General features: G+C 42.5%; 16 protein-coding genes and 1 long non-coding RNA gene across 57 annotated transcripts; 5 read left to right on the top strand and 12 right to left on the bottom strand.

Moving 5' to 3' along the window:
• Window positions 1-25995: 25995 nt before the first annotated feature.
• Window positions 25996-32295, bottom strand: MRPS34 (mitochondrial ribosomal protein S34). 3 transcript variants are annotated; one of them, XM_078381408.1, is made up of 5 exons: window positions 32141-32196; window positions 31451-31645; window positions 29849-30185; window positions 28482-28524; window positions 25996-26760 (listed from the first exon to the last, which is right to left on the bottom strand). In XM_078381408.1, the coding sequence occupies exons 3-5, from the start codon at window positions 30167-30169 to the stop codon at window positions 26474-26476; spliced, it is 651 nt and encodes a 216-aa protein (XP_078237534.1). In that variant the 5' UTR covers window positions 30170-30185; window positions 31451-31645; window positions 32141-32196; the 3' UTR covers window positions 25996-26473. The 3 variants fall into 3 exon arrangements, with proteins under 3 accessions (XP_078237534.1, XP_078237533.1, XP_020663488.3); XM_078381407.1 differs by having other exon boundaries at window positions 30918-31645; window positions 32141-32168; XM_020807829.3 differs by lacking the exon at window positions 31451-31645 and having other exon boundaries at window positions 32141-32295.
• Window positions 32296-35586: 3291 nt separating this feature from the next.
• On the bottom strand, window positions 35587-45874 carry SPSB3 (splA/ryanodine receptor domain and SOCS box containing 3). Its single transcript, XM_072982874.2, has 7 exons — window positions 45701-45874; window positions 43906-44054; window positions 42461-42638; window positions 40573-40760; window positions 38101-38203; window positions 37283-37408; window positions 35587-36548 (listed from the first exon to the last, which is right to left on the bottom strand). Exons 2-7 carry the CDS (start codon window positions 44032-44034, stop codon window positions 36202-36204), a joined length of 1071 nt encoding a protein of 356 aa, XP_072838975.2. The 5' UTR covers window positions 44035-44054; window positions 45701-45874; the 3' UTR covers window positions 35587-36201.
• A 482-nt stretch (window positions 45875-46356) lies between these two features.
• Window positions 46357-58999, top strand: NUBP2 (NUBP iron-sulfur cluster assembly factor 2, cytosolic). Of its 2 annotated transcripts, none has more exons than XM_020807824.3 (7): window positions 46357-46461; window positions 48781-48899; window positions 50831-51029; window positions 52622-52776; window positions 53458-53596; window positions 54595-54664; window positions 58352-58999. In XM_020807824.3, exons 1-7 carry the CDS (start codon window positions 46440-46442, stop codon window positions 58524-58526), a joined length of 879 nt encoding a protein of 292 aa, XP_020663483.3. In that variant the 5' UTR covers window positions 46357-46439; the 3' UTR covers window positions 58527-58999. The 2 variants fall into 2 exon arrangements, with proteins under 2 accessions (XP_020663483.3, XP_020663485.3); XM_020807826.3 differs by having other exon boundaries at window positions 46368-46461; window positions 53458-53568.
• Window positions 59000-63124: 4125 nt separating this feature from the next.
• On the bottom strand, window positions 63125-69330 carry IGFALS (insulin like growth factor binding protein acid labile subunit). Its single transcript, XM_020807807.3, has 2 exons — window positions 68559-69330; window positions 63125-65180 (listed from the first exon to the last, which is right to left on the bottom strand). Exons 1-2 carry the CDS (start codon window positions 68566-68568, stop codon window positions 63379-63381), a joined length of 1812 nt encoding a protein of 603 aa, XP_020663466.3. The 5' UTR covers window positions 68569-69330; the 3' UTR covers window positions 63125-63378.
• Window positions 69331-73646: 4316 nt separating this feature from the next.
• Window positions 73647-88251, bottom strand: LOC144584701 (uncharacterized). Its single transcript, XM_078381409.1, has 6 exons — window positions 87228-88251; window positions 86979-87099; window positions 83884-83973; window positions 82939-83025; window positions 81391-81501; window positions 73647-73759 (listed from the first exon to the last, which is right to left on the bottom strand). Exons 1-6 carry the CDS (start codon window positions 87249-87251, stop codon window positions 73692-73694), a joined length of 501 nt encoding a protein of 166 aa, XP_078237535.1. The 5' UTR covers window positions 87252-88251; the 3' UTR covers window positions 73647-73691.
• On the top strand, window positions 77855-78670 carry LOC140702591 (uncharacterized). The gene is made up of 3 exons (XR_012081793.2): window positions 77855-77931; window positions 78127-78174; window positions 78584-78670. It is a non-coding gene; the product is annotated as an uncharacterized LOC140702591 (long non-coding RNA).
• A 1904-nt stretch (window positions 88252-90155) lies between the features above and the next one.
• MRTFB (myocardin related transcription factor B) lies at window positions 90156-168899 on the bottom strand. Of its 8 annotated transcripts, XR_013539121.1 has the most exons (17): window positions 168711-168846; window positions 154748-154914; window positions 123664-123729; window positions 121765-121820; window positions 119747-119822; window positions 118717-118878; window positions 117856-118037; window positions 115976-116119; window positions 113987-114234; window positions 113016-113163; window positions 110310-111335; window positions 105198-105353; window positions 101884-102039; window positions 101461-101531; window positions 100477-100614; window positions 99385-99445; window positions 98442-98517 (listed from the first exon to the last, which is right to left on the bottom strand). XR_013539121.1 is itself a non-coding variant. In XM_078381405.1 (16 exons), the coding sequence occupies exons 2-16, from the start codon at window positions 154899-154901 to the stop codon at window positions 97982-97984; spliced, it is 3303 nt and encodes a 1100-aa protein (XP_078237531.1). In that variant the 5' UTR covers window positions 154902-154914; window positions 168797-168899; the 3' UTR covers window positions 90156-97981. The 8 variants fall into 8 exon arrangements, 7 of the variants coding, with proteins under 7 accessions (XP_078237531.1, XP_072838950.2, XP_072838949.2 ...); XM_078381405.1 differs by lacking the exon at window positions 101461-101531 and having other exon boundaries at window positions 90156-98517; window positions 110316-111335; window positions 168797-168899; XM_072982849.2 differs by lacking the exon at window positions 101461-101531 and having other exon boundaries at window positions 90156-98517; window positions 168797-168850.
• An 8628-nt stretch (window positions 168900-177527) lies between these two features.
• On the bottom strand, window positions 177528-200103 carry ERCC4 (ERCC excision repair 4, endonuclease catalytic subunit). The gene is made up of 11 exons (XM_072982695.2): window positions 199851-200103; window positions 199367-199547; window positions 197789-197984; window positions 196993-197200; window positions 191437-191617; window positions 187369-187497; window positions 186735-186845; window positions 184835-185417; window positions 184126-184218; window positions 183039-183151; window positions 177528-182089 (listed from the first exon to the last, which is right to left on the bottom strand). The coding sequence occupies exons 1-11, from the start codon at window positions 200037-200039 to the stop codon at window positions 181356-181358; spliced, it is 2718 nt and encodes a 905-aa protein (XP_072838796.2). The 5' UTR covers window positions 200040-200103; the 3' UTR covers window positions 177528-181355.
• Window positions 200104-200445: 342 nt separating this feature from the next.
• NME3 (NME/NM23 nucleoside diphosphate kinase 3) lies at window positions 200446-206317 on the top strand. The gene is made up of 5 exons (XM_020807827.3): window positions 200446-200584; window positions 201517-201647; window positions 202642-202743; window positions 204933-205045; window positions 205863-206317. Exons 1-5 carry the CDS (start codon window positions 200542-200544, stop codon window positions 205978-205980), a joined length of 507 nt encoding a protein of 168 aa, XP_020663486.3. The 5' UTR covers window positions 200446-200541; the 3' UTR covers window positions 205981-206317.
• A 1320-nt stretch (window positions 206318-207637) lies between these two features.
• MAPK8IP3 (mitogen-activated protein kinase 8 interacting protein 3) lies at window positions 207638-282157 on the bottom strand. Of its 23 annotated transcripts, none has more exons than XM_078381392.1 (33): window positions 281645-282157; window positions 275606-275726; window positions 274687-274757; window positions 274261-274355; window positions 268218-268241; window positions 267148-267289; window positions 262614-262857; window positions 259919-260018; window positions 258193-258311; window positions 256741-256752; window positions 252976-252993; window positions 248160-248217; window positions 245277-245429; window positions 243400-243481; window positions 240769-240899; window positions 233391-233447; window positions 231957-232127; window positions 231215-231341; window positions 229527-229622; window positions 226299-226460; window positions 224757-224922; window positions 223951-224136; window positions 223051-223237; window positions 221780-221902; window positions 220728-220808; window positions 218989-219056; window positions 218152-218300; window positions 217446-217617; window positions 215302-215415; window positions 214553-214591; window positions 212985-213167; window positions 212350-212493; window positions 207638-210811 (listed from the first exon to the last, which is right to left on the bottom strand). In XM_078381392.1, the coding sequence occupies exons 1-33, from the start codon at window positions 281960-281962 to the stop codon at window positions 210690-210692; spliced, it is 4035 nt and encodes a 1344-aa protein (XP_078237518.1). In that variant the 5' UTR covers window positions 281963-282157; the 3' UTR covers window positions 207638-210689. The 23 variants fall into 23 exon arrangements, with proteins under 23 accessions (XP_078237518.1, XP_078237517.1, XP_078237520.1 ...); XM_078381391.1 differs by having other exon boundaries at window positions 240769-240920; window positions 281645-282156; XM_078381394.1 differs by having other exon boundaries at window positions 240769-240920; window positions 243427-243481; window positions 281645-282156.
• Window positions 282158-307073: 24916 nt separating this feature from the next.
• Window positions 307074-332450, top strand: LOC110089815 (lysosomal dipeptide transporter MFSD1). Of its 3 annotated transcripts, none has more exons than XM_072982939.2 (13): window positions 307074-307251; window positions 308662-308762; window positions 310913-311037; window positions 311175-311230; window positions 312469-312612; window positions 315409-315567; window positions 316862-316977; window positions 318050-318150; window positions 320317-320428; window positions 322263-322400; window positions 324696-324835; window positions 325297-325408; window positions 329085-332450. In XM_072982939.2, the coding sequence occupies exons 1-13, from the start codon at window positions 307227-307229 to the stop codon at window positions 329196-329198; spliced, it is 1443 nt and encodes a 480-aa protein (XP_072839040.2). In that variant the 5' UTR covers window positions 307074-307226; the 3' UTR covers window positions 329199-332450. The 3 variants fall into 3 exon arrangements, with proteins under 3 accessions (XP_072839040.2, XP_072839043.2, XP_072839041.2); XM_072982942.2 differs by lacking the exon at window positions 307074-307251 and adding an exon at window positions 307280-307306; XM_072982940.2 differs by lacking the exon at window positions 307074-307251 and adding an exon at window positions 307290-307544.
• A 722-nt stretch (window positions 332451-333172) lies between these two features.
• JPT2 (Jupiter microtubule associated homolog 2) lies at window positions 333173-349748 on the bottom strand. The gene is made up of 5 exons (XM_020813111.3): window positions 349591-349748; window positions 339500-339648; window positions 338713-338855; window positions 337774-337831; window positions 333173-335742 (listed from the first exon to the last, which is right to left on the bottom strand). Exons 1-5 carry the CDS (start codon window positions 349632-349634, stop codon window positions 335567-335569), a joined length of 570 nt encoding a protein of 189 aa, XP_020668770.3. The 5' UTR covers window positions 349635-349748; the 3' UTR covers window positions 333173-335566.
• Window positions 349749-356222: 6474 nt separating this feature from the next.
• CRAMP1 (cramped chromatin regulator 1) lies at window positions 356223-409028 on the bottom strand. 4 transcript variants are annotated; one of them, XM_020813115.3, is made up of 21 exons: window positions 408842-409028; window positions 405672-406144; window positions 392588-392781; window positions 391185-391338; window positions 389771-389854; window positions 387880-387928; window positions 386171-386256; window positions 384712-384835; window positions 383216-383297; window positions 381445-382716; window positions 378736-378910; window positions 377702-377883; window positions 375226-375300; window positions 370394-370475; window positions 369475-369579; window positions 368707-368885; window positions 365435-365515; window positions 362853-363087; window positions 361180-361344; window positions 359745-359890; window positions 356223-357890 (listed from the first exon to the last, which is right to left on the bottom strand). In XM_020813115.3, the coding sequence occupies exons 2-21, from the start codon at window positions 406141-406143 to the stop codon at window positions 357726-357728; spliced, it is 4107 nt and encodes a 1368-aa protein (XP_020668774.3). In that variant the 5' UTR covers window position 406144; window positions 408842-409028; the 3' UTR covers window positions 356223-357725. The 4 variants fall into 4 exon arrangements, with proteins under 4 accessions (XP_020668774.3, XP_020668772.3, XP_020668771.3 ...); XM_020813113.3 differs by lacking the exon at window positions 408842-409028 and adding an exon at window positions 406763-406866; XM_020813112.3 differs by lacking the exon at window positions 408842-409028 and adding an exon at window positions 406716-406825.
• A 2155-nt stretch (window positions 409029-411183) lies between these two features.
• Window positions 411184-516495, top strand: IFT140 (intraflagellar transport 140). 2 transcript variants are annotated; one of them, XM_072982932.2, is made up of 30 exons: window positions 411184-411314; window positions 413243-413406; window positions 415990-416211; window positions 416564-416685; window positions 418206-418348; window positions 419651-419823; window positions 420802-420893; window positions 422796-422902; window positions 425082-425230; window positions 430594-430797; window positions 431890-431962; window positions 432746-432837; window positions 433371-433498; window positions 435582-435699; window positions 439137-439267; window positions 440144-440294; window positions 442907-443038; window positions 445210-445406; window positions 494370-494547; window positions 500783-500973; window positions 504235-504330; window positions 505322-505454; window positions 505558-505701; window positions 506600-506728; window positions 507341-507523; window positions 509096-509302; window positions 509924-510136; window positions 510214-510380; window positions 513663-513804; window positions 516013-516495. In XM_072982932.2, the coding sequence occupies exons 2-30, from the start codon at window positions 413260-413262 to the stop codon at window positions 516214-516216; spliced, it is 4368 nt and encodes a 1455-aa protein (XP_072839033.2). In that variant the 5' UTR covers window positions 411184-411314; window positions 413243-413259; the 3' UTR covers window positions 516217-516495. The 2 variants fall into 2 exon arrangements, with proteins under 2 accessions (XP_072839033.2, XP_072839034.2); XM_072982933.2 differs by lacking the exon at window positions 411184-411314 and adding an exon at window positions 411452-411552.
• On the bottom strand, window positions 447083-489715 carry TMEM204 (transmembrane protein 204). The gene is made up of 3 exons (XM_020813140.3): window positions 488716-489715; window positions 471536-471691; window positions 447083-449895 (listed from the first exon to the last, which is right to left on the bottom strand). The coding sequence occupies exons 1-3, from the start codon at window positions 488993-488995 to the stop codon at window positions 449651-449653; spliced, it is 681 nt and encodes a 226-aa protein (XP_020668799.1). The 5' UTR covers window positions 488996-489715; the 3' UTR covers window positions 447083-449650.
• Window positions 516455-540315, bottom strand: TELO2 (telomere maintenance 2). Of its 3 annotated transcripts, XR_013539120.1 has the most exons (22): window positions 539945-540315; window positions 537662-538103; window positions 536667-536944; window positions 535829-535897; window positions 535345-535492; window positions 534082-534184; window positions 533312-533380; window positions 531975-532116; window positions 531586-531722; window positions 530004-530095; window positions 529555-529656; window positions 529321-529409; window positions 527962-528053; window positions 526808-526924; window positions 526437-526508; window positions 524985-525155; window positions 523372-523463; window positions 522937-523036; window positions 521233-521297; window positions 520403-520518; window positions 517820-517941; window positions 516455-517672 (listed from the first exon to the last, which is right to left on the bottom strand). XR_013539120.1 is itself a non-coding variant. In XM_072982935.2 (21 exons), exons 2-21 carry the CDS (start codon window positions 537976-537978, stop codon window positions 517566-517568), a joined length of 2478 nt encoding a protein of 825 aa, XP_072839036.2. In that variant the 5' UTR covers window positions 537979-538103; window positions 539945-540315; the 3' UTR covers window positions 516455-517565. The 3 variants fall into 3 exon arrangements, 2 of the variants coding, with proteins under 2 accessions (XP_072839036.2, XP_078237515.1); XM_072982935.2 differs by lacking the exon at window positions 517820-517941; XM_078381389.1 differs by lacking the exon at window positions 517820-517941 and having other exon boundaries at window positions 539985-540049.
• A 1410-nt stretch (window positions 540316-541725) lies between these two features.
• RNPS1 (RNA binding protein with serine rich domain 1) lies at window positions 541726-554548 on the bottom strand. Its single transcript, XM_020813125.3, has 8 exons — window positions 554436-554548; window positions 549707-549898; window positions 549261-549416; window positions 548596-548787; window positions 546422-546524; window positions 545390-545543; window positions 544359-544500; window positions 541726-542675 (listed from the first exon to the last, which is right to left on the bottom strand). Exons 2-8 carry the CDS (start codon window positions 549775-549777, stop codon window positions 542570-542572), a joined length of 924 nt encoding a protein of 307 aa, XP_020668784.2. The 5' UTR covers window positions 549778-549898; window positions 554436-554548; the 3' UTR covers window positions 541726-542569.
• Between the last annotated feature and the right edge of the window lie 294 nt (window positions 554549-554842).

Below are 554842 nucleotides of genomic sequence, written 5' to 3'. Positions count from 1 at the left end.
AAATGCTTCTTCTACCTGTCCACTAAAATCCCTCCAGGTTTGGTGAAGACTAAGTTTCAGATGTCTGAGTTACACACCCACAAAGAGGCCCCCACAGGAAAATTCCCTCCAGGTACCTAGAGACACTAAAATCACAGAGAAACTTCCCATGACTGTCCTCTAAAATCCCTCCAAGTTTGGTGAAGATTGTTTTTCTCCAATCCAGTTGTTAAAGGGCACTTTCCTGGGGTGACCCAATCTGACCCAAACTTGGATGTCTGAAATCCAATTTTCACCAAATTTGGAGGGACTCTAAAGGAGAGTCAACAGAAGCTTGCCTGTGATTTTGGTATCTCTAGTGCCTGGGGGGAGCTTTTCTGGAGGGGCCCTCGTTGTGTGTGTATAACTCAGATATCTGAAACACAAACTTCACCATCATGCAGGGCTTGTACAGGTGAGTCAAGGGAAGCTTGCTTGCAATTTTGGTGTCTCTATGTGCCTGGGGGGCATTTTATAGGGTTTTAAATTCAAAAATACAGGTAAATCATAAGTTCATGATTTGTCAACCCTGACAAATCCCAAATCAAAAGGAATCAGCATTTTTCTGATTCGTGCCTATCTCTATAACATAGCATGTAATAGAAAGATCACATGCAAATATATACTAAAAATATATATAGTTTTACAAAAGGTATAACTACCATTCTTCCGATGAGCCCCATCTGAAGATGGTTAAACTTCACTACTGCAGGAAAGCCTTTGTTCATGACCTCAGTTCAATCTGGAGGGATTCAGGTAGCTGGCTCAAGGCTGACTCAACCTTCCAAGATCGATGAAATGAGTACCCAATTTGCTGGAGGACAACGTGTTGTTCGCCTAATGATGTTGTAAACTGCCCAGAGAGTGTTTTAGCATTTTGGCACGGTATATAAATGGGAGCAACCACAATAGTGGAGGTCGATAGCAATAAGAACCTACAGTAATTGATTTGTAGATGACTCTCAAGAAATCTACTCTCATAAAAACCCTGACAGTAATTAACAGGAATCCGAGGGTTCAGGAGAGGTTCAAGAATGATGACAAAGAGCAGGTAAGGGGGAGAAAATTTCGTATAAGAAGGAGAAAGTTCTTTTAGATTCCTCAAGTTTGCCTTCAGAGTTTCTGGATAAAATCATGAAGAGGCAAGCCATGTCAGGAGATCATCCAACAAACAGCCAAACTACCTATAGGTGTACTATAGGAAACATAGAGGGAGTGTATAGGTTTAGCTATAATGCAGAGAAAGAAAGGAGACGTTCAGGAAACCTGAGGGATGGGGAAGGGCAGACTATAGTAAAAATCAGCCAGCCATAGCAAAAATCCCAGAAGAGATCAACCTATTGGTGGAACTGAGCAGAAGAATTCTAGGAGAAAGTGACAAATATAATACAGGGTGGAGACCCTTGCTCTTCTAGCTTGCCTTGAGATATCTAGATGGGATAGAATCATAAGAAAAGCCAATTAACCCTGCTCGCTTCCCAGCTAATGCTGTGTCCTCAGGGTCAACAAATACTGTACGCCCAATGAGCTCACACAATAAATTGAGTATCTGGGAGAAGCATTGGATTCATCTGGGGCGCAGAGGCAAACAGTGAGTCACATAAATTTGACTGTTTAACCAGCAGGATCCAAACATTAAAACATGAAGTGATACCATTGCAGGAAACATGGCTCATGGTAAATGACAAGTTATAACCACCAGGTTATACAACATGGGCCAAGCTAACACAATGGGGGCAAAGCCATAGGAGTCTAGCCTTTTGACTGTTGCGATTCAGCCCTTATGGATCAAGTCATGAACAAGTCATGACCTCAGGCTTAGGATCCATCTCAGATTCATTACTCTTAAGGAAATACAGTGGTGCCTCGCATAGCGACGATAATTGGTGCAGCAAAAACTGCTGCAAAGCGATTTCGTCGCTATGCGATATTAAAAAGCCCATAGGAATGCATTGAAACCCCTTCAATGCATTCCTATGGGCTTCAGACTCACCTTTAAGCGAAAATGCTCCATACGGCGGCCATTTTCGCTGCCCGGTAATCGAGGAATCTGTCCCAGAAAACAGGGGGCGGCTTTTTTTTTACCTGGTGGCCATTTTGGAACCGCCGATCAGCTGTTAAAAAATCAGCGCTAAGCGATGATCGGTAAGCGAAAAAGGGTACCGATCATCGCAAAGCGATTTTTCCCCATAGGGAACATCGCAAAAAGTTAATCGCTATGCGATTTCATCGTTAAATGGGGCACCCGTTAAGCGAGGCACCACTATACATGTGTGTGTTTCGTATACAGGGCCAAAAGGGAGGCAAGTTGGTATTGAAGCAAAAGACACAAAATCTGACAGCAAAGCATCTGTCAATGAAAAATGATTTACTGAGCCTTTCACTGCCCTTTGAGTACCAAAAATATTTGCTTATACTGTATTTGCTTCTTGTATGCTGTTCTTCAGAGTATTAAAAAAACACTTGCTTCCACTTTCTGTTTTGATGCCATTTTGTGTGTAAGTCAATGGTTTCCTGTTCTCAAAAAATAAACACCAAAAACACTTTAATCTAGTACACATGACCCACAAACAGGGAGCACTGTATGGTGTCTTCATTTATTTGCATGGAGAGCAAAGGGAGAGAATTCTAAAAAAAATATCTATTGCATTGACTGTCTGGAATCATGATTTAACAGCACTTCTAGGGTGTAATTACCTTTCTAACAAACCCAGCTTTGGTCTAAACAGTCTGCTGGTTATCAATTTAATTTGCAAGTAAATTGAATATATCAATTTCTCCTTCCTGCATATAAATCTGTCTCCTTAAAGAAAGTCTTGAAACCACGTTTGCATTTAAGCACTAGTCAGACATAGAGTAGCAATAAACCAAAAAATCTTTCTCACCCACTCCTCAAACATATAAGACTTTAACACAAAAGCATAATAATATTAGATTCTCAGAATGCGGAATTCTACATACCACACCTCTGTGGAATCTGGGCAACTGCTTAAGGATCCATGGGCCATTTTGGTCTTTGTCTGGCTGTTGTCCATTCTCAAAACTATATTGTCACTTCTGCTTCTTGAAAGGTCTATTCTGGGCAGTACAGTGGTGCCTCACTTGACGACGTTAATTCGTTCCAGCAAAATCGCTGTATAGCAAAAACGTCATCAAGTGAAATAAAAAACCCATTGAAACACATTGAAAATCGTTCAATGCATTCCAATGGGAGAAATACTTGCTCGTCCAGCGAAGATCCTCCATACGGGGGCCATTTTCTGGTGCCTGTAATGCGAGGAATCTGTCCCTAACGCAGCGGGGAGCCATTTTCTACAGCCAGCGGCCATTTTGAAACCCGGTGATCAGCTATTTGCTGATCGTCGTAAAGTGAAAAATCGGTTCCCGAAGCAGGGAACCAATCAACATTAAGTGAAATTCCCCCATCTAAACATTGTTTTGCGATCACAAAATCGATCACAAAAACATCAACGTTAAGCAGATTTGTCGTCAAGCGGGGTAATCGTCCAGTGGGGCACCACTGTATTCTGCCAAGAAGAAAGTGGAATAGGCTTATGTTTCTCATGACACACTCCAGCAAGCTAACTAGACTTTTAAACATCATTTTTACAATGCGGAATACCAGAGGTTTTGGGAGGCGGGGGGGTCTGCACTCTGAGCCCTCGCATACCACATGCATCTCACAGGTCACATTTTGCCCACAGGATAATCTTGAAATTTTTGCAAAAGGGGACAGATTAAATCATTCCTTATTTGTTCATAAAACTTATGGTCTAGAAAAGCATGAGACAGATAGTCAGGAGGCTCAGCCAACACATGGACAATATCTCTCTTGATGGGAATTCTCATCAAGAGAGCCTAATTGTTGAGATCATACAATTTAGAGATACTTCTATGAGTAAGAAGTTGACCCTCTTTGTCATCCTCCTCTCTTGAGAAAAGGAGGCCTTGGAATAGAGGAGGGGACCTATGTGCCCTACCCCAGGCTGAAAGCTTCATAAGATGGCCTCAGGAGCAGATACAATATCTCATTCAAAGGGGAGAATAGCACCTTCCATACCCTAGCCCAGGGCCAGAAAAGTGAGTTACAGCTCTCAAAGAGGAAGAAGGGTGGATGGGTCTAAGTAGAAACATAAGCAGACAAGTTCTCCTTTTTTCCCCCATGAAAGAGGTATATATCATGCCTATATGCCAGTTTGGATAGGCTCATAGTTACACAGTCCAGAGTCTTCAGTAATGTGTAATGTGGTGTCTCCACATTAAATATACTAGTGTTTGTTTTTCCATTAGTACCAAGAATAAGACAGGGTCTTATATTAATTTTTGCTCCAAAAAAACACATTAGGGCTTATTTTCAGGGGGTGTTTTATTTTTCATGTACAACAATCTACATTTATTCAAATACAGTCATGTCATTTTTTTCTGGTTGCTGCACAAGGATTTCACTTAACTGGGGCTTATTTTTGGGGTAGGGCTTATATTACGAGCATCCTGCAAAATCATGCTAGGGCTTATTTTCAGGTTAGCTCTTATTTTCGGGAAAACTGTATTCATGTCTTGTAGTAGTACCTGTTGTGAAAGAATTACAAAGTGTTTTACTGTATAAACAAACTAAAAAAAAACCTTTCCTGGCACTACTGTCTGCACATTTCTGGGAATGCACAATTTTTTGTGCATAATTTTTGACTCTTATACCGAGGCCAGGTGTAGCACAGACAGACGAGGGACTAGCCTGTGATGCAACGCCTGACTAGGCAATGTCAATCAGATATGTTTAGGAAACTAACAACATCATTCTGTTGTTGGGAGTATAGATTGTTAATGAGCTTTGAAATATTTCTGCACCCAGAGCTTCTAAAAATGTTATCCACAGGGACAAATTCTAGTTGGGTGTCTTTGTGTTGCTGCATTCAATGATCTGTGTCTTTTAATGCATCCACTTTGGTTATTATTGGTCCTATAGATCTGATTTCACTGTAACGTCCCATAAAAATGAATTATAAAGCCAGATTTCAACTGAATGTCAAGAAAAATGTCCTAGCTATTAGAGCCATGGAGCATTAGAACCAATTACCCCAGGAGGTGGGTTTCTGTATTGAGTAGGAGATTGGACACAATGGCTTTAGAGGACTTCCAGTTCTATGATAGCACTTTAATTAGCTGGGGATTATGAAACAGTTCTAGAGTATAGTGCTTGTCTTTTTGAATAAAAGGGATAATAATGGGAGATTTCCTCCCATACTGTGTTTCCTTAACAAGACCTGAAGACCTGAGGGGCGCTTTCAATTTTGAAATGGAAGGTCTATCAAATCTATTAATCCCCATGTTTCTATCGGCTCTTAGTCTGATAACAGTCCCCAATCTAATAAGGTATATTTTTAATTGACTCATAAAAATTATTTGATCTTTTGGGCATATTCCAAAAGATCAAATCTTGGGCATATTCCCAAGTATAATTTTTGATCTTGGGCATATTTCCAAGTATAATTTTTCCATTTTCTAGCAAGCCTTGAATTATCATTATTCTCCATAACAACACTATTTCACGAGAGAGGTTTTTACTCATAGGATTCTTCTTTACCTCGCAACTGGTGCTTCTGGCCTTAAATTTCAGCCTAAAATTCAATACCACTTAACAATTGATCCTGTGTTGTTTATCTTCTAAGAAAATATTTGCAAACCAGTCATCAGTCTTTTAAAAAGCTGTTATTCAAAGGCTCGGTTATTCTTCATGATCTCTGTCACTTAACACCTCTGTGATCTAGTATGTGAAACATGCTAGGTTTTAGCAGGGGCTCTGTGCCCCATCTGTTGGCATTCTCTTGGAGCCTCTCTGCCTTGCTTTTATTGTATTTATTTTTCTGAGGGCCAGCATTTCTTTTTAGATAGTAAACAGCTTTTTCCTCCGTTTTTCACACATTTTCCTCATGAATTTTTTTTAATGCACACAAACTAATGCACAAGAAACTGTATTCCTTCCTTCCTTCCTTCCTTCCTTCCTTCCTTCCTTCCTTCCTTCCTTCCTTCCTTCCTTCCTTCCTTCCTTCCTTCCTTCCTTTCTTTCTTTCTTTCTTTCTTTCTTTCTTTCTTTCTTTCTTTCTTTCTTTCTTTCTTTCTTTCCTTCCTTCCTTCCTTCCTTCCTTCCTTCCTTCCTTCCTTCCTTCCTTCCTTCCTTCCTTCCTTCCTTCCTTCCTTCCTCCCTCCCTCCCTCCCTTCCTTCCCTCCCTCCCTCGTTCCTTCCTTTCTTTTTTCTTTCTTTCTTTCTTCCTTTCTTTCTTTCCTTCCTTCCTTTTTTCTTTCCTTCCTTCCTTCCTTCCTTCCTTCCTTCCTTCCTTTTTTCTTTCCTTCCTTTCTTCCTTCCTCCCTCCCTCCCTCCCTCCTTCCTTTCTTTTTTCTTTCTTTCTTTCTTCCTTTCTTTCCTTCCTTCCTTTTTTCCTTCCTTCCTTCCTTCCTTCCTTCCCTCCCTCCCTCCCTCCCTCCCTCCCTCCTTCCCTCCTTCCTTTCTTTCTTTCTTTCTTTCTTTCTTTCTTTCTTTCTTTCTTTCTTTCTTTCTTTCTTTCTTTCTTTCTTTCTTTCTTTCTTTCTTTCTTTCTTTCTTTCTTTCTTTCCTTCCTTCCTTCCTTCCTTCCTTCCTTCTTTCCTTCCTTCCTTCCTTCCTTCCTTCCTTTTTTCTTTCTTTCCTCCTCCCTCCCTTCCTCCCTCCCTCCCTTCCCTCCCTCCCTCCTTCCTTTCTTTTTTCTTTCTTTCTTTCCTTCCTTCCTTTCTTTCTTTCCTTCCTTCCTTCCTTTTTTCTTTCTTTCCTCCTTCCTTCCTTTTTTCTTTCTTTCCTCCTTCCTTCCTTTTTTCTTTCTTTCCTCCTTCCTTCCTTTTTTCTTTCCTTCCTTCCTTCCTTCCTTCCTTCCTTCCTTCCTTCCTTCCTTCCTTCCTTCCTTCCTTCCTTCCTTCCTTCCTTTCTTTCTTTTTTCTTTCTTTCCTTCCTTCCTTCCTCCCTGCCTCCCTCCTATTTATGGCACCCACTCCCTTGTCTAAAGAGTGCTTCCTTGGTAGATCACATATTCTGCCATCTGACAGCCCCAGTGCAGGCACTCCGAGGCTTCTACAAACCTTGCAGGCACTGGCAAAATTAGAAGACAAAGACTCACAACAAAGGCCCCTCTTCATGCTTTCCCAGGAGATGGACCTGCTCCCGTGCCCCAAACATTCGCATCCTGCTCTGGACATGAGTTCTCCATCCAAGAAACCAGCCTCCATGGCACCCTCCTCCTCTTTGGTACCAAGTGTCCCTGTTACACTGACTCCATCTGCATTGACAGCACGCCGTTCCGTACTGGAGTGGTCTGCCAAACAGAAACACCCTAAGCATCCCTCATGGTCCCTCCAAGGAAAAGAGACGATCACTGCACTTCAAGAAGGGCCTTTAAAAAGTGGGGGGAAAGAAGGAAGAGAAGGCCTGGCAGAAGCATGCAGAACTGCCCCCAGCTTTCACTTACCTGGATTCTCCAACAAGAATCTCCAGAATCCATCATGACTCGCCACAGAGGGATGTGGGACCAGTCAAAGATATGGGTCCCAACCCCCTCATCTGATATTGCTCCATGTTATCTTAGGGGCCCATGGTGGAAGACGGTCAGCTTGCTATCATAGTCCACCGAATCCACTCCCTTCTTGGTTTGCTCCTGGCCACAGGAGGAGGAGGAAGAGTTTGGCATCAGCTTACATGCCCCAACAGGTGCAAAGGACTGGATCAAACAGATGTGTGTTTTGACAGGAGGCTGGGCTCTGTTGCCCTAATATATATTTGCCTTTCTAATACATATTTCTTTTCCATTAGTCTTTTAAGGCAGTGATCCTCAACCTTGGGCCGCCAGATGTTCTTGGACTACAGCTCCCAGAAGCCTTCACCCCCACCTCTGCTGGCCAGGATTTCTGGGAGTTGAAGTCGTGAATTTCGTTGTATGGGTATACTGTGTATATACTTACAATGACAATAAATTATTATTTTTATTATTATTATCTGGAGGCCCAAGGTTGGGGATCACTGTTTTAAGGCCTTTCAAGTGATGTAGCTTATATTCACTGCCCTAGTGCATACATAATTTTCACTTCCTCATCTCCTCCACAGGATTTAAGAGACTAATTTGTCAATATAATGAAATGGCTCTCTTCCTAAGCTGCTTCAAGATATTGGCTCACTTTTTGTCCATTTCCAGCAATCACAAACAGGAAAATGGACCAAGCCAGAACAATCCTACCCACAACAAAATATGAAAACAGAAGCGCCTGACAGAGACCAGGAAGATGTGGGCAGGAACACTCTGAGGACAAATTGGTTTCCTCCAGTAATTACATTGTGAAATTGCTGCCAAAGGTATTGAACCATCCCATCCTTGAAGTGGTCCAAACAGACAACTTGGATCTCACCCTGAGTAAAGGTTTTTAATTAATTGTTAGTCCTTCCCAGTTCTAGAAGGATGCATGTTGTGGAAGAAGTGAGCTTACACCTTATGAAAGAGAGAGAGAGAAATGATGACCTCATAAAGACCACGTGTGGCTTGCCGCTGTGGAAGATGGGAACATGAGCAATCTGTTCCTTTCTGAGCCTGCTTATAATATAACTATCAAACACGAAACCCGACAAATAGATAAGTAAAATTTTGCAAGTAAATATGGAAATAGAGAGATCAAAGAAGATGGCACAAGAAAGTAGACTGGATAACTCTTCAGAAGCCAAAGATCAAAGGAATTTGGCAGAGTCCTTGGAGGACACCGATAGCGGAATGGCGATGGGTAAGATGAAAAGGAGGGTTACAAAAGAAAACCAAATTAGCTCGGGAGCGCAAGTAAAGTATGAGACCACTTTTAAGAGTTTAGTGTCACAGAGTGGGTCCTAAGCAAAAAAAATGGCAAAGAGATATTATTGTAAGCTTCATTCAATATACAGTGAAATTAGCAGCGCACGGTGCATTAAACAACATAGAGTCATGTATGAAGATTGAAATCTTCTAGGACTTGGCTGCTAAAATGATTAAGAGGCAGAGAAAGTAGAAGCCGTTTACTGAGGCACTTTGGAACCAAAGAATAAGATACGTCTGGGGATTTCTCTTCAAATGGATTGTATGGGTTGGATATAAAGCTAAGGCTATAACTACCAAGGGAAGAACTACAAGATTTGTTTAAGGAAATTAAGATTCAGATGTCTATGATGGTGACGGGAAAAACAAATAGTGAACAAGATCAGAATTCTCAAGGAAATAGAATGCAGAAAAGAGGGGGGAAATTATTTATTTATTTATTTATTTATTGGACTTATATACCGCCCCATAGCGCTACAAGCACTCTCCGGGCGGTTTACAATTTTAATTAAAATTAAAATTTAAGACTTTGCTGAGTTCCTCAAGGTCACTGCTGGGTTGCTTATCTCTGGCAGAAGACAATAAGCAACCCAGTTATATCATACTTCTTTGCTGGACTAACTGCCGGGTCCTCCTGTCAATAAGCACCACGGTTGAATTGGGTTTTGCTTTAAATAATTCAGTTTTAATGTTGATGAACACATGACTTATGTGCTTTTTATTCTGAGCGGCAGTGAGCTTTTCTACTCCTCCACCAGAGGTCCATTTATTTAGAGGGCTCAGTTCCATTGACAATAAGAATTGCTGTTGTGTTGGAGGGGGGGTTAATGCAATTTAATGCAATGTGACTGTCATGTGTTTGTAAATCGCTGTTAGCATTTCCACTGCCCACCTCGGCTGCCTCTGTGTGTGTGTGTGTGTGTGTGTGTGTGTGTGTGTGTGTGTGTGTGTGTGTGTGTGTGTGTGTGTGTGTGTGTGTGTGTGTGTGTGTGTGTGTGTGTGTGTGTGTGTGTGTGTGTGTGTGTGTGTGTGTGTGTGTGTGTGTGTGTGTGTGTGTGTGTTACCCCAGAGGCATGGCTGGTGCTGGGCAAGCAGGGACGGGGGGGGGGTGCAGGGAGATCATTTCTCCACCTGGTGCCCCCTACCTGCCTCAGCCCGATGGGAAGTGATGGAGAAGCAAGTGGAGGATGGTACCGCAAGAGAGGGAGAACCGGGAAAAGGAGAACAGGCAGGAAAATGAGTGATGACAGGACTGGATATCGAATAGGGGAGGAGGATGAGAGGGAGAGGGGTGGAAAAGGAGCAAGAAGTAGGCAGGTGGCTGAGAGGGATAGAAGTAAGGATTTGGAGGGCAGGGGCCAGGAAAAGAGCTTGCCCGAGAGACAGGGTGAGAAGGGAGGTAGCAGGTGGGGACAGAAAGAGGATGGAAGGCTAGGCTTGGCTTGGCTGACTAATGGCTGGGAATCCGCTGTTTGGCGTGGTGCCCACATCTTTGGCCAGTGGACCTTGATGCTTTTTTTAAAAAAAAATCCTGTATCTGGGATAGTGCTGTATCAGATAGCAAGAATGTTTTAGAAAATGACATGGAGAGGGGTGTCCACATACACAGAATCAATTCTAATGAATCAGCTCTACAACTGCCTTAGATCCTGTTGACAATCAAAACCACTGTTAAATGGGGTCTGCTCACAGGAAGGACAGATCCTGAAGCTGAGGCTCCATACTTTGGCCATCTCATGAGAAGAGAAGACTCCTTGGAAAAAACCTTGATGTTGGGAAAGTGTGAAGGCAAGAGGAGAAGGGGCCGACAGAGGATGAGATGGTTGGACAGCATCACAGAAGCTACCAACATGAATTTGACCCAACTCTGGGAGGCAGTGGAAGACCGGAGGGCCTGGCGTGCTCCGGTCCATGGGGTCACGAAGAGTCGGACACGTCTTAACAACAACAAAAATATATTTAAATTGTAGTGAACGCACAAGCTATGTGCACACATGGAGTAATGTGATAGAGGATCATTTTATTTTTAGCGGCAGTGAGTTTTTCTAGTCCTCTGCCAGAGGTCTATTTATTTTACGGCAGATGTGGAACTGAAAGGAAGAGAAAGTTTATGCAGACAATTCCATGTTATATTGTTGCAATATAAGCACTTAACATCCCTTAATATATTCTGCTTGAAAATGATTAAAAGCACTGTTAACAAATTTAATGGGGAATGTGTGAGACAACTTGAATATAATTTCTTTCAACACAAATAGTCTGTGTTCTTTGCTAAACGATATAGAATCATGTAGACGATTCAAAAGCTGGGTATTGACATTGCTACAAGAAACTCATCATAGAAAGAAAGAGCAATATATTATAAAACACCAGTCTCTACGAGAGCGGTTTAGTGCAAGTGGAACAAACAAATCTAGGAAAGACAGCAATCGTTTTAATGAAAAATTTTAAATTTGAAGTAGTAGATCTGCTGAGTGATCCTGATACCAAATATATATTCGTAAGAGGGAGAGTAGGAAATCGCTAACTATTGGGTTGTTTTATGCTCCAAAAACAGGCCAGGAGAAATTTATGCAAAATCATTTGAAAAAAGTTGGTTTGCATGGGGAGAAATAATCCAGGAAGAAGACACCAATTGTGATTTGAATATAAAAAATACAGTGGTGCCCCGCATAGCGAGGTTAATCCGTTCCGGATTAACCGTCGCTATGGGGAAAAGTCGCTATACGGAATGGAAAAACCCATTGGAACATTCCAGTGGGGCCCAAAACTCACCGTTCTGCGATGTTCCCCCATCCGGCCGCCATTTTTGCACCCTCGGTAAGCGAGGGCAGGGCGCGAAAACGCTGCGCGTGGCCATTTTGGGCATCCAGCAGTCATTTTGGAACCGTCGATCAGCTGTTTTTTTAAAAATCGCTATGCGAAAATCGGTAAGCGAAACGCTTACCGATCGTCGCAAAGCGATTTTCGGCCATAGAAAGCATCAGTATGCAATTGCATTAGCGATCCCAAAAAACAGATCGCTATGCGAATTCGTCGTTAAACGGTGCGCTCGTTGTGCAAAGCACCACTGTATACAAAACAATGACAAGCAATAATAATCATCATGTGTCATCAATTCTGACTTTTTGGAGTTCTCCAGGTAGAGAGTACTCAGACATGGTTTACCTTTCCCTTCTTCTGGAGCCATCTGGGGACTGTGCCTGCTATAGATGTGTAGTGTATATGCAGCTACACAGTAGTACAAAAATGTTTGCACCTTCAGACTTCAATAAAGTAAGTTCACAGTTTGCATTGTTTAATAATTTATTATTATTATTATTATTATTATTATTATTATTATTATTATTATTATTATTATTATTATTATTATTATTATTATTATTATTATTATTATGACTCCCCAGCTGATGTGACTATCCTAGCTGAACAATTCTGGAAAAATGTAGTCCAGAAAAGTGACCTTTGTCAAGTTCTGAGAGTGCCGGGTGAAAATTTCTTTTAGCCAGAGCAAAAAAAAGTCGAATCTCAACACATCTGCAAAGAAACAGTTTGGTGTCCTATAGAAACCCATGAGGACGTGATGGGAAGATGAAAATTGTTTCGCTGCAGGGGGCCCAATTGCAATGAGGTTCTGATTGCATTCGCGTTAACTTTAGTTAAAAGAAAAGTCTTGATTAATTGCAATCAACAGCAAAAGACTGAATAAGTAGATGCTCATAACTGGGAAAGCCTATGCATGATCTTGACAAAAGGTCAGAGTCAGTCCCATTGATCTCGTAACAGTGCAATTCTCTATATTAATAAAAAAATAAACCCTACTAATTTCAACATTTCTTACTCCTCAGTAATTGTAATCTTTGTAGGACTGCAGCTTAAATGTGTGTATAGGTCAGATTTGAACAGGAATCTCCTGGAATGTATTTAAGAACTGGCTTACATGGTCTGGAAAAGCATATTGTACTGTGTAAGAACAGCTTTTCTAACCTAACTCTCCCCTACATTTCCCAAGCTGTCAACTACTGATTTCTTTGCTTTGCTATTTATTATTTATTTCTTCCTGCACTATTTGTTATTGTTGTATGCTAATGTTTTTATGGTTTTTTAAAAAATTGTTTTGATATTCTGTAAGCCGCCCAGAGTGGTAGAATATACCAGATGGGCGAGATATAAATCGAACAAATAAAATAAAAAAAAATATAAATAAAGTTAGGGTTTGACTACACTAGGGGTAAATGTGGAAAAACGCTGTGGGCTGAGTTGCATTTTCTTCCATTGATCACATGACACTCAAAATGATAGCACAGCTAGTTAAGAATCAGAAACACCTGTGAGAAATTGCCTTTCTCTTGTAAATCTGGAGGAATAAGCAGGGTTTTTGTTTTTTGTTTTTCATTTAGGCTTGGGATAGTTGGACAGTGTCATCAAAGCAACCAACATGAATTTGACCCAACGCCAGGAGGCAGTGGAAGACAGGAGGGCCTGGCGTCCTCTGGTTCATGGGGTCACGAAGAGTCGGACACGACTAAACAACTAAACAACAACAAAAACGGTTTCTTGGGAGGAAAGTGATGACAAACCTAGACAGCATCTTAAAAAGCAGAGACATCACCCTGCCAACAAAGGTCAGCATAGTCAAAGCTATGGTTCTGCCAGTAGCAATGTAGGGAAGTGAGAGCTGGACCATAAAGAAGGCTGACCACTGAAGAATGGATGCTTTTGAATTGTGGTGCTGGAGGAGACTCTTGAGAGTCCCCTGGACTGAAATGAGAACAAACCTATCCATTCTAAAGGAAATCAACCCTGAGTGCTCACTGGAAGGACAGGTCCTGAAGCTGAGGCTCCAATACCTTGGCCACCTCATGAGAAGAGAAAACTCCCTGGAAAAGACCTTGATGTTGGGAAGGTGTGAGGGCAAGAGGAGAAGGGAACGACAGAGGACGAGATGGTTGGACAGTGTCATTGAAGCTACCAATGTGAATTTGACCAAACTCCGGGAGGCAGTAGAAGACAGGAGGGCCTGGCGTGCTCTGGTCCATGGGGTCATGAAGAGTCGGACATGACCTAACGACTAAACAACAACAACAACAAAAATGGCTTTAAGGTCTTTCCCCTTTGTGAACCTAACACACACAAAAGAAGCATGCACAACAAGACAGACAGAGGCATACCACTTATGCTTCCCATGCTTCTACTTTTAATCTTCAATGCAAAAAACTAGCACCATTTTCAATAAGTGCATTAATGCAAAGGCATAAAAATAGCATAGCGAAAACTCAAAACCTGTCTAAAATAGACACTTCATGTCAAAGGGGTGGGGTGGGGTGCATTTTGTCCTGTAGTACATCAGAATGAACCATGTCAGGATTTACATCCCTAAGTACAGCGGTACTCAATGGACACAAATTCATCTGCTGTATCTGTATAAAGATGAAGGTTTTGTTGGAGCTGAGAGACCATTTTGAAACAAAATGAGGTGTTAAATGAAGTGGAATGCATCAGTATCTGTTACCATTACTGGCATCAATTTTTGGCCTCAGAATTGAGCTCTGCAGAGTAAAGGGAGAGAGAAAGACAGAGAGGCTATTGACTCAGTGGCCATTATGAACTTCACTGTACCTTCACCATCCCTGATTTCCCGAGTACAGACAGCTTTGCTAAAATGCAGATGGTTAAAAACAAAAGTAAAAATGTTCCTGAGATTCATATGGATTAATTAATATAGTTTGTTACTGCTAAAGGCAGGCTCATAGATGGGTGACAAGGAGAAATACGTATGGGGAAACTCTGGTGATTACTTTTGATGTTTTCCTAATATCACCTCCAAACCCTTATAGGGTATGTGAAATTGGTGTTGTTACCCATCTCAAAACTTAAATAGCGGTGCAATTGGCAATGCTTTGAAATGTTACTTTTTTTTTACTATAACTGCCAGAATATCCCATTATGGATATCACCAAAGTAATTAATTCAATCCAAGGATTAGAGCGAACCCACTAAATGAACGAGGGGTTTGATCAATCAGATCTAGGTTCCTTTCATTCGTATCGAAGTTCCGCTCACTCTACTTAGGAGTGGGAGTTTGAAGGTTCTGCACTGTTTTGGATGACAATACAGTGGTGCCTCGCTAGACGATGATAATCCGTTCCACTGAAATTGCTGTCTAGCGAAATCATTGTCTAGCAAAAAGCAAATTGTCATCTAGCGAAAATCAGTTTGCGAAGCAGGGACCAAACATTGTCCAGCAAAATTCCCCCATAGGAATCACTGTTTTGCGAAGCGCTATAGCGATCGCAAAAAGTCAATGTTTAGCGAAAAAACTGTCATGCGGGGTAACTGTCTAACGAGGCACCACTGTATGTGTATGTAACTCACGATGTAGTAAGCCAGGCCACTGCGTTTCCATCATCATCCCTGATCTGTCTCAAAGTCCTGCCCAGATGGTGTCACTGCCATAATCCAGAAAAATAAAGCCTAGAAGAGAATGAGCAAGAACAAGAAGAGGATGCAAAGGGGAACTCCAGGAATTTGACACTCCACCTCCTTCACCTCCCTGAACAGGAAACCTAAGCACGAGGGGATCGTGCTGGCTCCGACCCGTCTAGAATGTGCCAGATTCTGACATTTTCAAAGAGGAAAACACAGAGCTTGAGCATGCAGGGGAGGACTGCGGGCACCGAACATGTACCCACACAGCACATATGGCAAGCAAAGAAGGGAACATCGAACAACCTTTCGTCTGGAACCTCCACGAGGAATTAAAGAAAGCAGCTCCACTGCAGAGATTAACTTGATGTTCTGCATGAGGATGAATTCATGGCTTGGAAAACTGTTGTGCTGGGTTGGAGGTTTATTCCCACCCACCCCCGCAGCTCTTACTATGCATATCAGTTGCTTAAATTGCGTTGTTGTGAGCTGCGGGGCTGATCGGCTGCTTTGTGAGAGACAATTTTATTCTGTTTGGTGAATTCTGAGTTGAATTCTGTTTATTCTATCACATTTTATTCTATGCTGGCTCAACATTAGATTAGAGGCCTATTCCCACTCCTAATTCTGTTGCCACTACGTTGTTTTCAAGCTGCCTGCAGTGGCTACTTTATAATCTGCTCCAGAATGTCAGGCCGACTGGTCTGTGGTTCCCAGGTTCCTCTATTTTTGCCCTTGCTGAAGACAGGGACATTAGTCACATATTTTCCATGATTTATTGTTTTCACATAAACTGAATTTTTGGACAAAATTTGTTAATTCCTTCCGCTCAAGACACAGCCCGTTGTTTGAGTGGGGATACTTTCCAAACTTCTACAGAGAGGCATTCAATAGCGCCAAGCATAGTATCGAACAAGAGGAAAGACCCAACAGGATCTTGTCCCCTGCCTTGGAAAAATCTAATATTTGTATACCAAGAGCCACAGACATTTTAAAATTTCTGCCAAACAGTGCTCAACCTTAACCGGATTTACAGCCCAGCATTTAAGGGAATGTGGAGAATTTTTAGAAAGGAGGATTCATGAGTAGTTCTCCAGTCCTTCAATGTTCTCAGACGCCATCATTTAATGCAATCTTGATTTTCCTTCCATCTGCCCTTTGCAATTTGTGATTAAAGAAAATAAGGGCAAAGACGACATGTAGTTTTAAAAACGGCACATTTTTCAATGTTAGGAGTTTTTTTAGGCAAGCACAATGACAGGAACACAGGAGCTGTAAAAGAAATTTGGCAGCAGAAAATATTTGAATGACACAAATGTGATTAGAGCAAATTAGACACAATAATATAATTGAGCTTTAGTCTTTGTATAATTAGTTACTTGCTGACATTAATCGCACCTTTCTTTTTCTATTCCTGAGATGCAATTCTCCTTCAAATACCTCTTTTAATGTGTGGGAATAATAATAATCTTAGAACTGCAGGATCACCGAGTCCAGCCCCTTTCAAGGACGCACAGCGGGGAACCGAACTCCCGACCAGCTGCCCCAACCACTGAGTTAGCCAGCGGGGAAAGGATATCATTTCCTTAGAGCAGACAGCACATAATTCCTATCGGTCCAAAGTAGGTGCTGTATTTTTATATTTCAAGACATGCTGAACGTTAACAAGATATCCTGTTACTGGTCATTATACACAACTGAGAAAATACTGGAAGAGGAGAAAGGTGTGGCGATGTTTTGCACGAGGTACGTATTCCGGCTTTTTGACTAATGTGCAAAAGCAAATGCAATCACAGGTTATTCTGAAGCGGCTACACTTGTGGTTGGAGCAACAGCACAGTGGCCTTTTATATCCCGTCGTGGTTCTTAACCTGGGTGATATAACCCCCAGGGGGCGATTTCATTTTTCAGGGGGCCAATGGAACGAAAAGGGGAGACGAAGCTGAAGGAACAGAAGGGGCAATAGGGGCCAATAGGGGGCGATGGAGCCACTGTGCCACTGTCGCTGCCACTGTGTCACGTTCCTGGGGGTTACAACAGCCAAAGTCCGATAAACCAGTCCAGGGTCAGGAATACCAAGAATGCAAAGCCAACGTCCATAAACCAACTCACAGAATGCAGTCCAAGGTCAGAGTCCAGAGTCCAATACACAGCGTAGTCCAGGGTCAGAGTCCAGAGTCAGGAACACAGTTCAAGAAGCGTGGATGCAAGCCGGGGGTTTTGACTCGTTGCTTCCACAGAAATTCTGGCTGGCTAGGAGCTGTTTTATAGTAAAACAGCTCCTTGAGCTGCTGGAAACCTTTCCATCCTGTTAATACTCAGGACTAGTTGAACGGATATTTCTGTGGACGGCCTTTGAGCGATCCTCTGACCTTTTTTGTCCTAAGTCTTTCCCGAAGCCTGGCCCGAAGCTTGTCTGCTGGGGAAGGAGAATCTGGAGGCGTTTCAGGTGTTTCCGATCTCTCAGCATTCTCTTCAGCCTCAGTTAACCCTTCTGGTTCCAGGTCTTCGGCTGCACTCATGACACACGGGGAGGGGGGCAATGATAATTTCCTCAATGGCTCAAAGGGGCATTTCTTTCAAAAAGGTTAAGAACCACTGATTTACAGCATTTAAAAGAAGGTCAGTTATTTGAACTGAAGGGAAATTGATTGATTGATTGATTGATTGATTGATTGATTGATTGATTGATTGATTGATTGATTGATTGATTGATTGATTGATTGATTTGATTTGATTTGATTTGATTTGATTTGATTTGATTTATATCCCGCCCATCTGGTCTGGTCGACCACTCTTAAATTAAAAGGAATACAATAGTGGTACATTGACTTGCCAGCATCAGACAAGATGGGGAAGTGATACATTAACCTCCCAGGAGTGGATTAAGCAGCTTGCCGAAAGCTGCACTGGTGACAGGGTACATTATTAGCCCATCATAGTCCTGATGCCCTTGGTGGACCCTTCTCTTAGGACCAAACTCTCCACTCTGCAACCAGGTGCATCAGCCCCACTGACATATGCAAGCTTATAGCTTCGTGTGCCCTCCTTATGAAGTAATTTGAAAGTGTAAGGATTACACAGCCAATATTTTATTGGAGATGTAAGGATATTGTCTGTTTCTGTGATGGTGGAATGGAGAAAGATGGATGGGAGTATGCATACACTTAGATTGTCTGCTGAAGGCCTATCGATGGCTAAATTTTTAAATGAATTATATGCTACATCCTAAATGCATCTTTCAAGAAAATAGGTGGACTGGTGGCATTTGTCCCTGTTTCTAAAAAAAAATAAAAATAAAGTGATGATTGTAATGCCGAGGCATTAATATTTAATGCTCCATTCCCTCCGAAATGGAAATTTGCCAATTTCTGAGTATTTGTATTCAGCAACCAGCATCTCTGTAAAGAGTGGCAATTAGCCAGCAGGAGTTAACACAATTTCTCTTAAAGAAATGCAAATTGCCAGTAAATGTCTGGCCTTTATTTGTTGGAAGATTGCAGATTTTCATGGTTGAGACAGGGTTGAGATAATTTATTTATTTCTGCGATTCTGCCACTTATTCCTGTTATATGCTGACCTGCTGTGACCCACCAATCCTACAGAAAAGCACTCTCAAGAAATGAGGCATTTAAGTTATTGCAGATGGCTCTGTGGAACAACAGTGAGTGTTTTAACAATTCTGCATTATGTAGGATCACGGTGGTCAAAATCTATTTCTTGGTCAACCTACTGAAAATGGAATTGACAGCAAACCCAGGGGTTTATGGGGTTGTTCTGTTTTCTTGCCAATTTATGCTACTTTATTCCAAAAAAACAGACCAGTTAAATTCAGATTAGTATTTCCAACACTCTTCATTTCTCAGGGAAGCAAAGGTCACGTGTGAATTGGTAGAAGCAGAAACTAAAGGAACTGGTATGATAAGTGAAATCGAAATGAGAGACTTGGCCTCAGGATGCAGAAAGATGTAAATAATCCTTATTTTGATTTTTAACTTAATACGCTCAACACGTTTCAGCACATGGCCTTCTTCAGGCGCAAGATTTTAGAATCGAAACTTGGCTTCTGATCGGTAGTTGGAGCTGGTACAGATGTTTTGATTATAAAACCATGTGCCAAAACGTATTGAGCATTTTAAAATCAGAATGGAATCATTAACATCATTTACATCTTTCTGCATCCTGAGATCTAGCCTCCCATTTTGATTTCTGAATGCATAGAAGCCCATCTGAGTGTCTTTAACGAATTACAGTGAAAATCTCATTTTGGGGGGGAAAGCCAGAAACCATCTAACAAACCTATTTCCCCCAGTATTTCCCTAATTTCTCTGGATACCGATAGAAAGGGTTGAAGATTACAACTTGTTGTATGTCTGCTCACCTCTTAGGCAGTTTCTTCACATCATGCGGGATACCCTCTAGTCATCCTCTCCACTAAGTATTGACTCTGGCTTGTTACTTAAAGACAAGATGGGTATCAAATATATTCTAAGCAAAATGAAGTAGGTAGAAACCAGATTTTTATGCAGAATAGGTTTTGATTGAGTGGATGGAATATTGAAACCAAACCAAGAAAGTCAAAGTTCACATCCAAGTGCTGCAATTCGTCTCGACGGGAAGCAGAAATTCGTAAGCGAACTAAGGCAAACGATTTGTGAGATCTTGCAGAACTCCCGGTGTGTAAAGCACTGTGGAGACAGCATCAAATGTGCACCTGTTCCTATGCAATGTGACGTCTCGTGGAAACCCTTGTATCTGCAATCCACAAACAACTACACTACATAAATATTCTCAGATTTAAGGCGCTGCAAGACATTGTTGTTAAGAAACCACCCTTGCTTTTCACGCTTACCACCACCTTTTCTGCTTTTCACGCCACCGACAAGCACCACTTTATTGAGGAAACGACAGTTTCTATAAGGTATGCTTTTGTTTTTCGCTCACGTCGAAATGTAATGTACCTTGCTTATTAAAACCAGCTGCCTGAGACCTTTTCTGCCTCCTCTCCTTTACCACAAGCATTGAGGAAACAGGTGAATTAGAGTGTTTGACCTCTGCTTAATGGCAGAGTCTGAACAGCGGCTCTGAAGAGCAGGGGCCATCTAGACCCGATGGTTCACGAAAGCAACAGAATTAGGAGTGGGAAATAGGCCTCTAATCTAATGTTGAGCCAGATTTTCTGCATGAAGAGGCATCTGAACCTCAGGTCCCCACAGCAATAACCCCTGAGCTAGTGGTTAGTGGGGAAACAATCACTCCTTCACTGTAGCTCTCTCACTTCCCACCTCTGGGCCAACGGTTTATGCCATGAGTGAAGATGTCATTAAAGTAGGAGAGACAAAATTCTAGGTTCCAGAGGTGGAAACTGGACGGTTCAACTTATTAATATCCGGGGGAAATAAGCAGTCTCAAAAGTTACAAACACTGAAATATCAAGAAAAAATTTATAGAAAAAAATTTCAAATTTATAGCAAAGAAGCCTTTAGAATATAACAATGAAGCCACACCTATCTTAGTTTCAAGAGCATAAACATAAGATAATGATAGTAACACATCACATTCATATTCTACAAACCATTTCTGTCCTTAGCCCGAGAAACATATGTATCTCTCCATCCCTAGGTGTTCGCCTCTCCTTCCTTGCTAATTGTCTATTTACATCTTTTATTTTTATACTTTCTAACTTGTTTACTTTTGCTATCCCAAATCTGGCAGTTCACAAACACGCTGATTTAGTTACATCTCTAAATTTTCTACATAATTCCACATATTGTTTGAATATCTAGCAAGCTGCACTCATAGCAGTTAGCTTGTAGTCATAATATTTCTCCTGTAAACCACCCTGCCCTGATGGCATTGGTACATGGCCAATGCAGTTAGTTTGGGTGTGTGTGTGTGTGTGTTAGCATTCTACTCATCAAGCATTTGTGTAAATATCTGAATAACTAAGATAGGAATACAGCTAACAAGTCTTCTGTCGATCTATCAAGAAGAAGAAAATAAACATCCGCTGTCCTGCTCCGCCATCTACTGGACATTTATTTATTTTTTCAATGTGAATTTCACAGTTCACAACTATAGATGGCCATGAAGTAATTTGTGCCCCTTCAACATAAGTCGTCTGCATGGAAACACAGCTGTTGTGCATTCTTCTCCCCCCCCCCTTCTCCCACCTCACAAGCACACGCTGCTCCTTCCGTCCCCATCATGCGATCTTACAGTCCAGGCAGGACCCTGGATTTCCCTTCTCTGCCACCTCCAGCAACTGCCCACTCAAAGGCAGCCCTTCAGGGATCCCTGCCTTGATTCCTTGTCTGTTTGGCCAGCTGTGCAGGAGGTGGAGAAGTCCGGGCTCCTGCCCCGACTGGAAGATCAAGCGATGGAGAGGAGGAAGGGAACACATGGCAGCTATGTTGACGTGCAGATGACTTATGACATCTCTATTTACTGCTTAATGTTATAATTATCATATCCTTAGAACTGCAGAGCTAGAAGGGACCTCTGGATCAAATCAAGCCCTGGTCAAGAAGGCCCAGTGGGGGAGTCGAACTCCCAAACTCTCGCTCTACAGCCAGAGACTTAAACTGTTAAGCTATCCAGCAGTTCTTTGTTAATGCATTGATTTCTACGCAGGGCATCTGCAATATAGTTGTCTTCACTGGAAATGTGAATCTACACAAGGTAAGGATGTCTGTCGATATCATATTCCCAGATATAGGCTGGTAGAAGTAGCATTTATTTATTTTATTTATGTAAAATATTTTTACTCCTCTTTTCTCCTTAAAAAGGACCCAAGGCAGCTTACATCATTAAAAAGTAGTAGTAAAAGCTTAAAACAAAGGCAGGGTACATCTTTAATAGACAATATTTAAAGCTGAAAAGAATAAATATACAAATACTTAAAAGAATCGCACAAATACCACTCTCAAGAAAGGGTAAACAAAAGCAGTGCTAAGCAGTAAAGCATAACAATCCATGTAAAAATCCCTCTCAGACCCCCAGCCATTAAGGAAGAGCCTGCTTGAAGAGAAAGGTCTTTGCCTGCCTATGGAAGGAGAGCAAAGATGGGGCCAGCCTGGCTTCCAGTGGCAGTGAGTTCCAGAGTCTGGAAGCAGTCACAGAGAAGGCCCTCTCTCATGTCCCCACCAAATGCACCCCTGAGGCTGACAGGACTGAGAGGAAGGCCTCTGCTGATGATCTTAACACCCAAGCAGGTGTATAACAAGAGACATGGTGCTTGAGATAGCTTGGGCCCAAGCTGTTTAGGGCTTTATAGATTAGAATCAACCCTTTGAATTGTGTTCAGAAACAGATCAGCAGCCAGTGGAGCTGTTGTAATGGTGTGTGAGTGTGTGTGTTATGCGATTCCTGTAACCAGCCCCAGTCATCAATCTGGCTTCCATTTTGGACCCACTGAAGTCTCCTGACACCTTCCAGAGGCAGCCGCAGGTAGAGCACTTTACAGTCATTCAGCCAAGATGTAACTAAGGCGTGTGTCACCATGGCCAAATCAGATCTCTCCAGGAACAGGTGCAGCTTGGTGCAATAATTTCAACCATGGAAATGCCTTTCTGGACACACTTAAAGCCTGGCATCCAGGCTCAACGATGAATCCACATGCACCCTAAGCTACACACCTGTTTTCCAGGAGGGACGTAACCTCATCCAGCACAGGCTGCGTCCCTATTCCTTGATCTGCCTTTCAACTGATCAGAGACACCTTTGCCTTGCATGGATTAAGTTTCAGTTTATTCGCCTTCATCCCGTCCATTACTGATGCCCCAAACATTGATCTAGACCTGTCATGCTTCCTTGGATTTAGGTGCCAGGGAGCGGTGGAGCTGGGTGTCATCAGCATACCGGTGACACTGAACCCCAGACAATCTCTCCCAGCAGTTACATGTTGAATACCAGGGGAGACAAAACAGAACCCCGAGGGACAACCCTCAGGCCAGTGGCCAGGGTGTCAAACAGGAGTCTCCCAGCGCCACCTTCTGAGTTCTCTCTTGCACTAGAGCGACCATAAAACACTGCCTTCTAGTCCCATCCAAGAGAATTGGCCCAGAAGGATCCAGTAGAACCAACAGGGACACCCTCCCCCTATCTAGTTCCTGGTGCAGGTCATCCTCCTTGCTTAGCTAGAACTTCAAAGCCAGAGAATAGTTTTTATTGTTTATTATCACTTGATGAAGAAAGTGTCTTTCTTTATTCGAGGACAATATTGCACCTATGCATTGAATTGTCTTGTCGGTAGACTTGACTTTTTCCAAGTTGATTTTTAATCCAAGATCTGACCACTGTTGCAATGTCACCTAAAATATTTCTTGTAATCTTTCCTTCGAATTCACCACAATTAACCAGTCGGACTACAGAGGGGAACATATTTATTCCTCTTCCCCTGAGATACACTGCAGCCGGTGCCACATATTTGTAAAAATTCAGGGCGCTGTCAAGAGGCTAAGCAAAATCACCTTGAATTCATAAATTCAATGTCACAATGAAAAATGGAATAAACAATTATGATTTGTAATATCACTATGTGGAAATAAGTGTCTTTCAAATCCACTACCACAACCCAGGCCCCTTCTTTCAAAAGTGGGAGTACGTTTGCAAGCATCACCATTCTGAATTTTCCGGCAATAATGTAACAGTCTATATTCTGCAAGTCTAGCAGAAGATGCGACCCTCCATCTTTTTTTGGCATGGTGATAAAAACAGAAATTAGAAGCCATTGTTCACGCATGTTGAGAATCTGGTATTGCATTATTCTGCAGAAGAGCGGCAATTTCTTCCTCCAATAGTTCTGATGGTTTTGTTGACAGAAAGACATTGGGCAGTGGTATTGTTTCGATTTCAGTGGAAAAGCTATGAAGGTAAGCACCCACTGGTTGTAGGTGATGGAGTGCCAAGTGTCATAAGAAGGCACAAAGGCAAACTGGGAAGAAGGGATGGCCCCCTTTTACTGCTCCAGCTCTCTCAGTCTACTCTACACCCTTCAACTTGTAGCATGGAAGAGTTAATATGACCAGCTCATATGCTCTGGATGTTGCCTCTTACTGGGCAAAAAATTATCTTATTAATTGTACTTTAGTGCTTCTGACACAGAAGAAGATTACTCAGCGTGCAAGGATATGAGATAATTACTTACAGAACCATCAGCTGTCAGCACTTCATCAGTTTAAAGTCATTTTTCTCCCTCAGGGAGAGATTGACCTGACTGGGTTCTCTATTTTTTACTTTTATCACCCATCTCCAAATGTTAGGAGTTAACTAGAATCGAGAGCTTATTCACTCTTTCCTACTATCTCTTGAAGTTGCAAATTGCTCCTCTTCTTCTGCTTGACCTCTTAGGTGTTCTAATTATCTCTCTGAGTTAGTTTGGAAATCCCTTAAGTAATTTTATCACCTACAGATAACAATAAGAGATCCAGTGATAGAAACGGCATAGCTTCTCTTTCCTTGATGGCCTTGGGGGGAAAAATTAGAAACTAGGCAACTGCCCTCATATTTTGGATCAATGTCTCTATTTATAAAGCTCAATCTGACGAGATATGCAACCGTGTTTCACTTTAAAGGTGTTCTCTGGAATTTGTTACAATCAACAAGGATTTGTGTTGATGTGTACAACTCGCATATACAGTGGTGCCTCACTTAACAAGTGTCTCGCTCAACGATGAATTCGCATAACGATGGCCTTTGTTGGAAATTTTGCTGCCTCACCTAACGATGTTTCCTATGGGGGATTTTCGCATAACGATGTTTGGGACCTTGCTTCACTTAACGATGACAGTTTTAGGTCCCCTGTTTCGCTTAACTTTTTTTTTGACAGCCCTGTTTTCACTATTTTAAAAATATTCTAAAATGTTTAAAAATGTTTAAAATGCTTGGAATCATTAGTGCACCTAATAAAACCTTCGTTAAAGTAATTTGGCTTCGTTCTGAGTCTTTTTGAATTTTTGGTGATTTTTTTTCCACCATTGAAATGCATTGAATAGGCTCCTATTGGAACGGATTAACCGGTTTTCAATGCATTCCTATGGGAAATGGCGTTTCGCTGAATGATGTTTTCACATAACGATGTTTTTAATGGAACCAATTAACATCGTTATGCGAGGCACCACTGTACTGCAAAATTGCCTTTAATTAGCAGTAATCTGCTACTGAAAACCGTATCATCCCACTGCACACATGAAGCTGTGCAACAGGACTTCAATCTCAGGGCTTCAACCTTATTTGCCTGCACAACGCTAGTATTACTTGATAGATTTGCTAGCTTTCATGTATGTGACAACGTATGAACTTGTGAGGATCAAAAGAGACTGCGGCTAGTGAGCCAAGATTAAACAGACACTGGTTCTTCAGAAAGAGCGAAGTTTCATCCCTTGCCTGTCGAGACAACAAAATAAAAGCTGACTCAGACGAAACCATGGTGTGCATGTTCTAGTTTAAACCAATCAGGATTTCAGTGCTGAACTTGGCACACAAGGGAAAGATACATAAGACAGAAGCACACAAGTTTCACAGTTATTCCCACATTTCATAAACCATGATTTATGAGGTTGGAAACATTCCCTCAAACCGCATCAAAATGCAAATGTTCCCAAAAGCAAGGTAACCTGTTTGGAAACTAGACTTTTTAATTAGATTCCAAAAATGTAAAATTAAACATTCTTATAACTTCAAGAATTGTTGCCAACAATGAAGCCAGAAGGAAATTTTTATTAGCATGTTTGGAAGTTACAACAACTAAAGACAAACAAAAAAATACAATAAAAACACCCACTCCTGCATGAAAAGCAGACAAAAATCAAATTTTCACTTGGCTAGCAGTTGCAAAACTGTTAACTGATACGATGCTGGGGGGAAAACACAATGTGCCTTTGAATTTAATAACTGCTGGTGTGAAACGAATTATCTTTCCCTAGAAGCAGCCTGCTGAAACGAACTAACCACAGTTTGAAGTACACATGCTTAATATTGAGGCATTTAAGATATGAAAATCAGCCCATATATGGTCAACACACCATATGTGAATAGCAGTCCAGAGGGCAATTAAGATACTGAAGTTTTTTTTTCTGAATTCAGAGATTTCTCATTTACCATCCTCTGGACTCCATGTGTAGTTTTCTGGAGTATAAGTAACATGTGTAAAAAAAACAAGCAGGATCTTAAGCTCTTCACACTGGAGTCCCTTCAACTTGCTTCTTAGGGTTTTTTAAGTTCTTGTTTGGCAACAACAATACTTGCTCCAGATCAAGCATGGGCTCTTCTGTATTTGGTTTACCTTCCTTCTGCCTCTCTGCAAGAATCATAGCCCGTAGCAACGGTGGGTAGGGGACATAACGGAGAGTTTCTTTCTCCACTGGTGTAAATTTCTTAAACTCCTCCTCTTCATGCTTTGGTACTACACGCCAGTCATGATACATGACCCTCTCTATTTCTCTGACCTCGTTATCTGATTCGCCTAAGAAGAAATTGACAAAAGTGCAATGAAAAATTACACATGCTCACCATGTTTGTGGGGAATGACAGACGTGGACAGCTTGATGAAATCTGACTTATTATCGGACATACATATGAACATGTATTGACATGCGCACTCTAAATAGCATATGGTATTAACAGCCATGAATTATACTCTGTTGGTGTGTTATCAACTCCATGTTGTCTAAAAACCATAGTTTGGACATATTGCCTGAAAGGAGACTTGCTGCTCATCCCTGGTCACCTTCTCCTGAATGTAGAACTACACAATGGGTCAAAACAGAAACAGACCAGAGAAGATAAGCCACAATTTGTTTGACTGTTAAAAAAGGAAAAAAGTTCTCCTTGACAGTTAAGTTCAGTCGTCTCTGACTCTAGGGGCCAGTGCTCATCCCAGTTTGTAAGCCAAAGAGCTGGCGTTTGTCTGTAGACACTTTCCATGGTCATGTGGACAGAATGACTAGACACGCAGCACCATTACCTTCCCACCGAGGCGATTCCTATTCGCATCTGCATGCTTTCGAACGGCTTTGGCATGAGATGGGAAAAACAAGAGGAGCTCACCCCACTATGTGGATTCGAACTGCCAACCTTTCGATTGACAGCCCAGCGGCTCAGAAGTTTAACCAACCCCATTCCCTTGATTGACAAAACACCTAGCATTAAGAAAAACCATGGCTTACTTTATTAGTTAATTTTCTGAATGCCACAATGTATTGGGGCAGGGCAACAAGGAAGAATGAATTGCTGTACACCAAGTACCAGCCTAGCCATCAGATAGTGCAAGAATACCTATGCAATTCCACACAGTGCAATTTCAGGTATGCACTGTAAGCCAAAACAAACAGCCAAACAGATGGTGTTTGGAGAAGAAAGGGGATATGTTACCAATGGATTAATTCAGAACCTGGTGTCATTTTAATAGATTAGCATGCACACCCCAATATTGTTTGGATAAAGACTTTTTTTCTATAATTCCACTCGCACTTACTATCAGGGTAGATCTGATTTAAATTTTAAACATCATTTTTGTCAATTATTTAAAAATCCATTTTTTACATTTAAATTGGTAAAAATAATTTTTAAAAATTCAAATCATGATTTAAATCAATTTGATCTTTTAAAAAATTGTTGCTTTTTATCCACCCTGCCCACTTTTATCATTCTAGACTGAAATAACCCCACTTTTAAAGGGCAAGAAGGAAGAAAGCAATCCATGTTTAGCCAAACAAAAACAAAAGAATAAAATCCCAAAGAAGGCAGTACAAAGAACCAGATCGTTCTCAGATTTCAGTAGCCAGAGCTTGAAAAAGTTACAAAGCATTACGTCCCCAAAAATTCTCAAAAACGAACACAAACACAAAAAAACTCCCAAGAATTCTCCAGCTAACATGGCCACCAACCCTATTGGCTTAGGGCCTCTCAGTTGAAGTCGAAAAAAATAACATTTTAAACCTTTGACGAGAGTCTGCAAGAAAAAAGCACAACATATACATGTATTTATACTGCTAAGCCATAAACCAATCATGATCACCCCTGCTGGCTGCAGCTGATAGGAGTTATGGACAAAAACATTTAAGGAGCAACAGGTATTTCTCCATAGGCTAATTCTGATGCAAATGCAGTGAGCATAATTGTGTGTCTCTCTCACCTCCCCAAGAAAGCCAATTCATTTGGAAAGCTTAGCCATGAACCCCTTACCTTTGAATGTCAAGTATCCCCACGCTTTTCCATGATCCATATTCTATGACAGAACACATAAGAACACATACAGTCATCTCAAGAACACATTTTGGCCAAAACTCTTTGACCAGGACCCTACTGAGAAAAACTGCATGCATAAGGTAAGAATGCAAGCTGATCTTTGCTATTTCCTGGCCATATAACCAAGCCTGTGCCAGACAGACAGAAAGATAGTGTTCACTAAGCATACAATTTCTGGTTCAGGCTACATGATTTCAATTGTATTCTGGCCCAGGTGTGTGCATTGTGTGAGCCTCCAGAATGACTCAGAATGGCTCTCCCATCCAACATAATCAATAGTGAGGGATTTGGGGAGTTGTAAACCAACAGCATTTTAAAAACAACAAGTCAGCTCACATCTGATGCAATCTCTTCACGTGTCTTAATACACATATTGCTTCTAGCACTGCATTCTCAGAAGGCCTGCAGGTAACTGGAAATATGACCAGTGGCAAATGTGATTGCGCCTTGCATAAGCATTGGGAGCATAAGCTTCAGCAGAGAGGGGAGGATACAGATATAAATAAAGAGATATTTTATTACAACTAATTTGTTATGTGCTGTCGAGATGAAACCAACTCATAGTGATGCTAACAGGGGTTTCAAGGTGAGACACTGAATGAGTAGTTTTACCAGTTTCCACTCCCCCAGTGAGCTTCCATGGCTGAAAGGAGAGTCAAACCTATGCTTCATGTTTCTAATTTGTTGCTCTATCTATTACACCACATTGGGTGTATACATCACTACTAATACAGTGGTGCCTCGCACAGCAAGGTTAATCCGTTCCGGATTAACCCTCGCTATGTGAAAACATCACTGAACGGAACATAAAAACCCATTGGAATGCATTAAACATCGTTTAATGCGTTCCAATGGGCCCTAAACTTACCGTTCAGCGAAGTTTCCTCCACAGTGGCAGCCATTTTTGCGCCCTTGGTAAGCGAGGGGAGGGCGCGAAAACGCTGCGCACGGCCATTTCGGGCATCCAGCGGCCATTTTAGAACCGCTGAACAGCTGATCCGCAGGCATCGCAAAGCGAAGATCGGTAAGCCAAATGCTTACCGATCGTCGCTATGCGAGTTTTGCCCATTGGAACGATCGGTATGCCTCCGCATTAGCAATCCCGAAAAGGGGATCGCTATGCGGATTCGTCGTTGTACGGTGTGCTCATTAAGCGAGGCACCACTGTACTAATAACTTATTACTACTACTGTTATTACTATTACCATTCCCCCAAATGGACCTCCTCCTTCCCCCCCCCCCAAAAAAAGTTCTGAGTACAAGAGGGGAGCCTATCCCTATTTCTGCCCATGGAAACGGCTCACCTCAGCGGTATAATCCACTTCCACTCTGGTGACGGTCCAGTAACAAGGCTCACTGTGCTTCCATAGCCAGGATTTTCGTGTGACCATTCGCCCAATGCCAAAGTGCTTCAGCCGACAGAGCAGAGTGAAGAGTCGCTTTTCATTCCTCACATCTTCCCACGCCAGGGCAGGCAACCGCTTGCCCGTAAAGGGACGGGTCATTGTCTCGTAGTCCAGGGCAAAGCGCTGGGCATCTCGAGGCTGATTCTGCAGAGCACGAGCTTCACGGATCTTCTTGGCCATCTCTGCAATTGGCCGATAAACTTTACTGCGACGACCCATGGCTGCCTGAGGAACGCTGACCACAGTGACATAGCAGTTAGAGGACCTTTGGGTAGTGTGGGCGGCATATAAACAAACAATGACACAGATTCTCTTTGACTATGATGCTCACTCGTCAGTTACTCAGGATAAAATGAAGGTCTGGGGCAGGGAAGGTAAACACTTCTTTTACAGAAATACAGAAACCAAAAATGGGGACAATGGACATCCTTCACAGACTATCGGGCTTCTGAAACAGCCTGTTGCCCTACATTTTATCCTAAGAGTGTTTTTGAGTGAAGCAACTGGATTAAAAATAACAGCCTTCCATCAACATTAGTGGCTTTTTTTAAAGCCATAAACAGATCAAAGGCTCAGCTGAAATCCATAATGTTCCTTCCTAGCAAATTGAGGGCATTTTTGTATTAGGTGATGAAGGAATGAAAGGCATTGATCTATTGTGGCTTTTTCTCTTTTTGAAACCTTGTCTTCTTTGCCAATACCACTGAATTTTCAGTGCCCCAACTCTAATTTAGCCAAAAGATGTTTAGAATACAGTTAAGAGACCACACTGAGCAGAACTGAGTTTATTTAGGTCAGCTTTGGTGTCTCATTTGGGAACAGGAACAACCATAGTTGCTCCCTAACCCCAAGATATTTTCCCATTTTTACAATTCTCCTACTTCCTTTCCTGGAGCTTTTCCGACAGGCAAAGAGACAATCAAATTGTTTATTTTGTTGCAAGTGACAGAGCCCTCAGGTGACATACCTAACAAAAATAGCAACGATCCAAAGACTGGTGTACAATTTTTTTTCCTTTCGAAGCTTCAATAAACTCAGCACTGGAACAGGAAGTGGATCTAGACTCCCAAATAAATAATGTTCATATTCTGATATAATACGACACCAAGGGATTAAAAATGATTTGGGGAAAATGATTTGGAAACAGTGGGCTGCTTTAGAATAAGCAGAAGTGGTCCACTACTTATTTTTGGGTACAAAGCTATAGTTCCCTTATTCATAACTGCGGCTGTGGCGACTGACAACACATGTGCTGTTTGCAAAAACACCGCCTTTTGTTTCAAAGGATGATGATGCAATTCGAGGGGAGAGTTTCCACCTGAGGGAGATTTGTGATACTGGATACCATAACTTATATTTTTTAATGCACAATCAAATAAATCAGGCTACTCAAATAGGAATGTATTCAAAATGGAACTGGGAGCTGGACACCTGATCTGGCATAACAACAAATGCATAACGCAATTAATACCTCCAAGATCTCATCTATTTTCCAACTACCTGTATTGACAAATAAGATTTTGTGAACAAGAAAGCCTATCAGTCTTGTTCAACAGATATGGTAGCAGCTTCTCCTCCTGGCTCACAGACCCCCCTAGTCAGTGCAAAGATTCAACAGGGGGGAAACTACGAGGCAGGGTCTGCCACACCAGCATCTTCCCTTCTTCGTCGTTTTAGAAGAGGTGGCCATTTAGTCTGCACAAGCAAAGCAGGGAAAATCAAAAGGGGGGGGGGATAAAGAACAAACATTTAAACATAAAAATAAAAAACAGACCAAAATCTTGCGGCACCTTAAAGGCTATTATATTTTAATTTGAGTTTTGTTCCCATTAAAACAGAGCAGTAAGCCTTTAAGGTGCCACAAGGTTTGGGGTTGTTTTTTTTTTTTTTTTTTTAATTTTGGTTCTTTCCCCCCCCCCCCTTTGGATCGTCCCTTCTTGGTTCCCTTCTCCGCTCGCTCACAAGAGACATCCACCCACAGCCAGACTTTCGGGAGGGCACCTTTTTAATTGGGGGGGGGTGTCTGGTCCTCATGAAAACATCTTCGGAGCTCGAGGAGGGGGAACCTTTCCTCCCTCCCACCCACGTGGCCCCCCCTCCGCATGTCGCCCCCTTTTACTGCTCCAGCCTCCGCCTCTAGCCCTCCGGTCACGAAAGGCAACCCCGTCCGGACGCCAGCAGCCGCCCTACCTCGCCCTCGCCTGCCGCCTCCCTCGACCGACCGGCCGCGCTCGCACGGGCTTAGAAACCAGGGCGGTCCTACACCAGAAATCGTCCTGCCGGCAACACTGCCAGTCTCTCCGTTCCGGGCAAAAACCAGGCCGGCTTCCTTTCAAGGGCGGTCCGTTGAGGAAATCATCCGGCGTGCAACACTTCCGCTCCCTGTCCGTTGAGGAAATCATCCGGCATGCAACACTTCCGCTCCCTGTCCGTTGAGGAAATCACCCGGCATGCAACACTTCCGCTCCCTCCTCTGTACACGCCTTTTAAGCGTACTGTACTAAGAAGCTGGTTTTAGTTTAGAGAAAGTTACCGTGTTAGGCTATGCGAGCAGGTAGGGCGAAATCCAGAGAAAAATAAACACACACAAAAAAGACAAAACTCATATGCCACCTTTACCTGTCACATATTAATGTCTTTAAGGTGCCACATGGTTTGATTCCCCCCCCTCCCCAAAGAAGTCTGTTCAACGCCCGTCCTTCTCTTCCCCGCTCCCCGTCCCTGGGCACCTCCCGGGTCCACGGCGGCTGTTTTTGCTTGACCAGGGGGTTTTACTTTGGCCCCCGATCTGGCACTCCTTGACCTAATACTGCGTGCATGGTGGAAACGTTTCTTGGCTAGAGGCACGTCCTTCCTTGCAAAGCATCCTTATTCGAAAATCGAGCAGGGGAAGGCGGACAAACGCGGTCCTACCTTTGTTTCTGCCATACATCTTATTTATTTAATTTGTTAATACTTGTATACTGCCCAGTTCGTGCAAGAGCACTCACTCTGAGCAGTTTACATCAAAGAGACCGTCGATGAAATAAAAGTAAAGCAAACACAAGAAATAGAAACAAAATTTTTAAAAAATTAAAAATCAGATTAAAAAAAAAAGAATTATGCTTAAGCTTGAATAACCCTAAACAGTGGCGAGGTCATTGCTGTATATATAACGAAAATTGCTGTCTGCTCCTGTACAAGAAATTATGACAAAGATATTAATCACTGCCAGTCATTATGGCAGTCACATACTGCTTTCAGGGTGGGAAGTAGCCTGCCCCTGAAAATCTAGGAAGTAGAAGTGGGAGGTGCTGTTGCCTTCCTGTTCCTTTTATGAATTTCCTATTTGAATCTATTTGCTTTAGATTACAATATTTTGATATTTCGGGCCTCGCGCAACACTGAAACATGGCCTCCAGGAATATCTCTGAAACTAAGCTTGGCTCTTCGATTGAAAGAGGTTTCAGGCTATTGAGATAGAACTTTAGCATAATCTAGCATGCCTCTTTTGGTTTTGTTTGGGCAGCAACAAAGAGAGAGAGAGAGAGAGAGAGAGAGATCAGATTGATTCTTGGAGGACAGTTCTTTCAGAAATTCTCAATTTGTTTAGTTAAATAACCTGGTATGTTCAGAGTGGGAGGAGGTATTGATGAGACCACCACCAGAGATCTGGCTGTCAAGTGTTGATCAGAATAAGCTTGAATCAGTACAATTTCATCCAGAACTGAGGAAAATCTGCCAGACCTTCATACAATCCAGTTTACTATGACCAACAATAGGCAACCAGATCCTTTTTGTATGTTCCCGTCTCAACCAGGGCATTGTCCCCAACATACGATAGGTGCGCTGGCACTTTGAAGATACAAAGTTTTTTAGTAGGACTTCCAAGATTTGTACAAAGCCCAAGGGAGCACTGGGCTTTCCCCCGTTTTTTTTGAAATAAAAATTTGCAGAGCTACGGATTATAGTCTCGCAGAATCACCTGTCTTTGCCCCATCAGTCTGCCCACTGCAGGATTCTGAGAATTATAATCCACAAAAGTGTTACTTCTAAGCTTTTCTTTAAAGAAACACGGCCAAACAGCCCAAAAAACCTAAAACAACAATTTTCTTTAAAAAGTGTGGAACATAAGCTTCACCTACTGAAATTCCCATTTCTGTGCAACTGTTAGAAGTACAGGAACACTGTCCTCTTTTCCATCTAGAAAAGTGTATTAATGGAAAGCTGCAATCTCATTCCCTTTTGGGGCCTTGTAGGACACAGCATTCAGAGTACTGTGGAGTAAGGAGAAAGGATGGCTATCAGTCAATCTGGAGCCAGTTGGGCTACAATCATGGCCAAAAATATTGGCACCCTTGCAATTATGTCAGAAAATTGTTGGAGCTCCAAATGTTTTGGTACTCACATATTCATTTCTTTGGTTTGCATTGGAATGACACCAAAAAAATAAACACAAAGACAAAAAGTCAAATCTGATACAATTCCACACAGAAATCCAAAAATTCACTGGCCAAAATTAGTGGCACCCTTAACTTAATATTTGGTAGCATGTGGCCATGTCTGGTGGGTGCTGTAATCCAAAACAAGAGGTCACCAGTTTGGTGTGGTTGCATTTAGAAAATGAATGAACAAACATGGATTTATAAAACGATGCATAGTGTGGAGGAAAGGGGATAGGGTGAAGTTTGTTCCCCCATCGTATAATACTGGAATTCCCTGTTTTCTTATGAAGCCAGGTGGAAGTGAATACAGGAATCAGAAAAATAATGATTTTGTACAGCTTATAGTAAACAGATTTGTTTTTAGAAGACAGGATACAAGCGATTCTGATTTAAATGGCTTTAAAAGGGTATTGAAAAATTTGTGGAGAATAAAACTACTGGTGATTATTAGTCAGAGTATCTGTTACTGCTAGGATCAGTTTGTTAAATTTCCAGCAGACTTTAGTCACACTTGCTCTACAATAACATAATCTCTGTATATAACAGCGGCACCAACACTGCTCATATCTTTTTCATTAATAGGGAAGCGGTCTGGGAGCTCCTTCCTGTTCTTCTCTGTATACCAGAAGACTCTTCTCCTGTTTCTCACATTACCTATTTATTGAAAAAAGGCCTTCACGGTGACAGTACCAATGGTGTAGAAGACCATTTCAGCACTATGACAAGAGAAGGATAGTTATAGCCTTTGAAACGTTGGTCTGCAACTTCCATCAGACTTAGGCAACCTGGCTAATGGAAGCTGCAGGTCAACATCTAAAAGACCTTGTGTTTACCCATCTCTCAGCTACAGTATCATTTGGTATTATTGGACAAAGACCTTATGTTGACCTAGTCCTTCTAATCTGACATGTTAAATAAGCAGGTTATTTTCTGATGCCCTTTGGGGATTTATTTGAAGGATGTGTGACGGTATACAACTAAATATACAAATATCAACTGGGGCATACGTCACTCCACCATAATTGCAAATAACAGTTTGTCAGGAAAGAAGAAACCAAGGGAGAGAAAGGAAAGGTCTGACTCTTATTCGCATAATAACAAACAAGGGTTCGGCACTCTCCTGATCCAAGTCACTGAGAACTAGGAAACCTAGGAAGCAAGAGATGGACTCCCATTTTAAATGAGATCACAGTAAATTTCAGGTCCTCTTCGTTCATAATCAACGCAGGTTTGTACTTTTAATTACTTTTTCATACAGTTCAGTATAGGAAAATCCCGAGTAAGACATGCAAAGCGATGAAAGAAGTGGCAGGGCTTGCAAGAGATGAGATAACAGGGGCAGCAGGTGATGCCGTCTTTTCCCAAGAGCTCCCAAAAGGGCAACAGGTAATAACCCTTTTGTCTTGACATTGCAGGCCCTAAGCTCCAAAATATCATAGACAAACCAATACAGTACACTTAGACGGCTTCTCGGTTTTCCTCTCAGAAATGTTCATGGGGTTCGGTGTTGTCTTCTCTAGCTGCTCAAAGTGTGACGTTCAAATAGCTTCTTCCACGAAACTTTGCATACTGCAGTTGATCAGGAGGCCAACCAAATAAATCAGATCGTGGGAGCCGTTTCCCTCCTGAGGCTACACTTTGTTCAGAGCTGAAAATGCTTAGAAGTTCCAGGATTCAATGAAGGGATTATTTTCATTCAGAAATGCCGTCATTGTGACTGAAGTCAGCTTGAACCACCTTCATAAGGACATGAAAGCAAAGCTTTATTTTACAAGATGTGTATATATATATATATATATATCTACACAGATCTCTGGAAAATAAAAATTATGTTCTCCTGCATCTCTTCCGTTGGCACGCTTCAGCATCTGTACTGCAAGAGCTATCTGAATCACTTCCAGGAGAGGTAGATGATGATGACTGAAGTGAGCCCCAGTTCATGCTCAGCACCCAACCAAGTTTGTTGTTCAGAATTTGCTTGAGTCCTGGGGGAAGAGGTAACACCTCTAGGGTATCAACATAATCAGGAAGTAGTTGGCGCAGGCGATAACAACAGAGGTACTGCAGGGAAGTATGGGTAGCGCAGGAACGGATGACTTTCATGCTGCTTTTGGCTGCCGTCGAGCACACCATGGGGTAAAATCTCTTGTTCTGCAGTTTGGTGGCAGCCACCCCTAGGTGAAAATATCAACAAGGAGGTTCAACGTTAACACATGGCCACAGAGATGGGAAAAACCTACACATATACTCATCTGGAACCTTCAACTCATTGCCCCAGCAGTCTACGGAAGGGATGAGGAATTCGAACACAGTTCCAACTATCCTTCAATCACTAGCCAAACAAGTAGGAGGTAACAGCAACTGGGTTATTCTATCCCTTAACATTACTGGAAACTTCCTGGGCTAACAAAAGACAGCAACAGCATCCTTTATATTCTCTATTTATGAACAGCAAAAATGAACAAGGTCTAGTGATGTTACTTCTAGAATATCATACCTCATCTGAACAGTTTTCAGATATGAAGGGTAAGTTCAACATCTGCATAGCTCATCTTTTACACACACTCACTCTCTCTCTCTCTCTCTCTCTCTGTTCCTTTGGTTTAGGCTATATATTGTTATTTTCAACCAATAGATGAGGTGTGAGAGGCTTGGGGCTCATTTAGCTGCAACTCTTGTGTGTTAATTCTTTGTGGCAGGGCGTGGAAGAGAGAAAAAGAACAGGCTTACTGATTAACCTTGAAGAGCCCCTCAAATTTTCCCCATTTCTCCCAACTGAAGAAAGGGAGGTAACATGACAAAACACTCTCTTCCAATACCTCCTGCTATCAAAGCTGTGGATTATAGATAATCTATGCCATATCTGGCATGTTTAAAGCTACTTTAAACCCCACCCTCTTGCTCTTACCTATACATTTCCTGTTTTTGAAAAAAGTCAAAGTCCCGTGCCACGTGTCCAGGTGCACCCCGATGATGGACCCTTGGCCAAATCTTGTTGAGAAGTTGGTTCGGTCTCCCTGGTGATGAAGGAGCCCTAGAGGACCATGGGAAGCCATGATTACAATGCACACTGCAGATTAATTCATTCCTCCTAATTATTTGTGCTTTAGACTCATGGGACGGGAGAGAACACTTTGGAGGTCATTCAGTCCAACTCCCTGCTCAGTGTAGGATCTGCAACACAAGATGTAATTACACAACACCCAAACAGATAGCTATCCAGCTTCTGCTTACATACTTCCAGTTAAAGAGAATCCACAAACTCTGGAAACTGTTTGTTTTGCTGGCTTTTCCCAAGGCCAAAATTCTTGACAAACCTGGCATGAAATATTAGCAATAATTCACCTCTCAAAGGCTCTGCTTATACAGTAAAATAGTACTTTTACTTTTTCAGTTAATAAACAGCACTGCTCTTTTGCATTGATACTGAAGACAGGCACGACCTGTCCAAACACCTTTGTAATCTTACTTCCTCCAAGATGACTTCCTTTGTGTGGGAGAGTTCATGCATTCATTCAGTACTGAGCAATGATTCATGAGAGATCAATCATATTTCAGATACCATCACAAGAGGGCTATTACTTCAAAAGAATACGGTATTTTTACAGAACAGCAGCAACTAGTAATTATGTTCACCTGAGCAAGAAACATCCACATATGAATCATACATCACTTCCAATTATTACCAAATGTTCATGGCAGGATACTTTTGGTACTGCTTGTTACCTGTATATGAAAGTCCCCAGCTATCTTCATCTTTGCCCAGCAGGCTACAAAATGTGTGACGATATTTGTCCAGATTCACATCTGATGTCCCAATTCCCACCATCTAGATTAGCAAAAAGAGGAAGACAGCACAAAGAAGGTTATAATCATATGATGCCAGTTATGCAAGTAGCCCAAATAATACAACTTATACCAACACTGGCCTCCACTGAACCTATTTAAAAGTTCTATGGAGCTTATTTAAAAACAAGACTCTAGGCCACTGGTTCTTAACCTTCGGTTACTCAGGAGTTTTGGACTGCAACTCCCAGAAGCCTTCACCACCAACTGTGCTGGCTGGGGTTTCTGGGAGTTGCAGTTCAAAAACATCAGAGTAACAAAAGTTAAGAACCACTGCTCTAGGCAAAACCACATGTTAAGCAATGCTTCTGAACACATTTTAATTCACATTCCCAATTTTTTAAAGCAAAATTCATTCCTTAGATTAAGGGAACAGCATTGTGGCAACCACCTGTTTTTGGACTGTAACTCTCAGCAGTCCTAGGCTGCATGGCTAAAGGTAAGGGATCATAGGAATAACAGTTCAACAACATCCGGAAGCCAACAATTACTCAACTCATTGTTAAATACCAAAACAGTCAAGCAGCTATAATTTCTTCCTTTTTTTCCTAACAGGCAGTTGTGTTAGTTTGTTGAATAGCTGAGAAACAGCAATGGAACATCTATAAGACTAAGTACTATTTAATTTTCATAAGCTTTTGGTGTCTAAGCACACCTTTTGAGGTAAATAGGTCATCTGAATAAGTGTGCTTAGACACAAAAGCTTATGAAAAATAAAGAGTAGTTAGTCTTACAGGTGCAATATCACTGCTTCTTTCTAAGTTATCCATATTGAATACAGCCTAATAAAATTTGATAGCTTGGTTTCAGGTTAATTAATGATTATATAATCATTAATTAACCTGAAACCAAGCTATCAAAGTCAATAAAACTGCACCTAAATATTTTTCTTACTACAAAAAATGTCCCTCCCCTGACACTTCCTATGGGAATTCACCCATGTTTTGAGCAGGGGAATACCCAAATCATTCTGGCTCACATCCTGAGGCTTCCAACTGGTACATCAATTTGTTCTGCCGTGCTAAAATTAATTATTTTATGAAACAGATATCACAGTGTAAGATAATCTGCTTTGTAGATCACATGACTTTAGTCATATGACTTTAGTCATATAGGCACACAAGCAGGAAAGACTGGTACAAAGATGGCATTTGGGGGCATGTGACAAAGTGTCTCTACTGATTTTTATTCCCAAGCAATCTGATAAATATATCACTCCAATGACAACAAAACAACACCCTGAAACATGCAAATCTACTGTCTTTCATACATGATCTACAGCAAGGCCTAATGTACAAGTAGTAAAACTGTGAGCTGGGCCTGCTTTCTGCAACAACTACTGAGGGACCAGTAATCTCAGTACTGGTTCACATATATGAACGTGCCTTCTACTAAGGCAGTGATGGCGAACCTTTGGGCCTGAGTGCCTAAACTGGGGGGGGGGGGGGGACAACCTGACGGGTGGCAGCAGAAGCGGAGGCGGCGGAAGGGGGAATCCCAGGCACGGAGGTCCCTCCAGACCCCACTCTGGAGCCGCCTCCAGTCATGCCCAAACCCGCCACTGCCTGTAGCTTGGCCGGCCCGCCACCACCGCCAGCTGCTCCGAATCCTGGCCCGCTGCCTGTCGGGGCGCTAGCACTGCGGCTGCAGCCACCTCCTCAGGTTTGGCTGCCAGGGGTAGCTATCCAGCGACTTATGGCTCATGTGCCCGCAGAGAGGACTCTGCGTGCCAGCCGTGGCACACGTGCCACAGGTTCGCCATCACTGTACTAAGGTAAACTGCCTAGATGTGAAGATCGTCAGGGAGTTCCATCACCCTCCCAGGTGCATTTGGTGGAGACACAGGGGAGGGCCTTCTCTGTTGCTCCTCTTAAAGTCCGGGACTCCCTCCTATGGGAGACCAGCCTGGTCCCATTTTTGCTGTGCTTCCACAAGGAGGCCAAGGACTTTCTCTTCAGGCAGGCTTTCCCTTCATCACTGGCTGAGAGGATTTTTCTTTTTTTAAAAATGTGATTGTGCACTGCTACTTTTAAACGTTTTTAGTACTGCTTTCATTTACCATTCTTAATATATTTAATTCTTTTTAAATATTGAAATAACTTATTGTTTTCAGCTTTTAGTATGGTTTCTTTTGAATTAAGTAAGCTGCCTTTAGTCCTTTTTTTAGGAGGAATGGCAGGAGACAAATATTTTAAATGAATGAATAAATAAGCAAACTGTCAATCCAGTCCTGAATTATCTAGTGTTATGGAGGCCATATTTTTGGACTACAACCCCACCACCATTGGCCATGTTTGAGGGGAGTGGCAACCAGTTAACACCTGGAGAGCCAAACACTGCCCATCATCATACCATATCAGTGCCATAGACTGGTGAAGTCATTTTGATTTCCCAGAAGTGTTGCCCCTCCGCCAGCTCCTTGTTGCCCCGAATGGCAGCAGTACCACAGCTGTAGTCCATGTGGAAATTAACCTTGCGGTTGTCACAGGTCAAGAGCGTTGCCGTCGATTTGTTCAACTCATCCCACACCCAGTCGAAATCTGGGAAGGAGGCAGAGGAAGTAGCAAATTTTCAACCAGCCCACTCAAATTGTACCCCTCAAAAAGTTCTCAATCTCTTTCCTCAAAAAGCTGGTGTCGTCCTCACTGAAATACTGTGGTGCCTCGCTTAACGATTGCCTTGCTTGACGATGAAATTGCTTGACCATTAGGTTTTTGCGATTGCTAAATGATGGTTTAAATGGGAAAAATCCGCTTCACGATGATCGGTTCCCTGCCTCGGGAACCAATTTGCGCATTAAGACGATCTAAAAACAGCTGATCGTCGGGTTTCAAAATGGCTGCCGGGTGTACAAAATGGCCCCCCGCTGTTTTCTAGGACGGATTCCTCGCTTTACAGGTACCAAAAATGGCCGCCCCTATGAAGGACCTTTGCTGGACGGTGAGTTTTCAGGCCATTGGAATGCACTGAACGGGTTTTCAATGCGTTTCAATGGGATTTTTTTGTTTCGTTTGACGATGTTTTCGCTCTACAGTGATTTCACTGGAACGAATTAACATCGTCAAGCAAGGCACCATTGTACTTTGGACTTGAGATAAGGGTTCAATAAAACTGACTATAAGGGATGTGTCATTCAGGTTTGTTTGTTTGTATATCCAGTTAAAGGGAACAGAATATGATGAGAAAAATCTCTATCCAAAATGATGGACAGCCACTGCCACCATGAACAGACCATAATGGGCTATTACTTGAAATAAGAGAGCTTCCTATATTCCACCACAGTATTCTAGGGCACCAAATGTTTCAAATTTAACATTTCTCACAGGTATTATGAATCAGTCTTTCATTTCTAATAATCTTAGAATTGCAAAGCTGGAAGGGACCCAATGGATCACTGAGTCAGTCCAGCTCCTGTCAAGGAGGCAGTGGAGAGTCGAGTTCTCAACACGTGGCTCTGCAGCCAAATACTTTAACCACAGAGCTATCCAGCAGTTATCTTTTAAAAAAATATGTTGCATTAATTTTCCTCTAATGGTTTCAAGGCGGCAACACCTTCCTCTATCCACTTTATCCTCACAACAACCCTCTGAGGTAGGTCCTGCTCAAAGACTGTGAGACATGCTCAAGGTCACCCGGTGCTCTTAGGGGCACAAAGCATTCCAGAAATCAAAGAAAAGACAGGATGGTCCAAACCAATCAATTATAACTATGTACCAAATCTGGATGCAGCAGAAAGTCTGCCTTTGTTCTGTGCCAAATTTGGGGACATCTGGGCAAACCGACAAAAGTAGACATTTGAGATCATAGTCTCATGAGGTATAGTCTAACACTTTATATCACAGTATATCACAATGGTGTTTCGGGGTATGTCCATTTCTTTGCCATCTGAACTTCTAAAATTGCTGCCAAGATAGAAGGAGGTATTTTAGTTCACCAGTATGCTCATTATCTAGGATTCCAAACTGATTTCTTCACTTCATCTTATCATGCCTAAGGAGCTCACAGTCAGCTATTGAATTTTACCCAAGATTGGAGTCAACTAAGGACTAGCCTGAAGCTGCAATGTTCCATTTATCAGTCAGGGAAGCTCAGTTTGACTTTGGGTCAAATCGCGTAAGTAAGAAGTGCTCCTGGCACTTTCACTTCTCTGCCTCTTAATTACAAAGAACTCAGCTCATTCCCAGCCCATCTTTTCAAGGACAGTAGCAACCCAGAAGAAAGTACTGGAGAACTTCCTTACATTCATCTTCTTCTCCACACTGACAGTCTTTGATTCGATGGATGGTATGGAGGCTGGAGCAGTAGGGAGCTTCGTTCTGATTCTCGCAGTTACAATAGGACTCTCCAGTCACAGGAACAGCTGTGGGTATGGAAGGCAACAGAGAAGGATATTCCAGTTCTGAATCAGAGTCGCTGTGCTGCAGGTGGAGAAAAAGAAACAGCACGTCGGTTCTCTAATAAATTATTAACAACCAGGCAAGGTACCTCAAAGTATTGTTAAAACATGGATTTCCAAAACTTTTGGCATTAGGTTCCCCACTTTGATTTTTGAGGAATCCTCACACATCCCACCTAATCTTTACCTTTTCAACCCCCAAAATTCAAATGTATAATTTAAAAATGAACAAAGATATGTCACAAAATGTATCAAAGTAAGCAAAATCAGTTTAATATAAGAATATACTCAATGCATTTCCTTTGTTTAATTGCAGCCATATCAAAATATTTTTTCTCCTTTGCTATAAAATTGGTAACACTGGTAAGTTATTGTGAACTGTTATTTATTTATGCTAAAATATGGGCAGCTGCCTCCTAATATACAACCCCATCCTCCATACACCAACACTACTAGGACCAACTGTATTGTGCCAACTTGAGTTTGGCATACGTTTTCATCAAGATAGGTGACAAAGTAAAATAGAACATTGTAAAATTTTAACTGCTCCTCAATGCATTGCCTTCCTCTAGGTTTTGGACTTTGTTTTTTTCCTGGCTATCTGTGTTTTTAAATTAGGACTTCACATGTTCAAAATAGGAAGCAAAGTTTCAAGTTTCTCAGAATCCTTCCAGGGAAGAAGCTGAAGAGATGCTATTGTTCTCCAGAGCCCAAGACATTCTGAATCCTTCACTGGGTGGTGTTTACAGACTGATCTAATCAATTTCGGGGAATTCACCGTGAAATGGCAAGGCAGTGTTTTAAAATCTAAAAAGATATACATGACTCATGAAGTCATGCAACTGGATCAGTCTCTCTGCAATCAAAAACCATTTCAATAATGTAATAAGACAGTGAGTACTTGGCACTGGACCTTAGGAAATCCAACTCTGAGTCCTTATGCAGCAGTGGTTCCCAACCTTACGTCCCCAGATGTTCTTCACCGCTAGCTGTGCTGGCCAGGATTTCTGAGAGTTGTAGTCCAATAACATTTGGAGACCCAAGGTTAGGAACCACTGATATAAAGTCATGACACTCACTGAGTGGACTTGGGCTACTCATTCTCTCATTTGCCCTGGCCTACCCTACAGGGCTGTAGAAAGGACAAAATGGGAATGTGTCTTGAGCTCACCAGAGAAAGACATGACATGTAAATGTAACTTATGAATAAACCGTAAATAAATGTTAGTATTTCATTAAGGAGGTCAATATAGAAATTATGCGGATGGTATAGCTGTTCACAGCCCTACCTGTCCATCAGAATCGTACGACCATCCATGGGGCCCAGAAGCCAATGCTACTGCTTGTGAGTCTCCATCATACCGCACTCCACTGAGGACATAGTGCCAGGCTCTGCTATTGCGTATACGTCGGGACATTGTGTCTTTGGAGAAGTAATCTGGAAGGTAAATCCAGAAATGAACTCAGGACAAAAACAGGTGTGCCTTCTTGAAGATTTATCTTCTCTTCCAATGGGCTGTTAACTATATAACAGGAATAATTTTAGAACAAACTGCCAATGGAAAAAGCAGTACAGAAGACAATAATATTGGACATCAACTCCTTCCCCAGTGACGTGGGGCAGAAAAACTGATTGTGACGGAACCCCATAGGAAACATTGTTGTGTGAGGCGGCAAAATTTTCAGAAAAAGCCATCGTTGTGTGAATTTATCGTTGTGTGAGGCACTCGTTGTGCGAGGCACCACTGTATGCTTTCTCTCATGCACCAAGCAGGTTAATCTGAGGCACTGCTTTCTGGTCAAGGAAGTATGGAAGTGCATAACCATACACAACATGTGGTTCTCGGAGCACTCACTGAACTCAGCCTCCAAAACGTCTCGACAAACATTTGTCACTCCTGCCACAAATCCAGATTCGCTCCTTGTTACTGAGTATCTATCACAGCTTCGGCAAGACGGTGCTGATATGTTCCAAATGTAAAGGTGAAGCGGTATAGCAGGAACTGAAAATAAGGCCTTATAACAGCAAACAGCCCTTCATTAGTGACAGTGTGACTGGCAAGTTCAAATCTGATGAGCATTGCCCAGCTACCTCCATGCCTCAAGCTGCTTGCCTCCATCACTTCCCTCCCTCCATCCTCCACATGAGGTCAGGAGGGAGCTTCCTTTGACCCATCTACCCACGAAAGTCCCTTTCTTTATCCTTCTTTTTACTTTTAGCTAGAAATTCCTGAAAAGAACTGACTTTATTATTCACGAGGCCCATAAATGCATTTTAAGATTTACAAACTGCAAATAGGCATCCCAGCGATTTGCAGTTAGGTGCCAGATTTATATAATCTTGCTTATGCTGTAGTTGGGTGCATTTCCCCAAATCTGTGTACACTTGCTTTCCAGAGTCTAAATAAATAAATAAATAATAAAGAGTAGCGTACCAAAAAAATTTTTTTTAAAAAAAAATCCATACTTAGAGCGTCCTTACTCTCAGGCTCACAAGAGTGGTCGTATTGACCAGATAGGCGGGGTACAAACAGAATAAATAAATAAACAGAAGAAATTCAAGGGAAAGGATTCGGAGTGAGGAGAGGGGGGAAAGTCCTTTCAGCCACTTCTGAACAAATCCAACTATTGTGATCTGCCGGATCCTGCTTCCCCCCCAACCCCTCACACCGTGGGCAAGGCAAGAAGGGCCGCCCGCCCCCCTCACCGTGGACGGTGAGGAAAGAAACGGACGGGAAGAGCAGCGCCGCCGCCACCGACTCCTCCCCGAGGCCTGCGCCTCTTTCTCTCTCTCTCGGCCAGGCTCGGCGGCCACTCTCCACACAGAAGCGGCATCTTTTGCCAGGCTCCCCGCCAGGCAGGCAGGCAGGCAGGCGGGCAGGCAGGGCGCCGTCTGGGTGAGGGGCCAACGGTCGCCCGGCGGGCTGAGGGGAAATGGGGGGCTCTCTGGCGAAGCAGGCCGCGACTTGGCCCTGAGGCCGCCGCCGCCGCCGCCCGTCGCTGTCCCACCGCCCGCTCCCCCCCCCCAGCCGTTCCCTCCCCTCAGGACGCGGGCCCCGCTCTTGACCGCGCGCCCGCCCCCACCTCCTGCCGCCGCCGCCGCCGCCTCGCCGCTTCCCTTCCCTTCCAGCGCGGGGCAGAGAACCCTCCACGCGACGCATCCCCGCTCCGGCCGCGCCCATTGGTGGCGGCTCCTCCGCTCCCCTCCGTCTCTCCGGCCTGCGTCACTCTCCCTCCTCGCCCCGCCCACAGAGCCCGAGGCCAACCCGGCGCCCCGAAGGAGGCCCTCTCTCTCCTGATTGGACGCTCCCGTCCAAAAGACAGCCATCCCCGCGCGGCGGCCCCTCCTCCTTCCCGACGCCTCAGCCCTTCAGGGAGAGGGGAAACCCGGATTGGCTCCTCCTTTGGTTTCCAGGGAGACACGTTCCTGTCTCGAAGGCGGAAGCGGGGTGGGGTGAGGGGGGGAGGCCAATAGCCCTGCGCGCGAGGACGCCGGATGGAGACGCTTAAATCTGGCCAATAAACGGTGGCGGACGAAGGCGTTCCCTCAAGGCGATGACGGGCTGAGGAGAGGAAAGCGAATCGCTGCCTGATTGGACGCGAGCGGGGGCGACGGGAAAATACAAATCACCCCAAGGGGGGGTTGCGACCAATGCGGTGTCGGCAGCCAGCCTGCCTGCTTTGTCATTGGAGACCTGCCTTGTCACTCTGGCAGATGGGAGGCGGAAGAGGGGGGGAAAGTGGTCCTCAGTTGCCTGCTTATTCGTTGAGGTTCTTGTCACTCAAGGGGGAAGCGGAAGTGGTGGGTGGTGGTGGAAGGCACATGGAGAAGGAGGCGGCGCGGGGTGAGTGGGCGACGAAGCAGCGTCTCAGTTCGTGGGGATGGATGGCACCCCACTGGGGGGGGGTCCGGTTGGCGCCTCGGGTGGGGGAACGACAGGAGAGCATTCCACAGAAGGGTCTCCTCTGCGTTCATCCTGGAGTGTCTGCAGCTAAGATCGTTATCAGTGGGGCGGCGTTTTGCCCTATGCCCTGTCCTCCCTGGTCACTATAATCATCATCATCGCAGAGCTGGAAGGGACCCCCGGAGACCATCGAGTCCAGCCCCTGTTAAGGAGGCCCAGTTGGGGGTGGGGGGAATCGAACTCGGGAGATGCCTAAACCACTGAGCTGTCCACAATGGCTTTCCTTTAAAATATTATGATATCCACTAGTGAGTAAGCAATAGTACAGTACATAACTGTAGCTGCATAATTCAGGGGTGCTTCCTGACATGTGGAATCCATCTCCGTGAAACAGTGCAGAGGTAGTCGGAAATAGCTGGACCCATTTTAAATTCAGATTGCCTGGGAGAACCCAGGTTCACACCCCCAGTTAGCGACCACACTTACTAGGTCACCTTTTCTGTTCTTCATGGAGTTGTAAGGGAAAGTTGAAGACATGCACGCCACTCATAGATCGGTGGAGAAAAGCTTTAAAAACAGATTGACAGATTTTGTTGCAACAAGTGCCACTGGTCCTAATTTTCAGTCAGTGGTCGAACGGAAAATATTCATGTGCGGACAAGTGCTGAGTCCAAACAGGTAGTCCAGCTGTGTAGGTCCATCTCAAATACTAGTTTTTAGGGGTTCCCTCTTCATCAGTTTCATTATAAAGGCAGGCAGTCTAAATTGTGCACTCAAGACCAACAAAAGCCACTTGAAAATACTTTTCAGTACAACAGGTGGCTTATAGCAATATAACCTCTGACAACTGAGCAAATTAAGAGAGAGCAGAAATGCTTGTAGATGACAAATTACATGGCTGCCCTTGCTGAATCTTTAAATACTAGGTATTCATTAAATACTAGGTATTCAAATCTGCAAGGCGAGGCTCCTCTATACCACTTATTAAATTGACGGCAATGTCATGTTCCTATCTTTATACCAGAATATTTTGATGTAGTATTTTATCTGGGACTATTAAAAGTATCAGAGAGAAAGAATCACAGGTATACCAAAGCCTGTCTCCAGAGATGTTTGGTTCTAATCTTAATCAAAGGAAGGAAAAGGCTCCCACAATTTTACCTCTTGTTGAATTTGTGATGATTTCTGCCAAGGTTATGGGAGGCTTGATATCCATGAGAAGTTCTTGGCCTTTTCCACTCAGTTTGCTTTCTTCCCTGGTAGAGTGCCAACAATCCAGTTCTTCAATATCCATCCCTTAATATCCATTAATGTGTCTTCTGAGAAGATGGTATCAATTGTGTCTAACTTAGTAAGGAGCTTCCAAATATTTTCTTTCGGTCTGTCTCTGTAAATGCTACAGGAAGTTCCAGGGTGACTCAGGTAGTTCATAATTATTCAACATTGCATCCTGAGTTTGTGATCACTTAATAGTCGTGTTTACATTTTGCATCCTGGATTTCTTGCACAGAGTAAATGGCTGAAATACCACAAATTCCAAGCATGTTGCTTTAGAACTGGGCTTCCATTAAACTTAGCAGAAGCATTGTAGTTAGTTGTAGAAGTGCTGCTGTTACTCCCACTTTTCTATTTTTATTATTTTAAAAAACTGTTGTGCTAAAGACATGATTATGTGATCTGTATAAAATAAGATCCTTGCTATCATCTCCTGCTTTCTTCAAAGTAGCAAAAATGTAATGAAATCGTATGTGCTGGATTTGGGCACTAGTACCTGTAGTCGTAATGAAACTGTGCTGCAACTCAATTTAAATTTTAAAAGTGCCAACCCATTCTCCAAATTAACACTTCATTTTCTAAATGACAATTCCATCCCCTGCCATTATTTTTTTTCAGACTTGCCGGCCAAAATATTGGGTGAGGGGCAGGGGATCCATGCATTTGTTTTGTTTTCAACAAGGTAGAAATCATAGGACACAATGTAGGGCAGTCTTTCAAAAGAGGTAAAAGGTAAAGTCCAAATAAAGTAATTAAGAAAATGATCCCAAATTGCAACGAAGTGGGAGTGATGGAGACACATCTTTTGCAGGGCTATGCCTGTCCCTCCTGTGGTGTAGCATGAAGCAGGAGAGGAATGCGGACATGGGGTATAACTCCTCCCATTTAGGGCCTGGTGCAACTTTTTAAAGCATAAAGCCCTTGCCAATTTTCCATTATGCAGCACATCTAGATGTCTTACCTTGGTTCTCTTGTGTCTTATAGAGAGGGGCAACCTGGCTGGGGTCCAGCACATCATTCTGGTCCTCTCTGGGAAAGGGGGAGTTGGAAAGAGTACCATCTCAACAGAGCTGGCCTTGGCTTTATCACATGCTGGGAAAAAGGTATGTTCTGTTTGTAATAGTGTCATTCATGAGTTTTTCTCAGCCTGGAGTGGGTGTGCTTCTGCTGTCACTCTTTGCAGTCCTGGCTGGGCCTAGGAGGAGATGCAGTCCTTGCGTGAAAGAAAACCTTTGATTTTATATTTTTAAATAGGTTTTTTTTACACTAAAACAAGAGGCCAGCAGCTTTTCTTGGAAGACAAGCAGGCTCATGAAGAATCACCTCTCCCTTGCAGAGAGTTCAAAGTGTGGGGTAGCCTTTTTACTGTGCCAACTCCAGCACCTGTAGGACCAGCCTTGGGGGTGACAGGTTCCTTGTGGTTTACACAGTTCTTAACTAGCTCACCCCCCTTTTTTCTTTTTTATTTAACCAAACAGCAAAGGATCACAAAGCAGTGATTAGGCAAACTGGAATGTGACTGACCCAACTGGTTCCTGGAAGCTGGATCTCTTGCTGAACTGGAGCATACGGGATCAGGGATATAACTCAGGGCAACTAGAGAACTAAATTCCTGCCAGTGGGAAAACTTAATTGGAGAGTGGCATGTGCTCACCTGTTTCCTGCCTAGGTTTTTTGCTCTTCGTCTTTGGGTCACATATGGCTCTAACACGACTTTTTCTTCCCTATACCTACCTACACACACTGCTAAGGAACAAAATTGCTAGCATTTATCGATTAGTTAATAAGCATGAAGGCTGGCAGCCATGACAGAGATGAATCAAAGGGATGGGTCAAGAACTTGTCCTAGCCAAAGAATTTGCATCAGCAACATATCACTGCCTGAATCTCTCTTCTTGGACTATCTCGCTTAGGGCTTATCTGATGCTGCCTTGGCTTTTGACTGATAAAGACACCAGACTGAATCCTTTTGTGCAACTCCACATTCATAAAGGCTGATGATGTCATAAACCACGGACTTTAATTTTTAATTTAAACTTTCCCATCCATTCCATTCATGTTCTGAGGCTCCATAAGATCCCCTTCAACCTGGGAAAGCCTTGGAAAGCCTTTTAGTATCTGAATATCATTGCCACTGGTTCCACAACTGGCCAACCATTGGATTTAACTCCCTGTATTATAATCATCTGAAAAGTGGAGATCATCCAGTCCAGCCCTTGTCAAGGAGGCCCAGTGGAGAATCGAACTCCCAACCTCTGGCTTTGCAACCAGATGCCCAGATCAGTGAGCTATGCTGATAACACACTTGTCATCGGAGTGTAGATGCTTATATAGTCAAAATTGCACTATTGGCCCCACAGATCAGGGGTGTCAGTGGCTTGGGGAATTACCAAAAATACACATATAAAGGAATGCACTTGTAAAGAAAAGAATAAAAGGCTTGTGAGGAAAAAGCCCCAAAGAGCTTAATAAGGGTTGAATATGTTCACGGTGCACAATATGCGAACTGACGGAGGAAAAGGAATGCAGTGGAAGGAATAAAATGGAGCCTCCTTTAAGAGGACACGGCAGACTGCACCACTGTGTAGGAAGCACTGGACAGTGGTGGTGGTTTTTCAGAGCCTTATCCTCTACCCCTTAGCACAGTGTATCGGCTGCGCATGCAACCCCTGCATGTATTTGTGGCTCCCAACCTCTCTCAGTTGAGAAAAATAAGATTTTGATTAAAAGAGGGGAACTGCTAATCACAAAGGATTTCCCAGAAAGGCACAGTCTTATGTGAGTGAAAAGCTGCATTTAATTTTGACTAAGAGAATGGCCGTGGTCTCTTTAAAAAAAACACGTTAAAACATTTCTGGAGGAGTTTGGTCCCCACATCTGACCTACCATTCCTGACCACCTATGTTTAGTTTAATGGTCTCCGTTTGAAGCTTTAGCACAGTCGTTCTAACAGAAGTAGGTTCTGTCTTCTTTCTGACAAATCTTTCCTCAAAGATTTGTCATTTCCATGTATTCTATCTGTATTCCAATGTAGGTCGGGATCTTGGACGTGGACCTGTGTGGCCCCAGCATCCCTCGCATGCTCAATGTGCAGGACTGTTATGTCCACCAGTGTGACAGTGGATGGGTCCCAGTCTTTGTTGACCAAGACAAAAGCATTGCTCTCATGTCTATTGGCTTTCTTCTGGAGAAGCCGGATGATGCTGTAGTCTGGAGAGGACCAAAGAAAAATGGTACGGGATTTTTTAAAATTTATTTATTTATTTTTTGCCTTTACTGCCTTGCATTTACTCCTGTAATGAAATTCCTTATTAAGCCAACAGAAGAAGAATTAAACAGAAACTTGGAGATGCTCAGTGGTGGGGGGGACACAGGTTTATAGTTCTTCATATTGTGTTTTGTGGTCATACTGTAAAGTATGCACTTCTTCAGTAATAAAATTAGAAGTGTTTAGGATTTAGAGAGACACCCATGCATCAGTCTTATTTGCACCTGAGTGGATACCTATGGCTTTCCAGTTGTTTTTTTTTTTTTGTTTAGAGCTCCCATCAATCCTAGCCAGCAGAGCTAATTATCAGTGATTGTGAGAGGTGAAGGTCCCAAATCTTTTGGAGAAGCCAATGCCCACTCATTTGCTAAGTTGCTGTTGTGAAGGGACAGTTTACACAGGATCTGAAAGTGGTAGCTCGCTCACACATGCTGGCAGAATATGAGCTTCTCAGGACCCTGCCCCCAAATCTCTCCATGTGCACCTGTGTTTACAATGTGGTAAGCAGTGATATAAACATGAACAGGCATGTGCAGACAACCTTAAAAACTGACAATCTTTTTTTTTAAAAAATGTTTTTAAAGGGAGAAAAACATTTGGATAAAATCACAGGCCCAAAGCCTGAATAAACACAATGGATATTGTCAGCTGAAAGTCTCCATTTGAAAGTTCTTGGGAGAGAGTTCTAGGTTTGGGGTGGAATCACTAAGAGGGCCATCCCGCAACTTCCTGTCCCTGTGCTCCAGTGATATTGGTGTGTGAGAAAGAAGAGATCTTCTTTGAAGATCTTCAGATAGTATCATAAAATCATTGACTTAAAAGGGGTTGATAAGGCCATCAAGTGCAGCCCCTTCCACGCTGCAGGAATCCCCACTTGAGGCAGATCTGACAGATGGTTGTCCATTTTTTTTTTTAATTCCTCCAGCGTTGGAACGTTCCCCACCTCCCGAGGTAATTGGCTCTATTGTCCTACTGATCTAAAGACTCGGGCAGTTTTGTACCAGTGACATTTACAGATAGAGACATCATGAATGGTTACTTAGGTAAGGCATCCTTCAGTCTCAAGAGACTATAGTAACGTGCTCTGCATAGAGGTCTTGGAACAGTGTCTAGTGTGGCTGAGAAGGCCAATTCGAGAGTGACAATTCCTTCCATGCAGAAGACATATACAGTCTGTCCCCCCCCCCCGTCCAGCTCTCTGATTTTGCTGGTTTCAAGACTGCCTCTTTGCCTCAGCCTGCTGGACAAGGGTCTCTTCAAATTGGGAGAGGCCATGAAACACCATCTGCCTCCAGGCTGTCAAAGTTTCCCATCTGTTGAGGTCCATTCCTAAGGCCTTCAGATCCCGCTTGCAAATCTCCTTGTATCGCAGCTGTGGTCTCCCTCTGGGGCACTTTCCCTGCACTAATTCTCCATACAGAAGATCTTTTGGAATCCGACCCTCAGCCATTCTCGCGACATGCCCAAGCCAATGTAGATGTCACTGTTAGATTCTCTTCAAATTCTTCTCAAAAGTGATATATTGTGCATTCCATGATATGCTTCTGTGTTTTATAGCTTTGATTAAACAATTTGTGACTGATGTTACTTGGGGAGAACTCGATTTCTTGATTGTGGACACACCCCCTGGGACCTCTGATGAGCATATCTCCATAGTAGAAGCCCTTCGACCTTATAAGCCTCTTGGGGCAATTCTAGTTACAACGCCACAGGTATGTGCTGCTGCCTTGGGTTTCTGGACTGTTGCTTGAACCGTTGACCTTGTACATTTCGTTGAATAAGTGAAAATTGCATGGACTTTTAAAACTAGGACAAATACGTTGCCTGTGACTGGAAAATAATGGAAGCTTTAGCTAAACAGCCAGTTATTGTATTACATACATTTGTATCCCCTGTGCAGAGGATCTAGCTGGGAACATGAAGCAGTGTCTTGAAGTCACCCAGTAAGTTTCATGGCTCAGTTAGGAGTATCCTGGATAGCCCAAATTCCAGTAAAACACATTAACCACCAGGAATATTTGCACATCTTGACTGACCAACTTTGTTACTTCCAACTAACATTCCCTTTAAGGCAGTGGTTCTTAACCTTTGTTACTCGGATGTTTTTGAATTGCAACTCCCAGAAACCCCAGCCAGCACAGTTGGTGGTGAAGGCTTCTGGGAGTTGCAGTCCAAAACTCCTGAGTAACCCAAGGTTAAGAACCAGTGCTTTAAGGTACGCAGGCACATAGCGCTGCATCAGGTACGCACCGCCGAGCTGGTGTTTTCACCCATTTGCTTCCGGTTGCAGCTCGAATCCTGCGCGCAGGGGGTAGAGCCTCAGAACAGCACTTCAGAAAATTAGAGGGAATGTTGCAGTTCCAACCCAATATGTAACTCTCTTCTTCTTGTAGGCAGTGTCTGTAGGGGATGTGAGGCGAGAGCTAACATTTTGCAAGAAGACAGGATTACGAGTCCTTGGGATTGTGGAGAACATGAGTGGGTTCATCTGTCCACACTGCACGGTGAGAACTGCATGTTTAGCTGAACAAGGTTAGAGAAGTTTGCCGGTGTTCATATGAATGATAAATGCATTCCATTGCATTAAAGGTGGATGGTTAGGTTGCCTGTATTTGGTTATCTGATACAATTCATGATGTCCACTGCTTTCTCAAGGTTACTAGAATGCCACAAGGTGAGAAATTCATGATTCTGTATCATGTGTCTTGCTTTTTTAAAATAAAAAGCAGATGAACAGTCCCAGTGTGAATTATTCCCTTAAAAGCTGCTGTTTGCTGCAGGAAAGAAATAGCAGCTTCTCTCCTGGTAGAAGGGGAGGGAGATGTTGTGCCCTCAAGCACCATGCATGGGATTTTCAGAGTTTTGTCTCTTGTTATGGAGGTTGCTAGTTTTTTTTGAGGGCCACCATGTATCAGCAGAGACTACTAGTCCCATGGAGCCTAAAATGTCACATCCACTCTCTCCTTCTGCAATGATTGTAGAGAAGAAAGTGTTTGCCTCATAGATGTCGTAAAACTCCTCTGAGGACTTGGATTTTTTGGCTACAAGCGGCAGAATTCTGGAAGGGGGAATTCCTGGTGAATTGTGTAAGTTGTGGTGGAAAACAGTCCACGAATCCAATGGCTATCAAGCACTGTGCTGTCCATTTACTTCCTTGAGACAAGGATCCAAAGTCTCATCCTGGGAATGTTATCCCAACAGATCGCAGATGAGGAATGTGTAGTGGTCCAGAAGTTGGACAGCAACTTGTACTAGACCCCACCAGTGCTGCTAGTGCTGAGGGATGATTGGAATTGTAGTCCGACAGCATCTGGAAGGCCAAATATTTTTCATCTTTGGTTGACGTCCTCTTCTCTAGTAAAGGCCTAAATACAATAGCTAGTTCAAACTAGACCTGCTGAATCTATAGGATTTATGTAAATGCTTAATCACTGTTAATTTAATGGATAATATCTACTTAAGAGGTAGTACTTTGATGTAGGCTGAAGTGTCTATTGCCTGTGTAGTTAAACTTCCTCTTTTTATTCCAGGAATGCACAAATGTATTTTCCAAAGGGGGTGGTCAAGAACTGGCCAAACACTCTGGGGTCCCACTCCTTGGTGAGTATTTCAATTAATCCAAAGGCCCTCTAGGAAAAATGTGTGGCAGTATGTTAAGATTTTTGATGTACGTGGCTATTGTGATGAAGTGCTCTCTTTCCAGTATCAGACCTAGAAAGGTACTCCGCTGTTAGTGTGTTCCTTCCTCTTTTACCTTTCCTTGCTACCACTCATTCCTGATTAGCCCAATCCAAGGAGTTGGGTAGGATCCCTCTTGGTTTAAAGGATGCTTACTTGAGAGTAAGGAGAAAGTGATCAACAGTCAGCCAGACAATTAGCTGTTCTCTCCCTTCTTTAACTTCCATGGTCCACATGGAAAGAAACAAAATTCTAAAGAAGAAATGTAAGAATCCAGCTCAAGACGAAGTGCTATTAATTTTCTTAAATGGGGGGGGGGGGTGAGACTCAGCTTTTTAAAAAAATCCCAGAATTGTTTATAACTGAATAAAGTTACTGAAACAAAAAAGAAAAGAGAAACTTGATATGGACTAAAATAATAATTTAAGAAATGCAGTACAAGAATTCTGTTCTACCTAAATGTATTGTGAGTTGTGTGCCATAGCAAATAATCTCACATAGACACCAGGGTCCCTTAGGCTTTCAAAGAAGCTTCTCTTTTCCTGTTCCAACTTGGAGAGAAGGGATTTTATACCTAAAATGGTGTGCTGTTCAAATCAGTCTGATGTAATGATTAACAGCTGTGAGGTGATCAGTGACAGAAAATTCATGTAGATAGAAAGAAAGGCAAGAAGGGGTGGGGTTTGCCATAAGAATGTCAGAATTAGCAAGAATGTGGCTGATAGTAAAAGATTAACCATATCTTGTCAGAACAGCCTTGGGCATGGAGAAGGGAGTGCTGTTTGGGACATGATTTGGTGCATGAAATGGAAGCTGTTGTCCCAGCCACTGTACAGACTTTTTAAAACTGGTGGGCATATCCAGATGTTTTCTGGCCTATCTTACCACCTTAAACAGCCCTAATCTCATTTGATTTTTGAAGCTAAGCAGGAAGCAAAGCAGCTTGCTTAGTACTTATATGGGAAACCTGGCAACCACAAAGAAACACCGGATATCTTTAGGTAAGACAAGGAAATCATAGAATCATAGAGTTGGAAGGGGCCAATAAGGACGTTGAGTCCAACCCCTGTTCAGTGCAGGAATCCAAATTAGAACAGGTATAACAGAGGGTTGTCCAATTTTCTCTTTAATGCCTCCAGCACTGGAGCGCTCATCACCTCTCAAGGTAACTGGTTCTGTTCTCATATTCCTCTAAGAGTTAATAGGTTTTTCCTGATATTCGGCCTAAATCTGGCTTCCTGTAGCTTGAGCCCTTTTATTATGTGTCCTGTGTGTGCTCTGGGATGATCGAGAACAGATTTTGCCCCTCGTCTATATGATAATCTTACAAGTATTTGAAAAGTGCCGTCCTATTTTATTTATTTATTCGATTTTTACCCCGCCCCTCTAGACAACGTCTACATAAGTTATTTTCCCTTGGACTTCTTTTCTGAAGGCTCAACATGACTAGTTCTTTCCTCATAGGGCTTGATTTCTGGTCATCTGATCATCCTTGTTGCCCTTTCCTGAACTTGCCCCAGGTTATAAATAATCCTGTTGGAAGCCATGGAGAGATGCTGCCAGTCAGAGCTGCCAGTATAGGGCTCCATGTATGAATAATGACCGTAAGGCATGTTCCTAGCTGCTATCCTGCCTAACCAGTATAGCCAATAGCGAGGAATTTAAAAACACTTGGAGGTCCATGGTTGCCTGTTGCATCTTGTTTGGTAGGTACAGTAATAGTGTAACTCATTACAGCAGGATTGGGGAAGCTGTGGCCCTCCAGACTCTCTACTGCGCTGCACCCCAAAACCCCATACAATGGGCCAGTCAGATAAGTGTGTTGGGAGTTGAAGTCTAGGCTGGCTCGAAGGTCAAAAGTTCCATAGTCTATGGGTTTTATACATTGTAGTGGAGAAATTCTGGCCCTCTAGAATGGGTTTGCTGACAACCCCACAGCCCCTTGCCATTATTTTATTTATTTATTTATTTTATTTATATCCCGCCTATCTAGTCGCGAAGACTACTCTAGGCGGCTTACAACAAAGTTAAAATACAGCCGTGCTGGGTCCCCGTTCAAGGTTCCCCACCCCACCACGGAGAACATATTGATTTCCAGATGTTGCTGGACTTTCTTTACCCCTCTCCAGTTGAAAGGAAGTCATAACCCTTGCAGTCCAACCAGCTTCACTTCTAGAGAGCTAAAGAAAGCAGGAGTGCTCTGTAGTCAGAGAATAACCCAGCAAAAGATAGATGGATTATTTAGCTCAAGATTCAGGTGTTTTATACCTGACCTGGTACTTTCCAGAGATTCTGAAGTCAACTCCCTGATTGTTTACAATGCCAGCAAGGATGTATAAGTTGCGTTATTCAAAGGATGTGACAAACTTGATTAGGCATCCTTCAGTCTCAAGAGGCTAGGGTAACGTGCTCTGAATAGAGGAGTTGGAACAGGGTCTAGTGCAGCCAAGAAGGCCAATTCGAGATGAGACAAACCATGTTGCTTATCCTTGCTTTATGGGGAAGAAACATAGCTCATTCAACAGAACTCATGCTTTGCCTGTCCTGATTCTTTACGTGATGAATGAATTAGGAATCTAGCTTCTGCTGATTTATTAATTTAAAATATTTTAATCCCACCTTTCTCCTTAAAAAGAACCCAAGGCTAAGGCATTTGTTTGAGTCTTAAGATGTAGATGCTACTGCCAAATGAGAGTACAGTGGTGCCTCGCTTTACAATTGCCCCGCATTACAACAAATCCGCTTTACTACGATCTTTTTGCGATCGCAGTTGTGATCGCAAAACAATGGTCTAAATGGGGGAATTTTGCTTTGCGATGATCAGTTCCCTGCTTCGGGAACCGATTCTTCACAAAACGATTTTTAAACAGCTGATCGGTGATTTCAAAATGGTCACCAGGTAACTAAGAGCCTCGTGGCGCAGTGGTTAAAATGCTGTACTGCAGCTAAAACTGTGCTCACGACCTGGGGTTCAAATCCCAGGTAGCCGGCTCAAGGTTGACTCAGCCTTCCATCCTTCCGAGGTCGGTAAAATGAGTACCCAGCTTGCTGGGGGGGCAATGTGTAGCCTTTATAATTAAAATTGTAAACCGCCCGGAGAGTGCTTGTAGCGCTATGGGGCGGTATATAAGTCCAATAAATAAATAAATAAATAAAATGGCTCCCTGCTGTGTTTAGGGACTGGTTCCTTGCTATACAGGCAGCGTAAATGGCTGCCGTATGGAGGATCTTCGCTGGACAGTGAGTTTTAAGCCCATTGGCATTTAAGTGGGCTTTTTATTTTCGCTTTACGATGTTTTCACTTAATGGCGATTTTCCTGGAACGGATTATTGCCGTTAAGCAAGGCACCACTGTACTATGCTTAATCAGGATAGATGGTTGTCACCTTTAAGAGGTTTCTGGACTATAGTTCTAAGAATCCCTCTAATTGGCTATGATAGACAAAGCTGATGGGAGCTGCAGATCAGGAAGGTCTGGAGGGCCACAGTGGGCACCCCTGTGCTGGAGAAGCCGGTGTTTGGCAGCTTTCTACAATGTCATGTCATTTGTGCACGTTTACTTCTCTTTTTTAAATCTCACATCATTTGCTCCTGCCTCTCTTTGCCCAGGTTGTGTGCCTCTGGATCCACAAATCGGTCGGAGCTTGGAGGAAGGAAAAGACTTCCTTCGGGAATTCCCCAAGAGTTTAACCTACCCTGCGCTAGCCGGTATTGCTCAACATATCTTGACTGGAATACCCAACCGCAGTTCCTGAGCTGGGAGGCAATTTACACTCATCACTAAGAGAAATTAGCTGCTTTGATCTGGAAAACAGCTCAACAGCCCAAGGAGAGGATCTTCGGACAGATCAAATTTAAAAGGGGCGTGATGAGCAAAGCATGGCCCTTGGCGTCAGAACCTATGTTTTCTTTCTAGATGAGTGAATGCCACATCTGCCTTGAAGCAGCCAAGTCTTTACTTGGATATTTAAACATATTGTCAGCTTTTTGCTGGCATAAATTTGGGTCAGGCATGGCACCCCAGACTGCGTGGCATAGTCATGTGTGCAAATGCCTTGCTTGATCTGTGTCACTTTTAATTCCATTTCCTTGTTGCCGAATAGAAGCAATTATGACTCAGGAATTATTGGTAACCAATATTCTATATTTTGTTAGGATTATGGCATGCACATTTGTCTGTTTATATCTTGTCTCCTGTTTTTTAGGTACGATTATTAAGACATGCAGAACAAAAATAAAAGAAAAATAAAAACAAAAGTATTGTGGTATCATGAAGATAACATCAATACCATATTGCTAGTTCCTGTTAGAATGCACCTGTTTACTAGCAAAAATTTATATACAGCGGTGCCCCGCATAGCGACGTTAATCCGTTCCAGGATTAACGTTGCTATCCGGATTAACTAAGTTATTTCCATGACCCCAGATATATTATGTTTTACTCTTAGACTGACTTCTCCAAGCTTCTCTGTTTTCCATTTTTTTGTCTATAACAAATATTACAGTAATTGGCCTATAATTAGAGACATTACTTTTTTGGACAACAACTTCTAGAATACTTCATTTAATCGTATAATAGCCATCCAGATGGCAGTGCTGGCTGGGATATAAAAAAAGCAACAAAAACTTTTCCCTATCCATAATTTTCTGGAATTTCCCTCTCCTAACAGAGATCCTGCTGTAAATGAAATGGTTGCATTGGCTCCTTTCTAGTTCTTCGATACAAGGGTGAGTGTTAGGGAGAAATTGAATTTTTGTTTGTTTGTTTGATTAAGAATTTCTTATTTACATAAAGGGCTCTCATCCATGCAGATATAGTAATATACTTAATTTTTCCCCCTTTGGCCTAAATCCTTAGAACTTATTTGACTCGAACCTTCTATGAGAGATGGCTAGGAGAGGAAATGACTGAACACCCCCAGGAATCACCTTCAACCTCCAGCTGTAACCACTCATCCCTTTGCATACAATTCACTCTTAATTATTCAGCCACCTCCCTGACCAGTAGGGGATTATTTCAAAGCAGAATTTTTACACACACGCATGCACACACACACAAACTTGATTGCCTGGATTGGCAGAATTTAAGGAATTTGAACTGCAGGTCAGACATCTAAAGAGTCTTAATTTCTATTAGCCTGGATGTATTCCCAAGCGCTAAACTCTTTTTATTGTATTTGCTCAGTTTATAGTGTGTCTGCCTGAAGAGGCGGGGGCCGCCCGTCTGTGTCTGCTTGAGCTCACCCTTTTCTTCTTTGAAAAGGAGTTGCAAAATTCAGTCTGAGCCGAGGGTAGGAAAGCCTCTCCTCTCTTAGTGCAATGCAAGAGACATTTTCCGGCCGAAAGGGAGACGACGGCGATCCAGAAATCATCAGACTACACCAGGGGTGGGCAATTAATTTCTATAGGGGGCCACATGAAAAATCTGAACTGTGTTCGGGGGCAGAACCAACTTTACTTAAAAATAAAAGATAAGCAACTGATCAACTTTAGACAAAAAGCTATAAATGGTTTTGATGTTCAACTTGTTCAGCGAGAGAAATCCAGTCTGTCTTGGGCTTGTACAAGTGCTTGAACACCAGACTGGAGCGACGACCGGCGGGCCAGAGAGGAGCAGCTCGTGGGCTGTATGTGGCCCTCGGGCTGCACTTTGCCCAGGTCTGGACTACAGTGGACCCTCGACTTACAGACGGCTCGACTTACAGACTTTCCGAGTTACAGACTTCTCTGGGCACAAAATTTAGATTCAACTTGGAGCCAGAGAATCGACCTACAGACCAGGAAAAAAACCCAAAATGGGACAAAAATAGAATAAAAACTGCCAGTTATGGGATTAATCAGTTTTCAATGCATTGTAAGTCAATGGAGATTCGACCTATAAACTTTTCGACTTGCAGCCACCGTTCCAATACGGATTAATTCCGTAAGTAGAGGGTCCACTGTAGTACACCTTTACCATTGGCCATGCTCACCACAGCCAACAGGAACTGAAGCCCTACATCCTGTTTTCTCGTTCTGTTCTCCTGCACACGCCGAACAGAAATGCACAATGTGCAACCATGTTTGCTCATTGCCCTGGATTATACATGGGATGGTCTCTGTTATCGGTGCTGTATCTAAAGAGTTATTGCTTGGGATGATTGCTTCCTTAAAATGACTAATTTCTTGTTATAAACATTTCTAATGAGTTAATAACATCAATTTCTTTTGCACAAAAAAGTCTAAAAATCATCCCCAACCCCCAGATAACACTTCTGAAATAACAAGTATTAGAAATAAAATATTACCTAAGCAAAAATCTGACTATTAACATAATTGTCCGTAAATGCCACTGTGTTGTTCCTCCTCACTCAACAGAGAGAGCGAAATAGTAACCATAGGCACCGCACCCCACCCTCTGAAGTGAATAAAACAGATGGGGGGGTGACAGGGCAAGGTGGAGATGTCACAGCCAAAGGCCTGTTTGCCCATGGTCGACCACACAGTAAAATTACAGTGGCTGCTCTTACCTACTCAAAAATGAGGAAAAACCCATTCCACCAAGAAATGACAGATAGGGGATACAGATACAGATACTGTGTACGGAATGCTATCAATGGACACTTAAAGTGCAGTCTCAAAAACTGCTGCACATGAAATAAAAGTCTAGCACGTTTCCCCACGAGGAAAAAGCAGAACAAAGAGTGCCGTTTATATGCCGGCTCATAGTACTTAAAGTACACTCTGTGTGGTTTACAATTCAATTATGCAGGCTACACATTGTGTGCCCCCCCCCGGGGCAAACAAGCTGGGTATTCATTTTACTGACCTCGGAAGGACAGAAGGCTGAGTGAACCTTGAGTCGGCTACCTGGGATTGAACCTCAGGTCGTGAGCATAGTTTTGGCTGCTGTGCTGCAGTTCAACCACAGCAGAAGACAGAATCTGGCCACCTACTGTTTAGTCTACTGCCCAACTAAGGCTAACTACTGAAGGGCAGCTTCAAAGTTATTTTTACGTTTCTTCTTAGGATGTTATCTTTAAGCATTATAAAACATGCCGGGAAATTATGACGGCAGCCTCCAGATCCGCTCTTAGAGCCACCCTTTTCTTCCTGAATAGAGTGCATGCACTTTAACTAGGCAGAGCATCCTCAACTTTCCTTGTCCCTCAACAGCAGCGTATTATCAATGCTCCATTGCATCTGGCTGCAGTGCCTGGAAAAATTCCTTTTCTTGAATATAACTCCCAGAATTTCCCCACCAGGAATGCTGGGAGTTGTGGTTCGAAGAGTTAACCCAAAGTATGCAGCCAAATTCCAGCAGGAAGGAGGAAATCACTTCCTTGTATCACATAGGTAGAACCTTAAGACCAGTTTCTCTGGACAAAATTAAGTAGTATTACTTGATGCCCAAGGCAGTTCACTTCGTAGCCTTGGGAGGGGCTATTAGGTGTCCCAATACAAGGGGAGAAATGCTGTGCTTTGTGGAAGAAACAGTAAAGAAGAATTAATTTACAAGTGAAGAGACCTCTTCAAACTCAGCCCACATGAAGGAAATTCTGTTGAGTTTGTGTGGCCTGGGACAAGCTGTACACTCACCTAGCAAAAAGCCATGATAGACCATTTCTGAGCGCCCTCTATCTAGAAAGTCTTAAAGAGGGTCACCATAAGTCAGAACTGATTTCATATCACACTATTGTTATTATCTATATGACTTCTTTAACAGATTTTGTCATACACTCATATTTGAAAGGTATTAATTGGGGCGGGCAGAAGAATGCTTCTTCATCATTTCAGGCCTGTTAGACACTTCCGGCCAATTGAAATGTATTTTAAAAATTATTTTTCAAAGGGTATCTATTTTGCAAAACAGCCAATTGATGCCCAAACAACTTGTAGAATTGCTACATTTTATGTCTTTGCTAGGTTGCTTGTATGATTTGGCCGCATGAGTAGATGACACAAGGATCTAGTTCTATAGGTATGGTTTCAATCCCCTGGATAGTGAAGAAAAGGGTCCAGAGATTTAGCAGAATCACAAAAGACAGCATTTAAAGCTCACATGCACACGTCTACAGTGGGGATACCTCCTTAAATGACAGATTCAACTGCAAAGCAGCTAAGAGGAATTTAACAAGAGTTCAACTATGTATCCGTAGGCTTGAATAAGGACAAAAGATTTTTTATCACACTACATATGATGAAACCAGATCACTGGATATTTGTGTTATATCCCAACTACTGTTTGTAAATGACCACTACTGTATTAAGGTGATGATTACTCCTTGCATTTTGATACACTCTGATTTCAATGATTTCACCCATACATGCATGTCTATAATAATGCATCCACTGAGGCAACAACCCATCCATCTGGTAGAGTGGACTACACTCTGCAAGAGCTTGTGCCAAATAAAATTTATTAGTCTTCAAGGTGCCACCAGATTTTCTCATTGTTGCTCCTTCTAGAAAAGAAACCATATAAAAGCTTTCCGTGCCCCCCTTCATGACATAAGAAAAAGTTCAAGCCTCCCACATGATTTAACTAAGACGGATACAGTCAAATAGTAGATCCCATGATTTTCTGGTACCAGTTAACAGAAAACACTCTTCTTTTTTTTTGCAGTGGGAGTGATAGACAAGTTGAAGGCCAGCGGTTAGCAATCAGCAAAATGACTTTCTTGGATGTCCCGAAGGTCAAGTCCTGCAACTTCTTCTGGGCTAAGGCAAGTGATGTTGTTGTAGGCATATACAGGGGCATCCCCTTCCATGATAGATTGTGTGTAACGTAGAACCACGTTGGGATGCTGCAGAGCGAAATCTCTGAGTTCTTTCAGGGAGCAGTTACACTGCCATTTGTTCCCTTCCAACCAAAGTTGGATGAGGGTAGGTGAAGATCTTAGCCAATTCATAGGGAAGGTTCTTAGTGAATTGTTCCTGACGTTCAGATATTCCAGTTTTGAAAAAGACTGGAAGATGTTGCTGTCCAAGGTTTCCAGACAGTTGTTTGAGAGATCAAGCCAGGACAGGCGCAGAAGCGGGGCAAAGGCTTCAGGAGAGATTTCCAGCAACTGATTGGAAGAAAGAAGAAGGTATTCTAAGTTCTGGAGACCTGCAAATGGATTAGAAGAAAGTCGGCTCAGCTGGTTATGTTTCAGATCCAGGTCGAGAAGATCACGCAGATTGCTGAGGCTGTGGTCTTCAATCACAGAGATTGTGTTGTGTTGCAGAAAGAGCCTCCGTAAGCTGGAAAGATCTGAAAACATTTGGGATCTGATCCTACTGAGGCAGCTGTTTTCCAAGTGGAGGCTATGCAATTGGCTAAGCCCCCTGAAGGTGAAATCCGGAATGGTCATGAGGCAATTCCCAGAAAGGTTCATCACGGCCACCTTAGAAAGCCCAAGGAATGCTCCAGCCCGGATCTCTTGAATGCGGTTGTCATTTAGAGCAAGGACCTCCAGTTGACCCAGCTTGTCAAATCCCCTTTCCAGCAAACCTCGGATGGCATTGTTTCCTAGTTGCAGTTCCTCTAGTGACAAAAGATCTTTGAATATTCTTGGGCCCAGGGCTGTGATAGAATTGCTGGAGAGACGTAAAACACGCAGGCCTGAAAGTCCCATGAACGTATCTTCAAAAAGTGTGGTGAGGCGATTCTGTGACAGATCCAACCATCTCAGTGACTTCATTCCCACAAAGGCTCGTGGGGCAATGGCATTGATCTGGTTATGATTCAGATAGAGCTTCTGGAGTTTCTGAAGCCTGGTGAAGATGTTGCCTTTAATGCCCTTGAGTGAATTTCCACTGAGGTCCAATTCTCTCAATTCACTGAGGCTGTAGAACAGCTGATGCTGCAGATAGTGTAGCTTGTTCCCAGCCAGGATTAATTCCCTTAAGTTGGGTAGACTGTGAAACACTTTGTCTGGTAGGACCACCAAGGAGTTCCAGCCGAGGTTCAAATACCAGAGGTTACAAAGTCCAGCGAAGATGCCTTCTTCAATCTTGTTGAATTGGTTGTTGTTAAGATGAAGCGAAGCCAGGTTCTGCAGATGGAAGAAGATGTTTGGTGCCAACGACTTCAACTGGTTGCGTTCAAGGAGCAAGGAGTATAATCCTTCCAAGCCGTGGAAGGCCTGTTGTTCAATACTTCTCAACTGACTACCCTGCAGATTGAGAAATTCCAGAGCAGAGAAATTTCTGAAAGCCAGAGCTGGCAAGGAAGTGAAATTGTTGCCATCCAGCCACAACATCCTTACCGCTCTAGGTACATTTTCAGGCAGGCTTGTGAGCTTCCGCAAGCTGCAGTAGACACTCAGTTCATCGTTCCAGTCATCAAAACTACAGATGCATGGGCTGGGACACTTGAGGTTTCCGGGACTGGTGTGTTCATTGTTGGCTTCTATTTCAAGCTGCTGAGAATTCGCTGCCCATGTCCAGATGAGGGTCAACATCAGTACCACTTCTGTTTGACAAATAATGTTTAAAAAGCTGTCAAACCAAGTCAAATAAGCAGGGGTGGTTTTAATAATGCACATCGCTCTTGAACAATTTAAGCATAATAAAAAGTCATGGTCAGTGCGCCTATGCAGAGGCTTGCACTCCGTAAGGCAGTGGTCCCCAACCTTGGGCCTCCAGATGTTCTTGGACCTCAACTCCCAGAAATCCTGGCCAGCAGAGGTGGTGGTGAAGGCTTCTGGGAGTTGTAGTCCAAGAACATCTGGAGGTGCAAGGTTGGGGACCACTGCCGTAAGGGACTCAGTGTTGATATCAAGACAGCCATTCTCCCTGCTATCTTCTCTGTTCCCACATCCTCCCTAAGCATGTCAGCAGTGGGAAGAGCAAGGATGGGGACTTGAGTTATGGGACTTGCCGTCAATTGGACTCAAGTCACACCAGTGACTTGACTCAAGTTCAGCTCAGTTTTTTCCCCAATGACTTGGACTTGGCTTGTGGCTCTGACATCCACCTACACACCCACCCCTACTTTTTTTTGGGGGGGGGGTTGCTTTTAATAGGGGCTCAGACTTAGGGCTGAAGACATGGACTTGGGACTCGGACGCAAAGACTTGCCAACATCCCTGGGTAAGAGAAATTAGTAAGCATCTCTTTCACCTTGTTCTTTTCCATGGGGCAACGAGATGAGCTGAGCAGAGGGAGAAGGCGATCATATGGGGAATAGTAACGTTTCCCCTGCTAGCCTTTAGTAGTGTTGGGAAAAAAACAACAGGCATTGTTCCTCAAGAAACAGTTGGGTTTTCTTATACTCCTTAAGGTCAAGGGAGGAGAAACTCTTTCAGCCTGAGGGTCAATTTCAGAAAAGCTAACAACCCAAAGAAAAAGAGTATATAAGAATAATTTTTCTTAAAGTTCTTCCTACCAATAGCTAAGCCTTAGTAGGGGGAGAAATTACGAAGTCTGAAAAACGACGAAGCAGCTATGTCACCAGACAGGCAATGCCCGCAAGCTCAGAAGTGCAAACTTGAGCCCCTGGACCTGAGATTTCTCATATCTGCTTTAGGTTAAGTGAGGAAAATTGGTCTAGTTTCAAAGCTAAGATAACTCGTAGCACATATTGGAGACAGCCAGTTCTACTATTTTATTAGGGATGTAAGGGGTGTGCAGATAAAAAAGCAGGCATGATCTTATCATAGTCATACATAGAGAAAACCTATTGAAGTCAATCACTACAGATGATACTAAAGAGGTCTCGAGAATAGCAGTGTGGCTTGGGCGTTGAAAGTCCTACGTTAAATTCCTGGGATAAAATTATAATGATGATGACGAAGTAGCATTCGCTGCTCTTTCCTTGGGGAGCAGAGGCAATAGCTATAACTCCAAAATGCTTAATTCATCTCTCAATATGTGACAAGTTTCCTGTAAATTATAAAGGATGACAGGTTCCCATTAATTCCCTAAAAACAATAAATTATGTTTATTGTTCCTACCTTCAGAAGTTTTTGTTTGTTGTTTTCATGATTTAAAAAAAAAAAGAGTTTGAACACATGGGTGGGAAACCACAAAGGCAGTCATGAAAGAGGATGTGGGGTATCCACCCCACTGCCCTGAAAATTCCACAACATGGTCTTTGTGCTATGCGAGGAGGTGCTGACAAGTATTGAGCCAGAAAAAACAAATTGAGCTAGGAAGCTGTAAATTTCAGGGAGTATTGGCCTACACAAAAGCAGCAAAATCAGGGAGCTGGACAGGGGAGAGATTGTATTTGTCTTCAGGGTGGAAGGGATGGTCACTCTCGAATAGGCCTCCTCAGCTATACTAGATGCGGTTCCAAGTTCTCCATACAGAGCACATTACCATAGTCTCTCGAGACTGTAGGATGCCTAACTAAATTGGCCTATTTGTCTATATTCAATGGTGTAAAAATCAACTACCTATGATTTTAATTTATCTTTCATTTTTTGGTCCAAAGTGAACATGGCAGCACCTCCAGAAAAGTTCAAGGTGGAAGAGCATAGGACCATAACCGAGTTCCTGTTTCTCCAAGGGAAAGGTGTGAAGCAGATTCATGATGAAATGTCACAAACTACGGGTGACAGCGGCCCTTCATATGTAACAGTTAAACGTTGGGTTGTCAATTTAAAAACTGGCCATTTCGGTGTTGAAAGTGAGAAACCCAGTGGAAGGCCTGTTTCTGTCTCTGTGCCTGCAAATGTGAAAGCCATCCATGACATGATCATGGAGGACTGCCGAATATCAGCCAAAAATATTGCTACATAGCTGGGAATATCACGTGAGAAAGTTGGTGCCATTATCCACAACAACTTGGAAATGAGAAAGATGGCAGCAAAGTGGATCTCCAAACTTTTGACAACCAAACAAAAGAGGAAACGTGTGGAGTCATCAGTGGCTGTTTTGGAACATTTTGCAAGATTTCCTGGGCAAACCGGTAGCTGGTGATGAGACATGGATCTACTGTTATGATCCTGAGACAAAGGAACAGTCTAAGGAATGGAGGCACAGTGGTTCCCCCAGGCCAAAGAAGTTCCGAGTGCAAAAGTCGGTGCAGACGCAAATGGCAACAGTTTTTTGGGATAAGAAGGGAGTTCTGCTGGTGGACTACCTCCAACAGGGTTCAGCCATCAATGCAAAATATTGCTGTGCTTTATTGACGAAGTTGAGGCAAAACATCAAGGAAAAACATTGAGGAAAGCTCTCCAAAGGTGTCATCCTGTTGCATGACAACACCTCATCACACACTGCAGGTGAAACAATGGCAAAACTGACCTCCTTAGGCTATAAAGGGATGCCCCATCCACCTTATTTTCCTGACCTGACTCCTTCTATCATCTGTTCCCCAAACTCAAAAAACACCTAAAGGGACAACGATTTGGGAGTGTTCTGGAGGCATCTAATGCTGCAAATGAGTGGTTACACCAGCAGTCAGAAGAATTTTATTTGCAGGGACTTAAGAAGCTGCAGGACAGATGTTGCAAGTGCATTGATTTCCTGGGGGAATGTGTAGAATAGTGTGGCAGTTACAGCTTCCTAGCTCAATTTTTTTTTCTAGGTAAGGCTCAATACTTGTCAGCACCCCCTCGTAAAAATCTCTATTTGGAGACACTTTTCATTAAGTCTACTTACAATTCAAAAATTCACAGGTTTGTTTTTCTTAACAGAGACTTTACGGAGCAAGCAAGGGGGAATTGCTATTTAATGCAGCCAATAAAAGACTACTTAATATTTTGTTCTAATTTCCACAAGAGCCCACCCTCTTTTGCAGGCTGGCATGGGGGCACCCAGTTTATGCACAGGTATAAAGCTGAATCCTACCGCTTTAAAGAAATACACCAAAATGCCATTTAGACCTGTTCTTCCCTCTTACCTTTCCTCATTCTCTTGCTTGCTTCTGCAAAAAATGTGGAAAGTCAAAGTTCTGTGCAGCAACCTCAGGCGTGCTCTGCTCTTTGCATTCCCCACACACACTGCTAATGTAGCAATACAGGAAGAATCACCTTGATGCTTGTCCAGCTGTCCCTGTTAGGTTGTTGTTAACCCATCACTGACTGGTCAATTGCATCTGAGTGGTCAACACAGACTATTTACCAATTTACGGTAGAACAGCGTGGGCAAAGTGCAGGTGTTGGATGCAAACCTCAGACACTGTGGACTCCCAAGTCCCTGCAGATGTTGCTTAGTTAATAAGCCCCACAAGGCAAACCACAACAGCCCCCCCCAAAAAAAGGAATGCTGGAGATTGCCATACAATAACAACTGGAGGGCTGCACTGTGTCCCCCATTGTTGCAGAATAGCAGCAGGAGAGTGCAGTTATCCTCGTGTCCTGTTTGTGGGCATCTCAGAAACATCTAGTTTTGCCTCGCGTCCTTCTAAGGAGAAAGGCATGGTAAAAATATATTAAATAAATAAAATAAATAAATAGTTGGCTACTGTGGGAAATAAAATGGTGGACTGGATAAGACCAGGGCAAAAAGGACTTGGTAATCTGTAGATGTCCAGATATTGGATTCCACCACCCATCATTTTCTATCAGCCTGGGTAATGATGTCATTAACATCTGGAGGGCTATAGGATTCCCAGAAGGAGAACAATCTTTTATCTGTCAGAATTCTTGTGAAAGAAAATCATGCAAATCAGGCTAGGATGGCCATGTGTCATATTCCATATTGTAGAGGACCATGCTTGAAGGTATGCTCTTTTGACTTGTATCCTCACACTATCATATCCTCATTTTCAATTTTGGTTGGTTGGTTGGTTGGTTGGTTGGTTGGTTGGTTGGTTGGTTGGTTGGTTGGTTGGTTGGTTGGTTGGTTGGTTGGTTGGTTGGTTGGTTGGTTGGTTGGTTGGTTGGTTGGTTGGTTGGTTTGGCTGGCTGGCTGGCTGGCTGGTTGATTGGCTGGCTGCTTGTTTGTTTGTTTGTTTGTTTGTTCACTTGCTCGCTTGCTCACTTGCTCGCTTGCTTTAATATGCTGTCTTTCTCCTCATAAGAGACTCAAGGCAGCTTATAGTCAACCTTACCTCTAGACAAGGTTTGGTTCGCCAGTTGCCATTGGGCTGAAGCTCCCAGCTTTGCTCCGCATTGGATGTGCTGCTTAGGACTGATAAAGAGTTTCAGTCCAACACCAACTGGCAAGCTGCCCAAATGACTCAGAGGCTCTTTCATAGAGGAAACTTTCACAGCCCTATTGGGAGCTGCTGAGGGTTTAGTCCTGGGGACGCTCTGCATGCAAAGAAATGGCTTGCAATGAACAGCATCAGCCTGAGGTCCTAAGCTGTCTGTGTCAGTGTAGGTGCTGATATTGCCCCGGTTGCTGCCAAAACCCTGTATTATTCCAGGTAGAGAATACTCAGAAGTGGTTCGCCATTCCCTTGTTCTGGGGGCTCCCTGGGACTGTGCAGCTTGCCCAAGGCTACCTAGGCTGGCTCTACTCATCGGAGGCACAGTGGGGAATTGAACTCCCAACCTCTGGCTCTACAGTCAGAGACCTATACCACTGAGTTATCCAGCCAACTGAATTAAAACACAGTCCTCTCTAAAGGAAAAATGCTCACCTGGATTTGAGCAAGAAGGAAGTTACGGTAGAAAAGGAGACATTGGGGAGAGGGAGGTTGACCAGTGACCCTCACACCCCCAAACCAAATATCCTCTTTATTTAATTTAGATTCCCACCTCCCCTTTTTTAGCCTTCTGTTCTTGGAAATTATAGATCAAACAGGAGAAATGAGAAAGACACACAATCTCACAGGCGCCAAGTACATATTGACACAAGTTGTAATAAGCCAAAGCCCTAAAAAAAAAAGACCTGACTCAGCAGAGACCTTCGAGCCAAGAAGTGCAGAACTTTTAATTTCATTACGAATTCAAAAAGATTTCTGCATTTATATCAATAGACGCATCTATTGCAGGCATGTGCATTTTTGTTATTGTTGGGGCTCTCAAATGTTGGTAAATAGAATGCACATGGTTTTTCTACGTTCCAACTGCACTTTAGGAATTGGAGGTAGCCTCCTAACCCTTTTTTCTGTTCTCAGAATGGCTGTGGTGCAGCATTGTTGTTGTTGTTGTTGTTGTTGTTGTTGTTGTTGTTGTTGTTGTTGTTGTTGTTGTTGTTGTTGTTGTTGTTATGTGCAGTCTAGTCACCGCCAACCTATGATGACCTTGTGAATTAGGACCTCCAAAATTTCCTGTCCTCAACAGCTCTGATCATCTCCTGAAAACTCACAGCTCTGGTTTCCTTCAGGGCAATATTGCCATGGGTCAGACCTGGCCAAAATGCGGCCCTCCAGATGTTAGTAAAGGTAAAGGTTCCCCTTGACATTTTTAGTCCAGTCGTGTTTGACTCTAGGGGGCAGTGTTCATCCCGCTTTTCAAGCCGTAGAGCCAGCCCTTGTCCAAAGACAGTTTCCATTGCCACGTGGCCAGCGTGACTAGGGAATGCCGTTTTACCTTCCCACCAAGGTGGTACCTATTCATCTACTCGCATTTGCATGCTTTTGAACTGCTAGGTTGGCAAGGAGCAGGGACAAAGCAATGGGAGCTCACTTCGTCACGTGGATTCGATCTTAAGACTGCTGGTCTTCTGACCCTGCAGCACAGGCTTCTGTGGTTTAGCCCGCAGCGCCACCACGTCCCTTTCTCAGCATAACCCCACCCTCAATTAATCATAGGCATCCTTCAGTCTTGAGAGACTATGGTGACATGCTCTGAATCGAGGAGTGTCCTCTCCAGAGCATGAAGCCCGGGTAAGGTAGTATGGAGGATAGGCTGTTACACAAGCAGCAGATCCTCCCTCTCCACATTGCTGAAATGGTCCAATGGAAAGGCAAGAGCCAATACAACTGGTTCCAGCAATGTCGCAGGAGTTGGCAGAATGACACGAGCTGCCTTTGGGACTCCAGCTCCGGATTTTGCCTCTAGGTTAACTCCTGAAGCCTTTTCCATGAGTGGATATAGCCACAAGGCAGTGGAGGTTTGAAATCGGAGTTTTCCTTCTCCTAGATGGGCTGCCTTCCATGGCTGACGAGCCCCACCTACCTGGCCTGCTCTTTAATAGTGTGGAAGTATGATCTGACCCTTAAAACCTTCCTGCCTCCCAGGCTTATGCAAATCTAATTGGCTTTCCTATTTACCATATTAAGGCCAGAGACAGAATTTGAGAATTTTGACGCGTGGTCCTGGGACACGCTCTTTTAAAGCAGAAAGTCCCACCCCCTAGGCCCCACCCTCAGGCCATGTGGTGAGGAGACAAAAAGAACCCCCCCCCAAAAAACCTCAGCAAAACATCCATCCTCAATTGATAGTCATATTATTTAAAGCCTGCTCGCTCAAAGTGTGCCTCCTGCTTGCCTTCATGTCTGCTCTGTTCTGTACAACCACAAACTAGCTCCACTACTGCAAAACAACACAGGTCTTCTCTCGTCATCATTCTTCTGAAGGAAGCCGACCTTACGTTTAAAACATCATCTACTACTTGAGGGAGAGAAGCTAACGAATGTGTCAGCCCTGCCCGTCCCTGCTCTTATTGCAGCCCCGAATGCAGTTTGCAGTTACAGGTTGTAGGAACAGGATGTATTGTTCTATCAGATTAGATTACTGCCATCCAAAATAAAATTTACCTTGGCAAGAGGAGAGGCCAAACCTTTACAGAGAACAGGTGTCCTTGTGACTGCCTGTACTTTCTGGGTAGTGATGCCTGGGAAGGGTGAAACTTATCCACCAGAAGTAAATAGATGCAGTAAACAAATTTGAAAGTTAAGCCTTTCTTTATATGTATTTACAACCCAAAGATGCATATCTCCAGCACAGCAGAGAGAAAGGAGCATGCCTTAGTGCAACTCAGTGTCACTCAGCTTATATAATTTTTCCTGCCCAAATGCGGAACTTAACTTTTTTCCCTGTCAATTTAGCTTTGTTTTTCGTTTAATTCTCTGATCTGTCACGGTCTTTTGAATCTTGATTCTGTCTTCTGAAATATTAATCCCCTCTCTAAGTTTGGCATCATCTGTAAAACTGATAAGCACCTACACTATGATGCAAATCATTTATATAGATGTTGGAACAACACCAGACTCAGGACAGAACACTTCTCAACTCCCTTTAGGATGATAGTGAACAAAATTCACACATCCCATATAACTAGAAGGGTCTGCTGCAACCAGCCACAACATACTCACATAAACCACAATCCAGTACTCATTCCAGGCAGAAAATCAATATTAGGGATGGGGAGACCAAAACCAGCAACTTTGGAACAGGACCGTCCAATGAATGTCACCCATCCATCTCCCCTGATGAAAGTGGGCTTATGGATCATCTCACAAAACAGCCTCAAGGACCACATTCCATACCTCTTCCAGTGAGAAAATATGCATTGCACAAAATAGCACACAACAGTGATATTCACATGTCACATCAAGATGAGAGGGAAATGATGTAATAATGTACAAAACATCATCCGGAAGCACATTCCACTAACCACTATCAGTGGGGGATTAAAATTATGCAAGGCAGCCCAGATTAGCGATGTCCAAGTAGGACAGCATGCCAAAACCCACTTGTTCCCATCTCAGGAGAAGGGCCAGATACAACCAACTACAATACAGGCCCAGGTAACACATTCCAGGGTCTCTTCTGGGTCTAAATTTCATATTTTCCAAAAAGGCTTATGAAAAGCATCTTCTAGGCAGAAAACAGCAACCAATTCAGCCGTTATGAAAGGATGAGAGTAATACATAAAACCACCATTGCTTTAAATGGCTCGTAGCAGGTTGGGACTGTATTTAGGCAGCAATCAGAAAAACCCATTAAAATGTAAATGAGGTTTTTCGTGGCACTGTGGGTTGCTGCTGAATTCCAAAAGGATGCAGTGTCAGCAGAGGGCTGGAGAGTGTGATGAATCTGCTGGATTTGTGTCATGCCAGAAAACCTTCAACAGGAAAGACAAGGACATGGAAGAACTTGCTATTCTTTTATAAAAGTACATTTATGCGCATGATTCTTCAGTCCTGCCTGTTAGCGTGTTCCTGGATCCTCTGTCCTCTGCAAAACAAGCAGCTCCCTTGGACTCCTGAACAAGCGAAAAGAGTAGGAACAGAAACACAGTAGTATCAGTGCTGGTTCTTTCCCACATTTATTCACCATACTTTTGAAAACATTTTGATTTATATATCGCTGTATTCCATGAGCTTATGGTGTTTTCAAAGGGGCAATATGATGTTAAGCACAGCTTTGTGATTCATGTACAGTAGGACCCTCCTATCTGTGGTATCAATATCCACTGATTCGTTTATTCACGGTCTGAAAAAATTATAAGAAAAATCCCCCAAATATGTATTTTTAATGTTGAAGTTACCAGAATTGGTCATGAAAAGAAGCAATAGACCATGCTATGTATAGCATTCACTATTAGAACAACGTTTACTATAATCCCCATTTTTCAGCATTTGCGGGGTTGGGAGGCTTGGGACCCATCCCCTGCGGATACGGGGGTCCTACTGCACACTGTTTCTAAACTGCGACTGGCAGCGAAAGAGAGGGAGGCAATATCATGACAGCAGCAAATGGGTAAATGTAATTTAAAACACTGTCTCTCTGCATGCGTTCCTAAGGAATAACTTTTTGGAAGCTGCCTCTTGCATTGGAAAGAAATGCAAAACTTTATCAAGGCAAACAACATCTTTGGCTAAGCATTTTTTCTTTCAAGGCCACCACCATGAGGCAATGGCCGAATTCCACCTGATACCCCTTAAGTGGATCCTGACAGTTTTGTTAAAGGTACAACGAAACGAAACACACCAAAGCGTTGTGGCGTCTAACACTTCCAAGCCACTTCTTCTACAAGGCCCACATTAAAATAAGTCTCTTAGTCATCAACGTGCCACAAGACTGCTGTAGGTTTGCCCCGCTTCCTTTTTTGTGTGTGTTCTAACAACTAAACTTTTTTAAAAAGATGCACATTAAGTCCAAAGACATATCGAACAACGCATCTCTGGTTGGCTTTAAATAGCCCCCACCTGAGGTCCGTGCAAATAGATCGTCCACCTCCGCAGAGACCTGCATTCACCTTGTACTGATTAACACTGAACCAGGTGGGATCCTATCCATTGCTGTGGCATTCATCTCAACCACACATGTGTTCTGCATTCTAAAAATATGTCTCCTGGCAACCATGCTTTTATTGTCCCAGAAGGCACAGGGCACTGAATTGCTCTGTGACTTTTCAATAACAGAAGGGAATGGCAGTCACCAAAATAGTAATAAACGGATGAATAATGGAGACCGTGGTTTACCAAGGACAGGTTCTAGAAACAAAGATATGGCAGCATGAAAGGATCTGATTCACTAGAAATCCATTAGCCCAGTCTCCTGCTGTTGGAGAAAATCAACTGCTACAGTATCTCTCCAACAGACCTTATCTCATCTCTGCTAAAAGCTTCTAATAAAAAAACACACACCACAATTTCTAACTTCTAACTGCTTCCCAAGACCATTTATAAAACAGCTCATACAAACAGGAACTTTTCAGTAATGTCTCATCAAAATAGGGGGGTTACTTACCTGTAACCATGGTTCTTCAAGTGGTCATTCTGTGAATTCACACAAAAGGGTTAACTCCAGCGCTAGCGTAGGTCCTCTTGGAACATTCTCGAGCTGTAAGAGAAAAGTAACAAATCTCAGACTGCCTATATCGCGCATGCTCCCGCCCGCCCTACCTTCAGTTCCATTTATCCGCCACAGGTACCTGAGCGTGAGCTAGGCATAACCAGTGACAGATAGAGGGGAGGCAGGGCGGGATTGTGTGAATTCACAGAATGACCACTTGAAGAACCATGGTTACAGGTAAGTAACGCCCCTTTCTTCATCGTGGTCTTCTGTGAATGCACACAAAAGGGTGATTAGCACGCTTACTCACCGGATGGTGGGCTGTCACTGGAGGACAGACGTCAACACCTCTCTCCCGAATCTCGTCTCCTTTTTTGCTCTTAGGTCTAATCTATAATGGTTGATGAACGTGGAGGCATTAGACCATGTAGCTGATCTGCAGATATCAGGCAGGTCAACTCCTCGTAGCAGAGCAGTAGATGAGGCTATGGCCCTGGTGGAATGAGCCCTAAGCCCTTCGGGTGGACTTCTATGGTGAAGTTCGTAAGCAAGTGTGATTACAGAGACGAGCCATCTAGAAAGCGTTGGAGACGATGCTGGAGAACCCTTCTTCGCACCAAAATAACAGAGGAACAGTCTATTAGAATTTCTAAACTCTTTAGTTCTGGACACATAGAAGGCCAATGACCTCTTGCACATCAAGCATGTGGAACATGCGCTCGACGTCATTCGTTGGTGATGGAAAGAGGGTTGGTAGTATGAGAGGTTGGTTAATATGAAAGTCAGACACAACCTTAGGGAGGAATGACACATCCAGATACAGCATGACCTTGTCTTTGAAGAATTGAAGGAAAGGTTGGTCGGCACGTAAGGCAGCCAATTCACTCGCTCTCCTAGCAGACGTTATCGCCACCAAAAACAATGTCTTGAGGGACAACATCTTGAGGTCACACGTGGCCATTGGTTCAAAGGGGTGACGGGCGAGGGCATGTAAGACCAAACTAAGTGACCACTGTGGAACAGGCGGACGAATGGGCGGCCTCAAATTGGTGATTCCTTTGAGAAAGGCCTTAACGGTAGGATGAGAAAATAGATGTGAGGAAGGTGAGTCTTTAGGCTGGAAAAACATTACGGCAGCCAGGTAAACTTTTATAGTAGAAACAGAGAGTTTAAAATCGAACAAATAACGCAAATATTGTAACACTGTTGAAAGACAGGCAGGGGATGGAGAAAGACCCCTTTCTTCAACAAACCGCAAAAAGCTTTTCCATTTATAATTGTACAACTGAGACGTGGAAGGTTTTATAGCACGGTCTAGTACTTCTTTGATCTTTGGGAGATCCTCCACGCCGTTAAATGAAGTGTCTCTAGATCCGGATGAAGAACCTTGCCCTAGTTCTGAGTCAAAAGATTCGGCAGTAAGGGAAGCTTTTTGAAATCCGTGGCCATCCGCATCAATGTGGGAAACCAAACTTGCCGAGGCCAGAATGGTGCTACAAGAATTGCTCCTACAGGTGAGTGACGAAGTTTCACCAAGGACCTCTGTATGAGAGGAAGAGGTGGAAACAGGTAGAGTAGGCCTTGATTCCAAGGAATCATGAATGCGTCCCCTAGGGAGTTCTGACCCAAGCTGGCCCTGGACGCATACATGGCGCATTTCGTATTGTGAGGAGATGCAAAAACATCTAGGACTGGAGTCTTCCATTGGCGGCAAAGTTCCTGGAACACCACAGGGTGCAATTCCCATTCATGTGTCTGGTACTGAAGACGACTCAGCCTGTCTGCCATAGTGTTGTCCTCCGTGGCCACATGAATAGCTACCGGGTACACATGATGTTGGTAGCACCACTCCCAGAGATGGACAGTGAGATACAGGAGCGATTGAGACCGAGTCCCGCCTTGTTTGTTGACATAGTGCATGGTAGTGGTGTTGTCTGTTACTAACTGCACACCACGACCTTGCACCAGAGGAAGGAACGATCGAAAGGCCTTGATGACTGCCAACATCTCCAAGTGGTTTATGTGAAGATTTGTCTCCTGTGTAGTCCATAGTGCGTGGATGTTGTGCCGGCCACAGTGAGCGCCCCATCCTGTCGGACTGGCGTCCGTTGTAACTTGAACAGAGAGTTGGAGTGGACGAAAGGGGCGACCCACCGTGAGATGTGGGGTGTAACTCCACCACCTGAGTTGCTTGAGTAATTCTGGGGTGACTCGAAGGCGCTTTCTTTGACTGTCCTTCACGGGGTCGAAGAGAGCTAGGTACCAAGACTGGAGTGACCGTAGTTTGAGTCGTGCATGCGCTAGGGTAGGAGTAGTGGATGACATGAGGCCTAGGAGATGTTGCACATGATGCGCCGTCACACGGCCGTGTGGACGAAACTTCTTGATTGCCCTCTTTATCTTTCAAATTCTGTCTGTGGGTAGAAAAATACGTCCCTTGATGGCATCCAGATGTGCTCCTATGTACTGAACTGTCTTTGAGGGTATGAGATGTGATTTCTTTGTGTTCACAGTGAGACCCAGAGTTGGCAAGAGACGTAGAATGAATCTTGTGTCTTTCAGAGCCTGTGCTTTCGATGGGGAGACCACCAGCCAATCGTCCAAGTATGGATAGACGTGGATACCTTTGAGGCGGAGGTAAGCCGCAACCGGGGCCATCACTTTGGTGAACGTTCTGGGAGCTGTGGATAGTCCGAAAGGTAAGGCCAGGAACTGGTAAATTGTTCCTTGAAAAATAAACCGGAGATACTTGCGGTGATCTGGGTGAATGGTAATATGGAAGTATGCATCCTTCAAGTCTATCAGGGCAAACCAATTGTTTTTCTTCAACAGGTGCAGGATGGATTCTAGAGTCACCATTCGAAATCGTCTGGGACGCAGGTAAGTGTTCAGCATTCTTAGATCGAGGATAGGTCTCATACCTCCATCCTTTTTTGAGACGGCGAAATACCGGGAGTAAAAACCATTTTTTATGTCGATGGGAGAAACTGGATGAATGGCGACCTTTTCCAGAAGAGATAGAACCTCCTCTTCTAACACAGGATCGAAAGTAGTATGATTTATGAATCCTAAGGGAGGAGATTCTATAAATTCCAGCCGGTAACCGAACTGAATGATTTTTAAGACCCATGTGTCGTTTGTAATAGCAGACCAATCGTGCAGGTATGGAAGAAGACGTGTGGATGTGGTAGGGTTTCTGACTATTAATGGAACGAAGGGTTGCCCCTTTCTCACGGTGGGTCACCCCTTTTGTCCACTCCAACTCTCTGTTCAAGTTTTGACTTCCTAGATGCTGGTTTAAAGGACTGACGACGTTGAGACTGGTGAGGCCTGAAACTGGGAGCAGAAGAGGAAGATTGTCCCGAACACTGTTGAGGTACGTTTTTGTAGGGGCGGTATTGCTGAGAGGGTTGTTGATACTGGGCATAGGATTTCCTCCATTGAAACTTCCTGAATTTAGGTTGAGCTTGAATAGAGTAGGACTTGGCGGTCTTTTTTGCCTTATGAAGATCTTCTAGGTGAGAATCAGTCTTCTCATTGAACAGACCACTAGCATCAAAGGCAAGATTTTCTACCTTAGCCTTAACATCTTCCAAGATATCAGCAGACCTCAACCAAGCATGTCGCCTGATGGTCACAGCAGACATGAGGACTCTGGCAGCAATCTCTGCTGCATGATGTGTGGCCAGGCGTTCGTGTTTGGAAACCGTCTGAGCCTCCTCGTAGGAGTTTAAAAACCCCTGGCGAACATCTTCTGGAATAAGTCTAAGTCCTGGTAAAATTTTTAACCAAAGCTGCTTTTGATACGCTCCCAAGGCCATTTGATAATTGATGACACGAAGAAGAAGGGTGACCAAGGAATAAACCTTCCTTCCAATAATTTCCAGTTTCTTTCCTTCCTTGTTAACCGGCGTAACATGAGACTTAGCTGAAGGTCTAGAACAGCTTGTTTCTACCACTAAGGAATTTGGGATAGGATGCTTCAAGAGAAATTTGGTATCTGAACCGGTAAAAGTTCTCAGTCCGTCGAGGAACAGCTGGAGTATTGGAAGGTTGTTCCCAAAATTCCTTTATGATTTCCATAACGGCCGGTACAAATGCCATGCTAGGAGGAGCAGTTCTGTCCTTCTTAATGTCTCCAAGAATCAGATCTTCTCCCGGGGGAGATGGCAGATCCAAGTCAAGTTTTAACGCTTTCGCCAACCGCATGAGCATCTGGGAATAAGAGGAAAAATCCTCTGAAGGTGAGGAGGCATGAGGATCTCCAGTGTCAGAACCCACTATGTCTCCTTGTGGCAAATCACCCCCCCGATGGGGGGGGGGAGGACGCTCCTGATCTGAATCGGAGGATGAATCCATAGACACTTCATCTGGGTCCGAAGAGAAAACATCTCTCTTTTTCCTTGGAGGCAGCTTTTCGGCCTCGACAGGCAGTGGATGAGGTCGATGTGGGGGAGCTGTCGATGCCGACGTCGAAGGCATGGGTTGTGCCGTAGGGGCAGGAGGCACAACAGGCTGCTCGACCCCGATGCGTTCGACTCGACGACGTCGAGGACGCGGTGAATCCGACGAGGAAGAGATATAGACATACTTAATCTTCTTTTGATGTCGATCTCGGGGTGGAGACGTAGACGAAGAAGAATCTGAACATGAATATTCCCGTCGACGCCGACGGTGCTTTCGACCTCTTGGCCTTTCAGAATCGTCAGAGATCGAAGAGGAAGACCAACATCGATGCTTGTGCTGACGTCGAGAAGACCGGTGCTTCTTTCTCGAGGAGCGTTTCCGTTTCGGAGACCCCGATACCGATCGATTTGAGGATTCGGAATGGGTCGAGGTACGACGCTTCCTCTTAGAGGATCGTTTCTTCCGAGGAGACTTTGATCTCGAACGCTCCGATGAGACCGAATGGCTTGAAGAACGGTGCTTTTTTTTTCCGAGGCGCTTCCCTCGAGGGGACTTCGACCTCGAACGCACCGGTGAGACCGAATTAGCCGAAGACCCCTGGCCGGTTGATAACGGGCTATGTGGGGTCAGAGTTAAGCCTGCGGTAACTCCAGCAAGCTGGCTCGGCGTCGGAGAAGATATCCCCGCCGGCAATAATGGCTCAGGCTGTCAAGGAGGGAGCGAAACGGCTGCTTCCGACAACGTCTCAGCATCCCTCGACGAATCTTCTAACATTGGTGACAGAAGCGACTCGGAGATCGGAGAGAGCTGCAGGGGAGGCTCTTTAGATTTTACCATGGCCTTCCCCTTAGGATGTTTGGAGGTTTTCGGCTTCGATGGAGCAGGAGCCGCCGAAGAAGCATTAGAAGACTTAGAGGACGAAGCCTTCTTGGAAGGTTTCGAAACTTTGGAAACCACAGAAAGTACAGGAACCGCAGCAGGACGAGAAGAGGTGGAAGCCATCTCACTCGTAGAAGGCTCTGAAGAAGCTAAAGTCGATTCCCAAAGATGGTATTTGAGACGCTGTTGACGAGCCTTGAGAGCAGCTTTTGTAAAAGCTTTACAGTGTGGGCAAGATCTTGAAATGTGCGAATCCCCTAAACAATATAAACATTTATCGTGTCCGTCTTGATGGGGGATCTTTCTATCGCACACCACACACCTGCTGAAGGGTCCGGAGGGGGACATAAAGTTGGGCACGGTCCCCTCAAAACCGTTAGCGGCAGAGAGAAAAAAGGCGGGAAGTCCGATATAGCCAAGGCAAAGGGAGTTAGCAAATGGGAGAAATACGAAAGGCAGTCCGTGTCAATATCGTAGAGAAAACAGTCCGAATAAAGGGAATATAGGGAGTAAAATACTCTATAAAGCACAAGTCAGTGTAGCTCGAAGCGAGAGGTTCCGAACCGCTAGGCGGAAAAATGGAACTGAAGGTAGGGCGGGCGGGAGCATGCGCGATATAGGCAGTCTGAGATTTGTTACTTTTCTCTTACAGCTCGAGAATGTTCCGAGAGGACCTACGCTAGCGCTGGAGTTAACCCTTTTGTGTGCATTCACAAAAGACCACGATGAAGAACCTGTTTTCTTTTCATTTGAATTGTTTGGGTTGCCAATGTTTCTTTCTAAGCCCTGCTTTTAAGTATGACGATTTACCTGAACTCCTGTTTCTTCCAGGAAATACCACTTCCACTTCAGAATAGGGAGGAGGAGGGTCCGGGGGCCCAGGATAAGGCGGTGGCCCTAGTGGCAACATGTCGAAAGAACCTGTAAGGACACAGTAGCCAGGTTGGTATCTTCCAGGTATTCTGGACAAATGCTATCAGAAATAACCAATTGCCTATCCTTGTACTAAGGAGCAGACTAAAGAAAAATAGATCAACGATAGCTAAACGGATAGCATCAGGGACAAAGTTATGCCCATAGCTTTATCAAGTGCAGAGTCAGAGCAACAGACGTAGTTACTTTGTCTGGCAAGTCAACTGAGAAAACACGTTCATTTTCTCCTGCCTTTGAATAGGAGATGCCAGTCCTTCTTCATGCAAAGCAGGTCTTCGAACAAGCAAACTAAAGTTCCTCCTGAGAAAATTATTAATTTAAACACTGTAACAAGAAGCTTCTTAAAAAGCAACTTGTAAAAATGTTTAAGCTAACAATTTATTACTGCTAATCATTATGGCATGTGTGTGTGTGTAACATTCTTGTTACTCAAAATATCTGTATTCAGTGTTAAGATGAGCACTATGACTTCCTCCAACCTTTGTAATTGTTATGTGGACACACCTGGGAGTTCAGCCTCACTGAACTTAGTGGAACCTGTTTCTTAATAGATAAGGATGTAGTTTAGAAACACCCTTTATCACCCAGGAATGTAAAGAATAACTGCTAGTGTTATACCTGCCCATATCCTATTCTCAAACAGGAAAAAAAGACAACATTTGTGTGTGTGGGAGGATCGAAATCAGCCAAGCTTCACCAACCACTGGAGGTGATAGGATCAGCTCTGCGAGATCGTGAGGACTGATGGTAGGAGATTTGCTTCTACCATCTTAAGTCCACCCAATCCAACTGGAGGGCAATCCAGTGTCAAATTTTGAATTACTTTCTCTCAGTTTTTCAGAGTTCCCATACATACTTTCTGAAACAAAATTAGCACTTTAAAGGCACCAATATGCTCCAAAGAGTCAAGCTGTTTACATAATCAACACTTCATCCGCTGGCACTTTGAATGCTTATTATCTGTGCTTGCGACTGGACTTCACCCACATTTTTCCAACCCTATATATAGTATATACAGTATGGACCTGTGGTTATGTGTTCAAGGCAGTGGACACATGGAAGTGCACACTGAAATAAATGTTTAAGGTGCTATGTTATTTTGGTTTTTTTTTTAAAAAAAACATGCTTTGCAAGGCATGTGAAGCATGTCATTCTGCCTTTGAACTCTGTCATCTCGGGATAAGAAGTAACTTTTCTTTGAATTGTCCTTTCAAAGGTTAGCATGAACAGGAGACAATAAATTTGGTGGGAAATCTCATCGTATTTTTGCATCAAGATGAAGCTGGCGCTGTGAAAGCCAGGTCCTTATTTAAATAAGCCACCATGAAAGGATCTGGAGTGCAGTTGTGGTTAAAGAGCTTCGCCATAGAAAAGACAAGCCACATAATATTCAGTAACCAGGCTAAACCATCATTGTGTGCTTACGAACTGTCCGAGGTGCAGCAGGATGAGCGTAGGTGTAGATGGAAGCAGTGGGATATTCCTGGAGGTTGGTACCTTCTCTCAAAATGTCTGCCGGAAAGGAGAGGAAAGCAAGCCCGTTGAAAAGAAAAGAAAACACTACAATAAGGCTAATTACTTTTTTTTATCCTGCTATTGCTCCGAAGAGTTCCAGGAAGCATACATCATTCCTCCTTGAACCACATCATCCTTGCAGCAACATTGTGAAGTAAGCTTGTGTGACACTTGTCAGAGTATCACCTCAGTGAAATTTGCATGTGAAAGAGAATTTGAACCTGATTCTTCCCAGTACTGGTTTGAGACATTAACGGAGCCCCACAGTGCTCTGAGTCATGTGGAAGAAGAGGACATAGAGAAAACACATTTTTAGCTGCAGAGATCCATGGTTCCACAATGAGAAACACCCTAACTCATGATGCAAGGAGTCTCTCACAGAAGGCGGTGATGCGCTTGGAGAAGCTTGAGGGCCATGTTGACAGAGAGCAAGCTGAGTGAAACCAGGAATGACAGGAATATTACTTCCTGTGTGAGAAAGTAACATTTGTAGATGGGAAGGGAAAAAAAGACACCTCCGTTGCTCCAACAATGTGGAGGTTGGAACCCATCTGGAGTCAAGCCGGAGTATGTGGAGAAACGGCTCTGACAGGGGCCGGTCTTGTTTTAGAGCAGAATCATGCCCCATGAAACTGCAATCTTCTCATGTTTTTTTTTCTCACCAAAAAGTTTATTTTTTAATTAATGAATATCTGGTGGCTGCAAAAGCAAGCTTGGAAGAACCCTTTGATTCCGAATACTTTCCCAACAATACAGTTAAAGTCTCCCCCTTGGATAAATGCACTCTGAAGCCTTTTGAATGGAGCAGAAGAAAAAGCAGGCTCTGGATTGAAATTTTCTACGGACCAAACTCACCTGCTTTAGCCAGATCTTTGATCATGTTTAGGCACTCGGATGCTCCATATTGGAAGGAGAATTTGAAGGCAAGGACTCCCTGGGTAGAAGCTGAGGAGGAAAGACTACAGTCAGTGGGAACTTAGTCAAGTCTGGGGCATAACAATGGAAAACAGATTCTTTCCATCTCGTTCACTCCCTTTTCCCCAAAACTGGTCCCCCCGCCAACCCCCCTTTGAGACACAACAAATGAGACTAGGATTCCAAAAAGTACATTATTATTTCACATTGGCTCTGTTTTGTTCTATTTCTGTTGGTACCTGGTGGGGGAAGCACTGAATTTCCTACTCGGAAGCAGTAGAAACCCACTTCTCCAAGACAGAAATAAGAAACGGAAGCGGAGTTTGGAACGGATGCTTTTTGGATGGCAGCTCCCAAAATCTGGAAGCATTCTGGAATTGTAGTTGAAACAATATACTAAGAAACACCATTTCCCTGGTTGCAAATTAATTCCTCATTTCTCTAACTGGGCAATTAGGAGAGATGGGGGTAAACATTAAAACAATGTTTCAGCATCATATACAGGAGATTAATGATAAAATATTGTTATTTTGCCATATTTCAAAACTCCTCTGTTGTTGGTACCCACAATGAAATGGGGGAGTTACAGTCGTCCCCTCCATCCTATTCCCGCCATTTTTTCTAGCCCCCACCCCACCCAACTCAAGGAACAGAGCAGAGGTATTCTGTCCTCATTTGGCTATGTTTCATGATGTCTGCCTCCTTTCACAATACTGTATTTTTTCTTATATCTTTTGCTAAAATATTTCTGCCCTGCTTGTGCCTATGGCATTTACATCCTGAACAAAAGAGGGAAAATGACATATCAAACATACAGTAGAACCCAGCATGGCATATACATCCTCACAACCGGAAGATCTATACCAGGAGATTTTGAGATGAGGAGAATTTATTTATGGGTTTTTAGTTCTCCACTGACACTCAAGAGTCCCTAAAAATGAACTTCTAAGGGCCAAGAAGGTCACTTCCAATTATTTTTTTAAAATGTTTTAAATAACATGGCCCAGAATAAAATAATCACACCCTTTAGGGGCAATTCAAATGTAGAATATGTGATACCTTTATTCCGACCTGGTCTCTAAAAAAAAATTTTTTTAAATAAAAAACCATTTTAAAAGGAAAAAAAATTGAGAGGCAGCGGCTGTTTTATAGGGCCAATGCAATGATGAACTGATTAGTAGTTTGTTCTGTAAAAGTTCAGATATTTGTGGTTCGTAATTTGTGGACCGCAATGAACTACGAACTGAAACAAACCACCATTTTGCTGGCTTATGCCCATCTTTAGTCAGAGGGAAGGTTCTCTCCCTTTCTGAGGAATTGCCAAAAATATTTTAATGGAAAAATTGGCCCCTTTATGGGCTGAACAAGCAACTGCAGAAGCATGGGCTACATTATTACCACGTCAATCGGATTCCTCCCATTCTAAGCTCTGATTGGTGATCCCCAACATTTAGTCACAGAATCATAGAATAATAGAACCAGAAGGTGTGTATAAGGGCACAGAGTCCAACCGCGTGCAGGATTCTAAATCATAGTATACTGACAGGTGGTTGTCTAATTTTCTCTTGGATGCCTCCAGAGTTGGAGCGCTCGCCACTACCCGAGGTAACTGGTTCCACTGTCTTACTGCTCTAACAGTTAGGAAGTTTTTCCTGATACTCAACTGGAATTTGGTTTCCTGCAACTTGAGCCCATTGTTAATGTGTGCTGCACTTTGGGATGACTGAGAACAGATCCTGCCCCTCCTCTCTTTCAAGTATTAGAAAAGTGCTATCCTATCAGTCTTCTTTTCTCATGGTTAAACATCCCCAATTCTTTTAGTCCGCTGGCCATCCTGATTGCCCTCCTCTGAACCTCTTTTGAGTTTGTCAGCATCCTTCTTAAAATGTAGGGTCCAGAATTAGATACAGTATTCAGTATCAGACCTAAACTTAAAGTGGAATAGAGGGGAAGTACTTCATGGAAACAAGTACAGTGGTGCCCCGCATAGTGAGGTTAATCCGTTCCGGATTAACCCTCGCTATGCGAAATCGTCGCTAAACGGGGTAGGGAAAATGTATTGAAACGCATTAAACTTAGTTTAATGCGTTCCAATACCTTTCTTACTTACCCGTTCAGCGAGGATTCCAATTGCCGGCAGCCATTTTCGCGCCTTCGCTAAGCGAGGGCACGGCGTAAAAACGGCTGCCGGCAGCCATTTCCGGGCTTCCGGCGGCCATTTTGGAGCCATGGCCGCCGCAATACCCGATCTTCGCAATGCGGGTTTTCCCCATTGCGATGATCGGGTATGTTTCCGTATAGCGATCCCGAAAAAGGGATCGCTATACGGAAACATCGCTATACGGTGCACTCGTTAAGCGAGGCACCACTGTAACTTCATGTTTCTGTTAATGCAAACATTGCACACATTTTGCAAATCACAAGTGTCTCTTCCCTCCATAATCCCTGTAACCTTTTTACTTTCTTATGTTGTCTGGGTGCCTTTTCCTTTGTCTTGAAGGATCCTGGGAAGTTCTACTAATATATTACTCTGCGTATTCGCGAAGGCTTTTACGGCCAGGATCTAATGATTGTTGTGGGCTTTGGCCTTGTTCTGAAGGTGGTTCTTCCTAAAGTTTGGCCCGTCTCTGTGGCCGGCATCTTCAGAGGACAACACTCCGTGCTCTGATCAGCATGCTGTCTGAAGATGCCGGCCACAGAGACTGGCGAAACGTTAGGAAGAACAACCTTCAGAACACGGCCAAAGAGCCCAAAAAAACCCACAACAACCATATTACTCTGCCTTTATCTCCTTGGTATCCCTTTTTCTTTTCCTCCGGTAGACCCTTCCCTTACTATTTCTTCCTCATCAAGCTCCATTTAGCTCTTCCTGGTCACTCACTTGCTGGGGTCTGCTGTGCTCTTCCAGACGCCTCTTCATGACATTTCAAAAATATGGGGAATATTTTTCGTTTGTTTGCTGACTGTTTCCTCCCCTTCGGGCCAATATAAACTACAACAGTTGAAGGATCTAGGGCCTGAAATGTGATACATACCCAAGCTTCCTCTGATATGCTGAGATTTGAGGCCCAGTTCTTCTTCTAAAACACACTCTCCTAAGAGGTGCAGCGGAAAACGGATGATGGTGGAACCTTTATCTTTGTGCTGGAATATTATCTGGGAATGCAATTAAGAAGTTATGTGAGAAAAGATAGTGAAACGTCTGAGAATTTTAGTTTTTGGAGAGATGACTAGAAAATTGATACCCTTCCTTGATTTTCCTCCACCCACCCCAGAATTCTTACTTTATATTGGGTAAGGTATAACATCCCTTTCTTGGCACCTCTGAGTTCTTCCGGGAAATCCGGCTGCCCTTCCAGCAATAACGACACCTCATTGTAGTGAGCAAGGACCCTGGAACCAAAGTAATCAGTCAAGTCACATCCTGAAGGAATGAGCCATGAGGAAAAGAGACCTCATGAAAATATAGAGATTTGAATGAGAAATACCAGGTATGACTGTGATTACACTGGCCCTTTTCGAGTGGGCTGCTGTGGTCTAAGTAGGGTCGCTTGAGGTTGGGTTCAGGCGCAATATGCCGTTTGGTGTGATCCATGTATCCAAATGGCGTATGGACTTCAAGAAACCCTTTTTAGTCTGATTTCTTCCACTGTCAATTTCGAGTATAATGAAGTGGTTTAATAAATGAGCCACTTCAGGATATCAGCAGATTGAACATTTCTCCTGCTCCTCTGCGGAGAGGCAAGGGAAGCGAAATTACTATTTTTACCTCTGCTAGATCATCACTGATGCACGGAATCACTTACATTAAATTAAAAAAAATATTTTCTTTGCCTTGTGTGTAAGGAACTGCCTGTAGCTGTGGTTTTTCATTGGCACTTCACAAAGAGACAAAGAAAATTTAAAAAAAAATAAATCTAAGTGATTCAGAGTATCAGCTGGGTACTCAATATGCAGACCTCAGAGGGATGAAAGGCTGAATGAACCTCGAGCTGGCTATCTGGGATGGAATCCAGGTTGTGACTAGAGTTTTTGCTGTAGTACTACAGTTTAACCACTGCACCATGAGGCAACTGGATCAGGATAATTGAAATCTCTCATTACTACTTCATTGTGTCTCTTTGAAATTATTAGAATTTATTTTCCAAAGGTTTCATCCACATCTTCCTCTTGATTGGGCCGTCTGCCATGTCCCTTTTGTTTTTCACCCCTGTTCTATTTATTCAGATATTCTTGAGGGGCTCATTTGATATATATTGCAACTACACTTCCCTTTCTATTCTTTGTGTTCTTCTCTGAAAAAAAAAATCCTTGAATTGCTGTATTCCAGTCACGCGAATCATCCCACCACCAAGTTTCAGTTATCCCTATCAAGTCATATTTCTCATCCTGAACTAAGATTTCCAATTCTTGTTTTGTCTTCTGTGCTCCTGGCATAGAGGAGATTTTGTGATTCATGGCCTGCTTTCCTTTGTACTTTTTTAAAAGGAAGATTATTATTGGCTCCCATCAGATCTGCTCAGTCTGTTCCCTTTCTTTTGCACAAACCATCTATTTTTATCTCAGAGACTGGGCCTTCCTTCCCCTTCCAATTCAGCTTAAAGACTTCCTGATGAAGTTCAAAGTCATTCTTCCCAGTCCTTATGAGATGCAACCCATCACTTGCCAGCAGTTCATTTTCCAGGCAACTTTGAACTGCATCTTCTTTAATTGCATATTATCTCTCCTCCCCACCAACATCTGAAATTCTTGGGTATCTCAGAAGTTACACTTAAAAAAAAATTAGCCAGTATAATCTTGGCTCTATGGCTGTGTCACCATACTAAAATCAGGCAGGCTTTTCAATCCATTCCATCTATTAGCCATTAATTGTGAATATTTAACATCTCTCACCGTTGCCTGTTTTTAATGTTTATTTAGAATTGTATTCATTGATTAATTTAACTTACTGTTGTTGATTTTTGATCTCTTGTTCTGTTATTATATTTTATGATGCCATATCAATTTGTAGTGTTGGTCTTTTATGATTATTGTTTTATTATCTATTGTACACAGCTCAGTGTGGCCTCTGGCCAAATGGCTCAGGATAAAGCATAATACATAAATTTTAATTAACATATTCCTATCAATAAGGCTCATTTTGGGTTCTAGTTTCTGGGTAGTATTATCACTTTTAGTATTCTATGCCCATATTTGAATGACACACATCTTTGCACTGAATCATTTCTTGATCCTCCCAATTGCCTTGGAATAATTTCCATTTACCTTTCCTGAGAACTACTGGCTGACCTCGAGAACTGATACCGAGCCACTTCCATGGCAAGACACAAGTCCTTTTTTTTTTTTTTTTTGGCCAAATAGCCACACACTCACTTTAGCTGAGGAGCACTGGAGACACAATGAGAAATGTCTGAACTATGCAAGGATCTCTGTGATGTCAACGCATGAGGTAACAGTATATGCTTTGGCTTGGAACTGGGGCTGCTGGAAGCCCTGTATTTTAAGGGCTGTTCTCACATACGATCTTTCTGCACACCCCTTTCTTCCAACAGGAATATTTCTTGCTGGTTCAGTTTTACTAGACCAGTCACTCCTTTCCCATACTGGCAAAGCAGATGCCCACAGGTAGAGTACATCCAGAGCCACTTGGGACTAAGCTTTCACAAGGACCACATCTCCCTTTACAAGTGTTAAGGTAATTAGGAAAGGCCTTTCTCTTGGTCCCGCCACTTTCATGGGTGTCCTTGCTGTGTACATGGAAGAGGCCCTTCTCTGTTGCTGCGCGCAGACTTTGGAATTCCCTTCCACAGGACGCTAGGCTGGCCCCATCTCTTCTGTCTTTCCGCAAAGACCTTTCTTTTCAGTTAAGCTTGCTCCGAGTGACTGGCTGCCTGAGAGATTTTCAGTGGATTGTTGTACCTTACTGCTTTGAACGTGCATTGAGGTTGCTTTTGTTTTTTGGTATGCTACTTGTTTGATCCTTTTTGTATTTGTATACTCACTGTTGCTGCTTTATATACTGTCTTTAAATGATGTAAGCCATCTTGGGTCCTTTTTACGGAGAAAGGCGGGGTAAAAATATTTTAAATAAATAAATAAACTTCTGCTTACATGTCTCGCAACTGGTATTCAGGGGCATACTGCCTCTGATTCTGGAGGGAATATATAGGCATCATTATGTATCTGCCTAGCAAGTACAACAGATAACCACATCTATTAACTTGTTTATTTGACACACAAATTGCAAAATTGCTTAAGATAAACATATCCTTAGCTACAATGTTGCCACTATGTACAAAATACATGATAAATGTACTACACATAGAAAAATACAGTATGCAATAAGTATATACAGTACAATGTGCAAAACATGGCAAAAGTCAACATATGGAATTGATATTTAGGGTGCAAAGAGCAAATACAAAGGCATCATGGTTTGCTTTTTTATATATATACAAAGGCATTGAACCACAGGGTGTGCTGTTTGCCAATTCCCTTTAATCTAACACTAAAGACCTGGGCAGAATGGTATTTATCTCCTTTTTTTCACAGAGTGAGATGCTAAGACGTTATTATGACAATGAAAAGAAGAAGAGAAATAACCATATTTCAAGCATGATTTCTACCACAAGCAAAATGATGAAGAAAAAAGATCTCTTTTACATAACGATCCGTGCTCAGTTCTTTTGTTTCACAGCCAAGAAGAGGAATTGCTAGACAACAAAACATATGCAACTCCCAAAATATCTACATCCTTTATTTAAAATTTTAAAAATCCCTTGGAAAATATCTGACATATCTATTTTTCTTAATAGATTGTAAGAGGCAGTGTGCTTACATTAGTCTGCTCCTTGGCTGCAGAAGTGGTGATGTTGTAGTTGTTGTCGTCATATAACCTTGCTATTAGCATTCATTTAAGGCTCCTGCATATTTTAAAACTGTAACACTAAATTGTCAAAAATCCTGGTTTCAATTTTTTTTGTACAAGAAATGCATAAAAGTGGCTCCTTTACAGTCATTCTGATATTTGCCAGATATTTCTGTTTAGATTACATTACTAGTCCATAAATATTCTGTTCAGTTACACATAATGAAAAACAGAATGACTCTGAATTGCAGTTAAGTCAGAAAATTTTGTAGATTTGTCTACTGCTAAAAAAGTACTGCAGCTTAAAAATCTGCAGCTTAACCAACTTAATTTGATAATTTCTAACAGCTAGTATAAGTAATCAAAAAAATCCTTACATGTTCATGAAACATTTACTGATTGTTTGAAAGATATATAGGGAGAAAAAAATAACTTCTTGTTGAGATGGCACTGCAGCCCAGTTTAGCTTTTCAACATTTGAGATTCAGTATCACCATATATTAGACTCCCAATTTAAAGGGGTTGTGCACCCAAATATATGTACAACAGCAATTCCATATTCCAGTCCTAACAGAAATGTGCTTCTGTTGAATCTTCCTGCTTCCGCCAGAATCAGACATCCTTCTCATGCGCAACCCCAAAAATGCTCCAGTTTGTAATAGGTGAACGGATCAGGAGCAGGTTTTTTTTGTAACACAGAGGGCTGCAGCAGCAGAAAGAAGAAAGTCCCCATTCCAGTAACATTGAATACCAAAGCAGACCATGGGAGCTGGACCACTAAATTTAATATCTATTTAACACCAACTTTGTGCTAGTAGTTTTCCAACTTGTTTAATAATATAAGCACAATCTAGGCAAGAGATGGGCTTTTGTATTGGTTCAAATGGGAATTAGAAGCACCTGACTTCCATCTTGCTTATCATGACCAGTAAAACTGATGTCTTTCCTGGAAGATGGATTATGCACCAACATAATGACACATTTTCTACCAGCCATATAAAGCCCTTGGGGCTAAAGTATTATCTGGTCCTCTGTTTTTCAGACCTCTAGGGCAGCTGGAAATCTTCCAGAGTGTATTCATGACTTAAGAATCTATTATGAAAAATTAGCAGGTGTGTCACTTCTTCTGAAGCAGTCTTTTAGAATTTTAAATGACTAGTTTGATGGAATATGAAACAGTTTTTCCTATGTAATTTTACAGCTTCATTTTTAGTGCATATCTTAAAAAAGCAATGTGTGAATACAAGAAATATGTTTGCAAAACTGAGGAATCATCACAGAAGCCAAATCACCTACGTTCATCTTACCATATGATTAATTTAAGCTTACACACAGGTCAGGAAGTTGGGGGCAAAAGCTGGATTGGGATCTATGGATGATCATATAAGGACTTCCCTACTAATAATTAATTATGTGCCTCATGTTTATTCCAATTTATGGTGACAGGATTTCTTAATTTTAAAGTGCCCATTTGATTTACCAGTCACTTCTTCTGGTGGCACTCTAGGATTGCGCAGCTTGTCCAAGGCTACAAAACTGGTCCTTCTTGTGGAAATTCCAATAAGAAAAATAAAGCCTTCCGATATCCAAAATTATACTAATGAAATGAAGGGAGTGTTGGGTGAGAAATGGACTTTTGTTTGGAAGGATTGTGACTACCTCTGGTAATCCAAATCCTGAGCTCAGAATTGTTTAATTCTAAGTGTGTTTCTTTTTCACAAAGTTCTAGTTAGTGAAACTCAGAATTGTATTAAAAACAGAATAGGTTCTGCCAAGCTAAAGCCTGCCAATCCTAACACAGTTTACTAAAGGACAGCTTGGGCTGATTCCCATGTACTCTTCTGTCACTCTCCTCTCCTCCCTCAAAGTTGCACATCAGAAGCCAATGGATTTCTGCCACAACAGCTCCACATAACAACTGAAACTCGAAAGCGACCTTCCAAAGGGCAAAACGCCACAGCAGATGGGAGATCTTTATTTTCCCACAAGGAGCTCACTCTCACAAAAGTAAGAAACCAGGTAAAAAGCTGCATGCAAGCACAAGGGATCTACAGCTGATCTACCAAAGGATCTACCTCTGTTTAGCAACAAGGTCATACTTAGCACTGCTGAAAAGACTTTGTTTGTGCACTGAAAAAGACTAGATTAGCTGTGATGATCATATAACCAAGTAATTTGTTTTTAAAGACAAAAGCTTAAAATATCTTATGTTCAAAAAGTTGTCAAGTGTGCAAAAATTCCCCAAGTGAGAGGAAACCTTTCACAAATACCAGGTTCACATACATGCTGTACGACAGTTTGCAAACACGTAACTAAAAAGCAAACCATTTAGAAATGTTTTATAATAAAGCACTATTCTGAAATACACAGAAAATACCACATTCTAAAAAATAAATAATTTCATTACAAATGTTTCATGATCCCTTAATGTTGTTTTTTTTTTTTGTAGAAGAAGGGTTCACAATGGCTATTGCACACCTGAAGTAAAGTTATTCTGAAAGGGTTTCCCTTTTGCAGATGCCCCTCTGGCTTGGATTGCACACTGTATATGAGAGTATATCTATGCAGCTCAGTGCCAGGCAATACTGCCAACATTTTGCTGATATGAGATCTGCCATCTGGTCAAGAACAGCTTTGTCAGTCTGCAGTGATGATATGACAAAAAGTCCTAGAGCATCAGAAAGATGAATTAACTGTGGCACATCTGACACCATAGAAGATAACTAGTGAATACAGTGATCTAAGCTGCTTCTTAAACACTGAGGCATGACCAACAGATATGTTCTTGGGTGACACAATAAATTTTCCTTCTCTTTTCTAGGGCTCCTTATTCTTTCGCCTGGGCATCTCACTATTATAGGCACACACCATCCTCCTTACATGTCATGCTCAGACTATTCAAATATATATTGCCTCTATAAAAATAATAGTGTACCATCAAGTCAATTCCAGTCTATGGCAACCCCTTACAAGGTGTTCTAGTTACGAAGTACAGTGGACCCTCGACTTACAGACGGCTCGACTTACAGACTTTTCGAGTTACAGACTTCTCTGGATGCAAAATTTAGATTCGACTTGCAGCCGGAGAATCGACCTACAGGCCAGAAAAAAACCAAAATGGAACAAAAATAGAATTAAAACTGCCAGTTTTGGGATTAATCAGTTTTCAATGCATTGTAGGTCAATGGAGATTCGACCTACAGACTTTTCGACTTACAGCCACCATTCCAATACGGATTAATTCCTTAAGTAGAGGGTCCACTGTAATAAAATGTGGTTTCCCAGTCCATTTTTTGGGACCATGAAGTTTGCCCAATCTTTTCCAGGGAGGCAAAGAGGGGAATCGAACTTGCAGCCTCTGGCTCTGCAGCCAGGTATTTCAATCCACCAAGTAATTAGGCCAATAATTGCCTCTATACTAGATATCATTTTAAACATTCAAATTAAAAGTAAAATGTAAACACGTTCAGAACTGCGGATGATTATTAATGATACTGGTGCTTTTTCTATAGTACAGGAGGAAACTAAAGTTCAGAAAGTGGAGTTAATTTACATGTGAGTGCCCAACTGATTGAAATCTCACTTCAAAATATCTGAAAAGCACTGAGCTGGCCAAAAGGAATCAATTGGTCTCTACCGTACTATGGCCCCGTCTTCTCGCGCTCAGATGCTCTCAGCCAGGATCTAAAGGGAAGGGACAGAACTCTTCTTTGGTTTGTAACATTACTTATCATACATCAAAAGAAACACTCATGGCAGAGTAGATCTCAGTTCTTGCAGATGCTCCTATTATCCTCAGGAGAGATTTCATCAGACAGCTAAGTATCTCAATTCAAACTGACAGATGGGAAGGAAAATGACAATTAGCATCTTTCTGAGAAATACTTGACAACTCAAAAGAACAACTCCTATCAAAGGATGGCAAAGGGGAATGAAAATGTTTAAAATACACATTATCTCTCAAATCTTTAATCCATTCTCCAGTTTAAAAGCTCGCCATGTATGCTAAGCCACAAGTTAAGGCAACAAAAATTAATGTAATTATTGTGAATTGCTGTATGTAATTAATAAATGTTCAAACCCCAGCTAAGCTACTTATAGCAGTAAAAAGACAATGCTGTATAAGAACTTTTACATGGGTACCAACTTGATTTTTAGTTAATTTTTTGGTAACAAAGGCTACCTTGACATCAGACCTAAATCCATATCAAAAACAAGCCTGAGTTGGCACCTTCACAGTTGTGGCTTTAAGAGAAAAGACGTTTCACATATTTATTACACATGTGCAATGGTTCAAAGAATTGCACATGGACTATGATAGAAAATATTGGTTGGCTCAGCTGGTTATCCACAATTCTATGTGAATTCTACAGGATACACAAGTATACTGAAAACATTAAGGTCATTGATGCAGGATCAAATACTGCTAAAAATGAACAGTCTAAATTCTAGAAATTTTCTAATTATTTTGGAAGGCAAGTTAATTTTATTATACTCATTATGGAAAGAGAACCTTTATCTGAAAAAAACATTTCTATTGTACAAAAACGGAATGGTTATATTTCTCATGATACTTTATCAAAGTTTAAAAAATGGAAATAATTTTCTGTAATTCCCCAGGGGTTTTTGTCTGGGCTGTAACATTTTGAATCATAAATTCTGGAAATGAAAGAGGTAAGAATGATCCTTCAAGAAGAATGAAAATGAGTATCATCGAGAAATATTTAAGAGCTAGATATACAATACGTGTGTCTGACCAAATTATCAGCTGTATTTCACTGGCAGAGCACATGCTTTGCACACAGAAGGTCCCAAGTTCAGTCCCTAGTATCTCCACTTAATAGGATCAGATTGTAGATGATATGAGAGACATCAGCCCAGGATCCTGCAGAATCTACCTGTAGATTCCAGATAATGAGTAGTTGATTAGATGGGCAAACAGGATGCCCATAAAACAGCTTCCTATCATCCTGTCATCTGTGAATATTGGGAAGGGGATACACAGAGATCTAAAATGCACAAACACTCCACTAATATCCTTTTATTTTTCCATCTTGTTAAATCAGAATGAACCATGACTTTAATTTTGTATACTCTAAATCTTTTAGAAGAGAGAAATCAGTTATTTTAGAAATATTCTCTCCTGGAAGTATGCTTGTGTTCTATAAATTTATCATTCATTTTGTAACTTAAATTTTAGTCCTCACTTAAAAGATATTAATCATGCTTTTAAAAATATGGAAACACTTGTCTTTCTGTTAATTTAAAAATACTGATAGAATTGACTGGCAAAATTATGAGCTGAGTGGAAAATGGTAATTAACACTGCTGCTCCACTGCAAAAACTTTCATTTTCCTCATGGAACATATTAACATGACTTGTAAAACAAATGGAGAATAATGTCTGCATCCAGAAGGGCACCTTTAGATCTGAACAGCAGAATAAAAAATGATTATGAAATGTGCAAATAATTGTCTTAATATTCAGCATCTGACAGTTTCAAAACACATGCCCTATTTATTGCATATGTTTTCTATACCCCCACTACACTTCCTATATTTTCTCTGGAAACAACATGAAACAGAGCTGTGAAATAGTTTAAAAACATCTTACTTAATTTAATGGCTAGAATCCTATCGGTGATTGCTAAGGACTGCATTAAATTTTTACAGCTAATTATGACAATCAGCCACAGCAAGTTATGCAAATCTTGAACTCTGATAGGATTCCAGCCATATGAATTTTAGTTGATTATATAATCAGTTAATACATCAAATCTGTATAAATCTGCATATGAATTAAATCAGTAATTGTGAAGGAAAAAAGTAGAGTTGCTTAATTTTTAGATAATGTGCACACATCACAAAAGATATTATCTTAAAGGAGACAAGGAACAATTACCTTTTAGACAACAATTTTCAGAATCTTCCAGTTAGTCATATTGGTTATATTGATAGGGTGATTCTGACAATTATTCTAGCCTTTCTCACACATATAAAGAAAAGGCATTCCCAAGATGGTAGCTTCTATCTGCAGTTTATGCAAACACTTGGATTAAAAATGTTTTAAAAATCTGATACACAGTAAGCAAGGGCACGTTTTTAGTTCATTTAGTATTTGCCAGGTAATCTGATTGATTAAACTAATTAAAGGTTGCAGCCCTGAATTTCATTATTAACTGAGACTTTTACAAAGAAAATCTACAGGAAGAGACTTCTCAAAGTAATGAAAACATCAAAATACAGTCAAAGTCAATAATTTTATAAAATACCACCTGTCTTCTTCGATTTAGCCAGGTTTAACTGAGCTGTTTCTAGAAATGTAATGGCTGAAATCCAGTAGTAAGCTGCAACAGCAGCAGGCCCACTGAATCAATGGAACTTACAGAGAAGCCGACATCAAATCTGCACTGATTCAATGGGCCTATTTTTGTTGTTATATGTTGTTAAGCTGGAACCAACTTACAGTGACCCTAAGAGGGTTTTCAGGTAAGTGTGATGTTTAAGAAATGGCTTTCACAGTTTTGCTCACCGGACAGCTGATACTTTCAGTATTTGGCTGCAGGGCCAGAGGTTGAGAATTTGATTCCATCATCCTGCAAGTAAAGCCTACACGCCCAATTCAAGGGCAACCCCAGAAGAAACCAATTCTGAGTATTCTCTACCTTAAAAACCTTGAAGAGTCGCCATAAATCAGAACTGACCTGATGGCACATATTTATTAGTGTTATTTACTGGTTCCACGCACCCAGGCACATTTCCACAGCTCAGCAGAGATTTGAAGCCAGGCTTCCTGAGTCTAGTCCCTCACTCTATTCACTACACCACATTGGGTATCCAAGGCCTACTCTGCCTGTCACTTATTACTGGATTCCAACCATTATTTCTTTTTCCAAATACAGTGAACAATTCCTCTTGATAATGAATTGCGATCTTGCTTCTTTTCCCTTCTTCCTAGCCAGTGATAAATTTTCACAGGATTACAAAGCCATCTTTTCATACTTTGACCATAGCAGTTTACAATTTTTTTACTGCTTATGCTTTCGATTTTTTTTAATCCCTGAAGATCATTTTAAAGATGGTCTTGTAAACTAATATAGTGAAGCAATGGACCTATACAGTAAAATACATCTTTAAAAATTATGGTCAGGTAGGCCTTGCCTTTTTCCATTAATCCCAGTGCAGCTGTAGATCCTGTGGATCAAAAAAATCTGTTGAGAACATGCTTGGACTAGCTGAGCTGAGAGGTGTTATTCCCGATGATGTGTTTGGCATTGTAATGTCTAACCACTCCATGTTGTCTAAATTTGTGTCTGGAAGGTCAAGAGATAAACAGGAATGAGTAGTACTGAACTGAGAATCAGAAGTTTCCATAGGTGACTGTGAGTGATCTAGAATATCAGAGTGATTTAGAAGATCATTTTGAAGGTCCTCGATAAGAGACAAAGACTCTCTCTCTTCACTACTGCTTGCTAATTGAACCATTTCATTCCCCGAAGGCAGAGTTCCTTCCAAGAGGGCTTCTAGTTGGTTTTCTAGAGATACAGAGAAATTGCTTGTTAGTTCCAATGAGAGTGGAGGGGCCGTCTGGACTTGTGGTGGAGGACGAGACACCACTGTGTTCACGGGCATCATGGTGATATTGGCAGTAACTGGTCTCATTTTGGAAATTAGATGAGGTTCTTCCTTGGTAGGCATGGAAATCTCTGTTTGAATAAAAGACAATGACAGATAGATCAGCAAGGGCTTGTTTGTTTGTTTTACAAAGGAACGAAATAAAATAACGCTACTCTCCACACTTTGGTGCTTGCTAAAGCAATATATTTAAGTTTTTTTGCACACTGAATTTACATTCTGTTTGGAAAAAGTGAATTTTAAGCAATAAAGGCTTGCATGATGTGATATAAAGCTGCCAAGCTAATACAGCAACACCTGATCAGAATAACTGAAAATATACATTAAACTAAAGGAAACACATGGCCTCCCTGAGTAGAGAACCTGCCCACTTCTTAGTAGCTTGAATTGATGAAGACAGCCACTTATACTCTTCACATTATTTTGGAAATCTTGGATGCACAAATTGTTGCAGCGATCAATGATCACAAGAACTTTATTCAACACAGCAATTCCAAACTGATTACCTGAACTCCACAGAACATACTGTAAGCTCTGCTGTTTAATGATCTGTACATTAGTAGATAGGATATTGCCAACCTATGATGCGGTTGAAGGCCATTTGTACAGTGAGGTAAGTACCCCTTTGAGAGCCATTCTCTGTTGAATAACGAACTCAACAACTAATACATGTTGTCCATTCAATAAAAAGCATCCATTCATTCTGTATTTTTTTACAGTTCACCTACAGCAACATCCCTTACACTGGCAATAAACAAACTGGTGTCCTCTAGATATTTTGTACTATAATCCTCATCACCCCAATTATATATGACTTGGGGGCAGAAGTTATAGGGCTTGTACTCCAAATTATCTGGAGGGTACCAGATTTCCCAGAGCAAATTGAAGGAAGAACAGGAATCTCCTTACATCATATGTTCAATTTCAATCTAACTCACCTCCACTCTTAATAAGGATATCGAAAAGGTCATCCATTTGCTGGCTGTGTGCGCCAGAAACCTGTAACACAGATGATTGTTTAATCTGCCATCTCATAGAAACACTTTTCTAAGGTGTAAAGAACATTTGTCTTATGTACTATGTCAAGATTATAATAGTCCTGTTCTCCTTAAATTTCTATTTAAAATGTGTACATGTCTGACATGCAATTACTCGTGATGAACATTTGTGCATTTAAATGAGCAGAATTCTAAACTAATCAATGTCAACAAATCAAGTAGTGTTCCTAGGATATTCTTAAGAGATTATGGAAGTTATCCAAGGAAAGCTAATATTTTCCAACTGTCACTTAAAACTTCTATTTCTATTAAGCCCTGTTCAAGTTCCAAGAATTGAGTTAAGCAGGCGTGGAATGATTCTCCCTTTCTCAAATTTATATTAAAGAGAGATTGGTACAGGGATAGGATGTGATTCCATCTTTCTCATGTTATTTCTTAACAGTATTATACCTGTGAACAGGAGTGAGCTGGTTATAATTCACAAAAGAAATTATGAGGTATTTGGCATTTTGGTAAATGTCCTAACATTGCACCCCTAACCAAAGTCAAAACATTTTCACTTTATTTATTTTTCCTGATCCAGAAACATGCAAATACATGCAGATATCTGCAGAAATCCCAGGACAAATTGGTTCAGGCCACCTCCAAATCAGTTTGGGGTCCGTCAGTCCCAAGCTGTGCAACAAACATTTAATATAATTAATTGTGGACTGAACCAAACAGCTAAAAACAGGTATAAAAAATTGCCAGAGGACAGGGGGTTTGGTTTTTGTTGGGGGAAACATAGCATACTAAATACAGCAAAATACAACAAGAAAATAAAAAAGACAAGAGCATTTCAGCTCAGTCAGATTGGAAGCAGAAGAGAGAGAGAGAGAGGGAGGGAGGGAGGGAGAGACCAAAACACCAAAATAGATGCAAAACAGCTCAAAAACCTCTCACACTGTATGGGCACACATATATGGGTACATGTAAGGACACAATTATTCTATGTAAAGCAATAGACTTCATTCATTGCACTTTCCATTGTACCTCTTGTTGAGAAGCCTGCAAGCTGCGTGTCTGTTTGATGGCTTCTTCATAGCGTGGGGGATCTTTTTTCATGGTAACTGAATTGTTGAACAGAACTTGTTCTAAAGTGTACTGCTGAGGCTGAGACATGGAGGCAGGCTGCATGAAACAATAGCAAAGAGATAACAAATACACATAGCTCCTATGGATACTCCCCTCACTTGTTTCTTTAGAAAAAAAATCCTTAATGACTTCTACACTGCCTCAATTAATTTCATAAAAAAAGGGGCCTGAAAGCAGCTACAGTGGTGCTCTGCTAGACGATTACCTTGCAAAACGACGAATCTGCATGATGATGAGTTTTTGCGATCACTATAGCGCTTTGCAAAACAGTATTTCTTATGGGCGATTTTCGCTATAAGATGTTTTGGTCTGTGCTTCGCAAGATGGTTTTTTTTTCCCCCGGGACCAATTTTCGCAAGATGACAATTTTAACAGCTGATTGGCGCTTTGCAAAACGGGTGTTTTCGGAACCGATGCTTCGCAAGACAGCAATTTTAACAGCTGCTTGGTGCTTCGCAAAATGGCTTCCCTATGGGCGATTTTCGCAAAACGACGATGATTTGTCCCCATTATAACGCATTAAATGGATTTCAATGCATTCCAATGGGGAATCACATTTCGCAAGACGATGTTTTCACAAGACAGTGATTTCAATGGAATGGATTAACATCGTCTTATGGGGCACCACTGTATTTCCCTTTATTATAGCTGAACAGTAGGTACAGCTTGTTGCAGGAGTAGGTGGCTTCTTTCCCACAGCCTACCCAATCAACCACAGCGTACTCCTCCTTGTTCCTCTTCCCCATGCTGCAATTAGGATTGGAACGCAATTAGGATTTCAAGTCAGTTACTATGCATTTGGGAGAGAGATCATGGCTGGGGATGGGAAGACCAGCCACACCTCCTTGGTCTACGTGGCAGCAATTAGGCTTATAAACTTACTGGTGGCTTTTTGTTGCAGCCTTTTTCCAAGCCTCAGTGCTGTGGAGAGAGGGGTGGGATCTTCATGTTATCTGGGCAATACAAATGGTGAGATGTTACAAGTTTGTGTTTGTGGATAAGAAGGGGAGAAAAAGTACTTTTACCTATCCCATTTTTTGTGGGATGGGTGGCTTGTGGTCTCTAGAAGGTCACCTACAAGAAAATGTGGCCTTTAGGATGAAAATATTTCACAATGTGTTATTACTTGAAGATTTTTGATCCCAATTTATCAGAAAGGTTTCTTGTAATCAAAAGTCCTTGGATCAAAGAGAAGGTGTTTCCTTTCTTATCCAAAATTCTAAGAGTTTCTACCTTGAAGCATAGCTGCAAACAGTGGCCATTACAGAAGATGTAATGCAGTGATTTCTCTTTAGTATACAATACCTTTAGAGGGGCAATGGGTCCATTTTGTACTAAAGGCCCCTGGTTTCCTGAGTGAACTGCGGTGCTTGTTGCCTGATTAAACAAGGGTTGCTGCTGAGTTGTAACAGACTCATTCTGACAGGAAAACACTGCATTTGGTGAGGTAGAAGAGAATGCCTGACAAAACAAGATGTATTTATTTAGAATTAATGTATGCCGCTTTTTTGGTACTAAAGTGAAGATGGTTTACAATGAAAGTAAAACTCTTTAAAACATATGGATCTGTTTTCACTATTGAATATCATTGTTCTCATCAAAACATGCTGCATTATCCAAACGGATTGTCATAGAGTCACAGAGTTGGAAGAGACGACTGAGGCTGTCCAGTCCAACCCCCTGCCATGCGGGAATGTCCATCAAAGCACTTCCAACAGATGGTCATCCAGCCTTTGCTTAAAAACCTCCCAAGAAGGAGACTCCACCACCCTTCGAGGCAGCCTATTCCACTGCCGGACAGCTCTGTCAGGAAGTTCTTCCTAATGTTCAGATGGAATATCTTTTCCTGCAGTTAGAACCCATTGCTCTGTGTCCTAGTCTCTGGAGCCCTGGAAAACAAACTTGTCCCCTCTTCAACATGACATCCTTTCAAATATTTAAACATGGCTATCATGTCCCCTCTCAACCTTCTTTTTGTAAGGCTAAACATTCCCAACTCCCTAAGCCGCTCCTCGTAGGACACGGCTTCCAGACCTTTAACCATTGTGGTCACCCTCCTCTGGACACGTTCCAGGTTGTCAACATCCTTCTTGAATTGAGGTGCCCAGAACTGGACACAATACTCCAGGTGAGGTCTGACCAAAGCAGAATAGAGTGGTACTATCCCTTCCCTTGATCTAGATACTATACTCCTATTGATGCAACCAAGAACCGCATTGGCTTTCTTGGCAGCCGCATCACACTGCTGACTCATGTTCAGCTTGTGGTCTACCAAGACTCCTAGATCCCTTTCACAGGTAGTGTTGTCTCGCCAGGTGTCTTCCATCCTGTATCTGTGCAGTTCATTTTTTCTGCTTAGCTGTAGGACCTTACATTTCTCCCTGTTGAAATTCATTTTGTTAGTTTTGGCCCAGGATTCTCATCTGTCGAGGTCATTTTGAATTTTAATCCTGTCCTCTGGGGAATTAGCAACCCTTGCCAATTTGGTATCATCTGCAAATTTAATCAACACACTCTCTATTCCTTCATCCAAATCATTGATAAAGATGTTGTCTTCAATAGCTCTGTGTGAATTAGGTGCTCTTCTGTCTTGAGCTCTGGTACGCAAGGTATCCACAAGGAAGTCTCAGAGCTTCTGAGGTCTTTCAGTTCCCTTGTCCTTCTAACTTTTTGTATCAGGTTTCCTAGCAGTGCTAAGTTTCAAACTGACTGGTACAAATTTTAATGATAAATTTTGACTGTCTTTCCAGCTGCTCCTGATTTGTTAAAGTTATTAAGGTTATTAATTTTAATTATTTAGAATAATTTTATCCCGCCTTTCTCCTTAAAAAGAACCCCAAGGCCTCCTGTCTTTTTATTGTCATTAAAAGGACAATAATTTAAAAACAGTAGGCATATAAAGACTAAAAATAATTAAACAAGTATTATATTAGAAACAGCAATAAAATCAATACTAAAACACATTTAAAACAACAGAGCAAACCAATCAATCAAAAAATCATTCTCAGACCACCAGTTATTAAGGGGAAACCTGCATGAAGAGAAAGGTCTTTACCTGCTTGCAGAAGTACAACAAAGACAGGGTCAGCCTAGCTTCCCATGGGAGGGAGTTCCAGAGTCCAGGAGCAGCAACAGTGAAGGCCCGTATCCCCACCAAGCGCACCTGTGAGGTGGTGGGACCAAGAGAAAGGCCTCCCCTAATGATCTTAAAGTCTAAGCAGGCTCATAGAGGGAGATGCCATCTGTTAGATAGCTTGGACCCCATAATTTTGCATGCAGTAACTGCTTATTGACATCTCGTAACAGGTTTAGCAATGCCAGCGGTGGTTTCAATTCAATATTTTGTGAGGTTGTCACGGATACGCAGAATTGAGATATAAGTCAACACTCCTACCGCACATGGAAGAACACTGTTTCCCCATGTCTTCAACATATACTGTTTGAATTATTACTACAAGTATTTCAACAAGAGTCATGTACCATCTGGATGTGATTCTTATACTTGCTTCTCTTACTTCTCTTAAATTAAGTACAAATGTCTGAAATTCCCTTGAAAATCAACAAAGAATCTTCTGTTTTGAAGTAGAACGGTGACTTTTTATTAGACCATGATCTTTAGTATGGAGGTAGACCTTTTCAAGCAGCAGTTGAAGGTTGACAAATGCTGTTCCAGTTATTATATGTGTTTCAAACCCATCTTCTATATGCTGGGTATATTCCAAAGTGGTTTTCAAGCAAGTATTCTGGTAATACTACATTGAGGTAATGACAGTAATATGTTCATATTTTTAAGCATCAAAATAAAATACAGTATCACATTCTGAATTTCGTTGCATATTATATCCTCCTTTACAGGAGGCTGCCTATGGAAAGCGTCAGGATACTTCAGCGGGTTCAAAACAAAGCAGCGAGATTGTTAATTGGGACTGGTTACAGGAATCAGATAATCTCCCTCTTGCGGCAACTCCATTAGCTGTCGATCGATGTCCAGGCTGAATGCAAGGTGTTGGTTCTAACTTTTAAAGCCCTAAATAGTTTGGGCCCAAGCTATCTCAAGGACTGTTTCTCCCTTTATGAGCCTGCTTGATTGTTAAAATCATCAGGAGAACCCTACCTCTCGGTCCTACCACCTTCACAGGGCTGTTCGGTGGGTACATGGGAGAGGGCCTTTTCTGTCACTGCTCCCAAACTTTGGAACTCCCTGCCCCATGCCCCCCATCTTTGCTGTCCTTGCATAAGCAGGCAAAGCCTCTTCAGGCTGGCATTCCCTGAGTGACTGGCTGCCTGAGTGGGATTTTTTTTTAATGAATTGTTATATACCTTACTCCTTTGAGCGTGTTTTGGTGTTGCTTATGTTTCTTAGTTTGGTATTTGTTTGATCCTTTTTAGTATCTGTACATTCAATGTTTTTAGCTTTAATATAGTCTTTTAATTATGTAAGCCGCCTTGGACCCTTTTAAGGAGAAAGGCAGGGTAACAATATTTCAAATAAGCACAATAATAAATCCAGAAGACAATATAATTTTAGATGTGGGTGATTTACAAACCATACAGTAGGAATTTTTTTCAGCCACCTATAAGTATGCAATTAATCTGTAAGTATATAAATATTCACCAACCTTTCTGTTTTGTGGGGTGTCGCCAAGTGCGTGTTGTGAGGAAGCATTTTGTTTGGGTACTGAAGTGTGTATCCGTGGAACATTTTCTGTTGAACATGGTAAATTAGAGGAAGAAGATACATGTGCCACGCTTGGAATTTCTGTTTGTGGATGGACCTAAAGAAGAAGAAATGGCTTGACTTCATGTGATACTATCCATACTTATAAAAACCATGAAGACCCAACAGTATTATTCCTCAGTGTTTCCAACAGTTTACATACATTAATGATTCTAGCACAGTTATAATTCATCTTTTAAATGTTAAACTTTCACAGCTATGAGGAATAGGTTTGGGTAGATGTACACAGTCCATGAGTTGCAGCTGCAATGTGTTAATGAGTAGGAACACAGAGAGGTCACCACCCCTGTGCCTATATTTGGCTTATCTTCTATGATTTCACATAGAAGACGTGATAGCATCCGAGAGCTAAGGAAGAATCTCAGAATTAATTTAAGTTGTGTGGTAACAAAACCTGGTATGTAAAATGTTTTTCCACATGTCAATGATCTTCGGATGACATCTTTGTCAATGTGGATTTGCTAAGAAACTTTAGGGGCTTTCAAATCATCATCATCATTATAGAACTGCAGAAACGGAAGGGACCCTATGGCTCATTGAGTCCAGCCCCTGTCAATTAACTCCCAACCTCTGGCTCCACAGCAAGATACCTGAACTACTGAGCTATCCAGCAATCCTATATGGCAGAGGTCCCCAACCCCCAATCTGTGGCCCGGTACCGGGCTGTGGTCTTGGAAGGACCAGGCCACGGAGACTGATCTCCCACCCCTCTGCATGTACTGCCCCCACACACGCCCGCCCACCCACCCACATGGCCCACCCAACCGCATGCACAGGTGCCCCACCCACCCTGCATGCATGCACGGGTGCCCCATCCATCTGCGCAAGTGCACCCGGGGGGCCTGCACATGTGTGAACATGTGCCCACCCACCTGTAAGCACACACCCCCATGAATGCCAGAGGTGCCCCATCCCCGCCCACGGACACTGGGGACCACTGCTATATGGCACTCTCTGCCTTGCAATGAATCTCCTCAAACTGAAGGATATAATCCTCCCTTGAATTTTCTTCAGTTGTCCTCACTACTGGACCAACTAGTCCAGTGTTTTTAAACTGACTGCTGGCAGCATTTCAAGGTCTCTTACTACGAACTTTCTTGGCTCAATTTCATGTCAAAGTGCAATAATCCATTTAATGTATGATTCAAGTATTGAATCTGCAACTTTCTACATACAAAACACATGCTCTATCACTGTCTTATCCTTTAATTTTCGATCCATATCTGTGAACCCCCATATTGAATGTATTGTTTTATGGGTACTTGTGGGGTTTGAAGTTTTAATCCATAAACCACCCAGAATAGAGTTTGCGCTAAGGAGGTGGTATAAATAAATAAAGATGACGACATGTATTTTTCAGGGGTAAGGGAGACAGATGTAGGCAAAATCAAACATCTTGTATTATACACTCACTAGGGAGGGGCTTTTATTGCTGAAAGTTCTGCATACGGGGGCCGTCCAGCTCCAGAGAAAATGTGATAAGAGTCCGTGTGCTTACCTAAACCCAGGACTGTTTCAGAACACTTTTCTCTCATCAGCCACCTGGACTCACCTGTTCTAGTTCTAGCTTAGCAGGAATGTATTGGGCAACTTTTTTTTTAAAAAAAGGCTAATGTGAGAAAATAATGATGCAAAGCAAAAAGCATTTCTACAATTTTTCTGGAAAAAGTTCTCAAGTGCCAGAAAAGAAAAAGCTCAAGAATATCATAAACTGAGCCAGGAAAATACTTTTAAAATTTGTCAATCTTACCTGCAAGAATGAAATAAGCAAAGATTGGCATCCCTTCTTAGAACCTGTTAGCTTCACAGAAGGAGGGCAGGTTGCCTGTAACTGACATTCTTCAAGTGGTCATCTTTGAACTCACAGAAAAGGACCTTCTGCCTTTGCAGAGTCCTGTTTTGGAATGTTTCAGAGAGAAGCAGCTTTTTGGAAGGGCCCCTGACCCCATTCTCACCACAAACATGTCATAATAGCTCCTCCTAAGTTCCCGTTTCCCACCAATGACAGAATTATGGGAGGCAGGTGGGTTTGTCTCAGTTCACAGACGACCAAAGAAGCAATCCATCCTTTTTTTGTCTCTGTGAATTGGGTGGTGCATTAATTCACTAGAGAAAATGCCACATTAATACTGAAGAAGGTACTATAGGGATAGGCTCGACTTCAAGTCTGTAATAGTTCACAAATGGGAAAGGGCAATTTGTGACTGTTCTACAAATGACAGGTAGTAGAATACCCCTCATTGAAGTCATAGATGGCACTACTGCTCTTGTGCAAAGACTGTGTTTCTGGACCAAGAAATATGGAAGAACATAGTTGCAGGTTTGTGACCCAGATAAAGAAATAGCTGTTGTGACTCACTTTGCAAAACATGGGGCAGAAACAGCTGTCTACTACAAACCCTCGGTGTAGTGAACATAAAATGAAAAGTCAACATAAAAGGCAAAGACCAGGAAAACACAAAAAATGCATCAATTTTTCCAAATCATTTGGCTGTGTAAAAGGTAGGGAGGATAAATGCTTGACCTGAAAATCGGACACTGTCTTGGGAAAAAGTCACATCCAAAAATGGCTTCCCCACATAAAAAGCTACGAAAGAAGGATCATTCTGTAGAACATACAATTGTAAATCATGAGAGCTCAACTAGCAGATGTGCTTGTCATAAGGAAAGCAGTTTTGAATGCAAGTACACATTCACCAGAACCACAGGCTTAAAAGGTGAACACATCATCTCAATCAACACTGCACAGACAGACAGTGTACGAAATCAAAGATGTTGTCTCCAGCCACAATTGCTGCATTGTCAAAGAAAACTGTGAAAGGCAGCCTCTTTTTCACTGCCATAACAAAGTAAATACTGTCTCAGATGTGGCTGGTTGACAATTCAGTAGCAAATGTCTTGAAAAATGTCTATTCATAAGAATATGAATGCTGAATGGAGGGCTCCCTTGAGTGCTGGTGGAAATATTAATGTGGCTTCAACTGCATATACAACATGCACTGGGCTAAAAAGGCATAAAGAGGTGGAGCATATGATTACATTTCAAGCATTTGAAACTGGCAGGAAACCTGTCCATCAAGCCACTGGGCAGTTAGGGTGAGGAAGTGCAGCAAGCAATGGTTGCTATTATATCTCCCCTCAGTTTTCTTCTCTCCTCTGAACTTGCTCCCTTGTTAAGTTTCTTCCTGTTGTTTTCATCTCAGTGTTCAAGCCTATCAATATTTTTTTGTATTTTGTTCCCGTCTTCCAAGGTATTGGCTATTCTACCCAATTTTGCATCATCTGAAAATTTGTTAAGTGCCACAGTCCCCTTTCCTTGTTGGAGCTATTGAATGCACAAACTAGTTGTTGCTGCTTTCTGAGGATCCCCAGAAAGAGGTACATCTGGTCCACAAAGCCTCCACAAAGGCTGATTTAGAGGAGGCAAGGAGTGGCCCATTGGTCAGCAAAGTCTGTGAACATCTAACAAGGAAGTCTACTCGAACCTCAACTGCATATGCAAGATACAAGCAACATAGACAGTGATGAGGTTTATTTTAAGCTTCCAGTTCCACTTCCTGCTATGAGTTCTCCCACAAATACCTGATGTTCAATCCAATCTTTACAAGTGCTGTTGGGTGAGATGTTCATGTGCAACTGCAGTTCTGCTTTGATTCTTTCTTCATTCACTTTCTCTAAAAATCATTTAAAGTCATTGCTGCTTTTTGTCAATAAGATAGTGTCATCTGCGTATCTTAAATTATTGATGCTTCTTTCACCAGTTTTCACTCATCATTCATCTGAATCTAATTCAGCTTTACGTATGATACTTTCTGCACACAGATTGAACAGATAAGGAGATAAACACATCCTTGCCTGACAACTTTGCCTATAGGAAACCATTCTGTCTCTCCATATTCTGTCCTAACGATTGCTTCTTGTATACAGCACAAATTAATGCATCAGCACACCCAACTGCTGAGTTACACCCATTTCTTTTATAATAATCCATAGTTTCTCATGATCCATACAGTTGCTTTAAAAGGGACGTGGAGGCCATAAAATGATTAAAAAACCACTCTATTGAGAAAAAACTATTCTATTAAAATTACAAAAAGAACTACTACAAACTACTACTGAGGAAAAAGCTACTTTAGTAATGGAAGAAACTCTTGAACATTCCTTTGACTGCTATCAGCATTGTGGATGAAAAGGAACTAAGATGTAGCTGTTAGGGTTGGTAACATGTAGTGCAAGTGAAGCTGAGATTCCCCCCAAAAAAGTTACTTGGTCTGAAATATTCCACACAGAGCTATGTGAAGGCATAAGATCCATTTGTGTGAGTCACAAAGACCATGAAGAAGAAAGTACAATTTCTTTGAATGTTGTATATGTGAAACATCTTACATTAAGTCAGGCACAGGTGAAATTCCCTCATCATATGATATGGCAGAATGCTGGCAAGGACAATCATACTTAAAATAGAATGGTCTAACCGACATCTATGCAGCGATTCAAAGGACTGGACATAAAATTAACAAAGAAGCAACATTTCCTTGAACTACTATCAAGGTCTGAACCTAAAAGTATGATGGCCTTTGCCTTACACAAGCCTTAAAGCGACATCTCAAGATTCAATGCTGTGTTCAGACAAGGAAGCAGTATTTAAGGATTTTCACCTACCTATGAGATCCATTGTGTTGTTCTACTTGCTACATTAAGAATACCAAATTAGCTCCAGGTCTACATTTCTATTGATATGCACAAATCAAAATGGGTTTGCCCTGCTTTGTCAGTCATTATTTCAGCTGCTTTCCTTGCTGGGATGCAGAATCTCTGAAATCTCATTTTTACAAGGTATTCTTTACACGTGTTTCCCTATATCTATCAACACAATTAAAAAATAAAGTCAGAATTTTATTGTCATTTAAAGTTAAAAGAAACTCCCTTTGACCAGCAGAAAAATGAACTATGTAACTTATTCAAATATTAAAAGCAGAGAACACTCTCATACCTGTACCTGGATATTGCCTAGAGATAGCTGCACTGGAGTGGCTGAATTTGGACCCTGGAGAGAGAGTGGAAGTAGCAGCTGTGTTGTTCCTTGTGCAGTAAGTAGCGCCTGAGGCTGAGCAATGACAGCACTTTGTGGCTGTCTCTGGGAATTTACACAGAACTGAGATAAAACGTTATGCGGTTCAGCTTTGGCCAAAGGGACTTCATGCTTGATAACAACAGCCTTTTTGGCAACAACGTTCTGGGCATCCACTGACATTCCCTGTCCTAAAGAAGAGTTGGCTTCAGGTATTGATTGTCTTGCATCAGAGCAATCTGCTAAAGTGCCTTCTTCTTTGACACCCGGACTAACACGCTTCTGACTCAAAGTCACTGCTACATTAGCTGAGGCTTGAGACTGCTGGTGCTGGCCCCGCTTTTCCACCTCAAGTTGCATTTTCAGCACTTCTACAAGTTTCTGCTCCTGTTCCAGTTTTCTTTTGAGCTCTTCAATCTGCTTTTCTTTCTCTTGAAGTTTACGGTCCTTTTCTGCCACGTCAAGTTCCATATTTGCCATGCTTCCACTACTGTGATCATCGTCACTTGCGGTCATCTTAAGAGGCGAGGTACCCAGGAGCTGTGAGGGGGACATCATAGTAATGATTTCTGTCAAAGTATCTGCCATGTTAGTGTCATCAGTGCTCAAACTGGATTGCTCCGAAGGAGGTGGGGAAACGGGCAAAGGGGAGCTGATGCTTTCCATAGGTATTGATTTGCTGCCATTTCCAACCGAATTTGTTTCGGAAGGAAAGCTGATGGGAACAGAACTAACTGCTGGTTTATTTAACGTAGCAACAGGAAATACTGCAGCTACTTCGCCAGGATTAGTGGTGCCGTTAGAGGAAGGTGTTACCACCACTGCATTACTTGAGCTGACGGCATTGTTGTTCAGATCCTGATAAGATTTCAAACGCTCAATAAGATCCATTTTTGTTCCAGAGACTGGCAACCCTCTTAGCTTTAGTTCCATTTTCAGTTCAGCCACCTGAGATTTATAAAATAAAATAAAATTAAAAAGTTAGACAGTCAACCAATATTTAGACATCTCTAACAGTTTCTAACTCAGTTGTCCAAACATTGATTGCTCAATTACAAAAAATGGGAAGCAAAATTGGGTTTTCCAATTGCACAAATGATTTAATGAAATTTGGAATATTGTGATTAAATGACCTCTACAATTAATTGACCTCTGAAATTAAGTTTAAATAAAGAGAGATAAAGATAAATAGATTTAATGAAATATGGGATGAATTTTGTGCTATACAGTGGTGCCTCGCAGAACGAGCGCCCCGTAGAGCGATGAATTCGCTCTACGGTGACGCTTTTGCGATCGCTAATGCGATCGCAGAACGATGGCCCCAATGGGAGAAAATCGCAGAGCGAAGGTCGGTAAGCGGTTCGCTTACCGACCTTCGCTTTGCGACCCGCCGATCAGCTGTTCCGCGGCTTCAAAATGGCCACCGGAACAGCCGAAAGGGCCGGGCGCAGCGTTTTCGCGCCCTTGGTAAGCAAGGGGAGGGCGCGAAAACGCTGCCCGAACAGCCAAAATGGCTGCGCGCAGTGTTTTCGCGCCCTCCCCTCGCTTACCAACGGCGCGAAAACGCTGTGCCCGGCCCTTTCGGCGGCCATTTTGAAGCCGCGGAACAGCTGATCACAGCCATTTTTGCGCCCTCGTTCAGCGAGGGGAGGGCACGAAAATGGCTGCCGGCCATAGAGCAACATCGCTGTACGGTGAGTAAATCAGCCGACTGGAACGCATTAAACTAAGTTTAATGCATTCCAATGGCTTTTTTCTTTCCGTACAGCGATGTTTCACACAGCGAGGGTTAATCCGAAAGGGGAAAACCTGGACCAGGAATATATGTATTTTTGGAGGAGATATGACGGTCAGTTAAAAGATGGATTTAAAGGAGAAAAAATATGTAAAATATAATGGTCTCCAGGGTGAAGGAAGCACTAGGTTTTTGTGCTTTTATAATATATGTAATTTCTGTGGATGGTATGTGTAATTTTATGTTGCATTATTTTAATATTTTTTTAAAATAAAAAAAAAAGAAAAGGAAGTCGTGATACTGAAGTCTGCCTTTTGTGCTTTGCATTTGTAGAAGCATTGTTGTTAGCTTCAGTTCCAAGATATAGAATATACTGTTGATCACAGGTCTCACCTCTTTCCTACTAGAAGGGATTTACATAAACACTGTAAATACAAGACAACTGTAAGTCCGACAACATCTTAACAATTAACCCTTATTATTTTTATAATGTGAGCTACTGTCAACTGCAATATCCTTCAGTTCTATGAAGCAGAATTATTAATGAGAAAAGCACTTAGAGATTATTATCAGAATTTAAAAATTACTATTATTTCTATTCTGTCTGCTTTTAAAGGAGTTCATGTTGGCATACTTATGGTCCTCCTACTCACGCCATGCTCACAGGCAGTCAGAGAAACAGTTTATACCACCCACATTATATTAATTGCCCTATTCAAGAAGAAAGCACCACTGAAGTACCATTGGCGGTGTTTGTAAGCAAGTAATAAACGGCAATGAACCAAGTGAATAAAAGGGGAACAGGTAGCTTAGGAAACTTTTGGGATTCTGTAAAGTACTACTTTCACATTGAAACTTTTCATTCATAAATATCAGTGTAACCTTCTTTTTACCTTTAAGTCATCCAAACTAGGAGGTAGAGGTCCTGGTTTTCTGTTGAGAATATTTGGTTTTTGTGTGCTGCTTGTTGCTGAAGATGTACTACTGCTCAAAGTATTCAGCAGCGCATTACCAGTGTTATTCTGATTGTCATTAATTGACCTTCAATGAAAAAAGAAATTAAAGTTCAAATTAACACTTCTCACACTCTTTCCTTTTCATATGCATTCCCCTGAATCGTCCATGATTTTCCATTTAAGTCTGAAAAACTGTGTATATTCCAAATGAGGAAGATGGTATTAGCAGAATTTTAAAACACTGAAGCTTTGTTTGGCATCTTGATACTGTGGTACCTCACCAGATGACCTCGCAAAATTATGAATCCACATGATGATGAGGTTTTGCGATCACTATAGCGATTCGCAAAACAGTGATTCTAATGGGCGATTTTCACTGGATGATGTTTGGGTCCCTGCTTCGCAAAGCATTTCTCACAAGACGATTTTAACACTGATTAGCGCTTCGCAGAACGGGTGTTTTCGGACTGCTGCTTCGCAGGGCAGCCAGTTTAACAGCTGATCGGCGCTTCACAAAATGGCTGCCCTATGGGCGATCTTCGCAAAGCGACGATGATTTTTCCCCATTGGAGTGCATTAAACGGGTTTCAATGCATTCCAATGGGAAAACAGTTTTCGCAAGACGATGTTTTCGCTAAACAGTGATTTCTATGGAACAGATTATCAACGTCATGCAGAGCGACACTGTATATTTAATAAGATACGTTAATAAAAACATGCTTTATGTGGGTATTTAAATTACTGGAAGGAATTATTTCTGGAATAAAGTAACAACCTGTAAAGCATTTTGTGTACCACATAAAAGAACTCCTTCCACATGGTTAAAGTGCAATGTGAATTTTTTTTTTCTGATTAACCCTACCCACAACATGGGGAAGGAAAAAAAGAACGGGCAAAGCCTTACATACTTGAGAGGCGCAGGAAGGATTGTCTGGTAGTTGTAGTGTTGTTGTTGTTGGCTCAGGATCTGGAGTTGCAAGAAAAGTTGTTGCTGCTGTAGCAAGCGAGCATAGTTGGAATCCATCTGTGGTTCATTCTTCTCACCTTTCTGATCAGGTGGGATGTACTGGTGGTATTTCAGCTTCTTCACTTTGGGCTTTGGTTCTTTGCATTTCTTGCTTCGAGGCTTGTCATTTGGATTCCTGGGGTGGGGTTGCTTTTGGAAAAAAATATGTATTAAAACTATGGATTTGATCCAAAAGGTAAGTCCAATGTTGCTGATTTGCACAAACACTAAATACATTTTTTTTCTTTTTGTAACTGTGCATCCAAAAGTTTAATATGTGTTGGAAAGTGCTGCTCCACTCATGTCCAGCTTGCTTTTGCAGACAGAGAATGCTGAATTAGATTACATTGGCTTCAAATCTGATACAGCATAGCTCTTCTTCTACAACACATTCCCTGCATGGAGATACATGAATCTCACAATCATACACAATTCTGAATTTATTCAACATCTGTAAGTGTATATTGGTAGAATGTCCCATGAAATCTTAAAATTCCATTGGATGGTAACTACCCTATTTCCCTGAAAATAAGACCTAATCTGAAAATAAGCCCTAGTATGATTTTTAGCACAAACAATAAATTACTCTAGAGAACGCCCATTTTAGGCAACTTCTCCATAAGTTCCATTGATTCAAATGGGCCAACTTTAGTTCTGACTTACTTCAGCTTAGTAAGCTGCAGCTAGAGTAGGCCAATTTGAATCAATGGAAATTATGAAGGAGTTGACCTATTAATCCATCCATTGATTCAATGCATCTATTCTATTGCAATTTACTCTGCTGAGAAACAAGATTTTAGCTATCATGATTTAATAGCAAAATTGGTGGAAGAATATCTTTCCACTATCCTGTAAAGCCCACTACTTTGGCTGGCAGCAGAATAAATATTGTTGAGACATACATGCTGATATATGAAAAATACAAATTCTGGAATAATGTAATGCCTGTATGTCACAGAAACATGAAACATTCATTTTAGGAAGACATTGAACATATCCTTCAATACTATCTAAACAAAGGTACGCTTGGGATTTAAATACATGCAGGTTTATTCAAGGCAAATTCAAATCCTAATAATAACTTTTTAAATATCCAGTGGTGCCTCGCTTAACGAGCGCACCACAGAACGACGAAATCGCATAGCGATGAGGTATTTGCGATCGCAAATGCGATCGCATACCGATGGCCCCTATGGGCAAAACTTGCATTGCGAAGATTGTTAAGCATTTCGCTTACCAATCTTCGCATTGCAATGTCGGGGGAACCGCTGATTGGCAGTTCCAAAATGGCCGCCGGAAGCCCCAAAATGGCCGCGTGCAGTGTTTTCGCGCCGTGCCCTCGCTTACCGAGGGCGCGAAAATGACTGCCGGACCCTGGAAACATTGCTGAACGGTGAGTTTTTTGCCCATTTAATGCGTTGTTTAATGCGTTCCAATGGGCTTCCCCGTTCCGTACAGCAATGTTTTCACATAGCGAGGGTTAATCCGGAACCGATTAACCTTGCTATGCGAGGCACCACTGTAAATTGGAAGATACTATTTGATGAAAGGTCTAAATGAACCTTCCTTCCCATTAATGCTTATTTTCTCTAATAAATTATTCCTCTTTAAGGAACAGAACTTGATTGTGGCAAAAGCTTAGCATAAAGATATTCACTAAATAGGCACACAACCAGAATTGTTTCTTTCATATGCAGCTAAAATTAGCAAGTTAGCTAACAGAAAAATTATCTTTGCTGTTTCTTGTTTCAACTGACTGTTCCATAGAAACCATAATATTAGTATAAGATCTTAACTACTTCCTTCTGTTCTTGTGCTGTGAAATTTTCCTTTTGTTAGGGAAAGCACTAAATTTAAATTAGACACATACAATGCTTTTACTTTATCTTACCTTTATTAGTGTTGGCCCGATGCAGTGTTTTGCTGTAGATGTAGTATTTGTAGTAACAGAAGCAGCGGTTGTACAACGTGTACTGTGCTGATTTGTAGCAGCTGACTTCAGAAGTTCAGGTACTGATGATGTTAATGCTGAATGCTAATAATAATAAAAAAGAAATAAAACTAGAAACATTACTCAAATCTTCTCCAACAAGGCATTGTTCTAAGTCAATTTCATAGAATCATAGAATAATAGTGTTGGGTGGGCCTATAAGGCCACAGAGTCTAATCCTTTTCTCAATGTAGGAATCTAAACCAATGTATATTTAATTTTCCCTTGAATGCCTCCAGCACTAGAGTATGCACCATCTCCTGAGGGAATTGGTTCCATTGCCATACTGCTCTAATATTAATAAGGTTTCCCCGATACTCAAACAAAACATGGTTGCCTGTAATTTCAGCCCACTATTACATGTCTTGCACTCTGGAATGATCAAGAACAGATTCTGCCCCATATCTGTATGACAATCTTCCAGGAATTTGAAAAGTGCTATCATATATCCCTACAGTCATCTTTTATCAATGCAAACATGCCCAGTTCTTTCAGTCTTTCCTCACAGGGCCTGATTTCCAGTTTCCTAATAACCCTTGTTGCCTTCCTCTGAATTTGTTCCAGTGTGTTGGCATTCTTCTTAAAGTGTGATGTATAGAACACACCAGTGCCAAGTAGAGGGGAACTAGTACTTCATGTGATGGCGCTGCAGGTTAAACCACAGAAGCCTCTGTGCTGCAAGGTCAGAAGACCAGCCGTCATAAGATCGAATCCACGCAACGGAGTGAGCTCCTGTTGCTTGTCCCAGCTCCTGCCAACCTAGCAGTTTGAAAGCATGTAAATGCGAGTAGATAAATTGGTACCACCATGGTGGGAAGGTAATGGCATTCTGTGTCTAGTTGCGCTGGGCACGTGACCATGGAAACTGTCTACACAAACACTGGCTCTTCAGCTTGGAGACGGGGATGAGCACCACACCCTAGAGTCAGACATGACTGGACTAAATGTCAAGGGTAATCTCTACCTTTACCTTAGTACTTCACAGGATTTGGAGACTTTGCTTCTGTTAATGTAGCCTCCAATAGGATTTGTCTGTTTTTGCAGTCCCATTGCATGGTGAGCTTGTCATTTACTATTCCAAAATCCTTCTTGTTTACAGTATTAGGGAGCCACGCATCCCCCATCTTCTAACTGTGCATTTGGTTCCCCCTCCAAGGTGTATGACCTTGCACTTATCCCTGTTAAATTTCATTCTGTTGTTTTCAGCCCAGTGCTTGAGCCTATCAAAATATTTTAAATTTTTGTTTTCCAGGCTTTTAAGTTATTCGACTCAATTTTGTGTCATCCACGAATTTGATAAGCATTCCCTACAACCAGAGATGGAGATTCGTATTCGTGTACAAATGTCCCCATGCAGCTGGACATAATGGATGGGTCAGCCGCCCCATCAAACACACCTATGAAAGGTGATGGAACCAAGAGAAAGGCCTCTTCTGAATATCTGAACATTTGGGCATATTCATAAAGAAAGATGCAGTCCTTGAGACAGCTTGGACCCAAGCCATTTAGGACTTTATATTGCAGAACCTGGTTTCTCCTGGCATGGAAAACCCTGAGTGCTGGGAATACCTACTAGTGCTCTACAGAAGGCTGTGCTGCCTCCTGTTGTACACATACATTTAGTTAAACTGAATGGATAGACTTATCAAAGTTATGAATGTCACTACCAAATCTCTCAGGTTTACATAAAACATAGACCTCTATCAAATAGAGAAAAATGTTATTTAAAGAATATTTTTAATAACATCGGAATATGGCTACACCTATGTTTGAGACTATACCTGGGTAGAGGAGGAGGTTGGTGTGGCTGGAGATGTTGCTTCTCTTGTTTTGGGCTCACCAGGGGAGGCCGCTGAGCCCTGGGATTCCTGACTAGCAGGCTGATCTGGAGACAGAGCATCACTGCTGTCCTCATCAAATGACAGCTCTTCCAAAGCTTGAGGAAAGTTCTCTTGGCCTACAGCTAAGAAGCAAATCTTATTTTAATTTTGTGGTACTCCACTTGTTATGTCTTCCCAGTTTGAGAAGGAGCCACAGATAATCACTCTCTGAGTACAATTTTGTAACCAACTGTGTATCAACCTGACAGTTGTTCAATCCAATCCACACCTGGTTAGCTTGCTAATCAGAATATCATGCAGCACTTTGTCAAGAGCTTTGCTGAAGTCAAGATATACTGTTACATCTACAGCATTCCCATTGTCTACCAGGGAAAGAGGTTGCCCAATCAAAAAAAAATGAGATAGAATTAATCTGGCAAGATTTCTTCTTGCAAAATCTGTGTTGGCTTCTAGTTATTATGACATTGTTTTCAATCACAGGAGGAGGCCATGCCACTGGTCACTAATAATGTCAAAAAAGTATTCAGTAAGTTTCTAATACATAACACCTGTCACTGCAGTTAATCCAAAAAGCTAAGGTACCAGGCAGCATTATATATTCCTAGTCACAAAACAGGACCATCTGCATGATCACATAAGATATGACTTTCAGCCACAAAAATGCTGCATTACGGGAAACATCTGAAACGTTCACAACTAAACTTTATCCCCCAAATCTCATTGCTTGGAAGATGTTTTAAGACTGTGATTTCTGTTTTCCACTACTGCAACATCAGAACAGGTTGCATTTTTTCTATATACCTATGATTGCTTCTTTAACACAGGAGTCTACAGGCAGGATGTTTTTCTCCACAAGTTCCATCGGGCCAGGCCTCTGAGCAATCTTCTCATTCAGATCATCTGCCAAGCGTGCCCTCTTCAATTTCATCTGAGTTGCCTGGAGGGAGGGTTCTGCAAATGTTTCTGAAAAAAAGGAAGTGTATTTTAAAAAGAATATTAGAGTTGCTAGTTTATTTTTTGCATCTTTGGAAGAAAATTGATAGCAATAAAATTTTGGTGGCTATAAATTCAATTATATAGCCAACTTTTGTTTTTCAGTAATAAATATCTTTTTCAAATGGAGGGGGGAATAAAATGAGAATTGGTTGTTGTGGGTTTTTTGGGCTCTTTGGCCGTGTTCTGAAGGTTGTTCTTCCTAAAGTTTCGCCAGTCTCTGTGGCCGGCATCTTCAGAGGACAGCACTCTGTGCTCTGAGAGGTGGTTAAACTGATTCTTGTGACAGAGGTATTCTGAATAATACTGCAGTTACTACATTCCTGAATTTTGAAAGTTAAATATGGATTTTCATAGTTTGGTAAATCAGAGAATTTGTATATTTTTATGTCTGAGCCCTGGGAAGTCAGCAGTAAATTTCCCTGGAAGAAAAAACAACAGCTCAATGTAACTAGAGCACAGAGATTTTATCATGCTGCATTAATTGTATTTTTTTTTCAGAAACATCTATTGTCTCGATTTCAAGGTTTTCCTCATTTATTCAACTTCTAATACTTATAGTCAGAGTGGGTGGGATGGGCAAAGTGAAGCCTGTGGGCCCCAGGTGTGTTTTTTTCTTTCCCAATCCTATTCTAGACAGAAAGGAAACAAACAATAAGGGTCACTGGGCCAGCATTTTGCTGCTCCTGGATCTTGACGTTGTCCATCAAGACTCCCTCCATTCCCCCAATTAGATTTTTTTTTTCTTTTAAAAATGGCAAATTTTGGCTGTTTTGGGAATTCGGTCCTCAGACTTTGCCCACATCTGGCTTAATCTTTTAACTAGAAAACACTTCACCTTCAAGTATGTGCATCCTGACCAACTCCGATCGATCTGGTCTACTTCGGATCTTGTGCTTCAAAAAGTTTTCAGTCTGGGATAAAAACATATACACACACAATACATTATTGCCACTGGTAATTCATGCAAAATAATTCAGTTAAAAAAACATACTTGTGAAATGGGTTTCAGAATATATATGTCCTGAGTTGCTGTCACAATAGCAAACTCTTGACATTCTTTACTCAGAAGAAAATATGTTACCATCTAAGAGCTTTTGCAAGATGTTCCCCTACAATCCAAAGTTTTTTAAAATAATTTGTTATTAAATCATTTAGTGAAAACAATCGAACATCATGTTCCTGGCAAACACATACATTAGTGGATGAAATGCAGACTTCTCTTTTTCCAATTTTAAAGTCCATGATCCAGCCTATTAAAATTCACATTTCATAGAAGGCACATTTTAAACCAATTCCTTATAACTCTGATGTAAATCAATCAAATATAAAATGCAGAAGTATAATTCTAAGTGGTCAAGAATTTAGAATTCCTAGCACATGAAGAACACTTATAAGCAGAGAAGAAGGCTTCTGAACAGATTTCAGATTTGTAATGAAACTGTTGCTTATTTCCTGAGCAGTACAGTTCGTTGTACTATACTGAACAGATTAAACTGTACAAAGAGCATGTGCACCACAGGAGGCAAAAACTGATACTATATTTGCTCTTAGCCATTATTATGTGATAGAGGACCTTATATTAGTTTCAAACATAGTGAAACCAGTTCCTGTGTTTTAGGCACAGTCAGGTGTACCTACATATCAATGAAATTTTAAAAATTCTTGTTAAATAACAAATCATGAATCTCCATCTCTCTCTTAGGTTCTAAAGTGATTTGAGATACAACACATTAGGGGAACAAGAAGAACAAACTGCCTGATTCTCTTTATCTTAGCTAACAGGTGTGAGAGTACAGGACACTACTGAATTGCTATTTTAACCCTGTCTTAAGGCTAAGATTTTAAAGATTAAACTATTAAATTGTTGGTCGAAGTTATTGTGGTTTGTTGCAACTTCAACAAACTAATATATCTTCCTTGAATACAGAATAACACAATAATTACAGTATTCATTACTCTGATACATACTCTTCTGTGGAGAGTTAAGAATGTACAAATATGTAAATTAAAAAGGTTTAAGTGTTTAATGCAGTGATGGCTAACCTTTTTGAGCCCGTGTGCCCAAACTGGGGGGAGAAAAATACACAAGTGGGCAGCAGGTGGATGTCGCAGCAGTGGAAATGGCAGCAGAAGGGGGAATTCCAGGCACGGAGGTGCCTCCATGCCCCACTCCAGATCTGCCTCCAATTGTGCTCAACCCCCGCCAGCGCCAGCTGCTCCGGATCCTGGCCCGCCACCTGTCAGGGCGCTAGCACCACGGCTGCAGATGCCTCCTCCGGTTTAGCTGCCGGGGGTAGCAATCCTGCGACTTATGGCTCACGTGCCCGCAGAGAGGGCTCTGCATGCCAGCTGTGGCATGCGTGCCATAGGTTCGCCATTGATGGTTTAATGTGTCTCTTAATATTATATAAGAACAAGTAGCTCTAAAATGAATCTTTCCTGTTCTAAATTTATAAGCAAAGATGAGGATGATTATGTAAGGGGCTGGAGAATTTGATGGATAATCATACTGTCATCTCTGCTTGGATGGTTTGAAGATAGTCTAATAATGATACAGTTTACTAAGCATATTCTCTAAATTCCATTCCAGAGATTATACTTGTGAGGAAAGCAACAAAGAAGGGAAGCTTCTCCCAGTCACTAGCACACTAACCCACCTGGCAAGTGGCCACACCAGGTTAAGCAAGGGTTGTGTGGCTTAGTGGTAGTGGGTCCTCTCTGTGGTGGCCTGTGATCCTTCAGAATACTCAACTTCAATTTTCTTTCATTGTGTAAGCTGTACATATATCCCACCTTTTCCAAATACAATCATATTGGAAGAATTTACCAAAATGTTAAAACTTGATTCCTTACCCTGGCTCTTTCCAAGCTCTTTATCTGCTCATGGAATGCAGCTGGGCTCTTCAAAGCTTCAGTGAGAAAGTAAGATAATCATATAAAATTACGAGAACATAAGGACGAGAACTTAATTCTTGAACTTGTTATGTTTGTCTCTACTAGCTAATCTTGAATGCATACTGCCAGCAAAATATGAGGTCTTCTTTACCCCTCTACCCAACCTGCTATAATGATAGATCCTCTGTGTAATAACTCAGTGACCGACAGGCACTTTCCAATTCCATTATCCTTTGATTGTATGATGATTCTAACCAAACTAAACCACATGCAGTAGTTGGAAAACCCAAGAGATTACTGGGCCAAGGTCCAATGGCATGCTTTGCTATTCTACACAGGTAGAATTGGGGACTTTTCTCTTTTCTTACTGCAGTTATCAATGATGCCGAAAAACTGATTTGTATGGTTTACCACCATTCCAGGTTAAAGTCTGAAAGGACTGAGGAGCTGAAAAATGGTTGGAAAACCCTTGATTTTGACAGAAGCAGCTACACTGAGTGGAAGCACATGTAATACCACTGAATGCAAAGCAATAGTTTGGTCCAGCTGTTCAGCACTGTATGAGCAAGACAAATGTTCACATATTCCTCCCACTCTGCCACGTTTCTCCACACCCACTGCTTATTTAGGAACCTTTTGGGCTTTGTCAAACTGCAGTTTACTGTAACTTTTGAACTGACAATTATGGTTTGCAAGAGCTGTGCAACTCTAGTTTCCTATCATGGGTTGAAGAGGTTAAAAAAATCACAGTTGGTCAGTTTTTAGGGACTAGTGATTAAATACACTATACAGAAAGAGGGGAAAGCATAAGGGACAAAGGACATGAGAACAATGCTCATTCATGCGGCAGGGAACCATTGTTTGGCTTTAAGTATTAAGTGATCGTTTAAATTAATTGCAGCAACATTTTCTCATGCAGAGTCCTGCTGTGACTCATGCAGAGTCCTGCTCTCTTGTGAAGCAAGAGAGAAGCACTTCCACAATGGGTATAAAGCCTTCACAATTAGAAAGACATTTTGGGATTCTGAACAGCTAAATGCTGTTTTAGGAGACAATGCAAGCTTGTTATGTATCAGTATGTAGCAAAAGGTTTTTAACTGATTGGTTTGTGAAGCAGTATTTCTGAATTGCCTTAAAAAGGCCGAAATTTTAACAGTTCCAGAAAAATCAAGAAAAAGCCGCATGATCCTAGAAACAATACAAAATGCAGGAAGAGGCGATACTTTTAATCGACTATTAAGAATATAAAAACAAACGAGCAAGCAAAAAACAAACAGTGAGCTTTTGATGATAAATCATCTTCTTCAAGTCTTTGCATCAAGTTCTTGTGGGTATAGTTCAAAATGTTCACAGAGGGACAGATATATATGTAGAGGGAAACAGGGTCAGTCTAGCAGGGTATCAAGGCAAAGATGTAAGTATATAATGTTGGAGCTATCCACAGAAATGTGATGCACAGCCTTGAAGAAGATGATTTATCATCAAAAGCTCACTGTTTTTTTTTTTTGTTTTACATTCTTAATGGTCGATTAACGCTATCACCTGTTCCTGCATTTATTATTTTTAATATAAATTGCCAGTTAGATCATACCATGTCAGTAAAGTAAATTTCAGGTTTAATAGCAAGACAAAATGTGTCTTTTATTTCCTCCTATTTTGAAATTTTAACATGACATAAATATTAGATAAAGTTAAATTTAGAGATATAAAGTATCTGTTCATATGTGTGTGCCTACCTTTGTTTCTTGACTGTTATTAAATCTTTGCATACCATATGTTATTGCCTGTTTCTTTTCATCTCTAGCAAAGTTAAGGAATAGAATCCACACAAGTTGGAGAAAATAAAATTAGTCTTACGTGGCATGATTCCCTGATCTACCAGCTGTTCTCTTGTCCGCCTTTGTTGTAGCCTCAGTTGAAGTACTGGTAGGAGGAAAAATAATCATTATTAAGCAAGTGGAATCAAGTCTTAAACAGCAAAATATAAAGTGTGCAATCTAGTGACACTGGTGTCTATAACTTTGAAATAATTGCTAGGTTAAACACTTAGTTAGGACTTGCTGCTTTCAATGGCACTGAAGTTTCTTAGGAGCCAAACTTATAGCCTGTTATAAATTCAAATAGCCAGAGAAAAATGTTAAAATAATCCTGTATGTATAAAAAGATAACAATGTTGAATCTTTAAAATACGGGTTTTTAAGGCCTTTTGCAGTTAATAATATACAACTATTTCAGCTACTATCCAGCTTCAGTCAGAAGATTTTGGCTTTATACTATTGGCAGTATTTATTCTGTTTCAGTAGAACCACACATTCCAGCCCTAGAAGCATTAAAATTAGCTTGATGTTAAAAACAAAGTGATGTTTTCACCAAGAAGGGGTTTGCACATGCAGAAAATATACCCAATGTAGTCTAGCCACCACTGATAGTCTTCCATTAGTAGTAGTAACATCTTTGTCATGTCCCATTAAGTCACATCCGACTCATGGCAAGATATACAATACATTTAAGGAGTAGTTTTACCAGTGCCATCCCCCAGTGACTTTTCATGGCTGAACAGGGATTTAACACAGATGGTGTATACATCCTAGGTCCTGGTCCATCACTCTGTCTACTGCACCAAATTGGCAGTTGTTGTGGTATTAATATCTTTATTTGTGAAGAATAGCATTATGATAGAATCTGTAATTTAAAGTAATGTTAGATTGAAAATCATGGTGCATAACCATACGGGACCCGTAGGCTGCAACAACATACATTAATTTTGAAGAGAATACCTAAACTCGTGACACCTACTAGTTTTCAAATTACTGAAATGCAGTAGTGGAACTTATACTGTGTAACACTAATAGCAGCACAAGCAGCAGTTTTCTATAAATTAAATATTTTGGACCACCCTGCAAAAGTCCTGAGGCTTCCTTGCAATCCCTTTCCTCGTGGGAAAAGTGGCATATTGTCAGGCCCTCAACTACAAAATATGGAGAAGCTGCTGAGTGTTATAGGACTGGGGAGGGGGCAAGTCTTTAATTTTAAGAAAATCACTGCTACTGAACTACAGGCTCATAAAGCCTATCATGATCATGATAATCATGGTCAAATATTCCTCCCTTGCCTCTCTCGTTCTCTGCCTTCAGCCCAAACATACACAAGTGTTAAAGAAGATCTCTGCAAGGAGAAAGAAAGGTTACTTACCTGTAACCATGGTTCTTCGAGTGGACCTCTGTGAATTCACACATATGGGTTTAGTCTGCGCCTGCGCTGACATTCTCGGAGCATTCCAGAGCTAAAAGTAACAATTTTATGGTATGATCCCCCATGAGGCACAAGCTCCTCCCACCCAAGATTCCCCTCAGTTCCTGCAATTTGTCCGCCGGGCACAAGAGTTATACAACAATAAGATACCCGTGACGGACAGAGGGGAGGATGGGCGGGTAGTGTGAATTCACAGAGGTCCACTCGAAGAACCATGGTTACAGGTAAGTAACCTTTCTTTCTTCTTCGTGGCCTCTGTGAATACACACATATGGGTGACTGGCAAGCTTACTTATTGGCAGGTGGGACGTCACGGTAGGAAGGATGCCAAAACATTTCTGCCAAATCCAGTGTTACTGCGTGCACCTACATGTAGCCAGTACTGCCCCACAAAGGTAGATGGCATGGATCATTTTGCTGCACGGTAATGTCAAGAATCTCGATTCTACTCTGGATGCAGCCAAGGTAGACAGCACTCCATGGAGCGAGGCTAAAGCTGATTAGACGGTGACTCGTCTGACCACTGGTAAGCCATAGATACAGTGTGGACCATCGATCTAGAGATGGATAGGATGAAACTGGACTTTTGAAATTAAAAGAATGAAAGCATAAAAAGAGCCTGTCATCTGTTTAGAAGCTCTGGCAGTGTCCAGACAAAATGCTGGTGAGCGTCTTACATAATTATTGTGGAGCATGTGCTCTAGAGGAGATGATGGTGATCTGAAGAATGATGGTAAGATGAAGCACAGATAAACATGAAAACTAGTCGAATAGGTCAAAAATGAGACATTAAGGTAGGAAGTCACTTTATCAGGAAAATTGAATAAAAGGTGGATCGAATCACAATCCAGCTATTTCCCATGTTCCCTTGGCAGATATGACAGCCACTAGGAAGGCTGTTCAAAGTAAGTAATTTGGCATTTGAAGAGAAAATGGGCTCGAATGGCGGGCACATGAGTGAATTTAGAATGATCTATAGACCATTGAGGAACAATGCGTTTACATGGAGGACAGGTGGTACTGAGTCCTGTGAAAAGATGTTTGACCCTAGAATGAGACAAAAGTCCTATGTACCAGAATCATCTGGTTAATGGGCAGCAGTAGCAGATATATAACATTTTAAAGCATAAATAGAAAGCCAAGTAGGCAACAGTTTCAAAGAAAGTTGGTAAGGTAGTTCTTTGTTTCATTATATTTAATAAAGATTTCATTTATTTACAAATCGACATCGAGTTTATGGTTTTCGAGCTCGATCAAGCACTGATGCCAAAGTGGGAGTATTTTCCAGGTTGGCAAGTTCATGGCCAATAGATGCGGATGGTAGACCATCCTTCCCTCCAAAGATAGGAGGTAAGTCACCAGAGGGAACTCACATGTGCCTGTCTATATCGATCTGAGACAGGCGAACTAGAACTACCTTGGTCATCAAAGAGGTATTTGGATCATATTTGATTAGGAATTATGGTGATGGAAAATCCATAGAATAAAAGGTATCGGAGGGAAGAGTTATGGCAGATTCCCTGTCCACTGCCATATGAAAATGTCCCCGACAGTGTTTCTATCCGCACCTGCACAGGAGCAATAAAACCTGTAGTCGGCGTACGGACCCCAGTGAATACATCGAAGGTCGGTACTTCCCAACGGTGACAGAACCGAACTCGCAGTTACTTGGATTAGGGATCCTCTACTTGGTCAAACAGCAAAAGATACCACTATTGGAGTGGTTCGAGGCTGAGTCTGTATTGCTTTAGCACTGAAGCCGTGGAGGTCATAAATCTGGGGAGATGTTTGCTAGTATTTTTTTTTTTTTAAGAAAAATATACGCCATAGTACCAGTACAGGTAGATGTCCATATTTTGCAGGGGAAGGTTATTATCAAACTGATGCCCTGTACCATCTGAAAGACCTTGCAGATGTTGAAAAATCAAATGGTAGTGAAACCTTAGGAATTACTGATTAGATAATAGTGTTGAGGGTGGAATCTGAAACCTACGGTAGAATACACATGAAAAGATTTCTGAGACCAAGGACGGGACGGATGCCTCTGTCCTTTCTATGTACTATATAATAGCACAGAAGTAGAAGCCATTGCATAAGCCAGATGTAGGAACTTGGAATATGGCATGTTTGTTCAGGAGGCAGAGGTCTCTTCCTGGAGGATATAGACAAAAGAGTAAGTCTAACGTTACTCAAAGAGGAACAAAGACAATTATATAATGTAACCTTGAGAGATGTGGTGACATTTTTTATGAACCGAAATGTCTGGGAGGCTGAAACTCCAGATATAGTTGAATGGACTATGGGTAGAACCAAAAGAAGGACGAAAGGGCTGTTGGCCCGTATATAATTTAGCTGTTTTCCTATTCTGTGTAAAAAAAATTTCTAGTGTCACCAGTCTAAGACTGAAGAGACTGGTACCATGTAATGGAAGACATTCAATTCTGTCCTTTGCCTTCTTGATGAGCCAGTGGATCCTGACTAGGCGAGCCTTCTATAGATACTAAGGATGCGACAGCAGCTGAAGCTCTTTGCGTGTCTAGCAGCAATCCTGTGTTGCTTTGCTAGAGTCATGGTCTCAGAGTGAGAATTTCTAAGCTGTTTTAATGGATTCCAAGTGAGGTAGAATCTTAGACCATAATTGCTCTAGGTAGGCGCCTATTGTGATTGATAGTTGCCCACATGGAGCAGAAGTGATTGAAGTGTAAGTGCTCAGCTAAGTGATGGCTGGGTCTGGAAAAGGCGGTTCCTACATTCCCAATCGACGGGATGCGGTGAACCGAGAAGTGACCTGTGCAAATGAAAAGAAGCACACTGAAGGTGACAGAGGATGATAATGGATCACATCATATTGGATGGAGATTTGTTCAAGGAGTGAGATCCGAGCTTATGCCCAGAATTGGCAGATAGTCAATTCGAAGCCGGGACTGGTCGTGCTTGATCATAATGGGCCTCGACACGAGATGTATTGGAATTTGGAAAGCATCTTTTCCTGCCGAAGTGTAGATATGGTAGAGAAAAAACAAGAACAAAAATCTTCTCCATGTTGAGGTCGATCCTAATGGATTCAACATAAATCGAAGATCGTGGCAAAGCTGGTAGCTATAATAGAAATGAGTCAAACAGATTGATTAGTCAACAACAGAGAAGTAAAAAGACCGCTCAGTTTTGCAGTCCTATCTGCAGTTCTGCCGGTCAAGGCACTGCCTCCCACATGTCTAGGGGCGGCGGCTGGTAACTTTGCGGTTGAGGCTTTTAATGTTCCCGGAATGCTGTAGGCGGATGGGAACATCTTCAGGCTCTTGCAGATGTTACAGCGCAATGACTGTGTCGCCTTCTAGAGCCTGAGCAGGTTATAAAGAATAACAACTTTTTTTTTTTTTCTGGCTAAAAAGCCATACACCAACAAATGGCAGGTCCTAACCTGTCAGTTGCTTAGACACTGGTTTTCAGGCATATTGAGCAGCAGTGCACTCGTGATGCACCTGCAACAGTGCCTCCTAGTGATGTGGGAGGCTTGAATTGTAAGGGTGCACAGGAGCTACCCACAGGGTTGGCACCACCAAACTCCATAAGTGGTGATGATAATCCCTCATGGCAGAGGAGTAAATGGCTACATGGCACCCCAAAACAAGTAACAACGCCAATTAAAGAACTCCTCATCTGTTAACAGTAAAAGAGTGCGACCATCTGCGACAACCAAGAGGGGTATAGGAAGATTGGTTGGAAACTCTTCCACCCCCCCTGTGACTCATGTAAGTCCCAATCCCGAATAAGGAAAACCCTCCTGAGAGAAGACTGACCTAGCACAAGCCTGACCAAGCACAGGCTCAACAGTCATAGAACGGAGAAGGCCGAATGGATTAACAGCAGGTTCGGTCAAAGCTGCGAACATTGTGCTGCCAAGTTCGAGGGAGCACTACACCTGTGAAGCCTAAGTGGAGGCATAAAGCACTCCATAGCCCATGGGTCAGAACGATGCCAGGTAGAGCGGGATGGTGATGGTGGCCAAGAGCTCATAGCTCCTATCCCAAACAAAAGGGACTGGTCCTACGCAACCTTGTCAGCGTGACAGGACCTACCTGAGGAAAATTCTCCAGACTTACCTGACAGTGGCAGGGTTCTCGGGTGGACCCTCGTGAGTCCTTTCCTTATGAGCCTATGCGGGCACTGGCACCTGAGACAGGGCTGCAGGCTACTTTGTGAGCCAGCCCATTGATAAAGAGGGCTGTTTTGTGCGAAATTAACAGCCACCTGCAGGTGCTACCCCAGGCAGGAATATCACCGACTAGCAGGGCTAGTGGTGGGAGTTGCAGCCCCCCCTTCCAGAGGCAAACTAGGGCTGTCAAATGCTGCCAGAAAGCTTTCGCCTCGGCACTTGGTTTTGGAAATAGCAGCCACGTGAACAAGGCCTCTGATAAATCAGGCCCAATATACCAAACACCCAAGGGCTTTACCCCAGACAGGCAAAGCACTGACATGCAGGGCTAGCCGCAGGAGCTGAAGGGGCCCATTGTATCCCCAAAGGGAAACCCAGGCCTTACCTTATGTCTCAGGCACATCTGCAGCCTGGCGTGCAGTTCCCTCCAGAAGTCGCAGCTACATGAGCAGGCGCACGAAGGAGGGTTGGTGTGCAGCACTCACACACAGAGGCGCTTCCCATGTCAGGAGGAATCACTGACAGTCAGGGAAGGTGACCGGGGCAACAGGAGGCCCTTCTTCTCTAAGGGACAGGGCGACAGAGCCCTAACTCCTGCGGGGTCAAATCAGTTGTATGAACAAGCCCCTTGAAACAATCATCCATCGATGATTCACCAGTCTCTCTCATGGTTGCTCAGAGAGAGGGTGTGGTGAGACATGCCTCCTTTTCACTCTCCTCTCCTCATGAGATAGAGAGACTTAAGCTCCAACTCAGGAACGTCAAATGCCCGCCCTCATGTAGGGCTAAAAGGGCCATGGCCGGACTGGACGGTAGCGCAGTCACTGAATGGCCAGTTGGAGCAGAGAGGCTATCAGGCGATCCGAAGTCTGTGCAGGTAGAGCTGGCACGTCGTCTCCTCAGAGGCAAATTTGCTAGCCTCTGGCGAGGATTCCTCTGTTGATGTAGACTTAGATTTTAAGGACTCCTTGGTATTGTCGGGTCCCCTACTGCGGCCTGCACCTATCTGGGTAAGATGTAGCTTACTCAGGCAGAAATCATTAATGTGCCTGAGAGTCAAAATGAGTAGGCTGAAAAAGGCGGGAAAGGAGAAAGAAGCAAACAGTTGAAGTGTGTGTGGGGGGGAGGGGGGTAAGCCAAGTAGCTGGCAAGCAAAAAAGAAAACAACTCACGGGGGATCATAGATTAGATAATTGAGAAGGGAAAGAATCCAATTTAGAGGGAATTGATCAATAAGCTAAGGGGAAAAACCCCTGTGGAAATAGCTCTATGCTCTGTAGAACTTTACAGCACGGCGGAAAAAAGGAACTGAGGGGAATCTTGGGTGGGAGGAGCTTGTGCCTCATGGGGGATCATACCATAAAATTGTTACTTTTAGCTCTGGAATGCTCCGAGAATGTCAGCGCAGGCGCAGACTAAACCCATATGTGTGTATTCACAGAGGCCACGAAGAAGAATCTTGGTGCTAAAGCCAATACACAAGATGAAGATGGAAAGGAATGGATGGAAGAACATTGCCTCGTAAACTAACTGAATAATCACCTAAAATGATGGCCTTAGAACCATATACAGTACTAAAAAAATCTGTTTAATAGACTGTTTTAAATGTTGGCCAGATTTATATTTGTGTAAGACTGGTGATTTATATTTGTGTAAGACAAATTGGGTTAGATCCAGTTTCAAATTGCCACTCATGAATGAGGTAATGGTTATATTCCTAGACTTTCTCAACTTCCGTTATGCAAGTGTAGATTGTCAATAGGATTCTGGCCATTAGTTGTTAGAATAGTTTTACCCTTTGAGATTTAAGTTAGAAAAAAAGAACAAGGTAATTTAAACAAACAAGTAACTTAAGCACATATCCATCTCCCTCCAAGCAGAAATTATGAATATATTTTAAGCTAGGAAATATATGTAATAACAACCCATTCCTTTAATCATTCTTAATGACTTCTAAATGTAAGAATAATACACAATGATTTTAAAATATGAAGTCTCCATTCTCATTTTACATTTAGAAGCAAAACAAAAATGGCTGCCAGATTATCAGAATAAACGAGTTTGCAGCTAGGTCAGACTAATAACAAAGTTCACAGTTCAACAGAGTAGTGGCTTGTTTTCTGCTTGCACCAAAAAAGGATGCTTGACTGATGCTAAAAATAGGTTTAAAGGGGAAGCATAGCTGCGAGGCTGCAAGAGAATAACATATGAACCTTAAAATGAATACAAGCTTACTGGTTTTTCTACATTACTGTTAAGTAATATATATCCAATACTGAAAATTTTCACAATTTTATTTCAAGGAACAAATACCTCTCATATTACTTTACTCATTTTTTTACTCTGCCTTTCTCCTAAGAAAGGACCCAAGTCCAAACATGACATGGTATAATGGTTTTTAGTATGTCAATAACATATGTAGAAGTTATCGGCCATAAGTATGAGCTCCAAGATGAAAAGTATGGTCTGAGATAACCATTCATTTCTTTTAACATCTACTAGCCATCCAAACTTTGTTCCTCAATCTCTGAGGAAAGAGAGTCTGCCACCTTCCAAAATAGTGTACCCCACTGTTCAACTGCTGATATGGTCAAGATATTCTTAATGTTCAGGTGAAATTTCTTTTATTGTAATTCAAGCACATAATTTCAGTTCCTGCTGTACGGAGCCACAGGAAATAATCCTGCTCCATCATTAGATGTCTGAAGATGGCTACTATATCTCAAACTTATTTTCCAGGCTAAACATATTTAACTCCCTTAACAATCTGGGTTCCACACCCTTTACGATCCTGATCATCTTCCTCAGGTTACACTCCAGTTTCCTGATAGTATTCTTAAAGTGTGTTGCCGAGAACTTGACAGAACTCAGAACTTGGGAAAAAAACATGTTGGCCAGCGTCTTACTGGGGATTTATATTGGCATAGAGTGTAATTGTATAACTCATGGCTGAAAACTGCTGCTAATTAACACATTCCCATGCACATTCCTGAACATGTGTGCCAGGCACACAACTTCGGGCATGATAAGAAAATGAACAGTAACGAATTAATGAATTACAATTCACTTGAGTCACACAATTACAGCAGCATAGATCTTTAACAGGATTCTGATGTTTAACACGTTAATATTAAATTTGCTACTTTTTTTCCAAACAGGGCAAAATGGCATTTTGTCAAGCATTATTAATTATTATTATTATGTAATCTCAAAAGGGCATGTGTATGTGCATACCCCTCACCATTGAGATGAAGATACCTACACACCTCGAATATACCGTATTTTTCGCTCCATAAGACGCACCTTTCCATAAGACGCACCAATTTTTTAGGAGAAGAAAACAGGAAAATATAATCTGTTTTCTTCGCTCCATAAGACGCACAGACTTTCCACCCCCCGGTTTTGTGGGGGAAAAGTGCGTCTTATGGTGCGAAAAATACGGTAATACTGGCTCTTTGATCAGTAGTTCCCAACTGTGTCACCCCAGGTGGTTCTGGACAACTTCTCCCAGAAGTCCTAAACAGCACAGGCACATCCAGGGGTTCTAAGAACAACAGTCAGTGGACATCTGGGACTCAAACACTGCTCTACAGACAGCCACTTTCTTTGACCAATTTCACACAGACTTTCTTAGTGTAACACTATAGAATCAATAACGCAAAATATAAAAAATATTTGCATTCATAACAAACAACCGTCTGATCTCAAGTGTTATAATTTGATCATGTCCATACCCTCTTCCCCAGTTTCATTTTCCCATGAGGTCAAAGATTTGTTCTGATGTAGTACACATTTCTAAAATCATTACTCAAACTATGTTGACTATAAACATGCCACTTCACATTGTTGTACATGAGAACTATCTCTGTGATTTGCATCTCTTTTTGAAAGTTATCATTGTTGGAATAATCTTCCACAACATCACCTTTTTTTGCAGCTCACCCCATGGATGTCCATTAGGGGTATAGTGAAAATAAAGAGTGGGCTCTTATTTTAAAGACATGGGCTTCTATCTAGTTAAGGATACACCTTTCTATTAAATGCTTCTTTAAATAAACCTAGTAATCTTTGTATAAATAGGTGACCACATTAACAAAAACTGTGGGAAATACTAAGTGCTTGGGGAGGATTGATTCAATTTTCTTCCCATTGATCAGATAATGCAAATGTGAATCAGTCTGGAGTCTCTTCCCCATTCATAACTTTTCCTGCCCACCAAGGAACCTTCAACCTTTTAAAATGTCAAATCCTTTCATATGAGCTCATGCATGTGATCACTTGAACCAATGCAGAAATGGAGGCGAAGGGATGTGTGTACACACACTCAAAGCACCTTCCACCTGACCTCTTGCCTCTTACCTCATTAAGGTACGAGCACAGACATAGAAGGGGTAGCATCAGTGTCAGAGTACTGAAAATTTACAGGCCTGAACAGAACAGAACAGAACAGAGCAAAAGTAATAATGAGCTGCCATGTTATATAGGTGAGTAATTTGCTGAGTCACAGTGACTCTGGAGAGGCGGTGCCTTGGATGATGCAACACCTGCTGTGATTAGATAAGGGCAGAGGCTCAACTGTATATGTATAGAGAACATGTACCACCACCTTCATTTGATGATGCCATGCTGTCATGCTGCCGCTTTCTACTACACTTGTATATATGCTGTAAATACACGTGTCGTGCTGGAGGAAACTGAACATGTCTGAGTGATTTATTTTGCCTTCTGGACCTGAAAAAAACTTAACTATGCTGGATTTTCATGGGTTCGCGGTAATAATCAGCAAACACTCTGCCCAGAAAAGTCTCTCTCTCAAGACTTTTATTTATTTCTTATAGCTTCATTTCTGCACTGTGTAGTCTCATCTTCAGTTTAACCTTCTGTCTAGTTTATTCTCCAGAGAATAGAAGGTGAATTTAAAAGTTCACAGGAACACAGCTGTTGTTTACTCAGCTAAGAGGTCTCCTAAAAGAGCTTCCCACAGACTTAAGAGTCTGAATTAAAATTAATGACTCCAAGAAATAGAAGTCAGTATTCTTCCATGATCATTACATGTAAAGATGAACTACTTTGCCTAGAGCATCCCTGTCAATTGCTGCATCACTCACACTCATATGGCAATGCTAGCAATGCAATACTCCCCAGTACAAGAGACAAGGCTAGAACTCTGTATATCACCAGGAGCTCTGTTGCCACAAATGACCCAAGCAGCTCACACAGTATCTAAACACAACAAAACTGCTAACATAGCCCATACAAATGCTCCCAACACGTTCTTTTGATACCAAAACCACTATGGGCTTAAAAGTGGCCGAACAAAAAGCAACAACGAAAGGAAGGAAGGAAGGAAGGAAGGAAGGAAGGAAGGAAGGAACGATCACTGGGATCTGTAGATAAACATCTGGTGCCTCATTCAATATAATTTCATTCTGAGAAATTTTCTGCTGATTTTCAGGAAATTGTCTGCTTATTTATATCAAGCATGGTTATTTCTTTTCTTATAGTAAGCCTTTGTCTAATATTTCAGATTACTCCCTCCAGTCATAGTACTGTAATATAAATCTATTGCTCTTACTTTCACTCACACCTGCAGAAAATCTGTGAAGTCTGAACAAAATGAGTCGTTGACACATTTGTGAAGAACATTTTACATATGATCTTGGAACATTCCAATTGGAATGTTTAGTTCCTCCTTCAGTTCCATGAATGTAAAGTCACCAAGAGAGAAAAAGAAAAAGGGATCACACAAGAAATATTTGACTTAACTGATTGATTGATTCGCTTTATATACCACCCCATAATGCTAGAGCACTCTCTGAGCAGCTTACAACATAATTATGCAAGGAACAGTTTGTCCCCCAACAAGCTGAGTACTGTACTTGATTTCATAATTATATCTAAACTCAAAGATTAAAAGCTACAATTAGAATCCAGTAGTGTGAAGAACATGAAGAACAAGCAACCAATTATTATTTCAAAACCTTTTATATGGTCCTCTATTAATGTTTGTTTCTAAAACTTCCACTTGAAACAACAAATCTCTGGGCCAAACAATGGAATACTTTGGAATACTTGTCCTTTCATACAGATGGCAACAGATGAATCTTTCCAAGGAAAACAAATTAATATTAAAAAGTAACTTATAAAAACAAAACATTTCAGTTGAGAGAACATGAAACTCTCAAATTATGTTGTGATGCCAAACACTTGGAACAGATGTACTGTTGTGACGTCCACTTGCTTAAGGTAATAAACAAGCTAGAAGATGCTAGTGCTCATTTAATATTGCATGGGCTCAGGAAAGCAAAAACATGCCTGATGCCTTGAGTCTATTAGGGCTAGCACCATAAAAAAAATAGCCGCTGCCCGAAATACTGGTGATATGAGGCAACAAGAAATGTTATTAGGATTAACAAAATATTTTCACTGTCTGAAATTCACTGTAAGACAAGACTTATGCAGGTTCTAATTTATTTCTGATAGATTTCTGTCCGTTAGATAGGATGAAAGGATTCCAATTAAAACAAAGCATGTTAATATTTAGGAGGCAACTTAAAACGTTACTTTTTAGGGAGGCTTTTTACACCAACCCCGGTTGGGTGTTCAGCCTTTTGTGCCACTGTAATTGGGAAATCTGTTTTCGTGCCATTTGGTCTATGCTATTTAATTTATTGTTGGTTGTAAGCTTCCACTGGTTTTTAGCCAGCTTGTAAACCACCCAGAATATTACTTCAGCACTAACGGGCTGGTATAGAAAATAAACAAACAAACAAACAAACAAACAAACAAACAAACAAACAAATAAATAAATAAATAAATAAACGAACAAATGAACAAACAAACAAACAAACATTTACACAACAAAGAATATAACAATGATCATTCTCTATACAGGAACGATTTGGTCCGGCCCCTCTGTAAGGACTGATATTCAAACACTTGAAGTTAAGATGCGGCGTTACCATCAGTTACCTGAGTTGAGTTTCATGGACCTGTTCGAGCCCATGGAATTAAGTTTATTTACAAATAAATCCAGTTGTGTTAAGAACATGGAACAACCTCTGACTCTTATCCCGGCACCAAGACAGGGATCGCTTTCTGCAACAAACGAACCCATTCACAGTGGCGCCCAACGTGGGGCAACCTCTAGCATGGGAAGGGAGGAACTGACAAAGTTTATTTATTTTATTTATTTATTTATTGAATTTATATCCCGCCTATCTGGACTATAAGTCCACTCTTATAAGAAGTTATTGAGAGACAGGCGAGAATGACTGAGAACTTAACTGAGCAATAGACTATTATGGCGAGACAGATGAGACTACAAGAAGGCAAGGAAGAGAGGGGGCCGAGACCAACTGTGTGGAGTAGAGGAGGATTAGTTGCGGGGCCAGCGCCAATTAAGATACAGAAGATGAGTGCCACAGATGACCCTGAGGCTTACTTGCATACGTTTGAGAGTGGCGTTGGCCACAGGATGGCCGAAGGAACAATGGATGTTAATATTGGTTCCCTGTCTGACTGGGCTTCTGCAGGAAGTGGTGGATACCTTGAGCCTGGAGGACGCGGCAAAGTATGAAGTGGTAAAGACGGCAATCCTGTGCACGCTAAATCTGACCGAAGAGGCATATAGGAAGCGGTTTAGAGAGCTGAAGTGGAAGCCCGGGACACATCCTCACCCTCTGGTTCAACGCATGCACACAAACGCGCTGAGGTGGCTGAAGCCAGAAGAGAAGACTAAAGAACAGTTGGTGGACGCAATCGTGTTGGAACAAATTGTAAACACTGGGAGCTACAGTAAAAAATTGGATCAAAAAAAGAAACAATCCGAAAACGCTGGATGAGGTGTTGCATCTTTTGGAAGACTACAACACCACAGAGGAAACTAGCCGGGAAAACTCCTCCCTCTGGGGGGAGCGAGGTAAACCACGTGGAGAGGCTCCACCTTCAAACACAGGACTCATTCCCAAATGCGGCATGGAGATGAGTGGAGTTTGCAAACAGAGCGGGAAAGGGTTCAAGCCTATGGGCCCCAAGCTCATTCGGCCCATCACGGTGGACCAACGCATCTATGTGGCAGGCACAGGATGGCTAAAAACTCAATGCATCTGTACATCTGTCAATTGAGAAGTTGGCTAGTTTGTTCCACAATTTTTCTCAATTGATTGATTGATTCACCGACAAGAAGAAACTGGAAAGAAATCTTTTACAGCAGAATACTTTTCAGACAATAGCTCCATCTCAACAAACTTAATGACTGGCAAAATTGCCAGATCACTAGGGACAGGATAAAAGGGTTACATGAAATATACTTCTACATCGCTCAAAAGCATATTGAGTGGACACGGTTTTTATTTATTTTATTTTCATTTTTAATTTTAAAATACATTTACCCTGCTTTTTCCCTTAAGAAGGACCCCAGGCAGCTTACATCATTAAAATGCAATATTTAAAGCTAAAAACAGTAAGTATATAAATACTAAAAAGTATCAAACAAATACCACACCAAAAGACAGTAGATAGAAGCAAAACCAAAAAGACATTTCAAGCAGTAAGGCACAACCATCCATTTAAAAACTCCACTCAGGCAGATAGACACTCTGGATTGCAGAGAAATGGAGAATGTTACACGTAAAGAGCCTAAACCATTGAATGCCTGCGTGGTGTAGTGGGCATAATGATGATAGCCTAGGGGTCAGAACACCTGGGTTCAAATCCCTGATCAATCACAGAAAATCATTAAAGACGTGCCTATGTTTAAATCACTCATATTCCTTGAAAACCCTGCCAAAGTTGCTAGAAATCAGATGTGACACATAACAAAAACATATACACATCAATTCAAAAATATAAGTTTTAAAGGTTAAAATCAACATTCTGAATTGTGTTCTATAGGGGGGAAAGCCACAACAGATACTAAAACACTAATGAACTATATTCCTGTTGACTTGGCTGTGTTGGGATACCATGTTCCACAGTGACAGATACTTCTAAGCCCTGTTTGCTTAGTCGTATTTTGTTGTGAGAACAAAATATATATGTATGTATATACCAACAGTCTGATCTCCTCAGAAAGATTGGGTTACAAATGCAACAATAGTCAAGGCTTGGGAAATTAAGCGAGGAAAAACTGCTTCAGTGTTATCAGATGGAGCTAATGAGTATGGTTCTTGATCACACATAAATTGAAATTTGATTTACATTGGTTTGGCCACATGAGAGCAATGAGCGCAATGCCACTCTGCAGGGAAAATGTTGTAAACTAAGCTGTATAGGAAGATCACAGACAGCCATGTCTACTATCACTGTGGCATTTGCTTCACTGCTCTCGCAACCATAGCTATACATGCATGGCTGTATAACCAATTCACATAAATGTTTTCTCTGAATTCATGAGGTCAGGATGTGAGGGGAATCAATGGATAGGACTTAAGCCCAATAAAATTCACTTTTCATCCTGAGAAAAAAAATGCAATGTTTGTCATCTTGTTATTAACCACCACTTCAGTAGTTATTTGTGCTTTGTTGTAAGACAGAATTATTGTCTTGCTCTGAGTGACAATAATTTACATTCCAAACTTGCGGTTCCTGTTCTGCTTTCCATGAATTTGAGAAAAACTCACAGTTTTTTTAAACAAAGGCTACGATTAAAAGCATGAACATTTGGCATTCAACACAGGGATAGACAGAAATATAATATTTTACTCTTAAACGACAACAGTGTCTAGTGTAGATTGCAATGCAATTGTCTTTCCCTTAATATTCGAATGTATTTTTGTTTCTTGCATTCATAATTATGTTGAGAAGGAAAACAGCATCTGATCTGAAGGAAGTAACAGTGCTGTATCACAGAAACAAAAGCATTTTTTTGGGTTTTCTACCAGATAATCCACACTATTCACTCGTAAGAAATCTAAAAATGAAAACTGGACTGATGTATGAAAAGGAAGCAGGATATTTCTTTGGAGGGAGGACAGGAAAGAGAAACAAGTAACATCTTGTTGTAATGCAACACAAAGGGACATGGATTTTGTATTAAAACTGGAAACAAATATATGAAGGACAAAATAAATTTCCAAATGCTTATAATTCAGAAAAATGTACATCTATGCAACAGCTAAGTGAGTCATTGCTGTCATTGTGGGTTTAGAGGTCTCCCAACTTCAAGACACTCCTTGGCTTTTCTTTATCTTATCAGACTAAATAACCATTTAACAAGAGACAACCGTAAGCTACAGAATACAACTACAGTAGTAGATATCAAGAGGTGGCAAAGCAGAACTGTATTAGGAAGCAGGAGCTCTAGGCAGGGATTGTGAATGAGATTCCAGCAAAAGAGTTCCAATATAGTTTTCTCTGTTTCAGCTACTGAAACCCTTAAAGGACATATTCTCTGAAGTGAGTAAGGAAAGAACATTAAACACCAAGACACTGGAGAAAGATTAGTTTTTGAAGACCAGTACAGAAGAATAGCAATACATCTTAACACCTTTTAATTTAATTGTTTCACAAATATTACTCATTAAGCATTATACCCATTGTATAGTATTCTAATTTTAACCCATCATATTTAAACCAAATCCAGAGTTGCACGTTTGCTTCCCAAGACAAGAAAACTGACCTTCTTTAAGACTTTTCTGGTTCTTCGCTTCAAGGCATTCCTTTTCTTTCAATAATTCAATATCTCCAAAAGGTAAAATCTCTGGGAAGTCATGTTGCTGCTTCTTGGAGCTATCAATCATGATGAGACTCCTTTAGAAAGCCAACATCCAGCATAGGAAAAAACCCAATTTACAAACCAATGGTATGCTGCTCATGTTGCTCAATGTAGCAATAATTGAGCAATTACATCTTTCAAGCACTTGAAAGCAACTATTAGCATTTTCGTTTTCTGCTTGACCTGAAAGTACACTCAAACAGCTATAAGCACTTAATTCTCCCTCAGCTAGGAAAGCTAAGCCTGTGTAGAATGCTTCCAAATCCCTCCTACTTCCCATACAGCTACTCCTCATCCCTTCCCCTTTCAACCACACTGGTTTTCTCTGTACTTTGAATTCAGTATGCATTTTGAAGGCTCAGCTAGCAAGTACTGAGTCAAGCAGTTAAAAATAAATCCCCGCAGTTGTGGATGGAGCAACATTTGGTGATGCCTAAAAGCACAGATTGGTACTACCCCCCACTCTGCAGTCACAGGCTGTGGAAGCATTTTACATTGTCTTGTATTTGTTTAATACTATACCCTCAATTAGCAAGAAATTACCTGTACAGTACTGTCAGAAACAAAGGGTGATGAAGTAAAAAAAAGGCATAATTACTGGACACACATCATGCTGATTTTAAGAAACATACTATAATTATAATTCTGTATGTCCTCAGCAGAGGCACCATTCAGATTTCCTTCTCCCTCTGAACTACTGTGCTGACCTGGATGTAAGAGATACTGTTGGAAAACAGTGATGCATGGTGACTTTGAGGTATAATTCTTTGGAAAATAATCCCCAAAGCAGAGCTATGTGGAAGAACCTACTTCAATTCTACCTGGATTGGAGGCCTTCTGTGATCTCTGTGATCTCATCAGCTAGTTCACCAACAGAACACTTCCATCTCAAAGATATTACAGAACAATAACTGACAAACAACCAGACTGCTCCTGTATCAGACACTGCAAACCAAGAAATCCTACACTCTGTACAATGAGAGAAGCCATCTGCAAAGCGTCTGGTTAGGTAGCCATCACAAGGAACAAGCTGGAAATTCTTCCATGGCCTCTATATGAACAAGTGATGGACAGTCATCATCATATTGAGCCAAAGAAAAATGAATACTTCTGAAGCATTCAGCCATAACTGAGAGACAGTTTAGAACAGCCATTCTCAGCAGGGGCCATATGGCCCCCTGGGAGGCCCTGGCACATTTTAAGGGGACCACAGACTGGAAGCAATTCTGCACACACCACCTTATAAGGTTCATTATGAGACTTATACAATTCTGATTTGGCCTATATTTCTTTCATATTACGTTTTTGGTTTTGGCAAAAAAAAAAAAAAAGGTTCAGAATGGCTGATCTAGACCTTTTTACACCCAGCATGTAGAACATGCCATAACCTCCCAAAATCTGCCAACTGTGCAACTTTCAATTACATTCCACACTCTCTATAGCTGAGGAAGACTGAACACAGAGTGGGAAGAGCACATGCTGAGCTAGTATGGAAGAAGCACGTGCTAACAGAAGCAGTACTGGGATGGGAACAGTGGCAGAGACTATTAATTGTGCTACAAGCAGGTGGTGTTTTTAAAAAGGGCTGACTGCAAGAGCTAGATACGATTCCGATGTGGTGTAGTGGATAGAATGATGGGCTAAGACAATGGAGAACATTGTTTGAATTCTTACTTGACCGTGGAAACTGAGGGAGTAGAACTTGTAAAACCCCTCCTTAAATATTTTATTGATCTTGAAAGCCCTATTAGGGTCGGTACAAGTCGCTTCCGACTTGACGGCACAGAACACAAGCACATAAGAGGTAGAGTGAAGTAAGGGTATGATGAGGTCAAACTAAGCATCTTCAGAGTAAGGAAGATGGGGCTGGCACTCGCTTGTCCACTTAGCTACATCCCATCTTTAAAGATACGTTTCAACACCTATGCCCACCTTTAATGGGCATCTTACTAGCACAAATTAAAATGTCAAAGGAAGGTTGTGATTCCATTCTAATACAATCACGAAGTGCTACCGCTCCCTTCTTATTCCATATAAGCATTTCTAACACAGGAAAATTCATCTGCCTTCTTTGTGCACCAAAAAACTCATTAGGTTGCTCCAGAAAACCGCCTCCTCCACAGGCTTTTTGATCTGCTGTTCTCATTGCTAGCAACCTTTTAATCTTTTTAATTAGTAACTGAAAGGAGCTCTTCAGTGTCAACCATCCAACAGGAAAAAACAAGTTTTCATTAACCATCCCCTGGTGCTCTTTGGCATAACCTGAGCCAACTTTTGAGGCAAGAGGAAGTCACTTCTGTTCTGGTATCAACTAATTTGTATTGCTACTTCGGAAATGATTCTTATGCTGCTTTTGGTTACCACATTTATCTTGCTCCAGCAAATCTGTGCAAATTATTTAGCTAATTCAATCTGTTTTAGAAAGGTTTCAGCTTGCCATCTGTGTTAATGAATGTATTGAAGCCATCACGTTTGAGCAAATAGAATAAATAAATAAATATCAGGAACAGGAAAATATTCACAGAAACTATACTGCAAATCTGCCAAATGTTTTGTAATGAGTGATCCGCCTCAGGTAACTCTTTGTCAATGGAACCAAGAAAATGTGTGAGGTTTGAAAATGTCTTATTGTTTAAGTTTGACAGGCGACGATGCTACAATTCCAGCTTTTTGATCATTGCTTCGATCTTTCCTCAACTTGAAAAACTGGAACCTTTTCTCCTTGAAGATTTAAGCTGAGCATATAGATAAGTTTATTAGTCAATGGCCATCAGACTCAAAATACTCAATAACGGAGCTGCGATAAATCATCAATAAGATTATATAACAATCACTTTCAACATTTGAGATTTAAAGTATTTAAAATTATTTAAAAGATACACTATTGTAGCATTTTATATAATAAATGTTACATTTAAATAAAATTAGATTACTTATTTACAGAGCTACCATCCTGTACAAACGTTTGGTTTTATTTGCTATTCATCTTTATCAGATTGCATTAACCAATTTTCCCTCAATTTAATGGCTAAATGACCATATTTAGCAGCTTTAAAGGTTATTTCGTTATTTCTATCTGCTATCACCTTCTGCAGAAGTTCAGCATATTTAAATGGGTGAAGATAACTGACAGATATGCTAATTTGACTAACCAAGAAAAATCTGTCAAACGATGACTGAGGTGAAATTGCTTCTCCATGACGAACAATCATCTTGTCTCTCAATTCCCAGAAATAAGACAAAGGCAATCATGATAGCCAACAAACTTCATAGTGTAGCAAAAGCTGGTGGGGTCCACTGTCCATATCTTTGCAAAGCTGTTCAAAAAGTCTTGAATGGTATGACTTCCTTAATCCATGCTACAAGTCCAGTAAGCTCTCCAGACTTTCCTCGTGCCCCATCTGTGCTCATTCCAATGCATTTCAACCAATCCATGTCATGAGATGTTATAAACTTGTTTAAGCTGTTAAATACTTCAGCAATAGTGTGTACAAATGAGGAGATGAATCGTAGGTCCTCAAAAACATTTCTCTTGTGCTTATATGTAATGTCGCTTTGTTTGTTATGTCTGTGCTTCCTTTCATCCAATTGCAGTGCAAATTAGGACACATGGAAATTCTTTCTAATAATTGTTCCTTGATATTGGATTTCAAACCACTGATTTGCTTAACTGTGTCATTTGACCAAGGTATTAAGGAAATGTTTCTGGCAGCTTTCTCGTTGATCAATGTAGAAACCATGATTTTTGCAGCAGGTAATGTAAGTTCTTCAGCTATTTTGTGCAGTTTTGCAGTTTTTGTTGTTAGTTGAGAAACTGCAAAAATAAAGCCCTCACTGTATTTTCATTGTTACACCAGCTGCAACATTTTTATCGTTTTTAAAAAACAAAAACAAAACACAACAACCTACAACCAACCTTTTGAAAAAAAACATAACCTACAAACAGTATTCAGGCCCACCACAAAAATACAACAAATGTTATGGTCAGCAAAGGACAAAAGGAACCCCCTCATCATTGCAGGAGTATACCGCATATCTTGCAGTTGTGGCCAGGTATATATTGGAACCACAAAATGCAGCATCCACACCAGAATCAAAGAACATGACAGATACTGCAGATTAAAACAACCGGAAAACTCGGCAGTAGCTGAACATGCTCTAAAAGAAGCTGGACATGAAATTTTATTTCAAAACGCAGAAGTACTGGACAACACCAGCAATCATTATGTTAGACTGCACAGAGAAGCCACTGAAATCCACAAAGACCAGCAGAGCTTCAACAAAAAAGAAGAAAGTCTAAAACTCAACAAAGCCTGGCTCCCAGCACTGAAAAACACAGCCTGAAATACTTAAGAACATGGCCAAGCAGCCCGGAAAACCCACAACAACCAATGTCACACCAAGTTTTAAACAAAAAGCAAGGAAAATTTTGTTCTACATTTCCTTTTCATTCATTCGTTCATTCATTCGTTCGTTCATTCTATTTTAACTGCAAAAGATCATAACATTTCTTCAAGCCTTTGTGGACCCCCTGTGAGGACATCACGGTCCCCTAGGGTTCACAGACCACAGGTTAAGAACCTAGGATCAAGATAATTGATATAGAAGCCTATGGAACTCCATAAACTTTAGGCTCAAAGAACAGGACTGTATTTACAAAACTTTTAAGATCTTTTTGAAAAGGTTATATAAACACCAGGCTGAAATCCTGCTGCTGTAATGTAAGCAGCGTAAGGCTGATGACATTTCAAATTTCTCTCCTAGAGCTCCCATGTAACTTCTTTAATCATGAAGAATCTTTGGATGGGACAGGAAGGGGAAGTTACTGAAAATTGCAACCTCCAGTAAAGTCATTCCCATGGTAGTGATTTTCAGTAACTAAGGATTTCCCCCTCCCATCCCACAGTTTCCACAGGCTGAACAAAACAACTTCCACTGTTTAATTGGAATGTAGTATAATAGTTCCTCAAGTGCAGAATTTCCAGTCCTCCTTTATTACCGGTAGTAGTAGTAAATTGAATATCAACCTGTGTAGTCAGAAATTGGGAATTTGATTCTGCATTGTGCTTCATGGGCAAGAACCAGTCTGAACAGCCTTGGGCAAAGTGCCCCCAGAGGAAGGGAATGACAAATGATTTCTGAGAACTCTGTACCTCTGAAAAGTATGGATACAAAGCTGTTGCCAAATCAGCTTTGTGAGGTAATCTGAAAAGAAAATGGCTGCTCAGAGTTAAAGGCTTTGAGGGCATTTAGAAAAAGGAGGACTATTTTGTGTGTACATGTTCGGTTCCTTGATGTATTGTGTTCAAAACTCTTTGTACAGAGTTTCCCAAATGCCTGTTGGCATAAGGCCAATTTGATCAGAGGTGGTATAGTTTATGAGAAACATGTTTATGCATGTTGCTAATGGGTGTGATAGGTTTCAGATTTTTAATATGAAATACAGATACTTGCAGTGGGAGAAGAGAGTCATTGGCTCAGTGCAAATGTTTCCTTCTATTGTTTTCTTTATTTTCCTTCAGCTTCTCCACAGGAGAATTAAGTTCTACTAATTGGACTTCTTCCTGAATAGATATAGGAGTTGTCTTTTCAGGATTTCTAGGCAAAGAGATCAACCCAACAATCAGGTTTTTTTAAAATTCAACTGTTCCCCACATATCTGTGGTTAGTCTTCACAGTAGCAGAATATAGTGGTTTGGTGCTAACTTTGTGTATGCAGTATGCTTATGTTTCAGCCTAGGTGAACTGTATTGTTGATTACAACTCGATTGCTAACGCTACCACAAACTCTATCAAATACTTTCATGTGGGTAAATGTGTGGAAAGTGACCATCTCCCACTCCATCCTATTTTTAATGCCACCCAAAATCCATCTGTGCATGAATCATCAATCTGAGTAAAACCCTGGTCTAAGAGACTTTAATGTGTTCCACTTTTTTTGCCACATCCCAGAATGTAGGTTTCAGAAGGGCAATTCTAGCAGCTCCACATGTCTCAAAGTAAGAACATGCCATTTGTCGTACAATGCCATTTGTTTTATATTTGTTACAATTCCCAGAATTGTCCTAGCATTCCCCAGGCAGAATTCATTGAGTTCCAGCCCACAGACGCACACCTACAGACATTTACGGCAATACTGATTAAAATGATTACAATATTATAATTGGGATGTCTGCATTAATTGATTAACTTATTTTTCTCCAAATTTGAAGACCCTTCATGAAAAACTTTAAATAAATATTTGATGTACAGTACTTTAGAGTTTTAAATCTTGAGTTAAGTGCTGGACGTCTGCAGCAACAAAATATGTTTAACGGGGATAAACAAATGGTTAAGAACTGCTGATCCAAAAGATAGATCCCAAAAGATGTTCACATAATCTGTAATATGGTTGCTGGCAGAGGGCAGAACCAAGAACAACTGGGATGTTTCTGCAGTCCCTCTTGTGCCAAAATATTTGTTTAAATATTTGTACTTAAATGATGTGATGTTTTGGACTTAATGAAATATGTTTTGGAATTAATCAAATGGTGAAGCAAACAACAATGGAACACACACACCCTTCAACCTCTCAGATAAACTAATGTCACCATGACCACTCTGCAGAATGAAGACCAGAAAGCTATCTTCCAATTTTCAAACCCTAGCTCTACAAATATATTGCCTGCATGTTTTCCCAAAGGTGTCCCCTCATTTATTTAAAATAAATAAATAAACAAACAGATCGATAGATCGATCGACAGATAGATACAGTAGACAGATCGACAGATAGATCGACAGATCGATAGATAAATAAAGAGGGGCTTGGAGTTTCTCACTTGAAACCAAGGTCAAAATCGAGTGGGGGTAGCATACTCTTTCAAGAAAATGAAGATTGATCTTTTCAAGGTGGAAGTGTCTAATAAATTACTTTTAACATGACAAAGATTCTGTTTCAGAGTTTACCATATGGAATGATTCTTCAGAAATTCTTTCAAGCAGCCTGAGAAAATGTTAAAAGAGTCTCAATACAGAAATCAACTCTCTAGAGACCACTATATTTTGGCGTGCAGATCTCTTCACATGCTTTAGTATTTGAAATTTGTTCCTTGTGGATACTGAGTGATGCACAGGGAATGCTAAGATTGTGGGAATTGGCAGCACTAGTAACAAAAACAGAGTGAATGGGAGGTATAAAGTTTGCCTTCTCATTTCCTGTAGTGTAAAATATGTCATCTTTTAGATAACATACACATTCTCACAAAGAGTGAGAATGACTTCACATATCCCATGAATTTTCTTTCTCTCCACTCTGTATTTTTCTAAATATCAGACACTAACATGGCGAAACTATTTTGAAATATCTCCCATTCTATTTTTGTATGTTTGTTTGTTTATTATTGTAATTTCTACACCACCCCATTAGTGCCAAAGCATCATTCTGGGCAGTTTACAAGCCGCTAAAAACTAGTGGGAGCTTACAAACAATAACAAATTAAAGCACAAATAAGAAACAGCATAGACCAAATGGCATCAAAGTAGATTTCCCAATCACAGCAGCACAAGAGGCTGAACAAGCACCACTGGCTGGTGTGAAAGTAAATTTTACTCCTGAAAAAGTAAATTTTAAACTGCCTCCTAAATATCAACATATTTTGTTTTAATTGGAATCCCTGAATGTAGACCAAATTGCTTAGGAGAATCCAAGGACTATATGAGAATACTACCCTATGAGGGCAACCTTTCGGACCCAATCCCTGTAAATAAGAGAGTGTATCAGGGATGTTTATTAGCATCCATTCTATTTAATTTATATCTAAACAATATACAGTGGTGCCCCGCATAACGAGCGCTTAGTTTAACGACGAATCCGCATAGCGATGTTTTTTGCGATCGTTTTTGCGATCGCATTGCGATGTTTTAAATGGTAAAACATCGCTTTGCGATGATCAGTAAGCTGTTTCGCTTACCGATTTTCGCATAGCGATGTTTTTAGAATAGCTGATCCGATGGTTGTTGTAGGTTTTTCGGGCTGTTTGGCCATGTTCTGGCCATACAGTACATGACCAAACAGCCCGAAAAACCCACAACAACCATCGGATCCTGGCCGTGAAATCCTCCAAGAATACATTGTTCTGTTTATTCTCAGTGTATTGTCAGGACCCACTACTACCTGGATCTGCAATGAAGCACTGTATATAGCAAAATCTGCCAATATTCAAAAGGTTTTGTTTTGCTTTCATCATCACTGTTAATTCTCAGCAATGGTGTTTATAGTTGTGTTTTTGGACTACAGCTCTTACAACTCCTCACACAGCCATTGTGGTGTAGCAGGTAAAAAGAGGGACTAGGACTCAGGATATCTGGGTTCAAATCTGGATTAAGCCATGAAAACCCACCCCTTAAATACCTCACATACCTTAAAAACCCTATTAGGTATGCTGTAAGTTGGATGGGATTTGGCAGGACACAACATACATTCTCAGTATGAATGGCAAAATCAAGTCACAACAAGCAGTGGATGAACAATCTGTTACAAACTGCAACAAGGGATTACAAAACAAACAAAAAGGAACCCTGCACAGAATCAAGACTGAAAATACTGCTGAAAGAAATCTAGTCAGATCAAAGTAAGCTTTGAATGTTATAAAATCCAAGTATCTATTTTCAGATAGATATGACTTGAATGGACTTGCTAGCACTTACTCCACAATCCACATTACTACCTTTACTACATTAGAGAGGAGAGGCCTTTTAAGTGTAACTGTTATCTGCACAGTATGGACCTACTTTTGTTTACTCAGAAGTACGTAAGTTCCCTTTTGTTCATCTATTCCTACCTAGTAAGGCTGTGTCCATCCAATATTTATACAAAAGAACGTAAAATGAGCCATACTGTACCTTGGGCCTGGTTTGGGTCCATGTTCAAGTGCTGTGAAGGTTGTAAAGTTTTTTTCCCAAAGGAAAGAATGTAGTTGTTGCAGGCAATGTTTAAGTGCTGGTTTTGTTAATTTTTTTTCCACGTCTGACACAAGTTAGTTTCATGCGCTTCTCCTAAAAAGAAGAGGCACTGAGAATGCCCATCCGATAAAGTTATTTTGTTCGGGCAAGACATGCACTGCTTGAAGGGGCCCAAAGAGGCCATTAAAAAGTCTGAGGAATGGGGGGAAGTGGGAATGTAGATAGTGCAGTTCCCCTCTTTTTTTACTCACTACTTGGAAGAAGGTTCGATTACAAAGGTATTAGGGATCCTAATATTTTCTTTCTCTCTCTCCCTCTCTCTCTCCTTATAAAGTGAACAGAGCTCCGTTGCTACGATGCTGCTGCAGTGGTTGCAAAAAAGGAACTGAGGCACTCTATGCCATGGATGGGGCATGCACGACGAAAGGGAAGAACCTAGCAAACACATGCAGAAGTTCTAGAACTTTCTGAGAATCTCTGCACAGGTGCAGTATAAAGAATTGTGGGCATTCACAAAGAAACACAATATTAAAAGCTAAAAACTGTATATTAGTCAAATACTAAAAAATACTTTAAAAATTTAATGACATTGTATTAAAATGTTAGGTAAAAGCATTACTGAAAACAGATTTGGAAGCAATAAAATATAAAACATCCTGTTTATTATCTCCCACATAGTGAGTCACTAAAGGAAAGCTTGCCTGAAAAGAAATATTGCTTGCAGAAGGGCAACCAAGATATTTGATGGCAACTTTACTTTTGCGATATCATAGGCCAGTCTTATTGTTTCTCCACTTGGAGAAACACTGTGAAGATAATAAAAAGCCCTTTTTAGAACCTTGATAACATAAAAAGTCTAGACATTTTTCTAAATGTTTTGTTCTTGATAAATAGGAAGCTAGAGCCCTCCTCATGCTTAAGGTATACAAAGTCTTTTTGTCATGATGCATAAAAAAAGTCTTGAGACGTATGAAATGATAATACTAGGAAGAAGGATATGTCAGTATATAACATCACTTTAACTTTGTTAAATTGAATGTATGGAGGATCACATCTCAATGCACAAATTTCACTTGCCCTCCTAATTGAAATAAAAACAATTAGGAGTTCCATTTTGAAAGTCATTAACCTTAAATCTGTTGTTGCTGATGGTTCAAATGGACTTTTCATTAACTGAGTTAACACCAAATTCAAAGGCCAAGGTGCTTGTGGTAGCTTCACATCCAGGTAAGTATTTTTCAAACCCTTTACAATTTTCTTTAGAATTGGATCTCCAAATAGCTGTGACAATTTATTATTTTCAGGTTGGTGAGCCACTACTGCAAGCTAAATAGATTTTCAAAGATGAAACTGACAAACTCAATTGCTTTAGGTAAAAAGGGAGTTTAAGATTAGTCTGTAGCGAAGTTGGACTGCTGATTCTCATTAACTGATGATGCATATTCTGTATATTTTTTCCACTTGTATTCATACACATCTTTAGCAAATGTTTTCTCATTTCTGGAAGATAAACTTTATTGGTGAGTTATTCTCCATGCAGTGAGATTCAGTTGCTCTATATGCAGGAGTTGCACTGATTAATTTTGACATGTTAGAAGACTGTGGCACAAGACTAATTTCATTTTGTCCTTTGCCATTAGCAAAAGAGTAGTGAACCAAGGCTGACATGGCCACCACAGAGTTATTAAAATTACATCCAATTTGTCTTGTTTGATCTTCACTATTGCACAATGAATCAGTGGAAATGGGGGAAACACGTAGACATCCATTCAAAGGAACTGTGGATACATCTCCTAGGTAATTTTTGTCCTCGTTTGCCCACAAACAATACATTTTACATTTCTTGTAGTTGTAGGAAGCAAACTCATCTACTTTTGACAATCATCATCTATCTATGATGATTGTCTCATAGACTCGTTGAGACAATTTCTACTTGTGTGTTTGTGTTACTAAATTGCTCAGCAAGCCTGGTTTTTTACTGTCTTCTCCAGTGACATGAATCACAATTGGAAAAATGTGCTTCACAACACGCCATTTCCATAGAAGTACTGCTAGATAGTGAAACGCATTCATTTTGTCCCACCTTGCTTGTTTATGTAATACATAGCTGTATTACATAGCACTATTTGTGGGTTTTTTAAATTTTATTTTATAGGTTAGGTGAAGAGATAGGGGACAGGGGACATGGAATTGAATTTATTCTATTTCTAAGCCAATCATAAAATTTATGCCAACAATCTTCATGATTCATCTTTGTTGTTAAATCTAGCCATTCTGATAGTTTATCCATTTCCACTGTATCTAGGATTTTTGCTATTAAACTCCTCTTGTGATGGATTATCCGAGTCTTTCCAGTGTTTAGCAAAAATAATTCTTGCAGCTATCAACATATGGATAACTAAATATTTTTCCACTGGGTCTATTGAATCCAGGATTATATTTAGAAGAAAAAATTCAGGGTTTACAGTTATTGGAATCTCTAAAACCTCTTGCAAAAGCGTTTCAACCCTTTCCCAATATTTTTGGGCTTTCCCACATGACCACCACATATGATAAAAATAGCCTTCTTTTTGTTTACATCTCCAACAAAGATTTGAAATTTTAACATCCAGTTTGGCTAGTTTTGTGGGAGTTATATACCATCTATAAAACTTTATATATTTTTTCTTTAAAAGCTACTGACTTAGTGAGTTTTATATTGTTTTTCCATATTTGTTCCCACTGATCCAAACTTATATAGTGCCCAATATTCTGTGCCCACTTTATCATACATTCTTTAACCACCTCTTCCTGGGTATCAAAATCTAATAAAAATTATATAATGCTTTAATATGCTTGTCTTTGGTATCCAAGAGGACTCTGTCAAAGGGAGTATTGTCTACATAAAAACCTTGCTGCTTATCTTTACCATATCTTGAAATCAATTGAGAATGTGACTACCAATCTATATCAAATCCCTGCATCATTAGTTGATCTTTGTTTTTTAACGTCCCATTTGGTTTCAGTACTTCCCTATATCTTAAGATTTTCTTGTCTTCCCTCAAGTTTCGAAAAGAAAATGCCTCCACTGGCATTACCCAACATGGTATTTTGACATACATATGTCTTTGAATTTTAGTCCAAGACCATAATAAAGATTTTCTCAAAATATGGTTATTGAATTGCTTAAAATCATCCACTCTACTGTACCAAAGAAAGGCATGCCAGCCCCATTTCAAATCATGGCCTTCCAATTTTAACAGTCTTTGATTTTCCTATAAAATCCAATCTTTAATCTACGTTAATGAGGCAGCCCTATAGTATAGCAGCCAATTTGGAAGACCCATTCCTCCTTTCTGTTTCCTGTCCCGAAGTGACTTTAATTTTATCCTTGGTTTCCTCCCTTGACAAACAAACTTAGATATAGTCTGATCAAGTTCTTTAAATATTGATTGTTTCAGACACTGGAATGTTTCGGAATAAGAAAAGCAACTTTGGTAAAATATTCTTTTTGACTGTTGCATTTCTGCCCAGAAGTGTCCACCACTATTTGGACAACTTTCCCAGCTACCACGTTTTGGAACGTTTTCATTATTTTGAATGTACTTTGCACAATCTGCCCCATAAGTGCTAGAAAACTGATGTGCTGCCCCTTCTCCCGAGGTGCCCATACTGCATGTACTTTTTAGGCAATATGCTCCCCACCCAGTTTTGTTTGCATCCATTTTTGTAAGAATGCATGGTTACAGCTGAAAAAAAGGTATTCTCAGCACTAGATGTTCCTTTCCTGTCCACCATCTTAGCTGCCTTGTCAAGTGTGATGATAGAAGTCTTTTGAAGAGTGAGCCTCTTTTCTCATTGTAACTCAGGAGACAATCTGCTTGCAGAAGTCTCATTCTCAACCTGGCATGCTATGTCACTGCTGTTGTCAATGTCATGAGGCCCAATAGTCTGCAAACCGGGCGTACTGATGCTCTTGGAGACACACTATCTTATTGCTATGTGTATAATTTTGTTTATTCTTTTTCTGGAAAATAAATTCACTGTTATCAAGTTGAGGGCAACATCAACAGTATGTCTTCAATTATCTGACAAAGTATTAGATTAGATTTATTTCAAATTTACATTCAAGCCAAGTTCCAAAATAATTTGAAAAGTTCACAAGTTCAAATTCTTCATGAGACTGTTCTGTTTGCCAATGTAACCAATCACCTATGTATAGGAGTACCAGCCGTTGTCCTTGTACTTTGATAGATTGAGCGCCAGATGTTTACATATCACATTAGCACTGCATCGTAAGTTACTGAAGTAGATTAGATCGGGAAGCAAACCAAGCAAGTCTTTTCAGTCTCAATATCAAATGAGTTTGTTTTTTTATTATTATTGGTCTTCTTTGAGGATGTTGGCTGCTTGTATTTGCTGTACTTGATTTGTAGACTATAGCACTGTGCACATGAATATTCTGAACTTTTAGATCTGTCAGATGGTGATTTGTTTCTTTGATACTGATAATTCCTTCTCCAGTATAGATGTATAGATGGGTTTGTATAGATGGGCTGCACAGCTCTCCATCTGAAATTGAACCAACATTTTGATCTTCTTGTTGGTTTTCTGTAGATTCCACCATCAGTGGTACCACTGCTAACTGTTCCTGAGGTGAATAAGATTTGTCCTTTGTTTTATCCTTTTGTTTGTTTGTTTGGGTCGATATCTGTTGGACTCTTTTCTACTGTGAGAGTCAGTTTTGGTTGCTGATTTCAAGGTCACTTTTGAAGTGAATGGAATGTTACTAGTCTTTTCATGTGGCTGTTTGTCGTTGAGTTGACACTTTTTTAAAGTGCAGATTGCATAATTTTTTGCCTTTCAGTGACTTGTTGCTATGTTGACTGGCTGTGGTATTCTTATTTAAAGAATCTGTTGCATTTAAGGATTTTTCCCACAAAAACAATCAAGACTGGCGATTTTTCAAAGTCAGTTTAGTAAAATCTCTGCAGATTACACAACTTTTAACCAAATAAGCTTCTCCTAAGCAAAATAAACATTGGTCATGTCCATCTGCCTGAGGTATTTCTGCCCCACAGCCAAAACAGTGTTTCATTAAGGCAGCTGAGGCCATAAGCTATTAAGATTCAACTGTCAGATAAAAAGGGGGGGGGGAAGAGGTGAAAGAATGATGAAAAATATTTTAACTCTTTTTTGAGCGGAGGTTAAAGCCAACAGATAAGGGAAAGGTAAGCAAAGGTAAGTTGAAAGGCTATTTACCATTTTTTTAAAATCATTTTCTAACCTCCAGAGCAAATTGAGGATATTATTGTTGCAGCAACAAAAAGGATTAAGGTAAAATGAGCAGAGCATACATAGTGAAAGCAAGAGAAAGAAGTCTTGAGGCTAAAGCTCTGGAAAGTGTTTGCACAGGCAGAACCCAATCGTGTGAATCATACAGACTACAAGATGAAATAAAACAGGCACTTCCAAAATGAAACATTTGTATCTTCGGTGGTATGAAGCTCAGCAGAAAGAATAATAAACCTGCACACAGAATTTCAAGCAGAGAAATACACCTAAATGTTTACAATAGATTATATGGCAAGTTGTTTCATGTTACCTGAAAGACATTCAGCTATTAATTTTTGTTGTTAAATCTCAAACAGCACAAAAGCACGTAGTAGATAAAAAAAGGTAATGCAAATTATTTAGACCAGGAAGCTAAAATTGTTTGCCTTCCATTTTATTTGTTTGGTATATTGTGTTATAAATTTTCTATTGTCATCTCTGCTGATTTTTGTTGCTTATGTTTTGTTTTGTGCACTGCCCAGAGTAGTGTTTTGTGGGGCGGTATAAAAATGAAATGAAATTAAATAAAACAAACAAACAAACACCTGATATCCTTTACTCACCATTCTTTCTCTCATTGAGTGGGGGTAAATACTGGCTAGGCTGCAAGGACAGTTCCTGAAGTTCATGAGCAACTGCTTCACTGTGAGGACTAGGTGCAAGGCGGGATAATAATCCTGAATCATCTTCTGGGTCCACTGTCCCTAAGTGCTCCATTGTGTTCAAGCAGCTGTGGACATTAACAGAGTGGAGTTTAGTGACAGCAAGTCGACAAAACCGGTCCAGAATCACATTCAAATATTTAACAAGCATATGAAGATCCAATATAAGCTCATATTAACATTCAAGGACCTCCATAACTTTGCATCCTTTATCAATATACTGTACTCTTATATTCAGATATACTCTTAACTATGAATTTCACTTCTTCAGTTTACCACGTAACCCCTGCTTGTTTCCCCAAACAAAGGGCTCATGTTATGTTTGTTCACCAGCAGACAACAATTGGGACGTTCTCCCTTTTTCTCACTGCCACCAGTGGATTTCCTTTATCCACAATAAATCATGAACTTTAGTCAGACTCTTATCAGGCTGCTGCCAACAGAACTTATTTATTGAATTGTATTAACTTTAATCAAAATCACAGATGTTATTTATTCAATGCATATAATCAAATCATTCAAATATCATATACAGTGGTACCTCGCAAGATGACGACCCCGCTAAACAACAAATCTGCATAACGATGACTTTTTGCGATCACTATAGCGATTCACAAAACAGTCATTCCAATGGGGGATTTTCGCTGGACATCGATTAGGTCCGTGCTTCACGAACCGTTTGTTTGCAAGACGATGATTTTTTCCGGTGATCATCAGCTTCACAAAATGTCTGCCCTGTGTTTTCCGGACCCATGCTTCGCAGGGCAGCCATTTTTACAGCTGATCAGCGCTCGCAAAATGGCTTCCCTATGGGCGATTTCTGCTGGACGACGAGGTATTTCCCCATTGGAACGCATTAAACCGGGTTTCAATGCATTCCAATGGGGAAGGGGTTTTCGCATGATGACAATTTTGCTAAACAGCGATTTTAATGGGACGGATTATTGTCGTCATGCGGGGCACCACTGTATCTTGTCATCTTCACCACCTGCTCTGTTTATCTTTACCAGCTTATCTTTATTAGTATTTCTTCTCACTATCTCCTTGCCTATTTCTCTATCTCTCTCTGCAAGTTCTATCTCTCTTCTCTCTGCCTCTTCAGCCAAGGCTCCTTATATCTGCTGACTCTGCCCCTCCATTCCTCTCATAGGCTCATGCAAATGAGAACCAGACTGTGAATGACAGTAATTACAACTCCTGAGGAATGATGAATTGAGGTTGAATGGCTGAGTAGATGTGACATAGAATGGTCTTGTGCTGAGTGTTTGAGACTGGATAATCGGCGCTCTTAATACAATACTTTGACCATGAAACATATTCTCTGTACTCATACAAATAGGTCAGTGCTGCCAGATTGGCAGTTCCATTACTCCCATTAACCACTGCATTTTCTTACCCTACAAGACAACCTCACTCTATGGGATTATCGATCCAAACTCTTAGCTCTTGGCCCTAGTTTTTACAAGGGCACAAAATTTGATTTTTGCTTAGGAAGACTATCACAAGGTAAAGCCAGAAAAAAATATCAAGACTGTATGGGGAAAAATAGAGGCTTAGAAGAAAGAATGAGCTACCTGATATTTTCCTCCCTTTTTTAAAGTTGCCAAAGCAAAGCCAAAAAAATCTCCTACGTCCAATAATCACAACACTGCACTTTTCACAGCTTTTTTCTATATGGCATTTGTTTTTGAAACACATCTTCTTGTCATAACAGCTGCCCAGCTATCGAAAACAAACAGCTACTTACAGTATCAGCATGTTCACATCAGAACAATCTTCATTCTCACAGTGGAATATTCTATATTTTCTCTTTCATACCCTCCCACTAAATGAGTAAGCCTTTTCATTCCTTATATAATTTCTCAACGCTCACATTAATAGATGAAATGCTGCTTATGATGGATCCTGTAGGTGTATCATTTGCAAAGCATTTTTCTGTGACTCACATCTTCTTCTGAAGCTTCTTCCATCTTCCAGTACTATTTATCTTGCACTCTGCAATCCAGTACTTTTTAAAGTCACTGATGAATACCATGCCCTTGATTTTACAAAGACTATACAGTTACATCAGCCAGCACCAAGGAACAAGAGAGAACTCTTGAAGTGGCAACGACCCTAATTAAAAAAGAATCATTTGCATGTGCTATAGCAGAACTCTTCACAAGTAGTACAGTGATAGAAAATAAGATAGTAGAAGGCCAAGCTCAACTAACACCCAGATAAGCTCTCTTACCCATGAGACAGTTCAGTATTCTCTTAAGGAGAATGTTACTATACATGACCAGGATCATGTATAATAAAAATATTGTGGGTTTTTTAATTCAAATGGTTTAAATCACAATTTACATTTAAAATATTAATTTTGATAAAAACTGTCAAAATAAAAATTGTCAAAATTTAAATCATAATTTAAATCATTCACCTTGTACATGACAAGTAAGCATGTGGCAAAATGCTTTAGTTACAAATAACTAAAACTGAGCAGATTTTTTTTTCAAAATATACCTACAGTATTTAAAAAACCCAATACCTCCAAAGCCCCTGAAGACCTGGCTTGGTTTGGTTCTCCCCATCTGCTCTTCTCCTAAGGTCTACACTTCCTGGCAAGCAAATAATTATTTTTATCCTTTGAGTAAACTACATGTCTTAGATATGTCTTACTACTTGTTCATAATGCTTGTAGTTGTCTATTTACTTTAAAACAAAACAAAACAACAGAACTGATAGTACCTTGCTTTGTTTATGCTGTTTCTTTTCTTCCCTTTTTCTTCCCCTCCCCCTTTTCTTGTTTATTCTATGAACTCTTTTTGGACTATTGTCAATTAAAATGGGATAAACTGGTAAAAACATTTCCCCTTGTTTAGCAGACAGGTACCTAGACTTCCCCCATTACGGGAAAGTTAATAATATTCTGCTTTTTAAGGGTTGGAGGTAAGTCAAGGTATTGGATTCCACTTTACATAACCCCACTCAGTTTGCTTCTCTTTTTTACTCAATTAAACAAACTTAATTTCCAACTATGCTAATAGAAAAAGTGCTACATCTCTCTGTGTGTGTTTGCTTCCATCAGTATGTTCAAACTAATCTAACCAACCAATACTAGATTTTGTATTTTCAAAAATGGGAATTTGCCCATTATATGTGCTGCTAGCCCCAACAGTCTCATGCATAGCTGACAAGTGGATGGTACCTAGGAGAACTTTGTTCACTTAATTCTGTAACTTGTCCTCCATTACACCTCAAATCTGCAAACATTCAGCTATCACAACAGCCTTTCCCCTCTGCTTCTCTACTTTCTTCCTTGTTTTGTGTAATATCTTGCCTGATGACAAGCTCTTCGAAATCATAAAAGCTTGTCCTCCATTCTTGGCATACAGTATCTGATTGGTACCAATAAAGCTGTTTCTTAATTTGTGTATTTGTGCTTTTCTTTTTCCTTCATGAACCAGCACAGTTTACATTGTTCTACATGAAATGAGCAGATCTTCTCAGATACAGTTTGATCAAATCTACTTATATGAAAAGAAAAATAATCTAAGAAGGGTTTTTTTTAGTTTAATCAAATTTACAATCATATGAAGTTGCTAAGTGCTTAATAATTATCTTTAAGAAAGCATACAACAGCATACTCCTATTTCCCATTTTATGGCATTATATGCTCCTGAAATATTTGCTGAAATTTTTTTGCTCACTGTAGAAACCTGCACTAGGGTATACCCATTTAAGTGAATAGAACTTACAGACTCGCCAGATACCCAATAATTAAATGGGCCTAATCAAGTGCAACTTTTAATGTCAAACAACAGAATTTCAGGCAGGGTATCTTTCCCACTTACTCACTGAAATTAATATATAGTCACAGGAGTCCCTTTTTAAGAGAAAATTCAGATTTAAAATCTTACACAAACTTCAATTGCTATCCCAGAGGCTTCAGCATTATGTCTATCTGTATAACAAAAGCTTTTTAATTCACATTAAATTTAATTTTACTGAAAGCAACAAGGTTCACAAATATATGTATCAGAAATCAAAAGAACATCAACATATAAGTTGCAAGTTTCCTATTTGAAATTAACCTATGGGGAAAAATAGATACATTTCTAAAAACTAATAACTCACTAAAATTTATTTTGGAACTCTAAATTTATTATGGCCAACATGTTGATATGCTTACAAAATGAGGTATCTGCCTTGCATTCCCTCCATGGTATGCAAAAAATGAAGTCACTGCACAATGTTAAAAATTTCCTAGATCATGTGGGTGACCAGTAAAGCATGAAAGAAAATGGATAAAGACCACAATATTTTAAAACACATAAAACACAGAAAGCTATATAATAAGAAATGAGAACTAGAGATTGTTATAACTGATCATTCAATGTATACACACATTACAGTTTAAAGAATTTATTGAAGATAAAAGGAAGGAGAAAAATTCAGAGATAACATACTGACTAAAGAACTTAGATCGTTTTGGCTGCAACACAACACACTTTAGAATAGGCACAGCAAAAGTCAAACTAGCTAATTATAATATCCAATCTGAGTTATAAGTAACAAGAAGAATGTTATGTTTTAATACAAAAAGCTTTACTTATTTAAATCGATAATCTATGAAGAAAAGTATGGTTCCTAGCAACAGTTGCTCCCAATTCTTATTACTATGGTTACATGAAATATAAAAAGAACACCAACAGTTGGGAGAAACGATTATGAACATGAGCAAAATGAGACAAAGCAAGTTCTGCTCTCTTTAGTAATCAGTATTCAACAGGAGCATACAGATAATTATGGTAAGAAATGGGAAAGAAACATAGCCAGAGGATCGACAACTATGCCATAAATTCCAGTATATAGCTTCCAGTACAGAATTAACTATTGTGAATTTCGTTGTATGGGTATACTGTGTATATACTTACAATGACAATAAATTATATTATATATCTATATGAAACAAATAAAACATTTGATAATTATATGCAGCAGTTTTAAAATCTCACATGGACAACCAGAAGTAATATCAGAAAATCTTACACATCAGGCTTACTTTTTATTTTATTTTATTTTATTTTATTTTATTTTATTTTATTTTATTTTATTTTATTTTATTTTATTTATTTATTTATTTATTTATTTATTTATTTATTACATTTATACCCCGCCCATTTAGACCCAAGTCTACTCTTAGAAGCTAACTAACTCTTAGTGATATGCCATCAAGCTGGAACTGACTTTAAAGCAATCCTAAAGGAGTGATTTTACCAGTTCTATTCCCCCACCGAGTTTCCAAGAATCTGAACCCTGGTTTCCAGAATCCTAGTCTATCATTCTATCCACCACTCCACCCCCAGCCAACCCTGTACAGAGCTAAATTAATATTTTAAATCTCTCAACACCAGAAACAGACTTTCAGGCATACGGGCATCAGTTACTGTACTTTAATTTTCTTTTCCCAGTTCTTGCTAGGAATAGCATTCTGAGCGGCCAAATAATTCTTCAAAACTAGGAGAGGGAGGAATGAGAGCAACAGGTCTTTTCAAGACAGCACACAGAAGATGAACAATACTGTGTAGTTCAGATGTTACAAGTAATGGTATACCATGTGTTGCTGTTCCATGTACAAACAGTGGCAACCCAGAGGCTTTAATGTTTCCTTTCTGTCACATATAGAAGCTTTAGTTTTTAGTTTAATAATAAGTCACAGCTTTTCATTTTATCCAACATGGACATATTGGTATGTGAAAAAAACAAACCAGCACCTACTGATGTATTTCTATTTGGTCTCAAGGCTTCCCTTCCTGTGCACCTTTTTGGCTCCACTGAAGGTTACAGCAGGAGGAAAAGGGGAAGAAAGATTTGATTTCACGGGCACCAAGACATTTACAATACTAGATCAAGACCATGCTTAGCAAGTGAAAGAGGGAACCACACCATGATTTGCCACTATGTAGAAGAGGAATGAATAGAGAGAACATGAAAAAGATGTAGGCAACCCTTCCTTTGTCCACCGACTGATATTTAGCCAAAGTACTTAACCCCAATGTTTCTTTAACGCAATCTCTTACCTGTCCTAAGACTATTTTTAAAAAATCAATATTCTCTTAAAGTGATCCTCTTAGACACATTAGACCTTTTATACTGATGTTTCTTATTTTCCTAATGCTGCAGACATTTCCCCAAGCATTTAATATGTTTACATATGTTTATGATTTCATTATATGTTTGGCTATGAATACAATTCTATTTATGAGCAAAATCCAGGTGCTACTCAGTTTATTCAAGTCCAGTAAACACTTGAATCCAACAAAGCAAGGAAAATGTTTGAATCAACTAGAGGAAGGAAGTTCATGTTCATTTCCTTATGTATACGGCAGCTGCTTCCCATGCCAGAACTTGTCAAAAGATTAAAATAATGACAGAACAATGAAAGTACTTTGTTTCAGGTTCTAATACAGTATCACATTTGGTGTGTCTACTGATAACAAAAACAAGATATTTATGTAGAATTAGAATTATTTCCCAACAGGAGCAACAAGAGAAAACTGTAAACCCACTCTCAGAGTGACAGGATGAGTGAAAGCCTCCATGTGGGTGATCATTAAGCGAGTGATCCTGGTTGCAAGTTCCAGACAGAAGCTTCTCTACTCCACTAGAAATGGTTGAGTTGTAATGAATGCCCTGGAACCAGTTCCATGAAATTCTGTGTGGAAAAAGGAGCAGTGGCTCTTCTACTTCTGTACCAAACAGAAAAGTTGCAGTACTAGTAGTTTTACAGACCATTTAACAGTTGTGTGTGTGGATGCATGAGAGAGATAGCACAGCTCCTTTCTTTGGGCCCACCATGCCACTATGGAGATGATCTGGGGTGGGGGAAGCACCTGAAATGGCATCACAGTCAAAGGGAAGAGTAGCTCTTTCACTGCTAAAAAACCGCTGCAGTGGTCTAGAACTTGGTTTGCAAGATGAGTCTTGCTCTATGTTGTTACTGCTTCTTGACAAAAGTAAGGGGATCCAAATACTGTATGCAGCTTTTGATCCTGGTAGGTTTGAAAGAGTTGAGGAACAGAGATAAGTGGTTTGAAACAGACACAGACACACACACACTCACTCCTATGTTCCTGCCTTCTCTATAAAACTACATTTTGGCCCTGTCTTCTTTTGAATGTCACCACCTAATGTGTCAGCACTCCAAGCTATTCACTTTATTAACATAGGAGGTGATTAGAATTTTAAACCAACAGACCATCACACTTCCCACACATTTTTACCACAGCAATTCATAACACTATAATTACTTTCAGTCTGCAACAGATGTAACCCTTCAGAATTAGTTTTCTTGGAATCTAATCATTTAACATACTGCAGTCTTGTACTTCCTATTCACAACTAGCAAGTTGAAGTTAGTATATATTTCTTTTAAATCTCTGCCTTGAATTCCTCAAAGATACACATATCCTATACTTATTTGAAAAGAATTCTATAGAAACAACACTTTATTATTATTTTCAAAGAGATTTATCTGGGAAACCACCTCTAGTTTTTCTTTATCACCTCTTGACATGAACAGTACTGTCTCATATGTTCTATTTCCTTCAGCGAAAGCCACACTGATGCCACTTCTTTGAGATATATACAGCAGGCCATCCCTATCTGCAGGATCAGTATCCAGTGATCCATTTACTGTATCTGCTGCCCGAAAATACTAAATAAAAATATCAGAAATACATATACTGTACAGTATGTATTTCCAGGATGTATTTACCAGAAATGGCGACTAGAAGGCGCCAGAGATCATGCAATGTATAGATTTCAATTAGAGATGGGGACGACTCACCATTTTGGCGACTCATCCCGCTTTGTGAGTCGTCAAACGTTGACGACTCACAAAGCACGAAGTTACCCCCATGAAGCGACAAATAACAAAGTTATTCGTTGATTTGTGGGGGGTATTTTTTAAAAAAACCTGCTGCCCCATTGCCTTAAGCCGGGAATCCAGGCTGCCCTTTCCAAAAATGGCAGCTGCAGCTTCATTACCCTAAATGAAGCTGCAGCCACCATCTTTGCAAAGGGCAGCCAGTCTCCTTTTCTACATGCAGTGGCTGGGAGGCCAGATGGAGACCTCGGCATCAGGGATTCAGATAAGGGGGTGTTGGTGGGGGTAGAGTGGGGCTAAGATAGGGAGAGGAAGGCAGTGTGGGGGTAGGCTGTTGGGGGGTGGCTGCGGGTGGTGGTGGCTGCCTCTCAGCCGCTGATCAGCTAATCAGCGGCTGGTAGGTAGAATGGTTTTGGTTGTGTGTTTTTTTTTGTAATACAAAGTATGAATAAAAATGGGTAAATATTTATTTGTGCTGTCCCCTGAAGATGTCGGCCACAGAGACTGGCGAAACGTTAGGAAGAACAACCATCAGAACACGGCCAAAGAGCCCGAAAAACCCACAACAACCAAATATTCATCCCTTCGTATTCGTGGGCGGTCTCTGGAACCCATGAGTATGAAGGGATGAATATTTAACGAATCGGCTATTTTCGTCAAAAAAGCTGATCCATTTTTATATTCGTCCCCATCTCTAATTTTAATACTTCCACATTTTTCACAATTCACAGGGGACTTGGGACCAAGTCCCTATAGATACGTGGTTCTACTGTAGTTTATCAAAACCAAAACTTCCTTCATTACATAGTAAAGCTCCCTCAACATGTGCATAATTTCAAACTCCAGTTTGCCACGTGAAATAGCTCTTGATTTCTAAGAACCAAAACTGTCAACCATATAAGCATATTTTTGTGTGGACTAGAAACCATATAGGGACATGGTGGCGCTGTGGGCTAAACCGCAGAAGCCTGTGCTGCGGGGTCAGAAGACCAAGCAGTCGTAAGATCGAATCCACGTGACGGAGTGAGTGCCTGTCGCTTGTCCCAGCTCCCGCCAACCTAGCGGTTCGAAAGCATGCAAATGCAAGTAGATCAATAGGGACCACCTCGGTGGGAAGGTAACAGCGTTCTGTGTCTTAGTCGCACTGGCCATGTGACCACGGAAGATTGTCTTTGGACAAAACGCTGGCTCTATGGCTTGGAAACGGGGTTGAGCACCGCCCCCTAAAGTCGAACACAACTGGACAAAAATTGTCAAGGGGAACCTTTACCTTTACCTAGAAACCATATAAACCTAACTTGGGGGTTGTCACAATGTGTTTTCTGGTGGGTTATGGGTTATCTTACATGCATTGTAGTCCATGTTAAATAATTTCTTCCTTGACGTTCAGAACAGAAAATCAAAGTTAGCATGCATGTGTATTATATGAGAAATAGACCATTTGAGGGGAAGAAATAAGCCTCTACTTTCTGAGAAGAGATTAGTTTACTCCATTAAAAATGCATTTTTATGCAAATGTGGCAGGGAGGCATAGGCTACTTAGCTGTTATAAAGGAAGTCACAACTTTCAAAAAGTTGTGAACCACTGATGTAAACACCATACTAATCAAATAAGTTCACTTTCTACTTCATTACCAGGCTGCCATCCTTCATGCCTTTAAAAGTTAAGGATGTGCACTATATCAATTAATTTTATTCAGCATACTTAATTTTGATTTTTGAAGGCCAGAATCTCATTGGTGATCTATGCTTACAGAAGCAAAATCACAAAAATCACAGTACTGTACCAGATTGGTATTCATTAACAGTGGACTGATCAGGTTCCTGGGAATGTGCCATACCACTCCTTGAGATTCAAGGCCAAACTCTGCAGAGATGGGGCATGCTCTTGTGATAGAATTAACTCAAGTGCATGCATTCACCAGCTTTTCGCTCTTTTTTTTGCTTTTTGACTTGCCAATACTATAGAAGAACAACACAAACAGAAACATATGTGTGCTAAATCCATGAGCCTGGTCCCAGCTACAAGTGGACAGGACTGAGTGTCTATGTTTCAAATCCCTTCTCTCTCTCTCTCTCTCTCTCACACACACACACACACACACACACTTTTTTCTCATACAAAACTATTTGCCCTGAGATTTGTTTCCCTAACTGTTAATCTTGCAAAGTATAACAATCCCCTGAAACTGCACCCTGCAAGCCATGTCTGCCTTGTCATTTATGTACACTTACTTCCTATGGAGATGGGACGTGGTGGCGCTGTGGGCTAAACCACAGAAGCCTGTGCTGCAGGGTCAGAAGACCAAGCAGTCATAAGATCAAATCCATGCAATGGAGTGAGCTCCCGTCGCTTGACCCAGCTCCCGCTAACCTAGCGGTTCGAAAGCATGCAAATGCAAGTAGATCAATAGGGACCACCTCGGTGGGAAGGTAACAGCGTTCCGTGTCTAAGTCGCACTGGCCATGTGACCACGGAAGATTGTCTTTGGACAAAACGCTGGCTCTATGGCTTGGAAACGGGGATGAGCACCGCCCCCTAGAGTTGAACACGACTGGACAAAAACTGTCAAGGGGAACCTTTACCTTACTTCCTATGGATAGCCACAAGAAAAACTATTACCCGTATTTTTCGCTCCATAAGACGCACCTTTCCATAAGACGCACCAATTTTTTAGGAGAAGAAAACAGGAAAATATAATCTGTTTTCTTCGCTCCATAAGACGCACAGACTTTCCACACCCCTGTTTTGTGGGAAAAAAGTGAGTCTTATGGTGCAAAAAATACAGTATCTCATGGCAGCTAGTATACAACTAACATCACTTTTTAACGGAAATCTTCCTTCAGAACATAAGAATGACTGTGCTAGCTAAGAAAACTTAAGAACTGTGAAATCTGTATCATTTATGCTAGCATTCATTCACTGTTACTAGTGCATTTTTAAACAAGGGCCAACATTCTGTTAGTTACGCCACCAGTGTAACACAATTGTTGTAAATCTTGTCAGCAAATTGCTGTAAGATGTCAACATAGGTATTTGCTGCTGCATGCCACAACACATAATTCTGTGCATGTTGTTCCTCTGTTGCTTCCTGTCACTTACACTACAGAACCAGGCTTCAGTATAACTGAATACCAAACAGGGATCGTAAATCATTAATTACTAGTGTGAAATGCAACCAAACACCACTGTCCATTTATCTTAGACTCTTGCATGAATGTTTTACCGCGTACTCTCTATATTCTAATTCTTAGGTCTGAAGAAGTGGACGTTTCACAAAAGCTTATATTAAAATATAGTAGTTAATACAGTATTTAAGGTGCCATATGGTTTTTTTGTTTTTGTTTTGTTTTGTGTTTTTTGTTAAAACAGCAAACACCAATGCTAACTTCTTAACTTTCAGCAAGTAACAACTGTGCTAGGTAAAGGTTCCCCTTAACATTTAGTCCAGTTGTGTCCAACTCTAAGGCACGGTGCTCATCCCCGTCTCCAAGCCAGCGTTTGTCCGTAGACCATTTCCACGGTGGGAAGGTAATGGTGTTCCATGGTCACATGGCTGGCGCGACTACACACGGAACGCCATTACCTTCCCACCATGGTAGTACTTATTTATCTATTCGCACTGACATGCTTTCGAACTGCTAGATTGGTAGAAGCTGGGACAAGTGACGGGAGCTCACTCCATCGCATGGATTCGATCTTACAACTGCTGGTCTTCTGACCTTGCAGCACAGAGGCTGTGTTACACTGGTGTAAAAACTCAATGGCATTTTGGCTCTTTAAAGCAATATATTAAAATATTGCTGTTGGAAAATTAAAAAATGAAAAATGAAGTTTTGCAAGCTCTATCGCAAAAGACTAGCTCACCATCAATCCCAGTTAAAAGCCTGGAGCATCCTATCCACGTAACACATACCAGGCATGAGACAAAAAGTGTAAATGTCAACACCAACATATATTATCTAAACACATTAAGATGATCACACAGTCAATCAGAGTCTGCAAAGCTCCAACTAGTTTCAACACAGAACAGAAATGACCAAACACATATCAGATCTTCTTCCATTACAGATTAATTCTTATAGTGCAACCACAATCCAGCATTTGTGCACTTAGAAGGAAGTTCTATCTACATTTCCAAGTTAAATCACTTATTATTAAACAGTTACACCTGGATCACTGCGTAGTAATCATTACCACCAATTTATCAGGTTTATAATACTATAGTCCTCTAGTACAGATTACCATGAATATTCACATTATCTTTATCCCACCTCTTCCTTCTTTCAAATTTCACTTTCCCCATTTCACAGCCACTTGAGAGATATCTAGCCTGGGTTACTTACCAAGTTTTTCCCCCATAGTAAGAAAACAAAGCAACAAAAACATAATAGGCAGACTATTCTTATAAATGTTATGCTTACCGTCTATATACAAAATGCTTTGAACAGTAGCAATGTAAAACCAAAATTTCCTTCATAAGTTTTAATACCACTTGTTTTCTACAGAACTGGAGTGGTGTACACATCCTTTCCTTTCTTAACATCACACAACCGTGTGAAGTTTGGCTGAAAGAGTGACTAATCCAAGCATCATGTGCAGTGCATTTTATGCCTGGGGGTTTGATCTGAACCTGGATCCCTCTAATCTTAGTCTATACCAGATTAACTACTTTAAAACAGTAAGGATAAAATAGTATAAGCCACTTTGGATCCTTCAGAAGAAAAGCGACATACAATTATTTCAAATAAGTAAGAATGAGAACGATGGTTGTTGTGGGTTTTTCAGGCTCTTTGGCCATGTTCTGAAGGCTGGACAACCTTCAGAACATGGCCAAAGAGCCCGAAAAACCCACAACAACCATCAGACCCCAGCTGTGAAAAACTTCGAGAATACAAGAATGAGAACGATTTTTAATTACATTTTTCTTGCCCTTCTTCCAACGAGTTTGAAGCAGCTATTACAGGGCTCTTGGCCCCCACTTTATCCTCACAAAACCCATATATCAAGTTGGCCACTTTTGTGGGTGTTTGCCATGTTACAGCAGTGGGACAAGGGAACCCACGGCCTCAGGAGGCGGCGAGCGCTCCTACGATGGCGGCACTCCAGAGAAGACTGGACCAACCGCCTGTCAGATCTGCTGACAGATTCGGGGTTCCTGCCTGGAGCAGGGGGGTGGGGGTGGGCTAGATCAGTGATTCTTAACCTTTGCTACTTGAATGTTTTTTGAACTGCAACTCCCAGAAACCCCAGCCAGCACAGTTGGTGGTGAAGGCTTCTGGGAGCTGCAGTCCAAAACTCCTGAGTAACCCAAGGTTAAGAACCAGTGGGCTAGATCAGTGGTTCTTTACCTTGGGTTACTCAGGTGTTTTTGAACTGCAACTCCCAGAAACCCTAGCCAGCACAGCTGGTGGTGAAGGCTTCTGGGAGTTGCAGTCCAAAAACACCTGAGTAACCCAAGATTAAGAACCACTGGGCTAGATGGCCTTACAGGCCCCTTTCCCACTGCGATCCTGTCTGACCGATTAAGGCAGTGCTCTTCCTCCTCAAAGCTAGCAATGGGGAGCTGGCTTTCAGGACCAGAGCCGACTTTTCCAGGGAGCTTCGGCCCCTTTTTCTCCGCAGCCCCGTGTGCCATCCTCACCTAACGGCTCTCTCGGGCTTGCACGCCCAGCAGGACCCACAGAGAGAGAGAGAGAGAGAGAGAGAGAGAGACACCCCTCCCCGCCTTACCCCGACGGCGGCAGCCTTCCCAAGACAGCCGCCCGGCGGGGTGGGGCCTCGCGGAGTTCGAAGCCCCGCCCACCCGGGGGACCCTGAGGTAAAAACTCCGCCGTCGCCAGCCTAATTAACCCAGACCGCGGCAGGCACACTGGCGAACGACGGAAAGCGCCTTCACGGTTCCTCCTCCTCCACCACCACCACTCCCCGACCGCCCTGCCGCTTCCTCCCCTCAAGAAAAAAATAATAATAATTCCCCTTACACCTACCGCGTCCTTTCTTCCTTAAGGGAACCACCCCCACACCGCTCCCCTCAAGACTACCAAGTCCGCACCGCTCTTCCCTCAACTCTCACCCTTTTCTGGGCGCTGCTGTCGCGGAGAGATTCTCTCGCGAGTTCTGAGGGCGAGACTTGGTGGGGTGGGGGGGGGAGAGAGAACTTTGGGGAGACGGGCGGGAGGGAGTCCAGGAGGTAGGGCGCGCGCGCGCGCACGCACAGGGAGCTTTTCCCCCTCAGCGCGAGGCGCGCCAAGGTGGTGTTAGTTCGCGCGCCGCCAACGGTTTTTTTTTGCTGGGCTTCGCGTGGGAAGCTGGGAAAGGAGAGCCGAAGCGCCCGCCCGGTGGCTTCTGGCTTTTCTCGGGGCTTTTCCATCCGGGTGTTTTGCCGTTTCTCGCTTGCTGACTGGAAAGGGCGGTCGGGCGCAGAGTCTGTGAGGGGAACCGAAGCGCGCTGTTCTCCTCACGCCGCCGCCGCCGCCGTATCTGAGAAGTGGAAGAGGCTGGAGAATTCGCCTCCTTCCCTTCGTAGTTCGGTGTTTTTTTTAATGTAATGCCCACCGTTCTAGAAGATTCATATACATATTGTAACATGAAATACCTTCAAGTCACGAAGTCCAAACCAAAATTAAAAAAACCACAACATTTTTCCAGCTTAAAAACTTAAGAACTCGGTGGTGTGCTAAGTTTTCGCGGATCAGCTTCCTCAAGACACACGACAGTTAAATACAGTATTTCACTTCATGTGGGTTGCAGTCCAGGAAACTTCACAGTGCAATAAATGCTAGGATTTAAAGACTTCTCCCTGCTTAGCATTCATCTATTTATTTCGCTTTGAAGGTGCTTGTTGCCTACAAACAGCGTCTGGATAAAAAAAAAAAAAGCTGATCCATAAAAATGGATCTTCACGATTTCACACCGTTTTTACACGGGATCCTTGCCAAACCACCATGAAATCGGAGGTATCTGTGCCCACAAATCTACCACACAGAAATCATGAGTTCCTCAGTGCATGGCTTTCTAATGGTGCAAAACCTTGGATCTAAGCCACAGATCTTAACAGACCACATGATTTTTATGTGGGATCTGCCCTCAAACCACCCTTAAATCTTAGGTCTCATCTGTGAGTTCAAAGTAAAAGGTGATCAGTGAAATCAAGAACAGATTCTTATGCTTTCAGATGATTTTTATGTGGTGTCCTCACTAAACCACCAAAAAAATCATAGATCCCTTCTATGCTCACAGACTACCCCACATAAATCATGGTTTATTGGTACATAGCTTTGTAGTGGCACGAAAACATGGATTTTAGTCGAAGATCCACATTTCATACCATGTTTCCTGGAAAATAAGTCAGGGTCTTATATTCATTTTTACTCCAAAAAAACACATCAGGGCTTATTTTCAGGGGATTTTTTTCCATGTACAACAATCTACTTTTATTCAAATACAGCCATGTAATTTTCTGGTTGCTTCACAATGCTGAACGGGTTTCACTTAACTGGGGCTTATTTTTGGGGAAGGGCTTATATTACAAGCGTACTGAAAAATCACACTAGGGCTGATTTTCAAGTGAGGTCTTATTTTTGGGGAAACGGGTATGATTTCTAGATGAATTCCTCTCTAAACCACCATTGGACCACAGATCCCATCTGTGCCCACAGATTATGCACAGAAATCATGGGTTCTTCAACACATGGCTTTGTAGTGACAGAAAAGCATGGATTTAAGGCATGGATTCTCAAAGCTCCACATTATTTTTACATAAGATCCTAACCAAACTACTGCCCAAATCTGTGCCCACTTAGTGTACCTGTGTTTGACCTTTGTTCCTCACCTCCACGTTTTCCTCATCTCTTGCAAAACTAAGGAAGTACGAGCATTCACAATTTTTGTTTCCATTCATCACGTCCTACTCTTGCGTCCCTTTCCCTTCTTTTTTCTCTGCTGATTAGAAACGATTGAGATTGGAGTCTCCTTAAGGGCAGGGATCTGAGTTTTGTTTGGCTGTAGGACATACTGTATTTTTTGCACCATAAGACTCACTTTTTTCCCACAAAACAGGGGTGTGGAAAGTCTGTGCGTCTTATGGAGCTAAGAAAACAGATTATATTTTCCTGTTTTCTTCTCCTAAAAAATTGGTGCGTCTTATGGAAAGGTGCGTCTTATGGAGCGAAAAATACGGTATTTGTGCTGGCAGTGTGTTGGGCTGTTTGAGATCATGCAGATAAAGGAGCAAGGTTTTCCTCAGTTTGGGTGCCTGCACAGCAGAAAGACAGACACCACCTTCTGATATGCTGGAAGAGAGAAAGAAGAGCGAAAAATAAAATCATTCCGAGAGGCAAAGATGGATGGATGGAGTTGGCACCCACTTGGACTATTGCCAAGAGATCATGGCGGACAAAACTCTGAACTGACCCAGGCAGTCTTTTTCCAAACTCTCATACATATCCATGATTGGGTGAAGAAGTAGCAGTTTGATCCTGGGGTGTGGCTTGGGGGGGGGAACTGAACTTCATCCTTCTCCTCCCTCTCGTTTTGGATGTTTGTATGGAGAGAGAGAACCAGGCACCCTCTCCCCCCCCCCAATCCTGTTTGGCTGCCCTTAAATAAACTCTGTTAAATCTCTGTTGCATTGGGATATCTCATAATAATCCCCACTAGGTCAGGCGGAAAAAGTGGGAGAAGAGGGTCAACTTCCCCCTCCTCATATTTTTAGCACATTTTAGGTCTCCTGCACCTGTCTAGGACCCAGACTCTTTTCTAAGGAAGTAGATCAGCACAGCCCGTCTCCTTTCATTGCTGTGGTTTTATGATCAAGGCATCCCTGCCCGTTGACAGACGTGGGAAAGTGGTGACCATGAACTGGCACAGAACTGTGTTGCCGTGTCAACCATGTAAACAAACTAGGCTCTGGAATCCAGCAAAGCAACCACCAATTTTTGAATGAAAACTAGTCTTAATTTTCAGAGTTCAGTGGCGGTTACGTAGGCAGGGTTGCCAACTGCCTGGCCTGGCTCCTGTGCCTAGAAGTAGCAGCCTGACTATTAGCAAGCCTTCTTTTGATAACATCTGCAAACTTGCCTAAGGGTTATGTTTGCTTCTCACAGACACCAGACACCAGTTCCTCTTTGCTTCCCTTCTCAGCATCCTGGGCTACTTTGCTCTCCCTTTTAACTTTCACTACTAGCCTATCAAGGAAGTTAATCCCCAGCATATCACAGAATGAATCCTCTGACAGCAGGGGTTGATCCTGGATATCTGGGCTGGGATCTCCTGGGTAGGCAGCCTCCACGAACCCCCAGGTCCCTCATCACGCTGTGAAGGGTGTAGACCTCCACTGCCCCTTCTGCATCCCTGAAACCATCCTATATCATATGCCATGCGTTAGGGGATACCCATTACTGGAGGGAGTGTGACTTTTTTTTTAAAAAAAGAAAGAAGCCTGATTTCTGGGACCAACATTTAACAGCCTTGATCAGATCTGACCCACCTGGTGGTATAGTCTTGAAGCAACTGTTTCCAATTAGCCTTTGGATGTGGGATAGGAGGGAACTTCATCTTGTTTTTTGTGACATTCTAGGTCAGGCTGAGATGTGCAATAGAAACACAATTGCTATAGAGGACATGACAGTGTGCTTCATGACAATACCCAGGATCAGTGCAAAGGGGCAGGATCTGGTTTGGGGCTTTTGTTGTTTAGTCGTGAAGTTGTGTCTGACACTTCGTGACCCCATGGACCAGAGCATGCCAGGCCCTCCTGCCTTCCACTGCCTCCCGGAGTCGGGTCAAATTCATGTTGGTCGCTTCGGTGACACTGTCCAACCATCTCGTTCTCTGTCGTCCCCTTCTCCTGCCTTCACACTTTCCTAACATCAGCGTCTCAGATCCCACATAAAAATAAAGAGGATCGATTGCTCAGGTTCACCATGTTTTTCTCCCATTCCAAAGCCATGCACAGAACCCATAATTTCTGTGTTGTATGTAGTCTGTGAGTGCAGCTGGGGTCTGTGATAGGATAGCGGTTTGCTCTTACATCAAAATTATGTGAGTCCGTGAGGATCCATGCCTGGAATCCATGTTTTTGTGCCCTTACAGTGGCATGCTCTGAAGGATCCATGATCTCTATGTTGTGGTCTGTGGGTATAAATGGGAGTTACTATTTGGCAGTGGTTGGGGGTCAGATCCCACATAGAAATCATGAGGACCTGGGCCTTGGAGTGACCACTAGCATGGCTACACTAGCCGGGAGGTTACTGGGAGTTGTGACCCAAAGAAGTTAGTCTTCCAAGTTCTCAGTAAATCTGGTTCTCAGCCTCAACCACTCTCATGCATGGAACTGATCAGAGAAAATGGCATGTAAAGTCCTTTTTTATAAAGGAGATGAATGATGAGTTATCAAGTCATCTAAATAATCCTTAGCGGGCTAATGCTATTTCTGTTAGTTATTGGTACCACCCTCTGATCCAGTGAGATGCCACCCTATGTCTTCAGAAACTCCTCAGCATCACATGCATACTGGGAGCCTTTGGCTCGATTTGGAAGTGATGTATGAGCCACAAAAGGGGAAGGATGCTCTTTCTTCATCCCTATGTCTTGGGGTGTTCATTTATCTTCTGGATCTCCCATCCAATGGACTGTGTTGCTGCTGTGATGAAGCACACCAGTAACATCACAAAGGCTGTAAAATATTTTGTATTTGTGAGGTCTAGGTAAAAGGAGGATCCATGATTTCATACACATTGTTTTTTTTAAGATTAGATTCTTTCCAGACTGAACATAAAAACAGTTGAAAATGGTGGTAAATTGTTTTTTTTTAAACTGAAACTTCTCATCTATTGCCAATACAGACCCATGTATATACTGTATTGAAAACCTACCATGAATGCTGCTAAAAAGGATTTTGCTGGGCCAGATGTCCTGGCAATCTGGAAAAGGCTCGGACTATTCTCCTAATTTAGCAAACACCTACCAATGCCTGCTATACCTAATGATTGTTGGGTGTAACATATGACCAATCTACCTTATATTCTAAATTCAATCGGATTTGTTTTTTCTTGTAATAATCCACCCTGTACTTTTTCCTACCAACCCTTTCAAAATGATAGTGGCTTAGAGAGAAATGCCCAACAAATGTTTTTTGTTTGTTTGTTTTTGTTTCCAAGAGATATAGGTCATTGTATGCTAACTTTTTATTCATCAAAGCTCAGCCCCACACACTTTCCTCTTGGCATTAGGAATTTGTTAATGAGTTTACTCTGGGTTTAATACTACTACAGTGAGTAATGAATGCTCTTATGAATAAATCCTGGGCTGCTTCAAATGATTAAACCCTACGTAAGTGTTAAGTTATGCAACGATTTCAGCATGGGTAAACCAGCCCTACTCATGCTGTTGATGAAATGTTAGAAGTATACTGCTTTTTTGGTGAAGTTCAGAAAATCAGTAATATCATATGGCAAAATACAAGCTGCAAAGTTAAGTGTTTAATGTTTCTTTTTCGGAAATGTTTGTGTCAGGGTTGAAGTCAAAAAGTTAACAATTGCAGCTCGCATTTATTTAAAACAACAATGATGTGCTGTAGTAATTATTGTGCTTGACTCAAATGAAAGACAGCTTGTTGATAATTCTCTGGTTCATGGGTGCTCTCGTACGGGTTAATAAACAAAAGAATGTCAAAGCTCAAACACTAAAATAAATAGAAATGTTAAAAAAAGAGAGAAAGGGGGAAAAAAAGAAATAAAATGTCATTAACTGATATTCTAAAAAGCCTAAAAAACATAATACCATTCCATTAGAGGCCTGTGACATACACGTTTGAATCCCTAGACTATAGGATCACAAGGAGGAGTTAATGGTAAAAAGACATCTGAACTACCACATTAAAAAAGCTCAAATACTTGAAGGGTGAGCCAAGACATTTACTAATACATAAAAATAATGGACAGTTTTATATCTTCTTTCTCAGATTAAAAAGGAAAGGCTTTGCAAGGAGGAGTTAGTACAAAGAACAGAACAGACAGTCTCCATAGAAGAATGAAAAACATCATCATCATCATCCCAAATGAAAACCGAGCCCACTTTACCCCTAAGGTTTTCGTCCTCAATGCTCTCCAGCACAATCCTCTCCTTCGGTTGCCATCGTGTGTCATCATATGCAGACAGTGTTCAGCCCAATCCACTCCGTAGAGAAACTTGGAGTTAAGTTAATCTCATGCAAAACAATCAGGGTATACATAGCCGGCCCAGCCCAAATTTCTGTATTTAGATATGCCAGATTGACAGTTTGGAAGAGACACCAAACATTTATCAATGCTTTATAGTCTGCTATCAACTATTAATTAAAAAACCCCTACTTTCTCTGTTCTAATATTATCAAGCGTATAAAGTAGGAGAGGCATTCCTCAATCTATTTGTCATCCAGAAAGATACTATACAAATAACTATTTGCGTAAGATTTTAACTAGCTAATCCAGTAAATGGGCAATAATGAACAATATAAACACAAGGTTTGGGCATCAGCAGCATCTAAATATAGGGAATCTAATATAATATGCAAAAGAGTAATCTGATATAATATGCAAAAAGGGTTCCCAATGTGGCATACTGGATAGAGTGATGTCTCCTTTGAAGGATTTAATTCTTTTTCCCTTCCTGCTACCAAATGCAAGACTAAGGGCCGCCTTTCTGGTAGGCTAGTCACGCTGGTTGCATTGCACATTCCTTCTGAGATAATATTTATGTATGACAGCTATTGCAAACTCTTGATTAGAAGGGTTAAGACCTGTACTCAAGAGTTACTTATAGTAAATGTGTATATTCCTCCCTCCCAGAGGAAAGCTGAAAGAGAACGACAGTGGCACTATCTGTCTCAAGTGCTGGAGACGGTTGAAATTAGGTTTCCCAAAGCCTGGAGCTTGTTGGCTGGGGATTTTAATGCCAGGGTGTGGTCAGAGCCTGAATGTATGACCCAGCAGATGGAGAGTCTTTACCAGACCATTGTCTCTGGACAAGACTCTCTAACGACAAACAAATCAGCCATGCAGGGCAACTGCTTGCTAGTTTCAGTATTCTAAGTGGCCTCGTTTGGCTCAATGGTCTGGCTGACTTGAGCTTCAACAGAGAGTTTACCTATATCTCACTCCATGGAGCAAGTGTGATAGATTACATCGTAATACCTGCTGTGCTACTTCCCACTGTGCTTGAATTTAAGGTTGGGCCATCAACCCTCAGTGACCATCTACCTCTACTTCTGCACTCTTGCCATTCAAACAAAACCCTGTGGAGCAATTCGATTTAACCCATAAAATTGGCTTTTATGCAAACTAAGAACTTTTATTTGGAAGCCCTTCCTCGGTCTTGGAGATATGTCTTGCGGTATAAACAGTGCATCCATATGAATCTTCCCAAGCCTTAGGACGGTCTCAAAAACCCTGCTCTGTACTCTATGAAAAGCAAAGTCAGCTGGTGCCTACAGGGGCCTTTGTAGTGGGAAACCTTCTCACCTAAAGAGAAAATTGGATGAAGCCTTTGCCCTCCATAACTATACATGTCGAACACTCAAGGATCTGTTTCCTGAATTTGAAAAACCATAGGGCAAACCATCCATGCGGAAACTTAAGTTTCTATGGCAAAAACATGGAAGGAGAAACTAGAAGATGCTCATCAAAGCTTCTTACAAAGCCAAGCTAAACCAAACTGATGTCTCTCCCCTGGATACAGAAATGAAAAATGGACCTACTGTACGTTCTGATATATGTTGATGATTTCGTCCCAGCGTATGAATGTGAAAACATTCTAGGTTATCTGAATAAATGGACTGAAGTCAGAAAACTACATAGGAGCAGACTGCTTCAATAAAAAAGAACAACATGAACTCTTGCCCCTGAATAACCAACACAGACCAACTATATGGGAAGTTATTACATCTGGCTATTGCCGTGAAACCAGACACAGTGGCAGCAGTTGCGATTCTATATAGGAATCCACCAAGCAAGATAGGCCTAAGTGTCATGGAAAAAGTGGCTGGATATTTAAAAGACACTGCACAGTTAAAGCTACAATTACAAGCCACAGACAGACCAAAACTAGTGGCTTTCACAAGGACAGATGAGGTCAGGGACAGCACTAATCACAAGTCAAACAGTGTGAAGGTGTTGCTCTGTGGAGGTGGAACGTTTAGCTGGACAAGCAAGGAGAAAAGCACAGCAGCACTTTTGTTCACTGAAGCACAGTATGTATCAGCTGCCCAAGTGTTTCAAGCCTTTATTTGGGTATGCCAAGTATAAGACAACTTGGGCACAACTGATCAAAGCCCATACAAATGACAGAAGACAAGCAAAGATGTATGAAACTCTTACAGAGAGAAGGTGAGAACTCAATAGCTGATATGTGCTTTGATAAATGGCAGAAAGGGCTGATTGAGATGGAGTCCTGCACATCAGGAAGATGTGGTGAGGATCTTTTTCTTACCATGTTCATGACGGCGTTCACGCAGGTGCAGAACCCATTCGGATCAAACACAGATCATGGCAAAGGACACATTACTCACCTGTAACTGTGGTTCTCTAAGTATTCACCTAACCCTCCCACCTCCTCCCCATTGTCTCACCAAGCTCACAGGTTTTGTACTTGCACTGGACAGGCTGAGGCCGAGGAGAGCAGGTAATGCAAGTGCCATAGAGGCAAGGGAAAGGAAATTGCGAGGCAAAAGCTCTGGAAATTTCTGGGATTGGGTGTGTGCAGGCGTAGAGCCATTTTCAAGAAAAGTACTTGTACGTCTGTTCCAAAAACCACTCCCCATTCCCATCTTCAAAGAAATATAAATAGTTTATTGCTTCATAACCAATCAGGCTGTATGCATAACAAAAACACTCTTAAAAGATAGTATTTGACATTTAACATACATATAAACAATCAGAAAGGCATAAAATACTAAAATAAACATTTTCAAACAGGTAGAAAGTCATGATTAAATTGTAGAACCTGTGAAGCGGGCAATGAGTTCTGTCTTTCAATCACTCATTTAACAAATTTTGTGGTACTATAGGATATATAATAGTCCCTGCCAGCTAGAAGAAATAAAACTGTACATAAAGGGGAATTGTTCTTGGTCCTGGGTGTTAAGGGTTTAAGATATTGATCCCTCAAATCTCCATACAGAGGGCATTCTGTTTGAAAATGTACTATTTTTAATTTATTTACTTATTACTTAAAATATTTTACCCTGCCTTTCTCCTTAAGAGACATCCAACCACAAGGCAAAAAACAATTTCACAGCTTTAATGAGTGAACTTCTGAATATTTCATCTCTATTCTTTTTAAAATATCTTTTTAATATGTTTAGACCAGAAACAGAATCCTTTTTAAATGTCTGTTTGGTTAGAAAGAAGTTAAAAAGTTCTCCTACTGAGAGTCATTTAGTTTTATCCTGACTGGCAGGGTGAAAAGTTCAGATTTTCCTTCCCAGCTCACAAGACGAAAATTGGAATGTATGCAGTGGTAAACAGTTTATAAGAAAGTCAGAATTTTCCCCTTTGAAAGGGTTTTTTTCAGAGTTATTACTTCACCCCCTGAAGCCTAGATTCCTTCCAAATTAAAAAAAAGTCAGCAGAGACTAATCATTCTCTTTCAAAATTAAGCACATTTGGTCTTTTCAGTGTCATGATCTATTTTAAATCTGCAGATAAAAAAAGGTCACCAATATTTGCAAAGGGGTGGTGGTAAATCAGTTTCTATTTAACAAAAAATCATAATTTGAAACCCGTTTGCCCAAACTTCCCCAAATTAAGCTCAGAGAAAGAGTATACTGTCCACTACATCTGTTCCAAATTTGGTGCTGATCTGAAGTTCAATTTCACTGTTATAATGTTTTGGGAGGGTAACCCCATTTTTAGAATTTCCTTGTAAAAAACTAATCTTATCTGTTGCACGGTATTTATTGATCCACTCCCATGCAGCAATAATGAGTTGATGAACTGTTTGGGTTTCAGATATATTTGTTTTGATAAATCAGTAATTAGTTTGTTTGTTTTTTTAAAAGTACATATCTTAGCATTTGTGTTCAGTTTGGAGCACTGCAATGGCTGCCAGCAGTCACCAGAAATAAATTGTAGGAAAATTCTGAGGAACATTACTGATCAAACTGAGGAAGAAGAGCACTTAGTAATCAAAAGGTTAGTGAAGGAGAGGTTGCACAGCATTGTTGCTACAAAGGTGATGAAAGGGAACTGATACATACAGTGCCAAAATGCTAAGTCTCAACTCTGGAATGTTTCAGAATGTTCTGTGCAGAGCAGGAAAACCCAGTAACGTGCATTCACAGAGACCGCAAAGAACATTATACAGCGAGTCTTGGAAACTAATATCAAAAGAATAAATAAATAAAAGCAACATCTGTCCCCATCAGGGCAGTCCAGAATAATAAGAGGCACCTCACAGGCCTGTCCGTTAATGGCTATGTATGAAACTATTGTTCCAAGCAGAATTACTTAGAAGCCTGTCACATCTTCCGGCTTTCTCCTTCCTATATATAGCTAGGAAAGCTCGGAGGCATAACAGTCCTGCTGGATCAGAACCAAAAGCACGTTCAGTTCATCCTGTTTTCCATGATGACCACTTTGCTGTTTTAAGGAAGTCCACCAGCAGGTCAGGAAGACAAACAACCCCCCCCCCAAGCAATTGTTATTCAACTGCAGAGTACCTCTAAACCTGTATATCCATTACCAAATTAATTCCTGTAATGCTGAACCACGTGTTGACAGGATTTAGGCAGAACAAAGCCTGAAACAATCAAAATGAAGGTATAACAAGAGCTTGGAAACATTACTTTTTGGAGTTATAATTCCCAGAATCCAATGACCTTTATGGCTATGATGGCTCAGGCATTCTGGGAGTTATAGTCCAAAACACATAATTTTTCTAGGCTCTGGTTATCAGCATGCTTAAGAGAATGGTAAAGTTTGTAGAAGTACCAAATACTGTTATAGAAAAAACAACTAATAGCACACAGAGATCCCGCTGAAGAGGTTTAATAACCATAAAATGCTGAATAGTTGTCATTCAAGGGGAAAAAAAGGAAAAGGTGAGATGGAGAAATCAAATACACTGCAGTGTTTTCTTGACAATCCCACACTTTAAGGCTAATAATTACTGACAGATTTAATGTCAGCTATTAATGTGTTTGACAAACCTAGACAGCATCTTAAAAACAGAGACATCACCTTGCTGACAAAGGTGCACATAGTCAAAGCTATGGTTTTTCCAGTAGCGATGTATGGAAGTGAGAGCTGGACCATAAAGAAGGCTGACCGCCGAAGAATGGATGCTTTTGAATTGTGGTGCTGGAGGAGACTCTTGAGAGTCCCCTGGACTGCAAAGAGAACCTATCCATTCTGAAGTAAATAAACCCTGAGTGCTCACAGGAAGGACAGATCCTGAAGCTGAGGCTCCAATACTTTGGCCATCTCATGAGAAGAGAAGACTCCCTGGAATAGACCCTGATGTTGGGAAAGTGTGAAGGCAAGGGGACGACAGAGGATGAGATGGTTGGACAGTGTCATTGGAACTACCAAAATTTGATCCATCTCCTGGAAGCAGTGGAAGACAGGAGGGCCTGTCTCCTTTTAAGACCATGTCCAGCAATATTTAACATTTTTGAATAGAGTAGGGCCTCCATTATAAATAAAATAAAATAAAATAAAATAATCTTTGGGGGGATCAGTTCCAGCACTCACACCCCATGGATGCTGAAAAACGCAAATTATATCAAGAACTATTATAATAGCAAGTGCAATACATAGCATAGTCTTTCACTCACTCTTGTGGGCAGTTCTGATAACTCCAACATTATTTGAATTCTACATTCTGGGTATTTTTAAAATATTTTTAATATTTTCAGAGTGTGGATAAGTGAATCAGCAGATACGGATTCCACAGCCAAGCGGGTCCTACTGTTCAGTGTACCATGCCATGGTCGAATGGGCCTGGACAGGCAAACCCCACTGAGGAACAGGGCGACTAAGAGCACCTCCGTCAAGCAAACCTACGGCAGGAGGACCTGCAGCTCATAATTAAAGCTTCACTTTAGCAGTTGTGTCACATACGTCCCAATGCAAATTGTGCAGGGGAAAAAGGGATTTTCACTTGGGCTAAATGGAACATCTGAAGAAAGAAGTCACCATGTGAGTGAAAAAAAGTATCAGCAATAAATTTATTTCCACACTATGCCCAACCTGCCAGATGAATCACAGTCTAATTCATGTAACGACATACCTCTTCTCTCCAGGAGAAGGTAAGAGTGAGAGCTAACTATCACATCCCAAGAGAAAAGATAGCAAAAGAGAATACAGATGGCAGAGACAAATCCTTGATATGATTAAATTAATCCCTACGTGTTGAATGCTAACATATCAAGGTGAAAGCTGACCTTCTCTGGGTGCTAACTCTGGGTGCAGGGAGTGTCCGATTTAGGAGAACATTAAAACACGTTAACGCTTTCAACCACATTCCAGAGTAGGGCCATTTCAAGAAGACCTGTGCAGATAACTTTTCTGAATGCACTCATCGGTCCTAAGACATAATGGAAGTTAATCAAAACATGCCAACATGATATCCTTTAAAGGCTTTCACGTAGTTCATCACCTCTTGGTTTTCCCTTGAGAAACAGCTTCTGCAAAGGGTAAATGCAAGAATTCATGAAGCTGCTTAGCAGCGGCAGCGTTTCCCAAGATTTCAGCCAGTTTGTCCCGAGAAAAGGTGATGAGCTCTGCAATGCTCTTGACGTGATTCATTATGGACTGGCAGTTTTTAGCATTCACACCCGGCAGTTTCAATAGGAAGTCTTGGGGGCCTGGGTTGTATTTGTCAGATTCGGGGAGGATCTCCGAATCCGCAGTGACGGCCAGGGCTGTCGCTGCATCAGGCTGCGGTTGTTTCCGTTTCAATTCTTCAAACAATTCGGCAGTAGCATAAGGAGAGGGGCACCACAGGAGCCGAAGGCGGGGGAAATGGAGGGTAAGAAGGGCGAGTTTGGAAGTCACATCGTTGCTAGAGATCTCCTGGTGGAGAGAAGCCCGGGAAGCAAGAGAGAAGGATTTACTGGGGTCGAACTCTATGAGGAGAACTGGACGCTTGTAATAACGAGACATGGCGACGCACTGTGAGTAAAGTCTCCCGTTATTGAGGGAGCCAATAAGATCGCTGATGCTCTTCCGCTCCACACAAATGTCAGGCGTAAGAATGTAATCACCCACTTGCAAGGTCACAGGCTCAATGTCAATGCCGCGACGATGAATCAGAGATGGAAGTTCACTGCGAAATTCACGCATGTCCACCACAATGGCTTGTTGTACACCTTTCAGTTCCTGGCCTCCTGATAAAGACAGTGACAGAATTAGTGACCCTTATAAAGAGATTGAGAAAGGTGCAAGAAACAGTACAGTGGTGCCTCGCAAGATGATTTTAATTCGTTCCACGAAAATCGTCGTCTTGTGAAAAAAATCGTCTTGCAAGGTTCCCTATGCATCAGTCTCAAAAAAAAAGTCTTGCAAAGCAGCGGTCTAAAAAAAAAAAAAAAAAAAGACTTGCAGAGCATCGATCTAAAAAAAAAGTCTTGCGAAGCACAGTCGTAGAAAAAGAGTCTTGTGAGGCACCATAATGATTGCAAAAACAAATCGTCTTGCGGGTTTTTCATCCCACGAGGTAATCGTCTTGCGAGGCACCACTTTAATTCTTAAGAGTTTCTAACAGGTAGACTAGGACAGCAGCTGACACCTGACCTCCTCGGACTCCAGTTTCCCTCCAGATGGCCACCTTCTAGTCTTTGTGGCACCATCATTTGGTGGCTTCCAGATTTTGTATGTTTTCACTCCATCCTAATAGGTAAATATTTCTCTTAAGGCTGAGAGTTTTAACCCAAAATATGCTGTTAGTTTTGGTCCCAATATTTTGTCTCTTTTCCCACCCACCCCCACTGGAACAGAGCACGGAATACTTCTCTGAAACTGAATCCTATCTTTTGGGCTGAAAGAAGCTCCCTACCCTTAATCCAGAGCAAGCAGTATCCTCAACCAGCAGACAAACGGCATATATTGGCACTCATGTCGAAAACGGGAGACATTTGTTAGCAATGTCCTATCGTGAATCAATGACAATGAAAACCCCGCCTGGTTGGTCCAGGTCTGTGAAGAGGGCCCATCACAGCATGGAGGCAGAGCATCCGCTTTGCATTAGCATAGCCTCAGTTCCAGTCCTTGCCAACTCCTCCTATTCACAAAGGCGTCAGGAAAGAAACAGTGAGACAGAGACCAAAAACCACAGACCTGCTTTGCGGGTGTCTGTAGGAACAGTAACCAGTGCAGAATCTTTTCCCAGATCCAAGTTGGTTTCATCTCTCCCTTCTCTTTCCTCGGGGATCACCATGCTGGCCTTCTCACTGTGAGGAAATGGGCAGGTCGATTCGGGGGGGGGGGGGACAGGAGAGAGAGTGGGGAATGGAAAAAAACAGTTATTAGCCAAAAATGGAGGGCAGAGGACAGGTTTTGCCTCCATGAGCCATCTTAGGCCTGGCCAGGCCTATTTCAAAGGCCAGCGTGATTTCTTATCTTCCATGGGCCACAAATTGCTCAAAGGGATGACAAAAACTGCTCTCCTGCTTTTTAGGGAGCAGAGGGACTTTTTTGTGTACTGTACAAATATGTTTAAAACTGATGGTGGCCGGCAGGTGGCAACGACTCCCCAAGATCCGTTCCTGGACCTCTGAAAGTTCCCCCCCCCCGGGAATGTCCAAGGAACAAGCTCACGTTGTAGACTAGATGAGCCTCTCACGTAAGAAGGGCCACTTTGGAAACATGCAAGAAGTCAGGACACAAGCTGACGTTCAGAGGAGCTGAGCAAAGAAAAGAGACCCAGTGTGCTCCCAAGAATCTTTCAAATGATTAGGAAGCCTTCTGGAAAAGTGGGAGCTGTGGCACTTAATTTAGAGGCACAATTTTGCCAAATTTTAAAAAAGGGTTGTTCTATGAGAGGCTAAATAAATTCTTTAACGCCACAGACTTTGTATCAGTAACCAGAATTTGGGGGTGGGGGCTGCTACAGGTCCACCAACTTGCCTTCCTTTAATTTTAATTTTAATTTTTTTTTTCTGCTCAGATGAGTGTTGAACACCTGGGAGGCCAGTCGCTACCACAGCCGCCCAGGATGGCCTAGCGGGTGGTAAGCATTGTCAGGAGCCCTGAATGAAATGTAAACAGCAATTCTATCCAGTGGCTGGATGTCCAAGTTGCTCCTGCCACCCGCTAAGAAGAACACCTATGCTACTAAGCACCTGCTTAAACCTGAAGCCAGCTTTGGGACGGCACACGGTGGCTCAACTAGGAAAATATCAGTGTTCGGCAAAGTGTACGTTACCGAATAAGTTTTTCAAATGCTTCTTTTTCTTTCCTTAGAGTGGTAAGGTAGCGTTGTTCTTCAGTTGAACCTCCATAAATAAGAAAATAAACCCTGCCAGGCAAGACACAAAATTCTCGTCAAAATCCAGAAATGAAGATAAACTCCCCAACAGTTGACTTGCAGCCAACTTGTCCTATTAAAATCTAATCAATTAAAAATCATATTGTAATACCTCCTCCCCGCCTTATTCTGTACCATACAACCTGTCCGGCACACTTTAAATGTGTCTGCTCTTACTTCCTAGTAGAAATAAGGTTCAAATGCCAGTCTGTTTGGGTTCTCAATTCAGAATGAGAGGCAACCGACACATTACTTCTCTGAAAACATTCCTAGGAACTGTTTTCAGATGGTGTATTTCATTTTTATTTTTTTGGCCCCCACCCACCGTCTACAGTAGCCCTGCAAAGATTCTCTGCCTCAGTAAGAATTAGACCTCAACTCATGAGGCTGAGTAGGAGAAGATATGACAGATCTGTGGCTCTTAGCCTTTCTCATCTATCAAATGCACCAAAAAGAAGATCAGAATACAGTAGGACCTCCTCATCCACAGGACCAGTATCTGCTGATTACCTTATCTATCCACGGTCTGAAAATATTAAAAGAAAAAAAAACCACACCAATATATATATGTATTTCTAATGAGGAAGTTTCCAGAACTGCAACACACCTCAAAGGTTTTCCAGGCCTGCTTGCCTTATAAATCTCCAGCTGACGGACGAAAGTCAACTCTGCATCATAAAGCACAACGTATCTTGGTTCCACTTCATGCAGGACCCGGGTGAGGGAATAGGGGTCGCTGCAACCATTCAGTGGATGGACTACAGTGAGTGGTTCCTTTAAGATCCCATAATAGGCATCGGAGGAGGACATGTGCAAAACGAGGCTGTCAGATTGGGCTTCGTCACTGCTGTTCCCGGGGCTACTGCTTAATTCTGCTGGGTCTTCTTGCTCTCCTGCCATGTCTTCCATCTCTCCTTTGTTTAACATCTGTGTCAAGGTCAATGCCGGCTTCTTTTTCTTCTGCTTAGGTTTGGAATATTCTGTTTTGGATTTCTTCGCCCGAGATTCTCTGGCGTTGTCTCGCCGGCTCTTGGCCGCTTTCCGATCTTTCGTATAGGCTTCCTCACGGTCCTTGTTCTTCCCAAACGTCTTGTCATACAGCCTCGTTAAAAAAGCTTTGGCTCCAACAGTAATATACTCCTTGAGCTGGGCGCAAGTGCGGTCGTCACTGGCACAGATAAGTACTCGTCCTGCAGTCAAAAAAATAGTTGTTATGCAACCAAGACAGTAGAAAGACCCAATCCCCCACGGATGCTCCCCCTGAAGGAGGATGCCAACAAACTGGAAAAATTCATGAAGAGGGGAACAAGGATGATCAAGAGACTGAAAACCAAGCCTCCTGAGGAAAGACTGAAAGAGCTGGACATGTTTAGTCCTGGGAAAAGAAGATGGAACGGAGATAGGGTAGCACTTTTCCAATGCCTGAAAGGTAGCGATAGAGAGGAGAGGCAGGCTCTGTTCTCAATCATCCCAGAGTGCAGGACAAGGAACAACGGGCTCCAGCTACAGGAAGCCTGATTTAGGCTAAATATCAGGAAAAACGTCTTAACTGTTGGAGCAGTACGACAATGGAACCAATTACTTTGGGAGGTGGTGAGCGCTCCAACACTGGAGGCATTCAAGAAAAAAAATGGACAACCCATTATAATGCTTCGATTTATATTCCTGCCTTGAGGAGGGGGTTGGATGCGATGGCCTTATAGGCCCCTTCCAACTCCATTATTCTATGATTCTACTGTAATAGGAAAAAAGCAAAAGGAAGTCATTATATCCATCAAGATGATACACTGTATATCCATCCCCAAGGACAAGAATGGGGAACCTCTTTCAACCCGAGGTCCAGAGGTAGTAGAGAGGAAAAAAAGAGTAGGGCAGAAAGTACAGTACCAACACGTGTCAGCTCAAAGCTATCACTCCCCACAGCTAAGGCTTAGAAGAGGCAATCTAACCTCCTAATGCAGGGGAAAATCTTACAAAAGTTAGGAAGCAATCAAATCATACAAGAGTGAAGTTGGAAGGGGCCTTCATGGCCATCAAGTCCAGCCCCCAATGATGGCGTCACGGGGATGAGGAAGTTTCCCTCTGGCAAAATCCAGAGGAAGAAATCCAGCCTCAACCCCCTTCCCCACAACAGATGACAGGATTGTTCCCGCTCAGACGCTTGGCCAGCTTGAAACTGGAGCACTATTATAATCCTGTTTGAAATTGGTGGTCCTGGGGGGAGCAGGAGCGTCAGTGCAACAGAAGAAGGGGGGGGGGGAAGGAAACTTTCTGCCTTCCCTGTCATTCCTCAAGATTTTCCCTCAAGGACTCTGTAGGCTCAAGCCCTTGAACATCTGATTATGAGAAAGAAGATTTCAGGAGAATATCAGGAAATCTGTCCTGGTGGGACAGGCCTCGCAGCAGCAGAACACGCTGCATCGGAACATCTTTCACCTGCTGCATCAACAATGTCTACTGTTATCAAGGATATCCTGCAGAAGAGGCCTTCATGGCCAGGCTCTCACCTGGCCCGCCCAGGCTTTCGCTGCTTGCATTCTCCATCTCCATCTCCTTCAGGACTTCCCCAAGGGCTTCCCACTTCGGGTTGCTTTCGAGGACCAGCTCTCTTTTCTGCTCTGAAACACAAGAACAGAAGAATAAGCCATTTAAAATTCTTCTCTCAGTGTTTTATGACCAGTCAGCCTGACATCTGAAGGTTCTACCCGGCTGATGGTTCTAACATGCAACAAGGCAAGGGTGGAGAAGGGCAGCTATCCAAATGCTGCTGAACCTTGTCAATGGTTGTCCTGGCTGAGACTGACGGGGGATACAATCCACCCATATCTGGAGGCCCTTATGCTCACCACTTCTCCCCCAAGGATCAAGGCAGATCTCACAATATATCTTGCGGTGACAATCAATTCAACGGCAGAAACTGCTTTGACTTTCCATATCAGAGGTACATTAATTACTGCATGTGTTTACTTTTTCTCCTTTACTCATTCCTGTCTCCACTGCAACATTAGAACAACACAGCAGGGTCCTTGGGGCAGAGAGCTGTCCTCATGTACTCTGTGACACGCACAGTGACTGTGTACAATCAGTGGCAGTGCTGGCAGCAGCGTACTTACATTATAAATGAAAAACTTTTAGACCTACCCTTTTCTTCCTTTATATTTGTTTTTTCAGTTGCTTTTCTGTTCTTATTTCCTTTGTCATCTGGAAGGCGATAAACCCTGGATCGAGCATGTAGAAACATGGATGCACTCGAATCGAGAAAAAGCCAACCTAGGACATGTAAGAGTATTTAAAAAGGTATACACTCAGAGACACCATTGTAAACAACTTTAGTTTCTTTCCTTCCATCTTCTCCATGCAGATACATCATAGTTAACTAGAATTAATTCAATCTGAATAAATTAAAATAGCATTTTGAGTGGAAGAAAGCACTTCTAATGTTATTAGCCAAATTTGTCCATGCAGATTCTGTCTCACAACAGACATTCGCTGCTAAATGAGAGGAAACAGAATTCTGCCCCTAAAATAAATGTCATTTCAATTAGTAGTTCCATTAAACACACGATTATTAAAAGTGCTGTCCTATTAAACTGGGCATACCTTTCAGTCTTCATGAATGTTTTAAACTAGATCTGGAGTTATATGAAAATCAAAGTACACCCTTTTTGAATTCTATGGTTTTACGTATCAGAACATAATAAAAATAATCTGGTCCTCAGCAGATCTGAAAATGTTTTAAGTACAATCTCAGATGAACAACACATGACATATTACACTATATTATGGCTTATTTTACAAAAAATAAAGCCACAATGGAGAAGCCATGTGTGAAAAACAAAGTACAATTTTACTGCTTCCATAGGAATTTAGAGCCTAACCAAATGCCCTTGAGTACAGTAACTGATCATCAGCAAACGTGACCACCTCTATGAAAGCCAAAATTTTAGCAGTTTGCTGGTCTGAAGCATTCAGGTATGTGTTAACACAATGCCAAAGAGGAAACACATCAGCAATCATCATAGAGAAGCAAGGCCATCCAAACAATTTAAAGCCAATCAGTCTAAAAGGAGAAAGATTATTCACAAGTGGAAAACATTCAAAACAGTTGCCACTCTTCCCAGGAGTGGATGTCCATGCAAATTCACCCCAAAATCAGACTGTGCAATGCTCGGAGAAACTGCAAAACTTCCAAGAGTTACAACTCAGACTCTACAGGCCTCACTTAGCATATTAAATGTGAATGTTTATGACAGTACAGTACAGTTAGAAAAAGACTGATCAAGTATGGTTGGTTTGGAAGGGTTGCCAGGAGAAAGCCTCTTCTCTCTAAAAACAACATGGCAGTGCAACGTAGGTTTGCAAAGTTGCATCTGGTCAAACCACAAGACTTCTGGAATAATGTCCTTTGCACAGACAAGATCAAAGTGGAGATGTTTGGCTGTAATACACAGCACCACATTTGTCAAAAACCAAACACATCATATCAGTACAAACACCCCATTCTGTGTGAGACTGTATCATATTTGACTTTTTTTTTTCTCTCTGCTTTTTTGGGTTGTTCCAACGCAAACCAAAGAAATGAACATGTGAGTACCAAAACATTTGCAACTGAAACAATCTTCTGAAAGAAGGGTTGCATTTTCTGACAGAATTGAAAGAATGCCAATATTTTTGGCCATGACTGTACACGTTACTGAACCTTAAGGTGTACTTAAGCTTTTCATACATGGCTTCTCCATTTTGATTTTATTTTTATAAAATAAATCATGACACCACAGCCCCAAAATTGGCCACCTCTCGATACCAATCCTTTTGTACGCGGACGACATGGTTCTCCTCTCACGTTCAAGAGTGGGCTTAAAGAGACTAATTACTTGCTGCCTTGAATACCTGTCACACAACAACCTTCAACTCAATTTTGAGAAAACCAAAATTGTGGTCTTTGGCAAAGCGTGGAAACCCTTCGTATGGTCATTCCATGGGAATTCCATTCAGCAGGTCAGAGAGTTTAAGTATCTGGGCATTACTTTCCATCACCGACACTCCTGGTTAACTCACCAACGGGCAGCAATCAAGACAGCCAAACTCTCAGCCCAAGCCATCCTACGATTTCACCACACCTGGGGCCATGGCTTTATTCCCGCTGCTTTACAGATCTTTAACGCGAAATCAGTTGCTCAGCTACTATACGGCGTCCCTATTTGGTTGTCCTCACTACACAGCTCTGTGGAGAGAGTACAATCTGTATTTTTATACAAAATCTTTGGCCTCCCTCACTGTGTTCCATACGCAGCTCTGTGTCTTGAAGGTGGCCAACACAGAATTGAGACAAGGGCTTGGCTCAGATTTCTCAAATACTGGGTCAAAATTTGTTTTTTCTCTCCCAAGGACACCCTATTGCAAGCGTTGCTAGCCGATAGCCTGCTTCCCAATGGCTTGGCCCTATTCACAAAGAAAGTTAAGACTCTAGGGCTATCTCCCGACCTTCTGGGCCTTATACCCCCCTCCAAGGTATTTCCAACCATCAAAAACAGGGTCCTGGACATTGAAGGGCAAACTTTGTTTAGTGCGGCACAAAAAGTCTGCTCTCCACTCCGTCTTCACCTCTCACTCACTCTTGGACGCAGCCCAAGCTACCTATATTTCCTTGAACAGCCACTAGAGCGCTGGGCATTTACTCTCGCCAGATGCAACATAGTTCCATCAAATCTAGTGCAGGGCAGATACTTGGGCCTACCTACAGACCTGAGAACCTGTCCATGTGGCCAGGGAAAAACGGAATCTCTGCATCATATGCTATTTCATTGCATTTTATACATAGATATCCGCCTGCTCCACCAGTCGGTCTTTCCCCCCTCCTACACGCGATGGGATGACCTAAAGAAAACCCAATACCTTTTAAATGGTACTAACAAGGAAGTTACTGTATCAACTGCTCGATATGTTCACGCCATTATTCAGAGACGTCGCAACATGCCCTCTCTAAAATGAGGGGCTTAACGCTGTTATTTTCTCCACCCCACTCGCATGCAACGAACCTTGTATGCGTATTTTACTGTATTTATTTTGCGGCTCCTTCTGCTGTATGCCAATAAAGGTTTATTATTATTATTATTATAAATCATGACACAGTGTCATATTTCATGTGTTGTTGTTCATCTGAGATTGTATTTACCTAATTTTCAGACCTCCTAAGGACCAGATGTCCTAGTCGTGATACATAAAACCATAAAATTCAAAGAAGGTATACTTTCTTTTTCGCATGGCTATAAATAAGATTGAGGATCTGAATTAAGGTTTAATATGAAGTTATGGGCTGAATAATATATCCATATGAGATCACAAAAAAGTTGCAAACTAATTCTTGAGTCTTTCCAAGAACCTGGAAAGAAGGAGAAGCAAAGAGTCTCTAAAGACCAAGCTTTGCTTGATGAAGAGCTATGGACTGACATGAACACTCACCTTGTTAATAACTTTTTAGTGACCACCCCCCACTCCACAGGGGGGATGATCCCACCAGCCTTAACATCATTGCTTACTATTTTGAGAAAGACACTGGGAAAAAAGAGGACAGGGTGCCAGGTGCTGAAACACTGACACACAAGTTCAAATCATAATGAAGTTCATCACGAGCATAAGACAGTCAGTGTCTCTCAACCCTGTACACCAAGAACATGGGAAAGTTACATGGAATTTGTTTGTTTGGACAACAGCCTCCAGAATCCTCCTTCTCAAATTTGTAGGAGCCATGTTAGCTGAGTGATTTTGGAAGATGTAGTCCAAAAAATAATTTTTCTATACTCTGAACATATCTCTTAAGGCTACTCTACCACATGGGTCTGCTGATGACAAGCAGAATTAAGCAGACCACCATGTAACACCACCCACTGCGTAGTCCTTTCATCCAGATTCCATATCATAACATTTCCATTTCTTCATTAGCTATGCTCTTATGTAGGGACTTAACAATGAACAGCAATTCCAGTTTCTGGTGACAGCAGGGCATATTTTCAAGTAACAGACGTTAAGTGGGAGGCGGTATATATTCACTGTCAGTAAATCAAATCCTACAGCCTTATGGTGGGTGAATACACTCTGAAACTTTTGTGTGCATATAAGGGTGTGTGGTTTTTCAATTTAAAATTTTAGTTTTTACAGCCTGATTTATTTTTAAAAAAAATAAAAGCAAAAACCCTATGTAGTTCATACCTGAGTTCTGACCAAAGGCTTTTTCTGATGCTCTTAAGGATTCCAAGAGGTTAAGGAAAGTCACACAGTCATACTGAGTCAAATATTGCAGCAAAGTACGGAGGACCTTCAAATCTTGGACCAAAGATTTGGTTTTTGCTCCAAGCTGGTGCCAAAGTGGGTCTAAATAATGACGAATCGTCTAGAAATATAAATTTGGGAAAGAATTGCAGCATAGACCATGATGGCATATGGTAGGACCCCCCGTATCCAAGCCCCCTCTGCAGATGCTGACAACATGGACTATAGTGGCTGCTATTATAATAGTGAATGCTGTACATAGCATGGTCTCTGGCTCCCTCTAGTGGCCAGTTTTGGTAACTTCATTGTTAAAAATATATATTTGGGGGTTCTTTCGTATTTTTAATATATTTATACCGTGGATAAGTGAATCAGCAGGTACTGATCCTACAGATAAGGGGCTCCTACTGTACACTAAAACATTAGCAGCTTTAATACTAAACGTGACTCTTGTATTAGGTATTTTAAAAAGAAAACGTGCTGGCTTTTATAAATGCAGCATTTCAAAGTATCAGAGCCATAAAGACATGGATGGCTTGTAGGCCAGGACAGGAGAGCTGCTCAACCCTAAAATTCTGAGAAGAAACCCCCTGCCCTGGTCATGAGCATCACTATATGAATGTCTGGCTGTTCCTACATCTTTTCCTTGTAAGAAACATAAGAATATCTTTGGTGCATCAGCCCAAAGGCCCATCTTGTTCAAACACCTTCCCCTGCTTCATGATATCCTTTTATTGGTGCCATCCCTCTTAGTCTCCTTCATTTGCACTGTATTACAGTGGTGCCTCGCTTTACAATTGCCCTGCATTATGACGAAACCGCATTACAATGATTTTTTGCGATCGCAAATGCAATTGCAAAACGATGGTCTGAATGGGTTTTTTTCGCTTTGTGATGATCGGTTCCCTGCTTCGGGAACCAATTCTTTGCAAAACGACGATTTTAGAACAGCTGATCGGTGGTTTCAAAATGGCTGCTGGGTAAACAAAATGGCTCCCTGCTGTTTTCTGGGATGGATTCCTCGCTGCACAGGCACCGAAAATGGCCGCCCTATGGTGGATCTTCGCTGGACGGTGAGTTTCCAACCCATTGGAATGCATTGAAGGGGTTTGACTTTTTATTTTTGCATTACGATGTTTTCGTTCTACAGTGATTTCGCTGGAACGAATTAATGTCATAATGCGAGGCACCACTGTATTTTATTGTCCAATCTAGAGCTCAGCATACTTTTTGAATATAGAGTTCCCCTCTTTCATTTCCAAGGAAACATTCTATATCCACCAACAAAAGAGAACGCAGAACACCCTGTTGCGGCTAAACTTCATGCGCTCCTTAGCAAGAGACAAGTGGCAAAGAGAGGGAACCAGGTCAAATCAGGACCCCCCCTGCAAACCTCCTGTGCTTCCAAGCCCAGCAGGCTGAGATCACTGCTTGGAGGTGACATTTACGCTGCAGTGCCAACCATCCCAAGCACTCCATCCTCTGACCTCCCAAGGTTCGTTTCCTGCCTAGCAGGCCCTACAAAAGCCCAGTCCTCCGCTTCCTCCTCTGATCACAGCAGCTTGCTCTAATCCAAGGATGCGACCAAAACTCTCAATGCCTTTTTCTAATTTCTGTCCTAGATCTTGACCTCTGATGCTTATGGACCATGAAGCTGCTTCTGGTCCATCTGAATTGGCTCAGAATGAACATTCATCCACCCTCCTTCCCTATGTTTATTATACACATTCATTCCCTTTCTTGCCCCTGCACGGGCCCAATCCTTGCCCAGATGACTGGACAATGGCAGCCCAAACAGTATGAGAACAATACAGCTCATGCCAAGGTATTGCCCAACATCCACCCATCTGCAGATTTAAGTGAGGAATTTGCATTCTTGACTAATGATCAATGGGACAAAGGTAGATGTAACAATAAGCAATCAGCTGTCTCACCTTTTTGTAAAAATGGGGTGAATGCAGCCACTGCCCCATGCACTGAGGGAGGGTTAGGGGTTAAGTCTTCTCCCCAGGTTTTCCTTGCTATTTATCCTACAAAATATACAGAGGAATATGTGGCAGCTCTGAAGGGGAAAAAAATCAAAAAACCCTAAATCTATGAGTTTATCCAAAAGGAGAGAGCGCCACATTTCATCTTTTTAGATCGGAACAGAGATTTCCTACCCCACTGTCTAGCTTCATTCTTCATTTATATTAGGGGTGGGAAACGGGTGGCCTTCCAGATAATGTTGGACTACAACCGCCATCAGCCTAAACTAGCATAATTAGTGATGAAGAATGAGGGGTGATGAAGTCCCACAACATCTGGAAGGCCATACATACATTTCCTGTCCCTGATTTACACTAATGCCTGGTTCCACTAGATTTGTCTTCTTTAAATAAAGTATATGGTTTTAATCTTTTTTAAATTCTTCTTCTTTTATATGGACAATTCCATGCATGTTATGATCCTGGCACACAACACCCAAATAAAAGAAAGTTTATTTCATTGTTAACAAGCTTACAATAAGCAAGCCAGAGTCTTGGAGGTCCATAAAACATTCTTTCATGTAAAAGCACAGTTCAACTAGTAACAGATGTCTAAGTCCTCCATTAAAAAAAAAAAACACAAGTAGAGACTTCCCTCCCTTAACAAAACACAGCTGGCAAGAACAGAGAAACATTCACTTGGAGAACTTCACCTGTGATGCTTCAAGATGCTTCACTAAAGAAGAGACTGCAACGTCCCTTTCCAAAAGAAACAGATGTGCAATCTAGAGACGTGATCACCAAGTTAATGAAAATGATGGAAGCTACCATTAATGAGTGTACCTTTGCCAAACCCGTCTAGTGCTTTATAATCTGGCTTATGATCAAGAGCAATATTCCCCTGCTTTCGTTCTCTTTTTGAGAGCTAGCCAAACACTTTATCCAAGCCGAGACTCTGCCCTTGGAATGCATTCCGAACGCCAGAGTATTGTCTCTGGAAGAAAAGAATAATCTCATCTTTATTATGACTTCACCAACATCTATGGAGCGTTGCTCGCTCATGTCTGAGTAACCGCAGCCAGCCAACTACCCATCCGCCAGAGACTAATAACAATGGAATCCAGGTCAGATGTTACAGGAGTTCAGAAAAAAGACTTTAGTCTCCCAGCCTCTCCCACGGGGCAGCCTGATTCAATGAACGGGATCTGTATCTCTTATTGACTGGTAGATTTGGAAGTTCAAGTATAAACTGGATGTGCAACAGAGGATGAATGCCATCTACCCACACTCTATCACACAGATAGGAAGAGTCCCAGAATCCCCCAGCCCCCAGGTGGAATATTTCTCTTTTTAAAGCTCTGCCCCATCGCATTTAATAGGATGCACATTACTACCTTTATTTACTACCCCTCCACAAAGGAATTCCACGTCGCAGAGGTTCCCCACAACCCGTCTCGCTCTTCCTTATAATAATTCAGTGGGGCAGGTTTGACTGAGAGCTGTGTTCCTTCTAAGGTGTGTGTGTGGGGAGGGGAGAGGAGAGCAGAGCTAGAATTGACATCTATTTACTTTTCGGTTTCAGATGAAACTCTGCCCTCCACGCACGGACAGGCATTGACTGAGAGACAGCCAGTACACGAGTGGCCTCGAATGACTGAGGGAGTTTCCTTTCTGAATTGGGTTCTGAATTTTTAGTTTTGGTATTCTCTCCACTATAGGCCATGGAGAGATTGGATAGTATGTTTAAAGTAAAGATCAGAAGAAGAGGAAGGCAGTGCAAGGGTGCCGATCCGACAAAGATACTGGGCAGAAAGAAATCCAGGCCTCTATTAATCTATCAGTGTACCACTGCCAAATGACAATATTTTCAAATATGTGAAACAATAAACTTAACTAAAGATACAGTGGTGCCTCGCTTAGCGAGGTTAATCCGTTCTGGATTAACCCTCGCTCAGCGAATCCATCGTTAAGTGAAATAAAAAAGCCCATAGGAACGTATTAAAACTGATTTAATACGTTCCTATGGACTTAAAACTCACCGTTCTGCAAGTTTCCTCCATTGCGGCGGCCATTTTGGATGCCTCGTTAGCGAGGCAAAACAGCGGTCGCCATTTTGTTTTAGCGGCTGCCATTTTGGAACCGCCGATCAGCTGTTCGCTATGTTTTGATCGTGTTCGCGCAATCATTGCATAGCGAAAAAAGCCCATAGGGGCCATCGCTGAGCGAACGCTCCAGCGATGGCCCGGGACCCCTCGTTGTGCGGTTTCATCGCCGAAGCGTTCACTATGCGAGGCACCACTGTATAAGGAAGAGGGCATAAGACTATAAGCCTCGTTAAGATGTATAGGACTTGGTCACAAGCAATTTAGGCCCCACTGGGAATAACTTCCGAGTGCAATGCTTGCATTGATGAGGTGGTGTATAAATCAAAATCAGATCAATCAATCAATCAATATAACCAAACATTTGTCTTTTCTAGAGCTGATGCTAGGGAAGGCTTTCGGGAAGACTAATGTTTGACTTATTCCTAGAAGCCTAAGATCTAAAATTAACTGCTCCACTGAGCCAGAGGAGACAACAATATAAAAGAATAATATGAACAAAATGCTGATCAGAAAACAGCCTAAGTAGCAATATTTAGAATATAATAAAGAGTAAAATGAATCATAGAATTTCAGAATAATTGAGATTATTCTGGAAGCAGCCTAGAAGGCCATCAAATCCAACCCCCTGTTCAGTGCATGAATCCAAGTCAAAGCAGATCTAGACTTGATGACCTTGTAGGCCCCTTCCAACTTCACTCTTCTATTCTATGACAGATGGTTGTCCAATGATCTCTTGAATGTTTCCAGTGTGGGAGCACCCACCACCTCCCGAGATAATTAACTCCATTGTCGTACTGCTCTAATAGCTAAGAGTTTTTTTCAGCCTAAATCTGGCTTCCTGTAGTTTGAGCCCATAATTATGTTCCTGCACTTTGGGGTGATCAAGAACAGATCCTGCCTCTCCTCTGTATTCCTCAAGTATTTGAAAAGTGCTATCAAAAAGTCATGGTGTGGGAGACTTAGATAGAGCAGCCCCTCCCACCCACCTTTTTTCTCACTGGAATAGAACTCCGAGTCAACCGTGAATCTTTGATCTTCCTAACCATAACACTGTGGGGCACTGCGTGTCCCAATTCTCAGTCCAGCACACTAACTACTAGATCACACTTGTCAGTTAATCTGTGGAACTTACTGACACAACATGTAACAACAGCTGCCTTCTTACATACAAACTGAGATTATCAGTAGCTGTCAGCCAAGAAGGTACTATGATTGTTGGGTATCAGTTACTAGAAAATGTAACCAGTCAAGAGTAAAGATGGGCACAAACCTAAAAAATTGTGGTTCATGGTTACCCAAAAGGGACCTTTTCAAAGTTCTTCACAGACTGCGCTCCTTTCTCCAAGTTTGAAATAAGAGGAGGGGGGGAACTGTAAACTGTTGAGCAAAACTGTCCCAAATTCAAATCAACAACCAAGAGCTACCTTGTCAAAAGCCTTTCCAATAGCATTTTCCAGGGACAAGTCCTCTGCTTCCAAGGCCGGATTACAAAGTTTCAGTTCCCGAAGGCAGGCGTTCAGGATATCCAAGATCGAACTCTGGATCGCACACATGGCAGGGCTCATGGTGACATGCATTTCAACCACTTCAGGCTTGTGTCGCTCCAAAAAGGAGTGCACTACCGCATGAAACCTAGGGAAGGGAAAGGTGCAATTGCGATCGCAAAAACATCGACGTGAAGCGGATTCATCGTCAAGCGGGGTAATCGTTAAGCGGGGCACCACTGTAGCAAGAAACAACCACTGATCAATGGTTCTGAATCAAAGGCAAATGTGACTAGTTCTGGATGCTGAGAGAGAGGTTGACACGTGCAGGCCTCGTGAAGATCTGGGGCCCCAGGTAGATGGGGGCTCCAGGATATCCCTGTTATGAAATCTTTCACCTCTTCATCTGGAAACAGGGACTCAGGCAAAACAAGGAAAAGTTACTTTTCTAGATGGTAACCCCCAGAATCCCCAATCAAAATTGCCACTGCCCAATGTTTCCAAGCTTCAAGTACATTTTCTAGACTTCTGGTTCTGTTCCTGGCAATAACATGGCATGTCATAGTTAATCAGAAAGAGAAAGAAACGTTTCCAAATACTGCCTTGTGGTTGCATCAGAACAGGAAGGGAGAAAGTGTTAACCCCGAGGCAGGTTTGTGCTTAAGACTGCCACGTCCAAACATGATCTCTAATTCTGATTAACTCATTTGTCCAAACATCAATGACAGCGTCTTACCTTGGCCAGAGGTAAAGCTTCCTCACAAACAGATTTCTCATCACTCTTTCCACATGACAAAAGCCAGTGCTGAAGGCAACCGCATTGTCCGTGAAGGCTTTGATGAACCCTTGCTTGTTCTTCTGGCGATAGAGTCGTAAGATGAAAGCTTCCTGGCAAGATTCAATTATTCGGTGGGCTTTGTACACCAAAATGCCTGGCGGAACAACAAGAGGAATAAACGTGGTTCACAGCAAAAACAACAGAACAGACATGATATATTGTCAAATATGCTGGTGTTTTGAAAACAGATTCTCACTTTCTTTCCAAGACAGATGAACCAAGACCCTTTAATTCCTTCACTCTCTTTGCTTCAAAGTCACATCGGTGGAAAATATTCAATGCTAATTGAATTGAAAAGGGAAATTGCAGAACTTCTCAAGTTTCACTTAGAGACAAAGTAACCATCCTGGCATATCTGCACTCCTCTAAGTCCTATGGAATTTAATTAGGCTAATTTTCCAGTAAAAATGGGACAAGACTGCACACAAACAAGAGCCCTTCTGAATCAGATCAAAGGTCCATAAACCCAGCAGCGCATTTCTCGCGCTGACCAAAGACAACAGTTGTCCTGTTGTAGTCAGATTACAAAAACAAGTCTGCTAACAAAAGTTATCACAGGTCCAAGGCCCGTCTCTGTAAAATGCTTGTAGCCCTAATACAATTTCCATTTCATCCCCAGCTGCAGTTCCCCCCTCTCTCGCTTGATCATAGTGACTCATGAATCACTCTTTGGAAACTGAATTGTTTACAATAAAAGTGTAAATGACATAAAAGAGTCATAGGAGGAAACCTCACTGCTAGGGTTTATTACAGTAAAGAAGCACAAGCTTTGAACAAAGATAATCTGAACCTGGCAACAAAAACAGGATTCCTGTATCCGCAAAATCAGTATCTGCTGATACACTTATCCACGCTCTGAAACTATTTTAAAGTATTTTTAAAAATTACTAGAAATATATATTTCTAAAGAAATCATTGCCAGAACTGGCACTAGAAGGAGCCTGAAACCATGCCAAGTACGTATAGTATTCACTTTTTAAATCCTTCCTCCCCCCAATTATCTATTTCAGAAGCTTAATTAAAGGAGTCAGGGAATCCTTTCACTAATGCTATCACCAGAAATGCCTAAAGATCCACCACAAATAATCCAGATCCTAGCAGATCCAGGACTGTTTTTTGTCCACTTGCAATGCCCCTCATTTAGTGTTCAGCAGAGGGAATAGATGAAGCTAAAACATCGCACCCGGAAACTGAAAATACTTCCAATCAGCTTAATAACTGATCTATAGCTCATTGAGCACAATGTTTCTTTTAGCAGCTACACCACACTGACCTCTGGGGGTATAATCCTGTAAAGGAACAATGCATCTCTTTAAGAACAAGTAACGAACATTAAATCTGTAAAAATGTGAGGGAAATTGTTATAAAAAAGGCAATTGTGTTTTTCAGCCTAGAGGTCACTGATATGACAGGCATCTCTCTGTGTTTGAGAGGGAACAAGAGGGGATTAGACCCACAGTCTAGTCAGTGTCTCACCGGTGATAAGATCTGAAGGGATCCTGTCTGTCAAAAAATCCACCACCAGGATCCGGCTGGTTGCAAAAACGACGCCTCCTTGCGTGTAAACCTCATATCGGCTGCTGCTTGGGATCTCGTTCGTCACCCGCCTCGGAAGATGAGCCGCCTGATCGATCTTCAGCTGTTCAATAAAATATTCCTGGAGTGAAAGGGGAAAAAAAATCAGAATAAACAGGGTGCAAGAATCTGAAGGGAAGATTCACTCACCGCCGTTGAAAAGGACTGGAGGGGAAAGGCAGGGCCTGCTCGTTACTTAAGTAACGGAACTTGGAAAAGTTACTTTTTTGGAGTGACAGTTCTGGGACTCTTTTCAGTTTCCTGATGGTCCAGGAATCTCTTGGGCGGCGGCGTCCTCCCCCCCCTTCCCTCCCCGGCTCTTCCACTGACCCGCCTCAGCCCCCCGCCTCTTTCCCCATGAAAGCCCCCCCCCGCCTGGCCTGACCTCCTCTGCAGGGCCGGTGTTCAGCACCAGCACCAGCCGAGCCGGGTCGCAGTAGAGGCGGAGGAAGCGCAGGAGGAGGCGGTCGATGCCCAGCCCTCGGGCGCAGACCACCAGCCCGTCCTGCTCGAAAAGGTCCAAGAAAATCTGGTTCTCGTGGTCCAGGGGCGCCGGAGACACGCTCGACGCCATGGCGGAGGAGCTTCGCCCGCCAAGGGGCCGAGTTCCAATCCCTCTTCGCCCTCACACACACACACACCACACACTGCGCAGGCGCGGAAGGAAAGGCCACGCTCGATGCCGGAAGTACTCAAAACATAGATATAGGAAAATGTGTAGAGTGGCCCCCTCGCACGGCGGTCATGACGAAATGGACGTAGATCTAGCAGACCATAGATATAGGAAAATGTGTAGAGTGGCCCCTCGCACGGCGGTCGCGTCGAAATGGACGTAGATCTAGCAGACCATAGATATAGGAAAAGGGGTAGAGTGGCCCTTCGCACGGTGGTCGCGTCGAAATGGACGTAGATCTAGCAGACCATAGATCTAGGAAAAGGTGTAGAGTGACCCCTCTCATGGCGGTCATGACGAAATGGACGTAGATCTAGCAGACCATAGAGATAGGAAAAGAGCGCAGGGCTCCCATTTCCGACCTCCTCCGCCGATTTGCCCGGACCCTGTTTTGGGCGCCGTCATGATCTTCCTGCTGGCTTTGTTGGCGGGTCTCTTTCAGGCGGGTGAGTGAGTGGGGGGGGTACCCCCGGCGCCCTTCTCGACACGCGTCCCCTTTCATCGGGCCCTGCCCGAAACAAGCCGAGTTATTTTTTGCGTCTGAGGGGAAAAAGTGCCTGCATACGGTTTTCCTTCTTTAGCAATATGCTGCAATGGTTCCCAATTAGTTCTTCAATTATATGGAGTGGCCTTAACCTGAGCCAGAATACTGGTCCATTTTGCATAGTACAGTGGGATCCCCGTGTCCAGGAGGGATTGGTTCGAGCCGTCCCCCCACCGCAGATGCTGAAAAACGCGGATAATGGCGAACGCTATTTTAATACAGTAGTAGTAATCACTATAGCATGGTCTCTGGCTCCCTCTAGTGACCAGTTCTGGTCATGATATTGTGGAAACACATTTTTTTTTAAAGTCAACAATATACATACATAGCATGGGATAGTTGCTTTTAATGGCTTATTCAGGTAACTTAATCTTTAGAAATATATGTATTTCTTTTAATATTTTTAACATTTTCAGATCATGGGTAAGTGAATCAGTGAATACTGATCCCATAGATAAGGGGTCCTACTTACCGTATTATTAAGACTGATTGATACTCCCTTTCCAGAGAGTTCCTTTTTCAAGGAGAGCCACCCGACTGAGCCAGTGGCCGACGAAGGCCACTGCAAGCCCAAGGCAGCTTTGGGCCATCACAAAATCTACATCTTGTCTGACGTGCCTCCACCTCGTCTCCCTAGACTTTAGGGCAAGTGGCATTACTGGGGGAAACTGCGGCTTAGAAAAATAAACCTTATAATCTCCTCCTCAATAAAATTAGACTTTAATTCCATATGTTATTCTTCCTCACCTTGAATGGAATAGTTGGTAGAGTGATGGGAAAACAAATTTACTATGGAAATTAATTTTGTCTCCCCCCCCGCCCCACCCCCGCTAGTATTCACTGGGGTGAATGAACGGACCTTCCTTGCTATCAAGCCGGACGGGGTGCAGCGGCATTTGGTGGGTGAGATCATCCGGCGCTTTGAGAAGAAGGGCTTCAAGTTGGTGGCCATGAAACTCATGCAGGTAAAAGAATCTGGCCCAGAGTACGTAGAAAGCTGGCCTTTAAGAGAACTTTGGACTGATGGTATTCCTATCTCCTACAGCCAAGTGGCTTGTTACTAGGTGGAACTATTGATCCATTTACAGTGGTGCCTCGACTTATTGTACATACAAACAATTCGACTTACGAACAGTTCCATTCGCAAAATTTTGCTTCGACTTGCGAACAGAGCTTCGACTTACGAACAAAAAACACGGAAAAAAGCAGGAAATGGACTTTGGACTGTCTGGTGCTGTAATTTTAAAATGTAAACATTGGTTTAAAAGGTGCTTGGTTTTAAAGGTGTTCTGTTTAAAAGGTGTTCGTTCCCTCCCTCCCTCCTTTCCTGCCCTTTTTTAACCTTAGGTCATCTTAGGTTAAAAAAACTTCTCCTCCTAGTGTTAGAGGACGGATTAACCAGCTTTGCATTAGTTCCTATAGGAACAAATGTTTCAACTTACAAACAGCATTCAGGATTTTTAAAACTGAAAATCTGATTGGAATCAATGCCTTGGTTCGGATACTATAAACATAATGATGAGAACCAGTGTAGTATATTGGATAGAGGGGTGGACTGCAAGTCAGGAGGCCTGAACCTGAATCTCTGCTTGACCACAGAAATTCACTGTAGGGTGGCAATGTAAAACTATTGCTTAAATATATCACAGACCTTCAAAATGTTATTAGGGTTATTATAAGTCTAATGTGACGAATGGGCACAAAGTACACATACAGACTGAATGATTGTGTGTGTGCTCGCACACGCATGTTGGTGTACCCTGTTTTCAAGTTTTAAATAGATGCTGTCCATCTGAGGTCTGGCAAGTCTGTAACTTCCAAGATCCTGTTAGCCATACTTATACTAACCATCTGGCCTGGGGGGGGAGTCCTAGGAATTGTCCAGAAATGGCTCTTGTCCATGTTCGGGAGGATAGGAGGAAGGAAAAATATGTTGATTGGCTCTTGTGTTCCGACCAGGCTTCAGAAGACTTACTGAAGGAACATTACATCTCTCTCCGTGAGCGTCCTTTTTATAGCCGCCTGGTGAAATACATGAGCTCGGGACCTGTCGTGGCCATGGTGAGTGACAGTCATGTAAGGCATCCATGATCAACTAGATCATCATGTCAGAACTGCAAAGCTGGAAGGGACCCTATGGACCATCAAGTCCAGCCTCCATCAAGGAGGCCCAGTGGGGGAATCTAAACTCCCAACCTCTGGTTCCACAGACAGATGCTTAAACCAGTGAGCTCTCTAGCATTGATCCAATAGGCAGTGCTTCTGTTCTTTTGAAGGCAAATAGTCATTTTTAAAGATAGGGAGCTGCCTTACAACAATTCAGACCATTACACCGTCTAGTTCCGTGCTGTCTAAACCAGCATCTTAGACCCTGTCTGAAACTCTGGAGAACTGCAAGTCTATACAAACAATAATAAACAGACTAGTATTTTGACTTGGTAGATGAGAGTCCTATTATTTAAATCAGCCATTTCTTTAGCTCTGGGTGGACTAGCCCCTCCTTGAATGCTCCAGATGTTTTCAACTTACAGCCCTCCTAATCCTTGATCATTGGTCCTGCCAGCCGGAGATGGTGGGACTAGTTGTCAGACACAGTGGGTTGGCTTAGGCTGCTCTGCACCGGAAACAGCTTTCCAAAGTTTCATGATTTTCATCACCTATGTAGGGATGCTGGAGACTGAATCTGAGACAAATTTCAGGGGTCTACCACTGAACGACTTCCCAGTCCCTTCTTCTCCTGCCCTATAGACTAATGGTGGACTCAGTTCTCCAAGTGCATGGATCTTTATGTTGCCAAATGGCATCACCGGTTCAGAAGAGTGAACTCATGGCAGGCTTTCAGGTTCTGCAAGGTTGGTAGAAGGGAAAATAAGGTGGTTTGGGAAGGAGAACCAAACCAGGTCAGTGCTGGCTAAGCATACTCATTAACCCTAGAATGGGAAGGAGAGGAACTGGGAAACACAGGTAAGGGGGGAAATGGACTAGAGCAGTGGTCCCCAACCTTGGGCTTCCAGATGTTATTGAACTACAACTCCCAGAAGCCTTCGCCATCACCTCTGCTGGCCAGGATTTCTGGGAGTTGAAGTCCAAGAACATCTGGAGGCCCAAAGTTGGGGACCACTGGACTAGAGTATTTTGTTCATCTAGAATCATTAAAAGGAACCACCCACACCGCAAAATTAAATTACACTTCCCACCGTTTTTCTCAAACCAAAAACTTTTACTGACTTCATTAGGCCTGAGAAGATTCAGGTGGTCCTTGGGGAATATTTGTTTTGTGATGGAAATGGTTTGTCTTGATTTCTTTTTTATCTTTTTAGACGAAAAGGGCCAACCCAAATTATATCCAGAACACATCTTTAGAGGAAGCGCTGCTTCAGAAAGTCTGTTTCTTTTAAGGAGAGGTCGCTTCCATCGGGGTTTGGCAAACTGGCCTGCTTTTGTTTGGACACTGACCAGTCCAGAGACTGCAAATGTGTTTGCATGTCTGGTGTCTCAGGGAGTTGTGAGAGATTCACGAGGCCAGAAACCTCACGTTGTAACAAGGAGGCATTGGCTGGAGCTCCCCGCCTGCTTCGTCTCCTGTTGGGAAAATTCAGCAATGAATTGGGAAAGGGAGGCCTGGAAGCGCTGTTGCTCCTGTAAGAGGTCCATGAAACAGGTCTCGAAGGAGTTGATAGCAGGCATCCTTCATGCTCTGCTTTTAGAGGTTCAGCAGAAGAGCTTAGGAAATGTCCTTTGGTAGACTATACCTCCAAGGTTCCCACAGGCACCACCCACGTTGTCAAAAAAAGAGAGGAACGTGTCCTAGTTCTCCTCTGCATATGATTAGGTGCAACAAATCCAACGAAGGAAAGCTTGACCCTGCCCTTTTCATGATTTCTTCTTTATCTGCTCAGTATTAGGGGGATAGGGGCTGCCGTTCCCTTAAACATGTGATCTGACCTTAGGCAACCTTTAGCATTTTCTGTTGTGAACCACCTAGAGTGGCCTTAGTAGCCAGATGGGTGGTATAGAGATGGATGGATGGATGGATGGATGGATGGATGGATGGATGGATGGATGGATGGATGGATGGATGGATGGATGGATGGATGGATGGATGGATGGATGGATAAAAGACGGTTAACAGGCTTTTATCTCTCCCAGGTTTTAGTATTTTCTCAGGTAGAGAGGATAAGCAAAGGGAAAGACCGAACAAGGCCACAGCATCTGTTACGTGTTGTCTGTTTTGACCCACATTTCTGCAGGTCTGGCAGGGACTGGAAGTAGTAAAGACGGCTCGCGTCATGATCGGGGAGACTGACCCAGCTGATTCCAAGCCTGGAACTATCCGAGGAGATTTTTGCATCGAAGTGGGCAAGTAAGTGAGGGTTCCTTTGACTGCTACACATCTCTTCTGCAAGGCATGATCAAGGAGGCAGAGTACCAGGTAGGACAGTAAAACAAGTGTGATACAGCATTGGAGGGCTCGCCACCTCCCAAGGTCATCGATTCCATTGTGGTACTAGAGTAGGCATCCTTCAGTCTCGAGAAACTAGGGTAATGTGCTCTGTATGGAGGACTTGGAACAGCATCTAGCGTAGCTGAGAAGGCCAATTTGAGAGTGACCATCCCTTCCACACTGAAGACAAAATACAATCTGTCCCCTGTCCAGCTCCCTGGTTTTGCTGGTTTTGGGACTGCCTCTTTGCCTCGGCCTGCTGGACAAGGGTCTCTTCAAATTGGGAGAGGCCGTGATGCACCGCCTGCCTCCAGGCTGAACGCTCAGATGTCAGGGTTTCCCATCTGTTGAGGTCCATTCCTAAGGCTTTCAGATCCCTCCTGCAGATCTCCTTGTATCACAGCTGTGGTCTCCCTCTGGGGCGCTTTCCCTACACTAATTCTCCATATAGGAGCCCCTGTCTTTTCTTAGTCAGACGGAGGGTCTTTCGCATACATGTCTGTAGAAGTCATTCTCCACCATTTCAGACAGCTGCTTGTTATGTTTGGAGGTACGGGAGATTGCAGGCAGGGCCTTCGGGAGGAAACAGACGTGCTCCTCTCTCACTGGGCTATGGCCATTAAGACAGAACCTCTTTTTTTTAAATTAGTAAACTCATGCCCATCGGTACAGAAATTCATGTACCATTACATTGTGTTTTCACATGCATATTGAGAAGCTGTGTCTTTCCCTACAGGAACGTGATTCATGGGAGCGATTCCGTAGAGAGCGCCCACCGAGAGATTTCACTTTGGTTCCGTGCAGAGGAACTGACCTGTTGGGAGGACGGCGCAGAGCGCTGGATTTATGAGTAAAGCAGAAACTTTGGGGCTGCTGGAGCGTCGCTTCTTCCACTGTCGCTCAGGGGCTGCGCATCCTCCCGCACCGCCAGATCCTCCCCGGCAAGGCTCCTCTGGGTGGGGATGCCGGAGGGAGCCAGAAAATCCTCAACAAGAGGTCGGGCCTTTGTGGTTGCGCCGTCTCTCTGGAACTGCCTCCTGGGGGAGTTGCGCCCGGTCCTTCCCTCCCCCATTTTAAGAGGCTGCTAAAAACGCATCGAGAGGTGTTCAGAGGCAGCCTGATTTGATGATGTTCTTTGCCCCTGTCTGGCCATTCTGATTTGCAGCACCACTAGGTTTTAATGTTGGCTTATTCACTTGTGGTTGCCTGTCTTTATTTTTGTTGTTTTCATTTGTACACCGTCCAGAAGAGTGCTGTGCACTAATGGGCAGTCAATCAACCAACCAACCACCCCATCCCTTCCATTTCAGCTTCCTTTGGACTGTTCCATTGGATTGTGACCCTGCCCTTTTATGGAATGGATGGGGGAGGTAAGGGAGAAAACGTACTATATCTAATCTTACCAGTCAGCTTAGCATTTGATTTCCATATTTTTCTTTCTTATGTCCCAGTTACTGTAGCCCAGCGTTCCTGCAACTTGGCACTCTCCAGAGGGGTTCAGTTGCAACCCCCAACCGTCCTGGCCCGCACAGTCCTGCTTGTCAGGGCAGGTGGAAGTCACAGTTCCCAGTGGGCGCAAGGTTGAGAAAGGTTACCGTAGCCTTCTCATGTTAGGGCTCAGGTATTCTTGGCCCTTCGGATTTTTGGACTACAATCCTTACGACCTTTTATCATTGGCCATTCAGGCAGAAACATCTGGGAGATGAAGCCCAAAACACTGGAAGGACCAACATTGTCCAATATGTACCATTTGGGTCATGGCAACTGGACTTCTTTCTTGTTAGATAGAAATATTTTGCCACTCCTCCAAGTACAGTGGTGCCTCGCATTACGACATTAATTCATTCCAGTGAAATCGCTGTAGAACGAAAATGTCGTAATGCGAAAATAAAAAGCCAATTGAAACGCATTGAAACCCCTTCAATGCGTTCCAATGGGCTGGAAACATCTGGGGAGCCCAGTTTGCAAACCCCTGGACTAGGTGACCTGATTCCCTTCTCTTGGTGACTCTAATACCTTATAGTGGTAGACAGATTGTGAACACTTGTAGCTGAAAGAATGTGAATGCTAATGTTCTGTTTTGACAGGTATGTCGCCAGAATGGGGCTACTGAGAAGTAAGGAGGAATCTGTATGCTTGAGAGGATCCTGAAATGTGTAGAATTAGGAAAAGGCCACCCAAAGAGGCAAAATGGCACAATGAGGACTTGAGTGTGTCTGGTGCCCATAGAATGCCGAGAGAGTATGGTGAAAAGAATGGAGAGTACCCAAAAAGAAGCCTTGGTTATTTGGAATCCTGAATTCCCAGTTGCGGCATTTTGTTTACCAGTCCCATTTATGCCTGTACCCATCATAAAAGATGGAGACACTGCAGGCACAAGCCCTTAGAATGCCCCCCCCCGTAAGCATGGCCCAGTGCCCCCCCATTTGAGATTCTGGCAATCATCCAAAGGTTTTCCCATGTTCCAACTACTCTGCAATCATCATTCAGTGGAATCACTTACTAAAGCTGTTGTGATGTTAACAATGTTTTTTTTTATTACATACAGGACAGATATGGTTCAATGTGTTCGATAAGCTCATAGGGGACAAAGCATAGAAGAGTAACAGGGTTTTTCCCCCCCATACATCAGTTTCTTTACATCTTCAGACCGATGATGCAGCAGAGTTTACAGGCCTTTAAGACAGATTTTTCAAAAAGTCCTTTTGTAACATACATGTTAACTTTACATACATCACAGTGGAGATGTGGCAGGGAAGGGCGTGTTTCTTTTCCACCTTGCAAGACAGGCAACCGCAGGAAGGCGCAAGAGCTGGCCGGCCTCGGAGGCGCTCTCCCCCAGCGGGATCCCCTCCCCCTCCCTCCACCCTGCTCCCATCCCATGGAAGGTGTGCTTTTCTGAATGAAAGAGAACGTACTTTCAACTTGTGTCAGGGTCTCTCAGTGTATCCTGTAGATAGCTGGGCAAAGCGAAGTAACCCTGTTGTAACTAATAAAAGGCTTGGAAGCAGGAGCTACAAGAGGTGTTGTCAATTGTGTAGTCGCCTCATTTAGAAAAGTAACTAAGTACTGTAACGCACTGCAGTGTCTGTTTTTTAATTTTATTTGGCAACAGGTTGGGTGAGCACCAAACTCTGTGTGTTCATTATCCAAGCAGCTGGGCTACCACACAGCCTTTCAAGCAGCTAAGGAGACTGTCCTCGCGCTCAATCTGCTTTTCACGCTGTCCTTTCTCAGGCCTTCCAATTGACCCATCATCCTCAATGCCTTCCTCTTTACTCCCTCCTTCCAAATGTTGTGGCCTTTTATCGCTGTTTGGAAGCAGGTTGGTGGGATTTCTAGACACTGTAATCCCAAACCCTCACTTTCTCAAGCTCTAATGCTTGCATTGCTTGTTCATTTCACCCAAATACCAGACCACGGATGGCTCTGTTCCATGAGCATTTTGTTTTCAAATACCTGGTGGTGTCATGAACAAGGTCTTGTTTTCTACAGTATGACTCTTGTGCACACCAGAGACCTACCTAAATCTTGTGTCCTAAAACAGAGGCTGTTACACGATGCCCTGTCAGACGGCCCCAGAGGTGCAAAATTTTCAGAGTGCCAAAAATAAAACACCTGGATAGAGCTGAACGTTATAGCCTGGCCTAACGCAGAGCTCAGAAGGGCCAAGGAAAGAAGCTGAAATGAGTAGGAGTAGGAAGGACAATGGGGAACAGAAGAAAAGAATCGTGTGCCAGTTGCTGCCATGGGCTACCCATCGTATCCCAGCACTTGCTGGCCAAGAACGAAGCTGATGTTCTTGTTACAAGGGCCATTTCATTCATGAGAAACCCTAGGGCGTTAAGAATTCTACCAAGGGGTAGAATTCAACGGAAGTGGGTTTTTATGAGGGATTTTTATGGTTTTTTTCCACAGGACACCAGGGCACATCTGAGTTGCTCCAGCTGTTTCCTCGTATGGCTTTTGAAGCCATAATCATCAGCCGCTGTCCCCCTTGGGGAAGAACCCCCCCTTCCCCTCCTAGAGTTACTTCCCCTCAAAATGGAAATCCATTCTCAGGCATTACTTTTCTGGCACAAATTTTCGGTCATCCCAACAGCTGGAAAGACGACAGAAACAGCGTCTTGTTAGAAGCGGAAAGCGCGCTAGGGTTGGAGCGGTGTGGCTGACCACATGAAGTCCGCATTAACCCTCCCAATGATCAACCCCAAAACAAAGTAAGCTAATTTGCACACTTGACAGGGGGTGTGAAAAGCTGCTGTGGCAAGTCAACATCGTTCAGCGCTTCCCGCTTTTAACAAAGCGCTATCTGTATCATCCAGCTTGATTCTGTCCCCCTCTGGTCAGTTTCTGCTTTTTCTCTTGCAGATTCTATAAACCACTCACCAAGAGTGTCCTCCTCCAACCTTCTTGGCTTGCTCTCTCTCTGTGTGTGTGTGTGTTTCCTCTCGTCTCTGCTCCTCCCTCACCAAATGCATACCTCCACTGTTCTTTCTTCAACACCTCCGTCTGCTTTCCTCTCAAGATCCCCTGGCTTAAAAGATAACAGCCACAGGGGCCTGTATTTTCTCCTCAACACATTCCTTCCTAAATGCCTACAAAGGACCTTTCAGGGCTCTTGAGTCCATCCATCATGCCCGATCCTCCATCCGGGCTCTACAAAAATCTCACAGGACAAACCCAAGCGAGTGGTAACAACGACATACAACAGAGCTTGGTGGCTTTCCAACGCTGCTTGGAGAAAGAACTCCCCAAATGTTTCTTGACCCCACCCTCCTGCCAGCGAACAGAGGTTGTTTTCCTCCTGTCGGCCTCGGACCATTCAAAACGGGTCTGCTCTGCAGATACTGCCCAGGTTCAATTCAAAATTGCTCCAGAAACGGACAGGCGCCGGGGGCCTTTGGTGGATTCTTTGGTTCTGACCTCCCACTGGTGACTTATCACTGTGTTTTTGAACATGTTTGAACCCCTTGTTAGAGCCTGTTTTAGATTCTTAAATCAAGTCCCCACTGCTCCGAAACTATCCCATAGATTGGAAGATACAGATTCAGAATGTTGCTTCTCGTCTTGGAAACCGTTTCTTCCATACTCGTAGAGCGACTGCATGCCATCAGCACACCTTCGGTGGTGTCAAATATTGGAAAGAGGGAAGGAGCCAACAAACAGCTGGGGGGGTCTTTTCCCATGCAAGTAGGAGAGGGGCGGCGAGAGGGAACTGTCTTGAAAAACTTGTCCACCCTTCCAAACCAGGTCGGTTCTTCTCATGGTTCCGAAGGCCCAACTTGCCAGGTGCTTCATTCTCACCACTCTCCCCCCCCTGGGAAGGCCAACGACGAACCTGGCGCATTTCAGAACGTGCGCTGGCCCAAGATGAAAGCTGCGAGCCTAGAGGTGAGACGAGGAGGGAAAGCACCGGCCGGTGCAGAAGCCGTCGCTGCTGTCTGTGGTTCAGTTTTCCGCCAACAGGAAATAATGCAGGAGTTCTGTATGTACATTTTGGCATTCGGGGGATTTTGGGAATCAGGAGGGAGAACGTTACCTTGGCAGAAAGAAGAGGAGCTCATTCGGGGATGTAGGACACTTGCCACACGATGATGTGGCTCCGTTCAGCCTTCGAGAGGATGGGCTTGACAGAAGGAGCCTCCCCTGCGCTTTCCTCTGTCTCATCATCTTCTCCATCGCCTGTTGAGAAAACTCAATGCAATGAATTGGAACGGGTATATGTGGAAATACCGCTGCTCCCTGTCAGGCCCACGAAACACATCCTCAAGAAATCAGTGATATACACCATTTATGCCCCTGCTTTCAGATGCTCAACAGAAGGGCTTGGCAAAGTTCCTTTTGTACACAATACCTCCCAGATTCCCACAATCACTAGCCATGGGATTGGAAAAAAAAAGATTTTTTGTAGCTATTCTCAAGGGCTGTTTGTATATGACTAAGTATAAGAAAAACTTCAGTTAAGGGAAAGTATTGTCCTTGTATGGCACAGTATTTCTTCCTTTGCTGCCTTGTTTTATAGGAGAAGGGAACTGCCATTCAGATCTCTTAAGAGTATGAATTCATTTTTAAAATCAATACAAATGTACCTGAATTAATGTGCACCTACGTTTCTAATGCAACTTCCTTTTTAGGCAAGAAACTTCCTATTTTACTAATAAAGATACGTTTGTGCACACTTTCTCCTGACATGTACATTTTAATGCATTTTTGCATCATGAACTGAGTCTTGCAAAACTAAAGTACTGGGTCACATGCTACTTTGGGACTGCAACTGTGCTTTCATCATGCACACATTGCTTCTGGAACGTTCAAAAGCAGGGAGGTTTTCTCCAAAATTCAGACGAAATACATTTTTGTCTCTTTCTAGAGATATCTGGAGGTTGTGAGAGAGAGTATTACACTAAGACCCCCCATATATATATATCTGGAGGATCGGTTCCAAGCCTCTTTCTCGCGGATGCTGAAAAATGCAGATTATAGCAAATGCTATTATAATAGCAAATATTATACATAGCATGGTCTCTGCCTCCCTCTAGTGGCCAGTTCTGGTAGATTTATCATTAGAAATACAGTTGTGCCCCGCTGGATGATTACCCCGTTTAAGGACGAATCTGCTTAACGTTGAAGTTTTTGCGATTGCAAAAGCGATCGCAAAACGATGTTTCGGGAACTGATTTTTCGCTTTACGACAATCAGCCAACAGCTGATTGTCAGGTTTCAAAATGGCCGCTGGCTTTCAAAATGGCCCCCCACTGTTTTCTAGGACCGATTCCTCGCTATACAGGCACCAAAAATGGCTGCCGTATGGAGGATCTTCACTGGACGAGCAGGTATTCATCCCACTGGAACACAATGAACGGTTTTCAATGCATTTCAATGGGTTTTTTAATTTCGTTTGATGACGTTTTCGCTCTACAGCGATTTCGCTGGAACGAATTAACGTCGTGAAGCGAGGCACCACTGTATATATATTTGGGGGATTTTTCTTTTAATTTTAATATTTTCAGACCATGAATAACTGAATTAGCGGATACTGACTGCATGGATAAAGGGTTCCTACTGTACTACAAACCAGATATTCGGTCACCTGTTCTGAAAGAAAAGGAAGCAATGTTTTGCCAAGCAAGTGCAAACTGTCCAATAATCTACTGGGAGATCTTAATTTTAGTTCTTTTACCCCGTTTTCTACAACGTAAGCATCATGCTAAAGAACTAACCAATCCGGAAGTCGATGTATCCTTCCCCCCCGCTCAGCACCAGGACATTTTTCAGCTTCTGCCCCTCCGTCTCGACTGCCTCGGTGCTGGGGTTCTCCGACGGGCTGTCGAGCACACTTCCATTTAGCGTTGCAAGAACATTGCCTAGAAGAATCCGGACCTTGTTAGGAACATCTTCTAAGCATAAACTAGGCCACAGAGCAGACATTTCCAAATTCAGAGCTTGAGAATTTTCCTTTTTTTTTTTTTGGACTATGTGACTCTCCGAATCTCCCAGCTAGGAATTATGGCAACACAGAAGGTAAATTCCGCACGCCTAGAAGTTTGTTTGGAAAACCACCTGAACATTGTTAGTTCAATGGGCCTATTTTAGTGCAAGTTTCTATGCTAAGCAACACGATTTCAGCCCATGAGCGTTCTTCTTAGCACTCTTACTGGGCTACCACCTTGTCGTCGCCTTGTTTTCCTGACAGTGACTTCCTACGTCACCCAGCTCCCAACAATCAAACTGCAGAAACCAAGAGGAGCAAAAACGGGCTTAGTCTTCCTTAATAAACCTTCCGATGTTGTAAAAAAAGCACTCGTCGACACATTAAAGCAGGGGTCCCCAAACTGCCAAGCCCAGCCCCGCTTACCAGGCACAGAGACAAAGAATTTGACTGCATCACGGTGACCGTGGAAGCAGAGCTGAGCTTGAGCCATAGAGCAGTACGGGATGAAGCTACTGGCCGATTTTTCGCTGCCGTCATCACTGCCATACACGTGAATCACTCCGCCAGGGCGGTTCCCTTCGCCAGAAGTTGGAGAGGTCTTATTGGCTAAAAGCAAGGGAGGGAGAAATGCACATATTTAAGACAAGACGAAAAGAGGCAAGGGGAGTTCCTATCTGGACCACGAGCTTAAAGATGGTTTAGTAATCATTCCCTCTTCTCTCAGGAGCCTGGGAGGTACAGCTCTGTGAATTTGCTCTCCTAGAGGGTTGTGGGAAGTGTAAATAATCCTGCAAATATCCTCTTCCCCCATGGATCTCCATGCATCTCCCTGGGAAGAGATAAAGAGTTCTACAAGTAAAAATATATGTAACATTTAAAGGGAGGAGTGGTATTAGCTTGAAGTGGCTTTGGAGCATTTAGCGCTATGTACCTTTTCTGATCTCGGAAGGCAAAAAGAAATCCCCATTATGCAGATTTTGCAAACTGATTCATGGCCAAATGATATGCTGTGTGTTATTCACACATTCTAAACAGCATGTTCAAACGGGTCACTTCTAGTTCTGTTATGTACCAGCGAAACGTTCACTAGCAAAATGTATTTCTCAACTAGACTGTGGATTACCATCAGCTTTTGGCTGAAAATAGCACACAAACCTTTGGCAGCCAATTGCTATAAAGAATACCAACTTAAGGGGATACATTGCTGAAGGAAAAACATTATTTATGGCAGGAAACAGGGTAATCGCAATGTGGTTTTTTTGCTTATTGGCCAAGACTGTCTCTCAGTGAGCATGAAGAAGAATAAATGAGTACAGTGGTGCCTCGCTTAGTGGAGATAATCCGTTCCAGGAAAATCGTCGTTAAGCGAAAACATTGTAAAGCGAAAATAAAAAGCCCATTGAAACGCACTGAAAACCTTTCAATGCGTTCCAATGGGCTTAAAACTCACAGTCCAGCAAAGTTCCTCCATATGGCAGCCATTTTCGCTGCCTGTATAGCAAGGAATCCATCCCTAAACACAGCGGGGAGCCATTTTGAAACTGCCAATCAGCTGTTTAAAAAACGTCATTTTGCGAAGGATCGGTTCCCAAAGCAGGGAACCGATCATCGCAAAGCAAAATTCCCCAATTTAGACCATCGTTTTGCGATCTCAATTGCAATCGCAAAAAGATTGTCGTAATGCGGGGCAATCGTAAAGTGAGGGACCATTGTATAACGGGCATCTTTCTGCAACCTGGTGGTTTCCAGGTGTGGAGAACTACAACTTCCCACAGCCTTCAGAAGTTTAGTGCTCGAAACACAGAGTTACAAGAATATTCCTGTCACAACATGTCTTCATGATTTTAACTGAAAATGAGAGATGAAAGAATACATGAACCGAAGGAGAAAGATGAGTAGATAAAGAGATGGGAAAACTGAATGGAAAAGTCAATGGTAAGAAGATACAGGATGACATCTGGAATCTAGAAGGAAGGAGGTCTAGGACTTACCCCTGAGCCCAAGAAGTTGACCCCGGTGGAGGACTACAGCTGGACACAGGAAATAGGTAGGAACACAGCAGGGAAAACGGGGGAAAAGACCATAGGATTGGGAACAGAAGAGAGCAGTTATTCCCAGTTGTTACTTGTTCAGCAATATTTTGTACAGTTACACTTCCCCCCCCCAAAGTAAAGTAGACGTTGTCTAGGGGGTGGGGTAAAAATCAAATAAATAAATAAATAAATAAATAAATAAATAAATAAATAAATAAATAAATAAATAAATAAATAAATAAATAAATAAATAAAGACAATCTACAAAAATAACAGACTTGATCCTAAATACAATTTCAGCAATAGGTGCTTAAGAATCAGAGAAACGAGCACACGAAAGGCTGGACCGCATTTCCGCTCTGCTCTATTCCGGATGGCCTCTGGGCTGGGCAGCCAAATGCAACTGTTGACACCAAACTAGATCATCCAGACAGAGCAGGGTTAAGGGAGTCCAGATCCTGCCGCTCAGCCCCAAACAGGCTTCAGGAGGACGACGAGGCCTGTTCTGCAAGAGATAACTGTTGGACAGGCTTTACTCAAGAGCTGCACGAAGGCAAGCGTCACAAACGAAGTCTACAGGATTTGCCTTGCCTTGCTCTTTGCCGTGGTGAATTGGACACAGGACGGGGAACCCCAGCCAAATATCCGCCCTGTTAAAGGGCGGGAGGGGAAACATTTGCAAAAGAAACAAAGCGAAGGCCACTTACTCTCAGTCAAAGGGATAGAAATGATGACCCCGTTGCCCGTCCCGACCCAGAGACGATTGCCAGCAATGAGCAAGGCTGTAATCCGCACAAAGGAGAAGCCGAGTTTTCCAGTCCCTGAGTAAGAGATGCAAACCAGTTTAGTCAAGATCATGCCACTTACTAAAAGGCCAAAATATTGTTGCTACAAATGACCCCTACAAAAAAAATGTTGCCAGACGGGGCGTTCCGTTTTAGCCAATCCACCAACCAACCATCCCATTCTCTATTCCCTCCCCATCAAGTCGGCCAACACTGACCCATGCTTTGAGGGCACTTCAGGTTTTTCCCTTCCCAAGTTTTGTGCACTTCAGCAAACTTTGGGTTCCCTCAGTCTTACTAATAACTCTCTCTTGTATATACAGTGATGCCCCGCTTGACGATTACCTCGTTAGACGAGGAAATTGCTAAACGGTGAAGTTTTTGCGGCTGCAAAACGATGTTTGAATGGGGGTTTTTTCGCTTTGCGATGATCGGTTCCCTGCTTCGGGAACCGATTCTTCGCATTATGATGATCAAAAACAGCTGATTATCGGGTTTCAAAATGGCCACTGGGTGTACTAAATGGCTCCCCGCTGTGTTTAGGAAAGCTTTTTCGCAAGACAGGGAGCTGAAAATGGCCACCCTATGGAGGATCTTCGCTGGACGGTGAGTTATTCAGCCCATTGGAATGCACTGAACGGGTGCCTTTCAATAGGATTTTTTATTTCGCTTGACGAGGATTACGCTTAACAGCGATTTTGCTGGAACGGATTATCCTCATCAAGCGAGGCACCACTGTATATACATGTTCTTTTGGCCACACAGTGCTCTGCACTCACAGCCTGAACATTAGAAATAGATGAGGTAGACTGAAATGTTGGCCATTTTTGTTTACGGAAATAAACAAACCAAGCAATTTACATTTACCTACATGCCCTAAAAGTGCTTTTATCATTATTTGACAAGGTAATTGGACAATTAGAGAATTATTTCCCAATCTGAGAATTATTTTCCAGTCTGTTAACAGAGGGGAGACTTATTATAGCTAGGAATTAGAAAACAGCTCATAATATTTTGTTAAGTTAATGATATACAGAAGTCTAGAATATAGCAAGTTTATTAACTTACATGTGACAGAAAAGTTAAAATGTGGGGTAACTGACAGTGAGGAATCTGCAGACATATGGGGAGACATATATATTAATAAAGGGGAAGGGACAAAATCCAATTCAAGAATATAAATAATTTGGGAAGGGGGAGGGTGCTCCGAATGATACAGGCATGGGGTTGGGGGAAAAAAAAGAATTTTTTGTAGCTGTTCTCAAGGGTTGTTTGTATATGACTAAGTATAAGAAAAACTTCAGTTAAGGGAAAGTATTGTCCTTATATGGCACAGTATTTCTCCTTTTGCTGCCTTGTTTTATAGGAGAAGGGAACTGCCATTCAGATCTCTTAAGAGTATGAATTCATTTTTAAAATCAATACAAATGTACCTAAATTAATGTGCACCTACGTCTCTAATGCAACTTCCTTTTTAGGCAAGAAACATCCTATTTTACTAATAAAGATACTTTTGTGCACACTTTCTCCTGACATGTACATTTTAATGCATTTTTGGGTCATGAACTGAGTATTGCAAAACTACAGGACTGGGTCACACGTTACTTTGGGACTGCAACTGTGCTTTCATCATGCATACATTGCTTATGAAAATTGCCTCTTACCAGGTCAAATCACTGATCTACCTAAGGCGGTATAGTCTACACTCTGTAACACACCAACACTCCAAGATCCAAGACTGGGACCTTTCCCAGTCTTTCTTGAAGAAACCAGGAAGGGAAGTGGATCTTCCTTTCAGGAAAAGCATGTGTCCCACACCTAAATGGTTCCCACCAAACTATTGAGACCCAACGCATGTGTGAAAGGGACAGGGATTTGAAAGGGAAATGACAGCATCATCCAGGAACTTGAGAAAGGATTTCCTAGTGTGGAAAAATGGCATGTTTGAATTCTGAGAGCCATGCGGAGGGGTCAAGAATAAGGAACAATGACATGGAAGCTTCCTAGGAGAATGAGGGGCAAAGAGGCTCCCCAGGGTAGGCGGCTTCTGATGCTCTTTTGTTTACCCAACATTTTGCTGACATAGGGCTCAATGTCCACGTCTTGGAGATGCTGGTGGGTGTGAGCGTGGTAGAGCCTCAGGGTGGAATCTAGGCGGATGGAAACCCAAACACCATCTCCAATCCAAGCAAGCTGCCGGATCTGGCTCTCCCGGCGAGGGTGGGCATCGAAGGAGGTCTGCAAAACAGCATGAAGAAAAGACCATTTGAATTTAGCACACATTCCCATTTCAGATTTCTTGGGTGAGTCTGCCTTCAGTTTTAGGAAATTCCAACAGAATACCAAAAAAAGTCTAAATGCAATCAAGCATAGATGACCTGGTCGTCTTAGTCAGAGTCCTGATGACTGAAATAACATTGTCTTAGGTTGGGGCACGGCACAATGCCAGAAACACAGAATCCTCTCAAACAGCAAAGGGCCTTCTGCAACTTTATAAAGTGGAATTGGCAACTCTAGAGCGTCAGGAGCCATTTTCTCCTTTCCACAACAACCCCAAAAGGCCACCTCAGGCCTAAAAAATGAAAAGGCCTTCCTGTTATAGAAATTATATTTTCACTTTGGGTTTTTTTTTTTGTTTTGCTTGGAATTGGTTGCTCCACCACATTATTTTACAGAAACATAACAAATTTTAAGTTGCTGTTGAAAATCTGAGTGGATCTGTACTATTACTGTAATTTGACCAAAAGCTTTCCTCTTCTACCTCTGCCATACCTCTATCTGCATTGTCTTGGGCTGGATGACATGAATTTTGTTCTTGTAACCACACCACACACGGTCGTACACCACAGCCATACACCGGATAGAGTGGTGCGTGTGGCCCAGGTCCATGAGATGATAGTTGCTGAGATCCCACTGGCCATCTAGAGATGAACAAAAAAGAGGAAGGAGAGCAGAATAACAAGAGGGAGCTTGTGGACTCTGGAATTGACGTCAGGAGGTGTGACATGATCTGTGGGTTGCTGTCCATTGTCGTGAGCTGTTGGAACTGCACGCAGCAGCTCCTCCGTGAGGTAACTTCAATGTCTGTCATGGACACACCCCAACCACCAAGGCTGGAATAGGGTTCCCCCACCACCCAACAGATCTGAATGTAGGAATGTCAGGCGGTACCAAACTGTGGTGAATTCAGGAACTGCGCAGATGAGACGGCTTGTCTCGTTGAACCACACAAGTAATGATTTCACAAATCCTAACAAATAGTCTTTCTCTAGTCTGGAAGCTGAGTCATGGCAACTGGAATTCTTTCTTATTAGGTTGAAATGTTTCGCACCTCCCTCCAAGCAGCTTCTTCAGTCTGAGGAGAGTCGCTAGGAGACCCCCTGATAGATCCTCCATGTTGGTTTCACTTGGAGAGATATCAGGGGTCTCCTAGCGACTCTCCTCAGACTGAAGAAGCTGCTTGGAGGGAGTAGCGAAACATTTCAACCTAATAAGAAAGTTGCCATGACTCAGCTTCCAGATAACCACACCGGAATGACTGAGAATCTTCACAGTCTTTCTCTAGCTTTACCAAAAACCTGTCGTCATTTCCTAGAACATTGAACTTGCCTTCTCCTCGATGGAATATGGCTAGCGTCCCATCAGCCAGGGCTACAAGAACGCGACCTTTCACATGCCTGAAAGTGCAAGAGAAGGAGAAAATCCATTTCAGATCCAAGAAACAATGCTCTCCTGCAGACACAAGAAACCAGAGTAAATTCACTACCTTGAGAATCTTCGTTTTCAATTTTAAAAAAACCAAAATATTGGCTCCTAAAGGCCCTAAGCATGGCCCTATGACATATCAGCAAATGGTGGGGGGTGGTAAAGAAATGGGATCAGTCTTTGGAAAACATGTCAACCTTTCACCATGTGGCCAAGCCATATGGGGAAATTCTAGGAATTGCCAAATAAATAATAATAACTTTTCCAAATTGTGGGTTGGGTAGAACTTTGAGAAGTTCAAGGGCAAAGATTTATCATCTGCATGATGTCCCTCATGACTAACAGCACAAATCTTGCATAACAAACAAGCCAATGTACTGTTACTCCCAGAGCTTGGTGTCTCGGCTAATTGGTTTGCCAGCCAGAGCTTCACAAAATGGCACATTTGCGGGCAGAGGGGGGAGATATTCTGAGAGCTGCCGGATAACTAAAGGTCACAGAAATACAGTGGTGCCTCGTATAGCGATTGCTCCGTATAGCGATGAAATCGCTTTGTGATGACTTTTTGCCATCGCAAAATCGATCGCTTTGTGATGGTCCCTATGGGGAAATTTTGCTTTGCGATGATCGCAGGGAAGCGACCATCGCAAAGCCCCCATTTTCGCACAGCTGATTGCCGGTTAAACAAAATGGCCGCCCGCTGTGTTTCCTCACTTAAGAGGCACCAAAAATGGCCACCCATATGGAGGATCTTCGCTCAAAGGTGAGTTTTTATCCCATAGGAACGCATTAATCGCGTTTAATACGTTTCTATGGGCTTTTTATTTTTGCTTAGCGATGTTATCGCTTAGCAGCGATTTTTTCTGCACGGATTAACATCGCTAAGCGAGGCACCACTGTAAGGTCAAAAGATTGTTTTCTTTACAGAGTAAATAGAACAGGTTTGCTTTCAAGAAAACAATGGAGTAACAAGTCTTCCAGAAAGGAGGATGTTGTGTCATGTATCTTCAGGGGAATGGTATACCATTGTGTAAGGTATATGCAAGGTATTTTCCGTTACCTTAGAAAGACAGCAGTGGTATTTTATTCTCGCACTTTCAATAAACATTATTCCCAGGATTTCTGAGATCAAAAAATCTCCTCACCCAAGTTTTCACAGGAGAAATCAGCTCCATGTTTGGAACCATCTCAATTTTTGATCCCTGTCGTCAGGATTATGCAATTAGCTGACTCCTAGCCAAGCAGCCCTATCAAGAGTCATGCTCACAAGGGGGATCTGTGACTGCTTGTGAAAATGCAGACGGCAAAAGAATATTTTTTTAAAAAAAATTCAAATTCAAATATTAAGCATATTTTAAAATATATGTTTAAGGTAAAGGTAAAGGTTCCCCTTGAAATTTAGTCCAGTCGTGTCCGACTCTAGGGGGCAGTGCTCATCTCCGTTCCCAAGCCGTAGAGCCAGCGTTTGTCCGAAGACAATTTCGGTGATCACGTGGCCAGCACAGCTATACAAGAATATATGTTTACAAGAATATATGTTTACAAGAATACAAATAGGAAGAAGACCACCTAAGTTTCCTTTAAGCTCCCTGGAGCAAATGTGGCATATAAATGTAATAAGATAAATAAGCCCATTTACTTACACCAAGCTCAACACTGAGTCCTTCAGCTTGATCGAGTGTAAGCATTTCTTCCAGTTTGAGACCGCTGAGTGCACGTACAACCTGAAGGGAAGCAGTCGAGTTTGTCAAGGATAGAGTGGTGGCTACAGTTCAAAACCAAGAAAAGGCACATCCCTTCCACACAGTCCACCCAAATCTGCACAGGTCACAGCGTATGGGCACCCCTTTAGACACCAACGCTCCGGATGATCCGGGCTGACCTCTGGCATGGCGGGCATCTCAACTCCCAGCCTTTGATGTGCTTCAGCCCCCTGAGCTGTACCTCTTACAGTACTTATGGTTTGTTAAGAATCCATGGAAATGTGGGGTTCTTGAACTAATTGCAATGCCAGGGCCTAAAGACCACAGTAACAAGGGATGATTATGATGATGATGAAAAAAATCCCTGTCTAGAGTTTCTGATTATATGGCCAGATCCACAGAAATCAAACCTATTCCATCTTCTACATGGGAGCCCTTCAGATATTTGAAGACAATGACCACATTTCACCATGAGCTGCCACTGAAACCGATGTCCTCCTCCCCAAGCTAAACTCAGCCAGTTTTTAAACCATTCAGACTTGGGTTCCAGAGTCCAGGATCCTAAAGTACACTACTCAGAATTTCACAACACTACTCCAGAGGTGGCCTGATCAGTCTAAAACCACACAGACTAAAGGTAACCTCGGTGAAGCAAAACTACGCAAAGATATGAGAAGTTACACATTTCTTAATCTTCTTGCTCCCTGCACCAACCAACACCTTTTCTGAGTATGATGAGTATCAGCTTTGGATGCCTTAGCTTGGTATCTGGCTCATCCTGCTAGAGCGGCTTTTGCTTACTCAAAATGGTGCACTAGGCAACTCATGCTCCCTGCTTCACTCCAGGCCAACAAGCCGGGATTCTTCCTTACTGAAGGTTGCAAATAGGTGTAAGACTAGCTATGCTGGCTGGAGTATTGTAGGAGTTCTAGTCCAAAAAAGTAATTTCACTGCATCTGGAATGATTGCATCTTTCATCTCCTGAGTCCTACCATCCAGTCTGTGCTCCAAGCCACATGGTAGGGGCTGCGCTAGTGGTGGCCCCAGATGGATTCCCATTTGCTTCTTGTTCCTGTGCTGATGTGCTTGATTCCACTTTAGGTTGTCCATTCTCACTGTCAAAAGAGAAAAACAAAGCCATTTAAAGACAGGGAGAATAGTCACACCACTGCATTTTATATTAGGCCAGGTTATCTGTCTATTGAAACCAAAGGTTGGGGACACACCCGTGTTCTGTGCCATCAAGTCGGAATTGACTTATAGTGACCCTAGTAGGACTTTCAAGGTACCGTATTTTTCACTCCATAAGATGCACCTCTCCATAAGACACACTTCATTTTTAGGGGAGGAAAACAGGGAAAAAATTCTGGCAATTTCAGGCCACTGGGCCCGTGGGGGTGGGGGGAGCCTCGGAAGGGTCCGAGAGTGCCTTCCAGGACCTTTCCGAGGCTCCCCCCGTGGGGCCAACGGAGGTGAAATTGCCAGTTTCCAGGATCCAGGAGGCTTAGAAAGCCTCAGAAGGGTCCTGGAAGGTCGTGATTTCACCCCAGCTGGCCCCGTGGGGGTGCATGGCTGGAGCCTCTGAAGGGTCCTGAAGGCACTCTCGGACCCTCCGAGGCTCCCCCCCACAATCCCCCCACTGGGCCCTGAGGAGCGCTGTTTTACAGTATTCGCTCCATAAGACACAGACACTTTCCCCCCACTTTTTTGGGGTGGAAAAGTGTGTCTTATAGAGCGAAAAATACAGTAAGTGAAATATTTAAGAAGTGGTTTTACCAGTTCCACTCCCCTAGTGAGTTTCTACAGCCAAGAGGGGATTTGAACCCTGTTCTCCAGAGTCCTAGTCCATCATTCTATCCGCTACACCAGTGGTCTCCAACCTTGGGCCTCCAGATGTTGTTGGACATCAACTCCCAGAAATCCTGGCCAGCAGAAGTGGTGGTGAAGGCTTCTGGGAGGTGTAGTCCAAGAACATCTGGAGGCCCAAGGTTGGGGACCACTGCGCTACACCACACTGAGTACATAGCAGTAGCCAAAAAGAAAAAGAAAAAAAGAACAATTTTAAGCACCAGAGAACAGCCATTTGAAGACACTGCAAGATGCATCTACCACCATGAAAGCTCAGCTGTACTGGGGCTTAGCTCTCACCAAGACATCCAAAGACTCGCACATCTGAAATCTTTTCCTTCTGAGGCACTCCTCAGGATTAATGTGACTCTTCGGAAGAGAGCACGAAGACTAGGCTCTGTGCAGAGTTCCTTACCTATTCTGTCTTATAGGCGGCTGAGCTGGGGGAGGATCGGTAAAGACATGTTCTGTCAGCGGCTGTGTTCGGACATGGGTGGGCTCCATTTCATTCCCGCTATTCTCTGGTACCTCCGTGGCTTCTGTCGCCTCCTCGGTGGATTGGCACTGATTGATCTTGCCATTGCTTACGATGGGCACTTTGCCTAACGGCAGGAAAAAAAAGGAAAAAGACATGGAAGAGAAAGGCAAGCGGAATTACCTCCTCAGAGGCCTAAGGATTCAGATGCTGATTTCTTCACTGTCAACTCTGAGACACCAAAAAGAGTCACAAAACTCAGATAACATCTTTCAAAAAAGGGGGAATCATTGTGTTCCAGCTGTCTTGTCCAAAGCAAAATAGAAAAGGACTCATCAACATCATCTTAGAACTGCAATGCTGGAAGACTCTATGGCCAAGCCATAGATGAAATTTTCCAGAAAGACTGAGTTTATGTAGGTTTTTTTTAAAAAAATACACATGCAGACAAGAAGTCTCTGTTAGAAGGCTGATGGTTAGAAATACAGTCCTATGCAAGTTGACCCACAAATTAATTTCGTACTTTTCAACACACTGCCTACTGTGTCCCCTCCACTTTTCTTCAATCACTTCTTTTCCATTTTCCCCCTTCTCCTTGATGGCTAGGAAATATAACCATTTTACATATGGCCATTTTTCAGAATCAGGACTTTTATTATGTACTGGGCTGCTGGAACTTCATTATGTATGAGACTGTTAGATCAATCTGCATTTGCTCCGTATAGTTGACTTTGAAATCATGTTTATGATTTCACTTGCTCAAGTTTGTTGTATTTATAGAACAAGTACTGAAATGACCTCTTATTACAGGGTGGTAGAGCAGAGTGACCTGAAACATACTCTGTCCTTTATCCTGCACTGGGGTGTCTCCGCGGGAGGAGCAGTTGCTGCTGGGAACATTGCACCGGGTTGCACAGCCGACCAGGGTGATGCCTGCCAAAACACCATCCGTCCCCAGTGAATCTTCAGGATTCATGTCTCCTTCCAGAAAAATTTCCCCAGGAGGATAGTCGGTATCACAGGCTGCTGTAAAGAAGAAAAAAGGAGAATTTCTGCGATGGTGTGTACCGTATGACTATGTGTGGTTTCTTAAGACTGAACCCGTGACAGTTGAAAGAGATTTAGGGATGTTACACGGACCAACATGGTACAGGCAGACATTGTCCAGCAGGGTGCTCTAAAACAAAGAGGACACGGTACATTTTCTAACAGATGCAAGAGACCAATATCTTAAACGCATAACAACTAGGACCAAGAATACTTCCCCTTTATGTACAGTTTTATTCCTGCCAGCTGGCACAGACTGCTATATATCCTATAGCAATGCTAAATTTGTTAAATGAGCCATGGAAAGACAGAACATATCACCTGCTTCACAAGCTCTTCAAGTTAATTTCAGATCTTGATCCTTTTTTTTTTTGCAAATGCTTATTTTATTACTATTGTTTTATTGTTTTATGCTTTTTATGCTTGTTAATATGTACTTTTGTTTCTGTTCATGGGGTTTTCTTGGCAAAGATACTGGAGTGGCTTGCCAGTTCCTGCTCCAGGTGGATCGCGTTAGAACTCTCCACTATGACCTGTCCGTCTTGGGTGTCCCAAGGTAAAGAGAGGGACATCTTACCGGAATGCTGTTCTTCACTTACCTGGAATGCTGGAAATACAAAGCACATGTGCATTGCAGACGGTGAAGTGGTCCACTACCGTGCCAGGCTGGTTGGCATCAATGATCACAACTTTGCTCGTAGACAATGTGCTTGTGAGAATCCACACTCGACTGGACGTGGCGTCCATCTCATGCAACTCTTTGGCCTGTAAAGGAGAAAAAAGGCAGAGGGACAAAAAAACAGAGAGAAATAATGGAAAACGAAAGTGCTGATGGAATGGTTTTGGAACCACATGGACAAAGACATGCTAGGGCTCCATCCCAAAGTTAAGGCCTCGACTTTTTAAAAGAGAAGACAATACTCATAACAGGTCAGAAATAAAGAAGGTAAGAATATGATCATCACTCTCCAATCTACTGTTCGTGCCAAGCAGGAACATGATGTTATTCCCCAGTTTGTAACTTGGGGTTCCTCTTTCATGCTAAGGACCTAATTCAATTTCAGAGATACATTTTGAAGGCCACAGACCAGCCATTGGTGAAGCCAAAGGCAAAAAGATGGGACCAAAATATTAACGGATACTAGCTTAAAATTCTTATTTCCAGTAACCAAAGCTTATGAGTGGTACATATGCTAACCTTTTAGAATGGGCAACAAAAGGCATAAGCTAGGAAACCAGTGAACAAGGGTAATATGCAAAAGGGGGCATAATTTTCTGGGAAAATCTTAAAGGGTCAGACTTGAACCACAGAAGACCTGGATCTTCCACCCTACACAATTTAGTGCCTTATGACTGATCTCTGTGGAGGACATTTTGGCTGACACGCAGGCTTGCGCAAATGTTGAATAAACGAATCTTATCGAATGTGTGATTAAAAAAACAAAATAGGGTAATACAAGCCCTGGAGGCACGCTACAGCAGGCGGAGGAGAGAGGAGGAAGATGGGAGCTGCAGTTCAATGCAACTACAAAGAGACTAGCCTGGGAAAGGTTACAAGAGGCACTAGAGTTAACGGAACAATACTAACATGTGCTGAACTGCACTCACTGGATGGTTAAAATATGGGATGGCTCTACTGTATCTTTCCTGTATATAAAAAATCCCAGGTCAGACTACAGTGGTGCCTCGCATAGTGATCGCTCTGTATAGAGATGAAATTGCTTTGCGACGGACTTTTTGCCATTGCAAGAGTGATCGCTCTGTGATAGTCCCTATGGGGAAAATTCGCTTTGTGATGATCGCGGGGAAGCGATCATCACAAAGCCCCCATTTTCGCACAGCTGACCGGTGGTTTCAAAATGGCCACCAGAAAAACAAAATGGCCCCCCGCTGTTTTGCCTCGCTTTAGAGGCAACGAAAATGGCCGCCCCTATGGAGGATCTTCGCTTTAAGGTTAGTTTTTAGCCCATAGGAACGCATTGAAGGGGTTTCAATGCGTTTCTATGGGCTTTTTAAAATTGCTTAGCGATGAAATCGCTTAGCAGCGATTTTTGCTGCACAGATTAACATCGCTAAGCGAGGCACCACTGTATCTAATTATACAAACGTAAGGAAGAGGAAAATGAAAAATCATGCCCAACCGTTTTCTTTTCTGGCGACGTATGGTTACTCTTGGTACTCTCTCCCTCCACTTCCCGATCACAAGTCAGAGGATCACATCCAGGTTCGGGTTTCTGCCCATTTGCAGCATCCGGTTCCACAGGCTTCCAACCTGTTAAGTTGACTCCAGCCGCACACCACAACTAAGAATAAAAGAAACAACGTTTGAACAAAGAATAGTAGATGTTTTTTTAGATGGGGGAAAAGATGGACAGCACATCAAAATATGCGCAAATGTTGACCATGTATGTCTCTGCATTGTCTTTTTGATCAATACAGTAGGACTACGGGATTAGTATCCGCTGATTCACTCATCCATGGTCTGAAAATATTTTTTAAAAAATCATCTACAGATGAAGTTACCAGAACTGGCCACTAAAGGAAGCCAGAGCCCATGCTATGTATAGGATTCACTATTAAAATAGCATTCACTATAATCCATGTTATTCAGCATCTACCCGGGGGGTGGGCTTGGAACTGATCCCTCATGGATAGGGGTGTCCAAATGTACATCCAAAATAAAATTGAATTCAGAACAAACACAAAAGGAAGAGTCCACTAGCAGAACATACAGAGAGAAGTCCTGTATGTAGTATACGAATCCTTCTTTCAAGGTCATTGCAACATTTTCTCTCTAGTTCTCAAGGAGCACTATATTAATAGTGAAGTGACTTAATTCAGGACAGTAGAAAATGACACATTTCACAGGTATCTGTGAAGATTTTCAGTCATCCAGGTGAGGTTATCTGGACACTGAGTCACGGCAACTGGATTTAGGTTGAAATTAGCAATCCTTATTGGGAGAAGAACTGCAGGAGTGGGATTTTCACTCACCTCCCCATCATTTGTTCATCTAATGACCCTATTCAGACCAGGGGGAAGTGAAACCAACGTGGGGGATCTGTCAGGAGTCTCCTACCAACTCTCCTCAGACTGAAGAAGCTACTTGGAGGAGTAGTGAAACATTTCAAACTCACAGGAAAGAAGTCCAGTTGCCATGACTCAACTTCCCAATTACAGTACATTTCACAGGTATTTCACTCACTATAGAAGCCCCTTGAATAGTGTCAACTGAACAGTTGAGATCTTTTCCCAAACTGAGACCCTAAGAGAATAATCATACAGTGTTTCCAACAAAATCAGAGGGTGAGCACGTTTAGATACGAATACGTATATCCCCGCACAGGTGGTGTCAATGAGGGTCCAGTCCCATAGGGCCGGACGGTCCATTGACCAATCCAACATGGATGCCGTGATTCTACGAATGGCTTTGCAGCACGCGATCCGCTCGCTGCTCCTGGCACGAGGCGGGAGGACACGCCCCGCTGCAAGGTCAAAGAGTGGCGAGCGGATCGCGCACTGCGGCACCATTGGTAGAATCACGCTGTCCGCGTTCATGGCGGATCGGTGAGTGGACCATCCAGCCCCATGGGGGTGGAGCCTCGTTAACGCCACCTGTGCAGGGATTTTCGTATCCGTATACGAATCCCCCCATCTCTAATTAGGAGGTGAGATACATAATTGATAACTTGATAAAACTTGAAGTATAACGTGGGAAGTACAAGCCGGCACAAATTTTGACATCTATTTTAGGAAAAAAAAACCAGATTAGTCTTTCAAATGGCATAAGCCCCAATATTTAAAATGAACAAACTTACTTTGAATCGTGAAGAGCAGATGACATAAGAAGGAAACCGGAGGAGAAAATTGACTTCTTATACTCAGTATTCCCAAATTTGAAAGATGTTGTAAGGTAAAGGTAAAGGTTCCCCTTGACAATTTTTGTCCAGTCGTGTTCGATTCTAGGGGGCGGTGCTCATCCCCGTTTCCAAGCCATAGAGCCAGCGTTTGTCCGAAGACAATCTTCCGTGGTCACATGGCCAGTGCGACTTAGACACGGAACGCTGTTACCTTCCCACCGAGGTGGTCCCTATTAATCTACTCGCATTTGCATGCTTTCTAACCGCTAGGTTGGCGGGAGCTGGGACAAGCGACGGGCGCTCACTCCATCACGTGGATTCGATCTTACGACTGCTTGGTCTTCTGACCCTGCAGCACAAGCTTCTGCAGTTTAGCCTACAGCGCCACCATGTCCCTAGACGTTGTATAGGAAAGGTATTTGCCATGGTAATAATTCTAAGAAGTGAGTGGATTTGGAAGGGTAGCCCATGAAATACATCAATGAGTCAATACCCCATTTCAGGAGTCCACTGGCAAGGGAGCATAACAAAATTTTAAGTTAGGTATAATCTAAGCCACTCTTGTTCTGCCGTTTACAAGCAAGTGAATTCAGGAGTCTTGTTCTTTTCAAACTTATGGATAGGGTGAGAAAGAAGGTTTTGCCATGATAAGAAAAACCAAGTGGCAACTAATATTGTTTAAAATAAATCAGAGACCCTCACAAGCAAGACCATCCTAATAGCTGCTACTGTATTCATCCCATCCGTGACAAATCAAGTTTATTCCAGTTTTTTGCTTTGCCTGATGGAAGGTTTAAAATTTAATGAGATTATTTCAGAGAGGTGCTATGGAATGATAACTCCTTAAACATTTAGAGAATGTTTAAGGACAGAAAGTCACATATTAGTAGACTTAGGCTAATTGTCACTGAGCTTGTGGTTCATGTTAAGGGCTAATATTTTAGATTTCTCTTTATTGGTTTCCAAACTTGGTTTACTGGTTTCCAATCAGAAAACATTCTGAGAGTATGGACAAATTCTCGATGAGGATATAACACTGTAATTGCCAAATCATCTGCAAAAAGTTTTAAAATTCTCCCTTTTATCTTGAGCAGTCCATTTTTTAATATTACAGTGGGGTCTCGACTTATGAACTTAATCCATATTGGAAGGCAGTTCTCAGGTCGAAAAGTTCTTAAGTCGAATCTGCATTTCCCATAGGAATGCATTGAAAACCATTTAATCCGTATCTGCTCTTTTCATCCATAGAAACTAATGGGAAGCTGCTATTCCGCCTTCTGCCACTAGAGGGGGATATTTTTTCTTTTTTTCCTTTTAACCTAAGATGACTTAGCATTTAAAAAAAGGAAAAAAAGAGTTCGTAACTCGAATCTAAGTTCATAAGTCGAGTCCATATATTCCTATGAGAGCAGTTCGTAAGTCGAAACGTTCGTATGTCGAGCCGTTCGTAAGTCGAGACCCCACTGTATCCGACACTATGTTCTACTGGAATAAATTTGTAATGTTCACCTTCATGGTTGGATCCTTCTCTACCAGTGGACGGCAATACACAGGCACTGGGACATTCTTCATTCGGTTGTCTTCTTGACCGCCATTGGGACTCAGCTGTTAGGAAAGAAAAGAACGCAACACAAACAGACATAACTTCAAGCACCAGAAATGAACTTTACCAGAACAGCTGAAAGGTTCCTTTTGGCTGGCCTCCTGCTTCCCCTGGTGGCCAAATAATTTCCTGTGTATGTGTGTTTGTGTGTGTGTGTGTGTGTGTGTATCTATGCCTGTGGAATGTGTGCGTGCGTCTGTGCATGCATAGACATTTGAGGGGAGATATGACAGCACTTTTCAAATACAGAGGAGGGGCAGGATCCGTCCTCAAGTCACCCCAGAGTGCAGAATATGCAATAGTGGGCTCGAACATCAGGAAGCCCGGTTATGGCTAAATATCAGGAAAAACAGACAACATCCAAAGAAACAAAACAAAATAAAAAGACAAAAATATGTGGCACGTTAAAGACTAACCATTAGATTTTAAGCTTACATGAAAACAGATAAAATTTTGTTTTGCTTTCTTCCGGTTCTTCGGGTTTTGCTTGATATGCTTGCGCAGATGAACAGGGCTAACTCTTCCACAAAAAAAATTCTTAACTTTTAGAGTATAACAGTGGAAACAATTCTCTCGGGAGGTGGCGAGCGCTCCAAGGCTGGGGGCCTTCAAGAGAAAATGGGACCCCACTCTATCCGATCTGCTTCGATTCCTGCCTTGAGCAGGGGGTTGGACTCCATGGCCTTAGAGGCTCCCCTTCCAACCCCATGATCCGATGATTCCAATATCGAATGAAGAAAATGCATACATAGTCATTAAAACAGTCTTGTATTTGAGCATCCGCTTGGTTACCAGTAGCAACAAGGTGTCGCACACATGTCAGTGAACGGTTTGGTACAGACAGGAGGAATGCTCTCCGCCTCTTACGTACCAAGCACAGGAACCAAAGTATGCGTGGGGAGGTGATTCCCCTTCACTCCTCTGGCAAGTTCTAGCAGTGACATCACATTTCTGTGATATGGACCTCTCTCCTAGACAGAACAGGCACTCCCAGTAGCCCTCTGTTTGAGGGATCTTGTTCCCCCACCAAATGCACTTCATTAAGAAGGTTGGCGTGGTGCACATTCAAAGAGTTGAGTAGGGAAAGCTGTGAAGACCAAGCCCTCAAGAATCGGAGGGTAAGCGAAAGGATGGGGCAGAAAAGGTAGGCCAAGCCCAGAACTATCAGTGCAATTGTTCAAAGATGTCACTGACTATGTGGATGATAAAAAGAAACTGAGGAGAAGGTAGGAGCCCCGTGTATTTCCCGTTAAGGGTGGGTGGGCAGGGATCCCGCAAAATGCTTTTGCTTTAAGATTCTGCTGCACAGGCACAAGATTAATCCATGCGTGGGAGGCACAAGAGACAAACAAATAAGCAAAAACTGAAGTAGGCTCTGAAGAGCAAATTAATTAAATACATATCAGGTATTTTTGGCTGCCAAATACCCTCTGAAGGCTTACCTACAAGACAGCACCGCTGTTCCAAGGATCATTAGCACACATTTAATGTAAAAAGGTGAGTATGAGAAAAAGAAAGAAGTTGTCTCTCCACTAGAAGGTGTCTCTGTGGTGTGACTGGCAGATCCGGCCCCCGCCCTCCAGGAAACCCTTACCTGCTTGTACTTGGCGGGCAGGCTCCACCCACAAGCCTGCAAGCGACCGTCATCATTCCGCACATGCTCCCGGACTTGGCGGTACTGCTCGCGCTTCTGCTCGCGGCGTGCGGATGACGTGCAGTCACTGAGGAGAGAAGCAACAGTGTTACTTCTCAATCTATGGTTAAGAAACAAGAGGCAGAAGGTCAAGGAAGCATTGCCAGGGCAACAGGGTGGTGGTGGTGGAAACAGCAAGAGAGGAAATTCCGACAAAAAACAAACACCAAGCAGGGAAGAAGGCTGCAGGATTTGAGCCTCTGATTAGGCAGGGACACACTGGGAAAAATCTGTGCCCTTTTGTTATTGTGGTTCCAATCCACTTCACAGCATTTGGCTAATTATTGAAAACTAGTAGCCCTGCAGCAAAATATTTCAACAAAATATTGTATGTCTCACCTTTTTTCAGAAACTTTCTTGTTCAGATTTCTAGCCAGTCAACCATTCCCTTCCCCCCCCCCCCCGCATCCTGATACCCTGACATCTAACCCGAAGAAGTGTGAAATGCAATTTCTTAAAATAAATAAAGAACATGGGTGAAATAAAAAACGGATAAGAAAACTGAGCCCATCAGGGAGCTAATTCCAGTTCACTACACTTCCAGCTGTACCGCCCTGCCTGCATTCATCCAGCGTGCATTTTAGAGCCACAGCATCGGTTTCAGCCAAGCAGGCTCACGAGCTGAAGCAGATGATAAACTCACTCATCGGGGAAGAACTCAAGGGTACGGTTCCCAGCAGAGATCTGGCACATGGTGTGGCTGCGGCGCTGGCTGAACCCAGCCGCCGTTGGAGATTTGTAGTGTATGTTCACTGACGGGTAACTCCTCTTTGCTGGTGGAGGGCTGGAGGAGGAGCTGAATAGGCGGCTGAAGCTGGAGAGAAAGAAGGAAAGAAAGATGTGCAGAACTGCGACTTGAAACAGAGATCGGCAACTATTAGATGGAAGCCGAGATGGGCCCGGATTGCAGGCTGGCACACGGTTTAGCGGATGTGGCTTGCGGGTGTTGCGAAGGTGCCCTGGATTTCCCCCACCACCACCTTCTCCCACAGGCGCCCACTCAGAGGGCAAGGTGGAGAATCCAGGGTACCCACACACAACCTTGTGGGTCCAACCTGCTGAACCGCAGCCAAGCTCCAAACTGCAGTTCACGCCCATCTCTAGATGGAAGTGATCAGCTCAGCAAGGGATCAGCAAGTTTGGTGTGATGGGGTGGTGGTTTAATCTTGATCCACCCTGATACAAGATATAAACCATACCTCATTTTTTAGATTTTTAAGACCGGAGAGACTCAAATGTTTACTCCACTTTTCCCCTCAAAAAAAAAAGTGAAAAAATAAAACTTTTCACTAATACGAAGCACCATGCTTTCCTCTCCCTAAGAACTGCCAGTCCGAGAAGCTTCTGGGATCTGCAATTCTTCCTTGAACGTTTTATGTTAAAATCCAAGAGAACAAGGAGGGTGGGAGCTGTGGCATCTGCTGAGGGATGTGATGTTATCCACGCATCGCCCACACTGGGCTAGTGCTTAGAAAGTCAGCACCAGACCAGAAGATGACATAAAGAGATTGCTAGCGACAATGAAGCATGTGTTGCAATGGCTTCTTATTTCCTTAATCAGTTCTATTCTCTTCCCCCCCCCCCGCACTTTCAGAGAATCTCAAGGGGTCCTTTGCAAAAGGGTGTGATAGGGAAATCCTGCCCACTCTAGCTTTAGGGTTAGCTGGTGGGTCTGGAATTACCATTCTGAAATTCTCTCCATGGCCAAATCGCCGAACGTATGTTGATCTGGTGGATCCGGCTCAGAGAGCCCCGGACAGCATGGATCAACATGGACGGGTTTATTTTGGCAATTATCCAGGGTGATCTCTATGAACTGGCCTTTACCAGTGAAAGTGGCATCTCCTCTGTCTCTCTCTCCCTCTCCCTTATGGTGCAATGCAAAAACACCCAGATTTAAGTGACAAGAATGTCCAGTCACCATGACAGTACCCAAATTCATACCCAGCATATTTATGAACCCCATTTCCTTCTTTAAAAGGGTCTGGTACAGTTATTGTGGCTTCAGCCGCTAACTCAGAAAGGCACCTTGCCTTACCACTTCTGGATCGTCATAAGCAGCAAAGACCTTACTTACAACTGCCAAATTGTTGATTTCTTTTTCTCCTGAACAGAAGGATGTTCCCGCGAAGCTCTGTGGAACAAAGAGAACAGAAAGTTCCTCAAGGACACGGTTTAACAAGGCCTATTTTTGCAGGAAGGACTGGCAAGCAACAAACCATGAAGTGGCTGGAACACAAGACTTGGATAGATTAATGCTTTAGGTTATAAGTCTTAAGAATCCCACACCACCCATGTCAGTTAGAGTAAACTACAGAAAGAGTGAAACTTATTGGAAGAATGGAAAGTATGAATGAGCCAAAGGCTTAATGAGTCAAAAGTCTACTCTAGATGAGACTAACAACTAGATTTGTCTACAAAATAGAATTAATTATCTGGAGCTTCGTGGTGTCCATTTAAAAATAACTCATCAAGTTTTTAACTTCTGTGGACCAAGGCTGTTTGTATTCCAGCATTTGGGTATTCATTTAGAAAAAGAAGAAAAGTAAGCTCTGTAGGATTCCCTTATTCATCGTTTCACCCCGTATCAATTCAAATTTCCTGCCCTTTCCCCCTGCCTTTTTGCCTTCAGAGGTCTCAAAGGGCTTCCTCTGATGTCGGGGGGGAAAGCCCTTGGAGACGTCCGAAGGCAAAAACGCAGGGGAAAAGGGTGGGAAATTTAAATTTCCCACCCTTTTCCCCTGCCTTTTTTCGTTCGTAGGTCGAGGCTCTGTTCGCAAGTCGATGCCAATTTCTGCGAACAGAGCTGTTCGTATGTCAAAATGTTCGTAGATAGGGACGTTCGTAAGTCAAGGTATCTATTTGGATTTTTTTCTTTTCCTGCACTATGAATAACGTTTGTCATTTTCAGCATTCACAGAGGGGGGCTTGGAACCAATCCATGTGGATGGAGGGGGGTGTCCTACTGCATTTGAATATTACTTAAGAACCATTAGCTTCACAAAAGACCTGCTTGTTGAGGAGATGAAAACTATTACATACAGCACTGATGTTACCTGTCTGTCATGGGTTTGGAGGGAAAGTTCCATCCTATGGGGAGTGGAAGGCGGGACATCAGGAGGAGGGGCTGTACTGTATAAATATGTGATGCGTGTGTGGAGAAGCTAAGCAGACGAAGCAGCAGCTGGGAAGAAGGAGTTGGTGTGGGAGTCTGTGTGTCAGACAGGGTACTACTGTGTGTCAGAGTACCAACCTGATAGGTTCAGGTGTCTGTTGGTTAGCCAGAACTGATAGGTTCAGGGTCTGTGCTTTAAGTTAAGGTTCTGGGTGAACCAAACTGTGTGTATGTATGAGTGAAACTAAGCCACGTTACTTTATCTTATTCACCTGATTGTTTATTTTTCCCTGTGTGTATTTAAAATAAACCTTGTTCTTTTTATTGTTTAAAAATCCATCCCTGGTCTGTGTGACTTCTTAAAGGGAATGGTTGGTGGCAGCTTAGTGTAACTGTGTGACAGATCCCAGTAGGTCTGGGTTTGTCACATTGATTGGTGTCCAGCGTGTGGGATACGACTGGTCCAGTTGTCCAGTGGTCCAGCAAAGCCTTGGCAAGTGTGCCCAGAGCAAGGGGGGTCTAGTCAGGGACAGTCTGAGGCGCGTAGGTAATCTTCTAGGTGTACCTCACGGGGAGGTGCGCTAGTAGAAGAACGTGCCAACTGGGGAGACTTAGATTAAGGTGCTCTGAGGCAGCCTAGTTTTGGCGGGAAAAGCTGAGGCAAAACTGCGTAGCAACAGTGATCTAGCTTGCCAGCTGAGAGGCCCAGCAGAGGGGGGTAGGCTCTGACTCGATACTGTTGCAAGTTTAGTGCTGAAGAACAGCAGCAATCTCTAGGGAGAGCTGGTTCTGAGGCAGAAGGAAAAAAGTGGTCGTTTTATTTTGAGGCTTGACTTTTTAAAGCAGCCTGTTCTGAGGGGGGATTATGCCCTTGACTCGAAGCCAGATAGCAGACATGAGTGAAGTGAAAGACCCCCAGATTGACCAAGGTTCTGAGGATGAATTTGGCTCAGTGCAAGGTGACAGCACAGGAGAGCAGAACCCAGAACTGAGAAAAATGCTCATAGCCCAACAGCATGAACTGAGGATGAGGCAATTTGAAGTGGAGGAAAGGGAAAGGGAAAGAGAAGAAAGGGAAAGAGAGAAACAGAGGCAATTTGAAATAGAGAGATTGGAAAGGGAAGAAAGATTGGAGAGAGAGAGAATGGAAATGGAGAGGGAGAGAGAGAAAATTGCTCTGGAAAAAGAAAGAATGGCGTTTGAATTAAGAAAACTGGAAATGATGAACCAGAACAATAATAACAATCGGGATTCTGAGGGAGGCCAATTGTCTAAGGCTGACCTGAAGAAATTCCCTGTGTACCACAAGGGAGATTGTCCTGAGGTGTTCTTTTCCTTAGTGGAAAGAGCGTTTGTGGACTTCTCAGTGAGGGAAACTGAGAAGATGACCATCATGCGATCTTTAATCAGTGGTAGCCTGGCTGAGGTTTATGCCGAGATGCCTGAGGAACTGATGAAAGATTTTGCAGAGTTTAAAAAACTGGTGTTTGCCAGACATGGGATAAATGCAGAGCAGCTGAGACAAAGATTCAGGTCCCTCACGAAAAAACCAGAACAGACTTTTACCCAAGTGGGGGCCCAATTGGTGAGGCTGCTTGAGAAATGGCTATCGCAGGAGGGAACAGAGACCTATGAGCAGCTTAAAGATTTGATAGCACTGGAACAGTTCTATTCAGTCCTGCATGGGGAATTGAAATTCCAGGTGAGGGAAAGGAAACCGAAATCTGTGGCAGCAGCCGCAGAGATCGCGGATTTTATTTCCCAAATAAGAAAGCCCTTGGGTGAGGGGAAATCTGTAGGTAAACCCAAAGAAACCTACAGCAAGTACTCTCAGGGACCAGGGAAAAGCCAGCAAGGGGGAGGGGCCCATGGTGAAGGGAAGCCCTCAGACATGAAACTAAGACCTCAGATTTTGGAGGGAAAACCAAAACAAGATGAGAGAGAATCAAAATACACCAGAAAATGTTATTTCTGTCAGGGAAAGGGTCATCTAATCTCAGAGTGTCAGAAATTAAAGCAGCTAAAAGGAATGGTGCCTCAGGATTCTAGTGGGACCAAGCCAAAAGCTGTGTTCTGTGTCCAGAAAGAGCAAGGCTCAGTGTCACAGAGGGAGCCTGTTGCCATGACTACTCAGTCTGGAACAGCTGCCTCTGCTGATCAGGCTGAGGAAAATGGTCCTCTGGTGGAGGTAAAGCGCTGCTTGCTGATAAAAACAGATTCTCAGTTGTTTGAGACAGCAGGGGTGGACGTAGGAATACTTGACCGTCAGTATAGGGGGCTGCGGGACACTTGTTCCCAGGTAACCCTATGCCATCCAGATATTATTCCTCGGGAGTTTGTAATCCCAAATGAGAGCATGAAGGTGGCAGGGATTGAGGGGCAGGTAATCTCTCTGCCAGTAGCAGAGGTACCTGTCCACTTTCAAGGCTGGAGGGGAGATTGGCGGATAGCGATTTCATCGACTCTGCCAGCAGCCGTGCTCGTGGGAAATGACCTGGCTGAACATGTGAAACGGGTGCTAGTGATTACACGCTCACAAGCCACCACGGGGACAGTTCAGGGGGGTAATGATGAGCCAGAGGCGGAAGCAGAGGGGAGTTCAGAAGCTGTGGTGGAAACCTTAACCACAGACAGCAGATTTGGACAGGAGCAAAAGGCAGACGCCACTCTCCAAAAGTGTTTTGAACAGGTGACTGACGCCCAGCTAACACCTGAAACCCCAGTGAGATTTCTGGAGGAAAAGGGAGTTTTATATAGAGAAACCCTGAGGAATATCTCAAAAGGGGGAGATGGGATCAGAAGTCAGCTGGTGGTACCTGAAAAGTATCGCCCCATGATCTTACAAAGGGGTCACTCTGACATGTTTGCTGCGCACTTAGGAGTGAACAAAACACAGCAGAGAATCACACAGAATTTCTACTGGCCTGACATAGGGAAGCAGATCAGGGAGTTCTGTAAACAATGTGATGTGTGTCAAAGGCAGGGGAATAACCGCGACAGGACCAAAGCAAAGTTGTGCCCTTTGCCTGTGATTGACACTCCGTTCAAATGCATAGGGGTGGATATTGTGGGACCTTTGCCCAAGGCCACAAAGAGGGGGAACAGGTTCATTCTAACAATTGTGGACCATGCCACAAGGTATCCTGAAGCCATACCCTTGACTAACATCGAAACTAACACAGTGGCCGATGCTTTGGTGGGGTATATGTCCAGGATGGGATTTGCCTCAGAGATAATCACAGATTTGGGAGCATCGTTCACATCAAAGCTCATGAAACGCTTATGGCAAATCTGTGGAATTAAGCACAAGGAAACCACTGCCTATCATCCGGAAAGTAATGGGTTAACTGAGAAGTTCAATGGGACTCTAATGCGCATGATTAGGGCTTACTTGGCAGAGAATCCAAACAATTGGGACCAGAAGCTGCAATCCCTTTTGTTTGCTTATCGATCAGTGCCACAAGCCAGTACCGGGTTCAGTCCATTTGAACTTTTATTTGGAAGAAGGGTGAAAGGGCCCCTTGATTTGATCAAACAAAATTGGGAGCAGATCACCCAGGATGACCCACAAGACGTTGTGACTTACATAGACACCTTGATGAATGACCTAAGGAGAAATCTAGAGCTGGCAGCAGAAAACCTGCAAGCTCAGAAGGTCAGACAGAAAACATGGTATGACCACAAAGCTAGAGAGAGGCACTTTGACCCAGGGGAGGAAGTGCTTTGGCTTAGGCCCTGCAGAGAGAATAAACTGCAGCTCAAATGGGCAGGACCATATAGGGTCATTTCCAAGATGTCAGACCTGAACTACCTAATAGAGCAGGAGGAGAACCAAGCAAGGAGGGTGGTTCATGTGAATGCCCTAAAACCCTACTACAGAGGGGAACAGAGGGTTTTATTCGCGATAAAAGCAGCTGAGAGTGAGGAAGCTGAATTACCCTTCTGGGAGGGTAGAGGGGAAGTAAAATACAACCCAGAGGAGGTAAAGATCAGTCCTGCACTCACCCAAGACCAGCAGCAAGAACTAAAAATGCTGCTTAGTAAATATCAACAGGTGTTTTCCAACAAGCCGGGGATAGTGAAGGGAGTGATGCATCGGATCCACACAGGGGATGCACCCCCGCAGGCAGTATCCCCATACCGAGTAACGGGACCCTATAGGGACAAGGTGCGGAAGGAGCTGGACGAGATGCTGAGGGAGAACATAATCGTCCCCTCTTCTAGTCCTTGGTCCTCTCCGATAGTCCTTGTGGACAAGCCTGATGGGAGCATTAGGTTTTGTGTCGATTACAGGAAATTAAACCGTGTAACCACTCCTGATGCCTACCCAATGCCCAGGCTAGACAACCTGATTGAAACCATAGGGGGTTGTCGGTTCATCTCATCATTGGACCTGGTAAAGGGATATTGGCAATTAAGAATTGATCCCAGGGATCAAGAAAAGACTGCTTTTTGCAGCCCTTTTGGTCTCTATGAGTTTCGAGTCCTGAGCTTTGGTCTCAGAAATGCACCAGCCACATTCCAAAGGCTGATGGACCAGACCTTGGCAGGGCTCAGTGACTTTACAGTGGCCTACATTGACGACATAGGGATCTTCAGTAATACCTGGGAAGATCACCTGATACACCTGGAGTTAGTGCTGCAGAGGCTAAGTGCAGCAGGGCTAACAGTAAAGGCCAGCAAGTGTCAGCTGGGTAGCCCAGAAATAAAATACTTGGGTCACATGGTAGGGGGAGGAGTGATAAAACCCCTGGAGGCCAAAATAGAAGCTGTTCGTGATTGGCCTAGACCCAACACCAAGAAAAAAGTCAAATCATTTCTTGGGTTGGTGGGCTACTACAGAAAGTTCATCCCGAGGTTTAGCGAGATTGCGGCTCCGCTGACCGATCTGACGAGGAAGAAGGCTGATGACCGCATCCCGTGGACCAGCGACTGTGAGGCGGCGTTCCAGAGGTTGAAGGAGGCGTTAATCAACTATCCTGTGCTGCGTGCTCCAGACTTCGACCGGGAGTTCATCATCTACACCGATGCGTCTAACAGCGGGGTAGGAGCAGTTCTGTGCCAGGAGGATGAGAATGGTGACCAGCATCCAGTGTCCTACCTGAGTAGGAAACTTCAAAAAGGTGAGAGACATTTGGCAACCGTGGAGAAGGAGTGTTTGGCCATAGTCTACGCGATCCAGAAGGCCAAGCCTTACATCTGGGGAAGACATTTTATTCTGTGTACTGACCATTCACCATTGCAATGGTTAAAGACAATGAAAACCCACAATAGCAAACTTATGAGGTGGGCTTTAAACCTACAGGACTATGACTTTGAAGTGAAGGTGGTCAGAGGGTCAGTGAACTGTGTTGCTGACGCCTTATCAAGAAGACCTGAAGAATGAAGACGGCGAAAGAACATGGACTATGTGTATATAATGCTGATAAAAAGTAAAATGTACCTGGTTTTGAATTTGGTTTGTATTAATAAAGGTAAATTGATGTACTGTATATGGTAAAATGTTTAAATGCATATTTGCTATGGTTAACTTGGAGTGTAAGTATGAGTAAGTATAATATGGTATGTATAACTGTTTTTGTGTATTTTATACAGGTTGTTTTTTGGTGAAAAGCACCTTAGCTTTCCCCCTACAAAACAACTTTTAAAGAGGGGAGGTGTTACATACAGCACTGATGTTACCTGTCTGTCATGGGTTTGGAGGGAAAGTTCCATCCTATGGGGAGTGGAAGGCGGGACATCAGGAGGAGGGGCTGTACTGTATAAATATGTGATGCGTGTGTGGAGAAGCTAAGCAGACGAAGCAGCAGCTGGGAAGAAGGAGTTGGTGTGGGAGTCTGTGTGTCAGACAGGGTACTACTGTGTGTCAGAGTACCAACCTGATAGGTTCAGGTGTCTGTTGGTTAGCCAGAACTGATAGGTTCAGGGTCTGTGCTTTAAGTTAAGGTTCTGGGTGAACCAAACTGTGTGTATGTATGAGTGAAACTAAGCCACGTTACTTTATCTTATTCACCTGATTGTTTATTTTTCCCTGTGTGTATTTAAAATAAACCTTGTTCTTTTTATTGTTTAAAAATCCATCCCTGGTCTGTGTGACTTCTTAAAGGGAATGGTTGGTGGCAGCTTAGTGTAACTGTGTGACAGATCCCAGTAGGTCTGGGTTTGTCACAGAGGAGATGAAAACTATTTGTTTAGTTGCTATGGATATATGTTATTGATTGCTCTTTTTGGACTCTTCCTGGGTTCTTGGCTACACGGACCATTGTGACGAACGCTCAGATTTATCAGTCCACCTCTGAAGATGTTCTGCCATGACAAAAAAACAACCAACCATCATTACCTGATCATCTCTGTCCACCTGACTGCCTCCTGCAACTCCATCAACCTTTCTTTGTATTGGTTGCGCTCCATCAAGACCCGGGCCATCTCCACACGAGTGAACCGTCGTCGCTGGGCAATGGGGATGTTGTCCTGCAGGGGGGAGGAGGATGGCTTCAACCGTGGGAAACGGAAGGGGACGGAGGTTAGTACAGGGGAAATCCAGAAAACTAAAGTCATAAAAGTTAGTTTCTCTCCTGATTTTTGTAACTTCTCTCCCTTCCACCCCGCCCGTCTCGAATCAGATGGCTTCTAATTCTAGCTAAGGAGAATCCTGCGGCAAGAAAATGTCACATATGGAGGAGAAGCAGAAAGCAAAAAAGACGCATACTTTTTTAGCAGCCTCTAAGACATGCAAGTTAGTATCCAGGTCTAACTAGTCTCCCAATTTTAATGCATACTGTATGTTAGTCAACCCATATTAAAGCCTTACATGAAAAACTTTGAGACGAGCCCAATTTGGAAACAGGACAATAGAATGCAAGAAGTTCAGGATTACTAAAAGTGAGAAAATGTAGAAGGAAGACCTTCCCCAGCTTCTGAATTCAGACGTACAGCATATCATCTCTCCTTCTGTGCTTCAGACAGTTACCTCACTTTCCCTTCAAAAACCTTTTTGGGGTGCATTTGCACTACATGCCTATACATTCCCTCCATTCTCTGGAAATAACCTATTAATTTTCATGAGTTGATATCCAATTCATTAGCCAAACAGCCTAAAACTATCATAAAAAGAAAGAGTTAGAGCTGACAAAAGATTCAGCTCTAGAGATGGGGATGAACCTTGTTTCGGAGGTTTGTGCCAGTTTGTACATGCACCACGACAGGTGCCGCGCATCCCCTTTCTCTCCCCCCCCCCCGGCTGGATCCCCCACTCACCAGTGGGCATGCGCTCCTCCTCCTCCTCCTCTTTGGCTGTTCAGCCAGTCCCTGGCAGGAGCACAGGCTTCCCTGCCCCGCCTCTTTGGCTGATCATCCACTCAGACAAGGAGCAGGACAGGCAAGCCCATGCTCCTGCTGGGGACTGGTCAAAGAAGAGGAGAAGAGGAACGTGCTCTGACTGGTGAATGGAGCATCGGCTGGGAAGGCGGAACACGTGGCACCTGTGTTGCTGCGCCTACGAACCAGCACGAACCTCCAAACTGAGGTTCGTGCCCATCACTACTCAGCTCCCTCTCTGCCGTTCATATGTCAGGGTGACAGCAACCAGTTTCCTAACCCATGCGCTTCCACCGCAAGACAGTCCCCCAAATTAGAAAGTACTGTTTCCAGTCACCCATGGATAATTGGCTTTTCTGCCACTCTGAACTGTTATACCTGTCTTCACCTGCTCTCTTAAAGAAAAGGCAAATCTGAACCTGAACTAGCAGTGTCTGCGTCTTGTATCAACTGCATAACGAGATCAAAAATCGGATTGGTTCTTGGTACAAGATAATCGAGACATGAGATGAACAGCAAGCAGGAAAAGCAGCTAAGCAGTGGAAGCCTTGGCCTCTTTCAACCACAGTAGCCAAGTTGCCCCATCACAACTATCATCTAAATCAGTAGTTCCCAACTGTGGCCCGCAGATATTCTTGGACTACAACTCCCAGAAATCCTGGCCAGCCCAGCCAGTGATGAAACCTTCTGGGAGTTTTAGTCCAGCAACATCTGGAGACCCAAGGCTGGGAACCACTGATCTAAATAGTTCCCTGGAGATCTAATTGGCTACCAGGTGGCACGGAGAGGACAGTTTGGAACTACAGTGGTGCCTCGCAAGACGAATGCTTCACAGGACGAAAAAACTGCAAGATGAATGTTTTTTCCGGATCGCTATGGTGCCTCTTAAGATGGCTTCTTCTATGGCTGTGCTTCGCAAGACGATTTCCCCCCCCAAGACTGATGCCTCGCAAGATGAAAAAAATTCACTTGTCTTGTGAGGTTCCCATAGGAATGCATTACAATGCATTCCTATGGGAAGCCGCTTTTTGCAAGACGATTTTTTCGCAAGACGGCGCTACTCGCGGAACAAATTACATTCGTCTTGCGAGGCACCACTGTATATCTCTTTCACTGAGTACTCAAGTCTGGTGGACTGTGGATCAGGTAGCCAGACAGCCACTGATGAGTGAAGCTGAGCTGGAATAGGGCACACATTTTCAACCTAGTCATTAGCGGCAAAGCTAAAAATCTTCAGTGATGGTCAGACAGGACAGGGAACTTCACATGTTTTTTTCTACTTCACATGGCCTGCATCACCCTTCTTTTTAAGCTTGTCTGGATGCAGAAGATACCCTAGTGAACCCAGGAGACACAGCTTCTTCCAGCTTTCTCCCGGAGTTGGCTTCAGGGCAATGCACTCGAGAACGAGGGTGCAGAAAGTATCAAATCTATAAGCACAACTTTACTCACTAAACAACCTGCATTGGCACCCTTAGTCTGCTCATTAGTCAAAGCCAAATAGTGGTAGCTGTGAACAAACGAATATTCAAACAGAACCACTGTCGCTGGCTAAGGCTTACAACTGGAAGTCAAGGAAATAAACCAGGAAGGATCCCTCCCCCCCAGAAGAAAGAAACCCTCCTTCCCCAGGCATTTTAATAATGTAATATACCAATTCTGTACAGAGATAGCTGCTTACATCCTCGACCTCTTCTTTGGTCTCTCGGCGGTTAAAAATCACATCTGATTTCACTCTAGAAAAGAGAGTACACAGAGTTAATCAAAAGCAGGGGCTCCCTGGGCATCCCTCTTTAACAGCAGACACAGCCAGGCTCTTCAGCAATCAATGGGTTCTAGTGCCCACATATGAAAACGAAATAAAAAGGGGGAAGAAGAACAGGACACTACATCGTGGTTGAGGCTGAAGTCTTAGGGCCACAGTGACAACCCAGGTCTGGAACAGGACGGGTAGACCCACAGGTGGCTCTTCCCGTTTTCTACCCTGAACTGGCGACTGTCGTACTTCTGATGGACGACATTTAACACCTGGGCCATCAGCTCTTGACCAGTAGACCAAACCATTTTTTTTCTCCACTTGGCACAGGAAGGGCATGAGGGAAATGCAGGGATATCACACAAGACATGTAAGAGAGGTAAAACAGCTCAGGGCAACAAGTGCTGCTCAAACAATAAAGAATATTTCAAAATGCCATTCACCTGCAGGTTCAATAGGATACACAAAGGCTTTTCCTGACCTTTTGGAAAACTGCCACCACATCTGTCCCCCATTAACACACATGAGCTGAGACACCTAACTACTGTATTTTTCTGTGTATAAGACCCCCCCAATGTGAATGACAACCCCCTAATTTGTCCCTTGCAGAGGCGGAGGAGCAGTGAATGGGCAGCTGCGAGGGGCGGCTCCGCCTCCGTCTCCTGCTGCCTCCGCTGCCCAATCACATTGCCACGTCCTGTGACCGAAGGGAGCCCGCGAGTGGTGCTGGAGGAGGCCATCTGGTGGCGGAGGCAGCAGCAAGAGGTGGCAGAGACGTAGGCAAAGAAGCAGCCACGCTTGGCCGCCTCTCACGGCCGCCCATTGACTGCCACCGCTGCCAGATCGCCTCCCCCAGCGCCATTCGCAGACTCCCTTCAGGCAGGGGACAAGGCGGCGACGTGCGCTGGAGGTGAGCCCTGGCAGGAGGAGGCAGCGATCAGACGGTGGCGGCAGCAGTCAATGCGCAGCTGTGAGAGGCGGCCAAGTGTGGCTGCTCCTTTGCCTCCACCCCTGCCTCCTTCCATGTACAAAACGACCCTCAATGTTTCCTCCAATGATTTTAGGAAAAAAGTGTCATTTTATGCACGGAAAAATACGGTCAATGCAGACTGAACTCATGACAGCTGAAAGAGATCCAGGGATGTTACATGGACCATCATGGTGCAGGCAGACATTACCCTGCGAGATGCTATAAAACCGAGGACATGGTACCTTTTCTATCCTCTGAACAGAGATCTAAGATCTGCAACAATCCCAACCAAAAATCTTTTCAGAGACCCTGTTTATAGTCCCCCTACACTACTTCTTTGAGCATCCCCGTATTTTGCTGGCTAAGATCACGGGCCAGATCTGTGTAAGTCAGGCACCTATATTATATCTTATATAAAAGAATTCATGAATGGATAAATCACATGCTATACAAAAAAAACCTCAGAAATGGAAATCTATTAAAGAACTAGTGCTGGGTTCTTGAAGCTGTACTCTGGGAAACTAACTTTTCCAAACTTCAAATTAAAAACACCCTCTATTCTTCCTACAGTCTCAAAACCGAAGCCCCTTCCTTGTCTCTTTTAATTGACCTTTTTTAAAAAGTTAGAAACACTTGATCCAATATGCTGCTTCTTTTGCCACTGTAGACACAAAGAGACTTCCAGCCAAGAAGACATTTGGACAGGAGTTTGAGAGAGACTCACTTGGACAGGAGTTAGAGAGAGACTCACTTGGACAGGAGTTTGAGAGAGACTCACTTGGACAGGAGTTAGAGAGAGACTCACTTTTTCAGCTCCTCCTCAAGTTCTTTGATCCTGGCCTCCATCTTGGCTTTCGCTTGCTTTGCTGCTTCCAGCTCTCCTTTCAACACTTCCTGCTCCCCAGTGAGCTGGTCAACTTTTGCAATTAAATCATTCTTCACTATGTTCAAAGCATTTCTTCAGAGCAGTGAAAAGCAAGAAAAGAGGAAAGAAGTCTTTAGTCTTGAAGGTGTCCTCATGATATTATTAAAACATCTGAGGAAGCATCCTTCACTGAAATAGGGAAGAACTGGAGGTGGCAGACTGGAGGCTCAAACCGCTCAATAATGGGCTTTTTGGCTTAAAGAAAATTCACATTACCATTCACATCAAATGCCAGTGCAGCAAATAAATGACGAAGAGCAGGCTGTCTAGCAACATTTCCCAACTGTGGGTTCCCAGACGGGTTTTAACTCTCATTCCTATCCTCTCAACAGGGTCATTAATTGGAGATAATGAAAGTGGCTGATCAACATATGGAGACCCAAGGACTGAGCTGCCGAAGGAGGTGAAGGTGGGCAGCTTTTCCAGAGAGTTGCCATGATTTGAAAGAGGAGCCTATAGCTGACCCACGGTGTTTGCCAAGGGTGAAAGTAGGAACAAGTAAATAGGTCTAGTAGTGTGCTGTCTTTAATTAAAAAAACTTTGCAAAACTTTGACCAACACACGAGCGAAGTGATATGAATGGGTGAGCAGATGGTTGCTTGACCCCAAAATAGACAAGACCTCCTTCAGCACCTCAGCCAAAAACCCAAATGGTGTATTGATGTTGGATTGGGCCTTGGACAGAGGACTCACTGCACCACTCCTTGAAAGCCAATCCACCTGGTCCCCAAGGCAGAACTCAGAAAAAGTTACTTTTCTGGCTTATGATTCTCAGAATCCGGCAGGCAGCTTGAACAGTGCCGTATGCTGCTTACAGGAGAGTTTTAGTCCAAAAGAGGCCATAATATCATCGGGGGGAGGTTTCAGCCACAGCACCCTACTGGCTTGCTTATGATCCTGATTATACTTGTAGAAGAACCGGCATATGAACCATGTTTAGCTGCAATTGGATCGATGTTTAAAAAGTTTATCATACAATGCACAGTGGATTTGGGGGTTTTTTTCTCTCTCTCTTGGACTCATGTTTGGAAGTGTATCACTTAACTTCCTCCCAGCAGGGTCGTTTACTTTAGCTGGGGGCTGAATCACGGGTTTAATGCCTTGAATTGACCCACGTGCCCTGTTCTCCTGCCAAAAATTACTCCCTGCCCGACTGCTCTAGTGGACAGAAGCCACTAAGCGATCTAAGAGCTTAGCCCTCTCTCTCCCCTCCCTCAACTCACTCCAGCAACTGGGGCAGGTGGTCAGGGAGATGGCAGAGTGGGCAAGCTTCAAATGAAACAATTTTAGAAGTCTGTGCAGTCCCTACAACAGTGGTCCCCAACCTGGGCCTCCAGATGTTCCTGGACCACAACTCCTAGAAGCCTTCACCACTTGCTGTGATGGCCAGGATTTCTGGGAGTTGAAGTCCAAGAACACCTGGAAGCCCAAGGTTGGGGACCACTGCCCTACAACACAGCTTAAAATGTATTAAGGTTTTCCCAAGAAGAGCAGTGTAAAAATGCAACACCTTAACCACTATATCTCAAGGACACACGGACAGTGACTTGTGTACCGTGTCACTGTCACATGACTTTCAAATCAAAACGAAGAACTCTTATGCATATCGCGGGGTGAATCGGTAGTAGACAAGCCACTCAACAAAACGCATAGATGCTCCACTATCTCCTCCCACCTGGGATCCCAGAGAGGGAACTGCAAGAAAATGAAACATGCAGCCAGAGCACATGGCCCCTTCTAGGCTTTCAAATAATCTCCTTGCTTTTTGGTGATAGGAGGAGGGGAGCGTTTGAGCAGGCAGCCTGCTGCCCCAGTAGACGATGATGCTTACACTAATCAAGACAGCAGCACTGTCCTGTTTCTTGCAACACTACTAGAGGTGACACTTCTCTGAAACCACTCAGTCCGCTTAACACCATTTAAAAAATAGCTGAGCTGCAATTCATTAGGAATTCTAGTGTATCAAAAGAGACCTGGATTGAGATCATAGTTTCTTTCCATCTGGTGGACTGAGTCAATAAGGTGTCTCACCAAAATTTTGGAAGGTGTCACAAGCCCCTAAGCTGGCTTCATGTGCTAACTGTCTTACCTCGTGCCAGGACTGTTCAAAAGGGCTCGTGAACACTGCCTTGGAGGGCTATAGTTGCCCAAATCCCCAGTGGCTATGTTAACTGGCAGATCTTGGGAGCTGGAGACTGAAAAAATAACTTTCCTAAACTCTATTCATCAACAACAACAGTGTGGGGCCAGTTAATCACATAATCAATACGTTTCTGCATTTCTTTTTCTTCTACATTCTCTACATACAGCCTCATTCTCAACCATGCATCACCTCTATCCTTGAAATTATGCAGAACTGACATTTAATGTATATGAAGCAGATTTCCATCCACAAAAGTATTTGCTATAATAAATCTATTAGCCTTCAGGGTGCAGCAGCATGCTGTTTTTGTTGCAATGGATGACCTGATGACCTCATCAGAAATTAAAACATTGTCTGCCTCTATATACATAAGAATGTATGTTTAAAGATTGCCCCAAAATTACAACATGAGAAAGGCAAGTTTTTGCAGGATAAAGGGTGACCCCCGAATGTTACTTTCTGCAGCTTTTGCCAAAGCAAGATCAGGCGGTGCGCTCGGTTGTCCAAGGAAAAGTGAATGATCCAAACGGCAGCCTGCAGATCTCGCAAGGGCTCAATCATACACATGTAGAACACGAGAGCGAACAAGCAAAAACTTTTGCCAATCAGGGGTGCCTTACTTTGTTTCCAGCAGCTGTGTGTTCTCCATCAACAGATTCCCCACTTCTTTGCCCATCCCTGGGAGAGGGGAAAGAAAAATAATAATAAAAAAGACGACACAAGGTTTTTGAGCTGCAACAGACAGAATTCAAGATCGTTCTGGGCAAATTCTTCTCACTTAGGAGAAGCAAACCCGTGGTTCGTAAGCCCGCAAGGATATGTTTTGCTGCACAGTGCAAAGAGCAATCTGCCTACTTGAAATCGCCAAAGAAAAAGAAACATTTCTGGAAAGACAAGACAGACCTATTCCCTCAAACACCGAGACCTCGTCCAGAATTTGGCACAGAAGAGACAGCTGTTTTCTACTGAGGACAGCATTCCCTTCGGAAGAATCTTGCAGAAGACATCCAGCTGTGGTGGATGGAACCGCTGCTGGGAAAGTTATTTTTTTGGGCAACACTTCCCAGAATTCCTTGGGGCAGCAGGGCCTGGTAGTCCTGGCTGCAGGATTCCGGGAATTGTCGTCCAAAAAAGTGATTCTTCTAAAACTCTAGATGGGGCTTAAGGTCACCGCGTCCAAGTGGGCAGAAGCTCCACTTTTCCTAGCCCTTCTGCAACCCTCTTTTTCTCTCCCTCTCTCTCTCTGTCACTCCCTTCCTTTCTTTCTCTTCTCCTTCCTCTGCCCCTCAACTCCATCCACCAGACTCCCAGGGAACAGGCAGATGGATCTGGCCAGAGGTGGGAATTTCTCTGTTTCAGAGGGCTTTGGAATCACGCCACATGGTGCATGTGGCTCTCTCTTCGACAGTGACCTGATCAATCCCTAAAATGTTTATTCTACTTCTATTTGCCTGGAAAAAACCCATTAATGTACCTCACACAGTACGTTTTGATGCAATGACATGGTAAACTCTCCCCCTTGTTCAAAGAGTTATGGGCTTGATATTTTTCATTTGAAAAGAAAAAGAAACTGGCTGTGAAGGGTCCGTTGTGGTTAGGTGCAGAGGAAGAATCCACAGGATTGGGTCTGGCCAAGCAATACCTGGATCAGAAGGATAACGCTGTACCAGTGACTTCTAGCTTGCTACCTCCATCATGGTTATGACTACGGGCTTATAACTGCACAAGGCGGTAAGGAGATCTCCTTAACTGGGTTCTAAGAAAGCCTGAGAACTTATGGAATGGAGCATGGAATGGGACAAGGAAGACTGGGCTACAAATACCGGAATTTCCCACTCAGCCATTGGCTACCTAGGAGCTTAAGGAAACCAGAGTTTGATCATTCGCCAGGTTCCTCTTATGACTGCAATCCTAAGCATGCTTACTTCCCTGAACATATTGAAGACTTGCTTACCAATAAAGGCCCGTTGGGCTGCATATAAAAAGTGCCTTTCAAAACCTTTTGGAGCTGTTTTGGGCATGAATGTTGTTAATGTAGAACAGAAAGCAGGAAAGAGTGAATTGGGCCACTGTGGTATAAACAGAAAGAATATGGAACATGCACTGGGGGGTTCAAATTTTCACTACACCGCAAAACCTCAGAGGATGGTTCTTGTGAAGTTAAGGAGAGTCCTTCTCTCAAATGCTGACCCTATAAAATAGAGGGGGCCAGGGATCTGGCCCTCTAAATGTTACTGAACTACAACTCCCATGATTCTCCACCACTGATAATGGTGACATTACTCTTCAGTAATGGTGACACTGAAGAGTCTCAGGCTTCCTACCGGATGTAATCCAGACTAGCAACTCACCACAGAATGGAATGTATAATCTGACTTGTTTTGCTTAATGTGAGATCAATGAGAGCAAAAATCTTGGCATCATGCAACAGCGGTTATCATCTCCTTCCTAGATTCAAACTACCTTTCACTTCACACTGTGTAGAGAAACATTATTTTGCTGATCATTCAGCCTGCTTTTGGAGGATGACGGCAAACATATAGTCAAGGCAAATAAAAAGTCAAAAAAAAGAGAGAATCATGGCAGAGTACAAAGAGTGAGGACACATCACGATACACCAGGCCAGCACACGGACCTTCTTCCCACAATGAGATGGAATGAACAGATGGACGGTCAAGGCAAGTTTTCCAACAAGGATGGAGAAGCAGCAGCAGTCATATCCCGGGAGAGGGGAGGGATGAGAACAACACGACAGTCAGTAGGAAAGGAAGGGGCAAATCCCTTTTGATGTTTCAGACAACAAGAGGTCTGCGTGTCATTCATCTGCAAACTTTGCGTAAGCATTCACATCTAACTCTGGAACAAGAGATTAAATACTCTAGTGTGTTAGCAGCAAACTGTCAGCTGTCCACACAATGGATAGTGAGCTCCAAATCTATCTCATGGCGTGGACACTCAGCAGCGATCCACAACTCATGCAGGTTGCCCAGTTAGTGCATCTGCAAGAAGCCTCGGTAGACATGGGAAAATGCTACTTTTTTGGACTACAACTCTCAGATCCAGCAAACAATATGCCAGTGGCCATGTTAGCTGTTCAACCTATAAATCACATTTCTCATTATGAATGAGAAAAATCACGTTTCTCATTATGAAACCTGATTTATTTTTTAGCACACAATATATCTTGGACAAACTTCAGGATGCTGGGATTTACGCTGATCTTTTACTGGAACACGGAAGTCCAATACGTAGAGCCAGGTGCAAAACAGATACTGTCGGATGCTGAGGAAGGGAGCCTCCGTACAAAAGGAGATGTAAGGCATAATTTGCAAGATTCCTTTGAATGAGCCCCCTTCTCTTTGCCACTGTCCATGGATTAGGGGGAAAGGACTTTTTAGACAACAGCTCTGATGATCTACCCATTAGCATGGTCAGTGACCATTCCTATAGGGAGATTCTAGGAGCTACAGTCCAAAACACCAGATGTCCAAGCACCCCCTGGCTGTCTAGAATGAATACATTCGAGTGCCCAGTAGGGAGGGTGCAAAACAGAGAATATTGCTCCGTTCTGCTCACTCGCAAAGGAGACAGAAAGACGTGAAAGAAAGAGCAACAGGGTTACGAAACTTGGAACCGCAGGGCTGTACGGAAGTGCCCTGTGGCAAAGATGCTGACCTTCTGATGCTGGTTCTAGAGGCAACTGGCAATCCTAGCGGCTTCAACACAGGAAGACGTCTTGTTGAGGCATCTTTGCAACCACTGGGAAAGTCAGGGCCCATCTGCCAGGATAAAAGTACTGCAGGAAATGAATATTCATAGGGGCAGTTTGGAACGGGGCTTACCAAGGGAGGTACTTACTGTACGCTGCATGGTAGGGGCATTTCTCTAAGCTTCTCAAGAAAACAAATCTTATCGGGTAGGAGACCTTCAGATTTTTTTTATTTTTTTTTTTTTTGCACTCCAGTTCCCGGAAGTCAGCAAGAATTCCCCAGGCAGAATTCTAGGAAATTGAGCCCAAAAAAGGAAGTCTATAGGTCAGCTTTTCCTACTTCTGGTGGCCTGGTTCTTGATTTGGGTTTTTTAGAGAGTTGCAAGGTTCACCTTTAAAAAAAAATGTACATAGTAAATTTCCCGTGACATAACTGTACTAGGCTGGGAAGAAACCATGAATAACTTGTTCTCTCACTGTTGGAAGTTGGCCATTCAGGGAGAAAAGACCAAGAGTGAGATCTGATAGCATTTCGTCCTGCTCTTTGGTCCACTTTGGGAACAGCCTGGTTCACTCCTTCTTCCAGCAACTTACACGATGTACTGGCTATTGCAAACCAGCTCATCCCTTAACAATCCCTACCTTCACCTTTTTGCGTTCCTGCCATGAGTCACTGTTTTTAAAGGGTAGGATCGCTCCCTTTTTGGTTTGGATCTGATATGCGCAATTGCCAGGATCAAATTACAGTGGATGTATGGCTGTTGCTTTGTTTAAGCCACTTCAAAATCTAACCAGTTATGAAGAAATGTCAAGCTTCCTCTCGCTACCCTACAAAGGAAGAAACAGAAGAGGATGCAAAGGTTTTTCTTTAATTAAAATCCCACGTTATCCAGCACAGATTTGGTTGACTGGCAAACCAATTTAGTGCCATGCCTCTTAAAAATCCTTTTAAAAAAAACGACAGCTTTCCCCCCACAGAGAAGACAGCAGGGGACAAAGCGAGGGGGGGGAATCCTTTTTTCTTTTTGCTATTCCCCCCCCATTTCCCTTTATAGAAAGGAACAGGCTAAATAAGGTCAGTTGAAGTGCAGCGTGGTTTCCTGCCTTGAAACCACATGATCGTTGCATGTGGATGCGAGAAACACCATAAATGATATACCGCACCTCAAAGTGACCCTGTTCAGATTCAGCCCAATTCAACTCCTAGTCTAGCTATTTTATTTTATTTTATTTTATTTTATTTTTTAGAACAACCTGGAACACGAAGTTGTTCTAAAATAAGAGTTCTGAAATATTAACATCCGCTTTTTGAACTACTGGCCCAACTCCTAGCAAAATCACAACAGGGTCTATGGGGTAGAATTGCTTCAGTAAAATGCACAGAATTTTTTGTTGTTGTTGTTAACAGTTCAAAGAAGAAATAATCAGGGAAAGCTTACACATAGCCACATCCCTTGACCCACATCTTGTGAGTTGCCTGAAACATCGAAGCGGATAACCACCGACATTCCCAAACAAACGAGATTTATCTTTCAAACAATGGTAACTGAAGAATGATCTACTTCTTTTTAAGAAAACAACATTATCACCATGACAGGAAAAGAACAAAAATGAGTCCCAAGAAAACCCAATGGAGAAAAAAAAAACTTGACATGATGAAAAGATGCTGAGTGAACACAAAGCAGGGAGGGGAACACCCATATGTTTAAAAATGGCCTTCGCCTTACCAAAGAAATCATCCCGCACTATGAAAGTCATTCCATATGAGAAAAGAAGAAGGGTTCGGGGTGGAGGAATAGAAAAAAGATAAGGGCAAAGAAGAGAAGAAAGGGGAAGAAAAGAGAAAGAGAAAGCAACAATTAAATACAAATCTGTAAACAGCAAAAATGCTGATGCTCTCTTTAGCATGTACGTGTGCAGAAACCCATTTATGTAGCAGAAAGAGCCATTCTCGGTCTGCCTCCTTGGATTCCACTAAAGAGGGAGGGCAGTTTCAGAGTTTTAAAGGCACTGAACTAGCAGGCAAGTCCTGTTCTGTTGTCATTCACTAAACTGATGAAGAAATGGCCCTTCGGGATTAACATGGCCACAGCAACCAAAAATGACAGCATGGACAGTTGAGTGGCAGTCAGGGAAATGAAAGCTGGGGCAATTTTGCTGGATGCTCTCTTTCTGATTTTCAAAAGGACGGCCACTTGAAAATGCCCCCCCCCCAACGGCCACCACTTTGAGGCATTCATTTGAGAGTTGGTCTCAAGTGTGGGCTCTCCAAGTATTATGGGCTTCAGGGCCCAGTAGGGTCAGCCAGAATAGCCAACGGCCAGGGACCCTGGGTGTAAATTCTAAAACGAAAGATTGGAAACCATGGATCTAATGGACATCCATCTTGGGTTGGGAGTAACCCCCCCCCCAAAAAAAAATGCCTGTCTTCTCCAATGACAAAATCCCATCTTCTTCAATAACTATCCAACTATTCTGAGCCACAGAGCACGGAGGACTGAAAAAGTCCAACACATCCTTGGGACACCAGGCTGAGGAAAACTTTTTTTTTCCCCAAGCAGAGTCCGCACTACTGCTTTGACCTACTACTCCCAGAATCCTCTAGCCATCATGGCCACTGGCCATATTTGCTAGGGAATTCCAGTTACAGTCCAAAAAAAGGAATGTTCCTGAGTTCTGGTTTTAAGCTATCCCTGTCTCTCCTTGATATGGTCCCTACCCCCAACTGTTTCCTTCATGAAGGGATTCATGAAGCTTTCATTCAGTGCCGGCATTGCAATGCCCTTCAAGTTGTTTATATCGACCCCTGAAAATCCAAGCAGGACCGTACCTAAGAGATGGTGGGAAGTCTTAGTCAAAATGTCTAGAAGGCCTCTCCTCACCCAGCCGACACCAACTGGCAGCAGGTCTTCCAAAGCCTTCCCTGGCAGGGACCATCTCAAAAAAACCTATTTCCTACCTTTTGCTACAAGGTTGACTACCAGTTTGATCATTTTGGTGCTTGGGCTAAAGTATTAATATGACTGCTTTGATTCAGGTGTCTAAAATGAACGTTAGCTTCATGAGTGGCAGAAAATGATAATGCAAACACTGCACTTGTTGGGTCTCGCCACAAGTATCAGCTATTGCACTACATACAGTATTTGCCTCTTCAAGATGGCTTCCCCAGAGGAGCACAGAGCAGGGCTGGGGTCATTTTTCATCTGTCCTAAGGCTAATTCATCATCATCTGGACCCAATGTGGGCTGTAACATCTCCTCCTGCTGACACTGGAAGTCCATTTCTGGTTATGAATAAAACACAGTTTCCGTGTGTTAAACTCAAAAGACAATGCACAAGAGGCTGCGCACTCTGATTTAAAACAGACTCATGTTTCCTACAGCATAATTCTTCATGTTTTAAACATTTTGTTTTGGAGAGAAGGTGTGCTCCATGGGCCCTACAATGGGGAAGGTCTGCACCCAACCCACAAGTCATGCATTGTTCTCACATAAGGTAAAATGGACGAGGTTGCTACAGGAGGCAAAGCTTCCCTAAAACAAATTTCCTTCCATCAATGTTTCTTCAGAACTGAACAAAATGATCCATGCACTGTGGTCCCACATACTGAGCAATAAGGGACAGAGGGCAGATAATTTCCTGAAGAGTAACATCTTCTTGGACTCTTGCTGCAGCCCGCTGGTTCCTCTTTCACCTGGAAGGTTAGAAAGGACTCCCAAATCTTATCTTAATGACAAAAGTAGAGCCTAGAAAAGTCTCCTCTTTTTTTGGACTTTAGCTCCCCAAATCTTCCAGGATTCTGGCAGGAATAATCCAAAAACCTCGCTTTTCCAAGCAGTGGAGAAAAATATATGGCGGCTTCCAGATGATTACATCAATCTGCTTCTTTCACACCATTTTAGAACAGCAAAGAGGATGTCTTTGTGTGTCCCAGACAATACCTCCTTCCTTTGGAACCCTGCCATATTTTCTCACAATTTCAACAATGTTCTTTCCCTTCGACAGAAAATCTGCTATTGAAAGGAAGATGGGATGTTTACACACTGTTTTGGGGTGGTAACTCTAGGAGCTGACCATCCAGAAGGGCTTTATCCATTACGCTTAGCTTGTAGCTCCTGCTTCATAGCTACACAGAATCCAACACTGGTAGCAAGAAGGCTACCCTGGTTTAAACTTTGCCTCACTGAACTCTTCCCTCTCCAGCTCATCATTTTACTTCTCCCTAACGATCTGCTAGGACCAAGAGTGGTGTAGTGGATAGAAGGATGGACTAGGATTCTGGAGAACTGGGTTCAATTCCCCCCCCCCTCAACCATAGAAACTCACTGGGGGAGGTGGAACTGATAAAAACCAATCCTTAAATACATCACTAACCATGAAAGCCATATTAGGCTTTCAAGGAAAGATGCTATTTGGCCCGTACTGCTTTTTAAAGCTAAAACTACAGTGGTGCCTCGCTTAACGGGTGCCCCGTTTAATGATGAAATCGCATACCGACGAACTTTTTGCGATCGCTTTTGCGATCACATTGCGATGTTTTAAATGGGGGAAAATCGCTTTGCGATGATCGGTACCCTGTTTCACTTACCGATTATCGCAAAGCGATGATTTTCCCCCAGCTGATCGGCAGTTCCAAAATGGCCGCCCGCTGTGTTTAGGGATGGATTCTACGCTTACCGGGCAGTGAAAATGGCCACCGTATGGAGGATCTTCACTTAAAGGTAAGTTTTAAGCCCATAGGAAAACATTGAAGAGGTTTCAATGCATTCCTATGGGCTTTTTAAAATTGCATAGCGATGAAATGGCTTTGCAGCAATTTTTGCTGCACCGATTAACGTCACTATGCGAGGCACCACTGTATTCCTGATCGACACAGTCCTTCTCAACCTGATTCTCAGCCTCCCATTCTACAACCACTGAGTCTTTATCATTCTTCAATGCCCACAAGCCTTCTTGAGGAAGGTCCGGGACTAACCAATGGAATTTGTGAAATGAAGAAACACTCAATCTTCAATTTACCGTTCAAGCAGAGGATACAAATTCAAAATTTGGATCCAACGCTTGCCCTCAAATATAAAATCAAACTAGCTAACCAAACAAAAAAACTTCCCAGCTCAAAGGAGACATAAATCCAGGGTAGGTTTCGTGGTTCACACCCTCGATCCCAAACAGGGAAAGGTTAAAGCAGAAAGAGTGGAGGAAGACTGCAGTAGAAAGATGCTAGGGAAAAAAGCTTTCCCGTGATGCAGCAGACATGAGTAGAGAAAGCAGAGAATGTTCTACAGGGTTTGGAACCGTAGTTGTGAAAGCCAATCAAAATGAAAGAAAGCCAGGACCACATCCGCAAAGCCAACTGTGATTGGACACGAGCAGGGGAGTATCACATGTGTATACCCACATAATTCCATTAAAAAAAAAAGAGCAAAAGGGGGGGGAGGAAAACAGAAGAAAAGGAAATAAACAAGGGATCTGAACAGAGGAGAGATACACACCTGAAAACTCCCCTAAGGGCCATGTCCAGCGAAGCACAGAGAGACAGGGTGGGGGGCGTGGAGGAAGTGGGGGAGGGAAAGAGAGATTAAATCAGTGACTGAAACCAAGCAAAACTTAAAAGAAAATCAACAATGATCTTGCCATTTCAATGTCAAAAGGCATGAAATAGTAAAAGGTGCCTCTATGGCTGCAAACAGCATGGATCTATGTAAGGGACATTAAGACGTTTGGGGTAGGGAGATTGGTTTTTCAGGCGAACCTACAAGGGAGGAGCCTAACGACTGTCAAAACATCTTGATCCAACCTCATTTTTCTCATTTCATACAACTCTTTAGATTAAACTGCAGGGCAAAAGCTATTCCCCCTGATTTCCTCTCCATTTCTCTTTCATGATTGGAATTTCGGATTGCTTTCTTTCTTGTTCTGAGCCACACAGATGGTTTAGTTGGAGATTTCACTCTTTGGCAGAGGGCTGGGCTAGTGCAAGGAGGAGTAACTGCTCGCTGCACGTTTCCGACTCTGTAAGCCTCAATGCCAAAACCGTGGCCACTACGACAAGCAAAACAACTCCTAAGAAGCATAACGGAATCCTGTGAGACACTTTGCTCCCCAGTATCAGAGAGCTCTATGGGGGAAGGAAGACATTCTAGCATCGTTCAGCATCACAGGGCTGCTACAGCCACGGATGCATTCTGCCAAATGGGGCAGAGGCTGCTTTGATGGCTTGCCACCACAATGGGGAGGGGGTGGGGAGTTGGCAGACCCTGAAAGCTGGCATGTTAGCCAATGTGGCCTCCAAAATCAAAGTAGACATTCCTGGCTTAAAGCAACTGAGAGCAGAGAACGGTGGTGTACGTATTTTTAGATAGTTTCTTGACTCTTTTCTAAGCCAAGATTTCCATGATCCAGGTTCCTGCCTCTGTGATTCCTCTCCCCCATTCACTTCACTGCTTTCACTACTGGACTGGCTATATTATTTATTTCCCCCTGTAATGCAGCCCTCCAGATCTGTTGAACTCCTACTTCTCAGCTTCCCCAGAGAGTCTGTCCAGAGGCTATGCTGTTTAAGGATCATGGGGACTGTCATTCAACCCTAATAGAGGGCTCCGGGTTGGGGAATGGCTGAGCAGCTTCAGTCGTTCTCCAACCTGGAATTGCCTCTTCCCTGGCTAGAGAAGGAGGACAAATTTCATCCTTGTCATCCAAGGAACCAAAAAGGACACCAGGGCAGGGAAGCGCGGAACGATTAAAATTGCTTCTTCAGCCATTTACCCAAGCCATTATTAACTACCAACTTAAGACTCCTAAGCTGCCTTCATTGACCTCATTATCTGGAAAAAACAGGGTATAAATGTGATTAAATAAATAAATGAATAAATAAATGCTTCAAAGGGCTGTTGTGAAAATAAGCAACAAAATAATATAAGAAGACTGCTTTTTGCATCCTTTACCTAGCAGGTCTGCTCCTTCGTCCACATCCCCAATAGCCTCCGAGCCCACCTCGCTGAGTTCTGTATAGAGCGAGTCGGTGTTGATGCCGAAGGCTTTGTTGACAATCCCCTGAGTTGGGCTGTTGGGCAAAGAGAAAAACCACAGAAAAGTGGCAAGTAAGCATACGTTGGATCTCCCCGATTAGTGTTGCAAACCAGCCATCATTTCACTCAAATATCCCAATCCAACAAGAAGAAGAATCAAAATAGTTGTTGTGGGTTATTCGGGCTCTTTGGCCGTGTTCTGAAGGTTGTTCTTCCTGACGTTTCGCCAGTCTCTGTGGCCAGCATCTTCAGAGGACTGGAGTAAGAACTCTGCCCACCTTCAGAACATGGACAAAGAACCTGAAAAACCCACAACAACCAGAAGAATCAAAACGTTTGGGGTATTACAAGTGAATAAATAAGGCAACACTCCCAAAAATGTATCACGTCAGATAGCCAGTGACAACAGGCTTCCTACTTAGAGTGTTCAGGTTTAATAATATGAAATATATAAATTAAGTAATTGTTTGTTTGTTTTAAAAACCTGACATGTTAAAGAAAAATTTAAGCTAGCAAAACAACACCATGACATGCTAGCTTTTGATGGGCAGAGTGTCTAAGGCTGCAATTATACTGGCAAGCAATTTGGCTTTGCTGTGGCTTGATTTGCAGCCTGTTTTACGCACCTGTCCAGATTACATGATCACATAGAGACTGTGGATTGTTTTGCAGCCCCTCAATATGATCTGGCTTTATCTGTGCCATCGCCCACAACCCACCCACCCTTCTTTTGCTTCTGCCCTCTGCCAATTCCCACCTCTCCCTCATCGTAAAGCTGGTGGACTGTTTAAAGTGTTACATGGTGCTAGGGAAAAGAGACAGTTTTCCAAAGTTCTCCATAACCTACTAACACATGCAAACAGCCTGTGGAAACACAATCATCTATCAGTTTTTATCGTTGACCTGAAGCAAAGAGGTAGTGAAAATGCGACACTATCCTTCTCTTCATCAATACTTCTTTTTTTCTGCTTCAAATGACAGCCTCCTGAAAGATGTTTAACTTAGAAGCAGCAATGGCTGCTGAAAGCAGAAGAAAGCTACTTTTCTATACTAAAGTAAAGGTAAAAAGGTAAAGGTTCCCCTTGACAATTTGTCCAGTCGTGTCCGACTCTAGGCGGCGGTGCTCATTTCCAACCCATAGAGCTAGCGTTTTGTCTGCAGACAATCCTCCGTGGTCACGTGGCCAGCGTGACTAGACACGGAATGCCGTTTACCTTCCCGACAAGGTGGTAACCTGTTTATCTACTCACATTTTTGCATTTTGCATGCTTTCTAACCGCTAGGTTGGCGGGAGCTGAGACAAGCGACAGGAGTTCACTCCATTACGTGGATTCGATCTTACGACTGCAGATCTTCTGACCTTGCAGCACAGAGGCTTCAGCGGTTTAACCCACAGTGCCACCACGCCCCTTTACCATACTACAGCTACCAAAAACCCCTGTCCAGGTGACCATGTTGGTTGGGGAATTTTTAGCAGTTTTAGTCCAAAAAAGTAACTTTTCAAAGCTCTGTTAGACACAACTATGGTTTCCTGTACATCCCCAGTTGCTGTGGGTTCCATTAATGGCCATGCCGTGCCAAACAAAATCCACGACAGCTTGCCTTTAAAAGGGCACAATGTCTGCAATAAAAGCACTCTGACCTGTTTCCTGTGCGTTCTAGTCGGGGATCCTGGCACATGTCCAGCTCCGGAGTGGAGTCAATATCTTGAAAATCTGATCCCTCATCACTGCTTCCCATGCCTTGTAGGACGAAAGAGAGAAAGAGAAGCATTTTCACCCAGGAAGAGAACTGACATTTCTGGTGTTCAAAGGGGGATTTACGCTTCCACTTAATGTAGGAATAGAGTATCAAATGTTCTGAATTAGGGTGTGGATTATCAAAACGGGCAGGCAAGGTCTAGCCTTCCCTTTTGTCTTTTCTAGATCTACACACAGATTGATATGTTTCCTTCTTCCTTTTTTCTCTTGTCAATAACCTCCTGGTTCACCTGAGCGACAGAAAGGAAAATTCACATGGCTTGTCCATAATGAACTAAAAGGCGTACAAAAACAGAGGATAGCTTATAGGTTTCTGTAACTCAGTTAAAGCTGTTTCTCCTGTAGTATCCCCTGAATACATTTCTTGAAGGAAAAACATGTAAGTTATTTCTTCTACTCAATTTTGAGTTTCTCTCAGTCACTCCTCTTTACCAGCTATACGTTCTGCACTCTACCAGAATCAATACCTAATATTTTTACAATTAAGGAGGAGATTAGGTAACATAATCTGTGTTTAAGACCAAAGATCTTCCGAAACATTGGTCAAGAACCTCTCCTTTTCCACACATCAGAACAAGCCATAATGTAAGTCACAGTGAGGGAGCTGTCTCATGCAGCAGACACTGAAGTAGGTGGGGAATAGCATCAAAATACTGGAGGACAGAAACGCCGGTTTACCCCTTGGTCTACCAGTATCACCTCAAGTAGTTTCCTGCCCACACTACCCCACCAGCAGAGATGAAATACTTTATCAACTTTCTGACATAAAACAGGAATGGTGTGTCATCTTGTGTTTTCCCCTAGGAAGCTGACTATCTTTGGTCATCAGCCTTTACATACCACGATGCTGTGGCTAAGATGCTGGCCAAGCCATTAGCTAAGTCAGACAGCCCATCCCAGACAACTGATATAGAGTAAAAAAAAAAAAGGGCAGCAATTAACCACCTAGGTATTATTAAGGCTGCATTTTAATTCTCATGAAAAAAAAAGACAGACAGAAAGAGAGGCTTGTAGGATCTTCTGCCTCAGGTGTCAAAATAACATAATGGTGAAGGGAAACCATGGTCTCAAGATGCAAACAAGAAAAACACGTTGTTTTGTAGATGATCTCTCGTTTAAAAAAACAAAACAGGCCCAAAGCGTTTAAGCCCAATAGTTACTGCGCCTTCTTCAGGGGCTGTAGAATTACAAAAAAGTATATAAGAACATTTTTTTATTGTAGACAATTTACAAAATAAAGGGCTCTCCTTGTTTACATCCTGAGACCAAGGTTTCTCCGTCATTATCTCCAGCAGATGTACTCTTGAGCTTTTTTGTCAAGATAACATGGCAACCTCTGAGATCTCATTTGCTGCCGCACTTCAGGAAGCCAAACGTCCTGATCCTACCATGAATTTAATTTCACTACATTAATCCAAGCTATCTAAAAGGCTGTATCTCCCTCTATGACCCTGTCTGGGCATGAAGATCATCAGGAGAGACCTTTCTCTTGATCTCAACTCCCCTCTGCAGGTGTGTTTGGTGGGGACACAGGAGGCGGCCTTCTCTGTTGCTGCCCCGAGACTCTGGAACTCCTTTCCACAGGAAGCCAGCCCAGCCCCATCTTTGTTGTCCTTCTGCAAGCAAGTGAAGACCTTTCCCTTCAGGTAGGCTTTTCCTTAGTAACTGCTGGTTTGAGAGGGTTTTTTTTTTAATGGATTCTTTGTTGCTTTTAAATGCGTTTTTAGAACTGATTTTATTGACTGCTTTTTAATATAATACTTAATTTCAAAAAATATTTGTATATTTATTGTTATTAGCTTTTAAATATTATCTTTTCAATGATGTAAGCTGCCTTGGGTCCTTTGAAGGTGGGGTAACAATATTTTTAATGTATTAATCATATACAAGCATGTGTTTTGGCAAAGGTAGATACAAGACATTCCAGAAATGGGTGTGGTGCACTTCTCAGAAGTAAATTGAGGGACAACGGATTGTTAACGTTAATTGATATTTTACTGGCATAGGGCAGCAGCCGGATGCTGATCTTATGGTTACTGATTATGTGTTATAACCTACGCTGAAATCTCGTGATATAGGCTGGGCTATGAATGTTTTAAATACAGAAAGAAAATCAGAACAGTGGAACTAGCTATTCTGAAGACTGGTAATTAGGCAGAAAAAAAACATAACAGCAAATACCCCACTTACTATTCAGAAAATCCATTTAAAGAGAGTATCGGATGAAAAATATTCCCTAAAACTCATAGAAACGGCTAAAACTGGCTTCCATGCATGAAGTCTATTGTTGACAATAACTTGTCTAACTAAAGAACAAGAAGCAGGAAGAGACCCCAGAGGGGGAAAAAGAGAGAGAAAACCAATGAGTACCAATCTGCACGTAGACCCAGAGGAAACAAAAGTGACAGAAAGTACATCAAAGTCATCTGGTGATCTACCAGATTATTCCACATGCGAACACCAGCTGTTGTCTGCCTACATATCTTGGTGCTCTACTCCAAGAAGGGTGTGTCACATTCAAACTTAAATGATTTTAGAGGAGCAGGTGAAGTGGACTGACCTGTGAGCCAGCCATACCTATGCTCACGTTCCTCGTCTCCTGAGCAACTTGAACCTCCATATTTCGACTGTTCCTCTTCTCCCGGGACCGCTTGTTGTTCTTCGACGTGATGTAGTCATTCATGGGCTGAAGGCTCTCGTTGAGTGGGGTGACAGCAGCAGAGGGCACGGAGGAGGTGGGCGTGTTAGATTTTGTTCCAGTCGTGCTCGGTGTCGCAGCTGCCGAGGACTGTCCGGATTCAGACATTTCATCAGGCGGGCACTAGTGTAGGACATTATTTGGAGACATGAAGGAAGAAAGAAGAAAAAGAGAAAAGAAAGGACACTCACATGCATCAGTTGATTTCCCACCCACCCCAATTTACTGGGTCAGTGGCTGCCTTGGAGCACAATGATATATGAGCGCAATGTGCCAAAAAAAAAAAAAAAAAAACACCCCATAGGTGTAACTACAAAATGAGCAACAGTGGTGTCGATCCAAAGAGGTAAACTTGTGCTTTTGGCACCCTGGGGGCAATCTGTCTGCTGGGAGGGTCAGATGCTGTCTTCAGGCATAACCCAAATCTAGAGTGGATAGGACTCTACAGCAAAACTGGGCAGGACCCCTTGCTCGCTCTCTCTGTCACTTTGATTATCCCTCTCCTCCCTTCTCCATCTTCCCCCTTGGTCAATAAATGGCCAACAAGCAAGGGATCGCGCTTACCAGAGCCTGAAATGATCATTTTCAAAGAGCATTTGAAATTAGGCTGAAAGCAAGTGGACAGAGAGGGTGGGATTTTTTTTTGGGGGGGGGGGAACCATTTCTGAACTCTCAGATTCCGTCATCAAGCATGACCGCTGGCCAGACTGAGCAGAGGATTCAGGGAGTTGTGGTACCCTATTTACAAGTTTTAACACTGGAAATTGGCCAGTCTCTCTATTTTGGAATGCCACGTGAAGACAATAAACTTCCAGATTTTTTTTAAAGGAGAGGTTAAAGATTTTAAAGGATTTAATAAACAAAACATCATCTGAGAGACTTAAACCCCAATAGAGTTTACATTTTTCTAAGTTACCCTTCTCTGGGACAAGGGACGAGACATTCCTCCATAATCCAAAGATAGGATTGCTATAGACTGTAACACCTCCAAGAATGGATTCTACCATATAAGAACCACTGGAAACGTGATGGGCGCAACTAGACAAAGTTTTAACTGCGCAGGTGCCTTGCTTTCTAGATGGAAAGAGAGGGCAAGCAACAGGGTCCTCCATTTGTAATCCTCTGTATTTCCCCCACTGCTACTTCCTCTGTTTTTCCTTACAAAAAAAAAATCCACAATGGAAAGAAAAATGGGAGAGACACCTACACTGTGAATCTGGAAGCACCTGGAGGCAACCACGGATCAACCACGCCATCCGCCTAGAACTTGTTCTCAAGATAGAACACATCATATTCCATCTACAACTTAATATCGGGCTCCATGTTTACATCAAAGGCGGCCAACTCACGGTCAGGCTGAGTTCAAAGTTCTGTTTGTAAAATTCTTATGTTTTCGTATACACCTTATTGGAAGCCGCCCAAAGTGGTCGACCAAGCCAGATGGGCGGGATATAAATCAAATAAATAAATAAATAAACAAATTCACAGAAGAGCTCAAGCCTCCATTTCAGTGCCAATGAAGCTGAAGGCCAAAAAAATGGTGGGTGCATATTTTGGCTTAAATCTTAGTAAGACTTTTAAGAGAGGGGATTCGACCTTTTAAAACATGGGGGAAACCTACAAAAGTTTAGACAACCACGGAGTGATGGTACCTTGGGGAACACATGCATGATTGTCTGGGTACATCCATAGGGCTGGCTGTCATGTCCAGCCCACAGGTGCCCCACCATGCCTTCTTAGGGGGCCTATGAGCCACAGTGATCCTCCCATCGAGAGTCGCATTTGCAGAAAGCCTCATGATCCGGCTGCTGCTTTTTCTTTTCTGTTTTCTTTTCCCCCTATTGTTTTCCTACCCTCCTCTTCCAGTTTTTATACTGTTGGTATTTCAGACTATAATTCCCAGACTCTCCCAGCCAGCATGACCTGGACCGTGGGAACATCAATGGTATTTTTGGAGCTGTGGGCTCCCCAAAGATGCTTTTCCTCATGTCTGATGCCAGGCACTAAGGTCAAGAGCCTAACGAATGCCACAGAGGGAGAGAGAGAATCCCTGTCAGCGTATGAATGCATGATTGCTGGTACTTCCCAATGTACAAATGGTGATCACCACAGGGACAAGATGACTTCTGCTTACACAACAAAGTCCTGAATGCCTCATTGTGTAAAGGAGGAAAACGTCAAAGCACTTGCCTCTCATGCCAGGAGTCTCACACACTGGGATTCTGGGCTAAGATTGTAGATCAACAGAAATATCTATACTACCATAGCTTGGTACCACTATAACTGCCATGACTCAGTCCTGTGGAAACACAGGGTTTATTGTTTGGTGAAGTACTTAGCACTCTCCAGTGAAGTCCGGGAAGGATGCCACACTGACTCCAAGTACGTTCATCACCAAAGGAAAAGTCTAAGTTTCCATAGGACGGGACAACAACAGTTAAAATGGTATCAAATCACTATAACTGGTGTAACTCTCTCAGCATCTGCCCAGTTACTTCAAGAATATATGTCACTCGGAAACCAGGGATAACCTCCTTGGCTTTAATCTAGGATTTTACAACTGTTATTTGGCCTACGATGTCACACAGCTGACGGACAAGCAAAACAAAGGTATAGCAGAATGGAAATGAAACACGTGGAAAGATGGCTGCTTAACCCTTTGCAGTCACACCTTCTCGGTGGCCAAGCACAATCTTCTCCAATAAACAACAGACTCGGACGTCTTGCAAATATGATGTTGCTGAGGTTAGAAGTATGTTCTTTGCAGTACTTTGGTGTCAGTTGTGTTTGACTGGACAACAAGAACAGATTGGCATCAAAGTACAAAGAGACTCTCTGTGACTACAGTAGATGTCCAGGTAAGGCTGGATAAATTCCTGCTTTAAACCTTGAGCGTGCTCAGAAGAACTGAGAGTACCAAACTTGAGAGGGGTACGTGCGTGGGTGTGTTGTGAGCATGTAGAAAGCTACTCCACCAGGCCATAGGAAAGGATACGTTTCATGGACTACGGTAAGCAAAATATCAGTTCAGAGCGGCAGATGTTGAGCAAAGGTAGTTGACCAGATGTTGCTGGACTGCAACTCCCACTGACTGTGGCCAGAACTTGGTAGTAACTTATTATTTGCAATAAGCTTCCCTCTTGCAATAATTCAGGCATAGGTAAAGGTAAAGGTTCCCCTTGACAATTTTTGTCCAGTCGTGTCCGACTCTAGGGGGCGGTGCTCATCTCCGTTTCCAAGCCAGAGAGCCAGCGTTTGCCCAAAGACAATCTGCCGTGGTCACGTGGCCAGTGCGACTAGACACGGAACGCCGTGACCTTCCCACCAAGGTGGTACCTATTTATCTACTCGCATTTTGCATTTTGTATGCTTTCGAACCGATAGGTTGGCGGGAGCTGGGACAAGCGACGGGAGCTCCCGCCGTCGCGTGGATTCAATCTTACGACTGCAGGTCTTCTGAGGCTTCTGAGGTTTAACCCACAGCGCTGCCACATCCCTAACGCGCCACCATGTCCCTAACATGACCTTATTTATGCCTGAAACTGCGGACAGGCTGATTTTCCAGGGTTTTAGACTTAATCCTTTAATAAAGCACAATATATCACATTAACACAATGAGGGATCGCTCCTCTCTCTTTCTCTCTTTCTTTTGTGTGTGATGTAACTTAGCTTCACAGTTCCTTTCAGAGTTACGGATGTGTGGACTCCCCCAGTGATGAAGGTGGGATATTTAATGGTTCAAGTGCTGTGGTGACAATGAAGTAGTTGGAGGGGGGCAAGCGTGCTTTTATTGCAAGACAAGGGCCTAAAACTTTCTTGTATTTTTAAAGGTTACTGGAAGTAACTAGTATAGTTCCATCTGAAAATGAAATTAATTTTTGAAAACTGCTACTATAACAATTAACTACCTTGGGGGGGAGAGGAACTTAGAACCATAACTGTAAATAAGTATGGTTTAAAAGGAGGTTCGCCTTATCCTCAGGATCAGTATCCACTGATTCACTTATCCACGGTCTGAAAATACTAAAAATAGTAAAAGAAAAATCCTCAAAGTATATATCTGTAATGATGTCATTGCCAGAACTGGCCACTGATGGGAGCCAGAAACTGTGCTAATAGTGTTAGCTATAATCCGTATTTTCCAGTGAGAAGGCTTGGAATTGATCTCCCATAGATACAGGGGGCCTACTGTAACTTCTCAAACTTTGGCCCCAGCCAGCATAGCTAGTGACAACAGAACACAGGAATTGCAGCCCAAGAACATTTGGAGAGCCCTAGTTGCCCACTGGTAGGGTCGAGGGACGGGTCTAGCCTGCAAAGGGTTATAGACACACAGCGGTCTTGCTGTCCTGATGGAGATGCCAGTTGACGATAGGCAGCAAGCCCTCGTTTCCATGAAGGTGTTAAAGAAACCTTGTAGCCGGAGTTGGACTGCAGCTGGCCGAGGTCACTCAGGTGCCAGTGGTCCACTGGGGGGGCGACCTTGGCCCCCACCTGCCCACGTACCATGTCATCTGTAAGGGGGATGTTCAGGGAATTAGGACGTCTCTTCATGCTAGAGCAAAAAAGCAAGAGAGAGAGAGAAAGAGACAGAAGATAAGAAACAGTCCAGAGAAATCTTGATTGCTCTCCCTCAGGCCAGGGAAAGCCCTTTCTATCTAGGCAGTCTTTGGACAACTGGCTGACAGAGGGAATGTATTTTCAAATTGAGTATCTTTTAATACCCTAACCTGTTGTGGTTATATTGATATCTTTTTAGTTAATCTTGTAGTGACCCTTCCTAAGAGCCAATTTTGGGTATAACTCAAAGAAAGAAACAAAGAAAGAAAATGATGCCTAATTCTTTTACTGGTGTTCTTTTGGGTTTTTTATTAAATGCTTTACTTGTTTCATATATTTCTGTACTTCTATTCCTCCAAGGCAAGCCATCATGACTCCTACTCACAGAAGACAGGCAGGATTTACACTGAATTTTTTTTTTAAAAAAAAACTTTTAAAAAATAAAATATTTCCTTGTTTAAGGGAATCATTAAGAGAAAGTGATGCACCTTATATGAAACCAGAGGAAAGCAAGGCATGGACTTGAAAAATTACCATTTCCCCCCATGATCAGTCTTGGAAAACCTCCAGCCAAAATGGCCAGTGACATTATATTGTGAGTTAAGAGTCCAAAAGAAAAAGGGAATTTTCTGAAGTTGCCTTCTGGCCCACTCTATGTTGTTGGGCTACAGTTTCCCTGATTACTCACCACTGGCTGTGCTAAAAGGAAGGACCTAATACAGTCCAATAACACGGGAGCTGGGGTCCAACAGCATGTTGAGGGCAACACATTCCCCTTTGCAGCATATAGACATATGTGACCCACATGAATACAGAAGAGCGAGACAACGCCCATGGTCACCCAGCTACTTTAAAAAGAGAAACACCCTCAAGCTGTCAAAAGACCCCCACCCTGCATACACAGCTGCCCCCCCAAAAATTACCTTTTCCTCCATGACTGTCGATGGCTGAAGTGATAAACAGAGAACAGCCAACACAAGAGAGGCCACAGGACAAGAAGCGAGACAAGAGAACAAACATTAGAGTGCAAAGATCATGCAAGCAGACGTACACGTGTGGTTTACAGGTACACAGGACCAAACGCTCACTCGAGCGGTGACAAAGACATTGATACCCAGCCTTACAAACATGCAGCAAACCCAAAAGACAACAATACATGAAACAACAGAGTGTTTTGTCATCTGTGAGACTAATAAGATTTCCCCTAGCATGAGGATTTGTGAATTGCAATCTGCTCCCTCAGAAGCACAGAGAATCATACTAGAGCATCAAGTAAGATGCTACCTGTTAAGAGAAATTTGTTAGTTTTAAATAAGTCACATGATTTGCCATTTCACTAGAACCGAACCACACAGCGGTTCCTTTGAAAAACAGTTAGGTTAAAAAAAACAGGGGGGAGGCGACTGTAGTCCCAGAATGTAGGAAAAAATGATGCTCTTTATTCCAGTATAAAATGGCCGATGTGTTTCAGCCCATCAGCCTTCTTCAAGGGCATATCTGTTAAATGCCAATTAGTTCTTTTTCTGTTTATTCCGTCTGTGGCCATCCTCATTAATTCAATTTATTTCATGGAGTTGGTCACAGAATTGAGTAAACAGAAAAAGAACTGGAATCTTAGAACTGCAGAGGTGGAAGGGACTCTCTTCTACATTGTGGGACTACAGTTTCCTCTTTTTTGGGGGGCCTATTATTTCAGTGGATGCACCAGTTCTTTCTGTTCTTACATCTTTTGAAAAACGCTGCCTCCTTGTTGTGGGGACAGCATGGAGCAGGAAGAAAGGGCTGAGTGTATCCTTAAGATCATGAGAATGAGGGTGACATATGAATGTAGCTCATAAACAGTAGGACCTGCTAGAGGTGGACAAGGCAGCCACTGTCACGCACGTCGGCTTGTGATGTCTCTGTGTACGACCTGAGGCATGATATTCTAGCAGTTTTTACAGAATTGGCCAATGAGTTTTTGCCAGGGTAAATCAATTCAAAACAAGCTTACAATAATTTAAAAAAATCCAATCCCCAATCAAGGCAGAAATTCAAGTTAAGATATATCTGTCTAATGGCTGTCCAGTTTTCTCTTGAAGGCCTCCATTACTGGAAATCTCACCAACGTCTGAGGTAATTGGTTCCATTATCGTACTGCTCTAACAGTAACTGAAATCTGGCTTTCTCTAACTTGAGGACATGATTCTCTGTATGATCATCTTTCAAATATTTGAAGAGTGTTATCATATCTCCCCTTAGTTTTCATTCCTCAAGGTTAAATATGCCCAATTCTTTCAGTTCCCCCCCCCCAGGACTTGGCTTCCAGCCACCAGACCATCGTAGTTGCCCTCTTCTGAACTTCTTCCAGTTTGTCAGCATCGTTCTTAAAGTTAAGTGTCCAGAACTGGACACAGTACTCAAGATGATACTGCTTAGTCTAGGGCAGACTAGTACTCCAGATTTGCAGACAAACCTTCTCTTAATCATAGAATCATAGAATTATAGAGTTGGAAGCGGCCCATAAGATGAAATAAGAAAAAAAAATACAGTCTGTTATCATTTCTCCATCCTCATTGAGCAGCTAAGCCACTGTTTCTTTTCTCTGTCTTTTGCTCCACACATACCTTCTGTTGCTTTTGGCATCTCTTGCTAACCTCAGCTTTTCCTTTTTAATGCCATCTCTGCAATTCTTTACTAATTACCTGTACTCTTTGTGGCCTGGCCTTCCTACCTCTTTCTATATTTGAACCTTTTTGTTTGTTTGTTTGTTTTCAGGTTCTCTCTGAGCTTTTCGCGAAGCCACCTTGGTCTTTTCTGCTGTATTCCACCTTTTTGTCTTGTTGGAATTGTCTGCATTCGTGTCTTGAGAATTTCCTTTTTTAAGAAACTCCCGCCCACCTTGGTCTCCTTTTCTTGTTAGAATCTCCTGCCGTGGGACCTTACTTATCATAATTCTGAGTTTATTAAGATTGGTTTTCCTAAAACCCAGCATGCACATGCAGCTACACTCTGCTTTGGTTTCCTTTGAAATGGAGAATTCAAGTAGAACATGGCCACTTTTCCCCAGGGTTGCCCTTAATGAGGCTCCTTCCACCAAGTCATTTCTATTGGTTAGAATCAAGTCAAGGATAACTAATCCTCTAGTTTCTTTCTCCACTTTTTGTAGGATAAATTTCTCAGCAACACAAGCCAGGCGTTTATTGGAAGGACATATTTTGCAGAATTTGTCTCCCAAGAAATATAAGAATAATTGAAATCTCCTATCATTACTATATCATGTCTCTCCGAAATTTTTGCAATTTGTTTTTCAAAAGTTTCATCTGTATCTTCTCCTTGACTGGGCAATCAGTAATAGACTCCAACTACCATGTTACTTTTGTGTGTGTGTGTGTGTGTGCGTGCACCAGATGCTCTTGATGGGACAACCAAGTTTTTCCTTCTGAATTTCTGTACTGTAATGTACCAGAAATATTTACTTTTTTCTCCAGCTGTAAGCCCTGGGACAAAGACGGGCTGACCCGGCTCCACCTTTCATCTCCCCCAAACCAAAATCTTGCCCTGCTTCTGTGCCATATTACTGCTATGACCTTAAAAATGCCCATTGGGCCCACAGCAAAGGGGATTTTTAGCAACTGGCTGATAATTATTAGGCTCTTCCAGGTTCATGGCAGGTTTCTCCAGGAAAGGCCACCTCTCTGAAGGCAGATCAGATCCCTCCTGCTTGCAGGGAGAGTCCCCATTGTTCAGTATACCAGGATAATATCTTAGAGCATAGTATGGGAAAATTTCTGGTCTTCCAGGTGTTGTTGGGCTCTGCCTCTCATTGCCCCAGCCAGTTTGGCCAGTGGTTAGGGATACTGGGAGTTGTGGAGGGCCACAGGTTCTCCATGACTTCCCTAGAGCTACCAAACTCATCCATGTAGCCCTTCTGCAGAAAAGCACTAAGAAGGCATTCCTCACTACCTCGTCAAGGGGCGCCTCTCCTGGCTCAGCCATGGACCAAGGAATGCATACAACTCCCTCCTTCCACCTCTTCTTCTCACATCTCTGGCAGTGTCAGATGAATTGGGGCAGATGTAAAGAACAGGCTCTGTCAGAGCTTGGAGACATGACCTTTTTTGGGCTGTTACGACTTCAACTCCCAGCACTCCTAGCTCCCATGGCCATTAGTAATTCTTCCAAGCCCTGATCCCCACCAGCCCTCCTAATGACCCAGCCTACCTATAGTGAGGTCCACAAATAGAAGAACTACAATAAATGTTCGCACTAACTGGGAATATGTTGGTAGGCATAGTTCAAAAATTAATGTTTTCAGTCTTGATTGGCCATACAAGGGTCATAACTTGGAAATGTTAGTTTTGTGGATTATAAATCCACAAGTTCTTCAGCCAACATGACCAAAGAAGTACCTTCTTGAAAGTTAAAGGTAAAGGTTCCCCTTGACATTTTTAGTCCAGTCGTATCCGACTCTAGTGGGCGGTGCTCATCCCATTTTTAAGCCGTAGACACAGCACTTGTCCGAAGACAGTTTCCATTGTCACGTGGCCAGCGCGACTAGGGAACATTGTTTTACCTTCCCACCGAGGTGGTACCTATTTATCTACTCGCATTTACATGCTTTTGAACCGCTAGGTTGGTGGGAGCTGGGACAAGCGACGGGCGCTCACTCCGTCAAATGGATTTATGTATTTTATTTATTTATTTAATTTATATCCCGCCTATCTGGTCAGTTATGACCACTCTAGGCGGATTTGATCTTACGACTGCTGGCCTTCTGACCTTGCAGCACAGAGGCTTCTGCAGTTTAGCCCGCAGCGACACCACGTCCCTACTTCTCCAGAGTTAGGTCAGATAAATATTTGATCATGTTTACCAAAAGAATCACTGAGTTAAATCTGTGCACATACAGGGAAACTGATAGTGGTAAACCTTCCTCTTTTAAGTAATACTCCTGCCTACAAGAAGCAAATCTCAGGACAGAAGGACAACCACAGAAGCATAGACATGCACTGTCAATCCACAACTACTTGTGGCTAGCACATTGTAAGGTGCAGTAGCATACAAAAACAAATGAATGATGAGGGTGGATGAGGGATATGTAGTGTGACATGCACAAACCAAGCATTAAATGGACAAAGTTTCTCTCCTCCCTCCCCCTGTCCCCGTAAAATGCTGGGCAACGATGAGATACCCAACAATGAGCTATACGACGTGGGCAGAAGGCAAGACAACACTGCCTGAGAGGAAGGTGGGGGGCCTTGACGCTGATCAGCTGATCACAAGAAGGTAGACCAGACTCTTCTGCCCTCTCTTTTGGCAGGGACTTTGCCAAAACATGGCAATTCTCCTGCCTCTGAAGCCACTAGACTGAAAATAAGAGGGATAATTTCTCTAACACTGGCTTGCCTTTTGTTTTTCACCTGTCCCCATCACATTCCTCACAGTTCGTTTTACACGTGCAAAAACTGGGGCGAAACTAATTTATGGCTTGAATCACTGGAAGCTTTAATATGCTCTCTTGATATAGATATCCTATATGTAGGACCATTTTTTGTGATTTTTAAGTGTGTGTGCACCAAGAGTATGATCTGATGCCCTTGATTTGAAAACGTCTGTTCCCAACCAGTGAAAAGTTAAGCTTTCTATTTAGGAGCAGCAACATATCAGAAATAAAGATATTCTACAGGACAATAGTCTTTAACCTTCTTTGGCTTCTGAAACAGTCTTTATTCCCGGTCTGAAGTATTTCTTCCCCTGTGCATCTATTTTCATTTCCCCTGTTTTTCTCGGTTAAGTCTTGACCTCCCTCTCCCTCATGCCAGTTTCCAGTTCCTTCATTTTCCCCCTCTCCTCTTCTTTTTTCCATTCTTATTTTCATACTAGTGCATTTGCTGCAATGAACCTGAAGCTGTTTGGCAGCTAAATGAACCAGAAAAAACTGCAGAATCAGCGGTCCGTGCACATCTCTAGATCTGACCCACTGGTTGAAGAGCTGGGGGTGCTTGTTCCTTACAACTTTCTCTAGCTGCCATCCCTAGAACTACAGTTCCGTTTCTGCTGCATCCTGGAGAAAACAGCTGGGCTGAGGAGAACTGTAATGGAAAAGCATTTCCAGACACATACACTCCTCTGCTTCAAATCACACCCTTCTACTGTGTTATGAATGTACTCAGACAGCAAGAAAGGAGCACATTTGATCACAACAGAAAAAATTGCTTTGTCAGGAGTGATTTCTCTAAAAGTGACCCTTCCATCTGTCAGGAAATCACTCCAGCCTGGCCCCAGTGGGCTAAAAAGGCACAGATCAGGACTGGACTGGCGTGCTATGGCCCATACATCATGTGATCGCTGGGAAATAGCTCACACTGGACCACGTCACAAGTGATCTCACATGAGAGCTGTACACATGTGACCACAACCTAACTCTTTGCCAAAGAACTGGAATCCCAGAGCAAAGCTGCCCCCGATTATCTTGTGCCACCTTCCCTGGTGACTGTTAGTTCTAGTCCAACCCATCAGGTGGGTATGAGGTTGGAGAACCAGTTCTCCCCTTATTCCTGCACCCAGTTCCCTCAGACCTCATCCAGTATGCTCACAGCTGGGCGAGGCACAAAGCTATCGGTCTGGCTCATCACCTGATTCTTGGGAAGGATATGGGGTTTCCAGCCCAGTTTAGGAAACTATCTCTGAAGAAATGGATGGACGGGCATGTCTTCTAGTCCACTGGTTCTTAACCTTGGGTTACTCAGGAGTTTTGGACTGCAACTCCCAGAAGCCTTCACCACCAACTGTGCTGGCTGGGATTTCTGGGAGTTGCAGTTCAAAAACATCCGAGTAACAAAGGTTAAGAACCGCTGTTCTAGTCCATCAGAAAACATAGGCAAGGGCCAAGAAAGAGTGGATCAGTTTTTCCCCTGAAAGACCTTTCCACCATTCAGAAGTGCACCTGTGTTCTTTCAGAGACAGAAGCAAAGGCAGTCCTACCTTCTCCCAGGTAGACCACTCTCGTTTTGGCTATTTCCAGCTGCAACCTGCTGCATTTTGGATCGCTCAATGTGCTCCACATAGGTCTGAATCATCTGCAAAAGGGGGGAAAAAACTGTCAACGCAGATCCTACTTCTGTCTTAGAACTGCCATCTAAGCATGCTTTGCTTCTTGGCAACCATTTCTTTCAACACCAGCAGTTTCCTTTGGGGCCAACTTTCGCAGCTTTCCCCTAAAGGAAAGCTCTTCCACAGAAACCCCACAGCCTTCCAGATGTTGTTGGACTCCACGGCCATCAGCATGGTTGATGATCCAGAAAGGATGATGGCTGTAGTCCAACATAGGCAGAGGGCACCGCATTAGGGAAGGCAGATTTTTATTAATGAACTCTTATCTGAAATGCCAGCAAATACGAGATGAGGTACCTCTGTGTGCCGTTGGTGAAGGGCATTGTATTCTTTCTTCATTTCTGACTCTCGCTCTTCCAATCGAGAAACTGTTCACAAGGAGAGGGAGGAAAGGTGGACAAAGAAAGAACATCTAATCTATCTGTTCCAGAAAGAAAAGGACCAATGATAAATGACAAACCACCAGAAAGAATGTGAGCTTGCTATATTAATCAGTCTCAGCTTATTACCATCCATTTGTTGTTCTTGCAAACACACCAATAAAAAATTGGAATTCCCCCCCCACACACACACACACACACTTGTGGCTTAGTAACAGGCAACACGCTTCGCATGCCTAAGTTCTCAAGTTCAACCGCTGGTGTGTCTCCAGATAAGACCGGGGGAAATATCACTCTCAGAAACACAAGGAAGCACCTCATACTGAAGTAAATGAGAACATAGAGCAGCTCTAAATATATTCAAGCCTGCAAGACAAACTACATGCAAGGGTACCAAGGGAACCTGTATATGTAATTTGAAAGCCTCTGTCTATAAATACTTAGAAAAGTACACTATGGTTACTAACAGCCAGCGTGGGTTTCTCACCACACCAGATTTCCAGGTGTTGACAGAATCCACTAAACTCAGAAGAGCTGATCCTGGAGTGACTGTGGCTCTCCAGGATTTCAGGTAGCAGCTCTTTCCAGAGCTTATAGTGTGGAAAGTAACTGGAAAAGTTGCTTTTTGGAACTACATTTCCCAGCTTCAGAGAATTCTCCAGCTGAAGGAGGTGTCATCCAAAAGAGAAAGATCTCCCAGCTTTGATCCTGGCTGAATATAATCTATGAGATTTTTTTTTTTTGCAAAAAACTAAACGTTCCCAGAAATATGCAGTATAAAGATAAGGCCCACGTAAGAGGACACAAGTTGTGTCACACGTAGGCTTTTCACTTACTTTGATCTGCATAGTTTTTGGCCTTCAGCTCCAGCTGCCGTGTTTGAAATTCAAGGTGCTCGACCTGTACCTGCAGTTCTTTCTTCTCTTGTTCCAGGGCATCTTCGAATTCAATGAACTTCTAATATGGGAAAAGACCAGAGAAATGGGGTGTAGGTGAGTCAAAAGTCACCATCTTGGACTTGACACAGTGACAGCCAGGACCAGCTCAAGTCATCTTATTGCCTGAGGGGAAGTGAATGACAGCCTCATGAATGGATAGGCAATATATATTGCATATTCAAGGCTAGCCAAGTTTTTGACAGCTGAGGTACAAAATCCTGCAAGTGCCTCTCCTCTTCAACACCACAACAACAACAATTAGCCATTTTTAGCCCTCTCTTGACCTGAAAATTAGCTCCCTGAGGCAATAGTAGGAACAGGACATTTTGGAAATTGATCATTCATAGGGTTGCCATAAGTCGGAAGCAACTTGATGACATACAACAACCAACATGGTAGGAATGCTGTAGATACTTCATATAGCTTGACTTCAGCAAAGCTTTTGACAAAGTTCCCAACGGTATTCTGATTAGCAAGATAACTAGGTGTGGGCTGGATAAAACAACAAGCACTCTCTAAGTTTCTCCCGTACTCAGAGAGTGCTTATCAATGGCTCCTTCACAAACCGGGAGGAGACAAGGTGCTCCTCAACATTTTTATTAATGACTTGGATGAGGGGCTGCAAGAATTGCTTATCAAATACAGTGGTCCCTCGCTAGACAGTTACCCCACATGACAGTTTTTTTGCTAGACATTGACTTTTTGCAATTGCTATAGCGATTCACAAAACTGTGATTCCTATGGGGGAATTTCGCTGGACAATGTTTGGTCCCTGCTTCGCAAACCGATTTTCGCTAGACGACGATTTTGACAGCTTCCTCCATGCTCGTAAAACGGGTATTTTCGGGACCTAAGCTTCGCAAGACAGTGATTTAAACAGTTGATCAGCAGTTTGCAAAGCGGCTTTCCTATGGCCGATCTTCACTAGACAACGACGATTCTTCCCCACTGGAACGCATTAACCAGGTTTCAGTGCATTCCAATGGGGAAATGGTTTTCGCTAGACAATTTCGCTAAACAGCGATTTCAGTGGAACAGATTATCATCGTCTAGCGAGGCACCACTGTACACAGATCGCACAAAACTGGGTGGAACAGTTAATACCCTGGAAGACAGAAACAAAGTTCAATGAGATCTTGATAGGCTCGAGAACTGAGCTGAAAACAACAAGATGAAATTTGATTGGGTTAAGTGCAAAGTTCTACACTTAGGGGAACAAACAAATGCACAGTCACAAGATGGGGCACACGTGGCTCAGTAATGCTGCAAGTGGGAAGAATCTTGGAATTGTTGTAGATCCGAAGCTGAATACAAGCCAGCAGTGTGATGTGGCTGCAAAAAAGGCAAATGCTATTTTAGGACGCATTAGCAGAAGCACAGTCCCAAATCACATGAAGTACTAGTTCCTCTCTATTTGGCACTGCTTAGGCCTCCTCTTGAATACTGTGTCCAGTTCTGGACACCACACTTTAAGAAGGACGCAGACAAACTAAAATAGATTTGGAGGAGGACAACAAGGATGATCAGGGGATTTAAAACCAAGCCCCATTAGGAAAGACTGAAAGATCTGAGCATCTTTAGCCTTGAGAAAATAAGACCGAAAGGCAACCTGAAAGGCTATCATACAGAGGAGGGACAAGACATGCAGGAAGCCAGATTTAGGTTGAACATCAGGAAAAATGTCCTGTTAAAGCAGTACAACAAGGGAACCAATAATTTTTATTTTATTTTATTTATTTAAAATATTTGTAGTCTACTTTTCCCCTTAAAAAGGGCCCTAGGCAGCTTATCAGTTTGGGGGATACCCTGGGAGATGGTGAGATCTCCAACACTGGAGATAGTCCAGAGAAAGCTGGACAGCCATCAGTTAGATCTACTTTGACTGAGATTCCTGCCTCGAGTTGGACCCGACAGCCTCCCAACTCCACAATTGTATGATTCTCCAAAGCCTGTAACAAATACAGTTCCTCCAACTCAACATTGCAAGAACAGCTGTCTAATCTATATCCAGAATATATCATATGAAAAGCTGGATTAGAGTCAGAAGAAGGAAGAAATATGAATAATGTATATACAAATGATAACATATTGTCTGCAGAAAATAGCAATGAAGGTTAAGGAAGGGCAAAAGTACAACTGAACATTAAAAAAATCGGAAGCAATGGCTATAGAAGCGTTACTTAATGTTAATGATGACAATGAAGAAATTGAAACTGCTCATGCTGTTCTTGGTTCAATCATGAATACAAATGGAGATAATAGCCATGAAATCAGATGTAAATGGGTACTTGTAAGGCCAGCTATGAAGGAAATGAAACAGACCCTCAAGACTATGGGTAGAGATGAAGCCAAGATCACCTGTAGTAAGACGTTCCCGATTACTACGCATGGATGTGAATGCCAGAGATGAAAGCTGAGAGGGAGAGAGAAATCCATGCAAAATGTACTGGTAGAAGAGAGTTTTATAGATACTATGGACTATCGGAGGGACAAATAAATCAGTTCTAGATCAAACAAAGCCTTAAACTTTCCCTAGAAACTAAAATGACGAAACTAAGGCTATAATATATTTTGGATATGAGAAGACCAGACCTTCTGGAAAGGGCAATAATGGTAGAAGTTGAAGGAAGAGAGAAAGATGAAGACCTAACATGAGATAGGTTGCCATAATAAAGGAAGTCATGGCCTTTCATTCGCAAGCCCCATAAAGGGCGGTGGATAACAGAAATTGATGAGGTCATTAAATCACAGGGTTGCAATCAGACAGAAGTGACTTGATGGCACAGAATAAGAACTGAGAGTCAGAGATCATTCCTGATCACAAAGAGATCTACCCCCCAAAAATCACAGTCTAATTTCCAACTACCCAGAGAACTGATTTGATGAACAAATCAATTCTCCAAAAGTTATCTTTCCCTTGTCAATCAATTCTGGTACTATTCAATTTCCAAAGTGGTCCACCTTCCACAAATGTTGCAAGTATGGAGGTGTGTGCATTAATGCCAAAGTCGTACTTCTGCAGCCACCTCTTTTTTGTTACCTTGTAGAACAACTTAGAAAGCATTTAGGGCTTGAATTTAGCACATTAAATTCACACAGATTTCTATAAGAGGAGTTAGACTGCAATCCTAACACACTTCTTATAAGCAGCACTGAATACCGAGGGACCACTTTCCAAGCAAAGAGACGTAAGGTGGCACAACTCTGTACCTTTTCAACTTTCTCCCATTAATGTTTTAGCACAAGGACAGGAGATGCATGGCTTTTCAAATATTACTGAACCACAACTCCAGTAATTTCCACTTCCGGCAGTGCATCCCCTAGCCATTATCATCTCCAGCCTAGGAGACTGACACGAAGTGTAGTCCAGAAACACTCCCGAGGACCATGAGTTACCTGTCCCACTTCCAACAGCACAGACCTATGTCTACTCAGAAGAAATTCCACTGACCTCAACTTGGGCTAAAGTACAACCCTTTGTGATAAATAAAAAAATAAATAACATAAAAATAATGCAAATAAAAAAACAAAATCACACCACTTGGGGGGGAATTAAAAGCTACTGTCAGTCCTTGGAGAAGTGGGGGGATGTCTTATGACTTTCTTCTCAATGAGGCAAGATGTAAGGAATTTCGAGATACCCAGTGGGGTGTAGTCTACAGCGGATATGGTGACAGACTGGGACTCAGTCATGGGAACTCAGATGTGCTTCGATTTGGATTCCTGCCTTGAGCAGGGAGTTGGACTCCATGGCCTTATAGGCCCGTTCCTACTCCATGACTCTAGGAGTCCAGTTATTTTGGCACTCTGGTCCTGCTTCAAGGTTCCTGTACATAGCTGCTAGTCCTGTTCCTAGTCACCACCCCAGGCAAAGTTATGACATGAGATCCAGTCGACAGATTAAAGTAACAAAAAGAATGGCTTGGCAGTTGATGTAAGGGGAACAGACATCCAAGGATAATACTGTACTGTGAAAAGAATCAACCACTGCAGCATGACAGTCTCAGATACAAGCACTAATGACACTCCAACGGTATTGGGCCTCATCAGATAAAAACCACTTCCGTCACAGAACAGCCAGCACCAGGAAAAAAGTTCACACAGATCTGAAATGGAATAAGTTTGGTGATCAAGTGGAGCTTAGCAGAACTGTCTCAGGCAGGCAGACATACACTTCAATTTAAGGACCAAGGTGAGTTAGAATCAAGTAGCTCAGTGGTTTAGGTCTCTGGCCCAGAGGCTGGGAGTTCAATTCCCCTCTTGTGCCTCCTTGACAATGGGCTGGACTTCATGAGCCACAGGGTCCCTTCCAGCTCTGGAATTCTAAGATGATGATGACGACAACGACGACGACGATTATTATTAATTATTATTATCATTATCATTGTCGTCGTCGTCGTCGTCGTCATTATTATTATTATTATTATTATTATTATTATTATTATTATTATTATTATTATTATTATTATTATTATTATTATTATTAAAGTCAGCCCCAAAGTGTGTTTTCAGTGCTAGAACTGAGCTGTACAACTTTTCTCACTCAAAAAGCTCAGACATACAGACTCCCAATTCGGAACAGGAGTAAAAACTTTTTCAAGTGTTGTTTGTATTATTAAAAATCTGGGGGGGTCAGAAACCCCTGTAAGGCAAACTGTGAGATCTACCCATAGATCCCCATCTGCCGTGCCGTTGGCAAATCCAGCAGCACCAGTACTTGGCACTTCATGCAATGTTTACAAACACGCCCTCTGCGCCACATAAGGGCAGAGAGAGGGAGAATCGAGGGGAAACTGGCATTTGCCGCCTGCTCCGCCAGATGTCTGCATAACGCAGATCTCCCTTCCGCTCCTTTCAACCAGGCCAAGAAACGTACGGTTGGTCGATTCAAAGGGTAGGCAGAAGACAGGAAGAGAGCAGTGAACTCCTAGTGATGCAACCCTGGCAAAGGAAGGGACAGATGGGTTGGTGAGCTAAACGACAACCCAATCAGCAATAGATGGAAAAACTCGCGAGGCTGACTTTTGGGTCGAAAAGAAACAATTGTCCCATTTTGGTAAGGTCGCAAAGGTTTCAGGCTGATGTCCAAATGTGACGGAACTGGCATTCTTTTGCGTGCCCGCAATTGTCCTGAATGAAACTAGGAGGAAGAGGAAAGTTCACCCGGATGGCGGTTACCCATTCCTCTGAGGCACAAGCTCCTGGTCAGCAGCACGGAGGAGGGTAGCATCTGGAGTAGGAGCAGGGCAAGAGAGGCAGGGACTACAGGGGGCCATCGTTCCCAGGGAAAACCGGGTTAAGGATTCTGCAGCACATCACCTACCCATTTATTTATTTAATTTACAGGATTTGCTCTTTTCCTCCGTACAGGCAGGGCTGGCCTCGGTTTCCTAATGCGTCTTCCAGTGACATAAATGGAGGGCGGCTGCTACCGAGGAGGCCTCATCTCCTCCTCGAACATCACCCATCTTTCCAACCCCTGCAAAATCACTGAATTATTGCTAGGATTCAGGCTCAGGGGCTTCCACCCGCACCCTCTCCACCGGCTTGCTTTTTTTCCCCTCCGGATCTGGGAGGGAACGAGAGAGAGGCGCCCTTTGTATATAGGCCTAGCTAACGGGGCATCTCATCCTGCACAACCGCTGGGCATCGCCTACTATGGAACAGCCTCTCGGAGAGGGAGCGCCCCGCGCAAGGGTCGGGTTTCCCAACATCAGGACCGACCCTCCACCATCCGCGCCGATCCCCGAGGAAGCAAGAATGTACAATATAACCATCCTTTTAGGGGTGATGATGAATCATCCTGGGGCTGCGATCGTCCGATCCATCCCGCCCAGAGCGCTTGCCGCGGGGAGCCACCCTGGCCCGGAGGTCTGCTCGCGAGTAAGAGGACACCCCCCCCGCGCGCATCCCCACCGCCTCCCTCCTCTCCCTCACCTCCTCGGCCTGCTTGCGCAGCGCCTTCTCGCGCTCGTACTGGGTGAGGAGCTGCTCGTTGTCCTCCCGCAGCAGCTCCAGCTCCACCTCGTGCTCCTGGTTGTCGGTCAGCACCGAGTCGAGGTTCTCCAGCACCGTCACCACCAGCGGCATCAGCTCCTTGACCACCTCCTCGTCGTAGCAGCGGATGAGGCGCTCGAACTCGCGGTAGATGCTGTTGGCCAGGCCGGACACCCGCTCCGACATCACCGAGCCCGAGCAGTAGTCGTCCCCCCCGTAGCCCCCCACCCCGCCATCGTCCAGCTGGATCTCCAGCATCTTGCCACTGCCGCCGCCCAGGCGCGCTCCGGCCGCTGCACCTGCTCCGGCGAAGAGGGATGATGGCCGGGCTCGGGGATGATGATGCTGCTGCTGCTGCCGCTGCCGCGTCAAGTCTCCACCTCCCGAGCGCTTGCTTGGTGGCGGCGGCGGCTCCGGCTCTGCCCGCCCCCGCCTTGCGCCACTGGCCACTCCCGGCGCCGGCGTCCCCTGCTGCCCCTTGCGCGCACAGGCGCACCAGCGAGCCCGGAGGATCGCGGGGCGCGCGTCCCCCCTGCCTCGCCGCCAATACGGGAGCGGCTTTCGCGGCTCTGCTCCCCTCAATCGTGTGCGTGCGCGGCTCAGTGCGCGGCGCCCCGGCGTCACCATCACGATTGGGGAGCCGTCTCCCCAAAGATCAACACTGGAGAACTGTTATTTGCTACCCGTTATAGGCCATTGCCATTGCGATTTAAGTTAAATCATTTTAGTTAAATAAATAAATAAATAAATAAATAAATAAATAAATAAATAAATAAATAAATAAATAAATAAATAAATAAAGAAGAAGAAGTTATTAGTAAATATTAGTAAATAAGTTGCATTTACTTAAGTGGCAATATCTCTATAACTGTTTCATTCATTATAAATTTCACTGCTGTTATAATGCCTCGGCTACACTGTCAATCGGCTATAGATTTGGAACGTGCATCTAAATTGTTCTATAGGGAAGCTACCATATAAGCCTGTAAAAAAATCAAAACTGAAAAACTTTGGGGAATTTTCTGTCCCGTTTGAAATAACCAAGGTGTTCAGATCTGGTTAAACCCCTTAAAACTCCAACTCCGTAAACCATCAGTCCAAGTTTGTAAGGGTTAAAGTCAAATCCTAACTTCCTTTCCTAATGCATTTTGTATATACCCACCCATGTCCCTGGAAAAGGGACCTACCAAACACCTGGACCCAGATGTGCCTTGGCAAGCAAAGCCAAGCCATGGGAGTGGTCAGTGGCACAGGGCAAAGGAGGACTGGGTGGGTGGACAGAAGAGAAAAGCCACCAGGAGCATGTTACAGATCATTCTCCCACCATATGGACAGGGACTTTTTGGTGTGGATAGGGTCAGTCTGTTTTGGTTCGTTTCCAGCATGTGAGATTGCTGGAAATGAATTAAAAAAATGATCCTGTTTGAATTGCCAATACTTGTGTCATAAAATAGCTTAAGAAGAGAATCACTTCATGATATTGGCAAATTAAATACTTCCTTGGCTCCGTGGAGGGGCCAAGGAAGTGGGGAAATTTTTTAAAGAGTGTTATGGCAGTACATATGCATGGCATCACTTGGGGGGGAAAAAAACCAAATGGAAAAATTTCTCCCAGAAATGGGAGGAGACAAGAGAGGCAATGAAGGGGATTTTTGTTTGCTAAAGGAATTCAGGAGAACACACCAGAAAATAACAAAGCTTAGCTAGCTGGTACTCACCTGCTAGTGTAGAGTCAGCCTAATTCTCAAATATATGCAGAGTCCATCCTTCCAGGCATTGCAGGACAGCAACTCAGCAGAGCATCCACCCCTAAGAGACAAGGCGAGCCACGCAACAATATTTTTTATCCCTCTTTATATCTCAAATGCCACGTTCCAAACCCTTTCAATCCACATTTGAATTCCCTCTAATGTCCATGAAGACAAGAGCATCCCTTCACACAACTGTCATCATCCTTCAGTTAGAATGGTGCCAGGGAGGAAGCGGACTGGCTTTGATGTCCTCTTTCACAAAACTCTGGGCAATCATTTCCAGCCGTTTAAGGCAGATGTTAAATAACATAAGAGACAAAACAGGACCCTGCAGACCCTCCAAGAAGCACTGGAGCTACTGTGAAACAGTCCCTCCAAGTCCCATTCCAGAAAGACGGGCCAGAAGGATACCAAGATCTGTGGTATCGAAAGCATCTGAGAGGTCCAAAGCAGTCCCTGTCCCATAATCAGAATTTATTTATTTATTTTTAAATTTATTTTTATTTCTAAATAAGTACATTTAATAGGTGATCCTAATCGTGTTTTGGGGGTATGTGAAATATCCGAGGAGTACTTTATGATTACCACCCCACATCAAGGAGGGATTTTTAACCCTGGTTTCCTGAGTCCTGCATCACACTGTGTCTTATGCTCGGAAATACTCTGCTTTACTTTATATTGGAATGAGAAAACGTAGCCTCGGTTGCCATCGATAACATTACCGGTGGTGAGAGATGAGGGGATACAAGACTTTCTGATGGGCCACAGTTTGCCCACCACTTCTTTCAAGGTTCCATATTTGAGGGTCAGGTCGCAATTTAGGGGAAATGGTTATTTCTTGCTGTTAACTGTGTTTTCCCCTCCAGGCATTAAAGCTGTAACTAGGGCAGGGCAACTGGGAAACTTTGAAGGTGCAAAAAATTGCTGTTGGCAGACCATGAGCTCAACCCCCCCCGGGGGTGTATACGACACTTCCAGCCTCTTCCCGCTTAGCAGAAAGAAACCCAAAACAAGCAGGCTCAGCATGGGACCGAAATGACATTTTACACTGGTGAAACTAAGTTATACAGACAGTTCTAATTTCTGTAGATGTCAGGCAGTAGGTGGTGGGGAATGGGAGTATATATCGAAATACAGGAGTTTGGTCTTAAAGGAAATAAATAAAATACTTCCACTAAATACAGAGGTTTGCCCTAAGATAGTTTTTTTAACCAATTTTTATAAGGAGCAATGGAGCTGGGCAATGAAAAAAATAATAATTTTGAATTTATTAACAGCTGCAAGATTAATGAAAGCAAGAAATTGGAAAGTTAAGCATGATTTTTCAATTAGATGAATGGTATTCAAAAGTTTGGAATATAGCCATCAATTATATCTTAACATGTACTATGAATATTAAAAAGAGATTGATACGTAAGAACAGCTTTATTGATATATGGGGAGAATTTATAGAGTTTGTGTTTTAAAAAGGGAAGCGTTCTGCACCTTCACAAGAATCAATGCAGTTTTGGAAGGGGAATGGGCTCCGTAATTAGGGGAACATTGGTTAGATCTCCAGATGGTCCCAGTGGTAATGAGGAGCATTTTTTTGTATTGTGTTATTGTCGTGTTTTTGGTTAGTTGTGTCTCATTTTATTTTTTTACAGTTGTTTGTTGTAAATGTTTTTATAAAATGTTAAAAAAATTAAAGCGTGGAACCAACGTGATTGTTTCTTCCTCTCTTCCCATGCCTTGCTTGAGCCAAGCTTTCCTAGCGAACAGCAAAGCCCTTCGGTGCCGCAACTGCCAGCTACTTCTGCCAGGCCTGCAATTCCTTCAAAGGCCAGTGCCTGAGAAATCAGACCTACAAACGAAGTGTGATGGCCTTTTACGGATCAGAAACAAGCTCATATGCAAAATGTGAACTGAAGCAAGTGCCTGTTAGAATGAAAGATCACCACTTTCTAGTGATGTGCCCGATGGGTGGTCTCGTTCCTGGACTGGTCATGCGTTTCTTTCAGCTCTGAAAACAAGTATATCCACAACCGAAGGAGCAGTAGAGGCACACAAGGGTTGCCATGCTGACCGTGCCAGGGCCACCAGGACAGGAAGTGCAGGACAGGTTCTGAGGAGCAGGAGGAGGGAGAAAGGCTTAAAGCACCGCACACCCTTTTTTCTCCTTGCCTCACATCCTAGCCTAGCCACTGACGATGCTCCTGCTACTGCCAACTGTTCATCAACTCCTCTTTCACATCCTCCTTGCCATTGAGCTTGAATATGGTCTGTATTCCAGTGAAACTTTCCTTTTGCCTCTGTGCGCATCAGCAACTAGATGTCCTTTCAGCCTTAATCCCTTTACTTAATTAGTGGCAGTGCTAGTTTTAGTTATTTGTTGCTCTTCCAGAACATTTCATAATGTGGGAGTCTCATCTTTCACCATCATCTCTTACTTCCCTCTAGATTGTCTCCTCAAGGATTTTCATGGTGCAGATATTCAGAAGTAGTTTACCACTGTGTAGTACTAATAAGAGTGAGCTGGACTGTCATTACTTGTTGGTTATGAAAGATCCTCTGCTGATTTCCTCTTTCATTTTTGATGCCCGGCAGCTGCTCTTCAATAATTTTTGTCGTTGAAATATCAATTCTTTCTCTGATGTAATTGTTAATTCCTGAAGAGGATAGATGCATCTGGGTTTATCCTGATTAAGTGTGTGTCTTGGATCAATGTAGATTGCAAACATGGTCCCCTTCCCCCTTTCAATTACTCCAAACCTCTAAATCAGTTTTAATTTTGCCTTCAATGTAATCTAGTATCTCCTGCGTCACATTTCCCCACTCCAGGGATGGGGACTTGAGTTGTGGGACTTGATTCGGACTTGACTTGGTTGTTTTTTCCCAGTGGGTCAGACTCAATTTGCGACTTGGAACCCACTCACCCCCTCTCTTTTTTCTAAGAAAATAAAGCTTGTTTTTAATAGGGACTGGGCCTTGAGGCTTGGAACTCGGGACTTGGTACCAAAAAACAACTGAGAGAAAATCCAAGTGAAGAAGGAAGAAGAATTAGCAGTTGCAAAAGGGGTTAAAGCCTCCTGTCTCTTCTGATCCTCTCTGGAGAGGCTTGCCAGGGTTCATATTTCCACAGTGAAAGTGCATTTGGAGACACTGATTTGCTCATATGATATGAACCTCAGTCCTGATAAAGACTATGGCGTGCATCCACTGTATTCCTTATTTGTATCCACAGCAAAACAAATAAAAAATAAAAATAAAAACCCTGCAGAGCAAACAGTAAATGAAAGATCACTTAACAGAGATTCTCAGAATCTTCTCTGGAAAGAATGGGAGTTCAAATCACCAATATCTTAAGGGTTATGGTACATAATCCATTTCACCAGCTTCCTAATGGTTAATCAATTAGTCATTAGAAAGATTTGGGCAGAGTTGTAATATGAGCTTCAGTGCTCTGATGGGGGAGAACAGAATGAACAAAGAGACAAAAGCCTCCAAGAAACCTCCAGGGAAGATCTTTTTGTTGCTCATAATAGAGCTATAAAAAAAACTGTTTGTTCAAGGCCAGGAATGACTCTGCCAAGATCTCTGCAGAGTAGATTTCTCAGTCCTGCTGGTTTACACCTCATACTGGTTGTCAAGTGTTTCTTTATTGCATTTATTTTAAAAAGGATGGTAAGACATATTCCTTGCTCACTCCAACATGGACAAGGTCTAGTGAGATGTTATTGAATGTCTATTTCCATCCGCCCTGTCAGGGATAACGGGAGTTGTTGTCCATCCTCATCCGAAGGTCACAGGTTCCCTTTACATACATGAGATTGTTTTTAAAAAATACAAATTTTGTAGACATGCACATCTGCTTGCCAAGTAAGCACACTGAATAATTTAAAATAGGATAAGATTTCGAAAAACATTTAAAGCAGCAGACACTATGGTACTGGATATGACAAAACAATATGTTGATGGGTTTCCCCCTGGACTAGAAAACAAAATAAAAATTGGATAATTTTAGTTTTTTGAATTACAAGTTTCTTTATTAGACAAGGTAGCTCGTGGCCATGCTCCTAGGGAAGGATATTGCAGGAAAAAGGGAAGGACCCAAACCCTGTTTTAATTGATAATGATGGGAAGGGTGGGAAGGAATACATGGTTTGCAAATCATGAGCTGTGTCAATTGGATGACTCATGAGGGTGAGGGGGCTGCGAAGACACTGGCATGGATACAGGCTAGTGCCCTAATCATCAGTCAGGAGGTGGGGTGGGTAAGATATCACTGGGATGGATACAAGCTGGCCCCACCAATCATGAGCCAAGAGGCGAGGGTGGGAAGGATTCAAATTGCCCCCTACAATCATGAACCAGGAAGGGGCAGGTGGATTGACAGCGTTAGGGATTCAAGCTGACCCTCCCATCATAAGCCACAAATTTAGTATTGTAGAAGGGGACCCAAGCTGCCCAATCATGAGTAATTTTTATTTCACTCTTGCAAGCAGCCTTAAGTTGGGCTTAAGAGTGTGAGAGATATTTAAATAACTACTGCATTGACATACCACTGAGGAAATAATGAGTGAATGTGTCATATGACCTCTGAGGTCACATGGCTGCTGGAGCAACAGTGCTATAAATGATTGACATTTGGCCTTTGCCCACTTGCTGCTTTCCTGCCTCAACAGCCATTGGGATCAGAGTGAGTTAGAGAGACCTTGGTTTTTCAAAATTACATACATTTACCTTTTATCTGGGCTCAACCGTGGGCTGTCTCAGCCATTCAGGTTCATAGTCTGTAGGGATGTACTCTGCATCAATGGACAGGATTGCTTCCTGTTTTGTCTATAGCTCTAGAAATTACATTATGGCGTTGCCTGGGTAGTGTGTGTGTGTATGTATGTATGTATGTATGTATGTATGTATGTATGTATGTATGTATGTATGTATGTATGTATGTATGTATGTATGTATGCATGCATGCATGCATTCATTCATTCATTCATTCATTCATTCATTCATTCATTCATTCAATTTATACCCCGCCTATCTGGTCATTGCGACCACTCTAGGCGGCTGTAGGTTTAAGATGGTGAGGTCTGGCAAAGCAGTTGATGTGGTACTTTAGCAAGGTTGCTGTTGTTTTTTTTAATGGAGATAAATGGATTTGTTAGGGGGGCAGCCAGATGTAAGGTGGATTTCAATAACAGACTTCCCACACAGATTGGAAAGAGTAGCATTTGTGGGGATCCTTTTCTGGGTGCCCCCTTTTCTGATGGAGCCATGGGTGTAGTTGTTGGAAATGAAAGAGAAATGTTTCCTTTTTGAAACATTTGCCCACTCTGTGTGATTAATCTGTGTATTTCATCCCTAGCATTCATTAGATTGTATTTGCTTAATCTCCTTCCTTCGTCGTTTAGTCATTTAGTCGTGTCCGACTCTTTGTGACCTCATGGACCAAAGCACGCCAGGCCCTCCTATCTTCCACTGCCTCCCGGAGTTGTGTCAAATTCACTCTGGTAGCTTCGATGACATTGTCCAACCATCTCGTCCTCTGTCGTCCCCTTCTCCTCTTGCCTTCACACTTTCCTAACATCAAGGTCTTTTCCAAGGAGTCTTCTCTTCTCATGAGATGGCCAAATTATTGGAGCCTCAGCTTCAGGATCTGTCCTTCCAGTGAGCACTCAGGGTTGATTTCCTTTAGAATTGATAGGTTAGTTCTCCTTGCAGTCCAGGGGACTCTCACGAGCCTCCTCCAACACCACAATTCAAAAGCATCAATTCTTCGGCGGTCTGCTTTCTTTATGGTCCAACTCTCACTTCCATACATCACAACAGGAAAAACCATAGCTTTGACTATGCGAACTTTCGTTGGCAAGGTGATGTCTCTGCTTTTTAGGATGCTGTCAAGATTTGTCATCGCTTTCCTCCCAAGAAGCAAGCGTCTTTTAATTTCGTGGCTGCTGTCCCCATCTGCAGTGATCATGGAGCCCAAGAAAGTAAAATCTGTCACTGTGTCCATACCTTCCCCTTCTATTTCCCAGGAGGTGATGGGACCAGTGGCCATGATCTTAGTTTTTTTTGATGTTGAGCTTCAGACCGTTTTTTGCACTCTCCTCTTTCACTCTCATTACAAGGTTCTTTAATTCCTCCTCACTTTCTGCCATCAGAGTGGTATCATCTGCATATTGGAGGCTGTTAATATTTCTTCCGGCAATCTTGATTCTGGCTTGGGGTTCCTCCAGTCCAGCCTTTCGCATGATGTATTCTGCATATAAGTTGAATAAGCAGGGGGACAATATACAGCCTTTCCCAATTTTGAACCAATCAGTTGTTCCATATCCAGATCTAACTGTTGCTTCCTGTCCCACATATAGGTTTCTCAGGAGATAGATAAGGTGGTGAGGCACTCCCATTTCTTTAACGACTTGCCATAGTTTGCTGTGGTCCACACAGTCAAAGGCTTTTGCATAGTCAATGAAGCAGAAGTAGATATTTTTCTGGAACTCTCTGGCCTTCTCCATAATCCAGCGCATGTTAGCAATTTGGTCTCTAGTTCCTCTGCCCCTCGGAATCCAGCTTGTACACGTGGGAGTTCTCGGTCCACATACTGTTGAAGCCTACCTTGTAGGATTTTGAGCATAACCTTGCTAGCGTGTGAAATGAGTGCAATTGTACGGTAATTGGAGCATTCTTTGGCACTGCCCTTCTTTGGGATTGGGATGTAGATTGATCTTTTCCAGTCTTCTGGCCACTATTGAGTTTTCCAAACTTGCTGGCATATTGAAAGAAGCACCTTAACAGCGTCATCTTTTAAGAATTTAAATAGTTCAACTGGAATGCCATCACCTCCACTGGCCTTGTTGTTAGACAAGCTTTCTAAGGCCCACTTGACTTCACTCTCCAGGATGTCTGGCTCAAGGTCTGCAACCACATTATCTGGGTTGTCTGGGATATCCAAATCTTTCTGGTATAATTCCTCTGTGTATTCTTGCCACCTCTTCTTGATGTCTTCTGCTTCTGTGAGCTCTCTCCCATTTTTGTCCTTTATCATGTTCATCTTTGCACAAAATGTTCCTCTAATATCTCCAGTTTTCCTGAACAGATCTCTGGATTTTCCTTTTCTATTATTTTCCTCTATTTCTTTACATTGTTCATTTAAGAAGGCCCTCTTGTCTCTCATTGCTATTCTTTGGAAGTCTGCATTCAATTTACTATAACTTTCCCTATCTCCCTTGCATTTTGTTTCCCTTCTCCTCTCTGCTATTTCTAAGGCTGCATTGGACAGCCACTTTGCTTTCTTGCATTTCCTTTTCTTTGGGATGTTTTTTGTTGCTGCCTCCTGTACAGTGTTACGAGACTCCATTCATAGTTCTTCAGGCACTCTGTCCACCAAAATTAGTTTCTTAAATCTGTTAGAGGTTTATAAATGGTAATATATATCACATAACTATCTTCTAGAAAAAACAACATATCTTATGGTTAGGCACTGACCAGGTAAGAGAGAAAAACTCAGTTCAGATTTATTTATTTTTTACTACCTTCCCTTCTCATACAGGCCGAGACGCCGACCAGGTAAGAGATCCAAACCGATTTTGGTTTGTTTTGCCCTTTTTAACCGCCTTCCTTCCTTATACAGGCCGAGCCGCCGACCAGGTAAGAGATCCAAACCGATTTTGGTTTGTTTTGCCCTTTTTAACCCCCTTCCTTCCTTATACAGGCCGAGACGCCGACCAGGTAAGAGATCCAAACCGATTTTGGTTTGTTTTGCCCTTTTTAACCCCCTTCCTTCCTTATACAGGCCGAGACGCCGACCAGGTAAGAGATCCAAACCGATTTTGGTTTGTTTTGCCCTTTTTAACCCCCTTCCTTCCTTATACAGGCCGAGACGCCGACCAGGTAAGAGATCCAAACCGATTTTGGTTTGTTTTGCCCTTTTTAACCCCCTTCCTTCCTTATACAGGCCGAGACGCCGACCAGGTAAGAGATCCAAACCGATTTTGGTTTGTTTTGCCCTTTTTCACCCCCTTCCTTCCTTATACAGGCCGAGCCGCCGACCAGGTAAGAGATCCAAACCGATTTTGGTTTGTTTTGCCCTTTTTAACCGCCTTCCTTCCTTATACAGGCCGAGACGCCGACCAGGTAAGAGATCCAAACCGATTTTGGTTTGTTTTGCCCTTTTTAACCCCCTTCCTTCCTTATACAGGCCGAGACGCCGACCAGGTAAGAGATCCAAACCGATTTTGGTTTGTTTTGCCCTTTTTAACCCCCTTCCTTCCTTATACAGGCCGAGACGCCGACCAGGTAAGAGATCCAAACCGATTTTGGTTTGTTTTGCCCTTTTTAACCCCCTTCCTTCCTTATACAGGCCGAGCCGCCGACCAGGTAAGAGATCCAAACCGATTTTGGTTTGTTTTGCCCTTTTTAACCCCCTTCCTTCCTTATACAGGCCGAGACGCCGACCAGGTAAGAGATCCAAACCGATTTTGGTTTGTTTTGCCCTTTTTAACCGCCTTCCTTCCTTATACAGGCCGAGCCGCCGACCAGGTAAGAGATCCAAACCGATTTTGGTTTGTTTTGCCCTTTTTCACCGCCTTCCTTCCTTATACAGGCCGAGCCGCCGACCAGGTAAGAGATCCAAACCGATTTTGGTTTGTTTTGCCCTTTTTCACCGCCTTCCTTCCTTATACAGGCCGAGCCGCCGACCAGGTAAGAGATCCAAACCGATTTTGGTTTGTTTTGCCCTTTTTCACCGCCTTCCTTCCTTATACAGGCCGAGCCGCCGACCAGGTAAGAGATCCAAACCGATTTTGGTTTGTTTTGCCCTTTTTAACCCCCTTCCTTCCTTATACAGGCCGAGACGCCGACCAGGTAAGAGATCCAAACCGATTTTGGTTTGTTTTGCCCTTTTTAACCCCCTTCCTTCCTTATACAGGCCGAGACGCCGACCAGGTAAGAGATCCAAACCGATTTTGGTTTGTTTTGCCCTTTTTAACCCCCTTCCTTCCTTATACAGGCCGAGACGCCGACCAGGTAAGAGATCCAAACCGATTTTGGTTTGTTTTGCCCTTTTTAACCCCCTTCCTTCCTTATACAGGCCGAGACGCCGACCAGGTAAGAGATCCAAACCGATTTTGGTTTGTTTTGCCCTTTTTAACCCCCTTCCTTCCTTATACAGGCCGAGACGCCGACCAGGTAAGAGATCCAAACCGATTTTGGTTTGTTTTGCCCTTTTTAACCCCCTTCCTTCCTTATACAGGCCGAGACGCCGACCAGGTAAGAGATCCAAACCGATTTTGGTTTGTTTTGCCCTTTTTAACCCCCTTCCTTCCTTATACAGGCCGAGCCGCCGACCAGGTAAGAGATCCAAACCGATTTTGGTTTGTTTTGCCCTTTTTAACCCACTTCCTTCCTTATACAGGCCGAGCCGCTGACCAGGTAAGAGATCCAAACCGATTTTGGTTTGTTTTGCCCTTTTTAACCGCCTTCCTTCCTTATACAGGCCGAGACGCCGACCAGGTAAGAGATCCAAACCGATTTTGGTTTGTTTTGCCCTTTTTAACCCCCTTCCTTCCTTATACAGGCCGAGACGCCGACCAGGTAAGAGATCCAAACCGATTTTGGTTTGTTTTGCCCTTTTTAACCCCCTTCCTTCCTTATACAGGCCGAGCCGCCGACCAGGTAAGAGATCCAAACCGATTTTGGTTTGTTTTGCCCTTTTTAACCCCCTTCCTTCCTTATACAGGCCGAGCCGCCGACCAGGTAAGAGATCCAAACCGATTTTGGTTTGTTTTGCCCTTTTTAACCCCCTTCCTTCCTTATACAGGCCGAGACGCCGACCAGGTAAGAGATCCAAACCGATTTTGGTTTGTTTTGCCCTTTTTAACCCCCTTCCTTCCTTATACAGGCCGAGCCGCCGACCAGGTAAGAGATCCAAACCGATTTTGGTTTGTTTTGCCCTTTTTAACCCCCTTCCTTCCTTATACAGGCCGAGCCGCCGACCAGGTAAGCGATCCAAACCGATTTTGGTTTGTTTTGCCCTTTTTAACCCCCTTCCTTCCTTATACAGGCCGAGCCGCCGACCAGGTAAGAGATCCAAACCGATTTTGGTTTGTTTTGCCCTTTTTAACCGCCTTCCTTCCTTATACAGGCCGAGCCGCCGACCAGGTAAGAGATCCAAACCGATTTTGGTTTGTTTTGCCCTTTTTAACCGCCTTCCTTCCTTATACAGGCCGAGACGCCGACCAGGTAAGAGATCCAAACCGATTTTGGTTTGTTTTGCCCTTTTTAACCCCCTTCCTTCCTTATACAGGCCGAGACGCCGACCAGGTAAGAGATCCAAACCGATTTTGGTTTGTTTTGCCCTTTTTAACCCCCTTCCTTCCTTATACAGGCCGAGCCGCCGACCAGGTAAGAGATCCAAACCGATTTTGGTTTGTTTTGCCCTTTTTAACCCCCTTCCTTCCTTATACAGGCCGAGCCGCCGACCAGGTAAGAGATCCAAACCGATTTTGGTTTGTTTTGCCCTTTTTAACCCCCTTCCTTCCTTATACAGGCCGAGCCGCCGACCAGGTAAGAGATCCAAACCGATTTTGGTTTGTTTTGCCCTTTTTCACCGCCTTCCTTCCTTATACAGGCCGAGCCGCCGACCAGGTAAGAGATCCAAACCGATTTTGGTTTGTTTTGCCCTTTTTCACCGCCTTCCTTCCTTATACAGGCCGAGCCGCCGACCAGGTAAGAGATCCAAACCGATTTTAGTTTGTTTTGCCCTTTTTCACCGCCTTCCTTCCTTATACAGGCCGAGACGCCGACCAGGTAAGAGATCCAAACCGATTTTGGTTTGTTTTGCCCTTTTTAACCCCCTTCCTTCCTTATACAGGCCGAGCCGCCGACCAGGTAAGAGATCCAAACCGATTTTGGTTTGTTTTGCCCTTTTTAACCCCCTTCCTTCCTTATACAGGCCGAGCCGCCGACCAGGTAAGAGATCCAAACCGATTTTGGTTTGTTTTGCCCTTTTTAACCCCCTTCCTTCCTTATACAGGCCGAGCCGCCGACCAGGTAAGCGATCCAAACCGATTTTGGTTTGTTTTGCCCTTTTTAACCCCCTTCCTTCCTTATACAGGCCGAGCCGCCGACCAGGTAAGAGATCCAAACCGATTTTGGTTTGTTTTGCCCTTTTTAACCGCCTTCCTTCCTTATACAGGCCGAGCCGCCGACCAGGTAAGAGATCCAAACCGATTTTGGTTTGTTTTGCCCTTTTTAACCGCCTTCCTTCCTTATACAGGCCGAGCCGCCGACCAGGTAAGAGATCCAAACCGATTTTGGTTTGTTTTGCCCTTTTTCACCCCCTTCCTTCCTTATACAGGCCGAGCCGCCGACCAGGTAAGAGATCCAAACCGATTTTGGTTTGTTTTGCCCTTTTTCACCCCCTTCCTTCCTTATACAGGCCGAGCCGCCGACCAGGTAAGAGATCCAAACCGATTTTGGTTTGTTTTGCCCTTTTTAACCCCCTTCCTTCCTTATACAGGCCGAGACGCCGACCAGGTAAGAGATCCAAACCGATTTTGGTTTGTTTTGCCCTTTTTAACCGCCTTCCTTCCTTATACAGGCCGAGACGCCGACCAGGTAAGAGATCCAAACCGATTTTGGTTTGTTTTGCCCTTTTTAACCGCCTTCCTTCCTTATACAGGCCGAGACGCCGACCAGGTAAGAGATCCAAACCGATTTTGGTTTGTTTTGCCCTTTTTAACCCCCTTCCTTCCTTATACAGGCCGAGCCGCCGACCAGGTAAGAGATCCAAACCGATTTTGGTTTGTTTTGCCCTTTTTAACCGCCTTCCTTCCTTATACAGGCCGAGACGCCGACCAGGTAAGAGATCCAAACCGATTTTGGTTTGTTTTGCCCTTTTTAACCCCCTTCCTTCCTTATACAGGCCGAGCCGCCGACCAGGTAAGAGATCCAAACCGATTTTGGTTTGTTTTGCCCTTTTTCACCCCCTTCCTTCCTTATACAGGCCGAGCCGCCGACCAGGTAAGAGATCCAAACCGATTTTGGTTTGTTTTGCCCTTTTTCACCCCCTTCCTTCCTTATACAGGCCGAGCCGCCGACCAGGTAAGAGATCCAAACCGATTTTGGTTTGTTTTGCCCTTTTTCACCGCCTTCCTTCCTTATACAGGCCGAGCCGCCGACCAGGTAAGAGATCCAAACCGATTTTGGTTTGTTTTGCCCTTTTTCACCGCCTTCCTTCCTTATACAGGCCGAGACGCCGACCAGGTAAGAGATCCAAACCGATTTTGGTTTGTTTTGCCCTTTTTCACCGCCTTCCTTCCTTATACAGGCCGAGACGCCGACCAGGTAAGAGATCCAAACCGATTTTGGTTTGTTTTGCCCTTTTTAACCCCCTTCCTTCCTTATACAGGCCGAGACGCCGACCAGGTAAGAGATCCAAACCGATTTTGGTTTGTTTTGCCCTTTTTAACCCCCTTCCTTCCTTATACAGGCCGAGCCGCCGACCAGGTAAGAGATCCAAACCGATTTTGGTTTGGTTTGCCCTTTTTAACCCCCTTCCTTCCTTATACAGGCCGAGCCGCCGACCAGGTAAGAGATCCAAACCGATTTTGGTTTGTTTTGCCCTTTTTAACCCCCTTCCTTCCTTATACAGGCCGAGATGCCGACCAGGTAAGAGATCCAAACCGATTTTGGTTTGTTTTGCCCTTTTTAACCCCCTTCCTTCCTTATACAGGCCGAGACGCCGACCAGGTAAGAGATCCAAACATATTTTGGTTTGTTTTGCCCTTTTTAACCGCCTTCCTTCCTTATACAGGCCGAGACGCCGACCAGGTAAGAGATCCAAACATATTTTGGTTTGTTTTTTTCCAGTTTTACTGCCTTCCCTCCTGTGCTGTGATGTTTTTTGTGTTTTGGTGTGTTTTTTCCACAGCCCCATTGTAATGAGGGTGAAAGAGGAGAGTGCAAAGAATTGTCTGAAGCTCAACATCAAAAAAAAACTAAGATCATGTGCAGTGGTCCCATCACCTCCTGGGAAATAGAAGGGGAAGATATGGAGGCAGTGACATATTTTACATTCTTGGGCTCCATGATCACTGCAGATGGTGACAGCAACCACGAAATTAAAAGACCCCTGCTTCTTGGGAGGCAAGCGATGACAAACCCAGAAAGCATCTTAAAAAGCTGAGACATCACCTTGCTGACAAAAGTCCGCATAGTCAAAGCTACGGGTTTTCCAGTAGTGATGTATGCAAGCAAGAGCTGGACCATAAAGAAGGCTGACTGCCGAAGAATTAATGGTTTTGAATTGTGGTGCTGGAGGAGACTCTTGAGAGTCACCTGGACTGCAAGGAGAACAAACCTATCAATTCTGAAGGAAATCAGTGAATGCTCACTGGAAGGACAGATCCTGAAGCTGAGGCTCCAGTACTTTAGTCATCTCATGAGAAGACTCCCTTTAAAAGACCCTGATGTTGGGAAAAGTGTGAAGGCTAGAGAAGAAGGAGACGGCAGAGGACGAGATAATTCGACTTTGTCATGGAAACTACCAGGAGGCAGTGGAAGACAGGAGGGTCTGGCGTGCTCTGGTCCATGGGTCACAAAGAATCGGACATGACTTAACAACTAAACAACAAAATAGGTTGTTGGCAGGAAAGGTAAGTAAATGTTTGGGAGGAACACAAGGTCCTATCCAGACCTGCTCTCTTCCATATACAGTGGTGCCTTGCTTAACGATTGCCTCATTAAACAACGAAACCGCTATATGACGACTGTTTTGTGATTGCTTTTGCGATTGCAAAACAATGTTTCAATAGGTAAAATCCGCTTTGTGACAATCGGTTCCCTGCTTTGGGAACCGACATTTTTAAAACAGCTGATCGGCGGCTTCAAAATAGCCGCCCGCTGTGTAAAATGGCTCCCTGCTGTGTTTTTGGATGGATTCCTCGCTTTACAGGCACCGAAAATGGCCGCCCCGTGGAGGATCTTCACTGAACAGTGAGTTTTTCAGCCCATTGGAATGCATTAACTTGGTTTTAATGCATTTCAATGGGATTTTTTATTTTGCTTAACGAGAATTTCGCTCTACAGCGATTTCACTGGAATGGATTATTCTCCTTAAGCGAGGCACCACTGTATATTTTACACATTTTGTCTCCATCTCACTCCTTAGCCAAATCTTCACCCACCCCAAACTCAGTCCCTACATCTGAATTCATCCACTATCACATTGACCTGCCCTCCCTATACCTCCCTCCCTCCAGCAACCAACATAACATGTCTCTTCTCCTCCTACCCACAATCCCCCATCATTGCTCTTCATATGCCCATACCCAGACATACTATTACTTTTTCAAAAAAAACCCATCCCCTCTAGACCCACCCAACTCCACTCTCATACATGCACACTCCACCTTCTTCCCAGCCATATGGCTCCCCTACAGAAGGTCCTCCCCTCCCAATCCCACACCATGCCACATGACAAATCCTCTGCCCCACATGGACAATATGCACTCCTCTCACTTCTTCCATGCCCCACATGCCTGACAGCCCTAACCAATCCCTCACACCATTTATAACATGCCCCCCACAACCCACTCCTCAACAGAGGGGTTAAAATCAGTTAAGTGTGTTCCTAGTTAACTCCAACACTTGAGTCCATCTCTGTATTTCTGGTGCTGGTGGGCAATGTATACCTCTGCCAGCGTGGATTCATAAGCTTGCTTGGAACTATTTTTCCCACATCTCTTGATCTGACATAGGCAGGTAGAGGCACCAATTGGTGCTTCCCACAAGTCTGTGCTGAGGCTGGATGTTGGTGCAATTATAAGATCCCTCTGCCCCTAGCCAGCCCTTTTTCCTTTGAGTTAATCTGCCCGCCCTGGGTCCAGTGTGGCTGAGGTGGTCGCTTCGGGGCCGGATAGGAATTTTGGGTCCATCTCACCTGATTGGCATATAAAAGGTGGGTGGACGTATTTTTGCCTATCCCACACTGTTTACCCATGGGATTCTGAGGGCTATTCTAGGTTTGAATCACGTTTAAATAGGTCAAACTGTCAGGTAGTGCAGAAGAGAAGGTGAGTTTCAGTGAGCTCCCAAAAGGCACAATGGGGTCCTACTGCACCCAGCATCACAACAACCAGGATCTAGCAATTTACTTGCTGGGATGAGAGGTGAATAAGGTATAGTCTCATCCATTGCACATCTTAGTTCTAGACAATTGGATGGATGGCACATAGGGAGTTTTTTCTTCCCATTTTGTGGCCAGCTGGGTACGAGCTGTTCAGGGGACAGCTCTGACCAGGGGCTTGGGATTCACCCGCTCAGTATTGGAGAGGGGATAAGAGATATCCCTAGAGCCTGCCCCAAGGATCTACATGACATCCAGGCCCCTCTACAGGATGAGAGTAATTGGAAGTTAAAAGCAATAAAGTGTGGCCCTAGTTAACTCCAACACCTGTGTCCGTCTCTTTATTTTGGGAGTAGGTGGGCAGAGATAGAGGAAAACATTGAATATTAATTTCATGAACTTTAAAATATGTGAATGAATCTATAGTGTTTTGGAAATTCATAGTATTGCTGTATATTTCAAAGTGTCAGTAGTCAACAATGGACCACAGCGGAATATTTTAACTACAAAAGTTCTCAAATGCTTTCCAGACAGTTTACATGTCTCCTCTACATTTTCTCTTTTGCATTCTTTTTCAACACCTCCACAGTTCATCCCAAAATCATTCTTGACTGCCACTAGCAAAGTTCCATCTCCCACCCCTCCAATTATAGGATATTCACAAGAATAGTCACAGGCCTGACACTATACTGATTTCCTACTGATTCTGCCTCTTATCACACAAGAGGTGAATTACCGAGACAGGGCTCACATGATCAGGATTGCTGATTTATCAAGAAAACATCAAACTAGTGGCATTCCCATTTGGACATATAAAAAAAAAACTCTCCTCTTTCTCTTGATCCTGAAGGATAGAGATCCAAGGGTTGGGCCCTTATAAATTTTAAACAGAAGTTTCCAAGAGCTGCAGATGGAGATGGTATTTGTAGCAATCCGTGAGATTGTTACCGCTGATCATACAGGTAAAAGGTAAAATGAATGGAAGAAGCAGTGCAGGAAGAATAATCAATTGGTCTGGATACAACACAATATCATTGTTTAGAGTTGTTGCGTGCATAGTCAGAATGGCCACAATGACATCCAGCCTCTAATAGGAAAGGGATGAGAAGACCACTGTCTCTTCAATTGGACGTGTTGGAGTAAGATGTTCCTTGCTTAAAAATTGAGTTTCCTTTTTCCCTCTTTCAGTCTGCATTTGGTCCTGCCATTAGGCAGAAGGGATAGATGATTCAGAAGTCATATACAGTACTGGGGAATGGAAAGGAATAGTGGAGTATTGGATGGTAGAGTTCTTTGTGGTACATGGCGGGTCCTACATACAACTAAACTACATCGGGTCCTGAAGACAGAATTCTACTCACACTGAAGCAAAACCGTTCCCTTTCAATCTTTGATGCTAAACATGTTCTTTTCAACTACTGGGTGACAATAACAATATATTTTGTATGTTGTGAGCCGCCCAGAGTAGACTATGTTTAGATGGGCGGCATATAAATGCAATAAATAAATAAAATAAATATTTTGAAATATGTTGTGTTCTGCCTACATGGAAGAAACAAATCTAAAATAAGCTTTGTTCTGTTCTACTAGATACCAAAAATACTGAAAAATATAAATGAGCTTTAAAAAATTTTTCATTTACAAATACATTTCATTGGTTTGATCTCATATGCTGTAAGCAGAATTTGTTGCAATTAAAGCTTAATCTCCTAAAAAGCCATTGCACTTAGCTTTCACTTTGAGCATATATTTAATAACCACAGCATAATTATGAGTGGCAGGCTCTGTATTTAGAAATGCTTTTATTCATTTGATACAATGGTCAGCTATGCCCTTATTTGGCTATGAATCACACTCTCAATTCATATGATTAATAGATTATGGCTCACATATCTTTTCATATTCACTAGGTATCTTAGTTTAGAAATATTTCTGTGGGCAAAGGAAACATTTTATCACAAATGCACATCAGAAAATAATCAACATCTCATCATACAGCTTCTCTTTAATTGCAAATATTAAAGCTGGAAATTCAGGATTAATATTTGGACATTTTGCCCCTTTTTCTTGAAGTACATTAACATTATTTTTTCATTCCCCCCCCCCCCCTTTTATTCTTCCTTTTTTCACTGCAACAACTCAGATTTACTCATTTGAATTATATTTCTTATGGAATTTTTGTTATGATTTTTCCAGCTTTAACATTTGCAATTAAAGTGAAGCTACATTATGAGATATTGATTATTTTCTGATGTGCATTTGTGATAAATAAATAAAATATAGTAAAATATCCTTGGAAATTCTCTCTGCTCAGCTATGGCTCTCTTTTGGATTGTGACACTGTCCAGTGATCTACAGCTTTATTCTCGGGTGATGACTCTTGTTCATCATCAGACCTACAACAAAACTTGCAGCAGCAGGAACAGCGGCAGAGTCAATCATCACTTCTCCCGGTGTCATTTCATAATTACAGCTTAGAGACAGAGAGAACACAAATCGGATTATGCTATGTCTTCCTTCTGTGGTGGCTTTGTTACTCGCTCTCATACGAGCTTTGTGAAATTCTCCAAGAAATAAGTGTGAGGTTCCCTATTGCATGATATCTAGATCAATCAATGTGGCTACAGGGGAAAACCACCTTTCTCTCAATAAGTATTCAAGCTGTGGAAGAAGCAATGGCCCATTTAGCAGCCAGGCAGCAGAGCTGTCCAGCAGAGCAAGGAGGCAAAGCAAGACGGATAAACGCAGTGAAGGAGCTGTCCAAACCGGAAGGCAGAGTTTGAGGGAACAGAGTAGGGTCCTGCATAAAGCAAAGCATGCAGCTTACATATATACTGTCCCACCATGCTTAAAGCACTTTCTGGGCAGTTTGCAGTTTAATGACACAAGCTACACATTGCCAAACCCAACAAATGCAAATATTCCTCAGTTGCTCCTTCAATGTCTTGAATGGATAAGATCTAAGCAACACCCGAAGGGGCTTTGCATTAACATCTCCTGGTGTACTCCAGGGAACAATCTTGGTTGCATGTAAGTCAAGGTTTTTCTTGAGAAGCAGCGCTGGAAGCAGGAAGATCTCGCACTGTCACAGCTACGATGTATGGCACATTTTCCCTCAGGCTCATTGGCTTTCTTGTTTTTTGGTGTTGAAAGGGGCCATCTGCAGTGGGTTCCTGCGTTGGCCCTAGAGCTGCTGCTTTAATTTCTAGGATTCAGGAGGATCAGACATTGCGCTATGTTTTAGGAATAAATAGCCCCTGTAGCAGTTATTTTATTTTTGGGGGACCCCGAGTCTCCAAATCCTGCTGAAGAACCCTTTCCATGGAGCTACGAAGTCTGTACTTCTGAGAATGCAGAGGACTCAGATTGTTCCTCCGAGGATTATCTGTGATGATCCTCTGATCAAGAATCTTTAAGACTTCATTTTGCACATCCACAATAGGGATGTGGGTTTTGGGTTTTCTGAACCACTCACACCATATTTCTCCATTCTGGGAGTTCTATCTATCTTGCAGGCACCTGACAAATACTTCAGTGTGATACACCTGAGAGAAAGATCTAAATTAGAAGGCTTTAAGGCTTAACTAGGCCAAGCTCCACGCAACTAGCAGCGGAGCACGAAGCTTTAAATATTTCATCAGCGTGCTAACCAAAGAATTCCTACACTGAGAGTTTTTCCTGAGTCAAAATATAAAACTGAGCTTTGTTTTTCATGCCTTAAACTAGTTGTGTTAGGGCTTACTCCTAAGCAAGCTTACACAGCACTGAACTTCGTTTTGTATGCTTATTGGGAAGGGTCTAAACCAGTAAGAATTGCATCTGTCCCTACCAGCTAGTAACATGTACAGCCTGATATTTATCCTTAAAAAAAGGATTTAGTCCTTGTGTTAGAAAAGCTTCCCTCCTCCTGGCTTAGGGCTTCTTATGTCCTGACCCAAAATGAATCAAAATCTGGCCCAGTCAATTTTGTGTGAGAATTGTGAAGTTTAGAATAATCAGGGCTTGTATGCCACTACTTCATATGCTGAAGTGGGGGTTTTAGAGGAGACGCCTTGGAAAATCCTGTGTGGTGGGATTTAGAGACGTGGTGGCTGAAACTTAGTGAAGGGGTTTAGAAGTGAAAGAAAAGTGTCTGTTTGAGTGAAATTATCTGAGGTAAAAGTTTGAGGTAAATTGGTAAGAGAATTGCTGAAAAGCTGAGGGAGACCAAGATATTGGTGCAGTGACCTCCTGAGGTAAAAGTTGTGGTACAGTATGGCGTCACTGATAAAACCTAGTTCATTTGAGTGATTCTCTGAGGTAAAAGTTTGAGGTAGATTGACAGGATAATCACTGGTAAGCTAAGGGAGACTAAGCAATTGGTGTAGTGACTTTCCTGAGGTTGAGGTTTTGGATAAAGAAAGCATTCACTGATAAAACTTTAGCTCGGACACAGAGATAAGTACCAGGAAGATTTTAAACGTATTTCCTGAGGTAAAAGTGTTGGGGTAATTGTAAGGAAATAAAAATACATGACTCTTAAAAAGACAAAAAAATTTGAAACCTCAGTTATTGAATCAGAACAATTTAGTGTTGAGAGAACTGGGGAGGTAATTCCTGCAAGCCCTGTTGATATTCTAGAGAGGTTGGAAGTTTGGAAAATAAAAGTAAAAAAAGGAATGGAAAAGGATATAAGATTAAGCGAGTAGAATTAGAAAAAGAAATGAAAAGGAACAGATAAGAGTAAGGTAGCTAGAACTAGAAAAACCTTCCTGTTCCAAATGGCTTTTAACTGAAATAACATCAAATGTGGGTTGATGGCAATTTTTAGAATATATATTTTAATTGCATTTTAATTATTTTGCCCTTTGATTTTGCCTTTTTATTATATTTTAAATGCTGTAAGCCTCCCAGAGACCTTCGGGTAGTGTGGGTGGCATATAAATTAAATAAATAAATAAATAAATAAATAAATAAAAGGAAGAGGAGATCAGATTAAGAGAAATAGCAAAAGGAAAAAAGAAAGGGAACATATAAGGTTAAGAGAGAAAGAAATGCACTTTCAGTAAAGAATCAGGATGAGGGAACTAGAATTGGCAGCCAAAATCCTCAAATTATGAAAATGGAACTGATATATCTGCTTAGATAGATACAAAGAAGGGATAATGTGGACTCTTTCTCACAATTTTTGAATGAATCTGTATTGAACTACAAGTTAAGCCTGATGAAAGAATGGGTTATTTTAGATCTCAGATTTGTGGTGGATTAGCAGAAATTTATGGAGAAATTAGATTGTGAATTATATAAGAACAGAGTAAAACAGAGGTTTGAGTTAACTGGTAAACATCATAGGAGGGAACTGAGAAATTTAAGGAGGAAACATGATTAAAATTATACCGTACTCAGCTAGGTTGTTGTCCAGATTATTTACTGACTGGTTGGTGTGAAGTGTCATGTGTTTAAAACTAAGGAAGATATGATACTGTACATTTAAAAAGTGACAAGCCCGAGTAGGGGCCAGTCACAGTGATAAAAGAAACAATTCAAGGACACACTGAGATAGCAATGAAACAATTTAATATTGACAATGCCTGGGGAACTCTAACTCAAAACTATAATATCTGGCAAAATGCTGTCAAACAAGGGCCTAAAGAATTTGAAATAAGAAGAATCAAGGATGGACAAAGGAAAAGTGAAAAAGCAAGACTGCAGTTTCTCCACAGCCCAAGCGCAGAATCAGCTAACATGCCCCAACTATTTACATATCTTCACAAACATTGAAATTTTACCACTCATGTATATATGGCATCAAAAAAGGTCCAGTTGTTTGAGTTATTTCAATCTCCCGAGTTTATACTAGTTTGCCAAACTCTATTAAACCACCCAGACACATCTGCCTGTATCAACTGCCTCCTCCATGCAACAAAGAAGGACATGAAATCTTTACACTATACAGTATAACAGACCTGTTTCCCTCAGACTTCAGTGAAGATAGATAAAAGCAACCAGGGATTATTGTTTAATGCTTTGTTTTGTTCTTTTGGAAATTTGATCCATCCTTCCACACTAGAAAGTTGAAACTTTGGGGCAGTCCACTCACACTGTTCTTTTTCTTAATCACCTCCAACACATTAGAAATCTAGATGACTTTGTGGGACAGAGACATTGCCTGTGCCAGAGATGGGGACTTGAGTCACGGACGGGACTCGCTGTCAAGTCAGATTTAAATTGCACTGGTGACTCAACTTAGACGCAACAAAGGGATTTTTTTTAATGAGTAGGACTTGACTCAATTAAGGGACGTGGTGGCGCTGCAGGCTAAACCGCAGAAGCCTGTGCTGCAGAGTCAGAAGACCAAGCAGTCGTAAGATCGAATCCACGCGACGGAGTGAGCTCCAGTCGCTTGCCCCAGCTCTTGCCAACCTAGAGGTTCGAAAGCATGCAAATGCAAGTAGATAAATAGGGACCACTTTGGTGGGAAGGTAACAGCGTTCCGTGTCTAAGTCGCACTGGCCATGTGACCGTGGAAGATTGTCTTCGGACAAAACGCTGGCTCTATGGCTTGGAAACAGGGATGAGTCGAACACGACTGGACAAAAATTGTCAAGGGGAACCTTTACCTTTACCTTACTTGACTCAATTCAGAGCCCGCTCACCTACCCCTCCATTTTTTCGGAGAAGGGAAGCTTGTTTTTAATAGGGATTCAGACTTGGGATTGGGACTTGGTACCAAAACTCATACTCAAACTCGGTACTTCGCACCAAAGACCCAGACTCGGACTTGGGATTTGAACCCAAAGACTTGCCAGCATCCCTGGCCTTCAGGGTATCCTTTTCTGAATGCTATTGACTGAGACATACAGCTAGTGGAGGTCCGCAGTTTCAATCATCCTATGCTTGGGATGCATGCAGATCAGTTTCCCATATTGTTTTGAACCTTCTGTAAATCAGCTTTAGATTTACAATATTTGCTTTTTTTGTTTAAATTATAGGCACTGTACAGATATTTTCCAAGATCTGAGGACCTTCAGATTTTCCTTCTTACTTGGAATGAGGTTAGCAAATGTCAAGTGTTAATACTTTGGATCCATATAATTTCTAATCTTTGAGGCTTGCTTATAAACTATTCCTCATTTAGCAATTTTCCTCTGTGACATAGGTCTGTTGAGAATATGTGTTTCTATTTTATTTAATTGGGTTCTACCTAGGGATTAAAAATCTGGTTATGCAAAGAAAAGTCACAAAGGTGGTGGGGACACTAACATTTTCACCCACATGTGCCATAATGCCTGTGTTTCTATGTACAGAGTGTATGATAGTCAAAGGCTTGGCTTCACAGTTATGGGCAAGAATGGAAGTGGAACTGCTGTTGGTTCATGTATCCCAATTTCAGTTTTTACTCACGTTATTCAGTTGTCATCACCTATTTTATTTAAAATGATGCCCAGTGCAGGCTGTATCCTGATACCTGCCATATGTCTCCATGATGGAAGATCATATTTTATAGTGTTTGTAGCTCTCAATCTACTTTTTTATCTAGAGCCCTTTTATCTACCAAAATATGATCCTAGTAATAATTTGCTGTAAGTCTTTACTTATCATAGACCCTGTATACTTAAAGTTGAACTGGCATAAAATAACTCTGAGGTTAACTCAGCTATAATTCCAAAAAGGGGGTGTTAAGGCAGAATAGTTTGGATTTTGAGTAATTTAATTTTAACCTTGTGTATTACTTGAAATTAGATTTGTGTGTGTGTGTTAGTTTTTCAGTTCAGGGATTGCAGAATATGGATCTGTCAGATAAAGCAAGAGATCATTGGCATATATTATTAATTAAATTTGATGTGATTTCTATCAGTTCTATGGCTATAATCAGCCATAATGTGGACAGGGTCATCCCTTTTTTATCCTTCTAGACAGAACTGTAAATTTGGAATCTGTTTTCTTGATGTGTTAGGAAGTTCTGGATATTGGCCAAGATCTGTACAGTATTTGCATAAGTTTGCATTGTTTCAGATTTGAATCCTGTACAACAGCTGAGCTAATGCCTTGGCTCTATAGACTTTCAGCGCTGTTGGTATAACTGGTTCTTGGACAGCAAACCCCAGAAATCCCTGCCAGTGGAGCTAATAATGGTGAAGGCTTCTGGGAGTTGTTGTCCGAGAACACCTGGGTTATTTATCCAAGGTGGGGAAACCACTGCTCTGATCCTAAGAAGAGGCAGAACGGAGAAATGCAACAAAGCAGTCTTGTGACTCTGAAGGTTTGCATCTTTGGGTCTTTTTGTTTTCTTTCTTTCGTTGGCCTGAAAAAAAAAGGATCTAATACGGACCTTGAAATATATTGGTCGACGTGGCCGAGGCACTGGCAGGGAAGCGGTGGCGGAGCCTTGTTTTCCACCTCGCTCTCTAGGGGGCGCTCCTTCCCCGCCAGGGGCTGCAAGAGAGGGCGTGTCGGGAGGGGCGGGGCTTGGCGAGGCTTCTCACGCAGGAGGCGGAGCTGGGCGTCAATGACGGGGTCGTGGGCGGGGCTTGCAGCGCGCCAAGGGGACAAAGGGAGAAGTGCGGCAGGGCGGAGCGTTTAGTGTCTCCGCGGTGGAGGCAGAGCGGTGAGGGAAAGCCCGGGGGACCTCGTACCGGAAGTAGGGGGGAAAAAACACCAGGCAGCCGGAAGTAGAGCCATGGCGGAGCGACCTGCGGAGAGAGGTGAGCTCACCTGTCATGTGACCGTCTTTCAGTCACGTGGCAGTGTAGTGTTCTCGTGGGTATTTGGTCTCGTTCGCCTCCCTTATTTAATTGTCAATTTTTACAAGGTCCGGATTAAGGCATCTTTGGGAATCGCATTTCTTCTTTTTATTTCCAGAAACGTGGAAAAGGAAGTGAGGAAGCTCTTTCCTCTCCATGGAAGCGCCCTGTTCACATACGTTCAGAGACCATTCCCCCAATGTGTGTTTTTAAATCCATAGGGTCCCTTCCAGGTCTGCAGTTCTAAGATGATGGTGATTATGGCACGCATTTCCCAACTCTTTTGGACACCGCCTGGCTACTCGAGAGGGAGGAGATTGCAGTCCCTTTGTCTTTGCGTGTTGAGGAGTCCTCACGTGTCACATGTTATTGAATTGGAGTACTACTAGATCTTGTTTTGTAGTCCCCGTTAGCGTCTTAATCTTTTACCTTCCTTGAGATGTGTGATTTGCTTTCCAGCTTTAAATGTCAATAAATTTCAATTAGATCCCCCTTTTTCAGGCTGACAAGAAAATTAGGGGGAAAAAGTCCCCAAAATGCTAATTTTCACAGTCGCAAGGCTCGTCGGGCCTGATGGAGGGGGTCTTGAGACCTTGGAAACTAGCACATAAATTTTGTGCCCTTTTAAAATTAAAAATATCACCCTAAAATTTACAGAGTTGGATTCTCTGCTCAGTGAATTGTCAGCAAGTGAAGAATAAAATTAAAATCCAGAAATCTATGGAGATTTGGAGGAGGAGTGGATTTCAATGTACTGTTACTTCATTGTGCCACTGGCTGTGTTGGGTAGGGCTGGTGCAACTTGGGAGCCAACAGTATCTGTAGAGTGACATTTTCCCTACCTTTACCTTTAAAATGGCCAAGGGGAGAACATGCAGTAGATGACTCTCAGAATGCATAATGATAGATAGCCATGTTTTGTGTAAATGTTGTCTTGTATTCTTTGCTCATGTCTCTTAAGAGTGAACCACATGAAAACAGGATTTTGCTGTAATACATACTGTCAGTGGATAAAAACGGATATTTTTGGAAAGGAACGATAACAACTGAATCAGTAGTTTTAATGTGTACAACCTGGTTGTGGGCATATAATAGTGTGAGAGCCAATGCGGTGTAGTAGAATGTCAGATTCAGACACAGGGTTCAAATCCCTACTTGGCCATAGGAACTCCTAAGAGGTGCCAATGGCGTACCACCCTTTGAGTATTAATCATGCCTTGAAAATTGTATTAGGATTGCTGTAAGTTAAAAGGAAAATCATTGTGCCTGAACTATCTCAGGTGCAGAATATAGTTGTGGGACACAGTCCTCTTCAGAATTGATACTGGAGATTTCATACCTAATTTGTCCCTTTGTTTATTTTGTCCTCAGCTTACTACAGATTCCTTGTACTTTTCTTCAATTGTCTCTTGACCTTTGGCTCTTACTTCTGCTTTGATATCCCCAGTGTTTTGCAAGAGCAATTCCAAGGGGTAAGTGTTTGGGTGGAAAGAGGTAATGATCACTTTATGCAAGGTTGTCTGGGCTGCAGTCTTGAGGCATATAGATTAAATCTGAATGCAAGGATTTTTGTGTTGCAAGATAACTCTTTCTATCTTAGGTGTTTGTTGGAATGATTTTTGCTCTCTCCAGAACAAATAAAAGTTAAAAATGTCACCAATTCCTGTGGACTAGATTTCTACACCTTGTTTAGAGCAATGGAGTCCATCACAAGCTGAAAATCTTTTCACATCCTGGTATTCTCTCCCATGTATTTTACATTATGACTGACATGTTTGATTAATGGCTGAGTAAGCTCAGGCTGATGGGAGTTTTTGTCCAAAATGTCTGGTGAATCTTAAGCTCAAGAAGTCTGCTTTCTGTTGGGGTGGATGTCTTCCCACCCCAAAATCACATCCAGACCTTGGCTGAATTTCCAGATCCCCCCCAAAAAGGACTCCTCAGTAACAGTTGTCTCTCTGTCTTCTGGCAGCCTATTGAGCAGGAGGAGAAAGAAAGAAAGGAAATTTGTGACCTCATTTACTTCTGCCTTGTTCCTCTCTGATAGATTAGCCCCCAAAGAAATATGGCTTTTCAGAGAAGGAAGCCCCCTCCCCCCGCCTGTGCAGGGCTGCAAGAGAGATGGATTGATTGGTGCTAGGCTGCCATTAGTAGTTGCACTGAAGGGTACTGTCCCACTGCCAGTACTGAAATCAAATTCGACTGCCAGTCTGGCTGGATGCTTCGTTTGCATTGAGGCATCATGTGCAAAAACATCTTGCCCTTTGTTTCATGCAGTCTTGATCTCTTCTGCTCTGCAGTAGAGATGGGAAGTCCGTGAAAAAAAAAACAGATTTTTCCATTTTCACCCAAAACTGTTTTTGTTTTTTTTTCTAGAAAAACTGGGGGGGGGGGCCAAGCATGGAATATGTTCTTTTACAGTCATAAATAATATGTCTATGACATGGCATTCAAACTATATAACATGAAGATCTTCATGATAGACTTCTGAGACTTTATATATTTAAGTTCTCTCTGGAGGTGTAAAATTTCCAAACATTTCCATTTTTTCTTGAAAAAATTGGGAAAAAGTTTTTTTTCTGTAAAAAAATGGAAATGTTTGGAAATTTGACATCTCTGCTGAGCAGTATGTCCCATTGAGTTCATTGGAAGTAACTTCCATACATACATAGGATTGTAGCTTTGAAGTGTATTTGGTTGTGCATTTTGCCACTTTTTGCAAGTATATTGACAGGAATTAGGAATAAAGGACTCAGCAACATGCATGTGTATATCTACTAAATCAAATCTAAATGCCACATGATGATCTTAGTTGTAATTGGAAGGTGGGATATAATTTCTTGTAATAAAATATTGCTCAAGATGCTAATTGTTCTTCTGTAGAGGTGGACTCTAGAATTTTCTGCTTAGAAACAAGTGATCTCTCACAGAGTGATAGTACAGTAGGACTGCAGTATCTGTAGGGGATCCGTTCCAAGCTCCCCTTCCCTATGGATGCTGGAAAATGTAGAAGTAGCCTATACTATTAATTGCATGGTTTTTGGCTCCCTCTAGTGGTCAGTTATGGTAAATTCACAATGGCAATACATATACCGTAAATACTGTATGTATTTCAGGGTTTTTTTATTTATTATTTCCAGGCAGTGAATAAGCAAATCAGCAGGTACTGGTACTGCGGATAGGGGAGTCCTACTGTACATGATTTTTTCATGCTACCTCACCTTTGCCTGTGATTTCTCAGAGTTTCACGGAATACTTTAATCTGTGGATCTGGAACTTTTGGTCCTCTAGATGTCATAGGCTGTATCCCCAAGAAGCCTTGTCTTGTATGGCCAGTGGTAATTTGACACAACTCCGGGAGGCAGTGGAAGAAAGGAGGGCCTGGCGTGCTCTGGTCCATGGGGTCACGAAGAGTCGGAGATGACTAAACGAACAAATAAAAAGGGGTTATGGAAGCTGAAATGTAAAACATCTGGATGACTGAAGATTCCCATTATCAGTGGAGTAAAATGAGGCAAAAAGGCAGCTCTACATCTTGGCAGAATCAGGATGTCAATTACCTTGACCCTTGGTTATTGCTTGAATTCATGATCCCTTTTTTAATGCCCAACTTTTAATATAGAATTTAACCTGTCCCAATGGAACACACTACAATGGTACCGGACATAACAGGACAGCAGAATGTGTGGAGGGCCTGGGAATGACACCTGAAGAATACAATCTTTTATACGCCATCTATGCCTGGACGTGAGTTTCCCTCGCCTGTCATTTTTTCATAGAGAAAGATATATATGTATGTAAATGCATATGTTTACGGGAAAGGGGAATAAGTGGCAGAAGCCTACCTATAAATGCTCTTGCATTTTCTTTTGTTTCTCCCATAGTAACGCACTGGTGGTGATAGTGGCTGGCTTCTTGATTGATAAACTTGGAAACCGCTGTAAGTTGGAAGGAGCTTTAAGTATGGCCGGTTGTTTTTCTTTGGCGCTTGTCTGTCCAAACTCTTGTGATAGTTGGAAAGGCTCTTCTTTGTTTTTTTTTTTTTTGAGAGCTAGGGTAGTTCGGAAGAACAAGACGATCTGTTCTGCTCTTGTGCGTCTAACCTTGGGAAGTGTCCCATTAGTACATGGACATTTTATTTCCCAGCAAGCTTTGGAACTCTGAGTGTGTATGCATGTGTGTGTGTAGTATTTATCCTGATGTCTCATATTTATGATTATTGTTTTGATGTTTATGGACATATTTTGGTTTTACTTTTGGCATCTCCAACATGGAATGGTGAAAAGTATAAATCCTCTTACAAATAAATATTCAAGTATAATTGGTTATAAATGTATTCAACCCGGTCACTTGTGGTGCATAAAACCCATTATATAGTGAGTTTAATTGATGTTGCAATATTTTTTTCAGCCAAATTTGCCAAAATAATGTATTGCAAAAATAATGTCTAAAAACTAATGCTACCAGCAATTTTAATTGTTAAACAGGCACCATTTCCCATAGGAATGCATTGAAATGCAATGAATCTATTCTGGCTGAAGAAAAAATCTCCAACCCCCCCCCACAAATCACTGCAAGACCCATTGGAAATGCGATTAATCCATTCTGGCCGGAAGGGGGGGGGGGAGAAAAGCAAACAAACCATGCAAGACCCCTCAGAAAAGCAAAAAAAGCAAAGCAGGAAGCAAACAAACCCACACCTTTGTTTTGTTCTTGTCTTTTACTCCAAATCAGATTTTTATTCATTTTGTTATAATGCAATTTGAAAGGCGGGTGAGTTTCTGTTGAGGAGACTAAAGAGGCTTTCCCATAGTTTACCATTGTTGCTCCATCCACACACCCTGTGCTGCTTTTGTGGCCTATTATGTTATTGCTACTTTTCTGTTTAATAAGTTTTGAAGAATTTCATCAAAATGGATTCTTCTGAGAAGAGTGTTTGGTATCTTTGAAGAGATGCCTATATTTGTGGCAAACAGAAAAAAACAAACCTTAGCAATGCTGCCCTGTTGCACGCCATTCCACTTTATAGGTGGCATTTATGTACTCAAGAATTATTGCAGGGTGTCATAAACCTAAATTTGGTAGTTCCTTTTAGCCTCCGGTTTGGATTCCTGCTTTACACCCAGACCTCTAGTCCTCACCATGTTCTCCCATGTGTTTTTCTCTTTCTCTCCTCAGTTGGAGTTTTCGTCTTCTCTTTCCTTACGGTCCTGGGCTCGTCCATTTTTGCCCTGGGCTCTCACTTCAAAGGAACACCATACCTTTTGCCACTCATGCTGACGGGCAGGTTGCTTTTTGGCTCTGGAAATGGATCACTCACAAGTAAGAACCAACCACAACAAGCATCCTTTCCTTTGTTAGGCTGTGGCCATGCCTGCATTTTATGCTAACCCATGGTTGAGTGCTATCCAGATGAGGCTCGGTGAGACTGTCAAAAGTCTGACTTGATGAAGTAGTGGGCTTAATAGTTACTGTGTTTCCCCCAAAATAAGTCAGGGTCTTATATTAATTTTTGCTAAAAAAAAAAACACACATTAGAACTTATTTTCAGAGGATGTTTTATTTTTTTCAGGTACAACAGTCTATATTTATTCAAATACAGTCATGTCATCATCTTCTGGTTGCTGCACAAGGGTGGAGGGCAGGGTTCCACTTAACTAGGGCTTATTTTTGGGGTAGGGCTTATATTATGAGCATCCTGAAAAATCATACTAGGGCTTATTTTCGGGGAAACGGTATGATAATATAACAACAACATGCCATCAAGTTGATTTCAACTTATGGTGACCCTTTCCAGGGTTTTCCAGGTAGAGAATAATCAGAAGTGGTTTATCATTCCCTTCTTCCGGGAGCATTTTGGGACTGTGAAGGCTACCCAGGCTGGCTCTTCCCCCAGGAGGCACAGTGGGGAATCAAACCCCCAACTTCTGGTTTTGCTGCCAGATACCTAAACCTCAGCTTAATTCTGATAATGCTGTACCTTTATTGTAGCTATTATTTCTAACATTGTAATTTTTCTGTTTTGTGTGGTAGTTTTGTAATTCCTGCAGTCAATTGTACAGGCTGTTTTCTGATCTACACTCCTAGTGTTTAAAGTAGTCAAATCTTGGCCTTATAGGTTTGTTTTGGGAAGACCATGTAAGTAGAACTGAGTTTTGATTTATCATGGTTAATTTTGAACTCTGTGCTTGCTTGACAGTGTTGTTAAAGTTTAGCCATGTGATGTTAAAGCTTGTGGTGAATTCATGATGATGATAACAATCTTTGAACTGCAGAGCTGGAAGGGACCTTATGGATCGGGTCCAGCCCCTCTCAAGGAGGCACAGTGGGGAACTCCCAACCTCTGGCTCCACAGCCAGAGACCTAAGCCACTGAGCTTGAGTATTTCAATGCAAATTCTTTCTTCATTACTTCGTAGTATTGCTCATTACTTCGTAGTATTGCTGTTGAGATGTTAGGGTGGAACTTTCGTTGTCAGAATAGTAGGCTGCATTCTTAATTTTTTCTTCGGTTGTTGTTTGGAGGATAGCGTTGTTTCAAGTCTCTGGGTTTCTTATACAGTGTCCTTGGTAGGGAGGGTAATTATTAAATGGCATGATCAGATGTAATGATCATAGAAGTTGGTATAGAACCAATCTGGGATTGAATTTTTTTTTGGAAACTAATAAATGGTGTACACACATCAAACAAAAGAGGGTGCTAATGAAATTAAAATAAATTGGTCTGTTATTTATGAAAAAGAGTACTGAAGTTCGAAATCAAGAGGGGTTGCAATTATTATTTCTAAAAATGATTTCAAAATAAATAAAGTGAAGAAAGATAGTAAAGTATAATATATAATGTTACAAGGAACATTAAAAAAGAGGACCATAATTTGATTAATGGTTATTCTCTGAATTGAAACCAAATTACTTTTTTAAAAGAATTATTTAAAGTGGTAGAAGAGATAAGCAAAGAGTTTGTAATAATGGCTGTGAAGTTTGACATGGTTATGGATAAAGAGGAAGATAAATCAAACCCCTACCAAAACAGAAGAAAATGATAATGATATAAAATAATTAAGAAAATGGATTTTAAGAAATGATGACAGGAGATGGAGATATGAGTCCTTCTACAAGAGATTATATATTTGTGCGAGAAAGGGGACAGGGAGAAAACTCCCCTTGTTGGGTGTGCTGTTCCACTGAGACAGTTGAGTTCAGGACTTCTGTCTCCACCCTGGACATGGGTGAGCGACCAGAAAGAGAAACCCAGTTGGAAGAGGAGGCATCAGAGGGAAAAGAGGGGATAAAAGAAGGGAAGGCAGAGGAGGCCAGGCAGAGAGAGAAAAAGGGGACAGAGTGGAGGAGAGAAGGAAGAAGAGATTTGTTTAGGAGAGGAGGAAAAGACCGGAGGGTGGGAATGGATTACTAAGGAGGAACCTTGGACAGGGAAACTAGTTCAGTTTCAGTACCTATAGAGGAAGCTGAATGCCAGAGACAGCACCAGCTCCCTCAGAAGCTGTCTTTTTTGGGAAGAAAGAAAGAGGAGGGAGTATCATTGTCAGGAGCAAAAAAGAGCGGCAGTGGATCTGGATAAGCAACAGGGAATGGAATAGAGTTCCCTGAGCAGGAATAGCTAGAACAACTTATCAACACCCAGAGAGCCAGGATGATAAGGGAAGATGAGAAAGATCTAGACGTCCCTGTTGCAATACCTTCTGCATGACCCGGTATCAACCCCCTCCCTGTTCCTTGGAAGAAGACACAGCTGAGGGCTGAAGACCCTTAACTTTGGTAGACTTTGCTTTGGGTCTTAATTGAATCATGAAAGATTACACCACTGATTGAGTTACGTACTCTTGTGATGTGCTATCTGCTGCTTTAACCCCCACTCTTTTTTTTCAGTACTGTGTTTCTTGTAAGTGTCCTTCTTGGGCATTTTATGGGAAGACTGGATGTAAATTATATTTTCCAGTTATTGCTTAGATTTTAGCCTCTTTTTCCTCCTGTCAGCTGATAAGGTTCACAGTTGCCTACCCTTTTTATCCTACCCTTTTATCCAGCCACGCTGTCAAGTGAGTCCGGCTGGGGGAGAGTGTTTCACTCATTAACACACATTTCTCTTTTACTTTTTGAGTTGTGCAGAATCGCATCACTGCCATTTGGTTCAAGGGGAAGGAGCTGGCTTTGGCATTTGGGCTCACACTGTCCTTCTCCCGACTTGGAAGTGTCCTCAATTTTTTCTTCACTCAGCAGTTTGAAAGCCACTTTGGTATCCAGTGGACCCTCTGGGGGGGTGAGTTTCCCTTTGAATATTATATTGGATAGACGTTGAAAATATTACTGTGGTGGTCATGGAATTTTGGCCGTTGGAAACATGGAAACTTTTCAAGCTCTAATGTTTGGTTTGTTCTATTTCTAGAACGACCCATGTAAATTCAGAAAGATTTAGAAGGATCGGTATGTCTTGAAACAGAGATACTCTTCTGTTAATTGAGGGCAGGATTATAGCTCAGTAGTAAAACACACACTTTGCATGCAGCGTGTCCCAGGCATGATCACTATCATACCCAGTAGGGGGAGAAAGAACGACATATAACTGGAGCCCATCAGGACAGACCAGCCTTCATCCATCTTCCATAATTCCCAGCTAACTAAGGGGTTGTGGTCAAGGCTGGTGTAGGTGCTGTCCCTGTTCAGACCAGTGGCACTGGTTCATAGATTAGAATCCTACAACAGTAGAGTTGGAAAGGGCCATCGAGTCCAGCCACCTGCTCAGTACAGGAATCCGAATCAAAGCAGATCTGACAGATGGATTACAAGGCAGACTTCTTTGTTCCTCTAAAGTACTTAGTTTGTCAAAAGGAACACATTTTCCTCAAATTCAACATATCGTTGATGAGAATGTTTCTCCTAGTTGCTAAAAGCATGATGATTTTAATCTGCCTTCTAGAATGCAGTTGCTGTAATGTTACTGATACTTGTGACCAGAGACTGGAAAACTTACTTTCTGGGCTTTCAGTTTCAATACCAGCCGCCCTGCTGGTTGGTGCATGCTGGGAGTTGTAGATCCTAATAGTAACTTTCCTAAGTCTGTATATTCTCGAAGGCTTTCACGGCCGGGATCTGATGGGGTTGTGGGTCTTTCGGGCTCTTTGGCCGTGTTCTGAAGGTTGTTCTTCCTGATGTTTCACCAGTCTCTGTGGCCGGCATCTTCAGAGGACTGGAGTAGGAACTCAGTCCATGCTCTGTTGCTGTTTGTTGGATAGTTGAGTATTTATAGCTGTGGGAACAACTTTTTTTCCTAAGTCTGCTTGTAATGACAGTGCCTTTGATATCACTGGTGAGAAGTCAAACGGTTTTCTCATATAGTTTTGGCTGCAGTGTAGGCACTGATTACACTGATGAGTTTAAGTGTGTGCATGTGGGGGGTGGGGTAGGTGTGTGTTCCTTACTAGCTTCATCTCGGCAACAAAGTCTATATAATCTTGCTCCCAGAGCTTAGCTGGGTTCCCAACACATTCAAGTCTAACACTCTTAAAGTCTTCCAGAAACTGAGATTCTACTAAAGGTTTCTTCTTTCTCTCTAGGAACTTTGCTATGCTTGCTGGGATTCGTTTCGGCAATTATGGTCAGCATGCTGGACAAAGTTGGCATGAAGCAGCTTGGCTTGGATGGAGTTATCCAGCAGGAGTCCAAGAAAGTGGTACATGGGGCAGAAAACATTTGCCTAGTCTTTTTCGATTGATTGATTGATTGATTGATTGATTGATGTTGTTTGTTTGTTTGTTTTTGGTTGACTTTGCTTGCTGGGTTTTGAGAAGATTATTTATTAATGGCAGCCCAGAGGGGGAGCTAATAAAATCAGTGGTAGCCGGTAGTTTGGGGCCATCCAGAACCATAATAAGTTCCTTGTTCTTTAAGCCAGGATAGAAAGCCACTAATGCTTCAGAAAGATTATTGTATAGATGGTTGATGTGGATGCATGGTCTGTGCAAAAGAGGAGCTTCTGGGCCCCTGTTTGTTGGGGAGCTTCTGGGCCCCTGTTTAGGCCTGCCACTGCTTGGATAGACAGGAAAGACTCTCCTTGAAGAATGCGATCACATTTAAGTGTTTCCTTGGCAGCAACAGCACCAGCTGGCTGATCCTTCAACTCCAGAAGCACTCATGTGGGGTGGTATGATGTCATTGAACTGTTGAGATAACCAGCACACACACACAGTAGAGAGACTACTATGACCTGGGCAGTCTAGGGGTGTTTTATACCCTAGTTTCCCTTTGTTGAAAATGGTGAATGGAGACAATGGCCTCTTCCCAAAATGGGGCAAACTGTTTTGTGTTGAATGGCAGGACTCTTATCAGGTCAGTCCATTATTGTTTTGCTACTCCTGGACTTACTGCTCCCACTGATACCACAACATTTATGAAGTAATCTATAACTGTGTTTCATTTAGCAAATATCCAAAACAAAGTCCAACGTTACCTGTGAGCGATAGCTTTACTTGCAGATGATGAAAATTGTTGAAGTCTAGTGCCGAGAATGCTTTTCTGCATCCAAGTCCCCTGAGTCTAGGCGAAACTAAAGCCTACACCACACAGCCACTTGATCTTTTGCTTTGGTGGCCAGCTCTTTCATGCCCATTCCTCTTCCTGGCATAACCCATCAGTGTTTCCTTCTTCTGACATTAAGCCTGGGGACAGAGCATACAGCCAGAGCGTTCAGACATCTAAGCTTTCAATAAAGGCAAGTGACAAACTTTTTCTCCTTCAATTTACAGCGGGTTCAGGATATCCGACAACTTCCCCTTCGTTACTGGCTTCTGGTTCTCACCATCATGTTCTTCTACAACGGGGTCTTTCCCTTCGTGGCAGATGCCAGGTAAAACATTCCTAGTATTGCTGTTGCTATCAGTCGCTCATAGCCTAGTCAGAGATCTCTCTTTCTCCACCATTTTGAGGGGAGGTGCTCCTCCCCTCTATTGGGCCATAGGTCCATCACTATGGAAGAAAAAGTATTGTGGCCATTACAGAATAAAATCCAAAGGATCGCAAAACGATGCGATCACAAAACGATGATCTAAATGGGATTTTTTCGCTTTGTGATGATCGGTTCCCTGCTTCAGGAAACGATTCTTCGCAAAATGACGTTTTTTAAAAAGCTGATTGGTGGTTTCAAAATGGCCACCGGGTAAACAAAATGGCTCCCTGCTGTTTTCTGGGATGGATTCCTCGCAGGACAGGCAGCGAAAATGGCTGCCCTGTGGAGGATCTTCGCTGGACGGTGAGTTTTGACCCCTTTGGAATGCATTGAAGGGGTTTCAATGTGTTTCAATGGTGTTTTTTTCGCATTACGATGTTTTCGCTTAACGGTGATTTTCCTGGAACGGATTATTGTCGTTAAGCGAGGCACCACGGTATATTTTCATAGAATCATAGAACAAATAATTTGGAAGGGGTCTATAAAGCCATTGAGCCCAACCCCAATTTTGCCCAATTTGTCTAATTCTACAAGCTTTATCTACATTGCTTCTTTGTTCCATATGCACAAATATAATTCAGATTTTTTTTTGTAAAATACAAAAGTCTTACACTCTGAGCCGCTCAGAGTGGTCGCATAGACCAGATGGGCGGGATACAAATCAAATAAATAAATAAAATAAATCAACTATGAAAAAAATGTAGGCAGAAGTACTAAAAATCCTTCCTTCCAACTTATAAAAAATTCAGGTATTTTAATTTAAATATTTAAATTAATTGATTAATCAACTAATCAAAACTTAAGTTGTAGACAGAGCTTCAGTCATGTGTGAATCCAAAATACAGTAGCAAAGGTACAAGAAAATATTGAAAAGAATGTTTTAAGTTAAATTTGAAAATGCAGAAACTTAAAGCCTAATAAAGCAGATTTAAGAAAAGATAGAATACATCTCTAAAAGGTTCTAGGTTGCTAATACTGTAAATCAAATAAATTAGAATATATTACTCAGCCTTTTGGAATGTTTGGACACACGCAGAGGATTTATTAAATAATGTTCTGTGCAAGCCAGTTAAAATATATGGAGGAAAATCCAATAAGTTTGTGAGTTGCTTCTGTGTCCAACTTTCCAGAGAGCAAATTTAGTGTTGAGGTTAGAGTGCTGGACTAAGATTTGGAAAGCTGTACTGTACTTCTAAAAAATCATTTTTCTGTACTTTGCTGAAGTGGGAACATGGAATGAAGAAAGTGGACAGAGTATTTTTTTTTAGTCACCAGACACCACAACTTGAGAATCATCCAATGAATCTGAAAGGTAGGAGATTTATGGCAGATAAAAGGAAGGGTCCCCATTCCCCACACGACACATTGCAAAACTGGGTAATTTTCTGCCAGAAAACATAGTGATGGTTGCCAATTTGGATGCTTTAAAAGGGAAATAAGGCACATTCGTGGAGGGCAAGGTTGTTGGAGGCTTCTGCCCTGTTTCCCCGAAAATAAGACAGGATCTTATATTAATTTTTGCTCCAAAAACTGCATTAGGGCTTATTTTCAGGGGACATTTTATTTTTTTAATGAACCACAAACTATGTTTATTCAAATACAGTTGTGTCATCTTATTCTGATTGCTGCACAAGGGTGGAGGGTGGGGTTTCACTTAACTAAGGTTTCCTTTTGGGGTAGGGCTTATATTCCGAGCATCCTGAAAAATCATACTAGGGCTTATTTTCAGGTTAGGTCTTATTTTCGGGGAAACAGGGTAGTCATAATGGCTATAGAGCGCCTGTAGTATCAGAGGCAACATATCTCTCAATACTGGTTACTGCGGAATACATGTGAGAGAAGACTTTGCAGGATAGGAGCCCAACTGCAGCCTTCTACTTTCACAGGCAGACATAAACACACACAGTATGCAAAGGCCCTAGAAAACATGCACTGCAAATTGGAAGAGAATCAAGAGAGACACAGTTTTTACTAGGAGTAAGTAAGGATTTGGTATGATTAATTTTCGAGCCAAAATCATATCATCTAGAATTCTAATTATTTCTATATTCTGTATCTTCCTTCCAGCAAATTTATCCAAGATAAATATCCTGGGTATAGCCAGCGGGAAGCTGCTTATATTGCTGGAGCAGTCTATGACAGTTCCCTTATTCTCTCTGCAGCAATTGGGATATTGATTGTAAGTACTTGATGTCATCGCAAGTGTAATGTTTGGGGCAAGTTTCACCCTGTGGTGTTTGTGTGCTTTGGGCATGCAGGATGTGAGCCTTGATTTGACTACTGCAGTGAACTGGGAAAACTTTGCAAACAGAAGGAAGGAAATATTACTTTGAAGCCAAATCAAATTGCTCTGTGGCCAATGATTTTGTTGTTGTACAGTAGGATCGGTTCCAAGTCGCCCCCATGGATGCTGAAAACTCAATAATTGTGAACACTATTGTAATAGCAACACTATACATAACATATTCTCTGTCTCCCTCTAGTTGCCAGTTCTGGTAATGACATTGTGAAATGATGTATTTCTGCAGCAAACCTAATACATACTATAGCATGGTCTATTTCTTCAGCTAGCATTCAGTTCTGTAACTACATCGTGGGAGACTTGTCCCATGTTGTTTCTCCTTGTGTTCCTCCCTTCCCAAGATTGTAGTTCAGTGTTCAAGAAAAAAAAAAGTATCTTGGCTGCATCCACCACATAGGTTATACTGTATAGTCTAAAGGCCATTTATTTTTTTCAGACCAACCAACCACTTGCACTGAGATGCAGTCAGATCTCTCTCTCTCAGGAATCTCTATAGGGTGTAATAAAGTGAAATATTACGAGTTACTTTTTTGGGCTTCCACTCCTAAAATCTCCCAGTCTGTGTGTCCAGTGGGAGTTATATCTAAAAAAGTAATATCCAGCTACTATATAAAGTTGATATTAGGTTATAACTTCTATTTCTCCCAAACCATGAAGACACAACAATGTGAATGTTACCAAAATACCTAGATAAATTGAATCTGGTCTTTGCCTTGCTGTTTATTCTACATAATTATTTAGTTCTGTTTCTTCTGAAATATTAGTTTCAAACCTGATCTCTTCAGAAAGAGTTGGAGAGATATTTTCTAGCTTGGGTTCAGGAAAAAGAAAAGCTTTTTCTCCTTACCTAGAGAAGCTTCCTCCCTTTTGTTTCTTCTACTGGCACACAAAGACTACTCAGGCAGGCCTTTGGCAGGTGACCTAAACTAGGGTTTTTTAGCTTGGAGGGTACTTTTTCCTTTATTAGTGTGCCTTTGAGTTGTGATTTATCATTGTTTTTATTCATTTCATAAGCCTCTTCCATCTCTGTTCTTCTATGTTTTTGTGATTCTGTTATTTTACATATCTGTACTATTTCAGTATAACTTGCCTTGAATCCTATTCAGGATATAAATTAAATGAATTAATAGTAATTTCTTCCATGAAGATGCAGTCCTTCCTGTCAGGACAGAAGGCTGTGGTAGACGCATCCTTTTGTGTATACAAGGAGCTGAAGCACCAACAACTCTCCAGCTTCTCAGCAGAGATTTCTCCCCATGTTGCAATCTAGGATATTTGAACAGGGCGAACTTTGTCCGTGCAAAATATGTGTTGTGCTGTGGAGGAATGAACCCGTTCTTGAACTAAGAGCTAAAAGAAGGGTATAAATTGTGTAGCACTTCTTTGCAAGCTACCTTCTTGGCTTCTTTCAGTTCTGATGTTTTTTAAAGTGCCCTTTGCTATTCTGATTTCTACATTCAGTAGGTTGCATATTGGAAGGTGGTGGTTGTAGTTATGGTTCTCCTTCCCCGCTTGGTCCTTAACAAAGAGTAAGGGAAACAATAACGTCTGTGTTAACCTTTCTTCTCCTGTGTCAACTCACAGGCTGTAAGTTCTTCAGGGCTAGAAGTTGTTCTCTTGTACTTTGTCAAATGCCTTTGCATGCTGGTGATCCTCTGGCTTGTGATGAAATCTCCTTCTAATAAGACTTCGCCTTGTCTCTTTTTTTCAGGACTACGTAGGACTGAGAGGTTTGTTTGCCCTTGGCTGTGCAGTGCTGACTTTGCCTGTCTTTGCTCTGCTGGCCTTTACATTTGTTCCTCCGCTTGTCTCGACCATCTGGCTGGGCATTACCTACTCCTTTGCAGCAGTAAGTCAATGGAAATGTCATGTGTTCATCCACTGTTTTCTAATTTATATTAAACTGAATAGAACATCTGCCTCATTTATCTAGCCTTGCTTTATCAAAGGATATAGCCAGATCATTTCCTTTTCTTTTTACCTCTTGAAAACAGTGGATGGGGAAAAGATAAGCTTTTCCCCATCCACTGGGAAAACCTCCCCTAAACATAACTGGGATTTGTCCTCTCCACTACACTACCATATATGCCAGGTCATGTTCAGCTGCTGGATTCAGCATCTTGAAAGAAAATGCAGAAGATAATTATTACTGAGAAGCTTCTATGGTATGCAACAGCCACCCTTTTAATATCTAAATCTCTTTTGGGGGCCTGGATTCTTTAGGCAGGCACTTAAATGTTTTTGTTGACATTAGCCCTTGTTGAAGGTGGTGAGACTCTGGAATTCTTCAGATAGTTCTGTGCAGGGTTCCCAGACTGGCCACTTGGCTTGTGGGTGTCTGGGATGGTGACACACCTTGATTAGCTGCTTGAACACCAAGGCTTATCCTCTGACCTTGAAAAGGGTCTCAAACTTGTCAAGGCCACCCATTGAGGCTGATCATATGACAGTGAGAAATGTACCAAGTGTGCTAAAAGCTGGTATGCTTAATTTGACCATTAGGATGAGTAAGTCCCAGGAAAGTGTTGCATGCTGAGTAAGTAGCTCTTGGCATCCATCCAAAGAAAGAAAAAGTATTATTTTTCCCAGTCTTTTCCATCTGTTCAGTTTCTACATTTGAACTTTCTCTGCAGTCTCCCTGGTCCATCCTTACTGTTCTTTTAAGGAATTAATCTCATTTAAAGTCTGGTTCTATATTGTTTAATTGTTGGATCAAAAGCTTTGTTTTTCTTCTTTAAATAGGGGCCTATCTTTTCGATACCCACAAAGCTCAGATGAACTCAGCTACTACAAATCTCACTTTTAACTGGCACAAAGATCATGTGAAGATATAAGGCTTTGCACCAGAAAAATACCAAATTATTAGTCAGGCCTATATCATCGGAAATGAAAGGCTTTCCTTGGATGTCTGTTGATTTATATTGCAAACTATTGGATTATTGTATTATGTGAGAACAGAGGAAATATTAATATTATGTATGTATTAATGTAGAACATTTTAAAATAATTTATTACCAGTGTTTTTGATACTTTGTATCCAGGCAATTTAAAAGTCGGCTCTCATTTTAATATTTTTAATTGGGCCTTCCTAGAGCCATTTCATGCAGGTGTCATCTCCAAATAATCTTCATTAATTCCAGCCAAAAAGAACATCCAATAAAGTATCTATAGTTTATAAATATATCTGTACATCTGCAAAAGGGCTTCGTCAACCTACAGATATGCACTATGGCAGTCCACAACCTTGTGTTCCCAGATGTTCCTAGATCACAACTTCCAGAAATCCTGTCAGCACAGGTAGTGGTGAAAGTTTTGGGGTGTTTTAGTCCAAGAACATCTGGGCGCTCAAGGCTGGAAACCACTGCACGATGGTAATCCATGAATCAAGAGTTTTCAGTTGGAAAGGAGTCCTCATTCCCATTCGTAGGTCAAACTGTCTGATGATGGTTCGAAATGCAGTAAAATAAAAACTGGTTTTAATAAGTTACATCCTTTATTAGTTTTCTGTTTAAGGCTGGGATGGTATTTAGTTATATATTTCAGTGACATTATTGAGGGAAAGTATTTTAATTATGAGAGAAATAGAAAATATGTTTAAAATGAATAATGAATGGGCAATTTTGTCTATATTATATTTTATTTTGTGCACATTTCCATCCTTGACCCCTTTAGGAAATGTAGCTAGCCCTTGCCCTCCTGAGGTCACTTACATCTGAATTACGATGGTTCATTATAGGAGACTGCAAAGAAACTGTTGTGGCTTCTGTAAGAGTGGCATTGTGTGTTCTTTTGGCTCTTGGATGTTAACACTTACTTTAAAAGGTTGAATATCTGATTATACTCACATGTTGAACGGGTACTGGAACTATGGATAAGCCAGACCATGCCCCAGATGTATGATTTAGCAATCTGTAAAAAAAAATCTGGCCATGTGTTGCTCCAGTGTTGGCTATTTGCAGCATCTATGTCTAATTAAAATTAGTTTGCTTGAGGCTTGCTCACCAAAAGTGAACTTTGTGTCGACTATTGTCATTCTGTTAATTATTGAACCGTTTGGGTTAAATCCTCTTGGAATCTTCACTTCTCCAATGGCTTGCTTTCTCACTTGTTTTTGTTTTCTCTCTTTCCAACCCCTTGTTAACAGGCTAGCATGTGGCCCTCCATACCCCTTGTGGTTCCCCAGGCAACTCTGGGAACAGCCATGGGGCTTGCGACATCTGTACAGATGATAGGAATTGGTCTCTCTAATGTGATTGTGGGAAAGATTCTGGGAACAAAATCCAGGTAAGAGCAAATCGCTTTCTTCCCCCGCAAGCTGAGGCAAACATTTGTGCACTACACTGAAAATGCATCAGACTGAATTCCAGAACCCTGATAATCTTGCTGTTGGTTTGTTTTGTTTTGCTTTGAGAGGCACCCTGTAAAAAATCTAATTGGCAGAAAGACTGCCAGCCCCCTAGCGATTGCAGTTCCCATGGAGTTTAGGTACCCCCACCCATTTCATCTGTCTTCTTCACAGGAGCAAAATGGCTGATGGAGCCTTTATTATCCTGCCTGCGAGATGTTGAAAACTCCTATGAGGACTTTGACTTTGATCGCTTGTTTAAAGAAATACAGAAGTCCTATGCCTACACTGTTTAGCCCAGGCTTATATGGAACATGCTGTGTGTCTTTATATATGTGGAGAGATAAATTCTATCCTGATTGCTTCTCTTTTTACAGTATATACTTTCCCTCCCCTACAGTGAATTAAAGATCCCTTTATGGCGCTGGCAGCACATGATGATCTTCATGCTGGCAAATACCATTGCTTGCATTATTGTTGCTATCGGTCTCAACATAATAGATAAGAAGAAGGTAAGAATTAGTTTTTGGGGTGCCTCCAAATGTGGGACCATATTTCAGTCTGGAATTTTTTTTATTTGTTACATGTTTCTATAGTTAAGCTATGCAGATAGAAGAAGAGAACATGCAGTTAGGCTTGGCTAAAGCTTCAGACCCTGCCCGGTTCCGCCAAGAGACTGGTGATGATGATGGCAGAGGAGTTTTGTTTATCACTTTGATCTCTTGTGACTTGGACTTGAGTACTTGATAAAATTGATTATCAGTACATCAGCCTATTTTGACCGCCTGACCAGTACTGAGATGAGTTACAGTTTTAGTTGCCATTATGCCAATAGCTCAGATCAAAACAAGATGCTCTTTGGTGAAAATCCTATTGGTAACTTACTGTAGCTAACTGATGAGGTACTATGGGGATATCTCAGTTGCATAGTTGGGCACATAATTAGTTGGGCACATGGTTAGACACTGCATTAGTTAGCCACAGTGAGTTACACAATCCTTACAGGAACAATAGGATTCTGGTTAATACAGCAGTGCTGATTAAATGTATGGAACTAATAATAATTTTATATTAGTGCAGACTCTGGGGGATGAGTTCTTCTGTCTGCCAAATACAAAATGAACATTTTGTATTTTTTCAAATCAGGAAAACATGCATTACATTAGTGTCTCTCATTTTCTAAGTGCTTCTCCGCGAGAGAGACCTAGGACAAATCAATATTATTGAAGTTGTGAAGAAGAGGCTTCCTCATTGGCACTAGTAAAATGCCAGGATGGAATGGGCCAGAACAACACTTGGTAATAAAAATTGATGCCAAAGTTTTCAGGATGTGATAGACACACATCAATCCCCTTTATTCATGTGTGACTGGTAAATTTGGCTGGCATATCCTACTTAGATTCTTTCTTGGATGCACACATTGTGGTGAGGGAGTTTGACCGTGTCAGAGAAGCCAAGAGCAGTGCCCTCGGGAGGCTAGACTACAATATGTAGAGAACGGCTATAATGAAAGAACAGAACAAAAAAAAACCCCAAGAAAAACAAGATAACTCTTCCGGAAGATCCAAGAAGTCCAAGAGAAATTTAAGCCTAGAATAGGAATGCTGAAAGATGAACAGGGAAGCACACTATTTGACAGTGAAAATACAGAGAAGATAGAAAGAGTATACTGAAGACCTATATAGAAGTGATAAAAAGACAACAAATTAATTTGAAGAGGAATGTCCTGATGGAGAAGAACTTGTAATTCTAGAAAGTGAAGTGAAAGCTGCTCTGAAAGCACTGAAAGGGAATAAATCATCAGGGTAGATGGGATATAACTATTTCAAGCCACAGAGACTGCATCTGTTAAAATTCTAAGCAGACTGTACCAAAAAATAAAGAAATCAAAGCAACATTCAATATACATTCCAAGGTCCTTGGTTACTGTCAAGGAGTGTTGTAACTATAAGACTCTAATTTCCCATGCAAACAAATTGATGTTCAGGCTCTGATACTGAGCTCTGTGGAGCAGTGGTTAAACTGTAGTAAGCCTCTGCTCATGATCTGCATTTGGTTTCAAGATTCAGGTAGCTGGCTCAAAGCTGACTGAGACTTCCATCCTTCCAGAGTATGTAAAATGAGTACCCAGCTTGCTGGGAGGCAAAATGCTGTCTGCATAGTTATGTAGTAAACTGAATTTCAGAAGATCGGTCTATGCTGTAGACTGCAGCAAAGCTTTGTCTGCATGAATCATGAGAAACAGTGGATTGTCCTGATGTGTAACCTTTATTGAAGTTACCAATACAACAATATAGAGACACAGACTGGTTTCTTATAGGTAAAGATGTCAGACAGTGTGTGCTTTATCCCCTTACTTGTCCAATCTGTATGCAGAACATATCATACAGAAAGAGAAGATTCAGATGGAGAGTGAGAATTGGAGAAAGGAACATCAATAATTCAACATATGCAGATGACACTATTTTACTGGCAGAAAGCAGCAATGATTTGAAATGACTAGCATTGTGAACAAGAAGCTACTGTTAGGACAGAATATGGAGAGACAGAATGTTTTCCTATAGACAGTGTCAGACAAAAGACAGAATTCATGACTACAGAAGAACTAAGCAACTTTAATGTTGGCAGTTAAGAAATTGAAGTGGTTAAAGATTTTGTATACCTTGGTTCAGTCATCAGTCCAAATGGAGACTGCAGTCAAGAAATCAGAAGACTGAGACTTTGAAGAACAGCAATGAAGAAACTAAAGACGGTCCTCAAGTGAAGGGATGTGTCACTAGAGACAAAGACCAACATATCCACACTATTGTATTCCCAGTCACAATATTGTATTCCCAGGTGTGGAAGCTGAAAGGAAAAAAAATGTTTGAAATGTGGTGCTGGAGAAGAGCCTTGGAGATACCTGGACTGCCAGAAAGAAGAATAAATGGGTCCTAGAGCAAATCAAACTTGAACTATCTTTGGAGGCAAAAACAATGAAGCAATTTCTAGAATATTGATTTACAGCCTGAAACATAAGCTGAAATGTGTAGCCTCTGGTTATTTTGTAGCCTGTTGTGTGTTTCATATCAAATGTAACTGATGAACAAGGTCAGTTTGTCCTGTTCAGAAGTTGCTGTTCCAGGCTGTTTTCTGAAATATTAACATTTTGTCTAGAATGGTACATGCTTCTTTTGGAGCTTCTGGCTTACTATATCTCTTCCATCAGGCCATGTGTGGCTGGTGAATGTGGTTAGTTTGGCCTACTTAGAAGTTGCCATTCCTGGCCATTCTGTTCTGGCTAGATATGGGGCATTAAATTGTTAATAAAAGTGTGATATCTCATGGGTTTGATTTCTAGAGTAGTTGTAATGTGTGCCCATCTGGCATTGGTTTTTATTATCAAGTGCCTGTTCCAGCTTCTTCTGTTCTACCTTTTACTTACTCACTTCTTGACTCAATAGGGATGGGACGTTCAGAATTTGAGGATTTCCAGCTCCATAATTCATCCAGAACACACATTCAGCAGAATTATAATGAAAGCAGCCAAATAAATAAATAAAAGTGCCCTGCTCTACTGCAGGAATCCTAGGTATACCTCCGAGTTGCAACAGTCCATGGATGGGTGAATCCTGGCACTCATCTGGCTGTATAGAGGCAGCCTCCATCTTTTCCTGGAAGTCCTCAAATTCCCAAAATCCCATAATTATTTGATGCCTGGCAGGTTCAGTCTCCCTTTAGTTAGAGCTTCTTAGTGAGTACTGTATAAGAATATTTAATATTCATATACTAAGTTTTAATCAGAAGATTCGCCATGTGATTTATGTAAATAGTTCTGAAGCAAGTAGCTGATGCTAGTGGTGTGGCCAAGAATGGTTCTGTGATGTGATCTTGATGTCTTGTTGCCACTCATGTCTTTAGATGCTTGCTTTACAATAGACACACTGAATCAGTGGGATACACAGAAGTGCTAAATTACCATTCAGTACATCTGCTCTGATGCTAATATGCTCTGTTTAGGACTAGCATTTGGACTTAAGCCATAGAATGTAGTTGTTATTAGGAGCTGTGGCTTCTTATTATCACACAGAATTGTGATTTTTGGGTTGCCTGATAGTAAAAATGTCAATGGGCATTTTGTGCTTTTGTGCAAGAACAGTCCTCAGATAATTCTGATTTGTCTTATTTTCCACATCTGTGAATGTTCAGGGTGGAACAATGAATCGCTCAACAAAACGTTCATCAACAGAGCAGGTGGCCGGCCAGCCTGTGGACACAGCCTCTCTACTCAATGATGTGGAAGACGAAGGATCCATCAACTAGGAAAGTCCTCCAGCAGCTACTGGGGCAGCACAAAGTATCCAAATATCTTTTTATAAAATAATCTTTCTTTCACTCCTTCCAGTATTTTAAAAGGGAGTTTAAAGAACATAAACCCATACTGCTTGTGTGTCCTTTTTCTGGGCATTTCAATAGACATAAACTGAGTTTATGGTAGTTTCTCACACTACAAAATCTGCCAAGGATTTAAACAAATCCTTTAATATGTTTGAGAATTAAAGCTGCTACATTTAAACTGTTTTTAGGCTTGACAGTCATAACAGAATGCCTTAACAAGAGGTCTTGTACTTAGTGTAGAATTATTTCACTTATTGGTTTTTAGCATTCATACATACATAGAAAATCTCCCACATCTCTTTGCTGTCTTTTGTTGCTTCTAATAGACTAGGGGTCTCCAAACTTTTGAGCATGAGAGCCACATCATATATTTTCAACGTTTTTGAGGGCTGAATAAATACACACCTGCATATGCGTGGCCGCACACATGGACACCTGCCCACACGAGCTGAAGGATACAGGCCAAACAAAATGGCAAGGCAGGTCGGATGTGGCCCACAGGCCGTAGTTTGGAGCCCTGTGCAATAGACCACGGATAAGTGAAATCACAGATACTCATCCTGCAGATATTGGGGGTGGGTGGGTTCCTACTATATTTGAAAAATATTTCTGCAATATATTAATCTTAGAACTGCAGAGCTGGAAGGAACACTATGGATCATTGAGTCCAGGCCTTATCAAGGAGGCACAGTGGGGGACTGAACACCCAACCTCTTGCTCTGCAGCCAGATGCCTAAACCACTGAACTATCCAGCAGTTCACTGGCATAATACATTTATTGTTTTATGTATATATATACTGTTTTTTAAAAGGAAACCAATGCCACTTTTTTAGACTTCTTCCCTGCAAGTACTTTTTAAGTGTTCCGGTGCAGTGAGAGGATGCCACTGTTAGGTGTCATTTACCTTTTTTCCTATTAGCCTTGTTGCTTCTGGCCCACTTGTGGTTCCCACACTTCCTTGCATGGATTTTGTCGCTGTTTCGGTTGGAATGGATTTGCTCCACGGGGTTTCCCAGGATGGTCTGTGCATGGTCTGTTGTCTCACCTCTGGGCCTCCCACGGCTGCCCCTCTTGAAACCTTTTTCTTCTTTCTCTTCCATCTCCCCCCCCCCCAAAAAATAAGGTGGCTTTCTGTAGGTCTTTCTATTCCATTCCTTTCCAGCATATTCCCTAGGGACCTTCAAACTCAGTCCACTCCCCTGTCCAGGGGTCATCTTGTACTATTTCCACCCAGTCCTCCTTTTTTTCATCCTCTTCCTCCTGCACCCAACAAGCTTCCCCGTCTTCAATTTCCAACTGGCCTTTTTGCCCTTTCACCTCTCCTTTTATCTCTGTACCCTTTCCCGCCAAAATAACACCCTCTAGTGGCTCCTCCTCCTCCTGCCCCTGCCCCTCCAAACATGTAGTCCCTTTAGGTCTTCTCCCAGGGCAGAGATTTGTCTCTCAGTGTCTTCAATTGAGGAGGCGGAAGGTACACTCTGAGGAGTGCCTCTTGGGGTACTCCCAGCCTCACACCCTTACCCATAATGAATTTATTCTTAGTCACAGACCAACGTTGAGAACAGTTCTGAAGCCGTTTAGGAAAGCTTTTACTACAGAGCAACAGCCACCTCTTGTTACCAGTGCCTTACCTCAGGTGGATCCTCTTCAAAACCAAGACACTGCCCTGGTATTTTAAAAAACAGCAGTTCCCTTTTAGCTGTTTCTGAAGTGGTACCCTGTTTCCCTGAAAATAAGCCCTAGTATGATTTTTAGGATGCTCGTAATATAAGCCCTACCCCAAAAATGAGCCCCAGTTAAGTGAAACCCCGCTCTCCACCATTGTTCCGCATTGTGTAACAACCAGAAGATGACATGACTGTAAAATAAAGCATCCCCTGAAAATAAGTCCTAATGCATTTAATTCGCGAAGGCTTTCACGGCCGGGATCTAATGGTTGTTGTGGGTTTTTCGGGCTCTTTGGTCGTGTTCTGAAGGTTGTTCTTTCTAACATTTTGCCAGTCTCTGTGGCCAGCATCTTCAGAGGACAGCATTTTTTGGAGCAAAAATTAATGTAAGACCCTGTCTTATTTTCGGGGAAACGCGGTAGCTATTACCAGCATGTAATGTAGCAGCTATGTGGTGGTGGTCTTTTGTAATTACCACTTGATAGGATAACGGTAGGGCTATGCTTGTATGAAGACTGCAGGAAGATAACAGATGAAGAAAGGGTAACATTTGGAAATCTTTGAAAGTCAGAAAGCATGTGAATGAGACTTAAACTGCAAGCCTGAAAAATAATTACTTCAAAGTTATGTATTAATGGCCAAAATCCTGTTGCTTAGCTTAGTAAATCACACTAGGCTCATTTAATCAATGTAAGTCCCACTGATTCAATTAGAGTATAACCTTTTGCATCAGTGGAACAGAGTTGACTTACTAAATCCCCATTGATTCCATTGGCCTAACTGAATGTGATTTACCATGCTGAGCAACAGGAATTTGAGCATGGAATGAAGAGCTATCTACCTGTTTTTTAAAATGTACACTGAGAGCTATTTTCAATAATTTCTCATCTACACGACATGTGCATTTACAAATGTTTCAGATGTACAAGCACTTCTGTTCCATGCTGTGACAGGCCACTGAACTCAATTTGGTACTACCTTGTACAAAAAAGCAAAAACTTAAGATTGGTTGTAATCTTCCCAAATTTTCTATAAATCAGCATTCATCAAATTATCAACTGACCAGCATTTCAATCTTAAACTAACAGAAACCACATACCATAAAGGGTAGGGGAAAAAAGGTATTGCTTACTTCAGGGCCAAGAAATAGTGCACACAACAAAAAACTTATTTTGAAGGGCAGCTAATATCTTCACCTAGTATGAGAATTGAATATATGATATCAAAATGAATAAAATAAAATTGACTCTTCCGTTCTAAAACCGATACAAAGTTATTGGAACAGAAATACCCAGTACCGGAGAGCAGGGTATAAGAATCAGAGGAGGGAGAATGGAGCAGCTTTACTTTCTTATGAGGATTTGTAAATCTTAAGGGACAACTTGTACTGTAATCTTTTCAAAACTGTTGGAATAAGCTTTCTGCAGACTGAAAGGTCAGTAAAAGTTTGAGATAATATTACCTCTCCACCATGTCTGATGGCACAAATAAATTTAATGGTTTTGTGGACCCTGCGTGTTTTTTCTTTGTCCCATTAATAACTACTGTGAATTAGAATTTATGTAGTACTTCAGAGCAAACTTTCATAACATGTGTTGGACAACTGCTGTTAATTGGCAGTGCTGTTTGGAGATGATCACAGTGGTAGCCCAGCGCAACTGGAAGCCTAATACTGCAGTGGACTGTGCAGTAGAGTACCGGGGGGCATATTGCTGACTAACAGGCTAACTTTTTTTAAATAAACTAAATTATATGTATTAAAGCTTGGGTACAATACGTTCTGAGAACTAGAGAGTTGTAAAAGCTTAATAGGAATGGCAAATGTTGAGTGTGTTGTGCAAAAGAAGGGTGACACAAGATCTGACTCAAAAACTGGCAAAACATGTTGCAGCTGGGAAAGATCCTTGTTCAGACATTTGCCCAGATTCAGAAATCCATCCTGGCTCTGAAACAAAAAGTCAGTCCTTCCCAGCTTCAAACATTACTTAATTGTATTTGCAGCTCAGAAAAGAAACATCCGTTCAGCCTTAGATTAGAAAACTGCCATTGTTGTTTAAGCTCCTCAGTAACATATCAGTGCAGACATACATAATAAATATACATCCACTACAGGTACTTTTATGGAATGCTTGGCACTCTGCATATGCCAGTACTGACAATTAAAACTCATGGAGCCATACAGCAATAGAACGAAAAGTCAAAGCCCTGAAGATCTATCAACTGCATCAGAATGAACTAAACACAGCTGTTTATTGAGCAGTACATGATACATGACAGTTGAGCTTCATTAGCCCCTGAAAAGTATTGTATTGTTTCTAGATACATTCTGCTCCCAGCCATCCCTTAAGAAAAATGGCACAGAGATACTTAATTAAATCCGTTCAAGGCTTAGTTGATCTCGTAGCTGAAACAGAGGCACTGATAAAAAACACCTTAATTCATGCTCAGATAGTCCAAACTCAGTGCTTTAGATGGGAAGAAGAAACTCCAAAAACACAATGAAAAGAGGGGCAGGCTTTGGTCAATTGTTCCCATGTTGATCCTTTTAACATAACAGGAAATATCTTGTTACGCTTCTGCTGATGGGAAGTCCACCAGAACAGCAAAGCAATATTATGCCACAGACCAAGTGGAGGGCAGGTTTTCCTCATGAAAATCGCTGTCTGTGCTATGGGAACCTGTTACTATGCTGGCAAAATTTTCCATTCAGCTGTGGAATAATGACCAATAACTGTTAAGGCTCAGTGTCCATGACCAGCCAGTCCACGGCAGAGTGGGGGAAGGGCACTTATTATGAACAAAGAATGCTCAAAAGTGATTGGCAGTGAAGAACTATTGTTATCCTACTCTCCTCAGCAGAAACTAGCTTTTAAATTAAAAAAAAGGCACAACATTTCATCTAACACTTCAACAGAACTCTTTTCTTCAAAAATGTCTGACATAAAGCTTACTTCTTGGAATCAGTTTAAATGAATTTGGAGTTCTTTTCCTTGCACTGGGAGCTATAATGCAAGAAAGGCCACTAACTCTTTGGTGTGCCTGAACACACATACATTGTGGAGACAAAAGGCAAGCCACTGTTAAGTCTAATCACTTGGATTTTGACAAATGACAAATCTAACCATTCAGTTCATGGGGAATTCATTCCCCTCCCTCCAAAAACAAACAAACAAGTTTAAGGCCCCTCCCTTTTAGCAAGGAACACTTGGTCCTCCAAACAGTTTGGACTACAACTACCACAATCCCACACTTTTGGCTACGCTGGCGTGAGTTTCTGGGAGTTGAGGTCCCAAACATCTAGAGATTCTTGACTCCTGCTTTAGTCACTTCCACCCCTGACCTATATATATAGTGTAATTAAGAAAGATAATACAAGTAATTAGAAACAAATCTAAACAACCAGTGCAATGTAAGTTCTTGTATTGCAAAAAATCCTGGAATCCTTCCTGATGAGATAAGAGAAACAGAGAAGGAAAAAAGCAGAAGAATTTCAAGGCAGGTAGTTCATGAAATAATTCATGGCTCAAGATAGGACTGCCAATTTTTTCCTAGAAATTTTACCTATACCTTTGAGTGTAAAGGGTAGGGCTGTAGCCAAAATACTACTTACCCCAAGTCTCCCCTGGCTGGCATGGTGAGAACTCCAGTTTTGCTATGTTGAAGACTACCAAAGCAAGGGGAGGGGAAACAGTCTCGCTCTGTATATTTCAATGTACAGGTCCTGTCATGGCAGGGGTAGGGAAGACCTGGTATCTCTACTGCTGGAGGACAAGCAGAAGTGATCAGAGGTAATCAAAGGCTTTTAGGGAGGGAAGATAAATAGGTCTAATGGAGTCAGCAAAGAATTAGGAAAAACTAGAAGCTTTTGTAGGGCATAAGGGGATTAATATTCCAATGGATGCTAGAAACACCACAAAGCAAAAACAGCTTCCATTTGCAAAGCATGGATTGGGCTGATCCTCGGTTGTTAACCACTTTGTTCGATAAAATTCGAGATCTACTTCTGCACAAGAGTGGTCTGGCAAAGTTCCTTCCACTATTACATGTCATCCACAACTGCAAATATTCTTTCCTTTCTCATTCAACTCACATCATCTTTAAATTCCCAGAAAGTCAAGGCGTTTGAGACTGTTCCAGAAAGTTAATTCTTGCTCAACTTTGTTTTCGCTATTACTCCTCTTGAATGGTAAAGGTGTCTGTTCCTCCCCCAGTTTCTATAACAAGATAAAGAGGCAACTCTAGGTTACAGTTTGGCCTTTGGTTGTATTTAGCGTAGCCCCTGCGCTATCAAGCACAGGTAAAATTTCTTCAAGGCTATATTACCTAATCTGAGTATTAATAAAATAATATTCTACCTTCAGTAGGAATGTGCACTGTAACTCCTTACAGGATTTTTTTCATTAACCATGGTCAGAAAGCAGCAAAAATATACAGGCTCAAAGGCTTTGCTTAGGACTGTTCTGTAACATTAAAAAAGGAAACAAACAGAAATGCTCAAGCTAAATTCTGCCAGACCGTCGAATAAGACAAACCACTAAATGCCTCCTTCCTGATGCACCAAGACCTTGGAAACGTGGAACATATTTCTGTGCTGACTCCATTAGGGAAAAAGAGAGTGGCATTTTCTAATAGAATACAATGCTGGATTTGCCTCCAGGGGGATTAAGAACTTTGTTGTGTGACCGTGGCCGTGGCCCCAGTCTGGGCTCATGATTGTCTATCTTGTGTCCAGGCTCCTTGGTGTTCTCCTTCTGCAGTTCTCCACTCACATCTTCCACCTGGGGTTTTTTGTCTTCTTTCACTGAAGAAAACGATACATACATTGTTAAGTGGCCATGGTAAAACGTATTAAAAATATGACAGGATGAAATAGTTGTCAAATACCGTATTTTTCTCTCCATAAGACGCACCTTTCCATAAGACGCACCAATTTTTTAGGAGAAGAAAAAAGGAAAATATAATCTGTTTTCTTTGCTCCATAAGACGCACAGACTTTCCACCCCGTTTTGTGGGGGAAAAGTGCATCTTATGGTGCGAAAAATACGGTATGTCTTCAGTTAGTAATTCAGTTAGCACTTCTTAATGAGACACAAAACTATTTCAACCTAAAGAATTTATCTTGAAGATAATAGTAAGATGCCATTTGGAGGATTCAACACACCTCTTAAGAAACTAACAGAGGAACACTTTGGTATTTGGTGGTTCTGCAGAAAAACCAAGCCCCATTGGCAATCTCCTAGCCAAGGTGTGGGATAGGATTCTGTCTTTACATGAAAGAAAAGAACACACAAAAGTGGCTCCTTTTTTCATGGTCAATTTCTTTTGTCGATTCTGTAAGGAAAGCCTCTAAAATAAAAACAGTTATAGGAGATCTCTTTCCAGTATACAAGTTTCATGTTCTTTCACATTTCTCTTTCATTTAGCCTTTCATTCATCCTTTGCAAAAGCAAAAAACCCCACCCAAAAACCCAAATTGTGTTCCTTATATACCACACCATAGTGTTAAAAGCATTCTCTGGGTGGTTTAAAATTTATTTATGCAGGCTGTACATTGCTGCCCCCTCCGCCCCGCAAGCTGGGTACTCAATTTACCAACCATGGAAGGATGAAAGGATAGGTGAACCTCAAGCCAGCCAGCTGGGATTGAACCCGGGTTATGAACAAAGTTCTGGCTGCAGTACTGCAATTTAACCACTGCACCAGAAGGCTCCTACCTGTATGTGACCTTTCTTTCATGCGTTGTATGCAAAGTCACCTACTGTATAATTTTTGTATCTAATAGTGTTGTAGAGAGTATGGCAGAAGTGCCGTGCGACCAAAAAGGGCTATCAGCAACTACTCAGAATGTCTTACGGGAGGATGTGAACCTGTAGTTTGGCCTGGGATCCTGCAAGGTGGATCCCTCTTCAATTTTGCAGGGTTATTTTTTGCTGCCACTGAGCAGCCTTTCCTTCCTTAGGTGTGGCTTTATGGTGATTTGTTCTGCTGTTTGGTGTTCTCTGAGGACAGGCTGGTGTGCTCCTTTTCCTGGTGACCACTGTGCCCGTGAAAACCAGCCCATCCTCACCTCCACCGTTTTGGCTCCCGGTCAGAGGTTTCTCATTTTAGTGTGGGTAGGATTCTTTTTGTTCTTAGCCTATTAATAACACTGAGAAATTAAAAACTTCCTCTGCTCTTCCACAGAGGGGGAGAGGGAGCAAGGATTTTTAAAAAAAACCTAGTTAGGGCAGCGCTGAAGTGCTATGCCTTTTAAGATTTTTTTTAAAATTGAAAGCTTCTTGGAAGGAGGAAATAGGATGAGGCTCTTTTTTGCTTTATTTTTTTCTTTTCTTTTAAAGGGAAGTGGGTTGTTTAAGATGCATATGTCATGTGGATACAAGGCCTGCACCCAATGGCATCCCAGAGATCTAGGTGTCCTTATCCCTATTTAGCACACTCCAAATGAGCCCTCTAACCAAGTGCTTAGATTATTATGCTGCCTGCTGGATTCAAAAAGAAGACAAGAGAAGACATCAAGTGGTAAGGAGAAATCTGTCCATATTGTGGTTTGGGAGAGGGGCTTTAATTGTATATTTTGCCTGCCTGTCTTCCTTGATTTTTGGGAAATATGTGCTTTTATTTTGCTAGTCACTCCCCATGTAGGAGAGGCTGTGATTTATTTTATTAAAGGTGTATATTTTGGTGTGATCATGTTCATGTTTAAGGAACAGACAAAAAAGCAAAGAAAATGTTAAATAAATATTTTAAGTACAGTTGTATAACTGGGAAAAGTGGAAGACTGTTCATCCTTCGAAACTGTTCACTCCCTAGAAACAAAGCTTGTTCCACATACCTTCCGGTTTTGCTCCCAAGAGTGAATCCCCTTTGTCATTTAAGATTACAGCATGATCCTGAGAAGGAAAAGAATAACACTTTAAAAAAAAACTGCCTCTTTTAAAAAGCCATCACAACCACTTCTGGATTTCTTGTGAGCACAAAAGGCCAGCAATTCTTGCCATCACTGTTTTTCAATGGCAGTATTTCTAGCTGTTCTTTGCATTTCTCCACTGTTGTCTGTATGCGTGGGACAATTCAGCTTGATATCCTAAGCAAACAGATTACAGCAGCTTCTCAGGTTTGGTTCTGTATCTAGTACTTGCTACAGAACATTTTTTTTGTAGTCAGAAATGCAATTTTACTTTAGCAGTCTGCAACAGACAGAAAGCTGGGTCAGCATAAGAATGCACTTGCTGCACACATTCTTTTTTATTATTAAAATAAACCCAAAAGTTATTATAAACTAACCAAAACAAAATCAACAAATAACATACATAAAATATAAATCTAAAAAATCCCACACAACTTAATCATTAGACATGCAACCCAATGTGCTTCCCCTACACACGCTGGGACCATTGCACCTGTGCTTCTAAACACTATATTCAGAGCCTCATATTCAGCTCAGTACTACAAGTGAAACCATAAAGATTTCATTTACAAGAATCCATCACTCAAGTTGGCTATGGCTCATGACTGCCATTGGAAAAGCACATATTTTGCATGTAGAAAGCCCGGGGCATTCCCAAACCGAGTTGGAAAAGTTCCTGTTTGAAACCCTGAAGAGTTGCTGCCAGTTAGTGTTGACAATTCTGTGCTATGTAGACCAACAGTCTAACTCAACATAAGGCAGCTTCTTATGCTTCAATACAGCAGCAGCTTCTCTAAAGTTTTTCTTAAAGTAAAGGAAATGGGTGAAAGCTATATACGACCCATCTAGCATCCATTCATTTACCTTGGGCTTGTTTGGGTGTGCTTTGACAGTGCTGGCATGTGGAGAAGACCCAAAGATATTGCTGGCTTTTCCACCTGGTGGATTTGTAAGTTGCCGAGAAGGGTTAGGTTTATGCTCCTCAAAAATGCCACTGTCCTTCCCACCTGCAACGCAGCAGTAGTAATGGAAGTTACAAGGATAGCTATTTTATTTAGAGTCTTCTGGTAACAAGAGAAGGCCTGGAAAAAGAGTTCCTTATCACTGTTATATTTATTTTAGAACGGGTTCTGGTAAACATTTTTCCTGTATTGTGTGCCCCATCCTTGGCCCCAATGGACTCAGGGAACAATACAGAACTCATGGAAAGAAGCCTAATATCTGGAAAACAAAAGGATCCAATTTATCTAAAATGGTTGAATCCATGATGAATACTAACTGGACAGTTTTGTCCAGATGCTCTCTCTTATCATCTCTTTGATCTCTTTAACTATAATTCACAGGAAAAACAGATGAAAGAAAATAAAGTATGCAAGGCATGAACAGACGAAATGAATCTGGGTTGTAATTCACAGAGGCAAAACACTCTTCTGAAGATACAATGTGGCACTCAGGCAAAAGATGCAAGCAAATACAAGGGATTTTAAATTATTCTTGAGTTGTAACACAATATAGTAAATTCTTCTTGAGTTGTAACACAATATAGTAAATTCTGTCCTAGAAAGGTGAAATGTAACAGAAAGCTATCCATTCTACAATCAAAACCAAACTTGCCACTGCATAAAGTCATCAAGAACAGGATGGTTCTTACCTGGAGGGTTTGTTCTCTTTGGCAAGTTGAGTGATCCTTCACCTTCTCCAAATATGTTAGATGCCATTCTGTGCGGCCTCAGAGACATAGAGACTTCTTCTGGGCTTCCAAAAAGATTGCTGGAGCCACCGCCAGGGGGCTTCAGTATCCTATGTTGCAGAGCATTGATTTGTTTAAAAAGTTAAGCATGAATATTTATTGCATTTAATCTGAATTCTTCAGCACAGATACTGCACTGACTGACTGAACTATTTCAAAAGTTTTCTTGAGAAATGTGCAAAAACATTTAAAAACCATAAATCATGGCCAGGTAAGGCCAGACCTTCCCTTAACTTTGCTGTGATTCATCCAACAGGTCTAGGGCAAAGAGAAGCCAAAAATAACTTTTCTTGTGATTGGGAAGCAAAGGCTTTGGTGGGTTCAACACTGTTTACCATACACTACACACCCAATGAGTGCTTAAGTGCATTAGAACTATGTGATAACCTACTGTAGCACAATCCCAGTTATAGGATCAATTTATTTTGGGGAAAGAATGCTCCAACTACAGTGAGCTCTTGCACACACTCTTCAGTGCAATGCAAGATCAATTAATACTACATATAAACAAAATGACCTCATTCTTCTTGTTGGAGATACTTTCACCACACCCAGCTTCAAACCGAACAAGGCTGAATAGTGAATACCCAACTCACTTCTCTCCTGTTGAAACCTGTCCACACCCTTTAACAGATAAAGTTACTTGCGTCTTGAAGTCAATTTCACAGATGTATGTCAAGAGGAACTTAACCTTTTCTTTCCCCGCTCCTTTTTTAGCTCACTGGATTTTATGAGGTTCCATACAAAAACCTGCCTCTGTTTTTACTTTTCTATAAAAGTATGAGTACAAATGTATGATTGCATTTAAGAAAAGGGACAGCTAAAAACAGACCACATTTTAGTTAAGTGTAGAAGAATGAAATTAAAATATAGAGACACAAAATCCATGTTTGTATATGGAGTCTCAATTGCAGAGTCCCACAGGTGTCGATCACCTCCCCAATACTGCTTAACATCTATATGAGGCTGCTGGGGGAGGTCATCGGGGGGGCTCTGGAGCTTCATATCACCTACAGTACATGACACCCAGCTCTATTTCTCCTTCCATCCCTCAGCAGAGGATGCCATTCTGTCCTTTGAGCGGTGCCTGGAGTGGATGAGGGATAACAGACTGAGGCTGATTCCAGACAAGATGGAACTTCTGTACGTGAGTGCCCTTGGTGTTTGCAGACTGGGGACCTCCCTCTCCTTTGGGGAGCACTTGCTCCACTAAGGATGAGGTTTGCTGCTTGGGCGTACTTCTGGGCCCAGTGCTATCAATGGAGTCCCAGGTAATGTCTGTGGTCCACTTTGCCTATTTCCATCTGAGGGGGATTGCCCAGCTGCATCCCTACCTTGATATTAGGTCCTCACCATGCTGGTCCATGCATTGGTAGTCTTGAGATTAGACTACTGTAATGCTCTCTACATGGGGCTGCCTATGAGGCTGCTACAGAAACTTCAGCAGGTCCAGAATATGGCAGCCAGACTACTAAGTAGTCTTTTAAAAAGTACCATTCCCTACTCTCGCCACTCTGTACTGGTTACCTGTTCACTTCTGTGCCAGCTTCAAGGTGATGGTGTGAACATACAAAGCCCTAAACAGTATGGGACCTTGATACCTGGCAGAACGCCTCCTCCTTGTGGTGTATATGTGTATAATTTTGATTTTATAATGATGTTTATTGTTTTATTGTTATTTAATGTCACATTTATTTAACGTGTAAGCTGTAGTGGTCTGGTTGCAGCACACTGTTTAGAGACTCCCCACAATTCGCTAAAATAATAAAGTAAGGGAAGAGAGCTTTTCTTAACAAAGAAAATCCACTCTGCCACTCCTAATTTCACAACTTTTGACTTGTTTCTTGTCTTACGCTATTGATGTATGTGGCTTTCCCCATAATTATTCAGTTTTTCTGCATACCTTTAAATGCCGTGGTTTGTATCCCTGGGAGTTCATGTAACCCTAGGCTGGGAATCACTGTTGTAAAACAAAGCCAAGGATGTAATGAAGAGGGTGAAAGTGCTATTAAAGAATGCTGCTTAAATGAGGAAAGGGATGGCTGAAACTGTCACTCAGTGTGGTACGCACACAGTACAACTAAATTTCACTATACAAAATGACCATACAATTACAGCACAAGGAACTAGATGGCTCCATTAATGAACCAACGTCTATGTAAAAATTTCTCTTTTATGTACTTATAATCCATTCCAGATACTGGAACTTTTGCCATCTTCCAGAATTATGGAGGGTTTCTGTAAAACCAAAGTGCCTTAACTGGAACAAGAAACAAAGAATAGCATTCTGCTTTGGAGTTACAGTTGTTTTCTTTCAGCATACCACAGGGCAAATCAGTCTGTAGCTTTGCCTCTCTCTCCATCATAAAATAAATAAGAGGAATAGTCCCAGAAACAGACGCACAGGCTGATATCACTTAAATCATCAAACTTAAATTTAAACATTCTCAACTGCTTAGGCACTGCTTGGCAGCCATTCTAGTTTTGGTTTCAACTTGCAAAATGCACTGAAATAACTGCTGTTTTAAAATCTATTACAAGACATTTAGCTACGGCCAAAAAAAGAAAGTTAGCAAGATCCTGGCCCTGGGCAAGATCAGGCCCACTCCTAAAGTAGGAGAGAAACAAGAAGCAGTAGCAGGATTTCTCCTCCACCACTACTTCTGCAAATTTATTAGACAAATGAATTGTCAATCTTGTAAAATACTGAAAGTTGTCAGTAATTCAAAATGCATTTATTAAAATATATTCATTGTTCAGGTAGTGACACACAGACATTCAAAGAAAAACTTAAACCTTGCATAAATTCAGTATCAGCATAATGGTATTCACCTTGGCACTGCACATACATGAAACCTAGTATGTGGAAATCTCTCATATCAGCAAAAAGAGAGTTTGCTCAGCATCCAACCCTAAGACAGGTATTCCTCCTTGAGGAACACAACATTTACACTATAAATATGGAGATTTTAACACAGCCATTGAAACCTAGACAGTCTCTAGATCCTTGCTTTTTACTAGATCTTCTTTCTCCATCCATATAGAGTTCATATGATGTTTAGAGGCAAAAATATACTCTCTTTAACACTGAAGCAGATGCTGGGATAAACTGTACATTAAAGGAAAATTCCTATTTGCTAGACTGTTTTCCATCCCCCATCCATTTCATATTTTATTGTGTGGGTTAAACAGCTCCTTCTATAAGAAGACATGTTCAGAAATAATATAAAAGCAACAGTAGTGGCTGTCAGCCCTTTCTTCAGTTAGAAGAATTTGAATGCTGAGTATTTCTAACTGATTTTAGCAGCAATTGTATCTGGAGGTTGGCACAATGTTGAAGGGGGGAAAAAGGAGCCAAGACAAGTAAATTTGCAGTATCTTTAGTCACCAGAATTTTATTTATTCATTTATTTATTTATTCGATTTATATCCTCCCTCCCCCAAATCTGGTATATTCTACCACTCTGGGTGGCTTGATTCTAAAATTTAGAAGGGCTGGAAGGCTTAGTTGCACAGTTAAATATTGGAAAGCAGTACTCTTTGTCAAAATGTTGACAGCTGAGACGTAAAAGAATCAACAAGTCTGAGATAATCAAACTACAGCATTCAGGCACATCTCTAACACATGACTTGACATGAGCTTGCTTGCCTGAAGATATGCAGCATCCGTATAATGGGAGGGTGATTTCAAAGCAGACTTTGCTCAAACATTCTGAAGAGATACAAGGGAGCAAGGAAAGGAACTAATACTGGAGCACTATACCTTCTCTTACTCTAGTCTCTGTAAATATATTTCACACACAATATTCTAGATTGACCAATACACTTCTCCCTTTAACAAGACTGGGGCTGTGGTGCCACACTCCTGTAGTTCAAAACTCCATGTATAACTCATACTCTCAAAAACATAACTACAAAGAATCAATAGTTGATTCACTTAACTCACACAGTACTCTCTATTTGGGATCTCCTCTATGGTGTTGACAACCCCTTCTATACAATACAGTGTGTAACTCTTTAAGGCCTTTATGACCCCCTGATCTATTTATTGATTGATTGATTTGTATCCCGCCCATCTGGTTGAAATAACCACTCTAGGCAGCTTCCAATATAACATGAAAAACTAATAAAATAACACAACAATATTACATAAAACTGATCTAGAGGCTGAATTAAAAACTTTGTGTTGGGAACAGGAAAACCATTTTGATACTTTCATTGTTGAACTTATGGGGTACATGTACGTATGTACAGAATTTTAAATTCATGTATAACCAAAAGGGAGAAGTGTAATTTTATTTGATCACTAAAGTATTTCATAGACATCACAAAAATTGCTTGAGAAAGGGTGGAAATCACACAGTCCTGAAAGATGGCAAAATAAAATCACTTTGGACAAGTCGCATATATACCCAATCACCACACAAAATATTCTTTGGAAGAGAACAAAATTGGCTCCTTTGGTGGATGAGGTTATAGGAGAGGTAGCTGTGTTATTCTGGGCAATCATTATAGGTAAAAAAAAAAAAAGAACAAATAAAGACAAAAATGTGGGGGCACCCAAAAAGTGTTACATTTTAATGTGAACTTTCATGGACAAGTCCGCTTCCTTAGACATAATAACAAAGAGAGAGAACATGGCAAATATTAATACATAGTACAGTAGTACCTCAGTTTACAAAATTAATGCATTGTAAATTTATATTACGTAAAGCAAAAATTTCGTAACCTGAAATTTAGATTGTCATAGGAATGGGAGGCAGTGCTATATACTTCCAGACATAATGTGTCCTTTGGAAATTTTCTTTGTAAGAAAAAAAACAACACAAAACTTATACAGATGCATTATTTTCTATGGATTTCCAATCATAAACCGAAAATTACTTTAACCGAGGCGTTCATAAATCGAGGTACTACTGTATCAAAATACAGATGTTGTGGTTGTTAAGAAAGTCAATGGGGGGTATTTAACAGTGGGTGACTGCCTCTTTGACATACAGGCATATTCCATTTAAGCTTGTGCTATAAAGGATGTAAGAACCTTTGTCATGAATAACAATGGTAGGATAATATGAATGTTAATTATACTGAAGAGACTGGCCTTTTACAGTTGCTGATGACAGTTTGTTTATAAAAGTTTTTCTAGGGTGATTAATACATCACAGTCATGTGTGATTTACCCAGGCAATGGATGACCACAAGAGCAACATGACAATAAGTCACTGATTCACCTTTGCATTTTTTAAATGGATCTGCTGAGGAGGAAAATATATCTTGTGGATGTAGTGTGTAGTGTTTCAAGTGATAGACTGAGGTGAAGAAGCTGAAATTCAATTTAGACAAAATAGAAACATGGCTATTTAATATGGTTTTGAAAAGAATATGCATCTATTCTGAGTAGGACTGCACTTGCTTTTGAAAAAGCAGATACAAAGCTTAAATCTAATGTTACCTAGAACAGTGTCCCCTGCAGATGTTTGTATGGCAAAGATTTTGATGTGGCATGCATCAATATTCCTACCTGTGCTAATGTTTAAGATGCTGTTGGGTACTAATAAGACTGCAGAGGTTACTAGATGTTACCTGGGGGAAGCTTCAACTCCTGGAGATGCAGAAACCAGTCTTATCCAGCTGAATAACTGTAGGTCACTTGAGAAAGTTCCAGACTGTACACTCCAGATGTTCCAGGGTGAGAATTTTGGAAGTGACATGGCATAACCAGTAAACAGGCTAGCATGTGTTATACTTTGATGTGCAACGCCTTTTGATGTCTGTGTCTTTTGATGTCTGATTTTATCAGTTTGCTCATTGGTGACATGCCCTGTTACCTTACTGCCAAATATGGAAATCTAAGCATGCAAGAAGTTGACTGTACAGAGATTGGTTAATTGAACAGGTACCTGCCCTATAGAGGTAGATAAGAACCAGTTATATTCATCATTTTGAGTGTCAACATAGACTAACTTCAGAGGATGCTGTACAACTGAGTTCTAGGGGTTTCTATAGGGATCCTGACATACTAAAGGTTATGTGAAGTTTCAGTCTCTACTTTACCATTTCACTATTTACTGTATGCTTTCTGCTTTATTATCTCTTGCCTCTTTTACCAAAGTTTTCTGCCTTTTCCTCCAGTGGTGTATTTATTATCAACAAACTCAAAGGAACCTCTTGTCAGTCTTGACAAGACAGCCTTGTGCATGGAGTTGGTGACAGTTATCATGTCACCTTAATCAGTTCCAGCATTTCATGAAGCACACAAACGGTCCAATAATAGGACAAACCAGCTCCCACTGCCTTGGACAGAAGGAGAGGCCAATCTGAAGAGCTAATGGATATCTGAGGTGAAGGAATGGCAGAAGTGATCTGAGAAAGCCAACAGGAAGATCCTTTAGGGTCCTGGATTGAGAAGTGCAACACTTCAACCCTTCACAGAGCTGCAGGACTATATCACTGTACTCGACTTACTACAATGGGATTTTAGCCAGAACCAGGTAAAATAAAGTCATTAAAATCTGTTTTGAAATAGTTAAGATTCAAATCATCACATTAGACTTTATTTTTATAGCAGTTGCCAAAACTGAAAATTCCTCTAAGCAAAGATTGGTTGTGTGAATAACTCTAACATATATTTAGTGACCATTCTTTAGTTAAATCCACCACTAACACAGTAACAGTGCAATCAGAATTAAGTTTCATCGGATGTAATTTGTCCAGATCAATACTATTGTTACTAGAATCTATAGCATTCATTTAACTATATTAGCAATTTATGTAGAGGGAGAAACAACAACAAGCTTCATCCTTCAGCTTTTTATCTTGGGTTATTACTTCAAAAGAAAAAAAACCTTAATTGCTTAAAGCAGCAGTTAGATAATTAAAAGCAGCTATTTGATATCTGTGGTAGAAAACAAAATTCTAGAGCATGGTTCCACCAGCCAACACCCATTTTGAAGACAAAGCCTGCTAGGCTGAGCCTTCATGAAAAGTGATGACAACAGCATGGTCTGATGCCCTTTAACAGCCAGCATCTGGTCCACTTCCTACAACAAAGAAATTGTCTGAAGTACAAGATGTGAATTATTCAGCTCTCGGAGAAAGGCTCAGAGAAGGAATCAACCTTTGTTAAAAAAAACAAATTTTATTCAACATATTTATCACTAAAGAGTGTCACCACTGGCCATCTCTGAAGCCTGCTCATCCTTTTTTTTGGAGCGAGTCACACACACACACACACACACACACACACACACACAGAGAGAGAGAGAGAGAGAGAGAGAACACAGTTCTATCCACCCATTCCGGAGAGTATAAACACTGCACACTTTTTCCAATGCCAGCAGTAAATAATAGTGACCTACACAAAACCAATAGCAACAACTATGGAATACATATGTGTGTACAACACATAGACACTGCACCCCAAGTTCAGTGAAAATAGTATTCATCTTTCCAAAGGATAAACTCAACCCAGGACTACAATGACAGAACAAAATACTAGGTAGCCAGCTGGTATCTCTGACTTCAAGTTTGGCTCAGCAACTAAATCCATACTAAGGAGACTGTTTCACCATCTTTAGAATAGACCATATATTCTGCTGACAGACCATATAATTAAAGCTACCGTACTACTCTTTTCCTGATTAGCACTCTTGACTTTGATTTGGCAACTGCACTAGGAATTGGCAGTACTCTGGGTACAAGATCTGAAACAGAAGCCACCTATGACAGATTTCTACCCCAGATTGCAAGAACATCTCCATGTCAATAGTTCCAAAGCCATTAAGGAAATCAGAAGTACAGTAGGTGCATCATAATTCCAGACTGAGATCACCTGAAGCATATCGTGTACAACGTTATGCACACAGGCAAACAGTGCAAGGTTTCCGTTGAAGAAAATATTTGTAAGTAGATGTGGAGAAACTGAGAACTTGGGGAATATAAAATATGGAATTTAGTTGCTATCTCTCTGCCAAGGTGTATCAGGTAGGGTAATTAGCTTGTATATTTTCTGGCGTATTTCTCTTGAATGTGTTTTAACTCTATCTCTTCATTTGCTCCTGTATTTTGAAACCTTTTTTGTAACCATTTGGAACTTTCACTCTCTTGTCCTTTTAAATTGGGGTTCCCCCCTTTTTTATTAAAAAAATCCTTGCAAACAGCTATCTGGATTCTTGGCCGAGAGTGCTGTAGTACAAAAAACAGTCTTTGTCTCTACCACCTACTGGGGATTTCTCCAAATATGAGTGATTAACGTATTAAACTAAAATCAGTTCTGATACAGTTGTTTTAATAATCTGACAGGTTAAATATTAAATCCTCATCTGGCTGCAAATGTTAAAGATTAGAACCACCAGCAAAAACGAGTCTTTACATTTCAAAATCATGATTTTAAATTGAGTCTTATTATTTAAATCATGACTGAAATCAACTTGATTGAAATCAAATCCATCCTACTAGGAAACGTATTCTGCAAAGCAGATTAAGTGCTCTTGGTCTATTTCGGTGCATGTGCATTTTTGCCACTTTCCTTCTTGTATGAAAGTACTGTGCAAAAGTAACACAGTGGCACTAAATGTCCACAATACCTTTTCCCTCAGAGGTTCAACATGTTCCAGTTAATTTTGATACATGTTAAAATGTATCTGTTTTGTAATTTTGATACATGTTAAAAATGTATGTTTTGTAATTTTGATACATGTTAAAATGTATCTGTTTTGCAGGCTTATGTAGTCCACCCTACTTGTACAGTATGTATACTTCATAGTAATAATAATAAGTCAATAATGTGATCCCAATTTATAGCAACCCCCCAGGAGTTTTCTAGTTATAAGGCATTCTACAGAGGCATCATCCATCCTTTTGCTGCTGTTCTGGTGGAACAAGCAACCTGCCGACAACTCCACAGGTGGCAGGGCAGGGAACCCCTTCAGCCCCATGGATTCCATCCTAGAACTTTTTTTAAAAAAAAAATGTTTTTTGTGCTTCTTGTATGCTTCATTTTACATTGCTTTTATACCCTCCTCAGATCTACTCAGTCTAGACATACTCATAAATAATTGCAGGTAAAAACACAATTAAAAAATAGCAAAGAAGACAAAAAAACGTGGTGCCACCTTATTTTTTTAAATGCGACCTTTCCTCAAACAGGAGAGAAAGAGATTAAAACATGGCAAATCTTTATACATGGCATCAAAACAGAGACCCTGACTGGCAAGAAAGTCAGCCCCGGGGTGTGTGTGTGTGTGTGTGTGTTTCACAGGGTCTTTGAAATGCCCGTCTTGTGCTTCCGTGAGGAGAACTTCTGCCATAATTTTTATTTATTTATTTATTTATTAAATTTATACCCCGCCCCAATAGACCATGTCTAAAACAACAGGGCTACTCTCCTCGACCAGCACTCGACAATATGTATATATCCGACCCCATTAATTTCCAAGTTCATGATTCTATGATGACTATTTCTTGCTTAACTAGGGCAGGGAGGGGGAAGACAGCACACCCTTTTTTTTGTTCCGCCCCTTGAAATAAATAAAGGAGAAAGAGAGAGAAAGAAGCCCTCCCTTCAATCCTGCTGGCTTCCCTCCCTTCCCTGCAAGCGGGTCCAGGGGTGGCCGCCCTCCGCTTCCCATCCGGGGCGATGGCTCGTCTCCGGGGCCAGCAGACCCACGGCCTTCACCGGCCCTTCGCCTTCGCGGGTGAAACCGGAGTGACGCCCGATTCACCCTCCCCAGCCCTGATCCAGAACCCCCAGCCCTTTCGCAGCGGGCGCTTTCACAACCCCACCCACTCGCCCGCCCTCCTCAGCCCCGACGCCTCTCATCCCGTCCCCTTTTCCCGCTCCTCGTCGCGGCCCGGCCCTGAGGGGGCTCTCCCTCAAGCCTAAGGGCGGGAAGCCGGGCGAAGGACCCAGGCGTCCGAGGTCGCTTCCTCGCCTCTTCCCCGCCCCCGTCCCCCAACCGTCGCCGCCGAGGAGGCTGCGCCACACAAGTTACCTGGAGCTCGGCTTCGCCGTCTCGGTCTCCGGGCCCTGCAACATGACGGCGGCGGCGAGACGACGACCCAGCGGGCGCCACGAACCAATTCTCCTCAGCTCGGAGCGCTTTTCTGGCTCCGCACCGTTGATTACCTCAGGCCGGGCGCCGGAGCCGTTGGAGGAAGCTGACTGGTCAGTGGAGACGCCGCTCATTCCGCCTTCAACCAATGAATGGCTACTGGGTGACCCGCCCATCCAGAAAGAGGCGGGAAGGCGTCGTGGGCGTGAGGGGACAAAAAGGGAGAGAGAGAGAGAGAGAGAGAGAGAGAGCTTGGTGAGGGTGGGGCTTGCAGTCTATTGGATAAGGCTCTCGTCATTCCAAAATACCTCGGTGTTCATTGGATTACAGGGAAAGGCGGGCAGGTGGGCGGGCCAGACTATTGTCTTTTAAGGTTTAACAAGGACAACGAGCGAGTTTGCCTGGCTTTCTGTGTGATTTTAATACTGAGGGTAATCGATAAACAGATTCACTGGGAGGATATGGTTATTTGTGAAATAAGCTTGTTCGCCAAAAAGTGATGAGTTAAGCTTTAAAAAGGACTGACGACCCATCTTTAAAAGGTTAACAAACTACAGTATACTGGGACACTGATATGTTTCTGCATTTTTTTACCCACTTTTAGTTCAAAAATAGTCAAAGGACTTGTTTCTTTTTAAAAAAAGGAACGCAATTTTTAGAACAGTAATTCGTGCAACTAGAGCAAATAAAATTGGATTAAAAGTAGCAGTAAGGTGAAACAATTCAAGATTCAAAATGTGGATGTAGAATTTCAGCATCTACAGAAACAGTGAGCAAAAATAATCCAGAATCTGGAGTACCTCTTAAAGGGGGAGGCAGACTGGTGACTTACCAAATGTTTAACTACAACATCCATCACCACTCAGTACAGTTTTACAAAACCTGGCATCCATGATTAATAGACTTTGTAAACTGGGGTTAAAAGGGCATTTTTCCTTCCCATCACACAAGACTGGAGACTTAGTCCATTTATCATGAGTTATTAACCCCCCTGTACACTTTTTTAAAATCTACTTACGTAGATTTATTTGTGCATTTGTTATGAGATAAAACTATTTGCTATGAAGGAAAAAAACATTGTGAATTTATATCAGAGTCCTGCTTTCTGACTTTATATGTTGTTTCTTTTGTCTTAACATGGCTAGAAACTAATGTACTCTTGTGAACAACTGAGAACAAACAGTTATATACTGTACACAGGCAGGAGTCCAGGTCTGCAGTTGGAGAACTGAACAAGTTACTGATGCACAGAAGAGTAACGGTATCAAAATTTGAAGTTGGTACAGTAGTCTCTGAAGAGAGACACTCAGAAGTCCATTTTCATTTAGTTGTCTACAATTTTGTAAGTGCACCATTACCTTCAGGCGGTAAGAGATTCTACGGAGAATAAGTGACAACTGAGTGCTATCCAATGCCTTCTATACAGTAGTAACATTGTTAATGGGATGGATACAGTTTTAATTATCTTATTGAACAACTTATGTTGGAAACTGGAGATGGGAAAAGTCTCACCGTGATTGATTCTGTTGGACTTTCTTGGTGGTTTCAATACCAGTGACTGTGACATCCTTCCGAGTCACTGCTCTTGGGTGGGATTTACAGTGTTTTATAATGGCTTCAGTCTTTGCTGATGGGCAAGCTCAGAAGGTAGTACAAAAACGGCCTGTTACGGGATTAATCGGTTTTCAATGCACTGTAGGTCAGTGGAGACTTGACCTACAGATTTTTTGACTTGAGAACCGCCTTCCAATACGGATTAAGTTCTCAAGTCAAGACCCCATTGTACTGAGGGACTCTAATAATCTTGTTCATAGGCCTGTGGAGTCCCCTCAACGTTTAGTTTTGTCCCTATGGTATTTCATATACTGTATCTTTGAAACTCCCGGAAGAGGATGTCTGGAGTGCCGAGCTATGGTGGTAGCAGTATGCTTGTGACATTCAATGTTCTGTTGTTTCCACTGAAGTCCAACTAAGCTGTTTTAAGTTCTAAAACAGATAAAATTGAACAAACCGGAGCTTAATCCAGACAGGAGATGATGTCTTGGCTATTAAAAAGGAAGATCAGGAAATATTCTGGATTCGGTCACTACTCCCCTAAAAAGTAAACCCTAAGGTTCACAATTTGATTGTATTCCTGGATTCAGTGTCCACTATGAACATGCATGTTTCAGCAGTGGCCATTTGGACTGTTAAAGATAGCCCACTAGATGTGTTAGTTCCTGGAGGTCTGATCTAGCTACAGCGGTACATGCCTCAAATATATGCTGCTTAGATTATTGTACTCTGCATGCGAAGTGCTGAGATTTTTCAAGTGGTCTAAAGTGTCAGACTGTCGGCTGGGGCTGGTTACTGTAATGTAACTCCCATTTAGAACTCCTCTGGCTGCTGGTTCATTTCCAGGACCAAATGAAAATACCATTTATAAGCCCAATGTGAATGAACACATCATCCCACACCAGCCTCCCCAGCTTTTAGAGGAGAGTCCCTTCTTTGGGCCCCACCGTTTGCCACAGGCATGTCCAGTGACGATGTAAGTTGGTCCCAGGCTGTGGAATGCCCTCCTCTGGGTGGAAAAGCTGACCCTTCTGCATTTTTTTGTGGGATTGTATCAGATTTGACTTTTCTTCTCTGTGTTTTTGTATTGTTCCAACCCAAACCAAAAAAAATGAACTGGTATGATTAAAACTATGAAACTATTATCTATGTTAACTTTAACTACATTAAAGGTCTGGGGAATGTCATGAAGCAAAGAATTAAAATGATTAATAAGGATAAGGCAGATATTGTATTTTTATAAGAAAAACATAAAAAAGAGGCTAATAAATTAAGTTTCATTGCAAATATTCAAGATAATGGTGTGACAATACATCATTGTCACATCATTTGGCCTGTATGTTTTATTGTTCAATGTTACAACTTAATGCAATTTTGTTTGTATCTGTTTTTTTTAATCATTTGTGAGTTGTCTCGAGTTCTTAACACTGGAATAAAAATAGAACAGAAATGAAATAAACAAAATACGTGTTTACAAATATATATATTGAGGTTGCCAGGAAACAGATGCATAGATGCAGGAATGTATACACTAAGTAAGTTATTTAAACTGTGCCCTATGCTCAGTCTCTGTACTGTATTCATAAACTCAAAACACTAGTAACGTCTTTCTAAAGGAAACTAAAATGGGGTTAAGCGTTGCATCTCTATAACTTCTCACTGCTCAGAGAAGGGAAGAGAGAATTCAGCAGGGAAGCAAACTGCTTCCTCTTCTGGCCTGCCAAGAAATAGGGTTAGGTCTCTCTCTGGCCCATGTTCTTGCCCTCAAGGCGCACACCTTGATGCCAGGAGGAAGCCAGAGTGCAGCAAAACAATGCTGTAGCCGGCCTTGGGTGTGGGGCACTTTATTGCCCCACGCACACCCTGACAAGGAAGGATGTGGCGTAGGTGAATGTGGTTCTGTGAAAATGCCACAGTGTGTAACTTTGTCCAGCCCATGGAATGCCTGGTGGGGTGCAATCCACCTCTCTCTCTCTAAAACTGTTGCCTGCCTCTGAACTGTAGAGAACAAAACACCAGACAAATGAATTAATCCAAGGATTAGTATATATTTATGCACAATCATAAAAACAACTTTACAAGTTGAATTGGAAATTGTTGAAAACAGAGGAAGTTAACAGCTTTTGTATATTACATTAAATAACCCAAACACCTTTTCTTTTTCCAAAAACTGGTAAAGAATAAATAATATAATTTACAATATAATACAAAAAATAATCAGTTAAGGACAGGCATTCTTGCTTTATACATACACTATATATGTATATTTTATTATCTATAAAAACAAATCCACATCTCCAAACAAGACAAAAAACCTTTTAGATGATATGGCTTAACTATTATTTAAAAAACAGCAATAAAGTCTGCTGTCAAACCTACAAGCTCTATAGTCAGTTATCACATTTTGGCAACTAATGATAACTCACTGCTGTAGTGCTTGTAAATGTTTTCGCTTATTCAGCACTTGTAGATTACCATAATGTCAAGAGAAGAGTTTTAGAAGAGCTTGATAACTCAAAAGTGCAGTGTTTTCTTTACAAATGCTTTGATATCCCTATACGTATATGTGTGCGTGGCATGGTTAAAAAACCCCAAACCAAAATGCAGTATTAAACCCCTACAAAGAATTTGACAAGACACCTTGGTAGATACGATTCAATTTAAATTGGTTTAGCTGGATTAAAAGTTGTACGGAAGAAGACTGATAATAAAAAAGAGGATACAATGCCAGCATAGAAAAATGTATGTTTTTTTAAAATGATATTTTGGATAGGGCTAGAAACAATGCACAGGAATTTCATTCCACACAATTCCTGTTTCTTTCATGGGCTACTATTTATTTATTTATTTATTTATTTATTTATTTATTTATTTATTTATTTATTTATTTATTTATTTAACTTTTATGCTGCCCGCACTTCCCAAAGGTCTCTGGGCGGCTTTCCATGTAGATGGAATTCCTGATGGATCCTATCCCAGTGATAAAAAAATAAATAAATGAGAAGAGTGAGTTGACTCTGCAGTGCAGAAACAAGACAACAGAAGCTGGCTGATCTGCTATCTGCATTCTGCTTTGAAACTTTACACACAACTATAAACACATTTCTGATGCCCAGTGTCTTCTCCTGTAGAAACGGAGGGCCCTTGGTCTCCATTGCATAAATGCTCTCAAGTAGGCCAATTTGTAATGTTTATCAATCAATCGTGTGATACTGAAAGGATACTGAGCATTAAGAGTCTTTCAGGAACCAAATGTATGAATGAAAACTAAGTAACCACTCAGCAGCTTTTTTCTTTCAGTGCTTCAGGCAAATGTGAAATAAGGCAGGATAGAGGTTTGGCTTAGAAGCAACCCTACCTGCAGGTTGCTTTTAAGTTTCTCAAATGGACTTTGTGACAAATTCAAAATTGTCAGAAGGGGTGAAACAGCAATTTAAGAGTGACTCCTGCACCCTTGTAGCACTCCCATCACTTTTTGATTCTCAAATGCATTAATGTCCAGATAAACCTGATTACCAGCAAAATCCAAAGTGTGCATATGACTAATATCATGAAAGTATGAGCAACAGATCACTGATTGAAGCGAACACTATTACTGGCTTTTAGTTCCAAGTGTCTAGTCTTAATTGTTTATGTACTTTCAACCCAATATGCAAAATAAATGCCAAAGAACAGGTTATTAATTTCAGTGGACACTGATGTTAAAAATGGGGGGGGAAATGGAAAAGAGAGGATTCTTGAGATCTTGCAAGGAAGTTAAAAACCTACATGCATAATTATTTCTATCAAAGAGGATTTGATAATTGGCCAACATCCTGTTGTGCAATGGGATCAAGACCAATGGCAGCAATTTACAGATATTCAAGGCTTCCCCAAATCTCAAAGCCTTCCCTAGGACAAAAAAGATTCCTAGGCTTCCTCAGCACTTGATAGAGGAGGAGACAGAAAAATTTAATTTAAAGGTTAGAAGTCTGTGGCTTATTACATCATTAACCTTTATGCATGTGAAGTTGCACAACAGGGTTCTGGCCGGGAAACTTGAGTACGACAGAAACTATGTTGAAAATGCACATGCCTATTTTCCTGATGCTTTTGTTTTATACAAAAAAAATAGTAAAATCTGCTGATCTTATGACTTGATAGAAACGCACTGTTACAACTTTCTGTCTTCTCAAAGAATGAGGAAGTTGGTGGCAGAAGGGACAACTTGTTACCAGATAAGAGAGGACCCATTAAGCCACAAGGACAGCAAGAAATCCAGACACAAAGGAGACAAAGAGCTTCACAAGCTTGCTGTAAAATCCATTCTTTCAGAAATACAAGGATATGGGACTTCAACGAAACAACCAAACAGGTGAAATAGCTAAGCCACTGAAATGAAGATTTCATTTCATGCTATTGTTACTCACCTAGAATAATTTACAAGAATCACTTTATTTGAATAACCTAGTTAAAAAGGCCTTCAAGAGATGTCAGAACTGCAAAAATATCTGAAGTCAGTGATCAGAAATTGGTCCGAAATAGTCTGGCCAAAAATGCACACAAGTAGAACAAAAAAATATATATTTTGGCACTGCTGTATATAGGCCACACTGATAACTGCATGTTAGCACCAATGTCTAACAAGAAAATCTGATTTCCTTCTATTGTGAAGGTGCTTTACCTGAAACTAGGCATTCCTCATTGCCTGAAAAACACGTATCTTCTGTGCTCAGGGAAGTGCCAATATGCAAAAAAAAATATTTGTGATAAAGCAACAGTGATGCCAGAGGAAGGTTAAGTTGACTGATAAAATTATAATCACACCTTAATTTAAATCATTAAGCCTGCATGATTCTCACCTGCTGTTATTTCAGTTTACACATCCTACAGTCTGCTAAGAAAGCTTAGTTCTGTACTAGTGGTGTGCAGGCTGGCGTGGCCATTCAGGAGAAGAAAGCAATTTGTATTTAAACTTTTGCTATGCAATAGGGCAGAGTTCAAAGAGGTATTAAGAGACTGCTTGATTGTCCTTGAAGATGGGGTGAACCAGGAAAAGTCTCAGAGAAGGGTCAGGTCCCAGAATCAGAGGAGCCACCAGCAATTGGAGACACGTTTGGTCCATTTGCCATAGATAAATCCTCTGGTGAAATTATTCAGCCCTCATGAGGAAGAACTCTGAAGTCACGTTTCCAACCCAATGTTTGGGTACAGAAAGAAAGAAAAGACCCTAGGCTCCCATGCACTGCCAACCACAGAGAAGAATCTATGTTTCGAGAGCAACGTTCTAAACAGCATTATTATTACCAACGAGTGAATAAAGGAATGAAGTTTAGATGGACTTTCTTGCAGGATGTAAAGAATGTGGGAACTGCTATGCCAGAAGCCATGTTTGTAGGAGAGCAAATAGGCAGAGGCAGAATCTTCTGTTTCACAAGGAAATAGAAATGCAGCATTACAAAAGTAAGGTCGGACTTGAGGCACTGAATAAAGACTCAGACATACTCTGATGCAATTCACTATGGATGTAGAGAAACGTAGATGAAACATATTTTATCCTAAATTCCTTGCATTTGTAGGGCATGATCAAAGCGTTACTTCTCTACTAATGTAACAGGTTTTATTCTCTGGAGGACTCTTAAGATTATGTGATGGCCATTCAAAAAGAAAGAGAAAAATACAAGAAAGCATTTAATTTGAAGTATAACTCCAGCCCTTTCAACAAAGTTTCTACTCCATAAGAGGAAAATGGAACATAAAATTGCTTGAAAGACAGGTTGGTCTTTGGGGGGGGGGGGGGAAGAGAGAGAGAGAGAGTTTTCTTGGGTTAAGAGGAAAAAAAGCATGCAAATTTAAGTCAAAATTATGCTGGCTAAGATGAGAGGGGCCCTACCTCTGTTTGTTTTGTAAAAGTGTATGTATGGAACTATAGCGGCTTTCCTATCATGCTGGAATGTTAATGAATGTGAGCAAATGGGTGGGTGGGGTAGGAATCTGGTAAAAGCGCTCTTTGGAATTAATGGCTGCTTGACAGCAAAGTGCAAGGAATATTAAATATACTGATTTTTCAGCAATGAAAATTGTGAGAGACCAAAAAAACACCCCCAAATAAATTAAAATTAGATTTTAAAAGGAATAAAAATCAAGAATATATCTCTACCACTCCCCCTTTAGCTTAAAAAAAAAGATATCACAGCAAAGGACTTGATTTACTGTATAAAAATGTAGCTTGTGGGATTTCTTGCCCAGATTGTTCCAGAGAAAAAAAATCCAGGACTATTTTGTAAACTCTACTTGTCAGCAGCTTACATATGTCACTTCCTATAACACTGCTCCCAGTGACTGCTTCCTAGTGTGCTGCACACTCCAGGAGCTGTAGACAGTTGAAGACAAACACTGATCTTGTGAGGCATGCTCTAGCTAAGAAAGAAAGAAAGAAAAGAAAGAATGAACGAACAGAATCAGCTGCATAGCTATGACGTTACTCCTCTGCAAGTTACAGCCAGTTCAGTGGTTTCCACCAGCCAGCTGGTTGAACGCATTTACTGAGTGAGATCACCAATGGGAGGACCACCACTTCCTCCATCAAAGAGGATTTCTCGGCGGGGTGGCTCAGGTATCGACAACTCCTGGGCAAGGTCGTTGAAACGAGATATGTAATCTATGCTGTTCTCATTCATCATGCAAGCCAGTTGGGAATCTACCACCTACAACCAGGGAGAAGAAAACACAGACTTTTATTATTAGTCAACTCATTGCTGGCATCAGCTTTGGCTTGATATACACATAATTACTACTACGTAATGAAATATATGTTACTATTAGATGCACACATTGATACGGAGAGGTTTAAATCCAGTTGCTCACATTATTTGTCTGTCTGTCTGTTTATATCCTGCCCATCTAGTGTCTAAGCACTATTCTGGATGGCTAACAAAAGTTAAAACACAACTACCCAATCCCACCCACAAGAACATAAATAAAGAGAACCAATAAACGTTAGTAACCTAGGATGTCTGAAAAAGAAAGAAACCTAGACAACAAATCAAATCCAATTACACTTTCTATGCCGAGTGCAATTCTCCATAAGTTATGGATTGCAAAGTGTTGATTTTGTTTAAATTAGGTTTTTTTTTTTTAAATACTTGACAAGATAAACAATAGGGCAAGGGAGGGACTCTAGGCAGGAGGCCGAACCTGGCGTGTCAGGATCCAAAATCTGCAGAGAGAAGGGTCCTACTCCATTGGCATCCCACTGAGGAAGGCAGGGAAGGAAGGAGGGAGGACAAAGCCAGAGAGGGCCACTGAGACTCACTTCTCTCCTTCACGTGTCAGGCAGCGCTCTGAGAGCAAACTGAGGCCTAGTGCCACACTCCCTTGCATCATCCAGTCTATGGAAGACAATGAGGCAGAGGTGGTGGCCTATTATCATCAACCAGTTCCTCGTCCCTGGAGGGAGGGGCACAGGCAGGCAGAAGGGCTTAGCTTGTACACGAAAACTCAACTCTAAGAATGTTTTAAATGTTTAATAAAAATATCAATAGGCGTTTTCTTGCTTGCAAGAATATAGGCATTTTCTTGCTTGCAAGCTTCCTTTCCAAACTTAAGAGACACAATTCAGATCGTTGCTGAGTTCCTATTTTGGGGGCTTGGGGTAATGATGACAAGACATATGGATCTGGTAAACAGAATAGGTCCAGACCTATGGAATGTAATGGTTTTGTTTTTGTGCATTTCAGCTTTTACAAAGTTAGTTCTTCTGTGAAATTCAACACCTCCCCAATCATAATTTTTCCTTACTCTTTTTACAGCCAGCCAGTTTTCCCAGTTCTAGATTTTTAGCTTAAGGACAGCTCTACATAACTCGTGGTTTCCCACTTCCTAATCCTAGCATTTTTAAACTTTCATTTTCTTCTTCTTTCCTGATAAATCTGAGTCTCAGCCTTCAATACTTTGTATATGAAATATAGGTATAATGAAAACAAGTTAAAATGTTAAGAGAATGAGATTATTTTTGACTAGCAGAGGGCTACTTCAATAGCACTGCAGTAAAAAAATTACGATTTTGAGTCACAGAGTGAAAAAACATGGCCATTCATCCCTCCCATACACAACACAGCAGCTAAAAAAAGGAATTAACTGAACTTCACGGATCCCTAATCCCACATATGGATCTCGTAACATGAAGGTAGATTTTCCTTCGAAGATATTCCCCGTACACCAAAGGACAGAATGACTATTCATCTGTTATGCGAGAGCACAGATCTATCATTCTATAAGGACTTCTACTGAAGGAATATTGTATTTATTCAGCACTTGAAACAGCAATATTTTGCTGTTTGGAAAAGTGGTCTCTTCTAGCATTCACAGAGCAGACACTGAGGAAAGGACTTTGTATCAGATTTTGTGGGATTTAGATTTCAAGAGTTAAAATGCAGATATTGCATATTATGACTGACTGTCCGGAAACATCATTTTTCAACTAATCATCACAAGACTATAAGCCTCTACTTCCCCAACGAGTGACAGCACATCATTGCATGGATAGAGCATGGGCATACCTCAGCTACGTCGGCCAGGGAACGAGACACAAAGGAATCTCGTGAATTTCCATCCAGGAGGCTAGGTCCTAATAACGTAGTGCTGCTTGTGTTCCCTGTGGAGGTTTGTAACGTTTTCCGGCCCTTTTCTGGGGAAAGGAAGCTTGCTGCAAAACAAAATGTTCAAGGAAATCAGTATTTGAAGTATTATGTTTCTGAAGGTTAGTGTAAGTGACCTCTCAGCCTTCTGACACATACAGACGTATTAACCTTACACATAATCTCCATGCAGCACTCAGGCTCCTAGAGGAGCCTCCATAGGCTCTGAGAGGAAGAAAAGCTTTTTTTAAAAGAACAAAAATACATGGCTCACATCTAGGTGCCGTTTCCCTCTGTGCTATTTACTCATTTATAGGTTTTCAATTACTCCCCAAATTCTTTTTTTTTCTCCATACAAGCATTCAACTCTTTCACTCTGACTTGCAATTCTCTGGGAATCTGCGGGTAGATATCTGGCTCCCAACAGCAGGAAAGCTGTCTTAGGGTGCAGCTTCAGTGTTGAGATGAATCAGTAACAGAACTGGGGTTAGTAAAATCGGCTTAAAGTCATGTGGTTTTTGTATTGATGTCTGCATCCTCTTGGGACAATCTTTGTTCCAGTTCTAAGATGTGTCGTGTATTAGTCAAGAGAGCTTTAAAATCATTGAGTTTTTAAGCAAACTGGCACTTAAAAGTGTTCCAGCTTCCAAATTTTCTAGGTCATGCTAAAAAGCTATTTTCTTTTGCTTTTTTTTTCTCCTTGTCTATCAATGTTACAAGTAAACCTTTTGTTAATTTTACTTATTTTTAATATTTATTTTTAAAATTGTATTTCAAAGTAGCATAGCACTAAATCAATGTTACGTGTGTGTGTGTTTATTTACTTGATTTATATCCCACCCATCTGGTCTATTCAACTACTCTGGATGTGCGTGCGTCCTTGCATCCCTGCCTCCCTCTATCTATCTATCTATCTCAGTTTGGACTTCAGGATACTGTAGGACAATCCTCACAGACACAATTTACTCCAACACAGATAAGCACATATGCCAAAATGATTTTAAAAAATTATTGGAATCAGCTCCAAACAAATAACCACTCATGGGTGGGTGGGTGGTTGTTTTTATAAAAAACTCAGCTTCTGACCAAAAAAATGGGCAATTAGCTGTGTGTTGAGTATGTAACAATTTTAAAATCAATTTCAAGCGTTCTAAACCTGATGCAAAAACAGGAGGGTTGCAATGTTTAACCCAGTACTTCCTTTTACAATCCCTGAAATTAGCTAGCCCACTCGTTATTGAAACACAGTCCCAATGTTAGTTTGGAAAAGGGTTAAAGTCCAGCTTCTGGAGAAAGAGGAATGACATATAAGCCCAGGAAAGCCAAGCAATTTTTCCTAACTCCAAATACCACTCACAAAATAAGCTGCTGAGCGATGAATCTGTGGAATCGTTGGGGTACCACTGTGGGTCATGGCTGGGAGAAGCAATCCAATTTTGCTGAGGGCTGCAAGAGGGGGATGGAAGACTTTTGGAGTTCTCGTTGCCATTCAGCTTCGCTGGGGACAGAGAAACATTTTCTCCTGCAAAAAGAAACGATACAGAATAAATAATAATTCACGTAACAAAGAGCCAAGACTTGCAACTTTGAGGAGGAGTTGGCGCATGCTAAGGAAGAAACTATTTCCTTCCTATCTTGATGCAAAGATCTCATGTGACTGACTAAGAGAACAGTTTCACTGCCTTCGAATCAGACCTGATGAACCAGAAGGATATTCAGCCAATCACCTACTTATCTACCTACCTACCTACCTACCCAGTTTCTCTTATTATGGCACCTCTAAAACTTCTGATGGGATCTGTCAAACTCCAGTTTTAATTAGGGACAATAGTAAGCACTGCTAAGTAATAGGGACAATAGTACTGCTAAAACTAGGGACAATAGTAAGCACTGCAAAATAAGCACAGTTCCATCAACTTCTAGTTAAACTGTTCAGTGAGTGAGGCTGCCCAGTCCTACATATGAGTACTCCTGTTTTGCTTCAGTCTGAAAATTGGTTTAGTGCCATTGGATATTAAGTTTTTTAGAATAGGCTTCTATTACTTGTCTAGTAATTTATTATTTATTGCTTTGTGTACTGTAGTTTGTTTTAACAGGTTGTAAACCTCCCAGAATACTGCTTCGGCATGAATGGGATGGTATATAAATTAAAGTAATAACAAACAAACAAACATGAATTGGAAATGCCTGTACTGCCATTTTAGAATATCTTTGCATGTAGAATATTTTATGCAAAAACTTCAGGTAGAGCTACATGGAGACTGAAACACACTCCATTAAATTATTGGATTCTCACATAATTTCATACTCAGAAGGCTAAACAGTGCCTTCCACAATATAAGATGGCTTCGTCTATAAATGTTTTAAAAAATATAACACTGTCTATCACAAAAAACATCAAAATGGAATTCTCTCAAAGTATTAAATATCTGCAGATAGCAGTTAATTCCAAACAGTTAAGAAAGAGTCAGTCTGACATTCCCGCTCCCAAAAAGCTAGTTTATTCTCCTTTTTGTCTGTAGTCCATCAATAACTAAAGACACTTCTCCTTTAAAAAGTATCTGATTCTGTTCGAATTTAATTCAATTTACTGTAAATGTTGGCTCTCCATGAATTTTGCTCTTGCTGTTGCATTTAGTTTGTTATATCTGTTTCTTCTTCACGGGATATTGTTTTTCGTTTTAATGTAAGCTACTTTGAGCAGCATCTCCCTTTTCAAAGGAAAACATGGGGGTTAGATTCTAAAATAGATGATAAATAAAGATTTCCTCCGCCCGGAATCAGTGGTGCATACAGGGGGTTGGAGAATTTGTGACCTTGCAAAGGTCAAAGCCCAATTCTCTCAGCCAGCCTGGCTAATGGAAAAGTATGACGGAAACAGCAATCCATCAGCATTTTGGAGAGCTAAATATTCCCACCTCTGTTTCAAGGGGACATAGATTCACAATGGTTCATATATTAGCAAAGTCAAAGGAACAGTTACTACACAAGAGCTGTGGCAATATTTTAGCAGACAGCATTGCCTCTTACCATACTGTCCGGAACTGATAGCTATCTCAATGATAGAGTCACTGATTTGAGTAGCAGGCTCTCCCTGAGACAAAACATCCTCAGGAGGTCCTGGAAGAGAAATGTCCAGTAGTGCAGACACGTTGGGAGGAGAAAGACGGGTACCAGAAGCCTCGGATGAGGGAAGAGGTGGTGTGGAGAGGCCATTTGGGAGAACAGCTTTGGGTAGCTCTGACAGAGAAAGGACTGGAGTTCCCTGTAGCAGAATGGTAATAAGTTTATTTGCATATATTTCATAAAATTGTCGCACTTACATTGCTACCAAAGACACAGGAGTCTGTCAAGCTAAGATCTTGCAAAGCATGGTATTTGGACACAGGAAGCTTCCTTGTATCAAATCAGGCCATTGATCCAGCTAGCTGTGTATTAATGACCCGGAGATACCAGAATTGTACTTTGTGCATCTGAAACATGTTTCCTGCATATGGCTATGATAAACTGCATGTTCCTGTTCAACTGCACAAAGGGGAGCTGGAGATTAAGAGATGAGGAAGACACATAACTGGGCTCAGGACAGTAATAACACTGTTAACTTCATCAGATGAACTCTTTTGTTCAGAGTTGGAGCTATAAATGTATTTGCCCCCCACCCCAGCCTCTGCTGCAGAACTAAGCCACATTAAACTTACTGTTGTACCTGGTATGATTTACACATCAGCTAGAAAATTAACAATGTTTGCATAAGGTTTGTGTAACTTGACAGGAGTACTTGAAACTCACTAACAACGTGCCAGGGTTGCTTGCCTGCCAACTGCATAACCAAGATGTGTCCCATCATCTTACCAATTAGCCACAATTTGCTATAACAAATTACCCAAACCTTATGAGCACAGCCATAGTACTACAGTTTATTGTTATGGTCCATAGACCAATCACACAGGGGGGAAAACATTTACAGTTTCCAAAATTCCAGATACCTTGTAAAAACATTTTTCACTAAAAGACCATTTAGAATCTAGTATCTAGCTATCGTAACATTTCAAAATTTCAGGTATTTCGTAAAGAAACATTTGGCATTTAAAACACAGTTTAAAATCTAATATCTAGTTACCATGGAATTTCTGAGACCTGAATATTGCCATACAAAAACTAGCTATTTGATAAGTGATCTTGGAGTCTATATCAAAAAACTCAGGTCTATTTATTTCTTTGATCAGTGCCATGATGATTTCCTTATAAGCCACCTCATAATCAATTCTTTATATAGCTCTTAGCCCTATCATACAGAGAAGTGGGCAACACAGATCCACACAGTCTCTGCAATACGTAAAAACATCAAACATAGACATAAAACAGACAAGTATACAAGTGATTCAAAACCCTCCATATATATCAATGCCAGAGTCAAGTATGGGGAAATTTCTGAAACTTGAGCATCACCAGACAGATGCCAACTACCTTGTATGATATCTTCCTATCTCTGTCCGAGAGGAGATATTCAAGTCTAGTTTTCTCTGATCGGCCACGGATGTTTTCAATCAATGGGGTAATAATTTGATTTTGTGCTACTGCATAATGCAGGCAGTGGAAAAACATGTGCTCAGTTGATTTTTAGTTGCTTTTAAAGACTTTCCCCCAAGGAACAGTGTAAGTTTGGTTTGCTGGTGTTTGAAGGTTTCTTTAATGAAGCCTCTGCAGGTGGTACAGGGCTAGGAAAGGCAAGAATCTCCTAAACAAAAAACATCAGCAAAACTGGCCCCGGGGGGTCCACAAATTTGCAGTCCTTATATTTTTTCGAAGAGGGGACAGGCAAAACCCAACAATGGACAACTTCAGAAAACAATAACAGTGCTGGATTAACAAAATAAAAGAAATCGAAAGAAATTCAAAGAAAAAATGGTAAGTCAATCCATCAGAGATCAGTTCTACAGAGCATTCCTACAAGGTGGTTCTGTAGTGGACAAAAAAGGAACTGAGGGAATTAGTAGCATTAACACGCAGTAGCATGCACAGTAGGAAGGTGAGTGGGATGATCTGCACAGCTCCCTATGGAGGTGCACAAGCTCATTTGTGAGAGTTCACAGATTACCATGTAGAAGAGCAAACTTTAAACAAAATCTTTTTAAAAAGACTAATATTTACACCTTCTAATTACAGGACTGGTTTAAATGTCCTGCTCTTTAAATATCTTTCAAACACTTTACAATTCTCTTCTATCGCTAATCTCCGATTTTAAAGTATAGACAACGAATGCATGAAATTCATACATTGGAAAGATGCACACGCTTGGTTGCTATGCATACCCATTTTTCAACAGCAGAGCTACAACATTACCTTTTTTGAACTATAACTTCTAGTGGCCATGCTATTGGGGGGATTCTGGGAGCGGTAGTCCAAAAAAGAAGACTAAACCCTATTCTATGAGAGAGCAAAAAGCAATTACAGTTCCTTTGTTGCAAAACAGTTAGAAGTGGGGGAAGGGGAAGATGGCCAGATGCTTGTCTTACAGGAAAAAAATGCTATTTATATAGGATCAGCACATTTTGTCGTACAAGGAAGAATGCCAAGAAATGTGACTGTTACTTGAGAAGCTCACATCCTACCTGGAAGCCATCCGGGATTACCTCCTGCTCAGGCCGTGGGGACAGGCCAACAAATGGCACCTGGCAATCACTGCTCGGACCCTGGGAAAATGCAACCAGGAAGGGCTGAGTCAGATACTCAAAGGGCAAAGAAGGAAAGCTTGGCAAGGAAATGGACGGATGGATACGTGCAGCAACTCTAAAAATCCACTGGTCAAATCTATTTAAAATTGGACACTATGTGTTCATTTTGCCTGTTGTTTTTTCTTCCTCACACTACCAAAATCTAAGATGTTGGAAGGCACCGAAGCAAGAAGAACATGGGCTGTCTTGGGATCCCTGGAAGGCTCTGCCCAAGAACCCTCAATTCTTCCAAATTTCAGCAGACACTATATTTCCATTTCCATTCCTTTCAGAGCACAGTCACAACCACACTGGTGAGTGTCCACAGGCTAGCACGTTTTTACATGATGGGTGGGGTAGATAAGCTAGCCCTCTGATTATCATGAAGGGAAATCATCTTCAAATACTAGATTTACTACTAGGTTTAGATTCTCATCATGCTTTGCACATAAAACACTTATATGGAGAAGCAGGAGTAAGTCCGTGGTGGTACCTCACCCGTCCCACTTCATCCACACATGCTTTACATGTAGGGTGTCATGGGGGCCTTTCAGCCTGCACCTGCTAGCCCCATCCTTTAGCATATTGAGCTATAATTGTGTAGATCCTGTATTCACAGGGAACCATGACTAAGCACCCTGCATGCAAATACCATGTGAAGGGGACAAAGTGAAAATGGCGACTTGTATAAGAGTAAAGAACGTCTCTAAGCACTGAAAAGGACCGGTTATCTACCTGTAAGAGTGGTTCTTCAAGCAGTCCTCTGTGAGGTCACACTTAGGGTAATCCACATGTGTGTGGACCCTCATCAGAACCTTCTAGAGAGCTTCTATAGTGAGCAAAACACACATTAGTGTAGGCCCTGCACCCTCTATCTATACCTTGGCACTGAGGCTCTCCTCTCAGGTCAAGTTAATTGCCGCTGCAAGTATGGGAGTGACAGAGGAGAGGCTGGGTGGGACGTGTGACTTCACAGAGGACAACTCAAAGAACCATTTTTATAAGTAGGTAACCAGTCCTCCTTCGTGTCCTCTGTGAATCACACTTAAGGGGACTAGCAAGCTGACTTATCCAAAGAGGCAGACCTTGTCTGGGTGGTTTGCTTTGCCAAGGTGAGTGCCACCAAGAACACAGTCTTGAGTGTAAGGTGCAAATCAGTTGCAATGAGTACAAGAAGTACTGTAGTTTTGTGGGCCTCTCCGAGACAGAAAAGGCACTCAGTGTGGCCGTCAGAGAGCAAGATCTTGTTATTGTAGGAGATGCAACATTTAAACAGACCTTCAGAGGCCATGATTGGGTGAGGGAAAGAGCGAGGCCTGAAGGACAAAGCTGGTTTATGGAAAACTGAAAATGTTTTAAAAACATTTTAAAAAGCAAAGAAAGAAAAAAAAAGGTTCTTATGATCGTTTTCTCTATTTCCTTTTCTCTTAGAGACAGACTCATGAAAGCTCTGAAAACACGAAGCTAAATGAGGCTCTTAACGGGGTGGTTGAAAAGAACTGAGGGGAGAGCCTTGTCACCAAGGTATATATAAGAGGGGGCGTGGCCTTCACTAAGACGTTCTTCATTCACTGCAAAAGCTTTAGAAGGTTCCGATGAGGCTCTGCACACAAGCGGATCACCCTAAGAGTGATTCACAGAAGTCGCAAAGGGCTTTATTTATAGTACTGGAAACTGATACTACAGCAAAGATCTTCAGGAACTGCAATTCTCACTCAGATAAGTGTGTGAATAGGCATGTATAGATGCAAAAATATATGTGCATGTAGAAATAAGACAGATGGTAGAAAGTGATTATCTTTTGTTGCCTGCCTACACTCGCTTTGCTTCAAGCCGCTGACAATTAATCTGTTTCAGAATGACGGCATCCGATTTTGAACTCTGTAGAGCAGTAGTTCCCAATCTTGGACCCCCCAGATGTTCCTGGACATCTGACCAGCTGTGCTGGTCAGGATTTCTGGGAGTTGTAGCCCAAGAACATCTGGGGACTCAAAGTTGGTAACCACTGCTGTAGAACCATGAATTACCTATTAGAATTGACAATGTTACTTATGTTATTACATAGGAGGATGAACAAAGGCACAACAATGTTATTTTCCCAAACTAATGTAACAAGTGGAAACAATATTAATTCTTCAGTATAATGAGCAACATTTTGCTTCTAAAATACATGGTATCAATCTTAAAAAATAACAAGAAAAAGAGTATCAGTAAAACATTACTCTTAAAGCAACAAATAACAACAAATACACCACTTTGAAAATTAACAAGTGATAGGTAACTTATTACATTAAAAAGTATATGTTATCTGTTTCAAACAAAAGCTAACTGGAAAGATGTGGGTACACAGGCGGCCTGTGCTGCTTTGTTTGGAGAACTGGGTTGTTACACTCATTCCGCAGTGCATAAGCTGTAACCGTAAAACAGCCACCTAATTCCTGACTTCCATCTAAGAAACAAGCCTGATGAAACCCATCTTGCCATGTACCGTGTTTCCCCGAAAATAAGACAGTGTGGAGGGTGGGGTTTCACTTAGCTGGGGCTTATTTTGAGAGTAGGGCTTCTATTAAAAGCATCCTGAAAAATCATACTAGGGCTTATTTTCAGGTTAGGTCTTATTTTCGGGGAAACAGTACGTTTAGATGTTAAGTTCTGGACTTTAAGTTCTTTCACACTGATACAAACCTGAGGAAGTGGTGTTTTAATCCACAAAAGCTTGTTTTCTTATACGATTATTTTTTAAGTGATTGTATGACAATTTTCTATAATGTTATCATCTGTTTTTGCATTTACATTTTATGAAAAAGTATGTTTCCAAGCTCTGGAAATTTTGAAAAACAGTGAATCTTTTGAAATGGAAGTGAAACAAAAACTGGACATTAAATGCAAAGGAACAGGATGAGAGTTTTAAAATGTAAGAGTGACGGAGAGCTTAAGTGTAGCAAAAAGTTCAGGGAAACTGAATGACAAACAAATGTAGATGAATGAGAGTGGAAATTTTGAAGGAAAAGGGAAAGTAATCACATGGCACTGAGCAAACGGAGGAGCACCAGTGAGGTTCTCAGACAAGACAAAAGAGGGAGGGTGTTGTTGACCAGGAAAAAGCATGCACGATCTAGTTACAGAGTAGATCCGTTACACTGACACCATTAATAGAGAACAAAACTTACTGCCACCGTAGTGATGGAACATCCATTCTGATGCGCCACTGTTGTGTCCTGTCCTGAGACTACCGTGGTGACTGCCTCTGGCGATAGAGGGGAAACACCTGGCAAGCCTTCACCACCCAGAACAGGCAAAGCACTGCCAGGGATAATACCGGCACTTTTGGCTGCCAAATCAATCGCACCTTTAAAGAGAGAACAGAGAAGCGTAACTGAGTTCTTCTTTCACCAGTTTAGAAAGTCGTTATATAGACCCTCATATCACTGCCTAAAGAAAAACACACTCCCCCTGCATAGGATAACGAACAAATCCATTCTTCAACTAAGAAAGCTCACCAATTCAGTCTCCCCAACCCCCAACCCAACTCTTAACTGTCTACTTCAGCAATATTTAGGATACTGGTTATCACTGGTTTTTACTCAGGGTGCCTCCAGCTACTTTGGACTACAGCTCCCACAATCCCCAACCAAGCTGGCTAAGGCTTATTAGGATGATGTTTAAAACACATATTAAGGCCACTAGGTTTGCCTCTTCCTGACTTCATGTCTTTCTTTATATGCATCTGACTCTGATAATATACACATTTCTTGTTAAGAACCGCTTAGACCAAATTTAATGTTGATCTATTGATAAGAGAAGAAAACACTGTAAGGCTGGCAAGAGAAAACATGGAAAAAATGGTGGAACAGCCGCTATTTCCTTCTTCACAATTCACATAAATAGTCCACTACGCCTGTTCTCTCTGGACTTTTACATTCTGAACAGAAACCTACTGGACAGATGGTTGGTGGTTTGAGCAGGAAGAATCTTGGGAACAATGGGGCGAGAGACAGCCGCTTTCATAAGTGAAGACTGGATGGGTCGAAAAGAACCTCTTCCTAAGAATGGAGAATTAACATAACATCAGATATAGTTAAAAAGAGATAAGGGTTTTTTTTTTTTTTTGGATAACTCTGGTTCTCGCCCCCTAAGGACAGAGAGCGAGTGACAGAGAGCACTTCTTCAAACAATCCACACCATTTCATGAATTTCTTTTGTAATCCAAAATAAATCTGTTGGTCTTAAAGTGCCACAAGGCTTGTGCTTTTGTGTAGATATGCTGCAATAAAGGAAGTATGAAGTCGTCTGCACAGTCTTCCAGGGAGTGAGAACAGAAAAATAACCTTCTCCTATATAACCTCCGCCACGGGAGAACAATGCTTTTGTCTGAGCCACAACATTAAAAGCAGTCTCGACAAGAAAGCTATTAAAAAGGACAACAATAAAATAAAAGGAGAATGAACAGTGAAGCTTTAAGAGATGATTTCTGGGTACTTTCAGTAAACAGGACAAGGCCTTTTCATTTAGATACATTTTTCATCATTAAACTGAGTTGCTGGAGACAGATCTTTTACCTACAGGGGTGCAGTTCTTTCTTTTACTGATGGATTTACAGAACGAAAAAGAAGGCTCAGACTAAATATTACAAAAAAACCTTCTGAAAATACAACTTTTGAAGCCCAGGGTTTCAGGCAATATTTTTTCCTTGCTGTTGGGGTCGACAGAGACGTTGAGGATGGAATCAGAGATCTTTTGCACCAAAACCATCTGCTCTATTACTTAGCTATGGTTCTATAAGAACACCAACCCACTGTTTCTTTTCTTCTTTTCTGTTTTCATCCAGGTTTGAATGCACACATAACTGAGACTCACCTGTTGCAGAAGAGTTGGACAGAATGGAGAAGGAACAGACATGCTGGGATGGATTTCCAGATGGCCTGGGAAGCAGTGTTCTCTAAGAAGAAAAGGTAATACAATGTTGGAAAGAAAAGTATGGGAAAATTATCCATATGGGACATTTATGATCTTTTAGGGTTGCTACAGACATGATTTCTTTACCACACCTATTTGAGCAGGGTGGGTTATCTTTTCTTGTGCAGAGAAATATGACAGCAATAATCTATTGGGGAGCATGTATCTAGTGGAGCCAGAGCTAAATGTAGGTGATGCCATCCCTTCTATCTCTCTCTGCCCGGTGGGTAGCTGAGGAAGATAAAGATCACTCTTGTCAGAGACTTGAAATAACTAATCATAGAAGATGCACACATTAATGTGATTATGGGATTTCAGTGTGTCAGGAAAGGTGAGACCAATGCTATCATGAGGCTAGACTCCATCGTGAGTCTGGTCATCTGGTAGGATCACCCGAGGTGAAATCATAGAATCATCAAGTTGGAAGGGGACTACAAGGCCATTGAGTCCAACCCCCTGGTCAATGCAGGAATACAAATTGAAGGATATCTGCCAGGTGGTTGTTTACATTTCTATTGAATGCATCCAGAATTGGAGCCCTCACCACCTCTCGAGATAATTGGTTTCACTGCTCTAACGGTAAGGACGTTTTACTGATATTCAACCGAAATCTGGCTTCCTGTAATTTGAACTCATTGCTGCATGTCCTGCAATCTGAGTGGAACGAGAACAGATCTTGCCCCTCCTCTGTACGACTACCTTTCACGTATTTGAAAAGTGCTACCATATCTTATTTCAGTCTTCTTTTCTCAAGACTAAACAAACATGCCCTGTTATTTCAATCTTTCTTCATAGGGCTTGGTTTCCAGCCCCTTAATCATTCTTGTTGCCCTCCTCTGAATTTCTTTGTCAGCATCCTTCTTGAAGTGTGGTGTCCAGAACTGAACACAGTACTCAACATGAGGCCTAGCCAGTGCTGAATAAAGGGGAACGAGTACCTACTAATGCAGCCTAAAATGGCATTTGCCTTTTTTGTAACCGCATCATGGCTCCAAGATCCTTCTCACTCGTAGTGTTGCTGAGCCAGGTATCCCCCATCTTTTAAATGTGTATTTGGTTTCTTTTTCTGAGGTGTAGTACTTTGCACTTATCACTGTTGGATTTCATTCTGTTGTTTTCAGCCCAGTGCTCAAGTCTATCTAGATCATTTTGAATTTTGTCTCTGTCTTTCAGGGTATTAGCTATTCCACCCAGTTTTGTGTTATCTGAAAACCTGATTAGCATTCCCTATATCCCTGTTCCAGGCCATTAAGAACAATGTTGAAGAACAATGGGTCCAGGACTGAGCCTTGGGGCATTGTTAACTCCTCCCAGTTTGATAAGGAGCCATTAATCATCACCGTCTGAATATGATTCTATAGCCAGCTGTGCACTCACCTGACACTTGTTCTATCCAGCCCACACCTACTTAGCTTGCTAATCAGGATATCGTGGGGCACTTTGCCACAAGCTTTGCTGAAATCAAGATATACTATGTCTACAGCATTCCCTCTGTCTATCAGGGAGGTAATCTGATCAAAAGCTCAGATCAGATTAGTCTGGCAGGATTTGTTCTTGACAAATCTGGGCTCACTTCTAGTTATTACTGCTTTGTCTAAGTGCCTGCATTGTGACTACTTAATAATCTGTTCCAGAATTTTCCCCAGGATTGAGGTCAGGCAGAAATAGTAAATCACTGGTGAGTATTTCTTACCTAGAAAACCGTATGACGAGAGACATTCCAAAATGAAAACGAGATGCTGCTGGAAGATGAGGCTCCCAAGTCAGAAGGCACTCAATCAGGTACTGGAGAAGAGCAAAGGACAGGTACAAATAGCACTGTCGCTAATGAAGCAACTAGACTAAAGCCAAAAAGACATCTAGTGGCTGACATGGTGAAAGAAGGTGAAAGGCTAGTATGATGCTGCATGATAATACAACTGGAACATGTAATGTGAGAAGTATGAACCTGATGCCATAAAGCAAGAAATTGACCATTTGAATTGATGTAAGCAAACCAAAATAGACTAGGGGATTATAACACATCGAAATAGGCTGTGCTGATAAACACGGGTGACTAAAACACAGAAGTAGGAAACAAAGGAGGGCCAAATGTTTTTGGACATTTTGGCCTGAAAGTCAGAAATAAAGAAAGCAAGAGGCTGACTCACAGAACTGTGTGAAGTGAATAATCCATTCATTGCAAACATGTGCTTCAGGAAGCTCAAGAGAAAACTGTTTGCGCAGACATTGCCAGATGGGCAATACAGAAATCAAATAAAATTGGAAGTACAACAGTGTTCTCTCTGCCCTAAGATGACCAGGAACAGACTGTGGTACTGACAATGAACTGTTATTACTGAAAACTAGAGTAAAGCTCAAAAGGAAGGTTAAAAGAATCATAGTGTCTAAATTCAAATAACATTTCTGGTGAATCTGAAGTCGAGATGAAGAAGACCCACAGAAAAGAACAACAAAAGAGGAAAAAACAAGAGACTTAAAAAGCATCCAAGAAATCAAAGGGAAATTTAAACTTAAGACTGCCGAAAGATCAATCAAAGAACATACTCTCTGACCTGAATAAAATAAGGTGGGAACAATATAGGAAGTAATATTATGAAGGGATGCACGGATGACAGATTCCTTTGAAGAAGAGTTCTGTGTTGAAGAACCAGCTGTTTTAGAACATGAAGTGAAAGTGGGTCTAAAAGCACTTGGAAAAATTCTTTCTCTAAAGATAGATGGGATACCGAGAGAACTATTCCAGGCAACAGAGACCAAATCTGTCAAAATCCTAAGATGTGTATGCCAACGGATATGGAAAATGAAACAACAGGTCTGAGGTTGGAAATGTTCAATATATATTCCTGCTTCCAAGAAAGATGTCGAAGAGTAAAGTAAGTATAGGGCTATTACATTAATTTCTTGTGCAAGCAAAGTGATGCGAAAAGATATGTTCTCTGCCCAGTTCTTGTTGAGACTTATCTGTCTGCTGCCATCATAAATATCAACCTTTCTTTAGAGATAAATGTGTATTTTCATTATCAAATAAAAGCAGCAATGCTGGTTTTATTGCTGATTAATCAATAGTAGAGATGGGGGTATTCATATTTGTATACGAATATCCCTGCGCAGCTGGATTTAACAAGGGTTTAGCCCCTGAGGCTGGACCGTCCACTTACGCATCCTGCTCAGTGCTGGTCCCGCTCATCCTTCCAATTGCGCCCTGAGCGTTGAGCTCTTCCTGCTTGGCTGGCCACTCGGCAACCATGTGGGGAGACTCATCTTCCCTCCCCCTGCCTGGAGTGGCCAACCGAGCGGGTAGATCTCCTGGCGCGATCGGAAAGATGAGCGGGATCAGTGTCGCAGCAGGATGTGTAAGTGGACAGTCTGGCCCCGGGGGCTGGATCCTCCTTATGTTCAGCTACATGGGGATATTTGTATTCGTATATGAATACTCTAACCAATAGGCTGATTTAAGATTTTACTGAAAACCTTTTAAAATGTATTAACAACTGTGTAAGTCTAATGTGTTAATATGATCCCATGTCCTCACTTCACCTCCAGCATTTTGGTTAAATTGCGCTCAGTGTTGCATATTGCATACTAGTGGTGATCTGTTTTTATGTCAAGCTTGCTTATTTCGTCTGAAGAGGATTTAAGTTGTTACCGTGGACCATGGAGCATGTTTTTTGGTCAATGGTTTCATCTACATTTTCCCCAGACGTTTTAAAACTTATTTCTTATTTCCATGGATGAATGCTAACAGTTCTGGTAGTTCCTCATATCAGTTAAGTTTGGCAGGGGAATAAAATAATGGATAGTGCAAAAATGATATTCATGGATGTATTGGAAGGGACGGATTCTTGTACAAGTATTCTAAAGTAAGAAGTAAAAAAAACTGATATTCTTGATTTTATAAAATAGGGTTTATGCATGAGTGAAGGGATTGTCCTGATGCTTTAGCATCCTGTTCCATGGTGAGCCAAGTTTTTGGGTCTGTTCTCCATCATCCCAGAGTGCAGGACATGTCAGAATGGGCTCAAGCGCCAGGAAGCCAGATTTAGGCTGAATATCAGGAAAAACGTCTTAACTGTTAGAGCAGTATGAAAATGGAAACAATGACCTGCAAAGGGTGGTGATCGTTGGAGGCATTCACGAGAAAAGCAGGCAACCTTGCATCAGATCTGCTTTAATTTGGATCCCTGCACTGAGCAGAGAATTGGACTCAATAGCCTTCTCGGCCCCTTCCAACTCCATTGTTATCATTCCTTTCCTGGGTCATTATATATGTCAGTAATTATTTGTTTCGAATTTAATGCTTTATAGCTTTTCTTTAAAAGCTTGAGGGACATGTCTACTTCATCCTTAGAGTGTCCCGATTTCAGTAGTCTGTATTTTTATGGCTTTTCTTTGCTGCTGTGTGTGCTCTCAGACATACTCTGTTATTTTTCTACCACTCTTACTAAAAATTAATTGTTTTCGTAGGCTACATTCAATTTAAAGATGCAGTGAGGAACAGCACTCTGGTCCAGTTTGTCATCTTACAGTTCTGACCTCTCTCTCCTTGGGAACAGCCAGTCTTATGTATTCCTAGCAAAGGCTGCATAGTAGAAAGCAGAAAGGTCTACATGGGTGGAAAATTAATTAGATCTGTCTACGTTTACGAGAAGAGGGGGAAGAGTCATAAAGCAACCGTTGATGAGCCTACTCAACATGCAAGAGATATATTTCCATTAGTCAGTCCTTCTGACCTGTACTACTAGAGGTTTCCGTAGATGTCTACTACGTAGCTTCCTTGGCTTTGGCAAGAAGAAATCAGATTGCATCTGGAAAGGGAAAAAAAAAAACATAGTTCATAACACAGCCACCAGGAAGAAATTTCCAGCAGCTCTGTCTGGACAGAGGTATATTTCATTCATTCATGTGCTTCTCTCTTCCAGTGCTGCCACCCTATAGTTCCACCCCTCCAGCGTCCAAGCCAGGGAGGATCCAATGTATTCATCTCAGAACAGAGAGAAGAGGAGTTCTAAGAAACTGTGCTGCTCAAGAGCAGAGAGGAACATAACTTTTTCTCGTAGGGGCTTCTACTACCCGAAGAGAGGAAGCTTTTTCAAGCTTACATGGCCCTGCCTTTGTACTGAATGGAAGGGCAGCAGTGTACCATCCTCCACTAATGGTAAACAGTGAAGAAACAGGATACAAGTGAGTGGATAACATCACTTAATGCAGGCTTGTGGCCCAGGTCAGCTCGTAATGCGGCCCAGTGCAATTTTTTATTTGTAAAGAAATTCCAAAGTTTCAAGATACACTGCTGGTGCTTGTGATCGGAATGTCACAACAGTAGAGGGGGAGAGAGGGAAGGAAGGAAGGAGGGGAGGGGACAGGGGGCTGCGTGACTTCATTGCGCCATCCCCATCAATAGGTGGACCCCCTCCCAGCCACATAAAGCCACCGGAGTCAAAGCTGGCAGCCTCTGCTGTCTGAGATCGCAGCTGCCGGTAAGCGCACTTGGAGCGGGGCTGTGGAGGACGGCTAGGGCTGCCCCCCCCATGCGGCCCAAACCAAATGTATGTGCGGCCCAAACCAAATTTTCATCTTCTAATGTGGCCCAGGGAAGGTGAAAGGTTGGACACCCCTGACTTAATGCATACTGTTTCCTATTGGTCTGGAACTGTCACTCAGATCTTGCATTAATTAATTAATTCATTTATTCATTCAGTCCACCTTTTTCCTTTAAAAGGACCCAAGGTGGCTTATATCATTAAATGACACTACAGATTGGAACAAACTGCTAGTTTGTTTAGCGGCCAAAAATGAGTGGAGTTCAAGTCGATGCAAATTAAATCCAATTTGACATAGAGTCCCATGACTAGAATCCCCATCTCTGTAGACTAGTGTCTTGAAGTGCTCCATCTTTCTACGCTGTTTTTGAGACATTGTTTTTCTTCCTTTTTGCAAATGTCTATGCACTTTTCTTAATATACACATTTTCAGCGATTCCCAGCCTCGCCTCCTCCAGCAGGCGCCCACTCAGTCAGTGCTCCAGCTTGCCTGCTCCGCCTCCTCCAGGCGCTGCCCCCTCCAGGAGGGGCTGGGAATCGCTGAACACTTGCTCGGCCAAAAAAACAAACTAGCACAAAACGCTGAACCAGCGGTTTCGTGCCCATCTCTAAAGGATACTATTTAAAGCTAAAAACAGTGAGTATACAAATGCTAAAAAAGATCAAGCAAATACCACACTATAAAAGGTAATCAAAAGAAACATCAAAAGCACATTCAAAGAAGTAGGGCAGAACAATTCATTTAAAAATCCTACTCAGTCAGCCAGGCATTGAGAGGAAGCTTGCCTAAAGAGAAAGGTTTTTGCCTGCCTTGCGGAAGGAAAGCATTTCATTCACTTAAGAATAAAAAAGAATTTCACGAGAGCCAAGATTCTTCACAAATATTTATATTATTTATTTTATTTTATTTTATTTTATTTTATTTATTTATTTATTTATTTATTTTATTATACCCCGCCCATCTAGTCATAGACTACTCTGGGTGGCTGACAGCAAATAAATAAAACAATAAAAAATTACAACAAAGAATTCATTCCTAACCACCCATGACCCACTGCATGCAAGACAATGTTCAATTTTCTCTTAGTGATCTATTCATATGCAAGACTTGTGCTATGTTCTGGAGGAACAAATATAAATAAAACCATGCACACATTAAAAAATATATAAAAACAGCAAAAATGTATACAAAAAAGCATCAAAATACTTTCATATTTGATGTGCTGAAAATGTGTATATTAAGAAAAGTGCGCAGACATTTGCAAAAAGGAAGAAAAACAATGTCTCAAAAACAGCGTAGAAAGATGGAGCACTTCAAGACACTAGTCTACAGGGATATGGGGATTCGAGTCATGGAACTCGATGTCAAGTTGGATTTAATCTGCATTAGTGACTCGACTTGAACTCCACTCATTCCCCCCCCCCCCAATGACTCGGACTCAATGCGCAATTTGGAAAAAAGCTTGTTTTTAATAAGGACTCAAAACTTTGGGCTTGGGACTCGGAACTTCAGACTCAAGACCAAAGACTCGGATTTGGGGCTCAGACTCAAAGGCTTTCCAACATCCCTACTAGTCTAATGTGGCTTTGGGGAAGATGGTTGGATGTTTTATTAGCGTTCATGCCTACGACGTAAAGGATGTGACCTTCACCAGGCTAAACTTACACTGATCGTGTCCAAGCGCTGCCGGAACGAGAGCTCCGTTTCTTTACTTTGAAAGAAAAGCTTTCCGTGCCTGCTGTTAGGTGGGAGAGTCGTGGGAACGGCAAACAGGCCACCATCTGCATCGACACTTCCAGAACCTGAAGGGCCAGACACCAAGAGCGGTCTAGAGGAATTTCTCAAACCTGGTAGGGTACAATTAGAAAAACAAAACAAAAGATGAGCATTAATCTTGTGGGAAGTATAGTCAGAGCTTTGGAAACTACTGGAGCCAAAGGGCTGCTTCCATAAGGAAGGTAGTATGTTTTGTTTTGTAAATTTTGAAGTAATTCGTTGGAGATAAGTCCTGGATTACAAACAAGTGATTCTCATTTACAGAATGTGCTGGCAGTTAATGGCAAGAAATACAGCCTTCCAATTACATGCCTGCCATGCAACCCAGTGAGATTTTGAGAGCCATCTGTAACTAGCTAACATGCCTCTCAGCCCTTTAAATAGTTCATTTGTGGTCCAACTATAAGACATGCCCTGAAAGGAGTGCCAGATCTCACCTCTGTTTTGCTATGCTTTGCAACAAGATGGCGTTAGTAGCAGCAATGACATTTCAGCTTTGTGCCTGCTACCGAATGAAAATGTCACCCTTTTACGTCCCTCTGCTGAAAACGTCTGTAAAACGAACATGCTGTGGCATTTAGTAAAAATGGCTCAAGTCACAGCAATAGAAAAATTCTGATTTAACCCGCTAACTTGAAGTGGGGTGCTATTCAGGCTGCACGCGCATCAGTGCTCTCTGGATGAGTTACTGTAAACACTGTAAGGTCAAGGTACCCCTTGACATTTAGTCCAGTTGTGTCCAACTCTAGGACACGTCTACACTACAGCATTCCCTCCGTCTAAAGGGGGTTACCCAATCAAAGAGGGAGATAAGATCAGTGTGGCAGGATTTGTTCTTGTCAGATCCATGTTGGCTTCTAGTTATTACTGCACTGTTTTCAATGTGCTTGCAGAATTGCCACTTATTTCAATGATGGACTCACCTGAGGAGGTGGAAGTGGCATTGGGGGAAAAGGACTTCTTGTGAAGGGCAGGTTGGTTGCGTGCACAGCCTGGACTCCTAGTGCTGATGGCGATCACTTTCCCAGGAGGTGTCAGAGCATGCTCCTCTTGAGTGGGCTTGATGGGGGATGTTGCAACAGAGTTCATTTCAGGGGTCTGTGGAGTAAATAGTTAAATCTCAATTTTTGCTTAAGAAAAAAAACCATGAGGGGAAAAGGTATCTATGCAAACCATGCACCATCACTTTCCTCTCTCCTTGTATACCTGAAAAAATTCCCACATATTACAGATGCAGCAATATATAGCAACCAGGGGAGGGTAGTGTTTAAGAGTCTGGACTAGAACTTCAGAGATCTAGGTTCTACTCGCCGTTAAAGCACGAAAGCCAATGCGTAACCTCACATGTGGTTCCTCAAACCTCTGGACATTGCCCACCCTGGCTTATCATGTTCATTTACAGGCACTGGCAACATTTTCTCCTTCAATATATTTGCAGTACATTAATTATTAATATTTCTCCTCTTTCTCTAAGATTTCCATTCCTGTCATTTATATTTAATATAATTCTGAGATGAAAGACAAACATACATATTTATATATGAGTGAGAGAAATTATTCTGCAGATCCCAACCGGAGAGGGCATATTAAAAATTTTTAAATTTCTTCCACACCATCCCAGAGACACAGCTCTTGTGGTTGAAAGAAAGACCAACCCTACTACGGTATTCGTCTATGAAGCACTACTATTAGGCCATAAGAATGAGTGAGTGATCAGGGTATGGTGAAATATGGTAGGCTTTGGACTACAGTGGTACCTCGCAAGAGGATTACCCCTCAAAACGACAAATCCGCAAAACAGTTATTCCTGTGGGGGAATTTCGCTGGACGACATTTGGTCCGTGCTTCGTGGACTGTTTTTTTGCAATACGACGATTTAAAACAGCTGATTGGCAGTTTCCCTAAATGGCTTCCCTATGGGCGATCTTCGCAAAACGGGTGTTTTCAGGCCCGTTTTTCGCAATATAACAATTTAAAATGGCTGATTGGCGGTTCGCAAAACAGCTTTCCTATGGGCAATCTTCGGAAAACGATGACAATTTTTCCCCACTGGAACACATTAAACGGGTTTCAATGCACTCCAATGGGGAAATGGTTTTCGCATGATGATTTCACTAAACAGCGATTTTCACGGAACGGATTATCATCGTCATGCGGGGCACCACCATAATTGGAACTTGATGTCTCTATGGGGGTTGATTAGAGGGATTGTTGACAGTCCTTTTATAGTTTCCTATTATTGTAGCAGATGATTCTATTGAAAGCACCAAACTGCAGTAAGAAAATGGCCAGGCTGGTAGATGTGTTAGCTCTTGACTGTCCACTCCTATGGAGTTGAGCATGTAATGGCTTCTTGGTTCTAGATGTTCCTACGTAAGAAGCATTACCTAGATATGTAATTCAATTTGGCTGTAAGGCCTGATTTTGTGACTGAGACATCTTTGATTACCTTGGTAAATAATCTGTGTCAGGAACTAGACGGCAGAAGTGCATCCTAGCTAGTCCTGCTAGACCTCTTGTCTGCTTTCAACAGATATCCCTCTGGATCACCTCTCTGGGATGGGCCTGGAAGGCACTGTTTGACAGTGGCTCTGGTCCTTTCTAGACGGGGATGCTCCCAAGTTGAGGCTGGGGAATTCCTGTTCAATACACTTGGGTTTAGCCCATCGTTTTTCTCAGGGTTCAGTTCTGTCCTCCATACAATATAGCATATAAATGAAATATGCATGAAGCACACTGGGAGAGGTTGTCTAGCATTTGATGGGTCCACACCCCCAATATGGTGATAACACCCAACTCAATTTCTCTCTTCCATTTAATTCTAAGACAGCTGTTTAGATTCTAAACCAATGTCTTCTGCCAATAATGAAGTGGATGACTTTGAATAAACCAAAGCTTAACCCAGGCAGAAAGGTACTTCTGGTCAGCTGAAGGGAAAAGGAATCAGCCTGTGCTAAATAAGTTTATGCTCTCCCTGAAAGCTCATGTTCACAGCTTGGGTATATTCCTGGACTCAACTTTGAAGTTGGACGCTCCGGGTTCCGTGTCAGCCAGGAATACATTTACACAGTGAAAGCTAATATGCCTGCTTTGCCCACTCCGGGCAACATCGGATTTGGCCATAATGATACATGCCTTAGTACATTCTTACTGGATTACTGTTAGGATCACCTTTGAAGGGTGTTCAGAAACCAGGCAAAAATGCTGCTGACTGGGGTGTGTTGCAGAGAGAATGTAAATCTTTTGTTACAACAACTCCAGTGGTTAACGGTCTAATTCAATGCTTTGAATTAGGCCAGTGGTTACTGGCTGAATTCAAAGTCTTGGTTATGACCCGTAAAGCCCTATACAATCTTAGGTCTGGAGTATCTTAAGGACCCCATGAGCCTATCTGGTTTAAAGATCTTCAGAGAAGAGTGTTCTCACAACCGCACCATCCTTAAAGGCACATCTGCTAAGAACCTTCCTACTGGTTGGTCCTCTGTTCTCTTCGGGAAAAGTATGGGCAACGGAATCTTCTCTTTTGAAAATGCTTTGGGGGAGCGTTATCCCAAAGCTAGAGTTCAAATGTCCACAAAATGTCTTGGGCTGGCTCTGACCTGGCTCTAAGCAAATGTCCAGATTATACTTACTGGTTTGGGGTTCACTTCTGTAGAGATGAGTTTCAAGAGGCAGTTGAGGAGCTTCTGCTTGTGGCAGGTGGCTGGAGGAGGGACAGATCTTGATTCAGGCACCTGTTCCCCCGACTCCTGGGTTTCTGGCCCCAAGACAGACAGCCAATCGTACTCGAGCTGCAACTTGTTCGGCTTGCCCATCATGAGGTAGACTTCGGCCAAGGTAAGGCTCTCGGAGGTCCGCAGGCTCCATCCCTCCTCTCTGACCTGTTGTGCAAGGCGGCTTGGGTCATCCTTGAGGGATTTTGTGACCAATTGTCCCTGAGGTGGCAGAGGTGGTGGCAGTAAGGGGGTGTTGAGCTTCTCCTGAGAGTCCTCCATCACTGCATTGGGAATCTCCTTAGCACCCGGCTCTGCTTGTGGCCCACAGGCGTGGAGGGCCTGAGTTTCAGAGCCAGATGGGACGCAGCTGGCCACTGCCGCCACACACCTTGTTGGCTGTGCAGGATTTTGGCTGCCAGTCTCTGGGGGGACAGACAACAAAGTCCCAGGAGGGGATCTCGCTGAAAAGGCAAAATCTTTCCTGTTCATTCTGTGTGTGCAAAGACACTTCTCGGGGACAATAAGGTCCTGGCAGGACTTCATGTACCGGGGAAAGGGGTCAAGCAGAGAGAGCTCCTCCAAATCAGGGGGGATACGGCCACAGTCACAACTTGCACTGCCAGAGGCTGGCCTAGCTGCCAACTCAACCACCTCCCTACCCTCAGTCAAACAGTCTGGGGCAACCGGCCTTTCGAGCACCCTATGGGGGTCCTGAAGCCCAAAGGACAATTTATCAAGACTGTTCGCCACACTGGAGTTTGGGGAGGCTAGCTCTAGAAGCTCAGCCTCTGGCGAACAGTCTTCAGCATTTGCTGTGGCATCCAAGGTTGACGGGTTGTTTCGACTTCCTTCGCTTGCAACCTCCGTCCTGGTTCCACCCTTGACTTCCGTCCCTCCCCGGGGGTATTTCACCTGTCCCCTGGCTGTTCCCTGACCACTTTGTATACCTAAAATTTGGGCAGGGGGCAGCAAATGAGAGTCTTTTGTATTCTGCTTGCAGCGGCCAGATTCTTGCCAATGCACTGTACAGAAAGCTTTGGAGTGTACAACTCGGGCAACCCCAGGGAGGGGTGTAATTGTGCAGTTCTCGCCAGGGAAGAGATGGAGCATTGCTTTCTCCTCTGGGTAGATGTCACTCATTTCGGAATTCCTCAAGTCTTGTACCTGCCTTTCTGCAAGTGTTTTGCGCTAAACACAGCCTATTAAGGAACACATCAAAAAGAAAGTCGGAGAGGATGCCTCTTTCTAATCATCTTCCAAACCAATGGATGGAGATCCTTTAAAATGAATGAACATGCGGCGATTTAGAGCAACATGGGTAAGTTTCAAAAAACCAATTTCCCAATGGCTTTGGGGCCAGGCTTGGCTCACTCCTGATGCAGAAACATACCACTGGCTCTAAAAGTAACAGTGGGGCAGACACAGACAAACACCAGCTGCTTCAAGAATGACCATGGTACCTCTTATGTGATATACTTCTCCAAAGATAATGTCAGACATGATTTAATCCATGAATCATGAATATTTATTCATTTGCTTTCATTGTAACATTCTCCTGTATTGGTTTTTAATTTGATTGGACTCGGCTCTGGAATATTTAATACAGAGCAATTCTATAAACAGACAGCCCCACAACACAAAATCATATAAAAAGGAGTTGGAACATCTCAACAATAAAAAAGGATACGATGCGCACTTCGTGCAGAGCCCATTTCTGTTTCAGGAACTCGATGAGGCTGGACACCTTGCGATGTAGCTCTACAATCATTCTGGTAAGCCATACAAGGAAGAACAGGTTGCAGGAGTTAGCAAATGATGCCCACTGGCAATGTGATGAAAAGACAACAGTGTACGCTAACCAAAACAGACACCACACCCCACCTCTCTCACACACACATACACAATCATGTACCTCTTATACTCCCTAACTTCCAATTCACTGGAAACAGTGTGTGTGTGTGTGTGTGTATACCATTTGCACTAATGAAAAACCTATCATATGCAAGCACTATCACAAACATTCAGAATATGGAAGTAATTTTTACTCATATTCTGGCAGGAAATGAAAAATGAAGGGGAATTTTATTGGCCGTGGCCTGTGCAGATCACTGGCTGCCCTGATAAAATCTTGGGGCATTATAACTTGGGAAATGCATGTTCTTGCAATAATTCCTTTCTATATACCTTGCAAATATTTAAATAGCATTAACACTGTGTTTCAGACATTCATACGGAATTCCTCATTACCATGCATTTCCTTAAAGAGAACACAACATTTTTCCTAATGTTAGACCATTAGGCTTTCTTGCTGACATCCGTGAACTGATGCAGTGTTTTCAAACTGCTAAACATTCTGTCTTGGGGAGAGCTCAAATCTCCTGCTTTATCACCTCTAAGCAGACAATATCAGAATCTAAATACACTGGAGTTAGTTTTAATCCCCCTGCAGTTTTAGCAGTGAGAGGTCTCTAATGCAAATTAGTTCATCCATTCTCTAATGCTAAATTAATCTTACAGGAGAATCCAAATTTGAAAATTGGGGAAAAGATATTTTGCAAAAGATAGGGTAGATATAGGGAATCTTCGTTCTGGATCAAATGACTGGTCAAGACAATGCGGTTCTCTCATTCGATAAGCTGATGGCTTGATATAATTTGCCAAATTCTGCTGAATGGCAGGGTCTGCAGTTACCGTTTTTACTCATATCTAAGTACCAGCATTTCAGCATCTCCACCAATCTTCAATATATTCAGTGAATCAATACAGTAAAAGGAATTCTTAGATGTTACTTATAATAATTTAAAGCTGGCCAGTATGTATACCAGGTTGGAAGGAAGAAGGGGACTGTTCTGTTTTGTCCAACCTGTGACGGATAGTTTTGGTTTCTACGGTCCACTATATTTATGAATATAAAGCTGTGGTTTATTGAGGAGAAAACTTTGTTCCATTTATACTGGATGCTACAATTGGTCCTAAAAACCTTGACTAAATCTGCTAATTGCTGGTGATGCAAGACACCCTGACACACAGCTCTTAAACGTAGGCTCTGGAGATGTCAGGTCACAACCTTTAATTAATACATGTATTAATTTTGCATTGGACCAATCTTTGAATTTACCAAGTGTTAACTAGAGATTGTGTAGCCACCTACCCAAATATACCAAGAGTCTTGCTTTGGAATACCTGAGACGTGGATTCTGGGCCAGGCTCTGCACACGGGCCCATGCATGGTTATTCCGTGGCTGCAGCTCAACTGGAACCTTCAGTGGAAGACGGACAGGCTTCTGATCCTCCTCATCACTAATGCCTGCCAAAAAAGAAGAAGCAAAGAAAATGTTTGAATCTGCTTGAAATCCAGATGCCAACTGTTAGGCAATTTGAAATGCTGAAATGCTTTTCCAGTGTGTCAAGAGAAGCAGGCTAAGGAGACTAATCTTCTAATCTTCCTTGGCTGCAAGTTTGTCAATAAAAACCAGAGATTCTCTAGACCAAAACAGAGAGTCCTACATACCTCTTTATTACAGAGTAGGAGTGGGCCGTAGGGAGCCTGTGGGGTGCGTGAGGCCCCAATGCCCCACAAGCAGCCTACCAGCATCAAATAAGAGCTGAAAAAATATTTTTGTTTCAAGATGTCCCCTTGTGCCCTCAACGAGCACTTTTACCAAGTTCTTTGGGACATCTCTCTGGGGGTACCCACACCACCCAAACCTTCTTCAAGAAGGTGTTTTTTGGGGGAAATTGGCAACAGCAGTTCAGTACAAAAAGCCCACGGTGGCAACAAAAAATTTAGGGTTGGGCAGAGTCATGGGAACGGAAGCAGGACTTGTCCCCCCCTCCCGTGAGGTGAGTGTGGCTCCTGGAAACCCAAAGTCCAGGGATGGGGAATGCGGAGCTTCTCCTGCCTGCTGGAGGAGGAGGAGGGCCAAGGAGCAGAGCAAGAAAAACCAAACAAGATGGCGCAGCCCGATGGCCCATGTACGTGGATTCATAAGGGGGGGCTCCGCTTACGTCTATGGACTTGCAGGGCCAGAAGCTGTGGGGACAGACAGGGCCCAGGAGAGAAGAAACCCTTCTCAACCCTTCAGGAGGGAAATGGAGGTGAGGAAAAAGGTTTCCCCAAACCACCACTGTTGGAACGGAACATGGGGAATCCCTTTTGGGAAGAGAGCAAGAGATGGAAAGGAGCAAGAGACAGCAGATTTTCTATTAACAACATTAGTAAGAATAATGATGATTTTTTTGAAATGCAGTCATGAGAAATATTTCAGGGTTTCTGTGCTTTTTTTTTAACAGTAGGTGGAGTTTGCTGTCACAAAAGACCAGTTCCCATGACCCAAATGGCACACTGAGAAAAGTTGGCTGTGGATCTACGGACAATCTCGCAAGCACTAAAACTGACACAGGATCCTTTAGGAAAGTGAAGACCCATTTACTTATTCTGCTTCCTCTTGATCCACGTCTGGCAACTTGGTAGTGCTTTGCAAGCTGTGAACGACTTAAGCATGCACCAAACGGTGTGCAGATACGTTCAAGCTACCATCGGAACGAACTCCTCTGGGCAGGCAAATGTCACCCCAAGATACAGTTGGCTCTTTCCCCATCATCTCTTTCAATCTCCTTTCCCTCTCAGAGTCTTACATACCCTCTGGGTCACAGAGTTTCTTCAGAGCACGACACATTGGAGCTTTGATGCGAAGGTTCCTCCCTTTGTAGCGGACCGTAGTAGCTCTAGAAATGTTTAAAAAGTGAGAGGGTTAAGGACGCCAGCAGCACAGCAACTCTTAAAAAGATTTATAAAAATCTGTGCGATTAGCACAAACCAGGTGGGTTGCCGTCATTGATAGCACATGATTCATCTAGGCTGCAAAATCACAGAGATAAACACTCCTTGTGACAGTGCACTTTCGGAGGGCACTTTCTGTTGCTCTGTCTCCAGCACTGTGGGTGCCAAGAACCTTCTCTCTACAATTTCCAGCCCTTCTGAGCAGTTTTAGGGTATGGAAAGCAACTGAGGGAGAAGAGGAGGATGCTACTGATTCAGATGAAAACTATGGGATCCAGCAGAAGTACACCTCTGGATCTCAACCAACTGATATGATATACAGTTGGACTGTAGTATCCACAGGGGATGGGTTCTAAGACACACACAAACACCATTTTTTGGCGGATGCCAAAAACTGTATAAGTATTGAACTCTATACAGTGGTGCCTCGCTTAGCGATTGCCTCATTTAACGATGTATTCGCTTAGCGATGAGGTTTTTGGAGCGATCTTGCACTCCGTTTAGCGATGTTTCCTATGGGGAAATTTCGCATAGCGATGTTCGGGACCTTGCTTCGCTTAGCGATGAGTTTAGGTCCCCGTTTCGCTTAGCGATGTCCGTTTACGCTATTTTGAACATTTTAAGACACTTTAAAAATAGAGAAAACGGACCTGTCAAAACCATTGAAATGCATTGAAACCTATTCAATGCATTCCAATGGGGGAACTGTGTTTCGCTTAGCAATGTTTCCTATGGCAATTTTCGCTTAAGGACAGTAATCTGTTCCCATTGGAACGGATTATCCGGTTTTCAATGCATTCCTATGGGAAATGGTGTTTCGCTTAGCGATGTTTTCCCATAGCAATGTTTTTTTGGGAACCAATTAACATCGTTAAGTGAGGCACCACTGTACATTGCATAGTCTCTGGCTCTCTCTAGTGGCCAGTTATGAGGTTTTTATTTAGTATTTTCAGGCAGCGGATAAGTGAAACAGCAGATAACTGATTCTGTGGATAAGGGTTCTTACTCTACTTCTGCACTTTTAAGCTGCTCACTAATAAGCTTTCTCTGAGTGGTGTACAAGTATAATGTGTTTTCAAATGCAACAACATAATCAATGGCTAAAACAGCAAAATATATAAAATCAGGAAAAAAACCCAGCATCATAGAAGATCAAACTAAAATCAGTAAAAGAAGAAAAGTGCATATATGTAGAAACACTAAAACTGCTCTTAAAATTGCTGGGAGAACCAAAAGGTCTCCACCTGGTGCCAAGGAGAGGACAAGATAGACACCAGTTGACCCTCCTTGGGAAGGTCATTCCATGCACTGGATTCCACCACTGCGTGTGACAAAATACTCAGCCTTTTAGTCTACCTTGCCATCTGTCACAAGCCTCTATTCCTTCATTGTGCAGGGATAACATAACCTAGTGTGAAATCCGAAATAAATATGGCAACTCCATACCTACAAGCAATTTGCCACTGAGATTTATGTCAGAGAGAGAGAAAGAGAGACAGACAGAGAGACAGAGAGAAGGATGGCAGAAAAGACAGATTATGGGCAATGAGTACATTACAATTACTTACCCAACTTGGATGAGCTCATTGAGTTTCGCAGCATTTTTGTCATCCATACCTTTCAATAAAACAGTAAAACACATCGTAGTCTTCAGGAATGAAACATGGCAGAAAAATTAATGACATTATATTTCCCTGTTGCAATTTCAGTGGTTGTTCTTACAGACAAATCATTCTGATTAACATGCGACAAACTTGAGGCTCTACCGAAAAATACAACCAATTTAATCATATGCACAGTATCTCTATCCCCAGAGGTGACTGGGAACAGACCTGATGTTTTGGGTGCAGCAAGGATGTGTTCCACTTGTTCCAATGTTTCAAGAGCCTTCTCCCATTTTCAGCTGTATGTTCTGACAATGTTCTTGACAATTGTGTTTTCGACAATGGTGGCACTATTCTGCAAGATGATTTACCTCCCAAAAAGACACTTAAGATTACTATGTTTCAGGGGAACTTGCTCCCACAGTCATCATGCCTTTTTAAAGGATGCCTCAGAGGCCATGAATTTGGGACAGCAAAACCACAAAGAGAAGTGAAGGAGTCTTAAGTCAAACGATAAGTGAAAGATTGGGTAGAAATAAAGACTTAAGTATAGGGTTCTGAAGACATACCAAGGTTGAAAAAATCAATCAATCATGAAAAAGTCAGCTAGCATGAGGGGAGAATCTTCCAGTGTGCTACAAACATTGCAGCAGATGAAAAGGAAATGAGAAAGCAGAAAACTGGCATAGCCATGTTCCTTACTGTGTGAGTAGGGCTTCTGCCAAAGTGACAATGATCTGTCTTAGAATATTGATTGCTGCACAGGCACAAAAAGACCCATCTGTGTGAGTTCATAAATAACCACTTGAAAAATCAGTGACAGGTAAGCAACATGTTCTTTTACATTTCATCTTCTTCCCCCTGCACACTTTGGCCACAACCGGCTAACATGCAATACCGACTTAAATCATTGTCCTGTTTAACCCTTTGAAAAATGAAATTAAAAACATCACAATGCGACTGCATTAGCGATCGTAAAAACATCACTATGCGGATTCGTCGTTAAACGGTGCGCTCGTTAAGCGAGGCACCACTGTACTTCTAATGAGAGAACAATTCTACTGAGAAAAACCCTTGTATAAGAGAGGTATGTTGACACACTCGTTTAGAAAAATCAACTTGTGATTAATGTTGTACATCATAATTCATTTTAAAGTTTTATAGCCTAAAACACTCCTGGGAATATCAGTGTTCAAATAATGGACTATTCCTAAACCCTCTTTCTCACAGTTTAATTTATATTCTATTCCACCTGTATGCCACATTCTACAAAGAGCTCAAGTTAATATATATGCTTCTTTATTCCTCCACCGTACACATTTCCTTTCATCTCCACGGTATTCCTGTGAGGTATGTTAGACTAGTCCTATATGCATGACTCATATAAACCACAAATAAAATGTAATTTTTTGGATTTGACATGATTGATCATGACGACAAGTGGTTTAGGATTAATCAGGATAATCTTAGCTACTTGGAATGAATTTTATTTTTGTATGTCAGACCCAAAGAAACAAATCATCTCAGTGATCAATTCTGCAATTCTGCTAGGCAGGAACAACCAGATTTGTCACTGCATGGGAACTGCATCCCAAAGTGTTTCATATTTTACCACCTCTGTATCCTGTCTTTTATTCTATAATGCTCTGCGTACAAGAGGGCAGTAAGAAGAACTTTTGGAAATTTCTGTCACATGAAGTGACAAGAATGTGCTTATCAAAGGGGGAGGCCATACTACAAAATAAAGGGCTCCAGAGACATCTTTGAAGACAGTATATAAATGGTTTCCCAAAGCAACACAGAACACCTGCAGCAATTTCTCATTTCATGACACTGAAATATAATGTATACTCACAGCCCCCAATCTTCTTTCTTAGCTCTCCGTAACAAATTAAGCCATAGAGCTCCAGGGAGGATTTTTTGAGCCCTTGAGAAAAAACTGTGAAACAAAAAAAGGAAACCACCAGCATTATACTAAATAATAATAACAAGAACAACAACAACAATAATGACATGAACTAGTAGCTCATTTAGAAATATTTATTTAATATTTAACTATTAATCTAAATGTTAATAGTTCTCCTCCAGTCCGTACAACATGTATACTGCAATTTGAAGACTGCATGCGTACATACTGCGTACATTTCCCAACTAGTTTTTAGGACTGGGGAGCTAATTTACAATACTGTAACAATTAGGACCCTAACAAATTCAATGCTGACATATTACTACTGTATCCTAATATCTGACTTTACACTGGAATTCAGGGATAACTGTGACCAATGCTTCCAAATATTCATTGATATCTGCAAATTCTGTTTCCCTCAACTCATCTCGCTCCACTTGCTCCACATCATGACTTGTGTTCAGGGATGACCTCTGTACTCAAAAGACAATCATGCTTGGTGGAATGGCAAAGGCATGCATGATGAACTTTCTAAGACTCCTTCAAGAGGTCTTTTTATGAATCATTGGAAGTGAAGGGATCAGAAAAAGGGTCACTTTTTATCTTTGGTGCCATTGTTTTGGTGGTGGTTGTTTTTAAGCATTCAATGGTGGAGTCTGCTCAGATCTACCTTCCCATATGAAGGCAAGAAGTAAAAACTGGCACGTGTCAAGGAGTCTCCGCCTTCTCAAGGAAGCAGTTTGGAGCCTGCCTTAGCCCCAGAAAGCAGCACAGACTAGCCAGCCAACTCATGCTTGATCAGAGAAACTGTTTCTTTTCTATAGAAATTACTGCTCATTTTTGAATAATGGAATGTTGTTCCTTTTCACAGTGATTCTAGCCTTCAATGTTTTGTTTCTATGTAACCCACAGCAGACAAACTGCAGCCCTTGCAAAGAAAGTTTTGTTTTAACATTTTTTAAAAAATTCATGCACCTGGGTGCCTTCAGGAATAATGATGATTGTACTTGAGGAGTTCTCCTAGACCTACCCCAATAAAAAATGCATCCAAGCATTTCTTGTTTATTTTTTTCTTTCAAAAAATTTCTGAAATCAACCATTTCCAGGCTTCGTATGGCCTGGAAGGATAAATCTGGCCTCTAAGCCTGCCCGTTCCTGACATAACCTATTGTGCTTTCATGTTTCAAGTGCTAATTCATATAGTCACACAGCTGTCTTATTGATTTTGTCCTTTTAACGATTGGACTCAAATAAGTGCAACTGAAATGGTTATCTTTTTCAATTCTACAAGTTATACATCGATGGATGATACAGTCACAGTCAGCTGCACTAATCAAAAATGAAAACATTACAGAATGCTCACCATTATCAAAGTCAATGTATTTGGAAATCTTGTGCCAGGTGCGATAGTAGAAGTGTCGAACTTGCTCTTTGTTCTTCACCATGCTTGCCGGCTTGCTTTTCTTCTTGTACTTCAGCGCAATATTATTTTGAATTGCTTCAAAATCTTTTCCATGCTACAAAATGGAAACATTCCAAAGAAACTGAGAACAAATGGCAAACTAGAGGTGGGAGCAATGAAGAACTGGAATGTTTGTTCTAGATCAGAGTCAGCTTTTCATACAATCGGGCACTACTATTTTTCAGACCAGAAAATCATAGAGAGACGTATGGCTGGACAACTCAGTGGTTTAGGCCTCTGGCAACCAAGCCAGAGGTTGGGAGTTGAATTCCCCACTGTGCTTCTCGACAGGGGCTGGATTCAATGATCCATAGGATCTCTTCTAGTTTTGCGGTTCTAAGATTTAAATTAACAGCCAATGGCTACTGATTGCTACCAGGGATCTATGAATTGCACAGGTGATTTTAGAATCTGATTGTTATTGTAAAGTATATTATAGAATGTCTATGAAAAATGCAGTTTGTGGGGGCAGATGTCCATGTTCTGTGGAAAGTGTCTGCAAAGTTCAACATGCAAGTAGTGACACAATAAAGTAATTTGGGGATCTGGGCTTAGTGAAGTGGTAGTAATGTGTCCGTGGTAGTAATGTGAATTGCCACTTGAAAATGAGCAAAGACCAATCCTCTGCCCCAAAGCACTAACCTGACAGCCCTAATTGACTTCCCAGTTAGGTTCTGAACACTCTACTTCTCCCAAAATAAATGTCTAGGGGATACAAGCATAACAGAAGAAATATGAGTGGACAAACTACCTGCGAGTTACTATAGTCCATTAAATGGTAATAAGCATTAAGAGAGGCAGAAGAGATCAGTTAAAAGGAGTATACAATTTAAACAACTTTCAAGATCTACAAGATGTTTTGGAACTTCAACTTCCAAACGCTTGGTCAAGTATAGCGTAGGGATTTTGGGACCTGAAACCCAAACTTCAGGAGAGCTACAAACTGTGACCCACTGACACAAAGATACACATCTTGTTTGAGGACCTGGCAGTAGCCAGGCTCAAAACAGGCTTGCCTCATGTTGTTGTTTAGTCGTTAAGTCGTGTCCGACTCTTCGTGACCCCATGGACTGCAGCACACCAGGTCCATGCTCTCTGGTCCCCTTCATGGATTGCTGCCTTGTTGTGGCGAAGGGGCTTGAGTAATTCACAGTAGCTATGGGCTGTGCCGTGCAGGGCCACCCAAGATGGACAGGTCCTAGTGGAGAGTTCTGACTAAACGTGATCCACCTGGAGCAGGAACTGGCAATGCCACTCCAGTATCTTGGCCAAGAAAACTCCATGGACAGAAACAAAAAGCTTACCTCGTAAAGACCCTCAAAGAAGGTATTCTTATCTTCTGTGCTCCATGATTCCCACTGACGCCTGACCTTCTTGCCTTCCTCCTTTTCTCCAGGTGTGGAGCCCAGATTTCTTGTAGCAGATTTTGAACTGCCAGCCAAGGTGCTTGTAGGGATTCCTGATGAGCTGCCAGATGACGTGCCACTATTATCTGCACCTTTAGGGAACAAGACAACCACCATCTATGTATTTATTATACTCTTTCTGACAAAACAAATGGGATATGGTGGCGCTGCAGGTTAAACCGCAGAAGTCTCTGCGTTGCAAGGTCACAAGATCAGCCGTTGTAAGATTGAATCCACGTGACAGAGTGAGCTCCTGTCGCTTGTCCCAGCTCCTGCCAACCTAGCTGTTCGAAAGCATGTAAAAATGTGAGTAGATAAATAGGTACCACCTCGGTGGGAAGGTAACGGCATTCCGTGTCTAGTCGCGCTGGCCACGTGACTACAGAAAGTGTCTTCAGACAAACACTGGCTCTATGGCTTGGAGATGGGGATGAGCACTGCGCCCTAGAGTTGGACACAACTAGACTAAATGTCAAGGGGAACCTTTACCTTTACCTTTCCACAAAAAGAAGAGGAGGTATCAAAGAAGTTAAGAAACATCCTTTTTTTTCTTGTTCTTCTTTTGCTGGAGATCAGACATCATCGTAACTATACTGACTGTGGCTATGGCTGCTTCACGCTGTGCTACTGTGTTCCATCCAAACCAGTCCTCCAAGGCACTTTGGCCAACAAGTCCTTCTCACACTTCCCGCAACCCAGTTATCTGCCCTGAACAACACGCCGTAACTACCTCTACTTTTTAAAATTACATGACGAAAAGTATTCTAGCTTTCTGCATTTTATGTTTTGTGATTCCGTTTTGACATCCTATAAATTGCTGTTGAAACTCAAATCTACTTAGAAGCTGTGTTTCTTCGAGAACATTGTATAATTCTATCACAGCCTATCGTTATAGGGGGTAGTCCTAACTACAGTAGAGATGGGCATGAACTGTAGAATTATACAGGCAACTTTGCAAAGCTGGTCAAGAAATACCTGAATATCTTAAAATAAATCCAGATAAGCAAATCCTGACAAACTACTTCTGTCACTAAAGGAATCCAAGGGTGTTTCACACTTTGATAAGTACAGCTATCTGCTATTTTGGAACATATGCTCTATAGAACAGCCCAAATCCTGTTGGTATAAAGTTATACCATGGAAGTCAGATGATGTCATAATACAGCACTGGTATTCTTTAAACGAACTGAAAACTTCTTTTCATCCCGTTTCAAGTTCCGAGGCTCCTTAAGGCTCCTTTTTGCCTACCCTGGAAAGCCAGCTCCACTTCTGTAGCCCCCTTCCCACAATTTTTTTTAAATGAAAAAGACCTCCTGAGCCTTTCAGTGACCAGACTGTTTCTTTTATTTTCCAACTTTCGGGTGGAGAAGCCCCAGGAGTCTAGAGACTCTTCAAAATATGACAATGCTATCCCCCTAGAGAGCACAAGCTACCTTTGAGCTATTTCTCCCCTAAACCCTTTTCCTTTTAGGGGTAGTATGGGAATGTCAGATCGCTTGGAGTTCCTGCCCTTGGGTCACTTGGGGACACATGTGGCCCACAGGCTTCAGGTTGTCCTCTACAACAGTGGTCCCCAACCTTGGGCCTCCAGATGTTCTTGGACTACAACTCCCAGAAGCCTTCATCACCACCTCTGCCAGCCAGGATTTCTGGGAGTTGAAGCTGGCTATGGTCTCAACAAGGAACGGTGGAGAATCAAACCCCTTGCCCCTGGCACCACAGCCAGATGCTTTGACTATTAAAACCGGCATCTTTAATAGAACACTTCTTCCACTTTAAGAAACACATCACCACATTTTCTGGGGCTGGCTATTGTAGCAGACACTCCACTGAGAAAATGGAAGTATGAAAAAAGACAGCTGAACAACACTCATTCCTTCAGCATGCATAAGATCATCTTGCTGATTTTTATCACTCTTTAAGTTTCTACTGTAAGAAAAAGCAAAGGATAAAAGCAAAGGCAGTAGCGTACTTATAAGACTCATTTAATCTCAAGATTCCCGCCTCCCCCTCTTTTAACGGGCTTAACAGTGAATTCAAAGATCTGGGAGAAGAAATACAAGTGCTACTTGTTAAAACCACATAAAGACAGACAGAATACAGGGATCCTCCACAGTGAGCCCGCAAGTACTGAAAAATACTTTCTTCATGCTGAACAGACCTAACTTTAAAGACATTCTCCACACCTGTGTGGTAAGACCCTGCGGTACTGATAGCAAGGGTCTTCGCATGAAACATGGGGCTTCACATAGCAGCTTCACAGAGCTTTGAATGACAGCTCTCCAAACAGCCTCATTACAGGGCTTATATTCTATGAAGATCTCATGTTGCAATCACTGACTGGAACGTCCAGTTGGGAACATAGGTTTTGTCCATCACCAATTGCTTACTTTCAAACATATCTATACAAACAACAAGGACTAGCAATAAACACACAATTAAACAAAGCTTCCTATATTACAATATGTACTCAGCGCAGATCTTGGCGATTAACAGCGGGCAAACGTCTCATAATAGTGAGTACTGAGATGTAGCACATAAGATAGTGGGAGTAGACAGTCTTTCAATCACAACTCCCAGCATTCTCTACCAGTGGCTATGATGGGTGCATAGACTTTTTTTAAAAAAGTATTTTCTTTGTAAGTCCTAAAATCTGTATATGGTCAGATTGCTGGTTCTTGGTACAGCATTCAAATTTAGCTAGTTTGTTCCTTACTTTGAAAGCCCTATTAGGGTTGCTATAAGGCAGTTCTGACTTGACAGCATAGAATACCCACAGAGACCGTTCCTTGTGGGCACAGGGAGGCAGAGATGGATCCACAGCTGCTTTTGTGCAGTTATTTAGTAGGCATCCTTCAGTCTCGAAAGACTATGGTATCGTGCTCTGTATGGAGGACTTGGAACAGCGTCTAGTGTGGCTGAGGAGGCCAATTCGAGAGTGACAATCCCTTCCACACTGGAGACAAATCCAATCTGTCCCCTGTCCAGCTCCCTGGTTTTGCTTCCTTTGTGACTTCCTCTTTGCCTCAGCCTGCTGGACAAGGGTCTCTTCAAATTGGGAGAGGCCGTGATGCACTGCCTGCCTCCAGGCTGAACGATCAGATGTCAGAGTTTCCCATCTGTTGAGGTCTATTCCTAAGGCCTTCAGATCCCGCTTGCAGATATCCTTGTATCGCAGCTGTGGTCTCCCTCTGGGGCGATTTCCCTGCACTAATTCTCCATATAGGAGATCCTTTGGAATCCGACCATCAGCCATTCTCACAACGTGCCCAAGCCAGCGTAGACGTCGCTGTTTCAGTAATGTATGCATGCTGAAAATTCCAGCTCGTTCTAGGACTACTCTATTTGGAACTCTGTCCTGCCAGGTGATACCAAAAATCCGTCGTAGGCAACGCATATGGAAGGTGTTCAGCTTCCTCTTCTGCCGGGCACAAAGGGTCCAGGACTCGCTGCAGTACAGGAGTGTGCTCAGGACACAGGCTCTATAGACCTGGATCTTGGTATGTGTTGTCAGTTTCTTATTGAGCCATACTCTCTTTGTGAGTCTAGAGAACATGGTGGCTGCTTTCCCAATGCGTTTATCCAGCTCGACATCTAGAGAGAGGGTGTCAGAGATGGTTGAGCCAAGGTACACAAAGTCATGAACAACCTCCAATTCTTGTGTGGAGATGGTAATAGAGGGAGGTGAGTCCACACCCTGGCCCATGACTTGTGTTTTCTTCAGGCTGATTGTTAGTCCAAAGTCTTGGCAGGCCTTGCTGAAACGGTTCATGAGTTGTTGGAGGTCTTCAGCAGAGTGGGCAACAATGGCTGCATCGTCTGCAAAGAGGAAGTCCCTCATGCATTTCAGCTGGACTTTGGTCTTTGCTCTCAATCTAGAGAGATTAAAGAGCTTTCCATCTGATCTAGTCCGGAGATAGACACCTTCTGTTGCAGTTCCAAAGGCATGCTTCAGCATGACAGCAAAAAAGATCCCAAAAAGTGTTGGTGCGAGGACACAGCCCTGTTTCACTCCGCTTCGGATGTCAAAGGGATCTGATGTTGAGCCGTCAAAAACTACAGTGCCTTTCATTCCATCGTGGAAGGACCTGATGATGTTAAGGAGACGAGGTGGACATCCAATCTTGGGAAGTATTTTGAAAAGGCCATCCCTGCTAACCAAGTCAAATGCTTTTGTAAGGTCTATGAAGGCCACTAAGAGTGGCTGTTGTTGTTCCCTGCATTTCTCCTGCAACTGTCGGAGGGAGAATACCATGTCAGTGGTGGATCTATTTGCTCGAAATCCGCACTGTGATTCCGGATAGACTCTGTCTGCAAGCACCTGGAGCCTCTTCAGCACAACACGGGCAAGCAGCTTCCCTACAACGCTAAGAAGAGAGATACCACGGTAGTTATTGCAGTCACCCCTGTCACCTTTGTTCTTGTACAACGTGACAATGTTTGCATCCTTCATGTCCTGTGGTACTCCACCTTCCCTCCAGCAGAGACAAAAGATTTCATACAGTTCGGTGATGATGATCTCCTTACCGCATTTCAGCACTTCAACAGGGATGTTGTCCCTTCCAGGTGCCTTGCCAGAGGTGAGGGAATCCAAGGCCGCATTTATTTCTGCTAGGGTTGGTTCGCTGTCCAGCTCTTCCAAGACAGGCAGGCACTCAATGTTATTTAATGCTTCTTCGGTTACTACATTCTTTCTGGAATATAGCTCGGAGTAGTGCTGCACCCAGCGTTCCATCTGCTGTGCTCGGTCCTGGATGATCACACCTGTAGTAGACTTCAAGGGAGCAGATTTCTTCTGTAATGGACCTAAGGCCTGCTTGATACCATCATACATTCCTTTGATGTTACCTGTGTCCGCTGCTATCTGTATCTGAGAGGAAAGCTGAAGCCAGTAGTCATTGGAGCATCTCCTGGCAGCCTGTTGGACTTGGCTACGAGCGGCTCGAAGAGCTTGCAGGTTGTACTCGCTAGGACAGGCTTTGTATGCTGCTAGAGCTCTTCTCTTATCCTCAATGGCTGGCATTAACTCCTCCGAATGGGCTTCGAACCAGTCAGCCATCTTTCTGGTCTTCTTGCCGAAGGTGGACAAGGCAGTGTTGTAGACAGTGTTCTTGAAGTGTTCCCATCGTTCAGGTGCATTTACATTAGCTGGACCTGGAAGGGTTTCCTCGAGTGCTTGGGCAAATTCCTTCACTTTTCTTTGATCGCGAGTCTTGTTGATGCCAATACGTGGTCTTCCTTCCTTTTTCATGTGATACAATTTCTTTGTTCGCAGTTTTACTCTACTACACACCAGGGAGTGATCAGTATCGCAATCAGCACTCTGGTAGCTGCGTGTGATCGTAACACTAGGAAGGCTAGAACGTCTAGTGAGGATCAAATCGAGCTGATGCCAATGCTTGGATCTTGGATGTCTCCAGGAAACTCTGTGTTGCAGCTTCGTATTAAAGAATGTGTTGCTGACACAGAGACCATAGTAACAGCAAAACTCCAGTAAGTGTTGGCCATTTTCGTTCATCTTTCCAATGCCAAAACGGCCTAGACAAGTGGGCCAAGAATTGTGATCAGCACCAACTCTAGCATTAAAGTCTCCAAGAATGAACAGTGACTCTCTTTCAGGGACTTTTTTGATAGTAGCTGCCAGATCGTCGTAGAATTTGTCTTTCACTTCTGGAGTGGATGACAGTGTTGGTGCATATGCACTAATGAGGGTTACTGGTCCTGCTGATGAGTGGAGCTGCAGAGACAGGATTCTTTCACTCCCCACAGTGGGTGGAACAATGCATCTCAGGAGAGTGTTTCTGACTGCAAAGCCAACACCATATTCCCTGGTCTCATTCGATGGTTTTCCCTGCCAGAAGAATGAGAAGTTTTTTTCTTTGACAGATCCCGAGTCTGGCAGTCTTGTCTCTTGCAGGGCAACAATGTCCATCTGCAGTCTACTCAGTTCCATGTCAATGACAGCTGTCTTGCGCACATCGTCTATTTCTTGCAGGTCGTTAGGAAAGCCGTAGTCAGGAAAGCCAGGGGTCATTGTCCGTACATTCCAGGTGCCCAGCTTTAGGGCAGAAGTTTTCTTATGATTGTTGCATGGTGCACGGTTGTCGATCTGCTTGTCGGGTTTCACCCTAAACCCCACGCACCCCGTGAGGTTAACAGACCGTGGCGAGGTAGCACCTTACTGGCTGGGGGCTGCCCAGCTTAAGGCGGGCGGTATCTACCTAGTGAGGTGCAATGACCTCTCCCACCGTCAGAAGTAGCCCCTGGCGTCCTGCTCTACGCCAATTGAGCAGAGACTTATAACCGGTAACTGCTACTTCCCGTGTTGTTTCGACGCTGTATGCGAAGCTGGAGTGTCCTCTCCAGAGCACGAAGCCTGGGTAAAATAGTATGGAGGATAGGCTGTTACCCAAGCAGCAAATCCCCCCTCTCCACATCGCTGAAATGGTCCAGTGGAAAGGCAAGAGCCAATACAACTGGTTCCAGCAACGTCGCAGGAGTTGGCAGAATGAAAGAAAATGCCTCCGGGACTCCGGCTCCGGATTTTGCCTCGAGGTTATCTCCTGAAGCCCTTTCCATAAGTGGATATAGCCACAAGGCAGTGGAGGTTTAAATTCGGAGTGGTCCTTCTCCTAGATGGGCTGCCTTCCAGGGCTGACGAGCCCCACCTACCCACCTACTTTTCCTGGCGCATGCTTTTGTGCATGCGCCAGGAAAAGAGGGCTTTTAACTGTCTTAGGAAAAGTAAGAAGTGCCACTTTCCCCCACAAGAACTTTGCCCTGCCCCAACAATTAAAAAAATGACATGACTGCCCTTTTGCTGCCCTTTTGTGATACCCCAAATCTGCTACCCCCTCTAATAGTAGAACTGACCCTGCAGTAGACCATTATTAACTTCTCTACTCCTTTAGCTTTTTCCCACTGCAACGTCCTCCCCTGCTTCTTCACTGTAGTGTGGAAATGACTCTGGGTTCTGAAAGACTATGCCAGAGGACCAAAAGCTCTTTCAAGTCCCACTGGATTGTTACGGGTTCAAGGATGGCCTTCGATACTTTATGTCTGTCATCAAAGGATGTGTCTGGCTAAACACAAAGAAGATTGTCATCAGGATGGCCACCAGTTAAACCAGCTAACAAGCTAGCCATTAACTACGAACAGAATACTAAAAATCTAACTCACTGGAAGGCCAAACCTTATGGATGAAAGCAAACATCTTCAAGGCAGCTTTTGTGTGGATGGATCTCTTTGCTGCGGGTGCCATCATCAGTCACGATACTCAAGATCCTTGACACATATCCGTGCACATGGCTGCTACACCTTATTGGGCGTACCATGTCATTACACAGCTCACCCACACTATCCACCTGTTCATAGAACAGAAAAGCACACGCATAATTTTAACAATACATGTTAAAATGTTTAAAGAACCAAATGGGCACTCACTCCTACTCTGTACGTTCTAGTAAAGAAGAAAAGAAAAACGTGCAGAAAAACCCTACTTTTGGAGAACAAGTGACTCAAGCAGAAAGGTTTTAGAAATTTAACAGGGCTGTTATCTTCTCTGGGTAATTTTCCTTATTCCTTTATAATCAAATTCCCACTCCAAGCATTTTATTACTTGCAACAGGATATTAAAACCATCACTTGTTTCTCTAAATATAAAACCATTTGTAAACTCATCATTTACTGGATTGTTCATCAAAGACATGATAAAGTACAAACCAATGGGATGTAATTATTACCAATGCTAAATTAAACAGGGGTTAATGAACGTGTCAGCTTCTTGGCATTCCATGAAGAAAAATGTGAAATGATCTTCTCAAACAATTCGCCTGGTAACTTAACACAATATTGTTTCTAATCCCACTAAATAAAAGATCAAAGGAAGCATTCCATGACCTATTCCACGAATATGGAAAAAGAACCTATATGAGACCTGATATAATTAAAAACAGTATTTTAGAATGATCCTCCTTCTGGAAAAGAAAAGTAATTGTCTGATTAACACAATTTTCCTTCAAAGATTTTCATGGGATACCTTTACTTAAAGCATTTTATTGCATTTAAAGTAAACTACAAAATCTCAGTCTCATGTCTTTCAGTGACAATAAGCTGTAGATATAAAAAGTGCTACTATGATGTACAAACTGACGTTTGAAAGCATCCAGCCTCATTGGCCTAAAGCTTTTGAAAAAAAACATCTTAAACCATTTTGATTCAGCAAGCAAGACTAATATATTAAGGTAACCTTGCACATTTGAGGAACCACTGGATATACACTCTCATTGCATGTTCAGTCTTATGAATACTTAACTACAAGTAAGTTTTATTTAGTTCAACAGGTCTTCCAATTATACAGACATAAGATTGCACCACTAATGTGTAGCCTGTATAATTAAAAATTGTAAACCGCCCGGAGAGTGCTTGTAGCGCTATGGGGCGGTATATAAGTCCAATAAATAAATAAATAAATAATGTTAATTTCAGCCCCACTGAACTGGCTAGATGTGCTCTTTATGACAATGGTGGGGAATCTCTTTTAGCACAATTTAACTTCAGAGATATTCTTGGGGGAATATTCTAGAATTCAGACATATTTCTAGGGCCACATTCCAATAGCAAGCAGCAAAATCAAAGGGGTGTGCATCTGAACAAATATATTAGAGTTCTTAATGCCAGCAACTAAGCTATTTTCAAATTTTTTAGGATGGGAAACAATGCCCAATAAATTGGGGAAACCACTAAATCAGTGGTCCCCAACCTTTTTTGACACCAGGGACAGGTTTAGTTGAAGACAATTCTCCCGAGGACCCTCCCCCCCCCCCCCGGTACTTTTCATGCAGTAGGTTGTTGGAGGACAGCTTTGAATCGAGCTCATAAAGGAAATGGCAAGCAGGAAGTAGGAGGTGAGCAGCAATTGAAGCTCCGCCTCCTGTCAGATCAGCAGCGGCATTAGAACCTAACAGGAGCATCCTGACAGGAGGCGGAGCTTCGCTCGGCTCACCTATGCTCGCCACTCATCTGTCCCAACAACCCAGTCCTTCCAAGGCCACGGACCAGTACTGGTCTGTGGCCTGGGGACCCCTGCACTAAATTATGGTGTCATGAGAAAAGGCCAATGCATCCTTGGAAAGCTGGTGGATCTACAGTACTTGGAAACAAAGACCTTGAATCAAATGGTATTTATATAATTAGGAAGCCACACAGCAGGAAAAAGCGGCAACAATCTGCAGATGACAGAACATGCAGAAATGCAAACAATACAAAAAGAATTCATACTGTTACAGTAGCTATTAAGTTTATAAATTCTCACTGTCACTTTTTAATCTGTACTTGAAAACATCTTCAGTGAAACACTTGCTGATTCAAAGAACAATATTATTGTCCAGTGGCAAAGTTACCAACAATATCCAATGCATAGAAAACACATTACTGTATCACTAGTTCACAATTTAAATTGTCTGAAAAGATTACTCTGCAAAATCTAAGTAGACTAAAAATGAATGTTAAGAACTAGATTCATGGTAATCAGGGATGGGGATTTGAGTCCCAGGACTCACTGTCAAGTCAGACTTTAGTCATACCAGTGACTTGACTTAGTTTTTTTCTTTGATGACTTAGCCTCAAGCTTGCTTTTAATAGGAATTTGGACCCAAAGACTTGCCAGCATCCTTGATGGCAACAAAATAAAAGCAAGCAGCTCAATAAAAGCAGTTACAGACCCAAAATAAAGGCACAGAATCTATTGGCAAATATAAGTACTGTACTGTACTTGGAAATCTAGTTGAACTAATGGTCGGATCATAGCCACTTAACAAATGACAGAAAAGACATAATTCAGAATAGTGTCCTTTAAAATGCAACAAAATCTTAAATTTGGTTTTGAAAATGTACATTGTACAGTGCTACATAGCTATAGTTCCACTGTATGGCATGGGAAACTGCACTTTAATAGGCAGCTACCAAAAGCACAGTATATGATATATAGATTAATCACAGGATGTCGAGAATTTTCTGGACTGAGATGGCAACTAATACAAAAGTACTAATGCAGATGAACAGATGAAAATATCATAAAACACAAAAATATAGAATGCTAGAATACTTTGGTCATGTAACATAAATTATGGGAAGCTGAGATTCTTGAAGCTGCTAAAATAAATGGCAAGTAAGCCCAGGAAGAAGAACATATCGGCTGAAGAACCTGGAAGACTAAGACTAAGAATGATTTTCAGAGCTGCCATATCCAAGGTGAGAATGACCATTATTCTGTCCAGTGTCCAGTAGGAAAGGAAAATGCCTGCCAATTTTTCCCTGAATTCATTTAATGAATTCATTGTACTTAACACTTGGAATAAAATGTATTGTAGTTTTCCCCTCATTAATGTACAAATCAAACTGCAATGGTTAAAAAAAATTGTCTACTTGGCTAACAGACTTACACCAAAGGTCAAATACAAATGCAAAGACCAGAATTCAGTTTGCTGCTTTTGCTACTGCCTAAAATGCTACTTGTTCTCTTCAGTAATGAGAATTCCTCAGCTCCTTTTGCACCTTTCCATATTTTTGGAAATATAGACTCTACACACACAGCGCTCTTAGCAAAGGGAATGTACGGTAGACATGGCAGAGGACTGAAAGGATGCGAGGATTCAAAATACAATGGAAGGATGTGAAGCGGCACAAGATGATAGCTGAGTTTTTGTAGCATTTCTATTCATTTCCGCATGGCTTCTGCAGGAGTTGCAAAGGTAAAGTATGCCCACTGCAACTAAAAAAAGAATATGCACCGTATTTCAATGACAGAACACAAACTGGCACACTGAATGTTCAGTCTCTGGCGTCTTCAGTTAAAAGGATCACGCAGCAGGTGATGGGAAAGGTCTCTGCCCAAGACCACAGCAACCAGCCAGTCCCAGTCAGAACAGGCAAAATTGGGGTAGACAGACAAAACCATCTAACCGGACAGAAAGCAACTTTCTATGTTCCTAGCGGTTACTAGGAATTAGATTCTGTTTATAATGAATCCCACAAGAATTTCATTTTCAATTACATGCTAATAAAATAAAATTAGACGAGGTTCCAATGATCAAATCACATATCTAAAGTAAAATGCTATAATAGAGGAAGAGGAATTCAAATGAAATTCACAAGCTGTATCAGATTTAGACATAAGATATCCAAGACATAAGATATCTAAGCTATAATTTAGTGTCTTGGGTTTATTACAGTCTCAGCCTCTCTCTCTCTCTCTGTTCATGTCCTGTTTTCAAACAAAAATATTATGTAATTTGAAATAATGCTACAGGAACCCTAAAACTTGACACAGCATAGGGTTTGACCATGTCCTAATTCAGCCCTGTATGGAAGTAACTCTTTATACAAAAAGTCAATGCAGATGTGCTTCAGGAGGCTTATCTAGCTCCTACTGAGGTGGCTGGGTGTGCCTTTTGTTCTGGATTCCAATAAGCAACCATATGAGAGGCTACTAGCTATTATGAGTATTGGATGGGCAGATGTTTGTGTTGTGTAATGAAAAGGGCAAGCAGTGAAATAAACTGTGCTGTTACAATGTTATTTCTGTGACTGAACAATCATGTCACACTTCCATCTTAATCACCTGATATGTATTTTTTTTAGTGACCTATGATATTTCATTAAGAAATGATTAGATTCCCCCCAATATTTGACGTTGTCGACCTGGTACACATTTAGAGTAAACTACATTAGAAATAATCTTGTGAAGACATGACACCAAGATCAGTACTCAATACTTTGGGAATCTCATCAGACTTCTAATATCACTTTCAAAAAATAAAATATAACAAACATAAAAATAAATTATGGCATTATATAGACTGAGGATTGTAAACTTCTTTTATGTAAGACATCTTCCAAAATGGTGGAAGATTTTCTTAAAAGAGCGCTTCTTGTGATATGTGCTTCTCTACAATTTTATTATTAGCAATGAGTATGTCCTCAGCAACTTCATTACTATAACCTAACAAACCAGGAGAATATTTAAATGGATGAAGTGGTTTCCAATGTCCACTGCATTAGAGAGCAACTATCTATATTAATATACTAAGGAAACGAAAGACCAGGTAGGTGGGTGTCACAACAATAATAATCTTAGAACTGGAAGAAACCCTATGGATTATCCAGTCCAGCCCCTATCAAGGAAGTACACTGGAGAACTGAATTCCCAACTTCTGGTTCCGCAACCAGAAACCTAAACCACTCAGCTATCCAGCAGTTCAACAAGCTGATTAGACCTCTTGCAAATTTCAAATTCACTGGCCAAAATTAAAATGATTTGACTGAGGCTTTAAATTGGTCACATTTACCCAATTAAAAGCTGCCTTTCATAATAAACTGCACATTAAGAAACAGCTCCCCCCCCCCCGACATTTCTAGTATGCACAAGGGAAGCCTGTAAACAAGAGGTGAGTAAAGCGGGCTCCAGGTGCTGCTGAACTGCAACTCCCATCAGCCCAGCAGTCGGCACAGCTAATGGTGAGGAATGCTGGGAACTGCCGTCTAACAATATCCCGAGGGGGGAAGTGCTTTGCCCACCCCCGTAAAAGCAAGCAAATCGAATCTGGAACACAGAAGTGGTAAAGAAAGCAAAACCAAATGTGTGCGTGCGTGTCTGTGTGTACACCTGATGGAGAGAGAGAGTTTGTGTGTGTGTGTGTGTGTGTGTGTGTGTGTGTCTGTCTGTCTGTCTGTCTGTCTGTCTGTCTGTGTCTGTGTGTGTACGTACACCTGATGGAGTGGCGGTTGTCAACCAAAGCTTAGGCTGCATAAAACTCACCAGTCTTTAAGGTACCACAACACCTCTGTTGTTTTTGCTGCAAGAAACAAGCACGCTAAGGCCGCAGAAAAGAAATGTATACACACTTTATGCTCATATGTGTATGTGACGGCACCATCCTCTTCCTCACCTATATATACGTGCATAGTATGATTAATACTGTACCTTTCCCCTTTGCAGGCAAAGTATTGCTGCTGGCGGTGGTGGTGGTGGTGCTGCCGCCTCCTCCTCCTCCTGCTACTGTCACTGCACAGGATGCCTGAGAATCCTTCCTGAACCTTTTGCTCTGAGGTCTGACGCTGGACCTGAGGAAATGATGCTGGTCATGGCTGTGGGGCGGCTGGGCGGAGGGGGCGGCTGCCGGGGCTGGGGGCAGAGGCAGGGGGGCGGTGGAGGAGGAGGAGGGCTGGGGCTCCCCATGAGCGGTGGTGGTGGCCCCGCTTTGAAGGGCGGCCTCTTCCTTCTGGCTGCCGCCCCCGCCGCCGCCCGAGGGGGTCTCCCCTCCGCCGCCTTCCCCGGCCCCTTCTTCCAGGGACTCCTCTTCCTCCTCGCCGCCCCCGGCTCGCTTGCCCGGTTTCCTCAGCCCTTCCTCGGCGTTGCTGCTGCTGCTGCTGCTGTCGCCCAGCTTCACTGTCATCCTGTGAGGAGGAGAGGAAGAGGAGGAAGAAGAAGAGGAGGGTTAGGGACAGCACGCGGGGGGGGGGTTGAGAGAAGAAGGCGCAGGCCAAGTGGGGGCCCAAAGTGTCCCCCTCAGGCGACCCCCCTCCCCAAAAAGAGGCACCCAGAAAGCAGAGCCTCCCCCCCCTCTCTCCGCACCACCCTCGCCTTCCTTCCGAAGGGGAGAACTTTCGCTGCCTGAAATTCCTCTCAACATGGCCGCCGTTGTTTGTGACTAAATCCCCCCTTCTCGTCGGGCTGGTCCCGACCCAACAACCTGTGCCGAAGTGAGGGGCGAGGGGGGGAAAAAAGAGGCCCAGAAGCCCCCCCCTCTCCTCTCTCTTTCCGGGCCGTCGTCCCCCCCTCACGGGAGCGGTTGAGGGCGCCTACGGGCGAGGAAAGCGGCCCAGGCAAAAGTCGGGCGCGCCGGGGAAGCGCTCGCGAGGCGCGGAGGGGGGGGGGAAAGGGAAAAAATAAAGCCAGGCAGCCACCCTCGGCGGCGAGGAGGGGAGAGCCCCCCCCGAAAAGTGACGCTCCCCCTTCCCTTCCTACCCATGGCGTGGGTCTCCGGGGCCAGGGGGGCGCTTCTTTCTCCTCACCATGGAGCCGAGGCGGTCCGACCTACGGGAGGGGGGGGATTCATCGCCCTAGATGCAGGCAGGCAGGCAAGCAGGCGAGCGAGAGGCTTCTCCTCCTCCTCGCTCTCCGTGCGAGAGTGTGTGTGTGTGTGTTTCTCTCAAGGACTGGGGCTGGCCAAGGCCACAAAGATGCCGAAGTCTCCCCCCCACACACACCCACCCACTCCCAAATTACGAAGCACCTTTCCGATCCACCCGAAAACCGCGTCTTTCTTTCTCTCTCCGCCAGAAAAGGAGCGGAGCTTTTCCAGCGCCACGATAAGAGAAAGACAGGACAAAAAAAACACACCTTTTTTTTGCTCTTTTGTCACCCATCACCAACCTTTCCGCCCCCACAAAACACACCATACACACCTCTGGATCCCCAACATGTATTTTTTTTTAACATTTGAAAAATCAAAGAGTTGTCGGTGCGTTTGTGTTTTGTTTTTTTTTTTAAAACGCAAGAGAGGGGGATTTTGGGCTTCCTTGTTTGTTTCTATGGAGCTCTGTAGAACCCCCAACTTTGGCATCCCGAATAATGAAAGCACAAATTCCAAGCAGCCCCCTGCCATCACATATCATCTCTCTCAAGGTTTTGGATTCGGATTTAATAAACCCTTTTGTTCAGATGGTATTATGGTGCTTATTACAACGCTCTTACCAAGTTCTCAGTTCTGCACACTTTCCACGCTGTACCCCTAAACTGTTTTCCATAAATTTCAAACAATGCAGCATTGCATACAATCTAGTAATGACTATTATGTCTATTAGAAGTTTGTTGTTCTTTATATATGATAAGCTATTTGGGACAAACACTTTATAAGAAAATTGCCCTTTGGTACCAGATCAATGCTGTAATCCTGCACACACTTACTTGGAAATTACCTACCCTGAACTCAGTGGGATTTATGGACAAGTAAACATACACTGCAAGATTCTACATACTAAGAAATTACCTTTTCATAACAGAAACTAAAATTCATCTGCCACCAACAAAAAGATAAACAACCAGTAAAAACCAACCCCAAGTGTCTTGCTAAATGCTCAACACACATCAATATGAACATCTCTTTAAGAAACAAGTGGATAGACAAGCATTTCTATTCCTATCACTTTCATTAAGTAAAACAATCTGAGTAGAAATCACTCCTCTCTACTTTACTCCAATTACATGGAAATAAACACAATTAGTTCAGTAGCATTTATGTACCAGAAAGCATCAGAAGGAACAGAAACTTTCAAGTTGGTACACTCGACACAGTTGTTCAATTGTTTGGGGCAACATTGTGTTGTGACAGTATGTGAAGGGATTAAAAAAAAATCGAAGCAAATTAAACACAATGGGGTAGAATAAACACCCATTCATACAACAAATTGCCAGTTTTATAGACAGAGCACATAGCTAGATAATCTGTCCCTCCTGACATTCCAGAGTTTCAACATCCCCTCTCTTATTCTGTGGTGCTGTTTCCAAAATACCAAACGATTGTCTGGATTCACTTCGGCTGGAGGTTTAAAGTTAAAGATCCAAAACCTGGCACAGGGAAGTAACTAAGAAAAGACGGAATCTACTGAATTTGCCTAATAAGAACAACATAAACTACCCCATGCTCTCCCTCCCTCCTCTTCAAATACAGTACAGTACTTGCTGATTTTCTCCAGTTTGGAAAAACAAAACCTTGCATTCAAACTACCTGCCACGTTTATAAACTCGACAGTTTGACCGCCATTAGCAGAGCTACACTACTCATGGCATTGATTCCGTCCCTCTCCCGAGCCCTGCAGCTTCCCAAAGCTCCAGAGCCACGATCTCTTCTTCATCCCCGCGTCCTGGACTCTCTTTCTCCACTCTCTTTCGGGTAGGGGCACATCCCCAACGTCCTCCTTTCTCCTTTTTACGCCTGATTCCTCTTCCGGCTCTTGGGCTCCCAGTCCTGTCCACTATTAAGTTCACTCTGTCCTACGCATATTATGGACTGTCCTCCAGCGCTGCGCAGAGCAGGAACCTGGACAACCTGGACAGGCACATACATACCCTTTGGGCCCACGTCCTCCTACCTGATGCATGGAGGCACCTTCGCAGCGCCGGGACCAAATTCCTGCAGGTTCGCTCCAATGTTTGCAGCCCCTCAATCCACAATTCCAAAAAAATAAGGTCTTGCCAGCCCCCGGGATTGGGACCCCCCCCCCTTGCACACGACAGACGGATAAGGGCTGCTTCCGCTTCCTAGTTGCCTCTCTGTCTTCAGCGAAGGGGGCGGGAAGGAAGAGGTCTGGACAACACCCAGCCGGGCGAATGGAGCACACCGGAAAGCCACGCCTCCCCGGACCCCAAACAAACTGCTTCATTGGCCAGGGGAAGCGCGAGGAGAGGTGGAGCCGTCCTATGTGAGGCCGCTAACACCTTTGCAGGCCAATCCGAGCGCCGCGCGCGGGGGACGGCTCTGGACCAATGGCGGTGGGGCGAGGGGGCGGGCTCCGCAAAGGAGCAAGAGGGTGAAGGAGGCGCGTAAATGCTGGGACTGGATCTTCACTGGCTGGAGAGGCGGGGCGAAGATTGCTCTCCGAGTGGACGAGGGAGGGGAGGAGCCCGTGGCGCCTTCCGATATTCCCATTGGCTGTTTTGCTTTCCGATTGACAGATGGCGATAGTGCAGAGTAGGTGTGCGCCCCTCCTGGAGCATCGGCTGGTTCAACAGGATGTGCTCTTCCAGCTCGATCGCCTTGGGGATGAGAAGGAGGGAGAAGGAGGGAGTGAGGAAAACCCTTCTGAATACTTCGGGCACAGAACACCCTGGGAAGATCGGCATGACTCGAGATCAAGAGCAAATATTTATTTATTTATTTTATTTTATTTATATGCCGCCCACACTACCCAAAGGTCTCTGGGCGGCTTACAACATTTAAAATACAATAAAAATTCACAACAATTAAAATGCAATTAAAATATATATAAAGATTGATACAAAATATATACAAAAATATGTATTGATTACTAACAACAGTAATACTTTCTCTGCTAAGAAACTAGGTGGTGATTTATCTCAAATAAGGATGTATGGAATTGCGCTAGAGACAGCTTGTCATGGTTTCATAAAGTTTGGTACTGGCAACTCTTCATTCGATGCATGCAGTTATCCTAAGGGGAGAAATTTGGTCCTTGAACAAAATACTATGAAAGCAACTCTGAGCAATACATTTATTTTTGCTATGTGCCATCAAGTTGGAAATGATTTATAGCTACTCTAATTGGGCTGCCAAGATAAGTGTGATACTTAAGGAGTGGTTTTACCAGTTCCATGCCCCTATTGAGTTTCCATGGCTATTCAGGGATTCTGATGCAGGAGACTGTTGCTCCATCCATGACACCGCACCACACTAGCTAAAATACGTTATATAAAATGACTAAAATCTCAAAAGAAGCTGAGCTTCGATTTCTGCAGGACTCTTCATCGGGATGGCATTACAGAGCTGTGAGGTGGGGAGGAATGGAGGGCTCCAGAAATGCAGATCCAGATATAAAGTGTTCAGGGTGTTGCAATTTAAAGTAAAAGAGTGGTTGCAGATTTATAAAACTCCCTTGGGGCATCAGATTTCCCCATGGGGGTGCAGAGTCAATAGGTAAAGATAATTGCTTCTACCTCCCCTGAAGGAATATGTGATACTTCAAGATGTCTGCAGCCTCTCTTTTTCCATTATCTACATTTTGAGGCTTAAAAGTACAAGACCCTGAAGCATTAACCTCTGTTTTGGATAACATTTGGATTTTACTGTCTTCCCCGCACCCCTGCAATGTTCAGCCTGATGAAGATTTGAACTTGACTCTCTGAGGTTTTAGTGGTGTAAGCAAAGGTAATTATTCCCAATGCTTACTCTCCAAAGAGTTTTCAAAGGAAGCATTGTTTGTCTCAGCAACAACAAAAACATGCGTCTGATGAAGTGTATTGTAATCCACAAAGGCTCATGCTAAAATAAAATTGTTGGTTTCCAAGCTGCCACAATATTTTTGTTGTCATTCTTGTTTTTCTAATTGTGGTAGGTTGAGCTTTGAATTTTCATTGCTAGGAAATAAGCTCCATCAGAAGGATTTTTGTGAGGGTAAATGCATAAATTAAATATGAGCAATTAAATTATGAATCAATTATAAATAATAAACAATACACAGTTTGGATTTAGGTCAAGAATGGGCACAAGAGAAGCACTCCTTAGTATTGGATTTTGCCTGATATGCTTGCGCAGACTAGCCCCGCTACCTCAGCTAGAACGACAACTAGGAAAGGCAGTGAATTTCACAGAGAGAGAGTGAGCGCGCCAATTCTCCACAGCCCTTCGTGAGACGCTCGGCAATTCCCGTACAGCTTCCCCTCCCATTCGGGAAAGGTCGTGTTTCTTCGACCTTCCCCCCCTCACTTCGGCTCTTTCCGGACCGTTGCCCGTGGTAACGCTAAGCCAGCATCTCCTCCCGGTGGCGTCTCCAGGCCCTTGAGGCCTTTCGGCCGCTTCTCTCCGGGCGGAGGCGGCGCTCTGAACCGGTGAGGGGGCCAAAGTCGGGATTCGGAGCCGGGGAAGGCGGCTGGCGGGGAGAGGAGGCGGCGGAATCGGTGCCGGTGTGGTCGAGGGGGGTGGGTGGGCACGTTGGGCGGCGAAGGGAACGACCCTTTCGCCTGAGGGCCGGAGGGCGGTGGAAGGAGGTTCGCGTCCCGGGTCGCGGTTTGGTTTGGGAGGCGCCGTGGACCGGGCTGAGCCCTGGTCCCGGTGAGGCTTTTCAAGGTAGGTAGGTATTTGATTTCTGCCCATCTGACCGAGTGGCTCCTGCGGGCCGGTGTACCCCAATAAATGCCATACCCTCCACAGATATGCCATTAAAGTACATTTTTAAAGGTCTGGATCACTCAGGATTATAAAACTGAGGTAAACTATAGATGAGTTTCACTTTCTTGAAGTCTCTGTGGAGTCATCAAACCAGGGACCCCGGGAGCTGGAGGGGCAGCAGACTAAACAAGGCTGCCCATCTGTGGTCAGTCGGGTCGCCTGGGACTCCGGGCGAGCCTCTGAAGTGAAGGGTCTCCGAAACGTCCCGTCCTCAACCGCCCTGTAGACTCAAGCCTGTGGCTTCCTTTAGGGCAGTGGTCCCCAACCTTGGGCCTCCAGATGTTCTTGGACTTCACCTCCCAGAAATCCTGGCCAGCAGAGGTGGTGGTGGTGAAGGCTTCTGGGAGTTGTAGTCCAAGAACATCTGGGGACCCACGTTTGGGAACCCATGCTTTAGGGAGTCAGTGCACCTCATGTTTCGTCTTCCTCTTCTCCTGCCACCTCCAGAGTTTCCCAGCGCGATCGTCTTTCCCAGAGAATCCTGCCTTCTCATGATGTGCCCAAAGGTGGACAGTCTCAGCTTCCAACATTTTTGCTTCCAGACTTTATTTGATCTAGGACCCACTTGCTTTGTCTCCTCCACCGCCATATTTTTTTCTTCTCAGTTTTTTCCACTGTCCAGCTTTCTCACACATACATGGCTCCCTGATCCATACCAGAGTGCGACCGGTCTTGGTCTCTGGTGAAACTTCCGTACACTTAATAACCTGTTCTAATTCATTCATTGCTACACTTCCAAGTACCAGTCTTCTGATTTCTTGGCTGCAGTCTCTGTTTGGAATGATGATTCAACAAATATATACAAAATCTTGTATAGGTGACCTTTAATTAAAGCAATGGTCAATTTCAATATTTTAGTAAGCCCTCTAGGGCTGCAGTCCCATCCTTGTTTATCTGGGAGAAAGGCCTGTTAAAAGCAATGGAATTAAGAAGTAATTATGGATTATTTGCAAAGTTTGCTATCCTCAGGGATCATCCACATTGATGATCTAATATCTAAATATCTCATCCTGTTTTCATTATAAAGACTACTCCAAGATTTCCATCAGTTCCCCTTTTTGAAGTGAACTTTATGTCGTTTCACATAATAACTAATCTGACATTCTTTCCTAAATCACAAGCCAACACTAACCACTGTGTCATACTGCTTCATACAAACTGGGCTATGAATGCTTACAGGGTTTACCCTCTTCCTGCTATCCCATGAGGAGAAATTAAAGTAAAACAAAGGAACAATAATAAGAAAATAAAATCTTAGAGAAAATACATCTCATCGGAATCTAATTATTGACAGAGGGTAGTATCTGTAAGATAGTTTCCTCATTTTACTTTAATATTATCAATAACTGATAAATACAGTAATGGCTAGCAGATTTTCTTTTTGATTCTTTGTATTACAGTATGTGTTTAATATTTTTCCTTAGTCCAAGGGATTAAGGATGCGACTGAACATGGCTTTTATTTCTATTTTAAATAAAGCTGTTTATTTATTTATTTTATTTTATTTATTTGATTTATATCCCGCTCATCTGGTAAATCTATACCACTCTGTGCCTGTTTGCTTGATAAATCCATATTTATATTACAGATATTTGACTGCTCGCCATGGCTGTGTACATTGATCATCGAATAGAAGCTCTTGAGTCCCGTGGACCCCATTCCCACATAGCTTGGCACCCTCTTCAGCCATATTTGGCAGTTGCGTCCATTAATTCAAACTCTGGTGGCAGTGTGGATATTTTTCTAGAACAGGTGAGTGTTCCAAAAGTAAATTGATTCCAAAAAGTGCAATTTGGGAATGAATAGCAACTAGTTACTTTCCAACTCCCCACCTCTGGTGTTCTGCAGATAAATTATAATATTTATATATTCTGTTCTCTTCTATTCTATATAATATAATTTTTTCCCTGATCACAGCTTGGAAACCTGCTCTCCTTTCTTCTCCAGGAAGCAAGGGATAAATTTTTCATCTTAGAAATTTAGCTATTGTGAACAAACAAACAAGCAAAGCTTTATTACTTAAAACTGTAGATAATTACAACATGTCAGTGACCACAACATAGTTATTTGCATAAAGCTGTATGACCTCCTTCCCTATGTCTTTCAACACTTGGCAGTTGTCGTCTTTGCTTCCAAAGCAAATTTTGCTGCTTTTTAGATAGTGGATACATCTTTTCCCACAGGCAGCATATAGAAATGAATGGAGGGCTGGCTTCTAAAACATTATTGCAAAAAGTGCTGGATGTGTCTCCTTTCTTGCAAACAGATATTGAAAAGAGAAAGAAACGAGAGGATGGGGAATATAGGAGGTAGCTTCATTCGGCAGGCCTCGCAAAAGTCCCAGCTCGGAGCAAAATTATCTTCCTTGTATTTGCTGTTCTTGGGAAAGGGGGAAAAAAGTGGTTTTCCTCCCGCCATTGCCCCGGATGCTCCCAGGTGTCTCACTGTTCCCTCTTCTCTTATGTGTTCCATATTTGGAGACGTGAAATGCTGTGTAACAATGGGATGTATTCACTTGGGACAGGGTAAAACAACATTAAGAACTGGTAAAAGGTTGAACAGTCTCTGCCTGCTGGAATGCTCAGTTCTGTGAGCTCCTTTGCACCGAGTCACCCCTTGCTCCTCCAGAACTTGAAAGACACCCTGGAGGTAAGGCACAGATGGGAAGTCCCACAGCAAGGTTGGCTGCTTGCCAAGGTCTATTGATGGTAGTCGCTTCATCCTCCACTTTCTTCTCTCCCAGATGGAGGGTATAGGCTGCTCTCTCATGGATCTTAGATCTTGAAGTGGTGAGAGAAAGATCTGTCTTTTTGTCCCCTCACTCCAGGACCTTCCACCTCTTTTCTCTCCTCTCTCTCTCTTCCCAGAAGGTGGGCTTCCAAGGCAGGTTGGCGCTGCGTATTCTTTCCACTTCTGCACACGGCACCCATCGCCATCCACATTCCCTTGTGCAGGAGTCCTCCCTCTCGACAACTCCCCACTCCTCTCTTGGGGTTACCAGTATCTCTTCTCCATCCTCTGCTGATGAGCCTCCCATTCTGGCTCTTCCTTAGTGTCCTTCCAAGTCTCCTCCTCTGCCCCAAGTCTTGTTCCTTCCCACTTTTATCCTCCCCTCCCTCCTTCCCTAAGAGTCTCTCCTCCTTTTCTGGATCCTTCCCTGCCTTTCTTGCCTCTCCTCCCTCTGCTGGCTCCTCCTAAATCTATAGGAGAACTGGCAGTGGACATCTTTTCCAGATTTCAAAAGGTCCCACAGCCTACGAGCAGGGACGAGGATGTCTTTCTCACGATCCTCTTACTTCCCCACCTATAAATTGGGCCTCTTGAGCAAGTGCCAGTAATAGCCTCTCCCTACTGCCTTCTGGGAATATTGAAAAAAGAAAATAACACATCTCCTTCTTTCCTCAATGAAGAAGAAAGTGGTTGTAGTTCCTCTCATTTCCCTTTAAAATTTTTACTGAAAAGAGTAAAGTATTATTGTTGCTGTTTGCCCTACCCCCTTTTATTTAGATAAAGGTAAGCTTTCAAGAATGCAATAAACGTCCTAATTTCAAGGGCCTTGGTCAAAGTACAGGTGCTCACCTGGTACTCAGTTGATTCTCTGCATCTGAGTGATAGCCAAGCCAGTGGAGCAGAATGTTCTATTTTAGACTAATGCACGTCTTCGGCTGCAACCCAGTGTATGATTCCCTGCATAATTCGGCTGTATTCAGCGATGCTTGCTGCTGAGTAAGCATGTACCATGTTGTACTACATGGCTGTTGACTGCAGGTTAAAGCAGAAGTTTACTTGGAGGACTGACAGCTTATTTGGATTGCTATTTCTGTAATAATTTGGAATGTTCTATTACAGTTTGTTATGTATTCCCATTCCCTAGCGGCAGTGCTCTTGTTTATAGCTCCAGTCAACCTGGAAGAAAAGCTTTGTAGCATTATTACAGACTTGTAGGAGGAAGGTGATTTCAGCAGGTGTGTAGTGCAGTGGAAATACAAAGGTACTAGGAAAGAATAGGTCACACAAAGATAAGCTCTCTTCAGACATAAAGACTTTTCCTGTGGACTTTTTCCTTTTGCAATAAGGCATGGAAGCCGGGCAAGCATAGCATTCCTATGGGAAAACACGTTTCGCAAGACAAATTTTTTGCAAGACGACATTAACCGCGGAACAAATTAAATTCATCTTCTGAGTCACCACTCTATCACCACTCTATCTCACATGATCAGATCTAGACTACTCTATGAAAGTGAAACACATTTTTATCTAGGGAGAAGGGACACTTGGTAGAAAGGCTGTGTGTGTATTTATAATGTCAGAAGGTGTGTTTTGCGTCATTTGCAGGGGGAATATGTGTGTGATTCACACCTGGAAAGAAATTTCAGGGCCACTTGCCTCAGTTGGCACCCATCGAAACTGATACTGGCCGTGGGCTGTGAGATGGGGGACGTGGTGGTAGTGAACAAGCAAGACAAAGAGCATCACGCCGTGCCCTCCAACCATAATGCTGATATTACAGTCCTGAATTGGAGTACGAATGGCAGCCGACTGGTTTCTGGTGACAAAGTAAGTAGAAACATCCCAGTTGGTTCTCTGTGGGAACATAACTTTAATGGTTGTTGGAAACATCTCACTTTGAAACATACAAATGCAAAGGAGTTTACTGCTGAATATGATTTTACATGAAGAGGTGAAGTCCTATCCTAAAGACTGGAACAGAAGTTGGGAAATGTTGTAATGCCGCCCAGAAGCCACTGGCAATGGTGCGGCTAAAAAATATTGTAAATAAATAAAATAAATAAATAAATAAGAATGTACAGTAACAGACATTTCATACAACCCTAAAATAACATTAAAAATCACAGTATAAACTACCAATGATAAAACTAAGTGCACTAATCTGTTTTATAACCTTTAGCTTGGTGTCCTTGTGTTATGGAGGATGGATCAGCGAGGTAGAGTCCAAGGCCCGCCTCTACTTAAACATGAATATGGAAAGCCTCTCAGTTACTGCATCTTCCGGCCACCTCCTCCTGGAGAGTAAGTAGAGACCATCTTTCCGATAGGCAGAATTTTGGTACTCTGAAGAACTTATATATTCTTTGAGAATCATGGTTCTCCTATAGCTCCTATGAGAATCATGGTTCTCACCTCCTTAGCATCAGTCACTGATGTCTGTGTTAGGTCAAATATCCCACTTTGAGTGTTTTTGAAATATTTGATATTCTCTTCCTTAGTGTACTTTAACAATTTGCATTGGTTTCATCTCTTGCATCTTCCTACAACACTTTCTTCTTGCTGTTGTCTACTTTTTTTTACTAGGTGTGGGCAGGGCTCTGGATGTTGGATGCTGGACTGCAACACCCAGCATTCCTCACCCTTTGTTGTGCTGGCAAGGACTGATGGGAACTGGAGTCCAACAAATATCTGGAGAGTCATATCGCCCTTATTCTGTACTAAGAACTGGCTAAGCTTTTCTCATTTGATTGCAATGTACTTTTGTACAATCTTGCCTTCTGGCCTTCAAAGACTCCATTGCTGACCTCTGCTCAGTTATAGATAATCTGTAATGGATTTACTTATTATGTCCTACCTTATATTGGTGGTTTTTGACTCATCACTTATATTGCTTTGAACTACCTTAAAAATGCTGTTCTCCTTTCCTGTTTACAATGCTCAAAGCTGCTTCTAATATTTAAAAACAATGGAACTACAATACATCAGGAAACAGTAAATAACAAGTTAACAACAGGTTATGAGCTCTGTGGCACAGTAGTTAAACTGCAGTACTGCAGGCAAGTCTCTGCTCATGGCCTGAGTTTGATCCTGATGGATTCAGCTAACTGGTTCAAAGTTGATCCATCCCTCTGAAGTCAGTAAAAGGAGTACTCAGTTTGCTGTAGGGAGCAAAGCATTCTTTGATTAATTATGCTGTAAACTGCTCAGAGAGTTCTCTGGTATGGTGGGACAAGTCAAAACAACAACGACTATGTGAGATTGAGAATGGGTTGAAATGCAATGTTCTTCACAGACAGGCCGTGTGCAAGACATCTCAGTAATCTAACCCTGCGACCAGTTTGCCTACCACAATAATGTTTTTGCAAGGACATTGTCCTGATCCAGCGTCATTCACAGAAGCATTGGGGGGTGGAGATGAGGGGATAATGCTGGAGAACTATGTTTACTTGCTGCAATGGCAGTAAGGATTTACAAGATATATATTAAAAAGAAACAGAGTGGGTAAGGTACTGCTGCCATACACCCCCACTATGAATGCCCCTCCCATGGGCAGAAGGTTCAGCACAACCCTAATTTTCTGTCTAAATGAGTGTGTATTGTTCATCTTTGCCACATCTCACATTCAGTTCTTCCCTTAACTGCTGCTGTTCTCTTAATTCTGTTTGCGATAATATTAGGGTTTCTGTTCCACGCCTGGAGTCAGACTTTTTCACTATTTCTATTTTTGCTGGTAGAAGGACTCCATCAATTGTCTTCCAGAGAAAAAGTTATACTAAGGAGGGCCCCCCAAAAATAATGTATGTATCCTTTGTTGCCTGCAGGGACTTAGTGCAACTAGCAAAAGCTGCAGTGAGTGGTGACGAGAAGGCCTTGGACATGTTTAACTGGAGGAAAGGCGGTATGGGAATGCCTCTCAAAATGGGACCGCAGGAGGGGCTGTCCTTTTTTATCAGCATGACGGATGGTAAGGACAAACTGCTAAAATTTTCTGGTCCCTATACCTGGTCATGTCGCTTCAGTCTGGATACAGGGAAGAGATCAACACGGGGAAGTTGTAGGTTGCATATGCTGTTTTTCTAGCCCAGTTCATATCAACTGTTCCTCTTCTCCCTCTTTGCAGCTGAAATACAGTGGTGCCTTGCAAAAGGAATTTAATTTGTTCCGCAGTTAATGTTGTCTTGTGAAAAATTCGTCTTGCGAAATACGTTTTCCCATAGGAATTCATTGAAATCTAATTAATGTGTTCCTATGGGCAAAAAAAGTCAGAACAAAGTCAGATTTGGTTTACAAAGGGTTTATTAAGTGATCTTTAAAGACATACATATTGTTCAGATGATTTTTAAAATTTCAATAAAAAAACTTTAACTTTTTAAACGTCATAGAAAAACATTTAAAAATCAGCAAACATAAGGCAGGAACAAAAAATGGAAAACACTTGTCCTGCGAGTCATCAACCCCATTGCCAAAGCCATTTGTCTTGCAAGTTTTTTGTCCTGTGAGGCATTTGTCTTGCGAGGCACCACTGTACTTAAATACTGTTCATCAGTAAATCTGCCTTGGTCTTCTTTTGTTTAGACCCATGGGCCAAAATCTTGTTGCTTAGCATAGAAATTGCACTAGAGGAGTCCCAGTGAATCAATGGAGATTTAGTGAGTCAATTCCTCCATAGTTTTCATTGATTCAAATCAGCCTGCTCTAACTGCAACTTTCCTATGCTGAGCGACAAATTTTGGGCATGATATCTGTACAAAGTAGAAGTCATGTTCCTTTCTATATTTCAAAATGGTGTTGAGATAACAGTGTGAAAATATAAAAGGCAGTGGTAAAGCTAGAATTAAACCTGGAAATAATATTTCTGGCAGAATATTATTAGGATGGAAATGTAGCGTTCTTCCCAAGAACATGCTATAATCAGACTTCTTTTACTTTATTTGGTATTTTGTTCCTGAAGAGGAAAGGTAGCTGTAATGGAAGTGTCTTTTTCTTAGAATCTGGCACACTTGGAGGTAGGTACCCCAATACACTGACTCCTGAGGATAGGTTTGAACAAAATGAATCATGTGCCGCAATAGGTATCTCTTACAGAGATTGATTTGGAGGTATATCGCTCCACCTAGTGGTAAACCAGAAATACTTCTTAAGAAAGAAACTTTACAGGATTGCTACTAAGATGGGTTTATTTTGAGGTGAGGGTGGCGTGGGTCGTGTTTCAGCCTCGAATTATATATAAGCCATCAATATGCACCAGGACTTGGTTTCTTTACAGGAACTATATTTTATGTGAATGAGAGAGGGAAAACAAGCCAGACGTTGACCACAGAGAGCTCAGTCCAAAAACTGCTATTCATGGAAAAGGATGTCTTGGTAGTAATAACAGAGACTCTGCTGTTATCTCTTCACAAGATTTCTCTTGAAGGAGAAGCAGAAGAAATCTTGAAGGTGAGTAATATGGACCGTCTAATACCTTACTGAAGAGAACATTTGATTCTACCAAGTCTGTAGCCTGCAGAGAAGGAGTCCTGAGGACTGTTGCTATTGTTGCTTCACAAAACTAAAACTAAAAGTTCCATATCATGAATTAGCAAATATCTCACAATGACTTTTATTATTTGCTTGTTGAACCATCTGCCAGGATTAGTTACTTTACTAAGGCTTTCTACAGTAGTGGATGCCATGAAGAAGGAAACTACATAAAGCATCCCGCATTTACAAACCTGCTTTCTAGGAGAAACTTGTCTTATAAAGATGATCATATGCCAACCTAGTTAGAGGAAAACCTTTGTGCCACTAAAGCACACAACAGTTTCTCCTTCCTGGAGTAGGGTGATGGTGGTGATTGTTCTCCCCTGCCTCCCTGCCCATTTAACATAGGGAAGTGGGCGGAGAAATATGTTTCAAATGCCCTGGTCTCAGAAGCTTGTCTACCAAAATCAGGGGAAGGAACAGTCATTTGTATGATGAACACCTCGTTAGGTGTCCCTTATCAGGGTGATGGGATTTAGAGGAAGGCCTCACCAAATCTTAAAATCTAAGGAAGGTTGCATGGGAAGATAGGGTCTGTTAGATAATCTAGACCCAAGCCATAATGGGGCTTTATAGGTCACAACCAGTACTTTGAACTGGGTTCAGAAACAAACCAGTAGCCAGTGAAGCTGCTGTAACAGGGAAGTTCTGTGCTCCTTGTAACCAACTCAAGTCAGCAATCTAGCTTCAGCATTTTGCACCTACGAAAGTTTCCAAGCAGCTTTCAGAGGCATCCCCATGAAGAATGTGTTGCAGTAATCCAAACGTGATGTAACTAAGGTGTGTCTCACTGTATATTATTGCCCCAACCCAAATCCATTGGATCCAAACTATACAGAAGAGATGACACCTTGTTCTCAGTATGACTGCTCATGGGATAACTTTTATCATCAGGTGAAGCTGAGTGGAAAGATTGGTCATCCTGCTGATATCATTTTGATTGAACACAGCCTGCTTATTACTGCAACAGGTGAACCATTTCTTAGGTAAGAATTTTGACCTAGTAGAAAGTGTATGTGAGTGTTTGTGTTGATTTCTTCCCCCTGATAAATCTCATTAGAACATTAATAATGGGAAATTGTGGATTTGTGGACCAAAAAGGCATAAATAACCAATTCTTATCTCTTTGGTGTTCTCAATCTGTAAACTATTTACCAAATTTTAATGGCTGATATGTACAACTGATATTGGCTGACAGCATAACATGTGAATTTATGAGTTCAAATCATACCACTTTCACAAACTTGCTAGATGATCTTGAGAATTCTCTTTACTTCAAACTCCTCAGGTATGGGAATAGAAATGTTGACCCACTGCCCAGATATTTTGTTAGGATTCCAGTGCTCTCTTCCCAGAGTGCTGTTAGTTCCAGGGCAGGCAAACTGGTGAGGTAAAACAGACTCAGGAGGTCCCAAACCATCCAAGTGAAGCCAGTCCAAGAGTTAAGAAGCAAACAGGGAGATTCCAAACATCATACCTGGCAAGGAGTCAGCAGTGTGGCCAGGATACAAGGCAAGTTGGGTTAAGAACCAACAAAAACATTGCCTCCAACATAGACAGAGTCCTAAGCTGAAGTTCATATAGTTGAGCTGACGAAGCCCCATCTTAAGTTCAGTGGTGGTTATTTTTCCAGCTGTTTGGCCAGCTCAGCTATAAGGTTTGACCTGCTGGTCTTCCCAGGAGGAAGACCTTTCCCTCAAGAATTCCCTACTCATGAGGAATCCCTTCTCCTGTGGACTTCTTCTTGTAGCCTCTTTCTAGGGTTGTGTCTTCAACCTGTTGTACTCGTGGTCTTGGAAGAGCCCAACGTCCTTTGACTCAGCCCCAGAGCCACCTTCACCTGGGATTTCAAGTTCCCATACCTCCAAGAGTCCACCGTCCTCTGTGGATTTGGCCTCTCTGATCTTCTAGGGTCCAGGGTCTACTGGACTGAGCAGTCACTCACCAGGTTGGACTCAAGAAGCTCTGAGTTGTCCCCTCACTGGATGATACATCTAGTGATGGCATGACACCTGAGAGAATGGGCTCTGAAGACTTGAAATTCACTATGGAAATTTCATGTTACATTATTATGAAAAGGACTTCTACCAGGAGTGCAGAACATGTGGTCCTTTGGATCAGGGGTTCCCCAACCCCCCGGGCGGCCTTGGAAGGACCGGGACACAGGAGGTGGAACTTCGCTCCCACTCCCCTCCTGCTGCTGCTACATCAGCTGTGCCTGTGGCGTTAGAATCTAATAGGAGCCTGCACTCATATTATGTTCTAAGCCGCTGCTGATCTAACAGGAGGCGGAACGCCAATTGCAGCTCACCTCCTGCTCCTGCTTGCCATTTCCTTTATGAGCTCAATTCCAAGCTATCCTCCAACAACCAACTGCATAACAAGAACACACACACCTGCCCCAGGTCCTTGGGAGAATGGTCTTCAACTAAACCAGCCCCTGGCATCAGAGAAGTTGGGGATCGCTGCTTTGGATGTTGTCATTCACAACTCCCACTGGCTTTAGGGGGCATAATCAATAGTGAATGGTGGTGAAAGTAGCAGTCCGGTGTCATTTAGAAGACAACAAGTTTCTCATAGCTCTCTATAGAAGTTTAGCAGTCAGTCCAAGACAGGGTACTGTGTGGTATTCCAGCTTTGGTGCTCCTGGATGGCTCTTCTGTTGAGCTGTTAGTTAAGATAGTGCTCAGTGATGTGAGATTTCTTTGACTTTAGGGATTGCCACAAGAGAGGAGAAGCTGCACCACGAAGGAAATTGAGGAGATGAAATTATATAGGCAGGATCGATCTTGGCAATATCTTAATCTTGGCATTATCTTAATTTTTATTCTCCCCACTTTAGTCTGTATCACATGGAACTTCATATAGATTCTCTACTTTCTCTGTAGATTCTGGGATTTGGAACGAGGTGAGAATTATGGGCTATCTTTGGATGAGAAGCTTGGATTTGATATAGACGAGTGTGTCAATTGTATATCTTATTGTGGTGCTAAAGGTAAGGAAAATCTTGTTGCCATTGATCTTTAGCATAATAATTTTCCATATGCAGTATATCACAGAAGTGAGTACACCCCGTCATATTTCATAAATATTTGAGTATATCTTTTCACTGAAGAAATGACACTTGGTTACAAAGTAAAGCAGTGAGTATACAGCTTGTATTACAGTGTAAATGTGCTGTCCCCTCAAAATAATGCAACACACAACCATTAATGTCTAAACTGCTGGCAACAAAAGTGAGGAGACCACTAAGTGAAAATGTCCAAATTGGGCACAAAAATGTCAATTCATTTAAAATAGCCAGATGTTCCCGTTCTATCTCTTTACCTATCTTATGCAGTAGCCCCTCTTTGTCTCCCTTATTCTGCTTGTGCCCATTGAGCACTGTTTTCAGTCTGAGAGAAGACAAACCGCAACCTCCTTTCAGATTTGATGGCCATCATGCCTGTCTGTCAAAATTTGTGTTTTGTTTCTTGATGATTTCATTGTTTATGCTGTTGATGATCCTTATGATCCAGCTGCTTTGTGTCTCCCAAACCTCATCTTTTGAACTCTAACTTTAGGCAGAACCCCCTTTATACCACCTGAAACAGAAGCCTTTCTTCCTTTATCAAAGCTGTTTTATCTCTGATCTCCTTATTGTGGAGTTCCTGCTGTGTGTTTATTGCCAGAATGTCCTTCTGTAATTACATTCAAATCTTACATGTCCTCAGTAACCATCCCCCAATACATTCCCACCTTTAATCTTAGGCTGATCAGCTTCATCATTGACTTCAGACCAACAGTCTCCTAAGGAATTAACTGACTAGTGGGTTTTTTGTGAGGACTTGGCACAACACTTTAATCTCTGTGTTCTGGTATAGCTACACTTATGTTTGCATAGCATAAAGAATGACTTGTGAGAGTGAAGTCTTCTCAGATGTTCACGTGAAACATGTTCTTCTTCATAAACTCATTATATGTTCCTTCTGTTGTTCACGTTAGGAAGCATGTAGTATGATGGAATGTTGTATATGTATTTATGTGTATGCACGTATGTCTGAATCATTAAACCGATAATTAGAACTAAACAGCAGTTCAATCAGGTTTTTTGGGGGATCTGTTTGAGGGATGCAGTTAATCACAAAAATATATACTTTAGGGAATGATTTACAAGCAGATACATATATACATGGGGGATTGCTTGGGTCTATCTTCCCTCCTCTTCCTATGCCCGGGCGGGGATAGGAAGAGGAGCGAAGTCTGACAGAAGCGATCCCCCTCCCCCGCTGTCTTTGCAAAGATTGCAGGGGTGGGGGGCGCCTGGGCCGCCGGAGGGAAGGTCCCCCTTCCCTCCGGCGGCCCTTGAAAATGTGTAAAATACATGATGTGGCCCTCACAATGAAAAGTTCGGAGACCCCTGTTCTAGTGAATACTATACATACAGTATTTTCCATGTATTAGACTACCCCATGTATAAGATGCCTACCCTTTCTAACCCAAAATTTCTTTCTTTGCAAGAAAGTGGAACGGGAAGGCAGGGATCAAAGCACTTTGATTCCTGCTTTCCCCCTCCACTTTCTTGTGAATAAAGTGCTTTCCCCCGCCACTTCCTTGCATGGAAAGTGCTTTTCCCCACCACCTTCTTCGCAAAAAGTGGAGGGGGAAAGCAGGAATCAAAGTGCTTTGATCCCTCCCCCTCCTTACCTCCGTGTATAAGACGACTCTTAATTTTTAATTTAAAGATTTTAGTCAAAAGGATTGTCATATACACGGAAAAATCCGGTAGCATGATTTCTATTGGCCAGTTCTGGTAACTTCGTCTTATATATTTCTAAAGATGAAGTTATCAGAACTGGCCAATAGAAATCATGCTACCAGATTTCTGGTAGTATACATTTCTAGGATTTTTCTTTTAATGTTTTCAGACCATGGATAAATGAATCAGTGGATACTGATTTTGCGAATAATGAGGTCCTACTGTACTGCTGGATAGCACAATGGTTTAGGCATCTGGCTGCAGAACTAGAAGTTGGAGGTTCGATTCCCCACTGTGCCTCTTAACAGGGGCTGGACTCGATGATCCATCCGATCCCTCCTAGCTCTGCAGTTCTATGATGATGATCATTAATATACTGTATATTGTGATAGTCCTGACCTGATCTGAAGAATATGGCACATTTCACATTTTATAGGTCTTCTATCAGCTGGCACAGACAAAGGGAAAATAGCTATGTGGAGGAAAGTTCCAATCTCTGGCCAAAGCACATGGTCACTGGAAGAGAAGGAGAGATGGAAGCTTCAAGCACCTACTGAGCTTGATGGGAATATAATCCAAGTACAGGTAAAGCTATTAGAAAAGTACCCTATTTCTTTTTGACTCGTCCAAGTGTAAGAGGATGTGTGGCGAGAGGTGTATTTCATCTGCATTTCATCCCCAGGGTCCTCTCTTCTGCCTTGCCTTGCTCTGTTGCTTTGAGCTCTGATAACCCGAAGTAAGCCAACAAGAAAAGGACTTAGAGAAACAGTGCGGTCATTAGCAATATCTTTTTTTTCCCCTTCCAATTATGTATTCTATTTGATTTCTATTTTTAACTTTGCCATTTCCTTGAATCAGACTCCTCTGTCAGTTCCTTCCTTCCTGACAGCTCTGCCTTTGACTTGGAATACGTGGGAAAATTCTCTAAGATGTGCGATGCCTGACAGAAAGCTCCCAAAATTGAACTGTATGCGCTCTGGGCTGCTTTCTGTGTGAACCACCCAACTAGCTTGTTCTTCATAGTCTCTGTGGAATCACACGTAGGGGTTTTATTGCACAAGATATTCTGGAGTCTTCCAAAGATGAACCCTTGAGGTCTGGCAGAGCTTATCCCCTCCCCAATGTGCATATTCCTAGCATTCCCTCAAATCCTCTCAGTTTCTTTTCATCCACTAACCAGGCGGCATCTGTTTAGGAACCTCCCCTCTGCTGACCTCTCACATTTGCACATAGTTCCTTTTTCGTTGCTTTTTCATATCCTTAAAAATGTTACTCAGTTAGTTACCAGTACCCGCAGTCCTGCCCTTCCCAGCAGTACACTACCCTTCACTGCCCAGCCACATGGCACCTTCCTTACTTTTTAAGAACTGTGTGGATTGTGGGATTAAGATCCGGCTGTTGGATAAAGACTCCATGTCCTCCTTTGCCTCAGCTAGAGTCATGAAATCAAGCCTGCAAGTGTTGCACTGCCTTTACCCCCCAAGAGTCAGAAAAAACAGGATACTCTGCTAACAGTGCTTTTGTGGGATTTGGGAGGGGGTGTCTTCCCTTCACACATTTTGGCTACACCGTAACCTATCGTATCTGTAAATGCACACACCCTTGATTGCCAAATCTCTGCCTGTGGTGGCTGATAAGGCCATGATTTCAGCTTCCTGTCTGATGGCAGCCCTTTCCATTGGCGTTCTGACTGTGCCCATTTCTGCATCCTCATCCTCTGGCCCCTGACTAGTACCATTCCTGCCAACATTGGCAAGGGCAAGCAGTCCTCAGATGACTCAGCATTGGAAAAGGAAAAGGGTAAAAGACAGGAGACAGGGGACATGGTGACGCTGTCTCCTGTCTTTTACAGAAGCCTCTGCGCTGCAAGGTCAGAAGACCAAGCAGTCGTAAGATTGAATCCATATGACGGAGGGAGCTCCGGTTGCTTATTCCAGCCTCTGCCAAGCTAGCAGTTCGAAAGCATGTAAATGCAAGTAGATAAATAGGTACCACCTTGGTGGGAAGGTCACGGCGTTCCGTGTCTAATCGCACTGGCCATGTGACCGCGGAAACAGTCTATGGACAAACGCTGGCTCTACAGCTTGGAAACGGGGATGAGCACCACGCCCTAGAGTCGGACACGATTGGACTGAATGTCAAGGGGAACCTTTACCTTTACCTAAAAGACAGGAAGTTGAGGGAAGATTTACTCCTCCTGCCTCCCTCGCCAAATCTATCAAGCACCAGTCACCTCCATCACAGCCCCACACAACATGACCAACTTGACTCTCCTTAGGATGAGATGATACTATCTTAGTCATTTCTACCCCTTCTACCCCTCCTTATCAGGGCTGTATAGCCACCTGATATCATGATCATCATCTTCAACCACCCCTATGGAACCTAGCAGTTCTTTAGGATCTTGCATATTACTGCCCTCAAGTGAGCCCACAGCTGTTGCTCCATTGGCCTTGATACTGACAGTGGTCTTGTCCTTGCAAACTCTGATATGGCCCATGGTGCTGTCCAGGCTTCCAGGATCTCCCTACCGCCTCCATTTCTGATGATCCCTCATCTGCCCTCCCTGTCCTTGGACACCATTTACATTACTTTACCTTCATTATCTGATCATCCCACCTGGGCTGACCCTGCCAGAAGTCAAGGGATGGAACCCGGCCTCCTAATGGCATTGTGATGAGCTTCCATGACACACTGAAACTCCCTTGTTATTTTAAGGTGTGCATCCAAGAGGGGTCTTGAATCTTTCCCTACACTCTCAGTAGGGGAAGGCTTTTGAGAAGAGGTTGGAGGGTCAATCAGTGGTCTTCATATTTATATATTTACTGACTTTCCCCGAAAATAAGACAGGGTCTTATATTAATTCTTGCTCCAAAAAACACACTAGGGCTTATTTTCTGGAGATGTTTTTTTTCCCATGTACAATCATCTATATTTATTCAAATACTGTACAGTCATGTCATCTTCTTCAGGTTGCCGCACGATGGTGGAGGGCAGGGTTTCACTTTTGTTGTTTAGCTGTGTCTGACTATTTGTGACCCCATGGACCAGATCAGCCAGGCCCTCCTGTCTTCCACTGCCACCCAGAGTTGGGTTAAATTCATGTTGGTCACTTCGATGACACTGTCCATCCATCTCGTCCTCTGTCATCCCCTTCTCCTCTTGCCTTCACCCTTTCCCAATATCAGGGTCTTTTCCAGGGAGTCTTCTCTTCTCATGAGATGGCCAAAGTATTGGAGCCTCAGCTTCAGGATCTGTCCTTCCAGTGAGCACTCAGGGTTGATTTCCTTCAAAATGGATAGGTTTGTTCTCCTTGCAGTCCAGGGGACTCTCAGGAGTCTCCTCCAGCACCACAATTCAAAAGCATAGATTCTTCGGTGGTCAGCCTTCTTCATGGTCCAGCTCTCACTTCCATACATCGCTACTGGAAAAACCATAGCTTTGACTATGCAGACTTTTGTTGGCAAGGTGATGTCTCTGCTTTTTAAGATGCTATCAAGGTTTGTCATCGCTTTCCCCCCCAAGAAGCAGGCGTCTTTTAATTTCGTGGCTGCTGTTCCCATCTACAGTGAACATGGAGCCCAAGAAAGTAAAATCTGTCACTGGGTAGGGCTTATATTATGAGCCTCCTGAAAAATCATATTAGGTCTTATTTTCGGGGAAACAGGGTATTAGACTTATATACCACCCATATAAAACATGTCTGCTCTGGCTGGTTTATACAAAAAACAAAAATACATCTATAATAAATGAAAATATAAATACATTAAAAGATGGGGCCCAATTTTACTACAAGAGTAAAAAAAAAAAGATATTTTTACTGCACTCTTTCCTTCTGCTACACACTAACCATGTCTGAAATAGTTAAGTTTTTGAACAGGTAGCCATGTTAGTCTGTGCAAACATATCGGGCAAAATCCAAAGAAACAAAATGAAACAGAACAGGATGAGACAGAAACATGTGGCACCTTCGAGCCTATTATATTTTAAGGTGAGCTTTCGTAGAACAAGTCCACTTCGTTATTTTTCCCATATGTCATTTTTTTTACCATCATCTGATGAAGTGGATTTGTCCAAGAAACCTCACATTAAAATATAATAGTTAGCCTTTAAGGTGCCACATGTTTTTGTCTGTTTCCTTTTGTTTCTTTGGATTTTGCACGATATGAAATAGGTAAGGTGCTCCACCAGAGGGCATTCTTCCCCAACTTTTCCACCATGCATCAGTATTTGCCCCAGTGAGTGAGGGGGTGTGAGGAGAGATAAATTGAGGTGATTCACAGGTTCAGTGACTCTGAAAGTTTATACAAAACACAGCAGGTAAACAGAAAAAAAATGAGATCTGGGAAATAGCAGTTAATGACAAGTTGACATGTGATATGAGATTTATAAAAGGGATTATTAAATTCTGGTTTACACCAAATAAAATTTCTGGTTTACACCAAATAAAACTGGTTAGTCTTTAAGGTGTAGCAAGAACTCTTTGTTGTCTTAGTAAAATTTGTTATTGGCGCTTGATTTTGTATCCCTGTGGAAAGTGCCATAAGGTGATTTTGTGAGTTGGGGCTTTTAAGGAAAAGTAAATCTGCTTCACAATACAGTGGTGCCTCGCTTGACGACGTTAATTCGTTCCAGCAAAATCGCCATAGAGCGAAAACATCGTCAAACAAAACTAAAAAACCCACTGAAACCCCTCAATGCGTTCCAGTGGGTTGAAAACTCACAGTCCAGCGAAGATCCTCCATAGGGGCGGCCATTTTCGGGTGCCTGTAAAGCGAAAAATGGCTCCTAAACACAGCGGGGAGCCATTTTGAAAACCCGACGATCAACTGTTTTGATCGTTGTAAAGCGAAAATCGGTTCCCGAAGCAGGGAACCGATCATTGCAAAGCGGGAAAACCCCATTCAAACCATCATTTTGCAATCACAAAAGCGATTGCAAAAACCTCACCGTCAAGCAGATTCGTTGTTAAACGGAGTAATCGTAAAGCGGGGCACGACTGTACTCTAGCGGGTTTACTTAATAGTCTTACTTCTGCACTGTCTCAGAATATCACATTTGATAGCTGTCATCCTTTTTGTTGTTAAGTGGACTGATTTAAAATTTAAATACCCAACTGTTTGGGAATTGAGATCAAACAGTGGCTGAAATGCAGTAATCAATCACGGCTAGGGTAGGCCCACTGAATCAGTGGGGATTTAATGAGTCTATTCCATATGTAAGTTCCATTGGTTTAATAGATCTACTCTACTTGTAACTTACTACTGGATTTTAACCATTGTAGCATTTAGAAGAAAAGACTAGGTGAATGGAAATCAGCTGTAAAAAAAGGGTTGGTTTCCAAAGAGTTGTTTTATACTGTTCTAGAGTACTGTATGGGGAAAAAGCAATTACTTTAAATTTAAAGATGATGAACAAACAGTACATGCAAACTTTTGTAGAAGCACAGGAATGAGTGTTTATGGAATGTTTAAGTGCTACATGAGCTCTTAAGTACTTGCACAGTAGAGGCTACTATTTCGATTTCATGATTCAGTTTCCTTGTTGAAAAGCATTGTGTTCACTTTCTGTTGAAACGTAATCTTTCTATCAGATGTGAGCAACTTCTGGGGGCAAAGGACCACACAGCAACACAGCTGATGCCCCCAAATCCCCTCCCTCTCCCGCCACTGTGACAAAATAGTAAAGAAAGCCCTGTTTGCCTTTAAGGTATTTTTGTAAAATTGGAAAACATGCCCCTTCCTACCTCATTAGCAAGCAGATGTGTGTTCCAGGAAGCCAAGCAGAACTTTTATTTCAAGTAAACAACTCTTGTTGTTTACCTTTTTTTTCAAAAGTAGCTAGAAGCAGTGATTGGTGGTCCAAAAAAAATGGATGGACTGCATGCGAACTGTCATTGATCTGGGTTTTAGTTGTTCTTAATTTTTGTTTCCTCATGTTATTCCCAGTGGGGCTCCAAGAAGAATTTGCTGGCTGTAAACACAACCAGCTCTGTGGCCATTCTTAGTGAGCAGGCCATGTCTTCTCACTTCAGCAAGCAAACAGCAGTGGTACAAGTTTCACCAAACCTGTTCAACGTCACCTTCTTCAGCACCAAGATAACTGACAACCTCCGCATTGACATGCACGTGAAAGGAGTCTTTACTACTAAGGTAATTTGTATCACAACCAATAGATATATTGACCAGAATGATTTTGGGGTAGAGGATGCAAAACAATTTCAGTTGGATGCAGACTTAGTCATACCTAGCTGTTATGTACTGTCAAGTCTGAACCGACTTGCAGCAACCATAATAGGGCTTTCAAGGTAAATACAATATTTAAGGAGTGGCTTCACCAGTTCCACACCCCCAGTGAGCCTCCGTGGCTGATTCAAAACCAGGCCTCCTGAGACCTAATCTGCCACTCTATCCACTACACCACACTAGTCGTCCCATATTTCAAGTAAACCCACTTAAACCAGTTGAATAATCATGAATTCCTCAGTTCCAACCATTCACGGATAAGTGCTCTCTCTATATGGCTGCAGATAATACAAGAACTCTTATGTCTGTGCCAATGAAAAGCCCATAACCATGCGGGAAGGAATGTTTTTGAAGTAGGGGAGAAACCTGCCCATGTTTCATGTTCCAGCCTCCACACACACATTCAAGCCCTCATTGTTATTAAAGGAAACCAGGAGGTTTAAACTACACACTAGATAGTAAGTAGACATCGGATATTTGTACTCATCTCCAAAGGGTGACAAATATGAATGTCGGCACCACTGGTGCCTGGGCTGTTTGGACCCTCCCCCTCCCAGCGAGTCCACCTACTGCTCGCTGTGCGGCATGTGTGGCCATTGTTGTTCGCTATGCTCCAGTCATGGAAGCAGCAGCTGAGTGGAGAGACTTGTCATTCCACCCCCTTGCCAGAGTGATCGGCTGTGCAGGGAGGTGGGGAAGTGCCGGCCAGGCTACTTCTGCAGTTGGAGCATCATGAACGACAATGGCCACCTGTGTCACACCATAAGCGGTAAGTGGACTGGCTAGTCGTCAGGGGAGGGTCCAAACGGCCCAGGCACCTGTGGTGCCAATATTCCTATTCATCTCCTCTGGGAGACAAATACGGATATCCCACGTCTAATAGTAGTTGTAACAAGCAGTTTGACTGAGAGATGGTTGTGTGTAGATGCACACTCTGGAGCATTTTTATGTATTTTGAAAACACTAATTTGGGGTGGGGTTTTTTTTTTAAATCCTTAGGATGCTGTAGCATTCTGGAGTGGAAAACAAGTTGTTGTCTTTCAACTCTTGGGTACCGCCTTGCGATGTCCAGGTGAGAGGAATAAACATAGAGTGACTTGGGTGTCCATGTTGGGTAAAAATACACATTGCTACTAGCTTACTCTCTTTACAGTGCTACAATTGTTACCTCTTTCTCTATTCTTATGTGGGGCTTCATTATTATTACAGTGGTGCCTCGCAAGACAAATGCCTCGTGGGATGAAAAACTCGCAAGACGAACGGGTCTTGTGAGCTTTGGATGCCTCGCAATACATTTTGCGAGGCGGGTTTCCCATCGGAATGCATTGAAATTTAATTAATGCGTTCCTATAGGGAAAAAAGTCACCAGGTACAGTAGACCAAGCCCTGCTCCTCACAGTGCCTTGGTAGCCCCGGAACAGCTGGACTCTGTGTGAGCAGAGCACCAAACAGCTAAAAGTCGGGAACGAGCAGAGAGGCATCAGCCATTTTGAGAGGCAGCAGCCTCTCGACACAACTCTGAAAGGGAGCCAATATTTTTCCTGACTCAACATTTAAAGATTCTTTACTTAATATGGCAAATAGGAAGAGTCTTGGCAAGTGTGCAGGCTTTCGGTAGTACATGCTTAATTCTTCTTTTAAAATGTATTGTAATAGAATTGTATGTACTTGAATGTGATATGTGCTATAGGGACTAATAGAAAAATCAGTATCAATAAAAAGTGGGAAGTATCCACATTTTCTGTGTCCTAGAAACTACTTAAGGGAACAAGTACTTTGTAAACTATCTGGACATAATGTTTAGTTCAATGTGTCAAGTGTGTTAAGACTGAAATTCTTCTGTATATGGTTACAGGATCTTTTGCCTGCGAGTCCCCTTTGTTGGCTATGCACGAAGAAAACATTTACACGGTTGAGCCAAATCGGGTTCAGGTTCGCACCTGGCAAGTAAGCAAACAGACTTTGTGTGAGGATGATTGAAGGTGACACTCAGCAAAATTAGAGGCAATCTTACCAAACAAATTGGATCAGTAACAATAGTGGCTAAAACATTTTGAAATCCTTCTTGTAAGCATGCAAGGTTCCAAAGGAGTATGAGAAGACCAGATTTGCACATCTGACAGCTAAATCCTAGACAGAGATATGACACTCCCCCTCCATATAGAAAGCAGAGGCCCCACACTGCTCCCTTCCTATTTTTCTCTCATTTGGGGACATGCCTTGTCAAGCAAGAAGAATATTAAGCGAATATGCTGTGTTAAAGTTCCAGATTTGTAGAACTAATTGTATAAAGACACCCCCCCGCATCGAATTTATTTTTCTTTTAAAATCTTTTAATTCCCTAACTGTTTGCAGCTTCTCAATATAATGCTGTTGGTTATTTGCTGTGTGGTAGCGCAGGATCAAGTGGTCTTTGCGGTAACATAACAATGAAGGAGAGATCCAAGTGTTTTAACGGGTTTGCACTTCTTCTTCCCCAGGGCACTGTTAAGCAGCTGCTGGTGTTTTCCGAATCCGAAGGGAATCCATGCCTCTTGGATGTCTGTGGGAATTTCTTGACCGTGGGAACAGACCTGGCCCACTTTAAAATTTTTGATCTTTCTCGCAGGTATAGACAAGAATCTACTACAATTTAGTGATATTTGATTGTGATTAATTCTGTTTTAAACTTAAAGCATGTTGTTGTTTTAATACAGCGATGCAAACTGAACAAGACCACCACTTTTGCCCTGAGATATAAAACCCAAGTCCCATGAAAACTCAGTAATTCTACGTAGATGAAGTGAAAGAGAGGGTCAGAGAAAGAAAGAAAAGAAAACGAGAAATGGAACAGGTGGAATCAAGAAACAAGGACAGAGAGGATGGGAATTTAGGATTAGACAAGATATTCCATCCAGGTTTCAAAATTCAAGGTTCTTATTGGGTGGAACACTGCTATTTTTATTTCTTGGGGAAGACTGTTAGGAGTATGGCTGGTCCAGTTTTCCAAGTTGGGGGACTGGATCCAGATTTTGTCATGCTTAGAATAGACATATTGAAATAAATGGGACTTAAATTAGTTATAGCTGACTTGCTCCATTTGATTTCAGCAGGTACTATATTTCAATCTGCATAATTACATCTGCATCTGGGGAAATGCCAGCTTAAACCTGTAATTTTTTAAAAAATCAGATTTTGAATGTCAGATGAGTACTTACTGGTTTAGGTCACTATGTTATTGATACTCCTTTTTTTGGCATTATAGTTCTATGACTAGAACTGAAGTGGGGGGAAAGGAGGGCAAAATAAGTGCACTATTGCCATAAAGGATAAACTAGTAAGACATAGAGAGAAAGAAGAAGGCAAGACTTCCCTCATTTAAAAATATCCATGACATGTTCTCTGTTCAGTTCCTCAGTTTTCTTTGCAATGCTGAAGAGACTTGCTGTTTATTAAAAAACAAAACAAACCTGGGTTTCTTACGATACATAACTTGGTATGAGAATTTGACTGAGATAATGCTGTAGACTCAGAGTATGTGCTTAAAAGAGACCTAAAATATGGGTTTGGTCCCAGATCTGTGGAACTCAGTACAGTAATTTCCAGACATTATTCAGTATGTAGAAATTTTGTAGATGCCATTAATTTCACACTATTTGGTACTCCAAAGGTGTGCCAGACTGCTATCCAAAACTAGTAATTTTACACATTGTGCCATGTATTTTGTAAAATCTCTTCTGTAGCTATCTTGTAGAAATTGAAAAGGGTGCTGTTGCTAGCATAGATTTGGTGTGCCATAATTTGTGTGGGAAGAAAAAAAACTTGCCGTTCCCTCTGATATGGTACAATCTAATATCACTACAGATCATGTGTAGGCCTTTATACTTCGCTGCTGGTTGCTTATTTATTGTGTGGATCTTAATCACTTGTGCACACATGTGGGTACTGCATTGTACTGCTTTTATCATGTACCGACAGAGTGGGACTCTGCAGTTAGCCTTAGTAAACCAGTGTGTGTCTTTTGACTGCTTCTGTGTTCAAGAAAGAGAGAGAAAACTTGAGGATACACACCATGTTGGGCAGAAGGTATGAAGTGGCCCTACAGTGAGCTAGAATGATTAAGAAGAAAGTGCCTCTTCACACTCCTTGTAACTGGGATTCTCTGCCCATTAGGAATTAATAGAATCATGGATGCTATGACCATCAGTGGTTCCTAGGCAGGATGGCTATATTTTACCTCTAGTGTCAAAGGCAGGATGCCTCTGTCCTTCATTTACTGGGGAAAATAAGGCAGAGAGTGCAGTGGTATTCCTGTCCTGCTGGTAGGCTTCCCAGAGGCATCTGGTTGACCCAATGTAAATAGAGTGTTAGATCCAATAGACCAGATTCTTATATTTTCATATTCAGCCTTGTTAAAAACAGAAATCTTAATGTCACCTTGGATACTATGTGTGATGTGCTTTCTACTTGGAATTGCCCTAATACGGGTTTCAAGGTAAGTGTGATGCTTAACTGCACCCCTACCAGAAGTTTCTATGGCTGAGTGGAGATTTGAACCCAGGTCTCCTGACTCCATCACTTGATCAGCTACATCACAGTGAATGTTCACATTAGGTACTAAGGGATTTTATTATAACTGACAAGACCTGGGGGGGGGGCTGTTTTGAAGAATACATTGTTCAACCTATCCTAAGTGCCTCCTCTTTCCACAGAGAGGCAAAAGTACACATCGGCAGCAAGGCACTGGCTGACTTGGTTCCAGGCGCTGTTGGGATTGCCTCTGTAAAGTGCAATGCAAGTGGCAATCAAGTTAGCATCCTCATGAACAAGGTGAGTCTTGACTCCATTTTTCTTGGTACTGAGATCTGAATGAGATGTCCAGACTGAGGTTGTATCTTTGCTGGAGTAAATCCTGACTGTGTTGAGATGGCTTGGCACTACATGAATGAGTGTTTGGTTTCATACCCTGATTTTCACTTATTCTTGAAGTAAGGCTACAGCTGGAAACTCATTTAAAACTTTGCCAGGAATAGTGAAGCTGGAAGGGGCCTATAAGGCCATCAGATCCAACTCTCTGCTCGATGCAGGAATACAAATCAAAGGATATCTGGCAGGTGGTTGTCTTAAGTTTCTCTTGAACAACCACCTGGCAGGTATCCTTTGATTTGTATTCCTGCATTGAGCAAGGGGTTGGACTTGCTCAATGCAGAAGAAAGTAAAAAGGTAACAGGGAATATGGAGGTAAGAGACACTTCCGTGGTGGTGACCTGCAAATTGTGTGCATTGTCTGTCTTCATGCCTGAGAATGGCACAGTATATACATACAGCAAGTACAAACTGGTAGCACTGTTGGAAGAAAGAGCAAAAGAACTGGAGCATTGTGTGGCCATGCTTAAGGCTATGAGAGAAGCTGAAGAGTCATAGTCAGAACTCTCGAGCAGCAGCAGCAGCAGCCAAGAGAGACACTGGAGGTGGAAGAACAGCAAGACAAAGCAGAGGAGGAGAATGCTGAAGAGACAACAAACATAATGGAGGAAGCGCCATGGAAAAGAATCACATTTAGGAGCAAAAGAAGGAGAAGATGCTCTTTACCAATGGAACTGCAAAATCCTTTTCATGTTATTGAAGAGGAAACTGGCAGATAGGATGCAGAGGAAGACCCCCTAGGAGGATATGAGACAGATGGAAGCTCAGCCTGATTCACTGATCCCCTATCCTATAGAAAGAAGAAGGAAAGAGTAGTTGCAGTGGGAGATTCCCCTACTGCATGGGATTGAAAGTAAATTATGCCAGAAAGATCCGTGGAGGATGGATTAGGAATGTGACAGAAGGATTGCTATCGCTCATAAACCCCACAGATGTATATCCCTTACTTCTCATCCACATGGGAACAAATGACACAGCCAGTAGGAATTACGAAGAAATCACACCAGACTTTGAAGGTCTGGAAAGTAAGTTCAATGACTTTGGGACCCAGATAGTGTTCTTATCCATCCTAACACTACTCAGAAAAGGAGTAGAAAGGGAAAGGAAAATATTCTGGGTGGATTACAGGCTAAGAAGGTGGTGTTGATAGAAAGCATCCAGATTTTTGGACCACTGGCTATGCTTCCTAGAAGATGGATTACCGGGATTACCGGGAAGCGATGGGCTGTACATCACAAGGACTAGGAGGAATGGGTTTGGCCACAGAATGAAGAACTTCATCAGCAAATTGAATTGCAATGGAGAGGGAGACCCAAGCTCAAAGGCTATGAGTGAAGGCTTATTCACAGTAATAATAATCTCCATAAAAACTTAAAAATGAAAGTGGACCACACATCACACGCTTTTCAGTGTCTATATAAGAATTTCAGGAGTATGGAAAACGAAGATCTGGAACCCATTACCTTGGGAGGTGGTGAGTCCTCCGACACTGGAGGCAGTCAAGAGAAAACTGGACAACCGTCTGTCGGATCTACTTTTATTTGGATTCCTGCAATGAGGAGGGGGCTGGTCTTGATGGCCTTATAGACCTCTTCCAACTATGATTGTATGATTCTACAGTATGTCTCACTAGAATAGGCCCATTTAATGAATGGGGATTTGGCAAGTCAACTCCACCATAAATTCCAGTGTTTCAAATGAACCTACCATAGTTGCAGGACTCAAAGGATAAGATAAGTTCACACTAAATCTGTTGTCGTTGGAGGCATGATAGAAATCTCTTGCAATTCTGGTTTGACCATCTAGGGCAGTGGTGTCGAACTGTGGCCCTCCAGATGTTCTTGGACTTCAACTCCCAGAAGCCTTCACCACCACCTCTGCTGGCCAGGATTTCTGGGAGTTGAAGTCCAAGAACATCTGGAGGCCCAAAGTTCGACACCACTGATCTAGGGGCAAAAAAGAGAGAGACTATTTTACCTCCTAGAAGTATCAGAGGATTCACCTTAATCATTGATATGGTTCAGGTGGAAATCTAGCAATATCCTGGAATTGTACTCTTTTCTTCTGCATAGCTGTTGGTTTCAGCCAGGGATACACCTGGGTGGACATTTTCAAAACTCAGACAGTTTTTTGGTGATTCTGCCCACACTCTCAGTTCAGAACCAGGCCCAAGTTTATACTATCCATTCAGATTCCTAATAGTATTACATTTAGATGTGTTACTTTATGTTGCATTGAGTAATTAGAAAGCAAGCCCCATAGAATATGACAAAACTCATCATGCTCATGAAGTAACATTTCTGCTCTAGTTATGAGTTACTTTAGTGTAGTAAGTCACAACTAGAATAGGTTCATTTGAATCAGTGGCATTATCTCACCAAATCCTCAGTGATCGAATGGGCCTACTTTAGTGTGAATTACTATGGTAAGTAGCAGCATTGCAACCATAGAGTAAGAGAACAAAATTAATCAGAAACAAAATAACATGCATTTTGCATTTTTCATCTGTATGGTTAAAAAAAAACAGGAATTAATATCCTAACAAAAATTATAACAGAACATGTTGAAGAGTTGATCATCAGAACAATTCTGGAACCAGTACATTTGCCAATTACCTCAGAAGAAGATGGACTCTGTTTCATTCGGAATTTTTAAACGGATGTAGGATAACCAACCACCTGTCAGGAATGCTTTAGCTGTATATTTTCTGCTTTACTAAGAGACTGGACTTGATGACCCTTGTGGTCACCTCCAACAATATGATTCTATGCTGCTTTTATGGAAAAAAAAACACACTCTCTCTCTTGTCAAAGAGTCTGCTTCTATTAAGAATTCTTAAACCCAAAGATCTGGGAAAGGAAGCCAATCAAGCCTTAGAGAACAAAATATTCTTGAAGAAAACCGTGCACCTAAGGGCAGTCACACATTTTTTCCTCTTCTCTCTCACTCTGACCATTTTTCCAACCTGAGGAGGCAGGGCAGAATGATAGACTGCCGACTCTACAGTGGAATTAATTTTGGGATGGTCCTACGGAATTCCGGCTGGAATAATTAATACCTCGTTTCTTGGAAAGTCTAGGAAACAAAGACTAACTTCCTTACATTGCCTCATTTTCAGTGTTTGCAATCTAGTAAGGCTATGTTGTTTTATACCACATGTTGCATTAAAGTCACGTAGAAGACAAGACGAGAGCTTGTGGATAGCTCAACTGCACTTCATGCCACACCGTTCTGCTATTTTCAGTCCATCCAAATTAATTTTAGTGATCATTCATCATAATAGGCATTATGATTAGTAAATCGCCTTTTCTATTTTAATTCCTCTTATTTATATTGTGTAGACTGATGGGAGTCTTGATTCCAAGATTTGTTTCTATGACACTGAAATGGACACAGTCACCCTATTTGATTTCCAGTCTGGCATGCAGAAGAACGGTAGGGAGAGCCTTTCATTTGGACAGGAAACAAAGGGGTAAGAATTCTTCTCAAGGTGCACAACATAGATCTGGATTTTAAAAGTATTGTTTACATTGACTGTTAAAATATATTTACTCTCCAAACCACCCATTAAAGAGTTTATATATATGACAGCCTATCAATTTTTTTTTTAAATTCTCAGTATCGTGTAGTGGATAGAGCAGTGGTTGAGTTACAATCCCCGTTTATAATAGCTAAGTAACCTTGCACCACACCACCCATCATGTTTGCATAAAAGTCATTTTTAATGGGGTAAAGCCATTCCTTCTCAGAAAATAGGGGCTTATTTCTTCCCCAAAGGGCCTGTTGCTCATTCATACACATACATGCTAACTTTAATATTCCACTCTGAAAGATCAAGGAAGAAATTATTTGCCAAGATCTATAATACATATAAGGCGACCTGTGACACCCCCCCCTTGGGAAATGACCCCCAGGTTGGGAAACACTGAGATTGAGTGACAGACTAGGACTCTGGAGGTAAGGTAAAGGTAAAGGTTCCCCTCGACAATTTGTCCAGTCTAGGCGGCAGTGCTCATCTCTGTTTCCAACCCAGAGACGTCTCACTTCTTTCATGTATAAGATGACCAACTCTACTAAGGGAACACCTACTGCAACTCATGCATTCATGATCTAAATACTGTAACAAACTGAAGAATGTGTGTTGTTACAGAAATGCTACTTTTATCCGTAGCCAAATCTAATCATGAGAGCCTGATCTGGAGGCCAATTGCGATTGTATTTTTCATATCCAATCCAGAAAATTCAGTGGTCCACATTTTATTTTTGTTCCCTTATCTTTCAGGTGTTATTTACAGGTGTGTTTTAAAAATTGTTATTTTCTGGATTAATGTTTGTGTTGTCCCAACAGGAAGAACAGCCCTGTATATTCGCAGCTATGTGGCCGCATCCCTGTTAATCACTTCTGGGATCAAAATGAGTCCAGACTTTTTGTCTGTGAAACAGTTCCTGACCCAAGTCAGCAGTTGCTGGAGAAGAATCAAGAGTCATCAGAAAGCCTGGTAGAGTTTTCTCCCATCTCCTATCACTGTCCACGGAATGGCTCTTGATACTGAAGTTTAGCTAGGATTTCCGGTTGGTTGTCCTATGAGTCTTGAGACTCATTCAGAAGGCTGAGAGTCAGTGCCTGTCAGTTAAATCTTGACTGTCCAAGTTGAAACAGAGTTCAGTCAGGATTCAGATATCTCACATTGTATATTGACTGAAACTCCTCCCTTTAAATGAAGAGGTCATCTAAATACAGAAATGTGTCTGTGGGTGTGTGAAATACTTCCCTCCTCTTCAAGTGACTATCATGGCTTGTGAGGACCAACTGATGACAGATAGCTAAGAACCCCCGATGCTTCCAGATGATTAGGCATCCTTCAGTCTCGAGAGACTATGGTAACGTGCTCTGAATGGAGGACTTGGAACAGCGTCTAGTGTGGCTGAGAAGGCCAATTCGAGAGTGACAATGCCTTCCACATTGGAGACAAATCCAGTCTGTCCCCTGTCCAGCTCCCTGATATTGCTAGTTTCGGGACTGCCTCTTTGCCTCGGCCTGCTGGACAAGGGTCTCTTCAAATTGGGAGAGGCCGTGATGCAACGCCTGCCTCCAGGCTGAACGGTCAGATGTCAGGGTTTCCCATCTGTTGAGGTCTATTCCTAAGGCCTTCAGATCCCGCTTGCAGATATCCTTGTATCACAGCTGTGGTCTCCCTCTGGGGTGATTTCTCTGCGCTAATTCTCCATACAGGAGATCTTTTGGAATCAGATTAAGCAGCATCATTAAGAAGGAATGTAGTTACTGGTGTGACACCTGAATTGCTTGTGGAAGACTCAGGTTCAGTCACAGGTACAAGCAGCTGGGGTACAGAAAACCTGCATTTGTAACCCTACAAAGCTATTTCCAGGCCTTGTCAGCAACATATGGCTGGATGGACCTGTGATCTGGTTCTGTATGGGACGGTGTCCTCTCTCCCACTGTTTCCTTTCTTTAATTTTTTCCCTCTTCTCTTTTTTTGTAATTTCTCTTCAGCAAACTGATTAGTTTCTGTTACTTCGCACTCTCTTTAATATGTGTCTTCAGATTTGGGACTTAGGTGAATTTGCAAAGTAGGCAGTTAGTGGTGTATTGGGCATATACCTCAGAAAATGCCATGCACGTATGTTCTTGTCACAGATGTGAAATACAGTGGCCTCAGTCATTTATTAGTTCCAAAGAAAGTTGACCCATTTACCCAGTAGGAATATAGTAAGTCAATGCGAAAGTGCCATTGTTCCACCAGATCTACTGTAAAATGGACCAGCAATTGGATTTAGGCCAATAAAACGTGATTATTCAATCTCTAGGAGGGAGTTCAACATCACCACAAACAATCATAATGTTTTGGATCACTGGGCTGAAACAGCACTCTCACAGTCTGAATAAAATTACTTCTTTTGGGACCTTTCATCATTGCTAGATATAGAAGTACCCTGTTTCCCTGAAAATAAGACCTAACCTGAAAATAAGCACTAGTATGATTTTTAAGGGTGCTCGTAATATAAGCCCTATCCCAAAAATAAGCTCCAGTTAAGTGAAACCCTGCTCTCCACCATTGTGCAGGAACCAGAAGAAGAGGACAGGACTGTATTTGAATGTAGATTGTTGTACATGAAAAAAAATCCCCTGAAAATAAGCTCTAATGTATTTTTGGAGCAAAAATTAATATAAGACCCTGTCTTATTTTCAGGGAAACACAGTAGTTGAAGCCTTGGATCTTTTTATGGAAAAAGGTGGGGGGAAAAGATCATAGAATCATAAAGTAATTCAGTTGGAAGGAGCCTATAAGGCCCTCAAGTCCAATGCAGGAATACAAATCAAAGCAATTTGGACATATGCTTGTACAATTTTCTCTTGAATGCCTCCCAACATTGGAGCACTCGCCACCTCCCAAGGTAATTGGTTCCGTCATTGTACTGGTCTAACAATTAGGAAGTTTTTTCTGATATTCAGCTGAAATTTGACTTCCTGTAGCTTGAGCCCATTATTACATGTCCTGCACTCTGGGATGATCAAGAACAGATCCTGCCCCTCCTCTGTAGGTCCACCTTTCATGTGTTTGAAAAGTGCTATCCTGTCTCTCCCCATAGTCTTCTTTTCTCAAGGCTAAACCTGTCTGGTTCTTTCAGCCTTTCCTCCTAGGGCTTAGTTTCCAGTCCCCTGACCATCCTTGTTGCCCTCCTCTGAGCTTTTCTTTGTTGGCGTCCTTCTTAAAGTGTAGTGTCCAGTACTGGACACGGCACTGTAAAATAAATTTGAAGTAACAAAGATTTGGGTTGGAGAAACTCTTGAAATATCTGCAAGAGCACCAGGATAAATGTTTCCAGAGAGCTGGTTGTTGGAAAATGAGGTGGCTGTTTCCTAAAAGGCAGAGTTCTCTGTTGCATGGCTCCTAGCATGTAAACTGACTTTTGTGTTACGATTCACAAGCTTTAGAGAGGAAGCCTGTAGTTTAGCCATCTGTAGCAGGTGTGCTTGGTTTCTTAGCAGAAAACTCTGCCAAGTGAAATGGAAAATAAAAACAAGCCGTAAAAAAAAAAAGAATATTGCACCGTATAAACCCAGACAGTGCCTGATTTCCCTTTCCAGATGGAAGTGTTGATTGTATCCTTCTTCAGTACGGATGAGCATGGCCTTTTGCTCCAGGACAGCTTTCCGCTGCCCTCATCTTACCAATCTCTCCTGGGCATGGAGGTGCCACATTATTACTTTTCCAAAAAGGTAAGCAGTTTAAAAAGGACATCCTTGAAACCTTTTTCCTCTGTCTCATGTGCTCTGGTTAAACTAAACTAAAAGTAAGGTATTACTATTTATAAAGTGACAAAAATGTCTGAGTGCTGTATGAAGACTGTTTGGAGTGTGTGTGTGGAATCCATTTAAGAATTATCATGTCAGCGCTTTACGAAGAGCTGATGATTGGAGGTTCTACCACACGCATAGGCATTCTGACTGGACTAGAGCATCTGAACTATTGCTTTTGGAATGTTTATTTATTTATTGGACTTCTTAACTACCCATCTGCCTGATGGTCACTCTGGATGGTGTACAACAGTGGTCCCCAACCTTGGGCCTCCAGATGTTCTTGGACTACAACTCCCAGAAGCCTTCACCACCACCTCTGCTGGCCAGGATTTCTGGGAGTTGAAGTCCAATAACCTCTGGAGGCCCAAGGTTGGGGACCACTGGTGTACAAGACTAAAACAACTATCAAACATACAATTCAAATTAAATAACAAATGCAAGTTAATTAAAATTGAAAAATGGCTGGATGGCTGTAAATGTTCTGCATACATTATAGTGGACCTACTAGGTGCGGCATAATTTTAAAAGCCTGCCAGAATAAGAAGGTGTTTAGAGACTCCTGAAAAATCTCCAGGGAGGGGGCAGGGAAATCTCGGGTGGCAGTGCATTCCAAAGCGTAGGAGCCACCACCAAGAAGGCCCGGTTTCCTATTTTCTCCTTCTGGGCCTCCCTTGGGGTCAGCATCCTCAACCGCCTGCCCCGAGATGCAGTGGTGGGATGAGCATCCCCTCTTGGAAGGAAGCATTCCGCCATATATTGAGGTCCCAAACTGTTTAGGGCTTTATACATCAAAACAAGCGCCTTGAACCTGATATCGAAATGGGCCAATAACCAGTGCAAGATGGCCAGTATTGGGGGAATACAGTAGGTTGGTATTTATTTGTTCCCCTAACACAGTGGTGTCTTGACTTACGAACCTAATCCATATTTTCATCGAGGCCTCTGCAAATTAAGGATATTGATGGGAAAAAGCAGAGCCTCTTTTTTTGTTCTGTTCTGGAGCTGAGAAGTCTCACGGAGCTTGAACAGTCTTCATCAGGATGGGTTTGTCAAGTTGAGACAGCCTAAATCTATGAGAATGCAGAATTTAGCAAGTATACAGTACTTACATTCCTTGTAATAACGTGGCACGGGAGGACACAGGCTGATGTTCTTCTTGTCTGGGATATACAGCACGAAATCTTGCTGGACATGCAGTGAATCCCTCTTTGAATTCCAGGTGAAATAGAGACTAGATCAGGGTGAGGGGACATGTAACCTAAATCCACATTTTACAGAGTACATGTACTGTAGATTACATGCTCCTTGCTGGATATAATAATGTTTTCCTCTGTTAAAGAAGACTTGTGTAGCTGCAGTGATCTAGCTCAACATAACACAGTGGCTTTCAAATTTTACAGCATCATTTCTCTGTGGTCATTTCTAAGATAGTTGCTACATCATATCTGCTTTCCCTGTTTTACTTTCATATCATTTATGTTTTTTTTTTTTGCTTCTGTTATCTTTCTGTTTTTATTTCTGCTGCAAATAGTTATTATTTTGGAAAGGATCTGTCTATAAACCTTATGTGAGTATCATGAGCTACCTTTTCTTCAGTTTTATTTTGCTCTATTTCTTTTTGTTTCTTCAGATAAAACAGATATTTATTTATAAACCATTTCTTAAGATCCGGTCCTCCCAAAACAATTTTCAGACTGAAGTTATGAGAGATAGATCCAGCACTTCAAATAGAAAACTGCTATAAATTTTTTAAAAACCATCCCTATCCTATAAGGTCAGACCCACAGTGAAGAGATAAGGTATGGAGGCCTTCGTAGAGGCTTGTACTGAGAATAAATGAACTGGAAGCCCCATAGCTATAGGGCCACTGCTGAGGAGGCTGTGATTTCAACACAGAGATGTTGAGGAAAACTCAGTAAAATGTAATGAATAATGACAGAAATACAGTATACGACTCTAACTGTTCTCATAATTTAGGAAATATTTCCAACAGCAAATTAGCTGCCTTTCATGTGTCTGAAAATTGCTAAAGTTTGTTTTTACACAGAGAAAAAAAGTTGTTTACTAGGTGATTCATGTTCTCCTTTTAGCCCGAAGCTGAGAGAACAGATGAAGCGGAACCTGGTGTAATATCAGTCTACCAGATGGTAACCAGAAGGCCAATGCGAGATTTCATCGGCTTAGAAGAGTGCGATAAGGCCACTTGTGATGCTATACTCAACTTTAGCTTCTATCTCACAATTGGGGATATGGATGAGGCCTTCAAATCCATCAAGCTCATCAAAAGGTAAGATCAAAATCTGATTAGATTTAATGGTTGGTTTTGTTTATCTCAATAATGTTTTTTTTCTCAGTCTCGTCTGGAACCTGGACTTGCTAAGAGATTTCTGGAAGAAAGTAGTCCTTGGGTTTTAAACATGGTACGATTGGTTTGGACTTGCTGTGAATGCAGCTCCTTGTTACCTTGTGTTGAGTTGTGTTTTTTTTTTTTTAATGTTACGTTTTCTCTCCTCTGTCATATCCACTCATACTGAAATCATGCAAATATAGATCTTTTGTCCTTCATTTCCAAATTACCTTTTCCATCAGATTTATCATTTAGGAGAGGTGAGTGTTTAAGTTTGAACAGTAGCATGCTATTGGATGTTAGTAGATGACTAACAGGTCCAATATGATGAGCCTAAAGATATAGGAACAATGGGGGCAGGTTAGCTGGTCCAAGACTCATTGGACTGTTGGGATGTTGCATCCTTGCATTTTCATTTCTTTAGACACAACTGATTGTTCTTATTTCAAATTTTTCAGCCCCTTGTGTTCCCCTTGGGAACACATAACTAGGATCTTCCCTGAAAAATGTGAGAGGGAAGTTGAGCCACAGATGTACTCATGAGCTGAGATTTTGTTTATTTGTTTGTTTGTTTTGGAGAAACATAGGAAGGAACCTCAAATAGAGAAACAATTAAGAGTGGAGACCTGCTGCCTGCCGCTGGCAGAGAGGGAGACCTGGAAGTTTAAGATGTAATCCTGCTAGTCAAAATAGCTGTGGGTCAGCATACCTGAAGCTGTGCTGTATTCAAGCCCCTCTCAGTCTAGGAATATTGGAAATTACGGTACTTAGGACTACCTTCACCTTCACTTTTTTATACGATAGCATACGTTTTTATAGGATAGTGGCTAGCCGCCCAGAGTGGTAGAATATACCAAATGGTAAAGATAAAGGTAAAGGTTCCCCTTGACAATTTTTGTCCAGTCGTGTTCGACTCTAGGGGGCGGTGCTCATCCCTGTTTCCAAGCCATAGAGCCAGCGTTTTGTCTGAAGACAATCTTCCGTAGTCACATGGCCAGTGCGACTTAGACACGGAACGCTGTTACCTTCCCACCGAGATGGTCCCTATTTATCTACTCGCATTTACATGCTTTCAAACCGCTAGGTTGGCAGGAGCTGGGACAACCGACAGGCGCTCACTCCGTCGCGTGGATTCGATCTTACGACTGCTCGTCTTCTGACCCTGCAGCACAGGCTTCTGTGGTTTAGCCCACAGTGCCACCACCAGATGGGCGGGATATAAATCAGATAAATAAATAAAATAAATATGTCTCTGGGTGGGAGCAGGTTCGGATCTGATATAATACAGCTCCCTTCTATCCTGCCCCTTCTTTTAATGACTGATTTTAGCCAGCATAGCAGTTTCCCCCCAAACCCACAGTATTCAAAGAGCCATGCAGTTAAATTCATATTCCTATGGAATAGTCAAACATTGCTTGTATGATAGCCTGGCATGAGAAATCTCCTTTGAAACCAGAAGAAATGTCAATGTAGTTTGTTATATGATACTGGGATTTGCCATTCAAAGGAAGATGTCAACAAAATCATGCTGAGACTTCTGTTTCTTGGGACATATGCTTGTTCCATCCATGTTATTTGTCTGCTTTGTCTGTTTCTTTACCTCTTGAACGCAAGTGAACATTCTCAATTTTATTTATATTTCTGATACGAATAGAATGGTTCCAAATATTACAACGGAGTTGGCCACGCAATTTCACATTGTTATAGTACAGTTATTGCAATATTAAAAGAAATAACATATCTTAAATATCTGGATATTTTAGATCTTTTCTTAAAATGGCACATAATTAGAACATATTTAATGTTCAGGCAATACAGAATTTTTGCAGTAGGGAAGTCAGGGAAATTGAAGCTGTCCATTTTTTCCTCTGTGGTCAGTCAACATGGCTTTAGAAACCTGTTTTAAGAAATTCTGGAGGCTTGTTATATAGTGTGGTGGTAGTTGCCACCACCACCAAAAATAGAAATTGGGAATTTGTTGCATAACACAATTATGCTGTGATTTGAATTGTATAGATCAGAATTGTACCCTTAGTTGTCTGGAATTAAGGTTCTACAAAACAGAGTTCAATGTAAATGTTAGATTTATTCTTTAATACTCTTCTTTTGATAAAGGTTTTTCATGCTTTCAAAGTGGCTAATTGAATAGCTTTACAAACAACAACCTGGCAGTTGTAACTGATATAAAGAAACTGGACGTTTGCTTTTCTCATTTTGGTATTCTGGTCTATATCTGTGGAGCGCAGAACACAATAGGAGAAGAACTGTGTCTCATTGAATTTGTTAATCTCTATTACTTGGCATCCAAATTATGTTAAAACCCAGCTTCAAAAGCGGTTGGGGTAAGTTGCAGTTAGAATCAATGTAATTTATGAAGGAGTTGATTCATTAAGTCTTCATTGATACAATAAACCTGCTCTAGTGCATTTTACTACGCTAAGCAACAAGATTTTGGCCAATAAATATTTCAAAGGTATACATACTACTGACTGCAAGGCAGTTATCAAAATCCACTGGTGTACACTAGATTCTTCTGCTCATTCAAGAATTGTGAGTCCTCACTCTCTCTTATGTCCTTACTTGGGTACCTAAAAGTGTGTTTCAGAGGGTTGGAGAACCCTCTGGAGCAGGTTTTTGGCTCTGCAGAGGGAGCAACAGGAGGGGTGAAACGTCAGCAGAATTGGGTCTAAGAACAATGTTGGAACTTGACTTATTTATTTTTTATTTTTGCCTTCTTGTCAGTTAAATAAGAAATAACGTTTTCTTTCCAGGATACTAAACAGGTAGTATTTTTTGACCTGCCATTCCATTTCCATTTAGCTTCAGTAATTCATATTCATTTTAAACTGAATACAGTGGTGCCTCACTTGACAACGTTAATTTGTTCCAGCGAAATTGCTGTAGAGCGAAAACGTCATCAAGCGAAATAAAAAACCCATTGAAACGCGTTGAAAACCGTTCAGTGCATTCCAATAGGCAAAATACCTGCTTGTCCAGTGAAGATCCTCCATATGGCGGCCATTTTCTGGTGCCTGTAATGCGAGGAATCTGTCCCTAACACAGTGGGGAGCCATTTTCTACAGCCAGCGGCCATTTTGAAACCGACGATCAGCTGTTTGCTGATCGTCATAAAGTGAAAAATCGGTTCCAGAAGCAGGGAACCGATCAACGTTAAGCAAAATTCCTCCATCTAAACATTGTTTCGCAATCGCAAAAGCGATCGCGAAAACTTCGAGCGGATTCGTCGTCAAGCAGGGTAATCGTCCAGGGGGCAACACTGTAATTGCTTTGAAATGGCAGAAAGAATCTACATTTTCCTGCTTTGAGTATGAACATAACTATATAACTGGAGCACATTATACTTAAATGTTATATTTGCCAGCAGTTTAACAGCATGTAAAGTTTCTGAAATATCGAAGAAGACAAGCTTGAAATCATACACTTTCATTTCTTTAAAAAAAACTTTCCCCACTTTCCTTATAAATTGTTAAAATATGCTAGTAGTTTCTGGGTTTGCCAAGTTTCAGGACAGAAATATTATTTTAGTCAGATTGGATACATCTTCAGTATTGGATGATTTCAGTATTGGGTATCTGTGAATTTTGTTGTATGGTTATACTATGTATATACTTACAATGACAATAAATTTATTTGATTTGATGGATCAATGTTACAAAGACATGTATGGGATGAAAATAGTAACTTGAGAGAAGCTACTGTCACTTTCAGACTGCCAGTGTTGTTGGTTTTGAAAGAAGGGCAACTTCTATGAACAATCCCTTGAGCTTGTTTTTCAGCTATTGAACTATGGTATAACTTCCCCTGAAACATGAATTGAGGTTAGAATACTGAATTTTGTCTCCCTCATTTCATATCCCCACAAAATTAACATGGACCACATCTGCCATAGTTTCAGTCTCTCTGTCCTTCGACTGGCATTCCATCAGGATGGCTGAGCTGAATGGTTAGTATTTTACACTGTACATCAGAGGGAAGGGATAGTGTATAATGTACATGTATACATATATAGATGTAGCCCATCCAGGTAATAATGCTGGGCTTCTTTAATTGAAAAGTGAACTTTGTGGTATTCTTCAGCATTTAAATTACATGTCATATTTATAGAAAGCAATCCAATATTTAAATCTTCTCCGGATAGTCTCCTCTCCTCCACCCACACGTTATCAGCATGGTGACTCAACATAGTCATTCTCCAGACCTTGTCGAAAGCTAGCACGGAGGGTGCGGCTGATTACGATTACTCTGGGTGTCATGCAGTCCTCCCGTCGGTGAAGAATGTTCCATATGAGAATGGCAGCAGCCAGTGTAGCCAGAAGACAAGCCCCAATGTTTAGATAGCAAGACCAGGACAGGCTGGTGTAGGGTCCAATGCGATAGAAGGTTACCAATCCAATGACCAGCACAAAACCTGAAAGAATAATGAATAGAATATTCAATATCATTCTGTAGGCTCGCTGTTAACCAGAAAGACCTGTGTCTTGTCCCCTATCAATCTATCGTTAACATATAACCGTATTTTTCACTCCATAAGACGCACCTCTCCACAAGACGCACCTCTCCATAAGACGCACCTCATTTTTAGGGGAGGAAAACAGGAAAAAATATTCTGACAGTGCCATCTCTAGGCACTAGAGAAAGGGAGCAGGATAAGGGTGTTGATTTATCCATAGGGTCTCTAGTCATCACCATGAGGTGCTTCCCTCTGCAAGGTCTAAAAACTCTTCTAGAAGTTAAGAAAGATGGGAGTGTGGGATGAGGAAGGAAAGAAGTTAAAGTCCTACTGGCTGGTAAGGATACAGGGAAGAGAGTGAGCAGCTGAAAATGCATCAGACTGGCAAAAGACCAGTGAGAATGAAAAAAAGTGGGGGGAGGGAAGAAGAGAAATAAGAATCTTCTCTAGAGAGATAGCTACAGGCAGACCTTATCTGTTAATATCTCCACAGGACATGTAGGTAGCTGCATGTGGTTCTTCCAGGACCCTTGGGAGGCTCCCCCCACCCTCCATGGGGCCAGCGGGGGCAAAATCGCCGGCTTCCAGGACCTTTCTTGGAAAGGCTCAGAAGGGTCCTGGAAGCTGGTGATTTCGCCCCCGCTGGCCCTGCGGGGGGGGCAGGGAAAGCCTCCCAAGGCTCTGAGAGTGCCATCCAGGACCCTCTACTTACGGAATTAATCCGTATTGGAACAGTGGATGCAGGTTGAAAAGTCTGTAGATCGAGGTTCCATTGACCTACAATGCATTGAAAACCGATTAATCCCGTAACCGGCCGTTTTTGTTCCATTTTGAGTTTTTTCCCGGTTTGTAGGTCGATTCTCTGGCTGCAAGTTGAACCTAAATTTTGCGGCCAGAGAAGTCTGTAACTCGAAAAGTCTGTAAGTGGAGCTGTCTGTAAGTCTAGGGTCCACTGTACGTATAGATGTAAAGTGTACTGCTTATATCCTGCCCCATACTAACACTTAAAGCACTCTCTGGGCAGTTTACAAGTTAATTATGCAGGCTATACATTGCCCCCCCCCAGCGAGCTGGGTACTCGTTTTACCAACCTCGAAAGGATAGAAGGCTGAGTCAATCTTGAGCCAACTACCTGGGATTGCACCCCGGGTCGTGAGCACAGTTTTGGCTGCAGGACAGCAGTTAAGCTACTGCACCACAAGGCTCCTCAATGTTAAAATGGCTTTCTATGTTAAAAGAAGTATAGAGATGATCACATACGTAATCACTAATACTGAATATAGGGTTATGGCAATCTGCATAGGAGAAGTTTCAGATTTCTACAGCTTCCATAGGAGAGGCTACAACTTTCTAGGATTATGGCAATTTTCATAGGAGAGTCACTAGAGTCAAAAACATCAGACTTACAGGTGTGCCATTTATAAATGATTTATTTTAGAAACAAAACAAAATATTTTGGCAAGTATATAAACATGGTTATGAGTGTGAAACCAGAGTGAAAAGGGATACAGAAGATGACAACTATGTTTTAAACATTGGTGTCAATCACACCCTGGCAATAGATTAAATTATCAGCTAATGCTCTGTCTAGAAAATTCTTTTATCTAATATATTGCTTTCATCCTGTGATATGGTAGGAAAATGTCTAATTTTCCAAGTACAACAGTGTTTTGAAGTTACACTGTACATCGTACCACTAGTCTTGGAAATCTTTATGAATGTGAAGTAGCCCACTGTTGTTTCCCACTTCATATGTATCTTAAATATCCGGTTATTCATGTTTCAGAATTGAGGAAACTGAGGTGAGGAGACTTGTCTAGCCATGCAGGAAGTCTGCCAAGGGGTCAGAAGTAGAACTCACAAATCTGACCCCAAATGTCATGGGTGTAATCACAAAACTATATTTTCCTTTCAAGACATGCATCCGTAATGTTCTCTTTCTCTTAGAGCCTTCTGCGAACTTTTAGTTTCTCTTCCTCTCCTCCACCCTTGCCTCTCTAGTTATTAACTTTTGATGGATGTAATTTATAGATCTAATTAGCCTGACAAGAACAATATGCAAGGAGGCAAATAGGTCTAGCATAATAGGAAAAAAATGGCTTCCCCTGTCTCATAAACACTTCCTTAACCACCACCACAACAGAAGGAATTCACATAGACAAAAGAGCCCGCTTGCAAAGGGAGACTAACATAAACAAAGGCATGTAAACAGACATAAAGACCTGCAGATACCATTTCCGTTATGTTTGTGGGCAAGGACAGGTCAGTCTTGAATAAACCTGGCTCTCTCCCCACTTTCACATATCTCTCTGTTTGCATATAGACTATGCTGGCTGGAGGATTCCGAAAGTTTGCAGTCCAAGAAAGTTACTTTCCCAACTTTTGCAAAATGTTTGAGACCACCCATTACTATCAAGATGCAAGCAACTATTTTGGAGGGAGTGGTGATTAAGGAAACAGGATCTTGTCTGCATGCAAGACCTAACCCCTTAGGAAAGCCCAACATTAAAATAGGTTACAGAACAGGGATTATCCAATATAAATATGACATAGAGGCAAAAATCCTGTTTCTTAGCACAGTGAGTAGCACTAAAGTAGTCCCATTGAATCATTGGAGAATCAACTGTTCTGTAAGCTCCATTGATTAAAATGGGCCTACACTAAAGTAAGACTACAGTAAGACTATTTGAATCAGTTGAACTTATGGAGGAGTTGATTCATCAAATCACCCCTAGTTCACTGGCCTACTGCAGTGCTAATTACTACACTAAACAACAGGATTTTATCCGGCATCATAGAACCATACAGCTTGAAGACACTTAAAAGTTCATCAGGTCCATCCCCCAGCAGTACAGTGCCTTGAGACCTCCATTTCAGAATTCCAGTAGGGAGAATCTACCACCCTCGGAGGCAGTTTGTTCTATTGTCAAACAGCTCTTACTTTCTAGAACATCTTAAAGTTTAGGAAGCCTCTGTTTCAACCTTTTTGCCTCCAGAGATTTCAGACTTGATTTAATCTTGGATCCCTTGTGTTTATTTTTGACAGCTCAGGGTATCTGTAAAGGTCTTCTCCAGTACAGTGGTGCCTTGCTTTATGATCGCTCTGTTTAATGATGAAACTGCATTACGATGAACTTTTTGCGATCGCTTTACGATGTTTCTTATGGGGGAATTTCGCTTTGCGATGATCGGTTCCCTGCTTCGGGAATCGATTCTTCGCAAAACAATGATTTTCTAACAGATGATCGGTGGTTTCAAAATGGCCGCCGGGTAAACAAAATGGCACCCCACTGTTTTTTGGGACGGATTCCTCGCTGCACAGGCAACAAAAATGGCCGCCCTATGGAGGATCTTCGCTGGATGGCGAGTTTCCAGCCTATCGGAATGCACTAAACGGGTTTTAATGCATTTCTATGGGCTTTTTAATTTCGCTTTACGACATTTTCGTTCTACAGCGATTTCGCTGGAACGAATTAACGTCGTATTATGAGGCACCACTGTACTACATTTCAAACGAATCTTAATTTTTCAGCTTTCACCACCATACATGTTGATCAGAATTAAAGAATGTGGATGATCTTGGTCTTGGTCTCTAATAACACACTCTTACATTTGATAAGGTAAAGGTAAAGGTTCCGCTTGACATTTAGTCCAGTCGTGTCCGACTCTAGGGGGCGGTGCTCATCCCCATTTCCAAGCTGTAGAGCCAGCATTTGTCCATAGACAGTTTCCGTTGTCAGCGTGGCCAGCGTGACTTAGGCACAGAACGCTGTTACCTTCCCACCGAGGTGGGACCTATTTATCTACTCGCATTTGCATGCTTTTGAACCGCTAGGTTGGCGGGAGCTAGGACAAAGTGATGGGAGCTCACTCAATTGCGTGGATTCGATCTTACGACTGCTGGTCTTCTGATCCTGCAGCACAGAGGCTTCTGTGGTTTAACCCACAGTGCCACCACATCCCCTTCATTGCTGCCCTTCCTAGCCTCAGTCTTCTTCTGATTTCTTGACTACAGTCTCCAGTTGGACTGATAATTGAAGCGAGGTATACAAAACCATTAACTGCTTCAATGTTTCATTGCCTGCATTAAAGTTGTGTAGTTCTTTTGCAGTCATGATCTTAGTTGTCTTAATATTCAAGCACAGTTCTGCTTGGACACTGTCTTCTTTCACTTTCTCTAGCAGGTATTTCAAGTCATTGCTGCTTTCTGCCAGTAAGATGGTATCCTCTGCATACCTTAAATTAATTATGTTTCTCCATCTCTTTTCACATTTTGTTCATTCATCTAAATTTAGTCTGGCTATCCGTATGATACGATCTGCATACAGACTGGACAGATAAGGAAATAAAATGCACCCTTGTCTGACACCTCTGCCTAAAGGAAACCATTCTGTCTCTCCTTATTCTGTCTTAAAAGTAGCTTCCTGACCACCATACATCACAACAATAAAGTTATGGGCTATCGCCCATAAAGCACTATACTTTTTGGGTCTAGGTTATTTAAAAGACCATATCCTCCCCCAGCCTTCCAGTACTTAAGATCATCAGAGAAGGCTCTCCTCATTCCTCCCGTGCAGGAATGTGTGGTGTGAACACAAGAGAGGGCCTTCTTTGTGGCTGTTCCCAGGGTCCTGCAATGCTGCACTTCAAGATATGAGGTTGGCCTGCTCTCTTTTATCCTTCTGCTGACAATTGAGGACCCACCTCTTCGCACAGACTTTTAATAATCACAACTGAGTCCCTGAATTCTGGTTTTTAGCAGAGAAAGTTTGTGAAGTTTTACATGCTTTAATCATTGAGTGTATTTTAATTACTGTTATAATTTGTTTTTACTGTATAATTTATTGTATTTTAGTTTTTGTTAACATTGTGAGCTACCTTGAATCCCCTTGAGAACGTTTTTGTGTAGTAACCTATACAAAAGAGGGACATAGGGACAATTGAATGGTGTCATTAATACAGAAGTGCAGAACACACCACTCCCTATGTGGATGCCAATTTAAGGCATTTTATTTATTTCTTTCATTTCTCGTCTGCCTTTCTCTTAGTGAGGAATTCTTATAGAGAAATCCTGTGCATTTCTACTTGAATGGATATCTCATTGATTTTTTATGGAATAGGAAGGTCTGGATACTATTGTAGCCACTCTTTTTATGGAATAGGAAGCTTTAAGGATCACAGTCTGAATGTGGTCTGCCTCTCAGATATGATGAGTTACCAAAGTGAAGTGCAGAACATGTTGTTGTTACATGCTGTTGCATCCTTTTTGAATTATGGTGACTCTAAGAATTAATAACCTTCAGAAAGAAGATCCTATCACTAACAGCCCTCATGTCTTGTAAGATAAAAGCTGTGGCTTCCCTTTTTAAGTCAGTTCATGTCATACTCAATCTTCTTCATTTCCTGCTATTTTCAACTTTGCCTAACCTTTTTAAAATGTCGTAGTAAGTAATACTAGTGAGTCACTTTGGAGAGTTTATATCATCTAATGGGACTGATTTATAGTAGCCATTGTATGTGCCCTGTGCTTGCTGGATTTTCTTAGGAGATTTTCCCTGCAGGGTTCCCCTCACTTCCAAACATTTTTTTCTTCTGCTTCAAATCAGAGTCTCTCTGAGCTTGCTAAATATTTCCTTTTGCATGGATCATTCCAATTTGCCTATATAAGAATCTGCAGGCTGAAAATCTGCATGCTGAGAATGAGTTTGCTATTAACATGTTCGATCTGAATACAAGTATTTGGATTTTAAAACAATATTCACAAATCAATGTAACAATGAGACAGAACAGATTTATTGGTGAATTCAAAAATGAACCTAAGTGGGAAATAGCAAAATCAGCAAAATCCTAGCTCTTCAATTCCTAGTATGTAAGCTGCTAAATTCAGCCCCGCAATTTGTAGATATTCTCCAGCTTATTTTAATCTATGGGATCAATTATTCATCACAGAAACCACTAAGGCTTCCTTGTACTTCTCAAAATAAAACCACTTGAGTTAGCAAGGCTGCTTCCCTTCACAGGACCTTTGCTTGAACTTTAGTTCTAAATGCCAGTGAATGAATGACACACTATCCTTTGGGGGGGGGCTTCGTGGCAGGGTCTAGCCAGGAGGGAGTCTGGGGAAGGGAGGACTTCTAAAGGTTGCTCCTGAGGTCAACAATTTAATAGGTGAGGTGAATTGGTTCAGTTTGCAAGGGAAAGGCTGGGGGCTGGCTGTACATAGAGCTCATACATGTAATCACAAGCTAACATTTGGCATTATACAGTATATTCACCAAATCTGTATTACATGGATGTTGCTCTTTTCTTTCTCAGAGGAAGGTGATAAAATTATTCTTTAAATATATACTTTGTATGTTTTAACGGGATGCCAGTGAGCAGTCTGGATCCTTATATGTAAACAAATTCATGCAAATCTGTATTATTTATATAATTCTGGTTATAGAACTTCAGCTTCCTATTATCACAGTTTAGTGCAGGGGTGGGCAATTAATTTCTATGGGGGGGCATACGAAAAATCTGAACTGTGTTTGGGGGCCGAACCAACTTTACTTAAAAATAAAATGAAACAGTGATGTTATGATTGTTTTTATTTTAATCTTGTTAATCTTTACAAATATTAAAGTTTTTTTTTTTGCGGTATGTTAAAGATCAGCAACTGATCAACTATGGACAAAAAGCTATGAATGGTTTTGATGTTCAGAACTGTCCACGGGCTGGACAGGAGCGGCTCGCAGGTCGTTTGTGGCCCTCGGGCCGCAATTTGCCCTGGTCTGGTTTAGTGGCTTCTTGATGTATCACCTATCCTTGAATATACTAAGTAAGACTTGTTACCACTTGTTACCAATTTGTTATTGTAACAAGAACTTTCTCCCTCATTCCGCCTAGAGTGGTCGAAATGACTAGATAGGCGGGGTATAAATACAATAAATAAATAAAATAAAATAAAAATTAATGCAGTGATTTAGCAAAAATAGCTATTCATACTATTCTTCAGTCTTTCCCATTCTGTATGTTGACTGCTTCCACTATATACTGTATGCATTGTAACTTCTGTTCCCTATATTCTCTTTTACAAAAAATAATAATTCATAGGATGCAGTATTTGATTGGTTTGGTTATTTGGCTTAAATGATCCTGTGATAATCAGATATCTTTTTAAAAATAATAATTAACTTTAACTTAAGTATTGTTTCAATTACTGTATTGGTTCTGTTTAATGCAGATGTTTATAAAAACTGTAGACAGCAAGCACCAGCTTAATAGGTATTTCTTTTTCTCTGATATAATAGAATAAAATTATTTTCTGTTCATACCTGTTTCATCTAAAACCAAAAGGCTGTGGGATGTGACACCTGGTGAGGGGAGTTGGCATCATAGCAGGTCACTGCAATGCCATCTTCCTGCCCCAGGTCTTGTTTGCAGCTGAACTGAGAACTCTGGTGGGCAGAGCTGAGATAACTTGATCCCCAAGTTCATCCAACCAAGGATCAGATCTTCAATAATTGTATTTTCCCATTCGCTGATCTGGAATTCAGCACCAGTGAACCCCTGAGATCTGCTACCTCAGCTATTCAGTCTGTTTGAAATGGGGAACAGCTTGAAGGAAACCGGCACGCTGTTGTGTTTCCCTTTGCCAAAATGCTACTGGTCTCATCTCCCCTCTATACTTCTCTGCCTTGTATAACACTAGTGGTCTCTCCCTATACTCCATCACCATCCTCTCTGATGAAAATATATCCCACACTCAGCAGATCGAAACAGAGGCGGGCAATTAAAGGGCAATAAAGACTGTACTGTTCCTCCCCTTCCTCAGATAGGAAGACGGTCCCTCACCCTTGTGTGCTCCTGTACCACACGGGCAACCTCCTTTGTCTATGACCCTCCAGGTGGTGAGCCTTCCACCTTCGTAGCTCAACTTGTATCCTCTGTGCTGGCACTGAAACAGTTTAATTAAGGGAAAGAAATGAGATTGATAGCTGCTAAACCCCTGGCTTACAGTGCACGGCCTAGTCCTTCAACTAGGTGGAGGTACCACAGGTTGAGTTCTACAAGGAAAGAGAAGGTGCCTGATGGTGAAAATACTCTCTCTCTCTCTCTCTTTTCCCTGGTAAAAACAATAGAAGAGTGTCTCACACTTTTGTTCATACATACTCATATATACAACCTACAAAACAATTTTAGCTCCATAAAATTTCTGATCCCCTTTCATCTCCCATAGACACTTCTACATTTCCAACAACCATTGTTGAAAGAATCCCTGTCATTCCCCCCCCCCCCCCCCGTATCTGTTCATTTCCCATGCCCCTGTCAAGGATCAGATGAACTGGACTACAGTCCACAAAAGCTTATGACAAATAAATACATTCATCTTTAAGGTGTCACAAGAATTTTGTTGTTTTTAAAATGTGAAAGAAATGTTAAAGGCTCTAAGATCGTAATGCACTAACAGTCTGCAAATGGTCAACAAACTCTACCCAAGCACAAGGACCGGTGATCATTGCACACAAAAGACCAGCTAACAACACCAATCAATCACAGTGACAGATCATCTCTCCCCCTTATCACAACAATACACCCACAACAAGAAACACTGATCACCATAATCACCCAATCTCCTGAAGAGGACAAAAGCTGATCCCACAGCTATAAATACTCCCACAAAACTGCACCAGAGCACAGAGTTCTGACTCCTGTCTCTGTTTCGCCACAGAGACTGGCGAAACATTATAATAATAAATGTTTTATTATTGTCATTGACCAGCAAAAGTAAGGTACATTATTTAAATTAGGACACATAAAATCAATCTAAAAACATTAAAAACACTAAAACACTAAAAACGTCTATATACATATATATAAAACTACATCCATACATCTTACTAAATACCTCCTACCTCCCTATCATAGGCCTTATCTATGGGCTATTGCAGCTTGCATAGAATGACAAAATTGTTACTTTGAAGCTCATAGAGCCTGTGCAATCATTATGCCAAATTGGTATACACCAATTTACAGATCCTATAGCTGTGCTTTAGGTGAAACCTTTCCTTCACGGATTTTGATTGCAGCAGCACAGAATTTAGCTACTTTTGTCAGCATATCTGAATTTTGGTTTAATCCCAGTATATCTGCCAGGGCATCACCGTGTCAGCAAAAGCAGTGTGTAATGTACCTCTAATCGTCCAGGAAATGCCCTTATGTAAGGGTTAACAAGGACTTCTCGAATGTCAGAATAAAAAGCACAATGAAATAACATATGAGAGATAGATTCGATCTCACCAGAGTTACAGGGGCATATACACTGAGTGTAAGGGGTGTTGTTATACTTCCCTTCCTGGACTGCTGACGGAAGTGCATTGAAACGGGCCAGAGTAAGAGTTTTGCGTTGTTTAGGTATTAAGGGTAAGTAGAGATATTTAGCCGGTTTGGGTGGGAGCAGTGCATTGTCAAGTATAAACCTATTTCTGATAATACCAAGGTCTGCTGCCTTTCTGTCTCAATACTGTAATACGCTGCCTAAGATTACTCTTGGCCTTAACATATCCCATTTGTTGTATATTTTCTACTGAATAGCCGTATCTGTTGATTTTATGATATATTGCTCTCTGGCGAAACATTAGGAAGAACAACCTTCAGAACACAGCAAAACAGCCCGAAAAACCTAGAACTACCGTCGGATCCCAGCCATGAAAGCCTTTGAGAATACAAAGATTTTGCAAGTTCAGCTACATCCATGATAGAGTAAAACGCCCTGTTCTTGTTGACAGCTTGTGTGTTAGGGATCTCTTGGGAGTTGGGCCAGTCCCTAACAGATTTAGAAAAATTGAGAATTAATCTACAGAAATGTTGTCCATCACATGCAACCTTGCAAGCCATTGTTAATAATAACATTAATAAAAATTGTAGGCCATAAAATATCAGTGATTTTGCAAACTTATCATGTCACCCCCACATTTTTAGGACTTGGCTCCTATTGCTTAAGACTAACCCTTTGGTTCTCCCCATTGTTGAGGAAAAAGAAGTTGAATATAAGTAGTAGTACTACTACTACTACACAAGGCAAGCCTCAGCTATTAGGCTGGTCTGTGGGTAGTTGATAGCAGAATGCCCTACAGATATGCTGCCTAACAGTGATACTAGAGTTCTTGAGCTGTCCCGCGCCAAGGCAGCAATGCTAGCAGGATATGGGAATGCAGTCTGTGGTGGATTGTACCAGTTAAAAATGAAAGTGGCCCAGAGAGGGCATTGTGAGACGGTGAGGAAGAATTGCTATCAGCAAAGTTCTGCCCCCACTCCCTTGTGGGTAAGGGAAGGGTTCCCAGATGCTAAGGGCAGGAACATTCCAATGGAAAACTACCAGCAACGTCTCACTCGGATTGGGTGGTTTCTAGGATTCCCCAGGTAAGAGGTGACTGATCCCATTACCTAACCAGAGGCAATAATTGGCCACATGTCTCCTGCATCAGCAGTGCTGAGAAACATGAAGTGTAGCAGCAGCAGTACTGTAGTAGTTTTTCCCGAAAATAAGACCTAACCTAAAAATAAGCCCTAGTATGATTTTTCAGGATGCTCGTAGTATAAGCCCTACCCACAAAATAAGCCCCAGTTAAGTGAAACTCCACCCTCCACCCTTGTGCAGCAACCAGAAGAAGATGACATGTCTGTCTTTGAATAAATGTAGATTGTTCTACATGAAAAAAACAAAACATCCCCTGAAAATAAGCCCTAATGCGTTTTTGGAGCAAAAATTAATATAAGATCCTGTCTTATTTTTGGGGAAACACGGTGGGGGTGGTGGGGGTGTGGGGGTGGTAGTAGTATTGTGTTTTCCCCAAAAATAAGACAGGGTCTTATATTAATTTTTCTTCCAAAAATGCATTAGGACTTCTTTTCAGGGGATGTTTTATTTTTTTCATGTACAACAATATACATTTATTCAAATACAGTCATGTCATCTTTTGGTTGCTGCGCAATGTTACGCAATGGTAGAGGGCGAAGTTTCACTTAAATGGGGCTTACTTTGGTGTAGGGTTTATATTAGGACCATCCTAAAAAATCATACAAGGGCTTATTTTTAGGTTAGGTATTTTTGGGAAAACAGGGTAGTAGCAGTAGTAGTAGTAGCAGCAGTAGTAGCTAGTAGTTAGTGGTGGTGGTGCTGGCATTGTGAATGCAAAAGAGGTGAGTACCTGACATTATATGCAAGAATTATTTATTCCAAGGTTGGATCTTGAGTACAAATTGTGCAGTATGATGACTGTAGCAAGAATATTTCATTTCACCAATTTGGGATGGGAAATAAGGCTGGACAGCAGATATAAACTTTGTGAGAAATACAGAATCACTTTAAAAAATGTCCCATGACGGTATCTGTGCAAAACCTTCTCTATATGCATAGAAGAAAATTTTTTATTGTTTTTCTCTGACTTTTGTGGCCTTTTTGCTTTTTGTTTTTGGTCTCCTACAGAGTTACTGTTTATCTGGAGTTGTTTCCCATCACTGGCAAAACAAATCAGCATTCGGGGTGGGGATGGGGACGTTTCCGCTGGGGAAGGAAACAGATAATGGAGTTCCTAGGAAGAATTTTGGAGGCGATGGTGTCAGTGGTTGGGCAGGCAAAGTAGGAAACGGAGTGTTGCTTTGTGAAGTTACATTTGAGATCGGGATAATGAGCTTCCTGTTTGAATGATCATGGCAGGATGCCAGCTTCGGTTTCTAATCCTTTAAGCATATGCCGTTCCATCTTCATTTGTTTCTGTGGCATCACTTCTACAGAGTTCTGCTTCCTTTAAATTATAAAATGATATAACTGCAGAACATAACTCTTGAGAAAAACAACATTTTGGTTACAGGACTCTGGCCACACCCCTATAAAGCCAGCTCAGACAGAATGTCTTTTTCCTTTAGAACTCAAGAGCATTATGTTTGTTGTGTTATGCTTTTTTATTACTTCAACTCAGTTACAAGCCATTTTAATGTGTTTCCCTGAGTTTTAAATTGATACTTTAGTAGCAATATTAAAATTGACATTTTAAGGGATAATTCTGTATAAATATGAAATGGTGAATGTCTCTGACAATGGAAAGCAAAAAGAAATATTTGATCTTCAGAGGTAAATGGAAATACCTGTTACCTAGGTAGAGAACAAATCATAATAAAGCTGTTTGCAAAAGTAATGCTAATAGTATAATCCTATGTATAATTACAGTCGTGCCCCGCTTAACGATTGCCTTGCTTAACGAGGAAATTGCTTTACGATGAGGTTTTTGCGATTGCAAAATAATGTTTTAAATGGGGTTTTTTCGCTTTGCGATGATCGGTTCCCTGCTTCGGGAACCGATTCTTCGCAAAACGATGGTTTTTGAATAGCTGATCGGCGGCTTCAAAATGCCCGCCGGCTTTCAAAATGGCCCCCCGCTGTTTTCTAGGGATGGATTCCTCGCTTTACAGGCACTGAAAATGGCCAGCATATGGAGGATCTTCATAAAACGAGCAGGTGTTCAGCCCATAGGAACGCATTGAAGGGTTTTCAATGCGTTTCAATGGGCTTTTTTGTTTCATTTGACGTTTTCGCTCTACAGCGATTTCGCTGGAACGAATTAATGTTGTCAAGCGAGGCACCACTGTACTCAATATAGTAAGCCTAAGTGTGTATAGATTGTATGTGCAGGATCAAGTTATAGCCGCCTAGAGTGGTCTTAAGACCAGAGAGGCGGGGTACAAATAAAATAAATTAAAAAATAAAATAAAAATTATAAGTGTTTCTGTAGTGTTTGTTGGTAGTAAAACACATGTCTTTTAGTTTAGCAAGCAACATATCATGACAATAACCCTGTGACTGGCTGGGCTGGCAGATAGTGACTGTCCTAAGGTTATCCAATGAATCTCAGGACTAAGGACTTCAACCTGGATCTCCTAATTTCTAGTCCAGCACTGTAGCCAATAATCATTGCATCATACTGGCTCCATAGTTTGGTCCCTACATTACTTTCAACAGTTATTTCAGAGGCGTTCTAATAGATTTTTTTTCACATTCTGTGTCATTCTCTTATCAGTCCTGAAAGGAAATCCTGGATCAGAACTGGCTTGACAGCATCATCATTATTTATGATGATGATGATGATGGTTTTAAAAAAATATTTCCAAGGTGCAATATCCAAATTGGCCACTAGAAGAAATGAGAGAGTATATTTTCTATTTCTCAGTGCTCTAGGTTACATGACTTGCAACAAATTCCGTTCAAATCGCTGTTAAGCGAAATCCTCGTCAAGCGAAATGAAAAAGCCCATTGAAATGCATTGAAAAGCGGTTCAATGCTTTCCAATGGGTGAAATACCTCAGTGTCCAGCGAAGATCCTCCATAGGGTGGCCATTTTCCGGTGCCTGTAATGCGAGGAATCCGTCCTAAAGCACAGCAGGCGGCCATTTTGAAAACTGACAGTCAGCTATTTTTGATCGTCGTTAAGCAAAAAATCGGTTCCCGAAGCAGGGAACCGATCAACGTTAAGCGAAAAAAGCCCATTCAGTCATCATTTAGTAATCACAATAGTGATTGCAAAAAACTAATCATCAAGCAATTTCCTCGTCTAAGGAGGTAATCGTCAAGCAAGGCACCACTGTGCTTGCAAGAGCGAAGGCACCATAAAGGCAACTAAGATGTAAAGAGTAATACGGAGAGTTGCTTTTTAAAATGTAACATCCCAAGCTTGGGTTTTCATCAGAGGATGCTATTAACAGATACAAACACTAAGGCCAATTAGTTGAAGGGGACAGCTGTTCTTCAGCATTTTTTTCTCTCTCTCTCAGTAGAAAACGTTGAGCTTTGACTCAGCGGTGCCTGTGAACAATACTGCTTCCATTTTCACCACAGTCCTCATCCAAAGCAAATAGCTCTTTCCTGTAAGGTGTGAAGCTGTTCACTTCTGGAGTTATATGAATCCCAGTGCAGCCGCCACAGCGATACCATTTCCTATCTTCTTTCCTTCCTCTTTGCTTCCTAAGGTTGTATTTTGTTAGATTTTTTTTTAAAGGATGCACTTTTATCAAGGACACACGCAGGTGCCTGAAATAAAATGATGCAGGCTGGGAGCCATCGCAAGCATACATCTGGTGAGTGTGCTGACCCGTGAGCATTTGCTTGCCAAGGTCAGATGTGATGTTTGAGGTATTTGAGGTGTGATGAAACACTTAGCTCTCAGTGGTTGCTTGTCTTCTGTGTGATGATGAGGAAAGTGCTGCTTGGTTTTAATACTGGAGGAAAAGAAAACTGTGATCTAGATCGTGTGTACTCTGTTGATTCTCATGCAGGAAGATATGTACAGTACGTCTCCCCAGATCCTCCACCCAGCATATGAACAGAAGTGGTTTATGTGGGATACAAGGCTTTTTATTTCATTTATATCCTGCCTTTCTCCCAGTGTGAAGAGCCAAGGTGACTTACAAAAATTTACTTTTAAAAAGGTATGAAAGTTATAATATTAAAATGCAATCAAATAAATGCAATTATACTAATTAAACAATACAAACATACAGCAATTTGAAAAAAAAAACCTTTGAAGTACCGCACCTCACATTAAAAGCTCCTTTCTTCACAACTTGCTCAGTTGCCAAGAGAAAGATTTTTGCCTACCAGTGGAAGGATGGAAGGGAACGCAGCCAATGAAGAAGCCCTCTCTTGTGTCCACGTCAGCTGTCCCTGCAAGGGTTATGGGACCAAGAGAAGGACCACTGCTGAGAATTTTGAAACAATTCTCAGAAGCTCATGTGGGAAGATGCACTCCTTCAGATAGGCAGGATGCAGGTTGCATCAGGTTTTATAGGTTATAGCTACCACTTTGAATTAAGCCTGAAAATAAATCAGTCACCAGTGGCAGGGTTAACAGGACCATATGGTCATAAATCTGAACACAGGATTTTAAACCAGTTGCAGTTTTCAAATGTTCAAAGGCAGTTACAGTAACTGAAGCAGGATGTAACTAAGGCATATGCCACTGCGACCAGTTTAAACCTCTGAAAGAAAGACCAAGCTGGTGCATTCACTTTTAACTATGCAAATACAATCCTGGTTGCTTGTGCACTCGTTGTGTCCAAGTTGAAGTCTAAGTCTATGAGTACACTCAACCCATGAACCTGGGTTTTCAGGGAAGCTGTAAACCCATTCAACACAGGGAGGACTCCTATTCAGATACCTTCCTTTTGATCGACGTTGAGTACAGCTGTCTTGCCTGGATTATACGTCAGTATGCCATCATCCAATCTGTTACTGACATCATTAATCCTATCAGGCCAAAAACGAAAGGAAAAACAAAGAAGACAAAAATATTGTAGCACCTTAAAGACTAACTGCTATTGTATTTTAATGTGAGCTTTTGTGGACAAGGCCACTTCCTCAGACAAGGAATGCTCTCATTACTAAAATGAGAGGGAACCTAAGCAAGCCCTGGACTTCTCTGTGTACATTCTCCTTGTCTAGAACAGTCACAAGGAAGAAACCAGATGCATCTGTTTTCTTGGTTGGTTTAGCAAGCCGTGGAATCAGCATCCTAAATCCTCATGTTCAGCTTGTGGTCTACCAAGACTCCTAGATCCCTTTCACAGGTAGTGTTGTCTAGCCAGGTGTCTTCTATATCTGTGCAGTTCATTTTTTCTGCCTACATTTCTCCCTGTTGAAATTCATTTTGTTAGTTTTGGCCCAGGACTCTAATCTGTCAAAGGCCATTTTGAATTTTAAACCTGCCCTCTGGGGAATTAGCAACCCCTGCCAATGTGGTATCATTTGCAGATTTAATCAGCATGCTCTCTATTCCTTCGTCCAAATCATTGATAACGATGTTCGATAACACAGGACCCAGAACAGAACCCTGGGGCACCCTACATAAAATAATATAAACCCATCCCACTGTAAAACGATTAAAATTAAGCGAAATGCATTGAAACCCATTTACATCATAAAAGATACAGATTAAAACAACACTGCATGACAAGTTAAGCACCATTTGCTAGTCTAAAAAGATATATTTGCTCCTTCTTAAAGTCAGTCAGAGTGGAAGCATTGCAGCTTGGAAAGAGTGCATTCCATAGCCTGAAAGCCACACTGGAGATGGCCATCTCCCAGGTGCTTGTTAGGCAGGATTCTGAAACTGCTGATATTTTTAAGAGGGCCTTACTTGAAGATCTTAAAGTCTGGACGGACTCTTAGTAAGACAGGTAGTCCCTCAGGGACTGAGCCCCCAAGCTGTTCAGGGCTTTGAATGGTCAATGTGACATTGTGAATTGGGCCTAGTAGGAAATATGTATGAATATGCAGATAATATTCCACTTAGTGTCTATATAGGGGAGGACACACATGTGGTGTCTGTTTTGTGGAGACTGCTGCATTTGATAGCAGATGTTATGTGTTCCTTACTGCCATCCTGCCATGGGAACAGTTGTATCATTCTTGGACAGGAGGAGACAGTGGAGCAATAAAATGATTGTTCACTTGTAATCATCCTTGCTGCCAGAGCATGCTGTTTGCAGCTTGACTTGCAGAACCCAAAATAATGATGGTGCTCATTTGGGTCAGTCCCATTAGCGATGCATTCGTAATTCTGACTCTAGCTTGTTTCAAACCCACACACACACACACACACACACACAACCCCCAGTGCAGAGGATTTCAAGGTTTAGCTTGCATAACAGGTAACAGCAGGCATTTCCTTCTCCTGTGTCGGGATATCCTGGCGCCCTTCAGTCTCTCTCTGACTGTATTTAAAAGAGACTGTAACACAGGAAAAAAAAATCACGTCTAAAATTAGCAGCCAGATAGAATAAAGGCACACGGCCGGTCCTTGTACTGTTTGTCAATGAAACAACAAATCTAAAGAGGGCCAGAATGCATTTCCTCTGTATGGAAAAACAAGGGAGTGCAGTTTGGACAGCAAGAGGATGGAGCAAAGGGAAGAGAGCGTTTCAAAGAGAAGTCGAGATGGGGGTGAGGATGGAAAGTTTTTCAAGCAGAGTAAACTTACTAGGAACAAATACACATGACATGGAAGGCCATCATGCTGAGCCTCAGTACCTTACAAAAAGCAGGTAGAATATAGGTTTTGGTATGACTAGGTGATGTGGATGGTGCCTCCACTTGGTTCCTCTTCTCTGTCACGTTCCTCGTATATTGTGTCGCATTAAGCATTCCATCCCATCTATCCGAACCTGGACCATTAGATTGTTGCTATCAGCATTTAAAACTGAAACTTTTATGTGTATTTTTATTGCCCATATCCCCTTGTTGGTTCAAGTTCAAAATTACCTTACTTAGAATCTTAGAATTGCACAACTGGAAGGAACTCTATGAATCAGCGAGTCCAGCCTGTATCAAGGAGGCATGGTGGGGGAAACCAACGCCTAACCAACCTCTGGTTCTACAGCCAGATGCCTAAACCACTGATGAATTCATATCTTGCCCCTTTTTTCTAGATTGGGGTAGATGATCTCAGGGGCATGGGGATCAGAGTTTTGCTCCCTGTGTCTACCATGCCTGAAAATTGACATTTTTGTCTATTAAACAAACAAACAAACAAACAAACAAACAAACAAACAAACAAACAGTGTCTGGGCAGGCATTTCTGGTGTCTGCCTCTTCATTCTTGGGAGAGTGGAGGAACTGAGGTGGACCCCTCAAGACCCCTGAAGTGAAAACTGCAGGAGCAAAAAATAGGCTAGTTTGGGGCAAAAACCATCTCCCCCATTTGTAAATTTGATGCCCTGGAGTGCTGTTGGGGGATGCAAACATCCCACTGGAGGGCTGTGTATTCCATTAGCAGGCTGCCTGATATGTTCCCATTATAGATATCGATCATACATTCTCTACTGTGGTTGTTGGACCATACATTCTTTTTTATGAACCAAATTCTCTTCAACCCAGCTTGAATTCAGCAGGTTCCTCGCACAACTGGAAAAAAAATGCTGTTTTCAGACTCTCAAGGATAATTTTAGGAAAATGATGTTATTTGGAGCAAAAATAACCGACCCTTTAGAAGTTCTATAGATAAAGCTGGAGGGATCTGTGTGTTCCACCCTCTAAAAGTCTCTGTAGTCAGTTCCAAAAGAGGGAGTTATTCTCTTAGCCTTGTTGCAGCAAGAACAGATAAAACAAAGATCCACAAGAATAGTCTAATAAGCTTTTTATTCATCTTTTAAAAGCACAAAATGGACCTGTTCTTGCTGAAACAGGGCTAACAGAACAGTTAATGCTGTTGGACTGTAACTCTCAGAATCACTGAGAAATACCTTGACTGTGCAAATAAAGGTTCTGGGTGTTGTGGTCCAAAGAGTTAAATGGCTAAGGTTGGGGCTTAATAATATAAACCTATGGCAACTTACAATATTAGAACAAACATATTTAAAAAACAAAACAACCCCCCCCCCCAACAACCTTGTTTTTAGGAACCTCTTGTTAGGTAGCCAGTTATTGAAAGGAAGTTTGCCTGAAGAGAAAGGCCTTTTGCCTGCTTGCTGAAAAACAGCCAAGAGGGGGCCAGCCTGGCCTCCAGTGGGAGGGAGTTCCGCAGCTGGTTTTTACCAACTCTGGTAATGTTTCTTATAGAAGGAATGTAGTTCGCTACTTCACACAAACCTGACCATCCACTAGCACAAATTTCTGTGTGTTACATTGAGTGGAGAGGCATGGTCTCTTTTCATGAAATGGAATTTTATTCAGTTACTTATTCAGGAAATAGTCTTGTATTTCTGATTATCAGCTGGACAGTTGAGAAAACTGACAAGGGAAAAATTGATTCCTTTGAAATATGGTGCTGGTAGACTGCTTTGCAGATGCCCTGGACTGCCAAAAAGATGAACAAGTAAAACCTGGATCAAATAAAGGCTGAACTGTCTCTGGAGGCAAACATGTTGAAATGGAGGCTGTTCTACTTTGGGAACATTATGAAAAGGCAGATTTTTTTTAAAAAAGGCAATATATTTATTTATTTAAAATATTTTTACCCTTTCTTTCTCCTTAAAAGGAGCAATGTGGCTTTCATCATTAAAAGACGATATTAAAAGTAACAGCAGTGAGTATACAAATACTGTACTAAAAGGATCAAACAAACACCATACTAAAAACATAAGTAACACCAAAACACATTCAGAGCAGTAAGGTACAGTAAGTCCGTTTAAAAAAATACACACACACAGTTAGTCAAGGAAAGCTTGCCTAAAGAGAAAAGTCTTTGTCTGCTTCCAGAAGGACAGCAAAGATGGGACCAGTTTGGTCCCCAGTGGGAGGGAGTTCCAAAGTCTAGTAACAACAACAGAGAAGACCCTCTCCTGTGTGCCTACCAAACACACCTGTGAGGGTGGCGAGACTGAGAGAAAGGCCTTCCCTGATGATCTTAACACTCGAGCAGGTTCATAAAGGGTGACGTGGTTCTTGAGACAGCTTGGACCCAAGCCATTTAGGACTTTATGTGTTAGAACCAACACTTTCAATTCTGCCTGGAAACAGATTGGCAGCCAGTGAAGTTGTTATAACACGGGAATTATGTGATCACTGGGAGTATCCCTAGATAACAATCTGGCTGTTGCATTTTGGACCCATTAAAGTTTCTGGAGATGGAGTGCATTGCAACAATCTATCTGAGATGTAATTAAGGCATTTGTTACTGTGACCAGACTTTCCAAGAAATGGTCATAGCTTTGCACTGTTTTTAATTGTGCAAAGGCACTCCTGACTACCACCAAGCCCTGGGCATCCAGGCTGGGAAAAGTGGAAGGCAGCAGGAAAAGGGAAGATCAAATTTGAGATGGATGGTCTCTCTAAAGGAAGCCACAGGCTTGGGTTTGTAAGAGCTGAGGAAGGCTGTTGAGGACAGAGCCTTTTGGAGGTGGCTCCTTCGTAGGGTCGCTGTAAGTCGGAAGTGACTAGATGGCACGTAGCAAGAAACTGGATGAAATATGTCATCACTCTAAAAGGTTTCATGTCATAAACCTCTTTTGGCATGTAGCAGCAAATTCTGCTTTATGATTACAACACTATTTAAAAAAAGTAATGATCATTCTATTGACTGTTTGGAGGCTTCCTGCTGCCCCAGTGAGGCCCCTTGATCTACCTCTGATGGCAGTGACTATAACCTAAATGCTATGCGATATGTGGAAGGGAGAGTAACTGAGGTCACTCGAACAACTGGGGCTCCGGATATAAGAATATCTGTTTCATTTATTGATTTAGAGCTATTTATACCTTTCCCTTTGAGCTTCAGGATCGCTCATAGTGGGGCAAGTCACAACAGTCCATTACTACTTTTAAAAATCAAAATAAATGTAAGGAAATCTAGAAATACGCAAACAACAGGCAGTGAAACAAAATTAATATAACATGCTGACGGAGGAATAAAAACATATTTAGCTGATATCTACCACATTTTTCCGTGTATAAGACACCCCCATGTATAAGACACCCACCACTTTTCTAACCCCAAATTAAGAAATCTAAGTGGGGCTTAGCAAGTGTAGGGGGGAAGGGATCAAAGCACTGCAGGATCGCTTTGATCCCTGCTTTCCCCTCCACTTGTGTTTGTTCTCTCCTCAGCTTACTTCCGTGTATAAGACGACCCTCATTTTTTAGTCTGAAAATTTTAGACAAAAGTATAGTCTTATACATGGAAAAATATGGTAAATGTTGAATATGCCTGATGAGAATATTCTGTAGTCTGAATTTTATCTAACAAAACACCATATTTTTAGATTTTGCCATATCTTAATCTGCACATGCAGATCTAACCATTGATAGCTAATTGCAATGTTGCACATTAAGAAAGATGTCTGTTACCATCTGATTATATTCTCCCCACAGACATACAGAATCACATTCAGAAGTCACATTCAGGAAAACTGTACATATTTTGAGAAATAATTGATGTGAACAACTTGTATAACCAGGTGATAAAAGGTGGTAATTTTTAGGGTTGGAATGGTTGCCAGGTTTAAAAAGGAACTGGGTTATTCTTTGTGGGAAGAATCCTGGAGTATTTTTATTTTATGGTTGTTGTGGATTTTTCGGGCTCTTTGGCCATGTTCTGAAGGTTGTTCTTCCTGACGTTTCGCCAGTCTCTGTGGCTGGCATATTCAGAGGACTGGAGTAGGAACTCTGTCCATGCTCTGCACTTCTGTTCCTACTCCTGTTCCTCTGAAGATGCCGGCCACAGAGACTGGCGAAACATCAGGAAGAACAACTTTCAGAACATGGCCAAAGAGCCTGAAAAACCCACAACAACCATCAGATCTCGGCCATGAAAGCCTTCGATAATACATATTTTTATTTTATTTTTTTAAACTTGGTTTTGCGCGATACACGCAGTAATGATTTCATGGGGTGACGGTGGTAGCAAAATAGCTAAGTTTTTAACTTATTTATTCTACTATCCCTATCAGAACATCTGGCTTTAAACTCTGTTCTTTATGAATATACTTCAAAAATGCAATAAGAAATGGACTGGGGAAGCAGTAGCTATAATAAATTGTGTGTAAATAAATCATTTCACTCAAATGTTTTGTAAGTGAGTATTCTGCCTTTCCCAAGAGAAGCGTTGTTCAACCAGCAAAAGAATTTACTTACTGGCAAGCTGGAACACAGCAGCGATGGCTTCTTCCCACCACTGGGTATTCTGAGAAATAACGGACAGTTCTACCAATCCCAACATGAAAAGAAGCTGACCGGCTGTCAAAGCGACTGTGGCAATCATGTTACAGGCTCGCATCATGTCAAACTGCACTGTGAGGAATGAAAGATGAAACAACATTATTACAAGAGCATAAATGTGAGGGGGGCTCAGAAGCAAACATTGTCAGTCTCACAGAAAAAAAAAATTGTAATAGCCAGTCTAATTCACATTTATATTTCTCTACTGTTGTTATTTTATGACAGAATTCCTCACATTCTTTACAGCACAAACTCCCACGAAAGACATGCATATTAAAGACGCTGTCATCACAATGTTAAACATCCACTGACTTTCTTACCAACCAACCACAATCTCTGTATTGGGTCCTTTTGTGGAGAAAGGCCAGGTAAAAACATTTTAAATAAATAAATATTGAATATCTTTATTTTGAAAAAAAGAGAATAGAACAGAACAAGCTTTATTATTTAAAACCATAGGTCACCACAATATGAGCAGCAACACAAAGTGGCACTGACACAATATAGCTATACATGTATACAAGATGACATAGTTTCCTTTCTTTCTTAAGACTTTTGATGCTTGGCACATATTTCTTTGCTGCCAAAGCAAATTTTGCTACTTGATAGGTAGGGGTTACATCCCCACCCACAATCAGCATACAAAGTTGAGCCAATTGGGGTCTATCACACAGGAGTCTGAGAACGTCAGCAAGACGTTGACTTCTGGGGTGCTCATATAAAGGGCAACTTAATAAATAATGGAAAGTTTTTTGTCGACTTCTTTCTATTTTGCTTTTATCCATAGTGCTTGCACGGACTGACATGACTCCCTCTTCTACAACTACAACTATTGCAAATATAGTTGGGTACTTCAGCAAATACGAATATCAAAGAATTTCAGAAGAAAGTCAATCTGTGAGTTACAAGCAGTCTTTGACAGTGTGAATCACGAAAAGCTGTGGACTTGTCTTAAAAGAAATGTGTCTCAGCATTTGATTGTCCTGATGACCTATGAACTAGGTGCGAAGCTGCCGTTGAAACAGAATGTAGATACAGTGGTTTCCCATAGGCAAATGGGAAGATGACAGAAGAAAATACGTTCATTTGAAATATGGTGCTGGAGAAGATCTTGACAAATAACATGGACTCCCAGAAAGACAAATAAATAGGTACTAGATTAAATGAACCCTGGATTCTCCATTGAAGCAAATAATGAATAAACTGAGGTCATTGTACTTTGGGCACATCGTGAGAAGACAAGATAATAATGCTGGGAGAAATTGAAGACTGCAGGAGCTGGGTAGCTCAATGGTGTAGGCATCTGGCTGCAGAGCCAGAAACTTGAGAGTTCAGTTCCTCACTGTGCTTCCTTGACGGGCTGGACTCGATGATCTATAGGCTCTCTTTGAGTTCTGCTGTTCTAAGTGTATTATTATTAAAACTGATTGTCAGATGGAGTGGCTCATGTAAAGGAAGCCACAGCCTTGAGGTTGAAAGATCTGAGTGGGGCTGTTGATGAAAAGACCTTTCAGAAGTCAATATTTTAGGGCCACCTTAAGTGAGAAGTAACAGGGGTCTCCAAACTTTTCATTGTGAGGACCACATCATATATTTAACACATTTTCAAGGGCTGAACAAGGGGGTGGGGGACTGCTTCTGTCAGCCTTTGCTCGTCTTCCTATCTCCACTCGGGCATAGGAAGAGGAGGGAAAGGGGACCCAAGTCATCTCCCACCCCTTTGTAGAATTTAAGAACCACAGCAGATCTTTTAACATTATTGTACAAGTTTTGATGCTCAGGGACGTAATAGCTTTTTAGAAGTCTGTTTTCAGTGTTATATCTTTTAACATGCAGGTCAGTTTTTCTGCTCCTGCAGTGGTCTCTGATTAAACTTACTTTGCGGGTGTTTCATTTTACTTTTTATGTGGTATCTGACAAAGAAGGTTTCTGTATAACAGATATGGTTAGGGCTAAGGATGTAACAAATACTTTAAAAAATGTTTTGATGAGTTTCTCTGACTTGTTACTCCAAGACTCCATACTGGAACCCTGCCCATTCCCGAGAGGTTTCTTGGCACTACCATGAGAGTGAGATATCTCGTTTCTCTTTCTCTCCCCCCCCCCCCTCTGCATTTTCCCCTCAAAGGAAGCAAAAAATGTAGTGCAGAGTCAAGCAATTCCTCAACAGGATTATTGTGCAGGATTAGGGATAGTCTGTACAAAATAGAAAGGAATTTCCTGCAAGAGCAACAGTGGAGCATTCAAAGATGAAAAAAAGAAAACAGTTTTTTTTTAAAAAAAGAGATCTTTTGAGAGGTGCATGGGTAACTTGAGCTGTAGGGCAAGCAACTCCTTTCTAAGTTGTCCGATAACTGCATGTTAGCAATGGTAAACACAAAGCAAAGTGTGCTGCCTATATACCACTCCATAGCGCTTAAAGCCCTCTCTGGTTGGTTTACAATTTAATTATTCAGGCTACAGATTGCTCCCCCAACAAGCTGGGTACTTCATGTACTAACCTCAGAAGGATGGAAGGCTGAGTGAACCTCAAGCCAGCTACGTAGGATTGAATCCATGTCGTGAACAGAGTTTTGGCTGCAGTACTGCATTTTAACCACTAGGCCATGAGGTTTCTCCAGTGTGCACCGTATTCTTGGTCTGTGAGTGTGCAAGTTGGTTCCTCTGCTGCCCATATTTTTCATAGAGCTTTAGGGCTTGTGTTAGGTGCAGCAGTGCTGATTGTGTGACCCCTAGAGATTGCCAAGTGGCAATACCGATCAGTCCCTGCTAGCGTGTCATTTGTTAGAGCCTAATTTTCATGCCTAATGTGTTGCATATTTCCACTAAAAGATACTGTGATTGTGTGTGTGTGTGTGTGTGAATCCCTAACCTTTAATGGCACAAATCTGCATTGTGGGGAGCCTAATGTGTGAGTTTTATGTCATTTTGTTGGATATTCCTTTTATATGAACAGACCACACATTGCATTAATCGTTGGAGACTAGAGATGAGCACGATTTGTTTCCTGCCTCAAGAGGTCTTCAGTGGTTTGGCTCCCTGCCCCTGCCCACAGGGGCCTGCTCAGAGGCACCCCCAGAAAAGGTGGGGCAAGGAAGCCAGGACACTGCCTCTGAGCAGGCAGGGCACCGAATCACCAAATACCTGTTGCGGCAGTAAATGAATCAGGACGAACCACCAGTTTGGCAGTTCATACCGATCTCTACAGGAGACATCTCTTTCCACCCATTTGCTTTTGGAGATTTAATTGGCTAGGGTACAAAATTAGGATCTTCTCAGTAGTGGGATCCAGCTGTGAACATCTGTCTCCTGAGAGGTGTGATTAGGCCTGTTGTTCATATTTATACGGTCAGTTGCAACCCTTTAGCTCAGTGATGGTGAACCTTTTTGGGCCCGAGTGCCCAAATTTTTTGGGGGGGGGGGACAGCGGGAAGCAGGCAGAACTGGAAATGGCAGCAGAAGGGGGGATCCCAGGCATGGAAGTGCCTCGAGACCGCACTCTGGATCTACTGCCAGCGCCAGCTGCTCCGGATCCTGGCCTGCCACTCTGTTGAAGCGCCAGCACCACGGCTGCAGCCGCCACCTCAGGTTTGGCTGCAGGGGGGGAGGAAGGATCGATCCGGCAACTTATGGCTCATGTGTCCGCAGAAAGGGCTCTGCATGCCACCTCTGGCACGCGTGCCATAGGTTCGCCATCGCTGCTTTAGCTCCATAATGGAATTGTAAGTTCTCACTGTTATTTTATATTTCTGCTTTACTCTGAGAAATTCTGTTTCTATTTATATACTGTTATTTGTATTATTTGGTGTTTAATATGTGTTACATTATGTTTGTATCATGACTTACTTTTGAGGGCCTTTGAAGTGGGAGAAACCTTTTTTAAAAGTGTGATTGGCACTATTTTTGTGGTACTTCAGGCAAAAGGAGAATATAACTCCAAAACAGTGTGACTAGCAGTTAAGCAAAATATATCTGTACTACTGAATACATATCATAAAATAAGGCATAGATGCAGTGCTTGGAGAAGTTTTAGAGTTTAGTTGAAAGGTTTTTAAAGTATGTTATTGATGTGTGTGAAAGGAAGAATATGTTCCCGTATCCATATGTGTAGTGTGGATTCTTGCCCTCTCCTAAAAATATTTTAATAAATCATTTTTGCTGGCTAATTTGCAGCTCCTAATGAGTAGCTCATTTTCAGTAACTCCAGTCCAATTCGGAAGCCAAGACAGATCAGAGACACTACTTTTAGAAAATGTAGCAATGGCTTGAGAAGTTACTCAATTCTTTTAAGAAGCGTGGGGATACAGTGTCAGAAGGATAATGCGTGTGTTTATTTTGAAAAGGAGACACTTTTAAGGCAAGCTTCCAGCCATTGTTCCAGAATTTGGACAGCTCCTCTCTGAAATCCATGTCTGTTTCTCTTCTATCATTTTTTGTCTTGACATTTCTCGAGGCCTCCTTTATGGCCTTCTCAAATTAGTCTAAGAAAACCAGATCAGAATTGGTCTGAAGAGCAGTGGGCCAGATGAACACATACTACCACAGAACATGAACTGTCCTTTCTGAAGTCCTCCTTCAATTTTTTTACTCCCTTCCTGTCTCAGCTTTGCTCCACAGATTGTTGTGTTATCTCAATAGGGTCTTTACTTGAAGGTACTACCTAACTGGTGATTGGCAAAGGGTAAAAGGCTAAACTGGCCTCCAACACTATAGGAAATTGGGTTGGGAATTAATTATTTTTCTCCCTGATAAAATATCAGTGTAGGGAAAAAGCTAATAATCTAATGAACCTACTGCTTGCCTTTGTGCCACAGATGCTCTCTTATGTTTAGACCCCTTATGTTATGCTGGACATAATAATAGAACCTGCAGTACGGATCCTTCATGAACCAATGAAGAAGACCCAGGCTTTGTTGGAGGAGTCTATGTGAGAGCCACCTTCTTCCTTTGCTGGAGCTAAGGTAACAGAGGCATGAGCAAAAGGTGCTTCCTCTCGCCTAGATCATGGCTTTTCATGTAATACATAGCGCTATCTCAGCATACCTGCATGCTCCCATTTCTATGAACGGTAAGAAATTCTGCAAGGAGCAGTGGTCAAACATTGATTTTCTTTTGAAAACAGAGCATTGAAAAATTACATTTGTTGTGTGCATTTCAGCTATGAATATACAAATAGGGCGTAGACAAAAGCAAACAAGCAGGCATTCTTACAGGTCAAAAGATCCAGTGCCAGCAAAGGGTTCTTGACATGAGACTTTCCAAAATCTCTGCTTTTTTCGTAGCAAATCCTAGTGAACATAAATTAGTGGGAGACCATCTGATAGAAGAAGCTGTTGAGATACATATTTTGCCCAAGAGTTTTTGTAGCTGTGGACTGGGAGATATAATAGCAAACCAGTAGCCACCCTAAAGGTGTAAAATCCTTAGCCAGTTTTTAATGGTTGCTAGATAAATCCTTACTATTAAAGGATGTTGTCTAGTTTGTAGTAGGACAAAATGTGTTTGATCCAAAGCAGATCTTGGGAAGAACAAGAGAGCATCTGGAAATTGAATTTGATACTGAAAGTCTTTGGTCAAAACTGCAGCTCCACAAATGAGCTAAGGGAAAATCTTTGCAGAAAAAAATGTCATTAGGTGCTGTTTCTTTCCTTTCTATAGAAGAAAACATGTTAGGGCAGACCGGTACCTCAAAGTTTTTTCAATTGCTCTGGAGGTCTGAGTGGATCATGAATGGAGTGACGGAATATTACCCCAAAATATTGGAAGCACTGGACATGTGTCATCCAGTGGTCATCTCTAAGGATCAGTTACTTTGTTTAATTTTTCCCCCTCAGATACTACAGTCTTAAGTTTTTTACAGTTAATCTTTAGGTCATTATTTCTGCAGTAGATGGAAAACGTGTTTAATAATAATTTAAAGCATAGTCTGGATTGCCATATGAAAAACATACTATCAACCTAAGGCAGCAGAGGTATTTCTAACCTCTCATTTTGGAGCATGTCCGTCTTCAAATATAGATAAATAGAATAGGGGCAAAAATACAGCCCTACCTTGTTTTTGTTTGTTTGTTTGTTTTAATTTCACCAGTGAGAAGCTGCTGCTGACCATCAGCCACATAGTAATGGCTATGAAAGGAAAATGAACACAATTATTGACTTTGGGATTGAGAGAATAATAAAGATTTTAACTGTCTTGAAATGTGTGACTGAAGCAATAATTGGTAAGGTGTTTTGCATCAAGGGACATGGTGGTGCTGCAGGTTAAACTGCAGAAGCCTCTGTGCTGCAAGGTCAGAAGACCAGTGGTCATAAGATCAAATCCACGCGACGGAGTGAACTCCCATCGCTTGTCCCAGCTCCTGCCAACCTAGTTATTCGAAAGCATGTAAAAATGTGAGTAGATAAATAGGTACCACCTTGGTGGGAAGGTAACGGCATTCCCTGTCTAGTCACGCTGGCCACGTGACCACGGAAACTGTCTTTGGACAAATGCTGGCTATACGGCTTGGAAACAGGGATGAGCACCGCCCCCTAGAGTCGAACACGACTGGACAAAAATTGTCAAGGGGAACCTTTACCTTTACTTTTTATTTACTTGACTGTAAGTATTTTAGGGTGTATTTACCAGAACTGGTCAGAGACCATGCAATGTACTGTATAGCGTTTGATAATTTCACGTGTTTTGGTATCCACAGGGGGTGGGGGTGGCTTGAAACGGATCCCCCATGGTCCTACTGTATACACAAATCAAAGGGGAAATTAGAGGACATTCTTTCAAAACAACAGGTTGTCGCTATAATTGCCAAGCCAAATGATTGATTAAAAAAATATAAACCAACTGCAAACAACAGAGAAATGCAGTTGAGAGTGCCACACTTGGTTTGTGGGAAATGAGGACCCTTCGGGGATATGATCTGTAATTTTTGGCAACTTGTCTTACCCTTCTTGGTTGGGGTTCCAGGAAGGTATCGACCTCAAGGATTTAGCTAAATTCTATTTTGGGCATTTTCTGGTAACCATGGCGTTCTCCCATGGAGAAATGTCAAAGACACAGCTAAGGAGTCCTGGCATTGTCTGGTTTGCTGCCACTGTAAACATTTTCCAGTTTCTTATTCCCACACAGAATTGTGCCTCCGGCCTCACCCACGATATATCACAGTAAAATACGTATTTATGTAAATCGGTCAGTATGACAGACAGGTGTTTATATTTAGCACTCATGGAAGTCACGTAGTCACTCACAGTACTGGGTAACTTCCCACCTCAAGGGATGCGTGAGGGGAGCTGTAATGATAAGAGCGCTCTGTTGTCTCTCGGTGCCTATCTTTGGGCAGTAACTTTCCCATCATTTGTCTCTTTCCTGTGCCTTCACGATCCCTGAGAATCTGCCAAGTCCCCTGCTCCTGAACCCCTCCTTGAATTTCCTTTCTGTCCTCGAAACGATCACAAGCATTCTAAGGCCTGAGATGACACAGTACAATGCTTGAAGAAGATAGGTATAGCCAGAGACATCTGTCTGCTTGAACAGCACTCATCATCATATGCCTCAGCAACCCATCTATGGACCACCACTATTAATAGCCATTTTAAGTGCCATTTAGCACTGGACAGGGAGACCCCATCCCATTCAGTATCATCAGCACTAAGTGTTTTATTTTTAAAAGGGGGAAAGTCTAATGAGATTTAGGGAGACCTTCTGAAGGATGAATTGACACAAACACCGTCAATGGTTTGTTCCCATCTATAATCACAACCTAAGAGTCCAGTTTTGAGAGTTTTACACAGTTTATAATATATGAATAAGAATGTAGGTTGTGGGAATGGTTAAAGCAAAGGAACATGGAGTAATAGATTTTTAAACCATAGATTGGGTGCTAAGATGAAGGAATGTTGGGGAGAACATGTTCGTCTGTTGTAACAAAGGAAAAAAGACTTGTAGCACTGTAAAAGCTAACCAGTTTTACTTGGCATATGCTTTCATGAGCTGAAGCTCAACTTCATCGCATACATGAAAGCAGTAGCTGCATAGTGGCACTTACACTGCAATTTTCTACTACTATTCTGCGTATTACAAAGTGTAACTCATAAATTTACCTCTGTAGGATGCTGGGTTGTTCAGAAAGAAATGGGTGTGCCTCAGCATTTGATTGTCCTGGTATGTAATTTGTACTATGGACAAAAAGCTGTCATTAGGACAGAATATGGAGAGACAAAATGGTTTCCTATGAGCAAAATTGTCGGACAAGGGTGCATTTTATACCCATATCTGTTAAATCTGTATGCAGAACATATACAGAAAGCCGGAGTAGATTCAGAGGAAGGAGGAGTGAATATTGGTGGAAGAAACATCAGTAATTTAAAATTTGTGGACAATATCACTTTACTAGCAGAAAGTAGCAATGACTTGAAATGATTGTTAGGGAAAGTGAAAGAAGAAAGTGCCAAAGCAGGACTGCAGCTGAACGTTAAGAAAACGAAAATCTTGACTACAGAAGAACTATACAACTTTGCCATTGATAAGGAAAAAATCAAAATTGTTAGAGATTTTGTATACTATCTTAGCACTAACTCAGGTTCAATCCAAATGGAGTTAAGAAATTAGAAGAAGACGGAGACTTGGAAGAGCAGTAATGAAGGAACTAGAAAAGACTGTAAAGTGTAAGGATGTGTCACTGGACCCTGAGACCAAGTTCATCCACACTCTTGTATTTCCTATCAGCATGTATAGGTGAAAAAGCTAACAGGGAAAAAAATAATTCATTTGAAATGTGGTGCTAGAGAAGACCTTTGTGGTTACCCTGGACTCCCGTAGAGACAAACACAAGAGGGTCCTAGATAAAATCGAACCTGAACATTCTCTTGAGGCAAAAATTTTGAAGCTGAGGCTGTCCTACTTTGTGCACATCATAAGAAGTCAGGATTCTTTGGAAAAGACACTAATGCTGGGAAAAGCGGAAGACAGCAAGAAAAGAGGAAGTTCAAATATGAGGTAGATTAACTCCCTAAAGTAAGTCACAGGCTTGAGTTTGTAAGATTTAAGTAGAGCAGCTGAGGACAGGATATTTTGGAGAGCACTCACTCATAGGGTTGCCATGAGCTGGAGGTGACTTGACAGCACATAACAACGACAGCAGTCGAGTGGATAAATTTATTTGCTTTGGACGAGGAGAGCTTCCGCTGAATTTTTTTGCTTTGAACCAAAGTGGTCCCCCCCCAGTGGAATTTAGGGAGCAGAATGAGGTTGTAGAATGATGAGGCAAACCATCTCAGAGAACTGAAGACTCCACATGTTTCTTTAGCAAAACACTCACACATTCTCCATTAAAATCCTCCTTCTATCAGAAAATACTATATCAGGCTGAGAGCTAGGCTAGAACCTCTCTACCCGTTACTTTTCTGGATTAAGACTGTGGATTTTTTGTTTTGCTTTTTGTTGTTAATGTCAGGGTTCATCTAAATGGCTTAGTATCTACCCATCAAGCAAAATGTGGCAGTAGAACACTAAGCACTGCATGACTTAAATAAAGCAGAGTAATTTTTAATGGCTTTAGGCCACCTCAGCATTCTCCCACTGCATGCTCTATTTTTTTCTGTCGCTCTAAGTAGATCATATGCAAGTCAGTAGATATTCCATACACTTATGGTCATACTCATATGAGTGCATAAATTTGGGGCATTGGCAATACATTTTATATCAACTGACTTCATCTGATGAATCGGTCCAATATTCTTGAGTTGAAAAGCATGGAGTCCCAATGAAATCTCATCAGCCAAGAAAAAGGCTGAGTAGTCCACCTAATAATTACAGGTAGTGGTTGCAGTGGTTTCTTCCACTGAACGGAAAGATAAGATTTTTGTTTCTCCATGGCAAGCAAAAGCAGAATAAATTAAGGGAAGTAATCAATGCTATTAAAAAATCGGGGCTTACTTTGGCTTTTTTATTTCATTTGTCAGCCCATTCAATGAATGACAATTTGGACCTTCAATTCAATTGTTAACTAAGCACCTAAACCTTAAACTTAGTTGCTATAAAAGAAATGGCAGTAGCATAAAACGTCATATAAATCCTATCACCAGAGTGACTCCTCTGCAAATTTGGTTGTGTTCAGTTTTCCTTCTCATGTTGCTATATTCCAGTTCCACCACATGATTTTCAATTATTTATGAATGAATGAATGACTGAATGAATGAATGAATGACTGACTGAATGAATGAATGAATGAATGAATGAATGAATGAATGAATGAATGAAGGGGGGGAATTACAGCAAGGTATAGTAATTAGGGATGTGGTGGTGCTGCAGGTTAAACCGCAAAGCCTCTAGGCTGCAAGGTCGAAAGATCAGCAGTTCAAATCCAGGCGAGGGAGGGAGCCCCCGTCGCTTGTCCAAGCTCCTGCCAACCTAGCAGTTTGAAAGCATGTAAAAAATGTGAGTAGATAAATAGGTACTACCATGGGGGGAAGGTAACAGCGTTCCATGTCTAGTCACGCTGGCCACATGAGAACGGAAACTGTCTACGGACAAACGCTGGCTCTACGGCTTGGAAACGGGGATGAGCACCTCCCCCTACAGTCAGGCACGACAGGATATTTATCAAGGGGAACCTTACCTATAGTAAATACAGGGGGTGCTGGTGGGGAATGGTCATTTCCTTCGGGTTGAATATTCTGTTCTAACTAGAAAATATCCCAGCTTAATTTCCTTTGCAATATTTCACTTTTTGCGCGTACTCACACACATGTGCATATATAGAAGTAGTAATCCAACATGTTTCCTAAACTCCTGCCCCAACGAGGTCTGGTTTCATTTCACTACTGTGCAGTGTGGGGAATGAGACTCACAGCAGAGCTTGGATAAATTTTCAATAAACAGACTGATCCATCCGGAATTCATCAGCCAGAACTATCACTGACTGTCTTGGCTGAGAGATTCTGTAGTCCAAGAAAGTAACTCTGCCAATCTTTGCTTCACAAGGAGCACAGGCTGATCAATTTCCTATGCTTGTTTAGTGAGCTGTCAGACTCATTTAATTACTCGGATATGTATTTGAGTGGGCAGTTCGAGGAGACATGCCAAGGTAAATACATACAGAATTAGTTCCTTCTCGTTGTCTGGAACATCTTTTCAGAATTTTAAGATTTAACACAATCTTGAGCAAAACAAGTATAACAAGTGGAATCTTCTAATAATTTATGCTCCACTCCTCTTCATTTATGTGACTTTTGTTTTGTCAGCTGTACTTTTGCTCAAGAGAGCACCTAGCTATGTTCTCAGTTAAGCTCCCAGAAGCTAGAATCCTGTTGTCCAGATCACACAACTGTGATGATGTCATCAGCTACAGCCTTTTCTGGGGAATTAAAAGCTTACTTCCCCCTCTGGACTTTTCATCCTGAGAGCCACAGAATGGGGGATGGTTCCGGCAGTTATTTGGTGGCATTAAGGCGTTATTGTCCCCATTCCTTGGCCCCCAAGGGCTTCCCCAGAACAAAACGGATCCCTGGGTTTCCACTGAACATACGGGGAAACTGGAAACTTTTAATTCCTCTGATTTCACTCTTGTGTGGCATAAAGTTGCACCATAGGATTCCAGCCACTGTTTCTGGAAGGCCGTTGTATTGGAAGGATTGAGTTCAACTTCCTGCCAAAGCAGGAAATGCAGTAAGATGCATCATGTCAGAGCTTTGAAATTTTCATTTTTGGATTATAGTTCCCACAACCCTCGCAGTCAGCATTCATCACTGTGAGTTCATTGCTTTTCATGCACTGTTTGCATAGAAACAGTCTGGGCACCTCTACAAACGGATTTCTGCAAAGAAATGTCATATGTTTGCAGAAGGACATACTTGCAGTATTGCAGTGTTTACCCATTTCTTTGATGTATGTCTTCATGAAAGCGTGTGAAACTGTGGATGGCTCACCCGTTGCCTAATAACATGGAAAAGCTTGTCTCTCACAAACAGTAGAACAAAGTACTGGTTACATGTTTTGCTTTATATTTTAACTTTTAAAAAAAGACAACTTGGAATCTGAGCTAGATTTCAGTCCAAACAGGGAGTCTAAAATCCAGGGGAAACCCATCTAAAAAGGTAATATGACAACTACACCTGCAAGTTTCATTCAAGTGATACACTTGAAAGTTTGCAAATCAGTCAGGAATTTTAATTCTTGACTCTGCCTTTAAAATATGTATGTGTTTTGATTTGTAGAATAACAACAGCAACAACACAGATATTCTACGTTTTATAAGTAGTCCTGTCCATGTGGTTGCCTGATGTAGTTCTGTTACATTAGAAATCTCTTTGCTCTGCTGCAGTTCTCATTCATCATGGACTGACTCTGTGATTACGTATATAAATGGGAATTGACTTTTATTTGGGTTTCTAGAATTCACCTAATTTTCCTGCTGGCCGGTTCCTTCTTTTCCCCATCAACAAAACCGACAACGATCTATAAATCAGTTGTCCCATTTCTACAAAGCATCTGTAAAATGGCACATTTGTTCTTGTTTGCTACTTTATCAGTGTTGTATCTGTTGAGTTTGCCTTTGTGCCAAGGTTTATTAGAGATTTCTGGCTTACAGAGATTTCTCATATAGCATGTGTTTTTCAGTGTATTAAATCTGTAAGTGTTGGGATATAGTATCTATGCCAGATCTTCTTGAATCACATTATTCTTGTTTCTGAGGTTGGGAATGAACCTCATGAATGCTTGCTCACACTTCTCTTGACATAAATTCTTGTGGGCATGTGTTAGTCTTTAAGGTGACTCATCTGGTTTCTTTTTGTTTTTTTGCTGTAGCAAACTAATACCACTATTCCACCCTCTAAATATACAGCCACCATGATGAGAGTTGGAGCCTCTTTTTGAGAGAAACAAAGACCAGATTTTTCAATATACTAACATGATCCTCTTGCACAAGAGAGTCTAGGACCTACATGGCCTACTGTTAACATAGATTGTGAACCACTTATACTGATGGCATTGACTGACTTGCATTATGACTGACCCCATGTATGTCTCTCTTACAACCTCTTCACTGTGTGCTAAAATGTAATCTGGACCAGAAAAAAAATAAATAAGCAGTCAACAGCAGGCAAAATTAGGAGAACAAGGCAAGGGTAGTATTTGTTTTGTTACATATGGATTAAGATGTTGAGTATTCAGAGGAGAAGGGAGAGAGAGATGAGTCTGTAGAGCAAGTAAGTCTCCAAATATTTTCCAGCTGGTGGGCTCACATGCTATTTTTATTTCCTCTCTGCCATCTCCCCGCCCCCACTTCCTAAGCTGCTTCAGCAAAGATACAGAAAACATAAATTTCCCTTCTCTTTCCACATTCCAAGACCATTTCTTCCTAAATGTTCAATGAAATCAACGCACACAAAAAACAAAAATAGATCACGATTTAGAACACAATTCTATATTGTGTCAGTGGTTCCGTAAGCATATCTCACACAGAGACTGGACAGAATGAGTTACAAATAGCCAACTACTTGCAATTAACTGATTTTCCTTGATCCCGTCAGCTAACCCAAAAGACTAATTAATCTGCCAATTGCTAATTTGATCCTCAATTGCCAACGTAGTCTTCATAGCCGAACACTAAATGGCAACATTGAAACCCAGAGCATTTTGCTAAAAATAGCTTTTTGCTAAAGAAAGAAAGAAAGAAAGAAAGAAAGAAAGAAAGAAAGAAAGCTGTCAGCAGGATAACATCACTCCTTTTCCAGTGTGCTTATTTTGAAGTTACTGTATGAAGAGGTGACACAAAGGAAAAGAAAGACTATTGCATTGCTCAAGTGCTGTCTCACCCTGCTGCATTCAGATGTAGTTTTCCTATTTTTAAATGTTCCTGTTCTAATTACTTTAAGAAATGGCATGTAAAATGTTATTTATAACAACTGCATATGTAACAATAATCAAATACATCTGCAGGGTTGGATTTTGTTGCTCTAGATCAGTTATTCCCAAACTTGGGTCCCCAGATGTTCTTGGACTAAAACTCTCAGAAGTCTTCACCGCTAGCTGTGCTGGCCAGAATTTAAACATCTGGGCACCCAAGGTTGGGAACCACTGCCCTAGATAACTCATTGCCTTTTTTTTTTGTAAGTAGCAGAAACATTGTACACAAGAAGCAAATGTATGCAGATTTGTACAACTTAATCTGATACAGCCTTTAGGTTTCCCTGGGAGAATTTGACTCTTTTCATGCAATTGCTAGGGACAAAGAGACAGGAAGAGGCACACACATGTGTGCACATAGGTTTGGAATGTGCATACTTTGCATGATCCTTTGCACATGCATGCACGAGGAATAGGCTCAGGTTAAGGATATACTTCCATAAGTAGCATAAGAACTCCCAGAAGTACAAGCTGAATTTCAAAGGGGCAGAGGAACTAGAGACCAAATTGGTAACATGCGCTGGATTATGGAGAAAGCCAGAGAGTTCCAGAAAAACATCTACTTCTGCTTCATTAACTAAGCAAAAGCCTTTGACTGTGTGGACGACAGCAAACTATGGCAAGTCATTAAAGAAATGGGAGTGCCTCACCACCTTATCTATCTCCTGAGAAATCTATATGTGGGACAGGAAGCAACAGTTAGAACTGGATATGGAACAACTGATTGGTTCAAAATTGGGAAAGGAGTACGACAAGGCTGTGTATTGTCCCCCGGATTATTTAACTTATATGTATCATGCAAAAGGCTGGACTGGAGGAATCCCAAGCCAGAATTAAGATTTCCGGAAGAAATATCAACAACCTCCGATATGCAGATGATACCACTCTGATGGAAGAAAGTGAGGAGGAATTAAAAAGCAAAAAAGCAAAGCAAAGCGTGCTGCTTATATACCACCCCATAGTGCTTCAAGCACTCTCTGGGTGGTTAATTCTGCAGGCTACACATTGCCCCCCCCCCCAGCGAGCTGGGTAATCATTTTAACGACCTCAGAAGGATAGAAGGCTGAGTCAACCTTGAGCCGGCTACCTGGGATTGAACCCCAAGTCGTGAGCACAGTTTTGGCTGCAGTACAGCAGTTTAACCACTGTGCCACAAGGCACAGTTCAGAATTAAAGAACCTCTTAATGAGGGTGAAAGAGGAGACTGCAAAAAACGGTCTGAAGCTCAACATAAAAAAAAACCTAAGTTCATGGCTACTGGTCCCATCACCTCCTGGCAAATACAGTAGAAGGGAAAGATACGGAGGCAGTGACAGATTTTACTTTCTTGGGCTCTATGATCACTGCAGACGGTGACAGCAGCCACAAAATTAAAAGACACCTGCTTCTTGGGAGGAAAGCGATGATAAACCTTGACAGCATCTTAAAAAGCAGAGACATCACCTTGCCGACGAAGGTCCGCATAGTCAAAGCTATGGTTCTTCCAGTAGTGATGTATGGAAGTGAGAGCTGGACCATAAAGAAAGCTGACCGCCGAAGAATTGATGCTTTTGAATTGTGGTGCTGGAGGAGACTCTTGAGAGTCCCCTGGACTGCAAGGAGAACAAACCTATCCATTCTAAAGGAAATCAACCCTGAGTGCTCACTGGAAGGACAGATCCTGAAGCTGAGGCTCCAATACTTTGGCCATCTCATGAGAAGAGAAGACTCCCTGGAAAAGACCCTGATGTTGGGAAAGTGTGAAGGCAAGAGGAGAAGGGGATGACAGAGGACGAGATGGTTGGACAGGGTCATCGAAGTGACCAACATGAATTTGGCCCAACTCCGGGTGGCAATGGAAGACAGGAGGGCCTGGTGTGCTCTGGTCCATGGGGTCACAGAGTCAGACATGACTAAAAGACTAAACAACAGCTAAAAGTAGCATCTAGTCATTACAGATACACTATTCAATATGGTCACTTCCTTAACAACATGATACAGTTATATAAGTATTTTGATGGTAGTATGAACAATAGTACAGAAATGGTTTCCCCCCTCTCAATTTTATATCTGTTTTGCATTCTGGAAATAATTTTGAATATTTGAACCAAGATAAGAGATCAGTTAACCAGAATAAATCTGGGAAAATTGGTCAGATTGCATCAAGTTGAGAAAACTATATTAGATAGTTTAGTAGACTGCATTTCTGGAGATAGACCATGGCTTATAGCTGAGAACCTGCTTTGCACACAGGGTCAGTCCCCAGCTTTGCTGGTTAAGAGTTCCTCAAGGAGCACATTATGGGGAAATCCCTCTTCCTGAGACATTGTAGAGCTGCTCCCAGCCAAAGTAAACAACAGGTAGATGAAATTGTAAAGTACTTTCCTGTGTTCCTATTTGAGTTAGCCTTCATCTTGTCTCTTCCTCCATATATACTTATCTATCCTTTTGCCCATCTTGTAAAAATATTGCCACCTAGTGAACTGGAAACTGCAAGATAAAGGGTTAAGCTACGCACAGTGTTGAACTGTGTGTAATTTTTCACCAAACTCATTTTCCTTAAAAAAAGAGGTGCAACCAAGGAGACTTCACTCTGCCAAGAAGGTTTGCAGATGAGTATTTGGGAAGTAGCTTCTCAACCTTTTCCATTCTGTCAGTTTTTTTTTACTGTTAGAATGGAAATATATGTATGATTTCTGCAGCCCAAATCTGCTTTTTGTCCCCCCACTCCAATCTTTTTTCTTGTTTAACTGGTGCCTAACCTCAATCCAGCCTTGCTGGCTGGATAGTTCAACGTCCTAGTTATCTGGCTGCAGAGCCAGAGGTTAGGAGTTCAATTCCCTCCTGTGTATCTCAGAAGAGCCAGCCTGTTTGGTCTTGGGCAAGCTGCACAGTCCCAGAAAAGGGAATGGTAAATCACTTCTGAGTACTCTCTATCTGAAATCCCCACAAAAGAGTCACCGACCGTAAATCAGAATTGCCTTGATAGCATCATCATCATCATCATCATCATCATCATCATCATCATCATCATCATTACTGAATAACAAGAATCCCCAGCTGAGTTCTCCTGTTCAACAGGAATCCTGGGGTTCAGCTTTATTTAGGCAGGCTTGTGGTGTGGCCGAGTTCAACTTCATTATGTCTCAGGGGCCACCAGCTTAGTGGCTTTCTCTGTATAATGCAAGAGACAGTGACTTTGAGAGGCAAGACTTACGTTTGACCGTGCTACGAGATTCCTGGAACCCGGCGGGCTCTGAACCCCAGCCCAAGGATTCACATTCGCGGTCTGCCCCTTGGCCATGCCTGGCACCCGTGCCCGCACCTCCTCTTCCCTTTTCTGCCAGCCAGCACATCTTCCACAGCCCCACGCTGCGCTTGCGCCCGTCCTCCAAGGTCTGGTACACCCAGTTGGGGGTGAAGGCAGCAGCATTGTTGAGAATAAGTGAAACCAGAGCTACTAACACGGCTGTAGCTACCAGTTTCTGGACAGTCATATCTGACTGTCATACACTGCTGGCACCCACTCTTTGTAGAAGATCCAAGTGTTCCACTTAGCTGTAGCGCATTGAATTAAGATGGGTACAGATGACGTTACAAGTGGCTAGAGAACATCACCATTCATTCTCAGAAGACAACGTGTAGGGTGTTTCTGGTCACACAAAGGACTGCTAGACAGAGAGGAGAAATCCATATAAAAAGTGTAGAAATAAGACTTCCAGATCGCTGTCTCCCCAATCAGTGCTTTATCCTCCTTCCTGCACTTTGAGCAGAGCAAAGCTGGTGATAAGTTGAAATACAAGGAGATGCATTCTTTTCTCGGGAACCCAATTTGTAAAAGCTCGATATAGGGAACGTTTGTTCTTGGGCAAGAGAAGAAAATGCCCACAAATGTTGCCAGGTGCCTTAACCTTCTGGAGCACAGCTGTGAGAGAAGACCGAGACCCACATGTAAGAGTTCGTTGGCAAGAGCTCTGAAATTTTTATTTGCCGCCGTCCAATTCAGAACATCCTACAAGCACAGCAGGATTGTATTCTCAGCGCCTAAGCAAATTCTGAACCAAGAAAAGTACATAGTTATTCCCTAGGAGCCCCCGGCGTTTTCCAAAGAAATCTGTTCTGCTGCTTCTGTTCTTCTATGAATGTTGCATGTCGGAGCTGGGAGCAACACAAGCAGGAAAGCAGAACCTCTGCTGCGAGGAAGTTTTTCCCTCCTATCTCTCAATGGAGAGAGGAAACGGCTGTTTTTGGTGAGTCTCAGGGCGTAGCCGAGTGCAACAAACGGAGCCACTGCCACAGCAGTGAAATGTGAACAGGATGTGTTTCCTGAAAGAAAAAGATTGGAAGAGAGTTCCAAAGTCCCAGTTAGTCTCTCTCTCTCTCTCTCTCTCTCCATTCCTCAATCCCTCCCCCCTTCCAGTATCTTTTTCTCACTCACTCCTCTGGTTCCCAGACCCCCCCGGCCCCCAAAATAAGGAAATCAGTGATACTGGATTATACAGATATTACATGAAATGGCCTCTTGGGTAGCTTGGTGGAGGACTGAACCCCTTCGCATCCCATAAGTTTCAGGTTCAACAGTTTGGGCTTGACCCAGTTGTCAAATCTAAGTGACAAAAGCAGTCGTTTTTAGGAGAATATATGCGCCAAATTGGAAAACCAAAATTGGCTAAAACAAAAGCGCTTTGAGTCTAGTTCAATAAAAACACAAAGTGAAACACAAAGTGTTCAAAATGTGTTTTGATTATTGTGTCTCGGTGACGAAAATAATCAGAAGTATGCGTGCAAGATTTGTCTGTGGGAGTTGTACTTCCAAAGATGGTTAGTATCACATCATACTCTGGGATTCACTCCAAGGAACATTAATTCTGCTTGTGGGGAAAACTCAGTCATGATGATGAGCCTTAAGTCCAGCCAAGACGCCTTGTTCAGCCATCCTGTTCATTATGTTAATATTGCACATACACATATTTTTATTTTATTTATTAGTGACATCCCACTTTTCAAATATATTTCAGATCTGGAAAACAAAACAGTGGCCCTCAAACCAGAAATGTTCATAGCTGACTGAGCTGTAGCTGTTCATAGTTTTCTTTAGGACACAACTTGCTTATTCTCACTCTTTTTCTTTCAAACAAAACAACTCCAAAACGCAGTAAATGGCACAAAGAACTGATCGGTTTAACTGATTATCCTAACTACAAGATCCTAGGAGAGATTTCTCGGCACCATTAGCAAGCTACTCTTTCCAGGCACAGAAGCCATGTCAGTTTGTGACTGGACTGGGAGGAAAACTAGATTAAATTGGTTTGCTTCACAGTTTTTTAAACTGAGTGCCTGCTAGCGTTTGCTGCTGAAACTGCTATAACCATAGACAACAATAAGATAAATGACCCCACTCCACTTCCCCACCAGCTCTGTTTCCCATGGAATCACAGAGCCACCTGACTCATACTGCTTTCTTCTCCTTCCCTCTCCTCTCCTCCTTTGTCTCTCCTGTCTGGTCAGCAGCTGCAGATGGCAGCCATCAGGGATTAAAATACGTATGTTGGGAAGAATCAGTCCCTATTTATCATATGACAATGGTGACTTCTGTCTTCTTCACATAGTAGAGAGGTGTAACATTCATATCCTTGCAGTGTGGTACTGGGACATTCTTCCCCCCCACCCCCAAAGTGGCATAGTACTGTGTTGATTTAACAGTTTATCATCTTTGTCAATATCATCTGGTTCCCATCCCAGCACTGAAAGTCAGGCAAGAAGGGGTGGGGGTGGAATAGGGAGAGAAACAAGAAGTCCTTAAAAGTGGCAAGAAACATTGATTAGCTTGGTCAATGTCCAGCAAGGCTTTTTTTTTATTATCACAGGAGAAGGCAGGGGAGCGGGGGAGACAAACCCACAAGAAGTTGTTAAATGAAATTTTGACCATCAGTCCAACAAGACTTTTCCATCACGGCAAATCAGCACTAATCTGCCACAGCACTAACGATGACAAACATATTTTAAAAACAGTAAAACAAACAAACAAACCATTTGGGGGGAGAGATAGCAGACACTCACTTGAAGAGGATTATCCCACTGTAATGGCACCGCATTGGAGATGTCACCATCACCACAAGACGTGCCCCTGACACACACAAAGGTTGCACATGCCAGATCTCTAGAAGTAGCTCCAGTGTGCCTCCCATGTTCAATTTCCAGATTTTTTTTTTTGTGACTTCCAAGCAGAGCAAACAGAGCCAGTTCCTGGTGGGGATGATGCCTACTGACCTTATCCTGCTCCTGTTTCTATGACTGGAGGAAGGAACAGGCTAAAAGCAGTTGAGAACAGTGTTTTCCATTCTTTGCTACTCACAGCATTTGTCATATTTTTTTTCACAACTCAGGAAACCGTGAAGTCCATTTCTGTTGTACCTTTCTTCAGTATGGCTCCCATCCTCTTGGGAACCTGGCAGGAAGGGATTTTTTCTTCTCTAGTTCCTGTCTTCTTCTGTAGGAAAACAAGAGGCGTTGGGGTCGGTTGGAGATTATGTTACTTGTACTGTTTTACTGTAGCATTCTTTGTATTTAGTTTTTCCTTTAAAATTGTGAATATCAAACAAGTGAGTCACCAAGTCTTTCTGGATTCTACTGTATATGGCATATCTGGTGTATACGTGCAGATGTGCACAAATTTCACTTAAACGAGGGCAAGCCAGTGAGTTGTTCTTATTGCATTGGGAATATGTTTATCAGCAGAAACCACTATTCCAACTTGCTGCCAATCGGTAGTACTTTCCTGAAACTGTGATTATTTCCTTTTTTCCCCAAATTGCTTTTATATTGTATGTAGATTGACAATTCATTGCAAAACATATACAACAGGACCCTCGTATCTGCAGAATCAGTATCTGCTGTATCACTTATCTGTGGTCTGAAAACGTTACAAATATTTTAAAAAAACCTTGTTGTTGTTTAGTCATTTAGTTATGTCCGCCTCTTCGTGACCCCATGGACCAGAGCACGCCAGGCCCTCCTGTCTTCCACTACCTCCTGGAGTTGGGTCAAATTCATGTTGGTCGCTTTGATGACACTGTCCAATCATCTCATCCTCTGTCGTCCCCTTCTCCTCTTGCCTTCACACTTTCCCAATGTCAGGGTCTTTTCCAGGGAGTCTTCTCTTCTCGTGAGATGGCCAAAGTATTGGAGCCTCAGCTTCAGGATCTGTCCTTCCAGTGAGCACTCAGGGTTGATTTCCTTTAGAATGGATAGGTTTGTTCTCCTTGCAGTCCTTTACTCCTCTCCAACTATTGGTTCAGATCACCACCGATGCAAGCCCTACCGTATAGTTGCAACGGCCTACATATTCATGCTACCTGGTCCCACGCTGAGCAAGCTCTTCATATAAACAATCTCAAGCTCTTTGCCATTTTCAAGGCCTTCTGAACCCATCATTCTTGGCAATGCCATTCAAGTCACAACCGACCCGCCTTGTTTTACATAAATAAACAAGGAGGCACCCATTCCCTTCCACTGCTGTATCTCGCTGTCCAGTTCTGGGAATGGTGTCTAGAACACCACATTTTTCCCATAGCAGTACATATTGCTACTCAAGACAGTCTTGTAGTGGACACTCTCAGCAGACTATATACCCAGATGCATGAATGGACTCTAGACCAGTCTGTATTTCACCACCTTTGCAAGATCTGGGGCCAACCACGCATAGACGGTTGGTTGCAAGGGTGGTAAAACGGCTAAAGATGTTCAGCCTGAAGAAAACTGAGAAGTATAAGATGGCCAGCTGTAAACACTTGGAAGGAAGATGAAAGATGGAGCAAAGCTGTTTTCCAGAATCCAGAGTTTAGGACCCAAAGCAATGAATCCAAATTATAAGAAATGTTTAGATTTTCACTAAACATTAGTTAATTCTGTTTAGTAATAATGTGGGCTAAGGTCTCTTCTTTTTTCTCAGGATATTTTTAAACAGAGCTTGTATAGCCAGGTGTCAGGGATACTTGAGCTGTGGATTCCCTCCTCAGGTAGAGGGTTGGGTAGAAGGTTGAATTTGTTGAGCCTTGGTGTCCCTCTCGGCTATATACGTAATTCTATGATTTCTTATTAATATGTGGAAGGCAGACCGTCAGATGGTCTTTAAAATTTTTAATGCCAGTGTCTTTTACTAGCAATGCCAGTGTCTTTTGCTTGCACACCGACCCTGTGGAAGTCAGGGCCAAATGTATCATTATAGTGAAGTTCCCTTATAGGACTAGGAAGTAATCAGTTGCAAATTTCCCTTATTTTAAAATGCTATAATCCTGGACTTATCCTGGGTAGTCCAACATAAAAAGCCGAAAAGTACAACTACTGTATATCCAATCACTATATAACAATAATGCATTGCTATTAAAGATACATCAGAATAGTTTTGTAATAAGTAAACGAAGCATTCATTATTAAAATAAAACGTCAAATAGCAGGCATCAATAACATGACAAATATACAGCAACAAAAACAAAACCATTAGTTAATAATTTCGTGTTCTGCTTTAAAAAGGCACCTCTTTTGGCCTTGCTTTTTCACTGAAGCAAGTGATGGATGTGGAGCAAAATAATAGTAGAATGTGTTTTAGAGGAAGACAGGGCTGGTCACCAGTTCTAAGTGTGGATTGAAAAAAGGGTAAAAACATCCTTTGGCTTAAAATGTAAGCTGAACTTTCTTCTCTTGTGATAGTGATCATTTTAAAGATAACTTAACCAACTTGTTATATTTCATAGTAGTGAATTTGTCATTTAAAAAAAAAAATTAATAGCATATTCTTTCTCGGCAGCAGTTTATTCAAGCCCAAGACAACCCTCACCTCTTTCATCATCAGAAGCTTCTTATCTCTTGCAGCCAAGCAGTCTGGGAGAACATGGCCCGCATGTGTGTGAAGACACGAAGGCTGGATGTCGCCCGAGTTTGCCTGGGGAACATGGGTCATGCTCGAGGAGCCAAGGCATTACGAGAGGCGGAGCAAGAGCCCGAGCAAGAGGCCAAGGTGGCCATGCTGGCGATCCAACTGGGTATGCTGGTAGGTCGATGCCTTTCTTCAGCCCACCTATCTCTCACTTCCTCTTCGGTGAGTTGAACTAGCTGAGAACAAAGGACAAAAACCCATTGTGTGTGCCACCAGCCCCTCCATGGGCAAGGGAATGTCTGAGGGCCCTGGGGTTCATGGTAACACTAAAGTCTGCAGCAGGACCCTTGAACAACAGCCTTTATTTACAGCAGGTCCTTCTAGTCACTCCCGTTTATCTTCCTGAACTCCTACAGTCCATTCTGTATGTTTGCTGTCATGCCCTGGTTTGTGGTTCTGTTACAGTCCAGAGGTTATCACTTGAAGGATATGGCTGTCTGATATTCCTTCTACTGTGCCTTGTGCACCTCAGGGCTCTTTTCCATGCCTCCTGTCACTAGCCTTCATCATACCTCTGCGGGTTGAGCTTTGTGATACAGTGAGGAAAGCAAGTGTCCCTTGAGTGAAGTTAAGAGGGAATGCTCAGGTGCCAGGGGCTGATGGCTCAGTCTAAGTCTTTGTTCCGCTCCTCTGACTTTCCCTCCTCTTCTTATTTCCTTGGCTGAGATCCTCCCTCCTTTTTATAACCTACCATCTTAGCTGCTGAAGGATCTGGACCCTTCTCAGCCTCTGACTCCACCTTTTCTCTGACATTGATGGGACCGCCACTTTCACCAGGTCTGGGGCCTTGGCCCTCCAAGGGTCAGACTGCCTCTCTCTCTTGGGCAACAGCTGAGTTAATACTTACATAAATCCCCTGGATTCCATGAGCCTGTTCCAAGAGAAACTAAATTAGATTTAGCCCAAGGATTCTCAAATTTTGATGGTTGTTGTGGGTTTTTCGGGCTCTTTGGCCGTGTTCTGAAGGTTGTTCTTCCTGACATTTCACTAGTCTTTGTGGCCAGCATCTTCAGAGGACTGGAGTAGGAACTCTGTCCATGCTCTGTTGCTGTTTTATGAATAGTTGGGTATTTATGTCTTTGAAGAAGTGGTCTGTGCAAGCACATCTGACAAAATATAAAAAAAACCCCACAAAACACATACAAAAAAACACAAGAGAGAAAAATACTGTGCCACCCTAAAAACTAACAACTATATTTTATTTTATCTTGTTTATATTACAATATAGCAGTTACTCTTGAAGATGCCACAACATTTTTGATTTGAGGTTTTTATTTCTGTCTGTTATGTCAGCCTGTGTCTGTTGCATGGAGGCTGAGTGTCATCTGAAGGTTTGTTTATTTGCTTTTGTCTCTTTGGATGAGAACAATCCCGTGCTCTGCTCCAAAGACATGGTGCTAGGTGTAGGGGTTACAGCTGAGAGGAGCTGCCCACCTGTATGGGCCCTCAGAAGTACTGAAAGCTTTTGGCTGGCAGTTTTTTTTAATAGGAATGTGTTTTGCGTGGGTATTTCATGGGGAAGTATGATAAGGAAATCAGGAGTGCTGTGTCATGCTGTAGATTGGAAAAGGACATGGACCTGCAGCACCTTGAGATGTTCATCTTCCTGCTGATAGGAGACCCCAATTGCAATAAAGTGCAAGTTGGTAACCTTGCTAGAAGAGAAGGTAGAGTACCTTGAATCCCATGTCTCCAGGTTTCAGGTCATTAGAGGGGGATGGAGCATTTCTAAATAGAGTTGCCGGAAGAGCAGCAGAGCAAGAAGGTCTGTGGGGAGGGAAAGGAATACTAAGTGCAAGAGACAAGAAGGTGGAGGAAGGTGACAAAGAGAAGCAGGAGACTATCAAGGAAGCCTTTTGCATCTTTGGAGCTACATTTGGTTCTTCATAAGGACAGCAGTTCCAGGCCCCCTTCACAAATGATGATGCTGAGCTGCTAGAATAGTGACAGCAGATAGCAGAGAGAACAGAGGTACCTGTGGAGGATACTGTAAAAGGAAGGCTTCCTGCCACCTTCTAGTTGAGGCAAAGACCTGTGATGGTAATAGGTGACTCCCTACTTAGGGGAACACAGGCAGAAGTTTGCAGACCTGACAGAATGACTCCGGAGAGATGCTGTCCCCCTCATGCAAAGATCCAGGACACAACAGAGAGCTTGTCAAAACTCATTAAACCTTCCTTATGATCGATAGGGGTGGGGGAAGACGTGATGCTGTTAGACATGTGTATTGTAAGCAACTATGAGATGCTGGGCAGGAAGGTGAAGGATCTTGGGTACAAAATGTTTTTGTAATTGTTCCTTCCTGTCAAAGGGAGGAAGAGAGACAGGAATACTACAAGTCAGTAGCTGGTGGCTCAGATTTATTGCTGGGAAAGATTTGGCTTCTTGAACCAACTTCTGAATGTCTTTTCATGAAGACAAACTCCTACCAAGCAAAGAATTATACTTTGCAGGGACTGGAAAAAAATATATTTGCTAGAATTCTTGCAAACTTTTTCAGGAGAGCTTTAAAGTGAACTTTGCTATGGAAAATGGTGGCATTCCAGAGAATAGAAAGAGAAGTGCTAGGGAAAAGAGTGTCAGTGATCTATCATCAGCTGGGAATTGTGGTAAAAGGAACCCAGCGATGGAGAGGAAATGTCAAGAAAGCAGCTGGAGGGAATGGCCCACAGATTCAGATATCTTTATACCAATGCATAACGCATGTAAAACAAACAACGAGAATATGAACTTTTGACAGAGGAAGAGAATGAACTGTAGTAACTAGAATATGGTGACCATCATGTTGTGACTGAAGAGTATGATTTAATCAAATGGAGTAGTTGAAAGAGAATGAAATACTGAAGATACAACCTTGCAGATGAGCTAAGATTTAAATATGGGCATGTATAAAAAGGGACGTGGTGGCGCTGCAGGTTAAACCGCAGAAGCCTCTGTGCTGTGTAAGATCGAATCCACATGACAGAGTGAGCTCCCATCGCTTTTCCCAGCTCCCGCCAACCTAGCGGTTCGAAAGCATGCAAATGCGAGTAGATAAATAGGGACCACCTCGGTGGGAAGGTAACAGCGTTCCGTGTCTAAGTCGCACTGGCCACGTGACCACGGAAGATGGTCATCGGACAAACGCTGGTTCTACGGCTTGGAAACGGGGATGAGCACCACCCCCTAGAGTCGAACACGACTGGACAAAAATTTTCAAGGGGAACCTTTACCTTTATGTATAAAAAATGGTAGGAGGGGTAAAGCACCAAGAAAGAGTACAAATGAATAGCCACTGTTTGCAAAAAGAAGGCTAGGAAGGATTAAGCTCAACATGAGCTACAATTTCCAAGAGAGGTCAAAAGCAAAAACAAAAACAGATTTTTCAGCTGTGCTGAAATCAAGAGGAAGAACAAGAGACTGTGCGTCTGCTATATGGAGAGAACAGGAGGGTATTAATGGGTGGCAGATCAAAGGCAGAACTGTGGAACACCTGCATTGCCTTTGTTTTCTCCCAAAAGGAAGCAGTGCACAAACGAGAGCAAGTATAATAAAGGAGGAAAGGGGAGGAGCTGCTACTTAAGACAGGTGAAGAGGTTTTATGGGAACATCAAGCTATTTTAAATGAATTAAAATAGCCAGATGAACTACATCCAAGGATACTAAAGAAATTTGTAAATGTAATCTCAGAGCCATTGTCTGTAATCTTTGAGGGTTCTTGGAGAATATGTGAGATATTGGAAGACTGTAAATGCATAAATGTCATCCCCATAGTGAAAAAGAAAGAAAGAGGGTCCAGGCAACTATTGATCAGTCAGCCTGACATCAATACTAATAAAACATCTTGGAAAACCCTAGCCACTGCGGGTCCTTTTTAAGAAAAAAGGCAGGATAAAAATATTTTAAATAAATAAATTGTAGAGCAGATTATTAGTCAGTCTGTGGGTACTTAGAAATGATTGGATGAGGGGACTGAAGGAGCACTCATCAAATCTGCTGATAGACACAAAGCTGGGGGGAATTGCTAATACTTTGGAAGATAGACTCAACATTCAAAAGGAACTATCCAATAAGATGCAGTTCAGTGGCGGGAAAATTAAGGTCCTGCACCTAGGCAGGAGAAACTAGATGTACAGGTACAGAATAGGTGGTACCTGGCTCAACAGTAGTACCTGTGAGAGGGATTTAGGTGTCCTGGTGGACCACCAGCTAAGGATGAGTCAGCAGTGTGCTGCAGCTGCCAAGAAAGCCAACACAGTCCTAGGCTGCCTCAACAGGGGGATAGCATCAAGATCACGGGAAGCGATAGTACCCCTCTATACCACGCTGGTGAGGCCACACGTGGAGTGCTGTTTCCAGTTCTGGTCACCACAATTCAAAAAAGACGTTGGGGCCCTGGAAGGGGTGCAGAGAAGAGCAACAAAGATGATAAGGGGACTGGAGTCAAAATCCTATGAAGAACGACTAAAAGAACTACTGTAGGTCTATTTAGCTTAATGAAGAGAAGACGGAGGGGAGACATGATAGCAGCCTTCCGATATCTGAAGGGTTGCTACAGGGAAGAGGGCATCGGTTTCCTCTCCATTGAGCCTGAGAGTAGGACAAGAACCAAGGGGGTGGAAACTTGTGGGAGGAAGATCCAACCTTGAAACAAGGAGGAATTTCCTGATGGTGAGAACCATGAAGCAGTGGAACAGCTTGCCTCCCGATGTCGTGGGTGCCCCATTGCTGGAGGTTTTCAAGAAAAGATTGGACAGTCATCTGTCCGGGATGGGATGAGGTGTCCCGCCTTGGGCAGGGGGCTTGGACTAGAAGACCTCCAAGATCCCTTCCAACCCTACAACAATTCTGTGATTACAGTAGTGTGATTTCTAATCTCAAAAACAAGGCTATCATTTTGTCTCATCCCCCTTTAAGAGCAGTCTAAGCTGGTGGCCATCACCCCATCCTCTGATAATCAGTTCTATTAATGAATTAAGCAATACCTGAGGCATTTCTTTTGAAAGCTTAGTTTGAGTCCAGGGCTCAGTGAGATTTCACCACTTGAGCTGCTTTTAATACTCAGACCCGAAGGAAAAGGTTCCAGAGCCCAGAATTTTGTAATATCAAAAGCATGCCTTCAACGTGTGCAAGAACATGCTAATTTGCTTATTGGAGGAGAAGCTGCATTTAGCCGTCTCAGAGGGTCTCCCTCTCTCTGCAAGCGATGTGGCGCCCATGTGTTGCTTTTATTGTCATAGAGTGATTGATACACTCCTGCGCCCTTTGGGTGCCAACCTCTGAGTCTGTGTAGCTTTTGTACTCTGGTCAAAGTTCAAGGCCTGTTTTAGGCTGGCAGCATTTCCCAAGCCCTGAATTCTTTCAACAAGGACATGGTTTCAAAGATAGCTGAAGCCTTTTTAGCTGGTTGGACGAAAGGCTATTTCCTAGAGCTATAGGGCTCCCATGTGTATGCCACCTCCTTCATGACATGACCCGTGAGGTCAGATTAGTGCTTTCCTCATTTTTATCTAAACATCCGGCCTCAGTCATAATGCTTCTATTCTGGTCTGGGTAGACTCAGTTGGTCCTTCACATTCCTGCTCAGATTAACCCTTGCTGCCGAGCAATCTCAGGCACAGGCACTGATCTTGAAAACCCACATTATTCTTCCTTTTGAGCCTTTCACATGTTGGCCGCAGTACAGACATTCCCAACATGTTAACACAACTTGTGTGTGGTGATGGTAGTGGGGAGATCTTGCCTTAACCCATCCTTATGTATCAAGGTCCAGTCTAGATAGTGACAAGTTTCTTTTGACCTGTAAGTCTACGACTAGAAGTGGAAACGGAAAAAAGAAGATTGGTCGTCATTTCGTCTTGGTCAAAATTTTTCCTCTGCCCACAAGTATGAGAAATACGAGGCACCTTCACTCAGCCCCACCGTAGTTCTCCTTGCTGGAAATGTGACCAGTTGCTTTTCATCATCTGCAATGGGCAATGCATTTCCTAAAATACAAATTATTTAAAATAATGCTTTATTCCCCTTCAAACTTTACTTTTTGGACCACTATGTCCATAGCTGGGAATCTGCAGGAGCTGTAATGCAAAAAAAATTAATTTTTCTAACAGAGACATGGCTTTGGACCTGCTTGCCTTCCTTCTCCTCCTCCTTATCTGGAGTTGGCAGTGGTACTTTAAATATGGTGTTTTGAATCACTTTCCTGATGATTTTTCTGATCTTTCTGACTTCTTATTTCGTACATTTGTCTTTTTAAGTTCTTCTTTTCTATTAAAGAAAAAGTTCTTTAATTTTAAAAGTTCTGCAGATTTAAAAAGCTACATGATTTCCAGAATGCCATTTACACCCAGCTGCCTTGTCCCTGTTCTAGGAAGATGCGGAACAACTGTACAAGGAATGCAGGCGCTATGACCTCCTGAACATGTTCTACCAGGCCTCAGATCAGTGGCAGAAAGCCATAGACGTCGCAGAAGCTTACGACCGAGTCCACTTGCGCACCACCTACTACAATTATGCCAAGCACTTGGAGGCCACAGGAGATCGCAACCTTGCACTCACCTAGTAAGTGTTAACAGAAACCCCCACCTAGTTCTACAGATGGCTGTGGCAAACCTGATTCTATTGCATTCTCCTTTTTTTTGAATCGATGCTTACATTTCAGGTCAGTGTCCTGTGTTTGGGGGAAATTATCCACCCTTACATCTGGTAGCTGGGCATGCTAGGTTGGCGAGGAGCTGGGACAAAGCGAAGGGAGCTCACTCCGTCGCGTAGATTCAACCTGGTCTTCTGGTTGTCCAACTGTCTCTTGAATGCCTCCAGTGTTGGAGCATTCACCACCTGCCAAGATAATTAGTTCCATTGTCGTACTGCTCTAACAGTTAAGAAGTTTTTCCTGATATTCAGGCTTCATATTACTTGAGCCCATTATTACATGTCCTGCACTCTGGGATTATCGAGAACATGCCCCTCCTCAACACTGTTGAAGCAAACCTGAAGATGTTAATTTGTGACATAGCTTTTCCCCCCTTTTTTTGTTACTCAGTTTGACAGCAAAAACTAAGTACGGTTCTCATGTACTAATGTGCTGTGATAGTCAGCCTTCTCTAACCTATTGCCTTCCCGAGTTGCTGGGGCATATCTTGCATCATAAGACATAAGACATAAGAAATTTATTTGTCATTGCGCTCACAAGTGGGTGCAACGAAATGAGGTGCTCTTCCCCAAGGTAAAACTGGACAACACTACAAAAAAAAAAGTTAAAATATACACAACTTTCACCATCCAAATATAGATACCCCGTTTTCTCTCAGCAATTAAAAAGTCCACCAAAAACTTATGGCCCCGCATTTAAACTCAATACTGCACTTGGGTAAAAACTGTTCTTGAATCTGCTTGTCCTTGCTTTCAATACCCTGAATCTCCTTCCTGATGGTAATAGTTTAAAGAGCTGATATCCCGGATGAGAGGAGTCTTTCAGTATGTTAGATATCTTCCTCTTACATCTGTTCTTATACAATTCTTCCAAAGAGGGGAGTGAACAGCCAATGATGTTTTGGGCCGTCTTGATCACCCCTTGAATTGCCTTTTTCTCTGCCACTGTGCAGCTCGTGAACCATACACAGAGACAGTAGGATAATATGCTCTCAATCGAACACCGATAGAAGGTGATTAACAAACTCTCAGTCAATTGTTGCTTTCTAAGAATCCTTAGAAAATACAACCGTTGTTGTGCCTTCCTGATTAACGCAGCGGTGTTTGCACTCCAAGTCAGGTCATTTGTTATGATAGTCCCAAGAAACTTACATTCAACCACCTGTTCCGCACAAACTCCATCTATATACAGTGGCTGAATGTCTGCTCTTTTTTTCCTATAGTCCACTATGAATTCCTTGGTTTTTTGGATGTTAAATAAAAGATTATTTTTTTTGCACCAGCGGGATAGCTGTAATACCTCGTCCTGATACGCAGACTCATCATCCCCAGAGATAAGTCCTACTAGTGTAGTATCATCTGCAAATTTGATAATCCTATTACTGGGATGGTTATTGGTGCAATCTGATGAATAAATGGAGAACAGTAGTGGACTAAGGACACAGCCTTGTGGAGTGCCAGTGCTGAGTATCTTGTCAGTAGAGATGTAGTCATTCAGTTTAACCCTTTGTGGACGATTTGTTAAAAAATCCCAAATCCACAGACAGATAGAATCTGGAAAATCAAGATCTTTAAGTTTGTCTATTAATCTGTGGGGTATAATGGTGTTAAAAGCAGAGCTAAAGTCCGCGAACAGCATTCTTACATAATTCCCTTGTGTTTCCAAGTGGGATAAAGTCATATAAAGCACAGTATTGATTGCATCCTCGGTTGATCTATTTTCTTTATAAGCAAACTGAAGCCCATCAAAGGGATCAGGAAGGCAGGAGATAATATATTTCCGAACTAACTGCTCAAAGCACTTCATTAAGATTGAAGTTAGTGCCACCGGCCTGTAGTCATTCGGACTGTTTGTAGGCAACTTTTTAGGCAGTGGAACGATGACGGAAGCCTTGAGACAGACGGGAACTGCGCATAGTGTCAGGGATCGATTAAAAATTATAGTCCATATCCCGGCTAGCTGATCAGCACGGTCTTTTACCACCCGACCAGGAATTAAGTCGGGTCCAGCTGCTTTTCTGGAGTTAACCACTTTCATAGTCTGTCTCACATCCTGCTCATTCACAATGAAGGGGGGACTCTGCTGAGTAAATGATGGCAAACGAACAGTTTCAGTTTGATTGATCTCGAATCGAGCAAAAAAGTTGTTCAACTCCTCAGCCACCTCCATGCCTCCGCCCAAGGAAACCTTTTTTGCTTTGTAGTTTGTTAGTTGTTGAACCCCCTGCCAAACTTGCCTCATGTTATTGCTGAGAAAGCAGTCTTCAATTCTCCTCTTGTATTCGGCCTTAGCTTGCTTAATGCCTCTCCTCAAGTTCGTTCTTGCTGCACTGTAGTCTAGATCATCCCCAGACTTAAAAGCCTTATTTCTAGCATACAACAGGCGTCTAACCTTCCCGGTCATCCAAGGTTTTTGATTGGGATAAACCCGGATACGTTTATCCACTGTGACCGTGTCAATACAGTGTGCCATATACCCTAACACTGCAGCTGTATGTTCTTCCAGATCAGGATGGTCAAAAACTTCCCAATTCGTTTGGGGCATATCTTGCATCATTCCCAGATAGGTATAGTCAACTGCACTTGCTGGTTGTTGTTTTTTATTTTTAATTTATTTCAGCCATTTCATTGTGAGTTGTTGACATGGTCAATGTTTTCTTTACCCTAGAGAGCTTTCATGGAATTTCAGGATAATTGGTATATAAATGTGAAATAAGGGATGTGGTGGCGCTGCGGGCTAAACCACAGAAGTCTGTGCTGCAGGGTCAGAAGACCAACAGTCGTAAGATCGAATCCACGCGACGGAGTGAGCTCCCGTCACTTGTCCCAGCTCCCGCCAACCTAGCGGTTTGAAAACATGCAAACGCGAATAGATAAATAGGGACCACTTCGGTGGGAAGGTAACAGCGTTCCGTGTCTAAGTCGCACTGGCCATGTGACCACGGAAGATTGTCTTCAGACAAAAACGCTGGCTCTATGGCTTGGAAACGGGGATGAGCACCGCCCCCTAGAGTCGAACACGACTGGACAAAAATTGTCAAGGGGAACCTTTACCTTTACCTAAATGTGAAATATAAGTATTATTGTTGTTATTTCTGGGTGTGGGAACATTAAATAAAACACAGTGTTTTCATTTGGCCCCTCTTTCTAATCCATTCTTTCCCTGTGCAGCTATGAGAAGTCAGACACTCACAAATTTGAGGTGCCTCGGATGCTTTCAGAAGATTTACATACCTTGGAGTCTTACATAAACAAGATGAAAGATAGGTGAGTGTTTGCTTCCCCCTTGGCCATCTCAGGATAAACGTGACACCCACTGCCAGTTGCCATGTGATGATCATAATGACTTCAAAGCCATTTTGGCCTCACTTGAGAGCCAAACAACCAATATCCGAGGGCTTCTCCTCCTCCGTAAGGCAAGGGCCTAGCTGCCTCTTGAAAATTCAGCGCGTTGTTCTTGCTTCATCCAACACTGCGGACTTCCTCTGTTTTCTTTCACTCGCTATTTGTCATGTGCTCCCGAGGGCAGAATCAGTGTCTCTTATATTTGCTTACGTACAACGACTGTTGGCCCCTTTGAGAGATGAATTTTGTCCAAAAAGAGGATGGTTTAAGAAGTGAATTGCAGAAGATACCGGGCTCTGTGGACAGCAAAGTTCCCAAGTAGTCCTGGAGATAAATCACAACACCACAGGGAATATCAGAGATCTGCTGGTTTGAAGATTCAGGGCATAAATCACTCATATTTGGTCCTTTTGCTAGTTCTGCCTTTGCTTAAGTGTCCTCACATCTCATTTTCAGGCCCTGCCATCTTTACCCAGTCTTATTTATTACTGATTTCTTGCATTTATATCCCACACTCTTGGCCACTGCCATTAGCTGTATCAAAGACCACATCTGCCCTACAAACCTGAGCCTGGGGACTATGTATCTCCAAAAGCGGTACTTCTTGTCCAAGATAAGAAACATTCCCAAATAACACTTTTTCCATCTTGTCTGAATTAGGTTTCAGCTTATTTTCACTGATTTGGACAATCGTTGACCTCAGACTCTGGCTTGGGGTCCCTTGTCTGCTCCCCTTGCCCAGTTTGTTGGGAAGCAGAGGGAGAGAGAGTCGGCTGCCATCTGGATATTAATGTGGTTACCCAAATCTCCATTTCGGACTTTCGAGGGCAGTGCTTTCTTCTACTTTATGCCATCTCGCTCTTGCAAAATAAACTGAATGGAACAGTTTATGGAAATATCATTAATTCTCTAGGGACTTGTGGAAGTGGTGGGCTCAGTACCTGGAAGGTCAAGCAGATATGGAAGCGGCTTTCAAATATTATGAGCTGGCTCAGGATTACTTTTCCATGGTCCGTATTCACTGTTTCTTGGGTAATATCCAGAAGGTAAATTTCCTTTATCTTAATTTTCTTTGGGGACAGAAAGAGTCATTTTATGGTTTAGTGCAAACAGTTTATCGTTGTTTGATTCTCTATTATTTCTTTATAGGCAGCTGAAATAGCAAATACAACAGGTAACTGGGCAGCTTCGTATCACGTTGCTCGTCAGTATGAAAGTCGTGATGACATCAAGCAGGCTGTGCACTTCTACACCAGAGCCCGGGCTTTTAACAATGCTATTCGACTGTGCAAGGTACAGACAATCTACTAGGACAGTGGTTTCCAGATGTTCTTAGACTACAACCCCATAGATCCTGGCCAGCACAGCTAATGGTGAAGGCTTCTGGGAGTTTAGCTCAATAAAAACCCGGTGAATCCATCATAACCATTCTTGCATATTTGGTGGTTCTGCTCACCACATTCAAGAGTATTCTAGGGCTACCAAGAGTGATAAGCCCCACGTTTGAGAAAAACAGTGCACATAACAACAGTTGTGCAGTTTTTCTTCAAAGGGTTGTTCTTCAGATGATCAGTTAGTGACCTGACTGGTCACATTTCTTAACCAGGTGTGAATGACAGCCTGATGGCGGGGGAAACAATGGTTGTCCGTAAGCAGTCACATAAGTGCCTAGGATTCCGGCCAATTGATTGATGATGATGATTATATTATTGTTCTTCAGGAATTCATTCATAGCTAAAACCTGACATTTCTTTAATCATTTGTGTAGCCTTTGGGCTGCATTGGAAAACGGTTCAATTCTAAGGCTTAACCTTATTCTTTTAATTTTTTAATTTTAAAATTATTTTAAAATTATTTTATTTATATACCACCCAATAGAGTGATACACACTCTCTGGGAAGTTAACAGCCAACACATATAGACAACTAATAATAGAATAACAATTGTAAACATTGACAAAAAACACACTCTTTGGAATGTAGAGTGTATACACATTAAAATAGTAAACAATCCCATATTAAAAGAAATTGCAGACTACTAGGGTTTGTAAGCGATTCCTATGTTTCTTGATTTGAATCTGTTATTGTCAGGAATGTACGGGCATTTATACACCAGGGCCCTGTGAAAGGAGGCTGTGGAAAATCAGTATGACTAACATTTACTTAAAAGGGTTTCTTGGTATTTTGAAAAGGAGAACAACCTGGATGACCAGCTGATGAACCTGGCTCTGCTCAGTTCTCCAGAAGACATGATTGAAGCAGCACGTTATTATGAAGGGAAGGGTGAACAAATGGACCGAGCAGTGATGCTTTACCATAAGGTAAGCCAACGTGTTGTTGGTGCGAACAAGATTCAGTCCCTAGGTAAGGCTGGAAAGGTGTGTGCCCAAAGCCCCGGACAATAGTGTTCTAGATCAGTGGTCCCCAACCTTGGGCCTCCAGATGTTCTTGGACTTCAACTTCCAGAAATCCTGGCCAGCAGAGGTGATGGTGAAGGCTTCTGGGAGTCGTAGTCCATGAACATCCAGAGGCCCAAGGCTGGGGACCACTGTTCTAGATGGAACACTAGTCTGACTTGATATAAGTGCCGTTTTCTATGTTTCCATGTGTTCCAGTGGAACAGAGATTTAAACAGGGAGAAATCCCTACATCAGAGATGAATCAAACTAAAAGAAAACTTTCTTGGGAAGAAAAGGGATCTACATTCAGTGGGAGACATTATTCTTTCCTAGCTGCCAATTGGCTGGCTTCTGATCCATGGCATGAGAAGTGACTGTTTTGGATGACAGTCCTCAGCGTCTTCTAGCCAAGATGGTCAGTGACCATGCCAGCTAGGGGGGTTCTGAAAGTTGTACCTCAGCTTATATGTCAGCTTCCAAGCTCCAAACCCCATAGCCAAGTGGAAGCTATAGCCGCTTTTTCCTCTCTTACAGGCAGGACACTTATCAAAAGCTCTGGAGCTAGCCTTTGCCACAGAGCAGTTTGCAGCCCTACAGCTCATTGCCGAGGATTTGGACGAGAAGTCTGACCCAGCCCTGCTTGCTCGTTGCTCCGATTTCTTCATTGAACATGCTCAGTATGAGAAGGCTGTGGAACTCCTGCTAGCTGCCAAAAAGGTAAATTACATTTTTTCAGCAAATGACACCTATCTCTCTTTCTCCTTGCCTCCTCCCAGGTTATTTTTCTAAGCTACGAGGGTTTTTTTACTGAATACTTTCAGAATCTCTTTATGGAATGAAGGTTTGCTTTTGCTTTTTTGAACAAATCTTTATTCAGAATGATTAAAATATTGGGGGGATATTATAGTGGGTAATATTGTACATTTCCTCTATATGGTTCTGTGGCGGCGTCTAAAAGAATAGACTTTGTCTTGCCCATTGCCCCGGACAAAGGCAATAAGTGGAATACCACGGCATCCTGACCCGGGTCAAGAGTAATTGAAATCCTAATTAATGACTTAGAGGAAGGTATAAAAGATCTGCTCATCAAATCTACAGATGACACCAACTCAAGAGTGGTAGCTAATATGTCAGAAGACAGACTCAGCATTCAAAATGACCTTCAGATATTGGGAAATGGGTTAGAAAAATGAAATGAGTTTCAAAAAAGGAAAAATATAAAATTCTACATTTAGGCAGAAAATAAAACATGTCCATAAATATAGGATGGGTGATAGTCAACGGGAAAAGGATATAGCAATCTTAGGTAAAGGTAAAGGTTCCCCTGGATGTTTAGTCCAGTCGTGTCCGACTCTAGGGCACAGTGCTCATCCCCGTCTCCAAGCCGTAGAGCCAGCGTTTTGTCCATAGACAGTTTCCGTGGTCACGTGGCCAACGTGACTAGACACAGAATGCTGTTACCTTCCCACCGAGGGGGTACCTATTTATCTACTCGCATTTACATGCTTTCGAACTGCTAGGTTGGCAGGAGCTGGGACAAACAACGAGGGCTCACTCCGTCCCGTAAATTTCATCTTACGATGGCTGGTCTTCTGAACTTGCAGCACAGATGCTTCTGCGATTTAACCCGCAGTGCCATCACATCCCATTTTTAGCGATCTTAGTAGACCTAAAAGTATTGTGTCCAGCTTAAGAGAATTAACATTTCTCTGTTCTACTTTGGTCAGATGTCAGCTGGAGTACAATGTCCGTTTCTGGATGCCATAGTTTAAGGATATTGATAAGCTAGATTGGGTTCAGAGGAAGACAAGCAAAATGGTAAATGGTCTGTTAATCCAGCCCTATGGGAAACAGTTGCGGGAGTTGAGAATGTTTAGCCTCGAGAAGTAAAGGGAAGACGGAGAGGTGATAGGGTAGCCACCTTCGAATATGTCAAGGCCATCATATGGAGGATGGAACAGGCTTATATTGTGTGTCTCTAGTATAGAGCCTGAACTACTAGATTCAAGTTACAAAAAAGGACATTAGCTAGCAAGAACATACTGACCGTAAAAGCTGTTTGGGAATGAAATCTTAAGGTGACCATTCTGTGACCTTGGATGTCTGGATTCTCCACATTGTCAAAGAGAAAGAATTTGACCATCCTTGTGGGGACAGACTAGGATCTTCACCGACGTCTACAGTACATTATCGTTTTTCTGCTTCATTTTTCTTCTTGCACTAACTTCATTCAGCTACAAGAACCCTCTGTGCACTTGTACTCTCGCTTTCTCTTTTTCTCTCCCACAGTATCAGGACGCCCTCCAACTTTGCCTGGCGCAGAATCTGACTATCACGGAAGAGATGGCTGAGAAGATGACCATTTCAAAAGACTCCAAGGAGCTCTCTGAGGACGCAAGACGGGAGCTCCTAGAGCAGATCGCTGACTGCTGTATGAGGCAGGGCAATTATCACATGGCCACCAAGAAATATACCCAAGCGGGAAACAAGCTGAAAGTAAGTGTACCTGAGCAGGAAAGAGTGCTTCAGCTCAGCAGCTTGGGAAGGATGAGATATTTATAGAGCAGTTGACTGCCAAGCTTCACAGAGACATGATGTGAAAGCAAAGGGTGTATTTGGAAGTTTCCAGAGCAGTGGGGGAATGAGAATAGGAAGTATCCTGATGAATCAACTGAGGTCCTTCTAATCCAGCCCGAGCTTGGGAAGCTGATCAGCCTCAGTTTGGAAGCTCCCAGGCCACTGTGGCCATTCGTTTTTAATTCAAGGGCCTCTTCCCCACGGTAGCATCTCGGAAATTCAGTGGTCAAGCTGGCTGGGGAATTCTGGAAAGCATAGTCCCAAAACATAACTTTTCCAAGATGGATTTGAAACATGCATCATTCCCTCATTCCGACCAGTGTGTGGATTTCTCTTGCTGTGTTTACCTGTACAGTAGTTTCTATGGACGGAAAAGAGCAGATACGGATTAAATGGTTTTCAATGCATTCCTATGGGAAATGCAGATTCAACATAAGAACTTTTCAACTTGAGAACCACCTTCCAATACGGATTAAGTTCTTAAGTAGAGACCCCACTGTAGTGTGACCGGCTGCCTTAACTTTCCTCCTTTGTTTCTAGGCAATGAGGGCACTGTTGAAATCTGGCGACACAGAAAAGATTGTATTCTTTGCTGGCGTCTCAAAGCAGAGGGAGATTTACATCATGGCGGCCAACTATCTCCAGTCCTTGGACTGGCGAAAGGATCCAGAAATTATGAAGAACATTATCAGCTTCTATACCAAAGGACGGGCTCTGGACCTCTTGGCGGGTTTCTATGATGCTTGTGCTCAGGTGCGTGGGCGCTCCTGAAGTGCATAGCCTGTTTTTCTGTGACAGACAGCGGCTCAACACGTTTCTCTCCTCTCTAGGTGGAGGTGGACGAGTACCAGAACTATGAGAAAGCCCTGGGGGCCCTGACAGAGGCGTACAAGTGCTTGTCAAAGGCGAAGACGAGAAGTCCGGTTGAGCAAGAGAGCAAACTTGCCCTTTTACAAAGCAAGATGGCCCTCGTGAAGAGATTCATTCAGGCCCGGAGGTGAGAGGAAGTCACAATAGGCCTTCTCCCCCAGAATTCTTTGGCCAACGGCTGTCGGGGAAGGAACTCTGAGAATTGTCTTCCAAGTTGTGGCTAGGAGAATCCAATGTCCTTTGACATGGTCTGCATGTATTCACCCCATTGCTTGTGCACAGCCACCCCTTGGTATCTTCCGGATTAAAAGAAAATTTTAGTGGTAGTCCTGCCCTGCTCCTTCTGTCTGTTGTGCACAAACCAGCATATTTTCCCTTTGTTCTGTTTCATCCACAACTTGCAGAACAACAGTGTGAAGAATGATAATCACAAAGGAAACAATATTATAATGAAAGTTTAACAATAACTTGAACTGCAGTAATTTCTGTTCTTTAAATCTCTCTCTTGAACAAGAAATTACTGCAGTTCAAGTTATTTTTCCCCTTTATTGTTAAACTCCTTCCATTATAATATTGTTTCCTTTGTGATTATCATTCTTCACACTGTTGGACCTTTTTGTTTTGTCATTTCTCTCCTCAGGGCCTCTGGCCTTAGGAGCCATTTTTTCAAGCTTATAGCATAAGAGGAAGATCCCTCTTACAGAGCTCCATAACAAGTTATTTTCTTTGTTTGTGGGAGGCCCAGACAACTTCGGGTGGCAAATTTGTTTAGGGTTCTCCAGTCAGACCTGGAAAAACCATAGCAGCAGACTAAAATAGTTTCTTTCTCAGAAGATGCTTCCACGGCACCGATGGGACTTTTTTTGGGCAAGATACTTTCCTGGAGTTCTTGAAGCTCTCATGTCGCAAAAGCCATCATATTATCACAATCCAACTCAGCAGATCTCAGGTTCACTGTGAATGCCATTACTGTCATAATAAAATCAGCCATCAAAAGTGTCCTTGGAAACCAACTGCAGCAGTACTGAATGGGTACAACTTAGAGAGGACTGTGTCATTGGAACAACCTAAAAAAAGAGAAGTCATAGGTGATCCTGTAACCCTCACTGATATTGTGAAGTGCAGGTGATTTCTTTTGAACCACCGTCATAAATCTTGCAGGCTTTCAATTTCATCTTCTTCAGCATTTGTCGTTGGCACATAGACCCGAATTATGATTATGTTAATAGGTTTTCTCTCTAGTCTGATGGACATTTTTCAGTCCGATGTTTCTTTATTAGGGTGTGCAACATCTTGCCTGAGTATGAGAGCCTCTCCATTTCTCCTAAGTAAAATGCTTTGTAGTTTTCTGACTGAAAATGTCCTGTTCCAGTCCATTGACACCAAGCACTGCAATGTTTAAATATTCTGTTCCTTGCTTTTTGGTTTTCAGTTTACCATGATTCATATTTTGCATGTTCCGATTGTGTGTTCTGCTGCATCAGACTTTCCTCTCACCTCTGTGCATGTCAGCCACTAGACGTTCTTTCAGATTTAAACCTAGTTGCTTCTCTAGCAACAGTGCTATTTGTTCTTGTCATTTGCTCTTCCACAGTACCTAATTGTGTGCTTTCTGACCTGGGAGGCGTATCTTTCAGCTTTATCTTTTGTTTCATTTTGGACTGTCTCAACATAGGCTTTTCAAGGTAAGAAAGGTTCATTGCCTTCTTCTGCACAGTATTAACAAAAGTTGACTTGAGTACCACTGACATTGTCTGTGAAAGATCCACCACTAAGCATCACCTTCATTTACCACTGTGCCCAGCAGCTGCCCTACAGACGTTTCTACACCCCGTCACCTTCCCTATCCATCTCTTCTGCTGATGTGGCCTTTACCCTCAAAGAGAATGCGTGCGTCCTCGTCTGGTGACTCAGCTGTGAACATTATGCTTTGGGTGAGCCTGCTAGAAGTCCAGGTTCGTGGAGTCTAGCTCCCTAATTGCATTGCTCCTGGCTTCTCTGACAAACTCAAAGCCCCTTACCATTTTAATGTGTGCATCCAAGAAAGGGCACTGTGAGAACTGGCTGTTACATTGTCAATTCTGAGGAGGATACGGTGGCGGCTTAGCAGCAGAAAGACTCAGTCTCTATTCAGCACTAGTTAGGTCTCCTCTAGAGTACTCTGTCCAGTTTTGGACAGTGCACTTTAAGAAGGATGCCAACAAACTGCAGCAAATTCAGAGGAAAGCAACAAGGATGATCAGAGGAGCAGAAAGCAAGCCCTGTGAGGAAAGACCTGGGCATCTTCAGCCTTGAGAAAGAAGGCTCAGGGGAGATATGATAGCACTTTTCAAATACTTGAAAAGTAGTCATAGAGAGGAGGTAGTCATACTCGATCATCCCAGAGTGCAGGACATGTAACAATGGGCTCAAGCTTTAGCATGCCAGATTTAGGCTGAATATCAGGCAAAACCTCTTACCCATTAGAGCAGTGTGACAATGGAGCCAAGGATCTTGAGAGAGGTGGTGAGCGCTCCATCACTGGAGGCATTCAAGAGAAAGTTGGAGAACCATCTGTCTGGTCGTCTTTGATTTGGATTCCTGCTTTTTTGGGGGGGGGGTTGGACTCAATGACCTTATAGGCTCCTTCCAGTTCTATGATTCTGTGGATTACAATAATGATCACACTAGCTTACTGACTAAGAGAACTCTTTACAAGCCATTCTATCAGGTCTCTAGCCACTTCTCCTTACCTAATTTGTGCCAAGCTGTGATTTCATCTCAGCCGTCCACCTTCATCTGACCCTACCATTTGGATACCAGGTCTCAGAGCAACACTTGGTTCAGAAAGGGCTTCTGTCTCTCTCCTCTGTAGTCAGTCCTGTCAATCTCTGTGCAGAGAGGAGAGGTTGTTAGCTTTCACCTATTAATGTGAATACGTGGAGACCATGGCAAAAGAAAACAAATGGATCACCTTTAACATTTGGTCTTTGATTTAATAACCTCCTGGCAGCAGGCTGCCTCTGTGTTGTCTGGATTTTTGAAATGAAGAAGAACACCTGCACTGTAGGCAGGACGATAAGGCTTACTACCAAAATTCACTATCTGGAAAGCTCCAGAGGTTGGCTTTATGCAGGCACAGACTTAGATTAGAGTGAATGCATGCATGGATCTCTACTCAAAGAAGAAAGGTTTCAGGCGAGCAGCCTGCTTTTCAGCTTTGCAGGGCATTCTCAATTAACAATTGTTGAGTTACAGATCATCTTGCACTGGCCGTTTATCTTTGTGGCTAAGCCATCCAACCAACAGGTGCTTTGAACACACCTGTATTGGGCTGAAATGGGACTTTTGCCCATTACGAGACCTGTGAAATCACAACGTGAGCTTTATTTCATAGCTGTTTGTGTCGAACGATGTGTCCTCTTCCTAGGCTTTACTCAGAAGATCCAAAGGAGGCGGCCAGACAGTGTGAGTTACTCCTAGGGGAGGCGGAGATCGACAGTGCCATTCGCCTGGGAGACGTCCTTGGCTTCCTGGTGGAGCATCACTTGCGGATGCAAGAATTCCAGATGGTGAGTAGCTCCTTTCTCATTGTGGCAGAGCAAGGGGTGGATGAGCTTGTGGGGGGGGAGCAGAGTCTTGCCCCTGGGGCCCAGAAATTGGTGGAAACGGCCTTTTAAAAATGAAAAAGCAAAAGCAAGTTAAGAAGTTCCTGGAAAGGTGCTACCAGTTTCAATTTGGGGGTTTGGGGGTGGGAAGTCCTAGGGGATTACTCCAGACTCCTAACCCACAACTGGCTGCTCTTGGAGGAAAATATTTTAACGACTTTTTAAAAATAATAATAATTGGTGGGTACTTAGGGTTGAAATTGAGAGCTGCAAAACCCCTGTGGGGGGGGGCACATGTGACCCATCTCTGTGATAAAGAGACTAGCCAGCTTGCTAAGAAAAAAATCTTGAAAGCACTCAAAACGTTCAACCACACGCCTAGATATGCCTTGCAAGACTTACGTTGGTACAGATGCCAGTGTGTGAGCAAGGGGTGCATCATTCCACACTTCCCCACAGAAAAATCGTATTCACAGAAAGCTAGCAAGTGTATTAGGGAGATGGGCTGCCCTTAATGTACTAGTTTCTATGGCTGAGACTGGCAAGTAATCAGACGTGTGATTTCTGACCTGTTCTCTGAAGAGACTTCTGCTGAATCTGTTAGGCAGTTTTTAGGAGCAGCGTCTCAAGTTGGCTTTAAATGCATTTATATAGTTCAGAGATGGGCAAAGTGCAGCAGGCACCCGAAGCTTGACAGGTCCATTTGTGTCTGCTAGGGGGGCACAAATCACCCTCTGAAGCGTGGCTTTGCCACATTTTGCTTGCTCCCCAATTATCCTTCCCCCACACCCATTTTCCTCATTTATTGATCTAAAGCCTTTTCTACTAGGATCTGTTCTCAAATCATTCTAAAGTGCAGGACATATAATAATGGGCTCAAGTTACAGGAAGTCCGTAGAAACTGTCATCCAAAGTTCAAACTGAAGAGGGTCTGTTTTAAAAGACCGTGCCTAACGGTGGATCTTGGCACCAGATTACGAGAAATATTAACAACAGTCCCCTCCTTGGATTGCTGATGTCTCCGAATCATCAATCCACGGACTAAATCAACTTTTTTTAAGTCATTTTCAATAGCATTATAGAGGATGAAAGCTTAGAAGTCAATATTTAACTGTCTGAATTCCCAGTCTCTTGCTTCCAATTCTTTCATGTTGAGGCAGGAATGACGGTCTTACCACTTTGGGCAGGCTGAATATTGCCCAAAGAACAAATACAAAATAGCATCTCACGACACCTGCTTTTGTACAATGCGCAAAAAACCCTTAATCAAATGCTATGTGTGTGCTTTGTGGGGGAGAATCTAAAGCATCAGTTTAGATATAAACCCCTTTATCTAACACCTGTCATTTTTTTGCCCTAAAGAAGGTCACTTCCATGTAGATTCCCTCCCTGCAAGTAACAGGTAATCTCACAGTACCTGCTGTTGAATTTCTTCTTACTAAAAAAGTAACGTGGAGACTGATTAGATGGACTTTTAAGCCTGCTGTTTGGTCTGCTAAAGGAACAGGCCAGTCCGCTCCTAAAGATGGTGATCGACAACCCCTTTTTGGAATGGAACAGCCTCCTCCCCCCCCCCTCGGCCACCTGAACAGTCCTAATTATACCTTTCTGTGCCCTTCTTGGAATATTCTACTTTTTGGTAAGGGTAGGATCCCTTTGGTTTGGATCAGTTCCAGCACACGATTGCTGGAACTGTTCCAAAGCATGCCTTAAAATTTGAATCTGCTACCTCAGAATATTGGCAAATTAATCACTTCCTCTGCTACTTAGCAGAGGAGCAGGGAAAGTGACTTTTTACAAGTGTATGTAGTGGATTATCACTGATGTGCTGCATCACTTGTAAAAAAAAATAAAACATTGCCTCCTCTTAAAGGGCCGGTCAAGAAATTATTTGCAGTCAAACCCATGGCAGTGCCTTCAGTTGCAGGCCTGTTCTTTAAGAGAAGGCAAAAAAAGAGATTTTAAAAAATGAACAATGTGATATACACATCAGTGAAATAACCACATTACTATACTATACAAAGAGACTATCTCATATAGCCTTTGATTCTGAGAATGCCTGGCCCTTGGCTCAGAATTCGTACAGTGGAAGTCCAAAATGTGCAGGGAACCAAAAGTCAAGAACCAGTGTTGGAGAGTAACTCTTGAATATAACCACCTTTCTCTCCCTAGGCATATCGGTACCTGGAAGAGCTACGGAAAAAAATTCCCTGTGTGAATCTCAATTACTATGTGACCCAACAGACCATTGAGGCTGTTCACAGAGGACTGGGCATTCCCCTGAGCCGAAAGCCGGCCCCAGAGAGAGTTCGTCACAACAGCCTGGGGGACAAGGATTTGGAAGAGGAAGTGGCTGACGAAGCCGAGGCTTCCTAAAGAGCACCCCATCTTTTCCTGCCTTGTTAAAAGAAAGCTGGGAAACTGAGTAGCTTCATTTTAACAAGGAAAGGCAAGCCAACGCAGAGCCGCCTTTGAGGCTATAAAATGTCCTTGGCTTTTTCTGAAGCATTGGCCGTAGTTTAAACGCCTGGGCCAAACTGTAGAAGTTCTGTGCATTTCACAGCCAGTTAATGTAGTTACGGTTAATATTCATAAAAATAATTTCATGTGCAGATATATTTTAATACAGTTTATTACATTTTTTTGAAACACAAAGGTATGGAGTTTATTTTTACACATCTGAACAGTTTTGAGTTTAGGGGGGGAAGTCAGGCAAATACATTGTTCTTCGTATTTGCAAAGGCTTTCACGGCCGGGATATAATGGTTGTTGTGGGTTTTTCGGGCTCTTTGGCCGTGTTCTGAAGGCCAAAGAGCCCGAACAACCCACAACAACCACATTGTTCTTCCTTACCTATTGTTGGAAAGCTAGCATGATGAAACCCAAGCAGGGGTGTGTGAGGGAGGGGAACAGTTTTGCCCGCGGCCAGTCTGGAGAGCAAGGGCCTGTGGAGGATTTGGAGGCAGTCCCTCCTGGTTTCGAAGCTGATGCAGTGAAGGAGAAGGAATCACAGCTCGTCCGTGATCACTTGCACAGGGAGTCCCTGAAGATCCTCTCCCTAGTTTTCAGACAGCTTCCAAACAGGGAGGGCAAGCAGGGCAGAACATGTGTGCACCACAGAAATCCTGAGCGATCCGTACAATGGCCCAGAGATGGCGGCTTTTCATCTGTGTTCGCATCACGTGCGTATGTATCTTTCTAGCTGAGCACTTAGAACAGAATTAAAACGTTTGTATAAGCAACTGGTCCCCTATGTGAATGAATTACGCAGTGATGCTGGAAGAGCTATGTGGAGCCAAATCCACCACATTTCAGCTCTGGCCCCACCCCATGCTCCCTCCCTTCAGCATAACTACCCAAAACCAATTCAACCCTCAAGGCACAAAAAGTTCCCCACCCCTGTAACGGAAGGTTATCTGAGTAAAACGACTGTGCATTTTTGTACACCCTGGCATTAGGGTTTAAAGATGGACTAGAAATAACTTTTGCAAATGAAACAAAATCACAGGACTTTGCACCACCACTCTGTCGCACGGTCACCTTACTCCATGTACAGAGTGCTGATGTTGAGATGACTTTTAGACCATTTTATCAGACCTGATCAGTTTGTCATTAAAGAGCCCCTGTATCTCAGTAGTCCTCCTTCCTGTCTTTGCTTCAAGCAGGGATTACGAGACAAATTCTGAACCACCAGCTAGCCAGAGGGTAGACGAAGAGCATCTCCTTCACGAGAAAGGAACCGTTTCCAGTTTCTTTTTCAAGTTTTCCATCAACAGCAGGCTCTGCAGTGCCAAACTCCTGCAGTCGCCATCTGGGTCTTTCTCTGCAACATCTGCAGAAAAGAGGAAGAGACAAGCAAGAGCAGGGGAAAAACTGGCTTGAGGAAATTCCTATGAAGCATGAGTCGGACTGTCAAGTGTGCTCCAGTAAAGGAACAATAAAAGGAAGTGATCCCCTCCCCACCTCTCCAAATATCTACCTTGTTTGATTTCATACCAAACTTTATTTAGCAACATTCCTTTTCCGCAGTGCCGTTCCACTGTGACCAAAACATCTCAGCGCTAGGAGAAGAGGACAATATGTTCTAGCAGCCACTGGTTTCTGTAACCACAGATCCAAGGGAAGAGCGGGACTGAGAAGCCTTTGGAAGTTACTTATGTTTTAGATGCTGTTTAACCTCAAAATATGGTTTCCTCAATACCAACTCATTTTCCACAAGACAGGATGACTATTATAAAGCATGTGTCCTATAAAACCTCCAAAAGTTTTTAAAAATTGATAAAAATGTACTGTCATCTGATAAATCACACAGTTCTCCCTAAAGCCACTGATTGAACGATGCCAGCCCTCCAACACTAAGAGGTACCCTTTCAATGATGAAAGATGTCAGCAACAGTATCCTCAAAAGGAGCTTTTCATCTGGACATGACTGCTGTGCTAGCTAGGAGGTCAGATGCACAGTCTCCTTTTAGAGCCGTGACAGACAACAGCATTTGCCCATCCAGATACCATCGGACTACAAGTCCCATCATTCCTCAGCTGGCTAAGGCTGCTAGAGCTGCAATCCAAGAAGATCTGAAGGACTGCACTTTGCTCACCTAAGTATGAAAGAATGCGTCACGCAGCCCGATGATGGCACATGGCACATCAAGAGCCTGCCTGCTTTGTTCTGGCAAGGTTTCGATGCTGCGTCAGAAGGAAAAAGAAAGCCAACAGGTGAGGACTTCTCTCCTAGAAAACAACTGCCACAAGGGAGTAAGTTCTACCCTGCCAAATTTCTGCTTGTCAGGCAGCTGTTAATAGGAACAGTGCCAGGAAAAGGGGGGGGGGGGGGAAGACTGTCCACCCTATTCTTAACCGGCTTGCGGAGTGGAAACCAGGATGTCAAAGCCGGGGTCAGTCCAAAAGAGTGGCAGTTCTGGGGGAGGATATCCTGTGCGCACAAGAACAGAGCTGAGAGCCCAACAGTAGGTCAGCCTTCGGTACATGACTCACTCCAAGAGCCCCAGGCTATTTATAAAGTGACGGCAAACTTTCAGAATTGTCTGTCGTTCCCTGTGAGAGGAAAGCCTGTAATCCACGGTAATTAACATTAAGCAGTTCCCACAGGGTAACAGAAGTTCTTTTTTTTAAAAAACCAACCAACCAAGGGCAATATTCATTTAGCAGCATAAGGATGATCGCCTCAGCATTTCTGTGATCTTGCAACACATACACACATTGCAACTGATCATGCAACTGGTTGCACAACCTTTCTTGCAAACACGCCAAGACCTGACATACAAAAGGGATCCTGCTGGCGCTGGAGGAGAAGGCAGATTCCCCTTTTGCAGTCATGTGATTGAACAAGGAAACTGGCCCAAGAATGAGAGAAAGACAAATAGCCTCCAAGAAGACATAAGTATGAGATTGATGGGAGTCGCTCCAGTCCATTTGCTCCTTATCATGTCTACATCCATGAAACCAAAGAGAAACTTCAACCTAGTTTAGGGATGCTGGAATATCAACATAGGAACGTATTATCGGTCTAGGACAAAATAAATCTAAACAGGATGTTGGAAGGCAATACCATCAAAGCCTTTAACTCTATGGATCATGGAAAGTTCTGGACCATTCAAAATAAAACAAGTGTCCCACAACATCTGATTGTCCTGATGCATAAGATACCCTTAAAACAGAATATGGAGAAACAGAAGCTGTCAGACAGGGGTACATTTTATCTCCCTACCTGTTCGGTCTGTATGCGGAACATATCATATATAGATTTGATTCAGAGGAATAAAGAGCAAAAACAGGTGGAAGAAGTATTGATAATCCACAATACTCATATTACTGGGAGAAAGCAGCAATGACCTGAAACATTTCCTGATAAAAGTGAAAAAAGAAAATGCAAAAGCAAGACTACAGTTGAATTTTTAGAAGATGATTCCAATCCATAGATGGTTCGTATAACTTTAATGTTGAAAATGAAGAAATAGAAATTGTTAAAGATTTTGTATGGCTTAGCTCAATCATTAATCCAAATGGAGACAGCAGCCAGAAGAACCCGCTTTGGGTCCTGTTAAGGAGAAGGGCAGGGTAAAAAATATTTTAAATGAAATACAATAATTAAGTACACTGAGACCCAGAAGGCCAGCTATGAAGGAATTAGAAAAGATCCTCAAATGAAAGGATGCATCAAGAGAGATGGTGATGAAGATTATCTGTTTCTAGGTACAAATGTGAAAGTGAGACAGCGAAGAAAACTGATATGAAGTCAACTAATCTGAAAAGTGGAGTTGGAGGATGGTTTTATGGCTACTCAGAAAGACAAATAAGCATGAGGTCTCTGTAAAAGCAAAAAGGCTACTGTAGATCATGAGAAAACAAAATTGGAGAAACCAGTGGCAGATGGGAAAAAACTTTGGTATTCCAACAGGCCATTGACCTGCCAGGCTTTGCATTCCCACAATGCGTTTTCATTTCTGTATTGATTTCTAAGCAGGGCTGCTTTTTTAAAAAAATCTTTGATCAGCATTTTTAACATACGAACACACAGAAATTCATAACCAGACCTTCTCACCTGCGAGCCAAAACCGGGTTTCCATAAGCTCCTCTGTCATGTCTTCAAGAAGATGCTCGGCAGGGACACTGAGGAGTGTGGAGGAGACCGAAGTGAGAAGGCCCTGGCGCACATACCTGCAGAGGAACGAAGCATCCTGGTGAAGGTCTACAGGACCCAGTTGACAGGGTCCAGCCTCTCATCTGCCTTCATTTCCACCCCGAGTTACACAATGCTCCGGTAGAAAAGATTCCTGTCCCACTCCATATTCTCTGGCTGAATGGTTCCCAACCTTGGTCTCCAGATGTTCTTGGGCTACTACTCCCAGAATCCCTGGCCAGCACAGCTGGGGGTCAAGGTTTCTGGGAGTTGTAGTCCAAGAACAGCTGGGGGCCCAAGGTTGGGAACCACAGCTCTCCCTGCCCCAGGGAGCCAAAGAGTCCCTACTGCAGGAAGGCCACTTTCCTACGTGATGAGGTCTGCAGCACCTTTGTACGTGAACCACAAACTAAAAACACAGGAAATCTGAAACCAAGTGTCACGTGTAAGAACCAACCCTGCGGTGCGTGACTTGTCCAAGAGGCTGATCGGACTGCTAGAGGACCCTGAGGAGACAGACACGCTTGCTTAGTCTGAAGGGCTGAAGGCTGGCTCTTCTGCGCTCAACAGCCCTTTGTCATCCTCATCCAAGGACAGAATCCTAGAGCATCTTTAGACTCCTGGGCAGCCCAAGTGTGGGACGGGGCCACAAGAAAAAAAATAGCATTCAGCCCCTGGACTGCCACGCTCTGCCCTTGAACACAAAGGTGCCTCTCTCTCTCAGGGCCACGTAGGTTTTCACAAAAACTCACGCGTCTACGTGGAAACGCAGGGCCCAAACAAACTCGAGGAGCGCCTTTCCCATTGCAGTTGCTACCTGGAGAGGTAAGCGGAAAAAAAAAATAGTTAGCTTGAAGGGCAACGCCTTGAATGGAAGAAGGCAAGATATTGAATGATCTGAGGAAGTGAACTTCTCCATGAAAGCTCACATTAAAATACAAAATATAGTTAGTCCTTATGATACCATAATGCTTTTTGTCTTCTTTATTTTATTTTTTGCCTGATATGTTAAATGGAGAGGGTCAGAAGGAGAAGTCCTGAGAACTTTGGGGCTTTTTGAGAGAAACGCAGCAACGAAAATATAATAAACCAATGATAATTGTCCATTTCCTGTCCTTTAATAATACAGCAGCCTGTTCTCTAATGTAGGCTGACTCCCCTTTGCCTAATGCCAGGATGAGCTGCCTGTGGCCAATAGCCTGACTGAAAAGCTCTCTGCGAGTGATCACTTTAGATCTCTGGGAAGTTTCTCTCTTTCTCTCTGCAGTCAGTTACATGAGGAAGAAGAGAGAGAGAGCTAGTGGGAGACATACATTGGGGGGGGCGCGGAGAGAGAGAAAGGAATGGGAGATATATAAATGCAGCCCGCCTTCATTTCTGGCCAACGCCAGCCTAAAGCTTCCAACAGATTATTACCCTGAAGGAACGTGGCCTACAACAGAATGGTTGATTAAGCAGCCAAGAATACTTCTCAATAGCTGTCGATGTAGCATTCCAGAAGCTTTTAAACATGGGTTTATTTGGAACAGAGACTGGGCAAAACTTGGTATGAGTTAATCAGAACTCTAAGCTGCCCCGGAAGTTGGCATTTTCAACTTAAATATTTAAACACATTTCCCAAGTACTGTACAGAGTTTTAAAGAATTAATTAAATTGCTACGGCAGACTGAATGGCTTAAGAAGACCAGATTTCTAAACTACGAGCTGCTCTATCAATGCTGGGAGGCTGCCAGGCGTGTTTGAGGTGTGGCTGAAGAAGAGAACCGTGTTTGCCGGCTGCTCTGGTGGGGAATCACCTCTCCCCCAGTCACGAGTGCTTCTGTCTGTTGCTGAAATATTGACTCCGACAAGTTAGACAGCAGGTTCCCCCATATCTGCAGGAATTGGTTCCAAGACCTGCCCCTGCGGATGCAGAAAAACCGCCGTTCCTGCTATTTTAATAGTGAATGCTAAACATAGCATTGTCTCTGGCTCCCTCTAGTGACCAGTTTTGGTGACTTCATCCATAAAAATATTTTTTCGGCGGATTTTTCTTTTAATATTTTTAGTATTTTCAGACTATGGATAAGTGAATCAGCAAATACTGATAAGGGCATCCTACTGTATAGATTTCTGAAAACGTCCAGCTTTTAGAGTGTGGGGAAAGGCAGGCAAAAATTCCTACTCTCCAGAGATAGAGTCAGAAGCAGGAAATGGTGGGCCGCTTCACCTCAAGCAAAGTCCCCTCACAGGGACTCTCTTCGCTTTCACTACATGCCGTGTGTGAACTTTGCCATATTCAGCCCACGGGGAGGTTGGATCATGCTCTCATTCTGCCCCCTCCTCTGAAGCCAGCACTCGCTTTCAACCCTGGCATCCAACAGAGAAATGCCACGGCTTGTATTTCAGCGAGTCCAGGGCTGATCACTGTGTCCTCGAGAAGCCCGTGTGAAGGCTCGTGATCCCATTATCCTTACCCCGCTGTTGGCAGCACAGTGCATCAGGATGGCTAATGTATGCAGCAGCCGGCCCAGTACCAGGTGGTCATCTCCCAGGAGGTCAAAGGTGGTCATGGGCCTGGAAGGTAGGAAGAGAGAATGCCATTACACAACTCAGTCGCAGACAGGTATTGCTCTGGACTTCTTCCTGCTTGGTGTTTTCCAAGAGCCTTTGTTCCTCATCAGATGGGACTCAAAAAAAGCCCAGTCCATAGGCCAACAGCCTGCTTTTCTGAAAGCAGGAGGGACTGCATTGCCAAAAAGAACCATAGGACTTTCTGCAAGATGAAAAACTACCTGCCGGAGATTCCGGGTTTGATGCCTCTGAACCCATGCAAAAATAACAGCGAAGGTCGGAGCTTTGAGGGCTGGCTCGAGTTGCCACAAAGACCAGAGGTTTTCAGGCCATCTCACCTGTCAAAGTTCTGAAGAAGTGGGAAGAAGAAATGACCCGCCACTGGAGCAAATCTGTTGGGGGCGGAGGACGGCTCTACGTGGGAGGGACCCTGTTCCACACAAAGAGAAGAGTCAGCCAGGAAACAGCTGGGAAGAGCACCGCCAACAGGCACGTGGCCTGGTATCCCAGGAAAAGGCTTCAAGACCCACTTGACTGAAAAGTCCTTTCTTTTTGAGGGACCATCCCGTCTCAGGCGAGGGGAAAACCTGTATCCCGAGCGTGGGGAAAAAAGGGAGCAAAAATCCAAGAAGCACATGGAAATTCAGTGACAGAGGAATAAACACACACTTCAAAGGTGCAATCCAGACAGGATATGTGAAAGCCATCTATCTCCAAAACTAACAGCAGCTCAGGGAAGCAAGGAGACAGAATTCAGATCGGGACCCTAGTGCTGGTGGGGGGGGGGGGGAGACAGGATTTAACCTCTCCAACTGGTAGGTAAAACCGTCCACTCATAGCAGTCCTGTTAAATTTACCTCCTGGGGCAAACAGGAGCTGGATTGAAGCAATGTCAGTCAGCACAGAAGGAGAAGGGCGGAATCACTGCTCCATTGTCTCAAAACTTCCCCTTCAATTCCCTCTCTTTCTTCACTATTATTAACTGTAATAATTTTTTTTTTTAATGACTGTTGAGGCAGATTCTTAGGAACCAGGATTCTGGATTGTTCATTCATTCTAAATATATCACGGTCCTATTCATGTCACCGTCTCTAAAGGGAACAAGAGGAGGTAAAGGACACTTGAATAGCTTGCCAGGATTAAAGGGGCTAAAGATTCAAGGCACCGTGTGGCCGGAATGGCCAAAGAACAGACTGATGCTTCTTGGGGAGGGAGGGAGGGGAGTCAGGAGTGTGAAATTCCTCAGAATCCAGAGGGAAGCCCAGTATCCAGAGTCCCCTGAAAAATCTTCAGAAGAAAAACAGGATCAGAGCTGGTTAATGCTGCAAAATGAGACAGCACTGAATAAAGGCAGCAATCGCCACTAGCAGTGGTTTCCAAACTGTGCCACAGTGCCCTGGGGCGCCCCTAAATCCAGCCAGGGGCACTGCAGCATCCTCTCATCCTTTGCTGCCGCTTCTCTCTCCCTCCCCCTGGCCAGCGGGTTTCCCTATGTGCCAGCCGGGATCGCGCCTAGCGCCCTGCTTGTGCCCAGGTGCAGCCCCCAAGGTGACCCCCGTCTCTGCCTGGACACCCACCCGTGCAGGAGGAGAAGAGGCAGAGACGATGGCGGCAGCAGGTAAGCTCTGGGATGAATCAAGGGACCCGAGAGTGGAACAAGCCTGGGAACCTCTGCCCCGTAGGGTCAGGGACGAATCCCTTGCGAAACTCTGGAGAGCTGCTGCCGGCCGGAGTGGATAAAACCCGGCTAGATGAGCCAATGGCTTGAGCCATGTGTCACCCAGACACCGCTGTTAAAGAGAGGCCGGGCAAATGTGGATTGCAGGAGGTCAGCTTGGGAAAGGGGAAGCCGCGTGCCCAGACGCTTCTGCAACTCCCCCTCCCCCCCCCCCCATGCAGCTCACTCGGAGGCCCTGGCGAGGCGACCACCGTGGATTTCCAGACGTCCTACCTTCGCAAACCTTCGCGTCTTCTTTTTGATCCTTTCGTCCACCACTTTCTGCCAAACTGGAGAAGAACCGTCACTGGACAGGACCTGGATGCTGGGATGTTTGAGGCTTGGAGGAGGTTTCGATTCCAGGCAGAGGGGCCGGGAGAGTTCGCGGGCTGCCCCGGCCAGTGCCTGGAGGAACAGACACGCCTCTTGTTAAGGATGAGCCTTTTTTTCCCCCCCACAGAAAGAGAGGAGGGAGGAAGAGAAGGTGAAAGCCAAGTGGAGGAGGAAACCCCCACCCCCAAAGAGCATTCCCAGAGAAGCCAGTCACACGGATGGAAACTGGAACTCGGAGAAAGGTTTTCTTGGACTATAACTCCTGAGCCCCTTGGCCAGCATGTCAGACCGGTTGTCCGTTTCCAAGGGGTGGGAGCCCTTTGATAATAAGCATCCTAACCTCAGGCAGTTTGTTTGTACAGGCCAAACAAACTGGCATTTATAGGGAGGAAATGGGGCCAGATTCCTATTCACAGACCCACCTGAGACGTCAGCCCCCAATAAATATAGTGAAAGTTATTGTTGAGAAAACCCGCTTCAGAATGGACCTCCGGCTACTCTTTTGGTTCCACACGAGCATCTGATACTATTTGTTGCCAGCAGGGCCAAGAAAGGAGAGGACCAGAGGTAGCCAGGCATCATCCATGTAGACACACCCAGCCTGAGGAGTCCTGGAATTTCCCCCCTAAATCCCTCTTTTACCATTCAGGTAAGAAGCATCAAAAAAATCTGGCCTTCTCAGAAGAATAACATAATTAGTGGCAGCCATTATTGTTACTTTTGAACTACAGGGCATGACAATGTTCAATCTGGAAAAACTTCTGCTTATAAACTTCTGGAAAAAGAAATTCATCCATACATCTTCTTTTCCTGGAAATCTACACTTGGAATTCTACATAACTATATTCAATTTGGAATTCTACATAACTATATTCAATTGCTCCAGATTATGGAGACAGTAGGTTATTCTGGAAAATTAAAAACTAGTTTTGTAACTCTCCACTCATTATACTTTTACTGAATATTACACAATACTGTCACCATCCTCATCAAAGCTTTCAACACACGTAATCTTTTAAATTATTTATAAGCCATTTCCCCCAAACTTTGAAATAACTTCCAAAAGAAGCTTCTCGTTCTCGGCGGAACAGGGCCAGCCGCCAAATGCTTGTGAGAATGCCCCGCATCGCCCTACTGTCCTTACACCAAGCCTGACCTGGCAGGCCATTATCACTTGTACCCCTTCCTAGAAGGGGAAAGTGTGGCTCCAGCCCAGACAGAAGGTCTCATCGGACAGCAACGGCGAACTTTCAAAGAAGTTACTCAGTCTCTTACCTGCCGGCTCTCACAAGGGATACTTCTATGAGGGGAAGGGGAAGGAAAGGGAGAAGAGAGCCATGAGGGGCCACTTACATCCAGGATGTCCATCCGCTGGCGAAGGCTGTAATTCAGGGAGTAAAATTCAGAGGTGAGATACCGGGTGACCTAGAGAGCAGGAAACAAGTTCTGGTTTAGAGAGTCTCTCCCTCCTGCTTTCCTCCTCCAAGATCCTCCATCCATCGGCCCTCTTGCTCACAGCCAGCTAGGCACTGTCCAGCTGCTCGTACAGTCCAGGTCTTAAATCCCGGGGCCTCGCCTGCTTTTCCAGAAGGGTCCCCTTCCCTGTCCACACGGTGCACGCTTACAAGCGGTCTCGTCCTAGCGGCTTCTCAGCTAGTCCTTCAATGGCGTCCCACAAGGCTGGCAAGAAAGCCCGGCTGCTGCTCCGAAACGTTAGGACTCACCGTGACGGGGTCGGTGACAAGGACGGCCACCAAAGCGCCTTGTCGAAGCTCCGTAAAGTTTGCGATGTAGCTCTTCTCTTCCAGATGCAGCAGGACTTTGGCCAGCTCGGCACTCGCCTGAACCAAAACGACAAAAGCACAGGCAATCTGATGTTATTGCACAGTCCTGAGAAGCCCACAGGGATCCTGGCAGAGGGGAGGAAGAGGCCTGGGGTATGGCTTTCAGGGGCTCCGGGCAGGCTGTCCTCATTCCTACCCCAGCTTTTGTCTCCAACTCAGTGGCAAGGCTGATGCAGCGGCCAGTCCTGCCCTCTTCAACGATGCATGGGGAGACTGATCCATCAGCAGGAACTACTTCACTGCCCCGGAATTATGCCCTGGTCCTTACTTTGAGGTCTTCATCCTCTACAGTGCAAAGAGGACAATGTGGGATGCTTGCTCTGATCAGCAGGATTTTGCAACCCAATCAGATGTGCCCTTGGGGCCCTCTAGTGTGCCATCACTTTAAAAGCAAATGCATTTTGTTTGGTATAAACTTTCCTGGATGACAGGCTGATGAAAGATCCTGCAAATCCCTCATGCTTGGGCTTGAGCAAAAAGCCAATTTATAAGAATTTAAGAGGCCTGAATAATAATCCTTACCACCAGCAGCTTCAGGAATTTTGAGTGCATTCTGTATATGTCTTCTTCCTAGGACAATGCCTAAAATAAAACCTAGCAGTCTGCTGTGGCATCTGAACACTTAACAAATCACCCAGATGTGGATAGTAGCTAAACGGTTTGTTTCCTACAAACTTGCTAGTTTAATATACCACGATCTGGGCTTTAGTTCACACAAATCTATGGAATGCTCAGTCATGCTCAATGCATCAGCCCTAGACAGTCAAATGCACTTGCTAGTTGTTTCTGTTGTTTTGTGTGCAGCTTTCCCCCCAGCCTTTTTGTTGCGAGTTGTTGACCACTGATGCACCGTCAGTGTTTCTTTTCCTCTACAGTTTCAGGATAAAATGTATATAAATGTGAAGTATAAGTATTATTGTTATTTCTGGGTGTGGTAACATTAAATAAAACGCAGTGTTTTCATTTGGCCTTACTGCTTAAACAGGATAGGGACCCAAAGCCAGGAAGAGCTGACAGACGCCGGTTGCATTTACCTCTCTCGCAGCGGCTGCGTTCCTTCGAATGAGTGTCTCCAGGACGCTCACTGTGGCTTCCCATTTGTCTGCATCTTCAGGCCCAGTCAGGACTGAGGAAACAAAAAGGGGAGGAGAGGAGATGTCTCCGCAACTGGCCATAAGCAAAATTCGCTGGTCACAGCGACATCCGCAGCCCAATGGGAACAAATCAGATCCAGTTTCACAAAGGGCTTACAAAAGGTCAAAAGTAGGACAGATCCTGCCCTCCGATTTATAATGCACATGGCATGCAAGAAAAAGGAAAAGGAGTTGTGAGGGAACAGGATAAGCCCAAGCTCCAGGCACAAGATCTCAATTCCCAAGCCCCTATAACAACCCGATGGAAAGCTCGCGGCTCAAAAAGAAAAAAGGGCCAAACATGCCGGATCGCTCAGTGGGTTGAGGTCTCTGGCTGCCAAGCCAGAGGTTGGGAGCTCAATTTGCCCACTGGGCGTCCCTGACAAGGGGTCAGACTGGATGATCCCTAGGGTCCCTTCCAGCCCCTTCTGCAGTTCTGAGGTGGTGGGGGTTGTCGTTGTTATTACCGTTACTATTATTAGTAGACATGGTCTAGAGGGGTGGGGTATAAATGTAATAAATAATAAATAGATAAATAAATTATTATTAATATTGCTGGTCTCTCAATCAGTTAGCGGGGGAAAGCGCCGCACCTTTTCTCTCCCCCTACTCGAACACAACGGAATGGCCGCTACGTGGTAACAACTAATGGGAGGAAAGGAGCTTTTATTGATGGCTTGTTAGTAAAAAAAAAACAGATTCTCTCCAACCGCGTGCAGTTCTACAGTCCCTGTGAAAGGGCTGGGTAGCAAATACATCAGTAGGCTTCGGGGGGGGGGGGTTGGTCAAGACTGAACAAGCCTAGCAGGCTGTAGATGTCAAGGTGGCCTTTCAAAAGGAGGCACCATCAAGATGCCAATATGATCATAACACTTTTAATCAAAAAACTGCAGAAAGTTCCACAGGCACTCAATCACAAGCTATTCCAACCAGAACGACAACAGAAGAAACGCATCGTGGTTCTAAACGATGGTTTCGGGGAAACCCCTCATCTAAGCCTCCATCCAAACATCAAGCTTACAAGGTGAGCTGGGGACACTCATATTCTCCCTTTCATCCGCTACCAACTTCATTCGGATGTCGTGAAGGTTAAGAATCCTCCCCCCCACCAAGCTGCTTCTAAGCTATAGATGTGAAGGTGGAAGCTCAACCATACAGGCTGCCTTGCGCTTCTGAAAGCAAAGGGGCACTATAAATATCACAATACTTGAAAGAAGAAAACACAGAGATGTATTTTATCTCTCACTTTCTCTCTCTTACTTTCAATGCAATCTCGGATGTAGGTGGGAGCGTTGATCTTCTTTAGTTCTTTGTCCTGTGACATGTCATATGGGACAAGGTCATCATCACTATTTTAAAATAAAAAGGACAAAGGAAAGAGTCCTCCAGTTAGTCTGAATTCTTTCTCAAGCTGTGCTTTATTTCACGTAGGGGCTGCAATGATCCCACACTGCACCAGCGCTGGGATTCAGCAATGTGATCTGAACCACCCACCTGTCGAGCTCAGAGTCTGTTCCTTGAGCCACTTCTTCTTCAGAGGCAACAGAGTCCGGTTTCAAACCAAACTGCAAATCAGGGCTTGATGGATTGCTGTTCCTGTAGCAGCAAAGGAGCATTTTAGAGCGAGAAAAGGCTGCACAGACGTTCATGCATGCAAGGGCACTCTATGGCACTTGAGATTCCACTACTGGCATCTATGCATCTTCTGATTTGCCCAAAGAGTCCTTTTGCACAGAATACTAACCGCAGCTGATCAGAGAGGCAAGGAGGCCCTTGCAACCTACTTATTGCAAGCGCAGCAGAGGCGGGGAAGGGACCAGGCATGCTTGAGGCTCAGACAGCGCTAAACGACAGGTCAAGGTTCCAGGCAAACTGGGCCGGAGATTCAAAGAGGGAGAAAGGGCAACCGATTCTACATCACAAGGTGAACATCTGCAACTTACTCATCAGCGCTTGGTGGGTCACTAACAGAGGTTTCTTCTGGCCTCTGAATCAGCAGCGACTTTAGTTCTCTGATTTCGTCATCTTCTACATACTATTTTAAAAAAAAAAATTGAAAAAAATAAGATTTACTAAAGACTAGGACAGAGATTGAACAGAAAAAGAAACATTGCACCGTGTTCCTTGAGGCACCCCTGGGAGAAGGAAGGTTCCCGTTTCTTCACCAGGGGGGCTGGAAAACTATGAAGCTTGCTCTTGTGGCAGACGTCTGGACACAGGGCTAAGCCAGACTTAGCTACAGGCATACCCACCTCAAATGTAACAAGGAACCCTAAATGCTGAGCAGTAGTTCCACAAATCTCAGAGTTTTGTACTCCCTTCCCTTCCCTCTTGTCTGGAAATTGGAAGCTTTTGTGTCTGCTTTTAAACAAGCCACAGCTCCCTGTTCAAATGTGGACAACTGCGATTTTTTTTTAAAACCTTGGCTTCAGCAGAGCTTGGAAAAGTCACTTTGGGGGATTACAATTCCCAGAATTGAGTGCCATGGTAGCCGAACAGTCTGAGGATAACCATTCAAAGAAAGAGCTAACTTTTCTCGATACCTGGCAGATCACCTTCTCCCACCTAGATCTACCCGAATCACTCGCCATAGCCAGGAGGGACGGTTGAGGGGCCTAATGCCGAGAGAGGCCTGGAAAGAAAGAACAAGAAACCGGGCCTTCTCGGCAGTGGCCCCTCGGCTCTGGAATAACCTCCCGTCAGAGATCCGCCTGGCTCCCTCGCTGGGTGTTTTTAAGACCCAATTAAAAACTTGGCTCTTTTGGCAGGCCTTCCCTCCTGTCAATACTTGACTTTTTATTATAATGTTCTCTTTTCCCATCTTGAGCACTATTAAGCATTACTAATTACTATTGTTTTGAATTGTTTTTAACTGTGTTAGTCTACAATGTTTGATGGAACCCACCCAGAGTAGACTTTGTCTAAAAGGGGGGGGATAGAAATCAAATAAATAAATAAATAAATTTTCTGACCTCAGGTTCCCAAATAAGCTTAGAAGGGATGAAGGGTGAAACCCTGGCTTGATCTGGCCTTCTTCTAACAAATGAGAGTTTCCCTAAATTCAGATGTAGGAGCCCCGCGGTGCGGTGGCTAAACTGCAGTACTGCAGTGAAAACTGCTCTCAACCTGAGTTGGATCCCAGGCTTGAGGCTGACTCAGTCTTCCATCCTTCTGAGGCCGGTAAATTGAGTACCCCAGCTCACCATGGGGGGTGGAATATGTAACCTGCATTAATTGTAAACTGCCCAGAGACTGTTTGAAGCACTACGGGGTGTGTACAAGCAGCATGCTTTTGAAGTGAGACTTTTATCATGGTTGCAAAAGAGAGGGAGCACATGTGCCTGGATCTCTGTTCAGGCACCTTTGCAAACCTTCAATATCTGAGCCATTCTGCGCTCCCTCTCTTTCCTCTCCAACCTTATATGACACGAATCAAATGGCAGCACCAAAGAGATCTCCCACCCACAGAATCCAGAGGAATATTTTTTTTTCCATAAAAAGAAATTTCTCTCTCCGCTGGTTTACCGTAAATTTCAAAGCTGGCCCTTCAGGCATCATCCTAGCGCTGACACACTCTCCCACAACCATCCCCATGTGACGGATGCGCGGCAGGTTGCTGTCCAGATGGCACTTCATCCCTTCCATCAGGCTTGTGAGCAGCTCTAAGAAGGCAAGCAGAAGACAGTCAACCACAAAACATGGCAGCCACTAAGGAGGACAAATATTTCCAGGCCCTCACAAAAAAAAAACCCAGCCAAAAATAAAGATCGGTGACCCTAATAGGGCTTTCAAGTGAAATAGGTAAGTAGTTTTACCAGATCCACTCCCCCGGCCAGCTTCTGTGGCCGAGCGGGGATTTGAACTCTGTTCTCCAGAGTCCTAGTCCGTTACTCTGTCCACTACCCCACCCTTACCTTGCCTGCTACTCATTATTTCCTCTTCTTTCAGATGAGAGAGGCAGATCAGAATGGCCTTGCTGATGTACAGCTGCTGCTCCGCAGGAGAGTGCTTTACCGCGCTGCTACTTCCCCAGGTCTCCAGCAGCTCTTTTAAAATCTGCATGAGAAACTGAGAGTCAGGTTCCAGACGGCACTGGGCGCGCCAACCCTGCCAGCCTCCTTTGGGGGCCTCTTGCTGCTGTAAGAGCCTTAGACTTTCCCTCGACAGATTTGTGGCTTTCACAGCAGGCAAAGGGGATCTGCAGATGGGTTGGGGTCCCCTACTGGCTTCGACCGATAAAGAGTTTGTGTCTCCCCCCCCCCCAGGTATGTCTTTCCAGGTGGGCTGTTCTACAGCTGGACCGTGAGAACAGCGAGAGCCCGACTTCCCTGCGTAGGACCGACTGTCCTCCCAAAGGCCTGTTTGCAACCCCTAACCCTTCCCCCCTTCTTTATCAATGACAAAATGGTAGCCAAAGGACTCCCCGTCCGCAGCCGTGCCCAGGAGCAGCAGGACACCGAACCATCGGAAGCAAAATGCTCCCTTCCATTTCCTCGGGATCCCTTGTGAGACTCCAGGAGGAGATGCCTTGTCTTATCAATGTCAAAGGATCATGCGGGGGGGGGGGCGGCGAAAGGCAGGCATTGCTTTGTGAGCCCATGATGTGTAGGGAAGAGGAGGAGCGGGTTAGCTTCTCCCTTTGAGCCGGCCCAACACCTCCAAAGCAAAGGCCAAGCAGCTCCGCTCCCCGCTGGGAGGAGAACCCACAGCAGCCCTTGACGGGCTCGGCCTAATCTTCCAGCCAGCGCATGAGCTGTGGGAGGCCAGTGAGGTTCGCGTGCCCGTCTAGGCTTGGGGAGATCCAGCCTCAAACTCCAACTCAGCCACAAAGTTTCCGGGCTGATCTCGGGCAGGTCACCCCTCTCAGCCCAACCTAGTTCACCAGCTACCAATAGTAGCTTGGAAGTAAAGACACTGTTTTCTACTTTCAACGCTTCTAGAGTACTTTTCCCATAGCAAAGGGCTAGTTTGGCAGGGGCTGATCACCCTGACTTTTTCTGTGCTGCTCCTGCTTCTTCTTCTACCTCATACTGTGCGATCTAAAAAGAATAACCAAAACTCCCCAATAGTTTGCACCTTGAAGGAGATGGATTTCCAGACTGAGCGTCAGCCACCCCTAGCAAGATGGATGCCTCTGGATCGGCTTCTCCTTCAGTCTGACTTTGTTCCGATCGAATTATTACACTTCATAGAATCGCTGCATAATCAGCCATTTTCTAATACACCTCGGGTAAAAGGCCACCCCACTTACTTTGTTCAGTAATGGACGCCGCGTGCTATCCAGGGCCAAGTACCCAAGGAGCGTCTGCAACACTGATGTCTGTAACGAAACCATAGAAGTGAAAACAGGAAGACTTGCAGGGACATAAGCAGAAGTTCCAAGAAAAAAAAAGACTACTGAAAAATGTGGGAATGAATGAGATTAATGACATCGACCGCTTTCACATGATCTTCTCTTATAGACTAGGAACTGTACATCAGATACCTTTCATCCAGTTCATAATATAGGAAGATAAGTTCCGTGATAATAGCACCACACGGGGGGGAAAAAAACCCACCCTTTTGTGAGTGCTAAACTGTGAAATCTGAGGAAGGAGAAGGCCTGGGCAAATCGGTGGGTTGCGTCCAAGAGCTGATACGCCAGAGGGGAGATCCTGACGGGCCAAATCTGGCTGGTGGTTAAAAAGACCAAAAAGCCGCTTTCTGGCACAGTACTGAAATATACTGACGGGTGGCTTCCAACACACAGAAGCCACAGTATGTCTTCCAAAACGTCCTTAGAGATTATCCACAGTCTTCCCCAAACTGAATCTAGCTAGTCTTCTCTGGACGTCTTTCTTGTTAGGTTGAAACATTCTGCTACTCGCTATTTCAGGTGATGTCTGACCAAAGCAGAACAGGATGATATGGTTATTTCCCTTTATGCAGACTCCATAGTTCTACAAGAAGAGGGCATCAAGCCTAATCAAAAGCAGCAGAGCCGAGCCCCCCCGAGTGTCCATGACCTCCAAGAAACCTTACCGGATAGCTATACTGAAGCAGCAGCAATTTCTGGGTCATGACAAACTGAGCCTTCTTGCTTTTGACGACCACATTTCCCAGCAACTGTGACAAGGCAGCAGGCCTAGCAACACAGAAAGAAGGAAAGAAAACATTCCTGGCGTTAAATGTTTTCTTCTTTATTTTTGTTGTTTCATGTCACGAAAGGGCAAGCTTGTGACCAGCTTATTCGGAATCGGAAGTCAAGAAGGCGTTAGCAATTATAATGCTGATGTCAAAAGAATGTCTCAGCTTCAGTCTCCTGGGAAAAAGATGCTTAGACTTCTTGCATCATCAGAACATCAGAAGACAAGAAATGGAACAGAGAAAGAAACAACAACTAAACTAAAAACTGAATGAAATTAAACATAAAATGTATTAAAAAGCTACAGCAAGGTGTCTGGGTATCTTTAAACATTCCAGAATGCAATGTCAAATTCTGCCGTTCATTCACATTATTGATGAACCTTCTTCTCTCCTACCATCTTAGTAGGACTGTCATTTGGCAATGGTGATATTTCACAAGCCAGCTGGTTCGGGACTAAAATTAAATCCCGCCCCGGATAGTACTTCATCTCACTAACATGCCTTCACTTAAAGACAAAAAAAATATAGACAGACAAAAATAAATATGCAGTTAAAAGATGTGCAAAAGTTGCAACAGTTGTAAGCCAATCAATCAATCAATCAATCAATCAATCAATCAATCAATATAGATTAATAATAATCATGTGTCTTCAAGTCAATTCTGACTTTGGGCAACACTTTTCAGAGTCCTCGAGGAAGAGAAGACTCAGAAGCAGTTCGCCTCTCCCTTCTCCTCAGGGCCACCCGGGGACTGTGCAACTGGCCCAAGGCCCCCAGGCTGGCTCCATTTGCAGGAGGCACAGTGGAGAATCGGGCTATGCAGTCAGCTTACTGAACCCTTGAGCTATCCAGCCAGCTACCTGCAAGTCCATTAGGGACGATAAAACAAAGCAGGAGATTCTGTATGAATTAACTTTAAAGCTAGAGCTGTCATTCGAAGGTCCCAAGAAAAGCCCAGCTACATCAGACAAAAGGGAAAATCCAGTCCTTTCTGGCAGTTGTGGTTCAGTAAACAAATAAATCTTCCAATCTCTGGATCTGAATTGGTAGAAAGCAATTTAAATTTTTTTACACCTTTCCAATTGCAATTCACAAACACTGCCATGAGACGGACTGAAGATTTACACATACCCATCACATCGGACCTCGACTTCTTACCTCGCTGAGACCCGAACAAAGCCACAGATCACGGCTTCCATCCAGCGATCCGGCACACTTTCAACCAACCGCCAGCACATTCTCTGCCAGATGCAATCAGACTGGGTGCGCTCGGTCAGCTGGGGCACCAAGACGTTCAAGATTTCTTCTGTTATCAAAAGAGAACAAAAGCCGTTGCTTTGGGGCTGGAAGGGCAAGAAATATCCTTCGTACATCTTTCGGCCAATAACCAAAATTAAGAAGCAAGAAAACATTCCAAACCTCCCTGCAAGTCTACGCCCCAAACATGAGTTTGCTGTTCCTGAAAGATATATTTTGTTTCCTTGTTGTGTTCTTTAAAAATCAGCCTCATAGTGACAGAAAGGGAGTTTACACCACTTTCTCTCCATATTCTGCAACCATAAATTACTGACACATTGGGGTCTGTACAAATCAAGCCATTTAATTGAAATAGGAGAACACAGCCAATTTAAATGGAACTTACGTTGTTTTCCATGCACACATGTCTTTCCTAGCACTTGAGACACAAATGAGATTGAGCAGTCCAAGCCACCTGGAATAAAATAAAAGTTACATAATCAATGACAGTCAGATCAACATCCCAAATGGAACTGTTCTATACCAATGAACTACACTCTCACTTAGAATCACAAAGCTGAATAGGGCTCAAGTTTAAAAGAGCAGTCTCCTGAGGATACAAGACATGGAGCTAAATACAGTGGTGCCTCGCAAGACGAGTGCTTCGTTTAACGAAGAAATTGCATAATGAAGCTCCCTTTTCAGACTACAGTTTTTTGAATCCCCATTAAGCACTCCAGTGAAAACAAAAAAGGGATTTTTCAAAGCTCATTTCTGGAATTAAGAGAGGACTTTCATGGCCCCTCTTTCATTTCATCAGATGCATGAAATGTTATCCACCATTTCAGGACTGTATGAATTGGGTGGGGGACTCTAGATACTGATGGTAGAGTAAGATTAAATACAGAATCTATTTAAAGCTTAGGAACATTTCTTCTTTGGACTGCTAGGATGGCCACTAGACCTCTGGATAGGTAGGGGGGGTCTAAACCTGCTGAGCTCAGCTAATTGTTCAGATAGAAATGGAGTTATTCAGCGAAGTGCTGCCGTAACAAATCAAGTTTGAGAGAAAGGAGTAATTTTTCTGCTGCTCCTTTGGCGTCACCTCTTCACTTTCCTCTCCCTCTGCCCTAAGACCTAAATTTCCAGACAGAAGTTCACAATGAAGCTTTAAGCCCAGTTCTGCTTTTATACATCTGAACTACAGACTGACACCACAGCGATAAGAGGCTCTCCCATCTCACCTCGAAGTGAAGCAAAAATCTTTTCTAGCACCCTGATAATTTCTGTGCCGAGCAACGGAAAGTAGTTCTGGGGAAAGAATATGGGCCGGTTACATTCCTGGAGTTTGTTGCCCAAGTGGTCGGGCAGACAGACGACCCGGTTGAGAATAGCTTCTTGCAGAGGTGGAACACCAACTTGCGTCTGTTGCTTGCAGACCTCCCACATCAAATCAGACAGTCCGGTTTGCTGAAGGAACTGCTCCAGGACATCAACAACTTTATTCAGACGAAAACTGGGCCTGCAGAGAGATGGATTAATTTTAATTCCAGAGGAAGAGAAAATGCAACAGGCCCTCTCCAGATGTGCAGGATGATGACTCTCACCATTCCTGGTCACCAGTCCTGTTAGCAGGATGACTGATGAGAACTGCACTCTTAACATCTAGGCAGCAGCGCACTGGGGGAAGAGGGGCGTTTGAAGCTCACACAGTGCAGAATACAGGCTTCCTGTGATTTGTTTTTAAAGCACATTCTTAGGTGCCCTGAATGTGGAGAAAACCTAAAATTTACAGGAAGCAGCTGCTGAGAAACCGCACATGTTTATCAAGCTGTCTGCCGCAGGGCTTTCTGCACTGAAGCATCAGCAATCTTAAAGCCCAGACACATTTTCATAGGTAAAAGAAGCCTTTCAAATAACCTGGCCCTAAGATACATACAACTTTATTGGAGATAAGAAGCATTTGGAACTGGTTCAAGAAATACTGCAGTTGTCAGAGAAGCTCTCATAACAGGGAGTCACATGGTCTTTGAAAGGGGCCACAATCAGTGGTCTGGCCACAGTATTCTGGACCAGCTTTTAAGGATTATGGACTTCTAATCTAATAAATCCATCGAGTGTCCATAGCAATAGCTGGTTGTTACTTCTTAACCAGCTGGGTCCTTAAGCACAGAGCAAGACTCCAAAAGGAACTGCCAAATTGCAGAACTAGAAATTACAGCTCAGAAGTCATACTTACTCTGTAGAAATGATGGAGTCCAAAAGAACCATAAAAGATTGTTCTGCTGGTCCTTCCAAGAAAAAGCTAATCCATAATTCCTTCTCCTTATTTTCCTGGAACAGCTCCTCCCAATCAGGACTCAGGTTACATATAAGACATTGCAGAAAGGGAGTAAAATGACTGCCGATAAATGCTTCTTTCTCTTTCGGTGAAACATTACTTCCATCCAGATAGCTTTTAATTGTGCACAAGGTCTTAGATATCTGGATGCCATCTTTGCAGGAAATGAGAATGCCAATTGCTTCTTGGATTGTATGCGACAAATCAGAATCCATTTTTCCTGGTCACTTCCGGAAAACGAGGAGACATGAAGGTTACAGAGGTTGGAGGAAGTGCAGCACAAATTCAGTTCTTTAGACTTAGGAAAAAAGGGCTGTAGTCAGTACGACAGAGAAAAGACCTGCAGAAATGAAAGCAGTTTGACCACAAACACAGTAAAGATACAGAATCATACAAAAAAGAGGATCATAAACTTATAGAAACACTTCCTTTCAAACATAATGTGAAACACGTCATTATTATTCAAATCCTTATGCGATAGGCATTAGGACTTCTAATTAATAACAGTTAATGGAACAGCCAACTAAAGTTCTGAATGGGATTTCCTATCTCTCAGGAATACAGACACTACTCCTGATGTTCTGTATTGGATCTGCTAGGCCTGTGTGATGTGACTATGAAAATATCCCATTCGTGTAAGTGCAAGTTCCCTTCCTTTGTAACAGGAACACCTCCGAGCATGTTCTCAGAGTACTCCCACCCTGCACATGGCTTATATAAGGGAAGGCCAAAGTTTAGCCCTCCAGATGTTGCTAAGGCTCAGTTAAGAGCATCCCTGAACGTTGGCTATTCTGGCTATGGTGGATGGAAGATGTGGTCCAACACTTAGAAGGTTATGCTTTGTTGCACCTACTTAGAGGGAAAGGCGCACTGAATACTTGTTTTCTCAAAAAGGAATGAAATCCCAGTTGGACCAATAAAAATCTACCACATTCTTTAAGTGTCAGAGTAAGTTCAGTGTCACCTACTGCATACGTTTTCACCTGGTCCGTGAGAGGAACCACTATCACCACAAGTGCTTCCTTGGGTCTTTTGAGTTTTGTTTGCAAAGAAGATGAAATTTAAAACCAAGATAAGCACAGCAGAGAGAAGGATAAATAAATATACAGGAAAGGGAAAAGTGACCACAGGCATCCCCAATTCATACTTGCAAAGGGAAGGGTGTTTTAAAAGAAAAGGAAACAAAAATAAAAAAAGAATAAAAAATAAAAAGAAGACCAACAGTGCAATTCTATACATGTCTACTAAGAAGTAAACTCCATAGGCCATGGGACTGATCCCCACATATATCCAGGATTGTTCAGTTAAGCTTTCTTTTATGAGATCTATATCCTAGACCAGTGGTTCTTAACCTTTGTTACTTGGATGTTTTTGAACTGCAACTCCCAGAAACCCCAGCCAGCACAGTTGGTGGTGAAGGCTTCTGGGAGTTGCAGTCCAAAACTCCTGAGTAACCCAAGGTTAAGAACCAGTGTCCTAGACCAAGACCATTCATGCTCTTGTATTTCTGATCACCATGTCTCGGGTTGTTTGGAATATGGCGCTGAAGGAGAGCTTTGTGGATACCCTGGACTGTCTGAAAGAGAACCAGTGGGTCCTGGAGCAAATCATGCCTGAACTCTCTCTGGAGGCAAAAATGACGGAACTGAGACTGTCCTGCTTTGGGCACCTCATGAGAAGGGCAGGATTCTCTGGAAAAGACCATCATGACGGGAAAGGTGGACGGCAGCAGGAAAAGAGGGAGACCAGAAACGAGACGGATTGACTCTCTAAAAGGAAGCCTCAGGCTTCTGAGTTTGCAAGAGCTGAGCAGGGGTGTTCAGGACAGGATATTTTGGAGGAGACTTGACAGCACGTAAAATCAATGCTACTCCATAATGTAATAAGCAGATAATAACAGAAAATCAATTTAAATCTGCTGCAAGGTCAAAAGACCAGCCGACTGGACTCTATGTCAAGGGGAACCTTTACCTTACAGCTAACATCAATACTGAAAATTTCAGCAAGCAAACCCCATGATTGGTAGACAAGGCAGGAGATTTCAACTGAAGGGCTGCCGACAGGCTGTTCCCCATATTTGGGGTCACCTACCGCCCCACGCCGCCGCCCCCCCCAAATTCTTCCTCTGTCAAGAGAAAAAAAGATACTATTGGGTTCCCCCCCAAAAATCTTTTCACTCACGACCAGAACTGAGGGTGTGGGGTTGGTTTTCCGCACGAACCATGGAGGGGACGGACCACTCCGCAACTCCCGCAGAGAGAACCGTAAGACTAGCAGGGGAACACAAGACTCAGGACGCCAAAGATGGGACCGGAAGTGACGCCATGCGCAACGCTCTAATTTCTCCTCCTATCTCTAGGCGGCGTTTCAAGAAAATCCCATTTGAGAGGCTGAGTGGCGACTTTCCTCGGAAAAGTCAGGATGGGCCGCGCTACCCTTTTTAAATTTAAATCTCTATGGTCAGCTTGCTCGCTGATTGGATGCTTCTTTTCCCTCGGGTGCCGTCGACGCCACTCGGCCTTTAGGGCTCGTGCGCAAGCCCCGCCTCCGTCTCCGCCCCCTTCGAAGAGATAGGCGGCAGTTACGCAAGACGGAGGCGACTCTTCGCTCACCGGTGGGCGGGAAAAGGAAAATGGCGCAGGCTAAAGCCTGGAACCGGAAGTCCCGCCATTTACCTTCCTGCTCATTGTTGGCAATTGAAACTCAGTTCAGTGAAAGCCGAGGGTGTACATTTTTTTTTAGTTAGTTGTGTACTAGATTGCCATTTTAAGATTAAGTCGTGACCACCCTAAACCTTGCCTGAAATAAAGAATAAAATCCAATATTTTACTCCTGTTTTCAGCTTCGAAGAGAAGCAAACCGCTACACATTTTTTTGAAATACCCACTTCCCACCGAAACCTGTGTTTCTTCCCTGATTTTCCTCCTTCATAATTTCATCTGGTCGTCATTATGTGCCCTCATGTCATCTCTGAATTATGGCCACCATCACTGAGATTTCAACACAGATCAAGGATGCTCAAGGAGCGTTTTATCATTGCCACACACCCCCAGTGATGGCCGAGCAGGGATTCGAACGTGCATCCGCTAAGCCCTACTCCATCATTCTAGACACTATATTACACATCTCTCATGTACAAGGGGCAATTTGCTGCCCAGAGTTGCGAAACTCCCCTTATGAAGTGTATCTCAGCAACCATTTTATGACTTTCCCTCTTGTAAAATAATCACAATTAAGGCTGTAGTTCTGTACCTATTAACCCAAGAATAAGCCTCACTGATTCCTTGAGTAGACATAAGACTGTTCTAATTTAATTCCCACTTTCATCTGTGACGCAATATCCTCTCTTAATCACCCAGCTATGAGTACAATAACTAAAGGTGTATCTTCACAAATCCTACTCTCTCAGAGAAAGACTTGTGGGGGAAAGGCATAAAGATACCCCAAATGCCATCAACAATGGGATAAAACCTGCAAGATCAGGTTGTAGAAGATTTGCTACATCAGAAAACGGCAGGCCCCTGTGCATGAGAATGAGCAGCTGGTGCCTGACAGAAATTCCAGAGGGGATCCAAAAGCAGCTCAGACACCTCTAAACTATGTCATCTCTTCTTCGCAGGATGAACAAAGCCTTTAACCCAAACAGGAGCAATCTGGAGACAGATTCCGAGTCATGTATGCCATTCACACACATATTCTCTGTGCTTACCAAAGCAAGCACTTGGAACCAGTTTATGTTCCATCTCCTTTCTTGGAGTTAATGCAGTTTAGGTTTAAATTTAAAAACTACATATACTTATTCCCGTTACCCAAAACAGTAGTAACTCAGCTTATTTCTATTACAAATGGTCTCTGTATTTAGCATAGTTATTGTAGGGTTAATGCAGTTGTTCCAGGGTTAAGTTTTTGTTAACACAGAAGACACCCATTACATTTCTGAAGGACAATGAGCACACACCCACTCTAAACCTTACTGGTTTATTCAAGCTTGTCATTCTACACAAGTACAACACAACATGACTGCAAGATGCTACAAAGGAATACAAAAATCAAACTTTATAGTAATGACTGTACAGCAGGCCCTCTTGCCTTTTGCAAATATTTTTCGTTACCCCAATTGGTCTGAAAATCCCCACCGGCCAAGAGGAAGAGGAGAGAAACCATTTTTTCTGCCAAAGTTGTATTTAAAAAACAAATTTATATCTGCTCTGGAGGAATAGGGAACATGAACAGTGTGCCAAAATTATTCCGGCAAGGGAAGGCCTTACAAGAAAACTTTTTTATTGTTGTTTTTCAAGTTCTTGGATTTGAGTGAATGGCAACAGGTATTATGTGATATCTACAATCTTTTCTATTCCCTCTGCAAGATGTTACTAGGTATGTTCCCTGTGTCAGAGGAGTCTGACCCCAAAACTTAGGAGGGTTGTCAGAAGAAAAGAATTTGTGTAACATGTTTGAGGAAATGGAGGAAGAAAGGGACATTCTGCCAACTCTTCGAATGCTCTGCTTTTTTGCTTTCAACAGTCTCCACTTTATTTGCAGCAGGTCCTGAAAGACACATAGCTTGGTCTTCAGAGGAAAGAGTCCATGTGGGTGCCTCTCACTGGGAGCATCAGAACCCAAGCTAAAAGAGCATTATTGTTCAAGGGAAGGAACTCAACCCTATCCTCTTGGCCAGTCTGCTTAGTTTTTCGGTTTTTCAGCTTTCACTTTGCCCTGTTCCCATTCCTTTATTTTTTCAAAGACACATTTTAAACTCAATGAGCTTTAAGATTAAAAAAAACAGTGCTGCCAATTTTCTATATTTTATCGGGAAGAATTGGAACTGGAGCGACTGCGGTGCCGTCTTCGCCCTGGAGATCTGGATCTGGATCGTCTGCGAACTGGGGATCTGCGTCTGGGAGACCTGGACCTGCCAGGAAAAGATTGGTTAGGAGAAAAAATAGATTTAGTCCTCTTTATTTACCAGAACTTCTCATATCCTCTTAAATTTATTTTAAAGACCTACACACATTGATGAGGATAAATTTTCCTTCCTTCCTCATAATAACAGAACAGAGGGTCTGCCACAGAAGCTGAATGGCTGGACATTCAAAAAAGGAAGTACGTTGCCACACATTGCACACTTAAATTGTGGGTTTCACTGCTACCAAACGCAATGATTGCTTCCAGCTTCAGCAGTTTTAAGGAGATTTCTACAAATTTAGAAAGGCTAAGGCCATCAATGGTTATTAGTCTGGATGCCGATTATCTCCATGATCAGAGGTAGTATCCTTTATAAATCAGCTGATAGGAAATGATTTATATATGCCACTTCTCTTCCCATAGGGGACTCAGGGCAGCTCACAACAGCCAAAACTATACAACAATAAACAGTTAAAAATACCATATAAATACCTATTTAAAAATTAAACACATTAAGATTAAAACTAAGATTCAAACCAGTTTTAATTTTAACATTTTGAAAATATTTTAAAATCTTTAAGTTTAATAAATAAAGTATTCCTGAGACACTTATTACTTAAAAGTCTGCCTGAAGAGACTGAAGGACAAGAGGGAGGGAGGGGCCTGACTCTGCTTCATGGGGCAGAGCCTGGGAGCAAACCCTGAGAAGGCCCTCTTTCATGTCTTCACCAAACGAGCTTGGAAAGGCGATAGATCTGAGAGAAGGGCCTCCCCGGATGATCTTAAAAGCCAAGAAGGCTTTATTTGAAGGTGCTATGATCCTTCAAATAGCCTAACGGCATTCATGTCCAGCCGGCAAACTTCCCTGAGGATTTTTCAGCCCTTGTATGAACAGAATATCTTGGGACTAGGTAGCTCTTTGGTCTGATACCTCATTGCTCTTCTTACATTCCTCTCCTACCATACCTCCAAAGAGCTCCAGAAGGATAAAAAAAAATACTCTGGTGTGCACACACAGCGTGAGAAATGGAGAACCTGTCTCCTCTTAATGCAAGGGTTCTGCTAATCTGGGCCCTTTCTTCAAAAACATTTATACTTCCTAGTGTGCACTTGGTAAGGATCTGGAGGAGCAAAGGTTCTGGGCGAAGGTGCAAAGGGGCTGTGCAGGGGGAAGTGAGTGCAGGGGTGGGGGGGACGTCTGTCTCCGCAGTCCGGTACAGCTAAGGCCATGGACTCACAACGGGCCACAGACTGGTGTTTGGGGACCTCTGTTCTAGAGCAGTGGTCCCCAATCTTGGGCCTTGAGATGTTCTTGGACTACAACTCCCAGAAGCCTTCATAACCACCTCTGCTGGCCAGGAATTCTGGGAGCTGAAGTCCAAGAACATCTGGAGGCCCAAGGTTGGGGACCACTGTTCTAGAGCAGTGGTCCCCAACCTTGGGCCTCCAGATGTTCTTGGACTACAACTCCCAGAAGCCTTCAGCACCACCTCTGCTGGCCAGGGTTTCTGGGAATTGAAGTCCAAGAACATCTGGAGGCCCAAGGTTGGGGACCACTGTCTTAGAGGATTACAAGGCACAAGATACAACGTAGCAATCAGTGGTCTAATCAAGGCATAGGAATAAGAAACAGGCTATGCTAAAACCTGCGTACAGTTTACAGCTCAGCAGCCCTCCTACATGAACCTACCTTCTCCTCATGCGAGGTGGCGAGCGCCGCCACATGGGAGGGGGCGGCAACATCCTTCTGGGAGGAGAGAAACGCCTAGGAGGCATCCTGGGCCAAGGAGCCAAGACCGCAGTGGCAGTGATCTCCTGTCCATCGATCTGTCCTGTTGAAGACCACAAAAACAGAACGTGATCCCGTACATTATAGCCTCTACATCTCTTGTCATTTCCCCTGCCCCCCAGCCTCAGTCTTCTGTGCTGCAATGGTGGGGGAGACCATCCAGCATCCAAATTTTGGCTCTTTAGAGGGACAGAAAATACCAGGGCATGAAGCTGGCAGGTGGCTGGATTGCTCCGCTACAGGGAGGAGGAAGGGAGGAAGCATACAAGAAAGATCTTCTCTGCCCCTTACCATTGTCGGGGAACTGTAAGTCTTTTTGGAAGAAGAATCTGTTTATTTTTTTAAATGCAACCAAATTATTCCATGCTCTTTATACAACACTGGCAATAAATATGGCATCTTCCATTCCCCATAAACCCCAACTGTTGGAGAATGCAAGACCAGATACCTTTATTTATGATCTAATTTGGACCAGGTATTTACTGTATGCTGAACTGGTCCATCTGTTTCAACCTGTCAAGAAGACAGAGCAGTTTGGTTTCACAGGCTGCACCAACCAACCCTTCTTGCGGACAAAATGGCTATAAGCAGCGATGGGGACTCAAGGCATGAAACTCGTCAAGCTGCACTTAAGTTGCACCAGTGACTTGACTCAGGTTCCCCCTACCCCCCCCCCCCATGACTTGGATTTGACTTGCGATTCTGAAACCACCCATTCTCTCCTTTTCTTCTGGGAAAAAAAGCTTGCTTTTAATAGGGACTTGGACTTAGGACTTGGTACCAAAGACTCTGACCGAAAGACCTGCCAATATCCCTTGCTCTAAGTTTGTTCTTTACAAAAAAAGAACAGAGGCAGTGACATTCCTTATCAGCTATCAGAACAGTTGAGCAGGTTGCATGATGGGAAGGAGCCTTCAAGGCGTCCCACTTACCTCCATCCATGTGCTTCAATGCCTTCTCTGCATCATCTGGACTCTCAAATTCTACATAGGCATAACCTTTGGAGAGATGTGGATTGAGCCTGTCGAATGGCATATCAATCATCTTTATCTTTCCATAAGTGGAAAATATTTCCATTATGTGATCCTGTAAAAGAAACAATTCCCCTTAATATCCCATGGAAAATGTCTATATTCTTGTTTTTCAAAATGAAATGCTGACATAATGGAGGCAGCAACGTAACTTGCATACTTTCAATGAGATTTGGATAAAATATGAGTATTAGTCAATTATATATTTAGAATGCTTTCATCAAATACCTGGGTCCTCTTGGTGATTGCTACAAAGATGGCAAACTCCCTGCCAAATGAGGCTCAGCTAATTGCCTTCTACCAGTATTCTGCCACATGCAAAAACCTTTCTGTTCACAGAAACTTTTAGTGATCGATGGGGCTGCTGAGAAGGAGGCTTTAACGAGACTGGAGCGGTCCTAATTTTTTTTTTTTTATTTTACAGAGAGGCTTTTAAGTTGCTTTCAACTCAATAGTGTTTTCATTAATTTCGTTAAATATGCTTAAAGATATTTTTGTATGTTTTTATTTGTATCTGTTTGCCTGGACTGACAATAAAAGGTCTCAAGTTCAATGTTAGACTCCCATAATTAAGAGCATTAGTAGTGAGACAATGGGAAGGACCTCAGATCCTGGTGACTCTTTGCCAGTGGGAGTCAACAATACGGGAATCCAGACAGGAAAACAGCAGGACCAGACAATTTCCTATTCTTCAGATATTTCACCTGTAACATGTATAGATCTGGCATGAAATACCGTAATTTCTTTTACAAATAATTTCCCTCTAAATTCCCAACATTAACTACATCTACTAATACTACCGAGTTTATTAATTTCATAAAAAAATTACTGTTGTAAACCTAGCATTCCAGACATATTCATGTCACCCTCAATCTCCAATCAAAATGTCTTCCTTTGCTTCTTTCTCAGAGTGACAGAGGGATCAGCTGTTACCTTGGTCACGTTTCTGGTGAGTCTCCCAACATGTAGCTTGGTGGGTTTGGGTGAAGGACTCCTCCTCTTCCGTTCCTTCTCATCTCTTTTGGGTGGCTTTGACCTTTTAGAAACATTCAAAATAGGTCACATTTTTCTAGTAAACAAATCTGACAACAAAAGCCTACAGTTACCCATTTTTAAGGAGGCACACTATAAAGAGACAACATTCTTGAATATTTCATATACCTCACTGAATTCTTGTTGCTGAACAGAACCTTGGCATTTAGACAGAAACAGTCACACCACAAGGATTAAAGGAGCAATCATTTAGATTTAACTACAGTGGTGCCTTGCATTGCAACGTTAATTCGTTCCGCAAAAATCGCTGCAGAACGAAAACGTCGAAATGCGATATTAAAAAGCCCATAGAAATGCATTAAAACGTGATTAATGCATTCCTATGGGCTTAAAACTCACAGTTCAGCGAAGATCCTCCATAGCGCCGCCATTTTCGCTGCCTATAAAGAGAGGAATCCGCCCCAGAAAACAGCGGGCAGCCATTTTGTTCACCCGCAGCCATTTTGAAACCGCTGATCAGCTGTTTAAAAAATCATCGCAAAGGAAAATTCCCCCATAGGGAACATCGCAAAAAGTTCGTCGCAAAGCGATTTCGTCATAAAACGAAGCGATCGCTATGCGAGGCACCACTGTATATCAGTAGGAATTAGCTAGATTTTTCCGAGATGTTGACCAATGCCATACTAATTCAAAGCTGGAATACCACAGTGGAATGGAACATATGCTGCAGACAAGAGCCAGGGGACAGGAGATTGAGTCCACTGTGCCTCCCAGGTGAGGGGCCAGCCAAGATCATCCAGTACATGCGAGGCTGATATTGTTACATGTCCTGCCACTTGCACCAATGGGCAAGCTGCACTGTCCCAGAGTGCCACCAGAAGGAAGAAATGGTAGTCCACTTCTGAGTACTTTATATCTTGAAAGCCCTGGTAGGGTTACCTTAAGCTGGAATTGATGCAACAGCACATAATTATTATCCAGTGGAGATTTACAAGAACATGAAACACACCAAACAGGATCCAGTTAGTTATTCTACCCTATGCTAAGTGTTTAAGCCACAAATGTATAGCCCAAGGAAGCATTTGAAATAGTCTCTCTCAGCATCGTAACATGGCTTACAGCATGCCAGGAAGTTGCACCAGAAACTGCTGGACAAATCAAAAGAATCAGAAATTTCTCCAGAAGAATATGGTGACAATCAAACTTGGAGCTTTTGGTGGGATAAGGAATGAAGTCTGTTCTTTCCAAATGTTATGTTCTCTCATCTCATCTTAAAACTGTCTGCCTTTGTAGTTTGACATTCTGCAGCAAAGTCTTCTCCTGAAACTCAGTTTATTAAAGAACATGCATCATTTCAGATTTGCAAAGTGAGAAGATGCGAAAGCAGAAAACTCTACCCAACACTCATGTTCACCTTAGAACTTGGTAATTTTCAGTTTTTAAACAACAATTCTTACACCACTTTCTAGATTACCATTAGAAACCATCTGAACTTTGTGAAATTTATACCAGGACAATATTTAAAATATTATTACATCTACAGCTACAGCTAGAATTTAACTCAAGCAGAAATATTCCAAATATGCTTTTTGCCACTAAAAATGTACATAATGCATTTGGGCACAGAGCTGTAGCTCTACAGTAAAGCTCATGCTTTCAAAAGAGAGGATCTCAAGTTCTGTCACCAAGACATCCAAGGACCACATTGCTGGGGAACTACTCTCAAGGAGCAGGCAATCTGGGGACGGCAACCCCACTTCAGTCCAGCCAACACAGCCAAAAGAGAGAGAAGTCCAATAGCATCTGGACTAGAACACCCTACATTCCCCACCAAGTATGGAATAACAAGCCAAACGTACCAATGACGTGACCTCCAGATATCACCATCCTCTTGCTTCCAAAAAGTGTGTAGCAAGGCCAATGAGGGTAAAGTAAACAATCAAGGAAAAGAGACCAAGACCGGTCAGTGTTAATTACACCAAAAGATGGTTGGAAAAGCCACGTTGAAGATAGGTGCTTAGGAGGAGGGAAGAGCTAAGGTGGCAAGGACACCACAATAGACCAATATTTGTCAGGTTTCACAGAGACTGTTCACTCAGGTCACCTGGACTTACTTCGAACGAGAACGTCTTCTGTTGTCATGTCTGCGCCGGGAAGGGCTCGGGGAGCCTGATGAGCTGCTAGAACTGGAGCTACGAGAAGTGCTAGAGCTCCCGGAACGGCTTGACGCCGAGGAGGAACTGGATCCGCTGCTGGAACCAGTGCTGGAGCTGGAACCCGAACTGGATGTGGAAGTGGACCGAGACCTGGCAGAGAAACATCAGAATGGAACATGCAGGCCTGATGAGAACTAGCCTCTTCGCCTGCTATCCCAAGAGCGTGTGAACGAACCCCTTATGCAGTTCAAACTTAACATTGGCAGTTTCCCCCGCCCTGAATTCAGAGCAAGCAGCGCCATGCAAACTCCCAAGTGCTCGAAACCTCAGTCTGTGAAGTCTGTAAAACCAAATAAAGTTCACATTATTGCTTCCACGAGCCCCTTATCTCAGAACTTATCAATTTGCTGGCTCTGAGCCAGGTGCATCTTTCCGACAAAATGACACCACGGCTGATTGTGATGTGTGAACACAGCCACCTTGTGTTTCCAACATCTGAAAATTAATTGCCTGGTTCTTCAGAGGAAGCCATTTTTAATTCCTGGATAAGAGTTCTTGGAAGATCGAATCCCGGATATGTCCTTTAATAAATTCTAGAATTTCCAATTAGCAATAATTCTTACCTGGTGCTACTACTCCCACTGGAAGCACTGCGCCTTTTGCGGTTTTTATCACGCCCACGATCCTTCTCGCTGGATTCCTTGGTGGCTGGTTTGTCCTTGGACCTATCCTTGGATTTCTCTTCAGTCCGGTCCTTGCGCTTGGTGGGAGAGGGAGCCCTTCAAGAAACAGTCGTTGGCAAAAGTGATTTCCTTCCCAATTTCAGTTGCCAACAAAAGTGAGAACAGCCACTCTTACAAGGTCAAGAGTGCTAAGCACACATACCCTGCATTTACACTATGGAGCCGTTTCATGAAAGAAACCCAACGGCATTAGGTACATATGGAACTTAAGGAAAGGGGGGAAGATGGCATTCCCAGACCTGATGCTCACTGGGAAAGCTCCCATTAGGCTGCACAGACCCCCCCCCCCGCCAAGAGGGGTTAAGCCTTGAAAAGTCAGAAATTACCTAGTGCTGGACTTTTTATTATTTTCTTTGATGCCTAGCAAACTCTTCTTTTTCACTCCTGACAGCTCCATTTTCCCCTTCCGAGTCCAAAAGTAGCACTGCGGGGGGCCTCACTTATCTGAAAGCTTACTTCTAACTCCTTGAATCTGAGAAACGATCCCTAAGCGAGTGCAGTAAATGCCAAAGAGTAGCCTAGTGACGAGAGAAAAAGATGGAAAAACAATTAACATACAGGGAGAAGAAAGAAGCCTGCTTCACAAGAAAAGGCACACAAGGCTCATGCAAAGCACCGTAGTACACACCCCACTGCATTACGGAAGAGCTTGAACAATGCATTTAAGACAGCATTTTAAATTTCTTTCTAAGCACCATTTTAAAGGGAGGAAAACATTTGCAACCAAAGAGCTAAGAACATATGGACTGCTATATTGTTTTCAATCTATGGATTAGTTAGCACCACATTTTTAGATATCCAGCATCCCAACAAGGAGTGAACTGGTTCAAAATTGCTCTCTGCATATTCAATGTCTTATTTACCCTACTCTGTTTCTTGATAAATACACACTGAGAAATAAGATTAGCAGCATACAGTAACAGCAAAAACAGCAGTCAACGTCTCCCAGAAATATAATAAATATTATCCTACCTAATAAGTCTACTTTTTTTTAAATTCTTTATGCAGATTTTAATTAGTACCACTAAGATTTTCTTTTCAACTAGCACAGCTGTATTTGTTAAACAGCAATTTTAGTCACACTCCCTGGTTCAATCTCAGAAATTGGCAATTGAGGAATACATAAGAGTCCAAACAGAGATTTAAGCCCCTGGCTTCAGAGCACAGAGGAACATTCGACAGCAGTGCTTAGCTGCTTTTTCACATATACCGCAGTAACTTCTTGTGGATCGCATAGGGCATGAACACTAAGGTTTTGTATACTGACATACAGTAATCTGATTCTGGCTAATTAAAAACTGTCTTCACAAACACAACAGCTTTCTTAATCTGACACACATAGCTTGAGGTATACCAATCAGAGAAGAAAAACATGGCAGGGCTAGGAATCGTGTTGTTGTCTTTAAATTACAGTGTGAAGAGAGAAATCCCCAGACAGCTAGAGTGGAGCTGCTGCTTCCTTGCTCTACAATCTTAACTGCAACTCTAATGCCTTTATTTGTACAAATAATGCTTCAAAACACATAAATACGTACAACTCTTATCGAAAAGAATGATACAGCATCTAGGATCTGTAAGATTCAGATATTTTGTGCCCTGTTTTATGCATTCATCTCTCAAGAAAACCAATCCCAAGGGTAACATTTACAAAATGCAGGCAATGGGTATCCTTCAGTTCTTGTTAATCTACCAGGCCTACATGAATAAACAGGGACTGAGAGATTGTGGTTATTTTTGCATTTTGTGTCTTTAAACTTAAAACCACAAATCCTTTATTTTGTAGAAAACAACCAGGATTGTGATTAAAAGGGTATGTTCAGAATTCTTTCTTAGCTATACCATGTACACTGGTGTACAATGCACCCAACACAAATAATGTTTTCTTTGATAGTCTAATAGCAATGGGCAACATTGTTAATGGAAAGGTTTATAATTTAACATACAACTGTCAAACAGCATACCCATGACTGGCATTTTAGAGGCAAGGGAGATCAAACATTGATACACCGCAAGCTTCTAGTCCAGCAGCAGGACAGTCCTCCAAGATCATAATTTCCAGTGTACAGTACAGTTAACAAAAACAACAGAAGATACTCCTTCAAAGCCCATTCAAGAAGGATTAGTTATTTACATATATTTTAGGGAAGAACGTGTGATTCTACTCCTTAGAACATTCATATTCATGAAACTTATTTCAGGATATATCAGATTTCTTACTGGTTCTTTTGACAATGTGTTATGAATGCAGCCCTGCATCTTATGGATTTAGGAAGGAGAAACAGCCCCACTCTATTAATATTTCTAAGAAAATCTATATGCATATCCCAAATACCTGTTTATTTTCTCTCTGGTAATTTGCATCTCATCCGTCCTCAAAGGACATGAGAATCCTTGTGTTGCACCAAGTCTGCACATGCTATGAAAGTCTAAACCTCTGTATAGGACTTTGCTTTGAATATACACGTAACTTTCCCCAAACCAGGATCTTTCAGATGTATTAGAAAACAGTCCCATCATCCCAAATCAGAAACAAATGATGTGGCTAGATATGGAACATTTCATTATGTACTGCATGTCGTGTCTCAAACGTACTGGAAACAGCAAACAGAAGGGTAGCACATATTATCAAAGGCTTGGGATATCCTCTCTATAAGCAGAAACTAAAGTAATTGGGGGAAATGCAAGAGTGGGTGATCTCTTTTATTGCACCACTAAAAAGTTTTTTTTTTCATTTTCGAAGCATGACTGGGGGAAGAACGGAGCAGGAAAGAATATAAAATTTCATGAGTGGACTTTACACAAGTAGACCCTCATCCTTTCCACACAGTCCTTAAGCTCAAGATCAAGTAACAAGAGTCAATAATAGTAGATTTAGGTCATAGAAAAACTGAGTTGAAAGTGGCCTCTAAGGTCATCGAGCCCAACCCCTGCCTGAGGGTAGAACCGAAATCAGATTTGCCACACGGCTGTCCAATTTTCAAAGAGAAAGCAATCCTTCCCACAACAAAATCTATCTGTGAGAAGTGGCTACTACTTCAGAAGTTAGGAGGAGGATTCAGGAGGACCTTAACAGACTGGAGAACTGGGCCAAAAGAAAATGAGTTTCAATGAGGGAAAATGTAAAGTTTTGCATTTAGGCAGGAAAAATCATAAGTACAAATCTAGGATGGGAGACAGTTGGCTTGACAACACCACAAGTGAAAAGGAACTAAAGGTTTGAGTAGACTACAAGCTAACCATGAGTTAGCAGCAACAGCAAAGAAAGCTAATGGGATACTCAGCTACATCAGCAGAAGTATAATGTTCAAATCAAAGGAAGTAATATTACTATTCTATTCTGCATTAGTTATACCTCACCTGGAATAACTAATCCAGTTCTGAGCACCATAATTTAAGAAGGATATTGGTAAACTGGAACATGTCCACAACAGGGTGACCAGGATAAAAGGTTTGGAATGGTATGTCCAATCTGGGGAAGATGGAACTGAGAGGTGACATGATGGCCATTTTCAAATATCTGGAGGTTGTTACGTAGACGATGGAATGAGGTTTTCTGCAGCCCCAGAGTGAAAGACTCAAAGAAACGGGCATGAAGTAAAGGGAAACAGATGGTGACTCAATATTAGGAAGAACTTCAAGGGACTGCCTCATAGGAAGGTGAACACTTCAACATGGGAAGTGTTTAAACAGGGACTGGGTGATGACCTCTCAGGAATGCTTCAAGCAGATTTCTTGTTGTACCAGAAGGCTGGAATCAATGGCTTCTCAAGTCCCTTCCAGCCCTAGTCCTCTATATCCTATATATGGAATTCACTGCTACAGGATGTGGTCATAGTTATTGGCTTATACATTTTAAAGGGGGGGAATCAAACATTTGATGTACAATTAGTTTGTCAGCAGTTATGAGGCAGAACAAACAACTAAGCGATCAGAAGCTATTTATCTTCCAACGCAAGATGCAGTAGTGGAGGTGAAGTTGGTTGCTTCAGACACTTGTTCCAATCCACACAAGACGATCGCCCAGATCTCTAAATATCTTTAGTCCATTGTCTTCCAGTTGTTTTCAACTTTGCCTCTTACATGCGATCCAGCCAGCGATTAAGTAATTAAGGGACTCATCACGCAAAACACCTACCCCCATTCCTGACTGTAAACCAGAGTCTCCCTCTTCCCCCAACACTGGGGCCTTCAGGAATTTTGGACTACAATCCCCATCACCTCCAGCCATCATAGGAAACACGAGATTGAGGAAATCTGCTAAAAACCAGCCTGACAAAGAGATTTGTCCGTTCCCCATGATGCACAAACCACTTGGCTAATATCTGGATTTGCAACAGCCTAATGGCAGATCTGAGAAACAGCAATAGAAATGCCCCCAATATAAATGTGGCATAATGAAAAACAACCATCTTAGGGCACCCCAAAAGACCCACTGACAGAGGGGGTTGTGTTGCACTGAAGTGGATGCCAAATAACCTGCATTTTTTTTGCTATGAAACAAGAATGCCTACTTCAGCAAGGGAGATCCTGTGCCACACCTTTCTGCTACAACAGACTAGCAGGTCTGGAGAGAACCAGGGGCAGTGGGGTGGAGTGGTTACACTCACACCAGGCCCATAAACACACACCCCCCTGGGGTCCTGGGTGGAAAGTGGGAGGAGGGAAACGTGATAGCAGGCACCGCACAGCCTTAGCGGGGCCCTCTGGGAAAAGGCAAGGAGCTGGAAAGGTGCCTTCCGAGGAGACCTTCTCTCCCGGGGCTCGGCGGCGTTCAGGCGGGCGAAGGGGGGACTGGCGTCCATGGCGGCACCCTTCCCGCCTTCCCCCCTCCGGACTCACGAGGAGGAGCCGCCGCCGTTGCCGCCCCCCCCCGTTCCCGGCCCGAGAAGGTTTCCCCCCCCCTTCCCTGGAGGGCCAGGCTCCGTCCGTCAGGCCGCCCCTCGTCCGAACGGCTGCCAGGGCCCGCTCTCGAGGCCCTCAGGCGCCCTTCCCGCCTCCCGCCCCTAAGGCCGGACCGGATGGCAACGGATGGCCCCGCCGGTAACAGCTACTTACATCCTCAGGGCCCGAGCGCCACTCCGTCGTCGCGCTCCCGATGACGTTTATTAGCCGCTTCCACGGAGGAGCGGCCGAAGGGGTCGGGGCGCCGCGCTCGTTGATGACGTCACTAAAACAAAAGGCGGTGGGAGTGACTTTCTAGGACTCCTCCGTTGCCATGGTTACGGTCCTCCTTTTTTAAAAAAAAAAGAGCCAAAGCAGTGCTCTTCGTTGTTAAATCCATCAAGGAAAGACAATGGTTCTTAAGTACAACAGACAGAGGCATTGCTTTGATTCTCACTCACCTTTGGAGTTTGAACTACATAATCCCTTTATTGTTTTTCCTGTTGGCTGGGGTTGGTTACAAACTGTATGAAGGAACTAAAATCTGGATGCATACCAGCGTTATGTCCTCCTCCTTCCCC

Source organism: Pogona vitticeps, chromosome 13 (assembly GCF_051106095.1).
Source record: "Pogona vitticeps strain Pit_001003342236 chromosome 13, PviZW2.1, whole genome shotgun sequence".
NCBI lineage: Eukaryota > Metazoa > Chordata > Lepidosauria > Squamata > Agamidae > Pogona > Pogona vitticeps.
Note: the sequence above shows the minus strand (reverse complement) of the source record. Positions and strands in the feature narration are given on the sequence as shown.

Excerpts from the sequence above, each read along its gene's own strand:
- MRPS34 (XM_020807829.3), bottom strand. The coding sequence starts at position 30,169 with ATGGGTCGTCGCAGTAAAGTTTATCGGCCAATTGCAGAGATGGCCAAG. Across the intron at positions 28,525-29,848 it reads AAGTGGATTATACCGCTGAG|AATATGGATCATGGAAAAGC; the intron begins GTGAGCCGTTTC and ends GTTCTGTCATAG. Across the intron at positions 26,761-28,481 it reads GGGATACTTGACATTCAAAG|GCGAATCAGATAACGAGGTC; the intron begins GTAAGGGGTTCA and ends ATTTCTTCTTAG.
- SPSB3 (XM_072982874.2), bottom strand. The coding sequence starts at position 44,034 with ATGTCCCGACGTATACGCAATAGCAGAGCCTGGCACTATGTCCTCAGT. Across the intron at positions 38,204-40,572 it reads CAGTCTATGGCACTGATATG|ATGGTGGGAATTGGGACATC; the intron begins GTATGATGATGG and ends TTGCTAATCTAG. Across the intron at positions 37,409-38,100 it reads CTGGGGACTTTCATATACAG|GGCTCCTTCATCACCAGGGA; the intron begins GTAACAAGCAGT and ends ATGGTCCTCTAG.
- NUBP2 (XM_020807824.3), top strand. The coding sequence starts at position 46,440 with ATGGAGAAGGAGGCGGCGCGGG. Across the intron at positions 48,900-50,830 it reads TATCACATGCTGGGAAAAAG|GTCGGGATCTTGGACGTGGA; the intron begins GTATGTTCTGTT and ends ATTCCAATGTAG. Across the intron at positions 51,030-52,621 it reads GAGAGGACCAAAGAAAAATG|CTTTGATTAAACAATTTGTG; the intron begins GTACGGGATTTT and ends TGTGTTTTATAG.
- LOC144584701 (XM_078381409.1), bottom strand. The coding sequence starts at position 87,251 with ATGTTATACCTTACCCAATATAAA. Across the intron at positions 87,100-87,227 it reads TATACCTTACCCAATATAAA|ATAATATTCCAGCACAAAGA; the intron begins GTAAGAATTCTG and ends TTGCATTCCCAG. Across the intron at positions 83,974-86,978 it reads GCATATCAGAGGAAGCTTGG|CTTCTACCCAGGGAGTCCTT; the intron begins GTATGTATCACA and ends TTTCCTCCTCAG.
- MRTFB (XM_072982849.2), bottom strand. The coding sequence starts at position 154,901 with ATGGAGCACTTAGGGACAGTGGACCCAGAAGATGATTCAGGATTATTA. Across the intron at positions 123,730-154,747 it reads ACTCAATGAGAGAAAGAATG|TACTTCAACTGAGGCTACAA; the intron begins GTGAGTAAAGGA and ends TCCTCCTACCAG. Across the intron at positions 100,615-101,883 it reads GACCCATTGCCCCTCTAAAG|CCTGCCTCCATGTCTCAGCC; the intron begins GTATTGTATACT and ends TGTTTCATGCAG.
- ERCC4 (XM_072982695.2), bottom strand. The coding sequence starts at position 200,039 with ATGGCGTCGAGCGTGTCTCCGGCGCCCCTGGACCACGAGAACCAGATT. Across the intron at positions 197,201-197,788 it reads AAGCTTTACCTCTGGCCAAG|GTTTCATGCGGTAGTGCACT; the intron begins GTAAGACGCTGT and ends TCCCTTCCCTAG. Across the intron at positions 182,090-183,038 it reads TACAGACACCCGCAAAGCAG|GAGGCCAGGAACTGAAAGGT; the intron begins GTCTGTGGTTTT and ends TGTCTTTATCAG.
- NME3 (XM_020807827.3), top strand. The coding sequence starts at position 200,542 with ATGATCTTCCTGCTGGCTTTGTTGGCGGGTCTCTTTCAGGCGG. Across the intron at positions 200,585-201,516 it reads GGCGGGTCTCTTTCAGGCGG|TATTCACTGGGGTGAATGAA; the intron begins GTGAGTGAGTGG and ends CACCCCCGCTAG. Across the intron at positions 202,744-204,932 it reads CGGGACCTGTCGTGGCCATG|GTCTGGCAGGGACTGGAAGT; the intron begins GTGAGTGACAGT and ends ACATTTCTGCAG.
- MAPK8IP3 (XM_078381391.1), bottom strand. The coding sequence starts at position 281,962 with ATGCTGGAGATCCAGCTGGACGATGGCGGGGTGGGGGGCTACGGGGGG. Across the intron at positions 224,923-226,298 it reads CGTCGCCAGAAAAGAAAACG|GCCAAAGAGTTGCATGAGAT; the intron begins GTTGGGCATGAT and ends TCTCCTTTACAG. Across the intron at positions 215,416-217,445 it reads CTATGTCAGCAAAATGTTGG|GGACTGGAAAACTCGGCTTC; the intron begins GTAAACAAAAGA and ends TCTCTTACTCAG.
- LOC110089815 (XM_072982939.2), top strand. The coding sequence starts at position 307,227 with ATGGCGGAGCGACCTGCGGAGAGAG. Across the intron at positions 308,763-310,912 it reads TGCAAGAGCAATTCCAAGGG|AATTTAACCTGTCCCAATGG; the intron begins GTAAGTGTTTGG and ends CTTTTAATATAG. Across the intron at positions 325,409-329,084 it reads ACATAATAGATAAGAAGAAG|GGTGGAACAATGAATCGCTC; the intron begins GTAAGAATTAGT and ends GTGAATGTTCAG.
- JPT2 (XM_020813111.3), bottom strand. The coding sequence starts at position 349,634 with ATGTTGCAGGGCCCGGAGACCGAGACGGCGAAGCCGAGCTCCAG. Across the intron at positions 338,856-339,499 it reads AAAGAGAACAAACCCTCCAG|GTGGGAAGGACAGTGGCATT; the intron begins GTAAGAACCATC and ends GCTGCGTTGCAG. Across the intron at positions 335,743-337,773 it reads CTTGGGAGCAAAACCGGAAG|TGAAAGAAGACAAAAAACCC; the intron begins GTATGTGGAACA and ends CGTTTTCTTCAG.
- CRAMP1 (XM_020813112.3), bottom strand. The coding sequence starts at position 406,765 with ATGGTGAGGAGAAAGAAGCGCCCCCCTGGCCCCGGAGACCCACGCCAT. Across the intron at positions 383,298-384,711 it reads GCCCAGAATCCACGTCTCAG|AATGATTGTAGAGCTACATC; the intron begins GTATTCCAAAGC and ends ATGGCTTACCAG. Across the intron at positions 377,884-378,735 it reads TGCCACTTCCACCTCCTCAG|GTTTGAGAAATTCCTCTAGA; the intron begins GTGAGTCCATCA and ends GTACCCTACCAG.
- IFT140 (XM_072982932.2), top strand. The coding sequence starts at position 413,260 with ATGGCTGTGTACATTGATCATCGAATAGAAGCTCTTGAGTCCCGTGGA. Across the intron at positions 416,686-418,205 it reads CGGCCACCTCCTCCTGGAGA|GGACTTAGTGCAACTAGCAA; the intron begins GTAAGTAGAGAC and ends TGTTGCCTGCAG. Across the intron at positions 418,349-419,650 it reads TTTTATCAGCATGACGGATG|GAACTATATTTTATGTGAAT; the intron begins GTAAGGACAAAC and ends GTTTCTTTACAG.
- TMEM204 (XM_020813140.3), bottom strand. The coding sequence starts at position 488,995 with ATGACTGTCCAGAAACTGGTAGCTACAGCCGTGTTAGTAGCTCTGGTT. Across the intron at positions 471,692-488,715 it reads ATCTCGTAGCACGGTCAAAC|TGCAGTTTGACATGATGCGA; the intron begins GTAAGTCTTGCC and ends CATTCCTCACAG. Across the intron at positions 449,896-471,535 it reads TGCTGTGTTCCAGCTTGCCA|GTTTTGTGCTGGTCATTGGA; the intron begins GTAAGTAAATTC and ends TTATTCTTTCAG.
- TELO2 (XM_072982935.2), bottom strand. The coding sequence starts at position 537,978 with ATGGATTCTGATTTGTCGCATACAATCCAAGAAGCAATTGGCATTCTC. Across the intron at positions 534,185-535,344 it reads TTTGTTCGGGTCTCAGCGAG|GCCTGCTGCCTTGTCACAGT; the intron begins GTAAGAAGTCGA and ends CTGTGTTGCTAG. Across the intron at positions 532,117-533,311 it reads GGCGTCCATTACTGAACAAA|ATTTTAAAAGAGCTGCTGGA; the intron begins GTAAGTGGGGTG and ends TTTCTCATGCAG.
- RNPS1 (XM_020813125.3), bottom strand. The coding sequence starts at position 549,777 with ATGGAGCTGTCAGGAGTGAAAAAGAAGAGTTTGCTAGGCATCAAAGAA. Across the intron at positions 549,417-549,706 it reads AATAAAAAGTCCAGCACTAG|GGCTCCCTCTCCCACCAAGC; the intron begins GTAATTTCTGAC and ends TGTTTCTTGAAG. Across the intron at positions 544,501-545,389 it reads ATTGAAGCACATGGATGGAG|GACAGATCGATGGACAGGAG; the intron begins GTAAGTGGGACG and ends GGTCTTCAACAG.